This window comes from Neolamprologus multifasciatus, chromosome 6 (assembly GCF_963576455.1).
Source record: "Neolamprologus multifasciatus chromosome 6, fNeoMul1.2, whole genome shotgun sequence".
NCBI lineage: Eukaryota > Metazoa > Chordata > Actinopteri > Cichliformes > Cichlidae > Neolamprologus > Neolamprologus multifasciatus.
In genome coordinates this window covers 1,959,519-2,405,474 of record NC_140444.1, presented here as the reverse complement: position 1 = coordinate 2,405,474, position 445,956 = coordinate 1,959,519, and the positions used below count along the sequence as shown (strand labels likewise).

General features: G+C 40.9%; 1 protein-coding gene and 12 long non-coding RNA genes across 13 annotated transcripts; 3 read left to right on the top strand and 10 right to left on the bottom strand.

Moving 5' to 3' along the window:
• Window positions 1–45,044: 45,044 nt before the first annotated feature.
• sorcs3a (sortilin related VPS10 domain containing receptor 3a) lies at window positions 45,045–344,384 on the bottom strand. The gene is made up of 27 exons (XM_085161986.1): window positions 343,346–344,384; window positions 227,679–227,746; window positions 191,411–191,510; window positions 181,195–181,353; window positions 137,288–137,361; window positions 135,081–135,145; window positions 134,392–134,510; window positions 128,065–128,154; window positions 127,441–127,620; window positions 119,077–119,223; window positions 116,170–116,272; window positions 113,065–113,141; window positions 111,706–111,797; window positions 110,423–110,530; window positions 108,338–108,455; window positions 108,112–108,245; window positions 104,823–104,936; window positions 103,202–103,373; window positions 87,773–87,959; window positions 77,122–77,255; window positions 73,319–73,442; window positions 72,726–72,838; window positions 61,064–61,195; window positions 60,872–60,971; window positions 53,682–53,787; window positions 52,136–52,296; window positions 45,045–48,732 (listed from the first exon to the last, which is right to left on the bottom strand). Exons 1-27 carry the CDS (start codon window positions 344,021–344,023, stop codon window positions 48,674–48,676), a joined length of 3,714 nt encoding a protein of 1,237 aa, XP_085018112.1. The 5' UTR covers window positions 344,024–344,384; the 3' UTR covers window positions 45,045–48,673.
• Window positions 110,528–118,163, top strand: LOC146516134 (uncharacterized). Its single transcript, XR_014874449.1, has 2 exons — window positions 110,528–111,108; window positions 113,800–118,163. It is a non-coding gene; the product is annotated as an uncharacterized LOC146516134 (long non-coding RNA).
• Window positions 154,451–176,425, bottom strand: LOC146516133 (uncharacterized). Its single transcript, XR_014874435.1, has 3 exons — window positions 167,430–176,425; window positions 157,374–166,977; window positions 154,451–156,955 (listed from the first exon to the last, which is right to left on the bottom strand). It is a non-coding gene; the product is annotated as an uncharacterized LOC146516133 (long non-coding RNA).
• Window positions 207,117–214,945, bottom strand: LOC146516132 (uncharacterized). The gene is made up of 2 exons (XR_014874648.1): window positions 211,558–214,945; window positions 207,117–211,385 (listed from the first exon to the last, which is right to left on the bottom strand). It is a non-coding gene; the product is annotated as an uncharacterized LOC146516132 (long non-coding RNA).
• Window positions 220,269–223,471, bottom strand: LOC146516131 (uncharacterized). Its single transcript, XR_014874647.1, has 2 exons — window positions 221,120–223,471; window positions 220,269–220,480 (listed from the first exon to the last, which is right to left on the bottom strand). It is a non-coding gene; the product is annotated as an uncharacterized LOC146516131 (long non-coding RNA).
• Window positions 261,603–271,856, bottom strand: LOC146516130 (uncharacterized). The gene is made up of 2 exons (XR_014874642.1): window positions 268,695–271,856; window positions 261,603–267,547 (listed from the first exon to the last, which is right to left on the bottom strand). It is a non-coding gene; the product is annotated as an uncharacterized LOC146516130 (long non-coding RNA).
• LOC146516129 (uncharacterized) lies at window positions 271,898–273,757 on the bottom strand. Its single transcript, XR_014874439.1, has 2 exons — window positions 273,712–273,757; window positions 271,898–273,181 (listed from the first exon to the last, which is right to left on the bottom strand). It is a non-coding gene; the product is annotated as an uncharacterized LOC146516129 (long non-coding RNA).
• On the top strand, window positions 273,766–338,485 carry LOC146516124 (uncharacterized). The gene is made up of 2 exons (XR_014874450.1): window positions 273,766–273,797; window positions 338,028–338,485. It is a non-coding gene; the product is annotated as an uncharacterized LOC146516124 (long non-coding RNA).
• LOC146516128 (uncharacterized) lies at window positions 278,572–279,472 on the top strand. Its single transcript, XR_014874451.1, has 2 exons — window positions 278,572–278,671; window positions 278,967–279,472. It is a non-coding gene; the product is annotated as an uncharacterized LOC146516128 (long non-coding RNA).
• On the bottom strand, window positions 289,455–300,373 carry LOC146516127 (uncharacterized). The gene is made up of 2 exons (XR_014874438.1): window positions 299,015–300,373; window positions 289,455–298,983 (listed from the first exon to the last, which is right to left on the bottom strand). It is a non-coding gene; the product is annotated as an uncharacterized LOC146516127 (long non-coding RNA).
• Window positions 300,461–315,704, bottom strand: LOC146516126 (uncharacterized). Its single transcript, XR_014874446.1, has 2 exons — window positions 300,867–315,704; window positions 300,461–300,826 (listed from the first exon to the last, which is right to left on the bottom strand). It is a non-coding gene; the product is annotated as an uncharacterized LOC146516126 (long non-coding RNA).
• On the bottom strand, window positions 326,425–338,038 carry LOC146516125 (uncharacterized). The gene is made up of 2 exons (XR_014874436.1): window positions 333,521–338,038; window positions 326,425–332,608 (listed from the first exon to the last, which is right to left on the bottom strand). It is a non-coding gene; the product is annotated as an uncharacterized LOC146516125 (long non-coding RNA).
• Window positions 344,385–421,474: 77,090 nt separating the features above from the next.
• On the bottom strand, window positions 421,475–442,686 carry LOC146516122 (uncharacterized). Its single transcript, XR_014874628.1, has 2 exons — window positions 422,855–442,686; window positions 421,475–421,928 (listed from the first exon to the last, which is right to left on the bottom strand). It is a non-coding gene; the product is annotated as an uncharacterized LOC146516122 (long non-coding RNA).
• Window positions 442,687–445,956: the final 3,270 nt, after the last annotated feature.

Below are 445,956 nucleotides of genomic sequence, written 5' to 3'. Positions count from 1 at the left end.
GAAAGCGAGTGCGAAGGAGCTTCAAAGCCTCGGCTCTGTTTAGCAGTCTGCAGGTAACCAGGCATACAAATTATTGCACCAAACTGCTTTTCTCAAGTGTTGTCTTCTTCCCGGTGTGACTGAAAAAGCTGGGGAAGTTTTATGTTTATCTCTGCTGTTCATCTTGATATGTGTCTCCAGGTGCTTTGAAGTGGGTACTTACCTCCTGAAAGCTGCAGCCCATTCTCATTTTAATGAACAAATCACCTTGTAAAATGTGTGAGACACCCTATTGATGAAATGGAAATGGGAATGCTGACCCAGCAGCATCGTTCAAGCACTGACATGAATTACCAATGCAGGCCTGTGTCCTCCTCATTGATAAGTCCAAGTGATAATTTGCAACACTAATTAATTTTCATTTTAAATCATTTTTAGGGCGCTAATAGTCAAAAAGTGCAGACGTGGTTCGAGGCGAAATCTAATATTTTCCAACAACAAAGGCGCAATAATGAAATGAGCATTATTACATATGCATCTCTTCTTTAATCTTACAGTTAAACTTTTATTTGCATTATTTTCTGGTGACTCCTGTCAGTCGCATTGTCTTTAGGCCCATGCACTTTTTGTTTTTTGATATTATATATATGGCATAACTCGCCTTTTTATTTTAAATTGCATCACAACCTCCACAACAAATGAGCCTGAATATGCACATTGGTGCAGCCGCGTCCTTCTTATGATTTATCCTGATTACAGAAAAATTAATTTAGGATGCCAGCAGTTTTCAGACCAACAGCTGGAATTAAAAAGTGAATTCAGGGGTGAAGTACAATAAACTGAAGAAAAGCCATTTGAAACTGGGTCCAAAACCAAATAAATCCCATAAACCAAAGGCTTCTTTCAGCTGACCCTTCATATGGTGTCACCACTGCAGCATATTTGATTTGACACATCTTCATATTTAGGTCTCCTCCCAGTCTCAAACTGGGAATCTTTTGCATATTGTGCAGATAATCCCATCTGCACAATATGCAGATGGGATTATCTGCATATAATAGGGGAGTCTATGTTAATCCCATAGACTCCCCTGTTATAATGCCCAGCATATTTAGGTTCTGATACAAAACCCTGATCAGGTCTCTCTAGTTAATGTTTCCCATCATAACGACTCTGTTGTATTCTATAGGATACAGCTATCTGTGTGTTTACAGCGCCCTCTGTGGTTGCTCCAAGTAATGCGCTTTAGAAACGGCTTTATTTTGAAACAACTTTATTGAACAGGAAGTCGGCGCAAGAAAAGCAAAAAGAAGGGAAACATATCGGCACACAGTTTATGGTGTCCTGTTGGAAAAAATACTGTCCACATCTTCGGTTTATGGTTGTATCGCCGGTATGTACTTTAAGTATAAATTGCAACTTTGTTTTTTGTACAATATGTTGCCCGCTAATGCAGTATTTGGCTGTAAAGCTACTCCTTTTGTTAAGCTAGCTACCCGCGATTTTGGAGGTCGTCTGGGATAGCATCAGTAGTAGTTTAAAAAGTTTACATAATTAGACATATGCTATGTAGTGGCATTGTGGTATATAAATGCATATTATGCTGCACATATGTATGTCATGACTGTATTTTTTGTCTTGTTTTTAGTTTTACCCTTTTGAACATCAGTAAACATGTTGACAACGCTCATCGGTCTTCAGAGTGGTGATGTAAGAAAGGTGTTAACGCCCCTGCATCAGACATGCACCCATAACAGCACACTGTGCTATGAACACACTGATGCTAACTGAGCTGCTAGCTAGGTCAATCAGCTCTCCACCCTCACACCCTTAAAGCTGAACCCACAAGTCACATGGTGACAACATTTATACGCACAGCCTGAACAGAGCTGCATGTGTGTTACACTTACAGTGTGAGACATCAACACAAAAAATTAATGCCGATAGTGGACATAATTAAATCAATATAAGCTTCTAATAAATGCTAATATATTCAAATGTGTTATTAAGAAAAAGTGTCAGGAAGTCACAATATCAACTAAATCATCGTATGTGCTGTGCAAAACAAATCATCAATCGCAACGATGGATGATGCGTTTGATACTCAGGAATGGCGAGTCAGTGACTACAGCTCTGCTGACCTGAGATCAGCTGCATCTGTGCCAGCATTCAAAAACAGACTCAGACTCTTGTTGTTCACATGTTTACACTCAGGAGCTGCACTTTTTATTTTGCTTTTTCACTGCCTGAAGGCGTCGTAAAACCTACATGGATGTTTACGTTTTTATCTTCTGTGCTAAGCACGTCGGGTTTATTTATAATGAAACGTGCTATACAAGTAAAACTGACATTACGATATTGCAAGCTTTCAAACAGTGCAGGCCTCATCTACAGATCATCTGTACCTATGGTGGTACATCACACCCCACACCTCTACAGGGAGGGGCAGCAGTTCAAAAAGTCTCTTTTCAGATCCTCATCTCAACCTCTGTGTGGTCTTCTGTCACCTGACGGCCAAGTAACAAAGTACGACAGACGGTGAGGATTTTCAGAATACGGAGTCCCGCAGGGGACATGGGAGAAAAAAAATTAAGACGGACTTTTGCGAGATCTCGCAAAACAAACTCGGGATCTCGCGAAACTTTTGCGAGATCTCGCAAACGTTTTAGCCGCATTCTTCGGACGCTGGCTCGAAGCCGACCGGGAGGTCGAGGCACGATGTGCCGGGAAAGCGGTGTTCCTCCCGGCTGTAGTAGGTCTCGACCTCCCGTTAGCTTCGAGCTAATGGAAAGAATGCGGCTAAAACTTTTGCGAGATCTCGCAAAAGTTTTGCGAGATCCCGAGCTTGTTTTGCGAGATCCCGAGTTTGTTTTGCGAGATCTCGCAAAAGTCCGTCTTAATACGGAGTCCCCTGCGGGGCTCCGTATCAGAAGGTCATTGGTGTCCCCCTGCAGGATATGATGCTACTCCAGTGTGAAGAGGCAGGCGGGAAAAATCCTCTTGGACTCCAGCCTGTCTGCGTTTCCGTTTCCTCCCCTCCTGCAGGCACTACGGGTCAACTTGAGAGCCGAAACAGCAAAATTCCCCCAGACTGTCACCCTTACAGGTCAAAATTATTATACTGTACAATATCTGTAAATGGCATTATTTACTCCACCCACCCAAAACTGTACACTACCGTAAATATAGGCTATTTAATAATACTGCATTTAGTTGCTATTCTTACCTTGTCTTCAGCCAAACAAACAAACAAAACATTTTTTATTCATATACTTGGCCCAAATGTTCACATTCACATTTTTTGGACTTTTCCCATGTTTTTGTTAAAGGTCTCACTGTTTCACAGAGATCTGAAGGTCGGTTTCACAGAGCTGATACAACGTAAATCCAGATTTGTTTTATCTACACTGAGATTTTAAATTGACAACTGTCTGTTACTCGTTTCTATCTTGTGTCATAACATAAAGAGACTAGATTTATTAGGACTTAGATGTACATTTTTATGAAATACAAGCATAGAGCAGTAATCATTTTCACAGGCTAACAGGGTTTTTAGGTGTGCCGACTCAATCTGGTACATGAATGAATCCGTTGAGCCCAAAAGCCCCCAAGTGGTCTCTTTGGTATTTTTCAGCTTAACTGGATCAAATCAGGTCAAGTCGAGTTTATGGTTTTGCAGTACGGACGAGCCTCCGTAACAAGGTAAACCCTGAGGGGGAAACGTGATTCAGCCAGTCACCATCCCCACTGCATGAAGCTGAACTTGGGCACAGTGAGTTTAACCACCAGTTAAAGTTATTCTTTAATTTGGAGACGAGCAGTTAATTGGTAACACATAAAATCTGAGAAATCATGCTCAAAGACATTAAAGAGGAAATGATATTCTAATTTAGGATGATAAAATCTTTTTTTTTTTCTCATAAAAGATCAAGCACCACTTGGTTATTACACTTCTTTCACGGTAACAGGTCTGGATTTGTTTCATTGAGCTATTCAATCTATTTTTCAGCTCCAGCTGTCAGCAGACAAGCCTGACCAAGCACTCAGCACAGTGTAATCTAGTTTTAACCCCTTAAGCCTTAGGCTATGTTTTCAAGTTTCCACCTAAAGAAAAGGAAAAAACATCCTCTCCTCAGTCAGTAACAGCATCACGGCTGTGAGACCGAACTGCACGACCGCGGGCTCTTTATTGTAGTTCTGACTCCATCTTTTAATCTCCAGGACAAAGTGAGATTTCAAAATAAAAGTCCTTCTTGCTTGAACCTAATCAAAACTGTAAATCAGACACTAAATCACAACTTTTTTCAGGTGATGGCGATGCCATTTAACCTGCAGGCCTTCTACTCCAAACCAATGTTTTATGGCACAAGCTCCCAGAAACACTCATCTCAAGATGCATCATGTGGCAAGAGAAAGAAATTCCCTTTAACAGGAAGTGACCTCCAGTGGAGCCTGGCTCAGGGCAACACGTTCTCACTCCCAAAGTGTAACATTTTACGCTAGGTGACAAATCGTCAACATATTACGTTTTCGGCTACCCACCACGTTCCTAAATGACGACCTGGGAAAAATGAGGAAATATGAGAACCGTATGGACTCAATCTACACATGTTCGCTCTTTTTCTTCAAATCGCTTAGAAACACGCTATTTAACATCATTAAAGTCTTGGTTAAGTTCAGGAAAAAGGTTATGGTTAGGGCTGGGGATAAGGTTAGGTTTAGGGCTGGAATACAGGGCTGGAACGTCTATTACCGCGGGAGCGTCATTGCACTGGATTTCAGCCATAACCCGCCGCGTACCATAACAACGCCGAAGGCCTCCTTTTGCGTTCCTCAGGAACGCCCCGGGACGTGACAAAACGTCGGCATGTTACGCCTCGGAGTGAGAACGGGCTGCTCAGGGAGAGGCAGCTGTCTGTCAGGACCCACTGCCAAATTTCTATTAACTATATTCAGTGAAAAATTAGATTTGATATTAACTGGATAAAAGTGTATCGTTGTAAAACTCGCCCAAGACTCCTTGTCATGGTGCTCTTTCTCATACGAAGGTGTCTTTAAGCATTTGCATGTCATTTAAATTTCCGTGGCTGGATTAAAGACAGCAGCTCTCGCCACAGACGTTAACTCTTGCAGTGCTGACAAAGCAGCAGGGTGAGCAGTGTCACACATGCAGTTTTCCTGTGACGTGAATATTCTGCCCAACTTCTTATTTCCAACTGAATTCAGTGTCGCCTAAGAAGAAAATAATGTGGATAAATACGAGGCTTCGCTTTAATGGGGAACCAACGTTTAGGCTTTACTGAGATTAAAAACATGGCTGCACACAGCATTCTGTATTAATCACGCAACGTTAGACTAGTTCAGATTTTACAAATGATAGCATGGAGGAGCTGTACATTTGTTTTCCTACTTTATCCGTGCATTACTTGAACCCTTACTTATGTATTCAGAATTGAGCAATTCCAGTTAATGTGCAAACTTTTAACTCAACCTAAATTTACACTGTTTTGGATAAATTATCCCTTCAAAAACCACGAGGTCACCAGTAAGTAGTGATGGGATTTCCGGCTCTTTTTAGAGATCCGGCTCTTTCGGCTCGGCTCACTAAAAAGAGCCGGCTCTTTCGGCTCCGAACCGGCTCTTCAGGTTGTTTGTTGCTTTAATTATTTAATCATTAACAATAATATAAAATTATGCAGAAAAGGAATTACTAATGTAAAAAAAGTGGTTTTATTTATATGTGTTTATATATGGCCCCTAGAGACAAAGCACGTACAAACTCTAAAGCATATAAAAACTCCAAAAAGCACGTACAAACTCCAAAACACATTTCTAGCGTTTACTGAACTTCCAAAACAGAGCTACCCAGATCACTTAAATTACACAATTGAAAACATGTGTGTATTGTTTGTGTATTTATAGACAAGCACTCATATTTATTCAAATAATTTTAAAAAAAAAGTTCATTTACCTGTTACTACCACACACCAAATCCGGTTGTTGATACTTCCTGGCTTGTGTAGCCACTAGGTAACAAAAGCTCAACACTGCGCCCTAGAAACCTGGAGCACTTCTGTTGTCTTTTGTACGTGTTTTGGAGTTTGTACGTGCTTCTGAGTTTTTACGTGTTTTGGAGTTTGTACGTACTTCTGAGTTTTTACGTGTTTTGGAGTTTTTACGCGTTTTGGAGTTTGTACATGCTTTATCTCTAAGGTCCACCATAAATATACTTTATTTATTCACTCCACATAAAATGTAATAAATAAATCATATAATACAAAAAACAACAATTTACATTTTAAACTTTTAACTATTTCAATTTTCAGCTTTTTCCTTTTAAACAAATTTAACGTGAAACAACACAAAACACTGCAAACCACAACACAATTAAATATAAATTAAAATATTAAAACAAACAGAAGATGCACATTCTCTGTCATATGGGCCTGCATGATTTCTGAATCCTTTATCATCTGCAACTGAAAATAGTGGATGATTACTATACCTTTCTAATGTGACATTGTTGTCCCTCGCTCTCTTTCTCTCTGGCTCTGTTCCTGTGCTACTGCCAGTGTAACTAACGCCCCTCCCCCCTCTGCCCAGCGCAAAGTACAGGCCGCGCATGCGGAGTTTAGCGGAAAAAAGGGCGAGAGAGAGGGTGAGAAAAAAAAAAAAAACCTCACGGCTCCCAATAAGGAGCCGGCTCGCATCGTTCACTTCAAAGAGCCGGCTCTAAGAGCCATTTCGTTCGCGAACGACCCATCACTACCAGTAAGTGAAGCTTTACCGACATGTTGTATTTTTTGCAGTAAAAGTGATTTGTATTGATTTTATATGATGAAAAAAAATGGTGAGGTACTAAGACGAAGAAAATTAAACTTAAACAGGAAGCCTGATTCCACTCTAGTGTCACTGATATGGGTTTCATGCAGGGGTCTCAAACTCCACTTGCAGCCCATGTCACCCCTACTTGCAGCCCGTATACTGATGTGAAGAAATATAACTCAGTTTAGCTCTTGAAGTTGTTACAATGTTAAAATAAGTTCTTTAAAAAGCCAAAAAATGATTTAATATGAAGGCGATATGAGCAGAGAGCACAAACATGCTGAGGGAGTGGCTGTGTTCGTTCAACGAGAGTCAACAACTAATGTCTGCATTTTTATTTTGTTAAATATGAACAAATTGATAGCAGAAGTGCTGCCACGTGTCTGTGCAGAAAGAGAAGACCAATGAACAGGCTGAGATTGTTGCCAAGTGCAAATTTCAACACAGTCTGCTTGTTTTTTTTGAGACATCATGAATTTAAATTGAAATTTGAGGCTTCTTTAAAGAAAACCACAGCAAATACAAAGTGCTGCACACAGAAATGAATAAATGCATTTAAAACAATTTAAACGTAACAATAAAAACATCAATCAAAGCAACCATATTAACATAAAGGCAAACAAACATCTATAAACCAATAAAAACAAGTACAGTAATTGTCTCGTGCTGGCAGCAGGCAGGCAACTTTCCCACAGGGCTCTTCCACTAGGAAGCCGAGCTGCTTCAATAGCTGAGGCGTGCAGTTTAGCATCGTCTTGTTCAAATATGCAAGGCCCTTCCTGAAAAATGTGATGTTGAGATGGGACCATATGTCAGGACATGCATTTCCATCATCATTAACAGTGATGGTGCTTCTGCAGGTGTGTCGGTTCTATAGACAACCTGAACCTACATTTGCTGCCGTCTGTGCAGAAAGACGACCAATGTGTTTATCAGGTAGTTCAATGAAAGGCTTTAGTTTGTTAAGAGTGAGGAAAAAAAATCTGCATTCACGTTTTTGCAGTTTTGTCTTGTTATACAATATTTAAAATTTTAAAAACAGACAAAACACTTTAGGAAAGATTTTTGTGGTGGTTTGTTTTATTTTTACTACTTGAGCACTAAAGTGGCTCCACATGAGATAACAGTGCCAGCAGTGACCCACAGCTCATTTAAGTGTGAGATTCCTGCTTTAACCTGAGTGTAAAAACCCACACGCTGCCAAACTGTGTTTCATCGTCCTGGTAACCGTGACAATGAAGATCCATCTGATCTTTAATGACACAAATCTGAAGCTTCATTTTTTTGTAACACTAAACGTACTCAGGATTGTATAGTTTCACACTGCTGTGATGATTCTCAATTATAAAATAAAATAAATGTCCAAATGAAAGAAATGCTACATTTTTTATCACCGGCTCATATTCGCCGTCTGTGTGCACAAATGAAGACTTCTGATCAACGTCTGATGTATTTTCTCCAGAGAACACTAGAACCAAGTCCGTTATTATTAGCTTAGCACTAAGACAGTGGATTTTTTTTAACTAAAGAACATGTTTTTTGCACATTAGCCGCACACATTTAAGTTTGTAATTTTACAGGTAATCACAAGGTTTTTAAATATTGCCTCCAGCCTCTGCGCTAGGTTTCACCTGGATGTTCCTGTAGCTTAATTAAAAGGTAACCCGCTGTTATTTTTAGGAGTGCGGTGCGATGAAGAGGCGGTGTAGTCCTGCTTCATCAGATGTGAGAGCTCAGAGGTTGAATTTGAGAACAGTTTATTCGTTTGTTTTTCATTTCAGGTGTATAAAATTGTACTCTGGTCTGGTGATGGGAACTTTTATACAGTCAGAGGGTTTTCATTTTGGTCCTACAGTTGTGAAGCAGTTGTCAAGTGAATTTGGGAATGCCGAATAGCCTGGGACCTCGAAGGTTAAAAATAATCACACCTTTGGCCTTTATAAGCCATATGTACAGTATGTAAATCCTGCATGTCAGGGTTTACATACTGTTTCTCAGCTGTTTGATTAGTTCTGTTGGCTTATTTGATCCTACTTGACCCAGTGACCCTTCCACAGTGCAAATGCATGCTGTGTAGGTGGCAATGCATCGTTATATTGGCAAAAGACTTCAACACTTTCAACTCTGAAGTTTTCAGATTTTAAAGTTATGTGCTTTAAACACTTTAAAAAACTTTGAAATGAACAGGCTGAGATTGTTGCCAAGTGCAAATTTCAACACAGTCTGCTTGTTTTTTTTGAGACATCATGAATTGAAATTGAAATTTGAGGCTTCTTTAAAGAAAACCACAGTAAATACAAAGTGCTGCACACAGAAATGAATAAATGCATTTAAAACAATTTAAACTTAACAATAAAAACATCAATCAAAGCAACCATATTAACATAAAGGCAAACAAACATCTATAAAACAATAAAAACAAGTACAGTAATTGTCTCGTGCTGGCAGCAGGCAGCTTTCCCACAGGGCTCTTCCACTAGGAAGCCGAGCTGCTTCAATAGCTGTGGCGTGCAGTTTAGCATCGTCTTGTTCAAATATGCAAGGCCCTTCCTGAAAAATGTGACGTTGAGATGGGACCATATGTCAGGACATGCATTTCCATCATCATTAACAGTGATGGTGCTTTTGCAGGTGTGTCGGTTCTATAGACAACCTGAACCTACATTTGCTGCTTGCAGGGTGAACAGTGTTGAGCCCATTAGTGATGGGATTTCTGGCTCTTTGGCCCCTCCCCACTCTGCCCAGCGCAAAGCACAAGGCTCGCGTGCGGAGTGACGCGAAATATAAGTGTGAGAGAGAGAGAAAGAACAAAACAAAACAACCCACGGCTCGTGTCGTTCACCTCAAAGATTTGGCTCTAAGAGCCGTTTTGTTCGCGACCAACACATCACTAGTACCCATGCATGTCATTCCTTGACAGAGTCAAGCATGTTTTAATGCTACACTGCCTGAGGATGTGCAGAGCATGAGCATCTAATATTGCTTTTCAGCCTTGTCCTTTGCACACAGAGATTTTGGTAATATTATGCACCATAGATAATGAGACATTATTCTAAAATTATCCTGCAATAGTTATAGTTGTTTCCAGATTGGTGAACCTCTGAGAAACTCCTTCTTCTTCTTCCTCCAGTTTAACGGCAGCTTGCATCCATCGAAGTTGCACTACTGCCACCCTCTGGTGATACTTAGACTGCACTTAGCTCTTTAAATCCTGTTAAACAACCCGTTCTCAGAAACCGAAGAACCACTCCTTTCCATTCGAGAAGCTCCATCTCTCTAAGATGCTCTTTTTATACTCGGTCATATTACTGACCTGCTGCCAATTAACCAGATTAGTTTTAAAATGTAGTAGTAGTATGCCCTTTACATGTTATTGTGATTGAGATGAAAATGATCTTTTTTGTTCTAGTTTTTTTTTGATTCCCTACATGTTGCAGTTTCAACATGTAGGGAATAAAAAGTTCATAGTCGAGAACAAAAATGGAAATATTTCTTTTTGTTTCTGTTTTTTCATAATGATAGATTTTGAGTAGGAGGCTAATGGTGTAGCTGATGAAAAGGTCATAAAAGACAAAGAATGATGTACAGCCACACCAAACCTTTGGGGAATTTTCCCTATAATAACATATCTTGCACAATTTCATCTTTCCATTCAAAGAGCAGCATCAACTCAGAGCACATGACTGACACAAAAGTGCAGATTATCTGTGTTATTCATTATGATTGATTTGACACATGACAGATAAAGTGGTGGAGCAGTGGTCAGCAGGTCATAAAACCAGTAGGAATGGTCCATTGAAGATGAGGAATCCACTGAGGAGCATGAACGCCACACCAAGTTTCAGTTTAATCTCTGAGTGCTTTCAGGATTTTAAGTGTCTTCTAAGTATTTATAGTCCAAACCAAAAACAGCTTTCAAAGCGTGATCCGTTCCTAAACTCTTGCTTTGGTGACAACCAAACAGCTGACCCACAGCCAGCAGCCCATCTCCTCCAGAATAGCAACTCCCTCCCGACACTACTTCCCAGTCCACTCCGGCACTGGTGGCGTTATAAAGAGAAATACTGAGCTGTATTTTTTCTCTGAGACTCACTGTTGTCCCCTCCATGGCTGACCCAGCTGCTACTAATCACTTAATTTATTCCTCTCGAACTCCTGATAACCCGACACTAGTATATCTACATGGTACCGAACTCCCGTTACTCACAAGGCAGGCAGGCTCCAGTCTGCCCGGTAACTGTAGAATTCTTCTATAGATGCTAATGCCAGGCCGCTCTCGTCTTGACTGGCGTCCAACAGGCTTGATAAATGAGGTAGCAACAGGGCAGGCAGAGGAAGCAGAGCTTCTGGACTGACGTTTCCCTCCTTCTTCCTCCTCTCTGGCGTCTTTGCAGATGGTACAAATACTTGGCTCCACCTGTGGCTCCACTTCCTGGCTGCTGACTGGTTTCCCAATGTCCTGTTTGATCAGCTTATCCAGCCATGTTCAGTATTGCTGGGTGTACACTGGGAGAAAAGCAAAAACTTCACACAACTAAAGACAACTGAAGGTCAACTAATCTTAATAAAATTGAAAATATCCAAAATACAGTCCAAACTTTTGAGATAATTTGAAATCTGACAATAAGTGTCAGGAGGCGGGGTCTGTGACCCAGCCTTGTTGACTTATGTTGTATTTTGATTGCTTGTTATATTGAGATAATGTTGAGTTTTAGCCTAGTTTATGTTTTCTTCTATGTCTCCTTATTCACGAGTCTGTCTCGTCCTCTGTTTTAGTTTTGTCAGTGCTTTCATCTCTCTCATCCGTCTCTTGTATCTCTCTTGGTATTCTGTGTTTCCCCAATGTGTCCCATGTTGTAAAGCTCATGTTGTCACGTCTACGTCACATTATGTTCTTTTTCTTTTATTTTGAAAGCCTTGTGTTTCCATGTTCTGTGTTTAGTTTTGATTTCTCTGTGGCGTTCAGGTTCATTTGTGTCAGCTGTGTTTCCCAGGTGTTTCCACTCCCCTCATCACCCTTCTGTGTATTTAAGTCCTCAGTGTCAGGTTGTCTGTTTGTCTTGCTACATGTTCTGTGAGTCTCAGGTTTGCCTCATGCTCCTGTTCAGATTCTTCTTCACGTTTTGATGATCTCACGTCATAGTTTTCAAGTTCAGGCCACGTTTATGTCTTAGTTTTTGTTTTACCCAGATTAGGTAACTTTTCCCCCAGTTTGCCTTGTTTTTGTTTTTGTTATCAGCCTTAATAAACTGCTCACTTTTTGTTATACCTTAGTTTTTTCCCTCTCCTGTGTCTGCCTTTGGGTCCACACCTCAGACACATCGGCCCTCCCAGCTGTAACAATAAGTAATTCTTCTCTAGGATCTAAAGTTGAGTTTCTGTCCTTTCACTAATTTAAGCTGAAGTCAGCATATGTCAGGTGAAGATTCACATTTCAACACAATTATATAAAAAAAAAAAAGTTGAAAATTAAATTAATGAGTTAAATTGTGTATTTAATGGATTTCATGCCACTAATGTGAAACCACAGACTGCAGCAATCACTGTAGCACATAAACACATATGCACAGAGATGAGTGAAATAAGGGACATGTCAATGGCTTCAGAGTTTATGGGATGGTTTAGGTGAATCCATTTCAGCAGCACTTTCACCTGCAAGCAGGAAAAGCACATAAGGTTCAAAGTGAGGACGGTTGAATCTACTCTGTGTAACATAAAAAAAATAGTACATTCATGAGCTTTACTGAAGACATTAGAGTCCGCCCTCACTTCTGTGTTTTTTTGTTTTTTCTCAGTCACTAGTGCCTCAGCGTGGAAACTGTAAAATGGACCAAGAAATGTTGCTCTGTGTGTCGTGTACTGTTTTCATTTCTGAGGAGCTACAAAACCTGTATCAACGTCACCTGCATGTTTGATAGGCTCATCAGGGCCAGTCATATCATATTACCTAGATGGTTTCATGGATAATTTCAATGACTGAATGATTGCCGGTCATTCGTATACATTTACTCTATTATATAAAATATCCTGGAAAACACAGGCGTCAGGTTGGAGTAACACTCCTTCATATTTGTGGCAATGCAACTGCGATTTTTAGCCTTGATCAGCTCAGGACGCAGACACTCCTGGCTCGTTGCCACACTCTCCTCTCCTGCCCGTCTGTCACTATCAAAAAAGCAGACACACCTTCAATTACCCTGCCAGGCACACCTGTTCTTCCCGCCTCCTCTGCAGCAGGCCAGACACCACAACTATATAAACTATGGCCACTTGTGACCATCAGGGCCACTTCATCAACACATACGTGGGCTGGCCTGGGCTGGTGCACGATTCCAGGGTGTAATTAGAGTACTTTTTTTCGAGTAACGAGTAATGTAAGGGATTTTATGTTGGTCCCTGTCCTGTGTGCAGTATGTCTTGTTCCCTTGTCTCGTTAAGCCTGATTTGTCCCAGCTGTGTTTCCCTCCTAACTCCTGTTCCCTGATTGCTCCCTCTGTATATTTAAGCCCTGTTTTTCTTTGGTCTTCCTTGACTGCACTGTTTCACCCCTTGAGTCTGCACTTTGGGTCCACATTGCTGTCTGCACACAGCACTTGACAGTCTTCTAAAAGGTTACAGGTCACTCAGGTTAATCCTGTGTGAACACCTGGAAGTGGCTGCAAAGACTTTCTCTTTTCCCGTTTTCAAATATTGTTGGTAATATTTTTTTATTGGTATTGATGTTTACTTTAATGTCATTGACTAAATATCCATTAAATTGTCAAGATTTGGCATTATATTCAAACATGTTAATAAAATGGCTTCAGTGACAATTACTGTTTGTTTCAATCGATTTATTGATAACATAAGATGTTTACACTCACAAAACAAATAACAGTGTAACAAATATTATATATAGACAATCACAGAAAACTAATGTTGGTGCTGGAAGCCCCAGCTGAGAGGTCAGCAACACGAATGATCCTCTGAGGACCATGATCACACACACAAACACACCAATCAGACTTGTATTGAGACATCATGCTGTAGTTGGATGGACGGAATAAGACAGACTTCAATGGTTCCAAGAGTTTTATGGGATGATTTTGGCTAATCCATTCAAGCGGCCCTTTCATCTGAGGAGTCATCTGCGAGACCTTTTTGGTAATTAATTCAGCTGCCTCCTTAGCTCCTGAGAGACACATTTTGTTCCGCGCACGAGTGAAAATCAAGCTTAATTGACCTTTAAAACTGATATTTAATCTTTGCCAGAGTGCAGCCTGTGCGTTGGTGGAGCTCTAACCCTGTTGCTCGCTGTCAGTTCGAGTCGCCATAAATAACCAACGCAGACGGCATCCGCTCTCAATCACACGATGCAGACAGTTGTTGGTGCCTCGGTTGTTTTCTACAGCCAGCTGCATAAAAGCCAATCTCAGTGATGGTCTCCTGGTATTTGGGCGGAACAAATCTAATTGCCAATGTGTTTCATGATGAGTTGTAATTTAGTTTCTGTTCGCAGTTATATATCTTGGTGTGGTCTGATGAATTCTTTGTACTTTGAAGTCATCGAAGACTTCGACCATTTATGGGAAAACTATCAAATAGGGCTCAAAAAGAGGAAAAAAATCATCTTTCCAGTTGGCAACCGAATCACAGCAATTCACTTTTGCAGTGAGGCTCAAGGCAACAAGGACAAGCACCAATTTCCCAGGGAGTGAAGGAATACGCCAGGTTGCCTTTTTATATGCATTTCCAGATGCCTCATTAGGACTTGATGTCTTTCATCATTATTCTTTCATGTAATTCTGCAGCACACAGCATCTGCACTCTTCTCACACTGTTTGTTATTTATGTAAATCACTTCATCAAAAAGCAAATAAACACCCTTTGAAAAACAAAATATTGAAATTGAGAAATCACAAGGCGAAAAGACACCGTTGGTCCGATCCTAAAGAGTGCATAACTTACACAATGAAGAAGATGAAACTCCAGCTGTCTTTGCCCATTTACAGGCGCGAGCAGGCGTCAGACACACATCTCCATTCTGACAGAATATCATTGCAGGACTAGAACGACATGGCAAACAAAAAATATCAATTGGAATCAAAGTTCAAAACGATTCCAGTGGAAATAACCTTATTCACACCTTGATTTCTCACAGATACACTGATGCAGACGAATTCCCAGATGCTTGATTCTGGAGTCTTCTGGTTTTTCAAAGGGATCAGTGGCATTAATAGCTGACATTTACTGGAGTTACATAAAGCCTTGAGATATTTAGAAGGAAGGAAACAAATAACATCTGAAGTTCTTAAACAAGCCTGACCTGACTAGCATATAATTACATCCGGCCGCGCTGAAGAATAAACTGTACACGGCTCTGCAGGTCAGCTGTTTTGTATGATTGCTGCTCTCCTGTTTTGCTCAAAATCTTCAAACAAAAAGGTTTCGCTTTCATCTTTAGTCCGTAGTCAGCAGTTTTGTTTGTTTGTTTTTTTTTAAAGCACATTAGAATCCATTATCAGACAAATTATGTCTATGGTGTTACAAAGATGGCTTTCTAATGACAAGAGTGTTTTAGGACCAAAGTCCATTAAGAACTGAGTCTACATTTAAGTAGAAGACACATCATTCAATCAGCCATGAAAACAGAGATCTCTTCTGGAAAACACAGGACTGTTGCACTGACAGACAGTTCACCACAGTTTCAGCCGTGTGGTGGCAGACATATCTCTTTACTTCTTGACATACTGGAAATGGTACTTAACAATGATTTTTTTTTTAAATAAGTAAATGAAAAATGAGCTTTTAGATAAAGAAAAAAGTAGTTTTGATGCACAAACTGGGTCTGGGAACAGAGGGTTTAGAGATAAATACAAATATATATGCATATATAAAACAAAGTGCACACTACCTGAAATATTGTCCCCTTACTTTTCTTTAAAGTCATATTACACTTAAATATGTAATCGGGGCGATCGTGGCTCAAGAGTTGGGAGTTCGTCTTGTAATCGGAAGGTTGCCGGTTCGAGCCCCGGCTTGGACAGTCTCGGTTGTTGTGTCCTTGGGCGAGACACTTCACCTGCCGCCTACTGATGGTGGTCAGAGGGCCCGGTGGCGCCAGTGTCCGGCAGCCTCGCCTCTGTCAGTGCGCCCCAGGGTGGCTGTGGCTACAATGTAGCTGCCATCACCAGTGTGTGAATGTGTGGATGACTGGACGTGTAAAGCACTTTGGGGTCCTTAGGGACTAGAAAAGCGCTATATAAATACAGACCATTTACCATTTAAATGACCACAGTATTAAAAATATTGCACGTTATTTCTGTATCTATTATTGTGCGATCTACTGTACAATATAAAGCGCCTTGAGGTGGCTTTTGTTGTGATTTGGCGCTATATAAATAAAATTGATTTGAATTATTGAATCGTATATTGCACTTCTGGATAAGGCAGCATTTCTTCCCTTACTGCATCCACAATGTTCAGCTCTCTGGACTGAGCCATAATTAAAGCTGCACATGCATGCAGGCATGCGCTGATCTCAGTGAAGGAAAATACAAAGTCCCTTTTAACAGATACACCTCTGATAAAACCAGGGGTGGGGTGGTGCAGCCATCTGCTGTGTCCGGATGTGACGTGAGAACCAAAGAGGAGAAAAAAGCGCAGAAAGACACCATGGTAGGAAGAAAACAGGAGAGAGGAGGCAAACATTAATGAAGTGTAGTAGTGGTAATATATAAGAACATGGGGAGTACAAGGAATAAAAGGAAGGAGGAGTGCTAAGTACATGATAGGAAGTCCTCCAGCAGCCCGACCCTACAGCAGCACAACTAAGAGAAAGCGTGAGATCATGGATACAAGCTTCAGAAATGAGCTTTCTCCAAAGGGTGGCTGGCTGTTGCCCCTGCGACCCTGTCTTCCTTCTTTCACCCCAACCGGTCGCAGCAGATGGCCCCGCCCCTCCCTGAGCCTGGTTCTGCCGGAGGTTTCTTCCTGTTAAAAGGGAGTTTTTTCTTCCCACTGTCGCCAAAGTGCTGCTCATAGGGGGTCATATGATTGTTGGGTTTTTCTCTGTATCTACTGTACAATATAAAGCGCCTTGAGGCGACTGCTGTTGTGATTTGGCGCTATATAAATAAAACTGAATTGAATTGAACTTGATCCAGTCAAAACTATAAGCCTTTATCAAAAAGGAAAGTTTGAAGCCTAATCTCAATAATATCGAGGCTGTCTGTCTGCTGAACCAAAACTGGGCCCGACAGCTGAAGGCTCTCCCCCTCGTCCTATTTTAAGAAACTCTTGGGACCAAAAGCCTGCAGACGCAGAGTACTCTTTTGGGTCAACATGAGTCTAAGATTGTTAAGATATAACGGTCTGTTCATTCAGGACTTCAGTACTTTATTCACCGAAGTAACTGCTGAGATCTGCTGGGATTATTTTTAGGAGTGTAACACCACAGTTTAGAAATAAACTCCCTGCTTTAAAAATCAAAAAGAGCATCAAATTATTTGTTACCAACACAGCTTTAAAAAAAAGGGGGGGTGGATCTCTCCCATGTATTGCTATGCAGAGTCTGCACTGGTGGGTGTAACCTTATTTCAAGGTTTTTCTCACTGCAGAAGTGCACACTCGCAAAGAAGCCAGGCTGTGTGCTTGCTTGATTGTTGTTGCTGCCTTTAAACTCCGAGTTTAAGGGGGAATAAATAAACGTCAAGGAAAGTCTTTCAGTGTTTATCCTGAGCGACCCGGGTGAATGAGATTACAGTGTATTTCACTGTATTGGAAATGATCTCCAGTTTGTTGACAACACAAAATAGACCTACAGCCAACAGTTTTTTTAAATCCTGGGAAAATAAAGGATTTAAGGTAAAATGCTAATGAATCTGCAACCACACACAAGCTGCAAAGACTGAAACTCAAGCGGCAGCACGAAGACCTAAATGATCTGCATACACAGTGACACAATGACTTCAGACAGTCTCCATATGGGCCGTTGGAACCGGTAAAATTGGAAATGAAAGCACAGATGCTGTCGCAATACATCGGGGATCACGATTCAACAAAGAGTCTTAGAACTGTCAGAATGTGGCAACGAGTCTGTGACTAGTGTTGCTTTGGAGAGGCACCTTCTGACAGCTTCACTTAGTGCATCATCCCTGTTTTTATGGCAGCCAAATTCATCACATTTCATATGTCAGTCAAATATGAAAAGATATGGCTGGCTAAAGCAACTCTGAAGTGTTTTTCACTTTCAGATAGATAATCTTCTTTATGAAGTACTTTATGATTAAAGACTTTAATAGGTTTCAATCCATTTAGCCCTCTTAAAAGTAATCAAACTTAGCAAATGCCTCAGTATCCCTTATACTTATCTTTTAATGGGTTATTTTAATGGGAAGTGCTAATCCAAATATCTAAATTATTATCAAGATGCAGCGATCATATTGATGTAAGTCTCTGCATCTGATGTATCTGCCTCATCTATCTCTGCAGCCATGCTGAACCCTCTAATTGGCCTCCATGACCTTCTACTCATAGAAGCGGATCGCGCTCTGAGGCTTCGCCAAAGAGATGAAACTAATTATTTGCAACAAGACATGTTGTTTTATGACATTTTAATCCCGGTGGTATTTATTATCCTTTACTTACTCTGCTCTAAACTTGGTGTCACATTTATGCAGTAACTATGACTTCACACTGCAGTAGTTTAACATTTGTGGATGTATCTTGTCTAACCGGGTTTCCCCTTTTGGGATCAATATTACCGACTGGAAAAAATAAATTAATAACAATGAAAAGAGAAGGCATGTAGTAATTGCTGTCAAAAGATAGGATTATTTAAAGCTGATTTTTACAAGAGTCGCATATTTTGTTTCTGCCTATAATGCAATTGTGTCCATCTGTCCATCCATCCACTTCAGGGTCACGGAGAGGCATGTCCCGCTTGTGTTGATCAGAGTTAGACATCAGGAAGTCCATAAAACTCCTTGAAAAGCCTTCCATGCTGCAGCAAAAGACCAGATCTCTCCTGTATCGGCTTCCCTTCATTGGCTTCCTGTTAAATCCAGAATTCAAAATTCTGCTCCTCACATACAAGGCCTTAAATAATCAGGCCCCATCTTATGTGAAAGACCCCATAGTAACGTTTCACCCCCATTAGAGCACTCTGCTCTCACACTGCAGGCTTACTTGCTCTTCCTATAGTACTTAAAAGTAGAGCAGGAGGGAGTAGGCTATATCTTTCCTTTTCTGATAAAGTATATAGTTAGTGCTGGATCAGGTGACCATGAATCTTCCCACAGTTGTGCTACAATAGGCCTGTGCTGCTGGGAGTGTTTCTTCTTCACTCACCAATAACATGGTGATTGTTGTTATTATTAATCTGTCTCTCTTCCACAGCATGTCTTTGTCCCTGTCACTACCCGATCCGTTCCGGAAACTTGATCGGTACCCCGCATGCGCAAATACTACGTCACTTCCTCTCTTTGCCAACATTGCGACATTCAATATATTTGAATGATACGGTTAGCGCCCAGTTAGCTCCTAGCATTTCTCAGCAGCTCTGCCTCCTTTTCGACTACCGGGACATTTAAACTATGGATAATCTGTATACAAACAAATTCACGCTTTTCTCCTCAACAGAGAGCGTTCCCCGATTGAACAACAGCGCCGTAAAATAAGAAGAATGGCGCCTAATTACAGAATTAATAATACAGACTTCTTGTAATGTGTCACGTGAAGATTCAGCAGCCAGATGAAGTGTTTACTGACAATTGACAGTGATAGCGGACATCATCGACTATCACTAAATCAAATTTAACACACGTTTGTAATGACGCTAATTCAGTTTACAATAGGGCTCATTCGCTCGGTCAGCAGGTGGCAGTATCCTCGAACACTGGGGAGTAAACTGCCATTAAACGAACAGAAGAAGAAGAAAACATCTGCACATGCGCGGTACGGATCGGGGAGTCCTGATCCGTCACTATCTTTTTATTTTTTTTTTTGTTTTTGTCTACATTATATTAAATGTTTCATTATCGGAAACATTTTAAGAGATACTTGTTATTCTTAACATCTTAACAGATACTCTGACCTGTAACTATCGTAAAATGCTTCGACCGGAAGTACGAGCCCGTTCTCACTCCCGAGGCGTAACATGCCGATGTTTTGTCACGTCCCGCGGTGTTCCTGAGGAACGCGAAAGGAGACCTTCAGCGTTCTTATGGTACGCGGCGGGCTATGGCTGAAATCCAGTGCAATGACGCTCCCGCAGTAATAGACGTTCCAGCCCTGTATTCCAGTCCTAAACCTAACCTTATCCCTAGTCCTAACCATAACCTTTTTCCTGAGTTTAACCAAGAGTTAAATGATGTTAAATAGCGTGTTTCTAAGTGATTTGAAGGAAAAGAGCGAACATGTGTAGATTGAGTCTATACGGTTCTCATTTTTCCGAGGTCGTCATTCAGGAACGTGGTGGGTAGCCGAAAACATAATATGTTGACGATTTGTCACCTAGCGTAAAATGTTACGCTTTGGGAGTGAGAACGTGTTGGAAGTAGACACCTTTTGCGCATGCGGGGTATCGATCGGGTTTCCGGTACGGATCAGGTAGCGACAGTCCCGCCTTCCTCCCCTAACCCCAACCAGTCATGGCAGATGTCCGCCCCTCCCTGAACTTGGTTCTTCCTGTTGAAAGAAAGCTTTTCCTTCCCACTGTTGCCAAGTGCTTGTTCAAAGAGGTTTGTTTGGTTGTTTTGATTTTCTCTGTATTTCTTGTAGGGTCTTGACAACATGAAGCACCATGTGCTGATGCTTTTCTGGGACTTTGAAGAAACTTTTGAGATGAGCGCTGGGAGCTAAATTCTGGATAAAATTATTAGAACACGGTTTTCTGTATTTACTTTGTCTTTGCGACTGTCATGAAGAAGAAATCTAGAATATGTTGGTGGGAATGTTAATCTGCCATGTTTTAGTCGCAGGTAAGTAAGAGTTATCCTTGATGTTTTCGAACTGGGCCTAAATGGCGATCACCGTGACAGCCGTCCGTTGGCGCGGTGTTGCCCGGTACTAAACAATAATAAATATTCTGGCTTTGAATTAATGACAAATAGCTCTGAGCTTGCCATTCTGCCTGATCAAAAATGCCAGCCTCTCTAACAGCTCTGACACGAGGTAGACGATGCATATTTATGATTTCCATCTGTGAGTATAAAATCATAAATAATGAAACATCTTTTTTTTTCAAAGGGGAAGTTTATGCATCCACATTTCCTGCAGATCTCAATAGTTTTTCGGAAGCAGCGCTGGGATGCAGAGATCACTCCTGTTGTCTTTGTCCAAGTGGTATGAATAACGATTACATAATTGTGTGAATAAATAAGAGAGAAAATTAACAATTTGCTCAGCAGAGGATCATAGCTCATATGTTATTCATATGGTAACTGATGCAGAGAGAGGCAAAGTTTCCTCTCTGTGAAGCCTGGTGGACTTAATTGAGTATGAAGCCTGCTTTTTTTTAATGACGGCATTACAAAGGTCAGTGTGGCTGCCTCGGTGGCTAAGTGCTGGCAAATCTCCTGAATGAGTAAAGAGACTTTGATCTCACTGAGTGCTTCTGTTTGTGTAATGCACTTTGCCCTCCACATGTGATTTGGTGGTACACTTAATAAATTGATCTTTATTATTACTACAATAATTGAATAGGCATACTTTCAGCTTGTGGGCCTGGAGGCATTCATGGATAACATGACATATTAAGAGTCCTCGTACTTTTCATCAGGGCTTTAGGAAACATAAGTGTTATACCGATCTTATAACTTTGTTCATTATGTTACAGATTCTGAGAGATGTTGAGTTTCTAGAAAGAGAGAGCAGATTTCTCCTTTTTTGGCTTCCTGTTAAATCCAGAATTCAAAATCCTGCTCCTCACATACAAGGTCTTAAATAATCAGGCCCCATCTTATCTTAATGACCTTGTAGTACCATATCACCCTATTAGAGCACTTCGCTCCCGCTCTGCAGGCCTACTTGTTGTTCCTAGAGTATTTAAAAGTAGAATGGGAGGCAGAGCCTTCAGTTTTCAGGCCCCTCTTCTGTGGAACCAGCTTCCAGTTTGGATTCAGGAGACAGACACTATCTCTACTTTCAAGATTAGGCTTCAAACTTTCCTTTTTGCTAAAGCATATAGTTACTCTGAGTTATTCTAAGGAGGCAGTGAGGGCAGCCTGGTGGGGAGACAATGCCGCACTGATGTAGTTGAAAGAGCTAAAGATCTTTGTTAGTGCCCAGGTCAGGTGTCCCGAAGGCTGGCTTTGCTCCCAGACTGGGTTCTCCCTTATACTCTGACCCACTTACAATGGGTGGTTAGTGGGATATGTGCAGGGACTCAAAGTCAAACACATTTTCTTTCCTTATCTCTTTACATGGTTTTCTTCTGTATCTGTTTATTGGCACCTGACTGGAGAATTAGAGGCAACAGCTGTTTATGAAAATCAACCAACTCTACTATAAAACAACAATATTGAAAAGAATTCCCATGATGCACTGGGTGTGTTTATACACCTCTCTGCATTTAATTATTACTTGATATTAACCTCTGTCTCTCTTCCACAGCATGTCTTTATCCTGTCTTCCTTCTCTCACCCCAACCAATCACAGGAGATGGCCTTGCCCCTCCCTGAGCCTGGTTCTGTCGGAGGTTTCTTCCTGTTAAAAGGGAGTTTTTCCTTCCCACTGTCGCCAAAGTGCTGCTCATAGGGGGTCATATGATTGTTGGGTTTTTCTCTGTATCTATGAAGCGCCTTGAGGAGACTTTTGTTGTGATTTGGCGCTATATAAATAAAATTGAATTTGAATTGAATTTCTGTTCATCTGAATAAGCAGCTCCAACAGACCATGTCCATCAGTTTCAGGCAAATGTAGATACAGGAGGCACTGACATGTTTAATAATTTCTACATTATCTTAAAGCAATTCAACAGGAACATTTGGCAAGACTGACTAGATATGCTGTTTATAGCTAATCAAACGTTGCTGTTTCTACATGTGAAATGTATGCGCTTTTGTAAAGATAAAATGATTGAATGATATTTTGTCCTGCAGCTGCGAGAGCCGGTTAAACGCGCTCGGTAATTAGATTGAAAGTAATTAAAAATTAGTTCAACTCTGATTACACCGTGATAAATAAAAAAAACGAGAAAGAAATTGCAGGAAATCATGATCCAGTCATATGTGCTTATACAGAAAATTGGGTAAAGTGACAAGCATTGCAAATTCATTACATGGCTTGTTCAGCAAAAGTGCTGAGGATGCTCCCCTTACATTCGCCGTTTAGCTAAACAGCGATCTCAGCTGCATTTTCTCCTCAACATTCAACGTATCTCGGTATCTCCGTCCATCCGTACACCTGTTCTTCACACGTCTCCACAAGTGCCAAAATGTTGATTCTGTTCTTCTGGACGGAATCAACTTTTCGGGATTTCCTTTCCTGGATGATTGAGCATCCAGCTCATCGAATCCAACTCAAACTTGGAGAGTGTATTCTGTCTCTCATATTCTGCCAAAAAGTCCGCTCTGTATGATGGGTGGGGGCAAACATTTAGGTTCTTCCCATTCCCAAACCAAACCATCATAACCACATGCCGAAAACAACCCTGTGAGAGAGTGTATTAAAAAATTGCCCTGCCAAAGGTTTACTCAATCTTATTTTTCTTTTCTTTATTTATTTTTGATTGAAAATGTTAAAAAAAAAAACTTCTTGATACTGACAGTTTTTGCATTTTTGATCTTCTGGTGTTACAACAAAAGCTTTAAATCTGAAAGTCTCTGTATTGACTTCAGATGAATCAGCAGAGTCAACACTAACATAATATTGCATTCACTGAGGCCTAAGGCACATTAAAGAGGACTTTAAACATGATGCATGAAAACTCTTACCAAGCTGACTGGATCAAGAACATGAAAATGTACACGATTCTTCTTTATTCATGATATTTTCTCTTGTTGTTAACTGCCTAAAATCCCTGACCATCATACCACACAAATGTCTTCACGTTCACAGTAAGATACAGCGTCTAAGAACTGTCTGGAATTACTTTGATGCCTGTATGATGGTAAAAAGCTGAATATCTTAAGCGACTACCACTGTGCTGCTGCTGTGTTCTTCCCTGAAGCTCTTTTCTATATGGCCTTGAACATACATCTCATGTGTGTATAATTACACTCCTTGAGCTGCAACTCTGACAGCCAGGTCAGCTTTCTGCAGGTGTTAAAAATGGGATATGAAGCTCTCTCCTACATATTGAACTAACATCTTAGTACTTAAATAAGTGCTTCCCCTCAATTTAATAGCTTCCTTTCTGGGCTACCTTCAAAAAGCACGTACACTTTTTGATCTTGCTGATGATGCTTCATCCACATTTATGGCAATAGTTTGAAGTGGTGGAGGCAAAAGCTCCTTTAATAGGATCCAAAGCAACTGTGTGTCTTGGGCTCGGTGTGGGAGACAGATGGGACCCAGATGGCTTCCAAAGAAAGGTTTATTAAAGCGGCTCCTTGCTGCTCTTTATCAGAGGTTCTGGAGTTGACCGGACTTGTATTTCCCCAGCCAACCAGTCAGTGTTAATCCCTGAAGTATTTTCTCATTTAAAAACAAAAGATATTGTCTGAATTTAGAATTGTCTGAATATGTTTTAGAATATGAAATGTTTCCCCTTTGTCTCTGTAGATGTCACTAATGTAATGGTTCTTTTTGATTTGGGAAGAAAAGTAAGCGCAGACAGAGTCCTAGGGGGTGTCCAAAAAGTGATTTTATTAAACACACATGTACTATACAGTGTGGGAGGCCGTCTCTCCGCTCATCCCCAAAACAGAAAGCTTTATAGTTTTTATGACGTCAGAACAATTCCTGGACATGATCTTATCAGAACAACAACAACCCTTCCCGGACTCGAAACCAGATGTTCCCCATTTATGGTCATAGAACAGAACAACTGTGTAAGACGAGTGTTCTGTTGTGTAAGGTTGTTGGACCAGGCCACCAAAAGTTGAGTGTCCTCCTTTGACTTACACTGAACTTACCACTATGCTGGTGCTATGCATAATGAAGCATCTAGAATGTGACAAATGATACATGATAATAAGGATGATAACTGAATAATGATAATGATAGGTGAAGTAATGATGAAATAATGCTTGTGCATGTGAATGATAACATAGTGACAGAAAAATAACATTCCTTTACGTGACAACTCCTCCTCTTGGGCTCGCTTGCGAGACCAACTTACACCAGGATTTGTCTCACTCATCCTTCCAGCTTACAATCTCCTTCAAGGGCATCATAGACTCAGGTGCCGCTGAACCCTTCGAGCCAGAGCTCAGGGCTCTCTCCAGCATCTTTACCAAAACTCGCCGGACCAGAGGGATGAGACAACATCCGATCATTAATATAGCAAGAAAAACAACAAAAGAAAACATGCCAGACATAACAACACTCTTCCATTGCCCAAAGACAGACGTAAACCAGTCTCCCAGTCCAGTGTTCACACCTGATTGGTCATGCATAGTTTTACATAACATTTTCAGACTCTCAAGCGCTCTAGTAACCGTACCGTCTTGGGCCGTATTGTTTGGTATAAAAGTACAGCACATGTCCCCAAACATGGCACACACACCACCCTTCTCAGCCAACAACATGTCAAGGGCCATGCGATTTTGGATTCCCATTAACGACGTCGGTCCCAATTGTTCCGCAAGGCCTTCTACCGCGTCCCTAGTGAGATTAGAAAGTCTCAACACATTATAATGAACATAGTTAATGCGATCAACATTTTTGTTTGGAGTTATCCATAGAAACACACTTTCAAAACCGGCCGCTTATCTGATTAACTAACTTATACTCATCTGGAACTCCCCTGGGAACTCCTATTGAGTCAATCCAGGTTGGTGAGTCCCATCTTGGGTCATATTTGTGCACACCCCTTACACTTCTCCTACGTCTGGCTGTCCACACACCAGTGTCTAGCTGTGGAACTGTCTCTACTCTATTTCCTATCAGCATCAAAGGTGCTCCTAGGCGCATCAAAGCACATGTTCCCACACTCCCCAGTGGAACCTGCACCAAAAGGGTGTACTGCCCACAATAATAATATAGCCCACCCCTTGCCCAGGTGCCTATAATAGTACTTGGGTCACTTACATTATTGGTAGTCCTGCCGGGGATTGTCCTCTGACACCAGCTTGGATCAATTCTTCCTAACGTATATCTCACACTGTCTGTAGAGAACTCAAAACATGTATAATTATCCTTTTTAGGTGTGAATGAACCTGGTTGTGTACGTTTATCAATTGGCGGATATAAACCTAACAAAGTGGTGCAGTTACCTGTGTTCACTGCCTCTCTAGTTAATCTCAGCATACAATCATAACCCCACTCATCCTCTGGATACAGAGTAGCGGGTTCAGTGAACAGACGAGGCCTAGCTGTAGCACAAGCAACACAATCAACCACTGCCTGCTCTTTAGCATTTTGAGCCACCCAATCTAACCAAAGATTCCTATCACCAAAACCTGTGGCACGCTCTATTAACTCTTGAGGTTTTAATCTAGTGTAATCTGTGGCAACAAACCATTTCTCTTCTGAGTCCTGGTAAGTAACTGTCTCTAAGGGATCCATTTGCTCTGTGAGATTCATTACAGTGTCATTCCCTACCGGTTTAGATCTTGGATTGAATAAATTCACCCGAATTATCCCTGCTGGATCTGTCCCTGCTTTATCTACCCCTATTACTAAATAGAACGCCCCTCCGTCATAGTTTGCCTCCAGAAGTCTAGTCCACGGTCCTAGGGAGAGAGTGACAGGGTTATGTGTAACAGAATAATCTTTCTGAATGGCTATCCCTTCAAGGGCCTGTGGAACTGTTGGCTGCCATCCTACTCCTGTCCAAGCAACCACATCCTGCCAAGAACACCACTGATCCGTTATATAACTGTAAATGTCTCCTTCCTGTGATGGGCCCCACACAGACTTAGGGTAACACACCATAGGGTGATAACAAATCCACACATCATATGTTCTCCAGCTGCTACCGTCTCCTGGGCATCTAACTACCTCACACAAATCGAATGTGAATGCTGTCGTGGACCCATTAACATACCCAAACTCGACTCCCCCACTGGCTTTGAGACACCCATCGTTCCCACCTGAGCCAACCTCACGCTTGAATTTTCTCGACGACTCGATCGGTTTGGACTTTGGAGCGGATAGACCTCTGCGTCTGGGCAATTCACCTGTCTGCCAATGAACAAACAAACACGTTACAACACTTATCAACCCCAACATTCCCATTAATTTCCAATTTTCCCACAATTTCATGATCACTGTCCCCAGGCTCCTTTACTCTTACTTTAAACTTCGTAATAAGAGTATAAAATTATGAGTGTAAACTTATGAGTATAAAAATATGCGATTAACGTACAAAACTATTACGACTCCTTTAAACTATCAATTACTTTAAACTAGAGCCCTAGCCTATCATGAGCCTGGAATGAATTGATGCTCGGCGCGTGACGCTCCTCTTCTTTCTTCGTCTCCCCAGGTAGACTGCTGGGGAGAACCGCTGCACAGGGGGAGAGGATTATTCTGCCTCTATGTTCCCCCCCCCGTGTTACTTTGGGTGGAGCTTATCTCGAGTAAGCTCTCGTCCGCCACTGCGCATTGAGACCAATGGAACCAGGTCTCACCCTTTCCCTTCAACCGAACCGCACTGGTAGTACGAGCAGTCACCTCGAATGGCCCCGTCCACCTCGGATCTCTCCACTTTCGCTTAATGACCTTCAGCCACACTGCTTTGGCGTCAGGGATGGCACGATCAACCGCATTCACTCCTACTCCAACCTGTTGTGTAAAACTAGACACAAGAGCTTTTAATTCTTTCCAACATTCAGCATGTTTTCTATTACTTTTTATACTTTCTTCCGCCGGGACTGTTGTCCAAGGACCTGGAAACTGTCGTCCTGTCAACAGCTCATATGGCGTGAAACCTGTGGATTGATTAACACAACATCTTATTATCATCAATGCAATTGGCAGGGCTGCAACCCAATTTAGCCCCGTCTGAGCAGAAATTTTAGCAATTTTATTTTTCAGGTTTAGATTCATTCTTTCCACCTTCCCCTGGGACTGAGGATGATACACCGTCCCAAATCGGTGCTGCAACCCCAGCTTCTGTTCTACTTCTGCCAAATCTTTGTTTTTAAAATGAGTTCCATTGTCTGAGCGAATTCTTTTAGGAAACCCATACCGGGGGATGTAATAGTTGATTAAACACTTAATCACACTTTTTGCATCCTCCCTCTTTGTTGGCCACGCTTCGGGCCACCCCGTCAGAGCATCCACACTCACCAGCAAATACCGGACTCCTCCCGGTCCGACATCAATCATGTCAGTGAAATCAATGACAATCTCCTCCCCTGGTCTTTCTGGAATGGGGAACCTACCTGCCTCTGGTTTAATCACTGGCTTTGGATTGTGCCTCCCACAGATCAGGCACGTCCTAGCTTTTTCCTTAATCATATCCCTCCAAAAGGGATGCCACCAATGGCACAGATGTCTCTCCATCTGGGCCACACCCACATGGCCAAGCCCATGTGCTTCTGCAATCTTCTGTTCCGCTAGGTTAGTGGTCAACACCGGTCGTCCGTCAGGTCCCCGCCAGAGACCTCCTTCTTCCCATGCTCCTCGATTCTTCCAGACCCCCTTCTCTTCCGGGGCCGCCTCCTCTTGGGCCTTCCTGGCCTCCTCCAACATGTTGACTCCTACTTCTTCCTCCACACTTATTTGCACAATCTGCCGTAGTGCTTTATAGCCGGCTGCCTCTTTCGCAGCTCGATCGGCTTCCTGATTTCCTCTGGCCACCATGCCAGTCCCCGAGGAGTGACCTTTACACTTTATGATACTCACCTCCTCTTGCACATGGCTTCCTCCATGTTTCAACTCCCCAATGAGACATGTACAAGAATGTTGCACCTTCTCTCTAAAGCAATCTCCTGCCAACCTGTAACCTTGTGTAAAACCTGAGTCAGCAGTTACATGTTAAGCCTATTTAACTCCCCGCTCAACCTGGAGCCTGTATCCTGCAAAACAAATCTGTTAAATCAAACTTCTTATTTACAACCAACTATAGATCACGAGAGCAATAAAGTATTCAGCATAACAGACAAGTATCATGTTCAGGTTTTCTCCAATCATTAACTCCCTATTGTTACCCTAATTTGTCTCCAATCATGAATCATCCCAATTTACTCCACAATTTACTCAGTGACTTTCCTTAAGCAATGTCACTCCACCCATTTATCACTAGGAGCTCAAAAAGTGGCCAGCTAGTGAGCTCCATGTTGAACTATTCCATAAACACTACATCTCTTATTTGTTTCCTCATGTCACTTGTCTGTTTTCTACCGACTCCTCCACATGCACCCTTAACAAAAGCAAAACAAACATTAGCAACACACATTGACCATCCCGGTGATCAGGCGTCATCACCTATAAACGCAGTTTCTTCACCCCTAAGCCCAGGAATCCTGTAGTAGAAAACCAAACGTCAATCAATTGTCCAGTGGTAAATCACATGATCAAACCACATGAAGAACTGTAATGCTGTAGAAAAATGCAAATGTTAGCGCTGCGCAGGTGTATACACTTTCTCACAGTTACCTCTGTGAGCAACACACAACACAAACCCATGAATGACACACCCCTGGTAAATTTACAAACACAGAAAGTGGCAGTTAAAAGTTAAATCGGCAGGCCACAGCTCCCGCAACCTCGGATGTTGCTGTCATCTTTCTGCTCCTGTAAAAGAAACACACATAAATTCATCCACCCTTTCGTCCTGTCTAGGTGGAGGTTAACTTTGAGTCGTGGTCAAGTCTTATCAGCTTTTGTCAGCTTTTACCAGTCAGTCAGTTTGTTTTATTTCCATTCATTCATCCATTCATTCTTTCTTTGCTGATAGTGGAAACCATCGTCGCATTTGATCTCCACCCTCAGCAAAATGACGTCATTTCAAAAAGAAAAAGAAGAACTTTAGATCGGATTACCTCGCCGAATCCTCTTTAGGCCGGGACTCTCATTTTCTAATTGTCCCAAATAAGTGGCTTTCTCCAGAGCCCATTTTAATGTGGAGAAACTCACTTGCAACAATCTCCTGGACGACGTGTAGCGCTTTTAATTCCCAACGTGCAGATCTGCTTAAAGAAAAGAAATTCACAAACAAAATCAGTGCACTGTTCAAAATAAAAATAAAAATAAAATAAAATAAAATAAAAGATAAAGCTGAAAAACAAAAGTAAATAAAAGATACCGAAGCCCGGTCTTAGGACTTGTCACTGTTATAAGTGAAAAAATACCCAATCTAAACTTGGTGCCATGGTAAAACTTTCCCCATACTTCAGAAACAAAAACAAAACAAAACAAAACAAAAAATCTGCTAGTTTCACTCATTTAAACTCTGGGTGCAGGATTCTGTTCACCCCTGCTATCATCTTCCCCAAAATAATCCTAATTCAATCTATGTATCAGTTCTCAACCCACTCAATAAACCAGACAGGATGCTGGTAACAGTATTACCTTCTTAAAATTGTGTTTGATCCTAGTGAGCTGATCGCGTGTGTGTGTGTGTGCGCGCGTGTGTGTATGTTAGTCGGGTTAATACATTTTCCATTTCTATGTATCCTTTTATGTACCTCCCCCCTTTTTTCTGAAACAAAAACACTCCGTTCACTCCTTAGTTTGTTTCAGAAACATCCAAATGAAAAACTCTGTCATAGTCAGGCACAACTAAACCCCAATGTTTGCAGGTTACCATCGGCAACCACACTGTGTGTTGTTAACCCCTTCTACAAATGCCCTCTTTTAATGTGTTACACTTTATGTATGATTTTGTGTTATCTCTAGTGCATATCATGTGAAGGTGTGGTGTTGTCTCTTCATTTTTCTAACAGTACTCTTGCATACCTCAGTGCTTATCTTCCTCCCCCTTTTTTCGTGGTCTGGACACTGTGTCAATCCTCCACTTCCAGACAGTCGTTTGTCTCCCCGGATTCCTTAACCCAATTTAATTCCCCAAACTACAACAGCAGCCTCAGTCATCACGTGCTCCTTTTCTCTCCGCTCTTTTCTCCCACTTTTCAGTCCAATAGCAGTCAGTTCTCTTCAGCTTTGTCCCGTGTATCTCTTTGTCCAACTGTCTCTCTCATTGCCATCTTGCTCCAAACATGACAAATGTCAAACTCAGACAGTCTCCTCAAAGGTCCTTCACACACAGTGAGGTTGCAGCTTGCTGGAAACGCATCTCCATCCATCCAATCTAGATGGTGGATCTTCTCTTTCTGATGCCGTTTGCCCACAGCGCTGCTGGACCTCTCTGCTCAGAACTCCGGTATTGTCTCTTGGACTTCTGTCCATTGTTGATGTTCATGCTCATGCTTCTGGAACTGCACTCTGTGTCTTCAGGGAGAGATTAGCTTCCTTGGAGTTCGCTTGTCCAGGATGAGGATGGGAAGCTGCAACACAATTCAGCCAAAAATTCAGGCTGGGTGTTTCTATTTTTGTTTCTTTTTAATGATTTTAACCTATAATTTTCTTCCGACTGCTGCCCGTGGAGAATTGATCCAGGTCCGTTCCCCACCTGTAAACGACAGACTGAGAGACTTTCATTACTCATTGTGACTGCAGATGTTTTCATGTGAATTTCCTAAAACAACACATCTCTACTTATTTTGTTTTGACTACTGACTTCAAACCCCAAATGTGAATTTTTAGTTGTTCCTAACCGCGAACACAAAAAATCTTCTTGATGTTTTTATTAATTATTTTCGTCCACAACACTCCAAATTATGTTTTCATTTTGTGTCCAGCAGGGGAAGAAGGTGACCTCTAGCATCACTGCTTCCCCAGTTGGAGACAATTTCTCACTCACACTTCCACACTTTTATTTTCTTTGTTTATTTTAGTCCCTTTTCTTTCTTTTTATATTTTCACACGCACACATTAACCTGTTTACTCACTCATACAGTCAGCCATCAAATTCTCCATTCCTCCTTGAGTACTTGATCACCTTCAAAGTCACTGTTACTTTCGGCGATTTTATTTATCTTTACCTTAACACTAATTCACTATTTTAGTTTCCTTTATTTTTTCAGTTCACTTGCTCCTATTTGATCACTAAGATTTCTTCTCTTATTATTTCACAGAAAATCAACTAATCTACTTCTCCTTCTTTTGTCATCCAGGAATTCACACACATGCACAGGCTGGTCACTCAGCCCCCACTTTTTTCTCTCTCACAGACACACACACATTTTACTCCTCGTTCGGTCCGCCTGTGAACCCGCCCCTCGAGGCTGGCTCACACTCACTTCCTGCTTGTCGCAGTACCGTTCAAACTCTCTGTGAGACACGTCTTTCTGTGCTTATTCTGGACAACGTCCTAGACGGCACACAGAGCGGGTGCCATCCGCTCTTGTGCACCTCACAAATTTTCAAACTGCGCCACAGACTCGATACCGCAGTTTCTCTTCCTCTAAAAAATATAAAACCAAACCCCCCAATTGACGTCACAGTTTGATTTCTACACACCACAAACATACACTATTTGTTTAATCCTCATACACTCAGCTTCTGTATCAAATCACTTTCACAGCAGTTATAATCAATAGAAGCAATTTACACAGCAGATTTACACTTTATTTTATATACATTTTATATACACAGGCCTGTATCAACATGAGAAACGACGCCAGATGCCAAGACAAAGTATTCACCAGTTCCTTATCACTTCTTATCACTTCTGTATCGGTACACCTAACTGAGTTGAACAATTAAACAGATAGAGGAAAACAGTTAATACTCGATGGGCACATGCGCTGCCCCCCTTTGTCTCTTTCTCCTCACACACACACTGCAGGGTTCACCAAGCCCCCTCCTTTGCAGCTGCTTGAGACAGAGAGGCAGAGACGCTTTTCTTTTTTTCTCCACCACACACAACAGCAAGCCTATACATGCAAGCTTTTAAACAATATGAGCGCTTCTACACCGGTATTTACACACTATTTACATACACGGGCCCGTATAGATGCCAGTATTCCTAAGTTTTTGACTAATTTGAAAGCTCTAAGCCCAGGCTTCACCTTGGTCCACAGAACCAGCCTTGATGATCAATAACCCCGCGTCGGGAACGCCCTCGCCGGCCACGGTCAGATTTCTAAGCCCTAATTAATTTAAAACCGCTCCCCGCAAGTTAACAGGTCGCTCCACGTCCTGCGTCAAGGGATCAACCTCACGCGTTCAGCTTTACTTAAAGCTCACTGTCACCCACGTTAATAGTCACGGCCGGGTCGCACCCTTCAGCCAAACAGCACAGTAAAAGGTAATCCTTGATTACCTGACCTTTAACGGGTGTCCGAAGTCCCGCGGGAGGCCACCCGAGCTACCTGGACGCCACCAGTGATGAATCGCACGTCTGCGATCACCTGTCGCCGCTACACGCTGGACACTGCGCTCTACGGAGTCTCACCCCGGTCTAGGTTAATTTATACACTGTTTAAAAGCGTCCCTGGGGACTCTCAGCCCCTCAGTTTTCATTTACCTGACGCCCGAAACCGCGTTTCTACCACCCAATGCGTCCGAATTCCCTAATCTTAGAGAGTGCTTGGCATCTAACTCCACACTCTCACTTAACTCTCACTCTCACAAACCAAGCCTCTTAGCTTTATCACCACAAAAAACCTCACAAAAAACACAGAAAACCCCCTAAAATAAACAACAATAACTTTTGAGAGAATTTTATCAAACTTTTACCACTAATTATCCTAATTAAATAAAATCACTACGGACAGAACCCAGCAGAAGGCCCAGAGTGAACATTCAATTTAGTTTTAACTTCCCATTTAGTACCTTTGGATAAAAATTATTCAACAGGTGGTACTGACCTTTTATACCGCGGTTTTTGTCACTCAGTCGGTCACTCCCCTGGGTACCTCCGTCTTTGGCACCCCCCAGGAGCTCCGCTCCCTCGCAGCGCGTCTTCTTTCCCCCCAAACCGGGTTTTCGGCACCAAAATGTAATAGTTCTTTTTGATTTGGGAAGAAAAGTAAGCGCAGACAGAGTCCTAGGGGGTGTCCAAAAAGTGATTTTATTAAACACACATGTACTATACAGTGTGGGAGGCCGTCTCTCCGCTCATCCCCAAAACAGAAAGCTTTATAGTTTTTATGACGTCAGAACAATTCCTGGACATGATCTTATCAGAACAACAACAACCCTTCCCGGACTCGAAACCAGATGTTCCCCATTTATGGTCATAGAACAGAACAACTGTGTAAGACGAGTGTTCTGTTGTGTAAGGTTGTTGGACCAGGCCACCAAAAGTTGAGTGTCCTCCTTTGACTTACACTGAACTTACCACTATGCTGGTGCTATGCATAATGAAGCATCTAGAATGTGACAAATGATACATGATAATAAGGATGATAACTGAATAATGATAATGATAGGTGAAGTAATGATGAAATAATGCTTGTGCATGTGAATGATAACATAGTGACAGAAAAATAACATTCCTTTACGTGACACTGTGAAAAACAATTTTCAAAGTCAGGGGCTCCTGGGTATTTTCATTCTTCTGACCTGTCCTGTTCTGGCTCGAGGCAATGAAGACAACGCTTTTAACAAGTGTTAAGCTCACCGTTATTTGCTTATGTCTTGCTTCGAAAAAGAAAAAAATAATTCTGGATAAAACATAGACAGGACTGGAAACCATGAACCATGGAAACCTTGAAGCATCCATCTGTTATGCTGCTGTACGCTCGGGGTCTTTACCTTATATTAAATATCGCTTTGAGGCAACAAAGACAGCGCTGAAGGTATGAGGCTCATATTCCCAGTTTTATGGAAAAGTGGACAGATTATAAGAGTTCTTCTCTACATTTAAGTTATGGTTTGATCTTCTGAACCAAAGCTCAACTTTTTTTATGTGGTATACGTTTTCTTTATGGATTAAATTTTAGCCCTGGAAATATTTACTAAGTAATTTTACACTTCACTGACTAAAATAGGCACCTTCTCTGAAGACATTTTTATAGCGGAAAGGCATGTTGGGAAATATATTACTTTTACATTTTAGCCTTGCTCCCTGTCATTTGTGGAAACTGCCCCTGACATCACCAATGCAACAGCCTGATTTTCATCCAGTGTCTTATAGAGTAGTTAGTCAGCACTGCTGCATTTTAAATTATGTTTAGCAAGACAATGCAAAAAAGCGGTGCTCAAAAAAAGAAAGCGTGAAGAGAGCAGGATGAGAAGACCACCAGGATTTTGAGTCTGAGCAGTGTTGGTAGTGGCTTTGTCCAGGACAAGGCCTGAAAGATGAAGCTACTCACCTCTGACAAGTGAGTGGCTTGTCTTTGTGTTTTGATAAATTATAGTGTGTGTGTGTGTCTGGAAATGACTGTTGGATGAGGAATTCCATAAATGAGTGTGCTTGTTTGGTGCTGTGAGCTCATGGAGTTTGTCTGTCAGGGCCTGTGGTGCGTTTGTTCCCATCTTTGTTACTTATCGAAGCTCAGTCTGTTTGGGGCTTGTGGTCGTGTTTAGGGCTTGTGGTCGTGTTTAGGGCTTGTGGTCGTGTTTAGGGCTTGTGGTCGTGTTTAGGGCTTGTGGTCGTGTTTGGGGCTTGTGGTCGTGTTTAGGGCTTGTGGTCGTGTTTGGGGCCTTGCTGAAGAAGATGGTGTGAGTTTATAGCAGAACCTTAGAAATATGTGTCTGTTCCCCTGACCGCTGGCTGCAGTTGCTGTCCATGGTGCTGATCAAATACCTGAATCATGCTATTGATATTATTGATTATTGCTATATGCTATTATTTTGCAGTTACTGTGTGTGTGTGTGTGTGTAAGTGAGACAGAGAATATGAGATGCTGTGTATATCGTAATGGCCTGTCAGAGTTGTTACCCCTGTGCAACAATCTATATAAATACACTTAAACTGAAGTGAGTTGAATTGGTTTTCCCTTCTTTGCGTTCCAGTGTATGCACATGGACGAGCAGGCAGGTGTACCCTCACGAGACCAGAACCAATAGAACCAAGATCAGTTACTGTAAATGGAAATCGCAAAAGGTTGATTCTGTTCATCTGGACGTTTTCAGTGGGAGAAACGTTTCGTCACTCATCCAGGTGACGTCTTCAGTCTCAGCTGACTGCAGGTTTCCCCAATCTTATAAGCAGTACATTTGCATAATGACTAAAATTAGCTCACTAAATGAACAATGAGCTGTGAGGTCAGTTCCTTGATTATTAATATGCAAATTGCCATGACCACTGATCAACAATCACTGATCAATGACCATGAGTCCCATTCACAGAGAGTTGGGGAATGGCTGCAATCGCAGCATTGTAAGATGGTGACGGATGTACCATTAGGCCCCCTCCTCCATTCAGAGATGGTCTCAAACCAGTGTTCCTCCCTGTCCAGGATACATCCTCATCATGAAAGAGTGTCCACTGGCCTGTAGGTGTAAATAGACTGCAGAGTCCTGGGCTGACAAGGTGGCTCTTCTGTGTTGTGCCATCCTCTTTGCCAGAGGTTGTTTGGTTTCCCCGATGTATAATTCACGGCACTCCTCCTGGCACTTAACATCGTACACTATATTACTTTGTTTGTGCTGGGGGACCCGATCTTTGGGGTTTGAAAGCCACAGAGATGCAGTTTTAGAGAAAACGCATCTCAACGTTTCCAATAATCCTGACACATACGGGATCACTAAAGAAGATGGAAATAACAGTCTTCTTTGACTCTGATGGTCTTAACTGAATGATCTCTGCGGGAGTTTCTGCTACAGTGTCTCCAAGACCAGATTTTACACTGATTATGACGTGTTATAAAAAAAAATGAGTGTCAGCCATGAAACATGTAGGACCTACAGTCTTCTCACCCATTTTACATTTGCACTACCTTTGGTAGTAATCCAGTCTGAATACACCCATCTCTTCATTTTTATCTGCATATCTGTGGAGTTTCCTAAATGCATCGCAGACGGTTGTGATTCTTTCACATCGACAAAATCTGTCTGCACCCAGACAGACTTACAAGGTGAGAACAAGACCGGGTTCACTGACGGGGCTTGTAAAAATGTGTCACAAAAATCTGAGCCCAAATCAAAGTAGTTCTATACGCCTTCCAAAGCCTGTTTGTGACACTGAATATAAATATGTATGGCTATAGTCCTTCCCCATCTGATTTTCCTTCTGTTGTGTCAAACATGTAACACTGCGGAATCTGAAACAGAGAAAGGAAGTCAACCTTTTCCTGTTTTTTCACATTAGGCTTGCACCACCTCTGTTTCTCTGTCCTCCACCTGACACGAAAGTCTATCAGTAACCTGCACCAAGGGTTAGAGTATGTGTTCGGGATTTTAAGAAGCACACAATACATCGTATCAGGCTCCCAAGGTGAAAGAGAGAGACAGGGGCCCGAGATTAATTCGAGCCAAAGTATAATGAGGCTGCTCTCAGACTTCCCCGGTGAATAAAGACAAATGGCTTTTGTTTGTGCCAGCTTTGCCATCTTGCATTGATAACTCCAATAATTCCATTTCATGCCCAAGTCTCATCTGCCACAGCAGAGAAAACAACAAAAAAGTGAAATAAACTGTAATTGAGGGAGGCTTTTATTAAGTGACAGGGTATTTTCATACTCTAGTGGAAGCAATCCCAGGGGGGACGGGTGGGTGGAAGCAGGGAGAGGGAGACGAGATGACAATGCTGTCCTCTCTCTGGAAAACAGTCTGTCATCGAGCACAACAAATAGCTCGCTTCCTTTGCTCGCGGATGACTGGAGATTTGCATGCAGGGGTCTGGCGTAGGTGCCGTCACGTTAAAGATGTAACTTGTCAGGGTGACGAGACGCACAGATCAAATTGTCCCACCGTGATGTCATAGATTCACCGTGGTGATGATTAAAGCCCCGATCAATAATCACGATAATTGCTCCATTGGCCCTCGCAGCCCCACTCTCGCGCTCTCGCTGCTGAGGTCAGAGCCATGTTAAATAGGCTGCACCAGTCATGTCGCCATGTGACCCTAAACCCGATCAGCTGATGACACCAAAGCATTAATGCATAAATGCACCTTTGGGTCTTTCCAGATTCTTTTCTGTCACAGAGAACTCTTTGCTTCCCCTAAAAAGCACAAACAGTATGAGATCCTGTGCATCCATGTACAATTTATCAAAAGTGGTTTTGCTAATAAATAGAACTGGCGAGCTGTTTGAATTTTTTCACCTTTTTATTCATTTAAAAAATTCTGTCCTCTTCAATTTGGGGGCATATTCAGGATCAGTGTTGGTCAAGTTACTTGAAAAAAGTAATCAGTAACTAATTACTGATTACTTCCCCAAAAAAGTAATCCCGTTACTTTACTGATTACTTATTTTCAAAAGTAATTAGTTACTTAGTTACTTTTTAAAAACACGATTTACAACCTGAATAGGTGATAAAGTGATAGATCTTTCAGCCCAATTCTACTTTTTCTGCATAATCATCATACAAAATGTAATCAAATGGAAAAGTCTCTTTTTAAAACTTGTTTTATTAGTTTTAATCTTTTAACTTTATGCATCAAGCAAACATTAAATTATCTGCAACATTCTCTGACTGGAAGAAATTAGTTTAACATTTAAACCTATTTTCTGCACATTCCAGCACATAAAATATTTTTTTGTGTGTTTACACTCAGTCTTTCAAATAGATGCAAGTAAAACACAGCAGAAAATAAATAAAGTCAAAGACTAGCGGTCCTGTTGCTCTATTTTCACCTGTAAAGCAGGAGTGGGGTAGGCGGAGGTTTACCCTGGTGCAGGTGTGCAGCGGTCAGTGGAAGAATCCGCGAGTTTCTCTGTGAGTTTCCCATTACGTCGTAGCTACTCGGTGTTTGCTCGGAAGTTTAGGGGTTTTTTGCTGTAAAAAGAAGTTTTCTTCCCACGCACAACGGACACTAATGTTTTTGTCACTTTTTATGGAATCAAACTCAAAGTAAGGTCAGTACTTCCACGCTTTAAACGCTGCACGCTCATACTCTCTCTGCACTCGATATATGATCCATTGTTGATCTGCACACAGCTGTTGTCACGAACTCGCTTACGTCACTGTCATGAGACATTCTCGCAAAAAAATCACAGTTTTAGTAACGCAGTAACGCAGCGTTCCTACGGGAAAGTAACGGTAATCTAATTACCGTTTTTGCAATAGTAATCCCTTACTTTACTCGTTACTTGAAAAAAGTAATCGGATTACAGTAACGCGTTACAAGTAACGTGTTACTGCCCATCTCTGTTCAGGATATGTTCCAACATAATGTAGGGTAGACACTTTAATATTAGAGAGGAAAATCCCAACAATCAGACAATCTTGGAGACAGCAGGAAGGAAGAATTCCTTTTTAACAGGAAAAGGCCTCCAGCAGCCCTGGGAGAGCGAGCGCTCTGCCATGATTGGTTTGGGGCTCCGCATTCTGGTTGAATAAAAATGTTTTATATTTTTGCTTACTAGGAAAAGAAAATAGAAAATTATACATTATACAAAAAGCTCTCAGGATATGTTCCAACATATCCTCAATAAGTTAAAATCTGTGCCTTGGCCTTTTATTCTTGAGTGACGTTACAGTGTGACAGGATGTGTCAAAGCAGCAGAACATTTCTTTGCAGTGGTTTTAAAGTCGTGGCTTAATTCTGTATGCTTTCGTTTGCTACCATCCCTTACGCCTGAGAAAACACAGCTGTAATTGCCTTTAAGGTTACTTAGTTCTCTGGGTTCATCAGTCACTAACTTTAATTGGAAGACTGACAGTAATGACCCAGCAATGAGAGTGATGAGAGCTCCAGCCCACACAGAGTCCACACTCATCCTCTCTTGTTTCATTCATTTAACCTTTTTTTAGGAAAAAGTCTCACTGCGATTTCTTTTACATGAAAGATTTTCTTATAGCAGATAATTAAAGTAAATGTATGTTTCTAAAGAGCTTTTTATGCTTTGTATAATTTTCTATTTTCTTTTCCTAGTAAGCAAAAATATAAAACATTTTTATTCAATGTGGAGCCTGCTCCTTTCTTTCCCTGTCACCCCAAACCAATCATGGCAGAGCGCTCCCTCTCCCAGGGCTGCTGGAGGCCTTTTCCTGTTAAAAAGGAATTCTTCCTTCCTGCTGTCTCCAAGATTGTCTGATTGGTGGGATTTTCCTCTATAATATTAAAGTGTCTACCCTACATTATAAAGAACCTCGAGACCTTTGTGAGGTAAATAAATAAAATATAATAAAAATAAATTAAATATAATTGGATTAACAGTTAATGGAGCAGTTTTATATCTTTGTCAGTTTGACAGAGTTTATCAGCAGCTGAAGTTTTTGCCGCATCCTCTCATTCTTCAAAACAACATAATCATAGACATGAAGTATTTTTCGACACTTGCTGACATGTTCATGAAAGGTGCGATGCAGGCCGATATTTTCTCCTTCAAACAGAAGTACTTTATCATTGCTTTTGTGCTTTTTTACCACTTTTGTACCACTTTAGACCTCCTCCATTTAACTGTCACAGTATCTGTGTGAGACAACACTGTGCTATCTTACTTTGCTTTTATATTGTAGAACAAATCTTTCTTTTTTTAACCTTTCGGTAGACGGGTCAGACGCATGACCGGTGTTTTCTGTATTGCATTGACAAGCAGTGATGGCTCCTCTGTTTTATGACACCTAATAACACTATAAAGCTTCAGGACTTCTTTTGATACGGTGCAGGAGGTAACACCGTGGAGTCTTTGTTTTGTCATCAAAGATTCGAATAGTATAATTATGAAGTTGTTATATTTTTATTTATTTCTTATTTTATCTTCGTCACAATTCTTTAGATACATTTATTTGTTATTCCAGTCGTTACTCACCCTGAAGCCGATTTCAACTCCAGCAGCTTCTTTTAAAGGTGTACTTTTAAACAACATATATCACTTTGAACAAGTCGTTTGTGTGTCTGTGGGAGCCGTGGAGGCTGTCTCAGCCATCTCTGCATGATGCGTTTTTAAATAGGTAAAATCTGACAGTTCTTACACTCAGAATGGCTCACGTGGTAACAATAATGCAACAGTAACTTATTCAGTAGTTTTTGGTACTTTCTGTCAAACCGTTCACATGCTGCTCACCAGCTCAATTTTCTTTGAGCTCATTTTTAGGTCACCACCACATTCAGGAACAAAATTCTGCTCATCATTTTAATACTTATGTTGACCAGTGAGCCCTTAAAGTTGCTGAAATGTCACCAAGACGGAAATGTGTCCTGCTTTTGCCATTGATGACAACTGAGAGACAATATCTATCTATATATATATATATATATATATATATATATATATATATATATATATATATATATATATATATATATATATTTATTTATTTTAATATCATTTTAATATATCACCAGTCTGAATATTTCTCTAAAAAATCATTAATTTTTTGGACTTTACATTGTTTTAAAAAAAGATCTGTTTTTATACCTGAAACTATGAATACATGACATGAAGTAGTAGAACAACAGGAATCTCACATTATAGCATGTACTGCATAACTGTTTCCTACAATGTAATGTAGAATATATATTATATATTTTGTAGGATGTTCAAATTTAAAGGACAAAGGTGTGCATATTTAAAGCATGACTGTTTGAATTAGTTTCAAATTTGTAATTATTTCACGTTCTATTGTGTTGAAGTTTTCAAAGATGTTGTGGTTTGCACAATAAATCTTCACGTTGATGAATCAGATTTTGATTTAAAAAATGTTTCGCACACACATACAAACAAATCAAATAGTAAAATCTGGTGGAATACAAAATTTAAACATCGCTACGTTTCTTCAAAATAAAATGGTGACATTGCAGAATGCATCGTTTTATACTGCAAGGGCAGAGATATTGAAAAAAGTGAATGAGGTATTTTTGGCCATGAAGGTATGGAGAGGGATTATCTGACACACAAAACACTAATGGAAACAAATCAGTTTTGTTGCAGATCTTTGACATGTCCAAGACAGGAGTGACCGTGGTTCAGGGGGTTGGGAAGCCCATCTTGTTACTGGAAGGTTGCCGGTTCGTTGCCAGCTCGGTCTGTCCTGGTCGTTGTGTCCTTGGGCAAGACACTTCACCCTACCACCTATCTACCGCCTACTAGTGTTGGCCAGAGGGGCCGATGGCGCGATAAGGCAGCCTCGCTTCTGTCAGTCTGCGCCAGGGCAGCTGTAGCTACAGTGTGTGAATGTGAGAGTGAATGAATAGTGGAATTGTAAAGCACTTTGGGTGCCTTCTTTTTTTAAATAAATAACTTATAATTCAAAGGTTTAAACTGGCATAAAATACTGATGATGATTTAACGTTTGATCATTTTGATTGTTGCTAATATCTCAAAATCTTTAAAATTTACACTTTTTAAAAGTTTAAACCACAGCAGCTTAATACAGACATCAATAATTGATTGTAGAATATCATCTGTTGATAAAAATGTCATCAGCAGCAGCAGAAATGGTGTTCAAAACTTACCCCTCAAACATACTTTACAATAAAGATCAGTGTGACTTTCCACCTGTAAACCTTCCACACTGTATCCTGACTGAATACAGGCAGGCGTTCATAACCGGCACTAGAAAGAGACGCCAATAGATTAATTTAAGAAAGTTAGGGGGGGAAATTATTGAACTTCTTTAAGTTAAAGGTTTTTAATTCATCATTTCTTTAAAAAAATAAATAAATAGATGAATAGTTCATTTCTGGAAGGATAAAACTTTGTGGGACAAACTGTTTTTTTTCCCACAGAATTTTATATTACTACAGCAGCAAGCTTAGATTCATTCATAAATATAACATTAGACTACTCACTTAGAAACAGATGTAGGTTAACACTATTTAAAATCTGCTCTGACTGGATTCATTTTATTAGGATTTAAAATATAATTCTAGTTTGTTCTAACCTTGTATAGATCCCATTAATGTGGCCAGCATGACTTCTGTTGCAGAGAATTAGGGAAACGAGTAGTGGCACAAAAATAATTTATTGGGCAGCTCGGGCTGTGAACCTTTTAACAATCACCAAACAAAAAGCAACACATCCGTCCTTTGCTAATGCACGGAGTGGGGCCATCTGGCTACTCTAGCTGTCAGGGCCATTAATAATTCTTTGTTCTTATTTCAAGATTCAGATTCATATTAGGAAAAAAAGTTATGTTTTTCACATCACCACCAGTGGAAAGAAAATATTGAATAAACTGATAAATTTATTCCACAGCAATCTTTCCATGTGTGAATCAGAAAAACAAAATTTGGTTAAGGAAGTTTGAAGGCTGGAGTTTTAACTTTCTGAATCATTAAAAATGTTCAAGCAATTTTAAATGAGGATTTCTTAATTATGGAACAGAACCTGAAGTTCCACACAGAAAACCCAAAAGCTCACTGTAATTAAATAGATTAAACTCTGTAAACTTAATATATTTTTAAGTATTTTTAGATTTTTTTTTAGTTAATTCAAATAATTATTTTTGATTAACTTGTTTTGTGGATTAAATAAGCATTGCTTGAAAGAAAAGCTCAGTGTAGTAATTACTCTTGTTTTAATGTCTGACATAAGCAGGTTTAGAAATTAGTGAGGCTCATAAATGTTTCTCTTACTGCAACATAAGGTGTAGCATCTGTGCTCCAATGTCCAACAGAAAAGTCTACACTTTTCAGCAGACACGGTCCTATAATACACTCGTTTACACTAAAAAACCCATAAAACTGTAAAGGGCTTTATTTTGTGTGGGAGCAACTGTGTGGAAATATGCAATATGTGTGTTAAGTGTATAAAAATGAAATGTATAGAACAAAATAACTAAAAAACTGATTCTTTCACTTGAAATTTAAATAGCATGCGGGGAAAAACATACTTATTCTGGGCTCTTCCCCTGTTGTGCCTCTGATTCACTACTAGTGCCCAAATCAATGATTCATGTTTTAACCGAACCCCTTAAAAATTTCAATTCAACTTTATTTATACAGCGCCAAATCAACAGTCACCTCAAGGTGCTTTATATTGTAAGGTAGACCCTACAATAATCCATACAGAGAAAAACCCAACAATCACATGACCCCCTATGAGCAGCACTTTGGCGACAGTGGGAAGGAAAAACTCCCTTTTAACAGGAAGAAACCTCCGGCAGAACCAGGCTCAGGATTTCAACTGAGCTTGGTTCTGTGGGTTGTTTTTAAAAACCTAAAAACAACCCACTGAGAGGCACCGTAGTGTGGGCTGTGACTTCCCTTAGAATTTTCAAATTTAGTGTCACATATTGATTTGTGCCAATTTTCACTATCTTGATACAGGTCCAGACCTCGGTGAGAGCTAAAGCTATAATTAGAAGGTCTGGTGGGGTTTAATGGACGATGGCAACATAAGCAAAGGTAAAATTTAAAAAAAGTTCAATAAAATGTTTTGTAAGTTTCTGGTTTCTGTTTTATTTCCAATCATGTAGCAAACGGGCCATGTGACTTCCTGTTTTCACTGACAATGCAGAATTAAAATGAACTTCCTGTGTTGGGGTAAATAAAAAAGAAGCCCTATGAACCAAAAATATTTTGCTTTTGGAATCTAATGGCACATTTCCGGTTTCATCACACTATTTCATCTGTCAAAGCATTTTACGGAGTTCATCAACATGATTCTCAGGTTTTAGGGGTTCTGTTAAATATTTGGATTCCCAGCAGTTCTACTTTGGCTCACTGGCTCAGCTTTTTGGAGTTTGTTCAGCCACTGTTGCACATCTACATATGCAATAGAGGCATGCAGTACAACCTGATTACATTTAAAGTGTTTTTCATTGCATCCATCTTTTTTATTACTGCAGACAATGTGCTCGAGCTGTTCTCTCTGTGCATTTTTCCTCACTGTATCAGTGTGTTTATTCCATTAGTTTGACAGACCGTGATAGCTGACACCGTGCCGTGACGGTTTGGTGACACTTGTGCAGGCCAGACACAAGGCCGACAACACTGCCGGTGCTTTTCCGACCTCGCTTTGTGCTTCTGCACCGGAGGTTGGTTGAGTCATCAGGCAAACGGTGTAATGCTCAGCGAACATCATTTTCTTTGCACCCTTGGGTTCACAAGAAATTCATCATCCAGAGAATGAACGCACTGATGTACAAAAATACATTTATTTGAAACAATTTCAAAATGACAGTTTCTTTACCGTAGAAATATCGAAATCAAGATGAAACAGAACATTACTGATGATGCATGCATTGTAGATTTTTGTGCACTGAAGAACATTACAATGCTTTTGCCTTCTGAAAAATCACAAATGCAAAGAATCTCTTTTATGGTTCAAGTATGGATTTGTCTGGTGCTTACGGTATAATGTGGCATTTAAGATATCAGATGAGACAGAAGTTTCCAGTGATCAAAGTCCTTTCTTTTACTAGTTTCACTTCCAATGTGCTGGCGCAGATAAAGCACCACATTTTGAAGCATTTGTTCTTTTCTTTCTTTGCAAACTTTTATGGGCAGCCAGTGTACTATGTTCATTGTACATTCTTCACAATTTCAAAGGGTCCAAGAGAGAGAAAAACAACAGAAAACAAAGACAATATCCATGTGTAGTTAAGGATGGAGACACTTTTTGATTTCTCTTTTTCTGTCCCCCCTAATTCTGCTTTTCTAATAAGAATCAGAACAAAGTGCCACCATCAAAGCCTTTACCCAAACAAAATCCAGCCAAGCAAACAATCCTTTGCTTATGGCATGTGTTGAATACAACAAAGCTCTAGAACAATCTTTGTTCAATGTGTGTTCTGTCTGTATTAACAAGGCTTCGCTTGGCTGTTTGGTTTGAGATGAGAGCACTCTGTTGCAGGTAATGCATATGTGATGTGACAGCCTATATCTTTTTGCAGCCTTTCGCTTCTCCTGGAACTGCTGTTTGCTTGAGCTGAGCACTGCAGGAAACCTCTGCATGTGGCACCCTCCCCTGAGCCGTCCAGCTTTCTCTCATTATCAACAATGCTGGATACTGGGAGAGCAACGGGAGTCAAGTGGAGGCCACTTGGCTTTTGCAGGCCTGGAGAATGCAGAGCTGGGGGAAGTTGCATGCTGGGAGGACGGTGTTTTCTCTTCAAACTAGATGCAAAGCAGTGACTGGAGCGTTGGTTTGTGAATGGAGGCTAATGGCAGCCAGGGGAGCTCTGTGTTTATTTAATGAATCCACAGTGTACAAACAAACTGTTCCAGGCACAGTTGAAGACAATGTTCTGGTTTTGTCACATTGTTAGAATAGCAGTAGTTGCACATTTTGAGTGGTGTAAAAATTGTTCCACAATGAGCACCAAAGATGCTGGCAACACACTCTGTAGAACATTAGCTTATCGAATCCTAATGAACAGCAATAGCACTTTGTAGGCTTAAAGTTGGGTTTGATAGCATACATGGAAAAAAAAGTGAAGTTGAAGCTATGACAACTGAAAATAATGGGAGAACATGATATCGAAATCCAAAAACTGTGAGCTAATAAGTGATTTAACTTTTCACATTGTACACATTACTTTAAACCATCTTGGAGGCCCAGGTGTGTCCTGGCACTGAACACAGCATCGGGTTACTGTGATTAAAATGAATGTAGGACTCTTTCACTTCAATTGTGCTGCATCAGATTTGCAGTTCAGAACTTTCTTTTAACAAGTTCAGTAACATCGATGTGACTCATTGCTATAAGGCTGTTATATATACACTAATTTAATTAACAAGCAAATTTTACAGTTTACCAGTCTTACTGGTCTGGTTATGTGCACAGACAGGTTTCCTGTATCTCAAAGTTCTCATGTCCAAAGAAGCCCAAACGTCTTCACTTTGGCCTTACAGTAGTGGGACTGTTACTGACTGAAGATGGACTTGGTCTTTGAGAATGAAATCTTAAAAAGTAGTTCAGGCTGAAGAGTCTAGGCAGAGAAAATGTCATTGACTTAATTAAACTACTTATTACCACCATATATGTTTTGTCATCATTAGTTGGCATCACCATGTTGATTATGCTGCTCTTCACACAGCAGTCCTTTGAAGAGAATGAAGACCCAATTTGAAATGTATAACACCATTCATTCCTAGTATTTTATCATAACCAAGTCCTGATTTAAACCCATGTCAACCACTCGGTGGTGTTAGTGGATAAATTAAGGACTTGTCGTATGAAGTTACCCACTAGGCAGCATAACTGTTTTAGAACAATACATCCTATTACTGTTGAATCTGGACCAATGAGGTGGATTGGCCAGATGAGCGGCCAGCACCACCATGACTGAAAAGAATTGCAGGACATTAAAATAATAATATTGGCATGAGCTCCACTGGAAACTGCCACAAACCAAAGAAGAAGCAGAAACCACAACCCAACTGTAAGCCTACTAGTAATAAACACCATGTTTTTCCCCAACGAGTTGAAATTGTGAATTTGATCACTGGTCACCACAATAGATACATTTTTTCCAAAGTGATTCAACATTAGTATCGAAGCCAAATCTGAACAGTGAGAGCCACAGACTCACTTGCAAATAGAACCGGACTGATATGGGACGTTTAAGGCCAATACCGCTACAGATGTTTGGTGATTCAAACATGGGATATACAGATTTCCCTAATATTTGTAGTTATTTACGAGCTCGCACCAGCTGGTTATTGTGTTTGTGGTTCCCAGCAGGGAACCTGCAGAGTGCCCTCTGGTGGACAAACATCATAACAACAGCACGTCTGAAGGATGTTTCTCTTGTTTCGTAGCTTTTAAACTTCATTTATCGGCTGTTGTAAATGCCAATATCGATAGATCGATAAATAGCCAGCATTGGCCGACCAACAAATGAGTCGGGCTCTAGTTGCAAATGTTTGGTTCGGAGAGTTTAATGACAGTTAAAAGTATTTGATTATCTATTGTATATCTGTACTGAAAATGCAAATATCCTGAAAATGATCCTTTTAACTTTATTTTCAGAGAACATGAGGGACATCCGCACTATGCCGATACAGCTCTACCTGCATTAACAGATAAATCCTTTCTATCAGGTTCATTTCAGCCAACACTCGACTGAAGAAAATGAGAGCAAAACAGAATCAGCAGAATCAACTGGGGTCTTTTGACACATGATTAGAAAATAACTATTTACAACACTTGCTTATCTACAACACAGAAATTGTGTCCTCAGAAAGAACATGCACAAGTCAAGGACCTTAGCAAAGGAAATCGGTTTCTTTAAGTAATGTTTGACTTTTTAAACACACTTTCAGAAAAAAAAGACCATCGTCAGATCTTCTGTTGCTGCCATGGTACTCAGACTACGAGCATGTAGAAAGTAATAATATATACATTTAACAGAACAGATGACAGTATTGTACATTTCAATAATATTCCCTGTTTGATTGAAGACTCGACATTATAGTCTATATATAGGCAGAAATGATTTTCAAAGCAAACGCCTTAAGAAATGTACATAACTTTTGATAGATTTCCACGAAAGATATTTCACTTTGCAAATGAATGCTGCTATGTAGCTTATACATCCACAAAACTGAATAAGTTTTGTCAGTAATTACAATGATCTCATTGAGTAAATTGACATTAACTGCATGGATGTTGTTGAATGAGACATCCATGCATGTCTGTATAAATGAGGTCCCTTAGAAAACTATTAACATCAGTTGTGTTGAGAATTACAAAACAAAAAAAAAGATAACCCCCGACACTGAAATACTTTGCTCTGTACATGAAGCGCTGCTCCCCCAGTTTTACACACTAGTACAGTTTGGAATCTCCCTTGTGCTCTCGCAGGCATTTCCGACTCCCCCTGAGTATAAATAAAGGAAATGAAAGAGGGGGAAAAAAAGCCAAGAACAAAGACGGTTAATTCAGAGCTTTAATGACTATAAAACAAATAGCTTCTTTGACATTGACTCCTTGTACTTAATTTCCATTCAAAGGCTCTGAAGCTATTAAAAAGCGTTGGAATTTGAAATTGACCCATTATGAAAAATATGCCAGCTTTTGTTATGATATGTTTGGTCCAATTAATTGGAACATGCTCGGCGAGGAAGTTTAGAACCAAATATCGAAAGTCTGGATGTCTACTCCATTTTTGTTGGGCGATCGTGGCTCAAGAGTTGGGAGTTCGTCTTGTAATCGGAAGGTTGCCGGTTCGAGCCCCGGCTTGGACAGTCTCGGTCGTTGTGTCCTTGGGAAAGACACTTCACCTGTTGCCTACTGGTGGTGGTCAGAGGGCCTGGTGGTGCCAGTGTTCGGCAACCTCGCCTCTGTCAGTGCGCCCCAGGGTGGCTGTGGCTACAACGTAGCTGCCATCACCAGTGTGTGAATGGGTGGATGACTGGATGTGTGAAGTGCTTTGGGGTCCTTAGGGACTAGAAAAGCGCTTTACAAATACAGGCCATTTACGTGAGAAACACAAGAATAGCTGTTAATTTACTCTGGCATATAGCACAAATCAATCAGCAACTTCAAGGACGTCTGCAGAAATGTGCAAATAAAAAGTTTATTCGTTGTGAAATACATTTCGTTAAATATCCTTGTCTTTAATCCCTACCTGTGATGGCAGGCAGGAATGATTTGATACACTTTCTGTTGCACTAAATACATGAAGTGCTGAGCACCTGCTCGAATTTGACCTAAGACTCCTCATGAATGCATGCATTTTTAATTTCTCTTTGCTATTTGGGCTGATTGGGACCTGATGAATGTAAAAACTTTATTTTTATTTATTTATTTTTTACCTGAGTTTTGTTTCTGAGAGAAATGAGATCCACATAGGAGGACATCTGCTTTAAATTTCGATAAAAATGTGGCAGTATAATGTCCTAAGTGGATATCAGGCCCATCGGCAGCCACATGGTACCTTTAATTTAAGAGAAAAACAACAATGTACCATTGTTGCTTCAAACGTGGAATCAGATGGTATATAGTAATTTGATTAGTGTTTCGTAAATATGTTGTTTTACAAAGTTTAACTCTTATTCTTACACTTATTGTTGTTTTGTGACACTTTACTGTGCGTCCCCGTCCACTGACTCGAGGTGCTACATGGTTTATGGAGAAACTGAAAGTACTCTTGTGCAGGAATACAGATCATATGTAGAAAAAAAAGTGGATAAAAATATTCTGCTGAAATGAAGCAGGACACTCACAGCCTCGCTGCTTGAGGGTTTCACTAATGTGTGAGTTTCCATTCTAGACAGCTCCTCTGAATTTCAGCACACAGGTCAGAAGCAGTCAGCTCTCCAAAACTGTGAAAGTGCAGCAACTTAATCTGTCTTTTAAACTATCTCAGAGCCCAATCAATCCTGGGACTGCAGCTGCCAGAAGTGGTACATTTCTACTGGTAACCATAGAAAATCCACTCTGTTATATACAGTCAGTGGGCAGCAATTAGCTTATCAAACCTATTGTTTTTTATCATGAAATGAAATATGAATGAATGAATGTCTCTTTTTAAATTGAAGTCAAACTGTGAGTGAATGAGGAATGATTAGGCCACTCCCTCTGTGTTTGATGGAGTCCTGCAGCCACATGCTAAACATGTTGGTTTTATAATTTAGTCATTATTCCCAGTACTGTGGGTGTCACTGGAATCTTTCCTTACCCTCTAAAACCCTTTCACGGGTTTTGTCTACTCTAAGGATTTCCTCCTCCGTGAATAATTCAAAAATGGTAAAAAGGAGATTCATTTGCTGGATTTCTGTTTAAAAGACGATTCAGTATGAAAAGTATCCCCAGGAGGTGATTCTACGCACAGTGATCACATTATCATGTTGACTTTTGCTATAAAGCCATCGACAAAAGAAAGTTTGTCCCTGAAATTCCACCTTTACATGCCCCGGCATGTTTTGGCATGTCTGAAACCTCGGTATAGGGAATATCTGAGTTTCCAAACAGTGGACGGTGCACATTTTACATGTCCTAGAATACAATGTAGCAGTGACACAGACCTTGCTGGACCATACGGAGCCCCGCAGGGGACATGGGAGAAAAAAAAATTAAGACGGACTTTTGTTTGTTTTGCAAGATCTCGCAAAAGTTTTGCGAGATCTCGCAAAACAAACTCGGGATCTCGCAAAAGTTTTAGCCGCATTCTTCCCGTTAGCTCGAAGCTAACGGGAGGTCGAGACCTACTACAGCCGGGAGGAACACCGCTTTCCCGGCACATCGTGCCTCGACCTCCCGGTCGGCTTCGAGCCAGCGTCCGAAGAATGCGGCTAAAATGTTTGCGAGATCTCGCAAAAGATTTGTGAGATCTCGCAAAAGTCCGTCTTAAATTTTTTTTTCTCCCATGTCCCCTGCGGGGCTCCGTAGGACCACGACAAGGTCACTGAGATCCAGTTTTCATTGTGCTCCATGTATTATATTTTTGAAAATGTCTTAATCATGACTTGAAAAACAGGCTCAAGACCCACCTTTTTAATTTAGCTTTCACCTAACGTTTATTTATTTTATGCTTATTTATTCTATCCTGTTATTCTATTTATTGATTTTATTCGTATTCATTTTTTATCTTCTTACTCTATTTATATTTATATTGTATCCCGTTCTTATTTATTTTATCTTTTTACCCTGTATATATACTATTGGGTCATATCTCCAGTGTTTCCTCGGAGGGCGCTCTCTGCACCGTGGCTGCTGGGGCTCTGGGGGTCCTCTCAGCCTGGCTGGGGGGCTTCTTTGCCTCCCTCCTGCTGTGTGCCCAGCCTGGAGGCTCCCGGTGATAGTGTTTCCTCACTTGGCTCATGCGTACCCAGCCCAATTTTACTCTTTAAGTGGGTGTGTGTATTCATGATCGTTTATGTTAATGAGAGTGTGGGGAGTGAGTTGGAGGGCGGGGTGGGCTGTTTTTAATCATGTAACCATGTGCTTTATAAATAAAGATTGATTGATTGATTGATTTGTCGCAAATATTCACACAGATGAGATTATGCAGTATATAGTGCATCGCATACATTCATATGTATATTGATGCTTCCTATTTGTCTCTGGATATCTAAATGCCTTTAAAGTGTGAGTTATTTAAATCATCTTTGTGGCCATTTCCTGTTCATGGATTTTCTCTTGTTTCTACAGCAGGTGAATAGAGTAACCCACCAACACCATAACTACTACTTAAGGTGGCAGTAACGCGTCTAGAACCCAAAAAAATATTGAAGTGTATTTGCTTGAAACGCCTGTCCCTACTCTCAGCAGGTACTTACTTTTGACCCTGGCGTCCAGCTCCTTCTCCATGAGTTCTTTGGATGTGGAGAACTCACTCAGAGTAATTTTCGGCGTGCTGTCGCCTTGGCCGACCGAGCCGATCATCTCTTGCTCTTTCTCCTGGTTAACCTCAGCATATATGTTGATCCAAGGTATTTTTCTGAGGATTTACAGAAGACGAGATCAGCAAGCGTTAGATAACCATCTCACGTGCAGGCGAGGTGTTTGTGCATGCACACAGTGGGGTTGTTGTGTTTCTAAGGCTATGTAACCGCAGTCCCAAGTTTACCTTCATTAGTAAATTACAACCGAGAACACGACTTTATGAATAAATTATTTGATTTTGCAGCCTCATCTCCATCTCTGCCCGCCTGACTATCTTCATCAGACTCTGCTCTCACCGAGTTCGTCCTGATCTTTATTACTTGCTTCCCTGCAGGGTTTCTTTTTTCTCTCAGGCCAGTTAACTTCAGCAGGTGCAGCAAATAAAGGTCAGCATAACTGTAACACGTGTAACAGAATTCAATAGACCAAAGGAGAAAACAACTCTGGTCTTAGTTTTGGTTAACCTTTAAATAATCAATATTTTGATGCTATATATTTTCGCTGGTTATTTCATTCCCTGTAGCTTTGAAGTTCACTGACAGCTGACATCTTCAAAGGTAGTTTTTTCTTACATAATATGAATCAATGGGCACACCTTTAATTTAATTATAACTGGTTTGATTATCCAGTTTGTCTCTATTGACTCTTTTGCACAGAGTAAGCTTTGGGATGAATGAGTTTGAACCGTCTGTTGTCTCTCTGCTTCCAGCTGTGATGTTTTGGCAGGATCAACATTTTTTAGAAAAATGAAAATTATTTTTCTTTCGAGTTAAAAATGCAGGTTTTTAAGAAGTCTGACAGACTGTTGCACTGAGCTACTTTTTCAAAGACGATTCTGTTTCCTGTTGCTGACAAACTGTAAACTTGCCTCGACTGTAATTACACTCGAGTGCCTAATTTATAGACAAATTACAGTAACACTGGTTTCTTTTCTCATCTGCATTTATGCCGCCTAATATAGATCTTTATTCAGACATTATCCAATTTATTTGCAATTACTATACATTTGGGTTATTAATTGCTCTGTTTTGTCAACTGTAAGATTTCTTGAAAAATGCGTCCTCTTTAGACTAATGGGAAAAACTTCATATCCATAATTAATGACAGCTTTTCCATTTCCCTCAGACCTTTCAAAAGAATAATTTTGAGTATGAATAATTTATTCAGCAAATAAGATCCAAGGCAGAGAAGCTGCATATTAAACCGTTTACTGCTCATTTTCTCTGGATTTTGTGACTGATTGCTGCACACGCCTCATGCACTGGAATCTCACAAGTATGAGTGACAACTCCAGAGTGATCTATCAATTGAAAATACCAAATATGACTATAATAGATTGGTCTAGACAGGGCTCGTCTGCTATCATCAATAATGAAGAACAGAGTAATAGCTATATAGTGGGGCCCTACAGCAGGTGGAAGTAATCAGAAAGATGTGCACCTCTTGAATTTGTAGATGAGAAACACCGCAAGGCCAAGAAACACAACTGACAGGAGCATAAGCATCGCTGAGCTGCTGTGTCTGGGGCTCGAGTCCACTAAAGGCGCTGTGGGAGCAGGAAGGTGCACAGAGATAAATAATAAAAACAACATAAAGTTAATCAACAGTTGACAAATGAGACAGAATAGAAATAATTTGATTCATTAAAACCAACAACAGACAAAAGCACAGCTAGTTTTATAGTACAAGTCAACCAAAAGTGGCTAAATGCTAATGCTAATACTAGGTTGTAAACAAGAACAAATGTTGGTATGAATGCATAAATGATCTCAGTTCATCAACATCTTGAGCAGTTTCATCATAAAGACGCCAGATTTGAAGAAGTAAAGAACTTCTGAGGTTTCAAAGTTTGAAAGTTCAGCTCAGTCAAAAGCATTTTCCTCATTTCCTGTATTAACAATATTTTCTTTTATTAAACTATAAGTATAAGATCTTTAAATAATTGGAACTGGCAGTCAACATATCAGCAAGAATTCACTTTTTTTAAACTAATGTTTCCTCCATGTGGAGGAACAGCTAAAAAGAATACAGTACACATGAGCTCTGGCTAACGATGGCTAACTAAGGCTACGTCCACACGTACCCGGGTGTTTTTGAAAACGCAGATTTTTCTATGTGTTTGCACCTTTCGTCCACACGTAAACGGCGTTTTCGGTCACTGAAAACGGAGGTTTTTAAAAACTCCGGCCAGGGTGGATATTTTCTAAAACTCAGTCTTTGCTTTTACATGTGGACGAGAAAAATGGAGAAAACGCAGCGTCAAAGGTGTGCGTCTTTTTTGACGTCACACTGTGCGCCACGTTATTGTTTCGGTGAAATGAATTTCTACAATACTGTTACTGTTACTTGTCTCTGCAGTGTTTAAATGCTTACATATACACACACAGTTACTGTCCCTCCACACATACGACTGGTTCTGCTTCTATGCCCCATCTTTGTTTACTTTTTCCCACCGAGGCTTCTAGACTTCTGATTGGCCAACATTTCTACACGGTTAGGAATATAGCGCCACCTGCTGCTTTGGCATGTTCCTAGCAGCGTTTTCCTTCATTTCTGCCTTTACGTGTGGACGGGATTATTTTTTAAAACGAAAACGGAAAATCTCCATTTTCAAAAATACCCGTGTACGTGTGGACGTAGCCTAAATCTCTGACCTGGGAGGTTACGTCAGACGTGTTGAAAGTGGAGTTATTCATTTTATTTGTTGTTATTGCTGCTATTTTCCCAACACAACTACATATTATCTTAATAAGACAGAAGAAGTGCTTTGTTCGCTTCAGACCCTAGAATTTAAACTCAGAAGTTATAGTTAAGTTTGTGCTGTTCTTATGACTGCAAGTCCATAACTGACAAACACTTGATAATCATTTGATGGAACCAGTACAGTTTTATGCTGATCGGAGCTCTAATGTGTGTTTACCTACAAAGGCCCCACAAAGATGTAAACTGAGGTGACTGCACATCCAGGTGAGTTAAAAATATTTCAACTGTTGTTAACAGTAAGTTAAGTACTTTACTTTGTGCCATAAAGAGCAGCGGCTGAGTTTCTCCCTGAGACTGAATAGTCCTGATGTCAGGGTCAATCAGGAGTGGACGACAAACTTATCATGGCAGTCTGTGGGCAGCTCGAGCTGTAAAAGCCCACTTTGACACAGAGGCAGAAAGAATGGAGGTGGATCGAACGCCAGGAGATACTGCTCGCTCACTGCCTGATGACCAGTGAGGATATCCTGGGTTATTCTCCAATTATAATTGACTATAATAGACATAGACTATAAATTGTCTATGTCAATTATAATATAATATAATTGACATAGACAATTATGGGTACGAGTATTAATAGCTATAATTAATAAAATGGATTCCACGTTGTACTTATTGTGACTTGAATCAAGGAACTGGTCTTTATAGAAATGTGCATCCTCACTTCTATGCAGCTGGAAGCCTTTTAAAGCCTGCAGGTTTCACTCTCTCCTGAAATGCATGGAAGTCCATAAAGTAGGAAAGATCACAGGACCTCCGGGGAATGTATTATAATGTGTGTATATCTTCCTGAGAACCGAGGAAGAAAAGAATCTTCCCATTGAACTTTTTTTCAATTTCCTGCCTCTTCCTGGTGCTAACACCCAGACACATGAGATACCAATGGAAAGGCCGGGATTTCCTCTATTCAGTGCATCAGGACTTCGTCAAAAGATATAGAGCAAAAACAAATGCCCATTTCAGAGGACATAAATGAATGGGCTGGTTCTCGGGAGGATATGATGCTAGATTCTTTTTTTTATTTTTTATTATTATTATTATTATTATCTCTTTTATTGGGACAGCTGTTGAACATAACAGTAGTTTGCCTTTTTACACTTTCTTTGCTGTCACATTTTAATTTATAATTGAAAAATAAAGAAGAAAAAAAAACTAGGGTTAGGAGGCAGCAGGGCAGGTAGGTTTACGTAGTACTCAGGGTTGTAACATCATATACAAAATCACACCTCATATGCTTAACATAGTCTGTCCATTTAGACCATATTCCCTCTGAAGTTTAAGAGAAAATGACACTTTTCCCATCGTATAGATCTCTTGTACAGAATGTATCCAGTCTTCTATCGTTGGTGGTTCAGGCTTAAGCCATCTTCTCGTAAGAGGCTTTTTATTTGCGGCCAGAAGGATATACAGGAGCAGTGTTGCCAACTCCTCAGTAAGGAAAATCGCTATTGGCTGTCCTAAAAGTCGCTAGAAGTCGCTAAATGACGTCATCACCTAATTTGCATAATTGGTCATGCTAATGTAATTGTAACCTATGTTGTTGGAGAGAGAAATAACATCGTGGACGAGACATAAAGTGAGTAAAAAACGTCCTAAATGCATTTAGAGTTTATTTAGAACTACAAATTAAATTTATTTTAGCAATTATTGTTTTTTTTAATGTCACAATTCCAACCCTGCTCCTTTATCAGGGCCTGGACCGGCAAAAGTGACCCGAAATAGGCACTCTGGTGGAGTTACTTTGTGTGTGTGTGTTTATAAGTAGTTTTAAACCTTGTGATCCACAAAACAGCATAAGAGTAAAAGAAGAACTGACTGCGTTACAGTCAGTGCGGGAGCAGCAGCTTCGCTCATGCGCGATTCATTTGCAATTTGGAGGCACAGGTGTGAACGTCTCCTGCCCTGATAGCAGCTGGGGGAGGACTATCCTCCACCCGTGAGCGCTTTGGCACGGGCGAGGTGCCCACGGCAGCACCGCTGCTTGTTGAGAGTAAGAGCGATATGCGCTTTCACGTCAAAAAGACGTCATAAATAAGTCTCCAATAACACCAGAAGAAGTTGCCAGATTTGTCGTTAGTCGCTTTTTAGAAAAAAAGACGCTAAGGGGGTCTGAAAACTCGCTAAATATAGCGACAAAGTCGCTAAGTTGGCAACACTGTACAGGAGTCTTCTGTCGTTGGGATTCAGTTTATCCACTGGTACATTGCACAAAAATATGGTCTCAAAAGTTGAAGGAAAAACAAATGAAAAAACATTTTGTAAATGATCATGGATTAGAGACCAATACTGGCGAATAACTTTACAGTCCCAAAAGATGTGGAAATGGTTAGCTCCGTCTCCCCCACATCTCCAACATTTATCACCAAGTCCTCGATATCTTTGTTGAGCAGGGGTGATGAAAAATCTCATAATGCTTTTCCAGCAAAATTCACGCCAAACATTAGACCCAGTGGTAGCCCACTGTATCTGCATGTGTGAGCCCAACACTTCTCTGTAATTGACAAATTACCCTCCTTTTCCCACTTCGCTGTCGTTTTTACACCGCAGGATGCTGTTATATAATTTAGAAATAATTTTATTTTGCGCTTCAGATTTGGTTAGTAATAAGAATGTTTCTACAAATTCGTTTAGGTTCACTTTTAAGTTTTGATTAAAATAATTTCTGATCTGTAGATGTCAAAAAAAATCATCTGATCCCAAGTCATGTTTACTCCTTAAAGATTCAAAGCTTTGAAATGCACCCTTATGGACAAATGAATCATAATTAGTTAAACCTTTTGAAATCCAGTTTTTGAATCTATTATCATATTGATTTGGAGTAAAATCTGAATCATATGCACACCATCTTAAAACCTTAGAGGCATTTTCCAAACCACCAATTTTTATTACGTCTTTCCAAGCAGATATCATTATTTGTAGTATAGGTTTATCTGCCATATGCATTTTATTCTGCAATTTTATGTCCGATATTAAAGCTGAAACTGGTATTTCTTTTACTGTTGTTCCTTCAACATCTTTCCATCCGGCGGTGTAGTCTGGACAACAGAGACAAATCAGTGGTCTTAGCTGAGCTGCACAATAATATAATAATAATGGTAGATTCTAGCTATTGGTTGGCTGTTACAGCGAGATTTTCTGGGTTTCCAACAATACTACAGTGACTTCATTCTGCATGAGTAACAATGCAAAGTTTTGTCAGAATGGAAAAAAGGAACGAGACTCTCACTTCTGAAAATAGATACACCTGAAATAGCTGCTGGCACTGTGGTAGCACCTACAGGGAGAGTACCTTGACAAAGTATGTGCAACAAGGAAAACAGGCACCTCTTCAAAAGCAAAGAGTAGTCACATCATTATTGATTTATCTTTTTCTCTGCTTCTAGTTTGAACGAGGCGAATCTTTAAAAATCCTGCAGGTCACCGGGGTTTGGGTTGGGCTACAGACCTGGAAGATGTTACCTTACAATAATTAATTTTTTCCACAACATCATTTCCAGTGTTGGTCAAGTTACTTGAAAGAAGTAATCAGTAACTAATTACTGATTACTTCCCCAAAAAAGTAATCCCGTTACTTTACTGATTACTTATTTTCATAAGTAATTAATTACTTAGATACTTTTTAAAAACACGATTTACAACCTGAATAGGTGATAAAGTGATAGATCTTTCAGCCCAATTCTACTTTTTCTACATAATCATCATACAAAATGTAATCAAATGGAAAAGTCTCTTTTTAAAACTTGTTTTATTAGTTTTAATCTTTTAACTTTATGCATCAAGCAAAAATTAATTATCTGCAACATTCTCTGATTTGAAGAAATGAGTTTAACATTTAAACCTATTTTCTGCACATTCCAGCACATAAAATAAAATATTTTGTGTGTTTACACTCAGTCTTTCAAATAGATGCAAGTAAAACACAGCAGAAAATAAATAAAGTCAAAGACTAGCGGTCCTGTTGCTCTATTTTCACCTGTAAAGCAGGAGTGGGGTAGGCGGAGGGTTACCCTGGTGCAGGTGTGCAGCGGTCAGTGGAAGAATCCGCGAGTTTCTCTGTGAGTTTCCCATTACGTCGTAGCTACTCGGTGCTTGTTTGGAAGTTGAGGGGTTTTTTTCGCTGTAAAAAGAAGTTTTCTTCCCACGCACAACGGACACTAATGTTTTTGTCACTTTTTATGGAATCAAACTCAAAGTAAGGTCAGTACTTCCACGCTTTAAACGCTGCACGCTCATACTCTCTCTGCACTCGATATATGATCCATTGTTGATCTGCACACAGCTGTTGTCACGAACGTCGCACTCGCTTACGTCACTGTCATGAGACATTCTCGCAGAAAAATCACAGTTTTAGTAACGCAGTAACACAGCGTTCCTACGGGAAAGCAACGGTAATCTAATTACAGTTTTTGCAATAGTAATCCCTTACTTTACTCATTACTTGAAAAAAGTAATCGGATTACAGTAACACGTTACTGCCCCTCTGATCATTTCTGATAGAAACCTTTGCGTCAGATGTTCCAAACATGTGTAAATTCTATAAAAAGGATGCTGGGCGTGTTCCCTGTGACCTGTTAGATGTTAAAGGGTCAAAAACATATTTTCTTCATACTTGTACCCCGTACACTGTAGTATACTGTATATCCAGAACAATAATGACTTCCCAGATTATATTTTTATCTTTAAGATATGAAACACTGTAAGGTGTTGTAGCGTGAAATTACACTGTCTGCTGATGGGCAAAACAAACTGACAGTAGCAGGAAATCCAAAGATTTCAGGTGAATGTAAAACAGTTAAATGCGCCAACATTCATTCAAAAAAGTACCGAACCAAACAAGAGTTCGGTGTGATTAATATCACAGTACATGGTTTCGCTCATAAGGCACAACCTTAAATTTCTCCCATTATTTTGAAGAGTGCATTAACGTCCGTCGCTGAAGAAAAAGCCCGATGCTTTTCTGTGACGGGTTTAGCGCTACGTGAGGCATCAGCTAAGAGATGGAGGCGCGCGTGCCGGTGACCTTTCTCAAGCAGCTCGAAGGCTTTTTAGACCTTTTCTTGGGAGGTGAAATATAAAGAGGGATCCAGCTGGGTACACCTTCAATGTCATTAGAGTGCAGTGTGCCACAAAACGTCACAGAGCAGTACATGCCAGGCTGTTAATACCTATCGCTTTGAGCTGCAGACAACTCATGGCTGTGTGCCTCCAGAGACTGTGCGCCTAATGAAACCAGCCAAGCAGTGAATATAAGGTAAGACCTGTCCAGCAGCGGGACACAGGAGCTGCTGAGCAGTACCGAGCTCCAAACCAATAAAAAAGTAGAGCTTTCCAGTCTAGCCATGTTATTTACAATTACGGTGTCTCCGTGAATCAGCGCTGATTTGACACGAGAGCATTTGAGGGTCTCTAACGTCAACCAGCCTTCACTGCTGATGACTTCTTGAATGATTCCAAATTCTGCCCTGAAATTGTACAGTGTTCTTTCTCAAGGACTAAATAATCAACATAATTATACTCAGTGTAACAATTTTGTGGTTGGATGGCTGTAAAAGAAATAGAACAGATGTTCAGCTTTTGATGGCGGGCATAAAAGATCCCTCTTCTCAAGGAGCTCCACTTAAAACCGAACCCCTCCCGTCCTCGTCTGTGTTCTTTCGCCTGGGATAGACGGGGTCTGACAGGAATTTTAATTGGTGGACCAAAGAAAAATTCTTGTTGTCAAAACACAGTTATTACACTTCTGTTTCTCTGCACATGAAAATGACAAATGGAACATGCAGGCCATAATTACATTACCCCCAGAAGTTAATATCATAGATGACGACTTGATGGCAAAATTAAAAGCTATGACAGCAAATGTTTCTTACCCAGTGTTAACTGTGTGTTGTAAACGATCACCCTCACGCCGGGCTTCAGCTCGAACTCCACCAGGTTTTGGTTCAGTGCACTTACAATTGTGTCAGAAGCCTGTTAAAGTACACAACAAGGCACCGTTTTGTAGGCACAATAATCAAGTTGGAGGAATTTGAACTCCTCGTGAATTTCAGAGACACCCATACCCGCTCTAGCGCTTCCTCACTCTTTTTCTTGCCCTCTGATTGGTTCTTATAAGGCAACAGGAAGAGCTCAGCAGCTGTTGGCACTCCGGGGAACACCGCTACTAGGAGCTGCTCCTCTGGGAATTCGGCCACCTGTCACAAGATAGAAATATGTTTTTATTTGCCAAAAAATAGCAAAAGCTTTACGGCATCATAAGGCTTAAAGTCATTGACGGGACTTCAAACGCAGTAGTTTTGTTTCCGGAGTCTCGGGGATACACACAAAGTGTCCTCTGCTGTATCTAAGAGGCCACAACGAGGAGCTTTTAACTGCTGGGTTAGTGTTACGGTTAGTTTCACTCACTATTCACAATATTCACCGTTCACTTTGAAACAGTGCATACAAATGTCGTGCTGGGGGATCTTGACCAAGTGGCCATATGAGACGAGCCAGAAGTGAAACAGGTTAAAGATCGCAGTGAATATTTGGGTGGAGTATGTTTAAAAGCCATTATGAAGCAGCTTTGAGAAGTGACTAAGGCTACGTCCACACGTACACGGGTATTTTTGAAAATGGAGATTCTCCGTTTTCGTTTTAAAAAATAATCCCGTCCACACGTAAAGGCAGAGATGAAGGAAAACGCTGCTAGGAACATGCCAAAGCAGCAGGTGGCGCTATATTCCTAACCGTGTAGAAATGTTGGCCAATCAGAGGTCTAGAAGCCTCAGTGGGAAAAGTAAACAAAGATGGGGCATAGAAGCAGAACCGAGTCGTATGTGTGGAGGGACAGTAACTGTGTGTGTATATGTAAGCATTTAAACACTGCAGAGACAAGTAACAGTAACAGTATTGTAGAAATACATTTCACCGAAACAATAACGTGGCGCACAGTGTGACGTCAAAAAAGCCGCACACCTTTGACGCTGCGTTTTCTCCGTTTTCTCCGTTTTTCTCGTCCACACATAATTGCAAAAACTGAGTTTTCAAAAATATCCACCCTGGCCGGAGTTTTTAAAAATCTCCGTTTTCAGTGACCAAAAACGCCGTTTACGTGTGGACGAAAGGTGCAAATGCATAGAAAAATCTGCGTTTTCAAAAATACCCGGGTACGTGTGGACGTAGCCTAAGATTTACATGAGAATAGATGAACATAAACTACTTTCACATGAACACTTTGGGAGAAACTGGTTCAAAATGCAGGCTGTCTGTCATTTTGAGAGACAGGGTTACAGAAAATTCATATATAATTAACAATATACAGAATAGACTATGCATGAAGAGAAAAGATAGCCAGAGGCACCAACTGTGTCATCACTTTGTATGCAAACTCCATCATAACAGTGCAGTCCCTGTTAAGGCGCTGCCGAAGTTGTTGAGTATGCAATAGGAGTTAGTCTTTGTCACCTGTATTCGCACTGATGTAACTACTCAGTTTAGAGGATGCAGAGCACGCTGACTCACTGTGAATTCACTAACCTGGCGAAATTGGCACAATTAACCGAGATCATGAAGACCATTACATTTCAGATTTAACTCAAGAAGATGTCTTGGGTTGAGGGAATCTTAAAGTGAGACAATGCTAGCTTCATTCGGTGTATGATTGCTGCATTCGCTCCCGCTGGGACAAAAGCAGCTAGATTACAAAGAGCAGCAGTTACCAAGCAGCTCAGAATGACTACACACTGTAAGATAACACAAAAACAGTTTATCTGCTGAACAGTTTCATTACAAGAAAACTCATCTGACTTTACACTGAAACACTACATATTGCACATTTATGTCTATTGTCAGAAACTGCAAGATTGAGTGTAATGACCCATCAGAAGATTCCTTTGCAGTCTTAAGATGGAACTTAATTATGTGTTCAGTCTCCCACTAAGATATAATTACCTGCCTGTGAGTTTCTGCTCAAATTAACTGGTTGCATTTGTTCAGATCTTAAGCTTGAGAGTCAACAAGCGTTTAGATGTCGATCATCTTCAAACTGTTTTTGTAACCATTCATGCCATTGTATCACTTTTGACTCTTCCCTTACAGTTTGTGTCAGTCAGACATTAAATTGCTCTGTGTAATGTTTTAAGCTAATATGGTGGTGAGGTGGTGGTTACTCTGACAACTCAAAAAGCCCTTTGACTCATCACCTGAGTAGGAAAGCACTCTATAATTACCAGTCCATTTATATTTTTCTAAACCCATCATAGTTCAAAAATACAAATAAAGAGGCATCTCAGTCTGTAAACAGCATGTCTTTATCCTGTCTTCCTTCTCTCACCGAACCAATCACAGCAGATGGCCCCGCCCCTCCCTGAGCCTGGTTCTGCTGGAGGTTTCTTCCTGTTAAAAGGGAGTTTTTCCTTCCCACTGTCGCCAAAGTGCTGCTCATAGGGGGTCATATGATTGTTGGGTTTTTCTCTGTATGTATTATTGTAGGGTCGACCTTACAATATAAAGCTCCTTGAGGCGACTGTTGTTGTGATTTGGCGCTGTGTAAATAAAACTGAATTGAATCAGAACAACATTAAAACCACTGACAGGTAAAGTAAATAGTTTTGTGGGGCGATCGTGGCTCAAGAGTTGGGAGTTCGCCTTGTAATCGGAAGGTTGCCGGTTTGAGCCCCGGCTCGGACAGTCTCTGTCGTTGTGTCCTTGGGCAAGACACTTCACCTACCGCCTACTGGTGATGGCCAGAGGGGCCGATGGCGGCCTCGCTTCTGTCAGTCTGCCCCAGGGCAGCTGTGGCTACAACTGTAGCTGCCTCCACCAGTGTGTGAATGTGAGAGTGAAAGAATAGTGGAATTGTAAAGCGCTTTGAGGGGTCCCGAAAAGCGCTATATAAATGCAATCCATTATTTTGTGCATGTCAATACAATACATTGCTCTGTTGAGAAAATTGTGTCCTGACATGCCAAAACTGACGCCATATTCTCCTGTACCACCCATCTACCCATGTAGATTCGTGCAGATTAAGCTCATTCCTCCAAATGGCAAAGACATTCCCAAACCACCGCAGTCGGTAAGCAACTGCAACCCTGCTACACTCAAAAACAAATCATCAGATCCAGTGCATTCTGGTGAAGTTTTCCATGTCAATAGATACGTTATCTACTGCCCAAGACAGCACAGCTCCCAGGATTACAGTGACACAGAAACCCGGATTTGGCATCTGGTCAGGATACCTCCTCGGCACCTCCTTTGGTAGGTCTTCCCAGGGTAGCGTCAGAGAAAAACTTTTGTCTGGAATACCCTGTTTATCTTGCAACCACAATTTGACTTTGTGGAAGCGGAAGATTGTGGATTATTCGACAGGATACAACGGATCTACTTCACTAGGGTGAAGTACAATCCTTCCCTCTCCACACTGGGTGGAGAGGGAAGGATTGTTGCCAGTGTCTGGTATCAGACACCCACCCTGACATCCCCAAAGGCCCAGTGTCCATGCCCTGATGGGTCTGGGCTGTGTGAGCCATTCAACGTTATAGCATTATATTATATTATAGTCGATTAGCATGTCTGCTATTAGTATTTACAGTCATCATGCGATCTTTAGCATTTGAGGCAACCATCACCAGCATTCTGGAAAACTGACAGCGGAATAACTGTGTTCACGGTCTAATATCGTCCCTAACAGCTGTTCTGCTTCACAAGAGTGACACAGAAAGAGAGACAGAGATACAGATGGTGCTGCAGAGCTACAAAGACTCACAATAAGTGTTGACCTTTATCACAAGCCCATAAATGGACACACAAAACACTTTCCCAAGCATGGCTTTTCAGAAAAGAACAGTTTTCACTTGACGGTGTTCATAGTGTACATAATGTCCAATGCCAGAGTGTCTGAGTTGGATATTTCTGCAATTTCTGCTCAGTTAAGTTTATAGAAGGACTGCAGTCGTTTTAATAGAAATGCTGACAACTACTATTAGATGGTGTAAATGTAAGACTCAGGATTCTGGTATCTAAAGCAGATTCTAGATAACAAAGTTTTAATTGAGTTTTCGTGGGGCAGTGTTCACTGTTTTCAGCTGTTTTACATTAAATGTAACCAGAGATGTTTAAACAGTTCCTCCAAGTCAAAAATCAGCATGTAATTCATTAATTACAGAGAACAATTTGCTTTGGGGCTGCAGTGTCAAAAACGCATTTTTAATGGGTCAATAACTGTTTCTGTTATTTTTTTCAAGCCATTAGCTTTTAACAGTTTATGCAGTACAAGCAAGAATGGGGGCAGTGCCGTGTGGCAATCACTCTTCATTCTAGAGCCTTTGATGTTTTTATGTTTCCCTCTGGCCTGGGGTGGACAACGTAGCAGGTAAAGGCAAAGCACATCAATTATCCAGCAGAAAAATCACTATTTGAGTAACAAAGCAGTGGACAAATGATAGCCATGGGCGTGTCTTGCAATGGGAGAAGAGGCAGTGGAGAGGGAGATAAAGTGAAAGGGATGACAAAGGAGGCAATAGCCTGTAGGGAAAAAAAGAAAAAAAATCAGTGCACGTGGACCACGTTGACTCGCACAGCAATCTGTCCTTAGTTTAAAAATCTGGCGGATCATCTGGAGTGCTGCTTTTTCTCATATACTGCAAATTCATCACGGATACAAAAATTAAATCGGGGTGGTAAACAGGAAGAGAGGTGAGATCCTCAGAGAGGACAGGCTGCGGGGAAGTCGGCTCAATTTGGTTTGATATGAAGATTTCACAATGCAATATTTTGCAAGTTCATTTCAAGAAATACTATTTGAAGAAGATAAACTCCAGAGGGACTCTGAAAGTTATTATCTTGCTACACTTTCACTTCTTTTTCAGTTTTTGACTTGAAACGCTTTAGTTTAAATGTGAAGCAGATAAGCTCTACTGACATTTCAGGGTTTTGGAAATGATTTTGTATTTGTAGCTTAAACAATATTTAAGACACGCAGACACCCAGATGTTGACCTTGAATTATTAAAACAATAAAAACAACTCTTTAACTACTGTTGCCTTTCTCTCTAAGCGTGAACATTGTTGTAGTAAAACTTTCAACTAAATGTTAACCTTTCTTTCTTAGCATGTTAGCATGACACCTAGGTCGTGTCCAAATTCATGGGCTGCATCCTCCTGAGGCCGCATTTGTAGACCGATTACGTCACAGCGACGCGCCGAAGGCTGTCCAAATTCGTAGACTCCTCCTCTGGCCTACCATATCCCAGAATTCATAGCGCGGCCCAGCCAAACTCCAGTTTCCAACAATGGTGGCCGCTACTAAGTTTTAAAATTACTCATACTAATTTTTCTGGGTCACAAAATAAACTTTTAGCATATTTTCAGGCGAGAAAGTTGATGTGTAAACATCAAATATCTGCTCGGTTTATCAAGATATCGCATATCTGCAAAAGTGCTTCGACGTTTTCGGAGACGTCTGTTACCCACCAGCTCGATAGCTAGCTGGGAACTCGAGGGTCACAACTCCCGGCACATCATTTTCAGATCACCGCAGAGTTTTGCTACTCAGGTTAAACGTAATACAGAAGTCACTTAGACAACCTAAAATTGTTATTGTTGGGCTTTTTAAAGTGTTTTATTTGTTCGTGAGTAAATCGGTTTGGCTGAGATTAAAGTTATTAGATTTGATTAGATAAAACTTTATTAATCCCCCGGGTGGGTTCCTCCTTGGTTTTTACACAGCTGACTAAACGAAAAGTGTGAGACGGTCGAGAGTTTACTCCAGTGTCCTGTTATATTTTAGATAGCAAGGAGCAGACGGCCAAGTTTATTAAACTCCACCGAGACAGCGGTGACGCAAATCTGAAGGCTGGACCATCCAATTCCACAGCCGTTTACTTCCGGCCTACCCGACCTTCTGAGGACCCGGCCCACGTAGACCGCGAAGGCCGGGTCCTCAGGAGGATGCAGCCCATGAATTTGGACACGACCCTAGAATTCTGGCTGGTGGGAAGCTCACATGTTTTTCCAGGTATGTTCTCCAGGTTGTTCCAACAAATGAACATTTTGTTCTGATGACAGCACCTAGATAAAAACAAAGTGAATTGTGACCTAATAATCTATCTGAACCTAAAGAAGAATTTGCATAAGCAGTCGGATTCATCTTTCTGGAACCACCAATGTCATATCAGTCAGGAATTTACTGGGTGTCGCACCATGAGCCCATTTCAGGGATAGATGATGCTTTTTCTTACCAAAATCAATTAAAAAGGATATGAAAGAAGTAAATACAAACTTTTTCCCATTCTTGTTGAAACTAAGCAAAAAGGAATATGATGAAATGTAATCAAAGAAAAATAATTAACCAGAAATGCAGATTTACTGTCGACTGCCATTTCTCTCTATCGACTTTATCACTACATTATCCTTTCTCAACATTGTCTAACGTTTGTCCATGGACCATCCCAGGTAAGGGAGAGGAAAAATACTCCTAAAATGAAATACCAAATGATATAATCCCATTCTTGTTGATAAACATCTGAGATTTCAAGCCTCGTGTTGCTGTGAAAATGAAGGTCAGGTGATCACCGACATCAGTGGGACTCCTCCTCTGGAGATGAAGATGGTACTACCTTTCATTATTATTAATATTTCAAAGATTTTTCAAAGATTTTCTTCACTCATAAAGCTTCATATGCATTCCAGTCATTTGAAAGTAAGTTAATTGTCAACATCACAACTGACAGCAGATTCCAATGACGAGAGTATCCCATCAGAGTGGATGGTTTACCACGCTTCAGATGGATAAAAAAAAAAGAAAGTCAGCGCCTCTGGGGAAGCAATAAAGAGACAATAGCTTGATAGCTTGCATTAACCTTCGAGGGAAGCTATGGAGGAGGATGAACACTGTAAACTATATGAGTCTGAGCAGAGAAACGTTAAGGGAATATGAAAGGGAGGTGGCTAAGGAAAGACAGAGTGGACTGAAATAACCTTGATTGCTGAACGCACGTTCAGGAACAGCAGAAGCGCTGGAAATGAAATGAGCCTATAGGCGAAGAGTGCAAAATCATGACATGATACATTCGGCAGTGGCGCACCTCCGTTAAATGGACCTTGACTTTAATTGCTGATTTGTTCTCTTCCTCATCTCCTATTTTATTGTTCGGGAGTTGTTTACTATGTTGAAATGCCATCAGTTGTGGACTGGCCTGTGTCTCCACCAAGACTCCTCAGCCATAACAAAAATGGAGGAAAAATAACCCTTCCTGTCACCACTTGGACGATATGTTTGTCTGGAAATGAACTTTGTGTCAGATGCAAACACGTAAACAGATCTACAGCCCTTTCACATAAACAAGTACCTGATATGAAAGTCTAACGGCGTAATACGAAAAGATGAAAAGTGGCAATTCAGACACTGGTGTAACATAACGGAAAAAAGAAAAACACTTATAGCAACTGTCGCTCTACTTTTTCATTTGGATTTCACTTCAAGAACAACTGCATGGTTATGTATTGTAATCTTAGTTCTATGATTGATGACACAGCCCTCTAATGTGTACTACGGCACTGAAACTCAGCATGTGATAAACCGAGTGCACCAGAGTTCTCGGTGTGAAAGTGGAGTAATTATCCTTCTCCACATCACAAATGGCCCATTTCGCTGAGAAAAAAAATTCTGAATCAATTCATTATTATGAATTCAGACTTTTGATTCTGCATGTCATGCCTCAATAAAAGCTACCCGTAGGCCCCAGACTACAGGAAAGACAGGCGGTTGAGCTGTGAACACAGTGCAGTCAAGTGTAGGTGGTAACTGTGATGTAAAGGAGGAGACAAGCATTTGAAGCAGACACTTGACATGACTCACAATGAGGGAGAAGTAACGGAGAAAGAAATCACCTGCGGGCCACTTGTGCTCCCACATTTCTTCCACTGTTCGCACAGGTTTAAATCATACTGCATCAGCATGACGCAGGACTGATTGTTTTTCTTCAACAGTGGCTTAAAGGTGATGCTCTCAAGACGTGTAGTTAAAACCGCAAATAATAGTCAAAGGTAAAGGTAATCTGAGGCAATGCATCTCTTTACTGCTGCTTAACAGAACATTAAAAGTAGTTAATTAAGAAATTTGTCTTCAAACCACAAACAAGCTAAACAATGTCTGAGGCAGAACTTGGCAACAATGAGAAGGAAGAACCTCCCTTTAACAGGAAGTGACCTCCACCAGAGCCAGACTCAGGTTGGGGCAGCCGTCCGTGAGCAAACGATTTGATTTAAGACAACTTAAAAAATTGTATTGCCAACATACCTGTCATTCTGTGTTTAAAACACCACAACAACAACAGTATTTTTGTATTTAGTTATTAATGTTGCTAACTATTAACCCTTTAAGACCTACCATAGAACCGAGTCCGCCAGAGCTTATATTATATTTTTACATGCTGTGGAGCCATTTTTGGGAGCATTTCAAGTTGCTATACATCAATACAACCATTACAGCCCAGATTTTAATAATATGTATGAATTAAGTGCATAGTAATTACATAAATTGCAAAAAAGTGCAATAAACTACAAAGAAATTGAAAATCGTTTTTGTTTTTTAACATATATTTCTAGTTAGAGAAATTTAAGAGGCTTATCCCTCAAAACTGTAAATACAAAAAAGTTGCACAAAATAGTTTCCCACCACAGGAAATTTATTTTGAGTGTCTTCATAGTTTTATTTTTGAAATACACCAATTTTTATACACTGCAGGAAAAACGAAAATAAATATTATAGTGCAAATTTGCAAAAAAGCAGCATATGCATCAAAATAAACTATTTCCAGCAGTGCAATATGAGTCCTAAGCATCCCAGAAACCACACAGAAAGTCATAAAGTCAAACATAACTTTTAAAAACACCAGTATAGGCTCATGAGGCACGGACGGTAAAAAACTACATTTCCGCAAAAATGACGTCACTTCCGGTTTCGGGCAGGTAATGGAGGACATGGGATAGTTCGCGCTGACGTCTAATCCAATGTAGGAAGTGTTACAAACAGCTGATTGGATCGGCAAAGCGTGTTTCTGGAATATTATGTTTGTGTTGCTGCAAGTGCTTTTTATGCAGCTTTTGCAAAGCTATATGTGGAAGGAAACTGTGACCGAGGACAAGCTGATGGCATAAGATGTAAGTACAACTCCTCCGGTTTCATATGCAAAAAAAATTATTGCGCTAGCTCACGTGGTTGCAGAGCTACCGGGATTTAAAAATAGTTACGCAAAACAGAGCGTGCAGCTCTGACCGGTTTTAAAGGGTTAATATTCATTATTACTGCTTATTCATATTTCCTTAATAATAATAATAATAATAATAACTTTATTTATAAAGTGCTTTCAAACAAAGCGCTGAAAAGTTATTTGAAGATAAAAGATTAAAAAATAAATACATCCAGTACAGAAAAAACAGTATAAGTTAAAACTGATAGTAATTTAAAAACTAACAGACATAGGATAGGGTGAACAAGTGGGTCTTTAGCTTAGCTTTAAAAACCTCCACAGAGCATGGCTGTCTAATATGTTGAGGGAGGTTGTTCCACAAAAATGTGGCACAAAAAGAAAAAGCACGTTCCCCAATAGTCTTTTTTTCTGGCTTTAGGAACTTTTAGAAATCCAGAATCCTGAGATCGAAGAACATAGATGTGCAAAAAGGGAGATATGGAGGCGCCAAACCATTTAAAGCCTTGTAGGTGAGCAAGAGGTCCTTAAAATCTGCTCAGCAACCAGTAAAGAGATTTCAGTACTGGGGCAATGTGCTCAAATTTTCCAGTTTTGGTTAAAATGCGAGCATTTTGTACCATCTGTAAGCCTCTAAAACTGTTCTTTGGTAACCCAGAAAGAAAAGCGTTACAATAATCAGTGACACAAATGCATGGATAAGAACCTCTGCAGTGTCAAGTGATAAAAGCTGCCTGATTTTAGCTATGTTCCTTAGGTGATAAAAGGCAGTCCTTGTTGTCTCTTTCACATGGGACTCAAAGTAAGTAAGGTAAGTTCTTTACCTTGTCCCTGCAATTTATGACACAGTCATCAATTTTCAAGGTGAAATTTTGGGACCTTCTTCAGTATTATCTCCCAGTATTGGACAACTTCCTTACTGGAAGCCCCTCCCTGATCACTTGTAGTTGCAGCTGCAATATATTTCAATGCAGGCCTCAGACATGACCAGATTAAAAACATCAACAGCTTCTGAGGAAGGAAGATATGAACATAACTTTTACTGTTTTTGCATGGAGGAAAAAGAAGACGGAGTACAAACTGTTCTCCCAAAAAAGCAACCACTGCTGCTAACACAGTATTAGCTGTTTGGCAGCATGCTAGCATGAAGCTAATCGCGCAGTAGCCACACTGATGTCTGTTGACCTGCGATTAAACAGCCGGAGGAGGTAACACAGCCCTGTTTCTACCACAGAATCACTGTGGAGATGTTAAATGTTCTTATTTCTAACTTTGCTGTTTGCTTTGTATTGAAACTGAAACAGCATAACAAAAACTTGTGTGTGGGACTATAGCCTCGGGTTTGTAGTTTTAACTGGTGATTATTTGACATAGCATCTCAGGGACAGACATCATAGTAACACATAAAAACAAAGTCACAAGGTCAAAGTCTAGGCTCACTTTATTCGACTGTTTTAGTTTGCTGAGAAAAAAGGGAGGAACAATTAATCCAACTGAGTAGCAAGAAAAAGGTAAAATTAAAATATGAACTTTTCAAAGATTCGAAAAAGCTTATAGCCTAATCTTCAGACATCTACACCGTTTCTCACAAGCTGAAATCGTTTAATCATGAGTGAATTAACACCAGCATCAACAGAGCTCTATTTAACTTTGGTAATTAGTGAAGTGCACAAGCTTTCAATAGCTTGAGAAGACATCAATAACTTCAGTGATTTATTTAAGAGGAAGTCAAGTTGGAACAAATATAAATAACACAAGTCTGTCCGCAGGATCGTTAATATCAGTTCAGCCTTAACTGCTTTAGTGGGGTCTTGTTATTGCTAATAAACAACATGATGGAGAAAAGCTAAAAATCACTTTTAAGGCAAATTACTTGAAGCGAAGCGGCACAAAATTCACAGCGAACGCTAAAACAATCAGCTCGCAAACACAGGTCTGACTCTGGGGTTATCCGGGTTACACGCGAGCTCCCCTTGAACCACTTTAAACGTTCCTCCAAAGGCTCCCACCTGCAGCTCCGAATGCTCGATACGCTGTTAAGATGGCTAAGAGCACAGCAAAAAAATGCAGCACTCTATTCATGAGCTGTGAATGGGGAGATGGGTGAGCTTCCCACGCACACACCGAGAGCACTCGCACATCTCCTACGATCAAGCGCGCACACACAAACACACATCAGCCACAGTGACAGGTATTGTCACTCCTTGGTCTCCTAGGCTTTAAGTTCATTTTCTGACTTTAAAATTAAGAAATCGGCGCTCGTGAAGGCGTCTCGGGAGAGAAGGAAAGCAGAGTCGTCTTCACACCTGTCTGATGATGAATCACAGGGTGGCCGAGGGCGTTCTCTCGCTGCACCAGTGAGCCCAGAGTATTGGACCGCAAAGGGGTATATGAAATAATTGAGAAATAGCAGGATGAGACGGAAAGTAGGAGTAGAGAAAAAAACGATGGAATGGAAAGAATCTCAAGATGGAGAAATGGAAGGATGGAAGGGAAGGAAGGGAGAAGGAAGCAGAGAGAAAATGAAAATCACTCACTTGGAGCAGAGCCTTCTTAATTACTCTCCCCACATCCTGCCTCCACTCGGGTATGTCAGGGTTGAACTCGTCCAGATTAGGGGAGAAAGATAAAAGTAGAGATTTGAAGAATTCTGTCGAGGAGAGTCGGGGGAGAATCAGCCATTAATTCACTCCCATCTGAAGGCATTATTCTCAGTGAGCTGTGCCAACTGTCATTTTGCTCAAGTCGAGTTTCAGGTAGTTAACACTTGATGAAAAGAAGAGGCTTTCTCATATCCCCCGCACTTCCCTTTGGCTAAATGTACCAGATGCACTTCTAGATAATTAGAAAATGTCACAGCTTTACGCCAACCCATTCTCTGGTAATAAATCATTGCATTTTACAGATACTTGCTGCTGGATCACTTCATTTTAAATGAAGACATATTCTTTAGAGGTTCCAGCAGTAATGGGATATATTTTAGTCAAGTAGGAGCTGTTTAACATCTTATACAGAGTAAAAAAAAGAAGAAAACAGTAAAATTGGAGGACTTAAATAAAAAGTATTTAACTGCCTCCCATTAAACTGCAGTTATGTGTTGTTACCAGGAGCACAGTCAACAAATACTGACCTTTGACTGCTATAGTCTTAGTGTCCTGCAAGATGGTGTTGCTGGCAGCCACCTGAACAGTTATGGTGTGCATTCCCTCACTCTGAAAGATGTGCGAGATGCTTCCATCCAAAGTTATCACCGGCTGCAAGCACAGTTTTTAAGTTACAGGTAAACATAGAAATAATGTCCCAATTTCTTTCCAAGTTCCACGTGTAACATTGGTGAAACTGCACACCTTGACACCAAAATCCCCCATGAGGAGGAACATGAAGTAGTATGTTATAAAAACTGTAACAGGTACTCATTTATAAGTATACACAGTGAGAGTTTAGGCCCTACCAAACAGAAGATGACTGAAATTATAGTGATAGTTTTGGTAGTAGCTTAAAAGTGTTGTTTCTGCTTTAAAAAACAAAACAAAAAAGCAGATCCAAACAGAATCAGTGAAATACATATCCTCTAACAACTCCAGCAATTGTTACCATGGCCACATCACAACAGATATGGAAGAGGAATCTGGTCTTTAAGTCTGACGTCATTAGCCGCTTCCGGGTCCAAACTCTGCTCCAGGTCCCAAAGTCAAATGAACACTGCAGCATCACTGAGAGTTAAAAACTGTCTAAATTCTTTCATCTTTAATAAAATGATCAGTGTGGCTGCTTTACCAGGTGTAACTATAAAGTTTAACATGCAGGCACCCCTGAAAACAAGATTTATGAAGTTTAATGGAGTTAGCAGGGAGTTAGCTCGCTAGTTTCCACCTAAACATGATATAGCATGTTGTGACTGATGGATTCTTGAACAATGAAAACGTACAGCTTTGCTAGCACTTCCAACATAAATGGAGACAGACAACTAAACAGCAGTGGTGTTTGTAGGGTTACTGAAGTTGGGCTAGCTGGTATATAATGATGTGCTACGTGATTGCTAGCTATATAGCTATGCTAGCATAACATAAACACAGTGAAGCTGAAGGATGAACGCTAACTTTTTTCCACTCGATAAAAGTTAACATGATTACTCTAGGACAGTCAATATGGATTCCGATCAAAAAGATCAACATCTCTGGCATTAATCGAATCAATTGAAGATATTATAAATGCTATAGATCAGAAACAATATGCAGCTGGACTATTTTTGGATCTCAAAAAAGCATTCGACACAATCAATCATGACATATTAATTAATAAACTGGAACAATATGGGATAAGGGGGGTTGTACTGGGTGAAAAACTATTTAAGTGACAGGAAACAATTTGTGAAGCTGGGTGTCCATTCCTCATCATGCTTGGACATTGCTTGTGGTGTTCCACAAGGCTCTGTACTGGGTCCAAAATTTATTATTTAGATAAATAATATTTACAAGGCATCTGATATATTAAAAATTGTATTATTTGCAGACAACACAAATATTTTTTGTTCTAGTGGGAATCTAAAGTAGTTGCTCGATACAATTACTTCAGAAATGTGCAAAATTAAAAATGGTTTAACAGGAACAAACTATTGCTAAATCTAAGTAAAACTAAAATAGTCTTATTTAGGAATTCCCTTAGAAATGCAAGTGCAGATTCATATAGATGGTGTGGAAATTGAAAGAGTACTTGAACATAAGTTTCTTGGTCTGATTATAGATGATAAATTAAACTGGAAGTCTCATATAAATCATATACATAACAAAATTGCAAGAAGAGTTTCAATCTTGAGTAAAGTAAAACACATTCTCTATTGTTCCCTGATTGCACCGTATGTGCATTACTGTGTAGAGGTTTGGGGCAATACTTACAACTGTTTGCTATCATCAATCTTTATATTACAAAAAAAAGCCATAAGGATAATCCATAAAACTGGTTACAGAGATCATACAAATCCACTATTCTTAAAATCAAAAATTCTAAAATTCACAGATCTGGTTCATTTTCTAACTGCACAAATTATGTATAAAGCAATAAATAACCTGCTTCCTGACAATATTCTAAAACCGTTTTCTAAAAGGGAACGGGGATACAATTTTTAGGGGGGAATTAAATTTAAAACATTCTCGTATCCGTACAACATTAAAACGTTTTTGCATCTCTGTGTGTGGAGTGAAGCTGTGGAACAGACTAAGTAAAGATATGAATCAATCAAGCAGTTTAAACAGCTTTTTAAGGAGATGGTTTTTGCAAGGTACAGGGACGAGGTAGAGATTTCATCGGGTGTTCTTGTCCAATATTTTCATGTGTGTGCGGGTGTACGTGTATTTTGGTATGGGTATATATATCTGTAGGTTGTGTATCCTTTGAGGTGTTACTGAGGTTATTGATAATGAGTTTGTGTATTAGGGGTGGGGAAAAATCGATACTGTGTAGCATGGTGATATTTTGTTTGCTAATAATGTATCGATACAGGGACAGCAGAAATTGATATTTTGTTACAAAAAAAGTTTTTGTGGACTCTGACTTCAGAGCATGTTGATCCTTTTTCTGAGCAAGAATCCTGACATTCCTTCACTGTCCAAATGTGTTTCACTTTTTTTATGGCAGCAATAAACATGACAGTTTACTTATTTTAATTTAAGACATGTTTTATTTTAATTAAGTTTAAAACTTTTTTATTTAATGTAAAATTATATTTTGTTTTAATTTACTTTCAAATCCTTCAGTTGCTGAAGGGGCTGCATAGTTTTCATAAACTGCATAGTTCAGAATAGCTATAATTGTACCAGATGGTTGATTCAGTTAAGTTGGACTAGACTGTAATACAAACCGTTCAGTTTGTCAACAATCAAACTGAAATGAGAGAAAGACTGAGTGTGAGACTTTGATATTAGAGAAAATGAATATTGATAAAGTTTACCTTTATGTACAGAATCTGAATATCGCAAAATATTTTAAAAAATTGCAACAATATCGTATCGTGCGTTAAGTATTGTGATAATATCGTATCGTGGGATGTATGGTGATTCTCACCTCTAGTGTGTATGTGTATATATGTATATATGGATAGATAGAAAGATAGATATACATATAATTCTTTTTTTTTTAAATACACGTAACATATATAATGTATTTTTAAGGAGGATTTCTGTATCCTGTTGATTACTAGATAGTGGAAAAGGGGGAGGGATTAAATAAGCTTATGCTTCTTCCTGCTCCTTTTTGAACATGAAAATTATTTGTAGTTGCGGTTGCTCATTTTCCTTTTGCTTTGTTTGTTTGTCTTGTCTTAATTCTACGTTGTTGTACTTTTTCAACATGTTCAAAATAAAGATTCAATCAAAAATAAAACTCAGAGAGGCCGACAGTGATCACTGACTGTTTTTAGGTTCTTGTTCAGATTAAACAGAACAAGATACAAAACATTCAAACCTGTTAGAAACAGCAGCCTCAATAAACAGAGTAGTTTGGACCCGGAAGCAGAGTTCATCATCATCACTTAACAACCGGACAAACGTGTGAGTCTTGGTTCTGATTCAGTAAGTGATATCATAGTAATTTCTATAATACAAGCATCAAACTTGAGGTCCTACACAAGCTTATTAGCTCTGTATTAAGCCTGTCAATCTGCCCTGTCCAATCAAAAATGACACTAATTGGCTTTTTAACACATAATAAGTGTAAAAATGTAAAAAACCTTTCAGCTGAATGTTGACTCTGGATCTCTCTTTTGTTGCTTTGTTCTTCTTAAACATTAAAAACACTTCTCAAGCACAGATAAGAGCATTTATATTAAGCAGTCTACTAACAGCAGCACTTACTATACAGCTTAAAAAAATAACAACTAAAATCTAAGCCACAGAAATTTCAATGAAAATGTCTTTAATGAGTCTTTGCAGACGTTACCTCAGTGTTGTTTCCTAACCACCAGAAGTAAGTGACTGTGCGTGAGTGGCTGGGTAGGACCACCGCTGTGATGTTCACTTCCTTGTTTCTTATGACCACAAAGGGAGCAAGAAGTTGGACATGCTCCACTGGACCTAAGAAAGAAACAGGATTCAGTTAATGAGGCAGACTTCAGATCGTGCTTCTCACTCAAACACAAAAAAGGCTGTTGGCGGTACACGGGGTGCGAAGCTTGTTCAGTATTGTTCAGATGTATTCACCTCAGGTGAATACATCTGTCTCTGTTTCTCTACATGTCTGGTGCAGTTTGGGTAAAGACACACTTCCATCCCAGTCCCCCAAACTCTGGACAGAATAAGTGGGTTAAGAAAAATGGATAAATGCAAACACTGTCAAAAGAAATATCACATAAACTCATAGTGAGGAACTCTCAACGTGCAGCGTCCGTTACTATGACGTGATGGATGAAAATCCTCTAAAATGTAACAGCTCTACTTCTGTAACCATGTTGATGCAACTCAATCCAACATTACTGAGAAAGTTTATCTTTACGAGGACAGTTAAACAGTCGGGGACTTTTTATGTCACTTGAAACAAGATAATTGTCACATCTATCAGTGTAACAATCAAATGATGTAATAGAAGCCCCCCCCTGCAGTTTATTGCCTAATTCTATACTGCTATCACTGCGATGCATGTCAGACAGACCTTCCCAATTAGGCTGTGCGAGTCTGCTGGCAGGTGTAATGACACTGCCTAATAGGTAAGACATATATGGCGGCCTGTTATAACAACGCACACACTGCGATGGCAGAAGATGAAACGCTGTATGCTCGTGTGATCTCGTTCTCATTCATATTCATCTTTATTTCTTCATCCGAGTTGTGACAGTACATTTCTTAATAATGACTACACTAAGTTGGGTGCATGTTTGTTTTAAATTATTCCAGCCTTGTATTTTGGAGAGAAAATAATCAGCAAATGGAAGAGTTTTCTTTCCGCCTGCTGTGCTGTGTTTTTAAACAGTTGACAGAAGTAATTGCTTTCTCTGTGGCAAAACAAGGGTTTTAAATAGAGTTTGCATTTCTGCACATTATGGTTTGATTAACTGATAAGTTGAATTAAACTTTATTTATTATCTCCACACCACAAAATCTACTTCATGCACTTCTTTATAATCATCTAAAAGAAAATTCAGTTTTATGTATATGGAACAACAACAGACATCTTTATATTATAAGCTAAGGAGCATCACAGACAGAACTCTAATGATCCAAAGATGCCCGGTGGGATAACACTCATTTATATTTATGTACACTATAAATTAGGGATGCACCGATACCGATACCAGTATCAGCCCCGATACCAGTATCAGCCCCGATACTGGTATCGGCCCCGATACCAGTATCGGCCCCGATACCAGTATCGGGGCTGATACTGTAAAATGTGTGTGTACTCATACTCGTAAAAGTTAACCGATACCATGAACCGATACCAACTTATTTCATTAATCAGAGGGTGGCTTGTCATTTCTGTTGTAGTTTTTTAGATTGGCCACTAGGGGGCAATTATTATTTTATTTATTATTTATTTTATAATAATTATTTTGTTTGTTTGTTTACAATATGGACACTCTGCAAATAATTTAAAAGTTTATTTTATTCTCAAACCTAATTTGTATTTATTTTATTCCAAACAGAAGTGTTTATTTATTATTCTGAAAGCTCGAGACAGTGCCAATAGTTCAGTGATATTTTGTAAAATTACAATGTGGAGACTCTGCAATAATTTAACAGAAGTGCTTATTTTTCACTTGAAATTTTTTTGTGGTCATTTTTATTAAGATTTTATTTTTTATCGGCATGGAATAAAATAAAACCTGTCTTCCAATTAATTGTATTTGTGTGTGTGTGGTAGAAGTATCGGTTTTTGTACTCTGTATCGGCAAGTACTCAGATCCAAGTATCGGTATCGTATCGGTTTGAAAAAATTGGTATCGTTGCATCCCTACTATAAATTATTATAGTGAAGGTCCACCTGGGTCTATTCCAGAAAGCAGGTTAAACTAACTTTGAGACTGATATTCATGTGAACTATGACATCAACACAGTAAACATTTATACTAACGCTTTAACGAAGGCTTGACTCGCCGCAGTCGTCCTCTAAATCAGCGGTCCCCAACCCCCGGGCCTCGGACCGGTACCGGTCTGTGAGTCGTTTGGTACCGGGCCGCGAGAGTTGAGGCTCAGGTGTGAAATGTATAGTTTTCAGGGTTTTTATCGGTTTTCAGCGTTATTTTGTTATCGTTTTTATCTTTAACTCGGTTTTCCTGGGTCTTTTCACGTGTGTTAGGAATAAATCTTCTTTTTTTCGGTAAAGGTACTAGTTTTATTTTGTTGTATTTATCTGCAACACTTTAAAGGCCGGTCCGTGAAAATATTGTCGGGCATAAACCGGTCCGTGGCGCAAAAAAGGTTGGAGACCGCTGGGCTAAATAAGAGCGACTCAGTAAAGATCACCGTCTTAGCGCTGCGAAAGGAAGAAGCGCCCTGGTGACAACATGATTGCTGAGGTTTTTCTGCACAATGCCTCATCTTTTCCAGCTGTTCCATTCATCTTCTCCTGTGTGATGTCCGTCCTCCTGCACTGAAAAGGCTGCAGGAGCGTTTGAACCCGGCTGAGTGTGCCAAATTGCCAAGACTGGGAGGTTGTGACAAACTGGAACCCCACCAAAGTGGACCATGTGCTTGCACTTGTAGCACTTGTGCTGTTTGCAATTGCCCGTAACGAATTTCCCGGAGGAATCCACCTGAGGGATTAATAAAGTTTTATCTAATCTCTAATCTACAAAGCATAAACGCAAACTTTTGAAAACGTCAAAACCACACTTTGTGACTTTTCTTAATTAGCTTAAATCTGATCTGTGGCATGATTTGGAGGAGGATACACCAAATTTAACCTGTATCTACACACACTGCCTGCTTCCATCAAGCTGCGTGACTATCAAGAGACACAACTGACATGTTTACTTAGTTTTTCTTCCTGCATTTTAAATTTCTGACCAATCGTCACAATGTGAAGCAGTCAGAGTCCAACAAAACTGCAGCTGAGCCAGAAAAGTGAATGTCTTTAAATACAAACCCTGCTTTTTATTTCTTTTAATAAGTTAACACTATATATATATTTTCAGTGCCAGTACTCGTTCATCTGACCTGAATTTTCCATGAAGGAACAAGCTCTACTCCCAAAGTCTCATGTCATCAACTCTGAGATATTTATTCTGGTGTAACGTGACAGGAGCAAACTTCAGGTGACAGCTACTGTCTGTGAAAATGTAGATAAAACATAAAGCAGGCAAACAGATAGTTTAGCTATTTTTTGCACATATGTAACATTATTGTTTGACAGAAAACGGAACCGTTTCACTCTGATACTAGTGCTGACGAGCAAAAAACTCCCCAAAAATGTTGACACCATCATGAATTTTTTGACATAATACCTTCTGGGTAATACTGCAAACCTCCCCACTAAGAAGCTAATGGGACCTGACAGGGGTCTGGGATGGTTTACACTAATCGTAGAGATGAAGTTTCCTGCCATGGACGAATGTAATACACTATTTTTATGGAAAAACTCCAACGAAAGGTTCGTGTAGTGCTCATTTCTCCGAGGCTTCTATTAGCGCTCATCCTCTTTAAGCAGAACTAATCTTTATCCCCAACTTCAGATGCTGCGTGTGTGTGTGTGTGTGTGTGTGTGTACTGTATCTTTGTATGAATGGGAGAAGGTGAGAGAATGGTTTGGTATTAAATATGCTCAGCTGAGAAATCGTTTGTAGTAGTTTTTGGCGTTTCTCCCTGAAAGCATCACCTACACTGTGAAATAAATCCAGCTGAAATTATTCCTCTTTTAATTTAAGAGGTTAAATTAAAATTGAGTGAAAAAAATCAGCAAAAATAACTACCGAGACAGAGAGACAATTCAACACTTACACAAAGCAGCTTGAATAATTTCCATGGGAAGTTAAAGTGATACACTGTTTTGTTGCTGTCTGAACAGAAGCTAGAAGGCATGACGATCCGGTAATTTGTTATTTGTGCCGCTGCGTAAAACCTGCTCCACTTTAAAACTAATCCATTGTTGTGATGCCGCATCCTCAGATAACTGCCTATTAGCTTCAGTGGCCTCCAAAGCCCACTTCTCTGTTTGTTTCTCACAGTAAAACCTTACATAAGCAAGTTTATTATGACCTTTTTCCCAAAACTTGTTTATCACAGCTACTGTTACAAACCCTGTACAGGTCAGCACAGTTCACTTCAAATGAGTTTAGCGTGGATCAACAGTGTGGTTGCCGTTCAGGTGAACATATTTACCACCTGGAGCTAAGTACCGTGAAATATACATCTGAAAAAACATTTTACTGCTGATCAAAAAAATGCATTGAGTGACTTAATTTCATTTAATGTTTTTTTATTGCTGATGTCCAAAAGGACTGCATCTGACCATCCATCTAAAGGCTTTCTCTCATTTATTTGAAGACAGGTAGCAGTAGGGATGGGTACCGGTATCCGGTGCCATGATGGTACCGGTTCTGACATAAACTGTAGTAACCAGACCGAAAAGCAGCGCACATTTCAGTGCTTTGTTTTGGTGATTTTTTTTCCTGAGCTGTGATACACTTTAGATTCTAGCCAATCATTTTACATTTCCGAGGATAGTAGGCGGGTCCAGGTACGTACGTTCTTTTAGAGCAGAGCTACAGATTAAAAATGCCCAAGGCGAAGCGGTCAAAAGTCTGGCTGTACTTCACAGCAAAAGATGCAAACTCAGCAGCTGCAACAAGTGCTTTAAGCTGATACTGTGATACTGTCAAAGGAGGTAACACCTCAAATCTGATGAAACACCTGGCGACGCATAGTGTTTTTTTAAGCCGAAAAATGCGCCGTATTTGATAGCTTGCTGCGAGACCTCACACCGAGCACATCTACTGCGGGTGTGGTGCCTGTTATCGACCCGGAGTTAGCAACATCCCCCAAAAACCCGAAGAGGAGAGTTAATGTTAGCTTAATGTTGTTCGTGTGTAATTTACGTTGAGTAGGCTAACCACGTTATTACATTAATGCATGTAAGGTGAACTAGCAAACACCATCATAGCTACATGCAGCTGTCTTCTTGTTTGATGGCAGATACTCCCTTCACCCTGGACAAAAAGGCTAAAATGACCAAAGAAAAAGTGGAAAACAGCTAAACATGAGAGGTTTTTGGACAAAGTTTGTGTTTTTCCATTGTTTAAGCTGCTTCCAGCCAAGAGTGATACCATATATGCCCCATAGCTGCAGAAAAGGCTAACATTGTTATCTTTTTACAAAAAAACAGCTGAACATGAGAGGTTTTTGGACAAAGTTTGTGTTCTCCATTCTTTAAGCACCGGTTCGAGCACCGTTTAAGCACCGTTACCGATACCCATCCCTAGGTAGCAGCGACTTTCTACAAAAATCCCTTCTATTGCCTGAAGGCCTCTCTTCCATCTCCAGTATAAATAGTGAGCAACACTACATCATTTATATGAACCAACAGTCAAGTCCCAACATCACGGACTCTGACACAAACGTCTTCATGTCTTCAGAAAGTATTCTGGTCTTAAGTAGCAAAGCTAATGTTGGCTGGGTGGGTGATATCCAGGCGATCAACTCTTTTGTCTAAATAATTAAAAAAAAGGAAAAACAAACTTCTCCTTCTTGCCTTCACCACAGCAGATCCTCTTCCTCCATCACACCCTGTCCCAGCATCCTCCTCTGTCACGCCAACCCTCTAAAGCCTCCTTCACTACATCCCTGAATTTTCTCTGTGGTTTCCCTCTATTTCTCCTGCCCAAATTCAACATTTTTGTCCATTATATTCACAATCCCAGCTCTGCACATGTCCAAACCATCTCATCTCTCCAGCTCAGCCTCCCATGTTTTTCCCAGTGCTACCATCTCTAAACCAAACTGATGGCAGGTCATACTATCATCCTAAACCTTCCATTTCATTCTTTTCTGATATCCTTCCTCTCACTCGTCTCCACCCTGTCTGCACTCTCTTCTTCACCTCTCTCCTGTCCGTTGCTTTCAACGGTCATCCATCTCCACTGTTGCAGTCTCCCTATCATTGGCGTTATATAAATAAAACTGAACCCTGGACAGGTCGCCAGTCTGTTGCAGGGCCAACACACAGGGCCAGACAACCATTCGCACTCACATTCACTCGCACATTCACACCTAGTGGCAATTTGGATTATCCAATTAACCTATCCCCACAAGCTGCATGTCTTTGGACTTGCAAATCAAATTGAATTATTCTGTCTTGCATCTACAGCCTTTAATTCATCTTTTCTCCAGAGCATACCTCCACCTCTCCAGGCTCCCTACAGATCACAATGTCTTTGGCAAACATCAGAGTCCACAGAGACTCCTGCCTGACCTCATCTGTCAGCCTGTCCATCCCCACTGCAAACAAGCAGGGCTCAGAGCATCCCTGATGTAATCCCACCCCTACTTTGAACCCATCTGTCACTCACTGCACACCTCGCCACCATCCCTCTGTTCTCATACATGTCCTGCACCCCTTCACATACTCTGCGCTTTGCTCCTGACGTATTCATGCAGTACCACAGTTTCTCTCTTGGCACCCTGTCATACGCTTTCTCTTGATCTCCAAATACACAACGAGGCTCTTCTGACGTCATCTACACTTGTTCATCAACACTCTCGAAACAAACATTGCATCTGCAGTGCTGTTTCTCAGCAGGAAGTTGGATTGCTGCTCAATAATCATCACCTCTCTTCTTAACCCTACAATACCTTCCATAATTTCAAAATGTTATTGACAAAACTCTTTGTTTGGTCTAAAATTAACATTGTTGCTAACAAAAAAAGTTGCCAAAAATGCCCAATGTATCAAATGTGATACAAAAAAGATATAATAAATACATACATACATACAAATACAGGTGGTGCCTGGAAAATAACCTGACTCTCAACATCAGCAAAACTAGAGAGATGATAGTGGACTACCGGAAACGACCAGTCAGAGAACACCAGCCCATCCACATCAACGGTGTCAAGGTCGAAAGGGTCAGCAGCTTCAAGTTCCTTGGAGTCAACATCACCGAGGACTTCTCCTGGACCCTTCACACAGACACTGCTATCAGGAAAGCTCGCCAGCGGCTTTACTTCCTGAGGAGGCTGAGGAAGTTTGGCATGAACGCCAACATCACCTCAACTTTCTACAGGTGTGCAATTGAGAGCTTGCTGACGAGCTGCATCACAGTTTGGTACGAAGCTGCTCTGCCAGCAGCCGTAAATCACTACAGAGGGTGGTGAAGGCAGCAGAGCACATCACTGGCATGAGGCTTCCTGCCATTCAGGACATTTATCTCCAGCGATGCCTCCGTAAAGCTCACAGCATCATCAAGGACCACAGCCACCCAGCACATCAGCTCCTTGTTACCATCTGGCAGACGTTACAGGAGTCTGTCTGCTCGACTACAAGACTTAAAAACAGTTTTTACCACCAAGCCGTACGACACCTCAACCACACTTAAACACACACAACACAGCACTCAGAAGCTGCAGCTTCACAAGTACTGTTTAATCTGCACTGGTCACTTCACTTTATTGTCATTGATATTTATATTTAAAAGTGCAATACTGTAATTTTCTGCTGCTCATTCCTGTGCAATATCCCATCTGCCCTCCCGTCATATTTCTTTTCAAGATTTTCTTATTTAATCACTAGTGTACATATATTTATATTTATAGATACATATATATTTAGTCATCTTTTCTCTTTTACCACGTCTCTCTAATATTTAGCTCCTTTCAATTTTTCTATTTTATTTTATTTTATTATATTTTATTATATTTTCTCCTACTGTATCATGCTGCTGAGTGACTGCTGCTCGTCAAACACATTTCATTGCAATGTTGACCCTGTGCTAACTTGCATATGACAAATAAAAAACTGAAAACAGAATAATGAAAATACATCTCAGAAAACATCTCAGTTCCAAAAAATCCAAATTTTCTGGCTATTATGTGATTGGTTGGATCTTACAGGGTTAATCGAGTACGACGGGCCCGTCTGGCTCTGTTTCACTCTTCTGTACCACCTTTAGAAGTCAGTCCAGCAACAGGCATTTGAAACGTGAGCAAGACCAGGTACTTTCCTTTTAAAAGAGATGTTTAATGAAGGTTTAAATTAACATGGCAGGACTCGGTCAGAGACCTGTGTTGCTTCTGACTCCTCAACTACATAAGAACATATTTACAGTGTGCCAGAAGCCCAAAATACCAAAAAGCACATTAGAAGTTCACATCTCTATATTCTTTTAACATAACAGTATTTGTGAATTTACATAAAATTATATTCTTAACATTATTATTACATTAACAATATTCTTAACAACAAAAATGTACATTTCTCTTTTTAACCCCTTTACCAGTGCCAATGAACTGACCTTTAACTGGCTCTTACACCCATCTTTAACCCTAGAACACTATCGCCGGGTGATTTTCACCCGAGCAAATGTATTTACATAATTTTCAATATGTTGCGTTTGTCTGAGTGTGGTGGGTCCCTGGGTAGCTTTAGCATTGTCTTTGACGTCTTTGAAGGCGTGGGTGTTTCCTTACCCCAAATCCCGCTTTTTCCTACAGGCTCACCATATTTACTGTCCCTCTTCAACTACAGCTGTCACCCTGTTGCAGGTTTAGTGTCTTTGGCATCCCAGCTAGTGAGTAACACATAGGTAAGGTTTGTTTAACTTGGCAATTGTTAGCTGATTAGATTTCTTTTTCTTTCTTTCTTTTTTATCTAAAAGCTATGTTATGTAGCTAGCTGTGGCATGACCTTAGTGGGAACAATAAAAGCAAACAAAAGGGAGATCCCACAAGTGATGAAAGTTAAAGAAAATCACGCGCCAGGCTCCAGTGCATTTCTCTTTACCAAAGAACTAACCCTGGTGTCCTTCCTCCCTGACAAAGCTTCAAAAAAGAAGGTTGTACTGCTCCTGTCATCCATGCATACACAACCAAGCATAGGACCCACTCGTAAGCTTGAAGTGATTGAATTTTACAACAAAACAAAGGGAGGTGTCGATACTTTTGACCAGATGTGCGCTCACTATGGTTGTGGAAAAAAAAAACAATAGATGACCCCTTTGCGTGTTCTATGGCATGATCAGTGCTGATGTGATAAACTCATGGATCATTCACAATGAGAATGCAATGAAGAGAGGTGAAAACCAAATGCAGAGGAGGCCTTATATGCATGCTTTGGCACTCATCAAACCATGGGCAGAGCAGAGGCTCCCCTCTTCAAATCTGTCATGTCAACTCAGAGTCCTGATCTGTAGCGTGCTCGACATCCCTACCCCTGGCACTCTTGAAGGTGAGGCAGGACCAGTGGCAGCAGAAAGCAGTGGTCCCTTAGTGAGGTGTGCTGACTGCCCCACAGGCTTGGACAGGAAGACGCGATACAGGTGCCATGTCTGCCGTCAACCGGTGTGTCCACGCCATTACTACCCTGTGTGTACTGACTGCATGTAAGGAATAGGTAAGTAAGAGTAGTCCTGGAATTTGCATGTTATCCTTATTTAGTGCAGTGGTTATGAATAAATATCAACAAGTGGTGATTTCCAAGGGAATTCATATGGTAAAAAAATAGATATTTTAGTCAACTGGTCATTTTTACCCACTCAAAAAATGCCATTTTTTGTTTCTCTCTCCTGCAGCTGTTCGCATGTCAAGGAGACTGTGCCTTCACCAGGGAAGACTCAAATATCCCAGGAATGGGTGGACCAAAGACCAAGTTTCCAGCGTCAATATATTTTTGTTTAGGATTTGTTTTGTTCTCCAACTGCTAATTTTCCAGAAATTTTGAAACTTTTTTTCCATTTTGTTAGATATGGCACAGCTGAAAATAAAAGAAAACCACTCTAATTTGTCATGTGTTGTCATATATTTTATATATTTTGATGACAGGTACTTTTTGTTGGGTATATCATATTGGGTAAAAATCACCCGGCGTTAGTGATGCTGTTATTATTTTTAGCGATAGTGTTCTAGGGTTAACAACTCTTTGCTATATCCTGCTGTAACCTTCTTTCAACCTTACTCTTCATGCTGGAGGGTGAAATCTGAATATTTTATCATCTTACCTAACCCAACTTTATTGTGTATGTGTGTGCATTGTACCAAATCAATAACAATAACTAAATATGAGCACGTCTGGGTCAGAATAAAACAGAGCTTTTAAAATGAGATTTTACAGACCGTTCAGTTTGTAAAGTCTCATTCTGTTTCTACATTATAAACATTCCCCTATCTTAACACACTGTATACAGACAGGAAACGCATCATTAACTGATGTTCATGGATGTAGTCATACACATCTGTGTTTATCAGTGATGCTTTGTGGCCTGAAAAGCAAACAAAGTATTAAAAGTCTACTAACACTCTGCTTCGGGGCACTAAGTTAACTGCTTTGAGTGCAAACTAAAAGTTGACTCAGATGACGGCATCGACAGTTTTGTCTCTTATGTCGACGGTGAAACAGAGAGTGAACAGCAGCCAGCACGCGTTGTGTTTGTGACGGCGTGGACACTTACATGTGACGTGCAGGTAGAGTGTCGTGGTGTCGTAACCGAGCGTGTTCTCCGCAAACGCCGTGACGCGGAATATTCCGGCAGACTTGTAGACGTGTTTGATCCCTTCCTCGGTCCAGCTCAGATTGGAGTATGAAACTGCTGTGCCGTCACCAAAATCCAGCTGGATGTTGGTCCGCAGCGAGTCCCCCTGAAACACAGCGCAGCGGCGTTTCTTCAAGCTATAGACAAACACGTTTACTGACATGAGTTTTGCAACGTGGCTGCTTTACAGGGAGGAGCAGAAGCCATGACAATGTGAGTGATGCAGGCAGAGGTAACATTTGTAACACACGTGAAACAGAAAAGTCATGTTGTTGAATTCTTATGATTCAGAATTTGTATCCATTATTGTTTTTTCTTGAAAACAGTAAGAATATACTGAAGATAGTTTCGCTACTTAAATCTGTAATCTTGGAAAAGTTGTGATTAGTTTGTTAACTTTTGGACCCCTTTCATTAATTAACCCTTTAAGACCTACCATAGAACCAAGTCCGCCAGAGCTTATATTATATTTTTACATGCTGTGGAGCCATTTTTGGGAGCATTTCAAGTTGCTATACATCAATACAACCATTATAGCCCAGATTTTAATAATATGTCTGCATTAAGTGCATAGTAATTACATAAATTGCAAAAAAGTGCAATAAACTACAAAAAAATTGTTTTTGTTTTTTTAACATATATTTCTAGTTCGAGAAATTTAAGAGGCTTATCCCTCAAAACTGTAAATACAAAAAAGTTGCACAAAATAGTTTCCCACCACAGGAAATTTATTTTGAGTGTCTTCATAGTTTTATTTTTGAAATACACCAATTTTTATATACTGCAGGAAAAACAAAAATAAATATTATAATGCAAATTTGCAAAAAAGCAGCATATGCATCAAAATAAACTATTTCCAGCAGTGCAATATGAGTCCTAAGCATCCCAGAAACCACACAGAAAGTCATAAAGTCAAACATAACTTTTAAAAACACCAGTACAGGCTCATGAGGCCCTGATGGTAAAAAAAAAAAAAAAAACATTTCTGCAAAATGGCATCACTTCCGGTTTCGGGCAGGTCATGGCGGACATGCGATAGTTCGCGATGATGGACGTAGGAAGTGTTACAAACAGCTGATCGGATCGGCAAAGCGTGTTTCTGGAATATTATGTTTTTGTTGCTGCAAGTGCTTTTTATGCAGTTTTTGCAAAGCTATATGTGGAAGGAAACTGTGACCGAGGACAAGCTGATGGCATAAGATGTAAGTACAACTCCTCCGGTTTCATATGCAAAAAAAATTATTGCGCTAGCTCACGTGGTTGCAGAGCTACAAGGATTTAAAAATAGTTACGTAAAACAGAGCGTGCTGCTCTGACCGGCTTCAAAGGGTTAAGGGGTTAGGAGCTTCATTTGATAGATACAGTGAAGAAAGGACAGAGAGAGAAGGGGGAAGACACGCAGGAAAGGGCTGCAGGTCGGACTCGAATCCAGGACCGCCGCTCCCAGCATGCGGCCGCCAATGCACGGAGCTAAACTGGTGCCCAACTTATGATCACTTTTGAATTTGTGGAATCAGATTAAATTAACTTTTGTTTATGTTTAAGTTGTAAGAAATGATTGGGTTGGTTTATATTTTAACACGAAATAAACATATTTGGGTTTTGAAACAAACCTACGGCCTTTTCTTGGGAGTATTTTTTGTTTTGGAACAATCCTGTGGGTAGTTGTTCATATTTCACTTGGCAGACTTTTATGCCAAATGGCCCCCCCCCACACACACACACAAACGTCAAGGGCTTTGTGCCTCCTGTCAGGACCAAACCAGGCGATATTTCCCTTCCTAGGCAAACACATAAACCACAACACTGTGGAGCCACTACAAGTTAGACCCAACAGTGTGGCTTTAATCTGATTTTATCAAAACAATGGCATCTTAACCCATACTTCAAACTTAAGCTGCATGAGCACACTGAGAGAAGCAGCACTTCGTTGACCAGACGCAATCATGCAGCAGCATGGTGCAAAGTGCTAAAAGAGATTGTGAAACTAATAACACAGAATGGTAACAAAGTATCAGCAGGTGAGGTTATTTGCGCTTTAACACTGACCAATCACATCCAATTCATGAGTGTGAGTGAGTCAGGAGAGTCTGCTTCCCCGAGGAGAGAAGGCTGGCGTGGGGCGGATTCAACTAAAGCCAAATATAGCTCATTAATCTAAAGCACTTCAAGTACGCTTGTGAGGGCAAATACAAAGTTTTAGGGGCTTACATTTCAGCCTGTTCTGAAAACACTTGTAAAGAAGTTGTTTTTTGGTGAAATCCTAGGTATAAAAGATGAAATGGAACAACTGACATTTTTATATTGTGCTGATTTAACGACCCCTCAAAGGTCTTTAAATTTACAGTTAAAGACAGTCCGTCTCTGTACACATTAAGTGCTTTACCTCATACACATAGCCATTGATGTGAAGTAGATGTTAATTAACCTACAATGCAAATCTTTGAAGTTCGTGGAGGAAAGTCATGCAAGCAAAAGGAACACACACAAACTTCATGCAGAAAGGCTCCACCCAGGAGACAACCCACTAATAATCCAAATAAAAAAACAGTGATTATGATTGACCGTGGACAATAGTCACATGATTGAATTTCACTATTTGCATAAACGAGGAGAGAAATGCTTGTTGCTGTACGCTGCCATACGACACACCCAGCGGCTGAATGAATGGACGTGCCCAGCATTTCTGGCAGCAAGACGTCAGCAGCAGATCCTGTAAAATCCCACAGATCAAGCTGACCAGCTGCACTCCTCAAGTCACCTCAGCGATGCTCCCACCAGGCTGTCTGGCACTGATGATCTGGCTGTTTGAAAAGTTGCTTCACATCTTTTCACCCAAACATGATGACTAAGAGAACTGATCCAATATCCACGAATCTGTAGACCTCGTTATCTACTAACATGTCAATCAGTGCTTCAAACTGTAGCATAGCAAAGCATCTTTATTTATAACGCACTTTACAGCCAACAATGTTGACCAAAGTACTCCTGAAAATCTCCTGAATATTTTGCGCATTCAAGTACAGGATCAATTCGTTACTTTTTCCAAGACTTTAGATAAAAATGGCAGCTTAGATATTGGTGTAAAGTTTTCAACAGTGTTTGTATCCAGCCCAGGTTTCTTAAGAAGCGGTTGCACAATTGCATCTTTGAAATTCTTTGGAACCACACCTGAGGTAAGGCTGCTTTTAAAATTGTTAAGGTAGGTAGGAGTAGAACTGTGCTGCAGTGAAAGAATTTAACAAACAAGATGGCTGAACAGGGACATGCCCCCTGAATCCATTTCTAGATAAAGAGATGTCAAACAGAACCGGCATCAGAGAAAACAGGGTCAGAGACTTTCAGATTAAAAGCAGGCAATGCGTGCACTAAAACTAGATCGAGAGTGTGGCCACACTGTTGTGTGGGTGCAGAACAGACATCCAACTAAATTAAAAGAATCAGTAAGATTCAAAAAGTCTTTAACCGCGCGCTTTTCTAGACAACACATGTGAATATTAAAATCCCCGACAATAAGAAAGGAGTCATGTTTTATCGTGACTTCAGTTAGAAATGCAGCAAATTCCTTTATAAAGTCCTTACTGTATTTTGCACCCTGTAAATTATTGTGCACAGTACAGGGGGAGAACAGGCTATTTTAAATAGCAACAGTTAAAAACTGGAAAAATAAAATTTGAATGAAACTTGTTTACACCTGTAGTGATTTCTGAAGATGGTCGCAACTCCACCTCGATCAGATGTGTGTGGGACATTAAAAGAGCAGCAGTCTGAAGGTTATCCACGTCTCAGTTAGGCAGAGGAAGTCCAAATAGTGCAACACAAAATATTCCTTAAGGGCAGTGTTGGTCAAGTTACTTGAAAAAAGTAATCAGTAACTAATTACTGATTACCTCCCCCAAAAAAGTAATCCCGTTACTTTACTAATTACTTATTTTCAAAAGTAATTAGTTACTTAGTTACTTAGTTACTTTTTAAAAACACGATTTACAACCTGAATAGGTGATAAAGTGATAGATCTTTCAGCCCAATTCTACTTTTTCTACATAATCATCATACAAAATGTAATCAAATGGAAAAGTCTCTTTTTAAAAGTTGTTTTATTAGTTTTAATCTTTTAACTTTATGCATCAAGCAAACATTAAATTATCTGCAACATTCTCTGACTGGAAGAAATTAGTTTAACATTTAAACCTATTTTCTGCACATTCCAGCACATAAAATAAAATATTTTTGTGTTTACACTCAGTCTTTCAAATAGATGCAAGTAAAACACAGCAGAAAATAAATAAAGTCAAAGACTAGCGGTCCTGTTGCTCTATTTTCACCTGTAAAGCAGGAGTGGGGTAGGCGGAGGGTTACCCTGGTGCAGGTGTGCAGCGGTCAGTGGAAGAATCCGCGAGTTTCTCTGTGAGTTTCCCATTACGTCGTAGCTACTCGGTGCTTGCTCGGAAGTTTAGGGGTTTTTTTCACTGTAAAAAGAAGTTTTCTTCCCACGCACAACGGACACTAATGTTTTTGTCACTTTTTATGGAATCAAACTCAAAGTAAGGTCAGTACTTCCACGCTTTAAACGCTGCACGCTCATACTCTCTCTGCACTCGATATATGATCCATTGTTGATCTGCACACAGCTGTTGGCACGAACGTCGCACTCGCTTACGTCACTGTCATGAGACATTCTCGCAAAAAAATCACGGTTTTAGTAACGCAGTAACGCAGCGTTCCTACGGGAAAGTAACGGTAATCTAATTACCGTTTTTGCAATAGTAATCCCTTACTTTACTCAATACTTGAAAAAAGTAATCGGATTACAGTAACGCCCATCTCTGCTTAAGGGTGACCTCAACAAAACACTGTTTCAGGTATGTTTGAGAGCTGTCAGCCTTTCTTTAGCTTCTTCCCTGATGTTTAAACACCACCTTTTATTTCCAAACCTGAAACGGATTCATGAGCATTCAAAAAAAACAAGTTCAGTCAGGAAATCCAGTGTGATTTGTGATCTTAGATCACAAGAGATGGAAGATAATTTTCAACTAGTTCACGTGTTCTTAACTTAAACACTAACTAACCTTTTCATACAGATATACTTTATGTAGCTTAAGTCGACAGCAAGATTACAAGGATGCTCATCTTTGCATTGTTGGCACAAAACAAATTCCCTGCAGCTTTCTAGTACATAAAAAGGACAGTCACTATATTGTGTCTGTTTATTTCCAAGTATTACTTCTAATGACACAGTTTCACAAATGTTCTTTGAATCATTTCTCTCAGATTAGTGTTTACTCTCTAAAGCTTTGTCTGACCATTTTAGCAGAAAGACTAGTTTTACCAAACAATAATTGATGCTCTTTAATTGGCTCAAATTTAGCAAATAAAGAATCCATTTGCAGAACAAACGCATAAACATTCTGCTATTAAAGGCTGAAAAAAAGATCATGCTTATTCTCTTCGAAGCATCTTTGCAGGCGGATGATTTGTTGCAAGTTAACTCAAGAGTGAAATGACTTCAAAGTTTTGTTTATTAATATATTAATCATATCGAATTGTATAAAAGTGCTGTAATGAATTATTTTCATTGCTTCGTGGCACGTGCAGCAGAAGAGGAGAAAAATAAATTGTGTATGCACATGTGAGTTTGTTGTGATCCCGTCCCGCCGTGTTTGCCTTTGCAGGATGTGCGATCCTTCCGCCGCCTGCACGGTTTCCTCGGAGAATCACATCTGGCGCCGTCGCTGGATAAACACACGGCGCAAGTGTTGGTGGCTCCAGCCGCCACGGCGACCAAATCTGAACTCGTCCTCTCTGTGAAGTCAGACTCCCAGCCTCCCCTTGGTACACTGTAGCTCAATACAACTGGGATCTTAATTTGTAACAGCGCATTAGCATGGCAGCTCTGCCAAAACTCACATTCGAACCAAATAAATCCATTGTTCTCTTTCCTGCTCCTTTGCTCTTTCCATCCCTCACTACCAGTCACTCCTTTGTGTGCTTGCATGTGTTCAAACACAGGAGGTTTGGTGGGCTTTGGGGGATTTTTCATGTCACTCTGTCTGGAAAATGAAATCTGTGATAAGTGGCTGGAGAGAATAGAGAAAAGCTAAGAACAGGGTTTGACAGCGCGGGTATTGTTTCGAAGTGTAATGAGCTGGCATGCAAACAAGATTCATGCTCGGTGGTGCTGATGTCACTCAGCTCTTCTCGGCGTCTGCTGGCCATTCTGTTCACGCTCCTCGCTGTATCAGCCACAGCGGGATTCGCTAATCTGCATGAGAGCGATGCTGACCCGTCTCTCTAAATGTCACTCTTTGTGTTCGTGCATCTCTCAGGGTTGAGCAAATCCAAACACATCATGGCTGGAACCCCGAGACTGTGGGTTTGCACTGAAACAGCTGCTGGATGTGGGCAGGGGTTTGGATACGTGAGAGCAGCATTTGTTCAGGTGTGTGTCAGACCTGAGTCTACAGTATCGGCGTGCTGTGTGACAATAAAAGCTGTGAATTGTTTTGGAACATCGCCCGGGCTATTTCTGACAGCCGAGTGCACGTCATGTTCCTGCTACAGTGGATTCATGTTTGCGCTGTAATAATAAGACTAGACAAATTCTAAAAATACTAGTTAAATAGAAAATATTGCTAAACGACTGCAAGGAGTGATAGTTTTACATTTACAGAGCTGTGAGGTGACAGGTGTCGCTCCAAAGCTCCAAGAATCCTTTCAGGTTTGTTTTGCTTTCAAAAAGCACCAAATGTATAAAATGTTATTTAAATAAATAAAACTGGTAAAGACTAAACTGGGCGATCGTGGCTCAAGAGTTGGGAGTTCGCCTTGTAATCGGAAGGTTGCCGGTTCGAGCCCCGGCTTGGACAGTCTCGGTCGTTGTGTCCTTGGGCAAGACACTTCACCCGTTGCCTACTGGTGGTGGTCAGAGGGCCCGGTGGCGCCAGTGTCCGGCAGCCTCGCCTGGCTGGCTACAATGTAGCTGCCATCACCAGTGTGTGAATGGGTGAATGACTGGATATGTAAAGAGCTTTGGGGTCCTTAGGGACTAGTAAAGCGCTATACAAATACAGGCCATTTACCATTTAAACCACAGGTGTCGAACTCCAGGCCTCGAGGGCCGGTGTCCTGAAGATTTTAGATGGATACTTGATCCATCCCAGGTGATTCAAATGGCCAAATTAGCTCCTCAACATTTCTTGAAGTTCTCCTGAGGCCTGGTAATGAACTAATCATTTGATTCAGGTGTGTTGACCCAGGGTGAGATCTAAAACCTGCAGGACACCGGCCCTCGAGGCCTGGAGTTCGACACCCCTGATTTAAACAAAGGAACAGTAGCATTGTAAGAATGTGGTCTGATTCCAGAAAGACTGATTCATTGATTTTAGTCCTGAAATACAATCTGAAAGTGATGCTACTAATAAATCCAGCTGCTATTTATATAAGCAACCATAAAATCTATCTGTATAGGCGATGTTAATGGAAATCATTTGGTAATGCATAACATGCACTTAGCATGGGGGTTGCAGAAACTACTAATAATGGGAGCGATCGGTTATTTCTTCATGTGCTCTTTGTTTCACAGTAAAGATAACTAAAAGCATTAAAGTGCACAACAATCAATCCAATCAGTGATGCCGACTGATGGATGTCGTGCATATTGTGTCTGCTTGTGAGAGGTCCGAATACGAACAAGAACGAGTCATCGTGATCGTCTCTTAGTCTGAATTCAATTAACTCTACACAGGACAACAATGTGTGTTTGTGTTGTTTTTGTGTAAAACATTATCAGAGCAACTGAAATGAATCATTTACTATAACAACAGCAACTTATTCTGCTGCCCCCAAGTGGCTAGAAAATGGCAACTTTTACAAAATAAAACCATATTTAGCATATTAATATTTTACATATTTATACGTATGGAGATCATTACACAGATTGTTGCAGAATGTCTATTTTTTGTTACTAGCTAAACAAGTCAGGGCGAGTACTCCAATTGTTGTGACTACACAGAGCCTCAGAATGAGCACTGCAGTTAATATTTTAGCTGGGAATCCTCAGTAGTCGTGGCTGTCATGTTCGATATTCACAATGTTTGTTGGCAGGAGATTCATCTGGCTTTTCCACTGGGGCAGAAATGGATTTTGCAAAAAGATAACATGAGTGAGAACAACCGTAGAACATTTTCTCCCAAATGTGACACGATTGTGAAACAGAGAAGTGGCTGATAAAAATTCAGACTGACAAAACAAGTGTTAGGCAGATCACAGGGAGATTATATTAACCCAGAAGGAAACAGTGTGATCACTGAAAGCCACTTTTGGTGAGAATTGAACTTTTTGTAATGTAGCGATGGATACATCAATACAGTAACCAAGGACGAGGCTAAAACTTTATAGCTGACACAGAGTTTCAAGTTTTTATATCTTATGGGGGCAATTAGAAAGCTGCAACAGAACCTAAGCAGTTAAAGGAAACAATGGAACTGAAAACAGTGGCTCTCTAACGCATGCTGTCACCAATCTGTCCTCTCCAACTTAAGTACAGAGCTGGCAAAGCCTGGGTCGGAAAACTGAAGCCAAATCTCATTCACGACAGCAACCAAGAGGGACGGCAGTTTATCCAGTCAGTCCTCACTTTGTGCCGCCATCTGATATAATCTGCCACACTATGTTTTATGAATCTAATCAGTCAAAAAGAACCCAGTTCCAAAAATATTGTGTAAAATGCACTGATTTGTAAAACTCATAAATCCACATCTTATTGCCAATAGAACAGAAAATATATCAAATGAGTAAAGTGAGATATTTTACTAGTTCATGAAAAATATTAGCTTGTTCTGAATTTGATGGCAGCAACACGTCTCAAAAACGTTGGGAAAGGGTCGACAAAAGGCTCGGAAAGTAAGTGGTGCTTTGCTGGATGAACATTTTACAACTAATTAGATTATCTGGCAACAGCTTAGTAACTTGACTGGGTATGAAGAGAACACAGACTGTTTCTCAGAAGCAAAGATGGAAGGAAGCAACAAACTGCATCTAAAAATAAGGGAACAATTTCAGACCGTGTTCCTTGGTATAAAACTGTTTGGATATCTCATCGTTTTCAGAGAATCTCTGGAAATCTGTCTGTAAGGGACAAGGTTGAAAATCAATATTGGATGCCTGTGATCTTGATGGCCTCGGGGGGGCACAGCGTGCCATGGAAATCACCGCATGGGCTCGGGAGCACTTCCACAAATCATTTCCTGTGAACCAAATTCACTGTGACTCCACAAATGCAGGTTAAAGGTCCATCATGCAACGAAGAAGCCCTACGTGAACATGAGCCAGAAATACTGCCAACTTCTCTGGGCCAAAGCTCATTTAAAACGAACAGAGGGAAAGTGGAAAGCTGCTCTGTGGTTAGACAAATTGAAATGTATGATTCCTTTTGGAAAACATGGATGCCACAGGCTCCAGACTCGAGTAGAGAGGGGCCATCTGGCTTGCTATCAGTGGTGGTTTATAAGGCTGCATCTCTGATGGTATGGAACGGACATCTTGCACATCTGGAAAGGCATCATCAATGCTAAAAGGTTTTAGAGCAACATGTGATCCTGTCTGTGAAACCCCTTTTTTATTATTTTAGTATTATACCTCATTAATTCAATTAATTAATAATAATTCAATAATAATAATTCAATTAATTCAATCAAACTCAATTTATTATTATACCTCATACTGCATCTATTCCAGCAGCATGGCTTTGTAGCTGTGTAAGCATCTGGGTGCTGAACTGGTCAGCCTGCAGTCATTTCAGTTCAGTTCAATTCAATTCAATTTTATTTATATAGCGCCAAATCACAACAAAAGTCACCTCAAGGTGCTTTATATTGTACAGTAGATACAGAGAAAAACCCAACAATCATATGACCCCCTATGAGCAGCACTTTGACGACAGTGGGAAGGAAAAACTCCCTTTTAACAGGAAGAAACCTCCAGCAGAACCAGGCTCAGGGAGGGGCGGGGCCATCTGCTGCGACCGTTTGGGGTGAGAGAAGGAAGACGGGATAAAGACATGCTGTGGAGTCCAGACCCCTAACCAGCTGAAAACATCTGGAGCACCATGAAACCAAAAGCAGCAGCTAGAATCATCTGACTAAAAAAAGTAGTGCTGAGTTTTTGAAGGTTTGAGTGAATGTATGTAGACTGTTGTTTGTGATTGTATGGGTGAAGGCCCATAAATGTCCGGCCTTTTCAGAAGATGGTAATCAATGAGCTCGCTGCAGATGGAAATCGTTCATTTTCGAACAACACAGTGGACAAAAAATTAGACATAGCTTCCACGTCTGAAAAGGGAAGCCAATCAAAACAACCTTAATCCTGCATTCTTCCTAATGGCCAACAGAGGGAGACTTCCCTGGTTGCAAAAAGACTCGTTCTAGTCCTCACTGAATGCAACATAATGATTATCTGCAAAGATCCTAATTAGAGTCAAACAGGAGGATGAAATAGGGAATCTTTAGGGCAGCCTTAGGTTGTGGGTTTAGAGTATTTACGTGGGGATTTTTAATAAATAACTGACTAATAATTAATTCATTAAAAATATTTTTACATCAGACTAACCTGAAATGTGTCAAAAAGTAAAAATAGCTCTTAAGTGGTCTGTTTAATGTTAATCTTCATATCCCAGTTAAAATTAGCTGCTGCGTTTAGCATCATGTTGCTGCTGCAGTTCTCTAAGAATCGTCCTCTGTAATAATATTTAGAATACACACAGTACCCACTTATCTCAACGTCAGGACAATGTGAGCTGTTTTTTGTTTTTTAACAAATCTTAAACAATCCTTCATGAATAGTTTCACTCTGCTAACAGCTGACAACTCAACATAGTTACTGCGACGTGTAGACGGCTGCCTAAACAATGCAAAATCCGAAGCGATGCGGATCTGATCATCCACCCAAACATGTTGATTATTTAGTTCTTTCTAACCCTCTTTTTAAATATGGATATGAGCCACAGGGTCTTCTCCCATTTAAAATTTGATGCCATTTGCTCTTCCCAAGAAATACAGCCATCGCAAGCTTCATGAATATAAATTAAACTTTGAATTCATCTTGAGAATTTTCTCAAATAGGGCTGATGCCACAAGGATTCTTTACCCCCGCGCTTCTCTTCTTCTCTTCTTCTCTTTTATCGCATCGTTCTGCCACCCACGCCCCTTCCTGTCCCCCTCCTCTTTCCATCACAGAAATCCACTCTTTATGAAAGAAAACTGGCGTCCATTCCTCAACTTATCACGCAGTAATATGACAACTGGGGCCGGACCCCGGGGGACGCGCACTTACCTTGAGCTGTTCCCGCCGTGGCAGGAAAACACTCCAGTTGCTAACGCCGTAAAGCCTGCAGTTATTATCCACAGACCATATACTGCCTGAGACATGTGAGGCAGTTTCCTAGTGACCAGCCAGTGTGGCAGACCTGGCTCTGAACACAACAGCTCTCGCTCACTAACAGGGTCTCCGGTGAGGTCCTTTGTGTCTGGCTCAGAACTCTTACACTGCGCGGGAGGTTTGGAGGGATTTGACTCTATTAAACCTCAGCGTGTTTAGAAAGCAGTCACATTCCTAGAAAGTACTTCAGGATTTGTGCTTCGGGATTCAGGGAAGTACGATAGTAAGTGAACAAACCCGCCTGCAGTGCAGCTGGTCCTACTGCTTGCTAGGAAGTAATAAAAACACCAGTTTACTTTATGTGTCCTGACATCATAAAATATTATTTGGACACGAGTTTTAAATATCAACACAAGAAATCACTGATGCAGCTGTTCAGCACAACCAATCAACATGGTTTAGTTCACCAGTGGACGAGGAACTGTGTCGTCAGTGCGATTATGATGCTGGGTTTCCCAAGTAACGTGTACCAAATGATCCCACAATATGGAATTCCATATGATTCCCAATTCTCCGGGTGTCTAATGCCACTATTTGTAAATCCAGGCATTGTAAGCACATTTAGGCTAAAAAGAAAACTGACATTGTTGTTCTATACCAGCGGTCCGGTTATCGTTAACTCTGTTTCCCCGGGTCTTTTCCCGTGTTGTAGTTGTGTGTCTTATCTTGAAAGAAATGTTTATGCGTTACCATAGCGACCAGAGAGCATTAAGGGGCAGAGAGGAGGATGTTACTCTCAGCGTTGTTGGTGCATTTCAGGAGGACGCTGCTAATAAAGTTACACAGTGAATTAGCATTTATTCGGAGGGCGCTCTCTGCACCGGGGCTGTGATCGACCGTGGCTGCTGGGGCTCTGGGGGTCCTCTCAGCCTGGCTGGGGGGCTTCTTTGCCTCCCTCCTGCTGTGTGCCCAGCCTGGAGGCTGCGGTCTGTGACCGGCTCCCTGTGATAGTGTTTCCTCACTTGGCTCATGCGCACCCAGCCCAATTTTACTTTTTAAGTGTGTGTGTGTGTGTGTGGGGGGGGGGGGGGGGGGGGGGGGGATATGTGTGTATTCACATCGCTTATGTTAATGAGAGTGTGGGGGGTGAGTTGGAGGGTGGGCTGCTTTTAACCATGTAAAGCACTTTGTGCTACATTTTTTTGTATGAAAAGTGCTTTATAAATAAAGATTGATTGATTGATTGATTATTATTGTTACGGCCCTAGCAGGGCCTCCTCCTGAAGGTGCCCGTGTGGGCGTGTCCCACCGCCTCTTGAGGTGCCACCTTTCCCTTTGACACAGCTGACTCACATCAGTAATTAAAAGTATTTAAGCCCAGGGAAAGGTGAGCTCTGGGCCAGAGTGCCGTTACTGTGGTTACAGCTAGTGAGCTGCTCTCTTTTTGACTTACTTTGTACTTTATTGACTAACGCTTGAGTTTTGTTTGTTTCTTTAAACGGTGATAGCAGCTTGTCTTTCTCTTTTAGTTAGTATTAATAAAAACTCTGTAATTTAACCCTTTTACCTCCTTGACTCCTTTTTCTGACCCGGACACTTTTTTGTTACTTCCCCCGCACCGCCTAGACCCCTCAGGGGAACGTAACAGTTATATTTACAGAATACCACAGTTTTTGTCTCGGTCGTTTCATTTTATTTTGTTGTATTTATCCGTGACACCTTAAAGGCCGGTCCATGAAAATATTGTCAGACATTAAACTGGTCCGTGGCGCAAAAAAGGTTGGGCTGGTCTACACCACTGCAGCTGAAGTTAAAAGCACAACTGAAGGCTCAGTGTGTGAGAAATATACCCAATAATTCCACATTTAGTAGCAATAACTTGAAATCTTTATTCTACTCCTTTGTGCAGGAAATTCTGAACACTTTAAAACATTACTTCAGTTCATTGAGATTTGCAGCCACTCATTTATGTGCAGCTCTCTTAAGGTCCTGCCACAGCAGATTACCTCCCATTTGACTCTTGAATACTGCATAGTTCATGGGCTCAACTCAGTGACTGAAAGGTACCCGGGTCCCGCCCGCCATGGCTGCAATCACAGTTAGTACGAGGTGTTTGTGCTGATATGCTGTTTAGTTTTCTTTAAATGTGCGTCATGGCCAAACACGTTAGCTGCCATGTTCTCTTTAGAGAAGAAGCTTTCTCATTCAGTATTCTTCTAATTACACTTTCATAAACTTCAACATTTAATATAATCGAGTCTTTTGAATTTCTCTGATTATAATACAATACGACCTCTGCGTGAATTCTCAGAGACCTTCGTTACAGGAAAGATTGTGGCAGTGAGTGTACTTAGTTTTTCACACTATTTCACAGAGTCAGAGTCCTCTAAACTCCATTCACTGATCGTTTTCATTACTGTATATATAATTTTGGAAATCAATGATTTAATTTAAAAAACAAACAAACAAGAAAAACTATGAATTTCAAATTTATGTAAGTTGATATATAGACAAATCGACAGAACAAATAATAGATGTGGTTAAAAACAAAAGAATCACTGTAGTATGAGAGTTGACCATTAACATGATTTGCCGTCGTGTCTGGTTGAAATGCATTTTTTCGATGCGGTTAACGTGCAGCTCTGTGACGAAGTGCGCCATATTGTGAAGCGACTTGCTGCTTGATGCAATTTGATGAAAAACAAATGTGTTCAATATACAACATTATGAAACTTTGAATTTACAGTTTCGATAAACGACTTTTATTTGCATTCCGCCCTGCAGCACTGCTGCAGATCACTTCCTGTTTAAACACATCTGGTTGTTTGTGGATAATAATTCTGCATTGTTTTGTATTTTGTAGCATTTTTGTGGTGACCAAGTAGCAACACTGTCAGCACAGCGTTGCTTTTGAAATCTTTGCCGGAGCTCTCTCTAAAGGTCTTCCTTTACTGACCTTTATTGGATTCTTATGACTTTTTATTTCAATTTAACATCGATTTTTTTCCAAGCACTTTTACACCACCCATTCACAGACAGAACTGCCAGTTAAAGTGGGCATCATACAGGCAACCAAACTGAATACGATATCGAACTGTGCAATCAACATTCACTTCATAATAATGAGTCCAAACATATAGCGTGCATATTGCCTACCTAATTAAAGAAGAACAAGATAATTTATCTAAAGTGGTGAAGAAAGTGGAACATTTAGTTGCTAAAGGTAGAATTAAAGGAACTCTCATGTTTGAATTTTATCCCTTATATCAGGGGTGTCAAACTCAAATACACAGTGGGCCAAAATTCAAAACTGGAACAAAGTCACAGGCTAACGTTAATATTTATTGGAAAAAAAATCTTCCGAAGAAAGAAAAGGATAATTTTCCTTTGGTTTTTTTTTTTTTTGTGTTTTTTGTGTTTGTTTTTTTTATGTTGTTTTTGTTTGTTTGTTTGTTTTTTAAACTACTTATTTATGTAGTTATCTTTAAGTTCTGTTATTGACGTTTAAAATGAAATAAATAAAAATTGTTGATGACAAAAAAAGAAAAAAAAATCTTCCTCTAGATATAAGAATGAATCTTTTCTTATGGACTCAAACAAGTTTTGCTGAAAAACTGAATATGGAACAAGCAAAGCTTAATACTAAACAATATATATATTATAATACCAGTAGGCCAGCTCTAATAGTAATCTGGTATGGCTTCGCAGGCCAAATGTAATTAGGCTGCGGGCCAAATTTGGCCCGCGGGCCAGAGTTTGACACCTATGCCTTATATGGTCCAAAGCACAGATACAAATTCATTATAACTGCAACTGCAAACGATATTAAGTATCCAGAAGAGTTCACCTAAATGTGTTTTTCTGCCCCCTGGTGGCCAGAATTCTGTTATTGCAGCTTTAAGTAAAAACTGAGGTAAATAAATTAGCGTTGAAGTTGACAGGTCTGTAGCTAAATGTAGATGTATTTGTTCTCACCTCATCCAAATGCACCATGAAGGTGACATTGCTGCCCAGGCTGGCAGTGAGTTTGCCATCTTTGGTGGTCAGCAAGAGTCCTTTCGGGGGTCTGTTGGGACACTGCTGCTTTCTGGGTGTGTACAATTCCTTCACTCCTTTCGTGCAGTTGTTCAGCACCACTTTGCGGTACCTTGGGAAAGAAAATGAAAGTATTTTTATCTACGCTGCATGAGCTTTACAGAGAATTTTGTTGAACTAAACAGAGCACAGCTGCTGTGTCTGAACAGGCGCCCAGACAGGATGACAACTGACAACACAAGCTGTGTCAAAGGCTGAGACACCATGGGAAGCTTAATCATAGTGGCAGTGAATAAAACACTCCCACTGTGATTAAGCTTTGCAAGGTGTCGGTCCCCGGGGCGCCTCCAAACTAACAAAAAGGTCACATCTCTGTGACATAACAAAGAAAAATGGATTGTAATGGAAAATGAACGATCACGTCAAAAATGCAAATATACGACTTTTCCCAATTGAAGTATTTGAACATGATATATTGCAGTGGTTTCCATTTAAGGATCTGCCGAATTACTACTCTCGTCTCAATCATCAATTGACCAGATATGGTCAGTATTCACTGATTGATTGGTGGCGTTTAGTAACCTCACACGATGACTCTTCTTTCAGTGCAGTGGATTATCTGCCTCGATCTCACCCTGTCTCTTGCATCCTCTTTTGTCGATCCAACTCTCTCCATATTCTCCTTCAATACATCAATGACTCTTCTCCGAGGCCTTCCTCTTTTCATTCCGCCTCGCAGCTTCAATTTCAAAATCCTTTGTCCAGTATATCCACTAGTCGTCCTCTGTCCAGAGGATGTTTTCGGTCAGTGCTTTTTTTGAATTAAAGAATAAAACAATCTTCTTCTGGGAGAGAAAGTGTAAGTACGAGCAGTAAAACCCACCCGTGCTTCACTGACCTCGAAGGTTTTGCTGCTATAACCAAAATGATGGTGTTCTAGCTGCAGATCTGATAGTGCCTTTCTTTGTCTCTCTTTATAGTTTTAATAAAATCAACTTTTTGGAAAATGAGGAGAAATTCCCTTTGCAATTATCCTCTAAAATGACAGAGAGCGGACCCCGAACTCACCAACAGTTTATGACCTGTGACGAACATGACCCCAATAAACAGCTTCATGTATTAAAGCTGCAGTCCCAAATTAAAACAGAGACAAGAAGTCATTAGAAACCAACTGACTGACATGTATTAACAAAACATAAAACATTTCGAATAAACCACCTGTGAAATATAATAAACGGTTTACCTCTGGGTGCTGTGAGCACCAGAGTTGGTAGGATTAAGGTTAATGTTCCTGATTTCAAAGCTCTTTCCTGGACATGTTTATGAGGATAAGCCAAAGCTTAAATCCCCACATTGGGACCAGATTGTGAACATCTGCTTTCTGCTCCACTGATCATATTAAATCTATGATCCCTATCTGATATGAAAACACATCCCACTGTGGAAAAGTCCTCCGAAAAGACCTGTTTGTTCACAAAAACATTTCACAGAAATGTGCGCAGCGTACACCTGTACTATATTCTTTTAAATGTGAATTAGCACTAAATCCCACAGTCCTTACCCTGTGCTGTTGAAATAGTTCTGGCCTTGGCTGCAGCTCCTGGACACGGTGGAAGGATTGAACCAGAAGGCTGGCTTGCAGTTCCCGTCGCTGCCGCGCTCATATCCATAATCGCTGTTACACAACAAAGAACATCCACACGGCACCTGATCAATATCAGCATGTGAAAAGGGACTTATTGTCCTGCAGTGTGTTCCCCATTTATATCTTATCTCTGTTCATAGCTGGCGACCGGGGGCCTGTCTGACACAGACGCATCATTATTAAGTATTGATTAAGGCTGCTGCTGCTCACAAATGTACCACAGCAGTGTGAATGTGTGGGTGTGGAAACACAATCTGCAGGCGAAGGTTTGCCACCATCTTTAAGGATGACTGACTCTCAAGTTCCCAGTCAGGACATGATTTACATGGAACAAAGCAAAGTAAGCAAGTGTCCCCTCTAATAATGCTCACGACATTGATTTATTAATTAGTTAGCAATGCAGAACAAATAAACAAAACTAACAAGCCTGTCGCTGACTAGTCCAGTATGAATGTGTGATTACAACAGTGTGAACTTTTCATTAGCGAGCTGCCAAGATTGATTGGATACACGGGCGCATGTTGGCACATAGGTAAAAGGTCGGCACAGAGTACAGCCTGGGACAAAGGATGTGCTTTATGCTCAGAATAACACTTTTGCAGTCAACAAAATAACCATGTAATGCATCTTAATACATGTGTAATAATGAGAAGGTCAAAGCCACTTTTATAGTGGCGCATGGAGCTAGGGGCCGATTAGCTTAACTTAACTGGAGCGGAGGAGGCCGAGGTAGGGGGAATTTCATTGGCTCTGCCTGATGTTTTAAAACAGCATAATCCTGTCAAGCCTAAATAACTCCCAGTATTACCATTTACATGTTCAAGATCCACCATAGCTAGGTGCTGGGGGACATAAGCCGGGTCATCTTTCTATGGGCGATCGTGGCTCAAGAGTTGGGAGTTCGTCTTGTAATCGGAAGGTTGCCGGTTCGAGCCCCGGCTTGGACAGTCTCGGTCGTTGTGTCCTTGGGCGAGACACTTCACCTGCCGCCTACTGGTGGCGGTCAGAGGGCCCGGTGGCACCCGGCAGTGTCCGGCAGCCTACATTGTACATTGTAGCTGTCAGTGCGCCACTGGAATGTAGCTGTCAGTGTCCAGTCGGCTACAATGTAGCTTGTAGCCACAGCTACAATGTAGCCTTTTCATTAGCATTCATGTAACATTCATGTAACATTGTAGCTTGTAGCCACAGCTATTGTACAGCTGTGGCTACAATGTAGCTGTAGCTACAATGCTACAATGTAGCTGTGGCTACATTGTAGCATTGTAGCTGCCATCACCAGTGTGTGAATGGGTGGATGACTGGTTGTGTAAAGCGCTTTGGGGTCCTTAGGGACTAGAAAAGCGCTATATAAATACAGACCATTTACCAGGCCATTTATGGTCACCAGTGGGCAAGACTTGCTCTGATCTTACAGAAGTTTTAGTATATATAAGTCTATCTTGACCTTGGTAAACACTTTCCCAATGAGTTCATGAGCTCAGTCATTTCAGGGTTTGGGGACACGAAGAGTTCCAGTTAAAGATTTTAGCGTAAGTGTGACTTTAATCAGCATTTTGTTGATTTTCATCAGGGATTATACTCGACCATTGTCCTTTATGAATCCTGAATGCTGACTATGTTTCACAGTTTAAACACACACACACACACTGCTTGTATGAGTCACGAGCTTTCTTTTTCAAAGCATGATCAGAAGATGGATTTAGTCATCCTAAAGTCTCACGTGTACCATCAGCCCGTGGTTGGTCTGCTCTGCTTTTTATGACACAAATGAATCATAACAGAGTCAGCTTGGAACAAACCAAATGAAACAAATGAAACAAAATGAGCAACAGCTACAAGATTCCAGATTTCCAAATTTACTTCAGGAAACTTGTCATCAGACAGTAAAGGAAACGTGGGATTAGACTCGGTGTTCGGTGCCAGCTGGTCAGTATGCAGAACACTACGTGCACAATTGTTTTCAGGCATTTTGAACTGATTAATACGATGTTAATAAGTACGCACTTAGCTGATCATTGTGCCAGGCACACTCTTCACACCTTCAATTAAGTTAAAGGATTTGGACTTCAATTCTGCACTGATGGGTTTTTAAAACTCCTCGTTTCGGAATTTTAAGTATTCATCAAATAATTCCCCGCAGAGACAAAAACAGCAAGACAGAAATTAGACTAAACAAACAAACAAACAAATGAAAAAAACACTAAAAACTTTCGACTAGTTCAATAGGAACCAATTAGCACTCACTCTCTGCACATCTACAAACACTATTTACATAACTGCTGTATGTTGAAACGTTTTTTTTCCATTCTCTGTCATTACAAGATAAAAAACACAACCGCTTAGGATTTGCATACAAATTGAAACTATTTACACGCCCACATGGTCTGAACAGAATTACGAGCACGGTGAGCTCACAGACATACGGAGACAGACATTATGAGCAAATTGTGTAAAACCATCGCAAACTCATCAGATTGTTGGAAAACACACGGAAAAAGTTACTGAAACGCATGGATAGGATATGATTCCACTTAAATAAAAGATCTTCTTCCACAGTTGTTGTTCAGCCAATAAGAAGATGGACCCTATTTATTGCTCTTTTTCATAGGATGAGTGTGAAAATCTGGATTGTAGCTTTGTCACATCAGCTTTTATTGTATATTTACACGAGCACACATATCATCAAGATCATTTTCTTCTACTCAGAACAAATGTGATTAGGACAGGAAGTGTGGCTGAAAACAGCCTTCTTCATCTGCAGCTTTGTAAGTTACAGGACTCACGTTGTTTGTGGCTACAGCAGGGATGCAGAAACAGCCCTAAATAGCACATGTGAATGAGGTGAAGAGTGTATGTGATGGTAGCTGGATGGATGCACTTCAAAATAAATTGCTACTGCAGAGAAGCTGCTTTTCAAAGAGACATTTCTTCTTTTTTTCCAACGCAGCATTTAGCTAAATGACCTGTTGAGTCTCATTCACACGAAGCAGCTGCCAGTAACAAACTGCTTAAAAGGTAACAGAAAAACTCTAAAAATACTATTTTAAGAAAGCACGTCCTTTGAAATGTGTGCTTCTACATGTGCGGCAGAACAAAAGCTGCGATTAATGAAGTTCTCCTTCGGCGACAATGGAAAGAAACATAATCCCCCTCGACGATTGTGAAGAAAGGGGCGACTGAACAAAGGCCCACATCATCTTACCATTCAAAATCATGAGCCCTGCAAATACAGGACTCGGCAGACAGGATTCTCGAGTAGTCCTTTCCCAGCATGCAGTAGTTTCCGGGCCTGCGCTTCATGTAAATCTGCTTTTGTCCCATTACGCACGGCTCGCCCTGTATGCGACAGAAATGGGTGAAAAGCATTTTCAAAGCACAAACGCTAACATGGCAGCACCTTCATGCATGGCATGGGTTTCGATTTTTACCTGGTTGTGCAGGTGCCAGGTTTGATAGTCTTCCTCTGTGCATTTCCTGCTGAAGATGGACTTGTAGTCTATCTTGATGAGCTGCCATTCAGAGCGGTGGCTAAAGTGTCCAAAAAAGCTGCGAGAGGCAAACGATGTAGATGACTTAAACTCTGCTTTTTATTTATAAAGTGCCATTTTCCACTAAAAATGCACATAGTGACACTCGAGCGTATCACTTCTACTCTTAATGACACTGTGCTCCCCAAGAGGTTTGCTTCGATCTGCCAACAGGGTAAAATTGCTAATATGAAGTCAAAGCGGGAAAGGAATTAACAGCAAGATGATCTTAATAAAATTAGTTTTGATCAGCTAGATTTCCACTTCTCAGTACTTCAAAGGAAAACACTGTCGTTTTTGATAAATATGTTTACACGTTCCTTTTAAAAATCAGGACTTTTCACAAAAACCTGTAATAATCTCATAAGATACAACCCAAAATCAACTCCAGTTCCTCTCTAAATGTCTGACTTGGTTTATATAATTTATTTTTTTATTCACAAAGAAAAGCAGGGATTTGAGAAAAATCTGAAAGCTTTTACTCTCCCGTTGTCACGCTGTGTCACCTCAGACCTTAGAAAGACCCTCTGTATTGAACTAATGCAGCACAATACAGAGAACGATATATTTAAACTAGCAAACCGCTGCTTACAAACAGCTGCATCGGTGCATTAATAAGATGAGAAGTTTTCTGCACCTTAAAGTCTAAGTAGTTACAAAATGATTAAACAGAAAAAAAAGATTTTTGACACTGTCATGTTCCTGGGTCTGTTGACCCAGCGTTTTAAGTTTTCGTTTATTTGGATGTTGTTTATGTTTAAGTTCATTTGGTTATTAGACTCCTTGTGTTTTCTTCCCCTGTGTTTAAGTTTCCCTTTGTGTTTCATGCTGCGTGTCTTATGTTATCAAGTTTGTATTATCATGTCTGTCTCATGTTTCCTGTTTTATTTTGAAGGAGTCGTGTGTTCTTTGTTCATTGTATTTAGTTTCACTTCCCTTCCTGTCATTAGGCTCATGTCAGTCAGCTGTTCCTCCATGTGTTCCCACTTCCCCTAATCACCTCCTGTGTATTTAAGTCCTCTGTTTTCAGTGTGTCATTGTCAGGTCGTCTGTTGTCCACGCCATGTTTCCTATGCCACGTCACGCTTCCAAGTTTCTTGTCTAGGTTTTTCTTATTGTTTGTTTAGATTTCCCAGTTTAGGTTTGTGTTAATTTTGCTTCAGTTTGCCCTTTGTTTGTACCTTTTTTACCAGTCATATTAAACGACTCGCTTTTTGTTAACATTTCAAGTTCTGTTCCCTGTTCTTGGAGTCTGCGGTTTGGGTCCTTTTGTCAACCCCTACAGTCTGCCCTCGCCAGACTGTGACAGACACACACATCTTTAAAACAATGATTCTAAAGCGACTCTGATTCCAACAAACTGAAAAGAAATGACTGCACCATACTGTTAACAGCCAAAGAGTTTCAAACTACTGTAATCTAAACTGCTTTACAAAGTCTAAAGGTGCAAATGAAAGTGATATAAGCACAGCCTGTATAACACTAGTTGAAAAAGACACTATTATGTGACCTGTCATCTCTATCTGGTCTTTAAGTGAAGCAGCAACCCTATTAGCTGCTGTAAATAAACAATAGCACAGCAGCTAGCTGTCATTTGGGCTAAATTAAACTGGACTTGATGTGTTCATTCTTGAATTCTCAGCTGTAACTGTTGTTACTCGTGTGCTCCTTACCTCAGTTTATCATCATAAAGAACAAAAAGCTTCAAAAGCTGCTTTTTCATGGCCATTTTATTTTTACTCTACTTATAAAAGATTTGAGTCGATTCTAAAGGTGCAACAGCAAAAAGGTTCATTTCCTTGAGAGACTTAATAACCACCTGACTCACAATCCTGCAGAGCTCTTGAGGACCTTTTTAGAGGTCCTCGATCCTTTGGGCCTCTCTGGAGGGTAAAAATAACCCCAAGGACCCCCCCCCCACTGCCACCTTTTACTCAAATCACATCAACACATTGCAGCATGTCATTCAGCTCTTTGTGGACTTACGTCATGATTTGGTTTTCAGCCCCGGCCTCCACCAGCACTCCATCCACAAACAGGGGCACCGAGGAGAAGCTGTGCTGGGTCCACTGCCTGCCTTCGTCAAAGCTGACCCTGTGTATACGTCAGAACACATTCTCATCACAAACCCAGCAACAGCGACGGCGCAGACACAGACGCTCTCTATTAGATCCTGGTCATGGGGGAGGATTTAGGTAGGGATCAGAATGACCGGCTTGTCTCGACACAGGAGTCTCCGAGTCTCTGTGCAATTAGCTATTGCAGCGTTCGGTAAATATTAAAGGCTGAGGCATTGAAAGGGAATTTAAGAGAGTCCGTCTAGTTATTAAAACAAAGAAGCACGAAACTGCTTTTGTAAGATGTGAACAAAGGAAAGGTTTCGGTGTCAAAGGAAAAAAGCAACATCATTGTTTCCTGGATAAAAAGTTGACGCAGAGGCGAAAAGACCAGAATAGACCTGTTTCATTTCTGACTAGAAAAGTGCAGAGGGAGAAGGAGACGGGAACAAAAGATTGGACAGCTTTCATCATCGGGTCTTGGGCTACATCGATCCTGACAGTATATCAACACTGGTGCTGGAGTGAGAACAACTAGGAGTACCCGAGTGTGGCGTGGGTTGAAACGGCGCTGAGGCTCAGAAGATCGTCCCATGTTGCCGCTGCCTTCATTAGGTAAAAGCACTAACAACAGGAAACGCGTTGACGTGCACCTGTTATGAGAGTCAGTCAGTCTGTTTAAGCTAAAGCTGCGATACAGCGACTGTGGAGATACTTATATCAATCTTTTTTTCCTGCACTTCCTCTACCATCGCACTTAAATTGGTCGGGAGACAAAAAGGCTACACTTCACTGCTTCTGAAACTAATTTCAAAATTGTTGCAAAAGCGAGCACACAGATCTGGTCTCACTTGGATTAGCCTGCACGGAGGCAAAGCGAGGCACCCGATTTGGCAGGAGGAAGGCAACATGCTAATGAAAAAAGTAAAAGGAGGCGTGTGGGTGGGGGGGTTTGGGGTGCTGGCTGTTAATGATAAGTGGTCCGGGGAAGAAAAAAACCCTCAAATTAGATTGGCTATGATTTTTTTTCTCTTTTTTTTTAAGAGCCAAAGTCAAAGTGCATCACTAAATGGATCAAGTGTCACATATAATATGCACATTCACTTTTTTTGGAACTGTAACTGTTGGATTAACCTTACAAGAGCCACAGGAAATTGGAAAAGCAATTTAAGACAGGAAACTTGTCCAAAAAAGTTCTCTAAATGGACGTACCACAAATGTCTAGTTGGCACAGATGGCTGCTTCACAGCAACGAGAGCCCCTCCTTTGTCCAGAAACCAAATATTGTGCTCCTCTTCAAAAATCTGAACAGACATTGGTATCAAAAACACAGTGATAAAAGTTACAAAATGATGTCCCATTTCCAAAAAAGTTTGGTGAAATTCAGATAAAATTAAAATGCATTGGTTTGTAAAGCATTTAAACCAGAAGCTCATTGTGAATTAGATGCTAGGAGCACAAAATAGTTAGAACAAGGGCCGAAACAGAACGTAAAAGGTGGGCAAGTCTCTCAGAGGTACATATGGGACGTTAAGGAGGTTCAAGCCAAGCAGGGAAGCACAATACTATAATAACTCAACCGTTAATGGTCAAAGGAGCTTGCAAAGAAAAGCGTCTGGACTTCTTTAAGTTACTTGAAGACGTTTCACCTTCATCCGAGAAGCTTCTTCAGTTCTAAGGTCAAATGGTGGAGAGTCCCAGATTTAAACCTAGTGGGAGTTTCCCCCCACAGAGGGACAAAAGACCCCCTGATGATCCTCTAATCGCCTGAGCCAAGGTGTGAAACTGCATCTTAAGGTCAAAGGTCACTCTTTCGAGGATGCCAATGTTCACATTTTGGACAGAGAGGACAGATGGTTTGAAAGAGGAGTGAAAGAAGCATCTATGTCCACTGTGAGCGACCATCTTTGAACAGAGGCGGTGGTTTACGACACCAACTCTCTGCCATCTATAATCCAGTTTTGAGTTCCCTCCCCAGACGCCTTAACGCCCACTCACATCCTGGGCCATCTGACCTCAGGAATTCGCATGATAAGGTGGGGCCAGGTTTCACAATGAACTCACCCGAAACTCTGGCTGATTGGGACCACACCCAGTTTCACACCTTGGCTCAGGCGATTAGAGGATCATCAGGGGGTCCTTTTGTCCCTCTGTGGGGGGAAACTCCCACTAGGGTTATATCTGGGACTCTCCACCATTTGACCTTAGAACTGAAGAAGCTTCTCGGATGAAGGTGAAACGTCTTCAAGTAACTTAAAGAAGTCCAGACGCTTTTCTTTGCAAGCTCCTTTGACTACGATGACCTGGATGACTGAGAACCTTCACAGACATATCAACCGTTAATGATATCATCGTCTGCACTCTTGCTTTGGTGTGTAGCATGTCTTATAAAGAAGTGTCTTATAAAGAAGTCTGTTGTAACCTGCAGTAAGCTGCAGTGGAAACTAAAGGTGTTGCATAACAAGAAGCCAGAATATTTGTAAAAGTGTTTAATTCTTTACATCATCCGTCAAAGTTCGAAACTGCTGCAGATCTGCTGGCTGTGGGTGTAAATGTAGGCGTGAGGCTCACCGGTCTCCAGGTGTTGCCGGCATCAGATGATACAAACATGCCAACATTGTTGTAAGAGAGCTCTGCGCCGATATTTCCTGCAGTGGAAATTACACACAGACACACAAAGCATGAAAAACACAGTGAGATCTCACAAAGATAACAGGCCATATGTGTCTTAAACACATGCTGTAAATCACACCATGTCTCTGATTCATTTCTCATCTTGGCTTGATTCCTGTATTAGCTCGCTGACTTGCGAGTCATGTGACTAACAGAGAATATTTCATGTTAATTCCTGTGGATGCCGAGGACGGCGTAATGCGCGGCGTAGAAGAGGGTGGGTGCCTCTCTCGCGTTGCAGCACAAAGCGTTTTCCTGCGAGTGTGCAGCGAGTGAACTGGTCTCTTCTGTTGTTCTGCTCTACTATCTTGGCCGCGGCTCAGCAAATAGGCACGTGTTTGATCTGGATGGTGTTTGTCATGTTGGTGAGATGATCTCTGCACCAGCTGACGTCTTAAAAGGCGCAGCGGGCAAAGTGAATCGCGGTGCCAAAGCAAAGTCCCGGCCAGAAATACACACAAGCGCACACGAGTACATACTGTGCAAGCATCACACTGGCAATGTATGTGTATTCAGTTATCACATAACGAGGACAAAACAACATAAATGTGCACGCTCAAAGCAACACCACAGGTTGTTTTCCTCCATTGGCGCTAACACACGTCCTTTCTCTTTCTTCCTTAACACTTACAGCCACACACGACACATAAGTGTGGCCTTTCCCCACACGAGGCATCAAACTAATGGACAATCCACAACATGTCAGTCTATATGTGAAGCGGAGCTCCTGCCGTGGACTCTGCACAGTGAAGCTTAAAGAACTGCTGAGACAGAAGCTTAAGTGGGGGTCAGGTAGGGGTCACATCAGAGCTGCATTAGATAATCAGGCTGCTGACTGGAACGACTGATCCTGTGAAATGTTAATTTTCCTTCTAAAATAGCAACATAAGGCAAAACTAAACCTGTGCGATGTTAATATACTAATAAAAAATATGTACAAATATGTTATTTTTACGATGCACCACTTGAGAAAAGCATTGATTACACTGTGATGAGACGGGCACAGGACTGTCCTGCACACACATGCAGAGAGACCAGGATGAATGCTGTGTAAAGGTCTCCCGTGTGACGTCATGCACACGCCGCTCGAGGCTGGCTGGCGTCGGTTTCCTGGAGGCTGCGGCTCCTGCTTGGTAGAATCAGTTGCAAAGAACACCTCGTTGGCATTCCTTTGTTTGCTTACTGCATGCAAGAAACCCTCGGAAACAAACGCCGTTCGCCTTCAAAGTAAAACTTACACCTTTAAGAACATGTTGGCTGGAGCTCTGGTGCAGGCTTTACTTTAATGCTTTAGTGCTGCTTAGAGAGTCGTTACAAGTCACCGCCATGCAAACTACTGATGACCCAGAAGTACTGCTACTAAACACAGCAAGAGCTTTTCATCACCCAGTTGGGGAATGCGGGGTTTTTTTGCCTAGCAACTGGTGGTTGCCAGGGAGTTGCTGCTAACTGATTAACCTCCCCATGCTGGTTATTAATGCATCAATCAAATGTTAGTTATTCTGTAAATCTTGCATTTAGGCAACTGTAAGATTTACAGAATGAGATGAACGTATCGTGAGCAGTGTTGGTCAAGTTACTTGAAAAAAAGTAATCATTACTTACCCCCAAAAGTAATTCCATTACTTTACTGATTACTTATTTTCAAAAGTAATTAATTACTTAGTTACTTTTTAAAAACACGATTTACACCCTGAATAGGTGATAAAGTGATAGATCTTTCAGCCCAATTCTACTTTTTCTACATAATCATCATACAAAATGTAATCAAATGGAAAAGTCTCTTTTTAAAACTTGTTTTATTAGTTTTAATCTTTTAACTTTATGCATCAAGCAAAAATTTAATTATATGCAACATTCTCTGACTGGAAGAAATTAGTTTAATATTTAAACCTATTTTCTGCACATTCCAGCACATAAAATAAAATATTTTTTGTGTGTTTACACTCAGTCTTTCAAATAGATGCAAGTAAAACACAGCAGAAAATAAATAAAGTCAAAGACTAGCGGTCCTGTTGCTCTATTTTCACCTGTAAAGCAGGAGTGGGGTAGGCGGAGGGTTACCCTGGTGCAGGTGTGCCGCAGCGGTCAGTGGAAGAATCCGCGAGTTTCTCTGTGAGTTTCCCATTACGTCGTAGCTACTCGGTGTTTGTTTGGAAGTTTAGGGGTTTTTTTCGCTGTAAAAAGAAGTTTTCTTCCCACGCACAACGGACACTAATGTTTTTGTCACTTTTTATGGGATCAAACTCAAAGTAAGGTCAGTACTTCCACGCTTTAAACGCTGCACGCTCATACTCTCTCTGCACTCGATATATGATCCATTGTTGATCTGCACACAGCTGTTGTCACGAACGTCGCACTCGCTTACGTCACTGTCATGAGACATTCTCGCAAAGAAATCACGGTTTTAGTAACGCAGTAACGCAGCGTTCCTACGGGAAAGTAACGGTAATCTAATTACCATTTTTGCAATAGTAATCCCTTACTTTACTCGTTACTTGAAAAAAGTAATCACATTACTTGCAACGCGTTACTGCCCATCTCTGATCGTGAGTTACTTGGACGCTCACTAACAAGAGCAAGAAGAGAGACACTTCATGAGTAGCTGATGTTAGCCTTCATTAGACAAAGCGCTTACTAACGCTATCACTAAAGAAAAAGCACCTGAAGCCATATCAGTGTGCTTGTGTGGAGTTTGTGTTGGTGTCTAGGTTGTGTTGATGTTGAGATGGAGCAGAAAAGAGGCAGTGCCAGTGAGGGAAGCCACCTGTGAGCAAGCATAAGCATGCACATTCCAGAATTTAACCTGCAACCTCCACATATGATCGAAATCAGTCCACAGTCTGTTAGAAGCAGCTGAAGCAGTCAGAGAAGATCCTGATTTTTAAGCTACCTAACATGTGCAGACATGTAAATGTAAAGTGTTCAGCGTATGGAAAAAAAAAGTCATCTTGTGCATTTTTAATGTGCAGACTGTCTTTGGTGTTCAGTGTTTTTACTCACCTGTGGCAACTATGATTCCCGGTGCAGAACTCTTGGTGGAAATTGTTCCTGACAAGTAAGGATTCTCCGACATTTGAAGTTGTAGATGAAGAGAGCAGAAAGGCTGTAAAAGATTGAACAGAAATAAACTGAAGTGGATGTTGATTTTAGAGAAAAGAAGCACCGAAGTTTAGATGCAGTGCCCAGACAAGTTGAAAATAAGTGTGTATGCATACGTGCATCGCTGTAAGTGGCAATAAGACAAAGTATGATCGAACTCAGTCGTGCTATGCATCAGCTTATCTAATTAACTGCCAGGTAATAGGATGGGAAGCAGGGCTGATCTGTTATGTGAAAATGATAGGGTCAGAAAATTTAGAGAACAAACAACAAAAAAATCCCCAAAAGCTAAGCTAACGGTGCCTTCAGACGTTTTGCTAATTACATTTAATCTGTCATTAAAACAAAGAATGATGGAATTTGCATTAAAGTGTGAAGCTGAGCGTCCGGGGCATGCAAACAACAGAAGACAATTACATTTGTTCACGGAGCAGAAAAAAAAACCCGTGTCTGCTTTCATCTTTGCAGCAGACAGCGTGTCACCGGTGTAAGGACACCGAGGGCAGTGGGACTGAACAGGGTAATCAAAAGGAATCTACAGCAGTAATTAAAATGTCACATGAATGCACAATCACAGGGAACCTGTAAGCCACACCGCACGGCCCTGAAATAACCTCTTAAACAGCACGAAGTCCTCCTAATGTCTCGACCATGATTCCTGCTAACGGTCTGCCTGTTAGTTTTAGATGCAGGGAAGCTATCTAATGAGACCTTTACCACGTACGGCTGATCTGGATCTACCGCTCGAGTACTGCATCTTCCTCGTGATTAAAACAGAGGTTGCACTTTACACCATATTATGCACTAATATTAGTTTTTAGTTTAGCATGCACATGTCTATCTGGGCCATGTGTACTCATCTAACTGTAAATTCATTTAAATAACTAGAATTTATTGAACAATCTGAGCGTGCAGTTTTAAATGATAAGCAGTTCTTAATGAATGCATGTTGCAGATCTTTTCCACATGCTATAACACAGCTCCACGGTTCACTGGAAGGGGTTTCCTAAAAGCTAGAACGCAGCAGATTAAGCTAAAGTTTGCTTGTCCAGTGCAGAAAACATCTGGCTGTGAGAAATGTAACTGCTGACTTGGTGAGACTGTTCATACCTGCTTTCACCAACATAAAGACCAACTATTATTTACTACACAGATGATTTATTTTAGGTTTTAGCACAGACTTCATGAGGGTGCATTAGTAAGATCTGGCTATAGAGCAGTGTTACAAATATATTTTTGTGTCTGCAGGTTTCTTTGTGAGGACAGATAATTGGTATGCTGCTATACTTGTGGCGACCAAAATACCCGTCGCCACGAGTTTGAAGACATTTTTGAGACTCAAAATGTGGTTTTAGTGGCAGGTTTATGGTTAGGTTTAGGCCAGGGGTCGGCAACCTGCATGCGGCTCTTTTGTCCTTACACTGCGGCTCCGGGTGGTTTGGGAAAATAAATGAGAAGTATTTAGCTGAAGCGTATTTTATTTGTGTTTAGTTTTTTTTAACTTGTAGATCTAGATTGGAAGATTATTGTGATTTTGAAATAGAAAAATAAAATTATATCTTATTATTTTTTCATCGCTCAAAATAAGCGTCACACTCGCGGAAGCCGGTGTACCCGCCGAAACGCCGTGCATTTATCGAGACTTTCGACCCCAGGTAGGCCGGTTATGGATCTTCGGATCCACATGATGTCAGCAGCTGTTCTCGACTGTGAACTATGTTAAAAACAAACACGCTCACGCCTCACAGACGACAGCTTACAGTCCTGTAAAGATGAAAGTACAGCCCCGATCTGCAGACGCTGTGCGCAGAGGTTCAGGACCAGAAGTCTTATTGTAAACATATCACGACAAACCCGACGATGTTTGCATGAACACGCTTTTCAGCATCTCTTTATTAACCACTTTTCTCACACGGTTGCTGTACGCACACAGCCGGCTGTAGCTTTTCAGCTCACAGCCCGACACACACCAACACAACCAAGGTGCGTCCGCCTCCCCTGTAGCGGCGCTGCAGACCACGCCCCGCCACACACATAAACCAGGTAAAATACATATTTAGGCAGAATTTTGCAAATATCTATTTATTTATTTATTTATTTTTAGCAGCATAGAGCTTTTTTTCCAATTATTTTTTTAAAAGTCAGGTCAAGGCTCCAAAAGCCCAAAGGCGAAATAAGGGTGGCGGCTCACAGGAGTTTTTGTTTGCTGGATCATTTTAGTTCAGCTTTCCTTTTGTTATATTTCTTTAAGAGTTCAAAATGTGTTAATTACATAAATAAAATGTAATTTTCTCTGTAGCACTTCATGGATTTCATAAGCAACACACCTTAGTTGCTCTGTGGATTCTTTTAAAAAGCAGTTAAAAACGTTTCTGTTCAAACAAGCCTTTTGTTGATCTACGTATTTTATATTCTTTACATTATTTACATTTGATCTTTTACATTGTGTATAATGTCTATTGATTGTATTGTTTATTTTAATATTCGTGTGCAGCGCTTTGTGACTGCCTGTCTGTGAAAAGTGCTAAATAAATAAACACACAAAGCATAAAGGTAAAAAACAATATATTCAGTGTTATCTTCATTTTAGATTTCAAAAAGTATTTGCGGCTCCCAGTGTTTCCTTTTGCGTGGAAACCGGGTGCAAGTGGCTCTTTGGGTGTTAAAGGTTGCAGACCCCTGGTTAGGGCAAGCAGCTGGGGAAAGGATTATGTATAACTGATGTCCTCACTAAGATGTGAAAACTAGTCTGTGTGTAATTTCCATACATTCCCACAAACACAACACAGCATTCGACGTGTGCGTTACCAGTATGCAGTGGATGTCATTCCCCTCCAGGTCAGATGCAGGAGCCTGCAGCAGCCTCCAGTCCCGCCCTTTATTGTAGGTAATGTAGGATTTCACCTGGTTGTCGTGCCTCTTGTTGGCGATTAACATGCCTTTAATCCCAGCCACCTGATTGGCACAGACACATAACAGGTTGAAACCCATCTTTAAAGCAAGCCATCAGGGAGCACTTTACACACAACGCCCCTCCCAACACCCATAACAGTTAGGGCCTCCGTTGCGCATGAAAAAGCATACCCGGCACTCTCATCAGAAAAGGCATTTTGTGTATTGAGGCGGCAATCTTCACAACACCAGTTAAATGCAAATGGCGCGCTTATCTTTTCTTTCTTCAGCTGACAGTCCTGCAGACGCCGTCAACAGAACGGGCTGCAGTTTCTTCCACTGTGCTCTCTGCAATTATATCCTTACACGTCTCAGTAATCTAGACAGTACAAAATGATGACGGCTGAGAACTGACACCTTGTCTGTTTTACAACAATTGAACCGAATCTCACACGTACACCTGTAACAGTGCAGACTCACAGTCCTCTGACCAAATCCACCCCGCCAGTCGTCTCTCAGGGATTAGACACATCCTTCAACAAAACCAAAGCATGACATGCAATGGAAATGACAGAGTCGCTCTAAATGGTTGCCATAGTAAGGGTCTCCACATGGATGTGTTTGCCTCCCTGAAGGGGCACGTCTGTATAAGTGGCACTAATAGGCAGCGCATCTGACATTGTCATAGAAACATGTGGCTCAGGATGGATGCGGCTAACGAGGGTCCTCCTGTCCTCATCCAACCTGACCTGTCAATTGTGGCAGTAATTATTTATTGCCTCCACCTCCTCTGTCACATTCTCACACACACACACACACACACACACACACACACACACACACACACACACACACACACACACACACCTCTGCAGGCAAACAAGCAGAACTTTATACGGCCAGCAGCATCCCCCCCTTTCTTTCCTCCCACATGACTTTCTTTAAGACACAGTGAAGGATGCAGATCTCCGTTCCAAAGCACAGATTACTCTGAAATGCGCTGATTACTGCTATTTGCTGTGAGCGAGTGGAAATGGAACAAAGAATATTGCGTGACAGTTGTGCAGCAGCTCTTCAACCCAGCCGACCAACAACCAGCTGCTTTTAATTTGGTGAGCTGACTGTTGGTAAAGATTTGGCATTAACTTTTAGATTTTGCGTTTGAATTTGGGTTCAATCTGCTTTGCTCTAGCACACACTGGGTTACACTGACTGATTAGCACCGACTGCTCGTGGATGGTGTGGGAATAAGCCTATTTTTGCATTTCCAAAAATACCAACACAAGCCCTGGCAAAAATGTCGCCTCACCTGGAACATGTACAAACAGCTTTTGTTTTTTTCCACTGTAGCAAACAAATTAACCCTTTAAGACCTACCATAGAACCAAGTCCACCAGAGCTTATATTATATGTTTACATGCTGTGGAGCCATTTTTGGGAGCATTTCAAGTTGCTATACATCAATACAACCATTATAGCCCAGATTTTAATAATATGTCTGCATTAAGTGCATAGTAATTACATAAATTGCAAAAAAGTGCAATAAACTACAAAAAAATTGAAAATCGTTTTTGTTTTTTTAACATATATTTCTAGTTAGAGAAATTTAAGAGGCTTATCCCTCAAAACTGTAAATACAAAAAAGTTGCACAAAATAGTTTCCCACCACAGGAAATTTATTTTGAGTGTCTTCAGAGTTTTATTTTTGAAATACACCAATTTTTATATACTGCAGGAAAAACGAAAATAAATATTATAATGCAAATTTGCAAAAAAGCAGCATATGCATCAAAATAAACTATTTCCAGCAGTGCAATATGAGTCCTAAGCATCCCAGAAACCACACAGAAAGTCATAAAGTCAAACATAACTTTTAAAAACACCAGTATAGGCTCATTGAGGCCCTGATGGTAAAAACTACTTTTCTGCAAAATGACGTCACTTCCGGTTTCGGGCAGGTCATGGAGGACATGCGATAGTTCGTGCTGATGGTCGTAGGAAGTGTTACAAACAGCTGATCGGATCAGCAAAGCGTGTTTCTGGAATATTATGTTTTTGTTGCTGCAAGTGCTTTTTATGCAGTTTTTGCAAAGTTATATGTGGAAGGAAACTGTGACCGAGGACAAGCTGATGGCATAAGATGTAAGTACAACTCCTCCGGTTTCATATGCAAAAAAAATTATTGCGCTAGCTTACGTGGTTGCAGAGCTACCGGGATTTAAAAAAAGTTACGCAAAACGGAGCGTGCTGCTCTGACCGGCTTTAAAGGGTTAAATGATATTGTTTTAATTATTTTGTGGTTTTTGTGTTTTTTTTAGATTAAGCACAGGAAACTAAATGTGGAATCATCATTATAAATGTTTAATATTTTCTTGCATGTCCTCGGACTTTTATGTTGGACTAAATTATTTGGGGTAGGTTCCAACTTTCTTAAATAGTGTTATGACTGCAGTTCGCTGTTCATGGACCATTTTTGTGCAAAAATCAATATTCATCCTCATTTATTGTATTTTTGGTGTATTTCATGCTATAATGATCACTTAATAAAGTATTATTACTAATTATTACACAAGAACTGTTTTGTGGTTTGTTTGCAACAGAGTAAAAGAGTCAGAGGAACATTTTCTGAGTGTCTGAGATCTAATTTTGAGGTTTTGCCAAGAATGTGTAGAAGACAAATGAAATGTCTCTAATGCAATTAAACATCAATATGAATCGATTTTACTGGATCTGCAAAAGATTTCATTTTGCTTTAGCCTGACCTAATTTTCAAAGAAGGGCCACAGATTTATAGAGCTGGAAGCAGAGAATAAATGAGATTATTTATTGATTGTCAGTCCTTGGAAAACTTTTCTATTAAGATTACCCAGAAAAGGAACAAACACTGTCCTATATGGCCCTTCACCTAGTTCTTAATGCCACTGCTAAATGTACGAGTTTGTTTTGTATGAGATTTTCAAATTGCTTTTAGCCAAAAACATGGTACGAAGTATGCTCTAAACCAATTTTGCATCTGGCTCTTCAGGTAAATTATTGTTAACCACCAGTCTAATTTACAGCCATCTTTAAATTACACTAAAGGTTTGTTCATGGTCTGCATTTCAGACAGTGGTGCTGGGATCTTTTTAAAGTTATGAATACAGAAAAGTACTGTCAGATAATCCACCATGCAGTACCATCTATGGTAAATGGTCTGTATTTGTATAGCGCTTTTCTAGTCCCTAAGGACCCCAAAGTGCTTTACACATCCAGTCATCCACACATCCACACACTGGTGATGAAGCTACATTGTAGCCACAGCCGCCCTGGGGCGCACTGACAGAGGCGAGGCTGCCGGACACTGGCGCCACCGGGCCCTCTGACCACCACCAGTAGGCAACGGGTGAAGTGTCTTGCCCAAGGACACAACGATCGAGACTGTCGGAGCCGGGGTTCAAACCGGCAACCTTCCGATTACGAGGCGAACTCCCAACTCTTGAGCCACGATCATCTAGAAAGTCCTTGATTAGAAACATTAAAATCATCTTGTTACGTCCCTCTGCAGCCTCTAATCTGCTCGGTGTGTTCAGCTGGTGCTAATTGGCCACACCTAGTCAGGTGTGGATAAAAGCATACCTGAGGCAAGCTTCCCAGAGAGCTCACTTGTCTTTGCCTTGGTGGCACCAGCCATTTTAGCCGACCTGATATTCCATTTTAAGACAAAACCTCTGTTCACCTACACTCTGGTATTCGTCTCCTTTTTTATGTTGCGGCTTTGAGCCGGGTCGTAACATAAGTGGGGGCTCGTCCGGGATCTATTTTCCGGAGCTATAGACAACGCTGGTGCTTGGTACAATGTTACTGCCTTGTATTTAAGTATGGATTTCGACTTAGAAGATTTCATTCGTGCTCCGAGACCTGAGAAGGTTGAGTTATGTCGTAAAGATGACTTATTGAGTATTGCGGCACACTTTGATATTCCAGTAAAGAAATATAGTGTGAAAAAGGAAATTAAGGGTATTATCTTACAACGTTTAGTTGAGTTGAAAATCTTGACTTTTCGTCTCAAAAGCAAAGAACAACACAAACATCAGCCAGCATCCAAGGAAGATGTTTGAATGTCCTTCAAGGAGCCAGAAGAACTATTCCTAAAGACTATTTGCAGAAATGACAGACAGCTGTTTTAGAATAAAGGTGGTCGTACCAAAAAATGACTTTCAAGGTTGTTTAAATTGTACAAACACTGTTTTTGTATGTACACGTTTCAATACACTCATGGATGGAAACATAAAGAAATGGGGATAACTCAAGTTATGCAGTTACTGTGCTGTTCTCTTGCTCTTAAGTGAACATACAACCTTACATCTGACAACACGACCTTGCGAGCACCATCTGCCAGTACTCCATCCATCAGCTGGTGGTGTGATAGAAAATGTTGTTGATCCATTTTTTTACTGATGAGTGGAAGGTTCTCGGCATCCTGATTCTGTCTTCATATCATCCTCTTTACTTGTTTGCACAGATTGTTCTGAATGTATTCTGTGACCACGGCCGGCTGATAACTTGTTCCTATAAATGATTCTATGCTTGTTGTTATTCTCGCTCAAATACTGTGCAGAATGCTGCCGACGTCTATTGTTGTTTGACAAGTTTGCAAAGACAAATTAAAATCCCGGCTCGTTTGTGTCCAGATTGATTTCCATAACAGTAGTAAGCAGTTTTGCACTGAAGTGGACAATCATAGTCTATGAGCAAACCGCTCGCTAGAACATTAATGAGAACATAACAAAAAGATCCAAGATTGTGCATCTACACCGCACAGTTGGGACTGGCATGTATTTGATGTCAACAGTTTGTCTGAATCATCTGTTGAATGTTGCGTTGTTGGGTTTGCACTTGCTGGTGGGAAAACGCAGCCATGAATAACCACATTATCCCGAGAATCAGTATCATCCAGATCATTAAATACTCTCCACCGACAACAACCCACTAAATGTCTTCAATCAATCATCCTGAACTGTTTATTGTGAGAGAGATAAACGATTTTTGATACAATGAACTCCACACAGTCTGAGTGCTAATCGTCAAAGAGCCACCTGCTAAGCTCAGACTGAAGGAAGCAGGTGATGTAGAGCTCTGATGTCAACAGAACATTAGTTTGCACAACAAAAGCTCATGATTACAAAAATTGCCCTTATCCAATCTCATTGACAATAAAATAATCCCTCTAATTCTGGAGATAATTGTCCAATTTTCTGTGTGGGGGGAAAAAAAAGAATAATTGATTTGTGGAGGGAGGGTGCACAAAGAACAGAGGCCCTCTGGGAAGAGAAACGACTTCTAACAAAACAACTTTCACATCGTTCGCCGTCTCCGATTGGAGCTGCAGCTTCTGTCGGAAACGTCGCCTGTGTGACGAACGGTTTGTCACAGAGCAACAACAATAAACGAGATGAATTCTGTCGCACATATCTTTCCTTGTGTAATGGGTCTGAATTATCAGGGTAGCAGTGTGTCATCTCTCTTGTTTAGGTTCAGATCGAGAAACGTGGCCGAGCCAAACACGATTAAAGCGCCTTGTTGTGCTGCTTGGTTAAACGCCTTAACAACTGCTGCATGGAAATAGAAACTGCGCACACACTCACGTATGCACATACTGTTCAGAGCAAGTAATGGCATTGTTAATTACCGTCCTGCTGTTACTGCTGCTGGCCAATATCTCACTTCCTTCCACACTCTCTCAGTCACACCTGCCAGTGTAGGACTGATAAACCGGCTTCACCCGGGAGTGGAGAAGGGAATTCGACTATGAATACAAAACCGTACAGCAGGCAGTAGGTTAGCTAACAAGGTCGTTACAAGTCCAGAGCTGCATGGCAGTGCAGCCCCATTAAATGCACTCTTTACACTGTATGCATGTTTGCAGGGTGGAAGCTCGCAGCCTGAAATGCAAACCTGGCTCTGAGAAGTTACAGCAGTGCTGTTGCACACGACCGCAGGTTTTATTAGTATTCATGTTTGTTAAATGGATGGAACAGTATCATCATCATCATCATCAATATTAACCACAGTTTATCTTGTCTTTATAATAATGCATATGAATTATCCCAATGCAACAAACACAGATACGTTTTGCCTAATTTAATGCAGAAGACTAGTGTGTACACACACACACACAAAGCCAAAGACTGAAGTGAGCTAAAATCTGTAAATGGAGCGTACCTTATTAAAAAGCCTGCGTTATTTTGTGTTGATAGCAGTGATAATAAATGCACAATGAATAAAATATGTAAAATAGCTCTAAGTAAGCAGCAGGAAAAAGAAAAAAGCCAAAAGTTTCCAAATCCCTGCTGTTTGTACCGAAGAGTTGACCTCTTCTCCGGGTCGAATGGTTCAACTGGCTGATATGACGGGCTGAGACAGCGATATTAGCGATTATTCATCCAGTCACCTGCCAGCTACTTTTTATTAAGTGCCTGCTTAAGGATTACTACTTTTTTTAAAGGCTACTTTCTGCTGGCGTCCGTGTCACTTTCCACCAGAGCAATACAATAGCTGCCAACAGCGCTTTTTCTCACTGTCATTACTCCATATTGATTGACTGATCTTGATGTTAGACGTCTAATTCCGGTGCTGCTGAGTTACTGTTGACGACGAAACTAACCACAACGATCTGGCTGCTAATAACAGTTATTGCTGATGCGTTAGAGGCGTGTTTGATTCTGGAGCAAGTCATATTGTTTTCACAGTGTGAGCTGATATTCAATAGTAATACCTCACATTGAGTTAATGTTCAAATAAAAAGGCTGAAGACTTCAACAACAGCTGAAAGAAAAAAGCCTCTGTGTACCACACTGTCAGATATTTGGTTAAGATTCATATATTTAAAGCGTGTCTATCATATTTTCCCTTAATTTCTGTCAGTGTCTGTGAACAAACACTACCAATACTATCCAAACAATCCCTAATAGTCAAAAGCTCAGACTATTCTAAATGCTCAGTAGGGCTGCCACGATTAGTCGACTAGTCACGATTACGTCGACTATCAAAATCGTCAACGACTGATTTAATAGTCGACGCATCATTTGAAGCTTTGTAAGATCCCAAAAGACGCAGGAATAAATAGTAGGATTTAAGAGTGTAATAACGGACTGAAACAGAAGATGGCAGCACTGCATGTACAAGGATGCCAGCTGCCGTTAAACCCCGAAGAAGAAGAAGCTGTGTCCCAGAATTCATAGCGCAGCCCAGCTCAGTTTCCAACAATGGCGGCAGCTAGTTAGTTTTAATATTACTCTTATTATTCTTTCTGGGTCACAAAATAAACGTTTAACACATTTTCAGGCGAGAATGTAGCTGTGTAAACCTCAAATATCTGCTCAGTTTATCAAGACACCACATATTTTCAAAAGCGCTCCGACGTTTTCGGAGACGTCTGTTACCCGCTAGCTCGATAGCTAGCCGGGGGCTAGGCTAACTAGAGCCGTGAGAACACCGGACTCCCGCAAATCGTTTTCAAACCCACCTCCGTCTTTCGCTACTCAGGTTAAACATGATATATAAGTCACTTAGATAACTTAAAAATGTTATTGTTTGGCTTTTTTCAGTATTTTATTTGTTCCTGAGTAAATCGGTTTGGCTGAGATTAAAGTTATAGTTTTTACACAGCTGAATAAACATCAAGCAGACAGCTGATTATCAGAAGTGTGAGATGCTCGAGAATTTACTCCGGTGTCCTGTTATATTTTAGATAGCAAGGAGTTTATTAAACTTCACCGAAACAATCTGCAAATGTCATTAAAATTTAAAAAAACTATCATCTTGTCTTTATTTTTAGTTAGCACAGACCTTAAACACTTAAAGCTGTAAGCTAATGATAGTTATATAAGAGCAATATCCATTGGACATAAAACATACAGCTTATTGCACCAGCATGCACTTGCATGATCTGATTAGTCGACTAATTGCAAAAATAATTGGTGACTAGTCGACTATCAAAAAAATCGTCTGTGGCAGCCCTAATGCTCAGTCACAGTTCAGCTCTGCTCGGCTCTGTTTGGTCACCTCACTCACTCGTGCTGTCCGTGGACACAGTAGCCTGTATTTCACACCTTTTATTGATTGTGATTTTGTTTTTGCTGTGAAACAGCTCTTCTCCAATAATGTCGACACACACATCTACCTGTATCTGTTCACCATATCGCAGATCTAATGAGTGAAAATAATACTAATCTCCGTAATTCCCCATGAATTCATTATTTCAGAATCCACACAGGGTGACTAATTTCATCAGGCGTCTACCTCGTATAGGTCTAGCATCTGGTTCCCTCCAATGCCCCTGGTGGTCTTGACATTTTCCATGGCCAAGGTGAAGTAGATCCCTCTGGTGTCAGACAGGTAGAGGTTGTAGGTGTCGTTCTGGTTCCATTCCTGCACTGCAGCAAATACCTGCTTCTCGTCGGTGCTGACGATGTGTAAATCCTATCAAGAGAGCGGGGGGAGAGATTAAGAAGAGTTATGACCGGAGGCGGAGAGGTGACGGATTAGAACATGCTGACCCCGTGGGACTGGTCATGAGATCAATGCTGGGGTGTGAATATAAATGGTTGATGACATACTGTAAAGAATGGGCCTTATTCTTAATAGGGAGTAAGTTATATAAGTATGAATGGAAATGGGCAGTGACCTATCAGAAAATAGAAGCTGTTTAGACGAACCTTATATAAATGAAATGTCTCACATTATATTATACCTTTGTTTGGTTTTACCAATGAATGGAAGCTCCAGAGAAATGGAAAGATGTGATCCAAACCCTGACCCTAAACAAGTCACTGGTGAGCTGATGGGTGTGTCATAGGTTAAAAGCATTTCTGTGTGTCATCATCATTATCATCATCATCATCAAGTGAAGGCACTGCAGCTTACCTTAGGCAGGGAATATTTGGGCAGCTTGATTTGTATAAACGGCTCTCTCTTGTAGGACACGTAATATGTGGCTCGTCCTGATGTAGGAACCTAGAACATACAATACTCTATTAACCCTTTAAGACCTACCATAGAACCAAGTCCGCCAGAGCTTATATTATATGTTTACATGCTGTGGAGCCATTTTTGGGAGCATTTCAAGTTGCTATACATCAATACAACCATTACAGCCTAAATTTTAATAATATGTCTGCATTAAGTGCATAGTAATTACATAAATTGCAAAAAAGTGCAATAAACTACAAAAAAATTGAAAATCGTTTTTGTTTTTTTAACATATATTTCTAGTTAGAGAAATTTAAGAGGCTTATCCCTCAAAACTGTAAATACAAAAAAGTTGCACAAAATAGTTTCCCACCACAGGAAATTTATTTTGAGTGTCTTCATAGTTTTATTTTTGAAATACACCAATTTTTATACACTGCAGGAAAAACGAAAATAAATATTATAGTGCAAATTTGCAAAAAAGCAGCATATGCATCAAAATAAACTATTTCCAGCAGTGCAATATGAGTCCTAAGCATCCCAGAAACCACACAGAAAGTCATAAAGTCAAAGATAACTTTTAAAAACACCAGTATAGGCTCATGAGGCCCTGATGGTAAAAAACTACATTTCTGCGAAAATGACGTCACTTCCGGTTTCGGGCAGGTCATGGAGGACATGCGATAGTTCTCGCTGATGGACGTAGGAAGTGTTATGAACAGCTGATCGGATCAGCAAAGCGCGTTTCTGGAATATTATGTTTTTGTTGCTGCAAGTGCTTTTTATACAGTTTTTGCAAAGTTATATGTGGAAGGAAACTGTGACCGAGGACAAGCTGATGGCATAAGATGTAAGTACAACTCCTCCGGTTTCATATGCAAAAAAAATTATTGTGCTAGCTCACGTGGTTGCAGAGCTACCGGGATTTAAAAATAGTTACGCAAAACGGAGCGTGCTGCTCCGACCGGCTTTAAAGGGTTAATTAAATACATTACACATGCTATGCAGCGTTTCTGGCTATTATGCAGAGTTTTATATAGTGTGAAGTATAGTTTGGAGGGTGCAGGTGTGCAGCTCAAAAGGAGTATAGATGCTTGTACACATCTAATTCACGATGAGACTTTTTCCACACCCATGTGATCAGCAGTATGACAGTGCACCCAAATCTATCACCTGTAGCGCACTAGTGACTATTATTAACCGTGTTTCCACATTGTCACCAGCCTTGTGATTTCCGTCCTCGTACTTCAACATCTGACAAGAATTTTGGTACCAGAAACCTTCTGGTTGTCACGTTTGTCCAGTTGATTGAGAACGCTGTGGTTGTATTCAGGCAGTCAGTCCATGTGGAGAGCAAAACAAAGGACCGCCTTTACAAAAAACACAGTTTCAACAGCCATGAGCTATTTTTTTATTAGCTTTTTAAATTGCCAACAACATCTGAGAGAAAAGTAGGTACTGGTCCAGTTTTCTGTTGCGGTTACACACCTTGAATTGAAGCTGAAACTTACATTTCAATCAGATCTTCATGGTTTCATTTAAAATTCATTGATGTTTTGTTAATAGTCATGTGAATAATGCAATTGTTCCAGTGCTTATGGATCTGATGTACACATAAATGTTTTAATGTGTGTTTGGTGGTTAGAAGTGAAACTGGAAGCCTTTTATGTGTGAACATTTGATGATATTCCTGTAGTTGTGTTTGTATCTTACAGCCCAGTAACAGTGGCTCCATATAGTAGTTTCACATTCATTTGCCAAGTGAAAGTTGTTGCTTTAGTTCCAGCCAGAACCACAAATCCCCTTCGGAGTCGTGCCAGGAAGGGGATCCGACGTAAAACTGTGAAATGGGCTCCCTGCTGTGAGCACACTTTGTGACGAGGAAACAACCAAACTAAGCCAAATATAATCCAGTTTTGAGTTCCCTCCCCAGACGCCTTAACGCCCACTCACATCCTGGGCCATCTGACCTCAGGAATTCGCATGATAAGGTGGGGCCAGGTTTCACAATGAGCTCACCCGAAACCCTGGCTGATTGGGACCCACACCCAGTTTCACACCTTGGCTCAGGCGATTAGCGGATCATCAGGGGGTCCTTTTGTCCCTCTGTGGGGGGAAACTCCCACTAGGTTTATATCTGGGACTCTCCACCATTTGACCTTAGAACTGAAGAAGCTTCTCAGATGAAGGTGAAACGTCTTCAAGCAACTTAAAGAAGTCCAGACGCTTTTCTTTGCAAGCTCCTTTGACTACGACGACCTGGATGACTGAGAACCTTCAATAACAACTGATTAAAAATGAACAACAATCCAAATCTTATAAGATTAAATGAGACTTTTGTCCTCACGGTATAATACGTGATACACATCCTTCTATACTCCTCGAACACACACAACACAGCACTCAGAAGCTACCCTGCAGCTTCACAAGTACTCTGTTTAATCTGCACTGGTCACTTCACTTTATTGTTATTGATATTTATATTTAAAAGTGCAATACTGTAATTTTCTGCTGCTCATTCCTGTGCAATATCCCATCTGCCCTCCCGTCATATTTCTTTTCAAGGTTTTCTTATTTAATCACTAGTGTACATATATATATATATTTAGTCATCTTTTCTCTTTTACCATGTCTCTCTAATATTTTGCTCCTTACTATTTTTCTATTTTATTTTAATTTTATTATATTTTATTTTATTTTATTATATTATATTATATTATATTTTATTATATTTTATTATATTATATTTTATTATATTATATTTTATTTTATTTTATTATATTATATTATATTATATTTTATTATATTTTATTATATTATATTTTATTTTATTATATTTTATTTTATTTTATTTTATTTTATTATATTTTATTTTATTATATTTTATTATATTTTATTTTATTTTATTATATTTTATTTTATTTCATTTCATTTTATTTTATTTTCTCCTACTGTATCATGCTGCTGAGTGACTGCTGCTCGTCAAACACATTTCATTGCCATGTTGACCCTGTGCTAACTTGCATATGACAAATAAAACTGAAAACTGAACTGAAACTGAAGCTTTCAGTCTCAGGATACTTTGCTTTTTCCAAGTAGCAGTTCTCTCTGACTTTCAGATTTGCTGCTGATAAACAAATGCAGAGGAGAAGAATGTGTCACCTCATTACTGACATCAATTTGTCTAAACAATTAAAGTTTGGGAAAAAGTACACATCAATTTCTGGCTTTTCCACCTGCTTATTTTCAGGGCAAAGCTGGATATTGTGGCTACCCAGGAGTCTTTTCTTTTGTATTCTATTTTTTTTTAACTCAGGCATTTATAGCAATCTCCTGGCTTGGATTCAGAGGATGCAGCCCAGGTGTCAATGCACTGGTGGTTTCAAAGTGGACTTTGGTAAATATCTCGTAGGAGAATCAATAGTCTCATTATTCTTTGTCAAGAGAAATCTTTAAGTTACCTAACTGAGCCTCATCTGCTGTCTAGGAAAGAAATCACATCCTTTGCAAACACTCTAAGCTGTTAGCTTATGCAGCACGGAAACACGGGAATGGTGGGTGATGGAGAATTGTCATTAGGCGCAAGACCACAGAAGACAGAAGCACTTTGTACGAATAGAGAAGCACCCAGCAAAGTGAGACTGCAGGTTCATAACCTACTTTTCTTCCCTGTCAATAACATTATGAATTTCATTAGAGGAAAACCTTCAAATCAGAGCTCGTGGTTCTCGACTAAAGAGAAGTGAAGTCAGCATTAATGTTGTACGACAGAGGCGATTCTTTTACCGATCTCGCAAGCGTTGCGAGTGGTCCGGCAGAGAGAAAACACTGAGCGCTGAGAGGAAATATAGCAGCCTAGCAGCGAGTGCTGTAGAACAGTCCCACATGCAATCGAGTGAAGGAGCAGGAGATCGATGGCTGGGTAACCAGAGGCAGTTTGAACTTTAAGAGGAATTGGTATGATGGATTTTTTTCCCATCCCTTTCAGGATCTTTCATCTGTGACGCATACGTGCTAAAATGTGGAGGTGCTTGAATTGAAGGGGTGGTTCTGGTTGAGTGCTTGTGAGTTTATTTGAAAGACTTCAGAGAGGTCAAACAGGATTGAAGGATCTTTGGAGAACCACTCTATTTCTTTGTCTAATGTGCTGCCAAAGGCAGAAAAGGTTTCGGTGGAAGGACTTGCCTCAAACTCAAGCTGAGTTTCTGAACCCACCCATTCTCTACTGAATAAAACATTTAGCAGGATCAAACAGCAAGAGAATTTACAACTCCTGCACCTCAAAATCATGATATCAATTAATAATATTAACTTAAAATGGTATTCAGAACATCCAGCTACGATTATAAAATACATCGATGGATGACTCAATTTCTGAGGCTGGTGTAAGTCTACGTGATGCTTCTGTCGGCTGTGAGGAGGTGAAAGGGGTCAGGGTCTTTGGAGGACTTGGGAACTAGTTTGTTTTGGCAGTGTCGAGCACAGGTGCCATCTGCTGTAGTTGTTGCTGTGAAACCTGAAAATCATGTTTTTTGCAGGTGGTTTAACCCTGTAAGACCTACCATAGAACCAAGTCCGCCAGAGCTTATATTATATTTTTACATGCTGTGGAGCCATTTTTGGGAGCATTTCAAGTTGCTATGCATCAATACAACCATTACAGCCCAGATTTTAATAATATGTCTGCATTAAGTGCATAGTAATTACATAAATTGCAAAAAAGTGCAATAAACTACAAAAAAATTGAAAATCGTTTTTGCTTTTTTAACATATATTTCTAGTTAGAGAAATTTAAGAGGCTTATCCCTCAAAACTGTAAATACAAAAAAGTTGCACAAAATAGTTTCCCACCACAGGAAATTTATTTTAAGTGTCTTCATAGTTTTATTTTTGAAATACACCAATTTTTATACACTGCAGGAAAAACGAAAATAAATATTATAATGCAAATTTGCAAAAAAGCAGCATATGCATCAAAATAAACTATTTCCAGCAGTGCAATATGAGTCCTAAGCATCCCAGAAACCACACAGAAAGTCATAAAGTCAAAGATAACTTTTAAAAACACCAGTATAGGCTCATGAGGCCTTGATGGTAAAAAACTACATTTCCGCGAAAATGACGTCACTTCCGGTTTCGGGCAGGTCATGGCGGACATGCGATAGTTCACGCTGATGGACATAGGAAGTGTTATGAACAGCTGATCGGATCGGCAAAGCCTGTTTCTGGAATATTATGTTTTTGTTGCTGCAAGTGCTTTTTATGCAGTTTTTGCAAAGTTATATGTGGAAGGAAACTGTGACCGAGGACAAGCTGATGGTATAAGATGTAAGTACAACTCCTCCGGTTTCATATGCAAAAAAAATTATTGCGCTAGCTCACGTGGTTGCAGAGCTACCGGAATTTAAAAATAGTTATGCAAAACAGAGCGTGCTGCTCTGACCGGCTTTAAAGGGTTAAGAAGATGCAGCTCTGATGTGATGTTTGCAAGACTTGTAGCCACCGTCTCATCAACATCGATTTTTAAAAAGACAAACCGATAATGAGAAACCAAAACCAGATCCACCTTCTTCCTTCCACCTAAAACATTTTTAGCACATATCAAATACCACTTCAGTTTTTTTTTTAGGAAAATTTGAATAAAACTGGCATTGCCATGGACTAGGTGTGTAATTATCCCAACGTTTCCTGTTGACTTTTAAATGTATGAAACCTCATTTGCACAATGTCAAAGTAAATAATATTCACGCTGGAGAGGAAATTAAAATACAACCCATAAATTGCATCTGTGTTACTCGGGATTCAGGACATTACCATTTCAGATTTTTCTGTTACACAAATCGTGATTAATATGACACACCACTCTGTGGCTAGGATGAATATTAAAACTGCTCACACAGGAAAACAAAGCACAAATGTTCAGTTGAGGTTAACATAAAATGATTTTTACATATTTTATTCCTGCCAAGTGAAATCATTTGCAAATAAAAACTCATACCAGAAATAGCATGACAGGAAAGAAACACCTGAATTTAACAATATTTTAAATACATTTCAACAGATCAAAAACTATTTGAGGTCGGCTGTAGCGCAAAAGTTCCTAAAGTCACTCTGCCCTTAATGGCCGTTTATCTAAAAGCCATTCAAATCCACACTTGCAGTTTATGCAAAAAGCTGAGTGTGCTTCTCAATATAGGAGATATACCGTATCTTGCATATCTTTAAATATGCATAATTAATCATGCATCAGATAGTGATGGGACAGAGTGTACAAAGCCCTACCTGAATGAATATGTAGTCATCTTGAACCACCAAAGAGCTGATGTCAATGTAACCAGGGAACGGGTAGTTCCTGTTAGCGTCTGTGCACATCTGAGCTCTGCACGTGACATACTGCACATCTGTCACATAGGAAGAAATGCAGGATTAGCATTATGTATTCTGCAGGTCCGTATATACAGAACAACAGCTGTAGCAAGATTTTGTAACGAGTGTCTTTGTAAGCTAACCATTTCCTTCCCAATTAGATCAAATGATTTTTTTAATCTTATTTGCAGAGTGCAGAGAGTCTCTCTGAATAATTTGCCTCTCTGTGCAGCACCTGATTTATTTTCATTGTGTAGACGCCATAAACGAGCATCTCCATCTGTCAATCATACGACACCAAGAGGTGGAAAAAAAGCAATTCTTGGTTTTCGCAGTGACGCTACACCAACATCACACAGTGGCAGTTTCCCTCATGTTGGCTACAGTATAGACGACCTTGATGTTGTGGCCTTTCAGAGTTACGGTGACGACATTGACTGACTGAGAGGGAAAATAAAAGAAGCCATATTCATCAAGAATCATACGCCGGGTTCATCGGTGGGGCGAGCCAATGCCGTTTCCTTGGGGACGACTTCTTTTCACAAAGAGGAATTCATGCCTATAGACACCTGCTCATTACTCGTCTTTGTGTGTAAGACACCTACTTCCATCTGGTGTGTGAGCTTCCATGTGGACCAGATCTGGCTCCTTGTCTAGGCCCGTGACAGACCTGGGAGAGAATGAAAAAGCAGAATATAAGGAGTTTTTATAAGCATAAGGATGTAAAGGAGAAGCTACTTCTGTTACTGCTTAATTAGAAATGAAGCTGTTGTGCATTTTCTTTTTGCAATCATAGTTGTTCCTTTTAACCCTTTAAGACCTACCATAGAACCAAGTCCGCCAGAGCTTATATTATATTTTTACATGCTGTGGAGCCATTTTTGGGAGCATTTCCTAAATTCTAATAATATGTCTGCATTAAGTGCATAGTAATTACATAAATGGCAAAAAAGTGCAATAAACTACAAAAAAATTGAAAATCGTTTTTGTTTTTTTAACATATATTTCTAGTTAGAGAAATTTAAGAGGCTTATCCCTCAAAACTGTAAATACAAAAAAGTTGCACAAAATAGTTTCCCACCACAGGAAATTTATTTTGAGTGTCTTCATAGTTTTATTTTTGAAATACACCAATTTTTATATACTGCAGGAAAAACGAAAATAAATATTATAATGCAAATTTGCAAAAAAGCAGCATATGCATCAAAATAAACTATTTCCAGCAGTGCAATATGAGTCCTAAGCATCCCAGAAACCACACAGAAAGTCATAAAGTCAAACATAACTTTTAAAAACACCAGTATAGGCTCATGAGGCCCTGATGGTAAAAAACTACATTTCCACAAAAACGACGTCACTTCCGGTTTCAGGCAGGTCATGGCGGACATGCAAAAGTTCGCGCTGACGTCTAATCCAATGTAGGAAGTGTTACAAACAGCTGATCGGATCGGCAAAGCGTGTTTCTGGAATATTATGTTTTTGTTGCTGCAAGCGCTTTTTATGCAGTTTTTGCAAAACTATATGTGGAAGGAAACTGTGACCGAGGACAAGCTGATGGTATAAGATGTAAGAACAACTCCTCCGGTTTCATATGCAAAAAAAATTATTGCGCTAGCTCACGTGGTTGCAGAGCTACCGGGATTTAAAAATAGTTACGCAAAACGGAGCGTGCTGCTCTGACCGGCTTTAAAGGGTTAAACATGGTCACACAAATAAATGAACACGTATTTAAACATTTTTGCCTACTATTGGCTCTGTATGGGTACAACCCCCTCCCCCCCATAAATCTCAGATCTTAGACATAGTAAGGAGAACAGAGTAAAGCCCAAATCCAATTTCAGCAAAATACAACAATGCAAAGAAATACAATCTCCTTATCTTCGACTGAATGGTACAAGGCCACTACACTCTCTGACTACGACTGTATCTCAGAGAATAATCGTGCTTTCTTGTTCATTTCCCTGCTGGTGGATTAGACTAGATGGATACAGCGCTCCCATTGTGGTGGTATTTCATAGCCCCTGGAGGCTGATGAGGCCATTGTCTAAATGCGGCCAACTGGAGGACTGCCTAGCCATTGCTAAAGGCTCATCCAGCGTTTAAATGTCCTTGAGGGGGCTTTGGCAGTGAAGGGCGAACTCTACAACGGATTGTGCACACTATTTAGGCTTATGCCACAATGGCAAAGAAAGCTCCAGATTTATGCAAGTTATGGTGCATATAGCCAAAAGCAATCCCAGGCACACCCCAGTCAGAGTGGGGCAGCGAGCACTGAGCTGGAATATATTCGGCCCTACGTTTGTGATGAGTGTGCACTTTCAGACATAGTAGGTACACTGCAGGGGGAGTGAGCAGCAGACATGACTGGATAGGAAGCGACAGGAACGTCCTGGATCCATTATTAGTCATAGCTCATGTATCTGCATGTATGTATCTGTAGAGATTCACCCCTCTTCCTTCTACTGCAAATGCAAAAATAATAATTTGGTCTTGCGGGACGCCCGATATGAACAGGGTGTGAGTGTGAGAAATGAAGTGGAATGCGACATGCCCTCGGACGCCGAATGCAAAACGCATTCTGAAGAAGGAGATTAATCTCTGCCCGATTGTATCAAGGGATAGAAAATGTGCAGAATTTTAGCAGCATCACCAGTCAGTCACATAGCTTGTTCTAAGCCATCAATATCACTTGCTCAGTCGCCCCGAACACGAGCAACACTTTCTGCATTCCTGAGCAAACAAAACTTTGCGGAAGAGGAATGGAGCAGAATAAAAAGGGGGGAAAGTGGAGATGTGAGAATGAGTGACTCACCAGTAGAATCTGTTTGGCGTGACGTGTTCGTGGATGAGCTGCCATTTTCTTCCGAAGTCTACGGAGCTGTACAGCTGCAGAGATATGAGAGAAAACGAGTCTTTTAGCAGGATGAACATGTTTCTCCATTCATCTGGAGTCTAATCACAAGAGATGATGAGTGCTTTTTAGACACGCCTGGTAAATTTCAGGGTAAAGGTTAGCCTGGGGCATTATCGGTAGATGGGCTGCCATACCACTGAAATGCTATCATCATCAATGACATCATTCAAGCTAGCATTTTATCACAGACAGAGGCATCTCTATTCCCTTCTCGTGTTACTAATAAGAGTTATAGATCTGAAAATGAAGCATTTATGCAAATAACACACACATATAATTCCCCTCTCGCCCCTGCAGGCAGTATTTGTCTTTCAAGCTCAGGTCCTGGAAGCTTGATGGTCCTGCGCAGCATCTTAGCTCTTCTGGACCATGCAACACGTTCTCACTCCCAAAGCGTAACATTTCACGCTAGGTGACAAATCGTCAACATATTACGTTTTCAGCTACCCACCACGTTCCTAAATGACGACCTCAGAAAAATGAGGAAATATGAGAAAATATGAGAACCGTATGGACTCAATCTACACATGTTCGCCCTTTTTCTTCAAATCGCTTAGAAACACGCTATTTAACATAATTAAAGTCTTGGTTAAGGTCAGGAAAAAGGTTATGGTTAGGGCTAGGGATAAGGTTAGGTTTAGGGCTGGAATACAGGGCTGGAACGTCTATTACCGCGGGAGCGTCGTTGCACTGGATTTCAGCCATAACCCGCCGCGTACCATAACAACGCCGAAGGTCTCCTTTCGCGTTCCTCAGGAACGCCGCGGGACGTGACAAAACGTCGGCATGTTACGCCTCGGGAGTGAGAACGGGCTCCAACACGAGCACAGTCCAAGGAACAGCAACAATACTGTGTAGGAGCCTCACGCTCTCAAGCCTTTGGTAGAAGCCCTGAGCTTGAAGGATAAAGACCGCCCACAGGAGTGAGAGGGGGATTATTTAATATAATGTATATAATGTGGCCAACTTCAGCTTAATGAGTAAGTACTTGAAGATCTTTGGGAGGTTTTGTTCCTAAAAATCAATCTTTTCTCCAAACCCTAGTTGTATAAAGTGCTTTGAGTGCTCAGACAGAGTAGAAAAGCGCTATATAAGAACAAGTCCATTACCCTAACTTCTGTCAATGGAATTTCCACAAGTGCTTGGAATGATATATAGCTCAGCTGGCATACAGGATCATAGCATGGAGTCACTGGCCCAATTTTAATGCACTAATTACATTTTCTTGTGCTCGAGCGAACGATTAATAACCCTGGTGCATTTTCCAAGTCTCTATTGATTGATGTTGTAGAAACAGCACCCTTGCTGGGCCTGTGTATTATTATTTCATGCAGCTCTGTGAGTCGGTAGCCCCATTTGAGGGCTATGCTAATGTTCCCACTTGTTGTCTTTTATCACAGCAAATCTGTACTTACTCTGATAAAAAAGATACACATTTGTCACCTGCTGCAAATGTATTTCGTCAGCATTGCAGGGGAAGCTCTATGTCACCAAGTAGGCAGGCTATCATCGTCTGATTTAAAGTTGGTGTGATTCATTGGATTTCACTTATTTGCCTGCCTCTTCATGAACAGACTAAATGCAAATGAGTTAGCTGGGGAGCACCACTTCACAAATGCAGATATCAAAACACGTGCGTCCAAGGACACACGCTATGAGCAAGAAATAGAAACAATGCCGACACACTGCTTTGCAAAAATTGAAAGACTTTTAATAAACACACTTGGCTCTTAGTTTTTCAACATTTTCATCAGAGATTCTCAGATATTGTGAGGCCGACGTCAGCTGCCAGCCTTCACAGGAGTGGAAGCTCGTCTCTGTTTGTATCCACAATCTTATTCTTTCAACCATCACCCACAGTTGCTGTAAATGATGGTAGAAACGTAGATCGCCAAGTCAATAAATAGCTTTGCCTTCATGTCAGTTGTTTCTGGTACAGCTTCCACATTACTGAAGATGCTGTACTAATCCATCTGTCAATCAACCACTGGACTTTAGTAAGTCCCCCCACTGGTGAAATACACGCCACCCTTTTCCAGCTGGGACCCATGCTTTCAGACTTGGAAATGCCCTCATGTCGACCAATTTTCAATCGACTGGAAACAGTCATAGTGGAACTTGAAGCTACCAGGACGACATCATCATAAACAAGCTGTGATATTAACAATATGAAACCCTCTGTCCATAAAAATTATGAAGCGAACAAAGATCAGCTGGATGAAGTACACGCCTGGTGTTAAGTCTGTCTTATTGATTTCCTGAATGCTGCAGTTTTATCGTGTGAGATGTTGATTCCTGTGCATGAGAGTTTCTATAGATTGGTGTAAATATGGGCTGTCGGGATACATGAATGTGATGAGGTTGAGAGCCATACAGGGGTAAAGGGGTGGGGGGGATGGTGGGAGGGGTTCACATGATGTGTTTTCTGTTTTGCTCACTTTTTTTTCTTTGTTTTTTGTTTGTTTGTTTTAAATTTCTGTAATTATCAATGTTGTTATTATTATTATTATTATGCTTGTATTTTCTGTGTTTGGTTTTCAGATGTCTGAGGTTATTCTTGAAAGGCATAGATACAAGAGTGTGCACCTGGGAGTGCTTTTGTGGTCACAATGGCCATGTTGTGGTTATTTGATGATACTTGCTCTGTCCCATAGTTGTGAGTTTTCTGTTTGTTTGTTTTTTTGTTTGTTTGTTTTTTTGCTTTGTGTGTTTGTTTGTTTTCCAATTTAAAAATGAAAATAAAGCTTAGAGAAAAAAAAGTCTGTCTTATTGCCTTTCTGGAGATGTTGAGGGCCTATCAGTAGAACTAATGAAGGGGGGGTTCCAACCTGATTACCCCAAAGAAGTTTTCACCCCTCCCCCACTCAAAGCACAGGACACCGGGATAATTGTTCTTATGGATTTTAACACCAAGTCTGATGAGCTTAACTTATAAATTGTCCTCCAATCTTATTTAACCTCCCAAGATCCGAACTCGTTCATGGCATACATTTTCAATTTCTTGCTATTTCTTGCATCTTCAATTGCTATTTGGGCTGATTGGGACCTGATGAATGTAAAAACAAAGAATTACAAGTTTTGTTTTGTAGCTGATTTTTGTTTCTGAGAAAAATGAGATCCACAGTGGCTGTATAATGTCCTCGTAAGTGGATATCAGGCTCGTGTAGAGCAAAGTTTAGTATTTTGGTCTAGAAAGCCCAAAATGTGATGTCCACATATGTGGACGCCATGTCCTAGGACAATGGTTCTTAACCTTGTTGGAGGTACCGAACCCCACCAGTTTCATATGCGCATTCACTGAACCCATCTTTAGTGAAAAATAAAATATGATTCTTTTTCAAATTCAAGACATAGATATGTTCTTTACTGGTGCACAAAATGAGCCATGCATGTCATGGCGGAGGCTCTGCCGAACCCCTGAGACCGACTCACCGAACCCCTAGGGTTCGATCGAACCCAGGTTAAGAACCACTGTCCTAGGAGGTTAAAATGGGCAACGAAGCAGGTGATGCTTTAAGGTGTGGACATAGCTTGCAATTGAGAAGTTGCTACTGCTTAAATGTGCAGTATCCTCAATTTCTTTGTTGTATCCACCTCAAGGCATTTCTTTCTAAAAATACTAATACAACAATCAAAATGCTGAAACAAAATAGAGCCATTGGACCAGTGAGTGATGTCACTGTAGCTGCATTCATCTTAGTATAAAAGCTATGTAAGCAAACACATCCCCGGCACAACACATGGTAAACAACAGCCTTGAAGAAAAACAATTACCGGAGATCATTTATTTGAATTTCGACAGCTGAACCTTTCTCTTCCCGTCTTATGTCTATAAATGTCTACTTGCACCACAAACCCATTTGTTCTCATTTCAGACCGTTTTAAGGAATCGTATCATTTTGGCCAGAAACCATCGAGAAACGTGACAACAGCTGCTTTTTCAAAGGCTTTTCCTCTTATCTTTGGCTCAGACATGATACTTTTCTTTGCTTTTATCCTCCTTTACAGAAATGTTTCACACTGTCACTCTCCCTAAATGACTTTTACATGTTAGCAATCTTCGGTTGGTGATGAGTTAACAGTTCAGCTTCCCTCTTTATCAAGCTTCTCGGTACAAGCTGCTGCAAATACTGATCATTTCATTTTTATTGTAGTTACGAAAACTGGATGCTACATCTTTGAACCGCTGACGTCCACTTCTCCCTTCTACAGAACAACTGATCCTGCTTTCCACTACAGCAGCCACAAAATCCTTCTGTAAGCCGCTGTACACCAAGTATCAATAGGTTAATCTCTGCTGACACCCTTACAAAGCCTCATACTGAATATCTAATAACAAAAATGCTATATGGGGCCTTACAAATACATCCATCTCACTGTCTACGGTTAACTTCTGATCTCCTCTCCTGCAGCATCATCAGACTTCATTTGAAATACATTGACAACCAATCACTGAGTACTCTGCTCGTGAGTGGTGGAGCGGCAGGTGGGCAGGGCTCTCTGCCAGGCCCAAGAACCAATGCTGATCCTCAATGAGGCCTTTCCTACACTGCAGCCTCTGGACTAGTGTGTTGCTTCATTATTCTCTATTCTATTTACAGTGTTTCCTTCACTCACCTCTTTTCATTAGTGTTTGCACCACTCTGCAGGTCATCAGTAGTTATTAACCCTTTAAGACCTACCATAGAACCAAGTCCGCCAGAGCTTATATTATATTTTTACATGCTGTGGAGCCATTTTTGGGAGCATTTCAAGTTGCTATACATCAATACAACCATTACAGCCCAAATTTTAATAATATGTCTGCATTAAGTGCATAGTAATTACATAAAATGCAAAAAAGTGCAATAAAGTACAAAAAAATTAAAAAATCGTTTTTGTTTTTTTAACATATATTTCTAGTTAGAGAAATTTAAGAGGCTTATCCCTCAAAACTGTAAATACAAAAAAGTTGCACAAAATAGTTTCCCACCACAGGAAATTTATTTTGAGTGTCTTCATAGTTTTATTTTTGAAATACACCAATTTTTATACACTGCAGGAAAAACAAAAATATTATAATGCAAATTTGCAAAAAAGCAGCATATGCATCAAAATAAACTATTTCCAGCAGTGCAATATGAGTCCTAAGCATCCCAGAAACCACACAGAAAGTCATAAAGTCAAAGATAACTTTTAAAAACACCAGTATAGGCTCATGAGGCCCTGATGGTAAAAAACTACATTTTCCGCGAAAATGACATCACTTCCGGTTTCGGGCAGGTCATGGCGGACATGCGATAGTTCGCGCTGACGTCTATTCTAATGTAGGAAGTGTTACAAACAGCTGATCGGATCTGTAAAGCGTGTTTCTGGAATATTATGTTTTTGTTGCTGCAAGTGCTTTTTATGCAGTTTTTGCAAAACTATATGTGGAAGGAAACTGTGACCGAGGACAAGCTGATGGCATAAGATGTAAGTACAATTCCTCTGGTTTCATATGCAAAAAAAAATTTTGCGCTAGCTTACGTGGTTGCAGAGCTACAAGGATTTTAAAGTAGTTACACAAAACAGAGCGTGCTGCTCTGACCGGTTTTAAAGGGTTAATCTCTCTTCCACAGTGTGTCTTTTGTCCTGTCTTCCTTCCCTCATCCCCAGTCAGTCGCAGCAGATGGCTGCCCATCCCGGAGTCTGGTCATACTGGAGGTTGATGTTGTGATTAAATTGAACTTAAACTGAAATCTCTGTAACTGTTTGTCATTCATATTTGGGACAGAGGTCACTGCAAGTGGACGGATGGACAGATGGAGAATCATACTACAAAGTAAAGTTTTGTACTGATGTTAAGATTAAATCTATTGGCTATCTATCCAAGGTTCATTGTTTTATCACCTCCTTTGTCAAAGTTTTTATTTCTCTCTTCTCAAGAATGAAAACAAATATTTCAACACGATACAACTCATGTAGTACATCATCTACGATACCTTTATTCCTAAAAATATACAAAATATACAACTAACTGAGAGAATAGCTGAGCACACAAATGCCATACATACCCCATGCATAACCCAGACTCACTGAAAGCACACAAATCATAGAAATATCTGAAGATGGGAGGAACTGCAGTAAATAACATGTCCGATCTTAAAGCTGTGGACCATTAGTTTAGCTGTTTCACACTTTACCTGTAAATACTTTTCTTTTATAGTCACAAGTTGGTTGTTGTTAATTTGCGGGTGCTCATCCTAGAAATGCATCATCGCACAACTGTGTGCAAACCTGTTCCTAACCACACCTGAGAAAATAATCATTGGCAGCCTTGATGAGCCCTTATCAGTTTTCTCTTTTCTGTCTGTTGTTTTATTTGCTCCAGTGAAGCCTGAGTGTTGATGGTGATGAGCAGTCCCACCATTTATTAAAGGGTTTTTGTCATTTAAACAAAGCAGTGTGGTTTGCTGTTTTTATATTATGAATTATTGATCAAAAGGCTTTACATGTTTAACCTCTTAAACTGTAGGTTTATTTTGACTCCATATTTTTGAGAGACATTCATAAAACTATAAAGGAGACCAATGCATTCATCGTAGTGTCCCATGTGTTTTTAAGGCATGGATCTGTTATTAACTGCAGGCAAACATTTGTCCAAGTCTTTATGAAGTTGCACAGAGTCTAATAAAGTACAGCACCCATAGGCACATATTCTGCAGAAAATTTGATTTCTGATTCATTCAAGCTCAGTAAAGAAAGATTCCCCACTGGAGGCTTTTGGTCGGTGTAACGGGGCGACAGGCAGGGTCCCTCATCACTTTGGACAGTGACTTATGATGGCAGTGGGCAGGCACAGCCGATCCTCTCTCCATTCATCAGTCCAATGACATCTTAAATTTTAAAGGTTCTGAGCTGTCACAAAGTAAGCTTCACAGCTTCCCACTCAGTTCAATAAATCAAAAGAGTGGCCGGCCGGCTGCCACGCCACCAATGGAGTCGGCAAGAAAAGTCACCAACGAAGGACAGAGCATAAATGGTGATTGAGGAATTGCAGTGAGCATGTTAGTTAAAACTCGTCTATTCGTGGTGATCCGAGGTTTAGAAAACATTCATCGTGTCTCGAGCTGCACAGTTGCAGGTAATGTTCAGATGACGGTTGATTGTCCAGTTATTGCGATTTTATAAATTAGCTTCAAAAGTTTAATTTGGGTCAAACTGGTTCAGCTTTTGTCAAAGAATAGAAGTTCACCGTCTTATCTATTGTTCTGTTTCAGACCTACATGTACACGTGAGAGCAACAGCACTCAGAGAAGTAGATAATGTAAAAAAAAAAAAAAAAAAAAGACAAATTGATATTTTTGAGAATATATTAGTATATATTAGGGATGCACTGATACCGATACTGGTATCGGGTATCGGGGCCGATACTGTAAAATGTGTGTGTACTCATACTCGTAAAAGTTAACCGATACCATGAACCGATACCAACTTATTTCATTAATCAGAGGGTGGCTTGTCATTTCTGTTGTAGTTTTTTAGATTGGCCACTAGGGGGCCAATTATTATTTCAAATTCAAATTCAAATTTTTTTATTTGTCACATACACAGTCATACACAGTACGATATGCAGTGAAATGCTTAGACAACTGCTCGTGACCTAAAGAAAAAAAGAAAAGGCTATGAATAAGATAGGAAATAAATATGAAAATAAAAAAGGGTAAATTTAACCAGGAAGAAATAAAATAAAATAAAATATAAAAATTAAGTTAAGAATGAGATAACTGTACAACAACTGTACAACTTTTTTTTTACAACAAAAAAGGGTAAATTTAACTGGGAAAGAATAAGATAAAATATATAAATTAAAGTTGAAAATAAAATAACTGTACAACAAAATACACAGTATTTTATTTATTATTTATTTTATAATTTTTTATATTTTATTATTTATTTAATAATAATTATTTTGTTTGTTTGTTTACAATATGGACACTCAGCAATAATTTAAAAGTTTAATTTATTCGCAAACCGGATTTGTATTTATTTTATTCCAAACAGAAGTGTTTATTTATTATTCTGAAAGCTCGAGACAGTGCCAATAGTTCAGTGATATTTTGTAAAATTACAATGTGGAGACTCTGCAATAATTTAACAGAAGTGCTTATTTTTCACTTGAAATTTTTTTGTGGTCATTTTTATTAAGATTTTATTTTTTATCGGCAGGGAATAAAATAAAACCTGTCTTCCAATTCATTGTATTTGTGTGTGTGTGTGTGTGTGTGTGTGTGTGTGTGTGTGTGTGGTAGAAGTATCGGTTTTTGTACTCAGTATCGGCAAGTACTCAGATCCAAGTATCGGTATCGTATCGGTTTGAAAAAATTGGTATCGTTGCATCCCTACTATATATATATACAAATATAAAGCCAAACCTCATTTTCCCACCCAAAATGTATCATTCAATTTATTTATACAGCGCCAAATCACAACAAGGCGCTTTATATTGTAGAGAAAACTCCAAAAATCATATGACCCCCTATGAGCAGCACTTTGGTGACAGTGGGAAAGAAAAACTCCCTTTTAACAGGAAGAAACCTCCAAGACAACCGGGCTCAGGGAGGGGCGGGGCCATCTCATCTGCCGGTCACAGCTGACTGTTGCTATAGTAATAGCAATATAGGAGTGCCTTAAGTGTCCAACATTAGATAGATCACTTAAAAAACTTTAGTGATCCCCACAGGAGAAATTCACTTTTAGAGCAGCTCAAACGTTTAGGAGAAGACCTACAAAAATAAATAAATAACCTGCAATCGTGGAAACAACACAAAATAACAGCAGCACTGTCAACAACTGCAGCTGCTGTTGGAATGAAAGATATTGTTTACTAAGTAGCTTCATGATAGTGGGTGTCTGCAGTTATTCAAAGGTAAGAGGTGCTTTCTCAGTGCCAGACCACAGCAGGACTGAAGGGGGAAACACATGAAGCACTAAAACACTTTGTGGAAACTGGATTAGCTGAATAGAAATCAAAATCAGGCACACCAAAGCTGAGATCAGGAGATCAATAAATCAAGCATTGCTCATTTTACGACAGAAAACTACTCCAACATGCAGAATCTGCTAAATATGAGAGAATCCAGTCAGCAAAAGTCCTCTCAGAAGCCGGCTGTCTAGCAGCGCTCTCAGAGGACTAGTGGCATCTCGAAACCATTACTCAAAAGGTGAAACGAGGCCAAACGCTTTGAGTGCGCTAAGATATACCAGCGTTTCACAGGAGAAGAAAAATACGGTCTTTGTCTGAAGAATCCACGTTTTTCGTGATTTGTGGGAGTAACAGGAGGAACACGAGACACGTGTAAGGGATATTCCGGTGTCGTCTCGAAGCTCAAAGCTTTGAAGAGGTGTTTGAGAACCAAAGAAGAAGAAGTGCTGACTATCGTGGGCTTTCCTTCATCCTCACCTGTGCTTGACCAAACCGACACTTCAAGGGTCGCCCAACGTCTAAGAAAGCTCAAATAAATCCTGACGAGGCAAATATCTCGTTGGAGCATCGTCAGGTCATTAAGGGATAAGATGGAGTATTAGCTTTAAACCTCCACGCAGCTCATATTCTGTTGTCATTAAAGTTAAGACGGACAAAATGCTGAAGAGATTTTTTTCTTTACTCAAAGCTGATGTGGTTTGTAGAGGAATATTTAGTATTAAACTTTAGGTTAAAATAAAGTTTTAAAATCTAGCAGTGAAGTAGAATTGCCATTTTCAAAAATAACCTGAAGTACATGCACATATCCTGCCGAAGCTTGAGTATGAAGCAAAACAAGAAGCACAAAGATGATTCGACAGCACTGCGTCTCGTACTACATTTCAACATCCCTCATAATCCTCATAATCCTCATGTATGTTTGTACCAATTGGTTTTTTTCTAGAAGTATTTCTAGAAGTCTTTTTTATGTGTTCATGTCTGACCTGATCCTGCATCTGGTCCCACTTTTAAAAATCATTGAACCTGGTTCAAATTTCGAGATTTCAACGTCGCCTTCTCTGGCAGCTCCATAACGATTTAGCTTGTTTGAAGTCCTGTTCTTACCAGTTTCACCAACAACGTCAAACACTCGTAGGGTTTTTCACCATGAACTTATCGTCCAAGGCGAGTCCATCAAATGAGTTGTACTGTGACGTGCTGAACCATCTGAGGGAGAACATCCAGCGTGACGGCGTCCGCCGCCACATCCTGCACCGTGAACAGTGGAGTGTTTTGGTCTCACCGACAAAACCTTCACTCACCACCAGTGTTGGTCAAGTTACTTGAAAAAAGTGATCAGCAACTAATTACACCCAAAAAAGTAATCCCATTACTTTACTGATTACTTATTTTCAAAGGTAATTAATTACTTAGTTACTTAGTTACTTTTTAAAAACACGATTTACAACCTGAATAGGTGATAAAGTGATAGATCTTTCAGCCCAATTCTACTTTTTCTGCATAATCATCATACAAAATGTAATCAAATGGAAAAGTCTCTTTTTAAAACTTGTTTTATTAGTTTTAATCTTTTAACTTTATGCATCAAGCAAACATTTAATTATCTGCAACATTCTCTGACTGGAAGAAATTAGTTTAACATTTAAACCTATTTTCTGCACATTCCAGCACATAAAATAAAATATTTTTTGTGTTTACACTCAGTCTTTCAAATAGATGCAAGTAAAACACAGCAGAAAATAAATAAAGTCAAAGACTAGCGGTCCTGTTGCTCTATTTTCACCTGTAAAGCAGGAGTGGGGTAGGCGGAGGTTTACCCTGGTGCAGGTGTGCAGCGGTCAGTGGAAGAATCCGTGAGTTTCTCTGTGAGTTTCCCATTACGTCGTAGCTACTCGGTGCTTGTTTGGAAATTTAGGGGGTTTTTTCGCTGTAAAAAGAAGTTTTCTTCCCACGCACAACGGACACTAATGTTTTTGTCACTTTTTATGGAATCAAACTCAAAGTAAGGTCAGTACTTCCACGCTTTAAACGCTGCACGCTCATACTCTCTCTGCACTCGATATATGATCCATTGTTGATCTGCACACAGCTGTTGTCACGAACGTCGCACTCGCTTACGTCACTGTCATGAGACATTCTCGCAAAAAAATCACGGTTTTAGTAACGCAGTAACGCAGCGTTCCTACGGGAAAGCAACGGTAATCTAATTACCGTTTTTGCAATAGTAATCCCTTACTTTACTCTTTACTTGAAAAAAGTAATCAGATTACAGTTACAAGTAACGCGTTACTGCCCATCTCTGCTCACCACTGAGCACTCCCTACAACTTTTTACACAAAAATGAGAATCACATTTAAAGATCAATGCTTTGACACCCTGGAAGGAATCCAGCATCCACTCCATCAAAACAAGCGCAACTGGCCGTAACATGACTGAATGCTGAAAACAGTCCAGAAGATGTTTAAATTTAAATAATCTACAATTCTCAATTTCAGTTTAACACCTTTTATAGCATTTTTGTAATCTCAAAGTGATTAACAAAGCCGAGCGACCGTAATAACAAAGCTAAAAACATCTCAAAGTTAAAGTTAAAGGAAAGAAATGGCAGTGAAGCTTGAAGGTGCACCAAAAAAAATAATTATAACTGGAATTAGTGCAAGAATTAGGAATAAAAATAGCTGCCAATCCCAGTATGTGTGCGTTTGGTTTTGTAAACAATCTACAAAATATGCAAATCTTCAGGATGCAGTACGAGCCGTCCACTGGTCAGGTGCCACAAACTCAATCATCCTGTGACCTGCACGGCTTCAAATATTCTCATCGTAGGAATAATTCGTGTTAAATGAGATACAGGGAAACAGACTCAAGTCTGTTTACACATAAGGTCTATCATAGTATCGCTCTGTGGATTAGATCACAGTAAAGGTCTCATAGGCAGCACTGGTTTTATCAGATTTAGCCATCAAACCAGTTAAAGTGTGCTTTGGACGTGTGGGCAAATAAAACAGGTTTTGTTTCACGACGTTTAGCTTAGCAGTTCCTTTGGGTTATTGGGTTTCACATGCATGGAGGGAATAAATCTTAAAGTTTCTGTGTTGGTTCGTGCTTTTGTTTTTTTATTTTCTCCTCCTCGAGGCTTCGTGCTTTACAGGAAACAAATCGAGACTGGGAAGTGAGTTAAATCAAACACAGATGGAACCTAAATGAGAAATGAATAGATTCAAACGCTGGTTTCTCACAAGAGCGATTACACATAAAGCACTGTAACATAAATTTCATGAAGCTTTTTTTTATTACTTCCTTTTCTTACTGTTTTTGGAGAGTTGGTGGTAAGGCTTGGTAAAAATGTAAATTATTGCATTTGCTTTTTAAAGCCTAGTGCAAGTGCACTTTGCTCAAAATGAAATATGAATTAAAATAAAAGATACATGACCGCTCTGCAGTAGCTGTCTGCCATGGAAATCAATTACAAAACGAGCGATGCTGAGGAGACCCCACGCAGACACAACGACATGTGTTTCATGACAACATGAGAGCTGACCCCGCTGCTAGTTTCCTGCTGCAAACTAACACAAACTACTCGTTAGCTGTGGGGCTGCCAACGAGTCCAGTATGTGTCATAGAAAGAAACATAATCACAGCTTTCTTTAACTCTCACTGTGAACTGTTGGGGGGGGAAAAGCCTGCAGTGAAAAAAAAAGGCACAACATGAGGCAAACCATTATCCTCAGAGCATAGGATAAAATGTCTAACACCAGCCAATTAGAGATAGGAGGTCTGTGTAGGCTGTTTTTGACCCTGCAACAGCCCATTCTGACTGGATTTCCAACCATTATGAGACTCTCACCCACTAAATAAGACATTATGGATTTTGCTTGAGGCAATGGGAAGTAAAAGTGGATAGATATGTCTCGGATTGCTCTCCTAGTTCTCGGATTCTCCACTTCTTCAGTCTGTTTATGTCGTTTTTCAAAGCAACAGATGCAATCTGATGAACATCAGAGAGGTTGTGGCAGGGTCGCTATTGTCCAAGATTTTGGCCTCCATGTTGATAAAAAAGGAAAAGAATAACGCTTGTTTATAGCATTAAAAGAACTTTTCCAGACCTAAGACAATCGCAGACAATCACCAGACTTCACTATCAACTGTTTTCATGGGGGCGAATCTGTGGTAAGACAGCAGCTTCACAAAAAGATTGTGTATTGTTGAATTTAAGACGTATCCCCAGAGGATTGTTCAAAATCTACTCAAACAAATTGTTATGGTGGTGAGCCATACTCTGAGATGTGAATCACTGCCCACATATCTTATCTTTTGCTTACTCTCACTGACAGTATTTTAAATGCTTGGAAACATTTGAACCAGCCTTACATGCAGAGCTGAGGAATGACACAAAGCAAAATGCTATTTTTTAACCTACACAGACATATTGCTTCGCCTTGGCAGGAACACCCTTCTATTGATCTGAGTATGAAAGTGAATCAAGAAAACTAGCAGACTGCAGAAACCACCTCCACTTTAACCCAAGATGCAGACAAAGCAGACGTGTTTCTAAGAGTTTGCTCCTTGGAGCCACAGTCAGGAGACACGGAGCAGAGTTCATTCTATGGCGAGCATAAAACCAACTTCTAAGCAAAAGGATAAGACATACATTTGACTATAGAACTCTAAAGCTCTCTGGAATAAGATCAATAAGAACTCAAAACACTCGTGGCCTATTTTTGAGTTTCTAAGCTAGTGGGCAAGTGGATGATGAGAGTCAAACCTTAAATACTGATCCTATGCGTAGGTTTACGGTACATGTCAGCTTTTAGATGGCCCCCATTACTGATGGAAACCTCACAGTCTAAGAAGGCTAACCTGCAACTTTTTATATCCTCCCTGGTGAATTTCCTCCTTTGGCGAAGCGGATGTCACAACACAGAAGAACTACCTCGTCAGGCCAGGACTCTGCAGTCTATTTACACCTACAGGCCAGTGGACACTCTTTCAATGATGAGGATGTAACATCCTGGACAGGGAGGAACGCTGGTTTGAGGGCGGAGTCAAGGAGGCCATTTACGTGAAAAGGGAAAGACCATCTCTGAATGGAGGAGGGGCCTAAGGGTACATCTGTCACCATCTTACAATGCTGTGATAGCAGCCATTCCCCAACTCTGTGAATGGGACTCATGGTCATTGATCAGTGGTCTTTGATCAGTGGGTTTTGGTCAGTGGTTGTTGATCAATGGTTGTGAGAATTTGCATAATTAAGATTAAGGAACTGACCTCCCAGCCCATTGTTCCCTCAGTGGGCTGGTTTCAGTCATTATGCAAATGTGTTGTTTATAAGATTGGGGAAACCTGCAGTCACTTGGATGATGACGAAACGTTTCTCCCACAAAACGCTACGTCCAGAATCAACTTTTGGAGATATGGGTGGATGAAGAATTTACCAGACAGGGATCTCACTGAATCTGAAAAAAGTTGCAATTTAGCCATTTCTCCACAACAGCTGCCACTGACTTCACCAACAAGGTCCAGGAACTTACACTGGATGCAGAGGAAACCATAATGTCCTTTGATGTGGTCTCATGCTTCACTTGCATACCTACAACTGAGGCAGAAGAGACTGTCAGAAATATGGATGTGCCGTGGGCTCCCCGGTGTCACCTATTGTAGCCAACCTTTACATGGAGGAAGTGGAAAGTAAAGTCTTGGCTCTTCTAAAGGGACAGTACATAGCCACTGGAACAGATACGAGGATAACACCTGGGTCAAAATCAAAACCCAAGAAGTAGAAACCTTCACTGCGCACATTAACTCAGATCAGCAAAGATGCACAGAAAAGAACATCAGACCTTATCATCCCTTATGTAGCAGGTTTATCAAAGAAACTCAGCAGAGTCTTCTCCAAACACGGCATCCCAGTGTACTTCAGACCCAGACAAAAACTGGTTCATCCCAAGGACAACACTCCCAAACACAAACTAAACAACATAGTATATGCTGCCCAGTGCAGTGAGGAATATTCAGACCTCTACATTGGAGAGACCAAACAGTCACTCCATAAATGCATAGCACAACATAGAAGGACCTCATCAGGACAAGGTGACAGCTTGAGCAGAAATGATTATGGAGCTGTGTTTGCATGATAATTCCATGACAAATACATAAACCGTAACCATGGCACAAGTCTCTGCAACCTCTCTAACTTCCAAACATGGATTTGTGTTGCCATTTTAACCAGGAAACACTGCCATTGCCATTTCCATCCAGCGGGCCAAACGACCTCATTGAGGTAATAACAACCTCCTCATCCACCTAGTAATGGTGGATGAGCGAAATAAAACTGATAAAGGCCATTCGATGGGCTGCACCTTTAAAATGGGTGATTTCACAGGCATGTTGTCACCATCTGGCCTAATTTGCAGTTTTCAAAATGACTCAAAATGAAGCTTCCACTAGTTTGTGATAGAGAAATGAAACAGAAAAAAAAATGTGAGTGAATTTGCTACATTTTATTCCTCTGTGCTTCAAGTTTGATACAATTTCGTCATGCCTTTTGCCCTGATGCCCTCAACATCGTTTCGGTGACACACTGCAGTAAGAGAGTAAAGCGTGGGTTTACTGCCGTGTTTCATTTGCACTGTTTCCTCTGCAGCATTGCAGCGGTAACATTCTGCCACCCAGAAAAGCTCTTTGCATTAAGATCAAAGCACAAACAGTTCTAGCAAGACATAAAAGTTCTGAGAGCAGAATCAAGACTTTGGAATTATGGAAATGATAACTGCCACATTATAGGGCCCTGTGTCCCACACAATTACTATAAGTCACTTTTACAACTCCTAATTAAGTCCCCTATAAATTCTTGATGCATCTGTGTACAGTGCTCTAAATCAAATGGCTACTGTTGACATCGGCTGGGCATATCCCGTATGGGTGGGGAAAGATGAGGACGGGTTTTATACCCCACAATTTATTGAGCCTGCAAAGTATACAGCAGTAGGGATGATCCTATATGGAGAAGTATAGGCTAGGGCTATGCAAATGTGCCGTCTGGATTGTTCTGAGGGAGAGGCCGTAAACACAGCGGTCCAATCTATAACATCCTTCCTACTCGCCACTGTATCTCTACAAAAGTGCACCAAGACCTCCTTTTCAAATTGCAAACCTAGTTTTTTGATTGAATAGTTTACAAACAGCAATTTAATAATCACTGCTTCTTCTGTAATGTGAGCTGCTTTTGTGCTGCGCCTTTCTGTCTGAACATATTTGGGGGTGTTGGTGGAACACTTGAAAGTGCCACCTTGGAAAATTAGGGAATAGTTTTTTTTGCCACTTTATGGCATCTTAAAAAGCCGGTCGGAGCGGGCATGCTCCATTTTCCGTAACTATTTTTAAATCCCGGTAGCTCTGCAACCACGTGAGCTAGCGCAATAATTTTTTTTGCATATGAAACCGGAGGAGTTGTACTTACATCTTATACCATCAGCTTGTCCTCGGTCACAGTTTCCTTCCACATATAACTTTGCAAAAACTGCATAAAAAGCACTTGCAGCAACAAAAACATAATATTCCAGAAACACGCTTTGCTGATCCGATCAGCTGTTCATAACACTTCCTACGTCCAGCAGCGCAACTATCACATGTCCGCCATGACCTGCCCGAAACAGGAAGTGACGTCATTTTGGAAATGTAGTTTTTTACCATCAGGGCCTCATGAGCCTATACTGGTGTTTTTAAAAGTTATGTTTGACTTTATGACTTTCTGTGTGGTTTCTGGGATGCTTAGGACTCATATTGCACTGCTGGAAATAGTTTATTTTGATGCATATGCTGCTTTTTTGCAAATTTGCATTATAATATTTATTTTCATTTTTCCTGCAGTATATAAAAATTGGTGTATTTCAAAAATAAAAATATGAAGACACTCAAAATAAATTTCCTGTGGTGGGAAACTATTTTGTGCAACTTTTTTGTATTTACAGTTTTGAGGGATGAGCCTCTTAAATTTCTCTAACCAGAAATATATGTTAAAAAAACAAAAACGATTTTCAATTTTTTTGTAGTTTATTGCACTTTTTTGCAATTTATATAATTACTATGCACTTAATGCAGACATATTATTAAAATGGGGGCTTTAATGGTGGTATTGATGTATATCAACTTGAAATGCTCCCAAAAATGGCTCCACAGCATGTAAACATATAATATAAGCTCTGGCGGACTTGGTTCTATGGTAGGTCTTAAAGGGTTAAAGATAAACGAACTATCATTTAATCAGGAAAATAATCTTCAGATTAACTGCTAATTATAATAATTGTTAGCCTATAGCCCTAATTAAAAGCCAGAGGCAGAAAGGACAAAACCATCCAGATTTTTTCCTACAGCTCATTTTTGTATTTTTATTGCAGGTGCTGCACACGAGGAAGTTACTCTATGAATCCAGTCAGGGTTCAAAAGAGTTCCTGCAGCTGTTTTAGCTGCTGGAGGGAAACGCACCTTTTTGGACAAGCGTTTTGCAGAGCTTTCAACAGCAGTTGGAGGCTATTGTAATCAAAAACGATGTTCCGAGGCAACGTTTGATCACATCTGCAGCTGACAGAATTTCTTTCTATTACACGACAAGCAGCACTGAGGTTTTATAAAAAAGACAGTAATTTCACTTTTTTGTTATTCCACAACATCGTTTGGGAAGTTAACAATATAACATTAAACTTCTGCCCACGTATCCGTGCAAATCTCCGTCCAACAGCCCACAGAAACATGTCGTGGTGACAGTGATTGTGCTGTAGGAACGAGCAAACAGGTAGCTGTTGGAAATCAAGCTCTGTGTGAGCATCGCTTTGGCTGTGGGGGTCTCTGATTGTGCAGATGCATGTAGAGCCTCGCTGTTATGTTTTGCTGTCACAATTTTGACCCTTTGCAAATAATACTCATGTTCAGCCATTTGAGTTTTTATCCATCTATCGTGGACGTGTTGGATTAGTACTGCATTGCAGACAAATGTAATGTGATTACAATAACACGTTCCAAAGTAACTGTGAAATCAACACTGATAGCTAAACAAAGGAGCTTGCAAAGAAAAGCGTCTGGACTTCTTTAAGTTGCTTGAAGACGTTTCACCTTCATCCGAGAAGCTTCTTCAGTTCTAAGGTCAAATGGTGGAGAGTCCCAGATATAAACCTAGTGGGAGTTTCCCCCCACAGAGGGACAAAAGGACCCCTGATGATCCTCTAATCGCCTGAGCCAAGGTGTGGAACTGGGTGTGGGTCCCAATCAGCCAGAGTTTCGGGTGAGTTCATTGTGAAACCTGGCTCCACCTTATCATGTGATTTCCTGAGGTCAGATGTCCCAGGATGTGAGTGGGCGTTAAGGCGTCTGGGGAGGGAACTCAAAACTGGATTATAGATGGCAGACAGTTGGTGTCGTAAACCACCGCCTCTGTTCAAAGATGGTCGCTCACAGTGGACATAGATGCTTCTTTCAAAGGATAAAGGTCACTCTTTCGAGGATGCCAATGTTCACATTTTGGACAGAGAGGACAGACGGTTTGAAAGAGGAGTGAAAGAAGCATTTATCCTGATTGAAATTCTTGCAAATGGATTCGACTCCACTCGACTACTTCACAGACCAACAAAAGTGGATCGCGGCACAAACTCATTGTGATTTGCAACCACGTGTTAGCAGCATTTGCTCAACAAATTAAAATATTATCTTGCATGATTATCAGTGTCAGACACTAATACGTGCCCAGTCAGGTTTAGCAAACAGATTCCCTCTGGCTTTGTGTTCGCTTTCACACTGCAGCTTTCTTCACTGATTCCTCATTACTTCAGTGTGTTGCCTTATAGCTACATAACAAATGAGAACAGGCTGCACACCTGCCTGGCAGTCACTCAGGTACCGTATGTGTTCTCGCATGACAGCAAATGGTGTACGTGGATTCTGTGTAGCTGACCGAGAACTGAAACAACTTATTTTTGGAGGTTGTTGAAGTTCATTAGAATTCCTAGAATGCCTTCAGGTTCATCCTGCCATGTACAGCCCAGCTTGACATGTGCATAAACCAGCACCTCACCATTTGCATCTAATGTAAAGCAGCTAGCCTCATCCCAAGCCTTCAAGAAGTCTTTTCCCCCCACATGGAATAATTATAGTTTGAATTGCTGCCCCCAGATGCATAAAGAGGGCCCCTATTATCTCCATTGTGCTAGCAAGTACGCTGTCTGTATTGTCCTGATCATGTGTTTCAAATTAAAGTCCATTAAAAGTACCCTGGGAGGGCGGGCTCGCTGCGGCTCGGTGGAGCGCGGCAGAGCTGTCGCAGCTCAGGACAAGGAGCTGAGCACTAAAGATACCTGCCATCTGGAGAGTCATTGGGTTGAGAAATGCACTGCAGCAGCTGAGCAACATCTTTGGCTCGGGCTCAACGCCACCTTTCAGACAAAAGCCCGGTGGACAGAAGTGGATGTGTTCGAATAGATGCCGTGATGGATTTGTTTGGAAGAGTTCTGTTCTGTTGTTATTTTGCGCCAGTAGTCATTTAACGCCACAGCTATAAATTCAGTGTATATGCCCTATTCTCATTAATGATAAGCCACATGCAAACAGGGGTCCAAACAACTGCAGTTACACTATATGTTTGATACAACACGTTCTCACTCCCAAAGCGTAACATTTTACGCTAGGTGACAAATCGTCAACATATTATGTTTTCGGCTACCCGAAAAAATGAGGAAATATGAGAACCGTATGGACTCAATCTACACATGTTCGCTCTTTTCCTTCAAATCGCTTAGAAACACGCTATTTAACATCATTAAAGTCCTGGTTAACCTCAGGAAAAAGGTTATGGTTAGGGCTAGGGATAAGGTTAGGTTTAGGGCTGGAATACAGGGCTGGAACGTCTATTACCGCGGGAGCGTCATTGCACTGGATTTCAGCCATAACCCGCCGCGTACCATAAGAACGCCGAAGGTCTCCTTTCGCGTTCCTCAGGAACGCCGCGGGACGTGACAAAACGTCGGCATGTTACGCCTCGGGAGTGAGAACGGGCTGGTTTGATAATGGATACTGCTGTTGCTTATCTACATGGATACGACATGTAACCAAAGATTCATGTTACAGAAAAACTAAACTGCAGCTTTGTTATCAAAGCTCTGTGACTATGTGAAACTTGAAATGATCTGGAAAGACTTTATATCGTAAAGCATTCCAAGCTGGGAACTGAAGTGTAGCGTCGGCACCAGGTGACAGCAGACGAATTGGTCGTAGGCACCGGGATTCTTCACACATCCAAGAAGCTAATCTTCGGTACCTTCTCAGTCACACCTGGACACCGGCCCTGGTTCCCCTACTTCTTCTTTTCTTCGTGTTAAATCCCACCGACATGTACGGTAACATGCACTCAGGTGAGGAACACACAAAGGGTGGAGGGAAAAATTTCCTGTAACTGTCCCAGCTGTCAAAGTAGCTCTCCATTGAATCTTTGATATACAACATCATGCCCCGATCATAAGTATTGGTGGCAGAGACAAAATCAAAACACAGGACGGTAAAAATAATATTGCAAGTGACAATAGCGGCCAGTATAAAACTATACCAGCGAGCTGTACTAGCGGCAAAGCCAAACACAGGCGCCATCTTGTTCTCCCCATTAACACAGATGAGTGTTGCCTACAAACACATTTAGAAGGCGAAATATTCCACTGGTTACATTTTGAATGTCCTCACCTGGTAACTGAAAATCCTCCCAGGTGCAAACCTCATGAAACTGAGCAAGAAAAGACTGCAAAGACTTGCTTGCTTCGTTTTTGAGGCATTGGGTGCATTAACTGGTTTTGAAGATGTCCTTAATTAAAAGCCAGAAACCACAAAGCCTCACAATGGTGCCTTTAGTCATCGGTAAGACAGGAAAAGTAATGCGACAATAAAGGCGACCTAATACATTTCTATTTGGGTCAAGTTACTTTTTCATGATTCGTGGTTCAAAAATAATTCTTATTTATCTTCAGCTGAGAATTACACTGGAAAAAGAACCTCAGTTCATCCACTGTGGCCACCTGCTAAACTACAGATGCTACCAAAAACAACATCTGTCAGCTTGTGAAGAACGTATCGCAGAACAAGCTGGATACGTTGGCGCTCTCCGTCAAACACATGCACCGGCCCACTCACTCGAACTGTCGAAGGTTGTGGAAGCTTTTCTGGCAAAGACATGTGTTACTATTGTTTCAAAACAAAAAATAAGGTTACTAAATATCAGAATGAGTCATTTTTCTTACTGAAAAGTTGCATTTTTAATTAAACTGCTTGAAAGTACTCATCTTCACTGTAATCACATTGACACAATGATAATTTTATCACAAGCAGGACCGTTTCTGCTCTATGAAACGTTTAACCTTTAGTGTGCATGTGTCGTATATCAGAGGTTTACATAAGAAACTGTATTTAGTTGCCAAAGGATTAGAATGGCAGAGAATGAGCCAGCATTTGTAGACTCAGTGCAGAATTTCCTATCAGACAAGGTTTGCACTAAAGGAGCTTATCTCAAAGAGGACACTTCAGCAGCCAAATCTATGGTCACACACACACAACAACATTGCCCATATTAGGAGTGGTAAAATGTGGCGAATGCAAATTCGTTCCGTGGAGGTGATGCAAATGAAAAAGAAATAAAAAAAAGGAGTAATCCTGAATAATGTCTTCTCTCGCTCCCTCTGAATACTTTATGGAGTCTGATGTCCCCGTTGCATGTCTGAAAACGTTTAGCCAGGATACGATTCAGCGAGAAATAATTAACAGCATAAATTTGCATCGTTAGGGTGGATTAAGTCAAACAATGTTTGCATATTGAAGGACTGAAGGGACTGCACGGCTCTCTCTGAAAGGCGGTTATGCCACTTTCTTCCTTGTTGTAGGTGGGCTGTCGGCTTCCCACGGGAGCACGTAGTGGAGAATATTCCTACTTTGTCTGGGACGTGAGCGTGGAGACATATTTTTAGTTTTGTTTGAGCCTTCAAAAGAAAAAGCGTTAGAGCACATTGTGTAATTCAAATGTATGTGGAAGAGAGGAGAAGCTGTTCCCAGCAGCGCTGTTATCCTCCGAGCTTCTCCCAGTCACAACCTTAGCAGCTAAACAAAAGCACACGTTTTACTTGACAGAGCATTTTGCTATTTCCCAAGATCGTGTCGCTGATTCTCGCTCTTAAATATAAAACCCTGACCATATCAGACAGCGGATCCAGATGTGTCTGCACCTGTTTTGTGCTTTGCTGTAAAGAATCCGCAGAAAAAACAAACCAAAAAGAAGAAATAAGACAAAACTCTGGCGCATTCCTCCAAAACTAACAACTTTTGAAAGGTTGATTAGTTCAGTTTTTCTATGAACACATTTAAAATGCGTTTGCAGCACGGACACACGGCTGGATGAGTCTGTCAGGAAGCCCCGCGGTCAAATCTTGCTGTTGGGCCTCAAACGGCTCACACGATGTGAACAACTTCACTCTGTCGTGGGCCACACGCTGAAAGAATGACTCACACCTGCCGCAGGTGTGTGACTAGGTTTTTCTAATTACATTTGAGATAAAATCTTTTAAGAATATCAGCAGTAGGAGGAAAATGTTTATTTCAGGTTCATTTCTGACATAGTGAGTTGTTCTGCAAGCCAGAGCTATAACATTAAGTGTAACTGAAACATAAAGTACTTGTAATTTCTAAAAAATGATGACAAATCTTATAAAACAAAGTAGTCTGGGGCCTTAGAAGGGACCGAAACCATTTTTTGCACCAATTATGATACTTAACACTGGTAACAAATGTGTTGAAAGTTTCATTTTTTAGCCTCAGTCGTTGCTGGGTGTTTTGCTTTTCCTTTGCTAGTCAGTACAGAGATGTGCAATATTTTCTCCTAATGTCACAGAGCCTTATAAACAGATCTCCTCCACTTTTCAGCAACTGTAGAAGCAATGTGTGTTTGAATGGTTTAGTGTTCAGTGTTTTTTCATGGGTGGCACACAGCCTGTGGAGTCCAGGCCCATCTCTAAAGGTCTGTGTGCCCCCACAGCTAAAGTCTACAGACATAACTAGAAAAACCGACGAGCCCACCGGGCCTGAGCCGCTTGCTGACTGACACCTAGCACAATGATTTTGTGCAATTTAGACTTTGGGAAGTACCCCTCATGTTTCTTGTGAAGCAGAAAGAAATGAATCCATCACGTTGTGCAGCTTTGAAGCATGACTTCACTCAAATACTGCAAAACAAATGGAAACCTGACAATCTGGACATGTCCCCGTGTACGGGGTTAGTAATTCTATGGTCTTCCCACTTGCAGTAATATTCTCAATACAAGTTTGTAATCTGACTGTGAATCTTGGGCTGCGTCCACACGTACGCGGGTATTTTTGAAAACGCAGCTTTTTCTACACGTTTGGGCCTTTTGTCCACATTGGTGAGTGATGTTTTATTGATTAGCATTCAAATATCTCAGTGAAGACAGAACAAAGATCTACCACAAAGCAAGAAAGCATGAGACAAGGCTAATCAAAAGGTATTGGCTGAAGCATTTGTTTATTACGCTTTAACAAAAGATCTTTTTGCATGCAGCTCCTGTACACAGGGCTCGAAGCAAAGAATAAAACAAAGCACAAACAAACAAGAAAACAAAAACAACAACTTTCCACCTTAGATAAGTAACTACATCAAAGCAAAAGAATCAAGAATGTTTTGCTCTTTTCATTCTTGATATATATATTTTTCTAATACTCTATTTTTAAACATATCTTTAAACAAGGAAAATGAACTCCACCTTTTTAAATCACTGTCATAACTATTCCACAGGTTAACTCCTCTAACAGAAACACATCTCTGCTTTATATTTGTCCTTATCTTGTTTTTTTTAAAGAAATCTGTTCCCCTTAAGTCACATTGACTCTCTCTGACTTTGAACAGCTTCTGAGTACTGGGGCAAAGCAAGTTATTTTGTGCTTTATACATTATCTGTGCCATTTTATATTCAACTAAATCATACAATTTCAGGGTATTCAGATTAATAAACAAAATCTTAGTTGGTTCTATATAGTTTTTATGGTTTTGAGTTTTCAGTGATCCTAAACGCTGTTTACGTGTGGACGAGGAAAACGGAGATTTCGTCACGCAATGTCAAAGGTGTGCACCTTTTTTGCTCCACGTTATTGTTTACATGAGTTTCTACAATGGCTGATAGAGACAAATTACTGTTAATCTGCAGTTTTTACAAGCATGGCCTACATTTAGAAAGACACATTCAACACAGACGTTCTCACAACCCAAGTCCGGACGCCAACGTCATTGTCAGTTTTGGACGAGACTGGGTCGGACGACCGCTTGGAAAAGCGAGGCGGTTCTGTGATAATGAAGAATAATTCCACCTCACCTTCTGTCCACCGCAGGACTCATTTCTGCTTCTATGCACCATCTTGTTTACTCTTTCCCTCCCAGGCGTCCAGACTTCTGTAGGCCAACGTTTCTACACGGTTTGGATTATATCGCCACCTGCTGCTTTGGCAAAACCTCAGTTTTCAAAAATACCCGTGTACATGTGGACGTAGCCTTAGCTCGTTACACCTGGTTGTGGATTCATGAGTTAAACCAAAATTAAAGTTAAAGACAAATCAGACTGTATTTCTTTTAAATGTTCAAATCCTGCTTTACATCAACCGTCTGCCTGCTTTTCTGTTCTTTATTCTTGAAGGTTTTTTCTTGTTTAGTTGTTTTGTTCGTCGTCACAGTTCTGCGGCGAGCTTTTCTAGGTGTTCTAACACTGTTGATGTGAGCATCAATCCCAGAAATCAGACAACAGAAGCAGAGAAATAGCACTTAATTATCACCACTATGAGTAACTCGTTTTGTTAGATCTCCTCATGTCATTTCGAGCACTAACAGTTCTTGCAGTTCAAGGTCACCCTGCACTGTATTTGGAGGTAACTTGAGTGCACTTCATGTACGTGTAAAAATAGTTTTTTTTATCATTCTTCCGATGATTAGATCACCGTTGTGTAACACGAATGCATCGCTTTGAGATTCGTACCTACTCGCATGAACAGATGAACAGATGTGCACGTGAACCCTGATCCTGTGAAGGTGACAGCCGTCCAACAGACGACTCCTGGAAGACTTTGTAACTTCTTTAGGGAACAAACGTCACCAACAACATTACCTCAACTGAAAATGACTCTGTCAACTTAACTCAGTCATCACCATTAGTCAAGCGGAAGAGTAATTCAGCTCATCCCCATTACACATAAGACAACAATATGGCACGGGGACGTCATTAGGTGCAGAGGGGGAGAAAGTGATGAAGAGCTCACTGAAATGAGATTGGATTTAAACAAGTACTGCTACTGTCCTGAGGCCTTTACATGGATGCTCTTTGAGAGGATAGGTGGATTCTGCATAATGATGAGACACTTAGTTTCCCTACTGTGGAGATTTATGGGCTCCGAGGCCTGTTACGATCATTAGGGGGATTGTGAAAGAAAAAGGGAAATGGGTTTGAGACTATATGGGCTTGGGAGGAGCTGGAAATTGCACACGGTTTTTTTCTTTTTTCTGGTAACACAGCACTTTTGAACCATAAATCTTTCATCCTCTCCTCCCTATTTGTGCAATGACATTTTGTAATGTAAGACTCCCTGTAATTTCACACTCCAATTAGTAAATTACTTATGTTGTTCTAGAATGCAAGCCTCGGGCGCTAATAAACAAACAGGTCACAGCCTGGGGGGATTAATGAAGAAACCCTGTTTTAAAACTATTTTTCACAAGTTGAGTAAAAATTCGAGGCTTTTGTTGGCTGTGTTTGAGGTCAGTCAAGCAACCTGAAACCTAACACAATGAACAACAGGGAACAAAAAAGAAAGAAAATGGGAAAAACTCGTTGAAACAGCAGCGTCATTTTTTGCATAATGCCTGCAAGTAGACCCAAAGAAAGTTGAATCAATAGTTATAATTTCTCTGGCAAGGGCTATACAAACATCAGCAAAATTTTACACCGCTAAAGCTGAATGAACGGCAGTCATTAGGCAATTGGAGCACGCTGAATAATTCATTCTGCATAATCAGCTTCATCAACAGAAACATTTGCTTTTATGTTAGCCGGGGTAGATTTACTACGGAAAAGGGGATACCATTGCCCTGATGGCTCTGGGGGATTATTTTAGTTTTGCATATTGGAGCTTTATTACACGAGGAAGCACAAGGAAACCAAACCATGGGTTGCATGTGGTTTTTCTTATTGTTTCCCAAAACTGTCAAAAAAGTTTCCAGCAGACAGAATTTGCCCAGGCGGGCTTCAGCTAAGCCAAACTTCAGCTACACGACCAAAAAGCAGCAAAGGAAAAATATCTTTCAACCTCGGTGTTTCATGTAGTGCAAAAGGTCGCCATTTGTGTTTTAATTAATGCTATATTAAAATTCCCAGCACTAACATTGTCCAGCATTTCCTCTTACAGCGTGGTTAGACACCAAAACACTACTTGGTTAGTTTTAGAGGAAAAGATGCCAAATGGCTGAAATTGGATCTGTCTCACCTGTGCTCTCATTCACAAACCAGTGGCATAAAAAAGGCAGAAAATTGTCTTTTATTTCCTATAAGTTTATACATTCAGCTCAGTGTGAGTAAATATGCTGCGTTTTACTATCATTTAATGTTCTATTATAGGAAGCCTTGAGCATTAAAACAGCTATAGTACTATTACATGTTAAAAAGGAAACACTTTGGAGGTAAATATACAGCAGTGGCTTTGTCACGACACCACTAAACCTCTACATATAAAATGCATAAACTTCTCAGTGAATTCTGCAGCAGCCACTGGAACTAAAAATACATAACTAATATGAAATGCTATTAAAAGACCAAAAACATCTCTCTGCAGTCATACTGAGGCAGAGAAGAAACTACAGGCGTTGCATTCACTGTACTGCTCTCTGTGCTGGCTGAGTGAGCTGTCTACAAAGTGACACATGGTACATGTTCAGTAGTCTCTGTGTCACCAAAATGCAGAGCAGGGGTAGGGGAACCTGCAGGTTTAGATGTGTCCTTGATCCAACACAGCTGATGTAAATGGCTAAATGACCTCCTCAACATGTCTTGAAGTTCTCCAGATGTTCTACAGATGCGAATGAACTAATCATGTGATTCAGGCGTGTTGACCCAGGGTGAGATCTAAAACCTGCAGGACACCGGCCCTCGAGGCCTGGAGTTGGACACCCCGATGCAGGGCATTTCTTTACTCTATGACGTTTGTCACGGTCAAGAAAAATGAGGAAATATTATTCACTCGATTTTCAGAAAGTTGTTTGATGTATTTTCTAATTTCAAAAGTATCCCAAAGCACATTTTTTACATGACATAGTAATTGATCGCCAGGATCCCCCTGATGTGAAAAACACTACTGTACGTGAGTGAAGAGGCACGCATGTATCCTCTTTGTTTGTTTGTTTTTGTCTGTTTTTTACATTATTTTCTCAAAAATATGATTTATTTGTTTATTTATGTCTAAAATGTTGAGATTTAGATTCAGTTCTTTAGTGGCCGTGACAGGTTGCAACTTGAACTCATATTTCAATTGGTCTACTGAGTTTGAATTGGGAAAGCATGGGCAGCCTTTCAACGATTACGACCTATATGGATGACCACCGCACTGCCTTTATCAACCAAGTTGCGGCTCCTGAAGACCATCGTTATACCGACGGCACTGTATGCAGCGGAGACTTGGAAACCAACTGCAAAGATCAACCGCCGTCTTGACGTCTTCCAACAACGTTGTCTTCGACGGCTGCTCAAGATCACATATCGGGATCGCGTTACCAATGAAGAAGTATATCGCCGTGCGGGAGTAGAGCCGCTCCATGTCCAAGTCACCAAGCGTCGGTTCAGATTTGCCGGTCACATCCTTCGGCTACCGGACCCGAGACCTGCCCGTGTCGCGGTTCTGTGGAAACCAAAGAATGGAAAGAGACGGCGAGGAAGACCTAAAATAAGATGGAGGAGGACTTTCCTTGAAGATTTACGTTCAGTCGAACTGTCATGGGATGAAGCAACAACTGCCGCGATAGACCGAGTTCGATGGCGTTCTCTTGTCGCCCGATGCGCCGATCGGCGCGGGAGGATCTAAGTCTAAGTCTACTGAGTTTGGAGCTTTTTTTAATACAAGGAAAAACATGTGATTGCAAGAAGGGACAACGATTCACTGAAAATATAAGTTAGAAGAAGCTCCTGGTCCAGATATTCTGGAAGCTTCACAAGTTGAAATCCAATCCTGGCTGAAATAAATGTCATAATAACCTGTAGTCCAAAAATCTTGACTGCTTTCAGCCAAAGACAGCCCGTTCTCACTCCCGAGGCGTAACATGCCAACGTTTTGTCACGCCGCGGGACGTTCTTATGGTACGCGGCGGGTTATGGGCAAAATCCAGTGCAATGACGCTCCCGCGGTAATAGACGTTCCAGCCCTGTAGTCCAGCCCTAAACCTAACCTTATCCCTAGCCCTAACCATAACCTTTTTCCTGAGCTGAACCAGGACTTTAATGATGTTAAATAGCGTGTTTCTAAGCAATTTGAAGAAAAAGAGCGAACATGTGTAGATTGAGTCCATATGGTTCTCATATTTCCTCATTTTTTCCAAGGTCGTCATTTAGGAACGTGGTGGGTAGCTGAAAACGTAATATGTTGACGATTTGTCACCTAGTGTAAAATGTTACGCTTTGGGAGTGAGAACGTGTTGCCAAAGAAGAGCTCAGAGAGACAAGAGTAGTGGCTGATACAGTTTGTCACATCATCCTCCACCCAGCAAATACATATACAAACAATTAAAGTGCTCGACTGTTCCCTTTGTGGAAGTGTTAAACACAAAAAATTTTATATCAGACTCTGGCTCAGCTGCAGTGTCAGAGGGGCAGATGATGAGGGAAAACAGTTTGATGGCTGGTAAACAAGCCAGCAATCATTCAGCTGATATCTATTCATCTGTTGCCACACCGGCAGACGATGCCAGTGAAGCTCTTATACCAGCTAGAAACGACTTATTTAATAAGAATTCAAGCACGATCCATCAATCTTCATTTGGTCTCATTTACTGGTTCATTTCCTTCCACTTGCTTCCCTTCGACCTCACACGCACACACCTGGAAATACCCCCGTAACATTCGGCCTCTTTTCTTTATCAACCACACGCAACAGCTCGGTTCCTCATCCACAGAACACCGTAAGAGGAGTGACAGGCCCACAGAGTCCCAGTGGCCATGTTAGAGATATGTAAAGGTCACTACAGATGTTTAAATATCAAAGGCTTCTGCTTTAGCTGGGGAACTCTCAGCATGTTCAGAGGACAAACAGTGTTTCCCAAGAACACGGAGGTTTGTCTTCGTGCCCACGACGTTACCTGATCTTTGAATATGATGATGGAATTAACGATTGTACTAAAAATGTCAAAGCTGACAAATTAATGTGTTTATCTGATTTCTAAACAGCTTCCAAAACAAATTTTTGTGGTTGATTTCAAGATTTTCAAGTGATTTTCTTTTTTGTTCATCTTTTGTCACTTAAATGTGTAACGCTGAGTACAATGAATACCTCCCAGTGTCTGAAAATGTGTAACTATTAGCTCTTTCTTTGACTTTGGCTGTAGAGAGCCCGTTCTCACTCCCGAGGCGTAACATGCCGACATTTTGTCACGTCCCGCGGCGTTCCTGAGGAACGCGAAAGGAGACCTTCGGCATTCTTATGGTACGCGGCGGGTTATGGCTGAAATCCAGTGCAATGACGCTCCCGCGGTAATAGACGTTCCAGCCCTGTATTGCAGCCCTAAACCTAACCTTATCCCTAGCCCTAACCATAACCTTTTTCCTGACCTTAACCAAGACTTTAATTATGTTAAATAGCGTGTTTCTAAGCAATTTGAAGAAAAAGAGCGAACATATGTAGATTGAGTCCATATGGTTCTCATTTTTCCTCATTTTTCCGAGGTCCTCATTCAGGAACGTGGTGGGTAGCCGAATATGTTACGAATATGTAATATGTTGACGATTTGTCACCTAGCGTAAAATGTTACGCTTTGGGAGTGAGAACGTGTTGCTGTAGAACAGCAGTCTCCAACCCCTCCCCAACCTCGGACCGGTACCGGGCCGCGAGAGTTGAGGCTCAGGTGTGAAATGTATAGTTTTCAGGGTTTTTATCGGTTTTCAGCGTTATTTTGTTATTGTTTTGATCGTTAACTCGGTTTTCCTGGGTCTTTTCACGTGTGTCATGAATAAATCTTTTTTTTGGTACCGGTACTAGTTTTATTTTGTTGCATTTATCCGCGACACCTTAAAGGCCGGTCCATGAAAATATTGTTGGGCATAAACCGGTCCGTGGCGCAAAAAAGGTTGGAGACCGCTGCTGTAGAGGATATGAACTATGAGTCAGGTGCTGAGAGAACCAGTAGCTCGGTCCAAAGTGTTGCACCTGAGCGATGATGAGGGTTGTTGGCGGATAATCGCTTGAAACATATGCACAGAATCTGTAGATAAAGTAACAGGTTGGTGGTACTGCAAGCCTCCTGGTTACCAGCTATTGTCTAATCAGAGTTGATGATAAGTCTGAAGAGACTTTGAGAACAAGGAGTTTAAGAACTTTCAGCAAAAGATGAATTACTTTTTTAAAAATACAGATTTGTGCCCATTAGATATTTACTAAGAACATTATAATAACTAAAAAAAATAAACAAATAACCAAACTGGCAGACAAGCGCATTGGTTAGAGCTCACTCATTGGTTTATTAGAGTCACGCCAAGGCCGATATAGATGCTAATGCCTTTGATAAATCAAACACCAAGCAGCACTATCCAGCAGCGGCTGAGCTGAGCAAAGTCTCATGCTGTAGGTATTACAGGTATTGCACTGCAGTGGTTTGTATCATATCTATCTAATAGACTCCAATTTGTGCATGTAAATGGAGAGTCCTCTTCACACACTGAGGTTAATTATGGAGTTCCACAGGGTTCAGTGCTAGGACCAATTCTGTTTACATTATACATGCTTCCCCTAGGCAGCATCATTAGAAGACATAGCATACATTTTCACTGCTATGCAGATGACACCCAGCTCTATCTGTCCATGAAGCCAGATAACACACACCAATTAGTTAAACTGCAGGAATGTCTTAAAGACATAAAGACTTGGATGGCCACTAACTTTCTGCTTCTTAACTCAGATAAAACTGAGGTCATTGTACTCGGCGCTGAAAAGCTTAGAAATATGGTATCTAACCAGATTCTTACTCTGGATGGCATTACCTTGGCCTCCAGTAACACTGTGAGGAACCTTGGAGTCATTTTTGACCAGGATATGTCCTTCAACGCACATATTAAACAAATATGTAAGACTGCGTTCTTCCATTTGCGCAACATCTCTAAAATTAGAAATATCCTGTCTCAGAGTGACGCTGAAAAACTAGTTCATGCATTTATTACTTCCAGGCTGGACAACTGCAATTCATTATTATCAGGATGTCCAAAAAACTCACTGAAAAGCCTTCAGTTAATCCAAAATGCTGCAGCAAGAGTACTGACAGGGACTAGAAGGAGAGAGCATATTTCTCCTGTTTTGGCTTCCCTTCATTGGCTTCCTGTTAAATCCAGAATTGAATTCAAAATCCTGCTCCTCACATACAAGGTCTTAAATAATCAGGCCCCATCTTATCTTAATGACCTTGTAGTACCATATCACCCTATTAGAGCACTTCGCTCCCGCTCTGCAGGCCTACTTGTTGTTCCTAGAGTATTTAAAAGTAGAATGGGAGGCAGAGCCTTCAGTTTTCAGGCCCCTCTTCTGTGGAACCAGCTTCCAGTTTGGATTCAGGAGACAGACACTATCTCTACTTTTAAGATTAGGCTTCAAACTTTCCTTTTTGCTAAAGCATATAGTTAGGGCTGGACCAGGTGACCCTGAATCCTCCCTTAGTTATGCTGCAATAGATGTAGGCTGCCGGGGGATTCCCATGATGCATTGAGTTTTTCCTTTCCAGTCACCTTTCTCACTCACTATGTGTTAACAGACCTCTCTGTATTGAATCGTATCTGTTATTAATCTCTGTCTCTCTTCCACAGCATGTCTTTTATCCTGTCTTCCTTCTCTCACCCCAACCGGTCGCAGCAGATGGCCGCCCCTCCCTGAGCCTGGTTCTGCCGGAGGTTTCTTCCTGTTAAAAGGGAGTTTTTCCTACCCACTGTCGCCAAAGTGCTTGCTCATAGGGGGTCATATGATTGTTGGGCTTTTCTCTGTATCTATGAAGCGCCTTGAGGCGACATTTGTTGTGATTTGGCGCTATATAAATAAATAAAATTGAATTGAATTGAATTGAAGTCTTTAACGAGGTCTCTCAAGTAACAGAAAAGTTTGTTTCTCTTCATTCCCGTCTCCATTGTTGTCTTGGCAGCACACCTCCATCTGCTCCTTTGACAACGGAGTGACAATACATATCTGCGACTCCATCACAACGAACTGCTCCATCTGTTCCGCCTGCCTCTCTTTGCCACGTACCGTCAGCGCTTCGCCGTATCCATCATCTTCTCTTTGATTTCAGAGCTCCGTTCCCTGTTTAATCATGCCAGACGCAGAAAAGCACAAACGTTTCCTGATGAATCAGGGCGATGCTTGACCCGGTGTAATTCTCTCTTTTTCTTAAGTTCACGTTGTGAAGTTTTCACACGGGCCTACGCACTTGGACAGATGCACCTCCTACACAGTCCCTCGCTCGGTCTGAAGCATATTATGATGTATCTTGTTTGCTTGTGCTCTTTCGCTCCCTTTTGTTTGATAGCGAACACATTTCTACAAACAGATTATGACTCCAAATATCATAGCATTGCCTTCTTTTCCCCCCATTCTTAATGCTAAGAACACTTCATCTGCTGTCTACAATTAACCTGTCAAAGACAGCTCCCTCTATGATCATTTAGCCATGATCTATTGTGTTATTACTATTTCACTTGGAGCCATCCATCACCTGACTAATGGCATTAATCCTTCCTTTTGTGGGAGACTGCCAGCTCAGTGCCATGGGGAGCTTTTGTTGAATCCCATGTGTTCTAGGTCAGACTTAGTAGTAATATAGTTGCAGTTCCCTGCTATAGCTGCCGCAGTCTTAATGGACTGCTGTTCCTCCAGTGGAAATACAAACACACAAATTAAGTGTTTGCCTGGACCTTGGGTCTGTCGTGTGCTGTCTCAAGGTAATGAAACTGTTGTGCAGTGTTTATATGCACCACATTTCCTTGTAGACAACTCTTTACGAGGTTAGAGCTGAGCCATGAAAGCCCCCATCCTTGTAAACCCGACGTGTGTTTGCTGGCACGAGGATGCACTGGTGGCTTTCTTTGTTTCTCTAAAGGGCAAATTTGGGTAGTTGCTGCTTGTGTTTCGAAGGAAATTCAAGGATGGGGAATTTCAATTTGCCAGCATTAACTTGCGTTTCTGCAGGCTGGTCAGACCAGCATGTAACACCGTCTGCCTCTGTGCATTCACATGCAACAGATCGCTTTACAGAGGTGTGCTGAGATGTCACAGCAGGTACCTGACAAGCACATTTTTAGAACATGAGAGCAAAACAAAAACATGTCAGTCATGGATTGGCTCGTGGGCTAGCTGACACCAAATCATTTAAAATCTGTGATTACTAACAAAGACAAATATACACTTCATTCTGGGCCATATTTGAAAGGGACATTCAGTCATTATTATATCAATCTTACTGGTACAGCTATTTCTACTAAGCCTGTAGAAACAGTTCTATAGCCTCGCATAAACGTTTTCATCCTTGACAACCTAAATACGTTACCTGGACCATGGCATGTATATAAAAATCTGCACTCAGATTCATTTTAATGGGCAGTAGTGGGTGAATGAACTACCGGTAGGGATGCACCAATACCACTTTTTTGGAAATGAGTACGAGTACTTGCATTTCAGTACTTGCCGATACCCGATACCGGTATCGATACTGATACCGACACCGATACCCGATACCGGTATCGATACTGGTATCGGGTATCGGTACGAGTACTGAAATGCAAGTACGAGTACTCGCATTTCTGTACTCGCCGATACCCGATACCGGTATCGCTACCGATACCGACACCAATACCTGATACCGGTACCGATACCGGTGCATCCCTAACTACCGGTCTACCAAAAAGAAGTGCAAATGTATACTGAATGACAAACCTTAGTCTACATATCATTACATCATGTGCAAAAGGCCCATAATGTGTTTATTTTGGTAGGAAATGGAAAATAAATGCAATAATTTATAGAAACATGCAAACATACACAGAAATACAGCATGTAAAGCAGAAACTGTCGTGGTCCTGGGTTTTTGCCCTGAACGCTTTACTCGTTCTTTCTCATTTATGAAATGTTTATATTCAAGTTTTGTACTGGTGAGTTTTGAGATTTCTAGTCTTTAGTGCATGTGAGATGCATGTCTCCACGTCTTCATCCCCAGCCCCAGTGTCTAGTTCACTTGTCATAGTCTAAGTGTGGGGTTTGCTTCCTGTTTTATTTTGATAGTGTCTTGTCTTGTGTGTGTGATGTTCAGTTTTGCTTCCTCCGTCTCGTTAGTTATAATTCTGTTCAGCTGTGTCCCTACTTCCCTTAATCACCCTCCTGTGTATATGTTGTCTGCGTTCTTGTCGTCACGTTCTTCCTCACAGTGTGTGTAATCACTGTCTACTGTTCTGTCAGCCCTGAGGCAGCTTTCTTGTCCTTTTTTGAAGTAGTCTTGAGGAACAGTTCCCCAGACTTCGAGACATTTAAAGATTTCTTTAGATGTTTGGTGCCCTTTGTCGTGCTTTCTGTCCCACACTGTTTCAAAGAGCAGTGAGGTCCGACCTCAGGGAGGCCAGTCCATGCTTCATGTGGTTTTCACTGCATTGGGAGGATGTTTAAGATCCTTTTCATGCTGGAATTATAAAGCTGCTGCCAACCCGATACTTTCCAGCATGCTGAATCAAAATCTGACCATACTTGTCTGTGTTTAAGATTCACTTTCAATTTTCACAGGATCTCCAGCTCCACTGGGAGAGATGGAACCTCAAACCACGACCGCCTCCGCTGCTTTTTTAACAGTGGTCCGAGGAACAGTTCCTCTTACTAACATGATTTGAACCAAGTAAAATCGACAATAAAGCTGTGCATGTTTTAGTGTATGACTGCCTTGGTTTTGCAGCCCCTGTCTGGTCTGCAAACTCCACCCAAAAAGGCTTAAGCTGGAGATTGAAGCAGGAAGCTTCTTGCTCTGTGGTCTCTGTTAGCACGTTAGCATTCTAACCTTGTAATTTAGCAGTGTGCTAAACTTTTGTACACTGTTATTTTTGATTTTCACTTTCTTTAGTGACTAAAAGTTGGAACAGTTCTGTCCAGTTTTCGTAATAAAAATATTTAGGATGTATTTAGGATTCTCGATAACTTAATAAAAGGACAAGTAGTCTCGAGGAGCATAATTATGGTAATTAAAATAATTATGATCAATGAAAAATACTAGCTGGAAAAACGATTCCCCTCTGCGATAGGTGGTAAATCCACATAAGGAGCCAGCAGATTGTAGACAACCTCTGATTACAGTGTACAGCACTGTACTCGTCTCCGATGTAATTATTGGATGAGTTAATAACCACACAGTCCATTAGAGAGTCAGGGCCTTGTCTCTCAAGTTTGCTGAAGCGTTAGCAGAGATATGGTAATTTCCATTGCATCAAACCGAGTGTTTACAAATCCCTACAGCTCCTCTGTTAATGCGATGCAAGGGAAGGTATCAGCAGTGTCCCTCAACTGCTACAAAATATCTACCAACACAACATTAGAAATATTATGGTATTTATAACAGCAAAGGGGCAAACAGCACTCTCCTGTGTAAGTGAGAAAATCAGAGAAAACAGCCTGTTCTTGTCTGGCCCTTTGCTACAAAATATTTTAGACAAGACATCCTAAACTAGGGAATAAATAAGATGATTCCTATTTATTCTATGTGTGAAGCGTCTTCCCTTTACTGTTCTCCTGCATTAGCCTATTTATGTAATTCTCACTTGGCAATAGCAACACTGCCCTATTCTCAGCAGCCAGCCTGGGACTACATCAGTTAGTAATTGTCTCCACAAACTCCTCGCAGCCGAGAGATACGAGCTTGAAAAGCCAAGACTTCTAAATCTAAAAATATCTCAATTTACTCAAAGAGGGGTCTGACCTGAATGTTCATTTTAAAAAGTCATAAAAGGGAATCGACAATGACGACAAATACTTCAGCCGAGCCTGTTTGTCCTGACACGGATTCTTTCTCTAAAGAAAGTTAAGTCCTCAGTGCTTCACTTAACCACGGCTAAGCACCAACTTACAGTTGATTAAATTCAGAGTGACCCAGTCTGAAAACTATTAGCTGGTTACAAGCTGAAAATGAGCATATTAAAGCTTATTGCTGCTGGCTCAACAGTCGAGATGAAGTGTCAAGGCTGTGAGGGGAATCGGGTTGAATTAGGCAACCGACAATATCTATGTAAACCGCTTTTAACTAAATAGATGGAGTGCACGTTCTTTATTCGCAACAACAGCCCTGGGGAGGTGGATGCAGCGCACAGATGACACATTCGGGAGGTGAATAAAAATGGGTCTAGCAGAGGTGGTAATCAGGACTGGGTCTTTTGCTCTGGGGGCCACGGAAGCTGCGATGATGCAAATTATAGCCACAGTCTCCTAACACCTATAATCTTCCACACCCCGACACGGACGACCTTGATTTTGTTGAACTGCCAAATCCGTGTCCCATCCATCGGCCGTCTTGATCTTTCTGCTCGTCTGCTTGATGTGTATTCTGCCTTCACAACCAAGATCTATTTAATCAGTGAGATCAATAGTTGTTACTGCTATTGATCTTGTGAGATGTAAGGTGGGAGCACCTCATATTTTGTGCGCGGTGGTAATCTTTAGAGATAATGTAGCCTGCTAAGGGCTGTTTTTAATTAACATTAGGAAAGACTGTTTTCCAATCATGCTGCGGCGGTGACTGATGAGTCCTTTTTACTCTTCTCAAGCCATCGGAATAATTTTAGGTTTTGCCCAGAACCTTGGCTGAAAGCAGGAAGCTCTTTCAAGTCAGCTCCCACCCAGACTTCACAGGGATTTGAACTTCTTGAACTTGGCGAGCCTGCTCATCTTAATACTTAATCTTATAGTCTAAAATAGCAGCTGCAGAATTTGGAGGTTTTACTTGGAGTTTAAATGCTCGAGCAATGTTTGGAGCTCAAATTAAAGTTGCGCTGCAGATGACTTTTTTACTTTTTCCTTCATACACAAATTTTATTAAATTCCAAAAAGAGAAACTAAAAAAGTGGAGAGGATTATTTTCTTTACAAAAAATGTATTAGTGCTGTATTCCCCTATTAGCAAGAAACACAACAATTCCTAACTAGAAACCACACGATGAATGAGATGAATACAACATCCTTCAGATTCTAAGAATCTGTCAGTACATCAGAAAATGAGGCTGATTCAAAACAATATCCTTTCAAAATAATTACAATGTTTTTACAATAAAGTGCAGAATACATAATCAAATGTATGATTAAAAAGAATCAAATCTCAGTACAACAATAATGATGCTCCAGTTAAAGATTCAAAGACTTGGTGCTCTGAACCCTGCATAGAAATCTATGAAAGGATGTAATAATAGCAAGGACAGTAGTTGACCTCGCCCTGAATAAAAGAGCTGAAACTTAAATAAATACAAGCACAGAGTAGACGTTCAGGATCATTTCAGCTTTGTGGTGGCGGGCATGTCTACTCCGTTCATGGTGAAGATGTGAGCAGCTGTGCTCACATTATCTTTAAGACCGACCATAGAACCAAGTCCGCCAGAGCTTATATTATATTTTTACATGCTGTGGAGCCATTTTTGGGAGCATTTCAAGTTGATATACATCAATACAACCATTACAGCCTAAATTATAATAATATGTCTGCATTAAGTGCATAGTAATTATATAAATTGCAAAAAAGTGCAATAAACTACAAAAAATTGAAAATCGTTTTTGTTTTTTTAACATATATTTCTATTTAGAGAAATTTAAGAGGCTTATCCCTCAAAACTGTAAATACAAAAAAGTTGCACAAAATAGTTTCCCACCACAGGAAATTTATTTTGAGTGTCTTCATAGTTTTATTTTTGAAATACACCAATTTTTATACACTGCAGGAAAAACGAAAATAAATATTATAATGCAAATTTGCAAAAAAGCAGCATATGCATCAAAATAAACTATTTCCAGCAGTGCAATATGAGTCCTAAGCATCCCAGAAACCACACAGAAAGTCATAAAGTCAAACATAACTTTTAAAAACACCAGTATAGGCTCATGAGGCCCTGATGGTAAAAAAAACTACATTTCCGCGAAAATGACGTCACTTCCGGTTTTGGGCAGGTCATGGCGGACATGCGATAGTTCGCGCTGACGTCTAATCCAACGTAGGAAGTGTTCCAAACAGCTGATCGGATCAGCAAAGCGTGTTTCTGGAATATTATGTTTTTGTTGCTGCAAGTGCTTTTTATGCAGTTTTTGCAAAGTTATATGTGGAAGGAAACTGTGACCGAGGACAAGCTGATGGCATAAGATGTAAGTACAACTCCTCCGGTTTCATATGCAAAAAAATTATTGCGCTAGCTCACGTGGTTGCAGAGCTACCGGGATTTAAAAATAGTTACGCAAAACGGAGCGTGCTGCTCTGACCGGCTTTAAAGAGTTAAAAAGTTTTTGGTTTACTGATGAATTAATGTGTCATAACTGACATGTGCAGAGGTTGAAGTTGAAGTAATTTGTGAAGGAAAAGCTTCTGAGACTTTTTACGCATTATGAATTTGACTGGTTATTCTATACATTCTGCTTTCAGGTCCTGGAGATGGTGGAAGAGGCAATAAAGGTCTCTACCCAGTAACTTTGAGCAATCATCTAAAAAACTGTTAGGAAGCATCACCAACATGGCTGACAAAAAGCAACACAACAACAGAAAGACTTAATTTTATGGATCCATTTTTGATGCTTTTTACACCATTTCTAGTGAAGTAAAAATTATTTGAACAGAAACACACGTGTGCCGGCTCGCTCGTTATTCTGAAAAATCCACGAACTGCAAAATCAGATTTTACTGACCCGTCTCTGAGGAAACCCTGCAACTTCAAATTCAACTTAAGTGCATGATCTATGATATAAGGAACTGTGACTGAGCAGCGCTTTCTCAGCTTTGGCTTCAGTTGTAACTAACAGAAATTTTTTTTTCTGACTGAATAAGAGAAACCAAGTAGTGAGACGCCATTGGTGAGAGTTCAGCGGCGTCAAAGGACTCTATTTAACATATGCAGAAACACAGAATCAATTAGCTGATCTTTTTACTGTAAAAGAGATTAAAGCTGCTGACTTGTGATATTCCACTGATCCTCTGACAGTGTGAAGGACATAACATGAAGTCGCCATCTATAGAAGAAAAACATGGCTAACAAAACTTGGTCAAAGCACGAAGAGAAGCCTGAAGGATGCTGACACTACACTCTTTGATCAGGTGAAACAAAAAGACATTTGAGAGGGAAGTTTGCTGACAGAGTGCAACATTTACAGATGCACTGGATGGATGTTCATGTAAAGAGATGACACTTAGCTCAAAAAGCTGGCTTGGAAATGTATTCCCCATGTCTCTGATTAAAAAAGGGGAAAAATTAATTAGAAGACACATATTTGCTCCACTGAAGAACAGCTCAAAACAAACATGACAGAAAAGTAAAACTGTCGGTTTATCCTTCCGTCCATCCATGTTTGCACAGGAGGATCTCGAGCCTTTTGCAGTTAGTTATTAAATTATTTAGTGTCATGATCCGTGGGAGTGTCTGGAGGTTTTCCATCTGTGGCCGTGGGTCCTTCCCTTTTGGTGGGACCTCCAGTGCCTCACCTGTATTCCATCTGCAAGCAATCGGCGCGAGAGCTACTTAATCCTGTGCAACCTGCTTTTCCTCGCCAGTTTGTTATTGTCTCAATGGCGAGGTGTTGCATTCCCTGGTTCAATGTCACCGGGATATTCTCCGTCTCCCTCTCTCCCTTCCTGCCTGCCCTCTGACCTTCTCATTACTCCTCAGGGCTCCCGAGGAAGCGTCCACAGACCTCCCCTCCTCAGTGCTTACTAACTCGGACGTGTAAAAATCCCTCTGACCTCTTTTCTCTTACCTCTCCTGCAACCTGACTTGCTAGGACAATCCCTCTCAGTCACCGATCCTCCGTGACTATTATTTACTTAAGACTTTGTCCGCTTCGTGTACAAATATCCTTGTCAATAGTTACTTTGCGTGTGTTTGGTGTCTGCATTTGGGTCCTTTCTTTGGGTGAACCTCTGGTTTAGTTATTAGCCTTTATTTTGATAAATATTTATTTATCTTAAACAAATAATAAACCTGCTGCTCCTGATGAGCAAACTCTGCTTAGCTGGAGGTTCAACTTAGAGAATATGTATTCAATCAAAAAATCTCATTTCACTTTATTGGTAGATCAGTTTCCACGTCTCCTTTAATAAGCTATGGGACAGTAACTCTTAATGTTTAATGCTATAAACCATACTATACTATACTTGAAATTAAAATGTTGAGGTTTTGGATTATTATGTAATCAGCTGGGGGAGTATTTGTTCACTTTCTCTTTATGTTACTATCATGTATTGGAGTGTAAACTAAATACAGGCTTAAGAAACTGAGAACAAACCTCTCATTTAAGTTGATGAAGTACAAAAGGTCCACAACAGAAAGGAAATGAAAACTCCAAGAAGATGATACAAACACAAAGACGGAGACTCAGAGGAAGGGCTGGACTATTTATACACACGTGAGGTAATCAGGGAAGCAGGAGGGACAGAAGACATGTGAGAGTCAAAATGCGCAGGACACAGGAAACGACGAACTACCAAAACAAAACGGGAAATGAATACCAAACAGAGGAATCACAGGAGGAAGTGCAAAGCAAGATTTAACAAGAACTAAGAAACATGTAAAAACCAAAGTCTAACAACAACTTAACTAAATACAAAGACACCAAACAAGAAAGTGCCTAAAATTAAAGCGGATGTAAAATTTAGATTGTCACAATCTGAGTGGAGACCTGTTAGGTGAGTGTAAGTTTCACTACAATCTAACTAGAAGGAGCAGTGATTCTCGTGGAGGGACAGATGGATGCAGATTATCTCATCGGTCCTAGAAAAGGCCCAGCCAGGGACCGTGACACTCATACATATAACAGATGTTTGATATTAAAGATATAAAAGGACAGATTTGGTAATTAAATTTCCACCTAATTCAAAATCATCCAAGGCTAAAGTCGGCTTGGCTGGAAGTAATTCAACCATTTCATTTAATCACCTTTTTTTATTTTGACTTTTTTGTTAGTTGTACTTCAGCTTGACATTGAGTCCTGCAGCGTGCTTTAGAAAGATTAGTTGTTGCGCGGCCTGGTGCAGCCACTACCTTCCTGCACCAAGTCCCGTCCTACAGGACGATCGCTTTGGCTCTCAGGTCAGCGTCACTGACCTTAATGGCAGCTGTTTCCTGTGCACAATCTTGGAGCTCTGTGTGAAGAAGCTGTGCTGAGCTACATACTGTGTGACAAAGCTCAGTGAAGGTGACACCGTGATGAAGACTCGGGTGGGAAATGAGAATCATTACAGGCTGAGAATCATTTTTAGGCACAGCCAGCTCTCCTACTGGGGCCGTTTCCTGATTGAGGTTCAGCCTAAAATACGACCAAAATAGTTCTTCTTGTTCTCTAAAAACCTCTAAAATGAATTTACCGTTTCATGATATAAATTCCTTATATTCAAAACAGTATGGCCACGTTCACCATGTGGCTAATGGAAGACAGTTTTCATATACCTGTTTCATATGGTTTGCTTGTACAATGATAAAGATAGGCACACTTTTTGTTTTCATGACTGCGATCTAGCTAGCTACTCAAGATACATGAAAAGTGTGAGAAACACAATATATTTGAGCATCATAAATACACATTTTTAAATGGTAAATGACCAACTTTGCAGATGATTTGATTAGTTCATCTGGTAGTTATGTTGTCTTGGAAACAGATGTTGCTGAATGAGAGACACTGAGGAAAAAACACTTGACGTGGGACCAACAGGTGGCGTCGCTCTGCTGCTCGTTATAGAATTGGTTTGATTATTGTCATAAAGAAAATAAAGATAAAACATTTTTATTCTCATAATTAAAAATTACTTGTTTGTTAGTTTTCTTACAAGCGCTTTCAGCAAATATGAATTTGCTGTCACACACACTTCACAATGCGAGCCTTTACAGTGATGTGGGGTTAGTGTAATAGATGGAAGGATGTCTGTGCTTGTATTGATTGTGGCACGTGTTACATGAAGGTTAGTTAGTGATGGGAGAATTTAACAATTCAGTTCAACAAAAGTTGAGAGTGGAGTTTTTTTTTTAGCTGTGAGTCATTAATGCGTTACTGTAATCTGATTACTTTTTTCAAGTAACGAGTAAAGTAAGGGATTACTATTGCAAAAACAGTAATTAGATTACCGTTACTTTCCCGTAGGAACGCTGCGTTACTGCGTTACTAAAATCGTGATTTTTTTGCGAGAATGTCTCATGACAGTGACGTAAGCGAGTGCGACGTTCGTGACAACAGCTGTGTGCAGATCAACAATGGATCATATATCGAGTGCAGAGAGAGTATGAGCGTGCAGCGTTTAAAGCGTGGAAGTACTGACCTTACTTTGAGTTTGATTCCATAAAAAGTGACAAAAACATTAGTGTCCGTTGTGCGTGGGAAGAAAACTTCTTTTTACAGCGAAAAAAACCCCTAAACTTCCAAACAAGCACCGAGTAGCTACGACGTAATGGGAAACTCACAGAGAAACTCGCGGATTCTTCCACTGACCGCTGCACACCTGCACCAGGGTAACCCTCCGCCTGCCCCACTCCTGCTTTACAGGTGAAAATAGAGCAACAGGACCACTAGTCTTTGACTTTATTTATTTTCTGCTGTGTTTTACTTGCATCTATTTGAAAGACTGAGTGTAAACAAAAAAATATTTTATTTTATGTGCTGGAATGTGCAGAAAATAGGTTTAAATGTTAAACTCATTTCTTCCAGTCAGAGAATGTTGCATATAATTAAATTTTTGCTTGATGCATAAAGTTAAAAGATTAAAACTAATAAAACAAGTTTTAAAAGAGACTTTTCCATTTGATTACATTTTGTATGATGATGATGCAGAAAAAGTAGAATTGGGCTGAAAGATCTATCACTTTATCACCTATTCAGGTTGTAAATCGTGTTTTTAAAAAGTAACTAAGTCATTAATTACTTTTGAAAATAAGTAATCAGTAAAGTAACTGGATTACTTTTTTGGGGAAGTAATCAGTAATTAGTTACTGATTACTTTTTTCAAGTAACTTGACCAGCACTGGTCATCACCTGTGCACTGTTACTGCTACCACTGAAGAGCTTTCATGCGAAACAATCAATGTTCAGCTTACAATTTAACCAGGGGGATTGTGACAATATTAACATATTAAAGGATGGATGTAGAAATAGAGGGTTTGTAATAACAGTGTGTCTCAAAGAAAGGCCTCACACTTAATTCTAGCTAAATAATTTTAAATTACATTCATCGGGTGAGTTAAAGCCATCAGGTAATTAGCTAAATTGAAAAACCTACAGTATGCTATGTGAGCAGCATAAGAGGTCGCAAGTAAGGAGCAAAGAGCTAATTACAGGTGAGGATAGAAAAAAGATGACGATGATCTCACCTTCTGGTCGTGACTGTAAGCTAAGGCCCAGTCCTCTTCAGTGGGGTGGAATAAAAGGCTCAGGAGGTAGAAATTGAGGCGGTACTTCTGGTAACTGGCTCCCTCATCAGTGCTGATGAGTACGCTGCTCTCAAACTCCGGATCTGTCAACACCATAATCTGAGAGTGGGGAGAAAGGGAGAAGGATGAGGAGGAGGGCGTGCACACACGTGAAGGATAAAGGTGTGCGTTTTTGAAGATGGAAGAAGAAAGGATTTAAAAGGCAAATTTTGTGCAAAGAGGTGGAAAGATGGGGAGATGAGGAGGTGGAAGAGAGACGTTAGTGTCAGCAGAATAGGCTGGGCATTTTGGCACACGTCAGGCTTATGCTTGGCAAACAGCTCTGGAATATTTCCAGCTTCATTTCTTGACTGTGACTGTTGCACTTGCGTTGCCATAGTTCTGCAGCTTTTCTGAGGCGGCGCTTCGGCGTTTTCATCGTCTCGTTCCAAAATACAAGGAAGTGGCACCTAAACCGAAACACAACCACATTCGAGCACGTAGGTGGCATCGGAAAAACTGATCATTGGAACGACTTGTCCAAATAGATTACAGTAAAGTGACGCCACTTGTGGTCTGGCTGCAATTAAGTGCCGCAGAAACAAGTGATTGAGCAGCCATGCATGAATCTGCACATACAGTGTGTTACTTCGGTTATCAGTCGGTGCTTTAGCATGTCATTTTTCCTTCCAATAAAAACTCTAATTTCAAATTTAACAGCTCCACAGTAGTAGAAGCCCTAATTTCATGCTTGGAATATTTCTACCAGAGCTATCACAGTTATTACAGTATTCACTAAGAACAGGAATTCCACAATGCATATTTCTTTCAGCTAATGACATTTGGAGTCTTTGTGGGAGCAGATAAAATGTTCACAGGGATTCCTCCTTGAATAAAAAGAAGGTGTTAGCATAGATGTAGCATTTAAAAGGGATGGTACTGTTTTGACTCATAGAATCTGAAATGAATCCATCAGTTTGGTTTATTTTTACATGAACAGGGATTTGAATGATTCCACACAAATAAATAAATAACGGTGTTTTGTTGTATGCTTCACTTTTAGGGTAATACACACTTCATCACAGGATAGGTGTGGATGCTCTAATCAGCCATAACATTAACACCATGCAGAGTTCTGCTGGGAAATCTGGGTTTTTGCATTGGTGTGGATTGCTCATTTATACGTACAGCCCACTTAAACATTTCCGCGCTGATGGCAACAGTGCTCCCATGAAAACAAAGAGCCTGTGGGGTCTGAGGCATCATTCTGTAACCCACGGGACCCACTGAAAGCATTCACAATGGCATCACAGGTATCGGGGGTGTTTCAACAGTACAATGAAGATGTCTCTATTAATACTGTTTGCTTGGTAAATGGTAAATGGCCTGTATTTATATAGCGCTTTACTAGTCCCTAAGGACCCCAAAGCGCTTTACATATCTAGTCATCCACACATTCACGCACACATTCACACACTGGTGATGGCAGCTACATTGTAGCCACAGCTACCCTGGGGCGCGCTGCCGGACACTGGCGCTGACCACCACCAGTAGGCAACGGGTGAAGTGTCTTGCCCGAGGACACAACGACCAAGACTGTCCAAGCCGGGGCTCAAACCGGCAACCTTCCGATTACAAGGCGAACTCCCAACTCTTGAGCCACGATCGCCCACTAACGATCGCAGCCAAGCCCACGATTGCTTGGCTTGGGGAAGCCATTTACTACAACAGTTTGTAGTAAATGTTTTATAACAGCTGCTAATTCGTTGACACCCACACAGTAAAATTGAACTGGTAAGTCCAACAACCTATTTTATTTTTCTTACCAAATCCTGATGAAAACACCGTTTGCCTGACTGCTAGCGCTTCTGCTTACATAGCCTCTCAGCTAACTGCTTATTGGTCCTGTTGGTCACCTGGTTCTGAAAGCCGCCCCGTGTTGCAGCTGGAAACGGGGTTAATAGGCCAATCTGTGCTCCACAAAAGTAAAAAATAAAAAGGAAAAATGAGCTCGACTCCAAAGTTCTCAGAGAGCCGAGTACAAACCAATCTACCGTGTTTCTCGTTAGAATTAAAACAGCTCTGAATGTTTCTCTCTCAGCGTTTAGTCTCTTATCTGCCTTAAACTACAACACCCACACCTCCACTATAATCGTGTGGTGGAACGGTGGGTAGCGATGGCGCTCGCAGCCCAAACGGCTGTTTTCTCTCGTCAATTCCATTTGAATTGGAAAAACAACAGCACATTTGTCACTGACAGAAAAGCTCGACTTCTTTCCAGAGCTTTAACCAGGAACCCTCCCCGGTGGTGATTTAGATAAATTGTTTTTCATTAAGCACCAATAAACAGGCAGCACTTTCTCAATCTGGGTTTCTCATTGGCCCGGGCTCGCCAATCTTGCCATTCATTACCTGTCACTGTCTAATGCCAAGGCCTCCTGATATCTGCAACGGTCTTTGGGGCTTGTCGGATGTAATTTACAGTTTTTAAGCAGCAATCATATTTCATCATGTTGCTGTGAGCAGCAGAGTCTGTTTTACATTTTCAGTCACCTGTCAGGACTTTCAGTTAAAGGAAAGAAAAGCCTGTCTGAACACATTGTTTGTCTTTACCCTCGTCTTTAGCTCGAGCTTTGAACCGAGCGACGAGCGTCACGTATTCTTGCTACAACTATAGCTTTCAATTGCAGCATTTAAGGTCATCTTTCCTGTAGCCTTGATTCAGAGAGGCTCACAATGGGCCTCTCATTTTATCGGGAACCAGTCGCAGAAAGCATTTTCACATTTCTATTACTCACTTACCACCTTTAAGTGCAAAAACAACCACATTACTTCCCAACCTGAGACATTATCGTAACAAGCCCTTTCTGTCTGTCGCCTCTGCAATTAGAAAGAACCCAGAACTAATTTGACGCCAATACAAAGGCGGGAAATGGAACAGCAGCCAATTTCTCTCCTGCCTACTAAAACAATCAGCCTCAAACAATAATTATTCACTTCCAAAATCCCAGTGACCGATAGCATTAGCGAGAGGTGATTAAGATTTCCCTCACAGCATCCACTCGGCCTCGCTGAGGAAGTGGGCGAGTGAGGAGGGTAACAAAACGAAATCGATAAAGGTCGGAGGGATAACCTTTGTGTTTTATCAGCCTGCCGTTGAGCTGTGCACGGGTTTCGGCACCGAGACGGACGCCAGCAGCTGTCGGATGATGAGATGTGGAGGTATGGATCAGAGAGGGAGGAAAAGAGACTCTCTCCAGCAAATGAATCGCATCACGCCAGATCAATCGAGCTTAGTCTTTCTTTGACGGGAGGGTTTAACACAGTTGTCGCAGCACTATGCTCATTAAGCATGGATCAGGACTTAATCGCCAACATTTAGCTATCATGTTTTCACTGTCTCGCTTCCTCAGTGGCATTTTAACAGTGCACGTCCTTATTTTTAATTTAACGTAATCCACGAGCTGTTCGATCAAGGATTCAGCACATGGTGAGCATCAGAATACAGCCGAGAAGATTCATGGCAGCTGTCAATTTCAGCGATCGGCACTAAATGTCATTACCATCATTCAAATCTATAATGTGACTTTGTAAAAGGTCACAGCTTCACCTGATTTCTAAAACAATGTAAGCGCAAAAGAAAAAAACAAACGCAATTAACGTATAATGGCGCCTTTATTGTGGTTGAGGGAATATCTCGGAGAGCAGCAGGCGATTGTATCTTACGGTGACTGATTGGGCGCCCAGACGGCTCTTTTTATAGAACACGGGCAGACGTTAAACGCGACGACTCGGATGCAAGAGGCGAAAGATAAATAAAGCAAGCAAACTTTCATACATGCACGACGGTAAACCGGAATAATTAGGCCATAGATGAGGTCGAAGAGGCAATCAGCCCACAGGCAGAACGAAACTGGGAAAACGTACGCCGTTACAAATGTGCATTAAAAAAACAAGGACTAATATCAGTTGTTTACATGAGTACACGTGTTATTTTTTTCTTTTTCTCGCGTAAGCCGAATAACACAAAGCGTGTCACATCAGCAACCTGAGAGAGAGAGAACCTGAGGGACTACGTTTCTGCTTTGCCCTTGATGTGGAATTAAATTTTCTCCACATAAACAGAGAGAGGAGGAGTGAGTCATGAGGAGCAATCAGCATCGGCTATGATCTGTTCCTCACCTTCACGTGGTTTAGCTCAACACTCTTGGAGATCCTATTAACTCCCATGGCACGCAGACGTATTCAGGGTCAGTACCTTGGCTCGGCCCTGGCGTAGTGAGGCTGATGAGCCCGAGCACCTCCACAACAACGAGCGCGTTCTCCACACAGCCTGTAGTCACGCTTTGGTTTGTGCCGCACGTGAGTCTAACCAAGTAGGCCAATGTAGACACAAGGATTGTTTCCAAGGATACGTAATCATATTGTTGGGGAAATCTCAGTTCTGACTAAACTTACTTTGAATTGACTGTTTGAACGTTTTAAAGAAAGATTTTTCCGTTCTACGGTCTCGGCGGTCCTCGATGGCGTTTAAAGAAGCCTTTGTGAATATTTTATAGCGACAACTGATCTAACATATAAACACTGTGACAGCGTGAAACCTACAGAGAGTTCTCAACTCGACGTGCGACCTTTGAATTCTAAAGTCAGTATTATTATGACGGTTATTAAGGCCAAACCCTTCCTGCTTAGGTTTAACCTTCTTAACAATGTTCTCAGCTGCAGGAGGCAGCCCACCAGCAAACAGCTGACTTATAATATTTACCTAATAATATAAAGTACCTTCAGATGACTAGTGATGACAGTGCAGTGATGCTCTTTAGATAAAATTTAGTTCTACATGCATAATCATTAGACAGTCTATGTAAAAGAGAGCTTACATAATTGAACCACACTTCCTGTTGATGTCTTTACTTTATTTTCCATCTAAGATGTGAAATTCAATCTAAAATGTTATTCTTCAAACTGTAACAGTTGCAAAAAGGCATAAAAGGCAACAGGACTCTTGTACAATACTATTAAAAATAATAAACAAAACTGTGCTGATAGTGCAGCTGTCCCTTTAATAGTTCTGATACCTGGTGACATCACAGGAAGCAGGAAGTAGTAAGGTTTAGTGAAGTTTGCACATGGCCAAGGAGACTGCCATGAATCCACATGCATCTGCCCTCAATCCTTCGTCTTTTGGAGCATCGTCTGTATGTATATTGTTTATTTGATACTTATCTGTAGTTCTGTGGTTGTATTTTGTGACATGAGGGAAGTTTAATGTGTAACTTTGATACGTTGTTGAAGCCACATGTTTAGAGCACGGCTAATGCTTATTCTTGCAGCTAAAGTGCTACGCTATGTTGATTTAGATTATTGTAGACTTGTAGGTACAGAGTATATGTAAGATTTAAAGAATATACTGTAATTGTAATTGTTACGGTTGTTTCAGTTTCACACTTTCTACATCATTAAACCTGTGGACAAAGAGTAATGGTCTGGAAGAAAAGTGTTGAACCTTGCTGCCGGTTCCTCTTCTGTGCAGTGTGAAGAGGGAAAGACAGTACAAAAATAATGACTCACATAATACATACTTTAACTATCTGTCTAATGTTGTAGTTAGAAGTTACTGACAGATTAACCCTTTAAGACCTACCATAGAACCAAGTCCGCCAGAGCTTATATTATATGTTTACATGCTGTGGAGCCATTTTTGGGAGCATTTCAAGTTGCTATACATCAATACAACCATTACAGCCTAGATTTTAATAATATGTCTGCATTAAGTGCATAGTAATTACATAAATTGCAAAAAAGTGCAATAAACTACAAAAAAATTGAAAATCGTTTTTGTTTTTTAACATATATTTGTAGTTAGAGAAATTTAAGAGGCTTATCCCTCAAAACTGTAAATACAAAAAAGTTGCACAAAATAGTTTCCCACCACAGGAAATTTATTTTGAGTGTCTTCATAGTTTTATTTTTGAAATACACCAATTTTTATACACTGCAGGAAAAACGAAAATAAATATTATAATGCAAATTTGCAAAAAAGCAGCATATGCATCAAAATAAACTATTTCCAGCAGTGCAATATGAGTCCTAAGCATCCCAGAAACCACACAGAAAGTCATAAAGTCAAACATAACTTTTAAAAACACCAGTATAGGCTCATGAGGCCCGGACGGTAAAAAAACTACATTTCCGCGAAAATGACATCACTTCCGGTTTCGGGCAGGTCATGGCGGACATGCGATAGTTCGCACTGATGGACGTAGGAAGTGTTATGAACAGCTGATCGGATCGGCAAAGCGTGTTTCTGGAATATTATGTTTTTATTGCTGCAAGCGCTTTTTATGCAGTTTTTGCAAAACTATATGTGGAAGGAAACTGTGACCGAGGACAAGCTGATGGCATAAGATGTAAGTACAACTCCTCCGGTTTCATATGCAAAAAAAATTATTGCGCTAGCTCACGTGGTTGCAGAGCTACCGGGATTTAAAAATAGTTACGCAAAACAGAGCGTGCTGCTCCGACCGGCTTTAAAGGGTTAATGGGTTTGCTTTTGTGCTCGCTCATACTAAACTGCGACTTGTTATTCCAGCTAACAGCCCGTCGAGCTCCACGTAAACAGCACTATTGTCCCCGGCCATAAACACCAGATAAACAGATCATCTTACTGCTTTCCAAACTTGGTGAAGCTTAAAACAGCGCAAATAATGTATAAAGTAAGAAATAAATTGCTTCCAAAAGAAATCTGGAAATTGTTCATAGAAAGAGAAGGTGGGTAAACTTAAGAGGGAAATGGAATTTAAAAATACAAAGTGCTAGAACAACAAACGATGTCTATCTCAATTGCAGGAGTTAAATTATGGAACAGACTAACAGAAGAAATAAAAGACAGTAAAAACATAAAACAGTTTAAAGTAAAATATAAAAACCTAATTTTAAATAAGTATAAGAATGAAGAAAACGGGGTTAACCCAGGACGGTGATGTTGCTGGTAATGGTGTTGTGGTTCTTTTTTGGTTTTTTGTTTTGGTTTGTTTGTTTTTCCATAACTTGTGTATCTGCAAATATACACCTTCTGTATTTTTGATTGATTGATTGATTGGTAATTTATTTCAACATGTGAACAATATACAAGTACATTTAGAAAAGAAAATAAGAAAGAAAAAAAATACTGTACAAATTACATACAAAAATTTTTTATTAATTGACATGTTGAAAGGGAAGAAGTAAACACTTATTTAATCCCACCCCTTTGCCATAAATTATCAGTTAATATTTAGTCAGCTTCCTTACTGATATAATTTGTAATAAAAACAGTGAACAGATTTCTGATATATACTATAATATCACATCATGAGTTGTTGTTTTTTTTTGTTTTTTGTTTTTTAAATAGAGACATTCACTTAATTTAAATATTTTCCTTTTCTTTATAGTTTGAGAAGATCATATTTTTATAACTCTTTTTGAACTGTTTTATGTTTGGACGTTGCTTTAATTCCATATTCAGACTGTTCCACAGTTTCACTCCATGAACAGAAACACAAAAGCCTTTTCTTGTCGTACGTACCTTCATTGTTTTGAAGTTACAAAAACCCCTTAAATTATAACTTCCTTCTTTCAAAAAAAACATACTCTGAATATTACCTGGCAGTTCTTTATTTTTTGCTTTGAATAGAATTTGTGCTGTTTGGAATTTCACTAGATCGTCAATTTTCAATATTTCAGACTGCAAAAATAGTGAGTTTGTATGTTCCTGTAACCTGCATTGTGGATGATTTGAATTGCTTTTTTTTGAAGAGTAAAAAGTGAATGTAATGTTGTTTTATAGTCATTGCCCCAGACCTCTGCACAATAGCTTAAGTATGGTGAAACCAGTGAACAGTAGAGAATATGAAGTGATGTTCTGTCGAATACCTGTTTTGCCTTGTTTAGTACTGCAATGCTACGTGATACTTTGGAATGAATATATCTTACGTGAGCTCTCCAGTTAAGTTTTTCATCTGTTATTACCCCCAGAAATTTATTTTCACTGACTCTTTCAATATCAACACCATTTATGAAAGAAACTATACTGTGGTGGGGCTTGCTAATTTCTTGTTTTTGATTTATGTATGTTTTGTTTTGCTTTACTTTTGTTTCATATGTTGTTTGTTTAATTTAAGACTAAAAAATAATAATTGAATGAATGAGAGGTAAAACTTGAGGGGGTAGGGACAAACAAGTAAATACTTCTGCCTACTCCTTTTCAAACAAATAATGGAATGATATTTTGTAATGATTGTGAAGGCTCATGTTTGAAATAAAAATGAACTGAACTGAATTTTGCCATATGCATACAATAGTTGCCGCGTTGTGCCCGAGAGAGCTGGGTCGATATACATTTACGTACAGAAAACTGTAAATTGACTGAAAACACATGGATTCAGAAACAGCTCTGGTTCCCTTCAGGCTACAGGTTGAAGAGTCGACTCCGACTGTAGCTTTGCTGCTCGGAGCACACTCTCGGCTACGATTCCACTTGCCTATCAAATGTTTGCTTGGAGCACCAGATATGTGATGTTTAACACATGAGGGAATATCAGAGGTGCAGCCTGATGCTAAAGGCTTTGGATCTCAATATAAAAGTGTTTAATATCCCTCCTGCTTGACAGACATGACCTGTAACCCTAAAGGTAGAACAATGAACAAAACCCTAAATGATTGGGTATTAATTAGCACATTTCATTTTAGCTGGAGTTAGACAGATGGATAGAAAAACATTCGTAGATGATCTGAAAACAATAAAAATCAAAGATTGACAGAACTTGACAGAACAGTGAAAAACACTGGCAGATGGTTGGCAGCTGGCAGTGGTCATGGGTTGTTTTTTGGGGCTTGAAATTCTTAAAATTCCACTTAGATTGTTGCCAGAAATATTCTTATAGAGCAAGAACTCACTGTACATAGCTTCCTAACTAATATACAGACTATTTTATCCACAAGCAAACTCACATAAGATTTTCAATTTCAGATGCCAATAATAATAATATCGAATAATCTTTGTTACCTAGTATTCTATTTAACCCTTTAAGACCTACCATAGAACCAAGTCCGCCAGAGCTTATATTATATGTTTACATGCTGTGGAGCCATTTTTGGGAGCATTTAAAGTTGCTATACATCAATACAACCATTACAGCCTAAATTTTAACAATATGTCTGCATTAAGTGCATAGTAATTACATAAATTGCAAAAAAATTGAAAATCGTTTTTGTTTTTTTAACATATATTTGTAGTTAGAGAAATTTAAGAGGCTTATCCCTCAAAACTGTAAATACAAAAAAGTTGCACAAACTAGTTTCCCACCACAGGAAATTTATTTTGAGTGTCTTCATAGTTTTATTTTTGAAATACACCAATTTTTATACACTGCAGGAAAAACGAAAATAAATATTATAATGCAAATCTACAAAAAAGCAGCATATGCATCAAAATAAACTATTTCCAGCAGTGCAATATGAGTCCTAAGCATCCCAGAAACCACACAGAAAGTCATAAAGTCAAAGATAACTTTTAAAAACACCAGTATAGGCTCATGAGGCTCTGATGGTAAAAAACTACATTTCTGCGAAAAATGACGTCACTTCCGGTTTCGGGCAGGTCATGGCGGACATGCGATCGTTTGCGCTGACGTCTATTCCAACACAGGAAGTGTTACGAACAGCTGATCGGATCTGCAAAGCGTGTTTCTGGAATATTATGTTTTTGTTGCTGCAAGTGCTTTTTATGCAGTTTTTGCAAAGCTATATGTGGAAGGAAACTGTGACCGAGGACAAGCTGATGGCATAAGATGTAAGTACAACTCCTCCGGTTTCATATGCAAAAAAAATTATTGCGCTAACTTACGTGGTTGCAGAGCTACCGGGATTTAAAAATAGTTACGCAAAACGGAGCGTGCTGCTCTGACCGGTTTTAAAGGGTTAATACCTCAACTTGTAAACACATATTACCAGAGTTATTTAGTGAATAGAAATATTTTTCTCTGAAAAGAAGAGCAGACTGATGAGTATGACATGACTCAGGTTGTACTGATGGAATTAGACCTGTGCAAATGTAATCATACCCAATTCATTAAAGGAAAACATGTCAAAGCATTTCCACTAATGAGCAAATTTTTGTGATAAATGAACATCTCACCTTCCTCTTGTTAGACGGACAGACGTATAAGTAACTTAGGACAGTCTTGGATCCAACTTTGTCGTTCATTCTCTCATACGTGGAGCCGTAATCGGTGGATCTGAAAGAGAAAAAGCCGTAGCGTGAAAACACTGCTGCGGATAACCCCGCTGGAAGTTTGAACGCATGAGTAAACAAACAGATGAAGGATTCCTGGGACATTCAGCAATTTGTGTCAAATAAATTTCATTTGCAAGTGATGAAAAAGAATGCAATATCACACAGAATGGTAACACAACATGCGGGATAAGGCTGGTACGCCACTCTATATAGCTGCTCTGTGCTGGACTGAAACCTCTGGCGATAGAACAAGAGAAGGTTAACCAATCATCTACAGCTGCCAATGAAAACGATCCATTCAAAAACATCTAGGGACCTGGCACTATAAATAATTAATTCTCTCCTGATGACTACTATGAAATAAAATATGACGAGTGCAAAAACATGTGGATGTTCCTGAACCCTCCAGCTTTAATAATTTAACAGTGGGAATGAGCCTGTTAGCCAGCCTAGTCCCTAGAAACTCCACATGAATCCATCATCACTAGTAACTACCAAATCTGCCTTCAAGTAGCATATTACAGCTTTTACAGCCCTGTTCTGGCTTTTTCTTTTTTTTCGTGGGAGCTATATTCATACCCCGGATTTCTCTGTGGGGAAAGGAGCACCCACACACCTCTGCGGCATGTCTCCCGTTTGGATTCGCAGTCTACTTCAAGTTGTTATGTGGAAAGTGAAGATGATACCTATTTCCAGATTTCCTTTTTCAGTCCAGCTTGTGTTCCTTCAGCGGGAACGGGCTTTCAAGGAAATTGCAAAGCGATGTCTCTCATTCTAATTCATCTCAGAACGCCTGAGAGTCACAGCAGTTGCTATGATTACAAAGCACAATAATGAGTCAGATGGACAGCGTCGTTTCCGAAGCATATTAAGGTGAGGTGTGGGGAGAAGTGTTGCACTGAGAATGATCCTGATTTGCGTGAGCTGTGAGCCTATGTGCTTAGACTCTGTATTTCACCGTCGGAGAATGCACAAGTAACGTTAAAACATGCTGGTCTTGGTATAAGCGCACACCAGGCATGCAATCAGCATCATCATCATCTCAATGCTTGGACTTCTTAAATGCAAGTTGATAATATCTTTGACGAGCCAACAGGAGAAAGTCAGATCATGATTAGCTGTGACCTCCCAAATGACTCACACTCTGTACAAGAAGGCTAATTATTATGAAAGGAAAATAAGCTGATTATTATACAAGATGACAAAAGACAGCTACACACGTCGTACTTTTAGACCAGTTCATAAATGGGAAATGGAAATAGGGATAAAGCGTCCAGACTACAGGACTGCCCAATTGTTACTCTACACCAGGGGTGGGCAACTCCAGGCCTCGAGGGCCGGTGTCCTGCAGGTTTAAATCGCACCCTGGGTTAACACACCTGAATCAAATGATTAGTTCATTACCAGGCCTCTGGAGAACTTCAAGAAACGCTGAGGAGTCATTTATCCCTTTAAATCAGCGGCGATGGATCATGGACACATCTAAAACCTCCAGGACACCGGCATTCGAGGCCTGGAGTTGCCCACCCCTGCTCTACACTCAGACCGTTCTCACTCCCGAGGCGTAACATCCCGACGTTTTGTCACGTCCCGCGTCGTTCCTGAGGAACGCGAAAGGTGACCTTCCGTGTTCTTATGATACACGCCGGGTTATGGCAGAAATCCAGTGGAATGACGGTCCCGCGGTAATAGACGTTCCAACCCTAAACCTAACCTTCTCCCTAACCATAACCTTGTTCCTAAGCTTAACCACCACTTTAATGACGTTAAATAGTGTTTTCCCAAGCGATTTGAAGGAGAAGAGTAAACATGTGTAGATTGAGTCCAAACGGTTCTCATAGGTCCTCAGTTTTCCGATGTTGTCATGTAGGAACGTGTTGGGTGCCCGAAAACGTAATATGTTGACGATTTGTCACCTAGCGTAAAATGTTACGCTTTGGGATGAGAACGTGTTGCTACACTATATCCTGAAAGGGAAAAATTGTAATCCAGCTGCTTTCTGTAAAGGATACTAGAATCTGTCCTCACTGACACCTTGTGAGAGTATTTAGGTCTTTAAGTCTTAATCAGGGTCTCCATCCTTTCATGTTCTGCTGCAGGGTTGTCCAACTCCAGTCCTCGAGAGCTACCATCCTGCAGCTTTTAGACGCATCCTTGTTCCAACACACCTGAATCAAATGAATGGCTTGTTATCAGGCCTTTGCCAAACTTGATGGCACGCTGAAGAGGTAATCCAACCATTTGATTCAGCTGTGTTGGAGTAGGACAGTAGCTCTTGAGGACTGGAGTTGGACACCCCAGTTCTACTGCATGCTAATGACCAACTCTTGGGGGTTTTCACTGTAGCCATGATATGCAGATGGCAAATAAAATAAATCTCTTTCAACACTTCAACAAACCAGGAAGCCAAAAAGGCCAAAGAAAAATACAATACATCATTTGATCTCCACATGGCCTGTTTAACTACACCAGGGGTGTCCAATTGCAGGCTTCAAGGACCGGTGTCCTGCAGGTTTTAGATCGGGGTCAACACACCTGAATCAAATGATTAGTTCATTACCAGACCCCTGGAGGACTTCAAGACATTTAAATCAGCCGTGTTGGATCAAGGACACATCTAAAACCTGCAGGTCCTTGAGGCTTGGAGGTACACAAACCTGAAGCCTGCTCAGACCTGAATGACTTTTGACTTGATTAGTGAACTATTTGAGGCTTTCTAGCAACCAGATAGCGTCAGGTACCAAAAACGTGTCCCTTTGGTTAAAGCTTTTTAATGCAGCACTTCTCAGATTTGCAAAAACTGCAAAAATCTGAAATGTGCTGGTTTCACAAGTTTCCTAAAATGTTAGAAAATGTATGTTACTGCAGTTGAAGCTGGGATAAAACCTAGTTTCAGCGACAAATGCACTGAGATGTTTCTCACCGCTGATGGGGCCACTGAGCAATGTGTTGATTGCAAGCCCCCCTGACTTGTTTATATGCCATTCATGCAAATGAACAGGTGGATGGTTTTATACGCTCCTGCTGCGTTATTGAAATGTAGTGGCAGTAACATGTTAACAAAGTTGGAAGCAAACGCATCTGAAAAGGAGAATTTTTTATTAATCCTTGTTTAATGCTCTTAAGATGTGTCATAATAAATTAAAGGCACATGCTTTTTACTATGTACACACAAAATCTACTCATGAGAACCACCTTTCATGAAAAGTCTGCTTGCTTCCTGAATCATTAAATCGAATGGCCCTGCCATCAAGATTACCTTGGTGAATCTTTTGCAGAGGTCTAGGAGATAACCCGTACAGAGAAGAGTTATTTATTTATTTATTTTGTATTTTAGTTAAATTAAGTTTGCAGGTTCTGCCTGCCACTTCAGCTGAGGTCAAGTTAAAGCTGTGATTTGACAAGCACAATCACATTTTGTACAATTAAATTAAGGCGAACTGAAAGTATTTCTTATAGGCTCAGAGTGTGTTTTCAGCCAAATGTGGCCGGTCCTTGCGCCTCTAATCACATTAAGTGTTCAGGAACTGACAAGTCCAATTTGACCTGAGCTGTACTTTTAAGGATTCTCAGTGATGCAGAGAGGATTATCCATGCTTAAATTTCATAGTACATCAATTACTGCATTGTGTTGTTTCACTAAAATAGACCTAATACTTATATTGTTTCTACAGAGGTTCGGCTTAAAAGCCACATTGTGTCTAAGATTCTCTTCAGTGGCTGCTTGTATTTTATACTCGTGAATTTATTTATTACTTGAAAGCACCGAGAACATTTTGTTTCTCCATAGATGTGAAGCCTCTTCTGTCTATGTTAGATCAAGTGTTTGTCCCTACATCTAAAAACCACAAACCAGGCGAGAAATTTGGGTGTAGTGATGGATGCAGACCTAAACTTAGAAAAACACATTAAGACAATAACAAAATCAGCTTACTATCACCTCAAGAATATTTCAAGGATAAAAGATCTGATGTCTCAACAGGACCTGGAAAAACTAGTCCATGCATTCACCTTTAGTAGGCTTGATTACTGTAACAGCATCTTTACAGGTCTACCTAAAAAATCAGTCAGACAACTACAGCTCATTCAGAACTCTGCTGCTCGAGTCCTCACTAAGACCAAGAAAGTGGACCACATCAGTCCAGCTCTGAGGTCTTTACACTGGCTGCCTGTCCGTCAGAGGACAGACTTTAAAGTTCTGATGCTGGTCTATAAAGCTCTGAATGGTTTAGGACCAAACTACATCCGTATGAACCTTCCAGATCCCTCAGGTCATCTGGATCCGGTCTTTTATCAGTTCCCAGAGTCAGAACCAGACACGGAGAAGCTGCATTCAGCTTTTATGCTCCTTATATCTGCAACAAACTCCCAGAAAGCCTCAGATCAGCTGAAACACTCAGTTTATTTAAATCCAGGTTGAAGACTCACCTGTTCTCAGCTGCATTTGAATAAAACACCAAATCCGCACTTAAGCTTAAATTTCAAAACTTACATTTTAACTACTGATTTTATCTGTTTTGTTTGTTTGTTAATTAGTTAGTTTGTTTGTTTTAATCAATTTTAAATCATGCTTTTTATTTGTTTTTGTTTCTAATGTCTCTGTAAAGCACTTTAAATCACCTTGTTGTTGAATTGTGCTATACAAATAAACTTGCCTTGCCTGCCTGATTTTTTTCTGCATATTTGTCACACATTCAGGTCATCAGACTGATTTCAAATTTTGATATCACACAAAGATAAACTGAATGCAGCGATTTATCTCCATGCGAAACCTTACACTTGCCATTCAAACGTGTTCACGTTTAAGTCAGTCAGCTTTCTAAAAACATGTTTCAAATCACAGTTAATTAATGATTTAACAAGAGTTAAATCCTTTTCATAAAGAGGTTTGGATATTTTTTCCCTCAATAAAAGAATCATCAACTGCATTTTGTGTTTACTCAGGTTATCTTTGTCTGTCGTTAAAATTGGTTTCATGACCTAATGACACTGATTACGTCTCCCTGAGCCTGGTTCTGTCAAAAGGGAGTTTTTCCTTCCCACCATCGCCAAGTGCTTGCTCACAGGAGGTCATGTAATTGTTGGTTCTTCTTTGTTTCATTACAATATAAATGATTGTTGTTGTGATTTGGTGCTATATAAATAAAAACGAACTGAATTGAATTAAAACGTGTGCCAAAGATGCAAAGGTGCGAATGCATCTTCACAGCGCTGTGTAGATGTAGAGCATGTACGTATGGAACTGAGGAAAAAAATGACCCATTAATGATGGATTTTATAGATTTCACTCTAGCGTTGGCTCAGATATCACCTTCAGCATGGTCATAATGAAAGTAGATCTGCACAGCAAGATTAATCCAGCTGCCATCCTTTGCAGTGAGAGCCTAAAAGGATCATATCTGAGGAGACACACTGCTTCCTATTTGCCTTTTGCAACACAGCTGCAGCCGTGCAGTTGAGCTCTATTGGGAGGTGAACATTTAGTGAAATACCACGTTTGCTTATTTTTTTAGAGACAGAGCCTGTCCAGGTATGCTACAGGATACTGCACCTCATTGTTTATGTCTAGTAAAAGCATTTAATATCAATGCAGAAAAAAGAGGCTCTTTTATGTATTCAGATAAATCACAGCCTCCATGTGACATTAAAAAAAAAAAAAAAAAAAGGGTTTCAGTTGGCTAACGCTAACCATACCATATCATATTATTAATAAAATAGTTTCCATAGGCGTGTAAGACTTGGTTGATACTTTTTGAAGATATGCGTAGCTTATTTGACAGTTTAAAATGTGTTCGGTAGGATGTAGAATTATTGTAGAGACACTGACACTGCCCTGGATGCAATAAAGGCCTGAGTGTGTCAAGTAAGACAAAGAGAAGTTAATGTTGAGTGGAAATTCCCCAGTGGGGGAGACCTGGGTGGGGGTCTCAGTGTTTGTAATATGTTCACTCTGTTTTCTATGTTGTATAGAGGAATTTGGTGTAGCTTGGGTGAGGAGATTACTTTTATGACCGTCAGGAAGTCACGTACACAGACACACACACACACAGTGCTTAAACTGTTACACTCACACTCACTGGCGTGCACCAGGGGGTTTTATGATGGGGTCACTTCTATAAAGCTGACTGTAACAAACAAAGGAGTGGAAGGTTTGCAGAGGGACACCGGCCTGCACGTCTTCCCCTTCTAGAAGATGCATGCTTAACTGAAGATGAATAAAGGTTTTGTGAAATGACTACTGAGTTCCGGTGCCGTCTCTGGATGCTTCGAGGAATAAAAAGAACCGGAGTGAAACTGATTTCGCAACATTTTATACAGAATTTGTATTTTATCACTGAGGTGGTGAAACTTTAGATACATATAACTAGTTAAGTAGATACATTTCCTGGTAGTAACTTAAGATTAAAGGGGAAAAAGTTAATATCAGTCTACAATGCTAACTTTGGTGTAACAGGGCAGTCCTCACCCCACCCCCACCCACCATGCACTATACAAGCACATTTACAAAGCTCCATGCACTGATTGAACTGACTAAAGCACGAGCACTGAGGTGCTGCGTTCACTGTGTCTTAAAAACAATTAGTCTCCGGCACTTCGGTACCTTACACAAGTTTGAGGCGTGTTCAAATGTTTTGTATCACAGGTTGTTGTTGCAGGTGATCAGATGGAGAACACAATGGGGGCAAATGGGTTGAAAGGAACATTTTCCTTTCCCCCCAACCCTATAAACACATTCCCTGTTGTTTCACGAGTGACTGAGCTGATGGAGGTCCGTGAGCAGTAACAAGACCACAGACTCGAAATTGCCAATTCTCTTTTGGTTGAACAACTTCATTCTTATTGGCTAGAGAAGGACATTTTATGAAATCTGTGTCCAGTTTTTGAGTTCAGTAGAAGTCTGAAGATAATTAATGTGATTATGCAGCCCGTTCTCACTCCCGAGGCGTAACATGCCGACGTTTTGTCACGTCCCGTGGCGTTCCTAAGGAACGCGAAAGGAGACCTTCGGCGTTCTTGTGGTACGCGGCGGGTTATGGCCGAAATCCAGTGCAATGACGCTCCCGCGGTAATAGACGTTCCAGCCCTGTATTCCAGCCCTAAACCTAACCTTATCCCTAGCCCTAACCATAACCTTTTTCCTGAGCTTAACCAGGACTTTAATGATGTTAAATAGCGTGTTTCTAAGCGATTTGAAGAAAAAGAGCGAACATGTGTAGATTGAGTCCATTCGGTTCTCATTTTTCCTCATTTTTCCGAGGTCGTCATTTAGGAACGTGGTGGGTAGCCGAAAACGTAATATGTTGACGATTTGTGACCTAGCGTAAAATGTTACGCTTTGGGAGTGAGAACGTGTTGGATTATGATATTTATCTGAACTTCTGGATTTCATGGACACTTGTTTTAATCTGGTTTCCCCTCCCTTGTTGGTTCAGTCCACCGAGAAGCTGTACGTCTTGTTTCGTCTGTTGGTAAGATGAGAAAAGAAAAATAAAGAAAAAGTCCCAGAGACGGTGTCTAGTGGGAATGCAGGAAAGAAAGACAACTACTGCCGACTGCTGCTATTCTGAATGTTCAACAAATTTTCAATTTGAAGCACAATATAAGTTTCTTTCTTCCACCTGCTTCCATTTCTGTTGAGTCGTGCAGTTTCTGTGGAATTAATGCCTGTGGTGAAAGATAGCAGCTTGGAATATTTTGTGACTATCGGTAAAGGAGATTAAGGCAGATTTGACTCAGGATGTTACATCAGACTCTCCTGAGTGCAGGATTCTCTGTAAGTCTTACTATACTGGTGAGAGCGTAATCGATTACACAATATTCAAGGCCTCTGTCAGTCTCTACACTTTAAAGCTTTAAAGAAAATCTGGGATTTTCGAAGGATGCCAGGCAAACATGTAACCTGGAAAATACCGAAATGGAATCTTCTATATCAGTCACAAAGTGAAGTCCTTCCATTTTTTAAAAGAGCCATAAAAAGAGATGCAGTGCTGAGGATCGCAGTGTGGGAACATCAAATGACTGGAATAAAAGGCAGACAGAAATTGCATTAGGGAATGTTTGTGAGGTTTTGCCAGATGGCTGCCAGTAAAGCAGAACAATTCAGCGTTGGTGTACAACACGGTTGACCATGCTCTGGGGAGACAGAGAAAAAAGCCATGCACTTCAAAGACTGTGGAGACTCAAGGATGAAAACTTCTACCAAATCATCTTAGTTTCTCAAGCTTGCACAAACAAAGCACATCACCCTGAAGCATACAGGAGTTAAAGGAAACTGAAGTCTGCTGCAGTGCAGTTCCAAGGGAAAAAACAAAAAACTATCCGACTCTTTGTAAACCTGACATTGCGTTACTCGCTATAAAGTTCAATCTGTTTGTGAATGTATGCATGCACATATACAACAGCAAAGAGACGTGGCAGGAACTGAAAACACCAAATCAATATTCATCAAGGGTCTAAACATAAAAGCTTCATCAGGTGGCTGTCAAACCCAAATGGCAACAACTCAGTTATCCTCCAACGGAGACACGGACGCCTCAGAGAGCAAGAAAGTCAAGAAATAGGAAAAGGTTTCTCAGCAGAGAACCCCGCAGCAAAATCAAGCCTGAAGACTCTGAACACTCGCTGACTGATGCGCTCGAAAAACATTCTCGGCGCCGGTGAACCGAAGCGTTCTATGCAGTGCTGAAGGGTCAGAGGTAGAGACGCCTGAATGAGTCGCAGACATTTCCACTGCAATTGTCTGAATTGTTGCAGTCTTTTGTTCCAGGGACAGACTCTTGGGGCATGACAAAGCCAATTCTGCTCTCGCCATAGGTCCTCGACACAAGCTCACTCTCTGGATAGTATCAAGGGAACTTTGGGTGACCACGGAGAGACTAAACAGAGCCGTTCCCAGAGCTGAAATTCCCATTATTAACCCCCATTTCTACAAGAGGGCTAGCTGAACATGGTTTAGATTTATTAGATGATCTGTACAAGCAGTATGGAGTGGAAATGCCTCCGCATGTTTGACCTGTAAAGACCAGTTCATCCGAGTAGCGTGACCGCTGCATGCCAGGCCTCTGCACGGTTAAGAAACCTGTGCACTGGACCACTTAAAGAGGTGGGCATGCATTGTGACCGCTATCATAGCCCCAGCTCAAAGGTCTGATGCTTCCTCGATGATGATGATGGAGCGTGTCACTGCAAATGCAATTTAGCCACAAAATGCAAAGAATCATGAACCTCACTGGGTGTTTCAAGAGGATGTGTGTGAATAGAAGAGACAACAGATCCAAATGTACTTGGGCCAGAGGGGCCTAGCATGCGTATTGTGAGAACAAACCAAATACAGAGATTGTCTCTTCATCTGTGTTTGGCTTTTCAAGCCAGTTCTTATTCAAAATAGTCAAATATTGCTGTTTTCTCAAAGGTGCTCACGTCTCAAAACTAAGAAAAAGATGCATTTTGCATTTATGCTGTGACATACTGTGTTTATGGCCAAAGCAAGGCAGCTGTTTAACTCCCAATTCACCATAAATAAAGCACAAATGTTTTAGTCATTTATCAAACACTTATTTTAAACTATGAATTATTTGTTAGCCAGCACACTGGACTTCTCTGAGAAGTCAAAATTGATCAAAACGTTCAACCACTTAAACTCGTTTAGTGATCAGAAATAAGAAATACCTGTAATTTGGCCTCTTAATCAACAATAATAATGTTTTTTACTCTTTTTTTTCATCCTTTTTCTAAAACGGTGAATTTTAATAAATATATTTTAGTATTAAAAAAATATTTAATTAAAGAGCTTGTGGTGGATTAACCATTAAAGAAACATACAAAAATTGTTAATTACCAATACTGTTAATTTAGAGCAGCTGTGGAATAACGCTTCATTTGGTTGGTGGTCTAATGAAGCTGTTAACCTCGTGTTACCCTTTTACATTTAAAAGCACTTGCTAAGTTTGATTTTTCAGTGTGACGTGTTGAAATGGTGCGTTATAACCTAAACCACAGCAATTTCTGAAATCCTACAAGGTAAAAAGTTATTAATAGGTGACCTGTAACAGTGAAGATAAAACCGAGGACACCGCACAAGAGAGATGAAGAAAAGACTGCAGGCAGGGTGGGGTGGGTGGAGACGAGTGTCAGGGGTGATTTGTGACAGAAGGTTAGCAGCCAGAGTGAAAGGGAAGGTTTACAAGATGCTATGATGCATGGATTGGTGACGGTGAAACTAACAAAAGCACAGGAGGCGAGAGCTGTTAAAATTTTCATTGGGAGTGACCCGAATGGACGATATTGGAAATTAGTATATCAGAGGGACAGCTGAGGTTTGGAGATGACATTCAAGAGACAAGGCTGAGGTGGGATAGTCGATATACTGGACAAAGGATATTGAATATGGAGCTGCAGGGCAGGAGGGAAAGAGGAAGACCACAAAGAAGATTCATGGATGTAGTGAAGGAGGCCATGCAGAAGGTTGGAGTGATGGACAGAGATGGTGACAGAAGAAGAAGAATCAGCCAATGAAAACAAAGTAAATCAGAAACCCCCAAAAAGACAAACAAAGATATCACAGCCAGTCCTTCAACTCCCTAATGATGATGTCACGGCCGGGATGACCGATGTGTTTGAGGTGTGAACCCAAAAACAGACACGGGAGAACAAAAATAAGTCTAACAAAAACTGAGCTGTTTATTAATTATGATATTGAACAAAAAACAAACTGTGATGAGAAACATGAACCTGAACCAAAGCATGAAAGTAATCCTGAGACTTGAAGTACATGACACGAGACAAACAGACAACCTGACACTGGACAGAGGGAGACAAAGGATGTAAATACACAGAAGGGAAACGAGGGAAGTGGAAACACCTGCGGGAACAAAATTAAACACACTGAACATGGAAACACAAGACTTTCAAAATAAAAGAGGAAACATGGAGAGACCTGGGACACTGTTGGCCGGCTGTGTACTTTTGTTGTGCTCTGTCTTTAAGTCTCTGCAGGTCCCTGATTGGAGAAGCTGACGGCGGCTGATTGGTCCCTGATCATGTGGCTCTTTTCAAAATCCCTCACCAGCAGTTGTGCTGGGCGGCCACTGACAGCAGCAGCAGACCTGACCCTGGCTTCCAAAACCTGTGACATTTATGTTTGAGATTCTCGTGACTTACCGAGCTTTGTATATAGTGTGTACATTAGCTTTCACTTGTAAATAGCACTGAAACAGAAGGGGTGAGCTGCCTTATTATGTTTCCTTGTACTGTTTTCTCCTGTTTATCTCAGTGAGGGAGTTAGGTGTGGCGTTTGTCTTTTGTTTCACATAGGGTTTTAGATAGCACCTCCTCTCCTGACTTAGCTTGTTCTGTTTGTTATTTTGGCCTTTGTTTGGAGCTTTATTTTCAGTGTACACAAATAAACCACCGTTCACCAAGAAATAGTTTTTTCTGTGTATGGTTTTGGGGCCCGTGGCGGGGTCACTTCCTTTTTTAACTCTTATGTTACGTTCCTGTACCCCTAGATTGGAAGGTAACATAAAGTGGGGGCTCGTCCGCTCTTTTCTTTTGCCATTCTTTGTGCTCATTGTGTTTTGTAGGTTGCCTACAGTAATTGGTTGGCAGTTTTCTTGTAGTGTTGGGGGTAAAATAGCCACAATGACTTTTGACGTGGATGATTTTGCACTGCAACCCACCATGGATAAGTTGGATCAATGCACAAAGGCAGATTTGTTGTTGGTGGCAAATTTGTTTAATGTTAGTGTGCCTTTGAATGCTAAAAAGGCAGAAATTAAGCAGTGTCTGACAGCACAGCTGTTGGATAAAGGGGTAATTGCGAAGTTGAAACCTCGGCCGGTTGATGCGACTGGAGGTTTGGTGGTGGATGTGGGAGCAGAAGCTGCTGCAACCATCTCACAAGCTGCCAGTGGACGGATGACACCGGGGCGGAGGCTCCTGCTGCCATTCAGATCCCAAACGTTAGCCCAGCCGGACAATTAATAGGATTGGTTACGGAGGATCTCAGGCTCGCCCTTCGCCTGAAAGAGGTGGAGCTTGAGGCTAAAGCCAAAGAAGTTGAGCTTATGCATCTCCGCATAAGGGCTATGGAGCTGGATCCCTCCAGACAACGCAATGTTACCTCTACCCCAGTCAGTAAAATTGTGAGTAAACCTTCTGATTCATTCTCCTCTGATCAGTTCGATGCAAGCAAGCAAACTGCTTTAGTGCCACCTTTCAGAGAAAGTGAGGTTGACTCTTACTTTAATGCCTTTGAGCGCATCGCAACCACTTTGAAATGGCCCAAGGATGTGTCGAGGATGTGTGGAGTTTGTTGTTGCAATGTAAATTTTGTTGCAAGCTTGACAAAAGATACAGGGAGAGGGACACAGAGGAGAGAGACACAGGGGAACCTACATAGATGAGGAGATAACACATGACAAACAGAAAAAGACTCAAAAACAAGGAGACATGGACGATAACATAAACGTCACCTAAGATGAACTAATAATAACCCCAGAACTTAACATTATCTCATAAGTACTCAAAAACCAAATCCCTATCAACCCACTGAGACCAAAGGAAAGCTTGTAAGTATCTGTGGAAGACAGTATTTAATGCTTTGGGATGAGAACTTGGTTCCCTGGTTAATGTACCTCCACTCCAAAGACAGGCCACTGAGCTAAACCTGCTTTTTAGGAACTTCTTTGTTGACTTTCAGGTGAATTGTTTTCTCTATAGCTTAAAACTAAAAGAAATTTCATTTAAAAGTTTGATTTTTTTCCCCCCAATCATCTAGATTTTACATACACACTGACAACAAAGACAGTCAAGAGATTAAAGGAATACTCTGGGCAATTGATCTTCATATTCACCAGATTTGAGTCCTAATGAAGTCCTATGGGAGACTGTGGTGCTATAAAACATCATAATTAAGGCAAACAAAGTATGGCTACGATAGACTAAGACAGCGATTGCACCAAAGCTCGTTCAGTCTTTGCGCTGTAGGTAGCAGCTGGTTTATTCCCAGTGAGACATAACGATTACTTCCACCAGTTTATACAGATGTTTTAGGCTTGGACACTGTAAAGAAAGTAACGACTAGTAAAAACAGTTAGCAACAGATCAATAACAGCTGGAGCTTTTTCTGTAGCAGTAACAATCTCACAACATCAGGAACATTGCCACATGTTCCTGCTTTAGACTGAAAAGACCATAGAAGGAGGAAGAAGTGCTCAAGTTAGGTGAGGTGTTCATGCATAAATAGATGGACAACACCAGCTCACCCAGGCTTGGTCTCATCAATCGTCATGCCTACGTCACATTGCTGTTCTGTGCATCTAAATAATGTCGTTTGTCTAGCTAATTTTCTCTGATTGTTATCGTTTATCAAAGTGTGTTTCAAAGATATCTGTCCCAGTTTTAACCTACAGTAGAAGTATAGACAGCTAGATGAATTGAGGATCAATGAGCCCTGGGTCAGAACTGCTTGTGTTGTAGACCAAAAGGTCTCTGTGCGATTGCCCTGCAGCGACTGGCGACCTGTCCTGGGTATTTATTTGCCATTTATTCTGAGACATGGAAAAAAAGGCTCAAGTTTCACAGTTAGGCCAAGCAGGAAGAAGCAAGCACTGAAAATAAATGGATGCATGAGTTGCCCAAGGCAATTAGTCTGTTTCTCGGAGCCAAGACTGCTTCAGTCAACCAGTGGATTAATATGCGCTTTAATCCGAAACACTAAGCAGGTGCTCCAGACAGAATTCAGGCAGAAACATTGTTGCCATACTTCAGCGTTAGGGTAACTACAATTGTCTTCGCCATGTTGGTTTCATTTAAAGCAGCCTCCCTCACCAACCATTTCAGATTAAGTTGCTCTAAAAATATGTAATCCTCAAGGGGAGGAAAGGAGAACAAAGTCAGGGAGAAAAACTGTAATTCAGTGATAATTGGTGCTGCATACCAAGAGTCTGAAGGTTGAGATGTATCATAGAGTTAATTGGAATGAGTCTGTAAATCAGCAGATTTGTAAAAATAGAATATAGATTTAGTTTGCTGAACAACACATGCAATTTATTTAGTTATGTGTTTTTATTCATACTCAATGTTGGATGTTTGCACCAAGTATCTGTGCAAATGTATTATATCGCTTGTGTTTCAGATTAGGCACTACTGCGTGTAGCCCTCATTAACTCAATACCATTAAATAAATGGGCTTTGGGTTCTTTTTCTAGTGTACTCTCGTATGATATTTTTAAATTAACTTCTCTTTTGTTTCTCCTTTAATTTACCAAACAATGAAAACAAAATAATAAAATGGCAGGTTTCAGTATTCAGGCAAACCAAAAAAAACACACAGCAATTGACCCACTGTACACAGAATCTCCACATATACAGCGTAAACCACCAGTGATAAGACAATTATAGTCCCAAACTAAACCTAAAGCCGGCAGAGATAAACCCTACTTTGCAGGCCTGTATTGCTCCAGTATAAATCCAAAACGACCTCCCAACCGGAAGTTCTTCACTCAACCAGCAAAAAATAAATAAATAAACTCAGTACCTTGTGAAACGTGCAATTCCCACCAGATTAATTCAGGCAACAGGTTGTCTTCAGCTCCTTCAGAAACACTCCGCTCTGAATGCAGTAGCACAAAGATGAGGAAGGTCCGTGATCTCCACAAGCTACCTGTTTTAGCTTCCCACGTTGCCAGAGGTACTCTGAGTGACTATCTGGGGTGTGTCCGTCGTTATCCAGTTCGGTAACGATCCTCTGTAGCTTTTTAAGTTCCACAACTTTAGCGAAACGGCAGTCTACAGTAGTCCTTATTAGCTAACGGCTGGGTTAGCCTCGCTTTAACTTAATGCGTCTGCAGTAAACAAAACACACAGTCCAGCAGCTTCACGCTGAAACTTTACGTGTCATGTCACTAACTTACCGACACTGTGACTTATCTGTCCGAAAAGTCAAAACACACTTACTACTAGTACATAAAAACAAGCTAACTTCTCCAGATGCTCCGTGTAACTCACGCGCCACCGCTCCTCGCGCTCTCTTTTTCTCTTTTTCATCTCCACCCTGTGTTACCTTCACAGACCATATCCCCGTAGGAAATTACAGTTCTCACAAGCAATTCACAGATAAAAGAAAGATAACTTATTTAAACAATGCCAAACATGTTTTTAATCATTTTACATGAACTTTTTACCTTTTTAATATACAAGAAAATTTAAATAAATGAACTCTTTGATATTTATATTCTCAGACTTCACTTATCTTTTACTATTTATGCATCTTTTTAACCCGGGTTACACCTATCTATACATAGTTTCACATCTTTTCAGCTCTTTCCAGATACTATACTGATGTTTTAACTGTGGTTAAGGTGTGAAATGTTGCTACCACGCACCAAGGTGGAAGTCGATAGTTGGAGTTCTGCAGTTTGTGAGCTGCTGTTTTTATTTCATGTGGATCCAACTCTAAGCTTTAATAAAATGAAAGTGAATGAGCTTTTTTAAAAAAAATAAAATAAAAAAACACCCACTTCAACGTTATTATGAAGAAGTAATTAGCTAGAGAGGCTACAGCTATTTTTGTTCTCTAAACATATTTCATTTTGCTGTAAAGGTGGGTCTTTTAACAGCAACCATTTAAGGAACTGCAGTTTTTATCATATTTCCACTTGTTTCTTTTTCAGAAACAGAAGCTGCAGCTTGTGTAACGGCTTTCTGCTGGTGCATATTTAATGTTTTCTATTATCCTGCCCCACTCCACACCACTTTGACTTAACCAAAGACATACAATTATGTTTCTACATTTCTGAAAATGTCAACAAAAAACAAACATTTGTATATATCCCAAAAGGTTGATTCTGACTGCAGGTTTCCCCAACCTTAAAGACCAGTCTATTTACACCTACAGGCCAGTGCACACTCTTCCAAGGATGAGGATGTAACATCCTGGACAGGAAGGAACGCTGGTTTGAGCGCGGAGTCAAGGAGGCCATTTACGTGAAAAGGGAAAGACCATCTCTGAATCGAGGAGGGGGCCTAAGGGTACATCTGTCACCATCTTACAATGCTGTGATTGCAGCCATTCCCCAACTCTCTGTGAATGGTACTCATGGCCATTGATCAGTGGGCTTTAGTCAGTGGTTGTTGATCAATGGTCATGAGAATTTGCATATTAATGATCAAGGAAATGACCTCACATGGGCTAACTCTAGCCCGGCCAAATGGCAGCTTTGAACCAAGACCTTCTTGCTGTGAGGCAACAGTAGGGATGGGTATCGTTTAGGTTTTATCCGATACCGGTGCCAAACCGGTACTTTTGGAACGGTGCCGGTGCTTAACGGTGCTCGAAACCAGTGCTTAAAGAATGGAGAACACAAAATTGGTCCAAAAACCTCTATGTTCAGCTGTTTTTTTGTAAAAAGATAACAATGTTAGCCTTTTCTGCAGCTATGGGGCATATATGGTATCACTCTTGGCTGGAAGCAGCTTAAACAATGGAAAAAACACAAACTTTGTCCAAAAACCTCTCATGTTTAACTGTTTTCCACTTTTTCTTTGGTCATTTTAGCCTTTTTAACCAGAGTGAAGGGAGTATCTGCCATCAAACAAGAAGACAGCCGCATGTAACTACGACGGTGTTTGCTAGTTCACCTTACATGCATTAATGTAATAACGTGGTTAGCCTACTCAACGTAAATTACACACGAACAACATTAAGCTACTCACGCAGAGAAGAACGGCTGCTGCTGCATCATCATCATCATCATCATTTCTGCTACACTGGCAGGGCTAGGGGCCAGGACTCTCCTCTTCGGGTTTTTGGGGGATGTTGCTAACTCCGGGTCCGATAACAGGCACCACACCCGCAGTAGATGTGCTCGGTGTGAGGTCCTCGCAGCAAGCTATCAAATACGGTGCATTTCTCGTCTTTTAAAAAACTTTTGACCCTTCGCCTTGGGCATTTTTAATCTGTAGCTCTGCTCTAAAAGAACGTACGTACCTGGGCCCGCCTACTATCCTCGGAAACGTAAAATGATTGGCTAGAATTTAAAGTGTATCACAGCTCAGGAAAAAAAAGCACCAAAATGTGCGCTGCTTTTCGGTCTGATTACTACCGTTTATGACAGAACCGGTGCCATCATGGCACCGGATACCGGTACCCATCCCTAGGCAACAGCGCTAACCACAGTTTCACTGCACCACCGTGCTGCCCTGAAATTGATTATATAAAATTGTATCCACATCAGCAACTCCTTACATAGATGCATTTTAAATGTTTTGACATCATAGCGTGTAGATTTTTTTTTCAAATCATTCTGATTCTGTCACAAGTTTTGCTTATATAAGAATTAGACAATGCCTACAAATTATGGTGCTCTTTCAGCTCATATACTCCGGTTAGTTTTTACAAATTGCCACCAGGTTTGGCACGAAACGGAAAGTCAGAGTCCAAAAAAAGAAGGTTTACGTAGACTGTGATCATTTATACAACCATACTTAATGTTTGTTTATTTTAAATAATTTCAGTGTAGGGTGAGGAGATGAAGTATTATATTTCCAAAAGCTGCATCACGTAAATAGATTATATAGAGAAACCCAGTTAGACCTTGAAATATAGATCTGAGCCCACATTTACAGATGGAAGAAAAAAGTTGTGCTTTAAGCACAGGATGGTGTTTACCTGCAAATAACACAACACTGTAGGGATAAAGTTGAACTGTATAATAAATGAAATCAACGTAAAACTTTCCACTGGATTCAATCAACAAACACTGTTTGAAGTCAAGACACAGAAGAAGAAATAAAGTCATTCTTATTTTTGCTACGTGCCCGGTGAATAAAAACGGTGATATTACACGAGCTCTAAAAGAGAATAAAGTATGAAGACTGTGTTGCAGCATGTCTTGTGCAGAGGCAGCAAGCATCCAGCAGTTTTTAATCACTGCTTCCATCAGCAAAGCATATCTCAGCGAGGAGAGTCATAATGTACAAGTTGTCAAGGAGTTTATCTATGGAATATACACTCACCCCGAGCTACACTCTTGTGCAAACTTCCACACCGCGCACACATTCACGCTGAAAACATGTCGCGCGCGACACAAATGCTCGCTTCTTTCCATGTTTTCACCTAAGGCGACGGCTGCACTATCTCTCCCTTAATGCGAAATCCACTGAAGCATAATTGAAAATGACTTTGGAGAATTGCCACGTCGAGATTGGAAGATACCGTAGTTGCAGGTGTTTCTGCGCGAGTTGTCAGTGAAACACACGTGAGAGCAGAGGACAATGAAGCGTGGCAAAAATAATGGGACCTCGAAAGACTGAGCGCTGTACACCAAAGTCTATCTGCCCTTCAACTGATTAACGATTGCATTCGTGTCCGTACCAATTTATACGTGCGCCCGTTCTGTGCGTGTGTGTTTATGTATGCGTCTGCGTTAGCGGGTGATGTCGAAAGAAAATACAAAAACAAGCCATGTGTGAAACAAACAGGAAATGTGCCTGCAGACCGCCCTAGAATTCCTGCTGCTGTTAATACAAAGTGCTGCGAAAGTCGTCGGCGATCCTGCAGTATATAAACAAAAGATTTCACATAACAAGCATGTGCTGGAGTGTGATGTGTGGAAACAAAGAGTAAAGTGGAGAAAAGCTGAGGAAAAAATGGCAACAAAAATCTTCACAGTATCCTCGCTGACATCAGGCCTTACCAAATATAGCCCTGCCCGCATCGCTGCCCTGCAACACGCCGAACAAATCCAGTGTTGAGAAAATACCTTAAAGGCACATCCAGAGTGGGACAGAAGTGCCGACATTCAAAGATCACTCTCGGTGACAACGTTAGTTATGTATCGCACTTACAGGTCGTGTTCGCCATCCAGGCCCGGCAGCGGGAAGGGAAGTACCTTTGATTCATCCCCTTCCCCGCTCGCCGCGCTCTAGAATGCTTTTTCCAGAATAAATCTTTAAGTAAAGTATAAAAATTTTAAAATCTCCTCCCAGACATGCTGACTTTTTCATGAGCTCCAGAAGGACTTTAGGTTACAAAGGATAAATGTGCTTTTGACATCCACCTGTTCTGTCTCGTGGTTTAGATTACCTTAGCCAACCTCTTTTTGCACTTCTCTGTTTGCTCTGAGATGATCCAAAAATCAGCTTCCCTCACAACTCGACTGTGTGTGATTTAAAGTCGGAATGCAGGATTAGGAGGAGAGGGGGGGGGGAGTATTTTTCAACCCTGCAATGCTGCCAGAGGAAGCACGACGAGAAATGACTTCTATTCATTATTAATGGAAAGAGAGAGCCTGGAAAACAGCAATTGGACGACCAGTTATACAGTTTGCATTGTTAGAGAGCAGCAGCACACCACAGTGGCCAGTAGGTTGGTTCAACTGTGTCTCTGGGGGGCTGTGAGAGATGATAACTGACATGTTGGGGTCAGGAAGCAGGAGTGAGGCTACGTGTCTATAAGAAGCGAAACTCACGAGTGAAAATGCTCGTGAAACATGTGAGTTTTAAGAAACATTTTTTCTGCTTCCAAAAGAAAACCTGAAGATTTTAAAAGCTTAAGTGACAGACTGGATGCATACAACATGTAAGTACCTTCAGTGCATTATTAATGCATCCATAGCAGTGTCTATGAAGCTCAAAGCTCCATAAAATCCAACATGGAGCCGATCAGATTCAACTGACGACACTTTCTCTTCTTCTTGTTGTTGTGAGAAAGGAAACCTCCCTGTGTGAAGTGTCAGATGATGTTTGAAGTTTAGAGGTTTGAGCTGCACATCTGGATTACTGATTGGCTAAAAGTCGTCCTCGTTCAAGTATCTCAGTAAAAATGCTGCACATACAAAAATATAGTGCTTCAAATGCATTCTCTAATTTTAGGCTCTCGCTTGTTTCACAGTGTTTTGCTGCCGCTTTCCCGCGCGGTCAGTCTCAATACTGACGTCATTACTGTAGTCCAATCATCTTCTCGCACACCTTCATTGAGCGAATCAATCTCAGCTTTGCATGGTTTAAATCTGCTTTTCACACTCGCTTACATCCAACCCACCTACTCCCCATCTCCACCTCCGACACCTCAGCCTTAGTCTTCATCTTTACCACCACCAGGGTCTAGACTCTGGGGTGTCGTGTCCTAAATCCTGTCATTGCTGGAATCCAGTTCTGCCATGATGGCTCAGAGGAGTCTAATCACCAAACACATTCATTGAATTGCCCACAGGTATGAAAGGTAGTCTATGGCTGTGTCCCAATTCAGGGTCTGCAGCCTTAAAGGCCGCATTTTAAGGCCGATTACGTCACAGCGACGCGACGAAGGCTGTCCCAATTTGAAGGCCGCTCGAAATGCGGCCCTCAAATGCGTCCTTAATTTCCCTGAATTTTAAGAACGTGGCGGTGTAGACTTCGTGGCCCAACATATCCCACAATGCATAGCGCGGCGGTGGGTGTGGATAATTTTGCCGAAAAAAAATGGCGGATGAGGGGCGCAAGAAGAGTAAACTTTAAGTAAGTACTGAATATTATGTCACTTATTTATGTGCAAATGTTTAATAACGAAGAACATTAAAACATTACTGTTGGCCACATGTCGGCAAAGTCATGTGACATCAACACGTTCTCACTCCCAAAGCGTAACATTTTACGCTAGGTGACAAATCGTCAACATATTACGTTTTCGGCTACCCACCACGTTCCTGAATGACGACCTCGGAAAAATGAGGAAATATGAGAACCGAATGGACTCAATCTACACATATTTGCTCTTTTTCTTCAAATCGCTTAGAAACACGCTATTTAACATCATTAAAGTCCTGGTTAAGGTCAGGAAAAAGGTTATGGTTAGGGCTAGGGATAAGGTTAGGTTTAGGGCTGGAATACAGGGCTGGAACGTCTATTACCGCGGGAGCGTCATTGCACTGGATTTCAGCCATAACCCGCCGCGTACCATAACAACGCCGAAGGTCTCCTTTCGCGTTCCTCAGGAACGCCCCGGGACGTGACAAAACGTCGGCATGTTACGCCTCGGGATTGAGAACGGGCTGCAATAGCTGAGCTTAATCAGAGAATGATCAAAGCTCATGTAGAAACAAACAAACAAATGAACAAAAGATTTTCTCCTTCATTTCTGTCAAACAAAGCTGTATGAAACGTTTCCAGCTGTTAGTATCATGGTTGCCAGGCAACCTGGGCAGCGCGACGGAGGCTAGACCGTCCCATTTCACAAGCCTCGCACTTCCGGCCTTAGCGGTCTTTAAGTACGCGTATAAGTATACTGAAAACTTTTTAATTAATACAGCAAAACACGTCCTAAAATAGTAGCTTTCATTATGTTGCATATGATAGATTTTAAAAAGATCTTCCCAGAAGTTTCTAATTTTAATGGGTTAATAAAATGTTTGCATGTATACTTAATGACTGATGCTAACAGCAAACAAAAATGCTAGAAAAAGTGACTTAAAATTAAAACTGCTGTTTAGCCCAGCAAACAGTAGAACTACATTAAATTCATATTTTGTCCTATTTTATTCACTTTTTTTTCGCTCTGCACACCCACAGGCATATTGTTAGCGACCCGGGGCACAGACATGGGGGTCAGGTGTGCTTTCAGGCATCACTTCCACAAACACATCTATCCCGTGGCAGTCGGAGGTAGCGTAATGATCTGTCTGCAAATGTACTGAGATGCTCTAAAAATAAAGGGACAGCACTTTCTTTTGAATATATAAGTGCCGAGGATAGAAATATTTCCCCATTTTAATATGTACTCCACAGCCTGCACGAACATCCCCGGCTCCTTTTTCAACATAACGGATGAGGGTTGCAAACAAACTTTTGATTTATATCTGCCATAACTCCTTTGGAAATATGCTCATCATGTACTGCGTATGCAGAATCCAATATTAAATCATCCCCTCCTTTTCTGTCAGTGTAGAAGTTGCTCGGCGGGGATGAACGACTCACACATACAAGTGTTTAGCAGAACACCAGCTGTTTCTCTGGTGGAGACTTGGTGAAGTAGAATTGATAAAAGCCAGGCAGGGCTGTAAGAAGTCTGAGCACGCTCTTTTTGTTTGATCGCGTGCTCATTTGCCGGCGTGCATCCTGTTGTGGCAGCGCAGGGGTAAATACAAGTTGTTTCCTTTTCCAATGAGAAATGGAGGGGAGAGGTGCTCTCCTAGAAGGTGAGCGGGAGCTATCCCTCACGACTCTGCGGTGCCTTTATCTGCTACCTTTCTTCTTTCTGATAAGCAGCTCCGGAGCCAATCGTGTGGAACTTATAGCTCAGATGTGTGAAAGTGAAGTTTTACCAAGTTAAGTAAGAAAGAGGTAGAAATGAATAATAAACTTTCCTCCGAGCATCAACTTTTCCTGGGTGCTGCATGAACTCCGGTGCTGTTTGCACACACATTGAGCAGTCCTGGCAGCGTCGCTCAGCATTGGCAGCAGCCCATCCGTAATCTCAAAGGATCTGAGCCTGTGGCCGGCCTCGCCACTGACCATACAACCGGCCCCTGTGCGAGCGCCGGCAGCGCAAAACAAAATGTGTATTTCACTACAGCACCCGGGCCACCAGCTACAGCACGCCAGCACAGTCCAGCGTGTTGCTGTGGGCGAATGATGTCATAATGTTGTCCTCCGTGGAAATATTTGTGTCATTTCGGATAAGCGCTGTAGTGAAAGCTGCGAGGCTACCCGCTGCTGCCGACAAACGCAGGACTGTTTGTCGTGCATTTGAGGAGTATCCACTTCCTCCTCTGTATGAAAAGAGACAGAAACATGGGTCCTGCATCATAATAATTACAAATTAAATTTTAAAACAAAAAGGGAACCGTCTCAAATCTCAGAGGGATGGCGAATGCACTTGAATAACAATTATGAAATTCCACATTGCATCCAAAAGCAAAGCTTCGTAATGAAATCCACCATTAGCTGTTAGGACTGGAAGCAAACGAATGCATGCTTCAGGATATGAAGGCCCAAGAGTGTGTAATTAAAAAGGAACATTTAAATATTGTGAGAAAAGAGCAGAATAAACGACCTCTTTAATAACACACATCATACGGTGGGCTTTTGGGCTGCTTCCAGTTCTTCCCATAAATTCCATAATTGTATGATATGCTAAACTGCTGGCTTGCGTTCGCTCCAGGTTGACAGCTGCTTTTGAAAGAACCAGTCTAACTAGTTCAGTCTGACAAATAGCCTGTTGTGTGTGCTGGGCTTTTGATGGACATTTGTGATCTTTGTAGCTGCACGGATTGCATGCTAACACGGAAAACACTGAATACAAGCAGCATGTGAACAACCTATCAACCAGGACAAAACTGATGCACTTTTATTCTTTAAATAACAGCAATCAGCAAGAAATACAAAGGCTTTTCCTAACTTTATCTAATCCTTGTGGATATTGTTAAGGGTTAAAATTGGTGATTATTATCATTACTATTGGGCTTATTGGGTTACATCACCTACAATAACACTGGGGAAGTCTGGCTATTGAAACTCTAATATATCCTATGATTTTAAAGTTGGTTATTACGGAGCCCCGCAGGGGACATGGGAGAAAAAAAAAATTAAGACGGACTTTTGCGAGATCTCACCTAAGTTTTTGATCCCAGGATTGAGGTTAACACCTTGGGTTTCCTGTGGTCCTATTCAAACATGGCATGCATGGAGCAGACACCAGCTGACCACTGCAGCAGGCTCCGTGCTCACAAGTGCTGCAAACTAGGCATCGATCAGGCACCTGATGGCCAATCAGAAGCTCCAAGAAGAGTCAGTAGCAGCGTTGGCAGAGACGATTTGTCAAGTTTTTCATGGGTACCGCCCATGCTGCTCAACCCAGAGACACGTTTTCCTTGCAAATGTGGTAGCATTTAAGGGGAAATAAACATGATTCAAAAGGTGTAACATTTATTGCCTATAGGCATCGTTAAAACAAAAATATGAATGTTTGAAACACAGATTTTCTTGCTTCTTATATTAAGTTTAGCTGATGCAAACTGGTATGTTTGTCAGTTTAACAGAGATTAAATGTGTTAATGTGTTAAATCTCTTATGACTATATGGTGTGCTTAAGTTATGACAGCTCAAAAATGCTGAGAAAACATATTTTTGTCTTATTACTTGAACATTTTCACAGTATAAAAATGTCCTTTTTTCAGGTTTTGTAAAATATACCAAAGCTATTGTACAAAAACGCAGCTAACTCTAAAAAGGTTTGACAGATTTGATTGGCTTAATCTGGAACGGCCTTATTCATCCCACAGAATACTTGGATCAGTCCAGCTTGAACTATCCTTTATTTACCGCGTGCAGTTGTTCATCCGTCATGCTGGGCAGTCTTTTCTTCAGTTTTAGTAGATCCTACAGTAGCTGTAACACTTTGATCCGCTCAGCTTTCAAGGAATTGCTTCTGAAATGTTCTGGTGAGCCCAGGCTGCTGAGGTTTTGAGGGAAATACCAAGTCCAATTGCAAAAGGTCACAGACATCAGGTGGGTCTCTCTGAGAGAGCCAGGCCCTTATTATAGGCACTGACCTGTGAAATATCACATAGCCCGTGAGCATGCTCAGCAAAATGATGCAATTTGAGAGGATGTCACTCTTCAACCCCAGGTGACCCCATCTTGGCACAGTGGGAGAGGCGGAGTCTGTAGCCAGGGACTGATAATGCAGACTCATCTCTCTCTCTCCCTCTTCATCTTTCTGATGGTCTCCTGTAGTTTCACAAGGGGATCCCCACCAATAACGCTTTCCACACCACAGGTGGAAAATATTTTTTTAATTTCACAGGAATTTGTATGTATCCACATAAATGGTGAGATCAAAAACACTGAGGTTTGGAGAAACCATCTTTTCCTGTGCAGGTCCAATGTTCCCCGGTCAGTGTTGGGAAGGTTACTTTTAAAATGTATTCCATTACAGATTACAGATTACATGCCCCAAAATGTATTCTGTAACGTATTCCGTTACGTTACTCAATGAGAGTAACGTATTCTGAATACTTTGGATTACTTAATATATTATCATGCTGTTTACAACTACGTGAATGTACTATTGCTGTGATTTATTACTGTTACTGAAGGTCCGCGGCTCCGAACCGTAGTAAAGGGACCTCTGGCCAGTGTTGCCAACTCCTCAGTAAGGAAAATCGCTATTGGCTGTCCTAAAAGTCGCTAGAAGTCGCTAAATGACGTCATCACCTAATTTGCATAATTGGTCATGCTAATGTAATTGTAATCTATGTTGTTGGAGAGAGAAATAACATCGTGGAAGAGACATAAAGTGAGTAAAAAACGTCCTAAATGCATTTAGAGTTTATTTAGAACTACAAATTAAATTTCTTTTAGCAATTATTGTTTTTCCAATGTCACAATTCCAACCCTGCTCCTTTATCCGGACTTGGACCGGCAAAAGTGACCTGAAATAGGCACTCTGGTGGAGTTACTCTGTGTGTGTTTATAAGTAGTTTTAAACCTTGTGATCCACAAAACAGCATAAGAGTAAAAGAGTAAAAGAAGAACTGACTGCGTTACAGCACCCGCTGCTTGTTGAGAGTAAAAGCGATATGCTCTTTCACGTCTTTTTTTAGCGACTTTTTTTAGAAAAAAAGTCGCTAGGGGGTCTGAAAACTCGCTAAATATAGCGACAAAGTCGCTAAGTTGGCAACACTGCCTCTGGCTAATACGGTGGGTTCTGTGTCGGCTCGTAGCTGAAAACTAGCTTTACTTTGTTGTCTGGGTCAACTTTGCTAGCGAGAGACAGAGAGAGGCGTTGAAAGGCTGCTCCAACAGAACTTATTGTTTCAGAGGAAAACACGAACACGGTGTACAGTCGAGTCTTAATAGCTTACTTACAACTGGGCTCGTCAGGCTCTCTTCTTGGCTGCAGTGGTTATTATTATATTTACATGCTTCCAGCTCCCGTTTCTGCTCGATGACAGCTCGTACTTTTCCTTTTTCTCCCTCCCTCGCTCACAGACACATAACGTGTATGGCAGTCCATTCTCCCTGCAGCACGGACTACACTGCCCATGATGCTACATTCTTTAGAGCTATACCTGTAGCATTCTGCCTGTTAGCTTAGCACAACAACAACAACAGGCGCTCTCTCACCCAGGAAACGCGCAGAGAGAGAGCGTCACCCTGTAACCATGGCAACCGTAACGCTGCCGCCTGGAACAACAGAACGTAGCTGTCAAACAAAACCCAAACAGTCCTGACCCGCCACAATATGAAACAGGGAAGTACCGCCGTGTAATCCATTTATTTCAACAAAGTAACTGTATTCTAAATACCACCTTTTTAAACGGTAACTGTAACGGAATACAGTTACTCTTATTTTGTATTTTAAATACGTAACGGCGGTACATGTATTCCGTTACTCCCCAACACTGTCCCCGGTATGTCGATGCAAAGTCATCCTATAGCAGCACGTGTTTTTAAAAGGGTGTTACACTGATTTACAGTAGTTCCTCCGCTTACATTCTTCTTTGTGAGTCACCAGAGACACGCCATCAGAAAAAGGTCAAACTGAAGCAACAGAGGTTGATATAACTCAACTGTTTGGCTCAAACCCAATCCTATATTTCCTCTACAACCATTCCCAGCTTCCTCTTATCACCACGATGGGTTTTGACACTTTACTCTCATGACTATTTCTGACCTTTTGTTAAATTAGCGACGCCCCCCTTTTAGACCTTTGCGTTCCACGTTGCAAAGCAACCAGTGATACACATACGCACACCCACCATCTAACTTTTGCCTAATATTTCATAATCACTGTCATTTTCAGCGACGCTAATTTCAGGCAGTTATTCACATAATGAACATTTCTTCACACCAAACATCATTACAACTGTAATCAGGATGTTAATAGGCGAGCAAAAAAAAGAGAAGAGAATGCCTCTTTTTTTGTTTTATCAGATCAGCGTTAATTTGCTGAAGGCATGAATAAGACCAATTAAATCAAAATAATTAGACTCAAACGCCTGATCGTTTGGTGGGAAAATTTCCCTAATGAAATAGAACTGACTACAGCATTGTTCCCCCGAGGACGAAATGACAAAAGTCAGATAGTCGCTGCGTGTTTATTGGTGGTATGGTGTTATCATTTAGAGGTCTATTGGGAGAAAGTTGTTCATTTTCACAGATATTGATTGAACTACCTCAGACCACAGAGATAACATAATAATTGTTGAGCCGGGAGGTATTTTCATTGTAGACAAAGTGAGGCAGTTAAAAATATTAAGGCCATCCACAACACTACGTTGTCAAACGTACAGAAAAAGCTCCTAGAAGCACAAATGATAACGCCAGTTGTGCATGTGGATTTTCAGTGACATCATTTTTAAACATTTGACAGACAGAGTCCAATCACAGCCTCAAAGCTACATATCTAGCTGTCATAAAATTAATTTGTCACTCTTATCAGTCAACATGCAGGCCCACTCATTATCCACATAAATAATTATCTTTAATACAAGTGTTACTGGCATCTCAATTTTAGAAGTGCAGCTGTGTTGTGTTCTTTTTCTGAATTGTCATTTAGAAACTGTTCCCTCTTTGAATGTTTGAATCCTCCCACTCAATGACCTTTATCAGTTATAATTAGACCCATAGATATGGCTAATAGACACCCCGCAGTACAAACTCCTGATGATATTAGCAGCTGTAATCAACCATTCATCATTGTTTGTGCCTATCCAACTCAAAATTGTGAGCTCAACTGTAATCGGCGATTTATAAAAGTAGGAATAATGCAGTTTAAGACCTCATGCAGTTTGTGAATAGGTGCATGTAAAATCTCCTGATCTTAACTTAAACTCCCCATTTAGAAAGTGAAGGTAACCTGTCGGCCAAAATGACACTTTAAAAAGTAGGCAGAGGTACCCGAGATGTACAAAAACCAGCCCGTTCTCACTCCCGAGACGTAACATGCCGACGTTTTGTCACGTCCCGCGGCGTTCCTGATGAACGCAAAAGGAGACCTTCGGCGTTCTTGTGGTACGCGGCGGGTTATGGCCGAAATCCAGTGCAATGACGCTCCCGCGGTAATAGACGTTCCAGCCCTGTATTCCAGCCCTAAACCTAACCTTATCCCTAGCCCTAACCATAACCTTTTTCCTGAGCTTAACCAGGACTTTAATGATGTTAAATAGCGTGTTTCTAAGTGATTTGAAGAAAAAGAGTGAACATGTGTAGATTGAGTCCATATGGTTCTCATATTTCCTCATTTTTCCGAGGTCGTCATTTAGGAACGTGGTGGGTAGCCGAAAACGTAATATGTTGACGATTTGTCACCTAGCTTAAAATATTACGCTGTGGGAGTGAGAACGTGTTGACAAAAACACTGAACATCCCATTACTCCTACGTTAGCTGAAAAAGTCGTGCCGTGAAGCTCCCAGCACACAGTTTTTGTGCTAATCTTAACACCTGCATTATACAATTTGGCATCATTTTAAAAAGTTACAATTTCTTGTAAAAAAGAACAGTGGTCGACAGCACTGAACACAATGATAGACTGGTGCGTAATAAGCGAATGAATGATGCAGAAAACAGATTTGAGATGGGAAACAGTTCTTGAAATATATATATATATATATATATATATATATATATATAGAGAGAGAGAGAGAGAGAGAGAGAGAGAGAGAGAGCTGTGCAGGAAGTGTGATTTTTATTGTGGTGGAAGCAAAACAGCAAAAATAAGAGGGAATTAATGACAATGTTTATCAATTGTGAAGCATAGTTTGGATCTTCTTTTGCTGCTGCTTCAGTGAATTTTGGTTGGAGAGAGACAAAACCTGTAGCTTCAGAATCTGTGAGCTGTCGGCTTTAAGCACCGGCTCCGTGTCCGTGCACTCGCCGGGTGAGAAAGCCGACATCTCACAGATCCTGATGCATCGGGTTCGCGCTTTGTGTTTACGTCTTTGTGTGGAATCCGTTTCCCTGCTCTCATGTATTGTTTTAGCTGTTTGCTGGTTGTTAGGGATGTACCGATACTGATACTGGTATCAGGTATCGGGGCCGATACTGTAAAATGTGTGTGTACTCATACTCGGAAAAGTTAACCGATACCATGAACCGATACTAACTTATTTCATTAATCAGAGGGTGGCTTGTCATTTCTGTTGTAGTTTTTCAGATTGGCCACTAGGGGGCCAATTATTATTTTATTTATTATTTATTTTATAATTTTTTAGATTTTATAATTTATTTAATAATAATTATTTTGTTTGTTTGTGTGCAATATGGACACTCTGCAATAATTTAAAAGTTAATTTTATTCGCAAACCTAATTTATATTTATTTTATTCCAAACAGAAGTGTTTATTTATTATTCTGAAAGCTCGAGACAGTGCCAATAGTTCATTGGTATTTTGTAAAATTACAATGTGGATACTCTGCAATAATTTAACAGAAGTGCTTATTTTTCACTTGAAATTTTTTTGTGGTCATTTTTATTAAGATTTTATTTTTTTATCGGCAGAGCATATAATAAAACCTGTCTTCCAATTAATTGTATTTGTGTTGTGTTGGTAGAAGTATCGTTTTTTGTACTCTGTATCGGCAAGTACTGTATCGGTTTGAAAAAATTGGTATCGTTGCATCCGTACTGGTTGTTGAAATAATTTTTGTGAGCTTTAATCTGAGATAGTTGCGTTTCTGGCAAAATACATTTATATTTAAAAATCAATTCAGGATTTAATGAATCGGGTTGGGGCTGCAGCTGCAGTAATGCAGACGCTGCACCGGTCCGTCGTGGTGAAGAGGGAGCTGAGTGTAAAAGCGAAGCTCTCAATTTACCGGTCCATCTACGTCCCTACCCTCACCTATGGCCACGAGCTGTGGGTAGTGACTGAAAGAACGAGATCGCGGATACAAGCGGCGGAAATGAGCTTCCTCCGAAGGGTGGCTGGCCTCTCCCTTAGAGATAGGGTGAGAAGTTCGGCCATCCGGGAGGGGCTCAGAGTAGAGCCGCTGCTGCTCCACATTGAAAGGAGCCAGCTGAGGTGGTTCGGTGAGGTGTTCCGGGCATGTCCCACTGGGAGGAGGCCCCGGGACAGACCCAGGACACGCTGGAGAGATTATATCTCTCGGCTGGCCTGGGAACGCCTTGGTGTTCCCTCGGATAAGCTGGAGGAGGTGGCTGGGGAGAGGGAGGTCTGGGCCTCTCTGCTTAGGCTGCTGCCCCCACGACCCGGCCTCAGATAAAGCGGATGAAGATGGATGGATGGATATCGCTCTGTAGAAATTTAGATTCACAAATGTTCGTAAAGTCTGGCTGCATGGCTAGGTGCTTATTTTTATACACGTGTGACAACGGGAATGAAAACAGCTGAATTCAAAGTGATGTGGTGGAGGTGTAGCCCAGGGACTTTTGTGCATAGTGGCAATGTTTCTGGGAGTGACAAGGGAAGCTATTGTGAAAAGGCTGCAGTCTTTCTAATGACCAGCAGGGGGCGATGCCTCTGTTAGTGGTACAAAGGTCTGTGGGGGAAGAGTTGACCCTCCCTCTTTGCGTCTGTATTCAAGACACCAAGATGGGCCGGCTGAAGATTCATAATAGGTCTTCACTAACCAGGCAGTATGTTAATTTTTATGCATTTGTTACATAAGTACACGTTTTAAAACTTTTAGCCGGTGTGCAGCTCAGTAAATCACTTTGAACCAGGAAGTAAATGAGTGCTTGTAACAGCTCAGTTGTCACGAGTGAGGTCAGCTGAAATGATTAAAAGTATACTTTGTCCACTGGATGTAATTTGCGCTAAACATCTCAAACCTTAATTTCTATCTGCTTTGAGCACAACATAAAACTTGACTTTTTCACTGTGCTTTGCAGTGGCACAAAAAGAGATTAACATCAGCTCATCCTGAAGCTTTCCAGCTCAGTAGTTCAGAACCACACCGTGTGCACAACTTCAGTAAACTCACTGCATAGTTCAGAGAAAACAACTGCTGCATAGGCTTGTTTTGCAAAAAGTACAAGTATAGGAAATGTCAAATTCAAATGGCGATAGGAGGGAAATACAATATGACTTTGTTGTTGGCGTTAATTTACCCATGTCTGAATACCTGCAAATGAGTACAGGCCTTGTCATATTTGATAGATTCTCATCCACTGAGGGACAAAACCCCAGAGACCAGATGAGAGAGGCTGAAAAATTTTGAAGAACTGTTTTGCTGAGTTGATTTATTGTCAACAGCGAACAGCTCGCCTTCATTTCTTTCCCCTCCACCACGCACATATGAAGGCTGCTTTGAAAATTATGCAGAGACAGAGTGATCAGCTTTCATTGTTTAAGGTCAGGGTGTTCATTAAAATTGACAGACTGACTAGGCGATACTTTGAGGTGTTGGCAGTGCCTTGACCTTTGCAAAAAGACAGCGTTAGTCTTGCCATTTCGGACGTCTTCCCGTAAAGTGATAAACATTCTCCGCGGCTGCTCCTCTTCAAACTGTATCAGAGCTGGGATCTCAATTAGCTGGCACAAGAAAGGCCGATCATGGGTGTGGGCTGACACAAAACAGGCAGATTTCTCATCGTTGAGCGATTCAAGAATTACCTTTCTTCAGCTTCCTCTTAGCTGCTGACTGCTTGTAGGTATGTGAGGGGACATTCATGCTGATCTCCAAACGCTTTTCTTGTTCTTGTTGTTTTACCTGAATAAATCTTCACCTATAGAATTCAACTATTAACTACAGCAGTGCCAAGGTTTGTATTAATTCAGTCACCGCGTGTGCAGAAATTGGCTGGTTAACAAAGGACGATAGTCCTGATGCCACGCTGCTGGACGTCTACTCCTCACTTGTTGTGATGCCTCAGTAAACACTCTGGCTTGTGACTGACAAATCACAACTACAGGAGGTTGCACGATGCCTCGCTTTCTTGTCTGATTTTTCTTGATTTTTCTTGTCTGATTTTAGACCTTGTCAGGTCTGATTTTAAGGGCACCAAGATGGTGTCGGTAAAATCACAAGTATTCAAGCTTGTGATTTTTACCGACACATCTTGGTGCCTTAAAATCAGACCTTGTCAGGTCTAAAATCAGACCTTGTCAGGTTGATTTTAAGGCACCAAGATGGTGTCGGTAAAAAATCACAAGTATTCAAGCTTGTGTCCTTTAAGCTGGAATGGCAGTTTTTTACTTCTTCTGTGGTTTAGATTATGTTCGCTCTCTGCCATCTGTGGCTGTTATGACAGGGCATATGTTTGGGGATGTTTATGCCATGAGGACTATAGGAAGTTGTACCTATAGTCTAAAATCAGACCTTGTCAGGTCTAAATCAGACTTGTCAGGTCTGATTTTAGACCTAACAAGGTCTGATTTTAAGGCACCAAGATGGTGTCGGTCAAAATCACAAGCTTGAATACTTGTGATTTTTACCGACACCATCTTGGTGCCTTAAAATCAGACCTTGTCAGGTCTAAAATCAGACCTTAAAATCAGACCTTGTCAGGTCTAAAATCAGACCTTGTCAGGTCATATTTTAAGGCACCAAGATGGTGTCGGTAAAAATCACAAGTATTCAAGCTTGTGATTTTTACCGACACCATCTTGGTGCCTTAAAATCAGACCTTGTCAGGTCTAAAATCAGACCTTAAAATCAGACCTTGTCAGGTCTAAAATCAGACCTTGTCAGGTCTGATTTTAAGGCACCAAGATGGTGTCGGTAAAAATCACAAGTATTCAAGCTTGTGTCCTTTAAGCTGGAATGGCAGTTTTTTACTTCTTCTATGGTTAGATTATGTTCGCTCTCTGCCATCTGTGGCTGTTATGACAGGGCATATGTTTGGGGATGTTTATGCCATGAGGACTATAGGAAGTTGTACCTTATGTACATAATGCAGTGTCCCCTTTTCCCCAATGCTTTCATACAGAAATGAACAGAAGAAAATGTAACTGGAGTTTTATACTTCCACAGCAGACAGTAGGGTCTTATCACAAACTATCATTTTATTATGTAAGCAGCATATGATAACACGATAGCATCTGCAGCAAGAGCCTCTGTGGTCGAGCTTACCGCAGGATATCAAGGGACTACTTTTCCTTTGCACTTATTCAAACACCAAACCACTGCTCCGTTTTGCCTCAGGATCCAAATTATACAGAAAGTGTCTAAATGTCAGAAATGAGTAGCAGTCATTTTGTCATCACTTATCATTGCCAAACGACCACTTCAAGCTGGACAGAGTAAGCAAACTTCAGAAGTGTAAATGTTTTCAGCTCTAAAGGACTGTCATCTCTGAAATCTGTGAAGAAGAAAAAAAATGCATACAGATGGAATATCGCTGGTTTCTCTTCAGGCGAAGCTGCTGTGGTTTGAACTCAAGTTCAGCACAGTATCTCTGCTGAGACGGGCGAGTCAAAACGCAAATCTGAGCTGAAGAAGAAAGCTGAATGTGAACAAACAACTTTTCATTTGGAACGGTTTATTTTGCAGTCGATGTGAAGGCAGCCATTAGGGCGTTCCACTTTCACCGCAGACTAAAATGACATGCAAAAACACCGTTAGCTAAATCCCTCCGAGCTACAAGTCTCCCAGTTTTGATAGACTTCATGTCAGCATCCAGCCTATAATTTAGGAATGTCGTGTGCTGAAAATTACACAAACAAAATGCATATGTCTCACAGCCAATCACAAGAGAGGCATCTATTAAAGTGCAAACAGGGACAGCTCATACATTTTTTTAAATCCATGGAGCTTACACATCCTCTTCAGTACCAACAAAAGTCATTTCTATGACATCTTCACAATATAAAGTGTATGGCCGTAGTGTGAACCTGTGGCAAACACTACTGAGCATGTGCAGCAGACCACAAAACATGCAAGCAAACCCAAACCTAGAAAATGCTACTTGTGTGATGTGCCAAGTGAGCACTTTTCAGTTCCCCTTAATGTATTCGACTCCCACACACACAGGAGTGTGATCAAACAGTTTGCCTATAAAAATTTAAAAAAAGAAAAAATGTAAATGCTTTAAATTTGGTTAACGTCCCGCTCAAGGTTATTTTCACATCCACCTCTGGACAGCTTTCAGCATGGCTGCCATTTTTAGAGCTCCATGTTCCCCTGCACTTGTGCCTCTGTAATGGGAACTGGATCACCTCCAGTGTGATCGTTTCAACTTCATTTTCATTTTAAGGAAGCGGACAATGTGGAAATCATTTCAGATTTATTTATTTTCAGGCATTCAGGTTTTGCTGAACCCCCTCAGGATATTACAGTAGCATCCTACACTGACGGTCTCCGGGGGAGCTCCATTTACGGTCCAAACCTCAGGCCAGTTGGAAACACAAGTTGATGTTTGGTCTGTGCACCAGTTTGTGGTGAAATTATAGAGTTCACAGTGCAAGAGGTCAGGAAGGGATTATAACGGATCGATCTAAAAATAGCAGCTGTGCTGGAAGCCATCTGGACATGTCTGAGAAGATGTTGTCCAATTTTAAATCGTGTGTTTTTTGATACGTCTGGAACTGTTTTGGTAAAAACCAGAGATAACATCAAGTTTAAGAAAAATCATCAAATTGGGACAGTTAGTTCTGCTTTGTTAAGTCATTGCTACAGGTGGTAGAAATAATCCCCAGGTGTCCCACCTGTGTTTTCCAAACCACAGACACGGTTCCTCTTATGACACCTATTTGGCATCTGCAGAAAGTTTGACAGACCTGGCGAGGTCACCTACCTGAGACGACCTTTACATTGTTTTCCTGAAAAATGTGACACGTCATGACAATCCAGATTTGAAAATCGCCTACATGTCGTTTCATCTCACGAGGGATGTGTAAGCCATCCTTTTTTCAGTGTATTTTTCCTCTTTACAAGCGCTCGTGTCTCACGAGTTTGTGTGTACGCGTGTTTATTTTATTCCCAGTCGTGGTGAAGAAGCTGAGTACATCAGATAATATTTCAGAACAAGAGCATGGCAAACAACCTTCTCCACCCGAGTGCCCCGTATGACTGCACGACACTAGAACAGTGTGTTCACAGCAGCAGAGGAGCAGGTGAGGACAGGACGGAGGGAAATGGGTGGGAAATGTGACACTGATGGTTCAAAGGTGTAAAAGGGCAAAACTAAAGGGCCAGAACGGAGAAATGTTTGTGTTGTGGGTTTAACACAAATTCTGTTTTCTTAGATTAGCTGCCTGCTGCTTATATTAAACTATCAAATAGCCAAAAACATCATCACAGAGCCACACCACAGCTTTCAAACCATCTACTAGCTGGGCCATATCATTCCGTTCACGGTAATACCGGTTTAATGTGGGGCAATGATAAGAACATGAAATATGACGATAGAATATGGATAAAATGTGCATGTGCAGTGTCTTTGTTTTCATACGCACATGGTGGAAAAAGCATGGCGGCGACGGAGAATGAGAAGGGCGAAAGCGGATCGTTGAATGAAACGATGAACCAGAACTGGTTTGTAAAAATGCTGCAGCTTCACTGGTGTGGAACTGGTTTAGCTTTTGTCCGTCGGATACACAACAAAGCACTATTTTTGGTAGCTAGCATGCTAGCAGGCCGTCGTTATTACCGTGTTGTTTGGAAAATACGGCGCACTTAAAATCAATCCTTTGATTTTTCTGAAAGTCGACAGAGCCCCTTATAATCCCGTGTGCCTTATGTTTGAACTCTGGTTGTGTTTACTGACCTCGAGACGATTTTATGTGCACGGCGCTCAAAAATCTGTCACATGTTTCAGTACGACTTTGCTAAGCTACGAAGCTGCACCGCTTGATGGATTGTCGGAGCATTACGGCTATCGTAGGCGGAGCCTCGCGGAGTGATACGTACTGTGCTTCAACATAATGTTACTGTATTGTGTGTGTATAACCTCTTTTTAAGTTTTGTGGATATTATACATGGTTATGCTGAGGATATGTCAGCCAGTTTCCACTGGAAATGCCAGCAACGAATTTGCATTTGCACTGTTACATTTTTATATAACTTTAATGCACATAAAAAACAGCTGCTTGTTTAAGTGAAAATACATTGATGGTTTTTTTGCACTAATAAAGTTGTGGAGTTGTGAAGTATTTTGTCTAGTGTCAATTATATCATTATCGCAAATTTTCAAATGTATATCGTGATAAATATTTTTGGTCATATCGGCCTGCTCTATCGTCTACTTGTAAATATTTTATAGATAAAGTCTCTTGTACTCACCTCCAAAGTGTGCTCTCAGTGACGCTGCCGATATGAAAATCGTACAGCTTGGTTAGGATCAGGATCACCTGAAAAAGAGGGAATGTAATTGTTAGAATCTTTTCATGAGGCGGACAAAGCGATTAACGAATTCGTTACTGTAGCAGAATGGAGACTAATGCATGGATACAGCATCGCAGATTGAGGACGGCTTAAGAGGCAGAGCACTAGATTGCCTGTGAGTTTTTACTGAATTCAGTTTTTGCTGCTGGATCCTTCGACACTCCAAGTCCAGTGTTGACACACATCAGTTTGTTCAGAGTGCTCTGCTGATTGCAAACACAGTGATTGCAAATAAAATGAATCGCAATCCTATTAAAGTCACAGTAGTTTGGAGTTGTTTCATTTATAAGAGTTGTTAGTTACGTCAGTGGTTACTGATATAATTCCAAGTACATTCAAAGAAAAAGATGCAGATTTAAGTAGCTTTAGCTTGTTTAAGTATATCAAACAGGAGAATGTTATCACTGTGAAAGATATTATTTTGAAATCAAACTGAAAGAAGACCCGAGAGAAGAACCACTACATGCTGCAGTTATAACGTGCCCCGTCTGGGTTGAGCACACCTCAGGATCCCTAGAGATGTCGCAGAGGACTGTCTAGCCTATCAAGCTTAAGCTGCTGTCACCTGTGGTGAAAAATTAATGCAGAGATTAAAAGGGCCTCCTTTTCAAAGAGCTATTCTCCAGTTGTAAGCCTTATGATCCCATCATTTATGACCCCAAAAATCAATACGTTTTAACACAAGAAGCATCCCTGAGGTGATCGCTGAAAAGTCTGTTTCCTCAAAAGGTACATACTGTAAAAAAATAAATAAAAATATTCCCATTTATGGTGTTTTGAATACTCTGCAACACTGGTTAGGAAAAGACTACAAGGCTCTGGAAGTGTTAGCATGTTGCTAAGTAGTGCTTTGCATAATTAGCGCTGTTTGCCACTTTCAAACTTCAAACCTGATGGAGCACGCTGACATTCTTGCCCCTGTGGAAAAGTCTGATCCAACAGTCTCTGTTCACAGCTTTGGTCCGGGCTCTTTTGGAGAGATAATCAGCAGGCAGGGCACTACGATAAGCACTGCGCGAGTCCTCGGAGCACATCGCAAGATGAAGGACTAGTTTGCTGTGACAGGATCAGTGGTCAGCTGTGATACTCCACTCTGGAGTAAAGGATCATAAATCTGTTGCTCAGGGACAGCTGGGCTGTAATGTCAGAGGAGAAAAAGCACTGTTCATTATACTTAACCATCTGGTCCCTCTACTTATGCTCACCTCTGGGTTACAGAACGCAGTCAAAAGATTTCTTTCATAGGAGAGCGAGCTCCTGCGATTGTCTGGGATTTATCACACACTTGACCCGACCTCACCGGGAGCCAAGCTCCTTTTACATAATAAGATGCTGCTTTCACCCATCAGCACACGTGTTTCTCGTAGCTGTACTGTTTTCCTTCTGACTAAACGACTATTGCTCCTTCTCATTAGCATCCATGTCTCTTGTTAGCATTCCCCTCCCTGCAACGAGCTTCTGCTTGTTTAAAGCAACCTGACAGGCCTGACTTGAGTCATTTGGCTGGGAGGGGGTGAAGGAGGTGTGGCCTTGACTCTTTTGACAGAAGTCAGCAATTGAGGCTAGATAAGCAGAACTTAGTAAAGAACCAGTTTCTTGGCTCCCCTGACCTCCTGTGGTACTCGTGAAATCATGAGGCCCGCAGACTTCAAGGACCTTTCCACCTCTGGCCGAGCCTCACGCTCCCCACGAGCCCTGTGAACGAGCCAGTCGCTCACCAGGGTCCTTGGATGGAAATTGTGAAGATGTGCCACATGCCCAAGGGGTCCTCCGACTAACAATGCGAACATACAGTTCAGGCCAAACATGATTGCAGTCCAGTGAGAGGCCAGTGCTGCATAGGAAGAAGATGGATTCCTTCCATTCGGCTCCACAACGTCGCAAAACTTCGTGTGCATTAACATGTTTATCTTTGTTAGAAGACATGCATACATCGCTGCATGCTCGTGCTTCTGCGGGCTTTGTGCTTCTGAGATGTGTGGCTGTGTCCGCTTGGGGGGGTGACACACACAGACACGAGTTGTCTCATCACCACATGACAGTCTGAATTCGAAATTCACATTGAACAACCGGCAGAGAAAAAAAACAAAGAAAATACTTTTGTCCTTTCAAATATTTCTAAAGCAAATCTTGCTATGTGTCTCAAAAACATCTTTTCAGCCAGCGTTAAAGAGAGTTTTTTTAAAGAAATGTTTAATGCATTAAGACTCAGCCCTGGATAAGAATAGCATGTGGATTTCAAAAAACACCAGTCGCTGTTTATTTACACACTTGCTCGCGAGCGTTCACGGCCTTTGTTGAGGCGGCGGGTGTATTGGAAGGACAAAACCGCAGCAGACTCGAGAAACGTTTGACAGGGTGTCTGTATTTGAAGTGCACTCTCCCCTCGTGAGTCCCCGGCTGATGTGCTTATAGAATCAAAATGTCAGTCACATTACCTTTGGATTCGCCTTGTTGCCTCAGCAATTAACCAACTGTGGTGAAAACATATTATTAGCAGAACTAAACGTCCCCCTTTCGTCATCCACAGAGTCAAAGTTCCAAACACAGTCTTGAATTTGGCTCAGCTCATAGCATGCTAATGATGCTATTAATTGCTTTTCTGAGAAAATCTCAAGCGTTTGTGGAGCAATAGATTTATTGTGATCGTGACCCGAAGAGCCGTCACCTTCGATGTCAGGTAAAAACACAAGGCAGCATATCAAGTCTAAATTAAACCTGACGTTCTATAAATAGCAGTGCGTGTGTTCGTTCGTGCTGAATGTAGTAATTACAATGAATGGTAAAGCTAACGCTGCATTTGACTCGTCGTAATGAAGACATGGTGGGTTCAACTTGCCTTTTTTAGTTTACCTAAACCAACCTTTATGGAAATAAACAGACAACATTCGAGATTTGATCTTTCCCCTGCAAACAATTTATATTAATTCCCCATTAATTGTGCTTTTTAACACTTCCCAGAAACTTGGGACTGGCATCAAAGTAACAGATTAACCCTTTAAGACCTACCATAGAACCAAGTCCGCCAGAGCTTATATTATATTTTTACATGCTGTGGAGCCATTTTTGGGAGCATTTCAAGTTGCTATACATCAATACAACCATTACAACCTAAATTTTAATAATATGTCTGCATTAAGTGCATAGTAATTATATAAATTGCAAAAAAGTGCAATAAACGACAAAAAAATTGAAAATCGTTTTTGTTTTTTTAACATATATTTCTAGTTAGAGAAATTTAAGAGGCTTATCCCTCAAAACTGTAAATACAAAAAAGTTGCACAAAATAGTTTCCCACCACAGGAAATTTATTTTGAGTGTCTTCATAGTTTTATTTTTGAAATACACCAATTTTTATACACTGCAGGAAAAACGAAAATAAATATTATAGTGCAAATTTGCAAAAAAGCAGCATATGCATCAGAATAAACTATTTCCAGCAGTGCAATATGAGTCCTAAGCATCCCAGAAACCACACAGAAAGTCATAAAGTCAAAGATAACTTTTAAAAACACCAGTATAGGCTCATGAGGCCCTGATGGTAAAAAACTACATTTCCGCGAAAATGACGTCACTTCCGGTTTCGGGCAGGTCATGGCGGACATGCGATAGTTCACGCTGATGAACGTAGGAAGTGTTACAAACAGCTGATCGGATCGGCAAAGCGTGTTTCTGGAATATTATGTTTTTGTTGCTGCAAGTGCTTTTTATGCAGTTTTTGCAAAGCTATATGTGGAAGGAAACTGTGACCGAGGACAAGCTGATGGCATAAGATGTAAGTACAACTCCTCCGGTTTCATATGCAAAAACAATTATTGCGCTAGCTCAGGTGGTTGCAGAGCTACCGGGATTTAAAAATAGTTACGCAAAACAGAGCGTGCAGCTCTGACCGGCTTTAAAGGGTTAAAAGAAAACAAAAGATTTCACATGGACTCTGCTTCCAAACCACACGCAACTTCCAACAAACAGCTCTTCAGAGATTTTTGTACTTTGGCTCAAACTGTTTCAAAGACATCAGTTTTGTACGCTGCAGTCGGAACAAAAAGCTCTCTGTGGCTTTGATTTCAAAATGTCATGGTACTCCAGCGTTGACAGTCTCACACATCTGAAAACAAGCTTTTAGTCTGCAAACAAACATGGATGGTCGACACTAAAATGGCAGCTGAAACCGATCATTATCTAGAAGTGATTAAGCTACCCCGCCTCTCAGTAGCATGTCAGCGGCTGAGCAATTACGCTGTCAATTGGTGAGAGCTGTTTATGAGACACAATATCATCTGGTAGCATCAGAACTACAACTTGACATCAAAGCTGAGCTAAAAAAACCAAAAATACACTGAATTCTTTGTCGCAATTTGGAATGACTGGCAGAAAATGAAGCCATCAACTTAATGGTAAGTGGATAAATACAGTGTATGGGCCATAAATGGAGACAGAGTTGAAATAAAGACGTGGAGCAACCATGGAGAGTATCTGGCCCCAAACGTCATGTTTAGCTTTTGTTATCCTCGCTAAAGAAGCATCTATGTCCACTGTGAGCGACCATCTTTGAACAGAGGCGGTGGTTTACGACACCAACTCTCTGCCATCTATAATCCAGTTTTGAGTTCCCTCCCAGACGCCTTAACGCCCACTCACATCCTGGGCCATCTGACCTCAGGAAATCACATGATAAGGTGGGGCCAGGTTTCACAATGAACTCACCTGAAACTCTGGCTGATTGGGACCCACACCCAGTTTCACACCTTGGCTCAGGCGATTAGAGGATCATCAGGGGGTCCTTTTGTCCCTCTGTGGGGGGAAACTCCCACTAGGTTTATATCTGGGACTCTCCACCATTTGACCTTAGAACTGAAGAAGCTTCTCGGATGAAGGTGAAACGTCTTCAAGTAACTTAAAGAAGTCCAGACGCTTTTCTTTGCAAGCTCCTTTGACTACAATGACCTGGATGACTGAGAACCTTCACAGACACTTATCCCAACATCACAGCGCGACCCAGTATTTGTGTTTCAGGTCCTGGATTAATATTCTTAGCGTCATTCACGTTCTCCCTATTTGCCTCGGTGTGTTATATTCTTAGTTTCTAGTCTCTAGTTTTCTCTCACTGTGCCTTCCCCGTGTTCCACGTTTAGTTCCTCTTGTCTCCGTGGTCTAAGGAGCTTGGAAAGAAAAGCGTCTGGATTCTTCTCTCATCCGAGAAGCTTCTTCAGTTCTAAGAGCAACTGATGGACAGTCCCAGATTTTAAGGATGATGGGAACCTTAGACTACGATGACCTGGATGACTGAGAACCTTCACAGACATCTTGTCTCTGTGTTCAGGCGTAGACAACTCCAGGCCTCGAGGGCCGGTGTCCTGCTGGTTTTAGATCTCACCCTGAGTCAACACACCTGAATCACATGATTAGTTCGTTACCAGACCTCTGGAGAACTACAGGACAAGTTGAGGAAGCCGTTTAGCCATTTGAATCAACTGTTTTGGATCAAGGACACATCTAAAACCTGCAGGACACCGGCCCTCGAGGCCTGGAGTTGCCCACCCCTGCCCTGCCTTTGTGACGGTCTCATGTTTCCTGTTTTATTTTGATAGTTCTTTTTCCTGTGTTCAGTGTATTCAGGTTTGCTTTCTCCTCGTCTCGTTATGTCTGATTAGTCCCAGCTGTGTTGCCTTACTGTTTCCTTTACTCCCTCGTTACTGACTCGTGTATTTAAGCCTCGTGTTTTCCTCCGTTCGTTGTCGCGTCATACTCCCTCATTGCTCCGGGTTTTCTCTGTGTTTCCTGATAACTCCTAGCTCTGTGTTTCCTAGTTTCCAGTGTTGGTTTTGTTTTTCTCTGTTGTAATATTCTGCGTCTTTGCCTTTTTCAGTCCAACCTTTTGTTTTTGTGTGTTTGGGACCTAACCCTGCCTGCCGCAGCCGTAACACGACAACTAAATGTTTTGACCTATTTTAATGTCCATTTCTTTTAATTCCTTATTTCTGTGAGTTGTAGGCGAGTCGCTGGCTTTAACAGTTTCAGCATCTGTACACGGTTTCTGTAAGTCAAGTCAGACGTGTGGCAGAAAGCCTCGAGCCATCTCAGAACTGCTACAGTGCCAGACCTCCACATCGGCCTGAAATAACGTGAGAGGAAATGCACTCGAACCGACGTTAGACGCACCTTTAGTATCTGCCTCTATTTGCACCATGTAGTGCAGGCACGGCTAATACCACATGTGCATGTAGAGCACACAAATCCATCATTAAGCACCTGAACGCGCTGGCTACAAAGAGAACAAGAAAAGCACTCAAATCTGTTCAAGGCTAAAGGGTCTTAACATCCACGCCAGTATAAGAGCAAAGAAACCAAGGTTTCTGCCGAGGCTCCCCTCTGAATTTTGCAATTATCTAATCAGTATTACAAACAAATTAAATGCATGCAGCACTTTGGAGATGAAGGGCAGCAGTGGATGAAAGGAAGGGAATGAGTTGTGTTTGCTTATGTAAATGCAGACCGCTAGAGTATGCTGTAGCTGTTGATGTGTTATAGTTTCATCAAGGCCACGTCGGGGAGAAGACTGTGTTACTGTGCCCCTTCTGGACATCACTCACTCTGCTCCCTCGCAGCTCTGTCATGTTGCCTCTCATGCTTCCTGTCTCCACTGCGCACTGAATCATCTCTCCCCTCCTCTTTCTCTTTTCTCATTTATTCCATCCTTCTTGTGTCTTTCTCTCGACTCGTCTCCCTCACCAGCCGAATCTTTGTGTTTCCCTCCAAACTAAAGCCCCTTTATCTCTGTTTATCTGCACTGTTCTTCCGTGGTTTTACTTACCCCTCTTGCCCATGCCTCTTATCTTTATTCTCCCGCTAGTTTCTCATATTCCCTTCCTAATGTGCCCAAGAGTCTGCTACTCACCTTCACTCTCATCTTTTCTGTCTTATCTCACATCCAGATTGCCCCACCAACACCACTCCCACCCATTTCTCTTACTTTTCCACGTCTGCTTTGTTTTCTTTCCTCCTGTTTTCTCGCTGGTTGTTCTGAGCCGAGCAGACAGGCATAGCCTTTGAGATGCATATAGACAGAACGCCTAATTAAAATCACTTTAAATGTAGTGCTTGTCAAACTATAGTGATGGCTGCGAATTTAGTGTGCTACTTAAAACACCTCTGCGTTCCTTCATATCGTCGTTGCTCTTTAAAGTCATTCCTAATCAATTTTCTAACATTCGGCTTGAAATTTGATTAATCACTGTGCACTCATTAGGCGCTCGCTGTGTAAGATGACAGCTAATTGATCTTTAAGGCTGCAGTGATCAATAAATACTTTTTTAATACCAGCAAACCGTGTGTGTGTGTGTGTTGTCCTTAGTGAAAAGCCTACAGACAGAATATCATCTAATTTGACAGGTTGTAAATATTCTACATATATTTTGGTTCATACTTGTGATTTTTATGCTCAAACTCAGTTTCCATCTACCTTTCATCCCAGTAATTCTCTATAAGAGCATTTTGCTTCTGTAGGGTTTTTAAATTTGCAGGGGGGCTCGTCAGGCTCATGTGCAACCCCAATGACATATTGTGCATTGTTGCATTTTCCTGAGAAAACTGCACCTATAATATATGTTTTTTTCCTTCTATATTTGCATTTAAAGGTCTACTTTTCATGCAGTACTTGAGATTTTGCTCTTCACTGGGTTCCTTTTGCATTTCCTGGTACAAAAAGTTTCAGCTTGAGCAGGAAACACGGCATTCAAACGAGCCAGGATCAATGGCGCTGCAAGGTGGCATAAAGGTCAATTGATAAACCAATCAAGCAGTCTGCAGGGTGGTTGGTGGGGGGCTGTGAGCATATCTGCTTTATCGCCCCAGCTGGACTTTGAAACTGTGGAAGGAGTAACCTTTCCCACACACTGAGATAAACCTGTCATATATGCTGTGCGTTCGCCCTCCCGAAGAAGCAAAAGGAAAGTTTTAGGTGCTGCTATTTCACACGAGCACACTATATCCCACCTCAGCTTCAAAGACTTAAGATAGAAACGTTACCATAACAACCGCAGTCTGCAAAGCAGCTGCAAATGCTCGCAGAACCGCAGCCCTTCTGGATCCGTGTTTATTCTAGAGAAATGCTTCAGAAAGGAGGAATAATTTGTCAGAAGCAAAAAATATTCTGGCACAGGTGATATGGAAATCCTGCAAGCTGTGAGCTTATTTCTTTTGCTTGCATTACTTTTTGCTGCTTTTGCCATTAGCTGGCTGGGTGTAACATTTCCTGCCGTTTTGAATGATGACTGCGCTGTCAGATAATTAATAAAAAATAAGAAGTAAATAAATAAAGCAGCGACGGTTTGTATGATTCAAATCAAGCAGCATTTTCAAGTATCTCAAGTTTGAAGCATCTCAGGATGTTGTTTGCCGGACAAAGACATTTCCAAGGTGTACACTATGACATCATTCCAACACCTAATTAGACTCTAAGAATATCTGCAGATGCAGAAGGAAATCGACATCATCTTAAACACGCACAGGGATAATTGCCTCTCTTCAAAGCGCTTCAATGTTATTAATAATCTCCATTTGCATCGGGTTATTTTTGGCTTTTTTTCCACGCAGGACAGCAAACATTAAGATTTCCTATTGGCCCGTTTTTCTTTCACATAGTGCATCTGTCTCTGGAGCCAGTTCTGGAGGAAGTCAAGCGAAGCAAATGCTATCTGGCTGGCTGTGAAGCCTGCACTGGAGGTTAGCGCTTATCACGGTGCAAGCAAGGGTGCAAAAAAACAAAGCCTGTGTAGACTTTTTATACTATATAACAAAGGAGGACAGATAGAAAAATGGAAGCAGCGTTATTTCATTGACACAAAGACACAGACTAGCCACGCATCGCACTGAAGGTGCAGAGACATCCTGCAGTCTCATGAGCCAACACTAACTATAGAAAAAGGAACAAATGTAAAGCTATAGCATTTTATCTTCGACACTAAAAAAAGCAGCAAATAAGTTCGGTTTTCTTTGTTGTACTCCGTCAGTTTTTTCACATCTTATCATTAAATACATTGGAGGGTTATTCAGTGGGAACCCACTGTGACAATCTGGAAGATGTTCAAAGAATTTCCATTTCTCTGAGGGAACTATTTTTACAGAAAACGTAGCCCTGCATGTTCGCTAATTAGAGGACGGGGCAGTAGCTGCTGTGTATGTGGGAAGCAAGTAAAACATCGTGTTGAAAAATAGATTGTGGCACAGAAGTTTGGACTATCACTAATCAGATGCTGCTCAGTATGGCCTGTAACGTGTAAAGTGTTGTTCACGAGAGTGCAACAGCTGAATCGTCCAACAGGGAAAAAGGTCTGAGACCTGTCTACTTGTTGTTCCTAGAGTATTTAAAAGTAGAATGGGAGGCAGAGCCTTCAGTTTTCAGGCCCCTCTTCTGTGGAACCAGCTTCCAGTTTGGATTCAGGAGACAGACACTATCTCTACTTTCAAGATTAGGCTTCAAACTTTCCTTTTTGATAAAGCATATAGTTAGGGCTGGACCAGGTGACCCTGAATCCTCCCTTAGTTATGCTGCAATAGATGTAGGCTGCCGGGGGATTCCCATGATGCATTGAGTTTTTCCTTTCCAGTCACCTTTCTCACTCACTATGTGTTAACAGACCTCTCTGTATTGAATCATATCTGTTATTAACCTCTGTCTCTCTTCCACAGCATGTCTTTATCCTGTCTTCCTTCTCTCACCCCAACCAATCACAGCAGATGGCCCCGCCCCTCCCTGAGCCTGGTTCTGCCGGAGGTTTCTTCCTGTTAAAAGGGAGTTTTTCCTTCCCACTGTCGCCAAAGTGCTGCTCATAGGGGGTCATATGATTGTTGGGTTTATATCTGTATCTATGAAGCGCCTTGAGGCGACTTTTGTTGTGATTTGGCGCTATATAAATAAAATTGAATTGAATTGAATAAAAGAAAGGAGTTATTAACGCAGACCCAACACTACATTAAAACCACTGACAAGTGAAGTGAACAACATGGGATCATATTCCCACTGTGCAAGTTTCAGCATGTTGATGTTACCTGGACAGGTAGCATCGACCTGAACATCAAAGCAAAGCAGCTCCTCATCTACTCCAACAGCGTTGTTCAGCAGTAGGTTGTAGAACAAGACACCAGGATGTTGAAGCTACTTCCAAACTTTTGACATCCCAATCGCGTATTCATCAAAGGCCTTAACAAATCATTTAAAGAGTTTCTTAAAGGATGCTTTCACACAGTAATTAAGAGTGGGCATCAGTGATGTGGTTAGAAAGTGTTTTAGTTCTTTGCCGCTATGTTGGGAAATCAATGCCCGCGTTGTGCGCTGTGCCCCACGGGGCTCTATTTTGTTTCCCTTTTTATCTTCTGTAGCCACAATCGATTTTAACTGCTATACAGATGATACATGACTATATGTCACAGCAAAGCCCAACACAGATGCTGCATTCATTCTCGACAACACTGGATGGTTGGATGGAAAAAAAAATTTCCACTTCTGAATTACTCGTTTTAATTGAATACGATCAGCACGGCAAACAACCAACGATATTTTAACCTAGATTCAGCTGTTAGTCTTTTTGTTCAGGTCAGTTATTTACTCAAAATGAGGTCATTCTTCTCATTTGCTGACCCAGAGGTCATCGATGCTTTTACATACTCCAAACGTGATCACTGAAGCACACTTTCAGATTCAGATTTAAACTGACAATAGACAAAATGGCAACAGCTCCAAGCCTTCAGAAACACACAACTGTGTCCCCGATCTTTCCCAGGCATAAGTTTCTGTATCAGCCTGATCTGACATTTAATTTTGTTTTTACATAATCTACATAAAAAGAGCAAGCAAGGAAACAGAGTTTTATTGTTGGGGGAACTCAGAGATTCAGTGTCACATGTCTCCCTGCATGTCTCCAGGGTCCCTGAGCAGTTATGGACTAATATTATAATGTATGTATTTTGTATTGCTGTCCCTCGTTCTCCCTGCTTGTAGACATATGTGTGGGTGTGGCCCTGGCAGGTGATTGGCCACACCTGCAGCTGATCAGGCCTGTCGGAGGAGCTGCTTGAGAGTGTGGTGGAGCTCTCTCCGATGCTGGATCATTGCGTGACTTCACGTCAGTCTCTCAGCCAGTCAGTACGATTGTTCTTCCGCATTTGTGTGTGTCTTACGGCTGCCTGTTTGTTATCTCCCCAGGAGAAGCGGGGAGACGAGAGGACAGCGAGCAGGAGAAGGGACACTGACACTGGGAAGAGGACACGTCACGGGAGTCGGGATTGCACAGAGGATTTCCTGTTATTTTCCTTACCACTGTAAATAAACACACAGAGCTCCGCGCCTGGGTCCTCCTTTTCCTCACACCCCCACGGTTGGCCATGCCAAACCGTGACACTCTGATACTTCTAGATCAAATGTCCTGCTGCTACATGTGGAGCGGCACCAATCTGCACACAGCTGATGCTTTTTATTCCCTTTTCAGACAATTCAGAGCTGTTGAATTGGCCAGACAGGATTTCTCAAGTGAACTTTCCCTTTAAAACTTAACAAAGACCATACTACCAGCCCGTTCTCACTCCCGAGGCGTAACATGCCGACGTTTTGTCACGTCCCGCGGCGTTCCTGAGGAACGCGAAAGGAGACCTTCGGCGTTCTTATGGTACGCGGCGGGTTATGGCCGAAATCCAGTGCAATGACGCTCCCGCGGTAATAGACGTTCCAGCCCTGTATTCCAGCCCTAAACCTAACCTTATCCCTAGCCCTAACCATAACCTTTTTCCTGATCTTAACCAGGACTTTAATGATGTTAAATAGCGTGTTTCTAAGCGATTTGAAGAAAAAGAGCGAACATGTGTAGATTGAGTCCATACGGTTCTCATATTAGCTCATTTTTCCGAGGTCGTCATTTAGGAACGTGGTGGGTAGCTGAAAACGTAATATGTTGACGATTTGTCACCTAGCGTAAAATGTTACGCTTTGGGAGTGAGAACGTGTTGATACTACATATCATCCATCGTTCCATCTGTTCATCACTTTGGCAATTATAAATAATTATTAGGTTGTATATGCAAGCATGCATACTAGTTTGCTTTTAATGTAAAGTAACCCTCTCAGGCTCAAATTAAACTTTTTGTTGCTAATGCACAACCAAGTCCTGCAGTGGTACTTCGGAGTAAAACAAACTCATAAAATATGCATGTGGGGTAATCAGGTTGTTAGTTTGTAACTGTTGCAAATCGGCAACGCCTGCCTGGAGAGGGTTAAAGTTCTGGTTCGATTTAAAAAGAAGTATGGAGGTTTTTTCCTGACTGAATTATTTTCTGTTTCCTGCCAGAAAGAACCAGGTGTTCTGATGGTCTATGGATCAGAAGTGACAGACGCCTGACTGTGAAATGTATTCTGTATTAGACTTTTTTTGACAAAAACCTGCCAGTTTTTTGCAAATTAGTGTGAAAAACAAATCACGAGTGAAAGAGGACATGAGAAACTAGATGGGAGTCAGAGTGGGAGGGGCCATGTGCTCATCGCAGCAACCTTTCTCATAGATGTTTTAGACGGAGAGAAATATTTCTTATATCTTCTTATATTTATCATAACTAATTAGCTTTGATCCTCAGAAATGTCTAATCACTCCAACAGCAGGACGCCTGACACGTTTCCAGCTACCTTTAATTTAATCAGTCATCTTCCTCGACAGCAGTGCTTCTCAGTTATTTTACGTTACACCCCTTAATAGTATCATTTGTCTATAAAATTGTTATTGTAACTACATCTCTGCATAACATTGTATCCTTATTAAGATTAAAGCTAAAACAAAGAAGAACTTTATTAACATTGTTTTTTAATCTGAAACAAAATCCATATTTAAACTATAAACATTTTTGACACAGTGGACACGCCATACTTGTCTCCCGCCGTAGTCACAGTGAAGCCAAGCGCTGCACACGCATCGTCATATTTCCGCGTCTTAACTTTCGGGAGACTTTAGTTTGTCCCGTTATCTTCGTCTCTTTTCATCACTGTTAAATATTTTTCCATTTTTCTCGAGGGTTTGTTACTAAACTTCTTATCTCTTGCTCATTGCTGTGTGTGCATGCTCGGTGCAAAAAACCTTGCCACCTACTGTAGTGGATGTGCAATTACACTTTATTCTAGTGCATTCCTACAGCAATATGCATGCTCTCTTTGTTTCCACATGCACATTAAGTCTGATTGCAGAAACATATTTTGCTTCATTCAGCAAACGAGTAACAGGAAAAAGACTCCGTCACCTTAATCTTTCGTCTCTGAACTAACGTTCACCACTCTGGTGTGAGCGGGAACAGAGAGCAGTAGTGAGACAGAGAGTTTAACTGTCGCTGCAAATCTTCACTGAGGTGACACAATATGGGGGCAGGAGGACAGCTGATTAACACCAGGCTACAATTCCTTTTAATGACATTTTTCCATGGAACAGTATATAGTGATGGTGTGGCATCAGGGGTGAAATGAGAAGGGAAAGAACACAAAGAACTCCTCAGTCGCTGATAGCATATCACGAGCGAACACAGGTGTGCGCAGCTCAGTGCTGCAGAAACGCTAAAAGCCTGAGAAGTGAGCTCTGTATAATTAAAACTAGAATATGTCGTCCTATCAGGGACATTATGCCATCCATCAAGCGCCTGATCCATTGGCTCGGCTCGACACAAGCCAGCATGCTGATAGCTCGTGGGCTGCTTACATTGACATATGCTGTGACAATGCTGGGTTAGCAGACACTGGGGTGTGGTGCTGATGCCACTTCAGTGCACCATCCATTACCGTTATACCTTCCACCTGGCTGATCGACCATGTTTGAGGGATCATTCAAGGCCACAGAGGATTTTTTTTTTTAAGTGGTGAGGAAACTTGACAGCACAGATAAAAGCCAACTGTGCTGGCCTTTGCTCCATCACTTATTCTTTCTGTTGTCTGTAAACCTTAAACCGCAGTTTCTGTACTTTCAAGAAAAACGCTGTACGTTAGAGCACTTTTATAGCGATGTTACCTGCTCTGTGATGCTATCCTCCTTAGCCCTTTGACAGTCTGTCAAGACAGGAGGTTTGCTCCTAAACCTTTACATTTCCCAGTTGTGTTTTGCAGTAACATGTAAAGATCTTCATCAAATATAAACTAGTGTTTTTATTCTGTTTCGCCTCTGTCAGTGTGCCCCAGGGCGGCTGTGGCTACAATGTAGCTTCATCACCAGTGTGTGAATGGGTGGATGACTGGATGTGTAAAGCGCTATACAAATACAGACCATTTACCATTCCAAACTCACTTATTGTATAATTTTGTTGTTTATACTACAAAGTAGCTTCCATATTTTTTTTTCTAATTTTAACTTAAATCAATTGATTATATTATTATATAAATAACTACAGTGAGGTTCACACCCATGAGTTTGGGAAAGCTTCTAAATTTGAAAGTAATTACTTTTTAAGTGATACATTTTCTACCTTAGTTGTTACAAATTGGCATCCTGGAAACACAATTACAATGTTCACATTTTGGACAGAGAAGACAGAAGAAGGCTTCTTTCACTCCTCTTTCAAACCATCTTTTTTCGTCACCCTCTTTTGGGGGCGATCGTGGCTCAAGAGTTGGGAGTTCGCCTTGTAATCGGAAGGTTGCCGGTTCGAGCCCCGGCTTGGACAGTCTCGGTCGTTGTGTCCTTGGGCAAGACACTTCACCTGTTGCCTACTGGTGGTGGTCAGAGGGCCCGGTGGCGCCAGTGTCCGGCAGCCTCGCCTCTGTCAGTGCGCCCCAGGGTGGCTGTGGCTACAATGCTACAATGTAGCTGCCATCACCAGTGTGTGAATGGGTGGATGAGTGGTTGTGTAAAGTGCTTTGGGGTCCTTAGGGACTAGTAAAAGCGCTATACAAATACAGGCCATTTACGATCTATGTCCACTGTGCACAACCATCTTTGAACAGAGGGCGGGGCTTACCACACCAACTGTCTGCCATCTAGTTTTGAGATCCCTTCCCAGATGCCTTAACGGCCACTCACATCCAGGGTCATTGGACAGTCATTGGACTCAGTAAATCACATGATAGGGTGGGGCTAGGTGTCACAGTGGGTTCACCTGGCTACTTGGCTGTTTTCAGTTTTCAGTTTTATTTGTCATATGCAAGTTAGCACAGGGTCAACATTGCAATGAAATGTGTTTGACGAGCAGCAGTCACTCAGCAGCATGATACAGTAGAAGAAAATAAAATAAAATGAAATGAAATAAAATATAATAAAATAAAATAAAATAAAATATAATAAAATAAAATATAATAAAATGAAATAAAATAAAATATAATAAAATAAAATATAATATAATATAATAAAATAAAATAAAATAAAATAAAATAAAATAAAATAAAATAAAATATAATATAATAAAATATAATATAATAAAATATAATAAAATATAATATAATATAATATAATAAAATAAAATAAAATATAATAAAATTAAAATAAAATAGAAAAATAGTAAGGAGCAAAATATTAGAGAGACATGGTAAAAGAGAAAAGATGACTAAATATATATGTATCTATAAATATAAATATATGTACACTAGTGATTAAATAAGAAAATCTTGAAAAGAAATATGACGGGAGGGCAGATGGGATATTGCACAGGAATGAGCAGCATTAAATTACAGTATTGCACTTTTAAATATAAATATCAATAACAATATTGTTATTGTTGATTGTGACCCACACCTGTTTTCACACCTTGGCTCATGTGATTAGGTAGAGCAGCGGTCCCCAACCCCCGGGGCTCGGACCGGTACCGGTCCGTGAGTCGTTTGGTACCGGGCCGCGAGAGTTGAGGCTCAGGTGTGAAATGTATAGTTTTCAGGGTTTTTATCGGTTTTCAGCATTATTTTGTTATCGTTTTTATCGTTTACTCGGTTTTCCTGGGTCTTTTCACGTGTGTTATGAATAAATCTTCTTTTTTTCAGTACCGGTACTAGTTTTATTTTGTTGTATTTATCCGCGACACCTTAAAGGCCGGTCCGTGAAAATATTGTCGTGCATAAACCGGTCCGTGGTGCAAAAAAGGTTGGAGACCGCTGAGGTAGAGGATCAATAGGGGGTCCACGACCCACCTGGGGACACTCCCATAGGGCTTAAATCTGGGACTCTTCACCAGTTGCTCTTAGAACTGAAGAAGCTTCTCGGATGAAACGTCTTCAAGGAAACTTAAACAAGTCCAGACGCTTTTCTTTCCGAAGCCTTTCTTCTTCTAACGAGAACATTTAGAACCATGTGAGTAAAAGTCGTTGTCTCAGTTGTTGTGTCAGTAAGGATTGCTGTGCTGGTAATGCAGCAGTTTAAACTGTGGATGATAAATACTTCGCTGATATAACATGATCACTTATCAAAAGATTTTTTGTTGTTGTGGCGGCTCAGCTAATGGACACTGTTCTCCCCAGAGCGATGCTGCTGTCCTGGGAGGAAAAGAAAACTCTTCCTGTTCTGTATTCGAGATGGCACTCCATAAGAAATATGAGGAATGGGATGAAGTAAAGAGGATTTATGTACCTAATGGGAAAATGACACATGATATGAGGCAGTAAGGACTGGAAAACAAACTGGCAGCTTATGCAGATCCTTTTTGTAGTGTTGTGTTCTGCTCTTGGATTTAAACTTTTTTCTACTCAGAGAAAACCACTGACATGGAAAAAAAATCCATTATTGTCAAAGAAAAAACGAGCTCAGTCCATTTCTGTGAAACAGCCCCATCAGACTGCATCGTTCCACAGAAAGCATAAACTGTCACTGCGGTGAAGTTGCAGAGAGACAGCGCTGCTCGACGTGCTCGGACCGCAGCTTCAGAAAGCCTGAACGTCTCAACTTATCATCCGGTGCCATCGTGGGTCACCGGCAGAGTGCATCACTTTGTGCCAACAACAGTAGCCCGACAAGCAAAACAGTTGGTGCCATGTGTTGCGTGGCATGATTCATTTTGACATGCCTGGCATCCAACGTCCTCACAGCCAAGCCTTTATAAGTGACTCATTTCTGAGAGTCAGCTCGGACTCCTCGCTGAGGCCATCCATGGTCTGCCAGTGCTGAACAAAACCCTAAATAAACACTGGTGGCAAATGGAAGATTTACTCCGACTGAACAGATGTAGGGATGATTTACTGCAGGATGTACAACGATACTAACATCTATTACTTTACCTTAACTAGGATTAAGCGTTATGGGTATACGAGATCTCCTCTCAACCTTTCAGCTCAGATCAAATGTGGTACACTAGAGATGGGCAATGCAAAGACAAAGACAATGCAAAACATGTAGCAGTTATTTTAATCTGTGAAGACCAAACGAAACAGAAAGCATCACACAGATATAACTAACAAGAAGTAATGTAGTTAGAGCGCTCTGGACGTGCTCGTAGGTGGATAATATATTCTTTGAATAGAGCTGGACTTGCTGATTAATTTAGTGCAGCAGTATCATGGTGGCGAGTCCATGTTTAGCTATCTCCAGATATAAGGGTGGCGTCAATTATCTCTTATAACTCTCTGCAAGAAAGAAAGTAAGCATGTTTAACAAGTTTACAGCTTTTTATTTTACAGAATAATGTTATCATTTGAGGATTGAGAGGCGTCATTAAGAGATATCCTCAGCTCGCTGAGATGATCGAATTAGCTTAGTGAAAGTGTTAAGTATGGATCTTAGCTTTTTGAATAACAAATTGTGACTGCACAAGTCTTTAGTCAGTAAGTATACTCTGGCTTAGCATCCCCTTATATGCTAACGAGACTTCGCCTCCTGCTGTCCATTAGAAGAAAAATGCAGTTTTAAGGCAATGTTGCCGTCACTTTTCAGGCTTGCGAGCTGTGTCCATCTTTTAACAAAGTCTATGATCATTAGTAAAGAAGGATAACGTGACAGTCAGCTTGAATACCTCCTTACGGCTGCAACATGATTGTGGAATGAAAATGAGCCAAACTTAAAATACACCTCCATCCATCCATCCATCCATCCATCCATCCATCCATGCATCTTCTTCCATTTATCCGGGGCCGGGATGCAGGGGCAGCAGCCTAATCAGAGAAGCCCAGACCTCCCTCTCCCCAGCCACCTGCTCCAGTTTGTCCAGGGGAACACCAAGGTGTGGAGCAGCAGCGGCTCTACTCTGAGCCCCTCCCAGATGGTTGAACTCCTCACCCTATCTCTAAGGGAAAGGCCAGCCACCCTTCGGAGGAAGCTCATTTCTGCCGCTTGTATCCTCGATCTTGTCCTACCCACAGCTCGTGACCATAGGTGAGGGTGGGGACGTAGATCAACCGGTAAATTGAGAGCTTTGCATTTATGCTCAGCTCTGTCTTCACCACGACGGACCGGTGCAGCGTCCGAATCACTGCGACCGCTGCACCGGTCTGTCTGTCGATCTCCCCGCTCCCGTCTCCCGTCATACTTAAACTCCTCCTCCAGTTTACAACACACCTGCAGCTCGAAATCTTTTATTCACATTTTTTCTTTCAATTTCTTTTCTTTTCCTACCTTTTTTTTAAAAAAGGAACTTTTATTCTTTCCTAATTGGTTCCAGAGAGAAATAAACCCCATTGTGATATCAGACAAAAATGTCAAGTTGTTACTCGTCGTTCCCTCCTTCAGTCTGCAGTGCGTCCACTGTAACTGACTTATTTCCATGCGGGGGGGTTGATTCTCTCTAACCTGACATCATTTTAAATGCTCAGTCATGCCAAAAAGCTGCTGGTGTTGCTGAGGTTTTAACAAGGCAACCGCTTTTTGCCCTACTGGTGATTCCCCAAATAACTGCCATTATTGAAATCTCAATAACATAAGAATTTAGAGTTTAATTCAATTCAAAATTTAAATGTAATATTTATCACTACATTTATAGGATTAAAAAAAATCACATTTTTTTTCATTTTCACAAGATATTCTGATTTGTCTCATTTAAGAATTTAACATTTCCCCTCACAGTATAGAAAAGAGTTTTTTTAAATCATGCATGGCTTTGCTTGAATGATTCACTTCTCACATGGGAGAATAAAACAGACATTTATATATCAGGCCAGGCTTCAGCGCAGCTGTGAGAGACTTTCTGTAAACTGATTAGAGCAGGAAAAGGTCAACCAGTAGCCTTGGAGAAAGAGAGATAAAAGCCTGATTGGATTGGTTCATGCTCTAATTTTGACCATCACACTTTTCACTTAGTTATTTAATTGAGCATAGAAGCAGGGAGACGATGAGCCTCTACGCTCGTTTCATTCTGTCTCCGAATGCTGCTGATAAAAAAAAAGAGCAGACTTATCAAAATGGATTACAAATGCCACGATCGCTGTGTTCATGTGATGCACAATGTGCCCGAAAGATGGAAATTGATCACAATCTATAATGAAGTTTTGTAAGAATAACAACAACACGAGACATGAGTTCCTTATCAAGGGTAAAAAGGGAAAAGAGAAGTCAGCTGCACATGAAAAATTCAATGCAGCAATATCAGACTGGTGTTCCCAGCACACAGTGTTTTATGAGCAGTCAAATGTTCTTCTACCTACAGCAGCGCAACTCATCCACAGCTCGGATTTTATACGTTGGAATATCGACACGAGCGAATCAGATGATTTCAGGCGGGGCGTTCTTGGTGTAGAAATTTAATTACATCTTCCTTTTTTTTTAGTGATAATTTACACTTTGGGCAGGTATTAAAATGTTTTACAACAGTGGAGCATCTCTGCCTGGTTTTGGAAACAGCAAACAGTTGTCTCAGTTAATGACAGTGAATGTTTGTGTCAGCCTTGTGTAGTTACTAGGGCTGCAACAATACTCGTATCGATATTGAACCGTTCGATACAGTGCTTTTGGTTCGGTACGCATATGTATGAACAATACAACATTTTTAATTTATTTTATCAACTTCTCTTCTGACGATGCTGTCTGTGTTGAGCGCTCAGTGGATCTGCGCTCGACAGTGCAGCCTAGGCGGAGTAGTCGAACGCAGATTCACTGAGCGCAGCGCAAGCTAGCAAGACAGAAGCAAAGCTAGTTGCAACATGGCAAATTGAACCTCCCCCACCCTCATTCAGATCTGGCGTTTGGAACTATTTTGGTTTTCATGTGACGTATGACCCTGAAGGTAAGCGCGTCATGGACTAAAGTAAAACAGTATGTCGGATGTGCCACGCAATGCTCAATTACATGGGTGGGAACTAGTGTGTTAGCGCAGTTAGCTCGTTAGCGCAGTTAGCTCGTTAACGTGTTGACACCGTCCAGCCCCACACACGGGGCGATCGGCGGTAGCTCGTTAACGGAGATTTGCCGTGTTGTGGCGTTAACGTCATTTCAGCGAGATTAACGCTGACAGCACTAGTGGGAACACAACGAATATGACTGCACATTTACTCCGACATCATCCTAGTGCAAAGACAAGTGGAAGCAGACAAAAACAACAAGCACGCATGCTACAAACTTTACCGGAGTCATTTAGACAGCCGTTAGCACATGATTCTCCTTATGGGGACCTGATATGTTTAATATGCTGCTGAGAATATAGCCCAGAAGAAGCGTATAGTATAGCTTTTATTTTGGAAAGAGACATTTCTCTGTAATAAACTCTCTTTTCCAAAGATGAGTGATTTCTTAATCAGATATATTTATTTTTTTTATTACTTTGTTGTTTCAGCAACATTAAATTTAAAAACGGTACTTTTGAGTTAAAATATATATTTATAATTTTAATAAATGACAAATTAAAAAGGCATGAACATTTTTTTTGTATCGAAAAAATATCAAACCGTGACACCAAAGTATCGAACCGAACCGTGAATTTTGTGTATCGTTGCACCCCTAGTAGTTACGTGTTAGAGGTTCATCAATGAGGAGAACATCCGAACCATCGCTAAAGGATACCTTGTGTACACAGGGACACGCCGCAGGTGTTGATTAAATGTCATATATGTGACAGTAGAGGAATGAGAACGGGTTGGTAATGCACACGTTGGATTATTTCGGGGTTTCTAGACAAGTTAGACAAGATCGATACCGCTCTCATGTCAACTTTAACATTTAACTTTTGAGGTAAAGGTGGAAAGTCAATTAGCTTCACATAAACACTGGAAGCAAAGTGAAACTGCCAAGCCAACTCCAGAGTTCAAAGGTATGCTAAACAGCACTTTTAAGCCTCAGAAATGACTCAGGGCTGAAAATCTTTTTTAACATCCAACACACTGACTTCCTGGAGTCTCTGTAAGGAACCAGTGCCATTCTCTGGTGACATTTACAACTAAACTATCAGCCTAAACCCTGAATGTTGAAAAGAAAATTAAAAACTGGAGTGTTTATTGAACCTTCTGAATGAAAAATAAATAAACATCAATAGTTTCTGTGCAATTTATTCCTCACAGTTTGTTTATCTATCAAATACATTAATGGGGCTCGGGGTTAAAATCTAAAAAATCTCATGTATCAAAGATGATACACCAGGGGTGCCTCTAGAGGTGGCCATATGGGGGCCAAATATTGGGGTGGCACACCAAAAACAGAATTTCCAGTTTTATTATGCTGTTGTCAAATATAGGTTGTATGGCGAAAAACAGACAGAAAATAATTATATGTCACGTTAATTTCCCGCTATTAAAGCTGACATCACTGAAAATGGGTACATATGAAAACTAAATAAGAATTTGAAATCCATAATAATCGGTTTTAATTAATTAATTGATTGACTGAAAGTCCCGACCGCCGCTTTAATGATTCTCAGCCGAGCGGAGCACGAGCAGCAGAATGGAGTCGGCTTTAAGAGCAAACGTGTTCAGGAAAGAGAAATAATCATTAAAGCACGTACGAGTGGGAACTGCTGCCTGTCTCTGCGGTGGCCCTGAGACGCACCAGTGATCTGTCCAGGGACTGGCACCAGCTTTTCTGCGACCTGATATGGATCAAATACCTGAAAATAATGTGGTAAACAATTCTATCAGTCACTGAGGTCAGCAGTTCCCTCGCTGGAAATTTTAAACCCCACACGGAGACGTTTGTGTGTTTCAGAACCAACTATTTACTCGTGCAAAGCAAAATAATCTTTCAGCTTCACATTTATGCAAAACAGTTTTATCTGCCTGTCAGGTTTATTGGAATTATTACCAACATGTATGTTTGTAATTTGCTAATAAAAGGGTTGATATTGTTGTGCATATAATTATTTGTAGTTCTCTGATCATTAGCAAGCTTTGCTCTGTTTGCTGAAGTAAATGTGATTTTCTCTTATTGTTCTCGTAGCACGCTCCCTAAATATTGTATCATTTCCATGCTGCAGAATCCTATCTGAAGAGTTTCTTTGTTCTCTGCATGAAAAGCTCAAAAATCACTCCGTGCCTCCTGTTGTTGCAGGAGCAGAATCTACTTTGTTGCTTTGATTGCAGAAAGAAAATAAAGGATCTTGTATTGACGCAGAGAATTAGGACCATTAGGTCTCATTAAGAGACTCGATCAGGACCTGCTTGTGTGCTTTTCCTGATATCCAGCTTGATAGGAAGATAGCAAAAGCCCGAAGTGATCGTTACAAATGTGTAGCACATTGTGTCAGCCCCTGAGACACAGTGAATGCTGCCCAAGAATTTCCAATTTCTTAAGCCACTGAGATGGGGAAATATCCCCAAAAAAGCACCAGGCAAAGCAATCTTGCACTACTCGTGCTGCTGCTGTTGTTGTTGTTGTTGTTGCACCATGGGAAGAAACAGAAAGAGAGGGAGATCAACAAGAACGAGGTAGGAATGACTATCCATTTGATCTTTTCTGTTTTTTGAAATTGATCAGCATTACAGAAAAGCCTTCTGAATGCAAAATAAGATGTGTGTGTGTGTGTGTCGGGGGGAAAGTCATTTTTATTCATGACTGTGAAGACACCAACATCGTTTTATGAAGTGTTTTTCTTCGTGCTCGTCTTTTGCACGGAGCTAAATCGAAATGTTAAAAGTGGAACTTCACTCTGTGCTATAGTATTAAACTTTTGCTCTTCAGCTGTTTCTCCTGGCTGCTGTTCTTTTTCTATCCAAACCAGCATACGCTATAAATAGGGATCCTCAGAAAAGCAAGGTAATAAATGTGTCAGGATTTTGCAATGAAGAAGGATGCCTTTGCTGTTAAGTTCTCCATTGGGCTGATGTATCATTGAGGTTGAGCTCTCATTATCAACTCCAAGGATTATAGGTCCTAACTCTCTCAGAGGAGAGAACTGTCTGCACTCTGTGAATCAGGTGCAATTCAGCAGCACAGATACTCTCTCACGGTTAAAAAGGGACATATCTTCTTCTCTGTTCTCTCTACCCCTCCCCTCTCGCCTGCATTTCTTCCTGCCGTCTTTCCCCTCTTGGCCATTTCCCTGCCCCCTATCTCTATTGCCTGCTTTCATTTCTTTCATGCTGTCTAAAAGTTCAGAGCTTTCATTGACTTTGCTGACTCTCACCAGGCTCTGAAGACCACTGGAGTGCAGTCTTCCAATCCTGAAGCTGACATCTCTTCTCAATTAAATCTGGCACCTTAGCTGCAGATTGTGATGGCTTTTGTGGTCAATTAAAGGAAGACTTGGGTCCCGTGTAGCTCGGAGCTACAGCTGTGCTGACGATTGTCTTGGATCTGACCAAATGTGATATTTAACAATGTGAAATTCCATTTCCTCAAACGTGCACGTTACATCTAAGTGTAATAAAAGTGAACATGCTTCAAAGTTGCCTATAGGCAAAAATTACAGACCAATAGCCTTTCTTATACAGCAGCCATCGTTAACACAATTAACCTAAAGTCTGGGTCCACTGAAGCCATGAAATAAACCACAGCTTACCCCGAGTTATTTTGCAGATATATTATCTGACAGGTAGGAAAAACAGATTGTCAACAATAACTGGAATCCTAGGAGGACTTTGAGGAAATCTAAGAGGACTTTGTCAGGTTCTATTCCAATACTAATAATCAGAGATGGGCAGTAACGGTAAAACGGTAATTAGATTACTGTTACTTTCCCGTAGGAACGCTGCGTTACTGCGTTACTAAAACCGTGATTATTTGCGAGAATGTCTCATGACAGTGACGTAAGCGAGTGCGACGTTCGTGACAACAGCTGTGTGCAGATCAACAATGGATCATATATCGAGTGCAGAGAGAGTATGAGCGTGCAGCGTTTAAAGCGTGGAAGTACTGACCTTACTTTGAGTTTGATTCCATAAAAAGTGACAAAAACATTAGTGTCCGTTGTGCGTGGGAAGAAAACTTCTTTTTACAGCGAAAAAACCCCTAAACTTCCAAACAAGCACCGAGTAGCTACGACGTAATGGGAAACTCACAGAGAAACTCGCGGATTCTTCCACTGACCGCTGCACACCTGCACCAGGGTAACCCTCCGCCTACCCCACTCCTGCTTTACAGGTGAAAATAGAGCAACAGGACCGCTAGTCTTTGACTTTATTTATTTTCTGCTGTGTTTTACTTGCATCTATTTGAAAGACTGAGTGTAAACACACAAAAAAATATTTTATTTTATGTGCTGGAATGTGCAGAAAATAAGTTTAAATGTTAAACTAATTTATTCCAGTCAGAGAATGTTGCATATAATTAAATTTTTGCTTGATGCATAAAGTTAAAAGATTAAAACTAATAAAACAAGTTTTAAAAAGAGACTTTTCCATTTGATTACATTTTGTATGATGATTATGCAGAAAAAGTAGAATTGGGCTGAAAGATCTATCACTTTATCACCTATTCAGGTTGTAAATCGTGTTTTTAAAAAGTAACTAAGTAATTAATTACTTTTGAAAATAAGTAATCAGTAAAGTAAGGGGATTACTCTTTTGGGGAAGTAATCAGTAATTAGTTACTGATTACTTTTTTCAAGTAACTTGACCAACATTGCTAATAATGAGTAGAAGCAGTGATTGATATTTTATCTGCTGCAAAGCGTGAGCTCTTTGGGGGTCTCCAGAAAAGTCTTTCTCATTTCTTTATATTTTGCTTGCTGGGAGTCAGATTTACTACCAAAAGTGATCTTGAGCAATAATTCTCCAGCTTTCCAAAGGTCAAAGTTTCTCTTTGTCACTAAATTTCGGTCCAGTCCTTGTGCCTGACCATTTACCCATTTTCAGTGGATTCATTTATGTGTTTGTTTGTTTGTTTGTGGACCATTGAACACTGAATTATTCAATCATAAGAAGGAATTAACTTCTGTTGTTTCAACACATAAAAGACAACTTAGAAAAGAACCTGTTTTAAATTAAGGCGTGCTGTTAGTTAGTCTGCTAGTTGAATCTATGACAAATGCCAAAGATAATATACTGCAGTTTGCCCACAATGGCAAGATCTGCAAAGTGTGTCCTTAAAAATTTGAAGAAGTGGAGGAAGAAGTGGCGAGGTTTAAAAAAAAAAAAAAAAAAAACCCTACAAGAGAGGAACGGTTGTGCTTTTGGGGACTGATTGAGTTATGCAGAAAATATTTAGTTTCATCATTAAATACCATCTGGAAACACCTATCATAGGCTTTATTGCTTAGAATACCAATGATCTCAAACACAGTGTGAATGTAGTTTAAGTACCCAGACAGAATAAAGCACTGTCAGCCATGGAGTGGTGCTCCCCAAAGCCTGGACCTCAACATCACTGAAGCAGTGTTGGATCATCTTGACAGAGAACAGAACAAAAGGCAGAAACATCTAAAGAAGAGCTTTGAACTTCTATTAAGAAGCCCGGAGTAGTATTCCCGAAGATACTTAAAGAAACTGCAAGACTGGCTGACACAGTTCAGGCTGCGCTGAAGAATAAAGTGACCAAATGTTACATTTCAAGCTTGTCACAATTATAGAAACATTGTATACAAAACAAGTTTTCTGTGTATGTTTGACATGTTTTACTGTAAATGAGGTATTATGGCAAAATTATATCTTTTTTTTTATTTCAAGCCAATAGTTGATTATATTGGGACATATTGGGACATATTGGACATATTGGGATCATATTGGTCATATTGGCTGATCACATTGGGACATTGGAGATCATATTGGGACATTTACCAAAAGCTTGGTGGAGGCAAAACGAGGCCAACAGAAGACTGAGTCCTGGAATCGTTCTTGGTAATTTATAGGTTAGCCGTTGTCTGCTGAAAGCAGTTTTTTATGTTTTTTACTAAGATGAGCACTATATATTCACTTGGTTAATGCATTCCAGCATGGTGTCCAGTCATCTGAATAAAAGCAACTTCCCTGCCCATAACAAAAAAGCAGCCTTTGTGGTTTTGGCTGCCATTAGGTTTGTGTAACACTGGCTAATGCGAGGTTTGCCACTGAAGCTTTCCAGGGATGAATGCAAACACTGGTAACAACATCTGACAAGAAGTGGCAGCAGTGAATTATCATCAGCTGCTCCTGATCCAGTACACGCTGAGCTAAAATGTAGCATTAAGCCTTCCCTCGTGACAGATAATGGAAGGAGATGGAAATGGGGTTCGCTTTGGGGCTCAATTCAGCTGATCTACAGCCCAACAACAAACCACAACAACACCATAAAGCAACATTCAAAACATTAGTAGCTGTAATTTCTCAGAACCTTAAGTTGGACTTCAAATCAATGCAGTTTGGACCTTGCTACTTGTTTAGGCCAGTGTCTGACTTTGAGAACTTGCAGATCATTAATTTTTCAACAGTAACAAAGAGTCAGTGCACTTAAAGTCTATTCCTACGTCCCTAGTGTGGAAGCAGCACTATTCTCCGTACAAACACACACACACAGGTTGATATGTGCATGCAGAATGCAGAAAACCAAAACTCTTTTCGACACTTTGGCAGGTGACAAAATTCTGCCTCAGAACACAAATATCATGTCTGAGGGAAGAAATATTGTCATGAATTTCTTCATTTTATGTTCAACTAGTAAAAAATAAGTTCTAAACGGCTGTCTGTCAGCCCAAAGGGCTTTGTTGAGTTATGGTAAACAGGAGAGAGCTGTGTGTTCAGGAGAAAACAAACAAAGCATTTAATATAGCTGTTGGGAAATGTCATGAATCCTCGTGTCTTTATGTGGCGTCGACACACAAACTGTGTCTCTCTATAAATCCAGGAAAACGGGAATTTACGGTCATTGTAAAAATCAATTAAATCAAGCCTCTGGAAGCTAGCTGGAAGCTAAGAAGTTTACATTAAACTTGCATCATGTTTGGAAATGTGTGTTTTGTTACTATGACCTGAAATCCTCCCTTAAATCGAGGCTTTGGTTCTGATACATGCCACCAAGCTCTGTGGATGATGATGATAATAATGATGATGATGATGATGATGATAATATTAATAATAATAATGATGATAATGATGATAATGATAATAATAATGATAATAATGATGATGATGATGATAATAATATTAATAATAATAATGATGATGATGATGATGATAATAATAATAATACTAATAATAATAATAATGATAATATTGATAATAACGATAATAATATTATTAATGATAATAATGATAATAATGATAATAATATTATTATTAATAATAATAATAATAATGATAATAATGGTAATGATGATAATGATAATAATAATAATGATAATGCTGATAATAATATTAATAATAATAATAATAATAATAATAATGATGATAATAATATTAATAATATTAATAATAATGATAATGATAATAATGATAAAAATATTAATATTAATAATGGTAATAATAATAATAATAATGATAATGATAATGATAATAATGATAATAATATTAATAATAATAATAATGATAATGATGATAATAATATTAATAATATTAACAATAATGATAAAAATATTAATATTAATAATAATAATAATAATAATAATAATCGTACCGGCGCATTGAGACACTATATGCTTACAGCGTCTTTGTGGAGATTGTCTTTTCAGTCCAATAGTGATGGTAAATTGAGCAAAATGTTACGCTGCCTCCTGATTGTATTTCCTAGAAAGTGCAAACAGTAAGAAATTACATCTAAAGAAAACGTCTGTTGTTCCATTTAGAACAGACAAAGCGAGCACAGTTCCATGTGCATCAAGGGCATTAGGTGGTGGGTGAAGGCAGGGCCAAAGCTGTGCCCTCATCATGTGGCCGTGACATTCACATTTTTCCACATAATTTCTGTCTAAACTGGTCTGAACCTTTGTACCAACCCTTCAGCTCAGATTTGTGAGATAATTAACAGACGGCACATCGACCTAAAGGAGAACTTTAAGGGGATAAAAATGTACACTGGTTGAGTTTTTTGCTCTTTACCGGTGGTGATGATACAGCACTATGTTTTGATTGCACCTTGTAAGAATATATCCAGCTGAGGGTTGCAAATTTGCTGGACCAGTCACCAGTCCATCACAGGGCGAACACACACTCATATCAACCTGATCAATAATCGAACAAAATTGAAAACTGGGAATTTCCTGGTGATGATGTGAAGGAGGCACATGTTTGAAAACTGTACTTCCACATTGATTTTATGCTACATTTTATTATTTATTTATTTGTTTATTATTTATATATATTTTGTTGCAGTGCAGATATATGAACTTTTGTTTTCTTTAGATGTTCATCATCCTCACCAGGGTGCAGTTTTGGAGCGTCCGTGTACTTTTGGAAATATAGTCATGAGGTAATTCCTTAAAAACCTTAAGCCTTCCCATATTTCTGGGTGGGCAGATGTCCAAAAATCCATAATACACTTGATGAATTAAAATGGCAGCGTGCCCACTCAAAGAAAAAAAAAAATTCTCAGCTGAATTTTTGCCACAGGCCCTGCAGGAGAGTTACAACAGCTTTCTCAGTTACTGATAATGATACATCACAGCGTTGGACAGGTTGTGGGTATGAATTTACACAGGTGCACTTAATATTTCATGTTGTAAATAAAGATGGTATACATATATAAAACTTTCCACTCTGGGTTTGTTGTCAGAAATGATACAATCATGAAAAAAATCTAAATGTGCGTCTTAGTCTGCTTTGGCGAATCACACGCTCGTGTACTCATTATAACATGAACAAGGATTTTACTGTAGCTCCTCATTTATTTATATTTAGTTCACTTGTGTCCATTTGTTCATCCGTGTGTGTGAGAACATTTCCTTTCTCTTCATTATACACACTATATTTAGTCTGCAAACGAGCTGCTGTGTACTCAGAAACCTGTTGTGCTTGTTATTCATTGTATCAACGTTTGAATCCGACTCCTGTTTGAATCTGTTTTTCTTCTCCGGGAAAATTATATATTTAGGAGCATCTGTCAGGTCCTGCTGCATTTCAGTGCTTTTAGCCGGCTCAGAGGAGTCTGTCGGGGGCTGGAGCAGCCAGTGACCTTTCAGACGGCCAACGCACACACACAGACGCACACAGACGCACACAGACGCACGCACACAACAGCCTCCAGTCACCCCTTCAGCTTTAACATGCCGTGTGAAGGCTCCGCTGAAGGCTCCCCGACACCCACCAGCTCCAGCGTGTCTCTTTTTGGATGCACATGACACGGAAGATACACACTGGTTTGCTCGCACTGTCACACAATAAAACCACACAAAACGGTCTCAACATCCTGCCAGCCTTATGCGTGCGGTCACATGCCTTTCAGATGCTGGCTCTCTCTCTCTTTGCTCTGCTATCTCCCCTCTTTGTTTTCACGCAGTCACATGCAAACACACTCGGTGGATCAATCTGCACAGATTGGATTGATGGCCCGCGGGCCTTCTGCTGACTAAGACGTTGCCAACTATGGTGAGTTATTGGGAAATTATGTCTAGCTGCCACTCTATCTGCACTGGTGATCCACTTTGTCAATCCTAATCTGTAGCTGCTGTCATCGTAGCACCACCCAGCTCGCCTCGGTGACCCGGCGCTGCCTGGCGAGACAGAGCGGATGCCGCTATGGGTGTGATGAATGCATTCTAATGAGGTTGTTTTGATCAATATAAGGGTCTCCCAAAGAGAAGCGTTGCATTTGCTCGATGAATTTCAATCTGATTGAGATGCAGGAAATTAAGGCACATGTTAAGAGAAATAAAAATCCTGACAAGGCTGAAACAGTGAAAGGGGAAAAGCAAGCCGGTGCCTGTGTGTGGTCAGAGGGTTGATGAAACAAAGGCGCACAGAATTTCTTTTCCTTTCATGCTCGGTCATTTCCATATGTCCCCCTTGCTCTCCTGCCCATCCATCACATTTTACTCTGGGCAAGACAGCTGTCTGGGGCTGAAGCATATTCACAGTTCAGCAGTCCATCAAATTGCACCAAATACAGTAATTCTTCAGTCAAGCTGGAGGAGAGGGTGGAGGGGCGGGAGGCACAAAGTGTCAAGGAGGCAGAGCTGCGTTTGCGAGCCCTCTTACTTTAACCCTTTGAACGCCCCGAGGCTTATGATGTGGTCGCTTTACATTTGACGTACAACATCTGGAAAAAGGCCAAATGTCATTTCCTGTCAGAGTGCATCGGATTGTGTGAATGCAGAAGTCAGAGCAAGTTCTCAAATAATAGTCGTGCAGCTTATGAAAGACGAAAAGCTCAAAGTTTATGTCATGAAAGTATGTGTCTTTGTACACCTGCCGAACACGTAATCTGGTCCTAAACAGGTTACAAGTCTTATTATATGTCATATAACTATGTTAACATATGTGCAACCTGTCGAGGGGCATCTCAATAACACAGCTGGATGTCGAGCAGCTGTAAATTGGAATTTGCACACATTCAGCTGCCGATTGTATAGGAATTTCTTTCACTCATGTATTAATCACATTATTGTATGATGCCTTGGTGCCAATGGATTTTAACATGTCTGACACTCATACGTTAAGAGGGGGTGTTGGAGGAAACAGGAACTCCAGAGGACCAGTCTTTTGTTTCTCGAGGACTCTGGGAAGTAGCAACCTTAAGGTGTGAAACAGCTGTGTACTGCCTTTTGTTTCTGGAGAAGGTATTTAACTGAGAGCCATGCTAGGCTCAGAGAGACTCTGCTGACCCTGCCCTGTGGTCATGCAGGCTCTCCATCAAGCTTGGTTGTATGTTGTCTTTGTGTGTTTTGATTAAAGAATGTTAGCTACCGCTCACCGCTCGTCTGCAGGCTTTTTTTAAGTGGAAAACTTCCACAACACGATGCAAAAGAAGAATGAAATGTTTTTGTTCGGTCTCAGTCTGATGTTGTTTCATTGAGACTGTATGGAAAAAAGGCTAAAGCAGCAAAGTTTATGACACTGATCAGTTACTTTTGTAGGCAATAAGAATCTTTAGTTGTATCAATAAATGTATCAATTTTAGTTTCTCTGATGTGCCACTGAAATGTTAGATGCATGACATGAAAACATGACAATACATATTTCGTTAACAACCATTCTATATGTATTTATTCAAGGCAATACATACATTTATTTCATAAATAGATATTTGTGGCCAACGGACAACATTATTGTCCATAATAAGAAAGGTTATTTTTTTAATTATATATGAGCTGCCACTGAAGAGTGACGTACAACAAGAGCAGAAGATATCTCACCGACAGCAAATCCTCAGATATGAGGGTCAGCGTATTTTTAAAGATCCACGTGATGTTTGGGTCTTTTTTGCAGATGAAACCAAAGAAAAATAAAATGGATGGTTTTAACAGATTATCATTGAGATATGATGGCATAGTATAATCGGTAGCATCCTGTTGTTTTAACAGTAATTACATAAAGCACCTCAACACTTATTGCAATTATTTTATGTTTTATTTGTTAGTTATTTCTGTATTTTGTGTTTATATTGCATCCCTTTGCATTCTCTTCTCGATGTTGGTTTTTTTGGGCAATGATTTCGAACTGGGCCTCTGACAGCGGTGGTCACTAATCCCTGCCTCAAACCAGGATGCCGCTGTCAGTCAGCAGGTTTACAGAGGACAAACCTGCTGACGGGTGTGGGGGCGGGTTAAGTGAAGCGTGATTCGTCCACCTCCCAGAGTGGCTTTTTTAATTGATAAGCAATTAATATGCAAAGTCTAAGGTGCATCTTATCACTATTAACTCACCTTGGTGAGTTAATGATGGTGCTGGTGGATGATCGCCATGGTGATCTCTTACCAAGACCAGGATGTGTGGGAAGGAATGATCAGGATGGCTGATATTACGATACTAAAACACAACCTGTTACCATAGATATCCTTTCCATTTGTAGAAGATACAAATGTATGAGAGATTTGATGTGTGTGTTTGTGTTTAGATGTCTTTGTGGGGACCAAAGATTGGAAGTTTCTTTAACACATTTAATCACAACAATAGTGTTGGCCAAAGTGCTGTACAAACATAGAAATTACACAATAAAATGAAGTAACAAAATCAAATAGCATCAAAATAAAATAGCGAATGAAAGTAACAGTTAACCCTTTAAGACCTACCATAGAACCAAGTCCGCCAGAGCTTATATTATATTTTTACATGCTGTGGAGCCATTTTTGGGAGCATTTCAAGTTGCTATACATCAATACAACCATTATAGCCCAGATTTTAATAATATGTCTGCATTAAGTGCATAGTAATTACATAAATTGCAAAAAAGTGCAATAAACGACAAAAAAATTTAAAATCGTTTTTGTTTTTTTAACATATATTTCTAGTTAGAGAAATTTAAGAGGCTTATCCCTCAAAACTGTAAATACAAAAAAGTTGCACAAACTAGTTTCCCACCACAGGAAATTTATTTTGAGTGTCTTCATAGTTTTATTTTTGAAATACACCAATTTTTATACACTGCAGGAAAAACGAAAATAAATATTATAATGCAAATTTGCAAAAAAGCAGCATATGCATCAAAATAAACTATTTCCAGCAGCAATATGAGTCCTAAGCATCCCAGAAACCACACAGAAAGTCATAAAGTCAAACATAACTTTTAAAAACACCAGTATAGGCTCATGAGGCCCTGATGGTAAAAAACTACATTTCTGCAAAAATGATGTCACTTCCGGTTTCGGGCAGGTCATGGCGGACATGCGATAGTTCGCGCTGATGGACGTAGGAAGTGTTACAAACAGCTGATCGGATCGGCAAAGCGTGTTTCTGGAATATTATGTTTTTGTTGCTGCAAGTGCTTTTTATGCAGTTTTTGCAAAGTTATATGTGGAAGGAAACTGTGACCGAGGACAAGCTGATGGTATAAGATGTAAGTACAACTCCTCCGGTTTCATATGCAAAAAAAATTATTGCGCTAGCTTATGTGGTTGCAGAGCTACCAGGATTTAAAAATAGTTACGCAAAACGGAGCGTGCCGCTCTGACCGGTTTTAAAGGGCTAAATAAGTAAATAGGTAAATAACTCTTGTGCTATGTTAAAAGCCAATGAGTAAAAATGTGTTCTGAGATAGGATTTAAAAAGATTGATGTTACGGGGCTTTCTAACGTGGAGAGGTAAATCATCCACAGTTTAGGCGCCACGACAGCAAACGCCCGATCACCTCTATGAACCAGCCTCGACTTTGGTGTAGCCAAGAGCAAAAGATCACCTGATCTAAGAGCTCTAGGGGGCCTATGAGGCTGCAGTAAGTCAGACAGATACTCTCCTTATGGGGACAAAGTGCCGTCCTCACCAGTTTGAAGGCATTTTTCAGGCTCAAACTGTGATTTTAGCGTCAGGGTTACAATTAGGCTACGGTTAGGTTTAGGCTGAGGGTTAGCATTAGGCATTCATTTGTGATGGTTAGGGTAAGCAGCTAGGGAAAGCATTGTATCAATGAGATGTCCCCACAAAGATATGAAAACCAAGAGTGTGTTTTGTTTTTCTGCTTTTATACCTTTGAATAGTTTGAGTTTTTGGAAATGCTTAGTTTTGAATGAGCCTCTCTTCTCTCTGGGGGATGTTGATTCACTCGAGAGTGCCTTGTTAACCCACTAAGAGAGCACACAAGTGCACTTTATTTAATGCACGGAGGTGGCACCTAGCCAGCCGCTGCACATTGTTGCAGGCTTCACTCAAATCCCCCTCTATTAAAGGCTGCCAGATTCCACTCCCGCTCTTCCTCATTATGTTGTGATCAACCTGTGGCATTCTTCTTCACACTGGCTTATCCCCCTTTTCGCTCTCGAGACAGATTTGAGCATCCTCATGAATGCAAATGAAAAGCAAATCACCTTATTAGTGGGGATTCAGTCCCTTAAGACCACCGCTTCCTTATCAATGTGGAATTGTTTGCATGGCCTAGTTACCCTGGGAGCTGTGGCATCTGGGGCAAAAGCTCTTCGTGGGTTTTCTGAAGACAAATTGGTCCCAAGTGAGGGGGGGGGGGCAGGTGATTCATAGACCTCTGTAAATGAGCTTAAGTGGGAAAGAGTGACCCCACCTGGAGCTGGAACACCAGTACTCCCTGCTGGAGCAGAGCTCACAGATGAGCGCCTGTGGTGAGGCTTTTATGCGATGGCCTCGTCAGACTCTACTCATTGGAAAAATAAGGCTGCTATCGCCCACATGGTTACATGCATGGGCTAGTGAAACGCCACCTACTGGTGGACAGGAGTGAAAGTGTCGATGAACCGATTGCCCCCTTTCTGAAAACAGTGTTGTGTTGTGAAATGATGTGGAACTTCTTTAGACAGCGCTGCTGTCTCCTTTTACAGAGTCGTCCATCGAGACAGACAAAAATGAAAGCTTTCACTGCTGTCTTTGCTGAGCCAGACCTCTGGGGGGGATCGCCAAGGTCACTTGAAAGCTCCAGGTGCTGGTGGTGGAGGAGATTAGCCTGGAGATGACTCTATACAAGGTTGGATAGTCTTAACTGACAGCCCTTTCTAGTGTTGTATAGAGATCAGGGACAGGAACTCGTGACTGATAGGGTGTCAGACAAGAGTGCTAGTTCCCAGAAGGTCTCCTGTGTGTGTCCCTGGGAGTGCATAAGCCAGAGTAACACAGAGGAAGTGCCAACATATTGTTAAATCTTGAACTTGACGTTGCTTATTCAGTCAAGAAATACTTTTTATTCTGACATCAATGCAAAGGCATCCAGAATGCTGCACAGCTCCAAATTCCCTGACATGTAGATGGCTGCTGAACCCCGGATGATCTGATATCGTCGTGTTGGTGTTGTTCCCAGATCATCATGAAAATGTTGTTCCAGGTTCAACATTGCAAGTGACCAATCACATTATTGTGACGTTATTCTTTTGCGCACCAACCCATTCGTGCATTTATGAAATTCCAATGTTGCAAGGACAATATCAATTCTGCTTAGCGTTTGTTAACCCTTTAAAACCGGTCAGAGCAGCACGCTCCGTTTTGCGTAACTATTTTTAAATCCCGGTAGCTCTGCAACCACGTGAGCTAGCGCAATAATTTTTTTGCATATGAAACCGGAGGAGTTGTACTTACATCTTATGCCATCAGCTTGTCCTCGGTCACAGTTTCCTTCCACATATAACTTTGCAAAAACTGCATAAAAAGCACTTGCAGCAACAAAAACATAATATTCCAGAAACACGCTTTGCCGATCCGATCAGCTGTTTGTAACACTTCCTACATTGGAATAGACGTCAGCGCGAACTTTTGCATGTCCGCCACGACCTGCCCGAAACCGGAAGTGACGTCATTTTCGCGGAAATGTAGTTTTTTACCATCAGGGCCTCATGAGCCTATACTGGTGTTTTTAAAAGTTATGTTTGACTTTCTGACTTTCTGTGTCGTTTCTGGGATGCTTAGGACTCATATTGCACTGCTGGAAATAGTTTATTTTGATGCATATGCTGCTTTTTTGCAAATGTGCATTATAATATTTATTTTCGTTTTTCCTGCAGTGTATAAAAATTGGTGTATTTCAAAAATGAAACTATGAAGACACTCAAAATAAATTTCCTGTGGTGGGAAACTATTTTGTGCAACTTTTTTGTATTTACAGTTTTGAAGGATAAGCCTCTTAAATTTCTCTAACTAGAAATATATGTTAAAAAAGCAAAAACGATTTTCAATTTTTTTGTAGTTTATTGCACTTTTTTGCAATTTATGTAATTACCATGCACTTAATGCAGACATATTATTAAAATCTGGGCTATAATGGTTGTATTGATGTATAGCAACTTGAAATGCTCCCAAAAATGGCTCCACAGCATGTAAAAATATAATATAAGCTCTGGCGGACTTGGTTATATGGTAGGTCTTAAAGGATCAGGGTTAGGGTCCGTTGATCGGTGGACAAAGGCGGTTTCTCGCAGCTTAAGTACAGTTTTTTGTTTTACGCCGGTTTTTCCCGAAGTTGCAAAAGTATGACATCACAACATTCTGATTGGTCACTTGCAATGTTGATCCTGGAACAACCTTTAGTATGATGATCTGGGAACAACACCAACACGAGGATATCAGATTATGCGCTGAGCCCCAGCTCGAAGACTACGTAGCACAAATCAAGAATAATTGAAATGGCATTTTTGGATAGAAGGATTTCTTTGTTACTGTGATGTAAGTGGCAAATAATTAGAAAGATTACATGCTTTGTCTATTGTGTCTTGTCTGCATGTTGGATCATTTTTCAACAACCGTTCAAGCTGAAGATATTTAAGTGTGTAGTGAAGCAATCCTCACTCCAAAACTTTCATTCTGCAGAAACGGACGACAATATAAGACAGCAAAGTAACATCAAATGCAACATTTCACAGAACAAATGCCTGATCTATATTTAAAATAAAGGAAACGCACGGGGAGGATGTCTCGTCGTTAAATGAGATGGTGCTTGTCATGCAAACAAACAAACAAACGAGAGACAGCAGTCTGGACAATGAATACAGATTACATCTGAAATATTAGCACAGTTAATTAAGTCCAAATCACGGTCGGGTAAACAGTAATGCAGTTTTGGAATATCAGCCCCTGGCTTTGAATGAATGCGTCAAACTGGCAGTAATTTCCTACCATTTCAGATTTAATGGAAACATTTGAAACTGGCACCGGCGACGACTAGAATTACAAGTGACTTTACGGAAAGGAGATTGTGATGGGAAATGAAACGGGAACGCCGTCAACATGACACCACCTGAGACTGGCAACTTTCTGTCAGATGTTGAAGTTTGCAAAGTTCGCCTGCTTTCCTCCCAACAGTTCAGGAGCCTAACAATTCTCAATGAACAACATTTAAACATGTAAGAAGAGAGTGAGAGGAAAACAGTCATTAAACACTCTGGCTTCTGAGAGCTGGCGATTCATTCCCTGTAATGTTTTATTAATACTGACTCTCCGCCTGAGGGGTAAATGTTTCTTCTCTAGCGCCACAAATCCACTTTAAGAAATCAATCATTCTGCTCACTAATGGTACATCATCTGCACATGGGAAACTGGCAGCATCTTTTCAAAGGGCCGATTCGCTCTGATCAGAAGCTGCAGATTAAAAGAGAAAAGCACTGGTGGACCTGCACACCACGTCTTTTTATAAAGGCTGTGCTGGGCTGATGAGGAGCACAAAAAAGTGCATATACAATAAGGTTTCTTTTTCTTTTAAATGTCTGCTGATCAACTCAGCTCTGAAGGACACGTCAGCAGTAATCACGAGATCGTGTCAAACAGCGCCTGAATTATCTGAGACGTGAAATGTAAAAGAAGACATTGTGTTATACATCACAATGGATATGTAAGGATGGAGCAGACTTTTTCTGTGCTATCAGTGATATTTAGCTCTGCTGTTTCTGTCTAATAAATTAATGAAATCTACAGGAGAGTTAACGTTTGGTTGTTTAGTCCAGTTTAGTCCAATGTCCAGTTGGTTCTGGACATTGTTTTCACTTCATCACTTAAATCACTTTAACCCTTTAAAGCCGGTCAGAGCAGCACGCTCTGTTTTGTGTAACTACTTTTAAATCCTTGTAGCTCTGCAACCACGTGAGCTAGCGCAATAAATTTTTTTGCATATGAAACCGGAGGAGTTGTACTTACATCTTATGCCATCAGCTTGTCCTCGGTCACAGTTTCCTTCCACATATAGCTTTGCAAAAACTGCATAAAAAGCACTTGCAGCAACAAAAACATAATATTCCAGAAACACGCTTTGCTGATCCGATCAGCTGTTCATAACACTTCCTACTTGTCAGAGCGAACTATCACATGTCCGCCATGACCTGCCCGAAACCGGAAGTGACGTCATTTTCGCAGAAATGTCGTTTTTTTTTTTTTTACCATCAGGGCCTCATGAGCCTATACTGGTGTTTTTAAAAGTTATGTTTGACTTTATGACTTTCTGTGTCGTTTCTGGGATGCTTAGGACTCATATTGCACTGCTGGAAATAGTTTATTTTGATGCATATGCTGCTTTTTTGCAAATCTGCATTATAATATTTATTTTCGTTTTTCCTGCAGTATATAAAAATTGGTGTATTTCAAAAATAAAACTATGAAGACACTCAAAATAAATTTCCTGTGGTAGGAAACTATTTTGTGCAACTTTTTTGTATTTACAGTTTTGAGGGATAAGCCTCTTAAATTTCTCTAACTAGAAATATATGTTAAAAAAACAAAAACGATTTTACATTTTTTTTGTAGTTTATTGCACTTTTTTGCAATTTATGTAATTACTATGCACTTAATGCAGACATATTATTAAAGTCTGGGCTATAATGGTTTTATTGATGTATATCAACTTGAAATGCTCCCAAAAATGGCTCCACAGCATGTAAAAATATAATATAAGCTCTGACGGACTTGGTTCTATGGTAGGTCTTAAAGGGTTAAACATATTTGCACTGCACAAGACACTAAATAATGTGGATTGCACAACACTGGACATTATATTCCTCATTTCCAGTTAATACTTGTACAGCTGCTGTTATTGTGTATATATTTATATTTCTTCATACATTCTTATATATTTCTATACTGTGTATTTGTGTATTTTGTTGTACAGTTATTTTATTTTCAACTTTAATTTATATATTTTATTTTATTTTATTCCTTCCTAGTTAAATTTACCCTTTTTAATTTTCAGATTTATTTCCTATCTTATTCATAGCCTTTTCTTTTTTTCTTTAGGTCACGAGCAGTTGTGTAAGCATTTCACTGCATATCGTACTGTGTATGACTGTGTATGTGACAAATAATATTTGAATTTGTTTAGTTGTTTTCATTTAATGTTGCACCGTAAACTCGTCATGTCTGGTGTGATGGGTGCCACACATTCAGTCATACAGCACCGGGTTTTATTAGGGGTTGTGTAAAAAAATCGAAGTTAATTTATTATACGCGATAGTCACGAATGGCAATAACGGTCATCATTTTATTTAACACCATAAAATGGATACAATCCATCACACCTGCTTTGAGTCATTCACTAAAACACTTTACTTAATTCAGCCACATTAGGCACATAAAAAATGTGATTCAGAAAATTGGAGCTGCAATTTTTTTCTTAATTCTTTTTCCTCATAATTAATTAATCAAGCATTATGATGACCTCACCGAGAAGGTTTCTTGATGAAACTGCAGAGCACACGGTGACCTTGAGGAAAAACTTAAATCAGGTTTTTGTGTTTTGACAGACTCATTCAGAACTTGGCAAAACCTCATGTGTGCCAACAATGTCCAGTCAGTTCATGATACACTTGGAGTCCCCTGAGTTAAGTTACTGCTGCAGGTGCTACAGCTAATCTTCATCATTCAAAAGGGGAAATCTGCACTATAGCTGATCAGCTGAACATGTGTCAGGATCTGGAGACTTGACTGGAAAATTCCATCAGGCACCTGAGTTCCTTGGTCTCCACCCCTGGGCGGAGCCATCATCCCTGCTGCAGTCCTGCACACTAGGGCTGGGTATCGTCACTGATTTCTAGAATCGATTCAATTCCGATTCACAAGGTCCCGAATCATTCGATCCACGATTCGATTTAATTCGATTCGATTCGATTCAATTCGATTTGAATCTGGGAAATTTTGACAGTCAGAAATATTATAATTCAGATCAGTACATTTACATATTTTTGTATCAATAAAAAGGAAGCTGACACTTTCCAGACTTTATCAAAGGTGTGAGCATCACAGCAGAGGCCTTTGTGTCAAAGTAGCTGAAGATAAAACACAGAAAAACATGAAGGCAATTTTCCTGGCCTGGGATTTTATAAAAATATTCTGCAGTACATCAAAAACAAAAGAAAACCATTAATCAACACATGAACATTACCTCTGAAGTTACAGCTGTTTTATTAGAGACATGGCTAAGCATTTTGCATTTTGCATAATTTTAAAAAGTTTAAATTTGTTCAGCATTGAACGGCAGAAATTAGGTTTTCTTTTCGGAAGTATATAAAACGGAAAGAAAAAAAAGTCGGCCGATAGTGCTGTAAACAACGGTAGACTTGTGCGTAACAAGCAAGCGAATAATGCAGAAAACCATACAGAGAGAGAGAGGGGGGGGGGGGGGAGAGAGAGAGAGAGAGAGAGAGAGAGAGAGAGAGCTGTGCATCGTGAAGCAAAACAGTAAAAGTCAGAGTGAATACATGACGATGTTTATGTGAAGTGTAGTTTGGATCTTCTTTTGCTGCTGGTTCGGTCAATATTGTTTGGAGAGACATCAAACTAACAGCTTTAGAATCAGCGCATAAAGGGCGTGAACACAAAGCGCGGACCGCCGACAGATCAGAATCAGCGGGCTGTCGGCTTTCAGCCCCGACTGTGAGAAATTCGACATCTGATTCTGATCCGCGGGTCGCGCTGTGTGTTTAAGTCTTTGTGCAGAATCCGTGTTCCTGCTCTCATTTACTGTTTTAGCTGTTTGGTGGTTGTTGAAGTTTTGTGAGATTTCACCAGAGATTCTGGCATTTCGGGCAAAATAAATTTATATTAAAAAATCGATTCAGGATTTTAATGAATCGATTTTACGTAATCCAAGCCAGAATCGATTTTAATCGATAAATCGATTATAAAAACCCACCCCTACTGCACACCTGAGACTGATTCAGGGCAATCAGGTTGAGGATTTAAGGCCCCCTCAGACTCTCCTTCACCGCCAGTTCGTCAACGACCTCACGTTGGTATTGACTCTACGGCTTTTGCCACTTTTTCCTTGTTAACTTTGGTTTCATGCGCTTCAGATTCCCTGGACCTTCTTTGCGATCACCCTCAGCTCTCCGTGGATCATCTTCATATTCAGGAAAAGATACAAGGACCCTCACCTGCCTGCCCTCCAGCCTCACTCACCACCTTGGACTCAGGTCTGCCAGCCTCTCCACTCCTCCCCTGGACTATCGCCGCCTCTCCCTCAAAGCGAGCTTCACGCCGGTCACCAGTAAGCGCTATCAGTCAGTTTCACCTCTGCTTGGATACCCTGCACCTGCCGCCTTCTTAACCCTGTTCTCTTTTCTTCCCAGACGCAACCACTCCGTTCCCGTCGCAACCTGCTAGACCCCCGTTCACCCCCGCTGTCACACGGTTACATTAGCGACACCCTGCCACATATTCACTTGTTGACTAAATAATAAACACTGCAAAACGTTGAGCCGTCTCTGTTGTGGTTATCTGCAATCGAGTCCAATCTAGCTATCGGCCCGTGGCCGTTGTGACAACATGCTTATAAATGTGGTCTGTGTTTAATCGTTTCATCACACGTTTTCTTGAGCTAGAGATCTTTCTGCATCACTTACAGTTTTATGTTTCTGTGGGCTAATTTTCAGAAGCTTTTTTTTTTCCCAATCACACCTGACCTTGTGTGAGACAGGTGATAAGACCACTGCAAGCGTGAAACTGTGATGCTGACCTTTAGTCTTTAGATGAGAAACAAAAGAAAACCAACACACACACACACATCGTGTTTTCATATCTTTGTGGGGACATCTAATTGATATAATGCTTTCCCCAACCATCAAACAAGAATGCCTAAACCTAACCATAACTAGGTTTAGGCTGGTGTTCCTCCTGGGAACACGAGGCAGGTCTGGGCCCGCGCTGGAGAGTCGGCGCAGTGGCAGGATGGCTGCTGTGTTGCCTGGGATTACTCCTTATCCCCTACCCAACCCTGTTGATGGTCACATGCTCTAAAATGTTGTACTGTGGACATTTATGTGCTTTTTGCGCAGAGGAGTTTTTTTGTTTCCTGTTCTCATGCTGTCCTCCCAAGAGCCCAGCATGAGTAGAGGTCTCTTTTTTCCTCTTGTACTTTCCCATTGTAGTGTACATTTCAGTGTTTTTTCTGTAATGCAACCGTTCTCTGACTTGTATCCTCATGTGATGTCTGTGTTGTGTGTGTAAGGTCGGGGGGCGGGTTCAATCCACTGCAGGGCAACCTGCCACTGCATGTGGCGAATAAAATTTGAACTTGAACTTAACTGTAACCCTGACACTAAAACCGCATTTTGAGTCTCAAACATGTCTTCAAACTTCTGTGGACCGGCATTTTGTCCCCATAAGGGCTATTGGTCCCCACAAGTACAGTAAACTTCCAGTTTTTGGTCCCCACAAAGATATGTAAACACAGTTACACACACACACACACACACACAAACAATTTGGGGTGGAAAGGTTTCAGTTGTAACCGCCTTAAGGCGGCTGCTGTAGTGATTCAGTGCTATATAAATAAAACTGAAGTATTCATGGCACACTCATTATTGATTTCCTGTCAATACAGCAACACCTACACATGTTCAATAGGTGTCATCTTGCATGGCATTAAAATGTTGCTGCTCTTGACCCGTGATCTATGTGCTTACGTCAACCAGCAAGACTCTGCGTCGCTTTTAAAGTGACATAAAATCACCCACACATTCACCCACAGTCGAGCTTCTTGACCTGAATGTGTGAGTCTACAGGAAACCAAACTCCAGGAATCGGAATGGTGAAACTTTGCCCCTGAACTGCTTTTCACACTTTGATTTTTTAGGCTTGATGTGGCAGAATAACATCCTGGAACAGCAACAACTCTTCGCCTTAAAAAGAGGGACTGCATTACTGCATCTGCTAGCAGCCTGTCTCCTGATGAAGGACGGTAAAACCACAAACTACATCCTTTGTGCTGATAATCTACAACAGTCACTTGTGGTTGCTCACAGCGTTTTAGGTGTTTGAAATCTGCGAGTGTTCGAAGCAAATTTGTGCTGCACCATTTTTAGCAGAGCATTTATGTTTTTTCTCAAAACAGTCTGTATCTCATTGCTTGATGAAAAGCTAACTTCTTGGCAATGAAAGAAAAAAAGTACTGATGAACATTTGATTAGCTACCAATTTGTGTTCTGTTTCTATAAAACACAGCTTTTCTCTGTGTTGTTATCTGCTTTATTGGCTGAAGGAAACCCATCTATTTTTGGATTCTTAGTTCCTGTTCAAATTGTACAGCCCTCCTGCTGTTTTTTTTTCTTCTTTGTACAATTTAAAATCTCTTTCTGATATACTCATACATAGAGATGTGCAGGCGCCATGGCAACAAAAAAAATCTTGATTATTTTCTTGCGTTATGAAAGTCCGCCCTGAAACCATCTCGGTACCAGAGAACATTCAGGCTAAACCTGTTCCCTTTCTCCGTTCGCTCACCAAACAGCCGAGCAGAAAATGCAGAATAGCCACAGAGCTAACCTTGACCGCAGCTGCCACTGTGGGCGGCTGATGGAGGAGCGGGGGAGTGGAAGAGGAAGAGGTCATGAACTCCCCCTCTGGTACTAAATGGATAATTCAACTCTATTCCACTAAAACACCTACTGGAGCCGGGATAGTTTGTACAATACCTTCTGCCGTCAACAACATGACAAACTCCATCACCCCTTGGAATGGTGAGCACGCTCCTACCCCACTTTGGTTTCTGTTACTTATTTGTACCGTTCCCTGCCTGCGCGGTATAATCCATCATCTTCTGTTCAGGCTCAGCTTCCTCAGCTTCCACGTGTGCTTAAAGCACCATATGCTTTCTCTAGAATAACATTCCTCCTCCCTGGAATCATCTCTCTCTGTCCCGCTTCTTTTGACCTCCTGTTATTAATAGACAAGATACAGAGCAAGCCACTTAGGGAAATACTCGGATATAAAAAAAATAACAGAAAAGATAGAATGAACTGAAAATAATAGGGTCCGTCCTGTCCTTGCCTCCTACTGTGTATTCTTACTTTTTTTTGTCTGTGCTGCTATGTATAATATATATATATATATATATACATATATATATATATATATATATATATATATATATATATATATGTGTGTGTGTGTGTGTGTGTGTGTACGTATCATATATCACATTCAAAGACATGAATGTGATATATGATACGTACATATAATGACATTAAAAAGCAAATCTTCATTAACAAGTTACGAGTAAGTTAACGAGCTAACTGCGCTAACGCACTAGTTCCCACCAACTGAGCATTGCATGGCACATCCGACAAACTGTTTTACTTTTGTCCATGATGCACTTACCATCAGGGTCATGCTTCACATGAAAACCAAAATAGTTGCAAAGGCCAGATCTGAATGAGGGTGGGGGAGGTTCAATTTCCAGTAGCGTTGAGGCAGTTGCCATGTTGCAATGAGATTAGCTTCTGTCTTGCTAGCTTGCGCTGCGCTCAGTGGATCTGCACTCGACAGTGCAGCCTAGGCGGAGTAGTTGAACGCAGATCCACTGAGCGCTCAACACAGACAGCATCGTCAGAATAAAAGTTGATACATTAAATAAAAAATTTTGTATTGTTCGATATATATGCGTACCTAACCGAAAGCACTGTATGGAACGGTTCAATATCGATACGAGTATTGTTGCACCCCTAATATATATATATATATATATATATATATATATATATATATATATATGTATGTATTATATATCACATTCATGTCTTTGAAGTTACTTCCAATAAGAATTAACTCTTTTTTTCCAGCCGAGAGAAAACGAAGGAGTTCTTTGTGAATTATTAATGAACACGTTCTTATGCAAAGCACGTTGTTGACTTACTGAGTAAATATAAAGCATAGATTGAGTCCTTCAAACAGGTTCTCCTAAAATGAAATCCAGCGCATTAATTTTGAGGCAACAATGAGCTCGAATGGCTTAAAATTTGAGATTAAAAATAAAAAATCTGACTATTGGTTCATTCAGCTTCAATTTTGTTTCAAAAAGCATCTCTTATGATAATATTCTGTACAAGCAAAGGATGTCTTTTGTTTTGTACATGTTTTATAAAAGTACATATCTTTTTACTTGAGTCACATATCTTACCTTTTTTGGCACCAGAATCTGCTCACAGCTGTTTGACACTGGCCTAAAAAAGCAAGTCTAATGCCTCAAAGTGAAACAATCAGACTGTCCAAAGAAACAGGACGGACCTGTTCTTGTGTTTGGGATGCCATTCAAACAGGCCTTTACTAGAACACCTTGAAAGGATGTTGATGTAGTCAAAGGAGCTTGCAAAGAAAAGCGTCTGGACTTCTTTAAGTTGCTTGAAGACTTTCACCTCTCATCCGAGAAGCTTCTTCAGTTCTAAGGTCAAATGGTGGAGAGTCCCAGATTTAAACCTAGTGGAAGTTTCCCCCCACAGAGGGACAAAAGGACCCCTGATGATCCTCTAATCGCCTGAGCCAAGGTGTGAAACTGGATTATAGATGGCAGACAGTTGGTGTCGTAAACCACCGCCTCTGTTCGAAGATGGTCGCTCACAGTGGACATAGATGCTTCTTTCACTCCTCTTTCAAACCATCTGTCCTCTCTGTCCAAAATGTGAACATTGGCATCCTCAAAGAGTGACCTTTGACCTTTAGATGCAGATGGACTGCTGAGACTTGTCCTGTGGAGGTGGATCTTCTATGTTGTGCCATGCACTTGTGAAGTGGCTGTTTGGTCTCTCCAATGTAGAGGTCTGGGCATTCCTCGCTGCACTGTACAGCAAACACCACATTGTTAAGTCTGTGTTTTGGCGTTTTGTCTTTCGGGTGAACCAGTTTGTGTCTGAGCGTGTTGCTGGGTCTGAAACTCTGGCTGATTGGGACCCACACCCAGTTTCACACCTTGGCTCAGGCGATTAGAGGATCATCAGGGGGTCCTTTGTCCCTCTGTGGGGGGAAACTCCCACTAGGTTTAAATCTGGGACTCTCCACCATTTGACCTTAGAACTGAAGAAGCTTCAAGTTGCTTCAAACGTCTTCAAGTAACTTAAAGAAGTCCAGACGCTTTTCTTTGCAAGCTCCTTTGACTACGATGACCTGGTTGACCGAGAACCAGAGATATTGATGTAAATGCACCACTGTGGGCACCTCAGTATACTGTAGATGACTCTACATTCCTGGGAAATACCTTAAAATGATGGAAAAATGTAATAAAAAATGAACACATAAATACATACGACGTGAGTGTGGCAGCTATGAACGAATGTTCTGACACAGAAATCTGATCTGCAAAACGACTTACAGAGCTTTATGGTGAGTTCCAGCTTGTTGTCTAGCTTGTTGCCACACAACCTCACTCTCACTGCTCTCATGCTGTTCCTCTCAGTCACAGCAGGTTCTCTTATTTAGCAAAGGAGCGCTATTTACCCACTGTACACTACCAACTCAGCCAACAAACAGGCAGACACAGTTACAGTCTAGCTGGTGAACATGGTGGAGCATATAGCAGCTAATGGTCCATGTTTCCCTCTGGAGTTGGTGTAGACCAAAAAAACATACCTATGCAACTGTGTGCAATCACAATCTCCATATGAACTTGAACGACGGTGTCATGTCTGCAGCATGTGGCTCAAAGCAATCAGTTGTGCAAGTTTGATAACGTCCTGATAGAGCTAAACTAAAAAACCTAATGACCTTTGCATAATTACTGAAGAAATGACTTTTTACTCCTGTAGAACCAAACCAGAGCTTTACTTTATATTTTTATATGCTGTAGTGCCAGTTTTTTTTTTAACTATACACGTATAATAAATGCATCATGCATAGGGATGGGTACCGGTATCCGGTGCCATGATGGCACCGGTTCTGACATAAACGGTAGTAACCAGACCGAAAAGCAGCGCACACTTCGGTGCTTTATTTCGGTGCTTTTTTTCCTGAGCTGTGATACACTTTCTTCTTCCTTACATTTGTATTGGCGGTTGGCAAACAACTGAAAGGTGCATTACCGCCACCAACTGGTATGGAATGATACACTTTAGATTCTAGCCAATCATTTTAAGTTTCCGAGAATAGTAGGCGGGTCCAGGTACGTACGTTCTTTTAGAGCAGAGCTACAAATTAAAAATGTCCAAGGCGAAGCGGTCAAAAGTCTGGCTGTACTTCACAGCAAAAGATGCAAACTCAGCAGCCTGCAACAAGTGCTTTAAGGTGATACTGTGATACTGTCAAAGGAGGTAACACCTCAAATCTGATGAAACACCTGGCGACGCATAGTGTTTTTTTTTAAAGCCGAGAAATGCGCCGTATTTGATAGCTTGCTGCGAGACCTCACACCGAGCACATCTACTGCTTGTGGGTTGCCTGTTATCGGACCCGGAATTAGCAACATCCCCCAAAAACCCGAAGAGGAGAGTCCTGGCCCCTAGCCCTGCCAGTGTAGCAGAAATGATGAGGATGATGATGGCAGCTGCAGCCGTTCTTCTCTGCGTGAGTAGCTTAATGTTGTTCGTGTGTAATTTACGTTGAGTAGGCTAACCACGTTATTACATTAATGCATGTAAGGTGAACAGCAAACACCATCATAGTTACATGCAGCTGTCTTCTTGTTTGATGGCAGATACTCCCTTCACCCTGGACAAAAAGGCTAAAATGACCAAAGAAAAAGTGGAAAACAGTTAAACATGAGAGGTTTTTGGACAAAGTTTGTGTTTTTTTCCATTGTTTAAGCACTGCGTCCAGCCAAGAATGATACCATATATGCCCCATAGCTGCAGAAAAGGCTAACATTGTTATCTTTTTACAAAAAAAACAGCTGAACATGAGAGGTTTTTGGACCACTTTTGTGTTTTCCATTCTTTAAGCACCGGTTTGAGCACCGTTTAAGCACCGGCACCGTTTCAAAAGTACCGGTTTGGCACCGGTATCGGATAAAACCTAAACGATACCCATCCCTAATCATGCATTTATTACTTCCAGGCTGGACGACTGTAATTCATTATTATCAGGAAGTCCTAAAAACTCCCTGAAAAGCCTTCAGTTAATCCAAAATGCTGCAGCAAGAGTCCTGACAGGGACTAGAAAGAGAGAGCATATTTCTCCTGTTTTGGCTTCCTGTTAAATCCAGAATTCAAAATCTTGCTCCTCACATAGAAGCAGAGATGGTAATCCGATTACTTTTTTCAAGTAACGAGTAAAGTAAGGGATTACTATTGCAAAAACGGTAATTAGATTACCGTTACTTTCCCGTAGGAACGCTGCTTTACTGCGTTACTAAAATCGTGATTTTTCTGCGAGAATGTCTCATGACAGTGACGTAAGCGAGTGCGACGTTCGTGACAACAGCTGTGTGCAGATCAACAATGGATCATATATCGAGTGCAGAGAGAGCATGAGCGTGCAGCGTTTAAAGCGTGGAAGTACTGACCTTACTTTGAGTTTGATTCCATAAAAAGTGACAAAAACATTAGTGTCCGTTGTGCGTGGGAAGAAAACTTCTTTTTACAGCGAAAAAAACCCTTAAACTTCCAAGCAAGCACCGAGTAGCTACGACGTAATGGGAAACTCACAGAGAAACTCGCGGATTCTTCCACTGACCGCTGCACACCTGCACCAGGGTAAACCTCCGCCTACCCCACTCCTGCTTTACAGGTGAAAATAGAGCAACAGGACCGCTAGTCTTTGACTTTATTTATTTTCTGCTGTGTTACTTGCATCTATTTGAAAGACTGAGTGTAAACACACAAAAATATTTTATTTTATGTGCTGGAATGTGCAGAAAATAGGTTTAAATGTTAAACAAATTTCTTCCAGTCAGAGAATGTTGCATATAATTAAATTTTTGCTTGATGCATAAAGTTAAAAGATTAAAACTAATAAAACAAGTTTTAAAAAGAGACTTTTCCATTTGATTACATTTTGTATGATGATTATGCAGAAAAAGTAGAATTGGGCTGAAAGATCTATCACTTTATCACCTATTCAGGTTGTAAATCGTGTTTTTAAAAAGTAACCAAGTAAGTATCTAAGTAATTAATTACTTTTGAAAATAAGTAATCAGCAAAGTAATGGGATTACTTTTGGGGGGAAATAATCAGTAATTAGTTACTGATTACTTTTTTCAAGTAACTTGACCAACACTGCATACAAGGTCTTAAATAATCAGGCCCCATCTGATCTTAATGACCTTGCAGTACCATATCACCCTGTTAGAGCACTTCGCTCTCGCACCTGCTTTAATGGGAGGATTATTTTGTTTTTTGACTTATTTGTTTCAGTGAAAACATGTGATCATCCCGGGTTTGACAAAAGGCCAACTGCAATGTGCCAATGAGCTGCACTTCTGTGTAAGAATAGCAGAGTGCATTGTGCCGTAACAAAACCCTGATAACCACTCAACATTTCAGGTGCTGGTATTATCAAAAGTGACACAGGCTGCAGCAGCGATAATCAATACTCCATGTTTCTTCAACATCTACACCCAATAACTCTCACACTACCTAAATGCCAGCGATTCTCCAAACTGAACACACAGCAACTAAAACGTGCAATAAAAGCAGAGCAAAGCACAGAGGCAGCCAGACGGTGGAAGTGCCAAAACATTAATTTAGGAAAATCATTAAGCCACCTTCAAAGACCTTATCGAGGCAACTTACCTCAAAGAGGTAAACATATCCCGTCAGCAGCGAAACAGTTTTGTTAAGACACTCACTTTTGTTGTAAAGTCAAATGAAGGATAAAGAAACAATCCGTCTCATGTAGCTCATTAGAGGAGAGATGAGCCGGGTGCTCTCTGCAGAGTAAGACCCATCAGCTGTCAAACACCTGCTTTCCATGTCTGGAAAACAGGCAGACGGGGAGCCTCACAGAGCGGAGTGCAAACAGTCGGTGTGACTGTAAAACATCCAAAACAACAGCATCAAGAGTAGTACGCCACATCATTACGACTCCACAAGTACACAACAATATGATAGCAGCTCTGAGCCTTTCTGGAAATTCAAAGCATCTTTGCTAGCTTATGAAAAAAGAGATTGAGAGACAAACACCTGATGAGGGCTCGGTTTTCTGAAGGCATGCTGCTCTTTAACTCATCCACACGTTTCAGCTCCTTTGCATTTTTCTCCTCTTTGTTAACCTGAGAAAAGGTCTTTCTCTGCGAGGTAGTCATTAAGTCTGTTTGATGTGTGCCTGGGGTGGAAAGGTGGATTGTCCATCATCGCCTCTCTCATGGGGGCTTTAAGGGATATACCACCATTTCTTTCATTTCTCCCACATTCCCGCTCATTTTCATGTCACTCACGTGCAGATTTTGGCTGGTCTCTCACACATGTTGTTCCTGAAGGAAATATGCATCCAAATTCGTAACCATTTAATTCTGCAGAAGGTCAACAAGCTCAGCTTTCCAGCCCGAGCTATAAAGAATTATCTTCAGCCTCAAGAGGTGCAAAGAGTCCTGCAGCAGATGGCACGGCTGCCACAGAGCCCCGATCCGGACATAGAGTCAGTCTGGGATTACATGAAGGAACAGAAGACTGTTTGCATGATCCAACTGCTTTCACTTTGCCGGCACTCACATCCTCTTTGGTTTTATGCACTTGAAATGGGAGTGAGTGCTTCTGCAATTTAGTTTTAACCTTTCAAGAGAACTAAACTTTCACCTAAACTGACATCATCCTTTGGTGACTTGATTTGCCAGTGACTGATGTGAGGAATTAGAGATATATTTTGCTGCTATTGTTAATCATCATCATCATTACCATTGCATTAATAACATAATCTACAGCATTGATATTGTATTCAGATGTTTAAATATACTGGTACCCGATTAGCCTTTATTACAGGTGCAGTAAATGGTAAATGGTAAATGGACTGGTTCTTATATAGCGCTTTTCTACTCTGTCCAAGCACTCAAAGCGCTTTATACAGCTAATTCATTCACCCAATCACACCCATTCACACAAGCACTTCTAAGCTTAAGTGCTGAGTATCTAACATTCATACATATTCACACTCCGATGGATGCATCGGAGAGCAATATGGGGTTAGTATCTTGCCCAAGGATATTTGGCATGCAGACTGGAGCAGCCTGGGATTGCACCACCGACCTTCTGGTTAGTGGCTGATCCGCTCTGCCACCTGAGCTATAACCACTCTAAACTGTTGAGTTGAATCTATAATCTTAAATGCTTTTGAATGCTTGTTATAATCTGAAATGTGTACGTGCTGGCCTTCTGGATATCCCGGACAAGCCCCCAAAATGTTAATCTATGTTTTGCCGCTGTACTCAAGGTTCCAGGTTGAGAGAAGTCCACACTAAAGCATACAATTAATATCGTTTTCATTTCTTTTCTTAAAACCTCCATTTGCTTCATCTGCCTAGAGTTTAACTCATCTGTTTCTCTCTGGGTGCTCACTTGTCACAGTCAGTTCCTTCTATGGGCATGTAAAGTTCCCATAACCATCGTTTGACTTCACCTGGCCGGACCAGTGTTGTTATTATGTCAGTTGATTACCTCCTCTACCCCTCCTCAATATTGAACCCAACACTGACACGAACACAAGCCAGGGATAAATTGAGACTTCATATTTTCATTTTGACACTGGTTTCTGGAAAATGGTAGTTTGTCGTTAGGAATAAAAACAGCATTTCACACACAAACAGTTCCAGATTGAAGTCTACTGTGAAAGACATTCCAACTGATTACTATTCAGCTTTTGTTCTGAGCTGAAAGCACAAATGAGTAAAGCCCTTGTGACATACTTACCTTCTCCTGTAGGGTCTGAGAAATAACTGTGAATGAGCTCTACACTTTCAGTTTTCGATTTTTTTCCTGGTATAAATAAATTCCAACATTTTTTGACAGTGAGAAAATGCAGAAGGTACAATTACTCTGTATTATGCCTTACTTCTGGCGAAATTCCAGCCTTAAATCACACACAGCTTCACTTAAGAGGAAAGCTCATTTTGTCAGAAAAGTAAATGATCTTCTCGCTTCCCTGGTTTTCCCTTGTTTCACCAACCAAGAGACTCACTCTTAATCTCTTCATGAAATGAGACTATAAACAATGAGAAATTCACCAGACATCTCCTATTCCATTCTGCTGGAAAAGGTTGAAGTTAGCCTTGGGCAAAGCTGTTAGTGCTTCATGCTCCAGCAATCTGGCAACTACTTCTGCAGGGGAACCTTCGCGCAAGGGTGAGAGAGGTTGTGTATCTTGCCAGGCGACATGATGTGTGTGTTTATTTTGTCTCTATTTCTTTCCTTATTTTGTACTTGCACGGTGCACGGAAAAGGGGGGAAAAGAGGGAATGCAGTTGTTGCAGTGGAGGTGCAGACACGTCTGAGACACCCTTCTCTTCGGGAGTGACGTTGCATTCGAGCAGAAATAAAAGTGAATTTAGCTTAAATGTCAGAATGATAAGGAAACATAATCATGGGTGTTCACGTGTTGTTGGAGGCGAATATACAGCTTCGTGTATTCCTGACATGTAGCATCAAAAACACAACAGGGCCTTGAGGCGCCTTATTGAGTCTTTTGCTGCTTTTCAAAGAAGTCTCTTTAGAGTTTAAATTCACCCTGTTAACCTTTTCACCCGAGTGGGATAAGGCTGCCACATTAGTCGACGACATTTTGGAAAATCAATAGAAACAGGTTGGAGTCTCCGCTCGTTGTGAACTTCTGAGCCCTATGCAGCCATCTTTCCTCCTCTCCTCCCTCATCGGGCATCTCACTGCTCATTAACCTTTGTGCTCCATTCACAGGGGCTCCATTTTTGGGCACATTTGTTTCCTTTATGTTACTCAGGCCATTTCACTGCTTGACCAGATTCCTGCTAGCACTCCATTGGAACCTCTTTAACACATTTCTGGATTCCTGCCTCCATCCTCTGATAAAAGGCTTCTATCACACTGGTTGCGAGTCCTCCTGTTCTCCTCTGCAAACCACCAGAGGGTATCCTCTATCTCTGCACTGTCCCAGCACATTAAATCAAATATATGTCCTTTCTGAGCTGTTTCTGCCATATGCTACCCTTTGGCATTTTTGCAAAGAGGGAATATCATAAAAAAATCACTGAACGTCTCACAGTTTTTCACCAAAATAATCACAGTTTTCACAGGACTCTATGCTGCACTGTGAAAAACTAAGTGCACCCCATAATTCAATATCTTGTAGAATCACATGTAGCAGGAATAACTCGAAGTGGTCGTTTCCTGCATGATTTGTATCGGTGTCGATGTGAAGGAATCTGGGGCCACTCTTCTTTACTTTCCGAGGTTTGGGAGCATTTTTTAATGCAGACATCTCTTAAGTAGGTAATGCTTTTTTATTAGAGACATGCATTTAAAAAATTGTATATGACAGAATAAATAAAAGCAAGGAATGAGCAAAATAAAATACAAAGGAAACATAAAAAAATTGTTAATATAAATGTAAAACTGCAAAACTAATGTGCAATATTAGTAAAAATTTAAACAGAAAGCCTGGATAAATGTCCATTTAGTGCGCTGTATTTAAGTACAAGGATTTAAAACCATTTCTCAAATCTACTGGGAGGCAATGTAAAGACTATGAAACAGGATTAATGCGACTAAAACGGGTTAAGAGTCTGGCAGCAGCACTTTGTATAGCTTGAAGGTGTGAAAATGATTATCTATCCAAGCCAGTAAACAGGGCATTACAATAATCTAGCTGCAATGACACCAATGCACGAACAACAGTTCACCCGAGGAAACCATTATTCAGAAATGGTTCTTAAATGAAAGAAACAGAAACGTGAAATAAATTTTACATGCAAATGGAAGAAGAATCACATAATACCCCGAGATTATGAATGTCAGACTTAACAGATGAGCAAAAAGGAAGCAAGAGCTCGAGTGATTCTTCATTGTTGTTTTGGAGGAGCTATAATCACGGCGTCTGCCTTGTTGGAATTTAAAACAGTGTAATTGTTGACGAGGCAGTCACACAGTTACTTTGGGATGCAAAACCAACTATCAAGCTACAGGGGAATGCCATCAGCATAAAAATGAGAAGAAATCAAAAGACTGAATATAGAAAGAAAATAATAACAGACCCAGAACTGAACCTTGTGGAATCCCAGAGGTTAAAGACAAAGTGGTAAAAGAAAATTTGCTCATCCTAACAGTGAGTTAAGGTTCTGTCAGATAAATATGAGGGAAACCAGTCAAACACTGACCCACAAATACCAGCAAAATCTCAAAGCTATTAAGTAAAACATGATGGTCAAAAGTATCAAAAACAGCACTGAGGTCAGTACGGAAAAAAGCCCGGTATCAGAAGCAGAGGTGTGGACTCGAGTCAAATGACTTGGACTCGAGTCATTAATTTTATGACTTTAGACTTGACTTGAAAAATGTTCTAAGACTGTGACTTGACTTGGACTTTTACACCAGTGACCTGGGACTTGAATTGGACTTGAACCGGTTTACTTGAAAAGAATTGATATTTCACCCCAAATATAAAATTTAACATACAGTGGGGCAACAAAGTATTTAGTCAGCCACCGATTGTGCAAGTTCCCCCACTTAAAATGATGACAGAGGTCAGTAATTTGCACCAGAGGTACACTTCAACTGTGAGAGACAGAATGTGAAAAAAAAAATCCATGAATTCACATGGTAGGATTTGTAAAGAATTTATTCGTAAATCAGGGTGGAAAATAAGTATTTGGTCACCTCAAACAAGGAAAATCCCTGGCTCTCACAGACCTGTAACGTCTTCTGTAAGAAGCTTTTCTGTCCCCCACTCGTTACCTGTATGAATGGCACCTGTTTGACCTCATCATCTGTATAAAAGACACCTGTCCACAGCCTCAACCAGTCAGACTCCAAACTCCGCCATGGCCAAGACCAAAGAGCTTTCGAAGGACACCAGGAAAAGAATTGTAGACCTGCACCAGACTGGGAAGAGTGAATCTACAATAGGCAAGCAGCTTGGTGTGAAAAAATCAACTGTGGGAGCAATCATCAGAAAATGGAAGACATACAAGACCACTGATAATCTCCCTCGATCTGGGGCTCCACGCAAGATCTCATCCCGTGGGGTCAAAATGATCATGAGAACGGTGAGCAAAGATCCCAGAACCACACGGGGGGACCTGGTGAATGACCTGCAGAGAGCTGGGACCAAAGTAACAAAGGTCACCATCAGTAACACACTACAACGGCAGGGAATCAAATCCCGCAGTGCCAGACGTGTTCCGCTGCTGAAGCCAGTGCATGTCCAGGCCCGTCTGAAGTTTGCCAGAGAGCACATGGATGATACAGCAGAGGATTGGGAGAATGTCATGTGGTCAGATGAAACCAAAGTAGAACTTTTTGGTATAAACTCAACTCGTCGTGTTTGGAGGAAGAAGAATACTGAGTTGCATCCCAAGAACACCATACCTACTGTGAAGCATGGGGGTGGAAACATCATGCTATGGGGCTGTTTTTCTGCCAAGGGGACAGGACGACTGATCCGTGTTAAGGACAGAATGAATGGGGCCAAGTATCGTGAGATTTTGAGCCAAAACCTCCTTCCATCAGTGAGAACTTTGAAGATGAAACGAGGCTGGGTCTTCCAACATGACAATGATCCAAAACACACCGCCCGGGCAACAAAGGAGTGGCTCCGTAAGAAGCATTTGAAAGTCCTGGAGTGGCCTAGCCAGTCTCCAGACCTCAACCCCATAGAAAATCTGTGGCGGGAGTTGAAAGTCCGTGTTGCTCGGCGACAGCCCCAAAACATCACTGCTCTTGAGAAGATCTGCATGGAGGAATGGGCCAAAATACCAGCTACTGTGTGTGCAAACCTGGTAAAGACCTATAGTAAACGTTTGACCTCTGTTATTGCCAACAAAGGTTATGTTACAAAGTATTGAGTTGTATTTTTGTTATTGACCAAATACTTATTTTCCACCCTGATTTATGAATAAATTCTTTACAAATCCTACCATGTGAATTCATGGATTTTTTTTTTCACATTCTGTCTCTCACAGTTGAAGTGTACCTCTGGTGCAAATTACTGACCTCTGTCATCATTTTAAGTGGGGGAACTTGCACAATCGGTGGCTGACTAAATACTTTTTTGCCCCACTGTACATATTATATAGAAAGTGTGCACCATTAACTCAATTCATTCATTCATTTATTCAAACCACACTCAATCAAATTAACCATATTTTTTAAAAAGACAACAACAAAAAAAACACTCAAAAATGCTGCAAGGAATTATTTTTTTCAGGTACATAAACTATGAAGTAGTCAACAAAAAACCGAAATGCAATATGCAAAACATGCAAGAACAGAATCATAAACAGAGATGGAACAACTTCCAACTTTCTCTGACAGTTGAAGTTGCATAAAGAACGGTAGGTGGTGCTTCTCTTTTGCTACGATGAGATAGCTGACTTCATCTAACTAGCAAATGTTGTCTAGGCTCCGTTGGTGATACAGGTTTTTTTTAATGTGTATGATATTTCTGACATGCTATTTTAAAGCTGGTCCTACAAGCGCATCCAAGAGTAACATGCAGCTTATCTCAGACTTGTCGGTGAAAATTATTCTTGGAGCTAAGTTTAATTGAGCTGCATTTTTATAGAGGTGCAATTTCACAATTTGTGTATATTTTCTAAGTTCACTATTTCGTCATGTGTTGAGAAAAACAGAGATTTTAAAATCACATGGTCTAATATTTACATTTAGCATATAACTGCGACATGCTTTTTTCATTTTTTCTTTTAAAGACTCGAAAGGACTTGAAATTCAAAGTTTCAGACTTGTGACTTTACTCGGACTTTTAAACCAGTGACTTGAGACTCGACTCTGACTTGCCTGACATTACTTGAGACTTGACTTGTGACTTGAGGATAAAAACTTGAGACTTACTTGAGACTTGCAAAACAATGACTTGGTCCCACCTCTGATCAGAAGTCTCGAAAGTTCATTATAGACTTTTAACAGAGCAGTCTCAGTGGAGTGCTGCTTTTGAAAACCATTTAGTCTAAATAAACACTTTGAGTGCTGAAATTGAGTAAAAGCATACTGTGTAAGTATTAGTCCCTTTTACTGTTTACCAGATATAAATAATGATGGAAAAGACTCATGGGGAGGGGCCATAACCTTATTCACAAATGGAGAGAGAAAAGAAATATAGGCAGAATTGGACGGTATCAAAGCATGCTGAGGTGGCAGAGAAACAATGCTGCTAGCAGTATCAACTAACACCTTGGGATTTATTCTTATTTCTATTTATGAGACTCTTGAAATAAGAGTAGAAAAGCTCTTTAAAATACACTTTTATGAGAATGTATTTGTCCCCTGTGCAGCAAATCAGGATTCCTGCTGTGACAGCAGAGTGAACGGTAGATGCCCACACTTGACGATAAACAGAAGGAAGCGAGGAGACTCGTCCAATCCCAGGAAAACCTCGCAAACAAAGAGATCCCTTCAAGCAGCAATGGCGATATGTCAGTCAAGCTTTGGTGGAAAAAGAAGCTCCGATTCACCAACCCTTGCAATCATCCATTACAGTTTTGATAGCCAGTAAAAAAGAGAAGACATCTAGGCAGGGATGCAACGCTGGACAAAAATGCAAAAATAAGACATCTGAAATGTGTAAAGTAAATAGAGTCAAACAAAAGTTCCATCTTGCACCAGCTGACAATTCAAGGTCCCACCACATCATGCCAAATTGGTTGAAGTCTGGACCTTCATTGGGGTATTGCAGCACCTTGATTGTTTTCTTTTTCAGCTATTATGTTGTTGTAAGCACTGTTGGCTCACAACAAGAAGGCCCTCGGTTCAAATTCCCTATCTGGCCTTTCTGGAGTTTGCATGTTCTCCCTGTGTGGGTCCTCTCTGGGTACTCTGGCTTCCTCCAACAGTTCAAAGACATGCAGTTAGTGGGTAAGGTTAATGGGTGATTCTAAATTGCCTTTAGGCTGTGAATGGTTGTCTATGTCTCTGTGTTAGCCCTATGAGAAGCTGAAGACATGTCCAGGGTCTACTCCTCCGAGCGCCCATGCTAGATGGAATAGACTCCCCGCCAAGATGCTTCTCTAGACAAACAAGAGAATGGATGGCTGCTGTATATTTGCTGCTGTGCTTTGGGTCATTGTCTTGTGACGTGACCCAGTTTCACCCACATATTAGCTGTCAGACAGATGACCTGTTATTTCACTCTAGAATCCTTGGGTATACAGAGGAGTTCACGGTTGACTCAATGAACGCACTGTGTCCAGGTCCTGTGGCTGCAAAACAAACCTGAATCACCACCCCATCACTGTGCATTGTAGCCAAACATTTTCACTTTGGTCTCGTCTGCGGTTCTTTCAGATGCATTTTTGTAAACCTAGGGTGAACGTTTCACTGCACTCTCATGGCATCTGTATGATATTATGAATTAAAAGAAATATTGAATTGGACTGGTCTGAGTTTCGAAAAAACGATTAGAGGATGGATTAAATGTGAAAGGGTCCTCACTAGGGATGGGTATCGTTTAGGTTTTATCTGATACCGGTGCCAAACCGGTACTTTTGAAACGGTGCCGGTGCTTAAACGGTGCTCGAACCGGTGCTTAAAGAACGGAGAACACAAACTTGTCCTAAAACCTCTCATGTTCAGCTGTTTTTTTGTAAAAAGATAACAATGTTAGCCTTTTCTGCAGCTATGGGGCATATATGGTATCACTCTTGGCTGGAAGCAGCTTAAACAATGGAAAAACACAAACTTTGTCCAAAAACCTCTCATGTTTAACTGTTTTCCACTTTTTCTTTGGTCGTTTTTTGGCCAGGGTGAAGGGAGCATCTGCCATCAAACAAGAAGACAGCCACATGTAGCTATGATGATGTTTGCTAGTTCACCTTACATGCATTAATGTAATAACGTGGTTAGCCTACTCAAATGGTAAATGGTAAATGGCCTGCATTTGTATAGCGCTTTTCTAGTCCTTAAGGACCCCAAAGCGCTTTACACTACATTCAGTCATTCACCCATTCACACACACATTCACACACTGGTGATGGCAGCTACATTGTAGCCACAGCTGCCCTGGGGCGCACTGACAGAGGCGAGGCTGCCGGACACAGGCGCCACCGGGCCCTCTGGCCACCACCAGTAGGCAAACATGGGGTTAGTATCTGCATGCCAAATATCCTTAGTAGCCCAAGGATATTTGGCATGCAGCCAGGAGGCAGCCTGGGATCGAACCACCGACCTTCTGATTAGTGGCTGACCTGCTCTGCCACCTGAGCTACAGCCCCCCCCTCAACGTAAATTACACACGAACAACATGAAGCTACTCACGCAGAGAAGAACGGCTGCTGCATCATCATCCTCATCATTTCTGCTACACTGGCAGGGCTAGGGGCCAGGACTCTCCTCTTCGGGTTTTTGGGGGATGTTGCTAACTCCGGGTCGATAACAGGAACCACACCCACAGTAGATGTGCTCGGTGTGAGGTCTCGCAGCAAGCTATCAAATACGGCGCATTTCTCGGCTTTAAAAAAAAAAAACGCTACACGTCGCCAGGTGTTTCATCAGATTTGAGGCGTTTCCTCCTTTGACAGTATCACAGTATCAGCTTAAAGCACTTGTTGCAGCTGCTGAGTTTGCATCTTTTGCTGTGAAGTACAGCCAGACTTTGACCGCTTCGCCTTGGGCATTTTTAATCCGTAGCTCTGCTCTAAGAGAACGTACGTACCTGGGCCCACCTACTGTCCTCGGAAACGTAAAATGATTGGCTAGAATCTAAAGTGTATCACAGCTCAGGGAAAAAAAGCGCTGAAATAAAGCACCAAAATGTGCGCTGCTTTTTGGTCTGGTTACTACCGTTTATGTCAGAACCGGTACCCATCCCTAGTCCTCACAAAGAACGAGCAAGTGACCAGACTGAATTTGGTCCGTTCTCGTTAGCAACTTAAATCCCTAAATTCAAAGTGTATGGCAACAGATGTGAAGACCACGCGCCAATGGCTGACCAAGTATTTTACATTCTGCTTTTGTGCAGCCTTGGAAAGTCTAAAAGAATTGTAATGATAGTAGCACTCAAAAGCAGAACAATAAAGTGAAAAAATAAGGTAAAAAGTGAGTAATTAATCTCCCTCTGTTATATTTTGACATCCTTTATTCATATATTTGCTACAAGAGTAATCTCACACGCTGAAATTAATTTTCTTGAGGGAAATCTGCATCTTTAGCACACAGCAGCTAGACAGTGGCAGCGTTTGGGTCTAATGAAGCAAAAACTACACAACCATCCATTTGTGTTCTGTTTTAATGGAATGACTAAATATTGCCTCGGGCCTGAATGTCAGCAAAGCAGTAAAGAATGCATTACACTGAGGAAAAAAGCTTTGGTGTCTCTACTTATCACACCCCATGTAGCCACAGTATGTCCCTGAAATTGTTCACTATATCCTGCCCTGAGGTTGCACAGTTAAACATTTGGAAGCCCTTTGTTCTCCATTATTGTCTTCAAAGACCAGTGTGATGAGCAGTCATGCGTTCATGAAATACTGTGCAGCACCTTCACACAAACATCTCCATTCTGCAATATGGTGAAAACATACAGTCGACTCCAAGACTCTGCAGTGTCACAATTAAATTATTTAATTGCTCTGCTGAGCGCAGAGAAATCCAAAATTTATCACGAACTTAAGACGAGTCCTTTTTCTTCCTTCTCTTTATCTCTCTCTCTCCCTCCATCATTCCCATTTCTGATGCACTTGTCACCACATCACAGCAACCCGCTTTTGTCATTTCCAGCATCGTCCTTATCCTCAACTTGGCATGCTGTTTTTTCCCCCCTCACCACCTTTATTTTCTTCCCCCCTCTGTGTCACTCCCACTTCCTGGGCCCCAGACTTCATCTGCCGCTTCGCATTCTAATGAAAACAAGAAGCAGAGACGCCCCAAACAAGGTCCTTCAGTGCTGATTGCCTCAATTCAAACCCCCTCTTATCTGCTGTCTGCTTTCCCCCCACAACACACTGGCGAGGTTCCTCACATCTTCCCTAAACTGTTACACAATCTGTATCCACAAGTCTGAAGTGTAATCCAATTTGTTCTTTCCCTCTTTCACTTGAGTTGTCCCTGCACACCACCCACCCTCAACTCTCTGACTATGATTCTGCCTCGTGTTTCACCAGGGCAATGACTATTATTCACACGCTTTCACATAGAAAAAAGATCCTTCCCTCCAGTACTTAGCAGCAGTTGTTCAACTGACTTGACTGTAACAGGGTTAACCCTTGGTTTAATAAAGCGAAACAAGACTGTGTACAATCATATTGCGAGGCTGTTCTGCCAGTGTATGATTAGCAGTGCTTTCAGCTATATGCTAACATGCTAACAAAGAGAACGGTGAAGTTTAGCGGGTATAACGTTTCTCTGCTTTGAAATCTTAGCTTATATAACGTTAGCATTTGCCAGTTAACACAGAAAGAAAAAGACTGCTGACATTTAATTGTGAACCAGTGTAAAAGGAAATTGAAAATGTTGACCTAAGAAAAAGACATTAGTTGTTAATTTATACAGAGAAAAACATGTATGTGTTATATTTAAATGCAATCCACCCAGTTGTTGTGTCAATACAATACAAAACTAATTTTTTGCTGTACTGTATTGCATTAAACATTATAAAGACCTATTTTGTGTTATGAGGGGCGCCGTTTCTTTGACTGGCAGATAAACACCAACACCCCTCTAGCTGTCTGCTTGGCTTCACCTCAGCTAATTGGTGTCACTGAACTGTATCCCTCTACCTTGTATGTGTTGGTGCCTTTTGGAAGATTTTTAATAGAATTTTCTACGAAATAACGTGACGTGCTGCGCTGGTAATTGTATTAACAGTGTGATCAAGGAGTCTGTGATCCATTTCTGTTGAACAAAGTGCAGGATTTTAAGTGTCACTAATTAGCAGGTAACCCTATCAGTGTCCATGTCAAGGTTCTTGTGTTGCTTGCTAACCAGCACTCAGCTCTCTCATCCAAAGATGAAATAGGACCAAACAAGTGGATGATGTCATTTGAATTTTATATACAGCTTAGATTATAGCTCTGTCAGTCCTGCAGAACGACAGATGTAAAACTCTCGTATTGATCCCTACCCCCAACATCTGCCGGGAGCTTTCAGTCTGATTCTGAATGTTTAACCCTTTAAGACCTACCATAGAACCAAGTCCGCCAGAGCTTATATTATATTTTTACATGCTGTGGAGCCATTTTTGGGAGCATTTCAAGTTGCTATACATCAATACAACCATTACAGCCTAAATTTTAATAATATGTCTGCATTAAGTGCATAGTAATTACATAAATTGCAAAAAAGTGCAATAAACACAAAAAAATTGAAAATCGTTTTTGTTTTTTTAACATATATTTCTAGTTAGAGAAATTTAAGAGGCTTATCCCTCAAAACTGTAAATACAAAAAAGTTGCATAAAATAGTTTCCCACCACAGGAAATTTATTTTGAGTGTCTTCATAGTTTTATTTTTGAAATACACCAATTTTTATACACTGTAGGAAAAACGAAAATAAATATTATAGTGCAAATTTGCAAAAAAGCAGCATATGCATCAAAATAAACTATTTCCAGCAGTGCAATATGAGTCCTAAGCATCCCAGAAACGACACAGAAAGTCATAAAGTCAAACATAACTTTTAAAAACACCAGTATAGGCTCATGAGGCCCTGATGGTAAAAAACGACATTTCCGTAAAAATGACGTCACTTCCGGTTTCGGGCAGGTCATGGCGGACATGCGATAGTTCACGTTGACGTCTGTTTCAATGTAGGAAGTGTTACAAACAGCTGATCGGATCGGCAAAGCGTGTTTCTGCGATATTATGTTTTTGTTGCTGCAAGTGCTTTTTATGCAGTTTTTGCAAAGCTATATGTGGAAGGAAACTGTGACCGAGGACAAGCTGATGGCATAAGATGTAAGTACAAGTCCTCTGGTTTCATATGCAAAAAAAATTATTGTGCTAGCTTACGTGGTTGCAGAGCTACCGGGATTTAAAAATAGTTACGCAAAACAGAGCGTGCCCGCTCCGACCGGCTTTAAAGGGTTAACCAACTGGCTGAAGTTCCGGCTAATCCGTAGCATTGATCTTCCTCTGCTATATTCACCTTTCAATACGGATCTTTTGAGTGCGCCATCCTCAGCATTATTAAAAACACAAGATTAGAACGTTTTCACAAACTGCTTGTTGACAGTGCCATTGGCCTTAACAGAGGCCCAGTCATGATGACATTAGAGCTGTGTGTTTGGTAACTCCCTGTGGATGTCTGGAATCTAATTATGTTCAGCTCTGCACTCGCAAAAACATTGCCAGGACATTTCTCCCTCTGTCACATTACTGTGCTTTCTGGGATTTCATCTCTTCCTGGAGAAAAAACACAGATGGCATGTTGGAACTGATGTGTTCAGGAGTAAATGGTCCATGAACATTTTTGCCCTGACCTCTTGCAAGAGTGCACATTCCTAAAAGAGAAAAATGCATGTCACCTTTGTCGAAGCTTTGCAGAGCTTTTCTATTCTCCCTCCTGTGTCGTTCTGTGAGGCAGTCAAGGATTCAATTTAAGAACTTGCTTCAATTCTCATCAATGAAACTTTCTCTAAGTCAATAAGCCACTTGCCAGCATGACATCCAGTTCTAATAGTCAAGTAATTTGCTGTTACATATTGTCACTCCACAGGGGGATTTAAAAATGGACATATGGACAGAGGCTGTGAGACTGTGAAAGTCATTGCAATTAGATCATTTCCTTATTAAGGCCATCAACAGCTTGTCAGCGTGACATTTCTATGCTGCATTCTCAGCAGGATAAAACTAACAACACAGACGCTAGAGTGGTTATTAATGGCACCTGTCATTTCAACGGCACTGATGTAGCAGCTTAATGCTAAATACTGTGACTGAGTGTTTGTCACACACACTGGACTATTGTCTTTTTATACACGTTCACAAGCTTCAGAGGGGATGGACATGCACCGCTTCTCCATCTCGGTTTCCTCTAAATCCTGAAAAAAGAGTGAAAAAGACCAAACACTACATGGATTATCCGGTCTTTATGTCTGACATCATTAACCGTTTCCAGGTCCAAAATCTGCTTCAGGTCAAAGTCAAACGAACACTGCGGCATCACTGAGAGCTACAAATTGTCTAAATTCTTTCATCTTTAATAAAATGATCAGCGTTGCTGCTTTACCAGGTGTAATAATCAAGTTTAACAACCAGGCATCCATGAAAACAGGATTTATGAAGTGTAACGGAGTTCAAAGTTAGCAGGAAGTTAGCTCGCTAGCTTAAACCTAAACATGATATAGCATGTTCTGACTGATGGATTTTTGAAAAATTCAAACGTACAGCTCTGCTATCACTTCCAACATAAATGAAGACAGAAAACTAAACAGCCGTGACGTTTGTAGGGTAACTGAAGTTGGGCTAGCTGCTATATAATGATGTGCTACGTGATTGCTAGCAAAACAGCTATGTTAGCATAGCATTAGCACAGTGAAGCTGGAGGATGAACGCTAACTTTTTTCCACTCCATAAAAGTTTACATTGTAAACGGACCAAACTTCAGTCAGGAGAACAACTGTAATATAAGGTTAGTCATTAATATACTGCTGCATGAGCTGGACTGTAGTTACAACGTAAGGGTTTAAAAGCTGAGCTTTAAAATGAAGAGTGGTAATAAAAACCGAGAGAGGTCGATAGTGATCACTGCCTTCCCATATGGAAAAGAAATAGTAAAAACTTATATGATTTACTCATGAAAGTGGCCACTTTCTCATTACTTTCATATATTGTTTTAGTAAGTATCCAAAACATACAAGTTTCATTATATAATTTTTCAAGGGATCTTATATCTGTTTTTACTCTTGTATGCTTTTCATACAAGTTTCACACAAGACAGATACAAACTTTATAAGATTTATATATATCTTTTCCATATGGGTTTTTTAGGGGCTTGTTCAGATTAAATAGAACAAGACACAAAGCATTAAAACATGTTAAAAACACAACATCCAGAGTCGTTTGGACCCGGAAGCACGGTTCATACGTCATCACTTAAACACCGGATAGGCAGCAACTAAAGTATGGCTTGTATTTTTTGATTAGGTTTGAGCAACCTAAAGCACTTTGTTAGGGTGCTTGATGGTTTGGGATTTTTAATGAAAAGGTCAATAATTTAAAAAAAGAGGTCATTAATTTTGTCACTCGTGTCAGCTAATAAGGCAAAAAAGGACAACTGTCTAGTAGACATGGAGCAAAATAACCATTGGAGTAGAAATGTTACACAATAAATGGCCATCCAAATCCATCTTTTACTCTGCTCACAATAGGTTTTAAAGTGCCATGCATTGTCTTTGTTATGTTGGAAACGTGAGGTACGGCTGCATTATATAATAATAATAATAATAATAATAATAATAATAATAATAATAATGGATTGCATTTATATAGCGCTTGTCGGGACCCCTCAAAGCGCTTTACAATACCACTATTCATTCACTCTCACATTGATACATTCATTTATATCAAGGTGGATTTACTTGAATGAGACTCTAATGAGTCAATCAAATCCACCTGAGGTTCACCTGCGAGCTGCTTCGGGAAAATCAGACATGTTGAACAGAGCAGTCATCAGAGTCGATGTCTAGTCTGTTTCAGAAGGACTGCTGACCTAGAAAAGTGGAGAATCTAAAGGATTTCTTCTTCATTATAAATGTCAGGAAATATAACTCCTGAAACTTTCTGACTATTCTCAGGTTTACGTAAAACTATAAGAGGTCTTTGATGTTGCCCCACATCCCATATTTTGGATTCTTTTGGAAGTTGGTGCCCTAAAAACTTACTACTGTACACTCTTATCACTTATTCTAGTCAAACACTGTAAAACCCACATTTGCATGATCCATCTGCAGCGTCTGCTTGTATCACCAGAAAAAAACCATCTCTTAATGCAATAAACAATAAAAACTGCAAGTCTGGTAAGAAGGAGCTGCACCAAGCATGAATTTATGGCTTAAGCCAGAGTCCTGTCGCTTCGTTATCCCATCAGAGTCAAGTACACTTACCTAGAGCTTTACTACAATTATAAATATGCCTGCCTCCACATAGTTAATAATATTGGGAACTGTGCACAGATGGCAGTGCAAAAACATAATCGGCTCATATGTTTCCCAGTTTGGTTTCTGATTGCTTCCATGGGAGCGAGAGTGGGATACTTGCAATTTTTGCCTTACAATTCCTGTTTTTTCGATACGATACGATTTCCGGCTCTCCTTTCTAAACCACAATGGCAATAAATTCACACAGTTCATAAGAACGATTGTGTTCCATGGTTCCTCATCTGCACATTTAGTCATAAGTTACAAATATACAGTGCATTTATGTATGTATAATTATTCATTGCATAACAATGTGATGTAGCATAACTTAAGCAGCAAGGAAGGTGATAAGTAAATAGCATTAGCAGACGATTGAAGTTCTTTTAAGCATATTTTATTGCTGGCATCTCCATTTTACCCTAAAACAATCAATCAGGCATGCAAAAATCCCACTGGCTTTATACAAGACTTTGCCCACACCTGACCTCGTTAGTCCCTACCATTGAAACAAATAGGTCAAACCAAATAATACAATAAACAAAGAACAGGAATAAAGTCATGCATGAAACTGACAAACTCATTTACTCAACTAAATGGTTTGTAAAGTAAAACACTGCATACAATATAACTCAAAAGGCTAATTTAAAGAAAACAAACAATAATATACAAAATGAAAAACCCTCCATTTGGTTACACCCAGTGATGCAATCATTGACCTCATGACCCTATATAAACAGGAAATAGTGGGCGGCCCTTCCCATACACCTGTCTCACACATAGGACCTGAGTACACAACATGGACACCATGGTAAGTATAACCAAAGCAACATAAAGAAACATAATTTACCAGACATGTATTGTTTGCTTTAAAACACATGCATGGATGTAAAGGATGTAACTACTGCTACCACAAACAAAACCCGGGATAGTGTGTGTTAAGAGAAGTTACACCAGCAATGTCTAAATCAAAGCATTATGGTCTGACTGTAAAATAACAGAACACAAAATAACAACATATGCAAGTGACAAATGGCAAATGAATTCTGTCCTAGCCAAAACAAACAAACTTGGCTTTTATTTATTTACAAATTTATTGATTAATACTGCGTTTTATCACGGGCACCTGCAGAGTGTACCACAGTGTAATTAACTCAACTGAAATAGACTCATTAAAGCCATTTTATCCCATACAGACATATTGCAGTTACGACGACATGCAAAGGAGAGATTTGGTTTCAGTTGTAAGCAATTTTCTTCAGACTTTTCAGCGATTAGCGTACGGAAATGCACAAAATAGAAATGGAAAAACGTCTGCTCTTAATCCGTCTTTTCAAACAAGGGCCTCAAGCCAAAAGTATCTTTGGTCAGCTGATATGAATGCAATGAATACAAAGGGCACATTTTACATCTCAATTTTCATTCCAAGTTGTGGAATATGTTTTCCTCCATTCAACTCTAAACTATTCTCAATAAATATAAACAGAATTTCCAGCTGTTTTCTCTTCATTCACATCGAGTACACATTTCTACAGCACTCCCTGAGAAACTGCCCCATACTCTGACTGACCATTAAGCAGATTGAAAGATACCATACGGACCATTTTCAACTTTGTCCAAAGTGCCTTACGACATGAGAAGTGTATTTGTTTTTAGCACGAACACCACCCTCCACAGCGGATGGATGCAATAAGTCTACAGTATCATTCCCTCGGGATTCTTTTTTTAACAAGTACTGACTGACTGCATAGTAAATCTGACTCCATGACTAGTTTTAATGATGCAGCTTTAGAAGTCAGTAAGGCGCTCAGTAATTCAGGACCAACGTTGATACGTCGACAGATGTTTTGTGATTTTAGCTTTAGAAAAGTCAGAAGTTTCTACCACGGTTCACAACAAGGGCACGTGTCACCAAAATGAAGCATAGCAGGCAATATCACACTGTATGGTAAATGGGCCATGTAATAGCTGAGATGGCTAAAAGAAAGCCTCCAAAACTACTACAGGAGTCTCTTTTTCTCCCTCTAAATTTCTCTGTTTCACAGTCAGTCAGAATTGACAGATGTGAGCTGCCACTAGCTCATAGTAATGACTGCTCAGGGATATTGTTGGGTCTGAACTGGGATTTACTAGTTGATAGATCCAATATATCTTTGGATTTGGTGTAATTAGGAAATTTTCCAAAGGTTATCAGCACTTTAAAACGCCTGCAGAAAACTGTCCTCACCTGGAGAGTGATATCGTTTGGCTGATGAAATAATGATTTCCGCCTCCTTAACAACCTTACGAGAAAGCCTGAGTGCGGGAGAGCTTGAGTGCTCACAATTCATCCAGGCATGCTGAGATAGATAACATCGAGTGAGTTAGTTTGGGCCTTGCTTCGTGTCTCCTTTCATCAGCACAGAATACCAAATATGATTATTCTCAAGCCTAATATTGAGGATAAGCTTTGACATCTCATGCCAGCTGGTCTCCAAGGACGGAAAAGAATCAACAAAAAGAAACTATCTTCAAAATTGTTCTATTCCCTAAACGCTTCCTAACATGATTGTGGATTCGTGCACGCTGTGAAAGAGGGATTTCTTAACTCGGAAACCAATTAGCAGCACAAGCTTGAATGGTGTTCAGCATGCGGACTTTTAAATGTAACACATTAGACACAGCGTGGCAGTTTAAGAACATCTCGCACATGCACAATCACACAAGTGGGCTGCGTGTGTTTATGTAGAGAGTTGGGATCTTTTAATAGAAAAAAGCCTTGGTGAGTATTGAAACCTAGAAAAACGATGAAGAGTGAAGATGAAGACAACTGCTATCATAAGACTTGATGCCAAAGGTGAAAATATGATGGTTCTCTTCCACGTTTTGCTCATTTCATCGTCCTCAAATGATGTAGATCAGGGGTCGGCAACCCTGGGCACGAAGGGTTAACTGATGGCTTGACCATAGCTGGACTGGCCATCAGGCATACTGGGCATATGTCCGGTGGGCCGTTGGTGATTTTTCGTTTTTACGGGCCGATGGATTTGTTTGTTTGTTTTTTCAGTAACGGTATAAACAATGAAAGGTGGTGTGTCTCTGTATTAACAAACATGCCATATCGGCCCAGTTTATTTTTCTTATCATTGTTTTGAGGAAACCATGAATAGCATTGGCATTTTCTGTTGTACAGTTCATTTGCTGTTATGAGTTCTTGTTATGGATAAAAAGTCTTTTTTTGTTTCAAAATAGCTGATAACTAACAAATATAATTCTATAAAGTTGTTCTATATAGTGTGTAAAACACACGCACTTTACTTCCTGCACACTTGCACTACAATCAGCTGATTTCAGTTTGTGTCCAGGAAGTGCAGGACAATCGAGATGTGGACATTACCTTTACTGCAAAACAGACAAAAAACAAGCGTGATGGTAAAATGCAAACTGTAACAAAAAAGAAACAACCACATTGTGCTGCTAACACAACTTTGGTTCTTTGCAAACATCTGCACAGACAGCATGCTAACAGAAAATACCCAAGAACCTGCAGTCAAGTGTTTGCTGACCCCAGCTCGGCAGCCAGACGCTGATCCTCAGCAGATAACATGAACCCGATGAACTTGACTGCCTTGGTTAAGGTTAGGGAAAGATTGCAGTTTGAGTTAGACCCCCAAAGTTTGACCCAGCACATGTGGTTTCTTTCCAAGCAACCACATGTGATGAACTGATCTGCTTCCAAGTAACTAAACCCAGTGTGTCAAAGCACCGTTTGACATAAGACCAGCACATTTATTATGGATCAAAACAGGCTTCCATGGTTTTATATAACCTTTATTGTTATTGACATATTATTTATATCATTTTTATGCTACTTAATTAATAAAATTAATAAAATACAAATAGAAGGTGCCAGACAGTGACTTGTTCTGTGATCATTTTGCAGCAGTTCGGTCTTATTTTGCTTTTTCTGACCGATCATGTTTTGCAGATTCACTTCATTTGTGGAATGGTTTTTACAAAGCCAGATCAAATACAGATGAGGAATTGTGTCACGTTAGCTTTGTGCATTAAAAGTAGAAACATCCAAATGCCACAGAAAACAGAAATATCACGATAGCAGGATCAGCACAGTGCACAACTGTGGTAATAATGTTGGATTTGTTATATTAGGGACATGATCTAATGATCTAATAATAAATCTGCCTCCATATTATTAGTATCTAATGAGACTCCTTTTCTTCTGTGAGATTAATCATTGCGCTGTCTGCTGGATAAAGGATGGAGTAGTCCACATGAATTCAAGATCCAAGCCATGTCCGACTCCAGCTGAGCCTCTCAGGTTCTTCCTGTGTATCGATCAGCCTTTGTCTCTTTTGTCATGTACTTTCTACTAATTCTGTCTTTCTTTCCTTCACTCATAAGAGAAAGCCAAGTCTTTATGAAAGTTTACAGCCACAGGTACAGCTATGGCGCGTGTGGTCTAAGCAGCCTTAGCAGAGCAACCAAACATGAAAACACAAGGCGGGACAAACAATCCCATTGGTTGGACTGCATTTGTATCCAGGTGAAAAAATAACCTTTGAGAAAACAAAAATAAATAAATAACACAAATAATTTGGATTTTTTCTTTAGTCTCTCTCCAATCATGAGTGTTTTTAACTGAACAGAATAAAACACCTTTAATAATCATTACAATAAACAGTCACTAATTGCATCTGTTTGCCACTGGGCTACACAAGTCTTTATGAAAGTTTACAGCCACCGCCCCGTGGCACTGGGCGCTGCCATCCATTCATTTGTCACCTCGTTTATTTGTCTGTGTCAAAAGGAAATTGGAGGCAACAAACTATCAAAAAAGTTAAACAGTTTGATTCTCAACACATGCCTAATTACCGCCTCACGTAAGCCTTTTATCAATTTTCCCTTCAAACAGCTGTGGGAAACTCAACAGAAACGCTCAGCAGAACGTTTTAGCTCTTTAACACGAACTGTATGAAATAAACGAGAAAGCCAGTCAAGGCAAGTCTACTAATCAAGCAGGGAACTCACATCATCTCACTACTTCAGAACACATATAAGAAAGACTGTAAAGAGACTGAGCCACTTCATGTAATGTATAGTTCATATGAAGTGCTGCTACACAATCTGCACCTGATTCTCTGAGAGTGCTTCAGGCAACTAAGCTACTTTAAGAACATCTTTTTCCTTATGTCATCGAGCCGTCTGTAAGTGAACCACAAATAAATTAGTTGTCTTTGGTTTCATTTGGCATTTAAACAGCATCGATTATGTCACAGAATCACCTTCATCAGCCTTTTTGAGATGCAAAGAGGAAACAAACGAGGGAAACATAACTAAAAAGCCAAAACAGACAGTAAATGTAACGCATAGTGGAAACTGTTCATCGAGGTGCCAAAGGAGCTTCGACGTCCTTTAGCATTTAGCTTTAACTTCCATTAAAGAACCAGAACTAAACAACACATCACTGAGGCTACGTTCACACTGCAGGCGAAAGCGCATCAAATCTGATTTTTTTGACCCTATGCGACCCATATCCGATCATGGTCTGACAGTGTGAACGGCACAAATCCGATATTTTCAAATCCGATCTGGGTCACTTTCGTATGTGGTACTGAATCTGATACATATCTGATGTTTTAGAAAGCTGCTGTTTGATGGTCATGTCGCATTAAATCCATCTTTTACGTCACTGACACAAAACAGACGCCAATTATCAGCGCTTGAGAAGACATCATGATCGCTTCCTGGCCATCCAGTGTAGATGTCAGTGAAACTGTTGGGAAGACAACGTTGGAGAAACGTGAACATTTTATTTGTACTGTATAATCTGCAGATTCTGACAGAAATCTGCAACTATCCTTTGAAGCAGCGCTCCTCTAAAACAGCAATAAGGATCATTATTAGGTTTTTACATTATTATGTAAATAACAAAATAACTTAGAGCAAAAATTGGGAAATGTAAAGTCCGAAGTTTTTATATTAAGGCCATCAGTCAAACAATACTGTTGGTCTGGGTCTAAACAGAGCGCGTTGTGTGTGACGTCTTCTTTTGCGCATGAGGCCGCTTTGAGCGTTCACACTAGAGGGTGTTTGCTGTCGCATTTTATTTGTAGTGTGAACGAGCAGACAAAACAATCGGATTTGATCAAAAAATCAGAATTGAGCATTAAGACCTGCAGTGTGAACGTAGCCTTAGACCAGCACAGAGGCACGGTGAAACACACACAAATACACTAACACAAAATCTTAAAACATCCGCTGGCAGGATTTTTTTTACTGCTGCACTGATGCTAAACTACAGTAAGCAAGCTGAGTGGATACAGTTTGTTTTATTTAAGGGGCAGAACACATCATTTTAGTATTTGTCACTTAGCAACAATCTAAGAAACAAAACCCACATTTTCCACATTATCATCACATGTCCTACATCTCATCATCTCAACATCACCATCATCTCCATCCTGCCCATGGACCAAGAAGGTCAGAGCCAACGATTTTGCTCTTTTTGCCTGTATTTAAATCAGCTCCAGTGGAATCAATCCACAATCAAGCTTCCAGGACACATTTTTCCACGGAAGCACACTAGTCGAAACAGGACACACTGCTGATGTCTTTAAAACCAATAAAATATGAAAGATAAATGGCCTGTATTTGTATAGCGCTTTTACTTGGTCCTAAGGACCCCAAAACGCTTTACACTATACACAATCATCCACACATTCACACACACTGGTGATGGCAGCTACATTGTAGCCACAGCCGCCCTGGGGCGCACTGACAGAGTCGAGGCTGCCGGACACTGGCGCCACCGGGCCCTCTGACCACCACCAGTAGGCAACGGGTGAAGTGTCTTGCCCAAGGACACAACGACCGAGACTGTCGGAGCCAGGGCTCGAACCGGCAACCTTCTGATTACAAGACGAACTCCCAACTCTTGAGCCACGATCGCCCCGAAGGTATATATTTAGTTGTTTTTATTGCTGCCTACTCATGCAGCTCTGTAAAAGCAGTTTTTTGCATTACCTTCAAAGCTAAAGCAAAGAGGGTCATGTCTTTAAAATAAAGAGTTGAATTTCTAACATCACATAATGGCAACTTTTATATGTCCATGAACAAATTCCTGATTTTAAACTTGATAGTAAAGATAATACATTACGGGCAAATTAATAGGCCTTTTAGAAGATGAATGAGACAGTTCTTGTAAATGGGTAATGGCTCATTATATTGTGGGGTGATTATTTTGTGGAATTCAATTTAAGTGAATTCAGCCCAGAGAGTCATTATGCTTATAGTTAGTCCTCTGTGTGCAATTGTGCTGCCATGCATGATGAAAAAAATGTGAGGTGACCGGAGGGTCAAATGGGGTCAAACAGACAGAAAAATGTCTTCTGCCCTGTGCTCAGCGTCACACCAGAGTGGCCTCGGCTGCGTGTTTACCCACGAGCGAGCTTAATGAAAACCCACTAAATGCGTCTATTACGTTTGCCCTGCTAACTAGCGGCAGAGCTAATAGTAAAAGAAACATCACTTCAACCTTGAAGCAGCCAACATGCTGTACTTTGCATACACTAATAACCAGCGGAAGGCAAACATTCTTGCTTCGTGGGTTTTAATCGCGACCCTGAAGTTGCTTGTTCACCTTAGGTCTAAATTAAAGCAACCGACGAAAAGAAAGGTGGATTTATGAAAGAGAAGTTGATTAACCTTGAGATTAATGTGTGTACGCCGTCAAGCTGAGGGTTACTTCATGTATCAGAATCCCTTGACCTCCTTTGTGATGTTGGACTGCAAATCTTATTGCATAAGATTACACGAGGTTGGCGGGTAACGATGAACGCGAACGTTTCCGTATTTGTTCCCAATGTTCTGGTTTCTGAGTCGTCTTCATCAACACACTTTTACTGTGTTCATTTTGCGTTTCTAGGCTGCTAATTTACTACAGAAGGAATTTGTCTAATTAAAGAATAAAGAAAAGCCAACATCTTAATGCACATAATGAGTTTAGTTTAAACTGATATAAGGTGACTCGTTGGTTTAACAGTGAGTTAAACACTAACTTGAACTGAAATGGCGAAACACGTGTTTGCGAACCTCGTGCGCTTCCTTTTAGCGTGGTGGAGGATTTTACCAGCTTTCAGTTCAGTCATTTGTCAACAGCTTAGACTTTGTATTCATGAATAAATGGATGGTGACACTTCTTGCTCCATGACAGCATGATGACCGGCAGACTCAAACCTAAACCTTGCTGCGAGGAAACAATGGTTACTGCTCCACCACCGAGCCACACTCGTTTGTGAGAGCAGCTTGATACTTTATGGCTGCCACAAATTTGAAACAATTACTTGCTGCTATTCAGACGTCTAAAAGGTCTACATTTATATATCAAATTTAGTTCAACACTCGCCTTGACAACCATGTACTTTTTAGCTTTATTTTATATTTATGGAAATATGGAAAGTGCTCAGTGGGTAAATTTCTGGCTGAAACCAGGTTTTCTTAACCCTTTAAGACCTACCATAGAACCAAGTCCGCCAGAGCTTCTATTATATTTTTACATGCTGTGGAGCCATTTTTGGGAGCATTTCAAGTTGATATACATCAATACAACCATTACAGCCTAAATTTTAATAATATGTCTGCATTAAGTGCATAGTAATTACATAAATTGCAAAAAAGTGCAATAAACTCCAAAAAAATGTAAAATCGTTTTTGGTTTTTTAACATATATTTCTAGTTAGAGAAATTTAAGAGGCTTATCCCTCAAAACTGTAAATACAAAAAAGTTGCACAAAATAGTTTCCCACCACAGGAAATTTATTTTGAGTGTGTTCATAGTTTTATTTTTGAAATACACCAATTTTTATACACTGCAGGAAAAACGAAAATAAATATTATAATGCAAATTTGCAAAAAAGCAGCATATGCATCAAAATAAACTATTTCCAGCAGTGCAATATGAGTCCTAAGCATCCCAGAAACGACACAGAAAGTCATAAAGTCAAAGATAACTTTTAAAAACACCAGTATAGGCTCATGAGGCCCTGATGGTAAAAAACTACATTTCCGCAAAAATGACGTCACTTCCGGTTTCAGACAGGTCATGGAGGACATGCGATAGTTCACGCTGATGGACGTAGGAAGTGTTATGAACAGCTGATCGGATCAGCAAAGCGTGTTTCTGGAATATTATGTTTTTGTTGCTGCAAGTGCTTTTTATGCAGTTTTTGCAAAGTTATATGTGGAAGGAAACTGTGACCGAGGACAAGCTGATGGCATAAGATGGAAGTACAACTCCTCCGGTTTCATATGCAAAAAAAATTATTGCGCTAGCTCACGTGGTTGCAGAGCTACCGGGATTTAAAAATAGTTACGCAAAACAGAGCGTGCTGCTCCGACCGGCTTTAAAGGGTTAATAGCTTGAAAAAACTGACTTTAACCTTTTGCTTTTTTCTATTTACCTAAAGCAACATAAATAAATAAATAAATAAAATTGTATTTCTATAGCACCTTTCTAGACAGAAGAAGTGCTGCACATAAGATAACAAATAATAAAAGGGCAAAGCAGACAATATAAAACAGGCAGAAACATCTTTTTAAAGATCATCCATAGACTTCTGCTACTAGAGGAATCATATTTAATGGACCAACTGCTGAAAATAGAAAATAAAAAATCATGAAAATCAAGGGTCAGAGATGTTTTCACTATCACTTCCTATGGAAGATGGACACTGTTGCAAATCAATCCTTTTCTTTCCTGGGAGATTGTGAAACCAGTCTAAAACTGACTGGTTTTATTCTAATCCACTGTCACATTTACTTGATAATGGTAAGTTTTCTCCTTAAAAAGAAATCAAAGGGAATCAGATCAAAGTGCGATGCTGTCACGTACGGCACGTCTTGTCACTCATAACCTTTGTATTCTTTTTTTTATCTTTCGGCACGTGAAACTCCTTTTCAGCCGCCGTTCGCACGCATGTACTGGCACCGGCTCAAGCTGGGAACCAAGATCCACCAGTACGAAGCTAATCCACGCTACCGTTAAACGCATCCATTCATTACCAGCGGCTGTGAAATGCACAACACTGACATTTTATAATAGTGTTGGAAATATGCAGATTTTCTAAGAGTGTTAAATACCTGAAAATCAAGTTGAGCTAAACGACAATTGGCAAAGCTCCTCGAGTGTAATACCCGGGATCAGACTGAATTAAAAGGGGATTTTCCAGCAACTCTCCATCAAGGAATTCTTCACATCGCCACTTTCATCTGTGTCTGTGTGTACAGTCTGTTCCACCGTCGAAGCATGAGACCAAAGCTGTATCTTCAGCATGGAGGAGCACTTTTCCAGACTGAGGGACAGACGTTGCCAGCTTTGTCTTGCCTCCCAGCCAAGAATACTAATTGGGCTATTTAAAGTCAGTCCGTCCCCGGCCAGAAAAGCAAACAATCCATATTTATGCCGCTTCGTGGATCATTATATCACGAGAAATGCACAGCGCATTTATCCCATACCTATGTGGCATGACTCTATTCATTCGTAAGGAGTGTGGGATGACTACAGAGTGACACGCAGGCTGTTGCATCCAGTAGTCGGCCTTTGTTTCTTCCTGACGATAAGAACTATGACTCATCTGTGTGGGTTTAATACAGTATTCCAATTGATTGATGCCACATAACATAGACCCTATAATAAATCTATTGATTTCAGCTGAAACATTGCTTCTAGATTTATGAGTTTGTGTCAACAGGAGCACACGCTCGCGCGCAGTCGTCTGGCAACTCGCATAAGACCCCATGTGGTTCGAAGGGGTGACTCAGTGTGAGAGGAAACACGTTCGCTGTGGGATCCGCGGTACAATTAATGAAGTGATGACATTATATATTTATTTACAAGTCATTAGGATTCAGGGCCCGAGGAGTCGCATCCCATCTCTGCCCGGGCTCTCTGAGGAGCGTTCGCTCTGTTTGGTCTACATAACAAAGAGCAAAATTAAAAGCTGCCATACAACCCCTCAAGCTTAAAGCACACAAAGCCTCAAGTTTGCACTGTTGATGAAGAAGCTTTAAATATGGAGGGGGGGGGGGGATTTTATGAGTGAATGTTTATAGATTTAATTAAACTACAAGACGAGACGAAAAGGAGCCCAAAGGCAAAGCGCTGCAGTTTAACAGAAGCCAGTTGTGGCTGTTGTGTGGAACGAACAATCAGCTGGAATTCTGCTTTGTATTCGCCATAATATGCTGACCGGTAATGTTTTATTAACCCTTTAAAGCCGGTCAGAGCAGCACGCTCTGTTTTGCGTAACTATTTTTAAATCCTTGTAGCTCTGCAACCACGTGAGCTAGCGCAATAATTTTTTTTGCATATGAAACCGGAGGAGTTGTACTTACATCTTATGCCATCAGCTTGTCCTCGGTCACAGTTTCCTTCCACATATAGCTTTGCAAAAACTGCATAAAAAGCACTTGCAGCAACAAGAACATAAAATTCCAGAAACACGCTTTCCTGATCCGATCAGCTGTTCATAACACTTCCTACGTCCATCAGCGTGAACTATCACATGTCCGCCATGACCTGTCTGAAATCGGAAGTGACGTCAAATGTAGTTTTTTACCATCAGGGCCTCATGAGCCTATACTGGTGTTTTTAAAAGTTATCTTTGACTTTCTGACTTTCTGTGTGGTTTCTGAGATGCTTAGGACTCATATTGCACTGCTGGAAATAGTTTATTTTGATGCATATGCTGCTTTTTTGCAAATTTGCACAATAATATTTATTTTTGTTTTTCCTGCAGTGTATAAAAATTGGTGTATTTCAAAAATAAAACTATGAAGACACTCAAAATAAATTTCCTGTGGTGGGAAACTATTTTGTGCAACTTTTTTGTATTTACAGTTTTGAGGGATAAGCCTCTTAAATTTCTCTAACTAGAAATATATGTTAAAAAAACAAAAACGATTTTCAATTTTTTTGTAGTTTATTGCACTTTTTTGCAATTTATGTAATTACTATTACTTAATGCAGACATATTATTAAAATCTGGGCTATAATGGTTGTATTGATGTATATCAACTTGAAATGCTCCCAAAAATGGCTCCACAGCATGTAAACATATAATATAAGCTCTGGCGGACTTGGTTCTATGGTAGGTCTTAAAGGGTTAAATAACGGCTGCACCGATCTTAATAGTACGATCGGGGGGGGAAACAGCAAGAGAAACACGAGGGGAGGACGTACAGCGTGCATGTGTGTTCACGTGCTCTTTGCTAATGTTTGCATGCGTGAGCGCTATTTTCCGTTTTTCTTTCCGTGAGCTGTAGGTGCGCAAACTCTCCCTGCATTTCTCATAAGCCAGAGGTGATGAAGTGGCATGGAAGACTGCCATCATTACATTATGTCATCAGTTAGTCTCATCAATTAACGTCGTGACATAACATGCCCTTCGACTATTCTGAGAGCTCATTCTCACTGTGCCCTTGCCCACATGTATCCCCTGTGACAAAAACCAAAGTGTTGCCAAGCGCTGATATTGCCGTGTGGAAGGTCGCACTAAACGAAGGGGCTTGTCCAAGTACTGACACTTTTCACATCTTACAGCAATAAAATGCCTCGCCGACTCCCAAACATGACAGGTCTGCATCAGCGTGCCGCTTCGGAGACGGTGACCTTTTTCCACACCGTGCAAACGAGTTCTCTCGGAGAGCCGGCGCAGAATGAGTGGACGAGGTCGAAGTGGCCAAATTGGAACGCAGCATGAAGAGATTACTGCAGGATGAGGTCAAGATTCAAGGCAGGGAAACCCCGGTTGGAGTGATGGATCTTCTTCTGGAACTGCTTAGAGTGGATTTAAAAATCCCAACACTGAGATAAACAAAGAAATTATCGAACCCGTGTTTGTGTCAGCATCCTCCAGCATCTCAGATCCTGGAATTATGTTTATTCTTTTGTGTTTGTCTTTTTATAATGAAGAAAAAACATGTAGATGTGCTTGTGATGAATAAAACAGCATGAAAGCTGAAACAGACGGAAAATGAAGGAATTTAATGCTGAAAAACATCAGGGCTGAAATATTAGTGGTTCAGTATTGCATCCGATTTAATCATGTTTACTGCTCGGAATATAAATTTACATCAGGTGTTTTAATCTTTTAAATCAGAGCCATTTCAAAGCTTCTGTATTTTACACTTCTTGTCCGGCTTCCAGAGCCCCACCGGCCAGGTGTCCCAAGAGCTACTGGGTCAGCTTGACGCTGCGGGCCGCTGCAGTTTGTGCAAACCAAGGCAAAAATGGGTCAGTGGTGAGAGCGGGGTTACAAATGCAATGTGACGCCAAACTCCTAGTGGAGCACAACATGGGAAAACACGCACCCACTGTATAATTTATAGAGTAGCCTTTCCAAAAATATACAAAACTGACATATCCGTTTATGCTGTGTGCAAACAAAGAGTCGAGTTTATTAGCTGATGGGCTGAGACACACCAGGTGAATATTAATGGTGCGTTTCAAAAGTTTAATGCTGGCAAACGCAGCAGGAAGCTGCTGTTGATGTGACGTTTTTAAATGGTGGCGTCATTTAGGTCGACTCTCTCGCTTTCCAACGTTTTTATGGGATATAATGCAACAGGCCAAAGAGATTAGCTTAAATACTCAGCTGAAGAACGGCATTTATTGTCCCGCAGATGTGAAAAGAATTCACTTTAAGATTTGTTGGCAACCGTTTTTGCTTTTATTCAAAGGCTTTCAGTGAAGCCACGGAGGAAAAGCATCGAGAGAAAGGAACAAAGACAGTTAACGTTGTGTACATCCTATAGAGCACTTTGCTATCAGGAGGCATTTTTACACTTGGCAGCTGGTGAAGCAATAAAAGCCAAATGAGTGCAAGTACAATAGAAACGGAGCGAATTAGTAATTAGGATTTGTGCACAGATTGGTTGTTCAACAGTATTTTTATGAAACATCGACCAGCTTTGTAATCCAAAAAGACAAAGACTTTAAACGCAACCACAAAAAAATGACCGTCTGTGATATTTCTATTTTATTTTTAATCTGACACTTTATTTTCTTTACCATTTCTTGTCATTAAAAAGCTTTAGAAAAGTGCAGCTTCTCAGCAGGAACATTACCCAGGCGCAGAGATTGTGGCTCCTCACACAAACATTATGCTTGGAGGAATTGAACCTGCTCAGAAAAAAGGAAATAACATCCAAATTGTTAAGTCAGCCTCTAGATCAAGTCAGCCATGAGCAGTTAAGCTGATGCTCAGCAGAGAAAACAAAAATGACAAAAGCACAATGTAGAATTAATGAATAGTAGTCCAACAATGGCTTTGTTTACAAATATATTATTTTATGGTTATTGCCGCTCAGAAAATACGCCAGTGTGCAAGTTATGATATGTAATATGAAGAAAGCATATATTATATTAAGGACAATTTTAGCATTTGGAGATTGGATAACACCACAAAGTGCAGGAGTCGCTGTGTAGAGCAGTGCATATGCCAGCAAATACACAACATCATCCAAACCCTGCGTGCAGACTTGTTGGAATTGAAATTTGTTGGAAAGTGCACAAAGGAAGAAGCAAAAAGTTACACTTCAATCATTCAAAACCTGCTGCATCCAATAAAAACGATAATGTAGCAGTCAAAGTACATTTAAGACAATCAAAAGAGATGAAAACATAGGACGACAGGAGAAAATGTAAGAAAAGAATCATAACAGATCTTTGTCCTCCGTGCCTCCTTCTGTGTATCTGTCTGCATCTCTGCGCGTCTTCCCGTCACTTCCTGTTTTACTTTGGTAGTCTCCTGTCTGTGTGCGCCATGTTTTGTTTTGCTTCTCTTATTTTGAAGGTACCTCGTCTCATGTGTTATGTTTAGCTTTGCATCCTGTCTCGTTGTGTGTAATTATCCCCAGCTGTGTTCCTCATGACTTTCCTGCTCCCTCGTCATTCCCTGTGTATTTAAGCCTTTTGTTTTCTTCTCTCCAGCATTGCGATCTCCTTCATACTTGTGTGCATTTCCCCGTGTGTTTAGTTATGTTTCCAGTATAGTTTTTGTATCGTCTTTTCCATTCTGAGCAATAAAGCTGCATTTTGAGTTTAGGTTTTGCCTTCACGTCTGTGTTCGGGTCCTCTCTTTTCCTCCTTGCACACAGCCAATCATGACACATTCAGCCTGCAAACCTCAGCATCCTCATACCTTTCTTATATTTTGAACGGCTACACTCCTGCAAGATCACTAACCCGTGCAGCGTCTTAAATATGAATAATAAAATCTTAAAATCTATTTAAAAACTAACTGGCAGCCAGTGTAAGGATGCTAGTATGGGAGATATGTGATCTCACTTGCACAGTGCTGCAGCTTTTTGGACCGGCTGCAGTCGGCTAACTGATGACAGACTGACACCTGAATAAAGACTCTTACAAAAGTCGAGATGAAATGAAGGCATGGATAGCTCTCTCTAAGTCTCTAAAACAGATGAATGGCTTCACTTTTGCAAGTAGCCAGAGAGGAAAGAAAGTAGTTTTGATTACAATATTAATCAAATGTTCATCAAACGTTAGATTAGCGTCAAAAATTCCTCCTAAGTTCATCGCAAAGTTTTGTTTTTTTTCATTTAAAACACAGAGACCAAACACAGTGGCCTCTGCTTTCTGTTCATTTAAATTAAGAAAGGTTAAAGCCATCCATGCCTCAACATCCTCCAAACAATCCAGTAACACCTTCAGAAGACTCACACATTTACGTTTCATTGGCAGGTAAATCTGTGAGTCGTCTGCATAACAATGAGATCTTAAATAAGCAAGTCCCAGCATAAACCTCAGGAAAAGCTCAAAGCTTTCATTTTATGAATTGTTCCGGTGAAATTGCCGTGTTGATCTGTAGCACAGTGACAGGACCTGTGACTCTTCAGCAGCTGAACTGCAGGATATGAAGCCAACAGTCTTTTACCTTTGACTGTCTTATGATCTGAAGATATCAGCAGCAGCTCATAACAAAACTCGACACTGTCTGTGTTTATGAACAAACACACACAGTTTCTACTCATCCAACAAGCACAACAGCTAGCCAGCAGCAGCAGCTCCCGCCGTTTAGTCTAATTGCAGACAACAAAGAGCTTCAAACGCTTCACCTTCACCACAGTACGCCACCAGCTGACTGCAAATCTGTGGCTTAGAAGGAAATAATGAGCGGTGAATTACTGCGTTTGGTTTCTCTTTGTTTGCAGCTGGTTCTTCAGTCTTGTGTCCTACGAGTTCAGCAGCTCATAGGTATTAACAAAATGCTATCTGAATATAATAAACTACAATGAAATATGGAGATTTCTAAAGACTGCATACAGCAAACACTTTAGTAACTTTATCAAATATTTACAGCTACATACATGAAATGTGGGTGGGAGGTGACACTGAGCCAGTGTAAAACTCTTTAGTAAGAACTGTGTCCAGTGTTGGGAAGGTTACTCTTAAAATGTATTCCATTACAGATTACAGATTACATGCCCCAAAATGTATTCTGTAACGTATTCCGTTACGTTACTCAATGAGAGTAACGTATTCTGAATACTTTGGATTACTTAATATATTATCATGCTGTTTACAACTACATGAATGTACTATTGCTGTGATTTATTACTGTTACTGAAGGTCCGCGGCTCCGAACCGTAGTAAAGGGACCTCTGACTAATACGGTGGGTTCTGTGTCGGCTCGTAGCCGAAAACTAGCTTTACTTTGTTGTCTGGGTCAACTTTGCTAGCCAGAGACAGAGAGAGGCGTTGAAAGGCTGCTCCAACAGAACTTATTGTTTCGGAGGAAAACACGAACACGGTGTACAGTCGAGTCTTAATAGCTTACTTACAACTGGGCTCGTCAGGCTCTCTTCTTGGCTGCAGTGGTTATTATTATATTTACATGCTTCCAGCTCCCGTTTCTGCTCGATGACAGCTCGTACTTTTCCTTTTTCTCCCTCCCTCGCTCACAGACACATAACGTGTATGGCAGTCCATTCTCCCTGCAGCACGGACTACACTGCCTATGATGCTACATTCTTTAGAGCTATACCTGTAGCATTCTGCCTGTTAGCTTAGCACAACAACAACAACAGGCGCTCTCTCACCCAGGAAACACGCAGAGAGAGAGCGTCACCCTGTAACCATGGCAACCGTAACGCTGCCGCCTGGAACAACAGAACGTAGCTGTCAAACAAAACCCAAACAGTCCTGACCCGCCACAATATGAAACAGGGAAGTACCGCCGTGTAATCCATTTATTTCAACAAAGTAACTGTATTCTAAATACCACCTTTTTAAACGGTAACTGTAACGGAATACAGTTACTCATATTTTGTATTTTAAATACGTAACGGCGGTACATGTATTCCGTTACTCCCCAACACTGTCTGTGTCAACAATTTAGGATGTAAACATAAAACGTACTTTTATAAAGTCTACAATATGATATCTATTTAAAATACATACCTATTCTGATATGTATTTTCAGCTGAGATTTTATATTTGGCAGCATGGGGGATTATAATATTAATATTCAAGATTAAAGAGCTGAGCCTGGTTCTGCTGGAGGTTTCTTCCTGTTAAAAAGGAGTTTTTCCTTCACACTGTCGCCAAAGTGCTGCTCATAGGGGGTCATATGATTGTTGGGTTTTTCTCTGTATCTATTATTGTAGATCTACCTTGAGGTGACTGTTGTTGTGATTTGGCGTGTATAAACTGAATTGAACTGAAATAATAATTACCATTATTGTTGCATAAAGAAGCTGTAACTATTGGACGTTTTGGTATATTACAAAATTGTCAAACTGCCATCATGCAGAGGGGTTCCACATATGTGAGATGGTATATTTTATTTTTTTGTTTCACACATGCTACAGCAGTAATTCATTCCCATACACAACCTTCCTTTCAATTAAAGTAACACTGTTTCCATGCATGAAAAGGAGCAGGAAGAAGAATAAATTCTTATAGATACCTGCCCCCTATCTTTGATAATATGGGCAGGCAACCAAAATTACACTCTGACAATTTTCTTCACAAAACAAAACAAAGCAAACAGAACAATATACTCAACAATGAGCAATACCACTAAATATCAAACTACTCTATAAAGTAGAGACGAGATGAACATAGACTCTGGGGAGTCAGACCCACGTGAAAGTGCCTTAAACTATCTTTGGGTGACCAAAAATCAAAAAGAAAGAGGCCAAACGCTATGAAATCTTTAACTTGGGTTACCTTTAACATTGCGTGCAAAGGATTTTTAAGGTAGATGATCCGATCCTTCTCAAAGGTTATGTTTAACTGCACCCCAAAAGCTGCTGCCTCCAGAGGCTAATCTAATCAAATCAAAATGTATTTATATAGCACATATTAAAACAACAGTGTTGACCATAGTGCTTCACAGTCAGTAAAAGCATGAGACAATTAAAACAAACAATAAAAGAGGAAAACAAACAATAGGTAACAACACAACAAGCTGGACCAGCCAACTAGACAGAATCAAAAGCCAAAGTAAAAAGATAAGTTTTAAGACGTGATTTAAAAGACTGGATCGACTCGGCAGTACGAATATGAGCAGGGAGGTTATTCCAGAGTCCGGGTGCCACGGATGCAAAGGCCCGGTCACCTCTCGACTTTATTCGAGACCTAGGTTGTGCTAGGAGCCTGTGATTGGACGATCTAAGTGCTCTGTTGGGATTGTATAAGTGGAGTAGTTCAGAAAGATAGCTGGGCGCTAAATTATTCAGAATATTAAAAGTGAACAAAAGAATTTTAAAATCTATGCAATATTTAACAAGGAGCCGATGTAGTTTGGCTAAAATTGGAGTGATGTGTTCATGGATTCTTGTACCTGTTAAAAGACGCGCAGCTGAAGCCGGCAAAGAGAAGAAGCTAAGTCAGCAGACTAGTCGACGAGTTCACAGGTTGTCCTGGAAGATGCCAGCGCTCCTGTCACTGTCAAAGATGACACCTCAGGACAAAGACGATCACTCGACGCGATGATCTGAAGCTTCCCTCTAAACAGACTAATGGACCAAAAGCAAAATTAACTGCTTCAGTGTAAAAGAACAGTGAATACCATCACTTCATTAGTGAAAGGTTTAGTTTTTTTTATTATTTTATTGTTTTTGTCACTTATCTGTAGCTCTGCTCAATTGATGGTCATTAGTTAAAATGCTTGGATAGCATCCCTTATTTGGCTCCCCACCATTCATGGATTAAAAGTGGAAAGATAAGGTTAGAAGACTTGAGCAAATTACTGAGCGAGAAAAAGGAAAAAGACATCAGGAGGCAGACAGAAGGGGCGGGCGCGAGTTTGATTAGACAGGCTCGGAGAAGAGTTTCTTTCAGTGCGAGGGCTGTTAATTAGCGCTACAGTTCAAAACAATCTCTACCCCCCGCTGAGTTCCAGTCTTTCTGTACGCTATCAGCCGCATGCTCTGTCACATGGCAGCCTATTCGGCGCCCTTGAAGGCCTGCACTTATGCATCGCATCCATAACTAACCAGACTAGTGCAGATCACCCTCTCCTGCTGTAATCAGCTCTCATCATCCAGTAGAAACTGACGCCGTCGATACTGCAGAAAGAACTCGGTCACAAAAGGTTTGTGATTACCTGTAAATGGTGCTGGAGCACACGATCAGGTACACGTACGATTGAATGAAAAACATTTCTTAAATTCTTTGAGTTGCTCCGAAGCTTGGAAAAGTCACAAATTTGATCCTGACTCTTGTTGTTTTGGGAAAATGTCAACTTGAATCAGTCGATCTTTTCATTTCAGCTTTTGATGAACGTCATATCCTCTAACCTTAGGTCAAATGAGAATGTCAGCTCCATCATAAAGAATCTATCATACTGTATTAAAAATAAAGATGACACGCTCCAACTTTTTCCCTGCATAGTCTGAAATCCTTTTTTGTGGGCCAGTCAGAATGCAAACGTGGTTTTCCCAGGACTTTGAAATGCCTGGTTAGTAGAGCAGCGCGATAAGGTTAGAAGACTTGAGCAAATTACTGAGCGAGAAAAAGGAAAAACAAATTTCCCAGAGGAACCCACCCGAGGGATTAATAAAGTTTTATCTATCTATATGACCAAAAATATTTATCACGATATACATTTGAAAATTTGCAATAACGATATAATTGACACTAGATAAAATATTTTACGACTCCACAACTTTATTAGTGCAAAAAAAAAACCCATCAATGTATTTTCACTTAAACAAACAGCTGTCTTTTATGTGCATTAAAGTTATATAAAAATGTAACAGTGCAAATGTAAATTCCTTACTGACAGTTTAACCAAAAGGCGTTTCCAGTGGAAATTGGCCGACATATCCTCAGCATAACCATGTATAATATCCACAAAACATAAAAAGAGGTTAAACACACACAATATGGTAACATTATGTTGAAGCGCAGTACGTATCACTCCGCGAGGCTCCGCCTACGATAGCCGTAATGCTCCGACAATCCATCAAGCGGTGCGGCTCAGTGTTGCCAACTTAGCGACTTTGTCGCTATATTTATATTTAGCGAGTTTTCAGACCACCTTAGCGACTTTTTTTTCTAAAGAGCGACAAATCTGGCGACTTTTTCTGGTATTATTGGAGACTTATTTATGACGACTTTTTGACGTGAAAGCGTGTATCGCTCTTACTCTCAACAAGCAGCGGTGCTGCTGTGGGCACCTCACCCGTGCCAAAGCGCTCAGGGGCGGAGGATAGTCCTCCCCCAGCTGCTATCAGGGCAGGAGACGTTCACACCTGTGCGTCCAAACGGCAAATGAATCGCTTATGAGCTAAGCTGCTGCTCCCGCACTGACTGTAACGCAGTCAGTTCTTCTTTTACTGTTATGCTGTTTTGTGGATCACAAGGTTTAAAACTACTTATAAACACACACTCACACACACAAAGTAACTCCACCAGAGTGCCTATTTCGGGTCACTTTTGCCGGTCCAGGCCCGGATAAACGAGCAGGTTTGGAATTGTGACATTAAAAAAACAATAATTGCTAAAATAAATTTAATTTGTAGTTCTAAATAAATTCTAAATGCATTTAGGACGTTTTTTACTCACTTTATGTCTCTTCCACGATGTTATTTCTCTCTCCAGCAGCGTAGGTTACAATTACATTAGCATGACCAATTATGCAAATTAGGTGATGACGTCATTTAGCGACTTTTAGGACAGCCAATAGCGATTTTCCTTACTGAGGAGACGGCAACACTGGCTGCGGCTTCGTAGCTTAGCAAAGTCGTACTGAAACGTGACAGATTTTCGAGCGCCGTGTACATAAAATCGTTTCGAGGTCAGTAAACACAACCAGAGTTCAAACATAAGGCACACGGGATTATAAGGGGCTCTGTCGACTTTCAGAAAAATCAAAGGATTGATTTTAAGTGCACCGTGTTTTCCAAACAACACGGTAATAACGACGGCCCGCTAGCATGCTCTACCAAAAATAGTGCTTTGTTGTGTATCTGACGGACGAAAGCTAAACCAGTTCCACACCAGTGAAGCTGCAGCATTTTTACAAACCAGTTCTGGTTCATCTGTTTCATTCAACGATCCGCTTTCCCCCTCCGTCGCCGCCGTGCTTTTTCCGCCATGTGTGTATGAAAACAAAGGCACTGCGCATGCGCGTTTTATCCATATTCTATCGTCATATTTCATTTTCTTATCATTGGCCAACATTATACTGGTATCACCGTGAACAGTATGACATGGCGCAGCCCTTCTGGTTAGTCATGTATCATTATGTATTTTTCATATAGTGTCCTGGTGAAGGAGGAAAATAAATAATGCTCTACTTTGTCCAGTTAGAGAGATCCTATCTGTCCTTTACCTGAGCTCAGCAGAGAAAAGAAAGAAGATTACAGCCGACAACTCTCATCTTCCTCTCCACCCACTCAGTCATCATCCATCAGGAGAGAAGCTCCAGTCAAAAATGATGAAGGTACTTACTTTACATCCTCTTTCTACTGGCTCAGTACTGCCATAGAAAGTCGACCTAGAGTGGAAGTGCTCTTCATCCATGCAACACACTCCTGTATGCAAATATGAGGGCTTAGAAGTTGACATAATAGGATAAATGTGGCACTAGAAAGATCATCAGGTTACCACACGTATTTCCCTGAATGTCCACTTAGTAGAAAGACGGATCGCACACTCGTGTCTCCCCTTAGAAAAACATAAGAAAAGTCTGTCGATCCATCCTCTTCCACTTATCCAATTCAGGGTTACACTGCATATTCACACCAAAGTTCACACAGAAAGGAACAAACCAGTCGCTGGGTTAGAACCCGGGACCGTCTCACTGTGAAGCAACAGCGCTGAAGCAAAATGCACCCACAGCATCCACGAAAGCAGAAGAGGACTTTAGATGTTGTTGTCTTAGAGAAAACACCTGAAATCATGTCAATCGTGTTCATACCGTAACCCTTTAAGACCTACCATAGGACCAAGTCCACCAGAGCTTATCTTTATACTTTTACATGCTGTAGAGCCACTTCTGGGAGTATTTCAAGTTGCTATACATCAATACAACCATTATAGCCCAAATTTAAATAGTATGTCTGCATTAAGTCCATAGTAACTGCATGAATTGCAAAAAAGTGCAATAAACTAGAAAAAAAGTGAAAATTGCTTTTCTATTTTTTTTTACACATTTCTAGTTGATGAAATTTAAGAGGCGTATCCCTCAAAACTAAATGCAAAACAGTTTTGAGTGTCTTCATAGTTTGATTTTTGAGATACACCAATTTTTATAAACTGCAGGAAAAACAAAAATAAATATTATTATAATGTAAATTTGCAAAAAAAACCCCAAAAACACAGCATTAACATGAACAGTGTCATTTGAGTTCTAAGCATCCCAGAAATTATACAGAAATGGTAAATGGTCTGTATTTGTATAGCACTTTACTAGCCCCCCCTAGGGACCCCAAAGCACTTTACACATCCAGTCATCCACCCATTCACACACTGGTGGAGGCAAGCTACAGTTGTAGCCACAGCTGCCCTGGGGCAGAGTGACAGAAGCGAGGCTGCCATATCGCGCCATCGGCCCCTCTGACCATCACCAGTAGGTGAAGTGTCTTGCCCAAGGACACAACGACCGAGACTGTCCAAGCCGGGACTCGAACCGGCAACCTTCCGATTACAAAGCGAGCTCCCAACTCTTGAGCCACGATCGCCCAAAAAGGCATAAACTCAAAAATTAATTTGAAAAACACCAGCATATTTTTGTTAATGTCCTTTAGGAAAAAAACATACAAACATACAATGATGATGACATACAAACATAAAAACATCCATTCCAACATACGAAGTGTTACAAACAGCTGATCGGATCAGCAAAGCGTGTTTCTGGAATATTCTGTTTTTGTTGCTGCAAGTGCTTTTTATGCAAGCTGATGGTATAAGATGTAAGTACAACTCCTCCGGTTAGTTTTCTGGTTTGCTTTAAAAATAGTTACACAAAACGGAGCATGCCTGCACCGACTGGCAACAAAGGGTTACACAAACAGTAACATCAGATCTTCCACAACACGTCTTTGGCTTATGAGCATTTTAATAGGTGAACTCCTCCACCTCACAGCTCGACAGTTCATTAATACTCTATTAGTGCTTCATCAGAAACACCCACTCTGCCAGCATCTCCTAAATATATTTACGTCTATGAACATTGAAGTAATTTTACATGGTTTCAATCACCTACGTGACCTTTCTTTGTTCGATTTTCTTTCTTCAGTATATTTGTGAGCAAATAGTGATTTTTGTGTTTGATTCTGGTGGGAAAAAAACAATCTGCTGTGAAAACGTCACATATGAGAATAATAATCGAATGTTGCTGATATTTTCTCTCACAGAAAAAGATAAATGACAGCACGGACCCCACAGTGCTTTCACATCTGTGCCGGCGAGGTACGGCCGCCATCTTCTTCCAGCCTGAGCGTTTTAATGCATTACCCCGATTGATCAGCATTCATCCCTCATCCACACTGGATTTACGGAGACACGGCCCGCGGCTGCCATAGGGCTGCCAGACCCAAACGGAAATGGCCCGAGGAGCTCTGTCATCCACCGTCCACGCTGGGAGGTTTCAGACACCGCTCACCACACGGGCTGTTTACTAATCAAGATTAACACAGTTTGTATGTATCAATAAATCACTACTGAGTGCACGTGGATGACCATGAATCTAAAAACAGGAGCAGATCTCTAATTGCTTCCCCCGGGGCTGAAGCAAATATACACCGTGGTTTTGCCTCCCAGCCTTTATTATTAGACTACAGGGAACAAATGCTTTGTTTTTAATTGCTGTAACTGTGGCTTCTGAGGGGATTTTTGAGATTTTCATTGTTAGGTACTCATGATGGCAACAAACCGATCATCCTCTGTGCCAAAGGCAAGGCTGCAGATTCATTAAACTCAATTTTACCTCTATATCAGTGTTTTTGAAAGCTAATCCCACGTCCCCGTTGAGTGAAAAGAGACATTTTCCAGCCTTAAAAGACAAACTGAGAAATTAAAAACATTGTCCAAGTACGAAAGTGAAGTATCCGGTTCCCCGCGGTGTGTTCTCCTCTTTCAGACTGAAGGGAATATTCCGAATATTCTTCGTGGCTAATGGAGAGGAAGCGGTATCTTCAAGGTCACGTAGCGAGGCTACGATAGTCGTAGCAGACAGGAGGTTCCTTAGAGGAGAGGAGGAGGTGGAGGAGCTGTGGAGATGGTTTAAGTTGCTTTCCTCGGGGAAATCTCCATCCATCTGGGGAGTCGCTGAGAGCGCAGCCAATTCACACGCTCTAACAGGCCTTTAATTTGGGGAAACATATGCCACCTCTTAGGCCTTTTGGAATCTGTTCACATGGCAGAAATTGGTTTTTATGGTGGACATTAGCTGGTGGACTAAATGAGGCATAAATAATGTTACTTACGAGTGATATACATTTAGCATTATCGTCTCAGCGCTCTCTTACTTTCTGTATCTATTATTGCCTGTGACACTAAGAAATATTAAATTACAATATGGAAATTTTTAATCCAATCATGAGAAAATATGCCCGGTGGCACTTACTTTAATAAAAAGAAGCTATATAGGTCTCAGTTTCCAAGTTAAATTTGATTCTGTCGGCATAACTCAGGCAAATCCAGGGAATTAGAAGTAAGAGAAGTATTAGAAGCATTTATTTACGTAGAAGCAGAAATGCCACAAGCACAATGCCTTCATTTAATTGTTAATTATTTCTCCTCTTGGGGTTTGTTAAAAAAAGCAACATGTCACTTTTGTACTGACCATAAAAAGGTAAATGATTATATAAGATGTTCCTGAGTGCAAAGACTTGATGCTCAGAGATTTAAATCCAGATGATAGAAGAAAAGAAACGACTTCTACGTCTGTTGTTGTTTTGTGTAGTCAGACCTCTTTCATGGGTGGGGCTACTTCACACAATCCCCACCACAAGCTCTTTTCCTTGCAGCGTGCATGTTTCCCACGGGTCCACGCACAGTCTCCAGCCTCCCTCCGCCCGTCTTCTGCTTACTGGCCCGAATTCACGGCGGATTATTTACACCCAGCAAATGCTGCGATATTGCAACGATGTCAAGTTTGCACTTTGTTCTTTATAGTTCCTTCAAACCGCCTCCTGCCACAACACGCCACCGCAGCGAGACAAGTTTGCCACTACAACGGCGGCCCCCCGAGGGAGCAATAAGAAACGTGGAGTGGGCTCTTTCAGTAATTTCGGGCCCGGCCCCCACCACGCACATCAGAGCCCGAGGAGCAGATACGGTCCGAATTGTGAATCCACCCACACTGCATGTCACTCTCAATAACGCAAAACCTGTGAGTATGCCATCTACGCCGGCCCCACGTATGCACGTGCACGCACACACCTACGCACACACTATGTAGCACACGTGTACGGGAAAGTGCAACTGCACAAATGTGTCTGATTGCACATTCGACATATTTGCAGATAACTACAGGTATTTCACACCACTACGTTCCTTTTGCACCTTTTCAGACTGCTCCCAGTCATGCTCCTGCTCTAATTATCTATAATCTTTGCTTGATGTTGCATCTAAGGTTTGAGTGGGAGCTTGGCAATGTTGGCGCGCTCTTTGTCTGCCTCCTGATAGAACACTTTCCACTCGGCTGAATTATCCACTCCATGATGACACGATGCAGCAGAGCAAAAAATGATGCTCCCCAGACTCCGGTGTATTCAGATTCTTTCAAATGGATCCCCACCCCCCACCTATTACACACACACACACACACACACACACACACACACACACAGCCGACACAGGGAACATGGCCTGTTATGGATCAAGGGTCTTTGATATCCAACCGATAAGAAAATATGATTAAATTATTTTGAAGAATAATTTACTGCATAGGTGTGAAAACAAACATGGCAGCGAAATGTCTGATAGGCAGCCAACTACGGGCTCGTGTGACCACGGTGCTAAAATTTGCTCTGGCGTGGTTTGATCCTCATTTAGATGCTGCAGACTGCAGTAACTCAGCACATCACTTCATTAGTTCGTCATTTCGGGAAATCACACGTTTACAGTTATGAAACATGCACATGTTCTATTACCAAGTGGAATAACTGGAAAGATTTTAATTTAGATTATTTTAATTTCCGTGCATAAGCAGGTTGCAGCGCTTTTATTAACTCACATTTTCTGTGGATAATTTGGGTTGCACTAACCGCACCTCTCTCCCTGATCGTCTGTCAGTCCCTAAGATCAGCCGTTTAATACTCTGGGTGGCCATCACTGTGATGCTTCCACTGACCTTTGAACCTGTGTTGACAATTCAACCACCTCAAGTTGCCGTGGGGCCTCGTGTGTGCTGGTTGGCATTGCAATGACATGTTAAGTAAGGACAGAAAAAGCTGAGAAGCTGCTTCCATGTTTGGGAAAACAAGACGTGACACACTATGTGTAAAATATCCCTAATATGCTATTGTGCTACATTAATGTGTGTTTGTCATGTGGAGGTTTGCATCAGTGTGTTTGCACATGGATACGTCACCATAGCAATAGCTGCACAATCTATATGATGAAGCCACTGCTGAGTGTAACAAGTGAGTCATTATTGTGTGTCTGAGTGTCAAATAAAGACACTGAGACGTCAGCCCCTCCCCTCCTCCTCTCTTTCTCCTTTCCTGTCACTCTCTGTCATCTGCTACCAAGCAGCAAAGCAAAGCATGAACTCCTTAAAATAACCTGTGAGGAAAAAAACTGCCCAAAGATAGTGAAGTGGCAAGTTCCATATTTGGGACGCCACCGGTCAAGGACGGAATCCCACCAGAACTTCGTGCCCCTGTGTGACCGCTGTCGTCTGAAATAAAGATAAGTAAGATGTTTGTTTCAGTTTGTAAGCGTAGGGTTTAATTTAACAAAACAATGCAGTACATCCTCTGCTCACCAAGGTTATTATCGTTAACGAAAACTAACGAAATAACGAAAACTAGAAGTGAAAAAACATTTTCGTTAACGGAAATAAAAATAAAAACAAAAAAGGGAAAACTAACTAAAACTATAATGAGTGTTCACAAAACTAACTAAAATTAACTGAATTTATAGCAAAAATGTGTTTAGTTTTCATTGATGTGTGCGTGTCATACAAGAGTCAAGGGTGAAAATGAAGTTTAGTTTCCAGATTTTTTTCTTGCTGTGTCTCATTATGCCAGCAGGTGGCAGCACATTAGTCGAGTCGTCTGTGTCGCTGCTCCGTCCACGCGCAGAATCATGTCAGGAAAAGTCGGGAGCCAGAGTCCAATTTGGGATTACTTTGAATATGACTGTGTTTTGGATAAAGCAAGTGTCTTGTAGTGGAAACAGACAAATTATGAGGGACATTTCTAAAGGGAAAAAAAATCCCACAAACCTTAAAGTGCACTTGAAAAGCTCACACAAGAAGGCTAACCTAGCTTACCTTGAGAAGGTAAGGGAGCACACTCAACCCTCATCCCCAGAAAACAGAAGCTAACCTCAGGCAAGGCAGCGTGATGCATCCCGAGACAACAGGACGGGGATATCTACACAACTGTGTGAGTCAATTACCTTCAAAAAGTTTATCAATTCACTTGAACCAAAATTACGAACACCCGGTGCTGCGAGAGTTAATAGTCTCATTGGGGCCAAGATATACATTTTATAGTTGCCTGGTATCAATGGTTGTTCATCTGCCTTTATTTATTTATTTATTTAAAGAACCCATAGGTGGGAATGTGAGTTGTCTGTCTCTGCGTGTTAGCCCTGCGACAGACAGGCGACCTGTCCAGGGTGCAGTATGGTAGCTGGAATAGCAACATACCCAAGGATGAGCAGAATGACTGATATGATGAAACTGGGATTTTGTTACACTTAATTATTGCAAAAACAACTAAAACTATAACTGAAACTAATCAAAACTAAACTGAAACTAAGGATTTTCAAAAAAATAAAAACTAAACTAAACTAGCAAACAATTGGTAAAAACGAATTAAAACTGATATAAAATTGAAAATCTGAAGTCAAAACTAAATAAAAATAAAAACTAATGAAAATTGCAAAACTATTAAAACCCTGCTGCTCACGCATTGTGACCCTTGATTTGTGTTTTTATAACATCACTGGAAGCAATGATGCACATGCTGCTCTGCTCTTTATAGTTTATAGCCAAAAACATTTGGTTGCAAAGTGTGAGACCACAGTTCTAGTTCGTGTCTGTACGATCCCAACTCTGAAAACACAGAAAGCAAATCCCAGAAACCCATGTTTGTATTCATGGCAGACTTTACATCTCAACAAAAAGTTTGAAAAGTAAGTGATACTAAAAAGAAACAGCTGGATAAACATTTTGCAACTAAAAGGAGCATTTGCGTGCAAATTGTGAGAAAAATGTTCATCAACAACAAAAAAAACCTTAAACTTCCAAAATCGAATCATCTACGGCACATAATTTCACCAACAAAGTCTGAGAGAGAAAAAGCTCTGTGTGCAAGGGACGATCTTCAGGCCCTCAGGCAGCCGTGGATAAAACGGAGACATGATTCTGTCATGGGAATCAGTGCATGGGCTCAGAGTCACTGTCTGCAAGCACAGCTCGCCGTGCCATCCACAAATTAAGACTAAAGCACAAAAAATCGATACTGTGTAGTATGGTGATATTTTGTTTGCTAATAATGTATCGATACAGGGACAGCAGAAATCGATATTTTGTTACAAAACTTTTTCTGAGCAAGAATCCTGACATTCTTTCACTGTCCAAATGTGTTTAACTTTTTTTTTTGGCAGCAATAAACATGTTTTATTTTAATTAAGTTTAAAACTTTTTTATTTAATGTAAAATTCTATTTTGTTTTAATTTACTTTCAAATTCTTCAGTTGCTGAAGGGGCTGCATAGTTTTCATAAACTGCATAGTTCAGAATAGCTATAATTGTACCAGATGGTTGATTCAGTTAAGTTGGACTAGACTGTAATACAAACCGTTCAGTTTGTCAACAATCAAACTGAAATGAGAGAAAGACTGAGTGTGAGACTTTGATATTAGAGAAAATGAATATTGATAAAGTTTACCTTTATGTACAGAATCTGAATATCGCAAAATATTTTAAAAGATTGCAATAATATCGTATCGTGCGTTAAGTGTTGTGATAATATCGTATCGTATCGTATCGAGGGATCTATGGTGATTCCCACCTCTATAAAGCACCATCATGCAAAGAAAATCAAATCAAATCAAATCAATTTATTTATATAGCACTTTTCACAGGATAGAAACCACAAAGTGCTTCACAGTAATATAAAACAGAAATACATAAAATACATTAATAATAAAACACAGCACAAATCTAATTAAAAGCCAATCTAAATAAATGAGTCTTAAGCTGCTTTTTAAAAGAATAAATACAATCAAGGCAACGTAATGATGTAGGGAGAGCATTCCACAACTTGGGGGCCACCGCTCTAAAAGATCTATCTCCTCTGGTCTTAAAACGAGTTCGTGGGACTACCAACAGCCTTTGATTAGAAGAATAAGAAGAAAACGCCAAATGTGACCAGAAAAGCCGCCGTCGTCTCTGGACCAAAGCTCGGTTAAACCTGTGCTGAAGTCTGAACAGTTTTTGATTTCGTGGACGCCGCAAAAGAGGACAGAAGTCATCCGGCTCTGTGATGTTACCTGGTAAAGATCCATCAATGCTGAAAGGTACATACAGATTTTAGAGAAACATGTTCTCCCATCCAGAACACGTCTGTTACAGGGAAGCCCCATATTCATCAGGAAGATGCTAAACCACTTAGTTCAGCATGGCCTCCTCCTAGAAGAATCCAGCTGCTACAATCCAGACCTCTCACCAAATGAGAGCATTTGGCTCATGAGACAGAAACTACAACAAAGATGCTGCAGGACTGCAGAGCAGCTAGAATTGTCCATCAGACAACAACAGGACAAAACGTCTCTTGTCGTGCTGCTGCCATCAAACCCAAAAATGAACTTTGTTTTCTCAGTTTTCATATTTGATTATTGATCAAAATTTAACAGTTTTTCTTTACCAGCTTTGTTGGAATTGGTGTTGTATGAACTAAAGTACAGATGAACAGAAAAAAATATACCAATTCAATTTACTGGGCTGATATTCACAGTTTAATTGTGATTTTGGGCAGACGACACACTGTTACTTCTGCTATTTGAACCAGTTTTGATGACCAGCCTCAGAAAAATAAACACTTTGGTCCAAATATGGTCTCTTTGAGCTTCGAGGGTGGCATCAGAGGGTGGCACACTTATGGTGCAACTGTGAGACAGAGATATTTGTTCCCTGGTAACATGAAAATATAATCCCAGTCAACAAAACTTCAAACTTCACAGCAGACCACAGTCTTTGTTCAGTTAAATCAATAATATAGGGTCCAGTTCAGTAACATGTTATTTTACTAGTGGAGTTTGGTGATTGCAACACTGTAACAACATAAGTTGTTACAGTGTAACAACATAAGTTGTAACAACATAAGTTGTTACACTGTAACAACTTATGTTGTTACAACTTATGTTGTTACACTGTAACAACTTATGTTGTTACAGTGTAACAACATAAGTTGTTACAGTGTGGCTCCACTTTTGGAGCCAGTCTGAAGTGGCCACTGGAGGAACTGCAATTTTTAGCACTTCCTTGTTAGCTTTGTTTTTCTGTCCCTGGAGGTTTCCAGTGAGACAAAAATTAAAAAAGTAAAAATAATGAAGAAAAGAGTGTGTACTACCTTTTGATGAGATGAGGAACGAGGGATGAGAAAGTGGATGAAACGGCTGCGAAATCTGCCACACCGTGACAACTATATCAGAAAGCGCAGCGCTGCTAAGAATTGGCTCCACCTAAATTCCCTCCTACCACGATGGCTAAAACTAAAGCGCCTTAAAAGCAGAGATGGGCTGCAGAAGCGGGGAATCTTTACTAGCCGGATTATCTCTCTTGTAGCAGCCGGCTCTACAAATGCTTTTCTATCTGGCAAACCGTGTAGCTCTAAATTCAATTAGGGCCACATAAACATTTTCATGTGTGGCAAGTGAGCTGTGAAAGGGCAGCAAACAGGCTCAGGCTGCAGCTGGGAGAGACGAGCGGGGCCTGATCTACTTCTGGGGGGGAAAGAGGAGGGAGCAGATTTGAGATGCTGTCGCAGATGTGCTGCAATATTTAGCATGCATCGAACTAGCTTCTTTGTGAGGGTCCAAGAAAGCCAGAGTGTCTCCTTATCACTCAGCATATGCCTGCTGCTGTCATGTTTCCACCAGTTAATTTGACATTTTGTGCCCTCGCGCCCACCCCAACCTTCCCTTTTATGTCACACACCGAACCCATATCTGTTCATTTCAATTAAACTCACAAACTCTTATCATCGGCCAGATAGCGTGACATTTGTCTGTGATTAAGCCAGCCATATCCTCCCAGCACAGTGTGCATATGCAGCATATTCGTAGCCGTGTCCTTTGAAGTCACATGTGCACTGAGAGGCTACAGTAAAGTAAGGGTAATAAATAATCACTTTTCTCCTTGTCCTCTCATCCTATGGCTCATATTACATTGCATTATTCTTTAGGCTACCCACTCCCTCTAGTGATGGACAAAGGCACTGCCTAAGGATCAGCCAGCAGGCAGGCGGCAAATGTGGAACCACGGGAATGACAGGAAGAGTCGGCCTCCTTCGCTGCGAGCTGGATGCCGTTGCGAACGACAGCAGCAGGCTCGTTCGACGAGAACACACAGAACGCTCGCTCCTGCTAAAAATGACTGAATGCAAGTGTTACGCTGTGTTTCAGGAAATGTGGCGGGCTAAAGTGTTAAGAGGCCCGAAAATCCCCGAAAAGGCAACCAGAAATAGGATGAAGACGAACAGGAATACAAACAGTCACAGCTGATTAAACTGCTCTCCGCTGCGAAGAAGCATGTTCGTTTGTATTAATGTGGCGCGATGTAATAATTGCTCGGGCTGGGTTTCTTCAGAGCCGCACGCCACTCTGCAGGTTCCCAGCAAGGCCTAGTTTCCCTCGGTTCATCTTCCCCTCATCCATCTCGCTGGTCCAGATGATGTAGCGATGCCTTCACTCGCGGCCCTACCTCTGCGAACGTTAATAATTATACACAGCTTCCACTTTCCCATCTGCATTCGTAGCACTTATCAGCGGTAAAATGATAAATGCCGCGAGCGAGAAAACAACCCGGTCTGTTGCTTTAGTAACCTATCAATTATCATATCAAATTATGCGTCCGTTTGAAGGATATCCGAGTGGGAATCGAGCTGAATGTATGGATGCGACACAAGAAACGACACGAGGTGAGCGAGGAGTCAAGGCGCCACACTGAACAGCATGAACGAAGCTCCTCTCTCTTCGCAGCGAATCATTACTTCGATTTGAGCGGTCTAATTTAAATTCCATTATGTCTTTACACTGACATGTTCAACATCAGATAGGGACTGAAATGAGATGTATTCCCTTCAAATTTAATTGATACTGCCAGAGTCTGGGCCGGCCACACGGTGAAAATGGGGCATTATTCATAATTCATTAAATTTTATATAACTGACTTACTTTTGAAGATTACACAATAACATTCATTGTTGAAGGGAGCGCCACGGTCAACCGGCTTTGTTGTAGTGACGTCCCTGACGAGATGAACTTGTTCCCCGGCTGTTTTGTCTGAGACACGCTGTGAAGTGTGTTTAGCTGTGAATTCCACTCTAAAGATGATTTCACCGATGTCCAACAGGTTTTTGTCCGGTGTTCTCGAGTCAGCAGCGAGCCCACTCGCTTCGCTCGTGAAAAGGTCAACCCTGAGCCGGTGCTCCTGCTATTATATTGTGACACCTCTGCGATAATTAAAATGGCTTCGGCATATGGCTGCTACTGGTAACATGCTGCGTGACTCAATTGGGAGCCATTTGTAGCCTGTGGGGAGAAAAAAGGAGATGCCATCGGGAGGATAAATGTTTCAGGAGGTTTAGCCCAGGAAAAATGAGGATGTAGCCACTAGGGCTGTACAGCTTGATTGATTTGGGGTCTCCATCTCCTACAGCAGACCTTCCCAAAGTGTGGGGAAGGTCCCCCCTAGGGGGGGCGCAGAGCCATTGCAGGGGGGCGCGGTATGAAAAGGTACACCCCTAGTGGCTACATCCTCATCCTCATTTTTCCTGGTTGCTTGTCACAAGGCTGGTCGGCTAGTAGGGCGGTACAGCTTGATTGACTTGGGGTCTCCATCTCCTACAGCAGAGATCGTCCCCTAGGGGGGGCCCCACACTTTGCAGGGGGATGGCTCCGGGGGGGAAAAAACAAAACGCTTGGACACTGCTAGCACGGGGCGCCCACAGAAACGCAAAGCAGGAGATGAAGCATCGCTGAATATGTTTCCAAACCAACTTCATTCTAAGCCAAAGACTAGAAAATATGGTGAAGCAAATCTTGCCTTTGGCTTCACCTGCACAAGTGCCGAGGTCACATCGTGCACAAGTGTCTCCCTGCACAATTGGTTTTCCCTCATTGGGAGCAGCGCTGGGCTGTTTAAATCACGGACAAACAGGATCCCACAGCTGTTTGTGTTTTTAAACCCATTTTGCACAGAGAGGCATCTTTTGAAAAATGCATTGATAGCAATGTTGAATATTATTACACAGGAAGAAAAACAACTACATGTAAAATAATCACATTCTGACGCCTCTGCCTTTGTAAATGGAGGGACAGTAACTGTGTGTAAAACCTGCAGACAGTCAGATTAACAGTATTTCGTCTCTATCTGCCATTCTGCAATTCATCTCATGTAAAAAATAACGTGGCGCACAGCGTGACCTGAAAAAGGCACATACCTTTGATGAACTCTATATTCCTCGTCCACATGTAAACTGAAAACAAAGGAGTTTTAAAAAATCTCTGTTTTCGGTGATTCGCCGTTTACGTGTGGACGAAACAGCTGTGTTTTCAAACATACCCGTGTAGGTGTGGATGCAGCGTAAAAGAGTTAGTAGTTTATTTTATTACTGCCTGTAATTTATTGCAGATTACTTGTATTTGCTTAATTGTTTACTAAATGTTTGAGGTGTGAAAGAAACCGCAATGGAGCAAAATATGGGCGTGTGAGGTTGGAGGATGTGTTTGTGCATGCACCTGCGAGAAGGTGGGTGGGGCGAACATTTTTCTTGTAAAACAAAGGGGGTTACAGGCTACAGTATCCCTCAAAATGTACAAATCGTGAGCTGTGTCTGAAAGGACAATGAATCACGCTGGAAGATCTGTGGATAGTTCTGCAAGATGTTTGTAACAACCTACCAGCTGAGTTCCTGCAGGTGGCTAAAAGACTTAGCATTAGCATGTATTTGGAGTCACCTGGTGCAACGTAGGTCTAACTAAGCACAGCATTAGTTCTGCCAGGAGTCCTGGTTAATCAGCTGTTCTCATACCAGCCCACAGACTTTGCTTACATCTTGATCCACCCCTGACTTCTTTACCTTTTGCTTCCAAATAACCAGACTTTAGTTTTCCAGGCTTTCTGAAGGTCTTGGCCATTTTTTCACTCATTTCTTAGGCCATGACCATGTTTTTTTTGTTTATTAATAATTATGAATAATTCAACCAAAAATAAAGAAAATATCTGAGATTCTGGAGAAAAGTGATGTTTGTGATGTCCTGAAAGAGTTGCATTAAAATCAGGCATGAATCTGTCATGGAAATCAAGCCCACTGAGGCATTTGTTGTTGTGATTTAGCGCTATATACAGTACTGTACAAAAATTTAGGCAGGTGTGGAAAAAAATGCTGCAAACAAAGGATGCTTTCAGGAATATAAATGATTGTTTATTTGCCCCAAATGTATTCTGCAGAGGACAGCGACCCCAAACACAAAGTCATTAAGGACTATCTTTGGCATAAAGAAGAACAAGAAGTACTGGAAGTGATGGTACGGCCCCCACAGAGCCCTGATCTCAACATCATCGAGTGTGTCTGGGATTACATGAAGAGACAGAAGAGGAAGCCGACATCCACAGAAGATCTGTGGATAGTTCTGCAAGATGTTTGGAACAACCTACCAGCTGAGTTCCTTCAAAAACTGTGTTCAAGTGGACCTAGAATGACCTAGTTCATTCGCTGCATTTTGTCGATTGATACGGAGCCCCGCAGGGGACATGGGAGAAAAAAAAATTAAGACGGACTTTTGCGAGATCCCGAGTTAGTTTTGTGAGATCTCGCAAAACTAACTCGGAATCTCGCAAAACAAACTCGGGATCTCGCAAACGTTTTAGCCGCATTCTTCGGACGCCGGCTCGAAGCCGACCGGGAGGTCGAGGCACGATGCGCCGGGAAAGCGGTGTTCCTCCCGGCTGTAGTAGGTCTCGACCTCCCGTTAGCTTCGAACTAAAACTTCGAGCTAAAACTGCGGCTAAAACTTTTGCGAGATCTCGCAAAAGTTTTGCGAGATCCCGAGTTTGTTTTGCGAGATCTCGCAAAAGTCCGTCTTAAATTTTTTTTTCTCCCATGTCCCTTGCGGGGCTCCGTAGATTGATGAAAATAAATGATTAACACTTTTATTTTTGAAAGCATTCTTGAAGCGTGAAACTCGTGCACAGTGCTGCAAAGAAACTGAACTGAATTGAAGTCGCAGCATGGACGAGTTCCCCATGACATCCACAACACAGTTTAAAGCTGTCATGCAAATACAAATTTAAAATAATCTATTTGTGACATATTTCAGTGTTTCAGCTCTTTTGGTTTCTCTAAGCAAACATGTGGGCGGTCTTAAATCCGCCGCACATTAAACTTCCTTCCTAAGCTGTTTGCTAACTTTGGGGTTTGGAAATGATCGCACCACCACCGAGCAATCATCGGTGATGAGCAGAAGGAAGCCAATAGGCTGTGCAGAGAGCTTTCTGATAGCTAATTTATATTGATGTCAGCGCTGGAGCTGAACCTTGTTAAGTTTTAGTGATTTGATTCATTGCTGGTGTCAGACTTCTTGAGAAATGCTTGCTACTTTTGCTAAACCACAAGAAAATAGTCTCAGCGTAACTCTACTGTTACTCGCCTTATTTTCATTGTAGCCTGAAGCTATATGACACACCAGAAATGATACTGAGCACCATTGATTGTAAAGGCTCCCTATCAGTCTCGCTGTGACAGGACTGGGGCAGCACAGTGGCTACCTTCACTGTGAATTACTGGGATTTAAAAGCTTTAAGCTTCGACTTTAGGGCGAGAAACTTACTAAGAACTGCGAGATCAGTAAATGTGCTTATCAACAAATGAAACGGCAATGAAAGTGAATATTCAAGAGGCTCGTTTCATTATTTTTTTAAAAAAAGGTGGTTTTACATTAAAAAAAGAACCAGGCTGCTGTTTAATGTGCTGCTCTCAGCACGACGAGCCGCCACACTGCAGAAAATCACTGTGCTGTTGACGCAGGCAAAAAGAGGCTCACAAGCCGGAGCACGTAAAAAGTGTCAGACTAAAGCTATTTATTTAGTTGCGTGCCTGTTACCACTCATTACTCAACATTACTGCTTGTACAACCCTAACTCGAGACGCGGCGAATTAAGAAACAAACACAGGAAATGGGAAAATGAATGTTGAGGGTCGGAGTGGGGCCGCTCAGGGACGACTTCATTACGGCAGCAAGAAAAAGACAAATTATTTAGCTGCTGAGGTTAATGTAAAGTAGAGGAGACATCAGCACTTTCTTTTTCATTATGGTGTTGCTACGTATGATTATATATCCATTTACAGCATGTTTTCACCTCAGAGTTTTACCTTTTGTTGTTTACCGTAGCTGTGGCGAACAAAGGACCCGCAGGGGGAAAAATAAAGACCAACGTTTTCAACTTTGCTTTGTCGGAGAAATAATCCACTGCTAATAACTCTTTTTCTTCTCATTATTATTATTTTCTGCAGTAGTTGTGGCTCACATAGTTTCTGTAAAAGAGCACATGTGCATGCACGATGCAAAAAAATGCACAAAGCACCCACATTCACACATTTAAGCCGTTTATCACTACAAATGTGACAGCCTGAGGCAGCTGCAGTCTATTTTCCAGAATCTTTGCAGCCATACCTGGCAGCAAACAAGAGCGGCGCACGTGGACAAATACAATCTCCTCTCATCTCTATGCTGACAACAGACAGACGCTGACTAGCAGCACAATGCCACAGCCTCATTCCTCTGTGCATTAGCTAAACAAACTTGATTACAGGTGGCAACAGTTTGCTGTCTGTCGGATCCAGGTGCCAACTCCCAGAGATCCGAGCTATTATGAGCTGAAAAACACATTAAATGCTGCTTATTATTTTAATGCGTTCCTTAAACAAAAATGCATAGAAGCAATGTGATCAACAGCAATAATGCTGCGATAAATTATGTTTATTTAAATTTAAAACCAAACAAATCGGCACTAATGGGTTTGCTCTGTTGCATTTTTATCAGCAGAAACATGAACAGATGCCTTAGAAAATATACAGCGGAAAGAAATATAAAAATGTGACAGCAGCTCCCCTTGCATCGTCTGGCATGGTGTGCTATCGCAGAACATCGTTTCTAAAAGCTAAAAACAGAGACAGTATGCTGAAAGTTGGTAGAATTGTCTTGATTTTGGTGTCCAGTGGCGCCAAAATCTTCATCTGTTGTCTGACAACTCGAACGATGCCTCCTCCCTGACTTAACTTTTCTCTGTGGGAGCACAGACAGTAGTTGCTGTAATAACACCTGATGACACCAGTACAAAAAGAGAAGATTCATGATGTGTGCAGCAGGAAAACGCAGACTTGTGGAGGCGAAAGATAAACTCAAAACGTAGCTTTATTGCTGAATGGCAGAAAAACAGAAAACTAACTAAACTGGGAATACTCATGAAACTAGGAAGCAAGTAGGACGCAAAGCGGACACTGGACGGAAGAAAAAGGACTTAAATACACAAGAATGACGAGTGAGCAGAGAGCTCACCCAGACCGGAGACTACCAAAGTAAAACAGGAAGTAATGGGAGCACACACAGAGACGTGACTATGGGAAACAGGCAACTAGACAAAGACAGGAAATGCTGGGGAGGAAAATCCAGACGAGACCAAATACTAAGACAACCATAACTAGAAGTACTACTTAACCCTTTAAAACCGGTCGGAGCAGCACGCTCCGTTTTGCGTAACTATTTTTAAATCCCGGTAGCTCTGCAACCACGTGAGCTAGCGCAATAATTTTTTTTGCATATGAAACCGGAGGAGTTGTACTTACATCTTATGCCATCAGCTTGTCCTCGGTCACAGTTTCCTTCCACATATAGCTTTGCAAAATCTGCATAAAAAGCACTTGCAGGAACAAAAACATAATATTCCAGAAACACGCTTTGCCGATCCGATCAGCTGTTTGTAACACTTCCTACGTCCATCAGCGCGAACTATCGCATGTCCACCATGTCCTGGCCGAAACCGGAAGTGACGTCATTTTCGCGGAAATGTAGTTTTTTACCATCAGGGCCTCATGAGCCTATACTCGTGTTTTTAAAAGTTATCTTTGACTTTATGACTTTCTGTGTGGTTTCTGGGATGCTTAGGACTCATATTGCACTGCTGGAAATAGTTTATTTTGATGCATATGCTGCTTTTTTGCAAATTTGCACTATAATATTTATTTTCGTTTTTCCTGCAGTATATAAAAATTGGTGTATTTCAAAAATAAAACTACGAAGACACTCAAAATAAATTTCCTGTGGTGGGAAACTATTTTGTGCAACTTTTTTGTATTTACAGTTTTGAGGGATAAGCCTCTTAAATTTCTCTAACTAGAAATATATGTTAAAAAAACAAAAACGATTTTCACTTTTTTTGTAGTTTATTGCACTTTTTGCAATTTATATAATTACTATGCACTTAATGCAGACATATTATTAAAATTTAGGCTGTAATGGTTGTATTGATGTATAGCAACTTGAAATGCTCCCAAAAATGGCTCCACAGCATGTAAACATATAATATAAGCTCTGGTGGACTTGGTTCTATGGTAGGTCTTAAAGGGTTAAACTTCTCAGAGGACAAAACTAAGAGACATAACAAAATAAACCAGTATCCAAGAACCAAAACACACTAAACACTGGGACAAAGACCCAGGTACAAACCGACCCTGACTCTATCGACTCTATTGAGTTTTGCCTTTTTATGTAGTAGACTGATATTATTACTAAACTGTCTTTAAATGCACCATTATGGAACTCAATAAGTGGAACTTGACAATATAAACGGGAGCTTCTGAGGCCACTGGGGTGAATTAAAAGTATAATAAAAACAGGAACACCACTAATTGTAATGCAGCTCACCACAAAGTCCTGTGCAGCCTCAAAGTGCGCCGGTGAAAGGCGTTACCTTCAGGGGAACAGGCAAAATGTAACGAGCTTCATTACATCACCATCACAGGAAATATAACGAGCGCTTACCTTTGTAAGCGGCCTCAGTGGGAAACAAATGCCACAACCTTGAGGTGTAAGTGACACCTCTATCCGCTGACTAACCAAAGGGATCGTTAGCGACACCTCGGGCTCGCGGTATTTGTCACGACAGGATTGTGAGGAGGCGGTGCACTTTGTGTTTCGGCACCAGGTCCTCCCTCACAGAATATCCCTATAAAAGAGCCGCAGGATTAATAATTCATTGATATCCGTGACCACTCACGCTCTCCTTTATAAGACAGGCTTATATTAGCGCCGTACCCGTCAAGCGGTCCAAACAACTCTTACAGCGCCATTAAAATTTTAAAAGCCGCTCAGCGTGGGGGCTGGGTAAATAGACAATTACTGAGTTTGATAGAAACGTAATGCGTTCAACATTGGAAGGAAGTAGAAGAAAACCTTGGGGGGGAGAAAAACGACTTATAGTCAGCTGAAGGATAATTTATTTAAAGGGCAACGTTCAGGCTGACTTCCACACCAAACACTGTGGACAGTCAGAAATTCAGTCACGTACTGGAGTATTTGATGCAGCTTGAAAGGGGTATTAACAGGAAATAGATGCCGCTGAATTTGGATATCTATCTCCCGCCGCCGTGGGTGAAAGACGCTTACGCAATCTGGTGGGTAATAGGAGGTGTTTAAGCCGGTTATTACCATTAAACTTCACGTGGAAATAAAGAAGCGGACCTGATTGTAAAATTAACGCAGTGTGGACACGTTTTACGGCCACTTTCAATCTCTCACGGATAAACCAGTAGATCACTTTAATTAGACAATGTGTTAATTGACTGCAGGTCCGGGGTGTGATGTGTCAACATTAGTCTCCATCAATGACAACCTCCTCCAGGCACGACACCATTCACTCCGACTGAGAGTGAGACATGATACTGAGACTGATTGAGGGTGCGTGTGTGCTACCCGGGCTTTCTTTTTTAGGTATGCTGTGTGGGTTTGGACGTCTGCAGTTTTGTGCATCTGTGACCTAATGAATGTATATCAGTGTGTGGGAGAAACAGACCGTGCTGAAGCAGGACAGAGAGGATAAGAGACGGAGAGAGAAACGCAGCGTGCGGTCTGTCGCTTCGCTGTGGTCTGACATTATTATGTGTTCATCGCCTGGCTGCTCTCCCTGGCCTGCCCATGTTTGGGAAATGGCAAGGGACATCAACATTACAAGGTATCGCACTTGGCTCGGAAAAAAAACGGATAAGGTCAAGATGCGGCGTGCCTCTGGGACCGGAAAGTCTCGCACTCTTGAGGAGAAGGACGGTGGGACGAAGCTGCTCCCCGCTTTTAGACGATACCCCAAATGCTCTGCATGTTCCAGATGGTAAAAAGCTAGAAGAAAATCCACGGGGTATAACAGAAATGAGACGAAATCAATCGTGACGCTTGCATGTATCAGTTTCGTTCACGCACACCCTTCTCTCTGACTCGTGCGAATAACGTCGGCACCCTTGTACTGCCGACCGGGATCAGTGGCCAAGCGTATGATTACACACAACTCTCTGAAGTCGTAGACAGTTGGCTTCCATCAACGCTTCAGCCACCGCGGCAATCACACAGGAAACATAATGAGGCCATTAGGTTTGGCGAACGCAGCCTTTAAAGCCTCTTGTTCAACCGGCTGGGTTTCTACTCCGCACACGCTCATAGCTTCAAAGCCTTTTAGCAGCTCGATGTGATCCAAGATCGGCGGCGTGCTGCAGTAGCAGGTGCAATGCATCCTGATTGGATGGCTTCCTGAATGGCTGCCTTAATGTGGCAGCGTTTCCTCGCCGAGGAGAGCTTTAACATTATGTGACACCTTTAAGTGCATCTGGTGACCTTTAGCAGAAGTTGGAAAATGCTAAAACTGTGCTGACCTAGTTAACTTCTGGCAAGGGGAGTTTTGTGCGTGCAGTCGCGAGGGTAAGATGTTGCTGATGGGAATGTGTGCGTTCGTTTTATCCGGTTTTTCTGGATATATTCAAAACGGTCAGCTGTGCTCGCATCCCATGCAAATGATTTTTCTCTTTTTCATTTCTGAATGTGATTTTAGCTCTGTAGAATAAACGGCAATGACCCAACATACATTAGTGACTCACTCTACACATTGAAGCCAGTGAGAGTGTTATGCAACACGACATGCTTTTAAAACCACACTGCGTGAAATCAGTAGGTCAAGAGCGAGCGGCGGCCTGACCCCGACTGTTTGGGAACTGCAGCCAAGAGTCGAGCTCCGGAGGCCAGTGTCAAGACCCATTCGCCATTCATGTTTTGTGGCACGTGGCTTCTTGCCATAACATCATACTTCCACTGCAAAAAAACCCCAAGAAAACAGGAGATGAGAAACAAATTTGTAGACACTAATTAGACTGGGATTAGGGGAAGGAGGGAGGGACGAGGGAGCTGGGGCTCGCTGGAAGGGCTTCATTATTTATGATATTCTAGTTTTTCACCCTCTTCTTCCTCCAGAGCAGACAGGCACCGGGGTAGCAAGAGAGGCAAGAAAAGAAACAACTTTATAATGTATTAGCATCAGTAATTTAGGCTGAGGGGGAGGATGGGCTGATGGAAAGTGAGAGGGAACGCGGCCTGTCTCTACATCCTAAATCACCTCCCCTCGCAGCAGAGATGGCGCTCGCGGATGCTTCATCCTTGTCGGTCAGCCTATAGCACCTTCTTTCACCAAGTGTGCTGCAAAGAAGGATCAGAGTGTGCAAAAGCAGTCTCCTCAAAACATTTCTGCAAGATTCTGTGAGTCCTGTGCAGGAAGAATCTGATACCCTGCAGAGGAAATGAAATAGCATTTAATGAATGCACGTGTGTGTATGCGTGTGCATGTATGCGTGTGCGTGTGCGTGTTTGCTGCATGACATTTTTCTGCACGCGTTCCTTCGGTTCTCAAGAGGGATTTGAGAATTTCAAACGCACGCAGTCAGCTTTATTGATGACTTGCCAGATACGGACGACCTGCCTCAGCATGACTTCTCACGACTTTAAAGACCACTCAAGTCGAGCAATACCCACAGTGGGTTATGTTAATTTCCCATACTACTCTTCAATAACCCTTTAAAACCCACAGAGGACAACAAAGGGAGCACCGTGTGCCAGAGAACATGAAACAGGCATCAAGGAGCAAAGATGCAGCAGCCGGAAAGCCGGCGTCCCGATGCCGGTACTTATGGTCACAGCTTCCTTAAAGGAATATATTCATTTAGATTATGCTGATGGGTAAGGAGCTCAAGGTTCCCTTAGAAGAGATGAATGTTTCAAGATCACAGTAGAAGAGGCGCTGCTAAAGCTTTCCATTTTGTATTCCAGCTGTCAGTCACAATGCCATTATGCCCACGACTGCTGAGGCTGGGAGGTTACACTGGCTCAGAAATACTCCAGGAAAGAACTCGTCACGTCATCGGAGGAATGCATCATCGGAATTATGTTCATGAATATTAGAAACGACAGTTATTCTCAACATGGCTACCAGTGCAGCGCCAGTTAATATCTAAGGTTAAGGCTTGGATGTAACCTGCTTAAGCTTGAGACACATTAAGACACATTAAGACACACGCGACGACAGACTGTGAGTGGACACGCCACCGATCCCCCGGGGAATCCACAGCAGTGTCAACCCCCACAGGTAGTCGCAGTGCAAGACACAGCCGAGCAATCTGTCTGAAGTAAGGCTGAGAGAAAGTCTCCGAACCACAAATGTTGTGAATTTATGGTCCATGTTGCAGCTGGTCAGCCAAATTACACACCGGTCATCCAGCTGTGGTGCATTTTCATTTAAGCGTTTAATCCAGAGGAATTCAAAATGGTGAGAAGCTGGCTAAAGGTCACTGGATGGGGCTCAGGCTCTGCTCAGTTGTTGGTCAGAAAAGGTTCCAGTGATCAACACGTGTTGTGTTCTGAGCCGCCTGGTTCTTGGTTGTTGGCAGGAAGAGTTATCGCCCTGAGAATCTCCTTGAGGGGAAGCATGTGATGTGAATTGGACTTCTTTAAGTTGCTTGAAGACGTTTCACCTTCATCCGAGAAGCTTCTTCAGTTCTAAGGTCAAATGGTGGAGAGTCCCAGATATAAACTCCCACTTACTCCCACTAGGTTTATATCTGGGACTCTCCACCATTTGACCTTAGAACTGAAGAAGCTTCTCGGATGAAGGTGAAACGTCTTCGAGCAACTTAAAGAAGTCCAGACGCTTTTCTTTGCAAGCTCCTTTGACTACAATGACCTGGATGACTGAGAACCTTCACAGACACGTGATGTGAATTCATGCATTTGTTTCATCTCGTCTGGACTATTGTCATACTTTGTTTACTTGTTTATGTAAAGCCTCTTTGGAGCGTCTGCCGCAAAGCTTCTGACCAAGTCCTCCAAGTCCTCCCATGTCACACCCCTGCTGATCCAGCTGCACTGGCTCCCCGTTAAATTCAGAATCCAGTTTAAGGTTTTGACCTTGACTTTCAGGGCTCTGCATGGACAAGCACCAACATATATATGTGAACTTTTACATCCATACATTCCCAGCAGGTCCCTGAGGTCATGTGACCAGGGCTTGCTTGCTGTCCAACACACGAGGCTGAAAACAAAAGGCGACAAAGCTTTTGTGACTGTGGCCCACAGATTGTGGAAGTCTCTCCCTTTGAGCTGAGATCTGTGGACTCCGTGGTTACTTTTAAAAAACAGCTAAAAACCATCTTTTCAAACTTGCTTTTGGTTGATTTTTATTTTTAGGTTTTAGCTTCTGTGAAGCACTTTGTGATTTTTATCTTGAAAGGTGCTATATAAATAAAGTTTTACTTACTTACTTACATAACCACTGCTAACCTTATCCAAGTAGGGCCTCCTGTGGCAGCCATCTTTGACTAACCACAGGCTGCTTTTTGATTAGCTACTTAAATCTTCAACTTGTTTTTAATTTTATCCAGACAAACTGTCCCTCGGTCCAGTCAGTAACTACTACAACTGAGGAAAACGAATAACCTTGGGCTCTATAGAGAGGAAACACTTGGGAGAACTTTCAAATCCAATAAATCTTCTTGTCCCCATCAAGAAAACAGAGAAAGATATGAAAACTCTGCCAAAGCAGACAGTTTTTCTCCTGCCTAATCAAAACTGTTATACAGAGAGTAAATATGAGCCTCATAACAATGAGTCAATAAACACTGATCTTATGGAGCCTGTTCTAAAAATTCTCTGCTGCAACTCAACCAAAAAAAAGGACAACAAAATCCTGCATCTGTTTTAGTAACAGTGGCTCGACCACGACTAAAGCTGGAGGCTGGTTGCATTGAACCACATGATGCAGATGGTCCTGGTGCAGATGCCTTTGGCTTTGACGAATTACTGCATCCAGGTTTCTGCAGACTTTTTCTCTTCAAATATTATCATTTATTTGAATATTGAGTAGACTGAATGTGAAGTATGCTTTAAACTGCTTGGATGCATCTTCCTTAAAAATAATAAATTCACTTAGCAAAAATCTCACAACCAAAATGTTTCGTGTAAAAAACCGTTGCTGCACATTTTGTACCGACACCTGTGCATGAACTTGTTAACTTTGATGTTTATTCTCACACACAGACATGAACTGAATCATATTAAAAATATACAAAAAAGCACAAGTATAAAATAGGTCTAAATTTAGCAAAACATCAAACAGCCAAATATAGTTTAATGTTAAGAACGACCCAAGAAAATATGTTAAAAAAATAAACATTCAGGGAATTCAAAGAATATATGAATTCTTACATTAATACTCTTCATCAGTTAGATTGACATTACTAACCTCCATTATTAATGGTTAAACTCATGTTATGATCAATATATAACTTATAGAGGTAATTTTATGTAACTTGGATGAATGGATGGATTAATACATCAAATAATTACATCTAAACAATCAATGACTGCATTGTACACATACATGGTGTTTGCTAGTTTGCAAAGAAACTCTAAAGACATGTGCAGTGATTTACTGAAATGTGCAAATTCACATGAGAATACAGTATGTTAGGTAAAAACAGACTTTGTGCAATGCTAATGAGCCTAAAGGTCAATTATTGACATGAGCACCTATATTCTTGCACGCAGCCCGAACTGTCTCAGGCAGCTTTCTGTAACTTTGTTCTGTAGTTTTCAGGAATAGTTCTCCAGACTTCTGCAAAGACATTCAAAGCGTCTCTATATTTTGTTCTCTTTTAAGATGACACGGAGCCTCAGTAATATTGATATCCAGCCTTATGTGGAGGCCAATCCATGACTGGTTCCACTGTGTCTTTTTACTATCATGCTGAAAAATTAAGCCAATCAGATGCTTTCCAGATGATATGACATGCTGGATCAAAATAATTCTATCAAACTATGACAGAGCCTCTGCTGTGATTTACAGATGGCTCTCGCCTCACTGCATCGCTCTGCTGACTCGCTCTTCACACGCTCACAATTTGAACCAAGAATTTCAAATGTGGATTTATCACTCCACAAGAAACTGATTTTCAGCACAGCACTTGTGTTATTGGCATAACCTTTTTTTTCCCTGTTTCCCTTCCTTAAAAATGTCTTCTTGACAGCCACACTTCCACTGAGATTGTTTCTGATCACGCTTCAGTGAACATCGGGTCCAGGAAATGACTTTCAGATGTGGATCATCTACTGTCGACTTCTTTTTTCTTTTTCTTTTTTTTAGGTCAGCCAGTCCTTTTTTTGTCCTCCTGCTGATCACAACACCCACATCAGTGGTACAACTGTACAAATCATCCAGCTATCTTGCATAGGCCCTCAGTTGCTGTACATCTGCAAGCCACTTTGCAACCCACCTCCAATGCAGCTCCTCGTTGCTGTTTTCTCTACCTCTACCTCAAGACAGCACTTCAATCAAATATAAATTTTTGAAAATCAAAATCTCTAATAGTCCTGATTAAGACATACAAAATACTATAGCAGTTAACTGTTAAAATATAATTAATAACTTTTACCAAATATCAGACAGAGAAGGGCTCTTCTGGTCTGAACTTAGATTGGAATCATCAGTTGTTTACATGAAATCAGTCTCTGACCATCAAGTACTTGGCTGTTGTTATTTGGATATTTGATTTCGGCTCAGGCTAAAAACAGTGTAGATGATATTGTGCAGGACATCGCCTCTCATGTGACCTCAACACTAACCTTAGCACATGTCTTCTAAACCCTTAAAAGGTTTATGATAAATAGATGTGACAAGCAAAATGTGCCTGAAGTGGTGGCCTAGTTTCTATATTACAACAGATTCTACCAATCAATGTGAAAGAGACACGTGTATTAATTTTAAAAGATAAAAGGAATTGTGAAAGTCAACAAAATATTGTAGCCAATGGGGGGAAAAGTACTGAAAGACAAAGTCTGGAAGCAGAGGTCTGCAGACCAATTTTTCCACCATCATTTCCTCAAAGTTTCCTCAAAGTTATGAAGAAGTACAGTCCACAGAGGGCCAACGAGCCCAACATCAGAGCTATTTTGGCAGCACAAGGAGGACGACACAATATTAGGTAAGAGTCAATATTGCGGCTACCGGTGTCCTGACCACGAGGCCAACGGGAGCTCAGGAGAATTTGAGTGTGTAAAGCAAGCGAAGGTGGGTACATTTCTGGTGAGGACTGTCTCTGTAGTTCAAAGAGATGAAAAATAAATGAGGCTGCAGACAGTCGAGATTGAAGTGGCTGAATAAGCCTGGTCATCCATCCAAGCAGTTAGTCCTAGCTGCCCAGCTTACTCGTTTTCTAACCGAACCACTGTTGCAGATTGGTTAAAAGCCTTGTGCTTAATCGCTCGTTCCCTCCCCTCCACTCATCAGCAGCTCAAGCACCAAAAGCAAATCGAGATTAAGGAACAGATCTCCTCTCTTTTGAACAATGCTCTTGAGGCCAGACATGATTTCCTCCTTTTTTTTTTCGCCATGAAAGCGAAGGAGACTTTGAAACAGTGGCCTAAGTCTTTGAGATAATTATTGAAGATTTAAAGCTGGGGGCAGCCACACACAATAACCTCCTCACCCTCTCCATCCAGCGCACACACACGCGTTCCCCTCATAGTGCCCCGGTCTTCACTGCGGGTTAAAAAACAAGTTCATTCACCGTGTTATAATCAGCTCAGACAAGACTGAATATGTGGGATTTTTTCTGTTTTTTTTTTTTTACAAATGGAGTAAAGACAGAGGAGCAGCCATAACAACAAATTAAGCTTGTGAAACCACAAAGAAGAGCCCAACGGCGCCCTGTGAGCTTACACGGTTGTGTAAATGACTTACATTCATTTTGGCTCATTATTCTCTTCCTATGAGGGCCCACTTGTGTAAGAAGGGCAGGATTTTCATATATTTCATATGCATAAATAGGCTCGGACGAGGTCAGTGTCATTTTAGAATTAAGTCAATGGTTCTCTGGAACTATATCGCTGCTGTGCAGCTTCACACAGCAGGGCAGCCGCCTCCCCCCGCAGCCTCCCCCTGGCTCTGACCTGGACAAACCCCTTACATTAGAAGACTGTATGTTGTTCTACAGCCAAACAACCTGTTATGTTCCAAAACAGTCTTAAATTGACCATCTAGCCTTTTTATGTTTAGATGTTACGACAATAAATCACAATAACCAACAACAACAAGTCATTATACATTATTGTTTCAAGGAGGCACACATCTCATACGTGATATTGCAGTGGGGGGTGTAACCTAACCTCACCTCCCAACCTCCAAATTGTGTGGTGACCCAACAGAGCATGTTTTTCTTCATTTCTAATTTAAAGGATGGACATTTATAAATATTTGTAAACCTAATTCGTTCATTCTTCGGTGACTCAGGTGAAGCACAAACTGTCCTCCAGTGGAGAAACACGAAGCCTAAAGAATTTGGGGACTTACCGAGGGTTGCGTTATTTTTACGACTCCCTCTTTCCTTTCCTCCACATTTAATTCGGATGAAAACCTTCGCGTCACAGGGATGAATCACGCACTCGCATATCTCAGATATGCTGCAAATAAGTCATAAATATTTTCCTCACTGCGGCAGTAAATCAGGATAAAATCCGTATTAAAGTCATGATTGACGAGTGTAAAGCTACGCAGTGTTTGTTCACCAAACAGCAGAAAACAAGAAAGAACTGACGGGGGGGGGGGGGGGGGGGGGTCGTGTGTAATTCACGGTAGAGTCAAAGGTCGAGGCGGAATACGGTGCAGCACAACAAGCCCGTGCGCGTCACGGGTGCGCGTCTGTAGCTGCGTCTGCACGGGTGCACCTGTTAACAGCGAACCCAAACTCCGCGGCGCAAAGTCTGAGCCGTGCGCGCCACGGAGTGCCTTGCCGGCACAGCTGGCGTGGAATTGGAGTGTGACCGGGAACCAGTACGACAACAAAACTGGGCAGATATTAAAGCGCGGCTGTACTTACGCTGCTGTTCTGTCCGGACCAGTAGACCACCGCGTGGTTATGCGCAGAGTCTCCAGTCAGAGCGAAAGTGCTGCTGGTGAGCTTGGGCTCATCCTGGCGGGTATTTCCTCTCCCTTCGTCCCTGTTCCACCTGATTTCGGACCTGCCTTGTTTGTGCGCGTCTAACATAGAACCCCGCTCATCCGGAGAGCCCACATCCACGCCGGCCCCTCCGGTCCACCCATTCTCGCTGAACTCGGCAAACTCATGACCGCTTCTCTTTGCTCTCCGGAGCGCAGAGTCCTCAGCCGTCTCTCGCTTATCATTGTTGCTTCGACTTTCTTCACTGGACCCGGGTGCACCTTCCTGCGTGCTAACTCCATCCAAACTGACATCTTGGGGGAACTGGGGGGCACCCTCGGCAGAAATCCCCGCCTCACGGTCGCCGTCCATTTCAGTATCCTGGTCGGTAACTCCGAGTTCCTTAAACTCTACTCGGATGTTTTTTAGGGTGGCAAGCTCCTCTGTCGGGTCGGCGCGTATCCCCAGCTGTAATTTCTCCTGGTGAAGTTGAACTGGCGTCGGGCAAGATGCGCAACTTATCTCCGCCTTGGCATTTTGTAGGGTATGAGCGGCTATCATCACCCAGATACCCAGAGATAAGTGCATGCCTGGGCAGAAGCCAGCCCAAGTCTCCATCGCTGACAGAGATTTCTGGGGGGTGAAGGACGGTTGGAGACCTTATCCGACACCTTAACTCCTTTGTCTCAGGTCGATGTGGAAGAACTGACGCTTGGCTGTCCGTCTACTCGTTTGGAGGAAAGAAAAGTGCTCTTCAGCGAAACTGTTCACGTCCAAGGATCTTTGGTCGGGAAAGCCACCACACAGGAGAGAGGAGGAGCTGTATCGCAGCCAGCTGCCGAGTGTGCGCCCGGAAGAGAGAGAGCGAGAGAGAGAGAGAGAGGGAGAGAGAGAGAGAGTTGGGCGCTGTCCGTGGTGCTGAGTCTCCTCCAGCTCTTTGAAGTTGTTTAGATGTGAGAAATACAACATGGTCATTGTGTGCCACCTACCATAAATTATCACACGTTTTATATATCATATAGTTGCCATGGCGTCAGTAAAATTGGCCTTTTTTTTACTCTTATTGATCTTGTTCTCACCTAATAAGCGACTCTGGATTCTGATGTTATTTTGGGTGCGGATTTCTTTCAATAACCACACCGTGCCTACAGATATGGCTCCGCTCAGTTAGTTACAGTTTCATGAATTGATGAACCTCTAAACGCTCAATCCCCCCCCCCCCTTGCTCCTCCCCTCCCCCCCACACACTCACACACATACTTGGCTCTGTATGACGTCACTCAGGAGAGATATCGCTCATGTGGTCAGCTCATATACACAACTTTTTAAGTGGGAACACACACACTCAGCTGCTGTTCAAATATTCTGTTTTCAAGTCACAGCCAATTAAAAGAAAGCGGAGTTTAACTCTAGACGGCTTTAAAGAGCCGGAAACAGCTTGTTTCAGACAGAGGAATAACTAAGGAGCTGCACCTTTGTCCACTTTAAGATAAATCTGAATTACTTTCAGCTTTGCGCATGCAGAGCTAACGTGGGAGAGTCCTAAAACAAGAATGCAGACCAGAAAATGAAGTCATTTTTAAACTTCGCTGTCACTTTGCTACGATTGTTCTCGTTATTCTGACTATTACTACTTTTTAACGAGGTGAAATTAGACTTTATCCTGATCCAGTCAGCAGCACTCACTGGCTCCTCATTCCCCATGCTTGTGTTGTATGTCCCTACTCAGCATGCCAATCTGTCTCTGTCTCAACAACATGAAAAATGAAAAAAGAATGAAGAAGAGGCAGGTCAGTGTGTGTGTGTGTGTGTGTGTGTGTGTGTGTGTGTGTGTATGTGTGTGTGTGTGTGTGTGTGTGTGTGTGTGTGTGTGTGTGTGTGGGTAGAGGGGGGGAGAACACTCACTGATGGATTGGGATGAATTGGCAGGGAGTTGCACCACTCCTTGGGGGGAAATAAGGCAGTGCCTAGAGGCATGTGAGAATGAGAGAAGGAGGGAGGGGGGGCGCTGGGATACTGTGCTAGTGCCTTCTGCGCATCAAGGACTCAGAGCGCGGATGAAACTGTTATAAAAAAAAATAGTGCTGGAAAACTGTGGGGGGGAGTTTTTCTGATGGAGCGGGTTTTGTCGAGGGTGTGTGCCTAAGTGCAGCGCGGTTCTTCATTAACAATCCAGCATGTTGTGTCCTTGTCTATCAACCTGACTGCCCACAAATTGCCCATCAGGGAAAACTCAGGGGACTCTGCCTGAATTTCAACAAATTCCCAATCATATCAGTGTGAGAAAGACAGCAGCAGAGGAAGGAGATGCGTCACATTGTGTGAAAAAAGCATGACCAGTGCAGGATTCATAGTAAGGCGTGATGCGAATCTTTCGCATTGCCGCAGAGCTCGTGTGCACATTTAATCTAAGGAGTACGAAGCAACTCAGCTGTCAGTGTCGATTAAAATAGCTACATTTTATACATTTACAGATGCAGATGACAATTTGAATGAGAATTTGTTAAGATGTGAACCCTACAGAGAATAATCACCTGAATCTGAAGCGCCCCTCAGCTCGACAGTTTTTCAAAAGTTTGAGCTCATTGTTGAGCTAAATCTTCCTTTTTGATTCAGTCTCAGCGCTCAAAGCATGAAGCGATCCACTCATGAACACATTCCCCATATCAGTGTTGGGAAGGTTACTTTTAAAATGTATTCCATTACAGATTACAGAATACATGCCCCAAAATGTATTCTGTAACGTATTCCATTACGTTACTCAATGAGAGTAACGTATTCTGAATACTTTGGATTACTTAATATATTATCATGCTGTTTACAACTACATGAATGTACTATTGCTGTGATTTATTACTGTTACTGAAGGTCTGCGGCTCCGAACCGTAGTAAAGGGACCTCTGGCTAATACGGTGGGTTCTGTGTTGGGCTAGTAGCTGAAAACTAGCTTTACTTTGTTGTCTGGATCAACTTTGCTAGCAGAGACAGAGAGAGGCGTTGAAAGGCTGCTCCAACAGAACTTATTGTTTCAGAGGAAAACACGAACACGGTGTACAGTCGAGTCTTAATAGCTTACTTACAACTGGGCTCGTCAGGCACTCTTCTTGGCTGCAGTGGTTATTATTATATTTACATGCTTCCAGCTCCCGTTTCTGCTCGATGACAGCTCGTACTTTTCCTTTTTCTCCCTCCCTCGCTCACAGACACATAACGTGTATGGCAGTCCATTCTCCCTGCAGCACGGACTACACTGCCTATGATGCTACATTCTTTAGAGCTATACCTGTAGCATTCTGCCTGTTAGCTTAGCACAACAACAACAAAAAAGCAGTGTTGCCAACTCCTCAGTAAGGAAAATCGCTATTGGCTGTCCTAAAAGTCGCTAGAAGTCGCTAAATGACGTCATCGCCTAATTTGCATAATTGGTCATGCTAATGTAATTGTAATCTATGTTGTTGGAGAGAGAAATAACATCGTGGAAGAGACATAAAGTGAGCAAAAAACGTCCTAAATGCATTTAGAATTTATTTAGAACTACAAATTAAATTTATTTGTAGCATTCTGCTACCGGTATAGCATTCTGTTCATTCATTCATACAGCATTCTGTTAGCTTAGCACAACAACAACAACAGGTGCTCTCTCACCCAGGAAACACGCAGAGAGAGAGCGTCACCCTGTAACCATGGCAACCGTAACGCTGCCTGGAACAACAGAACGTAGCTGTCAAACAAAACCCAAACAGGCCTGACCCGCCACAATATGAAACAGGGAAGTACCGCCGTGTAATCCATTTATTTCAACAAAGTAACTGTATTCTAAATACCACCTTTTTAAACGGTAACTGTAACGGAATACAGTTACTCATATTTTGTATTTTAAATACGTAACGGCGGTACATGTATTCCGTTACTCCCCAACACTGCCCCATATTTTGTGCAAGAAGAGCCATCAGGTTACCAGACTTTGCTTTTACATCTGTGCCTCGTGCTGCAGGAGCAAATGAGGACTCACAAATGCTGTATTAATACGGGAGACGCCTCACGTTCTGTTTACGCTGATTAAAGTCGATGTCTCGTTTAGCCTTTACTGTCCCACATCCTCAGCCACCCTCTATGGTTACCTGGGTCAGCACAGATCTCAATTTTTTAACCAAAAACCTGAGTCCACTGCCAGCTACAGTATGTTTGGACTGTATGCAGGACTTCAGGCATTTGTATAGTTTCTACTTTTATTATCTTCCTGAAATCCCAGGAGTTTCGCTTTAAGCTCATTTGTGTCCAACATGTTCTCGTCCCACAGACGAATCAGGTGCTCTTTGATGTCGGAGCCTTGACCCAGCTGCCATGGCGATATTAGCCGCTGACAGACAGCGGTCCTGTTTGAAAAGCAAACAAGGGCAATTTTGGAGGCTGGATAGATGTTTGCAGAGTCAGAGGCAGGTCACCTTCACTCACTGCTTGGTTAGTTTGGGGCGATGACTTCAGTGGTTTTTAAATCGAGACAATATGTAAGGTACTCGCATTTTATGGCTTTCTGTGTTATTCATACTTTTCTTTTATGAAAGCTGGCTCAGCACATGAATATGTACTGGATACTGTCCTGCCATGGACACCATCTGCTCACTGAAAATGAAAATATGTTGCTTGTAGATGAATTTGAAGGATTTTTGTTTGTTTTGTTGAATTGTTGTTTTTAACTTTTTTGCATTGGGGGAAAAACGATTCTCCGTCATTCAGGGAGCATTTTATGTCTTTAAAAACCCTCCGATGATTAAAGCTGATAAACAAGGTGCTTAGTTGCTGTTGGAGCTGCTCTATCAGCTGTTTGAGAAATGCTCTGGGAAATTCTTTTCATATAATCGTTTCATTGCAATACCACAAAAGCCCACAGTGACATCTACAATCACGGCATGCACAGAGTCTGCAGAGAGCAGGTAAAGACACTGGAGCATTCTCAGCTAATAAGCAGGATTTATTTCCTGTTCTCAGTACATACGTCTGTTTTATCCTATGCATTGTTCAGTATTTTTCCCTCCAAATTATCCAAAAATACTTTGACAGTGTGGCATTTTTGAGCTATATGCTTTTTTTGCTTCCTTGCCTAGTGTCAGACTGAGCTGTCATGATGCTATAGATATTAAGATTCGCTTAGCTTATACTTTATACTGATCCAAACAGACAGTTGGCCTTGATTTTTTGCATAGATGAAGGCAAAAATGTATGTTCAGCTACATTTTGTTACCTCAGGCCACCTGAGTTGTGCCTAGTTCCCCCCCCCGAGTCTACATATATGCTCAGCTAACTGATTTCTCACACTAACTATATATTTATCAAACATTTAGAACTTTTATATCAATCTTCTTTTTTTTAACTCAAGGCAAGAACCTGAATTTATGCATTTGGTAAAAGATCAGAAGCTAAAGTGTGTGAAGCACCGCCCTGCAGGCCACGTTCTCCACTCCTGCCTTACAAGGACTTTGTTAAACCGACCATCTCCGAAGAAAAGCTTCAAGCAGCTCCGATCAACTCTGTAACGGGGACCAGTTGCCAAGACTGAATTATTTCAGAGGGACATGTAATGAGATTTTAATGAAAGTGAATGAAACTTCTCATCTCTTCTGATGCTGCCATTCATCAATTACCATGGCTTACTAATGGAGTGGAAATTATTAATCCCTTTTAACAATAAATCAAATGGAATTTTTCAAATCAATCAAACATCCAAGTAAGATGTATTTTGTATCTTGAAGGAGCAAAAAGGAGCAGCGTCCATTTTCTGTCCTGGAGAAGTGTCTTTGTGAACGCACCGACGGGAGACCACCCTTTATGAAAAGCTAGTGTCCTTGAGAATGACACTCACGTCCTCTCTGAACCAGGGCTGCAGATCTGTAGCCGCTCCTTTTTGTCCTCCCTGCAGCCAAGCAGCTAAAAATCTTCATCATATAATTTAAAAAGCATCTTTATGTTCTGTAAGAGTTAGTGAATGTAAACTAAAGGAGTTTGAAACAAAATCTTTGAAAAACAAGACAGAAAATAGCGACACTCAGGTGTTTGTGCACTTTGAGGTTTATCGATCACATTTCAAGACTTTAATTGGGCTGCTATGCCCGTGCTACTGTGTAACATCATAAAACACTGTTCAGCTGTTGCTGTAAATCATGTGCATGTAAAAACACCATGCATATTTCATTAAATGGATGAAATATATTTTACATAACACCGACTTCCTGTCTCCAGTATCTCATGTGATTACTGTCACAGTTAGACAGACGTATAGCTGCTAACGACACAAACTGGGCAAAATACACCAGAGTTACAAAAGCTTTAACATTTCATGATGCAGCATCACCGTGGCAACGTGAACACACTGTTCAATAGAAACAACCTAAATTGACAGGAAAAAGTTAACAATTACAAATTGATCATCTCAGGGTGTCGAGACACAATTGTATACATGTGGCTGAATTGTAGCAGTGGGGCTACATTGTTGAAATTATGAAGCCTGTTTGCACCACCAATGTTCAAAACTCATAAAATCAAAATGTATATATTCAACTTTCAAACAACAATCAGATATTCAGCGCTGATGGCTTTTTATAGTCTGTTTGTGATTTAATTCAAGGAAGAAGGCATCGAAATATGATTGTACTGTAATGACTGTGTGCTAGACAAGCACAGCTAGCCCTACTGTTTTTGTCAGCAATGTTCCCGCTAAGCTGCCCGCGTGTGCAATTGCGCACTGCTGCCACGGTCTCTGCGGACAAGAAAATCTAACCTGAATTGAAATTAAAATTAATACTTTAACAATTCTGTTTTGCAGTGTTAGTCAGTGACTGGCTGCTCCCGTATGGGATCAGAACGATGACACCTTATCCCATAGTTCAGCCAATAATGCGATTCACATTCGTATATACGCAGCTAATCAACGTCGTTGACAGGCTATGACAGCGTCCTTATGTGCCGACAAGCAGCTGATGTGGAGTGAAGCCACGTTAATGACAACGTGAACAACCATTGGAGATGTGAGCAGGACAGACGAACAACTGACGGACAAAGTGTGGACTTTATACCAGTTTTTAAATTGTGTTGATCGTAAAACCAGAGTTATGATAAAATATCTGCAATGTTTGTTTTTCTTCCTGAATACTGTCGTTGTTTATATTTACTGCGGGAAGAAACGGTAAAAACTGCGTTTTATAAGGAAAATGCTCGAAAGCCTGTGAGCAAAAATGAAAGCAAAACACCCCCAGCCTTTCCTATTGGTGGAAAAATGTACCATGTTGACCAATCAAAAAATGATATGACAACATGGCATTTAGTTGTTTAGGAAGGGGGAAGTTTTAGGAGTGACGGCGTGTTTGAGATGTGAGAGATTTGCGATGTTTAGCGCAAATCTTGTGTAGTTAGTGTGCAGTTAGTGTGTAGTGTAGTCAGTAGTTGTGTTGTGTGTGTCAGAACAATGAGGCGACTGCTGAATGTTACAGGTGTTACAGCAGTGACACATCTGCTGCTGTCAGGCCTGCAGGTATCAGGCTGTTGTTCTCCTTCATCTCATAGTGGACAGAAATGATTTTTTGGAGCGGCACAAATAATTTGTGTGGCATCAGATTTGATGCAGAACAGCTGATTGTTCTGTAAATAGTTTGAAATGTTTATTTAAAAAAACACCTTGGCTGCATTTTTAGGTAAACAGCTGCAAAAACTTTGTTGTTTGCATAACTGAGTTACTTTTTTGAAGAAGTAACTATATAATTAATTGCCCAACATTGGTCATTATTTACTGTATTTTGCAGACAGAGTTACAGACTCTCCCAGACCACAGACTCATAATACATAATAATACATTTTATTTTAAAAAAAGTTGGGTTTTCAAAATTGGAGTTCAAGTTATTAACGCTGTAATTTGATTATTTTAATAAACATGTAACTTGGATGCTGGCGTGACCACAGTGCACACGTCTGCTGTTGCTCACAGTGGTCCAAGTGTCCGCTCAGGGAGTTTGTGTGTTCGCTCAGACACATGAAACATTAGAGGGAAGATTGTTTGTCAGTGTGAAAAAGTTGCAATAATTCTCACACCTCTTTTGTAATCATGTTTTTTTTTTAAAGAAAATACATTAATTTTGGTCCACTTTAATAAAACACGGTGCCAGTGTTGAACTCTGATTTATTTTCAGAATCGTCAGCGGTGCACGCGCCCATCTGGGGAAATCTGATACGTGTGACTCACAGTAACCCACTGCAGCTTTCTTTGAGCCGTAACAGGAAGAATTAGGTGTTGCTCAAGATCATCATACAAATGATCAGAACCAGGTAGAAACAGAATGAAAAACAGACATCCTGCTGATGTTACAACTGAATGGATGTTTGGTCTCTGTGGTACTTTTTAATGACACCTTTACAATAAATGGCATAGGGCATAAGAATAAAAACATCAGGTTTAATATACAATCAGTTATTTATGTTTAAGATTAAAGAAATGTACTCGTGCTCATGTTAAGATTGTTGATCTCGTAAATAATTTATATCTGTAACAATCAAATTCAGCAGATTGTAACTCATTAAGCTAAAGTTTGAACACCAGAATACAAGATCCAGAGTTCATTTGCACGGGTTGGTGTGAAAGCATCCTTCAGCACATCTGTGGTTAGTTTAGTGGTTTAGTGAAACAACTGACCCCGAAACAATGTGGTGAAGGATTCATCTTCAGAAAGCGATCGCTTAAATAAATGAAAGCTCTGCCTCAATACATTAGAAAGTGGGGGGAAGAAGTGCTTCATGTATAACAAAGTGACATAAATCCTCATTTCTGATGAGGACGTGATCCAGAGATCATGCAGTGACAATAATATTTTTAAAAAATGTCAATGTTGAGACTCTGTTGGGGTTCAGTCATGTCCAAAAGCAGTACAAAATCAGTGGTTGTGAGAAAATTGGACCCTATATGTACTTTATGAGGCACACCTGTTCAACTGCTCCTTCATGCAGAGCTATAATCAGCCAAAGTACACGGCAGCAACTCAACGACTTTGTCAAAGTTCACAGTGAGCAGCACAGCAGTGAAGGAAGCTGATTTAAGTGACTGAATGTTGGGGCGAGACAGGCTGTCCTGAGGATTTCAGAAACTGCTGATCTACTGGGATTTTCCCACACAGTCGTCTCTGGGGCTTACAGAGGATGGTCAGAAAAGGAGAAAACACACAGCTCTCTGCACAAACATGCTTTGTTGATGCCAGAGGTCAGAGGAGAATGGACCGACTGCTTTGACCTGATAGGAAGGCAACAGCAAGTCGAATAACTATTTGTTAAATAAACTGATAGGTAACACTTCAAAACACTTTTTACAACAAGCCTCAGTCTTATTGATTGGGTACTTTCCCCTACACTTTAGCACCTCGTCTAATATTTATAACTCCAAATGATAAAATAAATAAATAAACATGAGAGCCGCTATCAGTTAAGGTTCTGATTTCCCATGGTTGGATCAACAATCCAATGCTGCTGATTCAGATGTGGATAACAGAAATTGGGCCTTGCACTTCAGCTTAACAGAGCTCATCTCAGGCACTTCAGCGCCACTTGGCCTAGCTGTCAGATCAGTCTTAAAGTGAGCACCCACACTGCGTCAACACCTTTACCTGCTAAGAATAGGATCAAACGTGACCATCTAGGTGAACCAAAAGCAGCGACAAGGTTACTGTGGATGAATCTCGTCTAACAGCCTGGAGTCAACGGACGGCCAGAGAAAGATCAAGGAGGACATTTACATCACATGTGCTGGTTACAGCCCATCATGTCAACCTCTATGATTCTGACTTAAAAATACAGCATTATTTACCGATTTATTAACCGTACCTCTCTGTCCTGTTTAAATATTTTTGCCATGCATTATATTTTAATTTTACAATTCCTTTGAACAATATCAGATCACAATATCATGCATAATCTGCAGGATAATTGATGTAATTGTTGCAGCCAGTTTGTGTTTTTATTTAAATTTGTTTTCCTGGAAAACCGTCGCACCCCCACAAACGTTCAGGACTAACTTGTCAGGCTAGTAGGAACGTAAAGAAACAAATCAGTGCAGTTTCCAGCAGCGTCGTCCTTTGAAAACCAAAGATTCAATCAGCTGTGACACGAGTGCTGAATTCTGCTTTATGCCGAGTAAGTGATGCTTCGATTCCTCACAGAGCGCGGTCGTCATAAAGACGGCGTGTGTATTTAAGAGAGCCGTTTGTCATCGATCCATATTGATGTTCGCTATGTTGCCCTGCTCTACGTCTGCTGAAGGCTACAGAAGAAAAAATGTGTTTTGCTTAAAGTGCGTTGGCCAAATTAGAGAGTTTCTTCTGTTGAACGAGAAAACTTTGGCTTCTTTTATCAGGTTGTTCATTTTGATGTTCATAACACTGATTGAAACTTGCATACATTTTAAATCCTGCTTGTGTGCACCATACTACAGAAAGGAGACAAACTGCACACTCTGTCATTAGATGCATGTGTTTCTAAAACCCACAGATTAGAAAGTAACACCAAAGCGCGTCAGTGGGAATGTGTTTCGTCTTGTGGTGAGCTGTGAGTGGGGTTTGCCAGATATATTGAAGCTAAGCTAAAGTTTTCCACGACGTGCCTCCTCTGCTCAGAGCATATTTTCACTTCAAGTCACTTTTCAACCTCCGAGAAGATTGTGATGTCACTTTTATTCCAAGTGTTTCTATCGGGACCTTCTACTATTAAGATCTGATTACTTAAACGCTGCCGAGAAAAGCAATTCCAAAACATATTTGTGAGACTATTTTCTGATCTCTACGACCGCAGCTAACGTTCAATTGAAAAGCCATTTCAAACGTTTCCATTTAGCGCAGATTGTAAATTATATCATTAAGTAAGCTGAAATATGAGCTTCACAAAAACACTGAGACAATAACTTTAAGTGACGCCGTGGTCGTTAGCAAAGCAACTGATGAAATCGATGTTCAAATGAACTCTGACTGAATTACATACACATGTACCGTGGTTTTAATAAATCAAGCTTTTCAAGCTATTCTTTGGAAACTAAAGTGTGTGTTTGCGATTATGTTTGCATGTGCGCGGCTGTACAGTATGACGCTATGCACTCGATGCACAGGGGACACAGTAAATACTCCAACCTGGGGATGGAAGTGCTGTCAGGAAACGTGACATTTGGATGAGGCTCCAGTGGGTTTTCTCGCACATCCAGCTGAAAGGTCAAGCTATGATAGGGAGTCCTTGGACACGCAACTGTAATCGACCTTTCTCTTTGATAGTAGGGCATAGACTGACATATGCTTCTGTAGGGGCATCATCCGCCTCTTTTAAAATATAATTAGCCAAGTTGCTCAGGGAGTCATTAAGTAGTAAGCGCTAAGTGTAGAGGACAGAGTTCGTCAGAGGTGACTGGAGCAAAACACTGTGGTGGATTTTCTAACCAATGAAATGACTCGATTAAGAACAATATTGATCAAGTGAACATAAAATATTGGTCATCCCATTCGTGGGATTCTCCTTTTTCTGATAAAATAGCCGCTGTCTTACTTTTGCCACTGAATGTTGGTTAGTTTTCATGATGAAACGGTGGGCTCTGATTAAAGCAAGATAAACACAAATATGCAAATCAACCACAACATTAAAACCAGTGGGCACCATTTTTAACCTTAGGGCAGACCTCAAAGTGGAGGCAAAGTGAAATGACAACTCAACTAGGGAATAATTGACCACGTAAAATCACAGAGCATCGTTAGCGGATGCTGAGTTGCATAGTGTGCAGAGGTCTCCATCGCTACAGACCTCCAAACTTCAGGTGGCCTTCAGATTATCTCAAAAACTGTGCAAAGAGAGCTTCATGGAAAGGGTTCCCATGGCCAAGCAGCTGCACCCAAGCCTTACATCACCAAGCACAGTGCAAAGCTTCAGACGCAGTGGTAGAAAGCACGCCACCAGTTATGTGTTTGAAGGCAGCTGTGCATTTCTACACCCTGAGGAAGGCACAAGCCAGCATATGTTGGTGTATTTTCATGTCTTTAGCCCAGCAAAACGAAGGCTTTGCTTTAATTTTCCGACCCTATCGTCAGTGACTTCACTTGGATGTTTCATGTCACATATAATCTTTCCATTTATCATTTTGTAACTGTTCCCTTCCAGGTGGTTTGAGAGATACCAGTAACGTTCCTGTCACTCAGTTTCTTTACTTGTGGCTTATTCCCCTCCTCTGTGAACTGCACTGCAGTGCTGGATAGTAAGAATGTTTCAGCAAGTCCTTTGGGTCCTGTAGGCTCTGTCATATACCCTCCATGGACAGAATAGGACAGGGTGGAGCTAGTTCGTGCACAGGCTTGGTTGATTTGGTACCAGGGGGCTCACTGTCATGCTCCTTGTCATTGTTTTTAGGAGTCTCAGAAACCTGCTGCTGTTTGATGGAAGTGTATTTGGTCTTCAACAATACTCAGATGGATGCGATGTCTCAAAACATCCCAACAGCAGGACTAAGCAGCAATGATTTGTGTCACAGTCTTCACCATTAGGTGATCCTTGTATTTCTCTTAACCACCGCAGTACAGTGATGCTCATTATATAACACTGACTTACAGTCTCTCGTTGTCCCAGTATCACATGATCTAGCACTACAAGCATCACTCTGTATTATTTACCTTTTGAAACCTGTAACCTAGCAACCTTTCAACGGGAATCAGCGTGGGTACACACACCAGTGAGTATCACTGAATTTCTGCTAAGTGAAAATGAATTGTAGCAACTTTGTCACATTGTGTTAGCTTTGGATATATGAATGAGCCACAAATTAGGCGTAGACATCGATTAATAAAAGGGATTACGTCCCTGCTTTAATGCAGTGTCAGTTAGAGTCTACCAGCTGTCAGTCATGTGATCTTTGAAAGGAAGCTGCCTGACACATCTGAAGATCAGCCACAGCTCAGAGGCAAGCGCTATTCAGATCCTGCCTGGTGCCACAGTGGAGGCAGTGACATCACAGCTGCAAGTGAACACAGAGATGAAGAGTTTCTGCTTGTTCGAAGAAGAGCAAGTCCTTCTAGAATTTACTTTCTTCAATGGTGGACATATTTTTAAGCAGATTTTACTATATCGTTATGTCAGCATGTTTCATGAATGCCAGTGAGTAAAATTTAAATATAACTAGTCTAAAGAAAAAAGATCTCCACATTGGAACCTTTGAGTCGTTTGTTAACCCTTTAAAACCGGTCGGAGCGGCACGCTCTGTTTTGTGTAACTATTTTTAAATCCCAGTAGCTCTGCAACCACGTGAACTAGCGCAATAATTTTTTTTTGCATATGAAACCGGAGGAGTTGTACTTACATCTTATGCCATCAGCTTGTCCTCGGTCACAGTTTCCTTCCACATATAGCTTTGCAAAAACTGCATAAAAAGCACTTGCAGGAACACAAACATAATATTCCAGAAACACAATTTGCTGATCCGATCAGCTGTTTGTAACACTTCCTACGTTGGAATAGACGTCAGCGTGAACTATCGCATGTCCGCCATGACCTGCCCGAAACCGGAAGTGACGTCATTTTCGCGGAAATGTAGTTTTTTTTTACCATCAGGGCCTTATGAGCGTATACTGGTGTTTTTATTAGTTATCTTTGACTTTATGACTTTCTGTGTCGTTTCTGGGATGCTTAGGACTCATATTGCACTGCTGGAAATAGTTTATTTTGATGCATATGCTGCTTTTTTGGCAAATTTGCATTAAAATATTTATTTTCGTTTTTCCTGCAGTGTATAAAAATTGGTGTATTTCAAAAATAAAACTATGAAGACACTCAAAATAAATTTCCTGTGGTGGGAAAAAAATTTTGTGCAACTTTTTTGTATTTACAGTTTTGAGGGATAAGCCTCTTAAATTTCTCTAACTAGAAATATATGTTAAAAAAACAAAAACGATTTTCAATTTTTTTGTAGTTTATTGCACTTTCTTGCAATTTATGTAATTACTATGCACTTAATGCAGACATATTATTAGAATTTGGGCTATAATGGTTGTATTGATGTATATCAACTTGAAATGCTCCCAAAAATGGCTCCACAGCATGTAAAAACATAATATAAGCTCTGGCGGACTTGGTTCTATGGTAGGTCTTAAAGGGTTAATAAGATTGGATGTGTGGCTACAGGAACAAATATTGTCCAGAACCAAACCAGATCTCCAGGCTTGACACAAGCCGAGGACACCAGGGTAAAATTTCGACATGTTTATCACAGCCGCAGGTGGTCAGAACAGTCAGTAAAGGTTTGCTTGAGAATTGTTTAGTTTCTCTTCTCTGAGTTTGGGGCAAACGAGGGTCCAAGGGATTTTTCCAAGCAGGTGTTCTCCTTTCTATGTTGGCTTCTCTCCAAAAAAACAGATCCTCTCACTAAAAGTGAAACAAAACCCCAAACCACTACACTACCAGCCTGCCAGCAACTAAGGAAAATGATGTGGATACTCCTACAACACTTAAAGTAATGGGAAAAAACTTTATTAAGTGACTAGCGTGTTTCAGCATATGGCCTTCATCAGGGTCCCTGATTGCAGAAATATTTGTTGCTAGCAACTAAGGAAAACAACTCTTCAGCCTTAAGTGGTATCAAAGGTATCCCCTTGGAACGGTTTAGGTCGTACCTCTCCAAGAGGACTTTTTCCGTGAGCCTTGATGATTTTATTTCTTCCCCAGCTCCTTTTACTTGTGGTGTCCCGCAGGGATCCGTATTAGGCCCAATTCTTTTTTCAATCTATATGTTGCCCCTAGGCCTAATCTTTAGGAAGCATAACATCTGATTTCACTCATATGCCGATGACACCCAGATTTATCTTCGGTTTAATAGAAACACCTCTACGCCCATGGAATCGTTAGTCAAATGTCTCGACGAAGTTAAAACCTGGATGGCCTCAAATTTTCTTACCATCAACGAGGATAAAACTGAGGTAATTATTTTTGGACCAAGCGGTAATTTCAATGTCCCAGATTTGGATTTATGTAACGGTTTTCTTGGAGAGCAAACTTACATTTGAGAAACAAATTTATTCAGTTGTCCAGCGGTCCTTTTTTAAATTAAGGCTCCTATCCAAAGTGAGATCTTTTCTATCCTTTAGAAACTTGGAAGGAGCAATTCATGCGTTTGTTTTATCTCAACTGGATTACTGCAATTCACTTTATGTGGGTTTCAGTCAGTCCAACTTGTACAGAATGCTGCAGCTCGCCTTTTGACTCGTGTGAAGAAACACCAACATATTACTTCGGTGCTTGCTTCCCTTCATTGGCTTCCAGTGCGTTTTAGAATTAAATTCAAAATCTTACTTTTAACTTATAAAGTGCTAGTTGGCCAGGCACCGGACTATTTGTCTGACCTTGTGCAGCTGTATACGCCCTCTAGAGCCCTTCGATCAAGTGATCACCTACTCCTTACGAAAGGCCCCAACTGTTACTCTTTTTAAATCGCATCTTAAAACATATTTTTTTCTCTGGCTTTCGAAACTGTAGGAGAGTTACCAATTCTTTTATCCTAATCTGTTTTTAATTTTTATCTGTTGTTGTTATTAATGCCACTGTTTAATTCTTATGTTGTACAGCACTTTGGTCAACGCCCTGTTGTTATTAAATGTGCTTTATAAATGAATAAATGAAATGAAGTAAGTGGTCAGTAATTAGCAGATCGCCCACGGGTGGAAAATCACCAACAGCTTCCAGGTGTGCAGATCAGGGAGGCGGACAACAACAATCCAATAACAGGATAAATCATGATGTGTAACATGATGTTTGTAGTGATGAACAGTTTTTCTCACTTTTACCAGTGTTTACTGGTGTTTTGGCATCTTTGAGCCCATAGTAACCATGATGTTCAGTTATTTGTCACCATCAGCTACAAACAGCATTTTATTAACCTGCTCAGCTAAATGGAAACTCAAAAATGACGTGCAGAAAGCTAACCTGGTTGAGTTTTTATCAGCTAAGGAAAGCAGATACACAAGAAGTCGACAAAGACTAAAGTTAAAAGAAGAAATGTTTGACCTCAGCTCCAGCTGAATGCCAATTATTTAAATTGATGTCTCAGTGTATTGTTGCTGTTCCACTTCCTCTAAACAGCAACAGTAACTGCTCTATGTAAAAGGTAGCACCATTTTCAAGGCTTTAATTCAGTCTTAGTGCAAACCAGCGGGTGATGGCACCATGCTGCAGTCGCTGATTACTCGTCATGGGTTTGGTTGAAGCTACAACTCCAACATTAACAACAGTTTTCACTCATGCGTCTTTACACCAAATAACTGTTATTTATGTACGTACGTATGTCTTTGCACGTGCTGCATGATGCTGGTATCCTAAAAATAAGTGTTTAATGTATGAAAATAAAAATGATTTTTACATGTACTATCTTTTTTTCCACATTTGGAATAAAAGACACTGAGCGGATGTACAGTTAGTTCCAGTCCTTCCAGAACAGCTCGTTAAATCAACTGGAGTACAAGCCGATAATAACTAATAAATAATGCTCTCAGTGTTTTGATGAGAAGGAAGATAATTTACTGGACTTGCATTTTACACTGCGCGCTTGTTGAGACAAATATTGCACTTCAGAAGATGATATTTTCTTTTTATGTTGTCAAATCGTTGCAAAAGACTGGAGTCAGTCACTGATTCAATGATTTGTTTTGGAGAGAAGTGCTCGGAGAGCTGAGAGACAAAGACGTTAAAGAGGAGGGACAGAAGTTAACCTCTGATCACCTTTTCAGACTCACTTTCTCAAAGAGCCCTCACCATATCAGTGAGGATTTACTGGAGTCTACTGCATCACACTATGTAATAGTTTGATGGTTTGATGTAATGTATTATTGTAGGCTCTACCTTACAATATAAAGCGCCTTGAGGTGACTGTTGTTGTGATTTGGCTTTATATAAATACAATTGAATTGAATTAATATTACCATTGTATAGGGCTCTGTGCCAACATTTACAGGTCGTAGATAGGGATGCACCGATACCAATACCGACCGGTATCGGGTATCAGCCTCGATACCACATTTTCTAAAGTACTCGTACTCGTTAAAAGTCCCCTGATACTGGGAACCGATACCATGGTCTGAGACCTGTCTATGTTTGAGCGGCATGTAAGGGGTTAATCACAGGCGCCGAGTGCCCGCCCCCAGGCCGCGAGTGCCCGCCCCAGGCCCCGGCTGCAGCTCAGAGGCGAGACATATCAGCCGTGTGGAACTATTTCAAAGTGAACAAGATGCGAAAACAAAGGCGGACTGCAAATTGTGCTCAGCGAAATTGTCCAGAGGCTCAAAAGGTAGCGCATTTAACACAAGTAATTTAATCAAGCACCAAAATCCCAACACGACAACGAGCGCAAAGAGTTTACCCACGCTTATTTACCCACGCTTATTTACCCACGCTTATTAGCACAGAGGAGCATAGCTGATGCTATAGCAGTGGAATAGTTGGGCATTTTAAACACTCCGCCTTAGCCTACTCCCGCCTCGAGGACATTCAGGGACAGCTCAAGCAGCCAATAAAGAGACTGCAGCAGGACGTACAGACGCGCTGGAACAGCACGTATTACATGCTCCAGTCCCTCATTGAGCAAAAGCGAGTGCTGGGCGTGTCCGAGCACGAACTCCCTGACTATCTCACTGCTCACCAATGGGCTCTTATGGAGACGACTGTTGCCATCCTTTGCCCCCTTTGAGGAACTAACTAAAAAAGTGAGCAGCTACGACGCACTAGCCTCTGATGTCATCCCAGCTGTGACTGTGCTAGTGAGACTTCAAACAGAGAAACAGACGAACAAATTTACAATTAAATTTTGTTTTTTTTATAATTATTTATTCTGTAATATGTTGCATACAACATGCTTTTCATTTTAAATAAATGTTCTTAATTCCAAACTAGTCCCTTGTTGTTGTTTTTTGTTAAATTATAGGACTAAAGCTGTTACCTGCAAATTTAAATCATGTTTTTATTAAGTACTCGGTATCGGCGAGTACTCACCAAGTGGTATCGGTGCATCCCTAGTCGTAGACACATATTTTATACAAATCTCACAATAGTAAATATTTGTGCATTTGAGGAGCAGATTTTCTGGTCTAGAATAGAAAGTCCGATCAGAGTGGTGCGATGATGAATGTGTATTCCCTGCTACTGTACATAAACATCCAACAGCTGTATGACATTTTTATATCTGATTTAAGAGCGTCATTACGTACTCCTGCACTTTAAAATCTGTAAATGTGAAAATAAAAGTGAAAGTAAATAAATCTTCCTTCTTTAAGTATGTGACCCAGCAGAATGGAGTTATCTTTTTCTCTTAATACTCTCCGTGTCTCTCTCCAGATCACTTATCACTGGATCAGTCTACTAATTGCTTGTTGTTTCTACTATCACATCAGGCACCCTAATTACTCGTATTGCTCTTGTGTGTTATTTTTCTTCAGGAAGACTGCAGGTGATAAATCTACCCCTGAACAGTGTTGTTTTTTGTGACTAATTGCAGCAGCCTTGAGCCATCACTGCAGCAAATGTCATCTGTTAAAGAGAAGGTTGTAAGAACATTTAAAATAAAAAGAAGAATTTCAAAACCATAAGTTCAGCTTCTTTAGATTTAAAAACCTCCCATTTGGAAGCAGGCGGCATGAGAGGCAGGGTGAATGGCTGCTCTATTGATTGCTGCTTTAATTCTAAATAGAGACTGACGGTTAAGGCAGCTACTGGATCCTCCAATGGCTGAGTCAGTGCCTTGTCGCTGTCACAGCTGTGCTTGCCTGTGGCAGGTTTGTTCCCCTATCAGTGGATAAGGATATCAATCTTCACACCTCAGGGTCTTCAACAGGCAGCCGCTCTCCCAAACAAACAACTTTGCTGAATATAAACAGGGCATTTCAGGTGACTACCCTCCTACTTTAGGACCACTTTTGGTGCTGGAACAGGAAACACGAGGGCAGTTCTTCGAACTTCAACAAAGCGATGTGTTCTCGTCAAAAGGTCAGTCTTTTGAGGATGCCAGTGTCCACTTTTTGGACAGAGAAGACAGATGGTTTGAAACAGGAGTGAAAGAAGCATCTATGTCCACTGTTGAAAAAACTCCTTCCCAGACGCCTTAATGTCCACTCACATCCTGGGCCTTTTAACCTCAATAAATCACATGATAGGGAGGGGCTAGCTTTCACAGTGGGTCCACCCGAGACCTTGGCTGATTGTGACCCACACTATTATGTTCCCCTAAAAGGGGTCCAGGCAATGAGGGGGAAGTAACAAAATGTGTCCGGGTCAGAAAAAGCAGACGGAGGCAAAATGGTTAAATTAAAGAGTTTTATTAAAGTTTCTATTAATAGCTCAACTATAAGAGAAGGCCAAGCCGCTATCACCGTTTAAGGAAACAAACAAAAACTCAGGCATCGGTAAGTTAACTGAAAAGCAAAGAAGAGTTTAGTGACCAAACACACTCCTCTCCACCGAGCAGAAGCAACCACTCACATGGCACTCTGGACCAGAGCTCACCTTTCTATGGGCTAAAATACCTTTAATTGCTGATGGGAGTCAGCTGTACTAAGGCAGGAGAGCTGGTAGGACACGCCCACATGGGCAACTTCAGGAGGAGCAACACCTCGGCTCGTGTGATTAGGCAGAGGATTCTTGTCAGAAGCTTCTCGGATAAAACGTCTTCAAGAGAATAAAAGAAGTCCAGACGCTTTTCTCTCCAAGCTCCTTAGACTATGTTATGACAGAGGTACCCTTGCTGTGTTTCATCAGGAAAGAAGAGCACTGATGTCCGGACCACTTTGGCTGTGTTGCATACTTTACTTAATAATCAAGTTGTCACGTTTCACAGGTTGAAGACCCAAATGCAGAAAACGTCAACAAAATCACAAACCATTTATTGTAGCTCCAATCCAAACAGAAACACAGATAGCTCACAGAGATGGGTCAGCAGGAACACAGCATGACTCAGCAGTGAGAGACAGGATATTTACAAAATCAAACAGGAAGTAACATCACGTGGAAACAGAACACACAGACACAGACTTGAACACAATATATATATCTAAACATAAATGGAAACCAGATTACAAAGCATGAACTAAGCTAAACACAGTCTTTAAAATAAAACAGAAACTAAGAAGCTCGAAGAAACACAACAGTGACAACCTTTACGGTGATCACAGGAAATAAAGGCAACCTTAAAAATATAAGAAGTTCTAACAGAAGAATGACAAAAGTGTCCTTTAGTGAGACTTTCCTCATATTTAAGGGAAGAAACAAAAAACTTACATCATTGTTTGTGCTGGAGCACTTCATGCTTTCAGCAAGACAATGATTTCTTGTACTGGTATCGATACCAGTATCGGCATCGATACTGGTATCAGTATCGATATTAAGGAGTGTTTCCCGATACTGTAAAATGTGTGTGTACTCATACTCGTAAAAGTTAACCGATACCAAGAACCGATACCAACTTATTTCATTAATCAGAGGGTGGCTTGTCATTTCTGTTGTAGTTTTTTAGATTGGCCACTAGGGGGACATCCTGCGCTAAACAGGCACAGGGTTAGGCGAGTGAGACTGGCAGCTCCAGATAAAAAAGAGAAACTGGAGGCTGCTGTAGCTAGGCTAAACAAAATGTCAGCAGTGTGGAACAGCCAACTTTAACTCAGGTTTTGGAAAAGCGATGAAAAATGTCAAGAGAAAATCCACGGGCAGTTAAAATAACAGAGGCTCTGACTTATTTTATCGCTCTGGATGACCAGCCAATGCCGGTCGTGGAAAACATAGGATTGCACCGTCTTCTCAGCATACTCGAGCTGCGATATGAAATTCTCAACCGCCCAGACAGTGCCAATAGTTCAGTGATATTTTGTTAAATTACAATGTGGAGACTCTGCAATAATTTAACAGAAGTGCTTATTTTTCACTTGAAATTTTTTTGTGGTCATTTTTATTAAGATTTTATTTTTTATCGGCAGGAAATATAATAAAACCTGTCTTCCAATTAATTGTATTTGTGTGTGTGTGGTAGAAGTATCGGTTTTTGTACTCTGTATCGGGAAGTACTCAGATCCAAGTATCGGTATCGTATCGGTTTGAAAAAATTGGTATCGTTGCATCCCTACTCGTGGCCTCTACCTCGACGCTTCAGTGCTTCTTAGTATAAAAACTATTAACTTTTTTCTACCAAAGTTTAGCTGGAACTAATGTGCAGTATGGAACCAATAACAAGCATTTTCATTTCAAAGACTGGTGCAAACTTACTATGTTTGGTTCTCAAATGTATTGAAATACAGGCTGATTTTTATAAGAGACAGACGTCAAAGAGGCGTCTTCATCCTGTTTGCCTTTTCACAGCAAGACATTAACGATCCTCTCGCTTAGGTGTCGACGACCAAGACGTTTTAAAATGAACATACAGATAGATGTAGCTTGATAACGGCAGCCTCTTCCCTCTGTGTCATAGCTATAAGCATGTTTTCGTGTTTGAATAACTGCAACTGTAGAAAATCCAGCAGATGCAACAGTTTGATTTTGCAGTGGCAACCGCTCATATTTCTAAATTCATGCAGCACTAAATATTTCACAATGCAATAAATACATGTACACATTTCATCACATCGCTGCATAAATAATCCACGGTACAATAAATTATAAAAAGTGACTGAAAATCTCAGTAATGAAGGACTGAGATGTTTTTCTGCATATTTTTATAAATGTTTGTGTGTACTTCCAAACCCAGGTCCCTGTAGACAAAGTAGACTTTGAAACACTTCACACTGTAATACCAGAATTAGTCTGGATACAAATCTGCTCAATCTCAGCCACTGTGTTCCCCAAATTCAGTGCTCACTGACAACAATGGATCTTTTATGCCACTCAGAGTGGGGGGGGGGAAAGTATTGTTATATTCAGTGTTGGGAAGGTTACTTTTAAAATGTATTCCATTACAGATTACAGATTACATGCCCCAAAATGTATTCTGTAACGTATTCCGTTACGTTACTCAATGAGAGTAACGTATTCTGAATACTTTGGATTACTTAATATATTATCATGCTGTTTACAACTACATGAATGTATTATTGCTGTGATTTATTACTGTTACTGAAGGTCCGCGGCTCTGAACCGTAGTAAAGGGACCTCTGGCTAATACGGTGGGTTCTGTGTCGGGCTCGTAGCTGAAAAATAGCTTTACTTTGTTGTCTGGGTCAACTTTGCTAGCAGAGACAGAGAGAGGCGTTGAAAGGCTGCTCCAACAGAACTTATTGTTTCAGAGGAAAACACGAACACGGTGTACAGTCGAGTCTTAATAGCTTACTTACAGCTGGGCTCGTCAGGCTCTCTTCTTGGCTGCAGTGGTTATTATTATATTTACATGCTTCCAGCTCCCGTTTTTGCTCGATGACAGCTCGTACTTTTCCTTTTTCTCCCTCCCTCGCTCACAGACACATAACGTGTATGTCAGTCCATTCTCCCTGCAGCACGGACTACACTGCCCATGATGCTACATTCTTTAGAGCTATACCTGTAGCATTCTGCCTGTTAGCTTAGCACAACAACAACAAAAAAGCAGTGTTGCCAACTCCTCAGTAAGGAAAATCGCTATTGGCTGTCCTAAAAGTCGCTAGAAGTCGCTAAATGACGTCATCGCCTAATTTGCATAATTGGTCATGCTAATGTAATTGTAATCTATGTTGTTGGAGAGAGAAATAACATCGTGGAAGAGACATAAAGTGAGCAAAAAACGTCCTAAATGCATTTAGAGTTTATTTAGAACTACAAATTAAATTTATTTTAGCAATTATTGTTTTTTGTAATGTCACAATTCCAACCCTGCTTCTTTACCCGGGCTTGGACCGGCAAAAGTGACCCGAAATAGGCACTCTGGTGGAGTTACTTTGTGTGTGTGTTTATAAGTAGTTTTAAACCTTGTGATCCACAAAACAGCATAACAGTAAAAGAGTAAAAGAACTGACTGCGTTACAGCACCCGCTGCTTGTTGAGAGTAAAAGCGATATGCGCTTTCACGTCTTTTTTTAGCGTCGCTAGGGGGTCTGAAAACTCGCTAAATATAGCGACAAAGTCGCTAAGTTGGCAACACTGCAAAAAAGCCTCTCTCACCCAGGAAACACGCAGAGAGAGAGCGTCGCCCTGTAACCATGGCAACCGTAACGCTGCCGCCTGGAACAACAGAACGTAGCTGTCAAACAAAACCCAAACAGTCCTGACCCGCCACAATATGAAACAGGGAAGTACCGCCGTGTAATCCATTTATTTCAACAAAGTAACTGTATTCTAAATACCACCTTTTTAAACGGTAACTGTAACGGAATACAGTTACTCATATTTTGTATTTTAAATACGTAACGGCGGTACATGTACTCTGTTACTCCCCAACACTGCTTATATTTCACTATAAAAATAATATCCTGTATATCTGCATATACTTTAGTAATTCTAACATTATATTCGCCTAATATTTAGTTCTTCTTGTTACACTGAAACAGCTCTGATGTGTTAATGAATAGAATCTACAAGACCTTTGAAGCAGTGCTGCAGTATCAGGCACCGAACTGTAGTGCTATGAATAAAATGATTGAATAAAGCCGTATGCTCATTAAAGAGTTGGCACTCCATGTGATAAGGGTCAAACGCTGTGCTATGACTGAATTGAATTATCGTGATTGACATTTAGAAGTGCAGAGGGTTTTGCAAACATGCTTGCACAAGTCAGGGTGATGTTTTCTGGGCCAAGGGAGTCCGAACAGAGTCCCAAACTTAGATAATAAGTAACTTCAGTAGGCTAACGATCAAGGCTAGACGACGAAGGTGTTTTTCTGTCTTTTTCAGAAAGAGGAGCAGATACGAGACGAGGTCGGACACGAACGGAGAGAGGAGAAGATCCGCAGCACGGCCCGCTCTGAGGGTCATCCTTTGTGTGAAAGCAGACGGCTGATTCCACACCGAAGTCGAGCGCTGTAACTTGTAATTTCAACAGCTGAAGCAAATTAAATCTTTTAAATGATAGAAGTTCTCTTGTAGTTCCTTAAGGGGGAAAAAACGAACACGTCAGTAACAGCAGGTCCTTTAAATCTAGTCAGGTTTTTGGGTGGGTCCTCCTTGGATCTGAGAAATTGCAGAACATTGGATTGAGAGCCAAGTTTGAAGACACTTTGAAGTCTTAGTTGCCGACCAAGCACATACCTTGAAAGATCGTGTAGGTAGGTGTTATGTGTCAAAGTTGCATCTATACCTCTGTTAAAAGCCTTCACTGTCATGTCTCCCCATAGGAAATGATGCACACCTGCCCACATTATGTAAACGAAAACCTGATTCATTAGGTTCACCACCTTCTTCTTTGGTGGTCCAGTTCAACTGTTCACATGTTCAGTTCCCAGTTTGCATCTATGCAGCCTAAGGCTGTGATGCTTTGTTCTCTCACACCTGTCACAGCATCAAAGCATTATGATGCCAGACAACTTGCATTAACGGGAACCCACACAGTAGTTTTCTTTCCTTAGACTATTTCTGGTCTTAACCACCGCACACTGAACATGGCATAAGAGTGTTAGAGATGCTCTGACTTGTGATTTTGGTCACTCGGTTTCTTGTGCCGTCCCATCTTTCCTTCATTTTTACAAACTGACGGTTCATTTAGTGCGTAATATATCCCAACACCCGAAACTAGCTGCTGAAATGACATAATCAATGTTTTTCTCTTCTCCTGTCAGTGATTTTAATGCTCGGCTGACTGGTTTAAAGCTTCACAGGCACACAAAGAGGCTCTCATTACTGTTTTATTATCACCTCGCGAAGCATTCTCCACAGTATTGAATCAGTATTATGAAGCAAACAGGAACAACTGAATATTCAAACTAATTCATAAACCTGAACAAACTGAATTTAGAGGTCAAGTTTCATAAAAAAATGTTGCAAAAATGTATCTATTTTCTAAATGAAAACAGAAAAACTGATAAATTCAAACAAAACAAAAACAGAGCAGCTACTGTGTGTCTGCAGATGTTTCGTATAACCAACGTGTTCATTTTGTTCCACTGAAGCAAAAACACGGCTGTATAAGTGATTTTTTAGAAATTCTTTATAAAAAGTGACCTGATCAGACAAAAAATGTTACACTTGCTCCCAATTTATAAGAAAGGTTTCACGTCCGTAGATTTGTAAAGGACCGACGATGGTCACGATCAATACAGAGACACAAATGTGCCAGATTTTAGTCCTCAGTACAAGCCAAACTCCAAAAGAGCCTGGTTGTATTTCTTTCTACTAATGCACTTCTAAAGTGCCCTTCCAGTGTAGAATCACACGTAATCTCTGTAAAAGAAATACAAAGTACAAGAAGCCTCATTCGGCTGCTCTTATCTCTTCAAAAGGCACACCTGCTTCATTGTAGGGGCTTCAATAAAGTGAAGAAATAAGCGTGCACATTCTCACTGTTTGTAATTGGAAAGCAGTCTATATCATCGATCGCTGAGAGTTACAATAAGCACATTGTGGTTGAATCAAGAAAACATAGGAAAGAGACCTGTTTTGTTCTGGAGTGTACAGCGACTGCCAATCTCTCCATTATCTGACAAAAGATTTTTTAAAAGGCAGACGCCTCACAAATATGAATCTATTCAGTTTTGTCTGTGAAGTTATAAAGGGCATCATTTCAGGTTACCCAGCACTCGTGGTACTGTATTGATCTCTTTATGTTTTCAAGTAATATGTTTTTGCTTGTTTTTTAAATCTGTTGACTTACTAATTTCTATTCTTTTGATGTTGATTAAAAGGTGAAATAAGTGACTGGTTGAACAATTCTTCAGTTTCTCTCGGCTTTAATTGTATCCAATTTCAACTCATTGTTTTCATGCACCAAGTTACAAACAGCCCCGTCTGATACGTTAAATCATAGTTAATTCAGATCAAACTGAGGTTATTGTACTCGGCCCTGAAAAGCTTAGAAATATGGTATCCTTGGAGTCATTTTTGACCAGGATATGTCCTTCAACGCACATATTAAACAAATATGTAAGACTGCGTTCTTCCATTTGTGCAACATCTCTAAAGTTAGAAATATCCTGTCTCAGAGTGACGCTGAAAAACTAGTTCATGCATTTATTACTTCCAGGCTGGACTACTGCAATTCATTATTATCAGGATGTCCAAACAACTCCCTGAAAAGCCTTCAGTTAATCCAAAATGCTGCAGCAAGAGTCCTGACAGGGACTAGAAAGAGAGAGCAGATTTCTCCTGTTTTGGCTTCCTGTTAAATCCAGAATTCAAAATCCTGCTCCTCACATACAAGGTCTTAAATAATCAGGCCCCATCTTATCTTAATGACCTTGTAGTACCATATCACCCTATTAGAGCACCTCGCTCTCGCTCTGCAGGCCTACTTGTTGTTCCTAGAGTATTTAAAAGTAGAATGGGAGGCAGAGCCTTCAGTTTTCAGGCCCCTCTTCTGTGGAACCAGCTTCCAGTTTGGATTCAGGAGACAGACACTATCTCTACTTTTAAGATTAGGCTTCAAACTTTCCTTTTTGCTAAAGCATATAGTTAGGGCTGGACCAGGTGACCCTGAATCCTCCCTTAGTTATGCTGCAATAGATGTAGGCTGCCGGGGGATTCCCATGATGCATTGAGTTTTTCCTTTCCAGTCACCTTTCTCACTCACTATGTGTTAACAGACCTCTCTGCATTGAATCATATCTGTTATTAACCTCTGTCTCTCTTCCACAGCATGTCTTTAATCCTGTCTTCCTTCTCTCACCCCAACCAATCACAGCAGATGGCCCCGCCCCTCCCTGAGCCTGGTTCTGTTGGAGGTTTCTTCCTGTTAAAAGGGAGTTTTTCCTTCCCACTGTCGCCAAAGTGCTGCTCATAGGGGGTCATATGATTGTTGGGTTTTTCTCTGTATCTATGAAGCGCCTTGAGGCGACATTTGTTGTGATTTGGCGCTATATAAATAAAATTGAATTGAATTGAATTGAATAGTTTGTAAGATGCTGCAAGGTAAAATATACTAAAGATCAAGGTGATATAATGTAGCTGCTGAGTGAACAGTCTATTGAAGCTCTATGAGAAATTTTACAACAGTAATTGAGGAACTTAATGAAAAGAACTGACCCGACTCCAGGACTCTTTTCAATATAATTAATGATCTCACAGAGTGTCAATATGGACCTCTTCCAGGAGCTTTTTCATTGATAAAATTATTAACACATCTCTTCTCTTGCCCAAGATACAAGAGAGCTTCCCAGTCTACTATTCAATGCAGTATCTATGGAGACTCTCACTCAGGTGATTAATAAAACGAAGCCCTCTTCATGTGCAGTGTGAGATTCCTACACATTCAACTTGTAATTAATTCTTCCCTTTTGTCTGATGGTGTTTATTTTAAAAAGAAATTGTCCTTTTTGTTCGTGTTTCAACCCTTTAAGAGCAACGTTTTTAATTGCACGACCACTGGAACAGTCGACACTTCTGTGCCTTTTCATTTCCAATTCTCCCTTTCCTTCTTAAGAGATAGAAGAGGCAAACTGCTTTATTTCAGGGCCTCTGAATAATTGATGTGTAATGCTGTTGTGAAGTGGAAAGCACCTCATAGTGGCTGCTTCAGCGAGCAGAGGAGACAGTGCACTGTTTCAAGCTTTCTCCTGTCTTAAAGAACACGGGGAAGGGGAGGCGCAGGGAGAGGAAGGGGCAGACAAAAGAGAAAGACACCAAAATAAAAGGTAACAGAAATTCTCCCTCCATGTCAGTGATTTCACTGACATGCCTGACAGTATCCTCCTGCAAGTTAGACATGAGTTGTGACAGAGAACAGAAAAAAATAGCAAAACAACTCCTTTCTTTCCACCCGAGTTCCTCTCGTGTTGTTGCCCCCTTCCCTTGACTAGATGTTCCCGGTGGGTAGGTCTTGTTTAAATGCTTGGAGCAGTTTTAACTAGCAGGAAGCCCGAGTCAAAGAGGGAGATTCGAGCAGCAATCACTGCTGGGCTGAGGAGCCATTTTTCACTTTCTCATCATCCAATATTTTTCACAAGCCTGTTCAAGTGAAAGTCCCTGCCCTTTTTGACGAAAGGACAAAAACACTGGGTTCGTGGCAGCTGGTAAGACAGGCCTGCGTGTCTGCTTGTGTGTGGGTGTGTGTGTATGAATGTGCGACTCACTGATAATTGAAAGAAGCAGCCAATAGTGCAATGGAAATATCAGGAAAAAGAAGTGCTCTGAAATATTTTCCTCCTGTTCATACGCAAGTATAAATATTAATGGAAATATGGTGCCAACAAGCTTTTAAGGAAATGTAAACTAAAGTGTGGCAGAGACCCCACAAATCTGCCAGACGATTCTTCATGTTTTTAGCCGATTCGAACAGACGATGACAGAAATGTGACAGCGAGGACCTTCAAACAAACATCTGATCGGACGAAACTGTCCTGCTAGGATGATCTGATATCCTCGTGTCGGTGTTGTTCCCACATCATCATAATAAATGTTGTTCCAGGTTCAACATTGCAAGTGACCAATCACATTGTTGTGACGTCCCCCTTTTGTGCCTTTGAAAAATACCGCCTTAAAAAAATCTACTTCACTTGCAAGAAGAGAAACCGCTTCTGTCCGCCGATCCCGGAACTTGAATTCTTTGCATTTCAGGATACTTTCCTTTAATAAACGGTAAGCATTATATATATTGTCCTTACAGATGCGGTTTCTCTTCTCGCCAGTGAAGTAGATTTTTTGAAGCCGTTTGTTTTTTTCGAGGTCGCAGATGACGTCAGCAGAAGGTGATTGGTCACTTGCAATGTTGAACCTGGAACAACATTATTTATGATGACGAGGGAACAACACCAACACGAGGACATCAGATCGTCCGTCCTGCTAATGTAGTAACAATAACTGGCAATTATTACCTTTAATAATAATAATTACCTTTAAACGCACAAAGCAAAGAGTCAAGTATGATAAAAATATGTTCCAAGTGTCGTGAATATCTAAGTATTTCTGGAGTATTGTTTTAGTCGGCACTGGAAAAGGACTTTTCTGTATCCAGACACCAGTTGGTTGAAACATTGCCGGGGGCTGGCTCCAAGTACCAGTGAGTACTAGTATCAGTTCCACTAGCCAGGGTCTAAACTGCTCCCTCTGTGATATGAGATGCGTCTCGCTATGTTTTCATACAGCTACACAGCAGGGGAACGTCACGCCAAGCTGAGGCGAGCCGCACCGCTCTCAACCTACTGAGAAATAGCAACAGCCATGATCTCCTAATGACACCGACCGACGTTTAAACTGTGCTGGAGCCCAAAGAGAACTCTGACTGTTGTCATTTCCATGGCAAATATCACCAAATCTTTGGGTTGGGTTTGAGTTGGTCCTCAAAAATATTTTTATTTCAGCAAAATGACACAATTTGTCTGTCACAGAGTCGGCAAGCCAGAGGGGCGGGGCTAATTGCAGCTTTGTATGGCTCAACTGACTTACCACCGTGCAGAAACGTAGTATTATTCCATAGCAAATGATAATGTAGGCACAAAGCACAAAATGACATAAAATTGGACTTCATGCAAAATGACATAAAATTGGCCTCCTTGCAAAAGTGTGTAGAGGTCTTCATTTTCATTATCACTGCCATTCATCCTTCCCATCAGACGCTAGTAGCATGTAAAAAGGATGGGGAAAGACAGTAAAGCATAATTTAACAAAGTAACCTGGAAGCATATCTTCAACTCCTCAGCACTGGCAACTTATTCCTCAAGACCCTCTCTCCCCCTTTTTAATGTGTTTCCTATCATCTGCACCACTATAGTGACACCAACACCCAACGTGCTCGTGATCAATAGAACATGTAGACAACCGATCACGTGCAGTGACAGGGTTGAAGGACTTGTTTTTTGTTTTTTTCGGTCCCATTTGGTTCTTTAGCCGTCAGAATTGTTGTCTGAAGACCAACAAGGAGACCCAATGGATTTATTTTGCCAAATGGATCATCACGGCCTTTATTTTTCCAGTTCATGAGGACTGTTTTCTTGGCGATGCATAGGTCAGTAAAAACCATGTGGACTGTATTAGTTTCTGTAGTGACATCATCCAATTTGCCCAACAAGCATACTAAAGGGGAGGTTTGAATTTTACATTTCAGACACTTTGATAAGTCTTCACATATCCCGCACCAAAACTTCTGCACTGGTGGACAGAACCAAAGAGCGTGGATGTAATTGTCTGGTGCATTGCCTTGACAGTGTGAGCAGCTGTTGGAAGATGTAAAGCCCATCTGGAACATCCGATGACCTGTATAGTGCACTCTATGTAGTATTTTGTATTGTATTAATTGCAGACTGGGATTTCTAATCAATTTAAAGGTTTTTAAGCAAATCTGAGACCAGAAGTTTTGGTCTAAGCTAACTGATAAATCTGCTTCCCACTTTGCAATAGGAAGTGATATTGATTCATCTATTTTAGAAAGTGTTCTGTATATTTTAGACAATAATTTAGGGGATTCAAGAGTAAGAAAATGTATGGATTTAATTTATATATATTCTAAAAATCTTTTCTTGTTGATCCCATATTGTATAACTAGTCTGTCAAATGGAATAAAGTCTGTTCCTTCTAATATATGTTCTAAGTATTTAATTCCTTTACAACTCCATTCTGGAGTTGAAGGACTTGTTACCATAAAGATTAGTAAGAGAACATTCAAATTTAGTCTAAACTCTGCAGTTTAGTATACAAAGTTCGATGACTTTTAAGTGGGATGGACTTACTCCAGAGATTAACTTCAGAGGATCACATCTAAATTTGTCAGTAGCTCCACTCCTGACCAACCAGGTCATGAAGTCATTCAAACAAGGCTTTAGGTTAAAGTGGGAAATAATAAAGACTGAAAGATCCTTTTATTGATCAGCTGAATGATTCCACCAGTCGAGACTTTCCGTGCGTCACACTGAAACAGTGCAAACACAGCCAGAGTTGAGCACACTAACTACATAATGACATTTTAATTGCACAACAACTCTTTCATTTTCAAAATGATTTCTGGCTGTTGATGCATCTTCATTCATATTTCATCGCTCCAGCTCAGAAAAACATGATGCAAGTTTGTGTTTATAATTAAAATTAAAATCTCTGTTGTCTTCTGTTATGGGTAAAATCAAAAGTGTCAAAAATCCTACACGACTATAAATACAACATTGCAACTGGGAAGACTTTTCTGGTGTTGCCTACATTTTGTCTTTCTTATCCTCTCCTCTTTGTTTCATTGTTTATTATTATTGTTACTATTATTGGGGGTGAGGTGCATCTGCATCACCTATTTATAATTATTATACCCTTGGTCTTCTATCCATCAATCCATCTAGTTTTTTTCCACTTTTTTTGGGGCCGAGTTGCAGCAGTAGCCTAAACTGAAAAGCCCAGACCTCCTCCAGCATATCCGGGATCCAGCCGAGAGATGTAATCTCTTCAGCGTGTCCTGGAGCTGCACCGGGGCCTCCAGCCACCCCGACCAGTCAGATGGCCATCCCGTCCTGATCCTGGGTCTACCAGAGGTCTCTTCCTGTTAAAAGGGAGTTTTTCCTGGATCAACTGAAGGCTGTCATGGTCCTCGGTAGGGATGGGTACCGGTATCCGGTGCCATCATGGCACCGGTTCTGACATAAACGGTAGTAACCAGACCGAAAAGCAGCGCGCATTTCGGTGCTTTATTTCGGTGCTTTTTTTTCCTGAGCTGTGATACACTTTCTTCTTCCTTACATTTCTATTGGCGGTTGGCAAACAACTGAAAGGTGCATTACCGCCACCAACTGGCATGGAATGATACACTTTAGATTCTAGCCAATCATTTTACGTTTCGAGGATAGTAGGCGGGTCCAGGTACGTACGTTCTTTTAGAGCAGAGCTACAGATTAAAAATGCCCAAGGCAAAGCGGTCAAAAGTCTGGCTGTACTTCACAGCAAAAGATGCAAACTCAGCAGCCTGCAACAAGTGCTTTAAGCTGATACTGTCAAAGGAGGTCACACTTTAAATCCGATGAACCTAGCCCTGCCAGTGTAGCAGAAATGATGATGGCAGCAGCAGCCGTTCTTCTCTGCGTGAGTAGCTTAATGTTGTTCGTGTGTAATTTACGTTGAGTAAGCTAACCGCGTTATTAAATTAATGCATGTAACGTGAACTAGCAAACACCATCATAGCTACATGCGGCTGTCTTCTTGTTTGATGTCAGATACTCCCTTCACCCTGGCCAAAAAGGCTAAAATGACCGAAGAAAAAGTGGAAAACAGCTAAACATGAGAGGTTTTTGGACAAAGTTTGTTTTTTCCATTGTTTAAGCTGCTTCCAGCCCAGAGTGATACCATATATGCCGTATACCTGCAGAAAAGACTAACATTGTTATCTTTTTACAAAAAAACAGCTGAACATGAGAGGTTTTTGGACCAATTTTGTGTTTTCCGTTCTTTAAGCACCGGTTTGGGCACCGTTTAAGCACCGGCACCGTTTCAAAAGTACCGGTTTGGCACCGGTATCGGATAAAACCTAAACGATACCCATCCCTAGTCCTCGGTCAGTTGACCCATAGACTTTCTACTATTGTTTATTTATTATTAGAGCCTACGGTTCTTTAATGTTCACATTACTCATTTTATTCATCTTCTAAGTGTATTTAGCTTTGTTTTCTGATCTAAACTGCATCACAGTTTATTCCTCCTTTAGAGTTTTTCCATCCTGTGTTAAGCCTCTTGTATTAAGTTCGTTCATGTGTCTGTGTATTGCCTGTTTAGTTATCCCTTCCTGTTTTACTTTGATAGTTTCGTCCTTGCCCTTCGATCTTTAGTTTTGCTTCCTTTGTCTTATCTACTGTGATTTAGTTCACCTGTGTCTTGCTCTCCCCAGCTGTCTCCACTTCCCCTAATCACCCAGCTGTGCATATATTGTCTCAGTCTCACTTTCCAGCACACAAGAGGCTCTGGTGGCCCATCCATGATCCATCCATCCATCCATCCATCCATCCATTCATCCATGCATTCATCCATCCATCCATGCATTCATCCATCCATCCATCCATCCATCCATCCATCCATCCATCCATGCATTCATTCATCCATCCATCCATCCATGCATCCATCCATCCATGCATTCATCCATCCATCCATCCATCCATCCATCCATGCATCCATCCATCCATCCATGCATTCATCCATCCATGCATTCATCCATCCATCCATCCATGCATCCATCCATGCATTCATCCATCCATCCATGCATCCATCCATCCATGCATTCATCCATCCATGCATCTATCCATCCATCCATCCATGCATCCATCCATCCATGCATTCATCCATCCATCCATGCATTCATCCATCCATGCATCCATCCATTCATCCATCCATGCATCCATCCATCCATGCATCCATCCATTCATCCATCCATGCATCCATCTATGCATTCATCCATGCATTCATCCATCCATCCATCCATGCATTCATCCATCCATCCATCCATCCATTCATCCATCCATCCATGCATTCATCCATGCATTCATCCATCCATCCATTCATCCATCCATGCATTCATCCATCCATCCATCCATTCATCCATCCATGCATTCATCCATCCATCCATCCATGCATTCATCCATCCATCCATCCATGCATTCATCCATGCATTCATCCATCCAGGCATTCATCCATCCATCCATCCATCCATCCATGCATTCATTCATCCATCCATCCATCCATCCATGCATTCATCCATCCAGGCATTCATCCATCCATCCATCCATCCATCCATCCATGCATTCATCCATCCATCCATCCATCCATCCATCCACCCATCCATCCACGCATCCATCCATCCATCCATCCATGCATTCATACATCCATCCATCCATGCATTCATCCATCCAATCATCCATCCATCCATGAGTAAGTTTCATTTTTCAGTTCTCCTTTGTATTTTGTGTTTCACTCGGTCTTCAGCCTGAATAAAAGGCTCACTTACAGTTCACCACCACCATGCTTTTGTGTGTCTGCTTTTAGGTCCTCACTCTCCTCTCAATAATCTAGAAACCTGGAAGTAATAAATGCATGAACTAGTTTTTCACTGTAACTCTGAGACAGGATGTTTCTAATTTTAGAGAAAGCACGTGCAAGAAAGCAGTACTATATATTTCTTTAATATACACACTGAAGGACAGAACCTTCTCACATTTTTTTCATATTGTAAAAACACGTGAGAAGTTTAAATGTGGCTGAAGCGATGTGCAGTTATCATATAAAATATAAAAAGGTACCATCTCCTTGATTGTTGCAGCATTATTTCTAATTACAAACCCCACCACGCTGCTGGTAAAGCCAGAGTGAGCAGATGCAGCCCTGGGATGCGTTTGGCTGATTTCAGGCTCAGTGAAGGGGCACAATGACAAGAAAGCCAGTTGCGATTGGTTTGTGACAGTGTTGGACACACCACTGCAGTCTCTGCTGGTTACTTTTCAGCTAATCTTAGGTAAACATCACTGTAACAGTAACAAATGGAAGTGGAGCTGATTAGAATACTTCTTATTTTACAGTAGGCCCTTGTTGTAAGGTTACTGACACTCAGAGAGAAAAATATTTTCCATCGAAGATTTTTTCTTTTTACAGTTTGGAAAATAAACAGACAAAGCTGTCACTACATAGCAGTTACCTTTTGCTTCAGCAGAAACTTGCATAATAGACGCATGTGGGATAATGACTAGATGTTAAATATTAGTCACTGCTGGTACAAATGTAGGAGGAGTAAGTGAACAGTTTCAGCATTAACACTCCATCCTTCCTGATATTGTTTTTCTTTAATAACACAGTTTAAGCATCTAACTAGACGTCACTGACATAATTAAGGATTTTCAGGAAGACAAAGACTCTAACTGATGTCAATGTTTTGCTTTTTCAAACTGTAACAGAGCACCGTGAGATACTGCAAACTGCTTCCCATCCAATCTGTGGCAAAAACCATCCAAAACAAATGTTTGACTGTGGCATTCACAGACTGAGGATGTGAAAATGTAATGAGCGACTGCTCATCCTTGGTGCTTTACAGACAATCTGCACTGACAGAAAGTAACAGGAGCTCAAATTCTTTGAACAAATGTTGTGCGTCTGCCAGAAAAAGCTTTTTGTTCCTCTAGCATTTCCCTATTTTTATAGTGCACCGGCTCCTCTCTACTCCGTGTGTCGCTAAGCAGCTCCGGCTAATTATTGTGGTTAGGTAGGTGTCAAGTAGCACAGAAGATCTGCACGGCAGCATCTGCCTCACCTTCTTCAAGCAGTTTATGTAATTAGCTGTTTTGAATTGCACCTCTGATCTTCCTTTAATTTAGTTCACGTGGCTGTTTCCAGCAGGTCACTTTATAGTGGGACGACACCGAGTGGGTTCGGGTACATTAAAGTGAGTGCCGTAGATATTCCATCACATAAAAATATGCTCGATCTCTATTATTCCTTTGTATGCAAATTTATTCTGGACTGGGAGCGACGTATTAACCAGTTTGCACAACTTTCCTTCCAATTTCCCCTCGAATTACTGATTTTAATATGGTCTTTGATAACAAACCCTGGTGAGAGTACACAGCAGGGATTTCATTGTGGTGGAAAAATGATGGATTCATTTTCATAGGCAGTTGAGGGATCACTCTTAATTATTTCAGCTTCTGCCCTTTGATCTGATTTCCACCCAGATCTCTCGGTGCCTCCGGCGTCTTTACGCATCCAGTGTATTTTATGTGTGCTTTTGGGCTTGTGTCTTTGTGAGGATAGGGTGTCCTAGTTAAACTGGAAAAAAAGAAAAACTCTGAAACTGGTTGTTGGTAGTGAATTCAAGGACTACAGGTAAGGATTTCTCTTAATATTAAGGAAAGATTTTAGAATTTAGATTCACTACAACAGAAAATAAAAGTCTTTATAAAACAGCTGTAACAGCATAAGATATTGTGTGGTTAGCACATTCTTTTGTTTGGGTTTTTTTTGCAAAAATGCACACAAAAGTATTTTAATACTGATGTAGAAATACATGAGAGTGGTCTGTGAGGCAACTGAGAGAAGGTGTTGTTATCAGTGGCTAATGACTGAGCTCTTACAGGACGTTGCTGTTTCTGCAATCGGCCTCAACTAAACACAAAACCTGTTCTCTCTGACCACGACTCAAATCTAAGTCTGTGTTAGCTTCCAGCTAAAGTCCAGGCCATTCGTTTGGCTCATTCCAATCATGTTTAAACAATGTCCACGACTTTATAATGAAGTATGATGAAGCCTAAGTAATGAGGTGGCAGTGAAAGGCCCTTGTATAGCTTTTCCCAAGCCCTTTAACACAGAGCCTTGACCTTTTTAACTAGCAGAATTAATTGGGCTGGGCTAACCTTTTAGAGCCTAGCTGTGAAATAAAACCAGTGTTCCCGGGTCGCCTCATTATACCGTTCTAGCTTTAGAGTGTGAGCACTCCTTTTCCCCTATAGTTTGAGGACACACAGCAGCCGGTCAGCGGCTCAGATGGGGAATAAATTTCAGGTCAGTCCAATGAAGTCCGACACCTTTAAGCCTGTTTCCTTTAGACTCTCCAGTTGAAGAGTCATCAGTATGGTGCGTGTAAATCATTTGCGGTACAGTAAGTTTTTCTTTTCAGAAAACATTAAATCCAAGTATCATGGTTTACGTGTGCTTTCAGTTAAGTAATTAAAGCATCGTTAATTTATCCTGAATCTTCTGAAAGCAAGAGGTGAGATACGTACTGCTCAGAGGTCAAAAGGGGAAGAGAATAATAAAATGCTCATTTCAAACCGTCTCATGCTGGATGCAAACATCCTACACATAGACAGGCGTTCTTACCGTTACCATCAAACTTAAAACTACTTACACGTTGCTGGAGGTAATTCTCCTGCATTCTCAGAGTGTTTCAGGCTCCAAACATACTTTTTGTAATTAGTGATTTTTATGTACTGATGCTGGAAAACAGTCGACCAATAAGGGAACAGATTTTGTGGTAATTGTAACAGACTGTTACGGTTTAACGTCAGCCTCCGTCCAACAGGAACTCCCAAGATTCTTTCAGCTGTGTCGATATGATCACTTATTCAGTTTTGTCAATAACTTGAGAATAGACCAATATGACCCGAGTGGATGCACTCTGCTTAATCAGACGTCTGTAGCATTATAGTTAAAACGGTAGCTATAGAAACGGTTCCACATGTTCTGCCAGCAGCTGGTGCCGACGTGGTTTGAGACAAAGTGTATCCGTGGTCGTGACTGCAGCGGAGAGCAGTTACAGTATGGAGCGACACAGCGCCACAGATTCAACCACAAATGCAGCTGAGTCACAGCAGCAACGCATCCACGGCTTTAGCAGTCTGGCCCGGAAGAGCAACTGCAGCTGTGCTCGCATACAGTCGCTGTGCACTGTTGCAGACTTCTGAAAGGAGTAATGAACGTGAAACGCGTCATGCAAAGTGCTACAATCCCACTAATTCCTCTATCTGCGTAGCCGTTCCCTACAGTGGGCTGCTTTAACTAGACTAAATCAACTCTGAAAAAACATATAAGGGAATGAAAAGTGTAGTGGAGGAGAGTGCAAACTTAAATGGTAGTAATGCAAAAGTATTTGCTTGTTGTTACACGAGGCTCTGCCGTGCTGTTTGTGCTATAAAGATGCGTTATGAGCCAATAGTGTATGTCTGACACGGCTGTACATTTACAAGAGGACAGCATGAGATTGTCTCCATCTTATTGATCGTTTTTGGAGCTGCAATCATTCACATAGACTTCATATCAAGCTTGGTGAGTTTCATAGCTGATTACTTGAAAAACAGAAAGCTTGTATATGTCAGGATCTGGAGACTCGACTGGAAACTTCCATCAGGCACCTGAGTTCCTTGGTCTCCACCCCTGGGCGGAGCCATCATCCCTGCTGCAGTCCTGCACACCTGAGACTGATTCAGGGCAATCAGGTTGAGGATTTAAGGCCCCCTCAGACTCTCCTTCACCGCCAGTTCGTCAACGACCTCACGTTGGTATTGACTCTACGGCTTTTGCCACTTTTTCCTTGTTAACTTTGGTTTCATGCGCTTCAGATTCCCTGGACCTTCTTTGCGATCACCCTCAGCTCTCCGTGGATCATCTTCATATTCAGGAAAAATACAAGGACCCTCACCTGCCTGCCCTCCAGCCTCACTCACCACCTTGGACACAGCAGAACTCAGGTCTGCCAGCCTCTCCACTACTCCCCTGGACTATCGCTGCCTCTCCCTCAAAGCGAGGTTCGCGCCGGTCACCAACGCAACCGCTCCGTTCCCGTCGCAACCTGCTAGACCCCCGTTCACCCCCACTGTCACACAGTTACATCATTAGCGACACCCTCCCACATATTCACTTGTTGACTAAATAATAAACACTGCAAAACGTTGAGCCGTCTCTGTTGTGGTCATCTGCAATCGAGTCCGATCTAGCTATCGGCCCGTGGCCATTGTGACAGTATAGTAAGGCGCACATATTGAAATATGTCAGACAAAACATTTAAGTACAGTAATATAAATTTGTATTGAATTAGCAAAGCTGGGAACATTAGAAGACTTGATCTGTGCTGCAAATAATGTGACTGTAAAAAGTGAAGACGAACAAGTCAGAGGAAATAAATTTGGGTTTTCCAGAAGTTAAGCTGGTTACACTTTGAAAGACTTGGCTGATAGCGATTCCTTTTTATTCGGGAAACTATCAAAACTTTTCCAAAACCGTCGGCAGCAAACACTGTTGAGACTTCAATAAAATCCTCATTGAAAGTCTCAGGGGGAAAAGAAGAGTGATAAAATGAGGCCTGAAGAGACATTGTTTCTTTGGCCACTCAACATATCACACAGAGTAAAAGAAGTAAAATTTGTGCCTTGCCACCTGTCTAACACTTTGAATTGCATTAGATTGCTTTGCTCAGACAAAAGTGTCAAATATAATTTTAAATCAGCTTCCTGACGCTTTTGATTTCAGCGGCTCTGCAGGAAATTAGCCCACAGAGACATTTGAAGCACTGTATGCACATTTTCTCTAAATCCAGATTTCTGCAAAATTCAAATGACCCATTGTTAACAGCACCATGGTGTTAAACATGGGTTTGCAGGAATGCATTAGAAGAAAAGTGCACAAACAAGTGTGGAAGGAGCACCAATCCCAGAAGTCTGGATGACGTTTATATATGTCAATGAATCTTTTTTATGCTCATTAATAAGCCTAAGTCAATTAAAAGGAAGCCCACATTAAACATGACATAAAGTGGCAGTATTTTACATGATAGACAAGATGGTAATAACTTCGAAAGGACTGAACACATGTAAGGAAAAGCAAATATCAGTAAACTATCCTAACTCAAGTAATAATTAGTAAGAGCAAAACAACTGAGCAACTGAGCAGAAAGGCAGAAGAAGAAGGGGCTGCAAAGCTGCTCTGCCTCCTTGTTCGCATGAAAACGTGCCTCTCCAGCCAATAACCAAGAGGGTTGAACCATCAAGAGAAAGAGCAAGGATGAGAGAAGAAAAGTCAGAGAGTAAATCTGTTTTTTAGCACCGGTTCACAGTGATCGTTGTCTCAAGGCTCTATTACAAGACTCCACAACAGAGAAGAGAAAATGTGGCAGGATGCTTGTTTACATGAGTATGTGTTGTCCTGGAAGATGTTTAAACTTCACAGTTAGTCCTTAAAGGTTCCTTTGGCATTAAAACATGCATTTTTTTAAAAATTATCAAATGTGTGTTTTGCATCATCAAGGTGACATGTCACAGACACCGATTCCATTTAGAGTCTTTGTATTCTGACTCTCGAGTCCTGATGCTTCACAAACAAATCATGTTATTCAGGTTTTTGAGTAAATGGTCTGTATTTGTATGGCGCTTTACTTGGTCCTAAGGACCCCAAAGCGCTTTACACTATACACAATCATCCACCCATTCACACACTGGTGATGGCAGCTACATTGTAGCCACAGCCGCCCTGGGGCTTAGCTTTCCGAGCTTCCTTTTTTTTTTTTTTTTTTTTTTTTTTTTTTTTTTTTTTTTTTTTGCCTGTCCCGTTTGGTTCTTTTGCCATCAGAATTATTGTCTAAAGGCGAAGAAAGATGCCCAACGGATTTTCTTTACCAAATTGACCATCCCAGCTTTGCCGTAATGGTCCATTTGATTCACCTTTTATTCTTTATTTTATTTTCACTTGCTGAATACGGGACAGACTTGACTGGGGGAAAGAAAAGGGAGAAAGAAAGAGGGGAAGAAAAACAGTTGAGAAGAGGGACGGGGGAGAAGGGCAAAAAACAAAAACCAACAGAATAAGCAGAAGAAAAAAAAAAAAAAAAAAAATACATATATCGATCACCTGGATCACCTGTTGAGAAAGAAAAAAGAAAACAAGCAGAAGAAAACGAGAGTAATACAATAAACCACATCACAATGATATATGGGAATATGACAGTAAATACTAAATATTAAACATTATTGTGCAGCACGTAAGATCGACAGCACAGTGTGCATTGAGGTAGGAGCCAAAAAGGGTGTAGTTTGTGTGTGTGATCACCCGTGTGTACACCTGTGAGCATGGACGCGCTTGTTTTCTTAAAAGGTTCCCTCATGTAATGATCTGCTAGAGGGTGTGGGGGGCCACTGCCCCGTCCTCCAGGGCATGAAGCAGGTATGGAGGAGATCAAAACCCCAGACATCCAGAGGCCCCCAGAACACAAGAGACCAAGGAAGACCAACAGAGGGGCAGCCGCGCCACTGTCCCAGAAAGAGCTGAGGAGAGTCCCAGATGAGGGGTCACCCAGCAGCCACGGAGCAGAAGCCAGGGGGGGCTGCAGTGACGTGCCCGTGAGCTCCGCCGGCAGCCAGCTGTGCCTGAGTGACCGAGCCCCAGGCCGAGAGGCCGGGGGCACCCCACCTCCGAAGTGGCCCAAGCGAGCCCCAGGCTCCAGGCCCCGATAAGCAGCCGCCAAGGAGTGAGCCGGTGTGTACCCGGACGCCCACCCCCGGACACAAAGAACCACCAACGCACCGACGTCTGAGGGAGTCCGCCCCCGGCAGGGGAAGTGGTGGGGGGAGATAGGCCTCCAAACCTTGGAGGGCCTGAGCTGTCCTCAGAGAGGTGGCATCTGATACCCAACCTGACATACAGACACAGACATACAGGCACACACAGATACAAACATCCATTCCCACCCTCATGCTCTCATATGCACTTACTCCACACTCAACCAACGTGGAGACAGACATAAAGAGACGCTGTACACACAATCACACTCCCCAAGCGTACTCTACGAACCGGGTCTAGGTACCCTTGCCCCTGGAGGGGGGAACTGCACCCAGACCCAGGTTGTGTTACCCTTTTCCCTGCAGTGGGGAGAAGCAGACCGCCCCGACTCCGCAGCAGCAGGGAGGCCCCACACTCCGGACCCCAGTCGGACGGCCAACTCCTCCTCCTAGCCCCCCTGCTCCAGCAGAAAGCAGAGAACGAGGGTGAGAGAAGACTCCTAACCTCCCTCCACCCGCTCATTGTAGTGTTGATGTATGTGTGTTCTAAGGTGCGTTTAAAACCCAGGAGGGCATGGAGCTACCTGCCAGAGAGCAGCAGGTAAGCGCATAGTCCCTCCTGCTAGCCCTCAATGTCTACGTGTATTTAAAATTGAGAGGTGGGCAACGACGCCGGGGGTGAGGTGTACACCCTGATGGTAATTGGGATTCCGTGTAGCGTGCCCACCCCCAAGATCCTATATTTATGTGTAATGAGAATGTGAGTAATGTGAATGTCTAAGTTGCGGGATAAAATTGAGGCAGAGGCAGCCAGAAGGGGACAGAGGGGGGGGGGGTTACCTCCTCTGCACCCTGGTGACACACCCCCACTCCAAGGCCCTGCATGTGTGGGTGGTTGTGGTGGAGCGGGAAGAGGGAGGCAGCTGGAGATGGGGAGGGAAGGAAGGGAGGAGCAAGTGACCCCTCCCTGGGGCCAGCTCCCCCGCTGACCCCAGTAGGCACCCCCATACTCCGCGACCCACCAGGGAAGGGGGGCCCAGGCCCATCCGAACCGGGGCCCAGCGCAGCGGCGCCGCCCGGCCCCACAGAGCCCGGGGCAGTCCACTCAACCCCACAACAGAGAAAACTGCACCCACCCCATCATCCACTCATCTTCCAGACTACATAAGACAATAGACGCCCAGGCTGAGATCTTCCTCCACCTCTCCTGTATCTCCCCCTCTTGCAGAGAGAGTTCCTGAGAGAGGAAAGCCCCTGCAAGATGTGACAACCCCCCCCCCACCAGTTGAAGAGCCCCCCAGCTGGCTCGGCGCACCGGCGGCACCCTGCGCCAGTGGCGGGCCCCCATATACCCACCGGCCCACAACCCCGGCAACACACCAACCAGGACCCAGGCCCCCGAGGCCCGGCCAGGGCCCCAGGCCAGAGCCGGAGCGCCCCCAGAACCTCACGCCCGTCCCGGACCCACCCAGGGGCAGCCAGGCTACCAGGTCAGTAACCCCGGTCCGTCAGCACAGACCCTCCCCTAGCCCCGCTGCACGTAGCCACGAGGAAGCCGTCACCTAAGAGCCAACAGAGCCCCTAATTGGCCATGACCGCTACCCCGGGTTGAGCCCCCCAAGGAAGATGCTCCTGGGGAACCCCCCGACGCCCCAAGCCTGACCCTACCCCCACACCAATCACAACAGTGAAGGCGAGACCAAAATATGACCCCCCACCCCCACTAGGTGATGGAGCTGATCAGAGGAGCCCAGAGCGATTGATCTGATGTGGTGGCAGAGGCTGTATCAAGACTAATGTAATCTAATAGATAATTTCTATATTGGTTAGAATTAAGATTGTTTTTATTTTTCCAGTTCATGAGGACTGTTTTCTTGGCTATGCATAGAGCAGTGAAAACCATATGGGCTATATTCTTTTCTGAAGTGACATTATCTAAGCTGCCCAACAAACACACTAAGGGGGAAGTTGGAATGTTACATTTCAGACACTTTGATAAGTCTTCACATATCTCGCGCCAAAACTTCTGAACTGGTGGACAGAACCAAAGAGCGTGGATATAATTGTCCGGTGAATTGGTTTGGCAGTGTGAGCAGTTGTTGGTAGATGCAAAGCCCATCTTGAACATCCGATGACCTGTATAGTGCACTCTATGTAGTATTTTGTATTGAATTAATTGAAGACTGGGATTTCTGATTAGATGAAAGGTTTTTAAGCAAATCTGAGACCAGAAGTTTTGGTCTAAGTTAACTGATAAATCCGCTTCCCATTTTGCAATAGGAAGTGATATTGATTCATCTGTTTTAGAAAGCATTCTGTATATTTTGGATAGTAATTTGGGGGTTTTAAGAGTAAAAAATTGAACCACACTTGGTGGTGTTTGTAGTTCAACTTGACCCAGTTTAAATTTCTTTTTTATTATGGATTTAATTTGTTGATATTCTAAAAATCTTTTCTTGTTGATCCCATATTGTGTAACTAGTCTGTCAAATGAAATAAATTCTGTTCCTTCTAGTATATGTTCTACATATTTGATTCCTTTACCATTCCAATCTGAAAAGTTTATCATATTATTGTTTTGTAATATGTCAGGGTTGTTCCAGATAGGTGTACGTTTGCATGGGATTAATGAAGACTCTGTCAACTTCAGAAACTCCCACCATGCTGTCAGAGAAGAGCTTTCCGAGCTTCCCTCGGGTCCTCTTAATCAGCGGTCCCCAACCCCCGGGCCTCGGACCGGTACCAGTCCGTGAGTCGTTTGGTACCGGGCCGCAAAAGTTGAGGCTCAGGTGTGAAATGTATAGTTTTCAGGGTTTTTATCAGTTTTCAGCGTTATTTTGTTATCGTTTTTATCGTTTACTCAGTTTTCCTGGGTCTTTTCAGGTGTGTTATGAATAAATCTTCTTTTTTTCTGTACCGGTACTAGTTTTATTTTGTTGTATTTATCCGCGACACCTTAAAGGCCGGTCCCTGAAAATATTGTCGGGCATAAACCGGTCCGTGGCGCAAAAAAGGTTGGAGACCGCTGCTCTTAATTGTTGTGACACGTGTTCGAAATGCAGAGAGGTGCGCTCGATTTGCCACACGGAGCAGCGCGAGAGTAAAGCACGAGGGAGGGGCTAATAATCGGCTCAGTCATTTTTAATGATTGTTGAAAGCCCAGATCGTAATCGTGATTAAAATTCGATTAATTGAGCAGCCCTACAACTGGGTGAAAAAAACGAAACTATTGAGAGGACTTCTTGATATAGATTAGAACAATACAGCTGCCGGACACTGGCGCCACCGGGCCCTCTGACCACCACCAGTAGGCGCTAGGTGAAGTGTCTCGCCCAAGGACACAACGACCGAGACTGTCGGAGCCGGGGCTCGAACCGGCAACCTTCCGATTACAAGACAAACTCCCAACTCTTGAGCCACGATCGCCCCACTTTGTTAGTACAAAGTGGTTCCACCTGCTTTAAGATTGGGCTGATCAAATGTATAGTTAGGGCTGGATCAGGTGACCCTGAGCTGTCCTGTAGTTATGCTGCTTCAGCCTCATGGCGAACATCACATATCACTCTACATTTAAACATCAGTAAATAATTCCAAACTCTGGCTCTCTCCAGTGCATATCTTTGTCATATCTTCACTCCATCCAAGTTTGGAAGATGGATGTCTTTTCCTGAGCCTGGTTCTGTCTGAGGTTTCTTCTTGTTGAAAGGGAGTCCCCCTTTAGCTCCTGGTCTGCACTGATTCAGTGACTGCATGGAAACCCAAACAGGCCAAGCATTTTGTCCACTGAACATCTATTTTTATTTTCACATGTCATTGAGTGCTAATCCACCAATGATTATGGCGTGTACAGTCACGAATGTGCAGTCAACGCGTGAAAAATCGATCAAGTCGTGAAGAATTCTAACCTAAAACGTACTTGGTTCAATTAAGATTCCAATTAATAAATCAATTACAAATGAATCCATTTGATCCTTTTAAATTGTACTGTTGGTTTCAGATGTTTTTCGTTGGTTTATTTGCAGCTGCACTGACTCATAGTCTGGTTTATTCCAAGGTATCCATTAAAGTAGTGGAAATTCAGAGTGGGTGGTACCTTTGAATTCTTGTTGGCATTTCATCTTTTCATCCAAGTTAATTTCCAGCCTGGGTTACAGAAGCTGATTCACAAAGAGGAGCTGGAATCACAGACAACATGTTGAGGGCTTGTGTTGAAAATATTCTTGTTACTGTCAGTCAGAGTGTGTGTCTCTTAGCAAATTGCAGAACTATTAGCTTTTCTGTGTGACATCTTAAAAGGACAACGGCAACAACATCTTCTCAGTTCTTGTTATTTTACAAGTTATTTTTCCCCCCAAAGGCTTTTGGAAAGAAGTTTATTCCAGTGGCACAAAGTGTTAGCCACAAAGTTACCATTTGAAATATTTTCTCACAACTACCTTATGAACAGAAAAGACTGTTACACTTGACAAGAAGCAGTGAGGCAACGAATAGATAAAACTATGTCAGCTATGGAGTGAGTGTGTCTTAAGAATTGTCAACTTTTGGTTTCCCTTTAAGTTTGTTGCTTATATAATACAACTGGAGGTTTTTCTTTCTTTTTCTTGGAGTTGTTGCAGTTTGTCTTTATTCTAATCACCCACAGTCTGTCGCCACATGAACCCCAATAACCTCTTTTTTTACCTTTGTTTGTTTTCATGGCCCAGAACCATTCGGTTCCTGTAGACCACCTCTCAGATCTGCAGACTTGCATGGCCCTTCTTCCACACTAAGTATTAATGAAGTAGACTGATTATAAAAATCAAGTGCTAACCTCCCCAACTGAAGCAACAAAATCTGCAGTTCCTTTAACGTTCACTTGAGGCTGGTTCCAAAACTCTGTCGTTTTAAAATGTCCAAGTCTTCAGAAGTTTTCATGCATGGAAACAGTGTTACTCTAATTGAAAGGAAGGTTGTGTATAGGAAACGAATTACTGCTGTACCGTGTGTGAAACAAAATAAAAAATGAAATGAAGTCAACATGCTTCCAGCCTGTTGCATGAATCATTTAATGGCCAATTAGACTGCAGCTGTGAGATATGTGGACAGTAACATCAGTTGATCAGTCTGATCGACTTTGAGTGAGGTCTCCGGAGGTGACACCGGGCGAGTGTGTGCTCTGGGTTTGATGAAGGAAAATCACATTTGCAACTCTGTGTTTTAAAAGCCCAGAAACTTGCAAAGTTCCTACAGTTTGAAATAAAAAGTGTATGTTCCAACATACAGGCACATAATCAACCATTCGATCTATATTCATTCCAGTAGACACAATTCCATGCAAATAGATACTAACTGTGTTTTAGAAATTAACCTATAAAAATAAATCAGTCTGCTGACCTGATAGGCTGAGGAAGGCTGTTCCAACGTTTGGGTGCTACAAACTCAAAAGCACAATCGCCTCTGATTTGAAAGGTCTGAGGATTGTGCATGAGTGATAAGGTCTCAGGAGCTCTGATATATATGAAATCTGTCCATGTAGGCTTTATATGTTAATAATAGGTTTTTCAAGTGGATTCTGTCATGGTCTGGGTGTGTGGCTGTAAAATTCCCTTGAAGGTCTGGACCTCCCTGGTATCCACCCATGGGCAGGGCCTACAGCCCCCCTCACCTGAAGCTGATTGAGGCAATCAGGTTGGAGATTTAAGCTGCTTGCTGACGCTGCTTCCTCGCCAGTTTGTCAACTACCCTATTTACTCCAGGAAAACTCCATCATACTGAACCACTCATCTCGGAAATCTGGTTAACCTGCCAGCTCTCGGAATTCAATTCAATTTTATTTATATAGCGCCAAATCACAACAAAAGTCGCCTCAAGGCGCTTCATAGATACAGAGAAAAACCCAACAATCATATGACCCCCTATGAGCAGCACTTTATTTTATATTTGCTCTAAAAAAGCCGTCAAAGGCAGATTCCAGTGTAAACGCTGTTCCCACATGGAAAACTGGACTGATGCACCTCCTGCTGTCAGACCTGCAGGGTTTAGGCCTGTGGTGTTCTCCTCTGTCTTATACTGAACACAAACTACATTTTCTGGACTGGCACAAATAATTTGTGTCTTCGTATTTGATGCAGCACACCTGATTGTTCTGTAAATAGATTTAAATGGTTATATAAAAAACGCCTGAGGCCTTGGCTGCATTTTTAGGTAAATAGTACCATATAACTTTGTTGTTTGCAAAACTTGTGCATAATTTTTAGAAATATACAATTTCTATTTGCATTTCAAGTTGTGAAAATGATTCGTTAAACATGTTTGTGGGTTTTACAGTAAAAAATATAACTTTTTTCTACTCGGATTTTGAATTTTTTGTCTGAATTTAGATCAACTGTGCTAATATAGTATACCAAAATGAAAAAATAACTCAAATTTCAGATATTTGAGGTTGTGCTGAAAATAATGATACCAAACAAGGCAAGAAAAACATATTTTAAAGGTGAAATATAGAGGTAAAATCAAAAGTAGTCAAAAACGGCCAATTATACCCTGGACCCCAGAGGGTTGATAAACCTTTGTTAAACCCTTTACTCTGCCTCCGCCTTGGGTTTCCTGCACGTGGGTCTGATTTTTGGTGCTGCTGATATTAGCAGGAGTCTGTATTTGTGTGTTTCCACAGTTTAAGGGTTCAACTCGCTAATTAGGCTTTCTGATGATAGCTGATAACCACCCACTCCATGCTCAGTCACTTCTGACTCACAAAAATGAAGACTGAGAAGCGCAAAAAGTCACAAAACACCAATTAAAGGTCAACAAACCAGTAGGTGATGCTATGTTTGCATTTTATCTATAGACAGCATGCACATGAAAAAACAATGTGGTTATAAATAATTTCTTATTCTGAATGATTACATCCGATTCTTTTCTGTTTTCTGTTCCTTGAATATTCCTACACTTTACACTTCCAGTCTGAAACTGTCAAAACAACAATCCCACAGTCGATCAAATCCCGAGTGAAATAAAAGCACACCGTTCACGACTATCACCTGCTTCTGAATTATAGAAGTGTGTGTAGCAGCTGCCATTTAAGGTGACTCGTCCAAATCACGCATGACTAATTGCTGATGAGTTTTAAGCCATGTGTAACTAGGCGCCGTACAGCAAGCACAGCACTTACAGTATAAAACGACCGTGACCTTTTTAATCGTATTTAACATTCACGGGTGAAAACCGACTCGTCACTTTAGCATCCTGATAATAGCGTCGTTGTATTTTATGAATTGCAATAATTTACACATAAAGAAAAAGAAACTTAAAGCATACTTTATTGGAGTTTTAACAATTCTGTTGAAATTGTTCAACTGCATGCTTTTTTTTGACAGTTTCACTTGGGTGGCAATTTCCTCGCCCCTGGCAGCCGATGAAATGGCAGCCTGCATTAACAGTGTGAGGTTTAGTTCACAGGGTCTTAGCCAGGCTTATCCCTGCAGTGTCTGATGAGCTTCTTATTCCTACCAACCCACCCGGTAATATATATATTTATATGTTTGAGAGCAATTCCTGCTTCAAGTAGAGGACCGGTGAACAAGCTAAACCAGCAGCAACAGTATTAAACACAAACACGCATCAAGCTAAATATATCAGCTGAAAGTGGAACTTTAAGCTCCCAGAAAGTGGTTAATATTTGGTTTTTCCACTGCGTGTTACTTCATTGGCTGATTCATGCATGATTCATCCCAGAGCAGCAGTATTTATGGGCTGAATTAAACCTGACTGGGTAATTGCACAGTAGATATTATCTTGCTAAACAGAGAAAATACTCGCTATTTGCATTTTTTTTGGGCATAATGAGTATTTGTCATTTGTAATTACATTGTCAAGTGGCACACTGATGCTCGTGCTTTCACTAAATTCCAAACGCTACACAAACTTTCGAATCAAACCACCTTCAAATTGTATGCCAGCTTTTGTCAGTACAATTCAGCTTGAAGAAAGAAAAAACGCCACACAATCCTACTTTATATGCTAAAGATTTACTCTAGGTAAGAATGCCTTATCTATATGCAAATTATAAGTTATCAACTTCAATAACTGTTGAACGAGGTGTCTCCAAACATGCCACTGCCTTCATTTGTCAGGCTGCCAGGGTGGCCCAGTTTTTAATGCAAAGCATTCAATCTTGAGGGAGATGGCAGCAAACACAGACAAATAGTCCACAGAAGAAGGAGCGGATAGTTAAGAGCACAGAACGCCAGTGATGATAATGAGTCGTGTTTGTGTTGCCCACTTCATCTTTATAGCAAATGATAAAACTAAGCTAGTCAAAAGCAAATGACAAACACCTCTGTAATGCTAATTGAAACAATTTCCCTTTGCAGCGACGGGAACTGTGCAGTTTTAGAGAAACGGGGAAAAGATGTCCTTGAGAGTTTCACGACACACAAAACTGTCCAACAAAGAGAAAAAAACGTGGCATCATTTCAAAATAATGTCTGACATTTTACATATTGGTGGTCTGCTTAATATCGTACAGAAGTTACTTCCTGTGGCCTCGAGACGGCTCCTTTCATAAGGTTTATTACAGGCACACAAACACACAGGAAACAATATCACTGCTCTTGGATTCAGATATGGAAATCGTACTGATCTATTGGGCGGGCGCTGATATCGAACAGCGAGCGGGTGGGGGAGGAGGGGGGCAGGACAGCCAAGCAAACAGCCAACATTTACACACATTTCTTTCACACATCTATTTTCTTACTAACAATATAACTTTTCTGGACTTTTCAATTCATATCAAATCTGTTTAGTGTCTGTGGTGTTATTGAGGCGACCGTGGCTCAGGGGGTTGGGAAGTGTATCTATAACCGGAAGGTCGCCGGCTCGATCCCTGGGCTCTCTGTCCTGGTCGTTGTGTCCTTGGGCAAGAAACTTCACCTACCGCCTGCTGGTGATGGTCAGAGGGGCCGATGGCGTGATATGGCAGCCTCGCGTCTGTCAATCTGCCCCAAGGCAGCTGTGGCTACAACCGTAGCTACAACTGTAGCTGCCTCCACCAGTGTGTGAATGAATAATGGCATTGTAAAGCGCTTTGGGTGCCTTGAAAAGCGCTGTATAAAATCCAATCCATTATTATTATTATTATTATTAGTGTGTGTTGTGGTTTCGCACCCCTGTTTAATTGATTTCACATTACTCTTAAGGCTTTGTGTGAGAATGTGTTTGTGCGCATGTCACGTCTGACTCGATGACCATCTGAGTGTTCCAGGCTGTTACAGCTGCCTCCAAAGCACACATGCTAAACTCATTGATATTGCGTACTTTCACCTTTCCTGTTTTGTGCTTCAGTCATAAAGATGATTCCCATTTTCATTTTAAGACATTTTCCATTGTGGAGGACAGAAACATTTCAAACCTTTTGTCCAGGCCTTACACCCTATGCATATTCTCCTTAGTAGTAGTAAAAGCTTAAAAATAAGTCTTTTATGAAAACTGACTAACACACAAACTTTTCATATTTGTTCAATTAGACTAAACTAGAAGGTTTCAAACGAAGAGCCATTTGGGAGCCGAATCTCTGAAAAGAGCTCCAATCACTAGTTTGAAGCGGGTTGCAAAGGGGCTTGCAGAAGCAGCAGAACCTGCTGGCAGGCTAAAGCAAACTAATGTGACTTCTATGAGTTTGACATTTGGATGTGCAGATAAGTAAAATCCTGATTCCACTGAAGCTGTTTGATGAGGTCTTGTGTTGAGAAGTTTGATTTAAGTACATTTCTTGCACGAGGTCCCAACTTGTTGGGTCGCCAGGGTTGTTTTTATTAATTGATTAATTAATTAATTAATTTTTATTAAAAATTGCAGGATTTTTAGTGATGCTGCTATATTGTACTTTTAATATTTCAACTTAGGGTGCTGACACTTTCCCCTATTCAGATAAGAAAAGCTGGTTAAACATTTTAAATAAACAATAATCTTAAAGGGAATAATAATGATTGCTTAAATCAAATATTTACGCTGCTTGCATTTGGTTTATTTCATGTGAAATGCTTCCTGCAGGTAGGGCACTGGGCAATCAGAGCTGCACACCAGACACAATTAGGACTCCTCTGACTGGAATATTCTTAAACCACGCCTTAATTCCATGCCCCGCCTCCCTGAACAGCCTGTTAATTGAGCAGCAGTGAAGTCATTTTATTAGCACATAGAAAACAAATGTTAACCAAAGTGCTGCACAACGTCAGACATGTTAAAACTAATTAAGTCATTAAGAACCAATTAAACTGAAAAAAATAAACAACGTAATTGCTTAAAACAATTACTAACAAATTCAATCATTAGAAGAAATTACAAAACAATTAAGCCAGCACATCGTTTGTTGATCATCAGGGCTGATTAATACTGTACACATAAAATATGTGACACAACCTGGAGTGGAGCCGCTGTTTCCTGTTGGTGCTGCCACCAAAACTGTGTTCTGTACACCAACATAGGACTGTTCCCCAGTGTGAGGCACCAACACTTACTACACAATACGGCTGATGCTCCTTTCAAATAGCTTTTCTATCATTAACACTTGTCACAGTAGACTTTTTAGTCTGACAAAGCCACGTGAAGTTTCAGCAATAACAAGAAGTACTGCTTTCGACAAACAACCCGATTTTAAAAAGATGGGCTCTATCTGTGAATAATGACAGTAACCCATAGGTGTGGGGCAAAAACTTTACCTGCTGAAGGTGGAAACAAAGAGAGAGATAGGAGCAGCTGGTGACACGTGACCTAAATATGAGCAAATGTCTCTACTGAGCGTCGCTGGAACGCTCGCCGTGACAGGAAGAGCAAACAGCAAATTGTATCTTAAATGAGTTAAATGGTTCGGTTTCATTGGTTACTGGTGTGGCTCCAACGTAGAAAAGCAGGGCTCTAAGCAATTGATTTAAAAACCTCAGCCTAAGACACAACACCTCTACGTCATGTTTAGATGTAGAAAATCTCATCTGCTGAAGGCTTACATGGCTCAGTTTCATTGGCTGATATTAAAAGTGGTGGAGTTCGTTTTCAGATGCTGAACACCTCAGACAAACACACTTTAATCAGCTATTTCAAACATATGTAGCTAATGTTACCAGTTTAAACTAACCGGTTTTAACAATAAATGTATGGCAGGCTGCTGTTGTAAATACAAAAAGTCTAAGAAAGACTCTTTTACTGCATTTGGTGGACTTATTTGGTGGAAATATTCAAAGTATTTGGGAAGAGATTAAATTAATGTGAGCAAATTCTGCTTCTTTTTTGTATCCAGATAATAATTTTATAATAATCATAAAAAACGATTACACTTATTAAAATAATGAATAATAATGGAGGTTAATTAATTATAACCCAAATCAAGAAACATTACTAAACCTAATGGTTTTTTAATGCTAAAATACTAAAATCATTGTTTTGGGAAGAAAATCTGAGTAAATGCTTCACCGTGGAAACAAATGAGGTTGAACATTTCCCTCAAAAAAAATAAACATTTAGAGACAGAGAAACATCTGCAGTGATGTCAGGGCCCTATTTTAGAAGGTGAAAACTTGGATCTTGTCGTACACTTGGTGTAGAAAAGGTGTTTGCACTATTTAAATGTACAAAGGTTTTGTTTGCTGAGATGTTAAGCGCCTCGAAGAGCGGTTTTCTGAAAATTGGCATGTCACTATATTTGTATGACCAACGGCCACTTATGGGAACAAAGTGTCCGTCCCCACGAGTTTGAGACATTTTTGAGGCTCAAAATGTGGTTTGAGTGTCAGGGTTACAGTTAGTTATGGTTAATGCTTTCCCCAGCCGCTTACCCTAACCATCAAAGATGAAAGCCTGTTTATATTGTTGATTGTCATTTATGCTTAGAAATATGTACTCATATATGCTTAGAGTTTTATAGTTTTATAATCGATTGCATATTGATAGGATGTCTGATCCTTAGCAGTGTGCAAAGACTCTGTGTGCCTCCCAGAGCACTCTGGCATATACACACATCTTAAGGTCATGAGAGAGGTCGTACCTTCTCTTACTGATTTATGGGGCAGGAGGACACCTACTCTGTTTAAGTATAAGAGCCCTTGTTTAGGTGGACCGCTGGGCTCCTAGCACACACACACACGCGTATGCCTATATGTATAAACAGACAAGGTACTCTTTGTTTGCATGTATGCCTGCGTAAGACGTCATATGTTAATGAACTTATGTATAGTCATGTAACGAGGGAGCAGACGAGAGCGACTGGGGTTCACGAGATCAAACAAAGAGCTCTGATTGGTGTCCAATGCTTTTTGCTGTTGTAGTAGAATCTGTGCTACACAGACCCAACAAGCATTATTTCATTAGATGTAAATGGTATACAGTGTTGGGGAGTAACGGAATACATGTACCGCCGTTACGTATTTAAAATACAAAATATGAGTAACTGTATTCCGTTACAGTTACCGTTTAAAAAGGTGGTATTTAGAATACAGTTACTTTGTTGAAATAAATGGATTACACGGCGGTACTTCCCTGTTTCATATTGTGGCGGGTCAGGACTGTTTGGGTTTTGTTTGACAGCTACGTTCTGTTGTTCCAGGCAGCGTTACGGTTGCCATGGTTACAGGGTGACGCTCTCTCTCTGCATGTTTCCTGGGTGAGAGAGCGCCTGTTGTTGTTGTTGTGCTAAGCTAACAGGCAGAATGCTACCGGTATAGCTCTAAAGAATGTAGCATCATGGGCAGTGTAGTCCGTGCTGCAGGGAGAATGGACTGCCATACACGTTATGTGTCTGTGAGCGAGGGAGGGAGAAAAAGGAAAAGTACGAGCTGTCATCGAGCAGAAACGGGAGCTGGAAGCATGTAAATATAATAATAACCACTGCAGCCAAGAAGAGAGCCTGACGAGCCCAGCTGTAAGTAAGCTATTAAGACTCGACTGTACACCGTGTTCGTGTTTTCCTCTGAAACAATAAGTTCTGTTGGAGCAGCCTTTCAACGCCTCTCTCTGTCTCTGCTAGCAAAGTGACCCAGACAACAAAGTAAAGCTAGTTTTCGGCTACGAGCCGACACAGAACCCACCGTATTAGTCAGAGGTCCCTTTACTACGGTTCGGAGCCGCGGACCTTCAGTAACAGTAATAAATCACAGCAATAGTACATTCATGTAGTTGTAAACAGCATGATAATATATTAAGTAATCCAAAGTATTCAGAATACGTTACTCTCATTGAGTAACGTAACGGAATACGTTACAGAATACATTTTGGGGCATGTATTCTGTAATCTGTAATGGAATACATTTTAAAAGTAACCTTCCCAACACTGCTGGTATATGGCCTGTATTTGTATAGCGCTTTACGTCCTCATTACGATAAGAAATAAATCAAATAACAGCCTTACTGTTGGGTCTTTACCTCGTCATCTGGGCCTGTATAAATAAATGAGAATTGCAGAGATTTCTTTAATGATGGTGGGATGGTAAACCTACATTATCAGCATCCATTTGATTCATCGGTGTTGTCCTTTCTGCTGAAATATTAAAGCAATATTTGGCTGCCTGTTATTATTATAGTAAACACAAAAACAAAAGCATGATTGAATGGTGACAAAACAGTGATCATGGAAATACTGTTTAATGTTTTAGCCCACATGCGTTTGTGCCACTGTTGTGTTTCTGGATGTGAGTCTCTGCTTTCCCTCTTGTCTTCTGAAGCCTCCCTTTTTAAAATCCCTTCACCTCGTCTCGGACATCCAGGGTCAGTGAGAAGCTGTAGCGACTGGGGCGCCAGCATACACCTGCTGAGAAGAGCCTGGCTCCCTATTCTTCCATCTGTCTGCCTGCAGAAATTCAATCCATAAAGGCAAATTGTCACAGAAATCCGAAAGGGAAGAGAGTCTCTTTTTTCCAGCTGCTTTGAATTTCAGGGAGTTGCACATATCTAATTCACTCGGAGGCAAAATTGTTGAGATCCAACGAGTCTGAGGCAGATGATTTGAGCCTTAGAAGCCCTAAGAGCTCTAGTCCTTATCTGGTCCTCCTTCCCTCAGCAGACAGCAACTGTATGAACGTCTCCTCCAATCGTCCGTGCTGCAAACGCTCTTATCGCCGCTCCGCCGCATACCTTCTCCCTCTGCTCTCAAAATTGAGCCACAATTCATTCAACTGCATGTTAACGGTTTCATCCCGAAACGTGATACGTGACAGATCCATTTGGAAGAAAAGCTACTTGATATTTTTCCTATTAACACATAAAATCTCGTCCTCTAAATGTGTTTTCTTTCGACGTAAAGGTCACAGGATTGATGACGACATAAGCAAATGTTGCAAAACTAGCTATTCTCACCATAACCAGAACATCAGCCACACAGTGTCACCATATCTGTTTACATCCCTTAACATAATTATGGATACAGACGGACTTTTGCCGTTACCTGGCTCTTCACAAATGTTGTAAAAGCTCATTTTCACAACAACAAAATCAATAACACTGGGAAGATAAATGCTTCAGAGCACTACAGCAGCTTAAACAATAATTTTGTTACAGTTGGCTTAAATTCCCTGCTTGCCTTCCACAAGGTTTATTAACAAAGGTAGAGTTTATCATGGTGTAGCACCCTGCAACAAATAAAACAAAGAGAGAAATGTGTTTGTGTGGCAGCACAGCACACTTTATCACCTTAATTGAGTGTATGCAGGCAGCTCGGGGCAACATTTCAAATGCACACCTACACACATAGCTCAAAGCCGTTAAATGATATGAACTCAAACTGTAACTGCACATTTCTTGTTGCACGGAGGAATAACAGAAGAAATCTTGCATAAAATGTAGTTTAATGTTAAAACACCAATAATTTAATATTTCTCCGCCTGTATTTTGCTTCTCATTTCTGCATTATGTGTGAAATAAATGCTACACAGTTCTAAATTACCCTGAAAAATGCAATCTTACTATAGTCTGCAGTAGACTGAGTGAAATGTTACAGTCAGCGTGTCAGCCCTTCATACAGTTCCATCCAGTTTTTAGCAGCTTATCAAATTTCGGATGGGTGAGTGAGCAGGGTTGTGTCTTCACCTTTGGACCTAACCTAGCATGTGCCGCCAAACACCAGAGGATTAATGGCTTAATGTGGTTGAACAGTCATGAGCTTTAAAACTTTGTCACATTTATATCCAAATTTGACCAGTGTTGGTCAAGTTACTTGAAAAAAGTAATCAGTAACTAATTACTGATTACTTCCCCCAAAAAGTAATCTCATTACTTTACTGATTACTTATTTCCAAAAGTAATTAATTATTAGTTACTTAGTTACTTTTTAAAAACACGATTTACAACCTGAATAGGTGATAAAGTGATAGATCTTTCAGCCCAATTCTACTTTTTCTACATAATCATCATACAAAATGTAATCAAATGGAAAAGTCTCTTTTTAAAACTTGTTTTATTAGTTTTAATCTTTTAACTTTATGCATCAAGCAAAAATTTCATTATCTGCAACATTCACTGACTGGAAGAAATTAGTTTAACATTTAAACCTATTTTCTGCACATTCCAGCACATAAAATATTTTTTGTGTTTACACTCAGTCTTTCAAATAGATGCAAGTAAAACACAGCAGAAAATAAATAAAGTCAAAGACTAGCGGTCCTGTTGCTCTATTTTCACCTGTAAAGCAGGAGTGGGGTAGGCGGAGGTTTACCCTGGTGCAGGTGTGCAGCGGTCAGTGGAAGAATCCGCGAGTTTCTCTGTGAGTTTCCCATTACGTCGTAGCTACTCGGTGCTTGTTTGGAAGTTTAGGGTTTTTTTCGCTGTAAAAAGAAGTTTTCTTCCCACGCACAACGGACACTAATGTTTTTGTCACTTTTTATGGAATCAAACTCAAAGTAAGGTCAGTACTTCCACGCTTTAAACGCTGCACGCTCATACTCTCTCTGCACTCGATATATGATCCATTGTTGATCTGCACACAGCTGTTGTCACGAACGTCGCACTCGCTTACGTCGCTGTCATGAGACATTCTCGCAAAAAAATCACGGTTTTAGTAACGCAGTAACACAGCGTTCCTACGGGAAAGTAACGGTAATCTAATTACCGTTTTTGCAATAGTAATCCCTTACGTTACTCGTTACTTGAAAAAAGTAATCGGATTACAAGTAACGCGTTACTGCCCATCTCTGAATTTGACTGGTCAAAAGTTCTGTTTTACAGGCTGGAAAGATGACAAAGTTCAGGTCGAAGGTTCAGTCCTGCGCATGAACATGAAACATGAGGCAAACTCCCATTTCCTGGTTTAAAGCAGAGCAGCTTTTGAACTTGTCTCTGCACCTGTGTGCTCGCTTCAGTGTGTTTTTCTGCAGTAATGTGGGTACCGATCTGGACTGATGACCTTCGCACGCGCACATTTCCCTCAGCCATGTTTTCCCAGATCAGAAGGAGGAAGACAAGTTAAAATAGCTCGTAGTGTTTCAGACCTTCTTTGAAAAAGTACAAGAACACGGCTCTGTTGTCAAGCTCCTATGAGCAGACCTGCGGAGGATTTATTATGAAAACAGGGTGAACAGAAGAAGACAGAGTGAACTGAACTAGACTGAACTGAGAACACGAGAGGGATCGACAATGAACACACAACAATGTGTAGGAAACTAAGGCCCCAAATACAGAGGATGATGATGATGATGATGTTTAGAAACAGGTGAGTACACGGCTGAGCCAAATCTAACTAATGACACAGGAAGTGAAGCAGAACATAATGCAGGTAGGAAACACATGGAAAATAAACAGTGATGAACTGAAAACACTGAAAACGACCCAGGAACCCGAAAAACTAAACAATATTTTTTTCTTCTGGGAAATTCTCTGATATTTCTTTTCATTTTCTATAGTATTCACCCTTTACCATCACCGCCAGTGTAACATCTGTGGCTCTCTATAGTGGATCAGCCTTAAGGGTTGCACAGTTTAGCACCTTCTTACCTGTCTGACCTTTTCACTAAATCACCAAGGTCTGCAGATGCTGTGCATTAAAATACTGTGACTGCTGACTTTAACTAATTTAATGTATGTACATGTAACTCTTCTGTGTATTTTTGGTGTGTAAAGATTGTAAACAGTGGTGCGTAAAATGTACTTGATTGATATACATTAAAATGATACCACATTTTCCTTAATGATTAAATAAACCCATTTTAGCTACTCAGAATGATTGCTTCCTGTTGACTGAGGGTGAAGGATCATTTGTTGAGTGTGTGAAACAAACTGCCCTTCACATCAGGACAACATTGGACACTTTTAAAATCTTTCTAAATGTCTCGTCTAACTGTGGGCGGTTTGGTTAACGGGTGCTGTTTCTTTAAACTTGACTTGGCAACAAAGGAAAACCAGCAGCTGAGGTCAGGACCCAAAACTCCATCTGCACCTGAACGTAGAAACACATCAGAGCACAACAACTGGACCATTATGGCCTGATAAAGTTTCACTCATGTGGCTTTAAAGGTCAAAGGGCCACTTTCAGTTAAATGGATAAAAAAAAGTCTAATGTGCTAACGTAAAAGTGTTAGCTAAAACGAAATACAAAAGGAAAGACGACGAGAAAGTGATGAACCCTCTCAGACTTAGAAAAAACTCAACTAAAAGCCAAGTACAAGTTCAGTCTACTGGGATTTCAACATGATTTCTCAGCAATAATCGTAGAGCACTTAGCTTTAGCATTTTATTTCAGTAGTTTAACAATTACAGCTCCTTCTTTGCAAAAGTTCTCAAACTGTAGATGGGATAAGAAGTGTGGCTTTGGCTGGGCTACTTACCACTCCACTTCTGTTGGCTTTTAGCTGTTTAAACATTATTATGGCGATCGTGGCTCAAAGAGTTCATCTTGTAATCGGAAGGTTGCCGGTTCCAGCCCCTGCTTGGACAGTCTCGGTCGTTGTGTCCTTGGGCAAGACACTTCACCTACCGCCTACTGGTGATGGCCAGAGGGGCCGATGGTGCGATATGGAAGCCTCGCTCTGTCAGTCTGCCCCAGGGCAGCTGTGGCTACAATGTAGCTGCCTCCACCAGTGTGTGAATGAATAGTGGAATTGTACAGAGCTTTGAGGTTCTCGAAAAGTGCTATATAAATGCAATCCATTATTATTATTATGTTTAAAGATGACCTCAGCTTACGGCTAAATCCCATAAACCTTGTGACAGTTCCACCAAAAACATGTAATGATGAGCAGTATCTCCTGTTCGACAAGTTTAGTTTACTCTGGGTCCTTTCTGCAACACATACTGATCTTAACAAGATGCCAGTTACTAGGAACAGTTCGAAGTGATCCAAGCTTAGCTTATATGTTTCATATTATTTTGTGACAGTGCTTCTGTTAACACAGAAGTTTGCTGCTTTTATTTTTTTATTATTTTATTTACTAGTTCATTATTCAACTTTAAATTTAAAAAATGTATGTGTACACTTTCACAGATCACTTTTTCAATATCCCGGACGAGCCCCCAAAATGTTAAGGGTTCAAATATTGAGGGGTACAGGAGGTAATCAACTTTCAAAATAACAACACTGATCCGGCCAGGTGAAGTCAAACGATGATTTTAATGCACGCGTGGGGGGACCACCGCTGTACACAGACAGCGCCGATCCCGACTTATAGAGCATAAGCAGATGCTTTAATCCCCACACCCATTAAGTAAACAAAATTTAATTAGTAATCAAATATTTAATTTAAGTACAAACCAGTTTGGCTCAATTCAGTGTAATTGAGTTAAATTCAGTTCTAGATATGAAGCACCAATCCACAACAGTCACCCCAAGGCTCATTATACTCTATAGTAAAGACCTGTAGAGAAAGAAACAATCATACAACCCCTATAAAGAAGTATTTGGCAAAAGTAGGAAGGAAAACTTCCAGCGAAACCGGATTCATGGAAGAGAAAGATTGCTGCCATCCCTGCTCCTCAGGCTGTGCTTTGAGGAATCTGACATTGTGATAAATGATTAAATAGTTTAGTAATAGGAACTTAAAAGAGAGAGACCTATTGTTTAATAGTCCACATGTAATTGGAGTATTAATCGATTAAAGATTAAAAATGTAAACTACTCCTGTGTAGAGTTAAGAATGTTGTTATTCCAGCTTTGTGAATTTTTATATTTAACTTGTTTTTTGTCGTTTTTTGGTTCATGCTTGATGCTATTGGAGACCAGACAGAGTCTATGTGGGGACGAGGTGATGACATGAAGACAGAACTTGCATATGCACATGTGAGACTGCAGCTTCGTTTGCAGGTCATAACTCTGTCCATTTTGGGGAGTTTAATAAAATCAGACAGATTTCTAGAAATGAGAGCTGTGCCATCTAATGTGTGATGGATTCCATCTCTGAATAAAACCAGATTTTCTCCCAAAAGTTTTCCAATTATCGATGAAGCACATGTTTTGGGGGTTTGGGGACATCACTCGGGCAGCCGACGATTTAAGAAGAACATGCAACTAACTACTAGTCCAACTGGGGAGGGGACATTGTTTTAGCAAAATTACATTCAGCAATAATTTCAGTGATCGTGTTAAAGAGAGGACCATCAACCTATGAGCAAATACTAGGCAACCGTGAGGAGAAAGAACTCCCCTTTAACAGGAAAAGACCGAAATAGTTTCAGAAAGCTGCAGGAGAGAAAAGAAGGGCAGAGAGATGAACAAGAATGATTGGACGGTGATCATACACACATGTGTGCGCTACACAAGTCCATCTGAACTACACAAAGTAATCCAACTGAGTCCATGCCTCTAAGAGCTAAGTGTTCTGTCAGGAAAATACCACGACGACTCTAAGATATCTATAAAAATGAATAATAGTAAAAGTATTTGATCGATATCTCTGAATACAACGTTAAACCGAAGGCCAATTACGTTGTAAAGGGCTTTAAACGTAGCACATGTCTGAATGTGGTTTTCTGGTCTTGTTTTGTATTCCAGTCCCTGCCTTTGATTTAAGACAAGAAATCTTTACACCACCTGAGGTCATATGAGGACAGGTCATCAAGGAAAAGCTAGTATTGTCCATTAATAAAGCGATAAGAGCCTATTATTGTGTTTTCTCTTCATCTCTGTCAAACACACACACACACAGTGATGCAAACAGGCACCTATTCCTCAACAATCAAGGGCACAAAATCAATCTCAGTGTATAGCTCGAATGAGTTCACTACTCAGAGTAAAACGTTCATCCTGAGACGCTCACATGACAATGATTGTAGCGTAGGCAAAAAACCTCATTTTACCAGACATGTCTTCTTCATTGTGCGGCGAGAAGCCCCGCGGGACTCAAGGTTACCCTCAATCATTGGAGGAAATCATTAAGGCGGGACAGGGAGACAAATCTGCAGAGCCGGGTACCGTTTCCTCAGCATCGCGGCCAATCTGTTTATCGGTATCCTAACGATTTGCAGTGAACGGATGTTGTCATGGCGAGGCCAGCTTTTGCAGCCCTTTTCTCCTTGCACAATTGGCCGTTCAGCACATTTAGAGCACATTAAAATATGCTCGGCAGCTCCCCTGATGTTGCCTTATTCTGCACCATGCGCACTGCTGTGTGGCATATCATAATAAGCTGATGTCCATCAAAGCTCTGAGCTCTCAGTGCATTTGCAATATTCACAGTAAAAAAAATTTCACATCACGTTTAATAGTATGTAAATGCAAGATTGGGGGAAATTGGAAACTATTCTGTGAAACCTGAGTCAGTCTCCGCAGGTCTCAGGTGAGCATAAACTGAACTGTGCAGCCTCTTCACTGAGCAGCTCTACTTAGCAATGCTAAGAAAAAAAAAAAAGGAGTTCATTTTCAGACATTTATTACATTCTTTAACTTGATCTTCTCTCTGGCATGAAATCTTTTGCAATTAACAAGTTATTTGTATTCCTTTATTGCCAACCTGACAGCTCCCTGAAGTTCATTTTCTCCAGAGAGCTGCAGCTACACTCTCTGCGATGCCTCCATTGATTACAGAGGCTGATAGGACTGTGCCTTTCGGGATAACACGCTCGCCGTTCCCCCGGGTGCTGTCCACACTCTGCTCTCTGTCAAGTGGAAGGTTGCATGTAGCGTTTAAGGTGCGCGTATGTTTTTAAACAGCAAGTCAGACAGTATGAGGTTGAATAACCCGCACAAGGATAACCTGAGGTGGGAGAACGACTGCAGGACAGAGAAATAAGTGTGCAGCAGCCATCAACGTTGCTTGTGTCAGCATCTCAAACAAATGCTTCCTTTCTCCTACTGCTTCATCTTTCTTCTCTTTAGTCTTCCTCTTTTGCCACCCCCTTTCTTCCTTTGTATCCACATTTTGTTTTATTCTATTTTACTCGTTGGCCCTCCCATCCTCACTCATGCTATTTTACCAGCTACATTAATGTCAAATGTGTAGTTGTTGTGTAATTGCATGGTTCTGCACTGTTTGGTAACAAGGAGCAGCTCATGCTTATTAAAGTAAAGTAAAACTTGGCAGATTCAGGTCAGATTATGTGTTTATGATGAATCTGGGAAAGAACTCGTGCTGTTGGATGTTCCAGTTAGTGATCTGTGAGCACAAATGAAAGGTTCAGAATTTCTGAATTAATGACATCAGGTCACAATTGATTAATTTGTTTGGTGGTGAAATGCTGAATAGAGCTGTTATTGTTGTCTGCAAATTTTATTAGCTGGTTAGATTTGCTGCAGAACAGGAACGCAACAATTTTGCAACATTTGTTGATTCCCACATCAAGAATATCAGCAAACTATGAAATTCTGAAAAGCTAGAGAACAGCTAATGAATGGACCAAGGCTGAAATCAAAGTTCGTCTGTCTCTGTCCGAGATGAAACAAAACTGCTTTAAACTCGAGACGAGATAAGTCAAAAATGTCCTTTTTGATTTGACTGCATTAAAGTAAATTCAGGTTGATTTTTGATCCGTTTTGCTTTCAGTCCTGCTGGAGTCAGAGCTCGTTTCTACTTTAAGGTTTGTAGGTTGTAATTATGAATCCCACAGAGGGAAAATTTCACCACAATGTAGTACTTCCTTCAAAGTAATTGGACTAGAAGTAGCGAGCCACTGGTTTATATCTTTTGTGTCTGGATAAATAGACCAAAAATTGACCATAGTGAAACACAAACAGTGCTTCCTGATTTTTGTCCGATTCTTTAATCCAGACTTGAAAATGACCAAAGGCTGTTTTTCTCAAATGTTTTATGCAGGCACAGTGATTTCTAAAGGGGCGCCTGTAGCCCTACGGTGCTTCTACTGCATGCAAACATGAGGCTTATATCATAGTGAAAGAATACTGGAGTATCGTGCTGCTGATATTTAGCACTGTGAGAATCCAGTGTGAAAGTTTCCACATTTCTTCTGTGACCACGAGCTTTTTCCGACACTATAAATGCAGCACTCGGCAATCAGTGGACTTCAAGGCCGAAACGATCGAGTTAAAGCCGGATGTCCTGCACTTGGAATGTCCAAATGGTTCTGGTGGAACTAGTCAGCAGTGTTGGTCAAGTTACCTGAAAAAAGTAATCAGTAACTAATTACTGATTACTTCCCCCAAAAAGTAATCCCGTTACTTTACTGATTACTTATTTTCAAAGTAATTAATTACTTAGTTACTTAATTACTTAGTTACTTTTTAAAAACACGATTTACCTGAATAGGTGATAAAGTGATAGATCTTTCAGCCCAATTCTACTTTTTCTACATAATCATCATACAAAATGTAATCAAATGGAAAAGTCTCTTTTTAAAACTTGTTTTATTAGTTTTAATCTTTTAACTTTATGCATCAAGCAAAAATTTAATTATCTGCAACATTCTCTGACTGGAAGAAATTTGTTTAACATTTAAACCTATTTTCTGCACATTCCAGCACATAAAATATTTTTTTTGTGCGGAAGAATCTGCGAGTTTCTCTGTGAGTTTCCCATTACGTCGTAGCTACTCGGTGCTTGTTTGGAAGTTTAGGGGTTTTTTCGCTGTAAAAAGAAGTTTTCTTCCCACGCACAACGGACACTAATGTTTTTGTCACTTTTTATGGAATCAAACTCAAAGTAAGGTCAGTACTTCCACGCTTTAAACGCTGCACGCTCATACTCTCTCCGCACTCGATATATGATCCATTGTTGATCTGCACACAGCTGTTGTCACGAACGTCGCACTCGCTTACATCACTGTCATGAGACATTCTCGCAAAAAAATCACGGTTTTAGTAACGCAGTAACGCAGCGTTCCTACGGGAAAGTAACGGTAATCTAATTACCGTTTTTGCAATAGTAATCCCTTACTTTACTCGTTACTTGAAAAAAGTAATCAGATTACAGTAACGCTTTACAAGTAACGCGTTACTGCCCATCTCTGCTAGTCAGCAACAGAAACCGATATTTTTCGTACAGGCCTTATCGTGCTCAGAGATGACGTACTGGAACTTACACTTCAAATAGAACAAACGCTTGGATCTGTGTTCATTTATTACCTGCATCACAAATGAAAGCTGTTTGGGACAAAGTCAGACAAACAAGATAAAACTGAAGCAGAGACACAGGATAAGAAACGCTACAGGTTACAAGCATATCTTCAGTTTTTATAGCTGTCTGGCACCTCTGCTTATCTGCTGGGTTGCCTCTTTATGCATTCATCTCTCTCTGAGATTTCCTATAAATATTCCCGGAGTTTTCTTTCACCGTTGTGAGGCTGTAGACAGTTTAACCAGAATTTCACCAGTTACTTTAGCAATACAAGTAAAATATTAGCGTACATGAAGTTGTGATAAATGCCACAGTGACACATGTATGCATTAAAAATCTAAATGCAAGTCAGCAACCAGTCTTGGGTTCAGTATTAGAGAAAGGGAGGCCTCCTTACTTCCTCCCTTGCTGAAGGGATTTAGCAGCGCTTCAGTTGTTCTCCTCCGTAGTTGGTCCACTGCACAGCTCCATTTGTAGCATCAACTGTCTGAATGCACAGCTTGTTAGCGGCTCCAGGCCAGCGAGCTTGCTGCGGTGCAACGGAAACGCAAGCAGGAAAGCAGCAGGCCCACCGGCACCACTGGCCCTGGCTTAATGGTCATCATAGCAGACAGGTCGGATGCTGGATGTGGGGAGAGAGAGAAAGGGGGAGAGATGAAATTGGGAGAGACGGGGAGACAGGAGATGAACACAGAAAGCAGAGATGGCAACAGCATGACGCATCTTTGATGATATTAAAAACAAAAATGAAAAAACAGACTTCCCGGGGCCCTCTGTCTATCAAAATACTCCCTTTGACAGAAAAGGCCAGGAGAACCGTCAAATTAATGTGGGCTCTGGGCTAAAGGGTGCCAAAGAACAATGAGTGGTGTGGATTGTGAGTGTGAGGATTTTCTGCATAGAGACAAAGTTGCTGTACCTGACTATCTCTGAGAAAAGTAAGACGGGGCATGACCCTGAGGTGCAAATATGAAATTGAAGTTCTGAAAGACACATGGGATTATGGGTTTAAAGAAGAGCAATTTAAGCCTCTATATGAAAAAGTTACTGAGTTGATCCAGCGAAGGTCACCCACTTTGGTAGCGCATTGTGCTGAACTCTTTCTAGCTACTCTAGCAGCATTGCTGCAGGTATTGCAGTATCAGTCGGATATGTGCCAAAGTGAAGTATCAGCTAAGTCTGATGGACAGATTGCTTCATCACTAGGGATGGGTATCGTTTAGGTTTTATCTGATACCGGTGCCAAACCGGTACTTTTGAAACGGTGCCGGTGCTTAAACGGTGCTCGAACCGGTGCTTAAAGAATGGAGAACACAAGCTTTGTCCAAAAACCTCTCATGTTCAGCTGTTTTTTTTGTAAAAAGATAACAATGTTAGCCTTTTCTGCAGCTATAGGGCATATATGGTATCACTCTTGGCTGGAAGCAGTGCTTAAACAATGGAAAAAACACAAATTTGTCCAAAAACCTCTCATGTTTAACTGTTTCCCACTTTTTCTTTGGTCATTTTAGCCTTTTTGGCCAGGGTGAAGGGAGTATCTGCCATCAAACAAGAAGGCAGCCGCATGTAGCTATGATGATGTTTGCTAGTTCACCTTACATGCATTAATTTAATAACGTGGTTAGCCTACTCAACGTAAATTAAACACGAACAACATTAAGCTACTCACGCAGAGAAGAACGGCTGCTGCTGCCATCATCATCCTCATCATTTCTGCTACACTGGCAGGGCTAGGGGCCAGGACTCTACTCTTCAGCTTTTTGGGGGATGTTGCTAACTCTGGGTCCGATAACAGGCACCACACCTGCAGTAGATGCGCTCGGTGTGAGGTCTCGCAGCAAGCTATCAAATACGGCGCATTTCTCGGCTTTTAAAAAAAGACGCTATGCGTCGCCAGGTGTTTCATCGGATTTCAGGTGTTACCTCATTTCCACAGTATCAGCTTAAAGCACTTGTTGCAGCTGCTGAGTTTGCATATTTTGCTGTGAAGTACAGCCAGACTTTTGACCGCTTCGTCTTGGACATTTTTAATCTGTAGCTCTGCTCTAAAAGAACGTACGTACCTGGACCCGCCTACTATCCCCGGAAACGTAAAATGATTGGCTACAATTCGAAGTGTATCACATCTCAGGAAAAAAAAGCACCGAAATAAAGCACCGAAATGTGCGCTGCTTTTCGGTCTGGTTACTACCGTTTATGTCAGAACCGGTGCCATCATGGCACCGGACACCGGTACCCATCCCTATTCATCACTATGGCTAACTGCATGGGACCCTGCCAAAGGCTGCAGTAACACATTGTTACCATACCTCAGTGAGACCGAGGAGGTCCAGGAAGACAGAGCATGACCTCACCTGGTCCCTGAACACTTCACACCTGGTGAAGAAAGCCCAACAAAGGCTCTTCTTCCTCAGGAAGCTAAAACAGACTCTTCTGGCCACTTACAGAAATCCTCCTCTGTCTTAGTGTGACAGCACGGTGCAGCAACTACACAGCACAAGGGATTGTGGGAAGTCCATGTCCACAGCAGGACCCGTCTTGTGCTGGATGGATCCAAAAAAGGGCCAGACGTATTGCTGCAGACCCCGCCCACCCTGGCAGTGGCCTGTTTATGCTGCTCTGTTTTGAACAGCAGTACAGGAGACAGCTTCTTCCCCAGAGCTGTGAAATCATATCAATTCTGTGAGTTTTGCACATATTTATTCTGCACATCTGCACACACAGATAGTGTGCATTCACTTCTTTTATAGAGCTGCTTTTTTATAGAGTGTCTCTCGTTTGTGTGTATGTATGTAGATAGATGTGTGTGTGTGTACAGTATATATATGTATGTAACAGGGTGAGCTGAGTGCCTCTTCTCTTCTACCAAACAACATTTTGTTGTGTGAACACATAATGACAAAAAGGATTCTTCTCCGAACTACTTGGGTGGATGTTAAACAGATGGAAGAAATATAAATGGTTTGCACTAGTTTTCATCTCAGTAACATGTCCAGGTTTCTACCGAAGGAAGATTTCTCGGGTTTGGATATTGTACTGCTGGATTGCGTCCGTCTTATTCACTGAGAGACAGCACTTCCTGTTTGAATCATTTGAATAAACAAACAGTTTGGATTCCTCCTTTAGCTGATGCAGAGGTCATTTAAATGACTATGGTAAGTGGCTACGGATAATTAATGGATCCTGACCATGCAGGCAAACATTTTCTCCGACATCAGCTTCATCCCTGTAGCCACAAGGACAGATAAAGAAAATCAAAGCATAATAACTGATTTGATAACTGTAAATGTGGTCATGCCAGTAATTGCAGTATCCAGCAGAGATGGGCAGTAACGCGTTACTTATAACGCGTTACTGTAATCCGATTACTTTTTTCAAGTAACGAGTAAAGGGATTACTATCCCAAAAACGGTAATTAGATTACCGTTACTTTCCCGTAGGAACGCTGCGTTACTGCGTTACTAAAACCGTGATTTTTTGGCGAGAATGTCTCATGACAGTGACGTAAGCGAGTGCGACGTTCGTGACAACAGCTGTGTGCAGATCAACAATGGATCATATATCGAGTGCAGAGAGAGTATGAGCGTGCAGCGTTTAAAGCGTGGAAGTACTGACCTTACTTTGAGTTTGATTCCATAAAAAGTGACAAAAACATTAGTGTCCGTTGTGCGTGGGAAGAAAACTTCTTTTTACAGCGAAAAAACCCCTAAACTTCCAAACAAGCACCGAGTAGCTACGACGTAATGGGAAACTCACAGAGAAACTCACGGATTCTTCCACTGACTGCTGCACACCTGCACCAGGGTAACCCTCCGCCTACCCCACTCCTGCTTTACAGGTGAAAATAGAGCAACAGGACCGCTAGTCTTTGACTTTATTTATTTTCTGCTGTGTTTTACTTGCATCTATTTGAAAGACTGAGTGTAAACACACAAAATATTTTATTTTATGTGCTGGAATGTGCAGAAAATAGGTTTAAATATTAAACTAATTTCTTCCAGTCAGAGAATGTTGCATATAATTAAATTTTTCCTTGATGCATAAAGTTAAAAGATTAAAACTAATAAAACAAGTTTTAAAAAGAGACTTTTCCATTTGATTACATTTTGTATGATGATTATGCAGAAAAAGTAGAATTGGGCTGAAAGATCTATCACTTTATCACCTATTCAGGTTGTAAATCGTGTTTTTAAAAAGTAACTAAGTAATTAATTACTTTTGAAAATAAGTAATCAGTAAAGTAATGGGATTACTTTTGAGGGGAAGTAATCAGTAATTAGTTACTGATTACTTTTTCAGTAACTTGACCAACACTGGTATCCAGACAGACGAGTTGTTAAAGATTAAAGTGTCACAAAAGGAGAAACTAAGCAAAGAGGTGAAACACGTTTTTGTACAGGCTGTTAAATTGCTTGTTTATTGTAGAGAGTGTTTTCTTTTAACTTTAAAAAGAAAAAATGTTTGATTTCTTCAAAGGTGATATAGATGATTCTTCTTTACTGTCTTTATGAGTCTGCAACAATGAATCGTTCACATTCTTCCACTGTGTTCGGTGCAAAGCTGTGGTCTGGGAAGTAATTCATTCAGCCTGCAGAGACCAAAAAACTAAAGATAAATAAATAAAAATAGCATGTTCATAATGTTGTAATTAGCATAAAGTTACTCAGCCATGTAGAAGTCTAAACAGCGTGGCAGGAGAGGAGACACGCTGGGCGCCAGTGTTTGTTTTCTGAGGAAGAGCGCGACGAAGACTAAAACAAACAGCATCTGTTAACAAAGGCAAACTGTATGACCCACTTAGAGCAGTGTTCCAGAGACAGAGGTCCTCTCCTCTACGTTCTGCTCACTTTGCACTTCAAAGTTGCTCTCTCATTACTCCTTTTTGAACCGGGCCAACTAAACGCTCCAACGACTCTCCCCTTTAGCCGCCATCCCCATCACGCCATCCAAGTCCAGATGGAACTAAATGCAGAGCAGGCATTTGCACTTTCTGCAGGGTTTTGGACATCTGCGTCAGGCTTTGAGTCCACTTTGAGCACACTTCCTCGCTTAAGAAAGCTTTGATATCGCAAACAGCAGGCAAAGAGCCACAAGTAGCAGTCGTGTGCAGAGCAAGTCCACTGCTAAAGCTTTAAAATCACCAATTAGGATGGAAATGGAACCAGGACAGTCGCCACTGTGGCGCTAAACAGAAAATTGATAAACAACCCACCTGGAGATACTAGCAGCATTCAGGTGGGACTAACAACCAGAGAAACCTCAAACAAATTAGGTCCTATTTAAAGAGCGGTGACATGGCTGAGCTGTTGCTTTGTTGCCGCCTTTGTTGCCGAGATGAGAGAGAAACCTGAGGAGTCAGAGCAGGGAGAGAGTGAGGAATGTAAAATGGAACAACTCCCTGGGGCATGAACATTCATATTAGCAAGAAACCTAAAAGGGATTGTTGAAGAAATATAACAGCTATTAGCTGTGCAGAAAGTGGCTGACAATGAGAAAACCATTTTCCTTTAGTGTCGACCGTCCCTCAGAATAGAAAGAGTCGTGTGGAGGAAAACAGTCCAGGGTCGTGGAGGTGTGTGTGTGTGCAGGTGTCATGGCGAGGTTACTAAATAGGCAGTCTTCAACACTGGTTAGCTTATTAAACACACTAAAATAGCCATGAAGCACACAGCAGAAGGAGAAACAGTAACAGGCGGTTAGTTCCCCCGTAAATTATTGACTGCAGGGCTTTTCAAGTACAGCTGACCTTCAAATTACATGTTTCTTTGCACGAGTATTGTGATTACTGCACATGCCCGACTACCTAAGCTGAGGATGGATACAGGTAATTATGAACAACCGAGTTTAGAATATACCAGCAAAATTATATGCAATTTACCAAGTGGAGATGGAGGAGTGGTTCTCAGCATGTGTCAAGCTAAACAAGACCGCAGAGCAGAACAAGAACTACTTTCACTGGCAGCAGTCAATAAAAATGAAGTTCAAGTCCTTCTGCCAGACAAGAAAGTCACCGGTGAGGCAGCTTAATGACCAAACAACGACCTGGCAAGGCTGCGAGAAAGGGAACCATGAGATGGGACAGGAAGCATCGACCGAACCTCTGCTCTGCTTTGTGAATCCCTGATTCAGATGATGGATTGTTTTTTTTCCAAGACATCTGGAATTGATTCGTCTTGGTGTCACAGTTAAAGGGGAAGAATAAGTCTTAATGCCAGTACAAAATAAAAAGCACTGCAACACTGAGAGGATGTAAACTACAGGTAACTAAAAGTCCTTGTTTTCTGTTTTCCTCTCCTACAGTCGGATCACATATTTCTGTTAAACTGAAAATGTTGCTGTTATGACTTTAATTCAAAAAGGACTCCATCCCTCATTCAGACAAATGTAAAATGGCATCAGATTTACATAATGAGATCCTGGAAGCTTGATTAATAATTAAAAGCCATAAAAGTCCAATTTTATGAAGTGCACGGTAACAGCTAAAAGTGCTACAATCAGTCGCACTTTAGTTAACAGAGGGAACTCAAAGCAACTCGAGGAATAAGCAGCATCCATGATGAAAGTCTCCTGTCTGCATTTCAGTGCTCGTCAGAACATAAATAAAGTTTGATGATTTTCACCTTAAATTAAATTTAAAAGCTTTTTTGTCCCCCACACATTTTTTTTCCATGTTGCACTTGCAGGTTTGAAGACATTACAAATCTTGTTCTCCCACCAGAGCACTGATGCTACAGCTGTGCTGTGAAGAAGGACAAAGGTCTGGCACCACATCATTTAAATAGTAAATGGACTGATTGTTATGCAGCGCTCTATGCAGTTCATTCACACACTTTCTTCTATCCTTTGTAAGTGTTTTCCGTCTAACATCCACACACATTCATACTCTGATGGACGCATCGGAGATCAACTTGGGGTTGGTGTCTTGCTCAAGGATATTTTGGCATGCAGACCGGGGGAGCCGGGGATCGAACCACCAACCTTCCGATCAGTAGATGACCTGCTCTGCCTGCTTTTGTATGGCCTGCTTTAAACTAACACATAAATTAATCGCCCCCGTAGGTGTGTTCCTGTTGGAATCAAGTTCGTCCTCTTCACTTCGACTCTGTGTTAAATGTGACCGTAAAATATCAACATAAACGTTTTTGGTGTTTTAAAATCTGACATGATTTTTTTTTTTTGGGGGGGGGGGGGGGGGGGGGGATTGGTTAAGAAACCAGGGAGTATTGCATATGGTAGTGACTTGTCTATTGTCTAGGGACTTTTGTTTCCCACGCTTAGGGATATTTTACTGTTGTTTTCGACTCCACTGGAGACAGGCATTTACAAAGTGGCCACCATGCTGTCTTTAAAAACACCTGAAATTAGTGAACGAGGCAGAAACTCATGAGCAGGCTCTTACTGAGGTCAGGGAACCAAGACAAGTTTGTTACAACTGCTTTATAATAATACCAGCTATCTGTAAAGTATTTTAGTAGTGTGTGTGTGTGTGTGTGTGTGTGTGTGTGTGTGTGTGTGTGTGTGTGTGTGTGTGTGTGTTAGCTAAATAACTGCTAGCAACAGCTAGTCTACAACTCGCTGACCAGCTTGTTGTCTTTACCAGAAACACACTACTTACTAGGGGTGGGGGAAGAATCGATACTGTGTAGTATGGTGATATTTTGTTTGCTAATAATGTATGGATACAGGGACAGCAGAAATCGATACTTTGTTACAAAAAGGTTTTTGTGCTCTGACTTCAGAGCATGTTGATCCTTTTTCTGAGCAAGAATCCTGACATTCCTTCACTGTCCAAATGTGTTTAACTTGTTTTTGGCAGCAATAAACATGACAGTTTACTTATTTTAATTTAAGACATGTTTTAGTTTAATTAAGTTTAAAACTTTTTCATTTAATGTAAAATTATATTTTGTTTAAATTTACTTTCAAATTCTTCAGTTGCTGAAGGGGCTGCATAGTTTTCATAAACTGCATAGTTCAGAATAGCTATAATTGTACCAGATGGTTGATTCAGTTAAGTTGGACTAGACTGTAATACAAACCGTTCAGTTTGTCAACAATAAAACTGAAATGAGAGAAAGACTGAGTGTGAGACTTTGTTATTAGAGAAAATGAATATTGATAAAGTTTACCTTTATGTACAGAATCTGAATATCGCAAAATATTTTAAAAAATTGCAATAATATCGTATCGTGGGATGTATGGTGATTCCCACCTCTACTAATTACTAATGTCCAGAACAGACAGACAAACTTAGCCTCTAGTTTGTGATTCTGCAGGAGCATGTAGAATCAAACCATTTTCTGCAGGCATGGCAGAGGCCAAGCAAAGTTCAATCAAGCAAAGCTAAATCATTGAAGGGCAACATGACTCCAAGTCAATGCAAATGCTGCTCAGTCTGTGCTGAATGTGTAAATAGGGAACTGGATGCTAACACTTAGCTAAAACAATTTGAAAAGGTCATAATAGTTTTACATTTTTGGATGAGCACACAAAAAATACATAAATATATAAAACACTAAATGTCAGGAAATCTTACTTTATTTTGTTTTCTTCATAAGCAGTAGCAAGTGAGCCGCAGTACCAGCATGACCTCTGGCTGAGCTTCGGTGTCAGCCATCAGTAGGTTTCCATTTTAAACGGTAGGTTCTCACCATAGTAACGTGTGGAAGGGGCGAGGACAGTCTCTTCTTGTCTCTCTCTTGATCTCCAGATTGTGAGCAGCCAGGCAATTCCTTTGTGCTGACAGGCAACAGCAGTTCCTCAAAAGAGGAAGAATCACATTTTGTAATGAGCTATCGTCCCCAAATAGGCTCAGGAGCATGGAGAGAAGAGGTAGCAGCGTGGGAGCTGACGCATGGGATATAATAGGAATTAAAATACCCATCGTGCAAGGAGAGCATCACAAGTATGATAATGCTTTGTTGCTTCTTTGATAATGCGTCTTTGCTTCAGCGTAGAGTAGAAACTGCAGACCTTTTTGCCTCATATTCAGTCGGTGCATTGTGAAAGAGTCGGGAATAATTAATTTCACACCTCTGACAAACGTCCGCCTAGACTACCACATCTGAAATCTGATGTCAGGTCCTGCTTTGTCATTGCAACCGTGTTTTGTACTTAAATAACCCCGTTTACAAAAGCTTCATAGCAAATAAAGCAGCCGAGTCAATTCAGAGGTAAGTAATAAAACGAAAGCTTTAAATTAAGCATCCCAAAATCCTCCGGGGCGGTTTCTTATTCCGTTAGAAAAATGTCTGTTTATATAAATAAATAATAAATAAGAGCCCACATGGGAACTGTTAAAATTCACTAATTAATTATTGGCAAATACTATGAGGACCTCTGAAGTGGCATATTAATTTGTTGACGCTTCATATTATTTATTTGTTTTCACAAAAAACCCTGACTTGACTTGAAAATAGAAACTATTTGCTGTGGCACACTGAACACGGAAAACTTCCCATAGTTTGATTGGAGGTTAGACTCATTCCTGAGGGACTGTCAACTTAAATACTGCAAACTTAATGAAATAGATATTTTTTATTTACAAGTTCACGAGGATGAAAATGGAAACATGTCCAGCTAAGGTATGACACCAGCTGGAAAAGTGGCAGATTTTCTTTCAATTCAATTCAATTCAATTTTATTTATATAGCGCCAAATCACAACAAAAGTCGCCTCAAGGCGCTTCATAGATACAGAGAAAAACCCAACAATCATATGACCCCCTATGAGCAGCACTTTGGTGACAGTGGGAAGGAAAAACTCCCTTTTAACAGGAAGGAACCTCCAGCAGAACCAGGCTCAGGGAGGGGCGGGGCCATCTGCTGTGATTGGTTGGGGTGAGAGAAGGAAGACAGGATAAAAGGAGAAATCTGCTCTCTCTTTCTAGTCCCTGTCAGGACTCTTGCTGCAGCATTTGGGATCAACTGAAGGCTTTTCAGGGAGTTTTTAGGACTTCCTAATAATAATGAATCACAGTCGTCCAGCCTGGAAGTAATAAATGCATGAACTAGTTTTTCAGCGTCACTCTGAGACAGGATATTTCTAACTTTAGAGATGTTGCGCAAATGGAAGAATTTTCTTTTAAACAAAAAAGATGAATTTTCTCTTTTCATGAGTGTTCATGTTGAAGCCCGTAGAAGATGCAGCACAGGCACCTTACGGGTTAAGGACACAACGCAGGATTCAATTTGATGATAAAACCCTCTCGATAGGCACATTTGAAAAATTTTATTGACAGAGAAAACACAGACGGTACGGTAGGACACCAGCTTTTTCATGAGTGTTCATGTTGAAGCCCGTTGAAACACAGAGAAAGTAAGTTCTTCCATCAACAATTTATTTTCGACCTGCAAGTCCTGACTGTTAATTATGACAATCTGAGTTCATCCTTTCTCTCTAGTCAGCCAACAATTAATGTCTTTACAGAACGAGCAGAGTGAGTACTTCGCTAAATACTGTAAATTATACAGAGTCTCCTTTAACCCCTCTTTAAAGTTGCTATTTTTGGCTCTACAAATAATGGATAGTGTGAGTTTGTGATGGTGGGGGCTGAGTGGCAAGTGCCAAGTTTTCTGTAATTTAGTTATTTAATACTGCATCCATCCATCCATCCATTTTCTTCCACTTTCCTGGGGTCAGGTCACAGGGTACTAGCCTAAGCAGAGAAATCCAGACCTCCCACGCCCTCACTACCTCCTCCATCTTTTCTGGGGGAACACAAAGGCGTTCCCAGGACAGCCAAAAGATATAATCTCTCCAGCGTTTCCTGGGTCTGTCTCGTGACCTCCTCCCAGTGGTACTTAGCACTTAGTTCCTCCTACGCCGGGCGGCGCATCGGGCAGCTAGTGATCTCCATCGATGTCGGTCAGCAGCGACTGCTTCAGCTTCGTCCCAGGCAATGTCGACAGTTCTCAGATCGTCCATGAATGTTCGACGCCATGTGGTCTTTGGTCGGCCTTGCTTTCGCTTGCCAGTGCGTGGACGCCATGTCATGGCAATCTTAGCTGGGCGATGAGGGGGTAGGCGTAAAATATGGCCCGCAAAGCGGAAGCGCCTTTCTGCAACAACATCGGCTAATGGGCGGGTGCCTGCTCTTCGTAGGACCTCCTCATTTGTTATTCGGTCCTGGTAGGAAATTCTCAGGATTCGCCGCAGGCCACGTTGTTGAAGCACGTTCAGGTGTTGAATAATTGCACTTGTCGAGCGCCAGGTTTCACTAGCGTAAAGTGCAGTAGGGAAGACGATAGATAGCCTCCCAGTGGTACATGCCCAAAACACCTCACCCAGGAGGCGCCCATCCTTGTCAGATGTCTGAACCACCTCAGCTGGCTCCTTGTGATGTGAAGGAGCAGCAGCTCTACTCCAAGCCTGGCAGTGAAAGCGAAGTCCACAAAACACATGTAGACTGGCTGGGAAAACTCCCACTCACCCTCAAATATCCTCGAAAGGGTAAAGAGCTGGTCCTTTGTTCCTCTTGCACCTGAGGTTCAACTAACACAAGGGTGGAACTCCAGGCCTCAAGGGCCCAATATTCTAAGTTGAAGAGCGGCGTCTGCTTGGCCTGCCGGTGCCCATCGGCTGCCTCCTCAGTACGTTCTGCTGGCTAACCAAGCCTGATATGACACCTCTCAGGTTCTCTTTATAGAACATTCACATGTTAGGAAGTCCAAGATGGAAAAACAGAAAAAACGTGTGATGCCGAAATTAATTTAAGAGATTTTACATGAAACATGTCTGAAAAATGTACCTTTAAACAAAAGCTAAGTGAATTTTAAGAGGTCTGGGTTTTGTCCCCTACCAAAAAGACAGAGCGTTCAATTCACTCAAATTCAGCCTTGTTGCGGAACTGATATAATCTTTCGGTTATTGAGTTAGATGGTAATGAAAAGGATGTAAACCTTAAAAAAATAAAAACAAACTCACAATGTCTACGATCAGTGTCTCTACCATCTGCATAAACACCAACCTTGGAGAAACGAGGTATTCATCGAATTTTTCAGCTGTACATTCGCTCAGCATCCGCGGCGATGGAGGAATAAAACATTCACAGCGCAGGTCTCATGTGTATGCTCTCAGCAGCTTCCAGGGGAAAAGTTCCAAAACAAAGGAAAGCAAACTATATAAAGTAACATTACAAAAAGAATAAACAAAATACCAAATATATAAACAGACTAGTTAAACATTTTGTATTTTTTATGAGGAAAGTAACAACAAACTAGCTCCCCCCATAACTACACGGTACTTTCAATATTTTCTCTTGTGTATACTCCCCATGCCTGTAACAACATGAATAATGTCACACTAGCAAACATCGCCTCAATAGTACACTTGAGCAGAGGAGCAGCTCTGTGTCACGCACAATGTTCATATGTTTCACTCCTAATTCTCAAGTCTGTGCATGAAAAGAAGAAAAAGAACTTATTTAGAATGTAGCAAAATGTAGCAATGTTACAATATTGCTACATTTGTTACAACACCATTTAATGTGCTCTTAAATAACCTGATGAAACATTTACAACCAAATGGCAAAAGCACAGCGAGCAGAGTGAAAGAGCACCTTCACCGGGAAAATCAAAAGAGGAGGAAAAGTAAAGCAAAGGCTCACAGCACTTTGTTGACATATCAGCAAGGTGTGAAAACCTTAGCACCTGACAAACAGATGCACTAACCCATATTAGTCTGTGCTTATATAAGTTGTTGTCAATTGTTGTTAATCTCTGTCTCTCTTCCACAGCATGTCTTTATCCTGTCTTCCTTCTCTCACCCCATCTGGTTCCTCCTCTTCCTCCACTTTCTTGCATTTCTGCTGCCTGAGGTATTCACTGAGCACGCTGTCAGTTGGGGCCATCTTCGTGATGTATTCGTGGTCTCATCCTGGACTGAGCTTTCTTGTCTTGATGTCAGTGGCTTCTATCTCCTCCTCTGGCCAGCCTATTCCCCAGGTACTTGTAACTGTCCTCTATGTCTGCGATGTTGCCTTCTGGTAGTTTGATCCCCTCCGTTCTGACTACCTCATCGCGCCTTTCTGCAACTTTCTGCAGTGTCGGTAATCGTGGCTGTAGGTATCGTCCGTAGTGCTACATTAACATCATCTAGCAGACCTTCTGAGGGTACTTCACGTAATCTTGGTAACCGGCTACGGGGGTCCAGGTTTCAAGCTTGGCCATGATCCTATCTTTCAGGTCAGTTCCTCTCACACTCAAGCTTGGTACCCAATCTCGGGTGGGGGTAGGGATGGGTACCGGTTCTGACATAAACGGTAGTAACCAGACTGAAAAGCAGCGCACATTTCGGTGCTTTATTTCGGTGCTTTTTTTTTCCTGAGCTGTGGTACACTTTAGATTCCAGCCAATCATTTTACGTTTCCGAGGATAGTAGGCGGGCCCAGGTACGTACGTTCTTTTAGAGCAGAGCTACAGATTAAAAATGCCCAAGGCGAAGCGGTCAAAGTCTGGCTGTACTTCACAGCAAAAATATGCAAACTCAGCAGCTGCAACAAGTGCTTTAAGCTGATACTGTGATACTGTCAAAGGAGGTAACACCTCAAATCCGATGAAACACCTGCCGACGCATAGCGTTTTTTTTAAAAGCCGAGAAATGCGCCGTATTTGATAGCTTGCTGCGAGACCTCACACCGAGCACATCTACTGCGGGTGTGGTGCCTGTTATCGGACCCGGAGTTAGCAACATCCCCCAAAAACCCGAAGAGGAGAGTCCTGGCCCCTAGCCCTGCCAGTGTAGCAGAAATGATGAGGATGATGATGCAGCAGCAGCCGTTCTTCTCTGCGTGAGTAGCTTAATGTTGTTCGTGTGTAATTTACGTTGAGTAGGCTAACCACGTTATTACATTAATGCATGTAAGGTGAACTAGCAAACATCATCATAGCTGCATGCAGCTGTCTTCTTGTTTGATGGCAGATACTCCCTTCACCCTGGACAAAAAGGCTAAAATGACCAAAGAAAAAGTGGAAAACAGCTAAACATGAGAGGTTTTTGGACAAAGTTTGTGTTCTCCATTCTTTAACCCTTTAAAACCGGTTGGAGCGGGCACGCTCTGTTTTGCGTAACTATTTTTAAATCCCGGTAGCTCTGCAACCACGTGAGCTAGCGCAATAATTTTTTTTGCATATGAAACCGGAGGAGTTGTACTTACATCTTATGCCATCAGCTTGTCCTCGGTCACGGTTTCCTTCCACATATAACTTTGCAAAAACTGCATAAAAAGCGCTTGCAGCAACAAAAACATAATATTCCAGAAACACGCTTTGCCGATCCGATCAGCTGTTCATAACACTTCCTATGTTGGAATAGACGTCAGCGCGAACCATCGCATGTCCGCCATGACCTGACCGAAACCGGAAGTGACGTCATTTTCGCGGAAATGTAGTTTTTTTACCGTCCGGGCCTCAATGAGCCTATACTGGTGTTTTTAAAAGTTATGTTTGACTTTCTGACTTTCTGTGTCGTTTCTGGGATGCTTAGGACTCATATTGCACTGCTGGAAATAGTTTATTTTGATGCATATGCTGCTTTTTTGCAAATTTGCATCATAATATTTATTTTCGTTTTTCCTGCAGTGTATAAAAATTGGTGTATTTCAAAAATAAAACTATGAAGGCACTCAAAATAAATTTCCTGTGGTGGGAAACTATTTTGTGCAACTTTTTTGTATTTACAGTTTTGAGGGATAAGCCTCTTAAATTTCTCTAACTAGAAATATATGTTAAAAAAACAAAAACGATTTTCAATTTTTTTGTAGTTTATTGCACTTTCTTGCAATTTATGTAATTACTATGCACTTAATTCATACATATCATTAAAATCTAGGCTGTAATGGTTGTATTGATGTATAGCAACTTGAAATGCTCCCAAAAATGGCTCCACAGCATGTAAAAATATAATATAAGCTCTGGCGGACTTGGTTCTGTGGTAGGTCTTAAAGGGTTAAGCACCGGTTTGAGCACCGTTTAAGCACCGCCACCGTTTCAAAAGTACCGGTTTGGCACCGGTATCGGATAAAACCTAAACGATACCCATCCCTAGGTGGGGGTGATGATATCTCCCCCCTGACCTGTAGCATTTATGTTGTACCTCGTCAGTCTCTAGCTGTGAGAGCAGTCCCTTCTTTCGAAAAAATTCGATGAATACCTAATTTCTCAAAGTCCTAATATACCAGCTTGTTCTGTTGTTCTGTTCCTCAAGCTGTTTGTGAGTACTTTTATTTGGAATAATCCTGCTTGGGCAATATGTTGTTGGTGCTCTGCAACACGGATGCCAGGATCTTTTGAACAAAACCAGATGACACTATATTTGAAACTGATGGTGTACTATAGTTGGATAAACCTACGGGCAAAATTCCAATACACTAATCCTGCAGTAACCAGATCCAAAAAGAGATGGTTTCAGTTTTTGACCTTCAACCAGACTGCATAATTTACTGCATAGAGTTTGTTTTTACAATAAATATACTTGCATTTCTTAAATATATTTAGTCCAAGTATAAGCACTTGGCTGACCTTTGTGTCACATAAATGTGTAGGTGTGCCTCTTAACGATTTTTTTAAAATGAATAACATGTCTGTCTTTAACAAATACAAAAATAAAAGTTTGGACTTGAGATATTAGGGACATTTTTGGACTGAAATTGTATCATTTAGTGAACAGTCGTATTAGAAAAATAATTACATGATTACCATAATCATGCTTACATAATACAAAATCGTTGGCTATCAAATTACCTCTCAAAAATAAACTGGCAGAATCCCATTTTTTCATCCAGAATTTTTTTTAACACCTAGGATATAATTTCACTGTATCGCAGCCTGACATGGCTTATAGCTAAAGAACTTGTTCTTGCCAAATTAATGTTTGGCAAGCGTAGCTGAATGAGTAGAACCGTGTCTGTGTGCCCAGTTCAGTCAAACGAAGCACATGACGTGAAGATAGTCTGGTGCATGAGATGTATGAAAAATTCTAATACTATGAAATTTGTGTAGAAAAAAGTACAATATCTTCAAGCATTAGAAAGTCCAATCACTATATGTACGCTTCTTAGATTGAGGCGTAGGTGTTCCTGTAGTCTGCTAACTTCCTTGATACCCTTTCATACTCCTCCAACAATTGACGGGTAGTCCTCCTAAAAGTCCAGATATGCCCATGTAGGCTCTCTGTTGGATACTTGGGTAAAGAGAGAAGGAAGACGATCATCAGACACACTAAACGTATAGTGAGGACTGGGGACATTTGGCAGAGGCCCAGTCCTCAAGTTCATCAATTCCCACCTCAGACCTTCAGATTTACGAAGGAGTCTTCCTGAGTGTAGTTAGCCTGTGGGACTCCATAAACAGCTGACAGGTGGCAGGTGGCAGAAGGTCAAGCAGCTCTGGCAGTGGCTGATGCAAAAACCTCGGATGTGGGAGGAGTTTGGTGACGCCATGGAAAAAGACTTTCAGTCTGCCTCAAAGTGGTTCCAGCAAATGTCAAACGACTCAGGAGGTCAAAGCAACAATCGACAGTGTTTATAGTGGTGACTGTGTTTATATGTAGGTGTTCATGTAATGATAAGGTTTACCAGCAGGGGGCGCTGTATTTAAGAAAGCTCATGAATGCCTCCAGGGGGGCACATAAAAGAAGACTGGTCTGTGGTGTGACAGGTTGAATGGTGTCAATAAAATGTTTGGAGCAGTAGCTCGCAAGGCATAAGTGGATGCTGTGTTATTTTTAACAAGCGCTACGAAGACAACACATGGTACCAGGAGTAAAAGTGGGAGAGTGGAAGCGATAGCAGTTCAAAGTTCTGTTTGAGATGGAAAGTTTGAAGCCACCGGAAGGACTGAAACTGGTGGGGAATGTGGACAGCAACTGGCGGTGTTTTAAGCAGCAGTTTGAGCTGTACATGGCTGCCATGGGACTGGACTCTAAACCCGATGCCAGGGAAATTGCATTGCTGCTCACGGTAGCTGGTCCTCAAGCCATTGAAGTCTTCAACACGTTTGAGTTTGAGGAAGTTGGTGACAGGAATAAGTACGACAAAGTGGTTGAAAAGTTTGATGCACACTGTTCACCACAGAAGAACAATGGGATGTTGCTGAACTCAACTGAGGATACAGTCAGGCGGACACTTTGAGGATCTCCTCAATGCCACTGTCACGCCTTCCAGGATGGAAGTAGGGTCGATGGATGGGTGGATGATCACCCTGAGCTCCTGAAGGCTCTGAATGTTGTAGAAGCCCGTCCATCAGTCGAACGTCAAATTCAGCAGGAACATATTAGATCTACAAATTGCTCCTTTTGGTTTATCCGTGTTTTAAAAATAGACTTTCCTCTTAAACGCCTTCCAAACTTCACAAAACTTCTGCATTCAGGTGACTACCTCCTTTAGCTTAATGACAAAAACAACACAATCTATTGAGGAAGAATGTCAATGCGAACAGTTCAGGAAATTAACACAGGAGAGAAATTTTCGCTATCCCACTGTTTTTCCATTAAAGATGTTAAGCTACCCCATCTTTAAGAAAGCTCTTACAAACCCCAATGTACTTTCTCTGCTCAGTACCAACACAGAGACACAAATATCGAATAGTGGGTGAAACTAGTGAAATATTTAGCAGCAAATGTCAGGTATTTCCCTCAGGCTTAAGTAGAAAGTTAGTAGCTATGCATATTAATTTAATTCATGCTCTTGTTGTCCAAAACCCAAAGATAGAAAAACATCAAACACATTATAGACGGTATAATAACTTCAAACTGAGACCGACCTGAAAGAACATGTCGATTTAAAATAGAGTTGGAAAACCTCTCTGGTGTTTAGGGACCAAAGAAGATTGCCATCCATTCTCTTTGCAGTGGGAACAATCTCTGTTGGCGTAAACATCCTCGAGGTGTACGAGTGTATCGAAAAGATTGCTCTGTCTGAAGCCCTCGCACTTGCCAACCTCGTTGAGTACTGAACCTCTCAGGGAATCTAACTCGTTTAAAATAAATGTATTAGAAAGCCCGTTTGAAACATCATTGCAAGCTATTTTCTGTCTTGTCACTAGAGGTACCGCTCTGTTATGCAAGGACAAGAGAACCAAGGGTATTGCCCCACCAACATTAATTCCATGTGGCATGTTTCTTGCATCTCAGAAAGGCCAAGAAAGGCAGCCTTTCTTCCCATGCACAGGGAGGCAAATGGCATCCAAAACACCAGTCCTCAGATGAGTTTTTGCTCACGGCCCTTATCCACAAATACACTCCATCTACCACCTGAGTTGGACACAAATGTTATGAAGTCCATACTGGCTGCTTAAAAGAGTGCTGTAGGTGACATTTCAAAATAACCCTCGACACAAGAGAAAATATGCCCTGCATGACAATAACTGTTGTGCTCTTCACAGTTGGTGTCCCTGCCAGTCACAAGTGAAGGACTTAGTGTGTAATAGATACTCTTTCTCTACCCTTATTGGAATAGCCAGCCCCATTTATAGCAGAGCTGTAATTTTTATTCTCAAAACTTAAACCCAGTGTATTGATTTTTTTTGCAGGTCTCCTAGGCATCTCCTAGTCTTTATTATTAAGCTATTAATTATAGTCTACTCTTAAGCAGGCGGTACAATTAAGACAATTCATTGTTATAGCTATTAAACTGGACTGTAGTGTGCTGTTAATGAGCCTGTCTGCTGTTTGCTTCCATTTAAACAGAGGACATGAAGCCTCAGTGGTGCTGATGGTTTGCTGCTTATTGGCATACAGTTTGATTTGATAGATGTGACTATAGAGGCGGCTGAGGAGGTCTTGTTAGGTCAAGACTACATTAGCTCTTTGACCAAATGCATTGAGAGTATTACATGGGAGGCATGTTTGTACAGGATTAACCCTTTAAGACCTACCATAGAACCAAGTCCGCCAGAGCTTATATTATATGTTTACATGCTGTGGAGCCATTTTTGGGAGCATTTCAAGTTGCTATACATCGATACAACCATTACAGCCCAAATTTTAATAATATGTCTGCACTAAGTGCATAGAAATTACATAAATTGCAAAAAAGCGCAATAAACTACAAAAAAATTGAAAATCGTTTTTGTTTTTTAACATATATTTGTAGTTAGAGAAATTTAAGAGGCTTATCCCTCAAAACTGTAAATACAAAAAAGTTGCACAAAATAGTTTCCCACCACAGGAAATTTATTTTGAGTGTCTTCATAGTTTTATTTTTGAAATACACCAATTTTTATATACTGCAGGAAAAACGAAAATAAATATTATAATGCAAATTTGCAAAAAAGCAGCATATGCATCAAAATAAACTATTTCCAGCAGTGCAATATGAGTCCTCAGCATCCCAGAAACGACACCGAAAGTCATAAAGTCAAACATAACTTTTAAAAACACCAGTATAGGCTCATGAGGCCCTGATGGTAAAAAACTACATTTCCGCGAAAATGACGTCACTTCCGGTTTCGGGCAGGTCATGGTGGACATGCGATAGTTCGCTCTGACGTCTATTCCAACATAGGAAGTGTTATGAACAGCTGATCGGATCGGCAAAGCGTGTTTCTGGAATATTATGTTTTTGTTGCTGCAAGTGCTTTTTATGCAGTTTTTGCAAAGCTATATGTGGAAGGAAACTGTGACCGAGGACAAGCTGATGGCATAAGATGTAAGTACAACTCCTCCGGCTTCATATGCAAAAAAAATTATTGCGCTAGCTCACGTGGTTGCAGAGCTACCGGGATTTAAAAATAGTTAGGCAAAACAGAGCGTGTCCGCGCCAACCGGCTTTAAAGGGTTAAAGGCCCGGGTACAGCACAATTCAGTCCTGTCTTGAAAATAAAAAAATAAAATCTCAAAAGACAAAGTACCTAACTTATTATTATGATGATTATTATTATTATAGTGGCTATGTACAGCTTTCATATACACTTATGCGAAAAAGAAAGTTAGCACAATACTCTGTAAAGAACTAAGTAGTACTTCAGTAGGAATTAAAAGGGTAAATAGCAGCCAGGTGCTGCTAATCAAATAAGACTGATTAAATGATCATCATTAAATATAATGACCTCCACGGAAGAAGAATAGTTGGCAATTTGGTGGTCTGGAACATTGAGGCATGTGTTAACCCAGTGCCTCCGTCTTCCTAGTAGATTCTCCATCGAATTCAGAAGTGCTCAGAGCAACAACAGACCCAAGAGCTACATCCTGATGGTTTAAGAAAACCTCCTCTCTCTAAAAAGGTTTGTGTGTGTTTGCTTGTTGGTTTGTGTTTCAATATTAACACAACATCAGATAAAAAGAACATCATACCAACAAAGTCAAACATGGTGGTGGCAGTGTGATGTTTGGGGCTGTTTTGCTTCTGCAGGACTTGGACCACTTGCTGTAATTGATGAAACCATGAATTCTGCTCTCTGCCAGAAAACCCTAAATCAGTTTGTGCATGAAGTTAAAGGGCACTTGGGATCCAAAACACACCAGCAAGTCCAGCTCTGAATGGCTAAAATAAATAATGGTCCTGAGGGGCTTGGCCAAGGTCCCCACTTAAGTCAGACCGAGATGCTTTGCCGTGACCTTAAACAGCACATTCACACTTGAAAACCCTCCAATGTGGCTGAATTAAAAGAATTCTAAAAAGAAGAGTGAGCCAAAATCCCTCCAAGGCAATATATATGACTCATTGCTATTTATCGCAAACATTTCTTTTTAAACCTGTCTTGTCCAGCAGTTGTAGAAGCAGAATTACGGTCTGAATGCTTTGTATTGCCAGGCATGTTTGCTTTCCCAGTAGGGGCACCGTAGACTCTTCTTGTTAATATTTTTGCTTTATTCATTTACTTTATTTTATTATTCATATTATTGTCTAGTGGATATTATTGCTGGAGCAGACAGGGGGTAAAGGCCAGATTGAAGATAAGGAAGAATAGAAATTGGAAAAAAAGAGAAAAGAATGGGGGTGGAAGTAAAAGTCGAGGGTGAAGTAAACAGACACGCTGGGTCGCCAACTGCTGCTTCTGACACAAAGCACACTCAAATAATACACAGCACCAAAAAGACACAATAGAGGGGGGGTACACAGACAAATATACAATTTTGCTGTGTAAGTGTGTGTAAATAAGAGACCCCGCGAGAGCCGGAGATGGATGGAGGGCAACCCGAGACCGATGAAGATCTGAGACCACACATCCCGATGCATCCACCCCAGCTGAGGGAAGAGGGTGGCCCCAGTTGGAGCTCCAACAGCCAAGGGCGGGGTTGTCGCAGGACCGGAGACAGCAGGCGTTTGTCCCCACCAGAGGCTGTCCGCCCCAGCATGAGGACAGGGCCGCAGACCCCAGATATAAAACATTACCATCCTGAATATGGGATAACATTTTTAGATTAAACATAAATACACACAAACATGAATATGTGCAAAGAAAAAGCGGGAACACTTTGTTTATGCAAACACCTGTAAGCCATCAAACACAAATGTATCACAATGCTGCCTATGAACACATCTCCACAGTCACACACACATATGCACTATGTTGTTGTGCAAGCAGCTGGTGCTGGAGAGAGACAGCTCTTTCAACTCGTCTCCACAGAGACACAGAATCCATGCGTGAGTCTGTGAGGCCCTTCAGCACTGATCTGTTCCTCAGCTAAAATCTGATAGACCTAAAATCACATTCAAACATTCAAACATGACATATACTGCAGTTACAGGTGATGGAGAAGGTTTTATATGTTTATCCAGTCAATCAGTCCTTTGTGTAATCCCTATTTGTTAATGCATAGTCTGACCATCTCTAGATGTAGTGCAATAATCCCCAAAGATGTGGACTCGTGTGGAGGTAATGCAAGTGTGCCAGGGGCTTAAACTGCCCCACACGCTTTGTAGCATTTACTAGGTTAAATTCAGTTTTACACCAAAAAAGATAGCCCACTGAATTTGCTAACAGCAGTCAAAGCTAATAGAGGTTAGTGTGTTTTCTGTTTCGATTTCAAGTCTGGACTGACGGGCAGGAATCGCACATATCTAGTTACAGATGAAAGATGGATACCAAAGACTACCCAAAATCCACAAAAAGTCTTGAATTTGACGTCTTTATCCTGTCTTCCTTCTCTCACCCCAACCAATCACAGCAGATGGCCCCGCCCCTCCCTGAGCCTGGTTCTGTTGGAGGTTTCTTCCTGTTAAAAGGGAGTTTTTCCTTCCCACTGTTGCCAAAGTGCTGCTCATAGGGGGTCATATGATTTCTGTATCTATTATTGTACAATCTGCTGTACAATATAAAGCACCTTGAGGCGACTGCTGTTGTTATTTGGCGCTGTATAAATAATATTAAATCGATAAAAGAAGAAATGTTGGACTTTTAGTATTTTGCTCGACTTGTCACAGAGAGAAAATCCCACTCCCACGTCTGAAAGTTGCTAGTCGCCGCAAATAACAATTATCATATTGGCACAAATAAAGCACATTTTTCTAGAAATTAGGTTTTAAAAAATGAAAGTCTAATAGTCATAAATAAGACAGGTTCATCTATACAACCTTGGATAACCATAAATAGCAGCAGGGTGATACAGATAGGAGTCTATCATGGCTTGTTTGTTTGTTCTTTAATGTTGACATTAACTCTTGTCTTTGTTTGTAGAAGTACATAAACAATAAACAACCAACCAATCAAAAACCACATTTGTCTGCCTTATCTGCCAGTCAGGAGGCTGTAAAGTGAAATGAATACGTGCTACGCTCAGAAAACCAATTTGAAATAAATTACTTCCTTTCAAAGCCGTTTATTCTGTTTCAGCCAATGCAGTGTTTTCCTGCTTTTGAGAAATTCTCATCATGTAACTGAGGCCTAAGTACTTCACACAGTATGAGTTTTGTAAAGGTGGAAATTATGAAAGGCTTTTGTAATTACAATAATTTTGTTAGAGAAGTTTAGAAAAAGAAAAGGTTTTCTCAAATCACCCTCACAGGTGTTATTAATTTAGTCCATCTCCCACGAAGTGTGGGCATCACGAGGCTAGGAGGAATTTATAACATGCTGTGATGTTACAGTACGGTGTCTCACTGAATATGCAAAGTTCTGTCTACCATAGTCTGTGAACTACAGTACACATAAGTAAGAGTAACTAGCAGGAGAGCATTAAACTGTTTTAATCTGAGGCATGATGGAAACTGAATAGAGTTTGCAGCTTTAACATCAATGTTCATTCTGTAAATCTGCTGGTTGATGTATGTTGGCATGGATCATATGTTTTGTGTATGATTTTATACATAATCATCATTTCAGAGACAAAGTGTGCTCTTTTAAAATATTTAGCTTTAAAAAAATACATATTATTATTATAAAATTTAAAACTTGAAGAATTTTAAAACTTCTCGTTTTCATATGATTGAAGTTGGTGCTAATTCACACAGCACCACCATCCCCTCTGTGAAACAGGCTGGTAATCACTGTTTGAATTGTTACTCAAAAGGAAGTAATGTAGAACACATTGCTCATTACTTTTTAAACAAAGTAGTGCATTACATTACTCAATTACATCCTGGAGAAAGTAATTTGACCCCTCCCCTAGAATTGCAGGGAGGGGTCAACAACAGCAGTAATGGCAAATAAATAATTTCTTGATGATAATTTTCATCTAATCTTTCTTACGAGATTTACTAAAAAAAAAAAATAGATGATTCTATTGCAGATCCTAAAGTTAAAATGCAAATTAGAATAAACTGATTACAACAAATAACACAACTGCTAATGCATTTAAAAGAAACCTGTAACTGTTACAGAATAGAAACATTTATTTAAACAGAGCGTTTACTGGGAAACAGAGCGAACAGCTAATGGAAACTTTTTAAAACTGAACTAAAAGTTCGCTAAAAAAAAAGTTTGAGTTTTAAAGCTTTTCAGTTTCACATGGCGGCTTGTGGGTGGAAGTGTTTTTTAAGGTTAAGGCAGAAACTCCAAATAAACCTGAGAGTCGTCCTGTGTAACTGTAGCTGTGGGTCCTCTCACAGTTACACAACACAAGATAACCTGTGCAACAAAGAAAAAAACATGTTGTGGGATTTACGTGATTGTTGGTCAGCCTTAACTGTCACTGAGGGAACTGATAAAAATTCAAATCTTGTAAACAATGAGAACATGTTTGCTAAAGCATATAGTTAGGGCTGGACCAGGTGACCCTGAATCCTCCCTTAGTTATGCTGCAATAGATGTAGGCTGCCGGGGGATTCCCATGATGCATTGCGTTTTTCCTTTCCAGTCACCTTTCTCACTCACTATGTGTTAACAGACCTCTCTGTATTGAATCATATCTGTTATTAACCTCTGTCTCTCTTCCACAGCATGTCTTTATCCTGTCTTCCTTCTCTCACCCCAACCAATCACAGCAGATGGCCCCGCCCCTCCCTGAGCCTGGTTCTGCCGGAGGTTTCTTCCTGTTAAAAGGGAGTTTTTCCTTCCCACTGTCGCCAAAGTGCTGCTCATAGGGGGTCATATGATTGTTGGGTTTTTCTCTGTATCTATTATTGTAGGGTCTACCTTACAGTATAAAGTGCTTTGATGTGACTGTTGTTGTGATTTGGCGCTGTGTAAATAAAACTGAACATATCCGATGAACCTTTGTCGTTTTTTTGGCTAAAACTCTTCTGTCATGGGAATCTGCTGCGCTTCTCTTAACCGTTCTAATGAGCGGAGCAATGTGGCAAAAAATAAATCTGAACAATGAAAAAAACATATTTGATTTTGTGGTATTGAAGGGTTTGTGGAGCAGGTTTGTCCTGACGCTTCAGTTTTAAACCAGTTTGAGAAGAAAAAACAACAACATAGATGCTAAACAGGGAAAAGCAGCCACGGCAAATGAGATTAAGCTAATTGTTTGCTCCTTTGGGTTTATAAAAATAACATTACACACAAGGTTAATTAACCCAATAAAGTACGCCGTCATAATCGGCAAAGATCATGTCTTTGATTAGCAAAGTTCAGCTGCTTTGCTCACATTAAACACATGATAAATGGTGTATGACAAACCGCTGCCTCTGCTCGCCGTGTTTACACGGGAACTCTTTGAACCTCTTTTGAAAATCACAGTTTAGCAGTGACATACACTAAAAGTCACAGGCTTTACAACTGACTATAAAGTCACGGCTCATAAATCATGTCACGCCGCAGCTGTTTTGCTGCGTTGCTGTGATAATGACTTACATTCTGACAGCAGGCAAAAAAAAAAAAAAACGGTGGCCATTTACAGACTATTCATTAACGTCTCAAAATGTAGTCAACCTTCAGCTGTCGTGCTCAAAAACTGATAAAATGATCTGTCAGTCAACGTTTGTCAGGGGAGAAGCGGAGCAACAAGACAAGGCAGGAGGATACCTCGATGTCACACTATTCCACCGCATCCCTGAGTCATTAGCATCGGTTTGTGATGACAGCACCTGACACATGACAGGCAAAGGCCTTCTCAGCCGTTCATCCCAGAAGAGCACATCTGACAACCAGCTCACTTGACTGACTGACTCACTCATAACACTGACTAACTGGCTGACTAGCTGACTGACAGACGATCCTGCAGTCGAGGGCTGCCGCTCTACACAGATAATAAGCAAAGAGGGCAAACAGGCTGCTGACTGAGAATGAAGAGTTGAGTGGAAGAAACTGGCACATGGCAAACCGCTCTGTTTGCTTGGAAAGTGGTCTTGCAGCGACACACCAAAGTTGGAGCCATTCGTCACCTTCACGACACCCCCTCCACACCGCCAGTGTTCCGCCACGATCTCCGTCCAAGCTGGAAAAGTCAGAAATAGCAGCAGAAAGAGGAGTAAGACTCAAAGACACTACCGGCGCTGTGTGCGAGGCTGCCAAGTGGCACCAGCCACAGCGCACATAGTTAGGTGCCAAAGCTTGTCAAATATAGGGCATCCATCCAATCCACTCCAGTGGCAGTGGGGAGGGCTCGCTGCCATTCACGCCACCTATATTATTCGTCACTGCCCGCCGCTGCCAGGTCCTAAAAGCTGGTTGCTATCACAAAGCTTCCTCTGCAGTACAAAGGCCTGTTTTGCAGGTGTGCATTTACACAATCAGAATATACTCGCTGCATTAGTACGTTTGGGTTTGGACGCGCTGAACTTTAAACTTTCTGCAAATTCTTTCATTACCAAACCATACATCAACACCGCTGCATTTCTCCTGCACCATAAATAAAAGGAGGCTTCTTGCTGAACTGGTACATTTCATGGTACACAAAGTTTGTATGACAAATGTGTCTTGTGATTGTAATTGGGGTTAGTTCACTCGCAAAGACGCTTTGTTCCTGGTGTTTACTGAGGAAAAAGCACCTGAGGGATACAAAAGGAGAGTTGCCTTTTCAGTCGGGCACCGAGTCAAGATAAGTGGGTTTGTGTTCTCCTGTGTGTGTGTGTGCAGATGTTTCCTGATTGGGTTTGGACTGCGTCTACCTGTGCATGATGTGTGACTTGATTGAGTTTGGTGAGTGTGTGCATTTGTGTGCGTGCTCCATTGCATGTATTTGCATAATCATCTTCAACAATGTTTCTCATTGTCAACGCGAGAGATTAACATTTCCCACACATTGACACCCCCTGCGTGCGCGCTCCCTCCTTTTCAGTTAAATAAGTGAGATGTCCAAGAGAGATCATTATCAGAGAGGCTCTAAATCGATCCATTCTAATTAATTACCCACTTGATAGATAGGAGTGAGGCCCCGTCGCACTCCAGGAGCTGAGGAGAACAGGCTGTTCAAATCCCACACATAACCTACACGGAGAACTGCAGGCAAACTGTGCAGGCAGAACTTTAGACTGCAGCTGATGGTCTCATTTAAAAAATATTATTCAATCTATTGCAAATGAATACAATAAGCTGCCATCTGGAGCAACATTAGTGTTTCCTGGGCTGGTAGCAGGTTAACATCACATGCCTCGGAACAACGTAGCAATCAAATGTTTATCTGTAACATTGTTACAGCGCAGGATGATGGGAAGACGCAGTTCAGATGGGAAACGTTCCCATTTTACAGCTCAGCCGTGGAAAGCTTTGATGGTAAAGAGTAAGGACTATGAGGACTGCACGGTTTTCTCATGCAAACTGTGTCCAATATTTCCATTCTTCTTCTTCTGCAAGGGACAATTTCAGGAGGTCACTGCAATTTAAACTTCTATTGAAAAAGCAGCAGGATACAGACGTCACTTTGGTGTGTTGGTGTATGATACAACAGGCCTTAACAGTAAAGACGACAGCTACACAGCAAATTCAAAAGTGTTAAATGTTTTGGTGTTAGTAGTCTTAGAGTTAATTTTACTCTAAGTAGAGTCACATTCTTTTAATGTAACTCTGAGGTGTAAATGATAGTAGTTAAAATCGAGTGTTAAAAATGAGTGTTTCTATTTCAAATCTGGAGGTGTTACAATGGAAACATTAACTCTTGACCGCTTAACTCTGAACTCCTATTGGCAGTGTTGCCAACTTAGCGACTTTGTCGCTATATTTAGCGAGTTTTCAGACCCCCTAGCGACTTTTTCTAGAAAAAAAGTCGCTAGGGGGTCTGAAAACTTGCTAAAAAAAGACGTGAAAGAGCATATCGCTTTTACTCTCAACAAGCAGCGGGTGCTGTAACGCAGTCAGTTCTTCTTTTACTCTTATGCTGTTTTGTGGATCAGGTTTAAAACTACTTATAAACACACACACACAAAGTAACTCCACCAGAGTGCCTATTTCGGGTCACTTTTGCCGGTCCAAGCCCGGGTAAAGGAGCAGGGTTGGAATTGTGACATTACAAAAAACAATAATTGCTAAAAGAAATTTAATTTGTAGTTCTAAATAAACTCTAAATGCATTTAGGACGTTTTTTGCTCACTTTATGTCTCGTCCACGATGTTATTTCTCTCTCCAGCAGCGTAGGTTACAATTAAATTAGCATGACCAATTATGCAAATTAGGTGATGACGTCATTTAGCGACTTCTAGCGACTTTTAGGACAGCCAATAGCGATTTTCCTTACTGAGGAGTTGGCAACACTGCCTATTGGGGCTATGACACCAATAGAGTAAATTCACAGACTCCGCCCCCAGCACCATAGGCTCCAATCGAAGCTGAAGTGAAGCCGTTTCAGAACATTTTGCTCTACATATTTGAGTTGTTTGCCATGCTTGGTAAGTCATGTTTTCAAAGATTGTTTCAATTATTATTATTAGCTTTTACTTCTGTGGCTCTTTGGAGTTGAGACAAAGCTGTGTGAAAGGCATTAGCCATGTTGCTCGCTGATAGCATAATATTCTGTTTTAGCTAGCTGAAAGGCATTAGCCATGTTGCTCGCTGATAGCATAATATTCTGTTTTAGCTAGCTGAAAGGCATTAGCCATGTTGCTCGCTGATAGCATAATATTATGTTTTAGCTAGCTAAAAGGCATCGTTTGCGGGCAAATACCACAGCCTTGAAAAAAAGCTTGCATGTGAATTTTCAGTCAAATGTTTGGTCAAATTAACCTAAAACAATGTCTAGAATGTGAAATGTTGATATAATGGTGCTACTTGAAGCCTGAAAACGATCTCCCATAAAAAACGAGCAAACAGCAGTAGCAGACGTCCTGACTGGTTCTACTTTAGCATTTAGATTCCTCCAGAGTTTTGTGCACACGGTTTAGGTAAAAATGAAAAAGGTTGAGGTTTTACATTTAGTTCAGTATTACCTGTTGTCTGTGTCCTTGTCTTTTGGGAAAATACTTTACACAAGTAATCGCTCAAAGAGGATTCCTTTTTTTTTACTGTGCTGCAATTGATTTGTGCCATTAATTAGTGTCAACTAATTTTTATTCAATCTCCACATAGGATATGCTTGTGAAGATGGAATATGGGGGAGAGCAGAAGTGCGTTGAAGTTCCACAAAGTGATGAATGAAGGACATGCATATTGTATTTTGTATTTATTGAAATAAGTGATGAGAATGCTGTTATTTGCATTTACCAGCTCACCTATGTCAGACCTTTTGATAAACAAAACTCTAATGAAAGTGAGAACATGTACACTGTTACATCTTTCAGAAAATGTTTTGAAATTGTGGTGCACAGTTCAGAATAAATGTTTTTCAAAAACCATTGCGTCTTTTTAGTAAATGTTTATTTCCAAAAGAAATTTCTAGAAGTTCAGAACAGTAAAATTCCCGCTTTTTAGAATTAATTAGAAGATAACTCTTACGTAGTTAAACTAAAATACTCTTGGAGAGTTAATATATAAACTCTTAACACCAAGTGTTAAATGATCAACTCCAGAGAGATTTGGTGTTTAACACTAAATCAGAGTTAACATACCAACTCTCCAAAAAGAGTTAAATTAACACTCTCTGGTGTGGACCCATATAGACACTTTAATAGTGTTGAAATTAAATCTGACTGTGTTAATTTGGACATGCTGGATTTGCTGTGTACAACTTTTCAATAATAATCACTAAAAAATTAGAAATTGAAAGTTCTGAACTGAACAGTTGTCCGGGTTCTTTTCCTGTTTGCACTCGTCTGTAGTTTAGTTTAAGCAGTTTGGGAATTGATAGTGATTATCAGCCCAGCACGCTGACTGACCTTCATGCTTTTTGATGAGGCGCTGCCCAAAAATCTGTAAATGATAAGTTGTAAGTGACATCAGACTCATCAGTCCACCTTCTGTTTATCTCTGAGGACTGTTAGCTTTGATGGTGATAAAATATATTACTTTTAATAATGATCATTAAAAATATGTGTTGCTGTCGTTATAATGTGCAATGTTTTATAAGATATGATATAATATGAAGTATTCATGGTCATATTATTTTATTTTGTAAATTAACTTTTCTTTTCTTTTTTCTTTTTCTTTCTTGTTCTTCTCTCAGTTGTCACAGAAACTTGAAAATGTGTCCACATTTTCACCTCTGTCAGTGCGCCCCAGGGTGGCTGTGGCTACAATGTAGCTGCCATCACCAGTGTGTGAATGGGTGGATGAGTGGATGTGTAAAGTGCTTTGGGGTCCTTAGGGACTTGAAAAGCGCTTTACAATTTCCATGTAAACAGACTGAGGTGATTTTTAAATGAATAAATAAAATTTGTTGGTCATGATTAATAAACACGTTTCAACAAGTAAAAGCATCCAAGTAAATAATCTGATAATATAATCCACAGTCATTATTAGGCTATCTGGATAAATTGACACGCTGTCTGTGGAATAAAGGAACCTCCACACTCCTCCAGAGCACACTGGCAGTGAGCAGAGGATCCAATAACTTTTCATTTTCCTGTTGAAAAGGAGTCAATTTCTCCTCTGTAATCTCATCTATGCAATGATCCAGCCTCTTTTACCTCCTCAGAGTTCCTTATCCAAAGCCACGCGCCTAAGAAGAACCTCTGTGTGCCATCTAGAGCACCAATGTCATATCAAAACTCTTATATAGCTAACTCTAATTGCATAGCAATAGAAGAAATATGGCCATACTGTAATCTAGTGCTAAACTGGGACACTACGTCAGCGGCTGTAAATGTGAGAAATAACCCGGCTGGTGTTGTTTGAGTGAAGAACAATATATCTGCTGGCCGTATGCGCACACCGTGCCCCTGTGGCACGCTCGTTTGTGTGTCTGCTTTCTCGCAGTTTCTGCTGAGACCATTTGTCTCTTTACCCTTACATGCTCCATTTACACCATCTCACTCTTCCCCTTCTTGGACTAAAGCAACAGTGTCAACATGATTTTGCACTGGAGGCTCTTTTCTGCACTGGGCCAAAACGTTTTTTGTGGATATTTGCAAAGAAAAAAAAGAAACAAAGATTTAAAGTTGAACTATTTTTTCTTTCAGTGAATATTTTCCATTTCCAAAATGTTTTTGACATGTTTATTGGAAAAAAAGTATCTAAGCTTCAAGCCTCGGGGTAGCTGTTTGCAGCCGGGCTTGTTGAGAGTCTCACTCATTGTGGGGTTTTGGTTTTATATTGAATAGATGTGTCAAAGGCCTGTAGAGCAATAAAAAAACATATGAGATTTTCCCCTCAAAGGATCGTCAGATGGTTATGTTGGTAATGTATCTTTTATAGTGTTTAACTCTTCAAAGCATTTGAATCCATTAGGTTGCTGTTTTGAGAAAGAAGCCGGATTCTCAGCCTGATTTTCTAGAAATATGGATTATTTACAGTTTTACACACACTGAAATAATTCAACATGTTATCATAAAAGTTTCTTTAATTTGACTTCTTTATTATTTCAGAGGTGCTAATTTTCTATTGTTTCACATCCATATTCATACAGTGATGGAGTGCTCTTCAACATGATTTGGATCGTAGCTGCTGACGTGAATATGCTGGCTTTGTTTGTTTGTTTGTTTGTTCTTTTATGTTTGTTTATTAACCAGAACAAAAGTGATGTTACAAAATATTTGCTGTCATTAAATACATTTATATCATTGTTATGCCTTTTGGCCAGAAGTCAGTAGTTAGTGCATAGTCTGATTAAGTTACATAAGCAAAGTGATAAATAAGTTCAAAGTTAAGAAATATTCTAAGTAATTCGTGCTAAAAACAGTTAAAATGTCTGGGTTCGAAATTTGCTCAGAGTGAGTCATCGTTATCACAAGCGATCTTTGTATTGTATGTGCGGAAATGGGAGCGAGGGAGCGCTCTGATCATTCGCCTATCTTTGACGTGTTTTCTGCGTTAATGCCGTGAAAAGTGCTTCGGCAGTATTAAAAGAGTGAACGAGTTCATGTACACGCTAAGAGTGCCCTACACGCTGGGAAACGTTCGTCTTTGTGAGTATTAATGTGTTCAGAAACAACTTTTATATGTGTTTACCTGGAGTGAACTGCGATGCTAATGTAACGCACGTGTTAAGCTAGGCTAATCATTAAGTTTGTCATTAAGATGTGTAGTAGCTAGCAATTTATTTTCACTTTCTGTATATTTCAGTTACAAATAAGAAATAGCAAGGAGAAGCCTTGAGAGAGGATAAGGCTTTAAAGGATCTTCATTAAAAGCAAGAAAAGCAAGCCTTGTGTGGAAGATCTCGTCTATTTTGTTCGCTAGCTGTCTAGCTTCACATGGTCACGTGTCGTGATGGCAGCATAATAATAATCAATAAATCTCGTTTTATTTACCAATGTAGGTGCAAAAGGCCAATAATGGTATTCAGCTGAAATTATTTTCATTAATTAATTTTAATCACTGAAATAATTTAAATTGGATTCACATGTTTGTCACCGAGAAGCTATTTTTCCCTTTGAGTTGTTCTGATTTCATACACAGGAGTGTTTACCTTCAACAACACCTTCAGCAAATCACTCAAGAACTCAATTACTTCTAAATTCGAATGAAATTATCCTTTTTTTCTGGAAAATGTCTAAAAGTTTTAATGTAAATATGACTTCTGGTATCTGGTGCTGTCACACTGCTCTGTGATCACAGTAACAGTAATTATAACACTGTCTGTCTCTCATGGATCCAGTTTTGTTCACAGCAATGCCTAAAATGTCAAAACTTACAGCAACATGTTATATCTATGTCACCCACTCAGTCATAACATACGCATGTAATTCAGCTAATTGAACGCTTCCATGGTAGCTGCCTCCACGTGCATCAGGAGATACTGAATCCTTGTCACGAACATGTGGACCACCCCATTCATCAGACACCAAGGTTATAAAATCCTCAGTACAAAGAAAATAAAGATATTTAAAGTAGTTTCTGTTTACTTAGGGCGTCTTCAGGTCGTTGCCTGAAAGATTTTCCACCAGATTAGGTCAACACCATTACTGTGATGGATGTTCTCCTTCAAAGCCTGGAGTTGTTCTGGGTCATCGCCCTGTTAATAAACTAAAAATAAACTAATAATAAACTGATAATGTTCCCAGTAAGATCAAACAGTATGTTTCCATAGGATGCGTCAATCCCCATGATGTCCTCTGAATTCATTTCAAACAGCATCAACTCATTTGGACTGCACGTAAATGTTCCTTCAAGGTCTGATAATCGAGGCCAGGTCCTCTGATTCCTAATGGGAAAACAACCTCTAATCTGTGCATTCAGGAAACACTATTCATGGTCTCGAGTGCTAGTTGAAAGTCTTAACAGCTACAACGGGCTGAGCTAATCCACCTCATTACTGAATGTGCGCTTTCTCAGATAGCGAGGCAGCAACAGCCCAAACGCTCAACGTAAGGCTTTAAGCCGAGACTCCACAAACATGACTAGTGACTGTTAGGTGGTGTAACGGGGAGTAGCCATGTTTTATGTACAGTCCGTTTCACCGGCAAATCCCCTCCTCAGGATTGCAGGCAGGAAAACACACGTGCAGATACACATTCACAGGTCAGTTGTTTCATTTCCAAAGATAGTGTCATATTTCCCCTAAGAACAGTTTTCTGCCCTGTAAATGATCTCGTACTTCCTGTTTTCATCCATCATTCAGTTTGATTCGATACAATTTTATTTATATGGCACCAAATCAGAACAACAGTTGCCTTGAGAGGAACCGGCAGCAAGGTTCAACACTTTTCTTCCATCAAGACTCTGAAGACCATTACTCTTTGTCCACAGGTTTAATGATGTAGAAAGTGTGAAACTGAAACAAACGTAACACAATTACAGTATATTCTTTAAATCTTACATATACTCTGTACCTACAAGTCTACAATAATCTAAATCAACATAGCGTAGCACTTTAGCTGCAAGAATAAGCATTAGCCGTGCTCTAAACATGTGGCTTCAACAACGTATCAAAGTTACACATTAACCCTTTAAGACCTACCATAGAAGTCCGCCAGAGCTTATGTTATATTTTTACATGCTGTGGAGCCATTTTTGGGAGCATTTCAAGTTGCTATACATCAATACAACCATTACAGCCTAAATTTTAATAATATGTCTGCATTAAGTGCATAGTAATTACATAAATTGCAAAAAAGTGCAATAAACTACAAAAAAAATTAAAATCGTTTTTGTTTTTTTAACATATATTTCTAGTTAGAGAAATTTAAGAGGCTTATCCCTCAAAACTGTAAATACAAAAAAGTTGCACAAAATAGTTTCCCACCACAGGAAATTTATTTTGAGTGTCTTCATAGTTTTATTTTTGAAATACACCAATTTTTATACACTGCAGGAAAAACGAAAATAAATATTCTAATGCAAATTTGCAAAAAAGCAGCATATGCATCAAAATAAACTATTTCCAGCAGTGCAATATGAGTCCTAAGCATCCCAGAAACGACACAGAAAGTCATAAAGTCAAAGATAACTTTTAAAAACACCAGTATAGGCTCATGAGGCTATATGGTAAAAAAAAAAAATGACGTCACTTCCGGTTTCGGGCAGGTAACGGCGGACATGCAAAAGTTCGCGCTGACGTCTATTCCAACGTAGGAAGTGTTACAAACAGCTGATCAGATCAGCAAAGCGTGTTTCTGGAATATTATGTTTTTGTTGCTGCAAGTGCTTTTTATGCAGTTTTTGCAAAACTATATGTGGAAGGAAACTGTGACCGAGGACAAGCTGATGGCATAAGATGTAAGTACAACTCCTCCGGTTTCATATGCAAAAAAAATTATTGTGCTAGCTCACGTGGTTGCAGAGCTACCGGGATTTAAAAATAGTTACGCAAAACAGAGCGTGCTGCTCTGACCGGCTTTAAAGGGTTAAACTTCCCTCATGTCACAAAATACAACCACAGAACTACAGATAAGTATCAAATAAACAATATACATACAGACGATGCTCCAAAAGACGAAGGATTGAGGGAAGATGCATGTGGATTCATGGCAGTCTCCTTGGCCATGTGCAAACTTCACTAAACCTTACTACTTCCTGCTTCCTGTGAGGTATCAGGTAACAGGTATCAGAACTATTAAAGGGACAGCTGCAGTAACACTATCAGCACAGGGGCATCTGCACGTGCACGTGTGAGCGTGTAAGTGTAATACTTTTATACAATTAAACTGAGGAGTTGGTTCATTTTGTGAGCTTTTCGATTTGCTTCCCTCTGTTGTTCACTTCATTTTGCTTCAGCTCACGTTAGTCATGTACAGCCTGAGAGAGTCAGTGGGGATGCTGGTAATTGAAGTTACTGAGGGAACCTGTTTAGAGCACCTGCATGTTATACTAAAAACACTGATATTTGTCACCATTTGAGTCCAGATCACACTTTCATACATACAGATGGCTGCAGATGCACAGAAATGCACTCATTATTACACACACAGGCACATTTATCATACAGATCTTACAGGATATCCAAATAGTGTTTTGTATTTATTAGTCTCGATAATCTGGACGTCTGAGCAGAACTAGCAAACCCTTGCAAGAAAAACAGAGTGAAAAAGCTACAAAAACATGCGTGTGATTTGTGGGCACCATCTCCCGTAGCGCGTCACTCCCTTTGCAGCTTTGTGTTTGTACGTGTGAGGATGTCAGGGGGGACAGACAGGGCGAGTGTGGAGATCCTGGAGAGATAAGACAGGCAGACAGAGCGACCATGCAGAGGCGCCACACTGCGCGTGCCGTGCTTGATCAAGTCTCGTTACAGCTGCGCTCGCACAGCGGGCTCGTAAACATGACCGAAGAGGCAGGACCACACACACGCCCACACCTTAACGCACACACCGGCAGATGTAATAACCTGTGGCTTCATTTGCATGCACTTTATTGCCGACTTGTCAGCCTTCTGCCCGACGCCTCCCGCCTGGCCTCCTTTAAACGAGAATTGGTGTCAAACTGCGATCGCTCATCAAGCATCATCAGAATCGCAGGAAATACCAAAACATATGAACACACTTGTAGATGGACAGAACCAAAGAATAAATGAGGCAGAAGTGAACTGCCTTCACCACCAAATGCATTAGTCCTAATGGTCTTTTCCCCCGTTCCTGTGTCTGTCCTCTGCTCACAATAAATGCTCCACTGCATAAGATGCAATCTTGAGCTATGATTTACACAGTTGATGTAGTTTGAAATGTCAATTTGCACCCATCATCAAGATAAACAGAGGGAGTGTGCAGCATCGTTAAATGATTTAATTTCATGCTCTTATCAGTGTGGATTTCATGGACAACGCCAGATCCCTATCTGAACAGATTTCATTGTAGGCTACCTGCTCGCATCGGCCGATTGACGTTTGAATATTTGCATTTGATTGAGTTGATTTCCAAACTGTCGTTAGCGGATTGATGTGCACGAGCTGTGAAAACGGACGACCTTCACCCTGAAACACACTGATGCTTAGACTTGCTAGAAAGTGAAGATAATAGCGACAGGAAGAGAACTTTAAAAATCCAGACTTGCATTATGTTAAAGAGGAATTTGTCACATCCACAGAGGATGAGTTTGAAGTCTTCCTCGAAGTTTCTTGTTCAGGTTTGTGATGTGAACATTAGTATTCAGATGCTGGGGCTGTAACGATGTCAAAGGTCTCCATCTGAACTGTATGACTAATTTAAGAGAGGTGCGACTTCACGAAAGGAGACCGACGTGTCATGATACCTTCCAGTCAATTTACTCAAAAGAGACCTTTATCTACATTTGATCTATACCTCAACCCTAAGGACTCAAGTCCTGTAGCACTCTGCGCCCATTTGTGTCACTGAACAGACACAACTGTCCCTGAGACTCTGGGGGAGGCATGGGATGAAAATTAGCACTGCTGTGTTCACTCAGATACACAGAGGAGTTTCATCTCGCTTTCATCTCGGATTGAGATTTTCAGACATGGAAATAAACCAGAGACGTTTCCCGTGGCATCAGGAACAGGTGAAAACACATAGAGGTGCACTCAAAGCTACCTTAACATCCTCCACCCTGACACTGTCACCAGCAGCACATCAAAGCTCAAGCCTGAGGGACAAGAGATGAGACTGGAAGGGTAATGGAGAGGCTGATGAGGAGGGTGAACAGAGAGCAGATGGAAAAAGGGGGAATGAGAGAACTGTCAGTCAGCAGTCGTGGGAGGCAAGAAGAAATACATGATTGGGTAAAGAAAGAGTTTCTGCGACTTTTCTTTTTCCTGCCAGGCTGAGAGTTGGTGGTAGACATCGCAAACAGTGTCTGGAGTCAAACAATGTCATTTTGGCTGAAGATTAATCCATAGCCAAAATTAGATTGTTATTTACCGTCATCTCGGTCGTGGTTATTACCTTTTTTCTTCCCTAGTTTTGTTTGTTCCACATGTTTATAGTAACTTCCTGTTTTTTTTAATTATATTAAAAAGAAAATGTGTTGTACTGTTCGGTAACAAACCCCCAACAATCACATGACCCTCTGTGAGCAACAGTGTTGGTCAAGTTACTTGAAAAAAGTAATCGGTAACTAATTACTGATTACTTCCCCAAAAAAGTAATCCCATTACTTTACTGATTACTTATTTTCAAAAGTAATTAATTACTTAGTTACTTAGTTACTTAGTTACTTTTTAAAAACACGATTTACAACCTGAATAGGTGATAAAGTGATAGATCTTTCAGCCCAATTCTACTTTTTCTACATAATCATCATACAAAATGTAATCAAATGGAAAAGTCTCTTTTTAAAACTTGTTTTATTAGTTTTAATCTTTTAACTTTATGCATCAAGCAAAAATTTAATTATATGCAACATTCTCTGACTGGAAGAAATTAGTTTAACATTTAAACCTATTTTCTGCACATTCCAGCTCATAAAATAAAATATTTTGTGTGTTTACACTCAGTCTTTCAAATAGATGCAAGTAAAACACAGCAGAAAATAAATAAAGTCAAAGACTAGCGGTCCTGTTGCTCTATTTTCACCTGTAAAGCAGGAGTGGGGTAGGCGGAGGGTTACCCTGGTGCAGGTGTGCAGCGGTCAGTGGAAGAATCCGCGAGTTTCTCTGTGAGTTTCCCATTACGTCGTAGCTACTCGGTGCTTGTTTGGAAGTTTAGGGTTTTTTTCGCTGTAAAAAGAAGTTTTCTTCCCACGCACAACGGACACTAATGTTTTTGTCACTTTTTATGGAATCAAACTCAAAGTAAGGTCAGTACTTCCACGCTTTAAACGCTGCACGCTCATACTCTCTCTGCACTCGATATATGATCCATTGTTGATCTGCACAC

What these genes read in the sequence shown, in the direction of transcription:
- sorcs3a (XM_085161986.1), bottom strand. Translation starts at nt 344,023, where the DNA reads ATGGAGACTTGGGCTGGCTTCTGCCCAGGCATGCACTTATCTCTGGGT. An exon ending in CCTGGCACCTGCACAACCAG is followed by an intron (nt 108,246 to 108,337) that starts GTAAAAATCGAA and finishes TGTCGCATACAG; the next exon opens with GGCGAGCCGTGCGTAATGGG. An exon ending in AACTATTTCAACAGCACAGG is followed by an intron (nt 103,374 to 104,822) that starts GTAAGGACTGTG and finishes TTCTTTCCCAAG; the next exon opens with GTACCGCAAAGTGGTGCTGA.